Below are 576,716 nucleotides of genomic sequence, written 5' to 3' on the forward strand. Positions count from 1 at the left end.
ATAGGGCTGAAGAAGAGCAGAGGACCCACAGCTACCAGTGGCTCTCGTGGTGGTAGCACTACAAGTGGATGCTCATCTGGAATTCTTCTGCCCCATGTGCCAATGAATCAAAGTGGAACTTTAGTCAGAAAATTAAGTCCTGTTAATTTCATGCTGGCCCCTTTTGCAGGTATAGCACTGTAAAATTAAGGACCTATACTGTTTAAAATCCAGTAATGCATGGTCTCATCTCACTCTGCACATGCTCTTTTGCCCTCTTTTCTGGCACTGTGCCAAAAAAAATCAGAGCCACTAAAGGTTGATCTGCTGATTAGCCTAAAGATTTATTGCTGTTCAGGGGCCCTGGGTTTCAGAAAAATGGTAGCCTCCACCTTGAAGAAACAGGAGCAGTAGGAAAGGTAATTTACAGCACACACTAATTTTGGTAGCATAATTACTCATGTGGAATGTATCGTCTTTGATAAAGAACGTTCCTTTTTTTTTTTTCTCTTTTTTTTATCAAGTTGTTATGGGCAAATCTTTACTTTAATGAGCCAGAAGAAGGTGACATGGAGCCCATGGAAGCTGCTGACTGGTGCCAAGAAAAAAAAAATGGCCAACCAGAACTATGTGTAATGCTTGGTATACCTGAGGGCACATGGTCTGAAGAGCAAGTGAAGCAGACATAAGTAGCCTTTGTTCCAGGCCACGGGGTGTTTATCCTTGTCCCTACCCTTTAGATTGTAAGCTCCACGAGCAGGGCCCTCCTATTCCTTCTGTACTGAAATATATTGTAATTGTACTGTCTCCCTTATATTGTAAAGCGCTGCGCAAACTGTTGGCGCTATATAAATCCTGTATTATAATAATATCCTTTTGCACAATGTCATGAAAGAATGGAAGAACATGATCCCTGCCGTGTTGCAAGGGGGGAAGTCTTCACCTGGCTCAGTCAATTGAAGCTCAGTTAATCAAACTAGACATCCCAGGACTGAATCCAGAAAGCTCTGGGCAAGCCACCCCTGACCCAGAGATGGCTGCCTTGACCTCTGAAGGACTCTCACCTTCCTTCTTGGCTGAGCTTGGAAAGCTAATAGAAAGTCTCCTAAAGAATCCAGCTATATTTACAGCAAGCTAAGGTTCTTTTCCAGCAAGTCTCCCACACCCTCCAAGAGTTTGACACCTGGATCGAGCAAGTCATTGAGGAGTTGGAGTGGCCAACAGTGTAAAGAGGCAGAGAGTGATTGAGAGCCTGTAGGCCCTAGCTTCAGACATAATCTGGAATCTGAAGCATGACAACCCAGGATGCACTTCATCTGAATGCCTGGAGGCTCCCTGAGAGACATCTGGGAGAGGCCATCACTTTCTGGTTCAGACCCAGCAATCTTACAGAATTAAGGTTGTTTGTAGGGTTCTCCTACTATTTCAGATTTGTTGAAGGATTCATTAGGATGGCCACTCCACTCAGTGAACTGTTGAAGAATGAGGGCAGTGTCAGCACACCTCCAGCAAATAAGCCAAGCAAGAGTTTGCAGAAGCCCTGTGAACACATTCGCAAACAGTGGACTAAACAAAGTGAAGGAATGTTCCACCAACGTAAAGTGCTTAACCAATGCCCCGGTTCTGGCCTATGCTGCACCATCCAAGCCATATGAACTGCATGTAAATGCTAGTTGAGAAGTTTTGGATCGTGTTCTATACCAGGACCATGGGGGGGACAACAACCCATTGCATTTGTGAGCAGAAGTCTAGCTCCAGCTGAGAAGAATTACCCCACACATAATCTGGAATTCTTGGTGCTGAAGTGGACCTTAGTGGACAAGTTTAGAGATTACCTGTATTGGACAGAGTTTGTGATCAAGACTGACAACAACCACTTGATGTATATACTCACCATGGCCAAGCTGGATGCCAATGAGCACAGATGGCTGGCTGCTCTCTCTGGATTTTGGTTAAGCCTGAAGTATTGCCCAGTGGTCAGGAACCAGGATACAGATGTCCTCTCTAGAAGACCTTATGACGCTGGAGCACCAGAGCTAGAGTGGACCCAGATTTACCCTGAGGGGGGTGTGAGCACTGAGTCGGGGAGTACAGCACTGCTCTAGAGTCGCTGCCTGTGTGGAAGGCAGTACTACTGCAATGTATCCCAAAAGAGGAGTGACCAAGGAAACACTCAGGAGCAAGTAGGCACATATGCTGCTGGTGGATGACTCAGATACCCAAATAGTTCATAAGGAATGGAAAAGACTACAGCTGCAGAACATGATGGTCTACTGAAGGGGCCTCTCAGCCATGTAGATGAGCAATGACAACTGTTCCTACCTGCAAAATACAGGGAAGCAGTGTTGAAGTCCTTACACAATCAGAGCCATCTGGGGTGCAAGTGGACTTTCAAATTAATATGAGATTGTTTCTACTGGCCCTGCATGCAAGCTGAGGTATATTGTCTATGCTGCATTCAGCGGAAGACTTTGCCACGAGAAGCTGCACCCATGGGAAACCTCCAAAATGAAGGAGGTGGTGTGCATTTATTTCCTGTGGCTGGAACTTGATTCTAGTGGACAGGGGGACTTCTTGGTGGTAACTGACCATTTCACCAGATACACCCCGGCCTTCCCAAGTTGAGAAGTACTTTGTGCGTTATGACCTGCCTCGAAGCATCCACTCAGATCAGGGAAAAGACTTTGAGAGCAAGCTCATCAAAGAACTGTTGACCTTGTTAGGGATACAAAAGTCTAAACCCACCGTCAAGGAAGTCCTCAGCCTGAATGGTTCAATCAAACACCTTTGAATATGCTTTGCACCTTATCAGCAGAGAAGGAAAAGTGGAGCTGGCACATTGCCACACTGGTGCATGCCCACAATAGTACAGAGAATGAATAGTACACTCTACTTTCCTTGCTGATGTTCATCAGGTAAGCAAGGCTACCAATAGACTTGGCCTTTGGTATCTCGGCTGATCACATGTCCCCTGCCACTCTTTGGGACTATGTAGAGCAACTGAAGAAAAATCTGGAAACCACTTATGAGAAGGCCCTGCAGGCCTTGGATGCTTTTGGCAAGTGGAACAAAAAGAAAACTTAGGAGTTAGAGTACAAGACTTGCAGCTGGGAAAACGAGTATTAAGGAATCTTGGAATCCGAGGAAAGCATAAAATAGCTGATCGATGGAAGGCTCAGCCCTTTGTGATCTACTGACCGTTACCCAGACTATCTGTGTATCAAAGTTGCCCAGAAGGGAAGACTGAGCCAGCATAAACATGAGACCGAAATCACTTGCTACCTATCACAGATATCGTTAAGACTACAATACTGACAAATGCTACTCCTCTAAGGAACTCAAGAAGGCCTTGACTTTCATCTCTACTTCTAGACACCCCTCATCAAGGAAGAGGGGAGTGAAGAGGAAGAAGAGATCGGGTTCAAATGGGGGTGGGCCCTGTCCTCTGTTTTGATGTTTGAGCTAAGGGGATTCACATCAACAGAGTCCCCCAACTACTAAATGCCTGACACTGAGTTTGGCCAGCTAATCCCTGGGGAGCCAGAGGACACTGCTGAGTTAGAGACCACCAGTGCTTAGAACCAGAGGAGGAAGATGAACCTGCACAGTCCTTAGAGGCAAGAGGAAAATGTGCTGTGAGGCCCCCGAAGTGACTAACATATGTGTTGGGTGAGCGCACTGAAGAAATAATCCATACAAGCAAACACTCTTGATGTGGCAGTCCTTTGTACGGCACATTGTGTGATATCACTGAATGTGATTAAAGACAATCCCTGACACCACCAGACAGGTATACCCTAAATCATTGGCTTTTAGCTAAATTTATTCCAACCAAGTCAGCCCCTAAATGGGAGGTTCCACCATTGAGTTTATACCATAATGTGACTGTCCACAGAAGGGTGAGTGTGTAACAGAAGGTAATGTTACTGGCTGCATAACTTTTTCTTCCACAAGATTGCAGCAGCAAGCATGTTTTATTTAGCTTATGACTGACTTTAGGCTGTGGCACTGTGGGGTATGTAGTCCGGAGAAGGATCTGAGCCATGGCTATCACTGGGAAACAAAATACCCAGTGACACCTGAAAGCAGGAGGTTTTTGATAAAAGGAAAAGCCCAAGAAGGCGCAGGAGGAGTCGGAGTGCACCAACTAGAGAGAAGATGGAGGAAGTGCTGTACAGAGCTTCACGTTTATTACTTTGGTCATTTGGGGTGATTAATCTCATACAGAAAGCTAATTATGCATTCCTTATTGTGTTTATGTTGGTTGACTTTAACGTACCAATATACTTTGATACTTTTTTAAGACTTTAACCTGTAATACAATTTGCTGTTTTATAAAGTTGAGTCTAATTTCTGTGTGCTTGCTGGGATTTACAAAAAGGTATACTGGGGGTGTCAGTGAGGTCGAGGCCTCACATAATGCTGGACAAGAGAAGAGGACCCAAATCTACCAGTGGCTCCTGTTGAGGGAGTGCTCCATAAAGAGGAAGAAAGAGTAAACATTTTGTTAATAGATGAAGTGGAGAAGGCTATCCTACCTTTAGAACACAGGGTGTGCTGAACAGTGCTATAAATACTGACATTTGCCATTTGGTCATGATCTAATTACTATAGCTAACCTAGCTCCTTACTAAACAATACCTTTTTCAAATCAATGCACCAAAGAAAAAAAAAAACAAATACAGTACACTTTCATGCATAATACTTTATTTTGTGGTAATGTTTTTTTTTTTTTCTGCAGTTTTTTTTACCTAACAACATAAAGATCTAATAAATAATAAATAAATAAATAATCTCACATAAAACATGTTCCCATCAGGATCCTAAGGAAAATTCACATCTTTTGTTGCACTGTGTTCTTGAATCTGTCCAATGCAAACCTCTATATGAAATGTGGTTCTCGGTGCACAAGGACATATCCATTAGAATACATTATGCCTTCCGAAAGATGCCCCTAAGACACTGACAGGCAGATGAGCACCAGTAACATGAGCCCTTTTCATACAGAAATACAAAAACTGAAGTATAAATTATTTAGAGGCACCAAGGACTGAGTCCACTGGCTGCATTTATATGCCTGGGTAATTATTTCAGCAGGGATCTCAAAGCCATTTATTTTACTGATGTTTTGGAGCAGAGTTTATAATATTCTGATTGATGTACACTTGCAGTATGAGCTATGTTGGTAATAAATGTATTCTATAATTAGGTATGTTGTGAGTATACATTATGCTGTCTTGTATTTCCAGGGCAAGCCAGGAGCAATCACAATTTAGTTAAATAGATGCAATTAAATGATACATTTTTACTTGTGTAATATGGAATACTGTGTAATATGGAAACAAAAGTGTTCACTATTTTTTACTGAAATAAATAGACCCACTGTTGATAGCAAAGAATAGATGTACAGTTATTGCTGTATCATTAAATCCTCTCTTAGAACTCTTTCTATAAAAGTTTCTATATATTATTCTATATCTTAAAACAGTCTTTCCATACTCCATTAAAGCTGAACTCCAGACAAATATAAACAATGTACATAAATGCAGCTCTGAATTCATTTAACATTGTTTAAATGCATTTTTTGGTAATGCAAGTGGTATAAGTATCTACATTTTACTTAGTATTAGTATCTTGCAATTCTGTGCAGCAGAGCTCAGACTGTGAGAGAGACAAGCAGCACAAGAAGCTGCAGTGCTCATGTGCTAAAAAGTGATATGCTGATAGGAAGGAAGATCGGAGTGACAGAGATGAGCTCATCAGTATACTGTTCTTTTATTCAGTCACAGGCCAAGAAAACTCAGGTCTCCTTCCCTGCTAGGCAAGGCTGTGCTGTGTAGAAGAGCTGTCTATATCTTAAAGTGGAAGTAAACTCCAACGGGACACTTATAATAAAGCTTACCTGTAGGTACAAGGAATATCTCCTAAACATGCACCGTTCAGGAGATATTCAGTGTTTCTGCAGCCAATGTTGTCACCGACACATGCACTCTGAAGGAAAGGCATACTCGTGCCCTCCCTTCAGAGCTCTGTGCCATGAGAATCCTGTGCACACGCGGGGAGTGACGTCATCACGCCTCGGCAAATCAAGCAGTTGGAGCCTGCAAACACGGAAGTAAGACTGGATGCAGATGGAAGCCCTGTCAGCTGTGACAGCGTGCTGCTGGAGGGCTTCGTTCTAAGGTAAGTATTTCATAATGTATTACTGCTATCCATACTAGCACATTATGAAATTATTTTGCAGGGGAATTTTTTTTTTGGGTGGTTTACTACCAGTTTAAAACTGAATAGACAGAGATGCAAACCCTTTGCAACATAAAACCACTTTCATATGTATTCCATCTGTGTATTTATCTGTTTGTCTAGAGCAGGGGTCTCCAAACTATGGCCCTCCAGCTGTTGAAGTACTACAAGTCCCATCATGCCTCAGTTTCTGGAAGTCTTGCCTATGGCTGTCAGTCTTGCAAGGCCTCATTGGACTTGCAGTTTCTCAACACCTGGAGGGCCATAGTTTGGAGACCCTGGCCTAGAGGACAGATTTAAGGTAGAACCGTGTCCCATGCACGATTCTGGAAATGTCAAATTGGGCTTCAAAAAGTCTGAGTGGAAGACATGTACAAACATTATTTTGTGGAGAGTTGTGTACAGTTTACATCAAACAAGCCTGTTTACAAATGAAAAAACACAGACTAATATTGATTTACTGTAGACAGATACAGTAGATAGGATCCACTACCTGGAGTCTCTTTGGAGACCCCATTAGACACCCACCAATGCTCACTGCACTGCACTCTACACCTAGCATTATTCTTTTGAAACTCAGTAATGCAATTCTCCCTCTTTCCCTTCGGCTGTACTTTGCTAAATTTCTTTATTCTCATTGAATGAGTACCTCCATGGTAGTAACCAGAAACACACAGCTAAATTTAAAAAATGAAATTTTTTTTTTTCACTATTTTGGGCCAGTTTTCCTTTGATAATAAAACAAAATCAGGAGATATCCATTACCTACGCTCCCTCATTCACATCTTTAATCTCTCACTCTCTACTGGCACATTCCCCTCCCCCCTGAAGCACGCGCACATCACCCCCATACTTAAAAAAAACCCTCCCTGGATCCTACCGACCTAAACAACTTTAGACCCATCTCCCTGCTGCCATTTTCATCCAATCTCCTTGAGTGCTTAGCCTAAGCTCCCACCTCACCGTCAACCACCTCCTTGATCCCCTACAATCTGGCTTCCACCCCCTACACTCCACCGAAACCGCCCTACTCAAACTCAACAACGACCTGCTAACCGCCAAAGCCAATGGCCACTACTCAGTCCTACTACTCCTCGACCTCTCCGCAGCTTTCGACACAGTCGACCACCCCCTCCTCCACAGAAAACTATACTCTTTTGGTCTCAGAGACTCTGCTCTCTCCTGGCTCTCTTCCTATCTATCCCAACGCTCCTTCAGTGTTACCTATAATGCTGCCACCTCCCCCTCACTCCCCCTCTCTGTTTGGGTCCCCCAAGGCTCTATCCTCGGGCCCCTTCTCTTCTCCATCTACACCTCCTCCCTTGGCCAACTGATACACTCCCACGGCTTCAACTACCATCTCTATGCCGCGACAGTCTAATTTATCTCTCTACCCCTCGCCTCACTCCTTCAGTTTCCACCCAAATCACTAGCCTTCTGAACGACATATCAGACTGGATGTCACTCCACTTCCGCAAATTAAACCTTGCCAAAACCGAGCTCCTAGTTTTCCCACGAGCCCGCGCCTCCCCCCGACCTCTCCATCACGACCAACAACGCCACCATCGGCCCCACCACGCAAGCCAGAGTACTAGGTGTCATTCTAGACTCCAATCTGTCTTTCCAACCCCAGATCCAATCGCTGACAAATTCATGCAGACTCCACCTCTGCAACATCTCCAAAATATGCATGTTCCTAACTCCAAAGCAACTCATTCACTCCCTTATCTCCCGACTTGACTATTGCAACTCCCTCCTCGCCGGCCTACCCCAACACAGTCTATCCTGAATTCTGCGGCCAGACTCATCCACCTTACCAACCGCTCTGTATCCGCCACCCCCATCTGCCAATCCCTCCACTGACTTCTGATTGCCTAACGCATAAAATTCAAAATATTAACATTAATGTACAAAGCTGTTCATAACACTGCCCCAAACTATATCACCGACCTGATATCCATCTACCACCCAAAACGCACTCTCCGCTCCTCACAAGACCTCCTTCTCTCCAGTTCCCTGGTCTCCTCCTCCCATGCCCATCTCCAGGACTTCTCCAGGGCTTCCCCCATCCTCTGGAACTCACTACCCCAATCCATCAGACTGTCACCTTCCCTCCTCACCTTCAGGCACACCCTGAAAACCCATCTCTTCAGAGAAGCCTACCCAGCCCTCACCCAATTTGCTGATCTCCTCCGCTCTTCCCACCACTCCATCCCCCACAGCTATTTCCTCCTGTACCACTCTCCCCTCCCTCCTAGATTGTAAGCTCCAAGGAGCAGGGCCCTCGAACCCCTCGTGTATTGTATTGTTACTGTACTGTCTACCATTATAATGTACAGCGCTGAGCAAACTGTTGGCGCTATATAAATACTGTACAATAATGAAAATTATTTTGTCCTGAAAAAAACAAGGCATAATTCACTTGGATGTACAGAGTAGCTGTGATGATATGCATGGTTTTACTAAGGGCTCGTTCACACTTGACTGTTTTACCAACGCTTGCCAAACATCCCTATAGCATTTAGCAAGCGTTGGCCCGGTGTTTGCGGAGTGTTTAACGCTCGGAAAATGCTCCGCAAACGCCGCATGCGCAGTTTAGCGGCGGTTGCTAGGCGTTTTCCGAGCGTTAAAATGCCCCACAAGCGCCTAGTTATGAAGTTTGAATGGTGTTACCGCTCCACAACCGCGTTGCAACCGTGCCGCAAATGCCGGCCGTTTGCGGAGCGGCACCATAGACAAGAATAGGAGGCTTCAACGCCTCCTGACTTGTCCAGAGGCGTCCGTTTTGCCGCACCATGATGTGCCGTGACGCTACCACTCCCGTTAGAACAGCACCATGTGCTGCAATGTGCTGAATTGCCAGAGGCGTTTGGGAAGCGGTAAAAACGCTTCCCAAGCGCCTCTCTGCCGCCTGCACACAATGCTAGTGTGAACGTAGCCTAACACATGTCAAAGTTGTAAAATTTTACTTAGGCTTTAGGATTTGTTTTACCCTTGGGCATGAAGGGGTTAAACAAAGAAGCTGTTAATAGTGGCTTGCAAAGTCATTTACTGCCAATTTTCACACTTTTTTCCATTGTAAACTTCAGTGCTGCTGCAGTACTTTCTGTACCCCTTTCATGTGTATGTTATTGTAGGAATTGGATATTTTAAGCCTGGGTTCACATACTGTATATGCAGTGTGGTATATCGCATGTGATTCACACAGGAACCGCATCGCATTCCTGTACAAATCACATGCAATTTGTGTGCAGTGCAATTGGAGCCATACATTTTATATGGCTCTATTTGCACCACACCAAAACGTGCAGGACCCTTTTTTGGTTCCGCACTAGAATCAGATCGCATAGGTATTCACACCTATGCAATCCAATTCTGCACATCACACCGCATTTTTCGGACCACTTTTGAGGTGTTAACTTAACATACACACCCGCAGCGGTTCACATGAACGGTGTGCGATTATGATGTGGTTTGGAATTTGCACTGAAAACACTGCAAATGCCGCACCACATCAGTGTGAACCAGGGCTAAATGTTTCACTTTAAGCGTGTAAAAGTCAATACTCCTGGTCAAATGGATTTTTTTAAAGCATTTCTTTTCAGTTTCCTAGGGTAATGCCCCCCCTCACCCTCTATCTTTTGACATCTCCTTGGCTATTAGCCCAAAAAATGGGCATGTTTACATTATTGATTTCAATGGGGTTCAGGTTTGGCATCGAAACATCTTTGCAGTTAGCCCAACCCTGCTTGAACCAAACCCAAGTCAAATCGGCTCATCATTATCACATCATAACTTGTCCATTGCACTATGTATCCTCTTAGTACTTATTTCAAATATTGTTATGCCTATAGGGGACCACCTTGCCATTTTTTTCTGTCCTAGAATCACTTGCATAGTGTATTTACCATGTATTTGATAAGAATTTGTATTGACAATTTAAATAAAAATGATTCTTGAATTATTTCACAGAAGTGCTGCAGAGAATATTGCCAGACACACAATTATTATAGAAATACAGCTGTGACCAAAAGACATGTCAGGCTATATAAACTAAATTTAGCAACCAATTACAAATGTGAGAAGTGTTAATAATCACATTATCCAAAGTAATGAAGATTTTTGTTGCAAAGAATAAAGAGCTATTGTGTGCCTGACAAGATGACCTCTACTCAGTACAAAACGCTAAACATATTTCAGCTTTCCCACCTGTACATCCCCTATGGACCAGAACAATTTTTATATGCTATGAACCTGCTTATTCAGGTAACAAAGTAATACATATATTGTTTTATATAGGACAAACAAGGCTTTTCAAGAGATTGTCTTTCAAAAATTTTTATTTTAATGCAATCCTTAGACAAAGTACCAAAAATTAAAAAAAAAATATTTACTTAAATAGTGTTACTGTAGATAAAAAATTTTACTTTTTAAAAACTTTTCAGGCAAGCATCACATATCTGAGGGTGAGAAATGCACATGAACTCACAGACAGTTTGAACCCAAAGAAAAGCGTACTGCACTTTAGCAGATGTGCAGAAGTGCCATTAATTCTTAAAGGCACCCCCAAACTTCGACATCAGTGGAAATTTTTGCATGCACTAAACCTCATGGTAGCTCCGCATCATGCCATTCAGTGTGGTGAGATTTGAAAAAAGGGGCGGGGATTTTTTTCCCCAACTTTTTGCAGGTAGGACAGCTCATTTAAATTAATGGACTGGCGATCATGCAAAGCGCAGCCAGACAGATATGAACAGAACTTAAAGCAGTAATAAACCCAAAAGCAAACAACATTTATTATTTTGTACCTTACCAATTCTTAGATGTGATCACTGTATTAGTTCTCTTTTTTAGGCTTTCTTCTGTTTTCATCTGGTGATCTGGCCAGTAAGTCTGTTGTTTTTCTCAAGCTCTCTGGCAGAATAGTTTACATGCATGAGACAAACCACTTAAAATGATTCTAAAGGATTACATTTTTTTAAAATAACAAACATGTTATACTTTCCTCTTTGTGCAAGGTTTTTGCACAGAGCAGCCCCAATCCAACTCTTCTCAGGTTCCCCCACCGACGCTCTGGGCTCCTCACCCCTGCAAAGTGCCCCCATACCAACCTGCTTGCTATGGGGTCCGTCGTGAGTGCTAGGTCCCACAATGGTAAATAGATAAAATAAATATGCATTACATAAACATGATTTACAATACAAATTAATGAGACCATCATAAACTGTCCCTGATTGCTGTGTTGGAAGATCATCGGAATCATTATGCTGTGTTAACTGTCAGGCAAGTGCTCTCTGGTGGTGGTGGTGATCACTGAGAGGTGTAATTCTTAGCAATCTTCAAGGCAACCGAGGGATGCTTTTGGATGGACTCTTTTGCACTTTAAATGAACATTTATGACCTTGTGGATTAGGTTTGCACAATTTATTGTAGGTATAAGAGCACTCTATTTGTTCATTATTGCACTCAGCACTTTAATTATTATTAAAGTGCATTAAAGAAGAGGAAGTTTCTGGGCCTTTTGCCTGCTGACTCGCAGTGGCTACAGACCACACTGGTGCTGTTGACAGCAGATACCTTAAAAAGGCCCACACTGAAGACCTCTGTGAACCAGTGTCCTATATTTGTGGAGCAGTGCCACGTGATGGATTAGGATAGCTGCTCCCTTTTGATCCTTTGCAAGCTGCTCCTGTTCCTGGACAAAATCTTCAAAGTACTGAGGAAGTGGCTGTTCAGCAGCTCCCTCAGTACTTTCCTCTTCTCCTATCGGTGGTGAACACAGATGACCTTACCACCTCATATCCAGTGATTATGTGACTTATGGTTATGAATTCAATCTGCTGAATTCCTGCATTATTTTGCCTAAACCAGGAACCTCGAACATGTAGGGTTCACCTCGAACACATGGTAGCTCTGAACCTGAACCCCATCTCTAAATGCTAGATCTGAAAAATGTTTAAAAAAAATAAGCTTCACTTTTGATGCGTAAAAGTTGTTTGAGAGTATTCTAAAGGATGATACAAATTATATTAAGAATAATGATTGAGCCTGTTTCTTTTCTTTATTTTAATTAATGACCTGGAGGATGGAATAGAGAATAATGTGGTCATTTTTCTGAAGACACACAATTATGTAGACTTATTAAACATCAATAGGCCAGTAACATGTTAGGGAGGGATTTTGACAAAACTGCATCATGGGTGGTTTAAAAGCAAATTAAATGTAATGTTGATAAATGTAAGTTTTGGCATATAAACTGTGCTAACAGAATCACCCTATATACTTTATATGAAAAAGGTGTCAGAACAATAATGGCAGCATACATATTATTCTATTTGTGGGGCTCTAACGTTTGTTCAATTGATTTAATTTTGTTTTTAATTAATAACCAAGAATATACTGTATATCATCAGAGGCTGGCAGTAAATAAGCATTTTCAGAAGAAGGTAAGGAGTGTCATCTCTGCATTCCAATATGTTTCCCTTGAAGTAGGTGTAATTCCTAACTAGGTAATATTTAATTTGCTAAAGTGCTGTATATTGTAAACCACTCCTTTTATGTTTTTTCCTTTAGACAACACTATCACAGCTTTTTGCATTGCAGTATTTCTGAATTTCTCCAGCCTCTTTGCAGCCACTTCCTGCCTATAGGCACGTTCTGCATGAGAGTGATCTTCTGAATGGGGACAATAGTGGAAGTGAATGTAAGTGAGACTTCTTATAGTCTCCACTGGAAATCCATGTATGAAGGTGACAATGCAGGAGAGCAAATAGAAGACGAAGTTAGAGTGTTGTCACCAGGGGCAGACTGACAACTCATGGGGCCCCCGGGCAATAGGGGATCATGGGGCCCCTGTGTCCTTGCCCAAACTCAAAAAAGCCTATGAAAAAGGTACCAGGGGCATCTCATGGGGCCCCCTACTGACCTCGGGCAGTGCCCGAGTTTCCAAATGGTCAGTCCGCCCCTGCTTCCTCATCCTCCCAGGACACGGTGCTCCAGGAAGATGGGCAGGTAAGCCCCCGGGGCCCCCCCCCCCTGCACAAAGGGATCCCATCAGACACCCACAGGGCACACAGGGTCCACAGGCTACACAGACATCTCGAAGTCCTTCCCCAGCATCTCTCTGCTCTGAGGATGGCTGGGATCTGCAGTCCCACATGCAGTCCCTGCACTCCTAGCTCAAATCTCTCCCAAAGGCAGATTTTGAACAGTGTGTGAAACGTATTGAAAGCACATACAAACAGGAAATTTCTGATCTTAAAAAACACATTTGCGTGCATATGGAAGAGATTGAAAATACCACTGATGGCCTGTGTATCGCCTTACAATTCCATGAAGAGACCCTTAACTCCCACACGGTATTAATGCAACAGCTCATGTACCAGCAGGATGACATTGAGCACAGGAACCGCCATAATAACATACGGATTCGGGGGCTGTGGCTTGGGGCTGGCCCTTGGGTTCCGCCGCCGACGTTTGCTGCGGTGGATGGGGACGCCTTAGGCCATAGTCTCGGAGGTCCTGAGCCCCCTTATTATTATTTTTTTTTTTTGGTTTATTCATACCCTGTTGTTACTGTGTTATGTTTATGTTTATTGTCGGGGGGGGCTAGGGGTTGTCCCCTTTTTTTGTGTTGTCATGCCTGTTCGAGGGTTTACTCAACATGTTTCATGGGAGGAGGTCATCCTTACCGGGGGTGGCCTTCCCTAGGTTATTTGCCTACGGGAGACCTGGGTCGGGATCGGATACATGCGCCTCTGACGTCCGTCCCCCCCCGCAGGCCTTCAGTGTAATACGTAGTACCACACTGTATGTTATCTAGACAGTTCATCTGTCTATTAGCTTTTTCCGGTCATTTTCCTCCTTTTTCTGCTCTTTCCTCCTCAGCATTTTCCCCTTTTTCGCTAATTCTCCCTTTCTTCCCCCTTTTTTTTTTCTCTCTCCTCGGGAGTTGGGGTCGGTTTGGCAGAGCGCCATTGGTGATACACTCTCCCCCTCTTTCCTCTACCTCAGATAATTATGACCCCAATCAAATTTTCCTTTATTAATTGCAGGGGCTTTAACACCCCAGAGAAGCGGAGCCAGATGCTATACCATTTCCATAAGCATAAATCGCAGATCTTGCTCCTCCAGGAGACTCATTTTTGCTCCGGTGGTATCCCAGCCCTCCGCAACCGCTATTATATGCAATGGTATCATAATACTAATCCGCAGGCACGATCCAGAGGTGTATCGGTGGCTTTTCATCATACGTTTGGCCCAGAGGTCTTGGACTCACTAGTTGATCCAGCTGGTCGCTATCTTTTCCTTAAATTGAAATATCATAGTTTCATCTTTACAGTGGCGAACGTTTACGCTCCCAGTCAAGATCAGGCTACATTTCCCACAGCGGTCCTTTAAAAATTGTCCGCTTTTGGGGGTCCCTTTTTTATTGTTGAAGGAGACTTCAACATAGCTCTCTCTCTGGATCTAGACACCTCCTGCAGGTAAATCTTCTTCCTCCTCCTTGATCTTATCTCAAGTCAAGTCATGTTTGCAGGACTTACACTTAGTGGGCATCTGGCATATCCAACACCCTTCAGAGCGAGACTATAGTTTTTACTCCACAGCTCATGCATCCTATAGTCATATAGATTTTCTTTGTTTCACAGTCTTTTCTAGTTTATCCGATTTCATCCTCTCTCGGTCATTTCTTATGGTCGGACCACGCCCCAATCAATGTTACAATTCAAGACAGACCTTTGCCTTTACGTCACTTCTCGTGGCGCTTGAATGATACTCTGCTCAAAGATTCTCTATGTGTCGCGGAGGTTAAGAAGACCATCAAAGACTTTTTCTGATCATGCATTGGACACTACCGGCCTTTTAACTCAATGGGAGACCCTTAAATGTGTCCTTCGAAGTGTTCTTATCAAACACTGTTCTCGCCTAAAAAAGGCTTGTACGACAGAGACAGAGATGCGTCGACTATTTTCACTCATTGTGCACTTTAGAACTCTCCCACAAACGCACACTAGATGCGGTTCTCGTGGTGACCTTATCTAACGCTCATAGAGACTTGCTCCAACTTTTAGATTCCGCCTCCCTTGTTGCCCAAGACAAAGTGCGCACAACTCATTCCTCCTTAGCTAATAAATGTGGCCAACATTTGGCGCGTGTACTCCACCCTCGACCCTCCCGTCAACCGATCCAACTTATCAAGGTGCCTGACAACACTAAACTCCACCACAACAAAGGAATCTCTTCTGCGTTTGAGCGTTATTATTCTCAGCTTTATAATTTATCTGTGACTAACCCCGCTGCCCCTCTCGTTTCCTCTCGTTTCCTCTCTTCCGACTATATCCCACTATATTGCGGAGACAGCGTTGCCTGTTTTAGAGGTCCAAGACACTCTAGATTTGGAGGAGCCCTTCTCGATCACGTAAGTTCTTGGGGCAATTAAGGCCCTGAAATCTGGTAAATGCCCAGGCCCGGACGGGTTTACCCCGAGATTTTATAAAACATTTTCAGCCCAACTGGCCCCACTTTTCGCCCTGGCTTTTAATCTTATTGACGACCTGAATGTACCTTCTTCGGCTTTTTTATCATCCAATATTTCGGTTATCCCTAAGCCGGGTAAAGACCCTTCTCTCTGCGGTAGCTATCGCCTGATTTCTCTTCTTAATCCGGATGTTAAGCTTTTTGCTAAACTTTTAGCGAACCGCCTCTCTCCTTTTTTACCAACCTTGATCCACCATTTTGTTCCTGGTTGTGAAGCAAGGGATAACACTTCTAAAACAATTCACCTTATTTCTTATATTAAGCAGCACGATTTAAGGGCTTGCCTCCTTTCATTTGATGCTGAGAAGGCATTCGATTGCGTAGATGTTTTCTTTGTCTCACCCTAGAACAGATAGGTTTGGGTCCGCGTTTCCTAGCTCGGATTATGTCCCTCTATTCTCGTCCTTCAACATCTGTCCTGGTGAATGGTAAGGTTTCTCCACCCTTTCCCATATCGAATGGAACTAGTCAGGGTTGTCCCCTCTTGCTCCTTCTTTTTGTTTTAGTAATGGAACATCTTGCGAGAGCTATTCGAGCTAACTACTCGATATTGGGCATCCGCACTCCCTCCACACACCATAAACTATCCCTATATGCAGATGACCTTTTGGTTTACGTTCAACAGCCACTTACCTCACTCCCTATTCTTTTCCATGAATTCCACAGAGTTGGTCTCTACAGTAATTTCAAGCTTCATATCTCTAAACTTCTCTTTTCAATGGTGACCAAAGGCTATTACTTATTTAGGGGTCATGATTTCTGCTGCCCTTAATGATCTACACTCCTTTAATTATTTACACCTGCTATCCCGTATTCGCACAGACCTGACTTCATGGGGCGCCTCGGCTCTACCCTGGTTCAGCCGCATCAACACCCTCAAGATGGAATCCTTACCTAAGTTGCTATACGTTTTTCAAACTATACCGATTATCGTGCCTAAAAGCTTCTATCTCTACGCTCCCTTTCGATTTGATTTATTTGGCACCGAGGAGTAAAATATAGGTTACTCACTTACCCGAAGCTCAGAGGCGGACTGGGTTTGCCAGACTTTGAGTTATATTACAGAGCTACTCTACTAGCTCGGATGCTTGATTGGTTTCCCAGACTCTTCCGTAAAGCCTCTTGTATGATAGAACAAGATCTATCCCAGATCGACCTTTGGGCTTTACCGTGGGGTTACAGCCAAGACAATCAGCGTTTTTATGGTCTGTCCCCATTGACTGTGGCTGTACTGCGGCTGTGGTATAAACGGGGCATCATTGCTCTCTTATCCTCTGACCCCTCTCCTTTATCACCCCTATTTGACAACCCTGCTCTCTCTCCAGGGTTTGGCTCTTCTGCTATCGGTCATTTTACACTTGCCTCCTGGCCCGTAGCTCGAGAATTTATTTGCCCCCAGTCAGGTCTCCCACTTCTTCAGGGTAGATCTAAGGATTGGTTGACCACTTTACATCTTTCTTTATTTTGCAAATATTTTATATTCTTCCTCCTTCACCCATCGCCCACTCTCTGAGTTTGAGCGGTTGTGTTCCCTCCCTGACCCGCTGAGACATGTCCTAGCTTCCCTCTATAAAGTGTTTACACAATGCTTTTCATTCTGAGCTCACTCCTTATACCAAGGCATGGACTCGAGACCTAGGTAAAGACATTTCAGCGGCGGACTGTTCCACGTCGTTCCACTTCACTCACAAATCATCCATTTCTTGCTATTCCCAGGAAAAAAACGTTAAGCTTATTTCTCGCTGGTATAGAAACCCCCTTTCCCTGCACACAATTTTTCCCTCAATATCTAATCTCTGCTGGCGTTGTACTAAAGCTGTTGGTACGCAGCTCCATATTTGGTGGGATTGTGACCAAATACAACCATTCTGGCGACAGGTTTTTGCGGTGTATAACAGGATCTATGGTGAATCCTTGGCCCCTGCGCCAGAGATTGCTCTACTCTCTATATTGCGGGGCTCATTGACAAAGCAAAAGAAAAGCCTATTGTGCTTTTTTCTTTCTGCGGCTCGTCAATTGATACCCCTTTTCTGGAAAACAACCACACCCCCATCTCTTCCGCTGTGGGTGTCCGTGCTCAATGATATCATGCGTATGGAGGAACTGCTGGCGTTTGCCAATGATACCTACAATAAACACAAGTTACTGTGGTAGGTCTGGCTCCATTTCTCCTCCTCTTTGGCTCTTTGTGAGATGTGTTCCCCTGTCGGGCCCTGACTGATTTGTGCTTGCTCCCCCGATTCTATTTTTTCCAGGGGGTCCACCGGTTTTGCCCCGCGCCTAACATCGGATGTGGATGGTGGGGTCGCCCCCAGGGGATCCTGGAAGAGGAGAGCCTCGGTCCTGCTTTTTGCCATCCCCGTCTCCCGATCCCCCTCTCTTCTTATCTTTCTTTATCTCTCCAACTGACTTCTCCTTTTTTTTCTCTTCTCCTTCTATTTCCCCCCCCCCCCTTTTTTTTTTTTTTGCTTTGTTCTTGTTTTGATTCAGATTCATATTCTACTTTATACGGAACTAGCTCATTTTGTATCCTACATCTCGTCATGTATGCTTTCCTCGACACTATATTTGTTCATATCTCCGTAATACATGCCATTATGTTCTTGATCCTTACATTTTTTCTTTTTTTTTTTATATGGAACTATTTTTGCCTATTCACATGAATCATTGTCATATTTGTGCGATGGCTTTTCTTATGTATGTCCACTTGTACCTGTTTTCGTTTTTCCTCCATGTCATGTATTGTTAAACTGTTGAAAACGTAATAAAGACAAATTTGCCTTTAAAAAGGCATTAACATGTTAACACTTGAAAGAGATTGTAATGCTTAGGTTTAACTATGCTTCAAAAAAAGAAAAATCAGAACTACAGAGGGACTTGGGAACCCTGGTAGGCAGCAGCTTTCAGCAGATAAGCAACTCTATTCAATGGCCCACTTAGACTGAGAAAGGTCCTACCATAGAGGATAGCAATGGCCAAATTAGAAAGGTCCTACCATAGAGGATAGCAATGGCCAAATTAGAAAGGTCCTACCATAGAGGATAGCAATGGCCAAATTAGAAAGGTCCTACCATAGAGGATAACAATGGCCAAATTAGAAAGGTCCTACCATAGAGGATAGCAATGGCCAAATTAGAAAGGTCCTACCATAGAGGATAGCAATGGCCAAATTAGAAAGGTCCTACCATAGAGGATAGCAATGGCCAAATTAGAAAGGTCCTACCATAGAGGATAGCAATGGCCAAATCAGAAAGGTCCTACCATAGAGGATAGCAATGGCCAAATCAGAAAGGTCCTACCATAGAGGATAGCAATGGCCAAATCAGAAAGGTCCTACCATAGAGGATAGCAATGGCCAAATCAGAAAGGACCTACCATAGAGGTTAGCAATGGCCAAATCAGAAAGGTCCTACCAGGGGCAGACTGACAACTCATGGGGGCCCCCGACAATAGGGGATCATGGGGCTACTGTGTCCTTGCCTAAACTCAAAAAAGCTTATGACAAAGGTACCAGGTGCATCTCATGGGGCCCCCCTACTGACCCAGGGCCCTCGGGCAGTGCCCGAGTTTCCAAATGGTCAGTCCGCCCCTGGGTCCTACCATACAGAAAAGTAATGGCCAAATCAGAAACCAAATATAATAAGGCTTTTAAAAATCTTATATCTAGTAGCATCGAAATTTATAACGACTAAAAATTAAATATTTTTTTTTTTCAATTTAGGGTACTATTCAAAATTACTTTGGAGTCAGCACGCAGCTTACTACATAAAAGGCAAAGAGTAGTCCATGGGATTTTGCTTTGGCTTTCTCTGGAACATATTTCTTGGACTTATAGAGCAACCAGGGTGCCCAGGCACCCTGGGGTGCCTTGAGGTTTCTTCAGGGGTGCCTTGGCACATTAGCTGAGTAATGGAGAAAAACTGAGGGAAAGACAAAAATTGGAATACTAGTTAGTACCAGTGTGCAAAAGTGTATTTGCTTTGGAAGAATAAATCACCTCCTAATGTTGAATGTCCTACATGTGTGGATGTTGCTGCATTATATAAAACTATTAGAATAGTTTTACACATTTTAGAAAGGGGTGCCTCGGGACTGTCCGTAATTTTAAAGGGAGCCTCGGGACTGTCCTTAATTTTAAAGGGTGCCTTGGGACTGTCCGTGATTTTAAAGGGAGCCTCGGGACTGTCCTTAATTTTAAAGGGTGCCTTGGGACTGTCCGTGATTTTAAAGGGTGCCTCGGGACTGTCCGTGATTTTAAAGGGTGTCTTGGGACTGTCCGTGATTTTAAAGGGTGCCTCGGGGACTGTCCATAATTTTAAAGGGTGCCTTGACTGAAAAAAGGTTGAGAAACACTGTTATAGAGGCTGAAATTTCTGGACATACTGTTTGTTTTTGTTTTGTTTTTTCGTCATAAAAGATCATGTAACAATATGCTGTATGGGGTTGATTGCTTAAATTGGAGAGTGCAAAATCTGGTGCAGCTCTGTAGAGAAACCATCAGCTTCCAGGTATTATTGTCAAAGCTCAATTGAGAAGATGATTGGCTGCCATGCACAGGTACACCAGATTTTGGACTCTCCAGTTTTAGTAAATCAACTCCTGTGTGTCTATATAGTAGATTTACGAATAAATATATTTATATACAGTACATTTTTTTGAATATTACTTATGTAGGTTTTGGAGCTTATCTTTCTAAGTACACGGGATGTTGGCACACCTGATTTGAAATAACTATCTTTTCGATTTCTAAAATTGCCTTTGTCTCTGCTATTGATACTGCAGCAATTTTGTTTTGCATTCATTTATTAGGTATGTATTTACAGTATGTACATCTTTTAGTGCCATCTAGTGGTTAACCAAGTTTATAGTTTGGCTACTAGTAAACTAATATGTTTTTACCTTTTTACTCTAAATTTGTTTTAGCATATCTGTATTTAATGCTTTTATATTTTCTCTTTTGTGCGCTTCCTCATATTTCCAACTGTGAGAATAAAATATATTATGCATTTTAAAGTGAACCTTGCAGCAAAATGCAAGGTCAGCTTTTTAGTCGAGGCCCCCTACCTTTGTACAAAATGCTGCCTAAAAATGTACCTGTAAAATATTTATCTTGCTCCTGTCTTACACCTATGGCACCCAGACGAGGGTGAATTCACACTTCTCCCAACAAGATCCTGAGAAATGCATAGCAGCCCGAATACTATTGGAAGATGCCCTTCCACTGGACTGAAGTGTCTTGCTGTCACATTTAGGGTTCTCATCATTCAGGAAGCTTGCTGGAAGGGTAATGAACTCATACCCTGCAATGCAGAAAATGTGAGTAAGATAAAAGACAAGTATATAATCTAACTTTTTTTTCTTCACAGGTAATAGCGATTTCTATACAGGTAAGATTAAAAAGGTATATCACCCAACTTTTTTCTTTACAGGTAATATTAAATATTTCTTTATAGGCAAGATGAAAAGTATATAATACAACTTTTTTCTTTACAGGTATTAGTAGATTTTTCTTTACAGGTATTAGTATGACATGCTTCCATGCTAAAATGAACTGTTTTAGGGCTCAATCACATTATGTGCAGTGACTGGTGTTTTTCTGCAGTGGATCGACACCAGTCCCTGCATGAGTCATAGAAAACAACCTTTTTCTATGTGCTCCATGCCCACTGCACTGCTGACATTAAGTTCTGAGTGTTGCAATGCAGACAAAATATACTAAAGTTGTTTTTTTTTGTTTTTTTGCAAAATGCACCAAAGCTTAGCTGATGTCAGTATCAGTCACTTCTCTGCAGTGGATAGTGTGAATGAAATGTCACTTTCAAATTTCAATAAAGTTTAAAAAAAACATGGCAAATAATGCCTTGCATTGCTACAATGCAAGGTACTCCTCAACCCATCAGCACAGCATGGACCCCAGCCTGCATGCTGAAACAGATGTGTGTGAATGGGCTCTTAGAATGCAGGATGCTGGCAGTGACTTACCATTTTTTCAAACTGTATTCAAATGTCATAGAGACATTTCATTCAAATCTGTCTACCACTGTGTCCGTGCAGTGACTGGCATTTCAGTGATGGATGTTGACATTGGGTGAACTCTGGTGCACTGTTGTGGTGTGAAAAGGGCACCTAGAAAATAATTGTTTTATATGTGTCCTTTTTTTGACTACCATTGATCCAGTGCAGAAAAAAAGCTAGTAACTGCATATAGTGTTAACAGGCACTCAGTGCATAGGTTTCGACCTAATAAGTGGACCATTTAACTGCAAGGTTCCATTTAAGTATATGTATTATTTTCAGCAGTGTTATAATTGTGAATATTATTGTTATTATGTATTATTTTTGTGTTTATGGTGTCAGTTTTAATATATTGATAAGTATATTTACAATGAAATGGTTATTTCTTATTTCTCTTTACACTGTGCAAACATATAAACATATACCTATCTTTTGATATATTCCATCCTTTTATAGGTGTTTCCAATGAGTAGATTTTGTATCCTTAACTCATCATTATATTTCATTCTTTATATTATGGCTGATTTATTAATCTTTTTTGCAATTGTCTATAAATGCATTTTTTTAAATACAATGCACAAGAAATTAAAGTGAAGGGATGGATGCGGCTCAACCAACCTCAGGAGTCCTCAGCTGCCATTCTGGCCACACCCTCTGACGTGTTTCACCCCTCCCACCGGGGCTTGGTCACAGAGGAACTACCTCTGTGTCCAAGCCCTGGTGGGCAGGGTGAAACGCGTCAGAGCAAGGCCAGAATGGCGGCTGAAGCTATTCCTCAACATTGGACTCCTGGGGTCGGTTGAGCAGCATCCATCCCTTCACTTGTATTGGCTGACACTGGAATCCCTCAGACTCATGCTCCCCTCTTCTCACTTGCCAGTGGGCTGGTCCTTTTCCTTCCATCCATAGCTCTGAGCAGCGCCATAAGGTATACTTTTTCACAAGATATTAAAGTGTCATTAATCCCAAACCATTATAAACTGTCAATACATGTCGTATTACACTGTGTGCATACTAACTCATCCACTCCGAACTTTCTAAACAAAGGGCCATTTTACTGTCCTTCAGACTTTAGGGGGGCCAGACTGTAACCTAAACATTGTATGTGTAGTATCACTTTAAATTAAAAACTATACATGAGGTTCAATTGTAAAAACAAATTTCAGCAAGACAAGTTACAAAGAAATTTGTGGTGGCTTGGGCTTGGATCAGGGCAATAGATGAAGAAAGGGGGAAGCAGAGCTCTTCCTGTAAAATAAACCCGTTACTTTGCCCAGTATATGCAAAGCACCATTTCATTTTAAAGGACAATGAAACCCAAGAGCAAACATGATATATTGCAGATGAACAGATGCAATCTCTTCATTAGTTTAAATTTTTCAGCCAAAAACATTTTCAGCAAGTACAGAAAATACCTGTTGATCTTGCTAGAAATGCAGTGTCCTTCTCATTTCCTATGAGCTGAACAGATTTTATTTTTGTGTTATACATACTGCATTTCTTCTCTTTCCAACAGTGTCCCCCTTAAAGTTCCAAATTTGGGAAGTATGACAGAAGTGACTTCAATGGAGTGACAACTGCAAGCTGAGAAAGCTGAGACGTGTACAAATAATGTATGCCCTACCAACTAAAATGACAGTGTGTATAAATAAGAAAGTGAGCGCACTCCAGTGAGCGGCAAATGCACAAAAAGGAACCACAAGCCCTTCCAACTAAAATAGAAAAAATAAATAAAAGTGCAGCGCTACAAACAATGTCCTAGTAGCAAGTTAGATATATACGATTGTCCAATATAGAAATATTGAAAGTGATAAACAGTTCAATTATGAGGAACTTTCCAGAGAGTATAGGTGTAATCCAATCCAAGGAATAGATAGATTGCCCGCTTACCAGAAGCGCAATTACAATGCGCATGTACAGGTTTCATGTAGCCGAGGTCCCATGTAGGCGCTGCTTAATAGTACCCAGATGGTCCGTCAGTGATAAGGTGATACTGGTCTGGTCGGATCACACTGCTCCTTGGGTCCACACAGAGAGCCTAAAAAAGCTGGGGCTGAGGTATGGGAACTCAGTGCCAGGTATAAGAAGTAAAAATACTCATAGTGTAGTATTTTTTTTAAAAAATATATTTATTAAATCCAATATGTAAAAAACATAGGAGTTACAAAACACATGCCTGCAGCCTGTAGCCAGTAAAAGCAGCTGAAAAAAGATTCTAAACACTGATCAGTGAGAAACATGGGTGGGCCGCCGGACCTCCTGACCCGGCGGCGTGACGTCAAGGCGTGCGAAGGCTCCTCCTAGACACGTTTCGTGTCAATACACGTCTACCCCTATTTCTATATTGGACAATCATATATATCTAAATTGCTACTAGGACATTGTTTGTAGCGTTGCACTTTTATTTAAAATGACAGTGTAATTTAGAAAAGCCAATCAGGCTTAATGTTTCAAAAATCTAAATTAGTTGAAAATGTATCTGATTAGACTACTCCAAGTTTTCCCCACCTTACTACTTTATACTATCCTTAATTATTGTTCAACGGTTGGGCACTAGAGGGACCACTTTCCACATTTATGTAAAGAGGTTAGGGGTTTATGTGAAGAGCATTTAGGGGTACTGAAACTGCACTGAGTAAAACAAGGCCACCACTACTCTCTGCCTGGCTGCTATGCTGCTCAAGTGACTTTAATACCCTGTTAGCCCTGGTTCACACTGGATCCAACTTTGAAGTCGCACAATTTCAAACTCGGATTTATGTACAACTTTATAGATATCTGTGTGACTCCATGCACAGATGTCTATGCAGGTCGCACCCCAAATTATCAAGAGTAGTGCAGGGACTACTTTTCTAATCCGTGCACCTCCGACTCAGTCGTACTAATTAGAACGCTTCCATTGCCATTGATTGGATGTGATTTGCCATGCAATTTAAATGGTCAAATCGCATGACAATTCACATCAGTGTGAATCATGGCTCAATCAGAAACCTGAAACCAGCATACAGATCAGGAGCACTGACTTCACTCTGACTTCAGTTTCCATAAGCACAGGGTGTAGAATGCTATATACTCACAGGTCTCTGTCATAAGCACAGGGTGTAGACGTCTACATACTCACAGGTCTCTGCCGTAAGCACAGTATGTAGAATTCTACATACTCACAGGTCTCTGCCGTAAGCACAGGGTGTAGAATTCTGTCTACTCTCAGGTCTCTGCCGTAAGCACAGGGTGTAGAATTCTATATACTCACAGGTCTCAGCCGTAAGCACAGGGTGTAGAATTCTACATACTCACAGGTCTCTGCCGTAAGCACGGGGTGTAGAATTCTACATACTCACAGACCTCTGCCGTAAGCACGGGGTGTAGAATTCTACATACAGACCTCTGCCATAAGCACGGGGTGTAGAATTCTACATACACACAGGTCTCTGCCATAAGCACGGGGTGTAGAATTCTACATACTCACAGGTCTCTGCCGTAAGCACGGGGTGTAGAATTCTACATACTCACAGGTCTCTGTCGTAAGCACGGGGTGTAGAATTCTACATACTCACAGGTCTCTGCCGTAAGCACGGGGTGTAGAATTCTACATACACACAGGTCTCTGCCGTAAGCACGGGGTGTAGAATTCTACTTACTCACAGGTCTCTGCCGCAAGCACGGGGTGTAGAATTCTACATACTCACAGGTCTCTGCCGTAAGCACAGGGTGTAGACGTCTACATACTCACAGGTCTCAGCCATAAGAACAGGGTGTAGACGTCTACATACTCACAGGTCTCAGCCATAAGCACAGGGTGTAGACGTCTACATACTCACAGGTCTCAGCCATAAGAACAGGGTGTAGACGTATACATACTCTCAGGTCTCAGCCATAAGCACAGGGTGTAGAATTCTACATACTCACAGGTCTCTGCCGTAAGCACGGGGTGTAGAATTCTACATACACACAGGTCTCTGCCGTAAGCACAGGGTGTAGAATTCTGTCTACTCTCAGGTCTCTGCCGTAAGCACGGGGTATAGAATTCTATATACTCACAGGTCTCAGCCATAAGCACAGGGTGTAGAATTCTACATACTCACAGGTCTCTGCCGTAAGCACGGGGTGTAGAATTCTACATACTCACAGACCTCTGCCGTAAGCACGGGGTGTAGAATTCTACATACACACAGGTCTCTGCCGTAAGCACGGGGTGTAGAATTCTACATACTCACAAGTCTCTGCTATAAGCACAGGGTATAGAATTCTGCAAACTCACAGGTCTCTGTCATAAGCACAGGGTGTAGAATTACATATATTTACAGATCTCTGCCATTTGCTTTGGACATGGAGCACCTGGCACTGCATTTATTCAGAGCTCTGGTATAGGCCCTTGTTATAGAATTTCACAGATTTCTGCCATAGACACTGGATCTGGAAAAGCTTGGATGCTTTGGACACAAAACATGACTTTCAAGAGCTTCTTAAAACTCCCCAATTTTGCTTCTGGAGCAAGGGTCTAAGAGACTGGCTATCCATCAGGTATCACTCTCTTTGATGGTGACAATCTAGTTGCCACTATGCAAATACTGAAACATATAGCCTGACCCATCTACAAAAGTCCCTGATCAGGAAGGTATGATGGTCTTCATTTTTCTCTGCAAAGTTTCTCTTTATCTTCATTGCCACTGCTACAATAAAGAAACCAGCTTGAGGTTTCATCCAACATCTGCAAAGCTTAAACCTTAATTTCCTCAGCTTTCTCCCTCTCATTCTACAAGACAATATGATTGCAAAAACTTTCTTGTAATCCTTCCTTTCCCCGTCAATCTCTCCAGAACAGCTTCCTGTCCGTATCAGTTCCTGGCAGCAAAACAATGGAAACAAAAATAGTGGATGAAAAACATGAGTATATTCTCGTGGTGAAGAGACCGAACACATAATCAGGCTGCTTTGACTTTTCTATGCATGTCCCTACATCACCACTGGAGGACATGCTCATCAAGTCAATGGAGGGGGGTCCCAAGGAGTAATCAGTGTTTTCAGGGACCACATAGCAGTTCAGAAAAACCACCTATGGCTCTTGTGGGACCTCCTGCAAAATTTTCCATGAAGCACAATCACATTCGCTACTGCTGATAACACCCTTACTACTGTAACCAGAATTGCTGTAACTGAATTATGCAGAGCCTTAAATGTATTGTAAAAGTTCCTGAATGCAGTTCCCCTTTTAAGTCACAAGATGGAGCCAGTGGAGACCTTGAGCTCCTGATTCTCAAATAAAGGACCACAAAAGCTGGGAGATGTATTATGGGCCATAAGCGGTGCCATTGCAGTTGCTGGAAAAGAGACTACAAGCCACAATGTACCTAGGGGCAGGAGGAGTCCAAAGGAAGGGTATAAACAGAGAAGTCTGGGAAAGAGTGAGGGTGGTTGGAAGATCCCCACCAGTCACAGAAGAGGAAAAGGCAGAAAGTTGAGGACAACAGTTCGTAGCTGCATCGCTGATGGGTTTGCAACATCCCGACAGCCTCTCGCTATTGCTGCAGATTGCTGAACTGTGACCTGTAAAGTGTCTGCACCTGTTTGCTGCCAGCCAATCCCCCTCTCAGGCCTGTCTACTTGCTACCCGGGGAACCAGACCATACAGCACCACATTGTGATTGGGTCCTCTGCCGCTCAGGTCTGCTTCAGGGACTCCAGAAGACTGTTACTGTGCCAGTGAGATCAACATTCACCAGATCTCTAAAGATAGCCACCAGGAATCATTATCATGCCAAAAGGGGGGCTCCTCCAAGGACACAGACTGTTGCAAAAGATCTGATTAGCCAATGTGCTGACACAGTGTCTACCGCTTTAACCACTTGCCTGCCGCCCTATAGCAGAAATACTGCTACAGGGCGGCATGGTTGCGCAAAATCGCGCGCACGTGTGTGTGTATGTATATATGTATGTGTGTGTATGTATGTATGTATATACAGTGGGGCAAAAATGTATTTAGTCAGCCACCAATTGTGCAAGTTCTCCCACTTAAAAAGATGAGAGAGGCCTGTAATTGGCATCATCGGTAGACCTCAACTATGAGAGACAAAATGAGAAAAAAAATCCAGACAATCACATTGGCTGATTTGGAAAGAATTTATTTGCAAATTATGGCAGAAAATAAGTATTTGGTCCCCTACAAACAAGCAATATTTCTGGCTCTCACAGACCTGTACCTTCTTCTGTAAGAGGCTCCTCTGTCCTGCACTCATTACCTGTATCAATGGCACCTGTTTGAACTTGTTATCAGTATAAAAGACACCTGTCCACAACCTCAGTCACACTCCAAACTCCACTATGGTGAAGACTAAAGAGCTGTCGAAGGACACCAGAAACAAAATTGTAGACCTGCACCAGGCTGGGAAGACTGAATCTGCAATAGGCAAGCAGCTTGGTGTGAACAAATCAACTGTGGGAGCAATAATTAGAAAATGGAAGACATACAAGACAACTAATAATCTCCCTCGATCTGGGGCTCCACGCAAGATCTCACCCCATGGGGTCAAAATGATCACAAGAATGGTGAGCAAAAATCCCAGGACCACATGGGGGGACCTAGTGACTGACCTGCAGAGAGCTGGGACCAACGTAACAAAGGCTACCATCAGTAACACACTACGCCACCAGGGACTCAGATCCTGCAGTGCCAAACGTGTCCCCCTGCTTAAGCCAGTACATGTCCGGGCCCGTCTGAAGTTTGCTAGAGAGCATTTGGATGATCCAGAAGAGGATTGGGAGAATGTCATATCGTCAGATGAAACCAAAATAGAGCTGTTTGGTAGAAACACAACTCGTCGTGTTTGGAGGAGAGAGCATGCTGAGTTGCATCCAAAGAACACCATACCTACTGTGAAGCATGGGGGTGGCAACATCATGCTTTGGGGCTGTTTCTCCGCAAAGGGACCAGGACGACTGATCCATGTACAGGACAGAATGAATGGGGCCATGTATTGTGAGATTTTGAGTGCAAACTTCCTTCCATCAGCAAGGGCATTGAAGATGAAACGTGGCTGGGTCTTTCAACATAACAATGATCCCAAACATACCGCCTGGGCAACGAAGGAGTGGCTTCGTAAGAAGCATTTCAAGGTCCTGGAGTGGCCTAGCCAGTCTCCAGATCTCAACCCCATAGAAAACCTTTGAAGGGAGTTGAAAGTCCGTGTTGCCCAGCGACAGCCCCAAAACACCACTGCTCTAGAGGAGATCTGCATGGAGGAATGGGCCAACATACCAGCAACAGTGTGTGCCAACCTTGTGAAGACTTACAGGAAACGTTTGACCTCTGTCATTGCCAACAAAGGATATATAACAAAGTATTGAGATGAACTTTTGATATTGACCAAATACTTATTTTCCACCATAATTTGCAAATAAATTCTTTCCAAATCAGCCAATGTGATTGTCTGGATTTATTTTCTCATTTTGTCTCTCATAGTTGAGGTCTACCTATGATGCCAATTACAGACCTCTGTCATCTTTTTAAGTGGGAGAACTTGCACAATTGGTGGCTGACTAAATACTTTTTTGCCCCACTGTATATGTGTGTGTGTGTGTGTATATATATATATATATATATATATACTGTATATATGTGTGTGTGTGTGTGTCCTTGCTGGCGGGAGAGAGACCTGTTTTGTTTACACACAGGTCTCTCCCCTGTCAACTTTGCATGGCGATCGCCAGGTGCCGGCGGGAATCTCCGGCCGGGACCCAGTGAGGGACATGCCTGGCCAAAAATACAAGTCAAAATATATATATATATATAAGTTGACAGGGGATTGACCTGTGTGTAAACAAAACAGGTCTCTCTCCCGCCAGCAAGGACATGCTTCTTTGTATGTCAATGTGCTGAATAAAGTGCTAAATAAAAACATATAATGAGCTGCTGCAGACATGTGGTATGTGTGTTCTCATAAAATAATAGCAAATAATGGTGCGTGACGATACGCGTGGGGAGGAGTCGGGTGACGTCAGCACTGTAACACCGATCTGACAGGCAGGATACTGCTCTCTACTGATTGCTTCTCTCTTTAATTTTATTGTGTTTTTATACTGGTTACCATGTCAGTGTATATGTTTTAATAAATTACATGCCATTTTAAGAAGCGTACTGCACTATGGTCATCTTTGTGGTTGTCGAGCATTACCTACAGAGCCGGCTGTACTGAAATTAGGTGCTATTGGAAGGTTCAGCGGTGATTCATGAGGGGGAGATTGCCCACAGAGGAGCAAGTTATGTGTTACCCCCAGGTCCATGTGAGAAGGTAAGGGTCCACCTGGATCTTTATGTTCACTGTGGTGATTCACTTGCAGCACTGGGATTCTGGGTGCAGTCACCAGTAGGAAGATGTTCCACTCTCTCTAAAATTTTGAAGAATTTGATTTTGTTTTCTGTGTGGACTTTAGTTTTGTTGGAGTTCACCCTTAGATTTGATTTACTGTTTTTTTTCACAATATTGTTGGTTGTAAGCAGTGCAACACATTTTTTTAATTTACTACTACAAACTGGCTGTTATATTTTTAAATTTCTTGAATGCCACATGCCTGGACCACTACTTAACCACTTGCCCTCCAGAGGATTTACCCCCCTTCCTGACCAGACCATTTTTTTGCAATACGGCACTGCATTACTTTAACTGACAATTGCACGGTCATGCAACACTGTACATAAATGAAATTTGTCATTTTCTTCCCACCGATAGAGCTTTCTTTTGGTGGTATTTGATCACTTGTGCATGTTTTATTTTTTTCTCTCTAAACAAAAAAAAACGACAATTTTGAAAAAAAAACCCAATATTTTTATATATTTTTTACTTTTTGCTATAAAACATATCCAATAAAAAGGTTTAAAAAATTACATTTCTTCATAAATTTAGGCTAAAATGTATTCTGCTATGTCTTTGCTACAAAAAAAATCCCAATACATATAAATTAAATTTGTCTACAAATGGTGGTATATATACTGGTATTTTTATTTTTTTATTCTAGTAATGGTGGCTATCATTGACTTATGGTGGGACTGCGGCGGGCATTCTGACACTGGGTGGGAACTGACTAACTGCCACTGACATCTCCTGTGACACTAATACAGTGATCAGTTAATAAAAAGCATTGACGCTGTACTAATGACACTGGGCAGGAAGAGGTTAACATCTGGGGTGATCAAAGGGTAGCAGTGTTTTGTGTGCGCTTTTACTTGGGAGACATGCTGCTTTGTATCTCTCTGCTGTGCTATGTCCTTGCCCAAACTCAAAAAAGCCTATGAAAAAGGTACCATGGGCATCTCATGGGGCCCCCTACTGGCAGTGCCCAAGTTTCCAAATGGTCAGTCTGCCCCTGGTATGGCTGCAATGAGTGAGTGCAGCTGTCAAGTCCAACCTGGGATGTCTGGGATAGGCGGGGCCAATATGCATGTCAGGGGCTCCGCCCCCTTTTAAAAATGACCCATTCTTAGGGAAACAGCCGTCAATTATACAGTGTCAACCAGGAAAAAAGGTGGAGGGGCAGGACCAGTTGGAACTACTGCATGTGCACCAACAGCAGTGTATAATAAACCTGAATTATACACTGCTGCGGGTGCACATGCAGTAGTTCCAACTGGTCCTGCCCGGGCACTTTTTTCCTAGTTGGCACTGTATAAATGACAGCTGTTTCCCTATGAACGGGTCATTTTTAAAAAGGGGTGGAGCCCCTGACACATCTGCCCCGCCTATCCCAGACATCCCAGTTTGGACTTTACAGCTGCACTCACTCATTGCAGCCATACTTCTGCTGTGTTGATCGTCAATCCCTGGCTGCGCTATTTGTTCACACTGCTGAGTCAGGTGCGCTCATTTGTTAACCATCTGATGCCTGCATTCTTTGCCTTGGCTCCTGTATGCTGTTAATCAAGATTTTACAACACAAGTGTATGTTTAATTGGTGTCTTTGCCGTTTAACTTCTAAACCTTGCATTCTGTACATAACGCATCCCTGAATCCTGCACTCTGTATGAAATTGCACATCTTATCTCCATCTTCCCTGGCCAGCAATGTGTAAATGCTGACTGTTTGTCCATGCAGTGCTTGCTTGACAAAGGGGGCAGAGCCCCTGAAACTCATAGCAACCCTGCCCATCCACGGCATCCCAGAATGGTCTTGGCAGCTGCACGATCTTTCTTATTGCGACTGCATGCCCCGCTGGCTTGCCCGACAATCCCAGGCTGTGCTAGATGTTCACACTACAGCAGGTCCTACTTGGCTGGAAGTTAGTATATAAAGAATAGATAGAGTAATGTGGGACAAAGCCCCTGTACAACGGGACCACAGGACAAAGGTGAAAATGCAGGAATGTCCCACCCAATACGAGGATGTTGGGAGGTATGGCTTAGCTCCTTGATCTCAAGAGTCCATAGGCAATTTAACCTCTTGTGTTGATACCTACCCTGATTGTTGGTTGCTGCTCATTAAGTGAGGAGAGCTACATTGCATTCTGATCAGATTTGAGTTTACTTCAGTACCTTAAATATCTAGTGTATTGTGTATGCTGTTATAGTTTTAGCTGTCATACCCTGACTTGTATGATAATTACTTGACAATACACTCTATTTATGCTACAAAGTTTTGAGTCTAATTTGAGGGTGACCCTGAGGTACTCAGAAACTGTTAAAGTGGTGTAAAGTGAAGTGTCAGTGGGGCTAAGGCCTTTATCAGAGTCAAGGTAGGAACAGAGGACCTGACATAACCAGTGGCCCCTGCAGGGGTATGGATACACTAATTAGTAATAAGAAAGCAAAAACTTCTGTGCTCTTACCTGAATTACTGGCTAAAAATTAAACTATGGGTAGCACAGTGGCTAAATTGTTAGCACTTCCGCCTGGCAGTACTAGGGTCATCGGTTCGAAACCCAACCACGGCACCACCTGCCTGGAGTTTGCATGTTCTCCCTGTGCCTGCGTGGGTTTCCTCTGGGTACTTCGGTTTCCTATCACACTCCAAAGACATGCTGGTAGGTGAATTGGCTCCTGTCTAAATTGGCCCTAGTATGTGTATGTATGAATGTGAATTAGGGACATTAGATTGTATGCCCCTTGAGAGTTAAGGACTGATGTGAATGTACAATATATATGTAAAGCGCTATGCAAATTGATGGCGCTATATAAGTACCTGAAATAATAACTCCTTAGAGAAATGATTCTGCCTCTCAATCTGTGACAAACCTGCCCATCAAGATAAGGAAGACTAATCCAAGTGAGGCTAGTCATCGTTTTTTCCAGCACTGAATCCATGTTTTTTTTCTAGACTCTTTTTGTGATGTACTCTTCATTAATTTGGTTGTCCTGCTGCTGCTCATTCCTGTTCAAGAGCCATTTAAGCAGAATTTCACAAACATTAAAAGGGTTCACAAACATTTTCTTCTGTACATCTAAAATATGTTCAGTATGCCTAAAATAGATACAGTGTTGGAGAAAAAGACAGTAGTATTTCTGTCCTAAAGGTGAACTGTGCCTCTAAAAAGTGAAACACTTGATGTTATGACACCATGGTTTGAGTCAAATTCATGGTATGATCATGTATGACTATTTATAGCACCTCAATATAGGCTTTGAAGGAGCTCTGCAGTTTGCAATCTATGCTCCAAAAGAAGAGGAAACCTTGTTGTTTAAAGGTTTTTTTTTATTGAAGTTTAGCAACACACACAACATGGATCTTTGTATTTGCAGTAGATACCCTACATACACTGTTGCCAGTCCTACAGGCACTGAATATCTACACAGTCAAATGGATCTATAACTGCAGGGGAAAAAATGCCAAGGAGCCACAAACTATGCAAAGGACAGGGACACCCACCTAAGCTTGAGATACCCTGTATAATAGATGGAGGCTAGAGAGTATTTGAGAAATGTAACTTCAATCAAAAACAAGTGAGCGCTTAGAGGTGTGAGCAGCTAGCACAAAAGATGATAGACAAACCCTATAATCTAAGTATATAAAAAAAAAGTGCAGCGGATAAATATTAGTGAATTCCAAAAAATAAATTAAAATGCATGAATATACAATAAAGTAACCAACATCATATGTCAGTATGTAATGACATACAATGCATAAATGTGCAAAATGGTAAAAAAAAAAGTGCAAATATTATTCCACCACTATTGTAGCATCAAAAAGTTAAACAAAAGTTCCATAAAGATCCACCAAGAAAACTTTTGTGCTGGATAATGATTCCCAGTGCTGACACTCATCCACTGTGCAATACGAAGTGCTGCTACTCCTCCACCCTTATGCACTCACCAGATAACCCATAGACATCAGCATATAGTATCAGCCTTTTTCCAAAGCACATGGAGTCCACCCATTACCTCCACTTCCAGAATGCCTCAGTCCAAAAAAGGACACTATGCAAAAAGAAAGCTCACCACATAGATCCCTTAAATAAAACTGTATAGTGCAGGATTTATTGTTAAAATGAGCCATAAATGATACATAAACCCACGTGGAAACTTCGGCCAGACTTAATAAGATTGCCGTACATCAGTATGTAAGGCCCCACCCAACATGTTTTTGTGTACACATGCCAGCCACCTCATACTCCTCTCTCTTCTCCCTGTTCAGCCATCCAATGGATGCGCAGAGCAAATAGTCTCCTCCTCAAGGTCTTTGATTCCTTTCCTCTCTCCCTTTTTCCTCCTTAGGCATAGGTTAGCTGCCTAGTGGCATAGGCAACACTGGCAGCCCTGTGGGAATCACTGAATGCTGTCACGCATGCAGAAGTGGCCGATCCAGATCTTCTGGTAATGGCCTGGCAGCTGGTTCCATATTCTGACATTACCGGGTCAGTTCCAGAAGTTACCCACCTGTGCATATAAGTATATAACTAAAAAATTATAACTAAATGGATATGCAATCCCTATACAATGTGTAATTTGTCCATAATCTATAATCAATGCATTTTTTGGGATATAGAGAAATAGGTGCCTATAATTGTGGTCAGAAATGGATACCATTAAGTGCAGTTCCACCAATATGAAGTGCTCCTTTGTGGTCTGCTCACTCACTAGATTATACTGATTTACTTCAACATAATTAAGTCAAAAAGCACTTGTTTTATTGTTCCCTACTGTTCCTCTCATGGATCTCTGTAGAATTCATGTTATGAGCTCCCAGAGTTTCTCAGCCCAACCTGTTACTGTCCCATGCATGGATGGTGGCCAAAGGCCTAAGCTTCCCTTCCTCCTGGCCCTTATACTGTTAACCCCCTTTTCCCAGGAGTACTTACAGCCTTGATCCAAGTGCATGCTCTCAGACCCACATGGCCAAATTTGCACCAGTAAATGCATTTTGAAAGAGGAAAAACAAAATCTTCTCTTTCAGATATCCCCAAGCATGGGACCCCCAGAGCAGGGGGGAAGGGGAGAGAATGAGCACTCTCTAAAGATCTCTTTCTTAAATCTTTCCCTGGGCTCCAATTCAACTCACCTTAAATATGGCTACCCATAAGTACTCCACCAGTAGGGGCATTACCTGTCTACATGTGTAACACTAAGGCATTTAATCTGTAGGGCTATTCTAGCACTTTATCAGTTGCTCATGTATACACTGCTCACATACTCCAGCTTTATTATCCTTCCTGGTGTGTGATGGTATCATTATGGCTCTCCTACTCAACATGTTTCGTCACAATTAAATCCCTCAGGAATGGGACCTATAAAATGACAGAGTAGGATTTAAATATATCAAGAAATCAAATAAACACAATCAGCTAGAGGACAGCCTGTGATACATTGTTAGAAAATGGATGATGATCAGGACTAATGTTCGAAACTCGCTTTGTACATGTCTTTTCAATAAAGGAATACTATTTTTTGGATGTCATCCTGAGTGCCCACCATCCATTTTCTAATTCTGGTACACTGGAGGTGTAAGCAGCCTCGAAGTCTGAGCACCAGGTGGAGCTTTTATGTGGGGAGGTTGTAGTGACTATACACCTGCTTTCCCCTGTGATACATTGTTATTGCTTTGAACGAACTACAATTCACCAAAACCTCACCAATCATGTTGCATTGGTCTGCTGTCTGTTAAACAATCTGTTAATGTTAAACAATCATTTCCAACTGGTTGCTATGCTTTGCTACACACTTAAATTCTATTCCCTGTTAATAGGACAGTATGCTGTAACCATTTGCCATGGCTGCTATTTATAAAGCATTTGTATCTCATTGTTACCTAGGTTGCTCCACTGAGAAAAATAGATATTGTAACTCTTGCTGTAAATTGTCTCCTGTGAGCATCGTCTGGCTCTGCCTAATATGAGTGGTGTGCTGGCAGCTCAGTAAAAAGTTATATTTCAGAAATAAATCACATCCTTTTTAGACTTTTCCAGCCACAGAAATATAAGCTTACATGGCATTTCATTTTTGCCAAACTATTACAAACAGCAGATCATTTTCAGTAGCTTAGAGCTTATTAATTCACTTTGGACAGTTTACAATAAACCAGGATGATTATATTTGCTACAGCATAGGAAATATTTCTGATATTTGATACACATGCTACTTTCCAATTTCGACTCAGCAAAGTAAGTAGTTCCCAGCTTGAGTTGTCAATTGTTTTTTTGTTTTTCAGTTATCAGCAATTATCAATTCAAGACCAATGTGAAAAGTAAAGAAGCCACTGGAAACCAGAATTCTCCCAGTGGGCTAGCTACAATAATTCTGGTTATTATAGGTTGCTACAGCATGCAGATGATCACAGACAATTTTACATTGAAGTCAAAAAGAGATTGTTGCTGATTACTTTTAACGGTACAAATATGTCATATTTCAATCTAATAAAACTATGAACTGGGCAAACAATCAATAAATGAAAATGGGCAGGTTACATCTAAAGATAAAATATTATGTGCCTAAGCTAGGGGTCCCACACCATCCCATGCGTGTTAGACAGAAGCCATTGTACAAAAATGACAAAAGCTTAAGTCATGTGATGTGCTGTTTGATTTTTTCCAAGTAGTAGTGGCTATCCTATTTTCCAAATTATAAGCAAAAGTATATAATAAATATGAAAAATAATATAGAAAATGACATATACGGTACTTTTAAGGGGTCAATTTAACACGTTTTCAAGCAAGATTTTTAAAAAATTCACCCAAGGTTCACATATTTCAATTCAATTTGAAAATATACGAATCTTGGGTAACGTTGTGTAAATCTTGGTTAAACAAATATAAATAGTCCCCTAACTGTCAAATACTTGTAGAAAAAAAGATGCAGAGAATCCAGTAGGCAAGTCATTTTTATGCAATCATAAATGCTTCAAACATTTCATTCTCTTTTGTAGTTTAAAAAATATAGCCTTGACATTGTCTAGAGCATGGGTGGGCAACCTGCGGCTCTCCAGCTGTTGCAGGACTACAAGTTCCATCATGCCTCTGCAAGTCATAGCTGTAACTGTCAGTTTTGCAATGTCTCATGGGACCTGTAGAGTCATGCTTGTAACTTCCAGTCTTTACAATGCCTCATGGGAAATGTAGTTCCACAACAGCTGACGAGCCACAGGTTGCCCACCCCTAGTCTAGAGAAACAAAAAGTCTAATGTCCAAGAAGTTTTTCACATTCCTTGTTTATTCTCTAGAACAGGGTTCCCCAAAAGTTTTAAAGGAACAGCCAGTTCATAGTCCTTCAAACAGTTCAAAGGCTGAACTATGGATGTGATGGAGAATAAAGGAGCAATTTGTCACATGCACCTAAAGACTAAATAATACTGTATAAGGTACTGTATATTATTAAGAACTTTAACCAACATTAATACTGAACTACTTAGCAGAATTTCAGTGGAAGAGTCTGCTTTTGGCTGACCAGTTGGTCAGTGTCAGATTCCATGTTTGTCATCTCCAGTTGTAGTAGGTGATGCAAGTGTACATTAGTGAGTTTGGACCCGGTCAGAGATTTCAGATGTTAGATTTATGAGCAAACTTTTTCTGGAATAAAAGTGCTTGCCAAAAATGGTTACCATTTTGGGTGCATGCTTTTTGAGATTAGGATAAGTCTCAGAGGGGAGCTATACATAGACATCAGTTAGGCTACTTGATTTAAACATGTCCTTTAGAAATTCACAATTTTGTAGTTTTGCAAATTCTATCTGATACATTGGAGGGACTGTTTAATGTCTGTAGTTAAAGGGTTCCTAAAAAAGCTGAATTTTGTTTCTGTGTACATGAAGCCATTGGACTCTCATGTAAAAATTGGCAACATTTCAAATTACTCTTTATGCATTTTACCTGGGAATGCAACTGCCAGTTTCTCAGCCAATAGCTTCTGATTAGTGAGAAGATGGCAGAAGTTTTTTCTCCTTCACTTCTTTAATAAGGAGACCCAGTTTCACTTCAAATCCTTTTACATGTAAATACATATCGCAGATAAGCTTCCTCTTTCCTTGAAGGTGGACGTTGAGACCGTTGAGTAGCTTTGTTAGAAAAGAGCCATTTCCATTCTGCATCTCTAAGTACTGGTGTTTCTTTGTTTTTGGAAAGTTAAAATGCAATAATCTTCACAAGAAAATTATAAAAATGTAATACTCAGCCTAGTTAAGCCCCACATCATCTACTATCTGGCAAGATTTTTCATAGGTATCCTTGCATTGTTCCTTTGAGACTTTGCAGTGTAGCAAGCTCCTCTGTGTTTTTAAAGTGATCATTTGTTTCTCGAATTATACAGTATCAGACGTTGTACTGTGTTGGGAACATCATTTCCTTCATCATGTGCCAATTAAAAAGACACATTTTTTATTAATCTTTAAAATGCAGGTGGGAATTGGCCCCTATTTTTTCAATCCTTCTCTGGGCACATCTCTTCGGCAACAGAAAGGAGGCATTCTTTAATAAATGTTATCCTCTTAGAATGATCTACTGCTGCTAGCTAGTGGCTTGGCTGCAAAGAAACTGGCTCAAACAAATGAAATATTAAGTTGCTTCTGTTTTACAAAAGCATTTTGCTAGGTTGTCAATCTGTTTTTTAATTTTTACATTTTGTGTGACCTCAATTGTCCTGCCAAACATTTGTATTTGTCTTCAGGGTGAGATTTGTAGTGTTGGCGCAAATTGTATTCCTTGAACACAGTCATCGACTTCTAGCATATAAGACAAATAGCTCTATCCTTGAATTGCATGAAAGAGTAATCGTAGGTCCAATGTTGGTTGAATATCCTGCACTCCGAGTCAATTTTTCTTTTCTTTGACACGATTCCAAGTAAGTTCTACCATGGTTTTGCAGAAAGGGAGGTAGAATATAGAGGCAAGGTAATGCCAGAGTTATCCTAAAAATATCTCAAGTTTGCAATCAAGCTAAAATTTGAAAGTTGCAGGAAGTCTCTATTAACGTTTAACTTATCCCCAAAACAAATATTTAGGATAGATCAGTATACTAGTCCTTAGATGTGGTGGCTGAATGAGTTTTCTTTTTGCAGGCTTGTTTTCCTTTCTTTTCACCAGATATTTCTGTTCCCAGGTGGCTACGCTCATTAATCTACTGTATCTATGGAAGGAGCCATGGTTGATACCCAGGCGGGACTACAATCATTTCTTCCTATCTTGAGTTTCATTACATAGAGAGTGAGGGATTAGTAGTTTACAAGAGAAAGATGGTTTGTACTTTCTGTTCAGCTCATAGGAAGTGACAAGGACACTGCATTTTTTAAAAGATTTGCTCTGTATTTGCTGTAAATTATCTTGGCCTGCAGAAAAAAAAAAAGAAAACTAATGTAATCATATCCAAGGACCGGTAAACTGAAACTGAGTATCATACAAACTGGCTATGGGATCACTAAGCAGTGTGGCACCCAATGACCCTTCAGCCAATATTTGTGACATGTGAAAAAAAAGAACCCCTTTGAAAAGCAATGAGCCACATCCCTAAACTAATAACAAAGCACACTACCAATACCCCTTTGGACTTTGAGACAGCAACTGTGGTAGTGTGCTTTCTTATATTTGTGACATGTAGCAATCCATATTAAAATTTTCATAGCAATCTGCCCAGCAAAAGTACATATACTTTCATTCTTTGAGAATAGGGACAAAAATGTAAGTGATTAGACTATTGCCTGTGCCGATCGAATATCATCCATTGATTCAAATCACAAAATACCGCATTTGGCCACTAGATGGTACTAAGTATCACCTCTTATAAAACCTAATGGAATGCAGTGGCCAAATGCAGGTATTTTCTAGCCTAACAACAATCATTTTGCCCCTATTTGAAAAGAACATACTGTATTTACATACTTTTGTTGGGTAAATTGCTATGGAAATTTAATATGTAGACTTCTACATGTCACAAATATTGGCTGAAGGGACATTGGGTGTCATAAACGTAAAATGAAATGTGAAAGAAACTACCTGCAGGGTCTTAATTTTGTGTTTCTGTCTGCCTGATAGATTACCTTTACACCAGGAGGACCCTTGCAATGGAGTACTCACATGAGGACTGCCCACTTAATTGCACTGCTGGCTGATGTCTGAAAAATGAATCCGTAAGAAGACTGGGGCTGTGATATTAATTAGTCTCTGCTGTTATTCTGCTACTACTGGTTCATTCATTCATTCAGGTTGTATTAAACAGCCCAATCCTGTTTCCCTGGCCATAGTCTGGTGAGCCATACTCTAGAACAGCCTTTCTCAGCTTTTTTACTTTTGGGGAACCCTTGAAAAACTTTTGGGATCTCAAGTAACACCTAAAAAATAATTTTCTGATCTAAATATTAAGGTACAAAAAAATCTGAATGACAGAATCACAAAAACACTAACTTGGCATAGTGTTCAGTGCAAAACTAACATTCATGTTCAATAAAAAAACCTCAAAATTTGCTTTGGTGTCCAATACAAACCTTTAACTTTGCATTGGTGTTCTGGGGGGAAAAAATTACTTTGTATTGGTGTTTTGGAGAAATAAAATTTAACTTTGCATCTGTATTCAGGGTTGTCAAGTACTGGTTAACCACTTGCTGCCCTACCACTGCATATATACGTGTGCAGGGCGGCACTGGGGTGCAAAAGCACGTTTTAAAACGGGCTCCGCGCTCCCGACGTTTTCGCAGGCAGGGGGCGCGCGCACTCCCGCCAACCCGCGGGTGACACCATTTGATCCCGGAGGGATCAATCATTCGATTTCAGCCAGTGATGTCTGGCTGAGATCAGATGATCGCTCCCTGTCCTATCCTGTCCTGTGTTGACATTTACACAGGACAGGATATGATGTCATTCTTCTCTGCCTGGACACATTCCGTTCCAGACAGAGAAGAAGACATACAAATTGTGAGTAAAACAGCACATACCCACAGTTAGAACACTCTAGGACACATTTAACTCCCTGATCGCCCCCCCAGTTAACCCCTTCACTGCCCTGTCACCAGTGTCACTGATCAGTGAACCGATTTTTACTGATCACTGTATCAGTGTCGCTGGCGACTTCCGATAGTGTTAGCGCCCCTCCCAGATAGCGCCAGTTTGCCCACCAGTACACCAGTAATCCCGTTTAACCCCTTAATCCCCCCCAGTTAACCCCTTCACTGCCCTGTCACCAGTGTCATTGATCAGTGAACCGATTTTTACTGATCACTGTATCAGTGTCGCTGGTGACTTCCGATAGTGTTAGCGCCCCTCCCAGATAGCGCCAGATTGCCCGCCAATACATCAGTAATCCCGTCTAACCCCTTGATCGCCCCCCGCCCCCGAGTTAACCCCTTTACTGCCCTGTCACCAGTGTCATTGATCAGTGAACAGATTTTTACTGATCACTGTATCAGTGTCACTGGTGACTTCCAATAGTGTTAGCGCCCCTCCCAGATAGCGCCAGTTTGCCCGCCAGTACACCAGTAATCCCATTTAACCCCTTAATCCCCCCCCCCCCGTTAACTCCTTCACTGCCCTGTCACCAGTGCCATTGATCAGTGAACCGATTTTTACTGATCACTGTATCAGTGTCGCTGGCGACTTCCGATAGTGTTAGCGCCCCTCCCAGATAGCGCCAGATTGCCCGCCAATACATCAGTAATCCCGTCTAACCCCTTGATCGCCCCCCCCCCCCGAGTGAACCCCTTCACTGCCCTGTCACCAGTGTCATTGATCAGTGAACAGATTTTTACTGATCACTGTATCAGTGTCGCTGGCGACTTCCAATAGTGTTAGTGCCAGTTTGCCCACCAGTACATCAGTAATCCCATTTAACCCCTTGATCGCTCCCCCAGTTAACCCCTTCACTGCCCTGTCACCAGTGTCATTTATTACAGTGAACAGATTTTTACTGATCACTGTATTAGTGTCACTGGTGACTTCCGGTAGTGTTAGCGCCCCTCCCAGATAGGGCCAGTTTGCCCGCTAATGCACGGGATTTTTTTTACCAAAAACATGTAGCAGAATACATTTTGGCTTAAATTTATGACTAACTTTGAGTTTACAATATATTTTTTATAGCTGAAAGTAGAAAATATTGGTTTTTTTTCAAAATTTTCGTGTTTTTTTTGTTTATAGCGCAAAAAATAAAAAGCACAGGTGATCAAATACCACCAACAGAAAGCTCTATTTGTGTGAAAAAAAGGACGTAAATTTCGTTTGGGTACAGCATTGCATGACTGCGCAATTATCATTTGAATTAGTGCAGCGCTGTATAGCAAAAAAAGGCATACATTACAGTATCTATACCATAGTTTGTAGACGCTATAACTTTCACACAAAGCAATCAATATACACTTATTGGGATTTTGTTTTACCAAAAACATGTAGCAGAATACATTTTGGCTTAAATTTATGACTAACTTTGAGTTTACGATATATTTTTTATAGCTGAAAGTAGAAAATATTGTTTATGTTCAAAATTTTTTTTTTGTTTTTAGCGCAAAAACTAAAAAGCGCACAGGTGATAAAATACCACCAAAAGAAAGCTCTATTTGTGTGAAAAAAAGGACGTAAATTTCTTTTGGGTACAGCATTGCATGACCGCGCAATTATCATTTGAATTAGTGCAGCGCCAAACAGCAAAAAAAGGCCTGGTCATTAAGGGGGGTAAATCCTCAGGAGCTCAAGTGGTTAAAAACAGTAGTTCTGATTCTTCAAAGTTTGCGCCAGAGCAGCCTAGCCTGTTGTTTCCTTAGCCTTGGTTCACACCTATGCGTCTTTTAGTGCATTTTGCATTACAATCCATGTGACATGGTTTCCTATGGATCTAGTTCACATCGGTGCATTTTTTTGGGAAAGGGTCAGGGACTTTTCTCCCCGCAGCAGATAGCGTTTTGCGCATAATAGATTTCAATGGACCAGCACCAAAAATGCAAGTGTTTCATTTATGATGAAGTAAAGCAGGGTGCAGCGCTAAAATGATCTGCTAAATCTCATGAAATACTATGTACAAATATGATATAAATAAATAAAAATGCTGGCAAATGTGCATTGCAAATAATCAAATAAAATAGGTGACAGCATGCAAATAAATATGTCTCTAGGTAATATTGTGAAATGGTGTTACACACTAAACCAAACCAAAGATCCCAGATGATCTTCAGAAATCCAGTGGCTGGATAAGGTGATAGGTATGTAAAGATTGCGCACTCACCAGATACGCAATCCAAATGCGCATTAAGAGTTGATAACCTCAGGACATCAAAAGATCCTAATATAGATCTGGTCAGGCACCCCTCATTGCCTGGTAATGCTGCCACACTTGGAAATAGCTGCTCTGTAGATGTAGATGGCTCCCAAAGGAGCTAAAAAAACAGAGGAGGCCAAATAGTGTAGAATCATTAGGATAAGGAGTGTTTATTCCATGCAATTACAAGGTAGGAACAAAAGGAAGAAGTACTGACCATATGAGCATACAAGATGGCCACCGGGGCCCTCGTGGCGCCGGTCGGCGTGACGTCACATCGTTGCAGCCCCTCCCTGACGCATTTCGTGCGATGGCATGTAGTCATAGGAGGAGGGGAGGGGCTTCAGTGGTGAGGGGCTGCAGTGGTGTGACGTCACGCCGACCGGCGCCACGAGGGCCCTGGCGGCCATCTTATATTTATGAAGAGTCATTATATTTATTATATTACTTTCAAGGGTGAAAGTTTTTTTCTCTTTTTTTCTTTTGGGTTGTAGTTATTTAAATTTGGGAGTGTTCGCAATATTGGTATTTTGATGCAACTTTGATTCGACTTTACACTGGAACTCAAATAGCATCAAAGTAGCGCAGGAACATTTTTTGTGTCCAAAGTTACATATTAGGGTTAAATGTTAGGATCAAAGTTAAGTGCTAGGGTTAAACGTTAGTTAGGGGTAATTGTTAGGGTTAGAGATAATTGTTAGGGTTAGAATGCTAACTCTAATGATTACAGCTAACCCTAGCCCTTAACCCTAACATTTAACCTTAACAGATAACCTGAATCCTAGCTCCTTAATCCTTTAGGGGGGAGGCCTCCCTACTCCAAAGTACCACACTCATGTTGAGGGAATGTGGCCTGGTAAGGCTTGGGGTGGGGAGCGCATTCACCCCCCCCCCCTTTCTTGCCCTACCAGGCCTATGCTTGGAATCAAGGGTCTGGTAGGAATTTAGGGGGGACCCCCACGCTTTTTTCCCCCATTTTTGAGAGGGGTTACCCTTAAAAGTCCTACCAGGCCTAGAGGCCCTTTTAGGGGGAAGCCCTATTTGTGGGAGGCAGGGTTCCCTTAAAAACTTATATCAATAGATACCAGCGCAAACCCACATAATAAATTGGAAAAAACAGCAGTGAGCGCTAATCCTGAAAGCGGCTAAGCACTCTAAGCAACCAATAAACTTAAAAGCAATAACATAAAAATAGTGCAGCGCTAAAGTAGTGATAAAATGACAGAAAAAAAGTCCACTAAAAGTCCACTAAAAGTCTTGGTAATATGAACGTATCCAGTGACAGATGTGGATTCCGAATTGGTGATCCGTGTGGAAATGGCTGGAAAACGCACTCACCAGAAGTAAGACACATAAACGCAGTGTGCATTTAAAGCTCAAGGATCTTCAATCCAGAGGGAAGTAAAGCTGGTCTGGTTACAGGAATGGTGGATCCTCCGTGAATGCAGCAACAGATCTTCCTTCTCACGATTAGATGTAGAATTCCAGGGACCAGGTTCTGCAAGCAAAAGCTCCTCAAGGGAGTTTTAGGGAAGGACACCCATAGTGAAGTAAGTAATAAAAGGCAGCTTTATTCAAAATAATGATATCCAATTCAAAGCAGGCAGGTATCAAAAAGATGTGTCCCTGGAATTCTACATCTAATCGTGAGAAGGAAGATCTGTTGCTGCATTCACGGAGGATCCACCATTCCTGTAACCAGACCAGCTTTACTTCCCTCTGGATTGAAGATCCTTGAGCTTTAAATGCACACTGCGTTTATGTGTCTTACTTCTGGTGAGTGCGTTTTCCAGCCATTTCCACACGGATCACCAATTCGGAATCCACATCTGTCACTGGATACGTTCATATTACCAAGACTTTTAGTGGACTTTTAGTGGACTTTTTTTCTGTCATTTTATCACTACTTTAGCGCTGCACTATTTTTATGTTACCACATAATAAATTGCATCACCCAACCTATTAGACAAACTAAAAAAATGTGACCACTTATATGCTAATGAAATAATAAAAATATATATATATAAATAAATACATAAATAAATAAATAAGTAAATAATTATTGAATTAATAAGTCCAGTGACAAAAAAATCCCAAAATAACAGTCCCGTGACAAAAATTGTAATTATACTGTAATTTTCATTGGATTCTTCCGTGCTTTTGATCCCTTCACCATCCACCAGTGCAAACACCAACATTAACCGCACTCACCAGATATTAGTGAGTCACACGCCTTTCAGGAATATTAAGGGCTCCTGGACCCCCTTTACTTTATATAGGACCTCCAAATAATACCTCCTTTCAGATCTGGGTACCTCTTCTGGTTACTCCTCTCACTGAATCCCCCAAGGAAAATCAGGAAGAAGAAAAAACCATAGCGTAATACCGTAGTGATTTCTCATCAAAAAAAAAAAAAAATCTCTCCAGACCTGCTCCAATAATACCAGTGATTTATCAATTACCAAAAATCCACAAAGATCTTACTAAACCCCCTGGGAGACCCATTATTAGTGGGATAGATTCTTTGTTTTGTAGACTGGGTGAATATGTGGATACGTTTCTGCAACATCTAGTTTCCATGTTTCCAGCATATCTGAGGGATAGTGGTGATCTGATCAATCTGATTAGGGGAATTAGGGAGGAGGGGAGATGTGTGATGGCTAGTGTAGATGTTAACTCCCTGTATACTAATATAAGACATGCGGATGCACTAGGAGCAGTTAAGTGGGCCTTAGAGGCCAAAGCAGGTTTGAAATCAGCAAACTGAATTTATACTTAATAGTTTAAATTTAGCTATTAGAGATGAGCGAAGTATTCAAAAATTCGATTAGGCTGATTCGGCGAATTCGAGGAAAAAATTTGATTCGATGCGAATATATTCGCTGCAAATTTAACTTATAAAAGGGTGTTTCTAGGCTTCAGAGAGCCTTCATATTAGTGCAGAACACTGTACCTTTAATTTAAATGCCCTTGGAGTCTGCTGGGGAAGAGAAATAATACTGTCAGTCAGTATGACATGCAGATGAGTGCCGTCGATCTTAGAATCACCGCACACTTCACTCATTTGGGCAGTCACGGAGTGTGGAGCCACAGTGTGGCGGTGGAGGCAGCAGCAATGGGAGGCCATACAGCACCCTATGACAAAAATGGAACCCACCAGCAGTGTGAGGAGACCTGAAAGTGGCACATGGCAGAGTGTGGCGATGGAGACAGCAGCAATGGGAGGCCGTACAGGGACCCATGACACACTCTGGACCTGGCAGCAGCATGAGGAGGCGGTACGGGGGCCCATGGCAGATTACGGGCCTGGCAGCAGCAATGGGAGGCCCGTAATCTGCCAGCACCCTATGACAAAAAATGGAACACACCAGCAGTGTGAGGAGACCTGAAAGTGGCACATGTTTGGGGCATGATTCATGGTGGATTTAGTCAGTTGTGTCAGGAACTGGTGGTTTGAAATCCAGACTAATCCACGCCTGATTCATTTTCACAAACGTGAGTCTCTCCACACTTTGGGTGGACAGTCGTGTCCTCCGCGGAGTTACAATACCTCCTGCCGCACTAAACACGCGCTCCGATGCCACGCTACTGGCCGGGCATGACAGCCTTTCAAGGGCAAATTCAGCTAGTTGGGGCCAAAGGTCAAGTTTCGTTGCCCAGTAGTCAAGGGGATTGTCTACCTCGGTTGGCAGGGTGCTGTCCAAGTAGGCCCAAGAATGTTGTTTGAGGTCCTGCTCCAGGTCCACCTGATGATGCTGCTGCTGCGGCTGGTTAGTAGTTTCCTCACTGCGCTGGTGAAGAAAGCTACTTATCATCGACTGCAGACTGAGGCAGCCGCTGCTGGTGGAGCTGCCACTGCTCCTACCACCCCACCCCTCCCCTGCTGCCATGGCAGCGGAACGCGAGCGCACAGGGCCCACAGTATCTGAGGATGGACGTTGGCGCAGAAAGGCAGAGACCAACTGACTACATAGGTGGTTTTTATAGTACGTTATTTTGGCCTCCCTCTCAGCAGGTGTGAAAAAGGCCACCATTTTTGAACGGTAGCGAGGGTCCAACAAGGTGGACAGCCAAAAGTCATCCCTCTGTCTGATGGTGATTATTCGGCTGTCGCTACGCAAGCAACCAAGCATGCTATGGGCCATTTGTGCCAAGGAATGCGAGGGACTCCCTGCCTCCATCTCCACAGCATACTGCCACGGTGCGTCTGGGTCCTCTGTCTCCTCCTCCTCTACCAGATGCTCCTGCTCCTCCACTCCTGTCCGCTGAGTGGAAAAACCACCCATTTCACTCAATAATTCCTGAGCACCAATGTCCTCCTCTACCTCCTCCTCTTCTTCCTGTCCTGCCCCCACAGGGGTCATGTGGCGTTGAGATCTGTGCGCCACGTCTACCGCACCCTGACCAGCCATTGTTAACAGCATTTGTTCCAGGACGTGCAACAGAGGAATGACGTCATTCATCCCATAGTCCTGCCGACTCACGAATAGCGTGGCCTCCTCAAAGGGCCTGAGCAAGCGGCAGGTGTCACGCATGAGCTGCCAATGGCTGACATCTAAGTTACACAGGGGAGTACCTTTATCCGCTTGTAACATCAGGAATCTGTGATGGCCTTTCGCTGTTCGTAAAGGCGGTCTAACATATGTAGGGTTGAATTCCACCTTGTTGCAACGTCACAGCATGAGGAGTCGGTACGGGGGCCCATGGCAGATTACAGGCCTGGCAGCAGCAATGGGAGGCCCGTAATCTGCCAGCACCCTATGACAAAAAATGGAACAAACCAGCAGTGTGAGGAGACCTGAAAGTGGCACATGGCAGAGTGTGGCGATGGAGACAGCAGCAATGGGAGGCCGTAAAGGGACCCATGAGAGACTCTGGACCTGGCAGCAGCATGAAGAGGCGGTACAGGGGCCCATGGCAGATTACGGGCCTGGCAGCAGCAATGGGAGGCCCGTAATCTGCCAGCACCCTATGACAAAATGGAACACACCAGCAGTGTGAGGAGACCTGAAAGTGGCACATGGCAGAGTGTGGCGATGGAGACAGCAGCAATGGGAGGCCGTACAGGGACCCATGAGAGACTCTGGACCTGGCAGCAGCATGAGGAGGCGGTACGGGGGCCCATGGCAGATTACGGGCCTGGCAGCAGCAATGGGAGGTCCGTAATCTGCCAGCACCCTATGACAAAATGGAACACACCAGCAGTGTGAGGAGACCTGAAAGTGGCACATGGCAGAGTGTGGCGATGGAGACAGCAGCAATGGGAGGCCGTACAGGGACCCATGAGACACTCTGGACCTGGCAGCAGCATGAAGAGGCGGTACAGGGGCCCATTGCAGATTACAGGCCTGGCAGCAGCAATGGGAGGCCCGTAATCTGCCAGCACCCTATGACAAAAAATGGAACACACCAGCAGTGTGAGGAGACCTGAAAGTGGCACATGGCAGAGTGTGGCGATGGAGACAGCAGCAATGGGAGGCCGTACAGGGACCCATGAGACACTGTGGACCTGGCAGCAGCATGAGGAGGCGGTACTGGGGCCCATGGCAGATTACGATCCTGGCAGCAGCAATGGGAGGCCCGTAATCTGCCAGCACCCTATGACAAAAAATGGAACACACCAGCAGTGTGAGGAGACCTGAAAGTGGCACATGGCAGAGTGTGGCGATGGAGACAGCAGCAATGGGAGGCCGTACAGGGACCCATGAGACACTGTGGACCTGGCAGCAGCATGAAGAGGCGGTACAGGGGCCCATGGCAGATTACAGGCCTGGCAGCAGCAATGGGAGGCCCGTAATCTGCCAGCACCCTATGACAAAAAATGGAACACACCAGCAGTGTGAGGAGACCTGAAAGTGGCACATGGCAGAGTGTGGCGATGTAGACAGCAGCAATGGGAGGCCGTACAGGGACCCATGAGACACTCTGGACCTGGCAGCAGCATGAAGAGGCGGTACAGGGGCCCATGGCAGATTACGGGCCTGGCAGCAGCAATGGGAGGCCCGTAATCTGCCAGCACCCTATGACAAAAAATGGAACACACCAGCAGTGTGAGGAGACCTGAAAGTGGCACATGGCAGAGTGTGGCGATGGAGACAGCAGCAATGGGAGGCCGTACAGGGACCCATGAGAGACTCTGGACCTGGCAGCAGCATGAAGAGGCGTTACAGGGGCCCATGGCAGATTACGGGCCTGGCAGCAGCAATGGGAGGCCCGTAATCTGCCAGCACCCTATGACAAAATGGAACACACCAGCAGTGTGAGGAGACCTGAAAGTGGCACATGGCAGAGTGTGGCGATGGAGACAGCAGCAATGGGAGGCCGTACAGGGACCCATGAGACACTCTGGACCTGGCAGCAGCATGAAGAGGCGGTACAGGGGCCCATGGCAGATTACAGGCCTGGCAGCAGCAATGGGAGGCCCGTAATCTGCCAGCACCCTATGACAAAAAATGGAACACACCAGCAGTGTGAGGAGACCTGAAAGTGGCACATGGCAGAGTGTGGCGATGGAGACAGCAGCAATGGGAGGCCGTACAGGGACCCATGAGACACTCTGGACCTGGCAGCAGCATGAAGAGGCGGTACAGGGGCCCATGGCAGATTACAGGCCTGGCAGCAGCAATGGGAGGCCCGTAATCTGCCAGCACCCTATGACAAAAAATGGAACACACCAGCAGTGTGAGGAGACCTGAAAGTGGCACATGGCAGAGTGTGGCGATGGAGACAGCAGCAATGGGAGGCCGTACAGGGACCCATGAGACACTGTGGACCTGGCAGCAGCATGAGGAGGCGGTACTGGGGCCCATGGCAGATTACGGGCCTGGCAGCAGCAATGGGAGGCCCGTAATCTGCCAGCACCCTATGACAAAAAATGGAACACACCAGCAGTGTGAGGAGACCTGAAAGTGGCACATGGCAGAGTGTGGCGATGGAGACAGCAGCAATGGGAGGCCGTACAGGGACCCATGAGAGACTCTGGACCTGGCAGCAGCATGAAGAGGCGTTACAGGGGCCCATGGCAGATTACGGGCCTGGCAGCAGCAATGGGAGGCCCGTAATCTGCCAGCACCCTATGACAAAATGGAACACACCAGCAGTGTGAGGAGACCTGAAAGTGGCACATGGCAGAGTGTGGCGATGGAGACAGCAGCAATGGGAGGCCGTACAGGGACCCATGAGAGACTCTGGACCTGGCAGCAGCATGAGGAGGCGGTACGGGGGCCCATGGCAGATTACGGGCCTGGCAGCAGCAATGGGAGGCCCGTAATCTGCCAGCACCCTATGACAAAAAATGGAACACACCAGCAGTGTGAGGAGACCTGAAAGTGGCACATGGCAGAGTGTGACGATGGAGACAGCAGCAATGGGAGGCCGCACAGGGACCCATGAGACACTGTGGACCTGGCAGCAGCATGAGGAGGCGGTACAGGGGCCCATGGCAGATTACGGGCCTGGCAGCAGCAATGGGAGGCCCGTAATCTGCCAGCACCCTATGACAAAAAATGGAACACACCAGCAGTGTGAGGAGACCTGAAAGTGGCACATGGCAGAGTGTGGCGATGGAGACAGCGGCAATGGGAGGCCGTACAGGGACCCATGAGAGACTCTAGACCTGGCATCAGCATGAAGAGGCGGTACAGGGGCCCATGGCAGATTACGGGCCTGGCAGCAGCAATGGGAGGCCCGTAATCTGCCAGCACCCTATGACAAAAAATGGAACACACCAGCAGTGTGAGGAGACCTGAAAGTGGCACATGGCAGAGTGTGGCGATGGAGACAGCAGCAATGGGAGGCCGTACAGGGACCCATGAGACACTCTGGACCTGGCAGCAGCATGAAGAGGCGGTACAGGGGCCCATGGCAGATTACGGGCCTGGCAGCAGCAATGGGAGGCCCGTAATCTGCCAGCACCCTATGACAAAATGGAACACACCAGCAGTGTGAGGAGACCTGAAAGTGGCACATGGCAGAGTGTGGCGATGGAGACAGCAGCAATGGGAGGCCGTACAGGGACCCATGAGAGACTCTGGACCTGGCAGCAGCATGAGGAGGCGGTACGGGGGCCCATGGCAGATTACGGGCCTGGCAGCAGCAAGGGGAGGCCCGTAATCTGCCAGCACCCTATGACAAAAAATGGAACACACCAGCAGTGTGAGGAGACCTGAAAGTGGCACATGGCAGAGTGTGGCGATGGAGACAGCAGCAATGGGAGGCCGTACAGGGACCCATGAGACACTGTGGACCTGGCAGCAGCATGAGGAGGCGGTACAGGGGCCCATGGCAGATTACGGGCCTGGCAGCAGCAATGGGAGGCCCGTAATCTGCCAGCACCCTATGACAAAAAATGGAACACACCAGCAGTGTGAGGAGACCTGAAAGTGGCACATGGCAGAGTGTGGCGATGGAGACAGCAGCAATGGGAGGCCGTACAGGGACCCATGAGACACTGTGGACCTGGCAGCAGCATGAGGAGGCGGTACTGGGGCCCATGGCAGATTACGGGCCTGGCAGCAGCAATGGGAGGCCCGTAATCTGCCAGCACCCTATGACAAAAAATGGAACACACCAGCAGTGTGAGGGGACCTGAAAGTGGCACATGGCAGAGTGTGGCGATGGAGACAGCAGCAATGGGAGGCCGTACAGGTACCCATGAGAGACTCTGGACCTGGCAGCAGCATGAAGAGGCGGTACAGGGGCCCATGGCACATTACGGGCCTGGCAGCAGCAATGGGAGGCCCGTAATCTGCCAGCACCCTATGACAAAATGGAACACACCAGCAGTGTGAGGAGACCTGAAAGTGGCACATGGCAGAGTGTGGCGATGGAGACAGCAGCAATGGGAGGCCGTACAGGGACCCATGAGAGACTCTGGACCTGGCAGCAGCATGAGGAGGCGGTACGGGGGCCCATGGCAGATTACGGGCCTGGCAGCAGCAATGGGAGGCCCGTAATCTGCCAGCACCCTATGACAAAAAATGGAACACACCCGCAGTGTGAGGAGACCTGAAAGTGGCACATGGCAGAGTGTGGCGATGGAGACAGCAGCAATGGGAGGCCGTACAGGGACCCATGAGACACTGTGGACCTGGCAGCAGCATGAGGAGGCGGTACAGGGGCCCATGGCAGATTACGGGCCTGGCAGCAGCAATGGGAGGCCCGTAATCTGCCAGCACCCTATGACAAAAAATGGAACACACCAGCAGTGTGAGGAGACCTGAAAGTGGCACATGGCAGAGTGTGGCGATGGAGACAGCAGCAATGGGAGGCCGTACAGGGACCCATGAGAGACTCTGGACCTGGCAGCAGCATGAAGAGGCGTTACGGGGGCCCATGGCAGATTACGGGCCTGGCAGCAGCAATGGGAGGCCCGTAATCTGCCAGCACCCTATGACAAAATGGAACACACCAGCAGTGTGAGGAGACCTGAAAGTGGCACATGGCAGAGTGTGGCGATGGAGACAGCAGCAATGGGAGGCCGTACAGGGACCCATGAGACACTGTGGACCTGGCAGCAGCATGAGGAGGCGGTACTGGGGCCCATGGCAGATTACGGGCCTGGCAGCAGCAATGGGAGGCCCGTAATCTGCCAGCACCCTATGACAAAAAATGGAACACACCAGCAGTGTGAGGAGACCTGAAAGTGGCACATGGCAGAGTATGGCGATGGAGACAGCAGCAATGGGAGGCCGTACAGGGACCCATGAGAGACTCTGGACCTGGCAGCAGCATGAAGAGGCGGTACAGGGGCCCATGGCAGATTACAGGCCTGGCAGCAGCAATGGGAGGCCCGTAATCTGCCAGCACCCTATGACAAAAAAAAACACACCATCAGTGTGAGGAGACCTGAAAGTGGCACATGGCAGAGTGTGGCGATGGAGACAGCAGCAATGGGAGGCCGTACAGGGACCCATGAGAGACTCTGGACCTGGCAGCAGCATGAGGAGGCGGTACGGGGGCCCATGGCAGATTACGGGCCTGGCAGCAGCAATGGGAGGCCCGTAATCTGCCAGCACCCTATGACAAAAAATGGAACACACCAGCAGTGTGAGACCTGAAAGTGGCACATGGCAGAGTGTGGCGATGGAGACAGCAGCAATGGGAGGCCGCACAGGGACCCATGAGACACTGTGGACCTGGCAGCAGCATGAGGAGGCGGTACAGGGGCCCATGGCAGATTATGGGCCTGGCAGCAGCAATGGGAGGCCCGTAATCTGCCAGCACCCTATGACAAAAAATGGAACACACCAGCAGTGTGAGGAGACCTGAAAGTGGCACATGGCAGAGTGTGGCGATGGAGACAGCGGCAATGGGAGGCCGTACAGGGACCCATGAGAGACTCTGGACCTGGCATCAGCATGAAGAGGCGGTACAGGGGCCCATGGCAGATTACGGGCCTGGCAGCAGCAATGGGAGGCCCGTAATCTGCCAGCACCCTATGACAAAAAATGGAACACACCAGCAGTGTGAGGAGACCTGAAAGTGGCACATGGCAGAGTGTGGCGATGGAGACAGCAGCAATGGGAGGCCGTACAGGGACCCATGAGACACTCTGGACCTGGCAGCAGCATGAAGAGGCGGTACAAGGGCCCATGGCAGATTACGGGCCTGGCAGCAGCAATGGGAGGCCCGTAATCTGCCAGCACCCTATGACAAAATGGAACACACCAGCAGTGTGAGGAGACCTGAAAGTGGCACATGGCAGAGTGTGGCGATGGAGACAGCAGCAATGGGAGGCCGTAAAGGGACCCATGAGAGACTCTGGACCTGGCAGCAGCATGAGGAGGCGGTACGGGGGCCCATGGCAGATTACGGGCATGGCAGCAGCAATGGGAGGCCCGTAATCTGCCAGCACCCTATGACAAAAAATGGAACACACCAGCAGTGTGAGGAGACCTGAAAGTGGCACATGGCAGAGTGTGGCGATGGAGACAGCAGCAATGGGAGGCCGTACAGGGACCCATGAGACACTGTGGACCTGGCAGCAGCATGAGGAGGCGGTACAGGGGCCCATGGCAGATTACGGGCCTGGCAGCAGCAATGGGAGGCCCGTAATCTGCCAGCACCCTATGACAAAAAATGGAACACACCAGCAGTGTGAGGAGACCTGAAAGTGGCACATGGCAGAGTGTGGCGATGGAGACAGCAGCAATGGGAGGCCGTACAGGGACCCATGAGACACTGTGGACCTGGCAGCAGCATGAGGAGGCGGTACTGGGGCCCATGGCAGATTACGGGCCTGGCAGCAGCAATGGGAGGCCCGTAATCTGCCAGCACCCTATGACAAAAAATGGAACACACCAGCAGTGTGAGGAGACCTGAAAGTGGCACATGGCAGAGTGTGGCGATGGAGACAGCAGCAATGGGAGGCCGTACAGGGACCCATGAGACACTCTGGACCTGGCAGCAGCATGAAGAGGCGGTACAGGGGCCCATGGCAGATTACGGGCCTGGCAGCAGCAATGGGAGGCCCGTAATCTGCCAGCACCCTATGACAAAATGGAACACACCAGCAGTGTGAGGAGACCTGAAAGTGGCACATGGCAGAGTGTGGCGATGGAGACAGCAGCAATGGGAGGCCGTAAAGGGACCCATGAGAGACTCTGGACCTGGCAGCAGCATGAGGAGGCGGTACGGGGGCCCATGGCAGATTACGGGCCTGGCAGCAGCAATGGGAGGCCCGTAATCTGCCAGCACCCTATGACAAAAAATGGAACACACCAGCAGTGTGAGGAGACCTGAAAGTGGCACATGGCAGAGTGTGGCGATGGAGACAGCAGCAATGGGAGGCCGTACAGGGACCCATGAGAGACTCTGGACCTGGCAGCAGCATGAAGAGGCGTTACGGGGGCCCATGGCAGATTACTGGCCTGGCAGCAGCAATGGGAGGCCCGTAATCTGCCATCACCCTATGACAAAATGGAACACACCAGCAGTGTGAGGAGACCTGAAAGTGGCACATGGCAGAGTGTGGCGATGGAGACAGCAGCAATGGGAGGCCGTACAGGGACCCATGAGACACTGTGGACCTGGCAGCAGCATGAGGAGGCGGTACTGGGGCCCATGGCAGATTACGGGCCTGGCAGCAGCAATGGGAGGCCCGTAATCTGCCAGCACCCTATGACAAAAAATGGAACACACCAGCAGTGTGAGGAGACCTGAAAGTGGCACATGTTTGGGGCATGATTCATGGCGGATTCAGTCAGTTGTGTCAGGAACTGGTGGTTTGAAATCCAGACTAATCCACGCCTGATTCATTTTCACAAACGTGAGTCTCTCCACACTTTGGGTGGACAGTCGTGTCCTCCGCGGAGTTACAATACCTCCTGCTGCACTAAACACGCGCTCTGATGCCACGCTACTGGCCGGGCATGACAGCCTTTCAAGGGCAAATTCAGCTAGTTGGGGCCAAAGGTCAAGTTTCGTTGCCCAGTAGTCAAGGGGATTGTCTACCTCGGTTGGCAGGGTTCTGTCCAAGTAGGCCCAAGCCTGTTGTTTGAGGTCCTGCTCCAGGTCCACCTGATGCTGCTGCTGCTGCGGCTGGTTAGTAGTTTCCTCACTGCGCTGGTGAAGAAAGCTACTCATCATCGACTGCAGACTGAGGCAGCCGCTGCTGGTGGAGCTGCCACTGCTCCTACCACCCCACCCCTCCCCTGCTGCCATGGCAGCGGAACGCAAGCGCACAGGGCCCACAGTGTCTGAGGATGGACGTTGGCGCAGAAAGGCAGAGACCAACTGACTACATAGGTGGTTTTTATGGTACGTTATTTTGGCCTCCCTCTCAGCAGGTGTGAAAAAGGCCACCATTTTTGAACGGTAGCGAGGGTCCAACAAGGTGGACAGCCAAAAGTCATCCCTCTGTCTGATGGTTATTATTCGGCTGTCGCTACGCAAGCAACCGAGCATGCTATGGGCCATTTGTGCCAAGGAATGCGAGGGACTCCCTGCCTCCATCTCCACAGCATACTGCCACGGTGCGCCTGGGTCCTCTGTCTCCTCCTCCTCCTCCTCTACCAGATGCTCCTGCTCCTCCACTCCTGTCCGCTGAGTGGAAAAACCACCCATTTCACTCAATAATTCCTGAGCACAAATGTCCTCCTCTACCTCCTCCTCTTCTTCCTGTCCTGCCCCCACAGGGGTCATGTGGCGTTGAGATCTGTGCGCCACGTCTACCGCACCCTGACCAGCCATTGTTAACAGCATTTGTTCCAGGACGTGCAACAGAGGAATGACGTCGTTCATCCCATAGTCCTGCCGACTCACGAATAGCGTGGCCTCCTCAAAGGGCCTGAGCAAGCGGCAGGTGTCACGCATGAGCTGCCAATGGCTGACATCTAAGTTACACAGGGGAGTACCTTTATCCGCTTGTAACATCAGGAAATCGGTGATGGCCTTTCGCTGTTCGTAAAGGCGGTCTAACATGTGTAGGGTTGAATTCCACCTTGTTGCAACGTCGCAGATCAGGCGATGCTGTGGAATTCCGTTCTGCCGCTGCAGCTCAAGGAGGGTGTGCTTTGCGGTGTAGGAATGGCTGAAATGCAAAGTTTACGTGACATTTTAAGGATGTCTTGCAGTGGGATGGTGGATTTTAGGAACCGCTTGACAACCAGATTGAACACGTGAGCCATGCATGGCGCATGGCACAACCTTCCTTGACGCAGAGCAGACACCATGTTCTTTCCGTTGTCGGTCAACATGGTTCCGATTTTCAGTTTGCGCGGAGACAGCCATCTGTCGATTTCTCTGTTCATTACACTCAGAAGTTCCTCCCCTGTGTGACTACGTTCGCCAAGGCATACCAGGTGCAGCACAGCGTGACACCGTTGCGCCCTGCAAATGTTATATGCCGGTCGGGTAATGGGACTTGGCACGGGGGTGGCGGCTGAGGACACGGCGGAAGAAGAGGTGGTAGAGGCGGACATCTTTTGTGGACCAAGGACGTGCAAACGTGGAGGCAAAAGTGGCGTGACCTGTCCAAGTTGCTAGTGCGGCTGTGCCGGCACCACGTTCACCCAGTGGGCCGTAAATGACATGTACTGTCCCTGACCGTAGTTACAGCTCCACACGTCGGCGCTGCCGTGCACTTTGGCAGAGACCGACATGCTCAAAGACTGGCCCACCATCTCTTCTACATGTGAATGCAGGGCTGGCACTGCCTTTTTGGTGAAGAAATGACGGCTTGGCACTCTCCACCGCGGCGCGGCACAAGCCATCATTTCTCGGAAAGGTGCTGAGTCCACCACTTGGAAAGGGAGGGACTGCAGCACCAGCAACTTGGAGAGGAGGACGTTCAGCTTTTGCACCGTCGGGTGCGTGCTCGCAAACTGTTGTCTCTTGGAAACGGATTCCAAGAAAGACTGCTGACGGAATCCGTGAAGAGGAGTAGCAGGAGAAGGAGCATCTGAACGAGCGGAAGATGCCAACGAGCGACAACTCCCCTCAGCAGAGGTGTTGGAGCCTTGACTGGCTGATAGAGGGCGATTGACGTCGGGTGACGGAGCAAGTAACGGAGCAGGTGATGGAGCGGGGGCTGGGGCAGGCAGAACCGCCGTATCTTTATCACGGTTTTCCCAGGCCACCAAATGGCGACGCTGCATATGCTGCCGCAACGCTGTAGTCCCAACATGGGCCCCCTGGCCACGCTTGACTTTCTGGCCACATAGTCGACATACGGCTACGTTTACTTCCTCGGGCGGCTTGACGAAAAATTGCCACACCGCCATGTAGGAAACTTTGCCCCCGATACTCCTCACTGGCTGACTGCTACTTCCTCCGTGCACACCGGCACCACTACTGGCCGTGGTGGTAGGCTGCAGTGGAGCTGGTGCTCTACTCCGTGGCCGTTTGCCTCCACTGACACTGCTGCGACCCTGCTGCCTCCTGGGCAACCCACCGACTGTTTTGCTCGCTGCCAAGCTGCCACCCTCTTCTCCTGATGATGCGGAAGCAATAGCCTGATGACGACGAGGCTGCCAAGTGCGATCAGCCTCATCATCATCAATTAGGGTCTCCGCCTCACTACTAGCCCCCTCGGCTGCGTGTGGGTCAGGAGACAGACCTGTCTCTAGACCAGCTACCGAGCCACTCTCCTCGCCACTACTTCTTCGCCTGGCTGCTGAAGAGGCGGATGTCTCCCCCCGTTCCTGACCGCCCTCTGTTATCTCTTCCTCACTGTACAGTGGGGCTGAGCCCACAGCATGCGATACTTCGCTTGGTGAGGGAACACCAAAGGACAGGGGCAGGTAGAGGACACGTGATTTCAGTGGGCTTGCTCCCGGGCCATGCCAACTAACGGTTGTGTCTGACGTAACCACCGACCGTTGGCTGTAGGTGTCAGAGGTGACCTGGGAAGAGGAAGACGACCGAGCCAACCAATCGATGACGGCAGGGTTGTCGGTGGAGACACGACCGCTGCATGACACCGGGAGCACTGGCCTCTGGCTGCGACTAGTGCTGCCACGACCCCTTCCTCTGCTGCCACGTCTGCTCGCTCCTAAAACATTGCCTCCTCTGCCACTCCTCTGCATGTTGTCTGACATACTCTTTAATTCAACGATTCTGTGTCCCTGAGTAACAATTCTGTGTCCCTGAGTAACAATTCTGTGTCTGTCCCTGAGTAACAATTCTGTGTCCCTGAGTAACAATTCTGTGTCCCTCAGTAACAATTCTGTGTCCCTCAGTAACAATTCTGTGTCCCTCAGTAACAATTCTGTGTCTGTCCCTGAGTAACAATTCTGTGTCTGTCCCTGAGTAACAATTCTGTGTCCCTCAGTAACAATTCTGTGTCCCTCAGTAACAATTATGTGTCCCTCAGTAACAATTCTGTGTCCCTCAGTAACAATTCTGTGTCTGTCCCTGAGTAACAATTCTGTGTCTGTCCCTGAGTAACAATTCTGTGTCCCTCAGTAACAATTCTGTGTCCCTCAGTAACAATTATGTGTCCCTCAGTAACAATTCTGTGTCCCTCAGTAACAATTCTGTGTCTGTCCCTGAGTAACAATTCTGTGTCTGTCCCTGAGTAACAATTCTGTGTCCCTCAGTAACAATTCTGTGTCCCTCAGTAACAATTCTGTGTCTGTCCCTGAGTAACAATTCTGTGTCCCTGAGTAACAATTCTGTGTCCCTCAGTAACAATTCTGTGTCCCTCAGTAACAATTCTGTGTCCCTCAGTAACAATTCTGTGTCTGTCCCTGAGTAACAATTCTGTGTCCCTGAGTAACAATTCTGTGTCCCTCAGTAACAATTCTGTGTCCCTCAGTAACAATTCTGTGTCTGTCCCTGAGTAACAATTCTGTGTCCCTGAGTAACAATTCTGTGTCCCTCAGTAACAATTCTGTGTCCCTGAGTAACAATTCTGTGTCCCTCAGTAACAATTCTGTCTGTCCCTGAGTAACAATTCTGTGTCCCTCAGTAACAATTCTGTGTCCCTCAGTAACAATTCTGTGTCTGTCCCTGAGTAACAATTCTGTGTCCCTGAGTAACAATTCTGTGTCCCTGAGTAACAATTCTGTATCCCTCAGTAACAATTCTGTGTCCCTCAGTAACAATTCTGTGTCTGTCCCCGAGTAACAATTCTGTGTCCCTCAGTAACAATTCTGTGTCCCTCAGTAACAATTCTGTGTCTGTCCCTGAGTAACAATTCTGTGTCCCTAAGTAACGTTTCTGTGGCCCTAAGTAACGGTTCTGTGTCCCTAAGTAACGATTCTGTGGCCCTAAGTAACGTTTCTGTGGCCCTAAGTAACGTTTCTGTGGCCCTAAGTAACGATTCTGTGGCCCTAAGTAACGTTTCTGTGGCCCTAAGTAACGTTTCTGTGGCCCTAAGTAACGATTCTGTGGCCCTAAGTAACGTTTCTGTGGCCCTAAGTAACGTTTCTGTGTCCCTAAGTAACGATTCTGTGGCCCTAAGTAACGTTTCTGTGGCCCTAAGTAACGTTTCTGTGTCCCTAAGTAACGTTTCTGTGTCCCTAAGTAACGTTTCTCTGGCCCTAAGTAACGTTTCTGTGTCCCTAACTCTCTCCCTCAATACAGCCAGGTCTGCCTCTCTTGAATGACTGGAGGCAAATGGAGAATTCTAAAATGGCCGCAATTTATAGCTCGACCATTACACAGTGCTGGCTGGCTGGCTGCTGATTGGCTAATGCGATCACATGTCATGAATGAATGCATTATGGGTCAGCGCGCCTTGTCTGCGCGCCTTCCCAGAGATCCCCGCTCCGTCGCCGCACATGTCGCCGCCATTTTTGGAAAAATTTCGATTCGCGCATCCGAAGTCTGCTAATTTTCGGATTCGTCGCGAATCGAAATTTTCCTAATATTCGAAACGAATTCCACTTCGCCAAGTTCGATTCGCTCATCTCTATTAGCTATGTCACACAATTACTTTTGGTACTCTGGAAAATACTATAGGCAAGCAAGGGGTGTGGCCATGGGGGCCAAATACGCACCATCGGTGGCGAATTTGTTCATGAGTAGATGGGAAAGTGAAGCCATTTTTAAGAAAAGAACTACAGAATTGCTAGTTTATAGAAGATTTATCGATGATATTATCATAATTTGGAAAGGTACAAGAGAGACATTGGAGGAGTTTATTCAAGAGATGGGGAATAATTCTTTCAATATATCATTTACCAAAAATATTAGTGAAGAGGCAGTAGACTTCTTGAACCTGACAATTTATAAGAAAGATGATAGGTTTTACACCAAGACATATTTCAAGCAAGTCGATAGGAATGGATACATCCCTAATTTTAGTTTTCACCATAGAAATTGGCTAAAATCCATCCCTAAGAGTCAACTTATTAGGATCAAACGTAACTGTGATGATGAAGGTGTTTTCTTGGAGCAATCTGAGGTGTTATTGCAAAGGTTTAGGGAAAAAGGCTATGGAGAAGAAAATCTGGCTGCTTCATTGGAACAGGTCAGAAAGATTAGTAGAGAAGAACTCTTAAAGAAAAAAGAAAAGAAAAAGGAGTTAGGAGATGTGGCTTTTATTACAGGATATTCTAAGCATTATAAATTGGTTGAAAACATCATTAAAAAATATTGGCCAATTCTAATAAGGGATGAAACTCTCAGGAAAGTGCTACCTAGTAAACCATTGTTTGTTTATAGAAAACCACCAACTTTAAGAACTCGACTTGTAAAAAATGTTCCAGATGTACCTAGGAAAATGGTCACCTTTTTAGATAGGGCTGGTTTTTTCAAGTGTGGGAGATGTTTGGCTTGCAGATCCTTGAAAGGGGATAGGAAAAAGTACTACAAGGATTTTCAATCCTGTTATAATGGTGCATCCCATAAGATCAAAAAGTTTATATCATGTGACAGTACACATGTCACCCATTTGTTGGAGTGCTCTTGCAAACTCCAGTACATAGGGAGAACAACGAGAAAACTTGCCACCAGATTGGGAGAACATATTAGAAATATAAAGAAGGGATTTAAACATCATAGTTTATCATATCATTTTAGAAAGTATCATAACAGAGATCCGGCATCGTTGAAATTTTGTGGGATAGATAGAGTAGAAGCCCCTTGGAGAGGAGGAAATATGGTAATAAATGTATCTCAAAATGAAACGAAGTGGATATACCAAATGGGTACATTGTATCCTAATGGGTTGAATGTAGATATTGATATAAACTGCTTTTTGTCCAATTGGTAAAATATAGTTAATGTCCGAAGTGCGTTTTCATGATTAGGAATTTTTATAATATTTTTTATAATTTTGGGAATTTATCTTTATATTTTTTATATTTATTTTTATTTTTGTTTTATTTATGTTTATTTTTATTTATTTATTTATTTTTTTTATTTACTCTTATTATTTATTTTTTATTTTTATTTTTATTTATTTATTTTTATTTTTGTTTTTATTTTTATTTGTATTTTTATTTTAATTTTATTTATATTTTAATAAAACATTTTTTTTCTATTTTGTATTTTAATTCAATTATTAATACCTATTTCTATATAGATTTTTTTGTTTAATGTATTGTAATTCCCTGCTTTTACCTTTATGTTTTGGGGTAGAAGACCTAAGGTTATGGATAAAAGTATGTTTTTTAATTTAAATGCATTTATTTCTGTTGTAAGGGGACCCCACATGGGTATACAGAGGGATGGCGGTGATGGATAGGTTTGTGTCCAGAGTAATTAGTGGGAGGGATCTCCCACTGCTTTATAAACGGCTTGGGAGTGGAAAAGAGCGTCTTGATAACGCCCTGTGGGTGGGGCGGAACGCGTTGACGCACTTCCGGTTGCCTGTTCCGGCGTCTGACGTCATTTCCGGTGAGTGGAACGCACGCCGAGCGGTGCGTTCCAAGGGGCCATTTTTGAATAGTGAATGAGTCTGCATCTGAGGTCTGCCATCCTGCTGTATACTAGGCTGTGGGGTCTTTTATGCAAGAGTCGCTGTACATGGAAAGAGGATCGTTTTTAAAGAAAGATCGTTGTTGTTTCAAATAAAATGTGGGTTATATCCTGCTAAAATGTGAGTGGTCTGGAGAGATTTTTTTTTGATGAGAAATCACTACGGTATTACGCTATGGTTTTTTCTTCTTCCTGATTTTCCTTGGGGGATTCGGTGAGAGGAGTAACCAGAAGAGGTACCCAGATCTGAAAGGAGGTATTATTTGGAGGTCCTATATAAAGTAAAGGGGGTCCAGGAGCCCTTAATATTCCTGAAAGGCGTGTGACTCACTAATATCTGGTGAGTGCGGTTAATGTTGGTGTTTGCACTGGTGGATGGTGAAGGGATCAAAAGCACGGAAGAATCCAATGAAAATTACAGTATAATTACAATTTTTGTCACGGGACTGTTATTTTGGGATTTTTTTGTCACTGGACTTATTAATTCAATAATTATTTATTTATTTATGTATTTATTTATATATATATATATTTTTATTATTTCATTAGCATATAAGTGGTCACGTTTTTTTAGTTCGTCTAATAGGTTGGGTGATGCAATTTATTATGTGGGTTTGCGCTGGTATTTATTGATATAAGTTTTTTTGGTTTTTGCACCTGTGTACAGCAGCATCTCACGGGGAATTGTGTGTCTAATAAGAGAATCCTGGGCGCTGAGGTTTTTTCTTTTTGTCTACATATTTGAGAGTTCCCTTAAAGTCCTACCAAGCCTAGAGGGCCTGGTATGGCTTTTAGAGGGAACCCTCACACACTTAAATTAAAAAAAAAATTACTGTGGGAGACCTAAAGGGTCTGGTAAGGATTGGGGGATGCCCTGTGCTCTATTTTTTCCTTTTTTGGTAATAAAACTGTTATTTAAAAAAAAAAGTCAGTTCTGCTGTAGCAGGGTCTATACATTGTACAGATGTACAACTTTGCAGGTAGTTTAAGGGGACACCCCCCCCCCCCACAGAAATGTTTAAAGGATTTATTTTTTTACTTTAAGCGATGAAAAATGACTGCCCCTTTTTAATAATTTTACTTTTTGAATGTTTTTTTTCATGGATTCATGTCCCTCATGGTGTTTACCCAAGTCCCCATACCCTTTTATGGCCAACAACTTGCATATAAGTCTTCAAAATGGAAACTTTTGAATTTACAAGTTTGAGTCCCATAGACTTGCATTAGTATGAAGTTTGAAGTCAAATTTTCGTTAGGTTTGAATGTTTGACCGCGAACCGAACAGGGAGGTGTTCGACCTATAACTAACAGTAATGAATGTTTCTAAAAGAGGACAGCTGGAGATGTAATCAACAGTATAGCCTATCTACTGGTATTTTGGCTCCATCTATACCACTGCCCAGAAGAGGAATACATTTAGAACCTGCCACTAATGGGGCCCCTTAAACTCTTATTGGGGCACTCACTCTTAAATTAGAGATTTTTTTTAATCCACAAGTTATGGAGGGAATACTCCCAAAATGTCCTAGGCAGATTCTGCAAGTGTCAACAAAGTTCAGCAACATCAAACAAGTTCTTTGCACACAATGATGGCCAAAGTTCCTTCACTACTCCAAGGCTATGCAGATGTCCTACTGTCAGCGGTCAGTCCAGGCATCCTCCCTAAAGGCCCCTCCCTAGAGGTTATGCCACACCTCCCTGTGCTTCTCAAATTTGTGCCATCTCACTCGTCCGGTGCACATGTGGCCTTTTCTCTCTCTCTCTGCTGTGTACAGGTGGCTTCCGGTACCACGATACATACACCTGCTCAGGATGCAACATTTTGAAGGAGACACCACATTGCATTTGGCCTGTTCCATCAATCCAGCTAGACTCCGCCACCCATCTCCAAGTGACTAAGGTGGACCCCATGCACATGTATAACTAACTTTTCCTTACCATACGGCTAGGTCCCTAGGGTCTCCACCACGCGGATCTGATCCTAGGTGCTCGGGCACCGACAGCTCAGGAGGTAAGCTCTGAACCTTTCCCCTCATTATACATGAGACCCATCATCCCCGCAGGTACCACTCTCCTGATGTCTGGCTGTTATATCATCCTTCTCTCTTGTATTTGTTGCCCCTAGCCCCAAACCTTGTCATCACTTCACCTCTGGTGTGCATCCTAGCCCTGTTCTTCTATATACCATTACGACCATGCACCCCTTTAAATAATTTCAGACCAGGCATGACAATGCTTTAAACCAGGGGTGCTCAACCTTTTGAAGAGCAAGGGCCACTTAAGTGATTTGGTAACCAGTCGTGGACCAGAATGAAATTAAATGGCTCAGAATTTCTAATTTTTTATTTTGAATAGCATAATGAACATTGTCCTCTTGCAGCCGCTGAATGCTGGCGGGACGGAGAGGAGGAGAAGCTAGCTTTCAGCAGTTGCAGGGGGAAATGGAGAGAATTTGTTCCTATATATGATACTCCCACCACCCCTCCTGTCCAAGTGTAAACAGAATGTGACAGGCAGGCCGCACAGCAGTGGTTGGGGGTTGGTAAAAACACATCTCAACTATGGGGTTTTACTGCCCCCAAAATGCAAATGTAAATGAGCCCTTACTGTTCTGAGCCCCTTACAAGGCTACTTTCACACTGATGGTCTGCAGTTTACCCAGACCTACAGTGCACCTGTGACCTTCCTGCTGCTTATCTGTGCTTTGCCATAGACGGCTATTATATCTCTATTCAGGAGTCTTGGTGTGCTTTCAGAAAGTGCATCAAAACCCGCAGGATATAACAGAAGTGCAGTTCCCTGGTTTGAGGTTGAGGGTCATATCAGAGGGCCACAACTGGCCTGCAGGCTACAGGTTGAGCACCTCTGCTTTAAATATTTTACTTGAGTAATGCGGCATGACAAGAATTACAAGATAAAAGTTCAACATAAAGTGCAGTCTTTCCCTAGTCCTAACTACAGGCTTGTGTACTGCCCCAGCATACCTGCTTAGGAAAGAGTCCATGGCTGACATCTTCTGGGAGGATAGCAACTTTCAGCAATGCCCCTACATGTGGAAGGCTCCGGGACACATGTTTGTAGCAGCCTTGCTGCAATCAGGAACAGAAGCACCCTCCCACATCTTGCTGGCTGTCTGTGTCTTTCCTTCCCATGCAGAAAGATGTGTGTTGTGGGACCAAGCATGTCCAGGACCAGTCAGGATGACAAAGTAGCTGCAGGAGAGCTGAGCAGAGCCCCTCTGGGCAGATGGTATGCTGTAGGATCTGGTTACATCTCCACTGTCAGCCTGTCTTCTCCCATGTGGCTGGACTTGGACTAGTCTGGGCAGAGCTTCCTCCTTATGCTATATGCACAGGGAGGAGGGGCAGAGCCCAACAAACACACTGAACCTAATAAAAATCTATGGTCACAGTATACATTTTAATTACATGAGTACTATAATGGCAATACAATAGTTATTTTTATTTTATTTTTTATTTTATCTTATTTGACAGACCTTTCATGTTGTGAGTCCTGCCTGGCTGCTGGCCATCTTTTTTCACAACGTCCTGCCTTCCCTACATGCTTTGCAGCTTCTCTTCTCTTCCCTCATGCTTTGCTGTTTACCTTCAATTTCGAAGGACAAAAGATTCCATGGTGCCTTGCTGCCTGCAAGCAGTGATTCCTGTACTGACCTGTACTAAATTAATATATGATTCAAAATTTTGACCATTTAAAAACATTTTCATATGTTCTAACCCTCCCCCCAACTACTAAGAGTGTTTTTGGTGTCTTCATTGATTACATTTTCTATAGCTACTGTTGGTAACTACATATATCCTGTCATGGATCATCAATGCCTGTGACTGAACAAAAGGAGTATCAAAACATTTTAAAGTCAACCTGGGCTTTTCTCTCCTATCAGATCCTTGTGTACTGTGCAATGTAGTAAAGCTTAATTTGCTTACAGTGTTGTCACTTCTCCTCCCATGATGAATCATACCATGGAGAGAACTAGGGGGGGCGGGGGGTTAATGTAAAGACTGTCTGAGATACTATTTTAGGGGAGTGAAGTAGAGATCCCATTGTAGCACTGTCCAGGGGCCTCCTGCTTCAGTCTATAACTGCCCCACAGCCCATGCAAACCTAAACTATCTGCTAACATGTACAGATGGTGGGCTAGATATCCTCCACTACACCATCCCCCTAGTCCATAGTAGCACAAACATGTAAGAGGTCAGGAGTACTCACGTTGCAAGGCCTTGCATTACATCTGTGGTTTGTGGTTAGTGCTCTGAGAGTTCAGCCAAACACCTGAGGCCCGTGTAACACTGGGGTCTGCTCTTCACAGCCAAGAGGGCCACCTCTTTCCCTAACCACCACCATTTCTGACCAAAAGAGGTTTACTGTGCACTTTACATTCAGTTTCCTGTCCACTTGCACCCATGTAGTATGTTATGAGTCCCACCTGCCCAGCAGCCTGTGTCATAACTATATACTGGCCCACCTTACACACTTTCAGTCAGGTATTCAGGCATCCTTTTCGAATAGCGCCACTTTAACCAGAAGCAAATTCCATCTTCTATAGCTTTGCAATGAAAAAAATACAAAGTCCAAACATTGGTAAGACAATAAAGGCACTTCTGATTTCAATCCTGTAAGTCCATATCTTCTGGCACAGTGTGAAGTCCTTGTTCCATTTATGTCAGTGCTAGGGATCTGCTATCTAAAGGCCCATAGCTAGAGCATCCCATGAGGTACCGTAACTGAACAGGATTCCACTTGACTCTCTGCTATATCTCTCCTCAGTCGAGTACAGTTCTCTCCATGCTTGAAGACTCCACTCACTCTACATATGAGGTTCTGCCAGAATAGCAGAAACATCAGATCACATCCTGTAAAGGAGGGACCCTATAGCTAGGGAATACGTTAACCCCTTCCCATTCCAAGACCATACAATATTTTAACAGCACTGATTTACCAGGAAACACTCTAATATACACTGCATAGGCAAACAAAGCAATAACGTATAAAAACAGTGCAACAACCAAACACACTTTATACAGGAGCATATAAGAACAGAAAACCTCAAGACACATGAGCAGCAAAATAAAATATCCATATCCTTAGACATGCCATTTGTTACGAATCAAAATTCGGACAACATTTTCATTATTCCAAGATTTGGATATATCCAAATTTCTGAATTACAACAGTAACAAAATTTAATGAATCCGAAATAACAAAACAAAATTTTGTCCGAAATAAATTATCGGAATTCAAATCAAATTTGGAAAGATTTCAAATGTGAAAGCGAAATTGAAAACAAATACGAAATGTATACACATTGCTGACTGTTGATGATTTCCTTCTAACACTGTGTGTATTAGAATAAAGCTGTTTTCCAAAATTTTAATTTTGAAAAAAATGGGAAAAAATAAAACTGAATAGAACAGAAAATAAAGGAATAGAATAAAATAGTAAAAATATAGCCATCTTCCGAAATTCTAATTTCAAATAGAATAGAACCAGCTATTCTTCACAATGAAGTTGAAATTCCAATATTTTTTATTTGAATTTGAATACTTCAATTCCATTGGAATAATTTTAATGCAGTCAAAAATTAATAAAATGGAACAAAACTAAATTAAACAAATACTTTTACAAAATGAAATTAGTAACTTATCGGATTGATTTGAAACGAAAAATTTTTCGTTCTGCACATGTATACACATCATTAGTCCCATAGATATAGTAACCTGGGTCAGGAGCATCGTCCTAATGTCTAGTCCAGGGATGCTGATGTCTGAGATGCAAAAGAAAATCATCCTCTCCACACTAGAATGATTGTGTCCCTTAATCTGTGGCACCCCAGGCTCATCTCACAGAAATCTCTTGTGAATGCACTGGTCCAGCCACCTGAGGCCTGACTATGTACTAGCCCATCTTGCACAGTACTACTCCGGTATTCAGGAATTCCCTTTGAATAGTACCACTCCAGCCAGAAGCAAAGTCCACCTTCTTTTTATGTGGCAATAAAAGAATACAACTTACAAACATTGGCAAGGCAATAATGGCACTGCTGATTGCTGTCCAGTAAACTCATATCTTCTGGTACAGTGTTAAGTCCTTGTTCTCCTTTGTTCAGTGCTGTAGATCTGATAGCTGTAGATCTGATATTTCAAGGTCCATAGCTAGAGAAGCCAATTTGTGGGAACCCATCTGCTACATCTCTCTTCAATAGGGTACACAGATCTCTCCTTGCTCCTAGACTCCAGTTCTGCCAGATGGCCAGGAATGATAGGTCACATCCTGTAAAGAGATAGAGAATAAGAACCTTTTCCTAAAGCCTGGAGTGGATTTATTTTGTTCCCTTGTGGGACTATTCTTGGACATGAGCTTGTGCCCAGGGGAATGAGAAGGACCAAGTCTGGAACTTAGTGACTATGGGTTGGATTGGAGAGCCCGTGCTCAGGTTAGACCAGGCTGAGTTGCTCATGAGGTGTCTCAGAGGGGCAAAGACTATGACTGGAGGTTTCCATTTGAAAAAAGAGTGGGACCCATGCTAAGTAGGCTTGGTATGCCCATGAATCTCCTAAACCAACAAGGAAAGAGTTAAAGCTCATCACATGTAGTCCTGTTCTTTTACACTATTTGTATATGCTAGGCCCAGACGCCGGCAGGCCGCACATTTGCGTTCAGCCGGCATGAATAGGTTAAAGTGGAACATCATTCAATTCAATTCAATCAAAATTGACTATTTTGAATCCTTATATTACTAGCATTAGTAAATTGATATGAAAGTATAATATATTAACTTGTTTTAAAAGTTTTTTTTTCTTACATATCTTTAGTTACTTCCTAGTTTCCATGCCTAGGGAAATTATGCCATACATTCCAGGAGTCTTTGGGAGGAGAGGAGGGGTTTTCTCAGCTAAGCACACCCTCATGCCTGAGCTAAGGGCAGGTGGATACCAGGAAGTAAATGCTACATGAATCATCTGCTCTTACTCAAGATGAGCATGGCCAGAAATGCTATAGGGTGTTTTCTAAGAGATTTCTCAGCAAAATAAAGTGTGGAGACGTGAATGAATGGATGAATGCTTTGAATATTAAAAATAAATTAAATAGCTCTTTTGGTTTGTGGTGCTCAGATACAGCATAGTTCCACTTTAAGTCTATACCCATAGCTACTCAAACGCCAGTCAGATCTATCAAGACAATCTATACTTTACCAGTCCACACCCATTTTAAGTATTATATCTTCTAATATAATCTAATTTTGTTTAAAAGTTATATAACACAGCTGAATAAATGGAAAAATTCCAAAAAGTGCTGACCAAGAGAAAAAAAAATCGCATGTTCTGCCAAGAAGCAGGATAGCGGACAACTTAAGGTTTTGTATACCAGTCTTTGTACAAGTACAGAAGCCATTATCCATCTGATTACTTGCTGCCTCTACAGTTTCATGGCTGTATAGGCCCAAAAACCCATTTCTGCTTTCAGCAGCAGAGGAAATAGTTCAGTACAAATTGCTTCCTGCTGAGAGCTAAACAATTTTCCTAATGTAACTTGGTGCTGGGCCAAACCAAAACCTTTCTACACAAATAAACCTCATACCCTTTATATTTTTCATACTCACTTTTTCAAAAGGATTCAGATATAATTAAAAATAAAGGACTTTCTCCGGAAATAAAACAGACTTCTAAATAAATATATTAATGAACTCCAAAATAAATATACTGTGACAGTTTAATAGATGGCACAATGCACACTGGTATAACGCAGCCTGTGATAAAGTTAACTTCACTAAATACCTTTTAAGGAAGGGGGGAGCAAAGATAAGACATGTCACTGACTTTCTTTCATTCCTCTTGCTTTTATTTGTATGTTTTTTTCCTTAAAACACTACAAGTACAGAAAGTTACCTGTTGATCTGCCAAATACCAGTGAGCATGAACCTGCTGAGCTGACAACCCTGTCTCTGCTGCATTGAAATCCTAAGCAGTGTTGTCAGCCTTGCCCAGTTCTCCCCTGCCGGAGTACAGAACACCCCTCTCTCTTCATCTCCAGAACATCAGGAACATTCCATAGAAACCGGTCCATCTTAGCACGTCTGTCAAGGTAATGGGTATATAGACCTTTTTATTTTGCATATCTTTCTCATTTTAATAGCACTGACATATTTCACAGCACTTTACTGTGTGCACTGAAATAATCACATTAATCCTTATGTAAAGCCCTGGCCTCGTTAGGCTAAATTTAGTTTTTGGCTAAAGTTTGGGGCTAAGGCAGAGCTACTGGGGAGTGGAGGCTGGAGAGTCCCAGACCCTGAATTCTACAAATAGACTGTTTGTTCCCTTGCTTTTCCTCTCTGATCTCTGCCTGTTGCTCTGCATATATGTAAAAAAAACCGAGCTGTTGCCTAAGCTAGGTGTCAACCTGCTCTGATTCTAACTGTCCCGCAAACTGGATTTTCTTTTTTTTTCTTATTCTCAACAGCTTGCTGAACTTTGTTAAAGTTTGCTGGCAGTCACCAATATCCAAGAACAAGTACAGAACTGAGCATGTGTTTATAATGGATCATGCAACTTTCACATCACTCTGGATATGCAGAGGGGATCATCTGCCCTTGGTACAGACTGCTGAACTTGTCAGACAATATCTTTCTATCTGCATTCAGCTCCAGTCCTTCCGCAATATTGATTTGTACTTATTGCACTGTTCACTTTTTGACCACTAAGTAGCAACAAAGTAGTTAAAAACAAAGCTATTGACTTTATGTTTTATACCTTAATACTGTACAAAGTGAAGCTCTGTTAAATGTATTGGAGGATCATTTCTGAGAAAATGATGCTTCCAAACCAAACTGTAATGAGTATGTTGTTTGCTGTTATGTTCTCTTGCAGGTGAGCAACTATGAGAACATGGTCCTTTGAGAGAAAGTGTGGCTCACTATTTTTTAAGGCATTGGTTTATTGATTGCCTATAGATAGCAAGTGGTAGGGACTTCTCTCAAGTGATCTGCTGATGGTATATTACTCTTTTTGTAAGAGTACCTGTAACGGTATTACCAAACGTTGCCTAGTGACAGCCTCAATTGTAATGTGACTAATATTACCACTCCAAAGTTTTCTTCATATGGAATGCCATATGTATTGTTGTATTTTCTAGCTGTTATTGCTTCTCCTGTTTATCCTACCTATCCACTGTAAAGCAGGATACTCTGCTCTTGAGAGCAAGAGCCTTCTGGTGGTTTTCCTGGCCCATGAGATTGGAACCAGTTTTTAAGGGGGGGGGGGGGTGCGGAGTAGTGCCCTGACCTAGTTAGGTAAAATGTCTCTGCTGTACTGAGCGGAGCAGCAATCTGTTATCTAGGTTTTGTCAGGTTTCTCTAAGCTTGGAGGGTTGGTTGCTCCACAGATAGAGTAGGAGGACCAGCCAATAAGTTATGAATATTTATCTGACCTCATCCAAACTCCAGGAGAGCACAGAGAATTTGGGTGAGGGAGGAGATAAATGTTTGAGAGGCTTACTCAGAATGTCTTGTACTAGGGATGCCACCCCTGGGATGCAGCCTGTGTACTGGAGAACTGATATTAAGCCCGATCATGGCTGAGGGCCTGAAGGAATCCAGATTGAAAGATATTTGCTGGAGAACATTGCCTACGGAAGCTGACCTAGGGATCCTTTTATCACAGAAGAATGTTGGATGAAAGATAGTGGGTGACAGCTGTTCTTGGACATTGTGAGTAGGACTCTTGCCTAAGACTGCAAGTGTGCATGTGCTTTAGGGGTTGAATGCAAGAGGTTGCTGCAAAGACTGCGACTGCTCATATAGAGTCTCAGATTAACTGGCTCTCCCCTCTACCTTCAACAAAGACTGCTGCTAGAGTATTTGTGATTAAGAGACTGTCCTCCTGTGTCTGTTTGCATTTTGGAGTATCCTGCACCCCATCTTTCATTTTGATTGCTTCCATAAATCTGCAAAAAGACATCCCCTGTACTGAACTTGTGTTGTCGATGAGTGTGGAACTGGTGTATGGGCCTTGAAGCCTCAGAACAAGTAAGTGAGAGCCGGATCATATTCAGTGGCTCCTTTGGGAGGGTCTACATTTACACATAAAGGAATATACAAATCTACTGTATTCACCTACCACAGTCATACAAACACTGAATATGGATTTCTAACTGCATAAAACCTGCAAGTATGTGTTAAAACCCAAAACACAAGCAAAATCCAAACAAAGGACCACAGTGGTGCAATGCCACAGGTGTGAGAGCTGCCATCAGTATTATTATTATACAGTGTTTATATAGCGCCAAAGGGTTTGCTCAGCGCTGTACATTAGCGAGGGGAACATGAGACAATACTGTACAATACAATACACGAGGGGTTCGAGGGCCCTGCTCCTTTGAGCGTAACTTGTTTATTAACGAAGCAGGCCCTGGAGCTGTCTGTCTGATCTTGAATTCACTCTCCGAACTGGAACAAGCATGCAGCCATTGAAGTTTAATGTTGCATTCACACAAGGGTGTTTTGAACGCTCTGCTAAAATGATAAGTGGTTAGCAATTCTGCCTGGCAGTAATAGGGTTCTTGGTTTGAATCTCAACCATGGCACCACCTGCCTGGAGTTTGCATGTTCTCCCTGTGCCCGCATGGGTTTTCTCCTGGTACTCCGGTTTCCTCCTACACTCCAAAGACATGCTGGTAGGTTAATTGGCTCCCGGCTAAATTGGCCCTAGTATGTGTATGTATGAATTGGAGTTAGGGACATTAGATTGTACACCCCTTGAGGGTTAAGGACTGATGTGAATCTACAATATATATGTAAAGCGCTGTGTAAATTGACGACACTATATAAGTACCAGAAATTAAAAATAACTAAATAAATACATAAATAAATAAATAGTGGAATCACATGTTCAGGTGCCATTCATTTTAATGGCAGCAGAAAACGTGGTGCGGCTCTGCTGCAATTGCATCATGTCAACCAAAAGCAGTTCCTACACGCAATGCGGTTTGCTGCGATTGCAGCACGAGTTATTGCATTACAATCATGGCAGAACCGCACCATGTTTTCAGGTGCCTTTAATATGAATGCTGTTCCACGATTTGCCATTTTAGCAGAGCATTTTGAAATTGCAGGCAGAATCAAGGTGATTATGCCTGCGATTCAAAATGCCCATGTGTGAATGCAGCCTTAGATAAAGTCTGAAAACTCATCTACATGCTCGGATGTTGAGTGTCAGCGATTCAAAAGGTAGTGCACAGGATCAGATTTCTGCATAGCCACTCTAGACTAAGAAGGCAGAGCTACCAGAAGTGGCACTTACATTTATACACTTGACTGTCAGTAACATAAAAATATGGGAACCTAAACACTGTAGACAGCCGTACTGCCAGCCAGCAAAATACACCCAGGTCATTACTATTGCTTTCCTGGGCAGTTTATGCATTTTTATTGTTGAAATGCTATGTGCTTAACAGGGGCGGACTGACAACTCATGGGGCCCCCAGGCAATAGGGGATCATGGAGCCCCTGTGTCCTTGCCCAAACTCAAAAAGCCTATGAAAAAGGTACCAGGGGTATCTCAGGGGGCCCCCTACTGACCCCGGGCCCTCGGGCAGTGTCCAAGTTTCCAAATGGTCAGTCCGCCCCTGGTGCTTACAGTTTACCAACTCTCGGCCTGCAAACGTCAACTCAAACTTCCAGCAGACTATGGTGACAGTTTACCCTATACTGTAGGTTCTAAATATACCGAGATTCTGTCTGTAGCACTCCTACCCCTGGATGGATGAGGAGGACCCCCAGATGGCTCAGTGGGTCAACATTTCATCCCTAAGGGCAAAAAAGACATCAGACAACAATATTACGCTGACATTTATTTGTATTAACAATATATACATGAAATATTCATCAACATATAACCCTTTCTGAGGTCTAAAATGTATTATTATATAATTGTAGCATCACCCCCAAGCGCCACTTGTATTTTTGCCCAGGTTTCCCCTTCTTTGCTCCGCAGCCAGGCACAAGGTATTTTCCACAGCTAGTTATATACACTCTTTCGTGCATTGTCTTCAATGACCAGTCTAGGTAATGTTTGTTTTTGTAGTTTTATTGTAGAACTGGGGATAGGGATGGGGAATTATAGTAGGATACCCCAAAATTAAAACTATAAACACTAAGGACATCTAGCTGATCTCTTATTGAGCACTTTTGAAGTCTTAGCTGAAGCAGATAGCAGACTTCCTATTACTTTGTAGCAGCAGGTAGTTTAGGAGTGAGCAAAGTCCCTTTTTTACAGTAGTAGTAGCAGGGGCGGGCTGACCATTCGGATACTCGGGCACTGCCCGAGGGCCCAGGGTCAGTAGGAGGCCCCATATGAGATTCCCCTAATACCTTTCATAGGGTTTTTTGGGTGTGCTTTGAGTGTGGGTGAGGACACAGGGGCCCCATGATCCCTATTGCCTGGGGGCTCCATGAGTTGTCAGTCCGCCCCTGAGTAGTAGTTACAGGGCTGAGCTCCTCAGGTATAAGCCAGTTACAACAGACTGCGACAGCCCAAAGGTAACTTAGCTGAGCAAAGTCCTTTGCAGTAGCAACAATTGGACAAGCTCTTTAAAACACTAGCCAGTGTTCCCTTTCCTATTCAGACCTTGCTGACTATCAAGCACCAGCGGAGGTAGCAAGCACACAGAGTCCCCAAGATCTCTGTGTCGGTACTCATAAGTTCAAGGACAGAATGGTTGCATCCTTCCAATCTTCCAAGCGAAACCCTCCAGTGATAACAGACAGAGCTTTGGCAGACAGCTCCCCTCAGTCACTTTACTGTAGAACCAGGATCACTCTCTCTAGCTTCAGGCCCTAAAGTTGACCCACCTGAGACCGCATGGCAGCCAGTGCCAGTTGAGGCAAGCCTGCCTCCAGCCTAGCTTGGTGCAATCCTCTCCTGGAAAGATGTTGAACCCATGGGCTCACAGAACATACACACCACTCCCGGCATGCAGTGGGACTGCCCTCCCTTGCAATTGGCCAGGACCATACCCATATTCATGCTGCTCATTTGCAGTTCCCTCCCAGGTTATAGAATGTTCTCATAGCTTCCTGAATGCAGGCAGAACTCAAGGCAAACTCAGCAGCACAGAGCATCATGAGCAGACCTGACTAATCCATCACAGCATTCTCTTAAGCAGAGAACCCAACTAGATTTTCCTAATAGAGGAAGGGACACATGTGGCATGGGGACTAGGTGGAATCTGAGAGAGGTTGCGGGCTGCTTGATGGTGTATGCAAAGCCTGACTTTCATTCCAGGGGAAGTCTGGAGCTGTAAAGGTGAGAGTGTCTTTCTCTCTGGGGGGTGACTGGGGGGTGGCTGGTGTATGGAGGGTGGTGGTAGTGGAAGGATTTCTCGGGTGGGGGCGGTGGGTCGGGCAGGGGGGGGGGTGTTGGTTGGTGTCAGGCTCTCTCCGCCAGGGGGGGATGTGCGGGCAAATTTTGCATGGCCTAGAGCAGCACAAAACCTAAATACACCACTGGTTACAGTGATACTCAGATACTGACCTATGTTTCTCTGTAACACATACTTATATGCAGTATATCATAAATTATATGATAACATACTTGGTTCTTTAAAATATATCAGCCATAAACATCATAGTACCTTTTTTTACATATTCCTATTTTATCTTGTTCATTATATTAATTTTCAAAAAACAAATCTACATATAGCGTCCAAAAGATATTAAAATCAGATTTTTCTCTGGTGAAGATAATGCTGCATTTGCCAAGGTCCCTGCACATGGCCGCAGTGAGGTACATTTCTGTGGGGGGATGGAATGAATGTCAAAAAACAAAGTTGTGACATTATATGGAGGGCAAGATAAAAAAAAAAATCCAGGACATACTAATCTTAGCACAAGTATTCAAACTGAATGCTAAAAAATTATATATATATGAATATTAAAATAAATATTAATCTCATATCCCCACTAATTCATTATATAGCCTCAAAATACATATGAAATTCATGTATAATAATATATAACAGGGAACAAAATATTAACCCAGTATAGTGGACAAAACAAACACAGTGATAACACAAAAATAAGGTCCAGTGGTACAAAAATAAATAAATAAATAATGTCCAGTGATGAAAAAAGTCCCGTGTTAAAAATCATACGATGTTAACAACCATAAACAGTGCTCGCAATGCGCCCCCTCTTGGATGTGCACTCACCCAATTTACCTTTAACCACTTCCTGTCCGGACACTTTTACCCCCTTCCTGTCCAGGGCAATTTTCAGCTTTCAGCGCTATCACACTTTGAATGACAATTACGCGGTCATGCAATACTGTACCCATATGAATTTTTACAATTTTTTTGAGACAGATAAAGCTTTATTTTGGTGGTATTTATTCACCGCTGGGATTTTAATTTTTTTTGCTATGTAAATGAAAATGTCCAAAAATTTTGAAAAAAAGGGTTTTTCTTATAAAATTTTGCAAATAAATAATCTTTCATCATAAATCTTGACCAAAATGTATTCCGTTATAGTTTTAGAAAAAAAAATAAGCCAAATTAGTTTATAACCAAAAATTATAATTTTTAAACTTTTTTTTACATTTTTTATTTTATTTTTTTATATTATTATTTATGGTTTTTTTTTTTTTTGTTTTTTTTTTTACATACTGTCACCCTAGCAGTACACTGTCACCATGGTGACACTGTACTACTTGTGGGGGGTGATGAAGATTTTTTTTATTTTTTTTTTTACAGTGATTGCTTTTACACCCATACAGGATGTAAAAGCAATCATCTCTCTTTCTCTCTGTCTGCATTCTTGCAGCCATTGAGAAATACAGAGTGAGCTGTGATTGGTCACACCCTGTCACATGGTACAAGGCTGTTGTGAATAGCCTTGTACCATGTGACCTCTGTGATCATTCACAGATTTCACACATAGTAAGCAATGATGTCACAAGTGACATCTTGCTTACTACTTTGCATGTGATCACTGATTGGCCAATCAGTGATCACATGATCGGGACCGAGGTCCCGTCCGACGATCAGTGTTTCAATGTGTCCGGAGGACACAGTGGGCACCGGATCGCGGTGCTGCGCGCTCCCAGGGAGCGCGTACAGCTACAAAAGGCGGGTGCCGTTTATGAACGTCAACCCGCCCCTGGACTGCCACCGCCCTGCTGTTTATAAACAGCAGGTGGACGGCAAGTGGTTAATATAGAGTAAAGAAGAGGGATTTCTCTGGTGTATACTCCAGAATTAGCTCACTCAATGAACAAATGCCAGGGTTGTTCAAGTATCCACTTCATTAATACTTCATACTCCACCATATCATGAACAGAGAAGAACAAAAACCCACTCCAATGGTGTATTACCCAAGATAAATCACTTTATTGCTCCAAGTATTGCACTTACAATGTATAAAATCAAAACAAGCCCATATTGCAAGTATTTGTGATCAGCAGAAACTGCTTGGTGGCCTCTACTGCTCTACTGTGCAGCCCTGCTGGTCACCATGTGCATCGTCCGACACCTCCTGAGACAGCGGAGACCCCGGGGCCTCCCACCCGCACCCACCGGACTGCCCCTCATTGGGAACATCCTGAGCCTCAACCCCACCGAGCCCCGTCTACCTGACCCGGCTCAGCCACAGACACGGGGAGCTAATGATTCCCTGGACCCCAGTGGAATTACAGTTGCAGAGGAGTCTCATATCCAGAGGACGGAGTCTTTTCCCATGCTGTCTGTCTGGTCCATCTAAAGGGGACTTCTTGCATATTCTTGGTTAATATACAGTTCAACACATTGTGCTGGTGAGTGCTCATTTTTATCAATCTCCCGCATGGAGTCACATGGAATAAACTGACACCACCTGTGCAATAGGACCTGTTTGCAACACTGTATTCTGCCCGGTGTATGTCAGACCTTCACCACCTTATGAACACTTTTTGCGTTAAGACTTTCACAGCTACACTTATTTTATTGCGCCATTCATAGCGCTTCATCCACTTATATTTGCTATCACTAATATCTATTATTGATTTATTATCACCATAATTAATAATTATTATGTATTATTTATATTTTTTTAGTCCTACACTGTGTCATTTTTTTAGCGCTGCACTGATTTCTGTCTGAATTTAAAAACAATAACCTGAGAATTGGAAAGCATAGCTTACTTATTTTCATTGTTTTGCACCTACTTTACTTCTTTATGCAGTTTTCAGCAATGTTTTGTAAAGTATCCTATGGAAAAAAATGTCTCCTACCTTTGAGCTATAGTACATAAAAATCTGTACATTTGTTGTATTTGATACTTTAGCTGCTTCGGGGCCCACAAGGCAGCCATCACCTTATGTTTTTGCAGCCCCTGCATTCTTATAGGCATCAAGAGTTAGCCATATGATTCTGATCAACTCAAAATTAATAGAATAACACTGCAGGGTATATACTGTACAATGTTATTTTAAGAGGATGCCTCTCATATTTTGTGAAAAACATATTTTAACTGTTTCATAGCCTTTGGGATGCTGGCCGTGATAACATTTCTTGTCCTGTAACCCAAAAAGGTTTTCTAAAGTTTCAAGAAAAGGTTCTGTGTGTAAAGGGTGATCTTACTACTATACAGTGTGTCAGATGGGAACACAGCTGGTAAATAAAGTGAACAATCATTATCATTAGACTCAGATTGTATCCTTAGTATAGTCTACTGTTAAACAGGTTCATGAAATGATGAGGCTGCACTTGTAGAACTTGCTCCTCCAACTGTTCTGGCTTCAAGTAAAAACCAGGTACCCAAAGGCAAAAATCAGAGCTGTGAAAGAGTGTCTAGGTTCATTCCCAGAGGGTCACAGCTAATAAGAATGATAGAACAGCATCCATAAATACATTGACAATTTGTGCAGTTTATTGCATCTGTATGTTCAAAGTTGTATTTGCAAAGAAAGTAACAAGAAATTAATTAAAAACCTAGTTTTTGGCTTTGTGACTGTTTGTACACTGCATGCAGTGCACTTGTGTGTGTAGATTTCTTTTAGAGCTACAGGGTTTAAAAGGTTAATCTTATTCTACTAAACAAATGTAGCACTACCCCCTTAGGAGTCGCTGCGTTTTGGGTCCCCTTATAGTCCTACACAGCCTGGCAATGCACATTTTCTTCAGATCTTGCACACAGGAGACAGTAAACAGTCATTGAGCTTGTTTTTTTTAGGTTTTATTAAGGGATATTAAACTTGGATAGGGTTGAGGGGTGTATGGAATGCCCAATGGAACTGCAACTGAGAACAACTCCTTAGCACCAGTGTCCACAGACAAAAACAAATCCTTTTTTTGGAGAGCTTTCCAGCCCTCCTGGTGTACCACCTCAGACCCCAGATGAAATCTCTTCACCCAGCAGTCTGAGGGAATCCCTGGGCAACGGGACCCAGAAACTGCCACTTTAAATCAACAGTCCCAGATGGGGCTAGTCAGGTTTCCCATCAGAATACCCTCTCCCTTATCTGGCCTATGGGGATTGAGATTACTCACTCACTCAGTCCTGTCCTGCAAGCTTATGGGTTGGTGGTTGACTTCAGGCCTTATGCTGGGCTGGCTCCTTCCCTGCTTCCCAGGCTGTCCTCTCTCAGAGGATGGTTGAGGCTGAGAGATCCTCCTTTCAAGCTCCTGCCTGCAAGTAAGCCCCTCTGTTGGGTCCCCTCCCAGGGTCAAAACTCCAGTCTTCACTCCATCTTCCACCCAACAATACTCCCTCTTGCTGATCAGGCTTTCTCGCATTTAAGGGCTGTCCTGAAAGCCTCCTACTTGGGTATTGGTCAAGATCCCCTTAGGTATGAAGATCAGCCCCACCCACTGCCATCTAGAAACTTCTTAAGCTTCTAGAGCAGGGGAAGGTATCAGGGAACTGACCTGCAGAGCCCTCAGCCCTAACTTAAAGTGAACCTGGCTGACTCGTCCCATGCTGACACACCAGACTGCTATCCAGCCTCTAGCTGAAAACCTACCTAGCTCCACCTAGCTAACTTGAGGGACGCTACACAAATAAAACATGATAAACTGCATGCATCATACAAGATCTGGTGCAGTTTGTTTGCAATTTGCAAACAAGATCTCCCTGGGAGGCACTTATGAAGTAGCTTGTGTGGCCATGATCAGGGACACTGATTAATGAACCTTTAATAATTTTTTTCAATGCAAAAAATAATTTTATTACTTTTTTTCTTTGTCATGATTTTTTTTAAACTCGTGATCAGAGCAGTAAAATGCTACCATAGTAACATTGTACTACTCTGGAGAAGTAGTCAGGATTTGTATTTTTTTTTTACACATTATGATTGCTTATAGCAGTAAATTACACTGCTATAAGCAAGCATTTTACTGAATGAAATCAATTCATTTAGTTTGTTTTGTTGTGTCATGCGAACTGCTGTTATTGGTCACAGCGATCACATGGTACACTGATCTGCCATTGGCTGTGTCTGCAGTGTGGCCCCATGGCTGAGCGTGAGGCTTGTCCACACTGAACGTGGAAAGTCTCGCCCACCCATTAAATTGCTATAGGCCGGGTGGGAAGTGGTTACAGTGGTAGTAAACTAAATTTTTATATTTTTACCTACAGGTAAGCTTCTAATAAAGTGTACCTGTAGGTAAAATGAATATCTCCTAAACATGCACCATTTAGGAGATATTCTAGTGAGGAGCAGCCGGTGACATCACTGGTGCATACGCTCTAAAGGAACGGCATACTCGTGCTGCTCCTTCAGAGCTGTGTGCTACGGCCGTAGCTTCCACACGCATGCGCAGGAGTGACATCGCAATTTCAGCCATTCAAGTGACCACACCCTGGGTGAAGATGGGAGCCTCTGCAACAGTGACAGCATGCCGCTGGAGGGCTTTGTTCTCAGGTAAGTCTTTCATAATGTGCTAGTATGTGATGCATACTAGCACATTATGACATTATGTTGCAGGGGGAAATCTTTTTTTTTTAATCTTACTACCGCTTTAACATTGTTTTATGAGGTATTTGGTGTCTGAGGTAAATAACTAATAAGGTGATAGTGAGTTGACATTTTCAGCATCTCATCTAATTGTAAAAAATGTGTCACATGACCATTGTCCGAGCTTCCACTCGGCAAACTAGGCAGCTGCCTAGGGCACACTGCCACCTAGGGGTGCTTGGGAGCAGCACTTTCTCTGTGTGGGAAGCCACCACATCATGAATGATCCTTCAGCTGAGGGGAGGGGTGGCAGAGGGGAGGAAGAAAGGACAGAGGAAAATGACAGGTGTCTGGGGCCAGTGTAGCTGCTGAGCTCTTTCCAGTGTTCCTCTCAGAGTCAGTCCCTTACTAAAAGTCGGCTTACGGCTGCTGATCATTGTGGTGTTCCAGCCCATCTCTTCCCATTTATCAGCAGAGGCAGAGGCAGAGCCGCACCTGTGGAGGAAGGTAATGTCTGACTCTGATGTCTCGTGTCTGTTGGAGTGTGACCTGGCCAGCCATCACATGTGCAATGTGTCAGTGAATGATGACATCATCACAATCACACAGCCTGCTCTTCTACTGCCTGCTGAGCCTGCTGATCTGTGTCAGTGTTGGTGGTGGTGTGTTGTGTAGAATCTGTCACTGTGTGGGATCCCTCAGTTCAGGTGTGTGGGCTGGGCTGCCTGCTGTCACAGCGTTTTACCTCCCCCCATTGTCTGTGGAGTTGCAGCCTGGGATCTGTCAGAGTGTGGATCCATCATCATCCTCCACTCACTGTAACTGTCACCCTGCCACTGCCAGCCACAGATACAGTCCATCCGTGACACTGATTTTACTTTAATATTGGTGCTGGTGGCATCTTATGGCATTTATTTTTGTAAACAAAAAGAAATTTAGCAGTTTCATGTTTTGTTGATTGAATATTTTCTACTGTTTTTAAATTTCTTTACCCTGCATGACTCAATTATATGGCCGTCCAGGTGTTGAGCAACTGCAAGTCCCCTAAGGCCAGGGACAGACTGACAACTCTTGGGGCCCCCCGGGCAATAGGGGATCATTGGGCCCCTGTGTCCTTGCCCAAACTCAAAAAAGCCTATGAAAAAGATCCTAGTGGCATCTCATGGGGCCCCCTACTGACCCCGGGCAGTGCCCGAGCTTAAAATTGTCAGTCCGCCCCTGCCTAAGGCCTTGCAAGACTCTGACAGCCACGGGCAAGACTTCCACAGGCAGAGGCATGATGGGACTTGTAGTACTTCAACAGCTGGAAGGCCATAGTTTGGAGACCCCTGCGTGAATTGAGCCAGCTATCTCCCTCCCTCTGCATTGATGACAGCAGAGGAGAGCGCTGTACATGGTGCAGGCCCAGTGTGTGGCCAGTAGGTGTCAGCAGTGAACCTGTGCAGAGTGCGGTAGGAGGCGGGGCGAGGCGAGTCACTGAGGCAGAGTGTGGCTGTGTGATTGGCAGGCAGTGCGTCCCTGTTACAATGGTTACAGAACCAGCCCCGTACTGGAACACACGCAGCAACGCAACAAAGAGGGAACTGCACAGGGACATGGAAAGTGTGAGGGAAGCGCTCGGCTAGAAGCTCCTCCGTCCTCCTCCGTGTGAGCAGAGAGCCTTCCTACTTAGTTGTGTCTTCCTAAAACTTGGAGCTCGGTGTGCCCCTGGCATGTGCCCCGTCTACACGGACTGAGACTGTGCCTGGAGGCCGCCGGCCGTCCTAGAAGAAGATGCTGAAGGTGGTGCCCGACTGCAGCCTGTATTATCCTGTTACTGATCCACACAACTTGTAGAGGGCGGTGTGAGCCGAGGAATATTAGCACAGGGTACAGGAGTCACCCCAGGGCGAGGTAAGTCCTGTCTGAGGGGTATGGGGGGAGCGAGGGAGGGAGGGGAGAACTTTACCTCAGCCTGCCACAACAATCCCTACTCTTGGCACTACACAGACCTGTTGCTGCTCAGCTGTGCCTTTATGTCTGTTGTCACATGCAATGCCAGTGTCTAATACTTCTATGTCCCTAATGGTTTACAGTCCTATCATATACTAGATCGGAGCTCCCAGCACTAATGGTGGCCATACATGCTTCAATAAATGAGCCATTTTGTTTCTGATCAATCGCTGCCAATAGGAATAATCGATCTATCGTTGACAACCCATTGGATCAATAAGCCATACACAGAGAAGTGGATTTCTATCGTTAGGATACGGTTTCTTTTCTGCTCAATCTCTTCCAATAGGAATAATTGATCTATAGTTGACAACCTGTTGGATCGATATGCCACACACAGGGAAGTAGATTTCCATCGATAGGATACTGTTTCTTTTCTGATCAATCGCTGCCAATAGGAATAATCAATCTATAGTTGACAAACCCATTGGATCGATATGCCACACACAGGGAAGTGGATTTTCATTGATAGTTATGTACAGTTACTTTTCTGATCAATCTCTGCCAATAGGAATAATTGAATCCATTGGATCAATACGTCACACACAGGGAAGTGGATTTCCATCGATATTTATGTACTGTTTCTTTTCTGATCAATCTCTTCCAATAGGAATAATCGATCTATAGCTGACAACCCATTGGATGGGTACGCCACACACAGGGAACTGGATTTCCATTGATAGTTATGTACAGTTTTTTTTCTGATCAATCTCTGCCAATAGGAATAATTTGATCTATAGTTGACAACCCATTGGATCGATGCACCACACACAGGGAAGTGGATTTCCATCGGTAGTTATGTACGGTTTCTTTTCTGATCTATCTCTTTCAATAGGAATAATTCAATCTATAGTTGACAACCCATTGGATCGATATGCCACACACAGGGAAGTTGATTTACATCGATAGTTAGGATACTGTTTCTTTTCTGATCAATCTCTGCCAATAGGAATAATCAATCTATAGTTGACAACCGATTGGATTGATATGCCACACACAGGGAAGTGAATTTCCATCAATAGTTAGGATACGGTTGCAAGGTATTGATCCCATCTCTGCTTCCACCGTATAATCTCATAATATGAACCACTGAAATCTGATCGTATTCATGAACAAAGTATCTCAGCACTGCCGATCAATGCAATACAATCAATACTTCTCTACCCTGTCCTATCCACTCAGTTTGATCAAGTCCAATCCACTTGTACAGGCAGAAGGATTTGTACCTTAAAGTAATAGTAAATGTTCATCTTGTTGTTGTTTAAAATAATAAACGTCATACTTACCTGATATGTGCCCGATCCTCCTCTTCTTGGGTCTAGGTAAAAAAACCTTCTGCATTTACAACTTTAAAGTGTTACCAAACCCAGGACCCCGCATTCACTATATCTGGTCTCCCACAGCACACAGAACATGGAAATGCAATTTATTTTAGTAAATTTAAACCTGAAATATCTTTTCTCATCAGCAGTCTTGTCAGTTCTATCAGTGTACAGCAGAGCATATGTTAAAGCTTGTAGGAGGAGTTTTCTTTCTGCTCTAGGACGATGCAGAACTCCTGACCCTCTGTCTGGACAGTGCTGATTGACCCTGTGCTAAACGCATGCACTCTCCCAAGAAAAAAAAACCAAAAACAACCCTCTAGCAATACACACCAAACTGAGCATGCGCATAGTGTCTCCACACATTATGTCTTATCAGAGGATAAGAGGGGGACACTGGAAGAAGGGGAGGATCAGAGAAGTCAGGATTAAACAGCCTTTTTACAGAATGCAGAGGATTAACCCCTTAGGTTCCAGAGCAAGTATAACAAGCATGCTTTACTGCATATACAGACTGATTTTACTGTTGTGGGTTTAGTAACATAATGCATTCTCTGCAATAAAGCAGAACTAAAATCTCCATACTCCTGTAGGGGGATTGGCATCTTCTTCTGAGTGCCAGGCTTTGGGCCTCTTTATTGGCAGGAAGCGGATGACACCACATGAGCACAGAAGGCCATTATCTCCGCACTTGGAGACCTGTGCATGCGCAGCTCAGTTTACAGTGCCACAGGAGACAGCGAGCAGGCAGGTAGGGGCATTTTATTGCAGAAGAGACAGTGCATGTCTCATCTGCAATTAAAGCCTGCCTGCTTGCAGGTTTTACAGCACCACTTTACAGTAAAAAAAAAAACCTTCTGCATGCAGCTCCTCCCCCCCACCCCTCCACTTATACTTACCTGAGCTTAATCTCCATCCAGCGCTGTGCACAAGAGCAGTGGCTCTGTCCCTCCTCATTGGCTCAGACACAGCAGTGGGAGCCATTGGCTCCCGCTGCTGTCAGTTACAGCTAGTGAGGAGGGAGTGGGGGATGGGGCCGAGCCACACTCTATGTATTTATGGACACAGAGCCGGCTCAGGATCTCACACGCATGGGTGCCCCCATAGCCAGCAGCTTGCTGTGGTGGGCATTTGGTGGGTGGAGAAGCCAGGAGCACGGGCTGGGACCAGAGAAGAGGAGGATCAGGGCTGCTCTGTGCAAAACCATTACACAGAGCAGGTAAATATGACATGGTTGGTATTTAAAAAAAATGGGTTTACAATCACATAAAGTCTAAATCAGTCCCAAAAAATGTTTTTGCCTATTCTGTTGCTTGCAGATTTGATAGTTTTGAATGAATCACATATGATTGTATAATAAAAATCAAAGTGTTTATGTCAACCATAAGGCTGGGTGCAAAGTAGCACTGTGCTACAATGTTTAGCCATGCACAGAAAAAGTAGGACATGGCTGTATGCAGGGCCACTCAGATCTGCAGATTTTATGCATGTATGTCCAGAAACGCATAAGCACATACATTTGTAGTTATTCAATGCAAAGAAATGTACACATCTCTCACACTGATCCGGCACACTTTGGCCACAGCGCAGTGTACCTGCAGTTTTCGTTCTTTCCCATAGACTTCTATTATGCTCTGCGGTTTTGGTATATTTTCTGAAAATGCACCAAAACCACAGGACATAATAGGAGTCTACGAGAAAATGCAGCTAACCCAAACGAAAAACACTGTGCTGCAGCCAAAGTGCAGTGGGGGCAGTGTGGGAGCCCCCTTAATGTGCCGAAACAGGAGTACTTTAGATGCCTTTTTTTACACAGGATCTTCTGCTAGCTCTGACAGCAAGAACCTGGGTTCTGTGCAGAAACTACCTGTATGCCCAGGGGAAGGATCCCTGACAGCAATAACATATTCTTTTAACTTTTTTTGAAGTGTTGCAAAGTGGTACTTCAGTTCTCCACACAGCAGTGCATTGCGATGCCTTGTGACGCACTGCAATAAAATGATGCAAGCATTAGTGTGACTACACCTATTGAAAGCAAGGCTCTTTGCCTTGTCTTTGTGTTGTGTGTGCATTGGGCAATGCTGCCTAACACAGCTAAACAACTGAGGCATGATCCAGCCCTTAGGGCTCATTCACACTATCTCTGTTGAGCTGCATTGATCTGCATAGCGCAGTGCAAGGATACATAGGAAAAAATTGTTTTGTTTATGTCCTGTTCACACCACACTGCTACGCTGAGGTGGGTTTTTGGGCAACACTCTGTACCGCAGAGCAATGCGCTGCAATGCATAGTCTTCATTGGAGTGTCATTTTGTGACACTAAAGTGAACTTTAATAAAGTAAACAGTGTGGTGTGTTATAACCATCATCACAACACCCCTCACTACCTCTGCACAACAAACAGGCAGGTGTGAATGAGCCCTAACATTTTATAGACGTTTCAACCTCTTCCTGACTGCTTAACACATGTGACAGGAGAGAGAGTGTGCCTTAACACTGCCACCACAAATATGTGTCCACAGAGTTCTGAAATTTTATAATCTTAGCTCACTGTCACCGACAGTTCTCAGTCACAGCTTCTGATTGGGAGTCAGGAGGATGGGCTCCTGATCATGTGACTGCTATGAGAGCCAATCACAATGGTGATATGACTGGATAGCCACACCACCATTCCTTGCATTATAGCCCATTTAAAGGGATGTCGGGAGTCAGTGTGAAAGGCTTGACGTGAATAGTTTCATGTGTTGTTTTCAATTGTTTTTAAATAAACAGTGTATGTTAAAATTCACTTTACATAAAATTTTAAGTTCCATTTATTTTGCAGCCTGCCCCCGCCATGTAAAAAATGCTAAATGAAAGCAATGAAGGGATAAAGCATTGGAAGAAAAGTATAAAAAAAGACCCTCCTTAAACACCCATTTCTGGCATGGTTAACTAGGTGAGGGTGATATCGTCAGAATACAGGGATAGCTGAAGAGCCCAAATGCCAAGAGATGCGGTGCTTTGCTAAAGGCAAATAGATTGTGCCCTTTGTAAAGTGCAGGTGCACTCTGCAAGTGCAGTTGCTCCAGAACTTAGTAAATGAGCAAAATCTTTGCTGATTTCCATCTTCCAATCATGTGCCAGCAAAAATGCTGTTTTTTTATTTTCCTTGCATGCAATTGGGTATTCTTTGCAAAGCGAAGCTTTATTTCATTTACTAATTTCTGGAGCAACTGCACTTGCAAAGTGCACAGTCTGTTTGCCTTTAGTAAATCAACCCCAGAATGTGCTCCTGCGCAGTTTTTAAAAGTTTTTTGCAAGATTCATGATTCCAAACTTTCCCAGGATTCTACAGTAAGGCCCAGTAAATGTCACCAACACACAACAATTGATTGAGAGCCTGGGTCAGGAGCTGGCCATACACTATTAGATCAGGCTGACTGAAAAAAATTAACTGGTTCCCCTATCCACTTTATACAGTGCGAATGAACAGCGCCAGGCGTGCGGCTTTGGTAGGGCGTCATATGACGCTCACCCAGAACTGGACAACCGCGCTGTAGCCGGCATTCATATATAGTGGGGTTTTAAAATGGTTAAGTATATCTCACCCCTAGACAAAAATGACCAAAAAAAATTAACCAGTGAAGTGCAGGCATAGCCCCACTGCATGGGAAAATACATATTTTGCCATGAGTTCTTCTCTAAGATAATTTTTTGAGTGTTTTATGTTTTTATTGCTTTAAATTAGTTTTTTTTAAATGACTGGGTGGTGCTGCAAAATAAGCAGAGTTTGCATTTAAATGCAGGTCTGCTGGGTAAGAAAAGCGGCTGATTCGTGCCATGAGGATCCTTGTTCAGGTACTTCCTGTTTTGAGGGGACAACTCTCTCCTAAAGGGGTTCCAATGTTATCCTGTTATAGAAGCCCCTGTTTAAAACTACAAGTGGGCATGTTGATACACATTTATTTTTCATTGCAGGCATTTATATAGCAGTATCAAATTAGGCAGCGCTTTACACACAGTAATGTACATTCACATTAGTTCCTGCCTTCAAGCAGCTTGCAATCTAAAGTCCCTATTTTACATACATAAAAAGCTAGACAATCCATACAATTAATATCACTACATAGATGGTGTTAGATCTTAAGGAGATTGTATAATCATATTGCACAGTGCATGGTCATCGTTTTGAAGCTAGTCTACTGCAGTGATGTGTAGTTGTCAATCAAGCAAGTGCACATAGATAGGAAATAGCTGAAGGAAGCTTCAGGAGGTCAGCAGAGAAAAAAAAAGGATAAAGAAAGTGGAAAGAGTAGTTTATGGAAAAATATACGACAACTGTTTATGATACAAAGTCTTTTAGAAAACTAAATGTCATCAATTAGGGACTAGATCTACTTTGTGACACTTTCTGGATAAAGATTGCAACTTTAGTCTGAACTGCCACAAAATGCCCTTAAGACTCCATTCACACTTATGCGACTCACCATGTGACTTTGGGGTCCAAAGTTGTATGACAAGTCGCACCCCATGTTTCCCAATGCGTACCATTTAAATCTGTGCAACTTCAAGTCTCAGCGACTTGAAAGTAGTTCCTGCATTACTTTGGTACGACTTTTGATGCGACTTTAATCCAGTGAATGTAAAGGTGCATCAAAGTCACGCTGGAAATCAAACAACTTTGGAGATGTGCTAATGGGAATGGAGCCTGAGACTCTTGTACATGGCCGTACAGTCGAGTGTAAAATATGTTATGGCACCTGGGAGCTACAGCCACAATATCTCTTAGATTGTAAGCTCCCAGGATCAGGCCCTCCTAGCCCTCTTGTATTGAACTGTATTGTTGCTGTATTGTCTCCCGTTATATTGTAAAGCGCTGAGCAAACTGTTGGCACTATATAAATCCTGTATAATAATAATAATATATTTTAGCCCATTGGATTGCGTTACAGAAACCGTTGTGCGCACATAACTGACAGAAATGGCATGTACTCTCAAGTGTAGGATGTATTATTCAGAACGTAACATTTTACACTCCTGGGTGCCGCAACAACAGACAGATTTTACACTCTATGCCTATACTATACGCTTTACTTTACGGCTGTGTGCAAGAGGCCTAAATTAGGAACTATTCTAGAAAACAGCCTATTAACACTTTCATTGCAATTCAGCTCAGCAGATTGAAGACAGATGCTCAGTATTGGTAATTTAGCAGAGCTCTGAACCTTATGACAGTGGGCTGTGAAACCTGATTTGGTTTTCAGATCTGTGTATTCATTGGGAGGGGTTGCAGATTGTGGAGGCCAGATTCTGGATTCGGTTTTACTTCTACTTTGTTTTATTACTGTGGTTCCCAAACAACAGTCCCCTCCCATCACTCCTGGGCATTTAAGCCTCTGATTGTTTGTTTTGAAGGGTCTTTGCCTTTGGCTTCTAATGATGTTCACAACCCCCACAGATACACATCTAAATTGGGACACTTCAGGAAAACAATTCGCTATATTTGCATGTTAGTGTTTTGCTTGTGTATGTATGTGTATATATAAAAAAAATGTTTTAATACATTTATTTTTAATTTGCATGTTAATGATTTGTTTGTGTGTATTTTGTTTTCTTTATCCTGTATTTGTTAAATCTTAGAAAATGTCAGCACAACATTTTGAAGCTAGCCATACATGGATTGAAATTCGGCTAGTTCAGCAGAGACCAGCCGAATTTCAATCCATGTGTGGGCAGGCTGGTTGTACAGAAGTCGATCTACTGATTGACTTCTTTATAACCAGCCTTGTTGGGTTTTTCCCGAATATGCAGTGTGTCGGCTATGGCCAGCATTACTGATTAATGTGTTCTGACAGTGGAATGCTCCCCTCTGTCAGAACACAGAAGCTCAGTGGGAGTGATTTCCCCAATCCACCCCAAATGGTTGAACAAAAGAAAAATTATTAAGGTATAACTGAAAAGGGAAAACGTTATAAGGGGAAACATTTTTTTTTTTTTTAGTTTTGAATAGAGTGAAGAAGCATTAGAACACCTGTCAGCTTTTATTCCTGTCTAGGTCGCTATTATGGAGATTTCCTCTCTATTTGTCCTATTTACCATTATGTTTGAAAGTAAAAGAAAATCCTAAATTTTGGGTTGTCCCCAGGAAAGTAATAGAGGGGAAATTTTCCAATGGGGACACTAGTTCTGGAGACCTGGGGGTCCCCAATAAATTCCCTTAATTTGCAGAGATTTCCTCTCACTTCCTGTTTTGGCTATGGATTAGGAAGTGAAGGTAAATCTCTCCAATGAGACAAAGATGGCAATTAAAACCTGTCAGGGGTTATAACCCTCCCTTAACCACTTGGCGCCGGCCAAACACAAATGTGCGGCCTCCTGGTGTCTGGGCCTAGACATTTGCGTTCTATTAAAAAAAGACATGTGCTGAGATCGCACTCCCAGCACACATGTCCGGTACTCACGGAAAGGTCCTGATCTCCTCTTTCGATCTGTACCTTTCCCAATCATGTGACTGCCGTGACATCGTCATGGAGGTCACATGACTCTAAACCCCACCCCCCTGGCTTCTGAAACTTTTAAAGGGCCAGGAGGCGCCGGCGCCAAGGGGTTAAGAGGAACTTCACTCTCTCGATCAACATTGACTATTTTTAATACTTATGCTGCTAGCATTAGTAAATAGATAGAGAAGTATATCATATTTACTTGTTTTAAACTTTTTTTTCTACATTTCTTCAGTTACTTCTTGGTTTCTTGCCTAGGCAAATTATGTCCTATATCCCAGGTGTCTTCAGGAGGAGAGGAGGGGTTTTCTCACTTAAGCATACTCTCCTGCCTTCATGCCTGAGCTAAGGGCCGACAGATTGTCCTTGAATCATCTGCCCTTACTCAAGATGGCCACAGCCAGAAATGCTAGGGGGTGTTTTTCAAAGTGAAACATGGATGGATGGAGGGAGTTGCTTTGAATATTAAACATGAATTAAATAGTGTTTTCGGCTTGTGGTGATTAGATACAGAGTAGTTACGCTTTACTTTATCCAAAGTGGAAAAAAAAGTTTTGCCTATAGTTATACTTTAATGTATGGCCAGCTTAAAGTGGTAGTAAAGTCTCATTAAGCAAGGGTTCAAACTCTGCGGTGTGAGACACCGCATGTAATTCGCATATGAACTGCACCACATTCCTGTGCGAATTACATGCAAATGTCTGTGCAGTGCAATTTAAGCCGTACATTTTGTATGGCTCAGATCGCATTGCATCTGCACTAAAAAGGTGCAGGGCCCTTTTTTAAATCCACAACTGAATCGCATCACATGGGTGTTCTCACCCATGCAATGCTATTTCTGGCAATCTCATCATGTTTTGTGATCTGTTTCGGGGTATCATTAATTTATCATTGACACCTGCACCAGATCACATGAATGTGATTTACAGCATTTATATCGAATTTGGTTGAGAGACTGAAAAAACATGCCCTGTCTGCAGGTTTAAGACATAATATACTAGTATGCACCACATACTAGTACATTATGAGAGACTTATCTACAGACAGAGCCGTTGATCACTGGGCTGTCATGGCTCTCTCTCATCCATCTTAACATGCTCTTCCTTCCGCATCTTCGCCACTTGAATGGCCAGGCCGTCATGATGTCACTCTCGCACATACACACGGGAATCACTTCGCTGAGGCACGCGGAGCATACCATAAATGCGATTTGAGCTGCACATGTGCGGCTCAGATCGCATTACCCGCTGACAGGCAGGGGGTCATTTATGATAGAAGAGACCTGTCAGCATTTTTTAACAGAGCTTACTACCACTTTAAGAACTTATTTTTGTTCTGAAGTTATGGTAACCAGTTAATCCAAATGAAATTTGAGAATAAAAGTTGTCTTTTTGATATATTGTGACTTTTCTTGTGAAATACAGAAGTAGTGGTCACCATACACATTACAATCAACTTTAGATTTACCAAAATGATGCAATATGAGGATAAACTATCCAAATAATATATCTAGTCAGGCAACACTTGTACTACATAGCTGTTGTTAGATCTAAAGGTGGCCTTACATCATTAGGATTTGGCTTGAAAATGTTTGTTTTTAGAACACTCGTTTGATTTTCTAATGTTTGTGGGGTTGAATTGATGTACATTTTCAACCATAGTCATGAGAAAATTCAAAGGAGCAGAATGGAAATTTTTTTCAAATGAAATGCTAGCTGTAAATTTGTATATATTATTATTATATTATTATCATCATTATACAATATTTATATAGTAAAAAACAGAAGGATTAGGAGAGCCCTACTTGTGGAGCTTACAAAAGCTAAAAGGAAGGGGGAGGTTGTAAAACAAGTAATAGCTCTAGGGGATGATATGATGAAGGTGAGGCAGGTTTTTTTAGGTGGAGGAGGGGCAGGTCTCCCTGAATAAATGAGCTTTCAGGGATCGCCAAAAGGCAGACAATTTAGGGGGATAACCAAAAAGATTGGAGTAGGGAGTTCCACAAAGTAGGAGAGATCCTGGAGGCCAGCATGTAAGAAGGTAATGAGGGAGCTAGAGAGCAGGAGGCTTGAGGAGAGTGGAGTGAATGATTAAAGCTCCATGCACAATGGGCATTTTAATAACGCTGGTAACTTTAGCATAAAGTCACGTTAAAAACGTGCGTTTTTCAGTTTTTAGCGTTTTTGTATTAGCGTTTAGCAAACAAAATCCAAGAAAGCTAGTTTGCTGCCATTTGCCACATTTTTCAGCATTAGAGCGATTTTACAGCTAAAAAAACCCTAGAAACCCACCAGTTCTGTTTTTTTTTCCAGCCAAAAAACGCCCCTGCCAAAAAATGTTGATTACAGTCTATGTGTGCATGGACACATAGGATAACATGCTGGGGAGTTTACTGGCTGTAGAAAAAACGTCAAAAGCCAAAAACAGCAGCTGTAAAATCATCCAGTGTGCATGAGGACTTAGGCAATATGTTAAGATGAGGTTGGTGATGTAGCTGAGGGGCAGTGTTATGGATGGCTTTGTGTGATGCTGTTACTACTTTGAACTCTATACGTTGGGCTAGTGGAAGCTAGTGAAAGTATTGACAGAGAGGGGCAGCAGCTACAGATCGGTTAGTGAGGTGGATGAGTCTAACAGCTGGGTGGTGGGTAGCCTGTGTAGAGGTAGGCCAGTGAGAAGGAAGTTGCAGTAATTAAGACGGGAGATAATCGGGGAGCGAAACAGTTGTTTTGTGGTGTCCTTAGTTAAGGAGGGGCGAATTCTGGAAATGTTATAGAGGTTAAGGTGGCAAGATTTAGCCAATGATTGGATGTGGGGTCTGAAGTAGACTCTAGGATTACCCTAGCACCCTGGATTGCATGCAGAGATCAGTAGTTATGCCATTTATCTCAATTGTAAAGTCAAGAGGGTAGGAGGAAATACGAAGTTCAGTTGTAGACAGAGTGAGTTTGAGGAAGTGTTGTGACATCCATACTGACATACTGCCCAGATTATTAATAATACGTTGAAAGATCAAGTGGGTGAGCTGAGGAGTAGAGAGTTAGATGGAAAACGTTGGAGGATATCAGCTGGTCCAGGGAAGAGGTGTAGAGAGAGAGAATAGAAGGGGCCCAATTACAGATCCAAAGTACCCCAACAGAAAAAAGGAAGTGGAACAGAGGAGATAGAGTTGTAGGTGCGACAAGATAGGTAGGAGAACCATGAAAGAGCAGAGTTGTGGAGGCCAAGGGAGTGGAGTTTAAAGAAAATGAGTGGGTGGTTGACTGGATATTGAAATGGAACATTTTAACCACTTGCTTCCCAAGCCTATTCTGACACGTCTAACATAAATGTAAAAATAATTGTTTCCGTTTTTTGCTATAAAATTACTTAGAACCCCCAAACATTATATAGACAGAGGCCCTAGTAAATATAATGGTGGGTGTTGCAATTTGTTTATGTAATACGGTAATTGAACAGTGGTTTTCAAACACAAATTTTGTTGGAGAAAATACACAAATTTTAATGCACAAAAACACAATATAATACCTTATTATTTGGTAAAATACAAAAGATGATACGCAGCATAAATAGATATCTAACATGTCATGCTTTAAAATTACACATGCTCGTAGAATGCCAACAAACTACAGTACTTAAAAATTTCAATTGTTGACACTTTAAAAGACTTTATCTTCAGTTTAATTTAGAATTACACAGGAGACCTGGTGCTAGAATTATTGCTCTCACTGTAAAGTTTGCGGCAATACCTCACATGTGTGGTGTGAACACTGTTAACATTTGCGTACACTTTTATGCACAAGCGTGGGGGGAGCGCTTTAAAGAGGAGCTCCAGTCATATTTGTGTTTATTAAAAGTCTGCAGCTACAAAAACCATAGCTGCTGACTTTTAATAAACACACATTCACCTGGCCCAGGATCCAGCCGTCCCTTCACTCTCTGGCATCTCAACTGTGTGCATCTGGCTGTGACAGCTTGCGGCTTCACAGCCGGTTGCCCACTGCGCATGTGCGAGGCACACTGTGTCTCCTGAATGGTCCAGCGGTCTTCTGTGAAGTGTCCCAGAAGATTGCGGGGGGGGGCGAACTTCTGGCGCAGTTCACCACAGTGAACTGAGCTGGAAGTGGGAGCAGGTACCTGTCAAAACGAGGTACCCGCTCCTCCTCAAATGTGGCAAGGAAGAAGGGGAAGAGTACTTAAAGCGTAACTTCCCCTTTTGGGTGGAGCTCTACTTTAAATTGGTATATTTATTTTATTTTTGTTTTATTTTTACACTGTCTTTTTTTTAATCATCTTTATTGCTATCATAAGGGATGAACAACATCCCTTGTGATAGCATGGGCAGTGATAGGTACTCTTTACTGAGATCTCTCCTCTGCCTTAAAAAGCATCAGATCAAACCAAGATCAGTTTGATCTGATGTTTTCACAGGGAGGTAACTGTCTGTTTACATTAGACCAAAACTGGAAATTAAAAAATACTTGTCACTTCTGGTTTCTTAGACCATAGAGATGATTGGAGACGTCCTGATCCTTGGTCATCTCTATGGTCAGCTGGCCCGCTGGCTTCAGTCCTGGGCTCCCCGATGAGACAGAAGAACACCAAAAAATTGGTCGAAGGCAGTAGGAGCGTGGGTCCCCTTACGCTGCCTATACAGGCAAATTAGCAATTAGCAGCTAATTAGCCACTCAGTTGCTTTTACTTTATTTACCATCGCTGGCTGAATAAATACTGGAGTAATAGCTGCAGTTGCATGGTCCTATTATAACCATTCAAACTCAAGGACGTACAGCGATATCCTTGGATGGCAAGTGGTTAATACTCTTGGATTCCATTCAAGTAGCAGGGCGGGATGAAATTTTAGAGGTTGCGGACAGAAATTTTCATTAACTCATTTATGGCAAGAAAGAATATTCTTACAAATGAATTTTTAAGAATTTCTATACAAATGAAAATATTGAGCATGTAGGACTATTCAAAGCACAGCACACCTGCAGTGTGAAGTGTTTTATAGGATTTAACAGGATTTACTTTTTATGCATTTTTCTTCTTTTTAATTCCCAAAAGCATGTCAAAAACTGATTGGCGTGAAAGAGCCATAAGGATGGTCTGACATCCAGTTTCAGGCTTCACATGTTGCATTTCTCATTTTTTGAAACTCGGGATGCTACTGTTAGTGATCATGTTCTGCTTAGTCTACTTATAGTTTTGGCAAAATAAAGTAGAGGCCAGGATTCTGGGCTGGAATGCAGAGCAAAGGTTGCATGCACGGTGACATTTGACTCTACACTAGTTTGCATTTTGTGTGCTTTGGGTCAGTTTCTGTTTTGCAGCACCTGAGAAGAAACAGAAGTGTGTGTACTAGCCTAAGCAAGTTGAATGCAATGGATTGCACTATGCCTCCTTTTATATTATGGTTTCTCTTTATACTGGTTAAACATGGCCAGTTACAAACACAGTCCGAATGCCAATGTGTATTCACCTTATAAAATAATAAACTTTTACTCATGTGAAGTTGAGCTGAACAAGAGAAATCCATAGATTCCCCCATCCACACTAAACAGTAAAACAGTAAACACTAAACAAACCTCCCACTATCAGCTGTTGTATTCTGACAGCCAGCATCTGTGGCTTTCAGAATTCCCAAACAGTAACTGCATCTGATTGGCTGATTAGCTGGTAAGATTTCACAATCAAAGCTTACCTGTGGCTCCAACTTCAGATGGTTCAGAGGAATTGACCGAAGTTCAAGCCGTGTATGGCCAGCTTTATTTTATATATTTGATATCTGCTTTCCTTCATCTGTTTTTAGTGTAGCGTGGATTGTATTTTGCGCCATTTTTGGTTGGTGCATCCCTGGTTATCAGAAAATGATTGCTTTACTAGCTTACAGTAGCTTACTTAGGCTAAGTTTACACTTGCTATGGAGGGCAATAAAAAGCTGTCTTAAGCTGCAAAAACAGCCAGATGGGGTTGTATTTTTGCTGCTGAGCACGACCCATTTAAGTGAATGGGGCAGCACCACAACATGTGCTTGTGGTGTGGTGGTGCAGGCTTTTAGGGGTTAAAACAGGCAGTAAGCAGGAGCCATATCGCCTCACAACTGCATGTCACACACTCTGAAAAGAGATCCACCGCAAATCGTGCTTCCGTGAACGAAGCCTTAGAGGCATTTATCAAACAACATAGCAGCAAAATTGCACACAAACAATCTGATTCTTAGATGGTTCATCTTATAGACTTTTTTTAGTACATAAAACCCACAGTATATATAGAAAAGAACATGGTTTACTTGTGCAGTCTATTGTACACCAAGTTTTGTCACCATCTGTTGCACTGAGATAGGGCTTCAATTTGTGTAATTTGATGAACGCATACAAAATGTAGTGTACAGTAGTTGTGCTATCTTTTTTTTACATTATCACTTTCTAAACAGGAATGACTAGATTTTAGTGCCTCAGTTTCTAGGTTTTAACATATCCTGAATGGCACTGTCACCTATTCATTGCTAATGGGGTAGGTGCTGTTTTTAATTGTGACACAGGAAGATCCTTAGGAATCATACAATTAAATTGACTTGCTAGAAACTTGCACCTGCCTAAACGCCTCCTCCCTTTTTCTTGTCTAGCCTAGATATGGGGAATGTTCTTGTGACTCATTCAATCAAAACTATGGAGTATTGGCCTTCTTTTTTTATAATCTCATTGTGTGTGTATATATATTTATATTTTAGGGTGTATAAATTGAAGATTAGAGAGAGGTGATGTCACACAAACTCCATCTTGTTATTACAGATTTTTCTTTTGTATTGCTTTTGTAGTGGTTAAGTGATTAGTCACTTTAAGCTGAAGGCACAAAAATGCTGGTCTGATCATTTTCTGGTATTTTTGACCGATTAATTAACCACTTGCAGCCCAAACCTATTCTGACACTTCTCACATAAATGTAAAAATCAGATTTGTTTTTCTAGAAAATTATTTAGTACTCCCAAACATATGTATATATATATTTTCAGCAGAGGCCGTAGAGAATAAAATAATGGATGTTTCAGTTTTTTATATTACAGTGTTTGTGCAGCAGTTTTTCAAACGCAGTATTTTTGGAAATAATACACTTTGATTGCTAATGCACAGAAACACAATACAATACCCAGTTGTTTAGTAAAATATAAAAGATGATGTCACGCCAAGTAAATAGATACCTAACATGTGACCCTTTAAAGTTGCACACGCTTGTGGAATGGTGACAAACTACGGTACTTAAAAGTCTCCATAGGTGTCACTTTAAAAGCCTTTACAGGTTATCAGTTTAGAGTTACACAGGTCTGGTGCTAGAATTGTTGCTCTTGCTATAACGTTCGTGGCAATACCTCACAAACTCCATTTACATATGCATGCACAACCTACTCATGTGTTTGCCTTTGCGCGTGAGCTTGGGGGGACAGGAGTGCTTGAAATTTTCTTAAATTATTATTTATTTTATGAAAAAAAAAATTTATTTTTGTAACGTTCTTTTTTAATTTTTGTAATCACTTTTATCGCTATCACAAGGGTTGAACACCCCTTGTGATAGCATGGGCCATAACAGGTTCTCTTTACTGAGACATCAGGGGTCTATTAGATCTCTCCTTTGCTCTTAAAGGCATTTGATCAAACTAAGATGGTCTGTTTACATTAACCTGAAACTAGAAGTGACAAAATACTTGTCACTTCCAGTTTCTTAGGCAATGGGGATGATCATGGATATTCCAGTCCTTGGGCATCTCTATGGTCAGCTGGTGGAGAGAGCCAGGGAGACCCCCTTCCACCACATGTAAAAGCAATCCAGTGGCTAATTAGCCACTCAGATCCCCTTTACTTTATTCAACATCGCCGGCTGAAAAAAAGATACTGAGGTCAAGACTGCAGCTGCAGCCATGGCCCTGGTATAACCACTTCAACCAAAGAATGTATGAGTATGTAATTTTTGGAGGAAGCTGTTAAAGGAGAAGTGTGGGATAGCAAAAACATAAACATACATACTCACCTATATGGCTGCAGCATCGGTCTGATGCTGCAGCTGTCCCCCACTAGCTCTAAGACTGATAACTGAGAGATCACATGACCGCTCTCTGCTCTGCCCCTCCAGCGCTCACTGGAGTACCAGCGTGGAGGGGGCAGGAGCTGCTGGCTCAGGCAAGAGGCTACCAGTCAGGCATCTAGGAATTCCAGCATTATTGTCAAGATCCATGCAGAGCCTGCAACGCTCTGTGACCTGAACTGACAGCAGGCTTTAGTGTACCCAACACTTTTTTTGTTTTGGGAAGAGTATGGAAGGGTTAAACCCCCTGCCAATTTATGTTTTGCTGTTTGTATACCATTGGAGGAATTTCCATTCATTTGCTGTTTCAGAGGCACAACAGAAAATATTACAGAGTGAAGATTGGTGAATATTTCCTCTTACTACTTGTTTTGGGGACAACAATAACATTTTAAATTTCCCTTCACATTCTTTCTTGGTGACAGTGGTTACTAGGGCAAATAGAGGAGCAACTATTCCAATAGGGACACTATAAAAACAATACAAACAATAAAAACTTGACAGAGGGTCTAATCCTATCCAAAACAACAAAAAAAGGTTTTGTCTAGAGAAACACTTTAAACTGAACCTGATTATTTTAGTTAACCCAGTTTCTTAAGTTAAACTCCATAATCCTTTACCCATAATCGACCCTCTTAACAAAAAAAGTTGACCCTGAAAAGGATAAATTCAGTTTTGTGTATCAAAAGCACATTTCTGCTGCCTTCACTATAACCGTGCATACAGTTATGCAGGCCATAGACCAGTGGTTCTCAACCTTCCTAATGCCACGACCCTTTAATACAGTTCCTCATGTTGTGGTGACCCCCAACCATAAAATTATTTTCGTTGCTACTTCATAACTGTAATTTTGCAGTGGGAGGAGTAGTGCCACGTCATTGGTGTCAGTGGGAGGAATAGTGTCCCATCACTGATGTCAATGGGAGGAATAGTGCCCCATCATTGGTATCAGTGGTAGGAATAGTGCCCCATCATTGGTGTCAGTGGGAGGAATAGTGCCCCATCATTGGTGTCAGTGGGAGGAATAGTGCCCCATCATAGGTGTCAGTGGGAGGAATAGTGCCCCATCATTGGTGTCAGTGGGAGGAATAGTGCCCCATCATTGGTGTCAGTGGGAGAAATAGTGCCCCATCATTGGTGTCAGTGGGAGGAATAGTGCCCCATCATTGGTGTCAGTGGGAGGAATAGTGCCCCATCATTGGTGTCAGTGGGAGGAATAGTGCCCCATCATTGGTGTCAGTGGGAGGAATAGTGCCCCATCATTGGTGTCAGTGGGAGGAATAGTGCCCCATCATTGGTGTCAGTGGGAGGAATAGTGCCCCATCATAGGTGTCAGGGGGGGAATAGTGCCCCATCATTGGTGCCAGTGGGAGGAATAGTGCCCCATCATAGGTGTCAGTGGGGGAAATAGTGCCCCATCGTTGGTTTCAGTGGGAGTAATAGTGCTCCATCGTTGGTGTCAGTGGGGGGAGGAATAGTGCCCCATCGTTGGTGTCAGTGGGGGGAGGAATAGTGCCCCATCGTTGGTGTCAGTGGGAGGAATAGTGCCCCATCATAGGTGTCAGTGGGGGGAATAGTGCCCCATCATAGGTGTCAGTGGGGGGAATAGTGCCCCATCATAGGTGTCAGTGGGGGGAATAGTGCCCCATCATTGGTGCCAGTGGGAGGAATAGTGCCCCATCATAGGTGTCAGTGGGGGGAATAATGCCCCATCGTTGGTTTCAGTGGGAGTAATAGTGCCTCATCGTTGGTGTCAGTGGGGGGAGTAATAGTGCCCCATCGTTGGTGTCAGTGGGGGGAGGAGTAGTGTGCCATCGTTGGTGTCAGTGGGGGGAGGAATAGTGCCCCATCGTTGGTGTCAGTGGGGGGAGGAATAGTGCCCCATCGTTGGTGTCAATGGGGGGAGGAATAGTGCTCCATCGTTGGTGTCAGTGGGGGAAGGAATAGTGCCCCATCGTTGGTGTCAGTGGGGGAAGGAATAGTGCCCCATCGTTGGTGTCAGTGGGGGAAGGAATAGTGCCCCATCGTTGGTGTCATTTGGGGGAGGAATCGTGGCTCATCGTTGGTGTCAGTGGGGGGAGGAATAGTGCCCCATTGTTGGTGTCAGTGGGAGGAATAGTGCCCCATCATTGGTATTAGTGACACCAATGATGGGGCACTATTCCTCCCACTGACACCAATGATACTTACCTTGCTGACCCCTGCTCCAGCCTGGGGTCACTCGCTCCCTCCCTCTCCCATGGTACAGACACTTACCGGTCAGCTGTCTTCCTTCTCCGGCCGCTCTCCTCCTCTTCACTCGCTCGATCTTCGCAGTGCCGCTCAGCTCCTCCTCTCCAAGCCGGTGATTGGCCGCCTGTGTGCCTCTCCTGAGCTACAGTTCCGGCGGCCAATCACCGGCGAGTATTGATCCTGGGGGTGTGTCCAGATGACAGGGGCGGCATGTCATCCCGCCCACACCTGGAGACAGATAGAGGAGCGGTGTCTCGGTTCCTAAGACCATCGGAAATATGTGTTTTCCGATGGTCTTAGGCGACCCCTGTGAAAGGGTCGTTCGACCCCCAAAGGGGTCGCGACCCACAGGTTGAGAACCGCTGCCATAGACGGTTCGTTTATCGGCCGATTTTTCGTACAAAAAACTAAACATCGGTCGTTCTGTTGCCACCAATGAATGCGAATATTGTCTGTTTTTTGCAAATTTTCCAGCATGACCAATAAAACAAAATGAGGAGGAACCGCGAAAATTGGCTGATTATTCTTTCGGACCTAAAATCGGCTGATAAACGAACTGTCTATGGCCTGCATTAGATTATCTATGGCTTCTGATGTTGAAGCCTGTGCTATGCAGAATTCCTTTTTATCCACCATATGATGCTCATTTGGCTCTTATTGATCTAAATGGAGAGCCCATCCACCTGTGGTGTTTATGGACAATGGACTTTCCTTTCTGGTTATTAGTAAAGAGCCATTTAAATCATGTAAAGTGAGTCTAGACCAGCATAGGTTGGAATATCAGAAGTGAGTAATTGTCATATATGATGAAGAAGGTAAGATAGGGGGCATAACTTCCACAAGAGCAGCATGTTCTACGTTAAAGGGGCCCTAAAGCGTGAGGCTAGGCACTGGAGCGCTGATAGACAGGTGAAAGGGGTCTGCATGCAGGAGTTTTTGCAGTGGTTCAGTGGTTGAGAGACCGTTACTGCAGACTGTTTGCCCTGAGTGCTGGGTTAAGCTGTTGTCTTGTGAGTATGATTTGTTTTTAACGTGCTGTAATAAAAAAAGTTACTTTGTTGAGCTCTGAGCTTTTTTTCATCCACCTTCCTGCCTATCTAGCATCATTACACAGCCCTGTTTGACCATCTTGTAATGAGAGGTCAGACAAATCAGACAAAGGGTTCGTTCACGGAAGCACGATTTGCGGTGATCCTGAGTAGTCACTGGGAATACACATTTAAGTAATGTACCAGCACTTTTTATGGGTGCAGGACTGTGTGTAATTGCATGCGTTCCCACATCAAGCTGATGCACATTTTCCTGTACTGGGAACCACATAGCACTATATGGTTTCCCTGTGGCTGCAATTTTGGAAAAGGCGCAGGGAACTTTTTCCCTGTTTTCTGTACATACTGTATATCAGTCCATTCGAATGAAGGGACCATCCAAACGTGCCTGCAGGTTAACCACAATAGTGTGAACCTTGCCTTAAAATAGATTTTTTTCCACATTTCTGTTTTAAATGGACTATAATATTGCAATTGACTTTTTTATTTATATAAGTTTTTTGTTAAGCTTTTGTGTTTTGTATCACTGAGAGAGGTTATATTGATATAATCTTTGCATTATTTATTTTTATTTAAAGGGCTCATTCCCGCTGCCTGCATGCTAAATGCTCCAGTTTAATGTGGGGGTCAGTTTTGAGGTGAGCTGCAGTGGGGGGGGGGGGGTGTTTTAGCACACTGTTTTCTTTTTTTTCAAAACTTATTTGAAGTGCACAAAGGGACCCTTCATTCTTGTCTCCACAAAGCAGCATGATGCCTGTCTGTGTGCTATGGTACAATGCTAGGTCTGCATTTTACTGCAGCTCACTGAACTGCACCTCTGGGCTACATTTCAGTGCAAACAGGGTACAAAGAAAACAGTTTTCTATGTGACCTAGGGCCCCTTTCACACGGGTGTTCTGTTTTTTTTTCATCAGTTCAGTCACGTTTTTTCCCACACAAAAACAGATCCGTTTTCATCCGTTCTTTTTTTTTAATAATTCAAAATAGGGTCTTCTTCCGTTTAAAAAAAAAGATGCTAACGGATACGGACATTAATGGATGTAAACAGATAAACATCCGTTTTACATCCGCTAGTCCATAGAAATACATGGGTGTCCGTTTTTCATCTGTAAACGGACATACGGAACGCCCATGTGAAAGAGGTCTAGCAGTGCAGAAAAATGTGTGAACAAGCTCTGAATCAGCTTGTGGTTTTCTAACTATGATATACTGTATGTATTGTTTTATTGGTTTGGTATGTATTTTATTTATTTGCATGTAGTGAGGAGGTTAAGCATTTATTTGAATCTTGCTGTTAGCGCTGTATTTTTTGCGTAATATATTTTGATGTAAATGATCTATAAATCTGTGTTAATGTCTAAAACAGAACTGAAGTCACTTACATAAACTGGCGATGGTATTTTGGTCTAGTTATGTTTTATGGTTCTCTCTTGCTGACTTTGATAAATTTTAATATATCAGGATGTGCATGTCCTTGACTGCTTTGTACTACTGAACCTCATAGCATTTTTATTATACAGGATTTATATAGTGCCAACAGTTTGTGCAGTGCCTTACAAAGTGAAGGTAGGCATTCCAGTTACAAAACAATTTGGTACAAGAGGAAACCGAGGGCCCTGCTCGTTAGAGCTTACAATCTAAGAGTACCACCTTGGACACATCCTGCACGTATCCTCTTTATGTATAGGACATTTTCACTGGGAAATACTGATAGTCTAAACCATCTTGTGCCGCCTACTGCATAAGACTGACAACCAGGCTTTTATAGTTAAGCTATTAAAATTAACGAGCAACATGGGATCTCTCCATGTGGGAATAAAGTTCATCGTGGCATTACCACGTCACGCAGTCAGCCCTGTAAGCAGAAAACTGTGTTACCAGTAAAGAAGGATCACTAGTGTGGGACAGGAGTATGCTTGGTATATCATTCACCTCCCCTGTTTAATACCTGCACATTGCTACAGGGCACTCCTAATGCCACAAAATATCTGGTGGGACAGGGTCACTGTTACTTGGCTGTGACAATAGCTTCATGAAAACCCTCACTGTGGCCGAGACCAATTGGTGGCTATAAATGGGCAGATTCCTTTTTATACTTGTGAATTCCAGGTATTGCTCTATGTATACACATATTCTCAGCCTGTGTGCTTAAAACGGGCCCACTACACTTTTAATAATCATTATGTTAGACTATAGTTCTACGCAGGTTGTGCTTTACTATTCCTTCTCAATATGCAAGTATGTGTATGAATCAGCCTAGCCATTAAAAACCATGCACTCCTTGCGTAGCTGATAGCTCGATAGTTGTTAAGCAGAAGGGTAGAGTGATGGTGGTGCTGTTAGACACTGTTAATACTAAACTGTGTGTTGCATGCTGGACGGTAAGTTTGAGCTGGGAATTTTTCTCTGTTATTTAACATGCGTTGTCCTTTCATGTGCTCCTCGCTGTGAAGGCAATAGGATGGGGCAGTTACCATTTGTAGAGTGATGGTAGTAGCTAATTATCTGCCCTCTGATGGATGTCACATACTAAGTGAGTCTACAAAAATCTGAATTATATATTGATTTAGGTTAAATATTTGTAGCAGGGATATTATGGATCTGCTCTGTAAGAAAGCAGTGCATTCAGTTGTATCCCTTCTCATTTAACACTAACAATTTTGTCATTTATACAAGGGGAATGCTAGCTTTGTAAGAGCCCAACTCCATTTGTCTATCCTCCCCTTCGGAGCACACCCTTCTATAACAATAAATTATATATGCACTTTTTCCTTTTTACTTCAGTCTGATCTGGTGACAACACAGGTTCCCTTTCTTCATTCCTGTTCTTGGTGGTGGGCGGGTCCTGAATGATGCATGAGCAACACTGCATAATGGCGCAGCGCTGATCTCTGCAGCATTTTACCGTGATTCCCCAGGTGAATGGTAGCCCCATCTGGTGGTGGAGAAAACTTGGATGATGAAGATCCATTTAGCATTTTTTGTTTTACAAAGGCCAATGTATTAATAAATTAAAAAAAAAACGTGTATATGGTTTGAACGAATTTATAGTGTGGACTAGATTTAGATAGAAAGCCGTGCTTATATAATACTGTATCTTCAGTATTCTTCAGTTCCATGCAGTTACCTCTGACACTTGCAGGCCTATATAATATAATGAAGCAGCATTACATGTCCCATCGCAACCAATCAGAACTCATCTTTCATTTGTTTTGACTGCTCTAAGATGATAGTTGAAATCTGCAGGTTGGTGTACACGATTGTTTAGACATAGCTTTATGAATGCTTTGTTTGCTGGGTGTAAATTAAAAAAAAAAAGTGGAAAAAAATTGTAAAAGTGCTTTAGTGGATGTTTTAGCCTGCAAGGTCTGGCTTTTACAGACTGCTGGCTGGATGATGTGACACAGCATGCTGACGGCACGTAATGTTGTTGCCTAGGCAGAGCTACCACACATGAATGCAGCAGAAAGAATAGCAGAGTAAGAGCTGTGTGACCGTATTGGGTGTCAATGTTCATGACACACACAGTCTCCTGAGTCTTGCTTTCAGATGGAAAACTCAAGGGCTCATTCAGATGGAAAACTCAAGGGCTCGTTCAGTTTCTAGGCTGCCCTGCATGTTACGTTGCTGTGGGAAATCATTATAAAGATTAAAGATTTGTTTTCTTTCCTTTAAATAAAGAAAATATATGCATTTTTAAAAAATTTGTATACATATTCCTAAATCTCAATAACTGACTTTGAGAGTGCGTAGATAGGCAAGAGCAATACGCTGTATTCAGCTTGGATTTGAGATCAGTTTAAAATGCTTTAAAGATTTTCTAAATTGATTCTGATCTAAAGTCCACTTAGGGTTCACTTTTTGTTGGTATAATAACCATAACATATCTTAAAGAGAATAGTGTTTTTTGTGCCATTCATTTTGATGTTGCAGCATGCCATGGAACACTCCAGCACTTTGTCAGTCTCTTCCAAAAAAGGGTCCGCTGTGGTTTCTTGTGTGCTAGGGTGCACTGGCTGCCCAATCAAAATGGGTGGGCTGCCTTAATCCAGCACACTGGGGGAGATTTACTAAAACTGGAGCACTCCGAAGCTGATTGACTGTCATACACAGCTGCACAAGATCCTAACTTCAGCTTGTTCAATTAAGTTTTGACAATAAAACCTGGAAGCTGATTGGTTTCTGTGCAGAGCTGAACCCGATTTTGCACAGATTTAGTAAATAACCCCTACAGTGATGTGTGATTAATTCACTGCACAGGTGTGAACCCAGCATTATTAGGTGTCTCACTCAAGTAAATATGAAAGTTAGCAGCTTATGCTGTGCTGTCTCTTTATGCAACTCTTAGGCTAGGTTCCCATATGTGCGGGTGGTGCGGCTGCACTATTCGCACAGAGGAATTCGGACCCGCGGGCGGGTGCCATTAGCTCTACTGGCACATCGCCTGCACTGGAAAACGCAACCATACTGGGAACCGAGGTTCCCATGCGGGCTGCATTTTCAGAAGTCTAGGGACTTCTTCCCTGCGTGTCACGGGGCACAGGAGTCCATTCAAATGAATAGGCTCTCGTGCCCGCGCAAAACACGGCCGCATATATGTGAACCAGGGGTTAAGATGGCCTTAGATGGTTTACATCTTGGCTGGTTCAACAGGGATTCGAACCTTGTATGGGCAGGCTGATTATACCCAAGTTGATCGAACGATCAACTTGGGTACAACCAGCCTGTTGGATTTTACATCCATTTATTGCTAGTGACTATTCCAGCCAACTAGCAGTAATCACTGTGTTCTCCTGGCGGGGATGGCTCCCGCCTCCCCACCTCTGGAAGAATACAATGACTCCGATCAACACTGGTTTCAGGAAAGAAAATCACTCAATCTATGACTGGTTTTAATATTTCAGGAATAAATATATATATTAATGCCTTGAAAAAGTATTCATACCCCTTGAAACTTTCCACATTTTTTCAGGTTACAGCCAAAAACTTAAATGTATTTTATTGACATTTTATGTGATAGAACAACACAAAGTGGCACATAGTTGTGAAGTGGAAGGAATATGATAAATGTTTTTTTTTTTCTTTTTGTTAATTGTAAAATATTTGTTAAACCCAAGCACATAACATCCCCTCCAAAAAAATTTGAAGCCCCCTCACCCCCACATATACACACGCACAAACGTAAAAGCACTCCCTGGGGTGCCTACGCATGAAAATGTTGATTGCGATACAGGTTACGTATGACCGCACACACCAAAATGAGAGTAATATTTCTAGCACGAGACATCCTACACTATACTGATGACCTACAAGGGGCTTTAAAAGTGTCACTTATAGAAAATATAGGTTACTGAAGTTCATAGCCATGTTGGAAATCTATTTACTTAGTACAACCTCATCTTTTATATTTTACAAAAAAGTTATTTATTGCTTTTTTTTGTGCCCTAAAATTAACTTGTGTATTTTTTACTGAAATTTTGCGGTAATATCATGTGACATAAAAAATTGGAACTACCACTATTTTATTCTCTAGGGTGTCTGATTTCAGAAAATATATAATATTTGGGGGTTTTGTGTAATCTTCAAGCCTAAAATGATTTTTTAAACTTGTCCAAAAAACGCAAAAATGTTTCTGGTAGCGAAAGGGATTAATGATAAGCCTGACACTCCCCTTTCCTGATAAGCACCCAATCAGTGCACATTACACTTCAAGGTCTCGCCCCTTTCTGCTAGTCCCATGGTGCAGTGCTGGAGAGAGACAGGGAGAGAAGGAGGAGATAAACAGCGCAATGTCAAAAATATTAAACATTTAAGTCACCATGAAGCTCCTTTTGATTTTAAAAGCCCAAGACATTCCTAAACACGGTTTTGGTTAAAATCTATTTTTGTTTTCTTTTTTTATCTGGGTAAGTAGACTGGAACCCCAATTTAGTCCCTGGACAAGTAGTTTTTTCAAACATTTCCACACTCGTGTGTGTAAGTATATGTGTAAATACAGTGAAGGAAATAAGTATGTGATCCCCTGCTGATTTTACAGTCAGGTCCATAAATATTGGGACATCGACACAATTCTAACATTTTGGCTCTATACACCACCACAATGGATTTGAAATGAAACAAACAAGATGTGCTTTAACTGCAGACTGTCAACTTTAATTTGAGGGTATTTACATCCAAATCAGGTGAACGGTGTAGGAATTACAACAGTTTGCATATGTGCCTCCCACTTGTTAAGGGACCAAAAGTAATGGGATAATTGGCTTCTCAGCTGTTCTATGGCCAGGTGTGTGTTATTCCCTCATTATCCCAATTACAATGAGCAGATAAAATGTCCAGAGTTCATTTCAAGTGTGCTATTTGCATTTGGAATCTGTTGCTGTCAACTCTCAAGATGAGATCCAAAGAGCTGTCACTATCAGTGAAGCAAGCCATCATTAGGCTGAAAAAACAAAACAAACCCATATCAGAGAGATAGCAAAAACATTAAACAAATCAACTGTTTGGAACATTCTTAAAAAGAAGGAACGCACCGGTGAGATCAGCAACACCAAAAGACCCGGAAGACCGTAGGGTTCAATATTGAGTTGGCCCACCCTTTTCAGCTATAACAACATCAACTCTTCTGGGAAGGCTGTCCAAAAGGTTTAGGAGTGTGTCTATGGGAATGTTTGACCATTCTTCGAGAAGCTCATTTGTGAGGTCAGGCATTGATGTCGGACGCAAAGGCCTGGCTCACAGTCTCCTTGCCACTTCATTCCAAAGGTGTTCTGTCGGGTTGAGGTCAGGACTCTGGGCACGCCAGTCAAGTTCCTCCACCCCAAACTTGCTCATCCATGTCTTTATGGACCTTAATTTGTGCACTGATGCGCAGTCATGTTGGAACAGGAAGGGTCCATCCCCAAACTGTTCCCACAAAGTTGGGAGCATAAAATTGTCCAAATGTCCTGGTATGCTAACACCTGAAGAGTTTCCTTCACTGGAACAAAGGGCCCAAGCCCAACCCCTGAAAAACAACCCCACACCCTAATCCCCCTCCATCAAACTTTATACTTGGCACAATGCAGTCAGGCAAGTACCGTTCTCCTGGCAACCGCCAAACCCAGACACGTCCATCGGATTTCCAGACCGAGAAGCGAGATTTGTCACACCAGAGAACACGTTTCCATTGCTCTTGAGTCCAGTGGCGGCGTGCTTTACACCATTGTATCTGACACTTTGCATTATGATGTAAGGCTTGGATGCAGCCGCTCGGCCATGAAAACTCATTCCATGAAGCTCTCTACGCACTGTTGTTGTGCTAGTCTGAAGGCCTCATGAAGTTTGGATATCTTTAGCTATTGACCCTGCTCTGTCATGTTATTTGGCCCGCCACTTCGTGGCTGAGTTGCTGTTGTTCCCAGTTGCTTCTACTTTGTTATAAAACCACTAATAGTTGACCATGGAATATTAAGTAGTAAGGATACTCCACAGATGGACTTATTGCACAGGGGGCAACCTATCACGGTACCACGCTTGAATTCCTGAGAGCGAACCAGGCCTTGCAAACACAAATCTCACTAAAGAATCAGTTCTACCTATTACCTTTTATAGTAGTTGCAAAAATGCAATGATTTATGAGCTCTGTATAATTCAATGGTGGGCAATGTAAAATCATGAACTTTTCGTGTTCTGGTTTGGCTGTATTTAACCTCTGGACACAGGTCCATTTAGAATGTACAGTGGCATAGCCTAATCGGATTACCCAACAGACTGGAATGCAATGCCTTTGTGAGCTGGAATGCAGAATGGATATCCAGTTTACCTCCTGAATGAAAAATAAATATATATGTTTAAAAATAAACTGTGCAAAGTTTGTTACTACTGAGAAGTCGACAAAGGTTTACAAAGTTACAATAAACATGTGGAACAGGTGAACAAGTGAGGAAAATCTCTTTTGGTGGGTACACTACATTTAAAGAAGTCTTAAGAGTAAAAAACTTTTTTTCTGGTAGTTTCAGTCATGTCTGAGATTTGTCTCACCTCTTTTTTTGTTTTCGCTATCCAAAACTAATTGCTAGAGTTTCATTTGAATGTCTTCCTAATTTTGATCCATCTATCTTTGGCTGTTCCCGTTTGAGAGGAGTTGATCTAATGGTCAACTCCTCTGAATGGAACTGTTAGATTTTTCTTCAGTCAGTGCTGCAGTGGTAATCAGTGTATTTTGACAGTGGAGGAATCCCTAATGTCAGAATACAATAGCGCAGTGGGGATGATTTTCTCAACCACCTCGCTTGTGTGGATGGAGAAACCAGTTTATTATTATTATTTTATTTTGATCAGCCTTGTGGCTAATCGAAAAAAATGTAGCCATCTGTGTAAAACAATTTTTCCTCTGCATTTTTTTTTCCTGGTGCAGGACAGTTACAGAGCCCAAAGGAATGAATGGTGACAAACTGATATTGAGCATTATCATATGTTTTTACTGCATAATGAATTCAACCTCCATTGTTACCTAACTTTATTAAATATTGTAACTGTTCAAAATAACAGCAACCGCACAGTTACCACATTCACCTAGGTATGAACCAGGTGTCTGTCACCTTCAATAAAAGTATTTTATGACAAAATAATCAATGAATTCTAAGAGATGGGCAGCTTTATTTAAATACATGTGCATGCAGTACTATGAGACATAGCCTGAATTCAGCTGCCCATATCTGGCATGCAGTTCTTTTTGGAGGTGATCAAAGTAAATGCTTTTGAGCATATTTAGTACATGTTCTTATCCTTTGGGGTTGCTAACTTGTTATGAGAATGTGTTTGAGCATGGTATTCTGTGGCACACATTGGCCTTCGGGAAGGAAGTTATGAGAATGGCTGACCTCGAGTATAAGGAGTATAGGCTTTCACTTTTCTGCGCAAACAATTAGGAAGTTGTGGGCTATCGGTCAGAGAATATTGCCATTGTCCATAAGGATAGGATATGGAATAACTAATGGGAAAGTCCATAAAAATAACTGTGCAAAGCATTTTATATTAACTGTAATTCCAATGTATAACATGTTGTAATTTAGCTGCTATACAAATACCCCCTTTGTGTTTTAATGTAGAACTATGGGCAACACATTTTTGTTTCTTTTTGAATAGGATAGGGGGAGGGATTATAACCTCTGCTGATATTTTTTTTTTTCTGCCATCTGTGTCCAATTGGGGAAATTCTCTTCACTTCCAGTCCTATAGCCAAACAGGAAGAGAGAAAATTCCTCCAACCTGAGGGAAATCTTTTGTAATCACCAGGGTCACCAGAACTAATGTAGGAGAATTTCTTCTCTGTTCCTCTTCTTGTGACCACCCAAAATTGTGGATTTTCTTCCACTTTTGGTGAAAGCAACCACCAGAATTTGCCCGATTGTTAAACTGAAATTAGTATGTAAGCCCTACATTTCATCTGCTGCACCATGTACTTGTATATAAAAAAGTGTCCTGTTCTCTTTGTATTGTTTGTGTGAAATCCCCAGTGTTCCTGCTAGTCCCTGGTTAAAAACTGATCACACTAGGCATGAGAGCACAGTTTGGTCAGTTCTCTAGCTATCCAAAGAACTCTGTGTGCTCTTCTCCAATGATCAAACTTGTCCTGCCCCCCCCGTACACCCTTTCACTGGGAAGCTCAGTGTATTGCTGTTTCTCCTCTCCCAGCTCTATGTTCTCAGCTACATAAGGAGCTTAGAGGGTATGTGATCACTTATAAAAAAGGTATTTATGTTTTGTTTTTGTTTTTTTATATCTATACACAAATGGTTTGCCTTTCATTTCTATCGAAATGGGTTGATTTACAAGTTGAGGGTTTACACATGATTTAATGCTTGATTTTGGAGTGAATGGACTTTACCAAATGAAAACCACATTCCCTGTTAGAAATTTGTTCATTTTGGGAAGCATTTTCCATCCTGCTCCTTCTACATTTCTCGTCACTGCGGTTGAAAACACACAATTATCTGACCCCATTAGCGATTAGAAAATGAAATCTACTGGTCCAGGGCTCAACATATCCCAGGTTCCGGGTTGCCATGGCGACTAGAAATTGCGTCCTGGTGCCTGGGTTCACACACTGCCTGCTATTGACTTCAATGCAAAATTGTGTCTTATTGGCTTCAATGCAAAAAATGTCTCCTGTTGACTTCAATTCAAAATCGCATTCCATTGACTTCAGTGCAAAAACTTCTCCCATTAGCTTCAGTGCAAAGGTTCGTGGCAATAGCAATCCTATGTGAACACTTATCTCCCCACCACTACAAACTTACACAGTACCCTTTTTGTAATGACACTCAAAACACAATGCCTGTGGATCGCATCTGTGTGAACACATAATATTTAGCATGTCATGCGAATCTGTGAGTTTGAAATTTATCTAGAATCACATATGTGTGCACCAAGGTGTCTCCATTCATACCTGGACATTTTGGGATAGTAGCAGAATCGCTGTGATTGCAAAACGCAGGCTCAGGTGCCAATATTTTCAATGGCACCTAAAACTTGGTGCGGTTTTGCCATGATTATCAAGCGGAAAATCACATTGTGTGAAGCTTGTTGCTCAAAAGTTGCCTTGCCCCGGGTGCTAACAACCCACGCTAAGCTAAAAATAAAAACTGATTCCTAACTTTTAGCTGGCTCCTAGATTCAAAGCAAATTTGTCAAGCCCTGTACTAGTCTATACCCAGCTTTAGTCATGGCCGGACAAAACTTTCCCACGGATTTAGATATAACTAACATCTACCACAATCACTTGTATATTGTCTGAAATTGCCGTTAGCAGTTATGCATAGTTTGGTCAGCATATGAATTCTTATTTGTATGACAAGTGAAAAAGATAACATGAAATATTTACATATTCGGGTAACTTTTTTAATCTTTGAGGTAGCCAGGGGCTATTTACATTTTAATGCTATAAGGATGAATTTATTTTAAATATTATTGGTGAATGAAAAAGAAAAAACACAGGATCCTCATAAGGCACTAATTGCTCATACTGGAAATAAATAGAATATTTTTTTTCCAGGGAACAGTATTTGTATTGTTGAGATCAGAATGCCAAAAATAAGATCAGAAGGTCATACTGTGCCTATATGGGAACAGAAGGACTTCAGTTATACTGATATGACTTGACTGTGTTGTGCCTTACAAAGGCAAAGCACAAAAGAAAGGCAAAATGATGGCAACTGTACAACAAGTGTACATGTATGCACACAAATATTTGTAATATGCTGGAAATTCAATGTGCTCTTGAGTACTAAACCCAATATCTCCTTTTATGTCCAGGGCTAAAAAAGTGAGTATATTTCCAAAGAACCCAATCTAATATTGTCCTCATCTAATGTTACCCTAGAATACAGATTTTGGTTTAAGGTGGATTAGCATACATTGCTTTGGCGTAAATCCGTCTAATCTTTAAACAATATGTCCATACTTGGAGTCAGATCTAAGTGGTCCATGAACATGCTGATCTTCTAGAGCAGACAAGGGATAATACAGGAAGTCATTTCTGACACACATTTGCACCAATAAAAATCCAAGTGCATACCCAGAGTTGCCTGTGCTTATTGCACTGCACAGTTATCAGATTCTGAATAAACTGCTGCCATCTGCTCATTAAGTTAACAATAGGGGCAATGTTTTGCCTTTTCAAAGGTCCAGAAGTGGCAGCACAGACCTGAGATTCAAATCCACTATTTTTATGGTGTTACCGGAGGTCGACCTATTGAAGAGAAAATGAGGCAGCCTATATTTTTAGCCATGAGCATTGTTTACTGATGCCCTAACAACAGGTTGTAATTCGTATCTTGTTTGCATGCTGCTCCCTCACTATTCCTTTGACACAAATTATATAGTGCGTAGACAATATAACACAGTACAGGGTTGTTAAAATGACTTCTTTACAACTGGAATTTGCTTGAGAAATGTTTCTAGCAGTCCAGTAGTCATTCAGAATTCAGAGATTTCTGAGCTGAGAAATGTGGTGTGGAAGTACACATAATTATCCCTTTAGGCAAGACCATTGAGTGCATGTCAACTTCAATTTGTTATCCGTTTTTGAGGTGACTTTTAACTGTAGAGGCGGTATAGCTTCAGCCACCATATTGTTGGCACATATTGTAAACTTCAACATGTGTTTCGTTCATTCCAGTGTAATTTACACTAAACTTTTGTGAATTAAAATTGTGTTCTTGAAGTTTGATAAACTATTCCCTTAGGAAAGAAGAAAGGGAAAAAAAAAATGTCACTGCAATGTCTGTTTTCCTCTGTTGCTGGCTGTGCACTCTAGACATCTATTTGGGACTGCAAAGCACATGAGGGCCTGACTATGAACTTTTTGACAGTGGGCTTTGTGATTTGGTAAAGGATACCCCACTGGATCAGGGACAGATCAGTGAAAGATTTTGAGGAGCCATATACTAGTAGACCGTAGTGATGAGAAAACTCAAAAGAGCAGGATGGAAACTTTTTCTTGAACAAATTTTTGAAAGTTTATGTTGCTTTAGTTCAGAAAATGTAATTCACACCGAAATCAAATGTTAAAAACAAACAAAATTTGTAGTACTTTTGAAAGACATTCATCAAATCTCTGTTGGCGTTCTCAAATGTATTAGAGATTTTTCATGTGAACGTTTGTTTGAAAATCTACCGGTATATGGCCAACTTAGGTTTCCGCTCATAGTGCATACATTCTGCAAGCTATACCTGGTAGTCGGTACAGCATTGCAACATTTAGGGCCTCAGTGGTCAATAATGGCTTTGAAACTGACCAGATTGGATGACTACTATTATCAGGACTCTGCCTACCAACACCAGTCAACAGCTAACTCCCTATGCATGATTCAGCCACTGAAAATGTTTCTTGCAAAAAAAATGTATTATATTACTTGACTTTATCTTAAACCAGTCATATATGGATCGAATCTCGTCTGGTTCAGCAGGGACCAGCTGAGATTCGATCCATCTATGGGCAGGCTAATTGTACCCAAGTCAACAGCCAGCATGTCAGATTTTTAGTTTACGAGTATTGCCAGTGGGTATAGCTGATGGCAATAATCATTGTGTTGCCCCCCTGATGGGAGAATACAATAGCTCTGCGGGAGGGATTCCCACATCAGCACTGACTGTTGATGGGGGAATCGTAGTTACAGGAAAAAAATAAAATCATCTATGCCCTACCTTAGGCAAGAATTCTCTTCCATCTATAGCCACTTTTCGACTGTTGTTTTTAATATGCATTTCATTGTACCTAGTACATTCTTAACCGCTTCTTGCCTAATGACGTGCGCAAGGCTGTTCTCTCATTCTGGGAGGACGTCATATGACATCCTCCCACTCTAACAGAGCTTGCACAGCGATCGGTGGTGGGCTGTGTCCCTGGAACACAGTGGATCACCGATCAACGGAAAGAGCCGAGATGTCAGCTCGGTCATGTGATCAGCTGTGTCCAATCACAGCTGATCACATGTAAATAGGGAAATCCCGTTTATCGGCATTTCTCTCCTCACGAGCTGTTACGCTGACAGCTCGAGAGGAGAGGAGATCCGGTAATCGGCATTCCTCGGAGGGGACCTGTACACTGATCATCAGGGCACTGCCAGTGCCCATCAATGCCACATATCAGTGCCTACCAGTGCACATCAATGCCACATATCAGTGCCCATCTGAGCTGCCTTTCAGTGTCACCTGTCAGTGCCGCCTATCAGTGCCCGTCAGTGCCACCTATCAGTGCTGCCTATCCGTGCCATATATGAGTGCTGCCTTTCAGTGCCCATCAGTGATGCCTGTCAATGCCCATCAGTGCCACCTACTAGTGCCTCCTCATCAGTGCCCATCACTGCAGCCTATCAGTGCCCATCACTGCAGCCTCATTACCGCACATCAGGGAAGGAGAAAAATCACTTACTTACAAAATGTTATAACAAAAACTAAGAAAAAACTTTTTTTTTTTCAAAATTTTCAGTTGTTTCTGGTTTGTTTAGCAAAAATAAAAAACCCAGAGGTGATTAAATACCACCAAAAAAAAAACTGTCTCAAAAAAATGATAAAAATTTAATATGGGTACAGTGTTGCATGACTGCGCAATTGTCATTCAAAGTGTGACAGCACTGAAAGCTGAAAACTGGCCTGGACAGGAAGGGGGTATAGGTGCCCTGTAGACTAGTGGTTAAATGGCAAAGCTATTTTTGCAATGTAATGATCTGCCATATTAGTGATATTTATGTACAATGTTTGATAAAGTACATATTGTGAACATTCCCCAGTGTGAAATAATTTTGCTTGCCCCTCATTGTTCACCCCTTAACCCACATAACATTATTGGTTGATCATGAGAAAGCACAGCATGGCTACATCTGGGTACGTATCTAAAATTACCAATGTTTTTCATAAATTCTATGGGGCAAGGCAATTATTTGCAGGTTGATTACAGTATTTTCTGGCGTATAAGACTACTTTTTATACTTAAAAATATACCCCAAAAATGGGGGGTCATCTTATACGCGGGGTATAAAATGTGAACCTTGAGTTTGGGTCAAGCTGGCTGGATGTGTGGTAATACTGTATATACTGTATACCGTGCTGAGCCAAGCTGGCTCAAAACAAATGTCCCTATGATAGATTAATCTGTCAGCCCGCTGGATGTGCGGTATATACAGTATACTGCGCTGAGCCAAGCGGTTCCAAAACGTACCGGTACGTCCCTACTGTAATCAGCCCGCTGGATGCGTGTATGTATGGTAGCTGCAGCTACATACAGTATACACTGGGCCAATCACGGCGAGTGATGTATTCTACTAATGAATACAAAGCCTGCTCGGATTGGCTGAGTCAGAGAGGTGGGCTGATGATGTCACAACCTCAGCCAATCCGAGCAGGCTTTGTATTCATTAGTAGAATACATCGCTCGCCGTGATTGGCCCAGCGTATACTGTATGTAGCCTCAGCTACTGTACATACACGCATCCAGTGGGCTGATTACCGTAGGGACGTACCGGTACGTTTTGAAACAGCTTGGCTCAGTATACTGTATATACCACAGTGGTATATACTCAGTATACTGTATATACCACACATCCAGCAGGCTGACAGGTTAATCTGTCATAGAGACATTTGTTTTGAGCCAGCTTGGCTCAGCGCGGTATACTGTATGTACATTACTGCACATCCAGCGGGCTGTATATATACTGTATACTGTATGTAGCCGAAGCTACCGTATTACCGCACATCCAGCGGTAACCATCTGATTTGGAATTTGATCCATATGATGACTGTCTTACAAATGTATCACAAGATGTCATTCATGAATTTATGATGTCAGAGGATGAACATGAGGATTTTGAAGGATTTTAAGTATGGGTAAGTCATAACCATTTCAATTAAAAAATCTGATGTTTTTAAATGGTGTTGCCTCAGAAGGGGGGTAGTCTTATACGGCGAGTATAGCCCAAAACCTATGTTTTAACTGGAAAATTAGGGGGTCGTCTTATACACCCAGTCGCCTTATACACCGGAAAATATGGTAGTTTTATACTTTTTAATATGTCTTTGTGAGTGTTTAGCTTTGAACAGTCTCCTCAAAAATGTGAACAGTAGTGGGAGTCATCAAGGTTGAAATCACTTGTGTGACTTGGCAGTAAGGCTTTCTAATGTCAAAAAATTACCTATATTACCTGTACTGGATTTTTTTCAAAATTTATATATGGTTTTGCGCTGCAACTGGAGCATTTTTATGCTAATAGTCTTTGTACTATCTACGTTGTAATCAATTTTCCCAATTTTCTGTTTTGTAAGCAAAATGAGAATAAATTCTGTTGGTGGCATCAGTTGGTGTTCTAAAGTGAATGGAAAGTCTATATTCGTTGTGACGAAACAGCTCTAGAGCTGCCCTAGGCTTTAACTGCTGTATTTGTGGTTGGTGCACTTATAGAACTTCAGTAGCCGTGAGAATCACTTGCCTCACATTTACAGTCTGTGTCAGCGGTAACTGTGAGATCTTTGTCCTAAAAAGAAATAAGTAAACAGGGTTCTGTTTTGTGTATGTATGCGTGTGGTATAATGTAATAGGACATTATATAGGTTAGCATCCTTAGGATAACAAAGACAGCCTCGTGGGAATTGGCACTGTTTAGAAGTTGTTGTGTAACATTTTCCAGGAACTCATTGCAGTAGCAACACCATTTGCTTAGTGATATACAGTTTAATTTAGAGGTGTCCAACCTGCGGCCCAGGATGACTACTGTTGAGCACCTTGAGGCTCCATGCACACTAGTGGTTGTTGTTTGTTTTTTGAAGCTCAAAAAATGCTGGATAAATGCTAGTAATAGCATTTTTTTACTAATGTTTAGGAGCATCAGTGTTTTATTAGTGTTTTTACAATACATGTATGGGAATAAAAAGCTGCTGGGAGCAGTTTTGTAACATTCAGGAGCGTTTAGCATTTTTTTCTGCTGGAAAAACGTTCCCAAAAACTCTACAAAACTATTTTTTTTATGCTCCTAAATACTGAAGCTTGAAAAAAACCCTACTAGCCTATTATAGTGGGCATGGATAACACTAGAATAACACTATTTTTAGCTAGGAGAAAAAAAAATGCTGATAACAGCTTCTAGGAGCTTAAAAAAACGCTAGTGTGCGTGGAGCCTGAGAATTCATTGAGAATTGCTACTACATCCATTGAACCAAATATGAGTTGATTTATCAAAAACCGTGTCAAATATTGTACTAGTTTCATGTTGCCCTCTTTTATCATAAAACTGAATTTTTTTTTTATATTTTTGATTGCTCAGATTGTTACATTATCTATATCAGTGAGAGAAGTATGTTGTGTGTGTGTGTGTGTGTTGTTTTTTGTTTTTTTTTTTAATCCTATTTATAGTTGCAAGAAAAAGTATGTGAACCCCTTGGGATTATGTGGAGTTTTGCATGAATTGGGCATAAAATGTGCTCTGAACGTCATCCAAGTCACAACAATAGACGAACACAGTCTGCTGAACATAATACTACACAAACATTAGATGTTGCCATGGTTTAATTGCACATAACATGTAAACATTCACAGTGCAGGGAGGAAAAAGTATGTGAACCTTTGGACTTAATAACTGGTTGACCCTCCTTTGGCAGCAATAACCTCAACCAAACGTTTCCTGTAGTTGCAGATCAGACCTGCACAACGATCTGGAGTCATTTTGGACCACTCCTCTTCACAAAACTGTTTCAGTGTAGCAATATTCTTGGGATGTCTGGTGTGAATGGCTCTCTTAAGGTCATGCCACAGCATTTCAATCTGGTTGCGGTCAGCACTCTGACTGGGCCACTCCAGAAGGCGTATTCTGTGCTGTTGCAGCCATTGTTTTGTTGAATTACTTGTATGCTTTGGGTCATTGTCCTGTTTCATCACCCATCCTCTGCGGAGCTTCAGTTGGCGGACAGATGGTCGTACGTTTTACTGCAAAATGTCTTGATAAACTCTGGAATTCATTTTCCCATCAATGACAACAATCCGTCCAGGCCCTGAGGCAGCAAAGCAGCCCCAAACCATGATGCTCCCTCCGCCATGTTTTACAGTGGGGATGAGGTTTTGATGTTGGTGTGCTGTGCCTTTTTTTCTCCACACATAGTGTTGTGTGTTCTTCCCAAACAACTCAATCTTGGTTTCATCTGTCCACAGTATATTTTGCCAGTAGTGCTGTGGAACATCCAGGTGCTCTTTTGCAAACTTCAAACGTGCTGCAATATTCTTTTTGGACAGCAATGGCTTCCTCCGTGGTGTCCTCCCATGTACTCCATTCTTGTTTAATGTTTTCCTTATTGTAGATGTGTCAACAAAAATGTTAGCATGTGCCAGAGATTTCTGTAGGTCTTTAGCTGACACTCTGGGATTCTTCTTTACCTCATGCAGCATTCTGCGCTGTGCTCTTGCAGTCATTTTTACAGGACGACCACGCCTAGGGAGAGTAGCAACAGTGCTAAACTTTCTCCATTTGTAGACAGTCTGTGTTACCGTGGACACATGAACATCAAGGCTTTTGGAGATACTTTTGTAACCCTTTCCAGCTTCATGAAAGTCAACAATTCTTGATCGTAGGTCTTCTGAGAGCTCTTTTCTGCGAGGCATGGTTCACATCAGACAGTGCTTCTTGAAACCAGTAAACCCAAAACAGGTGTGTGTTTTTTAAGGGCAGGACAGCTGTCAGCAACACATCCAATATCATCACACTGATTGGAGTCAAGGTTGGCTCACTCCTGGCTCCAATTAGCTCTGGGAGAAGTCATTAAGCTAGGGCCTCACATATTTTTTCCTCCCTGCACTGTGAATGTTTACATGTTATGTGCAATTAAACCATGGCAACATCTAATGTTTGTGTAGTATTATGTTCAGCAGACTGTGTTCTTCTATTGTTGTGACTTAGATGACGTTCAGAGCACATTTTATGCCCAATTCATGCAAAACTCCACGTAATCCCAAGGGGTTCACATTCTTTTTCTTGCAACTGTACCTAGGTGGATACAGCATCGATCCGATGCTGCATCTGTCTCCCACTGGCTTTAAGGGGGAGAACTGCTGGCTGGGGGTGGGAGTGGCTGGCTCAGCCTCCCAGTGGCTTGCTGAGAGACTGAGCCACGTGTCAGTCCAGGCTCCTGGGTAGATCTTTCCCCAGCCTGGACCAGCTGAGCGTGGGCAGCTGACTGTGGACTTTAGTCAGCTGAAAATGGGTAGGAGTGCAGAATGAACTTCACTTCCGTGATCCACAGGAGAAGTACAGGCAAATGAGCTACAGTCTATTTAACATGGTTTCCTATAGGACATGCGCTTTTTTTGAGCCGCTGCATTTTTTAAAAGGGTCAGGGACATTTTAAACGCGCAACATTACGTTTTTGGTTCAGTAGATTTCAGTGGAAACGCTGCAGAAAATGCATGTAGTGCGTTTTTTGACCTGGCCAGCAACAAGTTGGCCCCCCAAAAATAATAAAACACAAAATGTATCAAACGCATAAAAAAAAGCAAAACAGACAAAATGCAAAGTGCATTGGTGTGAACCAGGCCTTAGTGTATTTTATGTGTGGCCCTGGACAATTTATCTTAATTCATTGTGGCCCAGCAAAGTCAAAAGTTTGGACACCCCTGGTTTAATTAGAAAGAAGTGAGTGAAATTTAGTCAATACATATTCCTTTTAAATGTTTTGCTTTGTTTTTTTCATAGAAACAGAAGTACAGGTTTAGTTTCCTAAAGTCATACTGTATTTCGCTTTTTAAATGATTGTATTGTGTGGTTGTGAATTTTAAAAACAAGTTATATCTGTAGCACAATACCCCTTCTGATGGAAACCCCAGGTATTTAGCAGAACAGTTCAGATAAAGGAGGAATTCATATTCTTTACATTTCTATGGTAACCGCTGTCCTGAAGATAATTGTGTTGTAAACGAGCCTTTGATGTTAAATTTGACTAATAGGGCAAAATTACAGAATATTAAAAACCTGAATTATGTCTGCATTTAAAACATCAGCCTTCACCTTATAAATGAGCATTTGTAGCTGTGTTGTCCTTGTAAATATGAGGGATTAATGGGAATGTGTGTTTTCTAAATTTGGCATATTCGTGTTCAGGTTCATCTACTCCTCTTAGAAGAGGTGACAGTGAGTAGAAAGGGGTAATTGATGGTCTCTACTTTTTGCATTCCGCTATATGTGAATATTGAAAACTTTAGAGAAGCCACTCCGTTCTTTCCATACGCAACAGTGGCTGGAGGTACCAGAAGAAGACGTAGCTAGCTATATGATAGGGTTGCTTTACTAAAACTGGAGAATTTAAAAATCTGGTGCAGCTGTGCATGGTAGCCAATCAGTTCCTATCTTCAGATTGTTCAATTAAAAATTTGACAGAAAAAACCTAAAAGCTGATTGGTTTCTATGCAGTGCTGCACCCAATTTTGCACTCTCCAGTTTTAGTAAATCTGCCCCAATGCCTTTATTTACAGCCACATGCATTTGCAGGAGAAGCATGTGTATGTTTTATGGCTTATGCACTGCTGTCTATTAACGTTTACTACTTGAATTGCTTCATATTGTGCTTTATAATCCTAAATTATTTATTGTATGGACCAAAAACTTTCTTTTAGAAAGGAAGATTGTTTAGGATGAATTGGGCAAAGTGTAGCAGCAATTACTGCCAATAGGCAGATCCCATACAGCATTTTCACATTCTAGATCAGACATAAGAGAAAAAAAGTTTCTTAAACTACAACAATTTTAAAACATTTATTCACATCAGCCATATCATGAATTGACCTGCCAAACCAAGACTAGTCAATAACTATTTCTCATCAAATGTTTGGATGTTGGCATTCAGTTGGCATTTTAAGGCATTGCAGCAGCCTATGCATTCTACTCAAAATGATATTCTGAATTCTCTGTATCTTTCTTACACTTTGTGATCTTTGTACTGACATTTAATTGTGTGTAACAGGAGTCTGCAAACGTTTTAAACAAATTGCTGGTTTACTGTCAACCGGACTTTAGGGGAGAGTAAACGGTGTTCTGTCTTTGAAATAATGTGAAATAATTGTGCACTGCCAAAAAAAACCTTAATAAAATTTGCTAAATTGAATGAAGCTTCTGCAAACACGGAAATTTGTGTTCCTCACATACACCAAAACCAAACCAGAAATAGTGTTTTCCTGCTCATAAACCCAAAATCATACATTCAATCTGTGCATAAAAATATGTATAAGTGTTATCTAAGTGAAGTGTCATAAACCCAAAATCATTGTTCAGTCTGTGCACAAATCCACAGAACAGATCGTCACTATTATCATAAATGCAATAAAGTCTCTTCAATGTCCTATTACTGATATTGGAGAGACTTTATTGCATTTATGATAATCGTATTTGTATTTGATCTTGAAGCATGTAAGTGCATTTCTTTGGCTTAATAAACCTTTTTAAGTGATTTTACACTATGGAAAGCTTTCTCAATTCATGCACATGCCACTTTCATGCCTGACAACGCATACATTGATGGTCAATACAGAGTGGGCGAACGTTATTTGAAGCACATTTGGATGCTATGGAGGAGGCTGGAGCGGTTGCTTAATCATTTCTGAGCTGACTTTTGACCACTCTATAACATGATGGTCAAATACATCTGGTAAGCCTTCATTGAGCACGGAGTGGGGTGATACATGTTTCACACAGATAACTTTTGGTCATCTAGCAATTGAAGATTCACGTTTGCACCTTTTTGATATTTTCAAATTTCTTGGAATTGGGACACTTTCATTTTCCACTTTTATATCAATTTTATATTATTTTTATGTTGTATTGGAAGCAATGTTTCATCTAGCTTTATGAATGTACAGCTAGGATTGTACTATTATTGTTTATTTACACTTTTAGCGCTACACTTTTATATGAATGTCTTGCATAATTCTTTGTATCAGAATTTTAGTGTTCGCAACTTACGATCTATTTGAACCAGCACAGATTTTGATGGTATATTTACATCAGATTTTTGTTTACCTAGCTGAATGTTGAATACTGTGCTTGCAGTTTGTAGGGCTTACTTTTGGTATCACATATTGGTAGACATTGATTTTCCAGCTTTAAAAGTATTCAACCAAAAAAACAAAACAAATGTATTGTATTATATTGCAGCTTACCAATTCTTAGATGTAATGGCACCATTTCTTTTCTTTTTGATCTTTTTTTTCCTTTATTTTCACCTGGTGATCCAGCTGGTAAGTCTGTTATTTTTCAACTTCCTTTACAGACCAAGCTGTCTAACAAAAGAGGCAGTTAAAAGGTTAAAGTGATTGTAAACTTCAGACGTGAAATGTGAATAAAGCTCATCCCTCTTGTGTACATGGCTCAGTCCAGAGCACTAAGTGTCATTTCTGTCTGCTGCTGCCTCCTTCATCTGCTGTAAGCATGAATCACATCTGACAAGTTTTCCTGACACCAAGAGATAAAGAGTGATTGGGAGAGGGAGTTCCAGCGCACAGCGTGTGATTGACAGCCTCAATTCTGTTCCTACGTGCTGTGTGAATGGGGTGTGTTCCTTCCCTCCAATCGACTCTAACAGCTCTTCTCACTGAAAATTGCAGAGTATAACTTCAGCTCCCCACCCCCTGCTTTCTGAAATCTCAGACAAGCTGCATAACCTCTGCATTTTGAACAGATGTAAAGAGAGGGCTGCAGATAAACAGGTACAACTTACACAGGAGGATTTGTTTCATCTCTGTGTATCACCTGAGGTCAGTCACTTCACTGGGTATATATAAGGGTTTACAACCACTTTAAAGCAAACCATTTTAAACTGACAACGGTGCTTACAATGATCACCTTTTAATAATTTATTTAAAACTTGTATCCCATAAATGAAAAAACTGTTGCTGTAAGGACAAATTTAAACGTGCGTCTCAATCTCCCTTTTGTTTGATGCGTGATTCACGCGCTTCAGAGGCTACTAACATGCAGTGAAGATGCAATGTGACGCCTCCTCGCTGCCTGTTTTACCCCATTTTTGCAGACAAACGCAGTTGTGAGGCATTTGCGGCTCTTCCCTATTTGCTTGAGTGTGTAGTGTTTGAAGGGCTGGCCGCCTGCAGATCACTGCATGTCAGGTAAACTTTGCCGTGGACATGAAGCATTGTGACCGCGGCATGTAAACACCCCAGTCTGCTGCCCATTAAGGGGCTCAACTGCGCATTTCTGCCCCCCCAACCCTGCCCCACCCCAAGCCACATATCTAAATAAAGCTGAACTCCAGCTATCATAAAGCTTCAATTTGTTAGGCAAGTCCATCTGAACCTGCTAATGCATCTTACACCACCCTGTCCTCAGACTGACAATGCCTACAGGGGGTTCCTTGCTCCTCCACAGGGTGGAGCTACCTGAAGATGGGAGGAATGTTATTGGCCAGACCACCAGGTGACAATGAAAGAAGGAACCCTAAAAAAGGAAAGGTATTGCAGCCACCACATCTATGACTTCTCCAGAGCCTCCCCCATCCTCTGGAACTCTCTACCCCAATCTATCCAACTGTCGTCTAGTCTGCCCACTTTTAGCCGATCTCTGAAAACCTATCTCTTCAGGGAAGCCTATCCTGCCTTCAGCTAATAACGGAATCTTCTATTCCTTCTATCAGTTTATCCCCACACAGTTATTATCTTTTGTACCACTAGCCCCTTCCTCTTAGATTGTAAGCTCAAAGGAGCAGGGCCCGCCTAACCCTCTGGTATTGAACTGTATTGTTGCTGTATTGTCTCCCGCTATATTGTAAAGCACTGAGCAAACTGTTGGAGCTATATAAACCCTGTATAATAATAATAACAACTAGAAAAGCTACAATTTCTGGGGAAATTGTGTGAAGTGTTCTTGCCTCCACCAGTAGTCTACAACTGGAGTGGGCGGAGTAACTAGGTGGAGTGGCTGGAGTAACTGTTGTGTGGTTGGAGTGGCTGGAGTAACTGTGAAAAATCTAATTTTCTTTTCATAAATGTAGCTAGTTGAAACACCTCAAATACTCTCTACTGTAGAAAACTTATTTCCAAACCTTTAACCAAACTGTCACAAATTCAAAATTAGATTTCAAATAGGGCAGAGAAGAGCGGTTAAAAACAAACTGCTCCAAATTGCTCACTTCACTGGCGTCTTCAAATGGTCGTAGTTTTAAAAACTATAAATCCTACAGCGAAGAGCTTTATATTGTGAGAATCACAAGACCCAGACCTACATTTTGATGCATAGTATGTCTCTGAAATATTAAAAATGAAGGCACAGTTGAAGTTTAGAAATTGCCCTTCAAATTTGAGGTGGCTAGAGTGCAGTTTCAATGGGCGGCGTGAGTTGCAAACAAATGGTCATTCTGTGAAAAATCCCAACAGCTATATACCAGTGTGCAGAGGGTCCTTCAGAATTTCTAGTGTTAATATGTGGTTACACCCCTTTAGCACCTGATGGATAAATGCATACACTAGCTGTTGGGATTTGAACACTGGGATCTTTTGTTTGTTCACTGCTACACAGGGTCACTGCTGATGCCAAGCTTCAGGTGCACAATTGGCAGAAATGGGGGGGATGTGTTGTTTTTATATGCACAGTATATCCATTCCGACTGTTATTTTCATAAATGTTTGATCAGTAGTTCAAGTGACAAAGTTTGTCAGTGAAACTGATTAGCTCCTGAGTTGTACATTAATCTGCACACCTCTAGTTGTTAATGATGGACTCATTTCCCAGTCGCTTTTTTCTGCCAATTCAAAGTAAATTGCTTGTGCAATCTAAGATACCTGTGACATCATGCTGTTCCTCACATGCTGAGCTGTATTTTGCATCTGGTAGATGTCTCCTAAAACACTATGCAGGGTTGGCTGCCCGTGTCTGCATGTCATACTGATAAAACTCAGGAAATTCTAGCAACACTCCGCGCTGACTCTGGAATGCCAGGGTTTTCTCAGGAATCAGAGCTCTGTGACCTTTTACCATGTTTTCACTCTGTAACAGTATAATAGCTAGGTACATTCACATGCACTTACCCATACATTCCACACGGTCCTTTGGATGACCAATTATGCAATCACATTTAATAAATAAATATTGAAGAGAAATACATGGAGTGATGGGCTAAACTTATTACACACTCTGGATGTCTCCAGACGACTAGAAGACAGTTGTGGATGGACCTTTTGATAGCACAGCATTTAGAACATCTGACAATAAATGTATTGCTGTCTGTGCCTTTAGGTCCTGGTAACAACTACTACCTCATTTCTTGTTTTCATGCCACAAACAGAAATTTAAAGCCTGCCTGAAATTTGAATTCTTCTCCGCTCTGTACAAAACGAAACTGCCTGGCATACAGCTTTAAATGGCACCTTAACTATGGAAGATGTGTCCAAAAAGAGGCAGTCAGAGGACAAAGGACTAGTCACCAGCATTGGCTGTGGTCTCCCTGCAGATTATATTTTTCCTACTGATTTACCATGCCTTGCTCTTCACTGTTTTTCTGTGTAGAGGCAGCTGTCTGAGATTAGTAGTTAGATGCCATAGTGTCTCAGATCTCACACTGTAGAAATATAGTTATGAGACTGTGGGTAGAGTGCCTAGGCACACTCAAATAAATCTCATATAAACTTTAACATGGTAATGTAAATTTAAGACCTTTTCATTTTTTTTTTTTTAATCTGCAGGTTTTATTACAGTAATATTGAATGATCCTGCCATGAAGCTCTTTGTTCAGGCACTTCCTATTATAGGGTGACAATATCTCCACATTATTCCCCTGCATTGTCACACTCTCTCATAATGGGCACTTCAAATGGCCGTGCTAACAAACATTGCATAGGCATGTGCTACAGTTGTCACCATCGGGAAACCTGACCTGCGAAATGATGTGATGCAGTTGATCTAGTTCATGGGTGTCGAACTGGCGTCCCTCCAGCTGTTGCCAACCTACACGTCCCATGAGGCATTGCAAGATTGACAGTTACAAGCATGACTCCCAAAGGCAGAGACATGATGGGACTTGTAGTTTCGCAACAGCTGGAGGGCCACCAGTTTGACACCCCTTCTCTAGTGCATGTACAGTATGTAATCAAGAATTGGTTTCAGGAGATCAGCAACACAAAGACTTGGCAGTTTTTTTTTATACACAATGCTTTAAAGCAAAAGTAAACCAAAAAAATGTGGGCCTCCAGGAGCAGTTTGCTAATGAGCTCTGGCTCTCTGTGACTGTGTGCATCCAGCAGCAATCACCGTAGGTAATTGCTGGCTATGCAGAGAGTTGCAAATAGCTGCAGCTGCCTGTGACCTTTCATTATAGGGAATGGGGTTGGAGGCCATCCCTAGCTGCTAAGAGCCACAGTAAAAATCAGATTTCTGCTGCTACAATTTGCCAAGCCTCGTTATGAAATTCTGTGTAGCTGATTACATGCCAGTATCACCCAAATTTTGATATATCAGTTTATAACTTTGTTAATAAAGTGTTTAAAAAAAAAAAGGACTGTTTTAGAAGGTGTTTCCATGGATATTTTAAGCACTAATTTGTTATTTCAGAAGGTTGGATATGAAATCACTTTTGCTCCTCAAAGTGGAACGACCCTGCATTTGAGTACCAAAAATGCTATTTAATTCATTTTTAATGTTCAAAGCAAACTCGCCCATCCATCCATGTCTTCAATCACTTTGAAAACCCCCCCCCCTAGCATTTCTGGCTGTGGATATTTTGAGTAAGGGCAGACGATTTGTGTAGCATTTACTTCCTGGAGTCCATTTGCTCTTAGCTTAGGCATGCAGGCAGGAGAGTATGCTTAGCTGGGAAAACCCCTTCCTGAAGACTTCTGGGATATATGACATCATTTGCCTAGGTATGGGAACCAGGAAGTAACCAAAGAAATGTAAAAAAAAAAGTTTAAAATAAGCAAATATAATATACTTTCCTATCTCTTTTACTAATGCTAGCAGCCCAAGGATTAAAAATGATCAATGTTGATTGAGAGAGAGCGAAGTTCCACTTTAAATCAGAGTTTATGTTGTTTCTTGACCAGGGGCGGATTGACAACTCATGGGGCCCCTGGGCAATAGGGGATCATGGGGCCCCTGTGTCCTTGCCCAAACTCAAAAAAGCCTATGAAAAAGGTGCCGGGGCATCTCATGGGGCCCCCTACTGACCCCGGGCTCTTGGGCAGTGCCCAAGTTTCCAAATGGTCAGTCCGCCCCTGCTCTTGACAGTATGATGGGCAAACCCCTAAAGTGCTTATACTATGCGAAGTAACAGGTTCACTCAATAGTAGGCACAGTAAGCATACTTACCTTCCTTGCACCCCCTCACTGCCCCTATCTGCCACCAGATCCCAGAAATATATATCTAGTACTTCCAAAAATGTGGAAGAACCCATCACACAATTCCCTGCCTCCCATAATAAAGGGTTCTCTGCCTGGGCAGCCAGTTGATGCCTGCAAATGTATGGCTGGAGGAAGAGAAGAAATGACCCACCTCACCATAAACCTATCACGATAGGGATGTTACTATGGCAGCCATTTGTACATTCCACCATCGTCTAATGCTTGCCCTGAAGATACTTTTAAGATTGTGTCTTGTGGCAGAACAAACCTCCCATGAAATAGCCAATCTTTTAGATGCACAATAAATTAATTACCGGACCATTTTTCACTGCTGTGATAGTTTAACCAACAATTTCTTGGTCATGCACTGTTGTACCAAAAAACGATTCTATATTTTGTTTATACAGGGAAAGCTTTCTTTTGGTAGCATTTAACAATCTCTGGGTTTTGCTATATGGAGGGGAAAAAAATACCACAAATTGAGAAAAACTATGTTTTGACTCCCTGTCATATTCCTTTAGGCCAAGACCATATGAACACCCTAAAATTGTTTAGTTTAGGACATAGCCTATACATTGCAGAAGTCAGAGAGCAGCTGTGAGAACTATACAATGCACAGAACAGCTTGGAGATTTTAGTGGTCAGAAGTTGGTGCCCTCTTATATTGGTGATCGGTGGTGAATGGCCCTTTAATTGCTGGTAGTCAATGGGTGTGTGCCTCCTTAAATGTTGGTGGTCCGTGGCATTTTTTTTCTCATAACATTGGTGGGCAGTGTGCCTGTTTATGATCAATATGTCCCCTTTACACCTTAATGCTGCTCAGTAGTGGTCATTGTTGGTCAGTGCCTACCCCTTTTATGGTTAATATGCCCCCATATACTCTCCTTTCATTGATGATCAGTGGGAGCAATGTTACTTACATAGGATGGACAGCAGAGGCAGAAGGAGAGGGATTGTTTACATTTTTGATTGCTGTGATTGGCCACAGGGTTAGCAGCTGCCGGTTACTGGGCTCAACTGCACTAAAGATGATCCAACTGGGACACTCACCTTTTGACTGATCAGACTCTCGCTCATTCACAGACCATATTGCAGGCAGTGTAATCAGTGTAAGCACTTTTCTCAATGGAGGAGAGGGAAGGAGGAGGTGTGTCCTTGTCAGATCATTTTTAGTGCAGTTGAGGAGGGAGGACTGAAGCTGCTAATCCCCACAGTTCTGGAAGCTCAGCAGCAGGAAGAGGACGGGTTCCTTCAGAGGTTGCTAGGGGTTCATTAAGCAACCCGCCGGATACTGTGCTGGGAGCACGCTCTCAGCATAGTAATATGTTAAGAATTCAGTTCTACAGAATTCAGCAGCCTGCCCATCATGGGACATTCATTATAGGTGATTAATGTAACTAAAGCTCTATAGAAAAAAAAGTTTTTTGTTAAACATCAGCTTTAAGGTTCAGGCTGTGGGGCTGTAGTGCTCTCATCTTATCTTTCTGTAGTGGGAGAGTCGCCTACCCGGAACAAATTTTGTACATATCAGTTGTCAGGACACCTAATATGCCCCTTATTTTATAGTTGGGTAAAGACTAGTGCACACGATGGTAATATCAGACAAATGATCGCCTCCCCCCCCCCCCCTTTTTTTTTTTTTTGCATGCTAGTCTCATATCAAAAACAAATGTTACTAGAGTTATGAAAGTTCTCATAAGACAGAATACAACTTCCCACAATGACGTATTGTAATGTATTCTTTAGCTTCACGGTTTAGCATACGCAGTCTTGGTCACTACATTTTTTTTTTTACGGATGAATACTGTATGGATTAAGTGAAAATCGCTCACTCTGTTATCGTACGAGAAAAATTTTCATGCTTGTCCCTTTGGATAATTTCACATGAATTGGCTCTCATAAACTGTGTAGTAATGATCAGATCATCACACGATTGCTCCAAAAGTGGTATTCTTTGTCCATTCTCATCGTGTGTGCGAGGCATAGGGATGAGGATGGCAGCCCTGGAGCATACATTTTCAAAACCTACTCCGCAGTGGCAGTTCTCATATTTCTGTTCTCCCAGGGTGTTAAGGCCTAGATTCAGTGTTAAAGGAGGAGGGTTAAGTTCTGTTTTAAGGTTTATGTGAAGGGCTCAGGCAGGGGAAGGGTTAAGTATAAGGGAGTATTTTACAACGTAGGAGCAATAAAGGGAGTTGCTGAATTTATATTTGTTCTCAAAGCTGAGCGCTTCATGGTGAAAAATACCATTGCCAAGAACTTGTACTGGCACTATTAACGTGCACTTTTTTGATAGAACTGTGTCTTAAGCCTAGTACACACGATCAGAAAATCATACGAAAAATACCGCTTTTGAAGCAATCGTACAATAATCTGATTGTTAGTACACAGCTTTTGTCCGAAATTATTCGATGGGACAAGCACGAAAATTTTTGTTGTACGATACCAGATCGTACAATTTTCATTTAATGACTTCAGTTTTCATCCGAAAATACAATACGAATGCATTACTTCCAAACATGACATCACTTCCAAATTTTTATTGGGTTGTACAAGAATTTTCATAATTTTAGTAACCTCTTCACTTTTTTTTTTTTTTGCATGCTAGTCTCATATCAAAAGACTATCATTTGTCCGATATTCTCATTATGTGTATGAGACCTTACAGAGGTGTGTTCACTTCACCTCTGTGGCAGCTCTTGATTGTCATAGCAGGGGGACTTTGGCAAACTGTAAAGCTCAGAAAACATTTCATACATGTGAACAGCATCTGTGAGTGTCATGTCTGGTTCATAGCAGCACACAATATGCAAAGGGAGCAGATCATGTAAGAACTGCCCCCCCCCCCAAAAAAAAGTGAAGATTTTAGGAATGTTAATTGGCTGTAAGCAGTACTGAAATATCTACCTTTTATTGTCTTTGAATTGCTTCTGAGAAATAGCAGTGTACTTCCTGGTATGCCAACTTGCCTAGGCACATCTATAAGTGAGACCTAGACCAAAGATGCCTTTGATGGTGCATCTAAGGTGACTCGGGGTGAGTTTTGGCAATGTCATTACTATGCTGCTTAATGTTCTCCTTGTCTTTACCAAGATGGTCACCTGGTCCACACAGAGATGCGACACAGAACAAGGCATGGTAAGTCAGCAACGGAAAAAGATCAGATTCAGGGATACCACAGGCAAAACTGGCGACTCGTCCTTTGAAAACTGTGCCAAAAAAGACAGAGGGCAGAGTTTCGTTCCTCTTCTCTGCCTTGAGGAACTTGATACTAGACAAATAAACTGCATGTTGGAGCTGTAAGTGTATAAGAAATAAACCATTTTTAGCTAGAACAAAATAAACCGCATTCCCTTTCCTCCACTGGGATTGTTTTATGAAAAAGAAAGGAAAGTAAAGAGAGCTGTAGGCTGAAGCAAATGGACTGCTTCCATGTTTTATTTTCTCATTGCTAGTTGCAGAGTTTGTACCAATATCTGTATGTGTGTGAAAGTGCAGTAAACATGGTCATACTTGCTAATTATGAAAAGTGCTTATTATTATAAAAGTGGTTGTAAAGGCTCAAGGTTTTTTACCTTCATGCATTATATGCATGAAGGTAAAAAACCTTCTGTGTGCAGCATCCCCCCCAGCCCCCTTAATACCTACCTGAGCCTCATCGCAATCCAGCGATGTGCATGACAACCTCATCTGTCCTGGATCTCTGCTTCCTCCTTGGCTGGGGCAGCAAGCGGGAACCCTTGGTCAATCACAGCCAATGAGGAGAGGGAGGGGGCGGGGCCAAGTTTTCTGGGTGAAGTGGTGCACTATCTGACAGAAATGCAGGGGTGCCAGTATTTTCGCCATGATTGTATATGAGGTAAAGCTTCACTTTGCAAAGAATACCCAATCACATGCAAGGAAGACAGCATTTTTGCTTGCACATGATTGGATGATATAAATCAGCAGAGCTTTCCTTTATTTCAGAGCTTCCCCTCAGGTCTAGTGTAACTGCAGTCGAAGTACACTTGCAGTGCACAGACTCTTTGTCTTTAGTAAATTCCATAAGCGTTTAAACTATTTATAGGCAGGGAAAAATATCACTTGTGCATTCAGAAGAGGAGCTTTTGGGCTGAAAAAATGTCAAACTCACACATTAACGTGCATTATAACTAGGCATCTTTGTGTGTTAATGCAGTCTAATAGAATAAATTATTATTTTGCCCAATAGAATGCATTAATCCAAAATGTGCATAAACGCTCATGCAAAATGTCCTGTGTACATGAGGCATAATGGGCAGAATAAATGAATATTCTGGTAATAGAATACATGAACGCCAAATGCGCAAACATGCTTGCAAAATGTGGGTTTAGGCGTGTTTTTTAAGCTGCACTTTCCTCCCCTGGAGCAAAAGCGTCCATGGGTGGAAAAAAACTCCAGCATTCACAAAGCCTAATGACCAGTATAAATAATATTCTGGCCAATAGAACGCATTAACACCAAATGCGTGAACACGCATAATGTGCTTGCAAAACGTAGCTTTAGGCTTGTTTTTCAAGCTGCATTTTCCTTCCCTGGAGCAAAGGCGTCCATGGGAGAAAAAGAAACGTCTTGTGTGCATGAGACCTTAAATGTTTCACTGTTCATCCAAAGGCTTCTGAAGAAATTTGGATGAGCAGTGAAATTGCTTTCATGAATAATAAGCAAGTCCAGTTATTTTTTATTTACTGCCACTAGATATCCAGTGAACTGGATGGCTGAAAATGTTAGGCAGACCTGTTTTTTCATGCTCCACTTTCAATAACTGATTCAGTGTTGTTCATCAAGTTGCTCCAGTATCTAGATTATGCTACAGTCTGATTTATGGAAGCCCTGTCACTCTGAAACAAAAATAATTTTCTTGGATTTAGGAGATTTACATATTTGATCCTCAAGGAACGTTTCCCAGAGTTAACTGTCTGATATGAAAATTGAAAATGCAATTAATACTAAATACCGTAACTGGAGCCTACTAAGTGTGTCCTTGGCAATGAGATCCAAGTAAATTTGCAGTGATGTCATCATCACATTTATTTATTACTTACCCCTGTTCTGAAACTATTATCTTTTTTGATTTGCAAATATACATATAATCTATGTTGTCACATTGCTTGCAAAGTAATCAATGCATGATGTTGTCTAGCTCTGGAATACTTGGGACTGTAGCGCTTTGCAGGATGATAGAACATCTGTCAGTAAAGAAGCTTTGCAAATAACATAATGAAGTACAAGGGGTTTAAGTATCAAAGCTCTTTTATTTGTGGCAAATTTGGGCTGTGGTGTTGATTTGGTCAGCTTGGCTGTCAATACTGAATGCATTCTAATTCAGTGACATTATAAACTGCTATTTGTCTAAATGAAAATATCCTTAATTACAAAATAAGGCAAGAAAAGTTTATTTAGGAGGATATGCACTTTCCAGTTTATAATGGTGCAGCAATGGAACATAGAAGGGCCCATGATCAAAATCTACCTCTGTTCAGTAGTATTTTTATTTTAATCAAAGATTAGGGAACGCCACAACAGGTTAAATTTTTTTTAAATTTTTTTTCTTTGTTCTTTTAGGCCTCTTCCACACAACAGCATATACCTGCACAAATCTGAACTCATGGATTCTTGAAAAGTGTACCTATGCAGTGAGGCTTTGTGCAATGCAAGGGTTAAATGCTTGTTAAACCTAGGGGTAGAGGAAATGGGTTAATGCTTACCTAATTCCTTGCTTCGGTGCACTAGCTCCAGGTTGTGGTTGGCCCTTGCCGTCCTCTCCTACAGTGCCAGGTAGTTGGACCTGCATGCTGTCAGTGTGCTGGCCAGTGCATCTTAGGAGGATTCCAGGAAACAGTTGCCCAGATGGAGGCAGTCTGCAGGAACAAGAAATAAGGAATTCCAGGAAAGATATTTTTTTCCAGTCTGGAGTGTGGCTTTAATATGTACAGAATAGCTGTAACATGAATATGTTTTATCTGTAAGGATATTCTGCTCAGCTCACAAAGCTTTAAAGGCTATGTTTCCCTTTTCTACAGAATAGTCTATAAAGTCAGGAGCTCCAGTAGAAGTACGGTAGTATTAAAAAAAAATCTACGCAGCTTTGTAAAATGTTCAGTGTTATTAGCTGAAACTATTGTCATACCTGTAGGCCATTTGTGAAGCTCCCCTCCCCCAGAAGAGCTTGGCCGAAAAACTGCAGAAGTAAAATGTGAGAAACCTTTTCAAAATGTATTTTTGGGTAGATTTGACCATAATTTCTAAAGAAGCGTACTCATTTCAAGTGATACAATTTTCAACATACCTGAGAAATGTGTAAATTTCATTCTGTAGCATTTCATAAGGATTTAAAGGGTTTGGCCTTTAAATAATAATAAAAAAAAAAGTCTATCCTATGAAAGTGAATCAGTTGAAAACCCTGCAGCAAGAGCTGTCTAGACTGTTGAGAAATGACAAGCCCTATGTCTTGTCTCGGTTTCATATAACTCATAATCTTGAAGTCCTCTTTTGAAGGTTAATGAAAATGTATGATGGCCATAGAATCTCTAGATTTCTCTCATTCAGCCATATGGGCTGAGCAAGAGAAACTGATACCTCTATCCAGCATGTTCACACTGAGGCTAAAGAGGCCCTTATGGCTACTGTTAAGCAACTCTTAAATGATGTGTTGGTTGGTAGTTTGTGTGTAGTGCCTGGGCCACAACAGATTGCTGCAGAACATGAACCAATTCTTATGCTGGCCTGACAAATGGCAATTTTGAAGTGTTACTAAACCCACAACAGTAAAATCAGTCTGTATATGCAGTAAAGCATGCTTGTTATACTCACTGTGGAATTTAAGGGGTTAATCCTCTGCATTGCGTAAAATTGCTGTTTGAGCCTGATTTCTCTGATCCTCCCCTTCTTCCAGTGTCCCCCTCTTATCTCCTGATGAGACATATCGTGTGGAGACACTCTGCACATGCTCAGTTTGGTGTTTATTGCTAGAGAGGTTTTTTTTTTCTTGGGAGAGTGCATGTGATTAGCACAGAGCCAATCAGTACTGTCCAGACAGAGGTCAGGGGTTCTGCATCCTCCTAGAGCAGAAAGAAAACTCCTCCTACAAGCTTTAACCAGTGCTCAGCTGGACACTGATAGAAGTCACAAGACTGCTCTGTCTTCTGATGAGAAAAGGTATTTCGTAGTTTATATTTACTAAAATAATTGCATTTCCGTGTTCTGTGTATTGTGGGAGTCCAGATTGAGTGAACGCCGGGTCCTGGGTGTGTGAACGTTGACCCGTGTGCCAGTATGTAAACAGCGGGGTCAGGATGCATGTGAGGTATCGCCGCGAAAGTCAGATCAAGGGCAGTAATTCTAGCACTAGACCTCCTCTGTAAATCTAAAATGGTAGCTTGTAAAGGCTTTTTAAAGCGTTGCCTGTGGATATTAAAAATGTATTCAGTTTGTTGCCATTGCACAGGGTATTTGCAGTTTTAAAGCATGTCATGTTTGGTATCTATTCGGCATACCATCATCTTTTCTATTTTCTATTTTACCAAATAATTGGCCAATATATTGTGGTTTTGTGCATTAAAAGTAAAAGTGTATTTTTTAAAAAAAATAGCGTTTGAAAAATCGCTGCATGAGTACTATGTAACATACCAAATAAAAAAAATATATATATAATGTTTGGGGGTTCAAAGTAATTTCCTAGCAAAAAATACAGATGTTTTTTTTTTCATGGGAACAAAAAGTGTCAGAAAAATGCTTGGTCTTCAGGTGGTTAGAAGAGTGAATGATGTGTAGCATAAACTTCTAATGCTGGGCATAAAATGCCCCCAATCCCCAAATGACCCCTTTTTGGATACCCCAAACTATTTGCTGAGAGGCATGTTGAGCCAATAGAAGAATTTTATTTTTTTACCACAAGTTTTTGGAAAATGACAAATAAAATTTTTTTTTTTTTTTTTTTTGCACAAAAATGATTTATTGCTCACACATGACATTTGTATATGTGGAATTCCAGGATAGCACCAACACCCCCCCCCCCCCCAAATGACCCATTTTTGGAAAGTAGACACAGGAATTTGATAAGAAGCATGGTGAGTGTTTAGCAAATCTAATTTGTTGCCACAAGTTTTTGGAAAATGAGGAAAGAAAACAAACATTTTTTCTTTTCTTTTTTTTATATTTCAAAACCTTGTGACAAAAAAATGAGATCTGCATAATACTCACCATGCCTCTTTTTAAATTAATTGGAGTGTCTACTTTCCAAAAAGGGGTAATTTGGGGGAATTTGGTGCTATCCTAGCATTTCAGGGCCTCAAACTGTGATAGGTAGTGAGGAAGTGAAATGAAGAAGTTACGCACCTTCAGGCTTTCAAAGTGGTCATTGGATTTCAGGCTTCTATATGTGGCTAGGCTCCCAAAAAGTCTCACACATGTGGTATCCCCATACTCGGTAGAAGTAGCAGAATGTATTTTGTGGTGTAATTCCACATATACCCATGGCTTGTGTGAGAAAAATATAATTGAAATGACAACTTTCTGTAAAATAAAGAAAAATTAAAACTTTTTTTTGTCATTTTCCAAAAACTTGTGGAAAAAATAAATCTTCCATGGACTCAATATGCCTCTCAGGAGATAGCTTAGGGTGTCTACTTTCCGAAAAGGGGTCATTTGGGGGTGTTTGTACTGTCCTAGTAATTTAGCACCTCAAGAAATATGAGCAGTCAGAAAGTAAAAGCTGTGTAAATTCCATTATCTATACCATAGTTTGTATATGCTATAACTTTCACACAAACCAAGAAATATACACTTATTATGATTTTTTTAACCAAAAACATGTAGCAGAATACACTTTGGCCTAAATTTATGATGAAATTCGAGTTGTTGTGTTTTTTTTTTTTTTGGTTTTTTTATGACCGAAATGAGAAAATATCGTTTTGGTTTTTTTTGTTTTTTAGTTTATAGCGCCAAAAATAAAAAGCACACAGGTGATCAAATTCCACCGAAAGAAAGCTCTATTTGTGTGAAAAAAAAGATGTAAATGTCATTTATGTACATGCATGACCGCGCAGTTGTCAGTTAAATTAGTGCAGCGATGTAGAGCAAAAAATGGCATAAATTGCAGTATCTATATCATAGTTTGTAGACCCTATAACTTTCACACAAAGCAATCAATATTCACTTAGTGGGATTTTTTTACCAAAAACATTTAGAACAGGGCTTGAAATTTCCACTCGCCAATGGCGAGTGAAAATTATGGTGGGGGCGAGTGTGTCCCCCAGGGCCGTCTTGCTGAGCAGGCTCGGAGCTCAGGCCGTATCTGTCATTGGCACTGGGAGCTGTCAGTCTGCTCAATAGCTGAGCGCAGTGAAAGCAAAGGAAGGAGTGTGTGCTGTGCTCTCTGCCTCCCCCTAGAGTGCAATACCCGGCTCTGTGAGTGAACAACGAAGTACTGCAACTTTTTATATGTGTGTACATGTGTGTGTGTTTGTGTGTGTGTCTGTGTAGGCATGTACATGTGTCTGTGTGTATCTGTACATGTGTCTGTGTGTGTGTGTACATGTGTCTTTGTGCATGTACATGTGTTTGTGTGTATGTACGTACATGTGTCTGTGTGTACGTGTGTATGTATGTACATGTGTCTTTGTATATGCGTGTCTGTACGTGCCTGTGTGTCTATACATGTGTATGTGTGTGTGTGTACATGTGTCTCTGTGCGTGTGTGTACATGTTTCTGTGTGTGTGTGTCTCTGTTTGTTGGTGGCGAGTAACTCTTAAGGCCTGGCTTAGAAGAATACATTTTGGCCTAAATTTATGACTAACTTTGAGTTTACTGTATATTTTTTATAGCCAAAAGTAAAAAAATATTGTTTTTCTTCAAAATTTTCTTTGTTTTTTTGTTGCTATAAACAAAAAAAAAATTTTTTTGTTTATAGCACAAAAAATAAAAAGCGCACAGGTGATCAAATACCACTGAAAGAAAGCTCTATTTGTGTGAAAAAAAGGACGTAAATTTAGTTTGGGTACAGCATTGCATGACTGCACAATTATCAGTTGAAATAGTGCAGCGCCGAATAGCAAAAAGAGTCCTGGTCATTAAGGGGGGTAAATCCTCAGACTGGCAAGTGGTTAAATTTGTAGCATCACTATACACATTTATATTGACATGAATTTACTCACAATTCTAATCCTAATTTACTACAAATGTTCTGGAATGCTGTGTTTGTCACTGTGTAATCTTTACGAATGCGTGCTAAATGTAAAAAAAAAAAAGTTGTGCAAATGGTGCATTGTCACCGGTACCCGCATTGAACCGCACAATTGAAGCCTTGTGCTAAACTTTGCCGCTAAAATAAGTACAGCATATGTTTGTGGTTATGTAGTCACGTCTTGACTGCATTATAATTACATTTTTAGTGTGTATGTTTTTAAAACATTTTTTTTTCTTTAGACAAAAACTATTTTTGTGTTGTGGACCAGGTGTACACTTAAAATTGTTACTTACCTAGTTGGCCATGTTGCAGTAATTAGTACTTCTGATTCTCTGCAGCCATCACTGATAGCAGTATGATCTGAATGTGGCAAGGTTCTCCTAAAGTACTCCCGTCACCTAACATCTACCAAATTGACCGTAGAAGTCCTTGTAGTGATGGGTGTTGTACAGTGCAGTAAAATTGCCAGTTACCATACATAGTGTGAATGGGTCCTAATGCAGGGAACGTATTAAGGTAACAAATGTTTTGCTTTTAGCACCAGTTTAGTTAGTCAGGGCTGACAACAACTACATAGGATTTCAGAACTCCCTTACACTGTATTGTTTTTTTTTGTCTTGACATACTTTAACCACTTCCTGTCCCAAGGCCATTTAAAGAGTCCTATATTTTAAGTAGTTAAAACAATCTCATGGCTGCAGCTGTGATTTGCTGTTCAGTAAGAGTGATTCAGGCAGATCTACAAATGACATAAATTTTACGGTAATGAGAAGGGCTGGACCCGCCTCTGCCTGCGGTGGTTCCCAGAATCATGTTGAACTGCCCCCATAGTTAGATCCAGAAAAGATCAAGGAACATACGTTTCTTGATCTCTTGTGACTAGTGAACCCAAAAGCCACAAGGATTTTGTCACCCGTTTCAAAGCTGTTATTCCCCAGCTATTGTAGCCGGGGAAATGGCTAATCAAACACGATCTGTGCTTGATTCGCTGCAGTGGATGGCATGGGAGATCTAAAGAGGACCTGTCACCTGCCCATGTGATCACATGGGGGGACTTATTTCATTTTAATAAAATAAAAATGTAAAAGCACCCCGTGCATAAATGCAAATGTGCTTCCACACTTAAACGACAAAAACAGTAATTGGGCCACATGTGAGGTATCACCTTGAATGTCGGAGTAAGAACAATAATTCTAGGGCCATAATTCATGGTTTACTTTAAAGTGATAACCTGTAAATGTTTTTAAAACATCTCCTGTGAAAGGATTTGCGTACTGTAGTTTTTTTGCCATTTAATCGGCAGATTAAATTTTGAGTCTTGGTATCTATTTACTTGGCGCAGCCTCAGATTTTTCATTTTACCAAAAACAATGGGCACTGTATGTGTGTGCACAAAAAAATAATTTAGTGTATTTTGTCCAGAAAATATTCATGTGATATCAAGTTGCACAAATATCATGCAACATAAATAAAAAATTGCAATGCCACCATTTTATTCCCCAGGGGTCTGCTTTCAGAAAATATATAGTGTTGGGGTTTTAAGTAATTTTTGTAGCAAAAAATGCTGATCTTTAATGTGTGTAAAAAATTAGATTGTTCCGGAAGCAACGCAATTAATAGAGAAGTATGGCTTTTGAAAAAAAAATAGATATATACTCTACCTATACCTAGGTGGATGCAGCTTTGATCCGATGCTGCATGTGTCCCCATCTGGCTCTGCACTGAGAACTGTGTGATCAAACACCGCTGATCACTCCGTTCTCCCTCTCCTCTCTGAGCAGAAAACCGTGACTGTCAGTCAGCGGCTCTCTGCTCTGTCTCTTCACCTCTCACTGAAGCACTGGGCTGGCTCAGGTGGCCCGCTGGGAGGCTGAGCCAGGTGCTGCTCCAGGATTCCGTGTGGATCCTGACCATATAGTTGGACTGGACTGGCTGAGTGAGATCTATCTGTCTCAAAAAATTATAAAAATTGCATGGCATGTGTTGCATGACCGCGCAGTTGTCATTCAAAGTGCAGCAGCTCTGAAAATTGGCCTGGGCCAGAAGGGGGTGAAAGTGCCCAGTATTGAAGTGGTTAAATATGGAAAAATCCTTACTCCAATTTTCTTTTATACCTTTGCCTCTGATAACTGTGAAACCTTTTAGGTGCAGTGCATTGACATGTGAAACATAGAACTGGATCCTGTTGTTGAATTCATCCCGCTTACAGTCACTGTATATACCTAAACCTCTACAGTCTTTTAGAATCTTTCTGTCTTAAAGTGGAAGGGTTTTTTTTACCTTCAGCAAGTTATTAGTGTTAGATCTACAGAATTCTACAGTTTTAATTGTCTGCTTAACTTACAATATTGCTTCCCCCTCATCCTGGGATGTGTTGTGCAGAGGATTACAGGAGGCTAGTGTAAAGTAAGGAGTCGGGTACTTGCTCTTGCTGATTTTAAACAAACATTCCCCAGAAACATAGGGCTGCCATTACCAATCCTATTCTGAAGATGCTAGTTTTCTTGAAGTGAAAACACAAGCGCTTTATAATCAAACATTATAAAATATAAAATCAAAAAGCTTTACACGGCATAGCAATCACAGGCTCTCCTCTCTTTAACTGTCCATTGATTTCACGAGCGTTGTGACGTCACCTTGCTCCTCCCTTACATGTTACACCACATGTCATGTGGCTTCCTCAGGGGGATGTGTTGAAGTCAAAAAGCTCCAGGTGAGAGCACATCTTGGGTGATGGTGGAGGAGCACTATTTATAATTATTAAGAGTTTGGTTGGATAGAACTGAGTATTGGCAAAAAAAATTGGAAGATCATCAAGAAATACACATTATGATCTGGGACTTTATACATACAGTATCTCCCAGAAGTGAGTACACCCCTCACATTTTTGTAAATATTTTATTAGATCTTTTCATGTGATAACACAAATTATACTTTGCTACAATGTAAAGTAGTGAGTGTACAGCTTGTATAACAGTGTACATTTTCTGTCCCCTCAAAATAACTCAACACACAGCCATTAATGTCTACATCGCTGGCAACAAAAGTGAGTACACTCCTAAGTGAAAATGTCCAAATTGGGCCCAATTAGCCATTTTCCCTCCCCGGTGTCATGTGACTCGTTAGTGTTACAAGGTCTCAGGTGTGAATGGGGAGCAGGTGTGTTAAATGTGGTGTTATCACTCTCACTCTCATACTGATCACTGGAAGTTCAGCATGGCACCTCATGGCAAAACTGGTGGATGTTAGAGGCCTTGTTCTCAACTTTCCGTTTTGAGGATGCCCCACAGATGCTCAATAGGGTTTAGGTCTGGAGACATGCTTGGCCAGTCCATCACCTTTACCCTCAGCTCCTCAAGGCAGTGGTCATCTTGGATGTGTGTTTGAGGTCGTTATCATGTTGGAATATTGCCCTGCGGCCCAGTCTCTGAAGGGAAGGGATCATGCTCTGCTTCAGTATGTCACAGTACATTAATGGATGTGTGTTGATTATTTTTAGGGGACAGCACATTTAGATTGTTATACAAGCTGTGCACTCACTACTTTACATTGTAGAAAAGTGTCATTCATTCAGTGTTCTCACATGAAAAGATATATATTTACAAAAATCTGAGGGGTGTACTCACTTTTGTGAGATACTGTATATGTTATGATGATTTTTTACCTACATTTTATGATTTTTTGATTTAGGTATTGTCACAAGCGGTATTGTAGTATTGGGAGGCGCTGCACTAATATATGTTATGGTATAATTTGACACGTGTATGGGTGTGTGAAGGGTGTAGGCGACTGTTAGAGCAATTGTCTTTTATTGGTTGCTCGTGGGATTAACATCAGTAACTGCCATATAGGTCCTTATGAGAGACGTAAGAGAAGGCTTTGGTTGCACAGTGCACTTGATGACTAAGACATATATCGTCTCAGCTGCTGCTGGCTACACTTAATTCCTTGCATGAGTTTAGAGTGTGCACCATTTGATCTTGTTGCCACCTTCTGCATTTGACAAATACTGCAAGGATTGTTGTGAGGTTCTCTGGCTGTATTATCTAATTACTGTTTAGCCCTGGCTTAATGCCTTGGTTATGTGTTTAGCTAACTAGCAGTGTATCTGCTTGTCTACTTATACTGACTCCCACACCTGCTCCGAGGGAGAGAAAGCATACACTTTTGGCAATACAGTTGTGCCATCCTTTGTTTGGTGCCGGACCTCCCCAGCTTGTTCCCTTTTGCCTCCTGAAAAATCGTGATGTTCATGTGAAGCACTTTAAGATTGAGAGATTGCCTGCCTACCCATGGAAGATACCATATTTACTATTTTACTTCAAGATTTGATTTTTTTGGTATTGTGATATGTTTTGGTTAGTGGTGCAGCGAAATGAAAATTCTGATACCGAAATTAAAACCGAAAACTAAAAATACAGATGGCCAAAAACCGAAATGCGCAGTTTTTAAAAATGAATATATATTTTTGGGGAAAAAATTAACTTTGATTTAAAAAAAAACAATATATAGCCCAGTTTGTTTGTACATGAAAGAGGATGTTACTGCGAGTAAATAGATACCCAACATGTCACGCTTTAAAATTGTGCACGCTCATGGAATGGCGTGAAACTGCTATACTTTAAAAATCTCCATTGGTGATGCTTTAAAAATTCTACAAGTTAGTAGTGTAAAATTACAGAGGCAGTCTAGTTTGAGAATTATTGCTCTTGCTCTGACGTTCGTGGCGATACCTCACATATGTGGTTTGAACACCATTTACATATGTGGGCATGGCCTACCTATGTGTTCACCACTACGTGTGAGCTCGGGGGGACGGAGGCACTTTAAACTTTTTTTAACATTTATTTAATGGGTTTTTTTTGTTTTTTTGGGGGGGTTTTTTGCACTGTCCCTTCTTATTGCAAGAAATGCATGCATCCCTTGTGATAGAAATAATTAGTGACAAGTCCTTTTTTATGGAGAGATATGGGGTCAATAAGACCCCACATCTCTCCTCTGCAATGTAAAGCGTTGGATTAAAAAAAAAAGCATTGATCTAGTGCTATAAAAGAAAAAAAAAAAGGCCGGAAATGGAAGTGACATCGCGCCGGTCCTCCAAGGTCATAGAGATGAGTGGAGGCCATCTTTCCTTCACTCATCTGTATGCCCAGGGCTGGGATCGTTCGATGGTTTCTCCGAGAACTACCGAGCGACGGCCGGTGGCGGCAGTGGAGGGCGACAGCGGGGTTTTTTCAGGACATGTATCTGTGTTTTGTTTTTTAATTTCGGCTGCTTTTAGCCAAGGGGTGTTTTTAGCTGAAACGTTTCGGCAACCGAAATTTCGGTGCATCCCTAGTTTTGGTGCCTATAATCCTAAGGGAAGTATCTGAGAGAGGTTTCTTATGTATACATTGTATATATAATATCTATGTATTTTAAAGTTACCCCTGCAAGGCATTAGCCTTATGTGCTAGTATGCTTTGCATAACATATTATGAAACACGTACCTTAAAACGAAGCCCTCTAGCTGTGTGCTGTCACCGCTGACAGAGCATCCATTTTCACTTGGTCTTCCTTCTGTGTTTACGGGCTCCAGCCATCTGACTGGCCGAGCTGCGATGACGTCACTCCCACGTATGGCACAAAGCCCTGAAGGAACTTTATTATAAGCTTACTTGTAGGTAAAAATGACAAAAACCAGTTTATTACCACTTTAATCTATTTATCTTATTTATTTATTTATTACTGGTACTTTTTATAGCGTCATCAATTTACGCAGCTCTTTACATATATAATGTACATTCACATCAGTCCATGCCCTCAAGGAGCGTACAATCTAACACACATTCATACATACCTGGGCCAATTTAGCCAGGAACCTAGTAACCTACCAGCATGTCTTTGGAATGTGGGAATTTATGTGATTTTATGTTTATTGTAATAATTAAAAGCTTAAAGCAAAGGATGTTATATTGTTTGTCTATGATTGGCACCTTAAAAGTCCACCCTGTTTTCCTTTTTGTTTTTGACTAATAAAATAGGATGTTGGTGCTCTTGGCAATCATTTGGTCCATTCAATTTCTGGCTAATACAGTGACCAACCTGGTTCAGTAAAGCTGCCCATACGTAGTTTAAAAAAAATTCTAATAGATTCCTCGAGCCACACAAAAATGAAGTAAATGGAATTCACATTTTCTTACATTACATTTTAATATAATTTTTCTTTTTCTTTTTTTTTTTATTTAACTTTATTGCTTTTACAACATGGCTGACAAGCCCCCTATGTGATAGCTTTGACCTGATGACAGGTTCTCTTTATGGAGACAACGGGCATCTACTAGACCTCAAGAGGTTTATTTACTAAAGCTGGAGAGTCCAAAATCAGACTCCCTTCTGCATAGAAACCAATCAGCTTCCAGGTTTCATTGCCAAAGCTTCATTGAACAAGCTGAGGTTAGAAGCTGATTGGTTTCTATGCAGAAGGGAGTCTGATTTTGGACTCTCCAGCTTTAGTAAATAAACCCCCAAATGTCTCCTCTGCCCTCCAGTGCAGATAACCAAGCACAGATTGTGCTAGAGTAGCCGCTTCCCTTCCTTTAGCAGCAAACGACAGCTCTGAAACTAGAAATGCTCAGAGTTAGATGTTTCTTGGTTTCCTCCTGCTCTCCATCCTGAAACAGTTTATTGTGGTCTCAGACTCCCAGGAAGAACAGGAAAGCCCATGAACCACAAAGGGGAGGAGAATAGTGGTGGTGGTGGTGGGGCACAACACCCCTGCACTGTAAAAGTAATTGGTCAGCTAGGGAGCTTTTACATGTGTGAATTGAGCCTTAATGATTTCTTTCTGTATAGTTTGCAATCCTTTTTAGGCATACTTGAATTCTCCCTGAACTCCATGAAGTGCCAACACACGTAATCTTTGCATAGTTTTAGAAGCATATATAAAACAAAGATCACATTTGAATTTTTCTGCTCCCTGCCTTCTCTGTGATTTCAGAAGTCAGTACAGTAAATGTGGTCTTTGCCAGGCCCAGTCAAAATATGAGACTGTATGCAGGGAATCTTTAATTGTTCACTGGGTGTTTCCTAGTTTTTGTTAACCATGTCTTTATGGGAGTCTGTTTGCGCTTTGTAGAAGTACATTAATGTTGTATATGATTAATAGGCAATGACTATCCAATAAGCATGCCTTGCTAAAGATAAGGTTTTTCGTCTGTAACTGTCCAGGTTGCTAAAAGTAAGCAGACTGGAAACCTATAATTTTCTTGTGGGAGAGAATCTGTACATGTGCTTTAAATGTGCTGTCATGAGCAGTACACTAATTATAACCCTCTGTCCTTAACAGGATGAAAGAATGAGAAGCTCTCTTTTGCAGAAAACATCCATAGCTTATTTTTTAAAAATGGTGCTGTTTCTACACCAAATTTAACCCTTCATGCATCTTCTGTGCCATTTGGCATGATTAACAATAAAAAATTGTAGTGTCATGCATTTGTGTCCCATTGCTGTGAAAGTATTATGCAAACAGCAATGCATTACATGCAAGAAAACTAATGGTATTCCTTTTGTCATTAAAAAAACAAAAACAGCATGTGTAGGGGAGGAGTGCGGAGGGTATATGAGTGGGCAGTGTGTGCAGGAGAGGAATGTGGAGAGTAAATGAGTGGGCAGTATGTCCAGGGAAAGAGTGTGGAGGATATGCGAGCTGGCAGTATGTGCATGGAGGAATGCAGAGGGTATGACAGCAGGCAGTATGTGCATGGAGGAATGCAGAGGGTATGACAGCAGGCAGTATGTGCATGGAGGAATGCAGAGGGTATGACAGCAGGCAGTATGTGCATGGAGGAATGCAGAGGGTATGACAGCAGGCAGTATGTGCATGGAGGAATGCAGAGGGTATGTTAGCAGGCTGTATGTGCATGGAGAAATGCAGAGGGTATGATAGCAGACAGTATGTGCATGGAGGAATGCAGAGGGTATGATAGCAGGCAATATGTGCATGGAGGAATGAAGAGGGTATGATAGCAGGCAGTATGTGCATGGAGGAATGCAGAGGGTATGATAGCAGGCAGTATGTGCATGGAGGAATGCAGAGGGTATGTTAGCAGGCTGTATGTGCATGGAGGAATGCAGAGGGTATGATAGCAGGCAGTATGTGCATGGAGGAATGAAGAGGGTATGATAGCAGGCAGTATGTGCATGGAGGAATGAAGAGGGTATGATAGCAGGCAGTATGTGCATGGAGGAATGAAGAGGGTATGTTAGCAGGCAGTATGTGCAGGATAGGAGTGCAAACAGTATGTTAGCAGCCCAGCATGTCTAGGGGAGGAGTTTGGCGGGTATGAGAGTGAACAACATGTTCACAAGAGGAGTGCGGAGGGTGTCAGAGTGGGATGCATGTACAGGAGAGGAGTGTGGATGGTATGAGAGAGGGCAGCATGTTCAGGAGGGGAGTGTGGAGGGTATGAGAGTGGGTAGCATGTACAGAAACAGAATGAAGAGGGTATGAGACTGGGCAGTACGTGCAGGGGAAGAGTATGAGAATGATCAGTATGTGCAGGAGTACGTGAACACTGAAAGGAAGTATTGAGTGAGATAGGAGAAACCCATTGACACATCATACCTTAAAAAAAGTCTTACCTTTCTTTTCTTCTCTAGAAGGATTATCAATAAGATTGTATAGGCAGCTCGATTTGTTCAGAATAACTTGCAATGTGCATTCAGGGGACAGTGATTTAATCTACAATGTTCCATTCAAGCCTTAGTATCTTTAACCCTAAAAAAATTAGGACAGAAGATGGTGTGCATGTCTAGTTTAAAACTGATAGGGAGGTCTGCCAGCACAGTACAGACATGGTTAACTATTGTATACTAACTCCATAGCCTCTTCCCTACCATTACATAGAAGGGGAAAGCTAGGCATGATTTTTGTAGGATGTTTAACAAAATAAATAGGTAAGCTACAATGTTTAATGTTATGCCAAGTAAATGGAAATGGTTAACAAATATAAGGCACAAGTGCAAAATTTGTGTGTGCTGTAAATTGCCTCCAGATTTGCTCCTGTTTCTTCTTCCTGGAGGCTACCATTTAGCTTAAGACCAAAGCCCTTGAGCAGCAGTAAATCTTTAGGCTGTCAGCAGATTAACCTCTACAAATTCAGCACATTTCCTAAATATAGAGAGCAGCTGAGCATGTGCAAAGCAGGGTGAGACGGTGTATTACTAAATGTTAAACAGTATAGGCATTTATTTTTATTGTTTTACATATGCTATACTTGCAAAAGGGGACACCCTGATGTGATCTAGCAGAACTTAATTTTCTTACTAAAGTTCCACTTTAACTTGATTATTTAAACTGGCCTTGTTTAAATATTATACTTGAACAATCCCCTGTTAATCTAATGATGCACCTAATATGGTTTTAATTGCACTACAAAACATGAAATCAGGATCACTTGTAGCTGAAGATGGTAATTACGGTTTGGAGAAATTTGAACCCTGTACCCAAAAGGAGTTCATGTAAAGTACATTTCAGTTTGGTATGTTTTGCTAAAATTCCTGGCATTATGTTTTTCTTTAATTTTCTTAAAGAGTAACTTTATCTTTAAATTAAAACAAAGATTCCTTTTATAAATGTTTAGTAATCACAATCTACAGACAGATACTTATGGATAGTTGCAGGCTTTTTATATTTTGCATAACTTGTTTTTCTATTCCTTCCCATTCTTTTCATGGTGACCATTTTCTGTAAAGATAGATGAATTAATCTCCCTTTACTTCTTGGAACTCTGCCTAGACCTCTGGGTCTGCCTCCAGGAACATGTGACATGAACTTCCCAGGATGCATCTGTGAGGTCAGGCTTGCATAATCAATGTCTCAAGAAACCAGGAAGTGGAAAAACAGTAATTATAAATAATGATTTCATATCAGCATGCAGAGCTATATGCTGATGTGATTTTTAGGAAAAGGGGATGTCTCCTTTTTAAATTTTATATTTTATTTCTCTTTTATATGATTATTTTGAAAATTGTTCTTGGGAATTATCTGCTTGAAGGATTAATTTGGGAATCTAAAAAAACAAACAAACCTCTATACTCACTGATGCTGCAGCTGTCCCCCACTGGCTCTATGCCCGAGAACTGAGCAATCACATAAACACTGATTCACTGATAACCACTGATGTTACAAATCTTAGTCCTTTCTGAGCAGAGAGCAGTGACTGTTAGCCACTGCTCTCTGTTCTGCCCCTCCAGCGCTCATTGGAGTGTCGGGCTGTTGCGAGGGCAAGAGCAGCTAGCTAAGGCTCTCATTGGCTCGCTGCAAAGCTGCTCCAGCTGCCTGTCAGGCATTTTGGTGGATGCTGACATTATTGTTGGGAGCCTTCTAGAACATAGAGCTGCTCTGTGACATCAGCCGATAGCAGGCTTTAAACCTGCTGTCAGCTGATTTTGGGTCACAAGAGAGCACAAATAATTGCAACCTGTGACTCAGAGGAAAAGTATGGCCAAAAGGGCTTTGGCTATACTTCTCTTTTATTATAAAAATGTGTCTTTCTTTATTGTCCATTGAGGAATTTAGGAATTCTTAATCAGCTGGGTAATACAGCTTTTTTTTTTTTTTTGTATTTCAATGGTTTTTATTAATTTTAAACAGTATAAAACAGAGGCAACAAAACACACCCACGCAGGGGCTATCAATTGCACCAATAAAAAAGGCATAATAGAGCAGACAACGCTCTAATTCCAATAAGGCAAAACGTATGCCCACGTAGGGGCTATCAATGGCACATAGGTTACAATAACATTAGTAAGACTCTGACTATCGCAACTAAAGACAGTTGTCCACTGTCACATCAAAACAAACAGAAAAGGAGAGAAGAAGAGCAGAGAAGAAAGGGAAAAAAAACAAAAAACAAAAAAAACCAAAGAGCAGGGGTCCACGAGCGCCAATACCAAACTCCATTACCTCCCCACACTGGCCGGGGGGAGCGTGGGAAAGGCGTATTGCAACCACGGCTCCCATACTTTCAAAAATTTATGTTGAGAGTCGTTGCATATACTCGACATCTGTTCGTTGAGCATCATAGTAGTCATACGATCCCGCACCCCCTGGAAATGTACAAACGGACTCTTCCAGGCCTGAGCAATTGTCCTAGTAGCCGATAAAAACAAATAGGAAGCCAACCGCTGCTGACGAGCCAAGAGGCCCGGTATGGGGCAATGAAGCAAAGCATACCGAGCATCCCGGCGTATGGAGAAATGGAACAAAGTGAAAAGGAGGCCAAACACACGAGACCAAAAACGAACCAACCTCGGGCATGACCACCAGATATGCAGTACATCGCCACGATGGCCACAACCCCGAAAACATCGATCACTACAGGCAGGGTTAGCCTGGGCCAGACGAGCCGGAACCCAGTACCAACGGAACAATACCTTGTAGGCTGCTTCCAGCGTGGTCGTATTAAATGAACATTTAGCTATGAGTGACCAGGCCCTACTCCAGTCCTCCGGATCCACAGCCACTCCCAGGTCGCGCTCCCACTGAACAACATATGAAAGAGAAGTGTGAGGTAATACAGCTTTTAACAGGAGTATGGGTCACTTGTGTACTTTTCACTTTTTTTCTTCGGTCAAGATAGTCCTTTTTATTTTTCTTTAATCAATACTTGTTGAGCTAATCTTTACACAGCAGCTTTTTGAACCGGGAACAGATCCAGAACCGCTTTTGAGGCCATACCCAGACCCCTGTTGGATTGGAAGATGGGACTAGCCTGGAATGTGAGCTTCGTGCACTGGGCTCTGCATTGTGGTGCTGTCTAGGCCTTTGTATATTGTCAGGTTTAAGTATATAATTCTTGACCATGCTGTCTTACCTAAAATCAGTGTATTACCTTCTGGATTTCTTCAGCTAATAATTCCCTTCAAAGAGTGAGTGAGGGTTCAGCACTTGAGTTTCTGACTTTCTTCCTTGTAGGAAAGTATCAATCACTGGAAAATAATGTACTCACCAGGATGGTCAGCAGGCAGGACGCATGACCCTGATTTAAGTTCCCTTAAAGAGGGATAGTGTATGTCTGGAAGACTTAATTGGACCTGATCACCAGTGGCCGAACTGGGGTCTCCTGTGGAAGCCTTCTTGGATTCCTTTCTCTTTCGTATTCCCAATTAGGTCAATATTCCCAGTATTAGAATTCCTGCCCCTCACTCCTCATGAGCGTAGTAACACTACAGGGGTAAGCTGGATGATTTTTAGAATTACGTATTTGGTAGCTGGCTGGGCAGGTTTGCAGTTTGACTATCATTAGGCCTCCTGCTTTTAACTAGCTGTTTTTTTTTCCTTTTGGACATGCTATGATTGTCCAAATTTTCTTTTCCCGAAGTCAAGAGTTGGGTATGCTAGGCTTAAAGTGGAAATCCAGTTTAGTTGTAATCAGGGGCGGACTGACCATTCGGAAACTCGGGCACTGTCCGAGGGCCCGGCTCAATAAGGGGCCCCATGAAATGCCCCTGGTATTTTTTCATAGGCTTTTTTGGGTGTGGTTTGAGTGTGGGCAAGGACACAGGGGCCCCATGATCCCCTACTGCCTGGGGCCCCATGAGTTGTCAGCCTGCCCCTGGTTGTAACTGCTGTTAAAACTGTCTCCTCCTCTTCCTAACACCTATGCTAGGTAACCTGTATTAGAAAGATGCATATAAAGTACTTGCAACACATGTAAAGTGCGCTGTTCACTTTAAAAATAAAACATATTAAAAAATATGTGCAAGTTGAAATTCATATGTTAACGAATAATGTGTATATAATAATCTACAGAATATATACCATGAAATGTACAAATGAATATATATATATATATATATGTATGTATGTTAGTCCCCAATCCATTGTGAAGCAAAAGTGCTGCTTGCTGAATTAATCTTCCAAAAAAGTGCTGCCGTGCTCAAAAGGTGCTCCTCAGAAAAAACAGGCAAACCTCTTATCGAACCACATTGATCTCAAGCTATAGAGATCAAATGGGCAGGTAGGGTCCAGACTCAACACTGACACTCTCTCTGGCAAATCCAGAGGGGATGGATGGATAACTACATGCTCACACTGACACTTTCACTGGCAAATCCAGATGGGATGGATAGATAACTACATGCTCACACCAGTAACTGGTTTCCCCACCTCATATTGCTCTCCGCATATATGGAAGGATTTAGACAAGAGAAACGTCATAGTGTAACCCCATTAAAAAATAGAAGTTTATTGTAGCTAAAATAAAGCACTTACTTTCAGTTGTATCCATTTCTTGAATATATGAGGTGTGTACTGAAATAGACAATATTGGAAAAAATTTTTAACTTCTTTTTTTTAAACTTCTGCAATTCATCAGTTTCCCATGAAAATGGACTTTTGTATTTTTCACATGGGGATGTAATCATTTTCTCATGTGGTTTAGTTTTATGCTAAATTGTCCTGTTGACATGTAAACAAAGTTTTACTTCCTGTTTACAGAACAAAAGCTTCTTTGACTATTTTTACTTTTAGAAAAAACAGATATCCTTAAAATCTGTGAACCTGTGGCCAGGCTACAAAGTGTTAGCTTTAAAAATAAGCTTTTGTTTAAGTTTAGTATAAGCTGTAAAATTCTGTAGACCTATTACATATGCAGCAAGTAATGCTGCATAAGATAAAACTGCAACAAATATAAAGTATGTTTATGTACAGTCATGGCCAAAAATATTGGCATCCCTACATTTCTGTCAGATAACGCACCACTTCACCCAGACCCATTGTTGCAATTACAAATGTTTAGGCATTCTCATGTTTGTTTCTTTTGTTTGTATTGGTATGACACAAAGTGGAGAAACAAAAACCCAAATCTGACACATTACACGCAAAACTGAAAAATGGACTGGACAAAATTATTCGCACCTCCTCAAAATTGTAAGAAATATTTGCATTCCAAGTTTGTGATGCTCCTGTAATTTGTAATTAAACTGAAATGGTGAAAATTGACTCAACCTTTCTGTTATGTGTCACTGTGTGCCACATGGAGCATGACGAAGAGAAACAGCAGCAAATAATTATCTGAGGATTTGAAAACTAAAATTCTGGAAAAGCATGGATGATTTCAAGGTTACAAGTCCATCTCCAGAGATTTTAATATTCCTGTGTCCACTGTGCGCAACATTGTCAAGAAGTTTACAGTCCATGGCACTGTAGCTAATATCGCTGGACATTTACGAAAGAGAAAAATTGATCAAAAATTGCAACGAAGGATTGTTTGAATGGTGGATAAAGAACCTCGGTTAACTTCCAAACAAATTCAAGCTGACCATCAGGCACAGGGTACAACTGTGTCAGCTTGCACTATATGTCACCATCGGAATGAATAGGGACGCTATAGTAGGAGACCCAGGAGGACCCTACTGCTGACACAGAAACATAAAAAAGCCAGATTGGAGTTTGCCAAAACTACCTGAGGAAGCCAAAATCCTTTTGGAAGAATGTGCTGTGGACAGATTAAACAAAATTGTGCGCTCTCAGCACAAAGACGGGGGTGTCACTGAGAGCCCCTATTTTGGGTCACCTACTGTGATAGCCTCTGATTGGCTATCACAGTGATCAGTCATTGGCTATCACAGTGATCAGTCACAGTGATCAGTCATTCCACTATCACTTCCGCCCCGCAAGCCAAAGTCCTTGGCGTCATTCTTGACGCGAACCTCTCCCTCCAACCGCATGTCAAATCACTCACAAACACATGCAGGCTCCATCTTCGCAACATTGCCAAGATCCGCTCCTTCCTCACCCCAGACACCACCAAACTTCTAGTACACTCCCTCATCATCTCACGCCTTGACTACTGCAACTCCCTCCTCACTGGCCTACCCAAGTGCAGGCTCTCCCCGCTCCAGACCATCCTGAACTCAGCTGCCAGACTCATCCACCTTACCACCCGCTCCACCTCTGCCACCCCCCTCTGCCTCTCCCTCCACTGGCTCCCGATTGCCCAACGCATCAAATTTAAACTCCTTACCCTGACCTACAAAGCCGTTCACAACACTGCCCCTGACTACCTCACCAATCTGATCACCAGGTACCACCCTACCCGTACCCTTCGCTCCTCACAGGACCTCCTTCTATCCTGCTCCCTGGTCTCCTCCTCCCATGCACGACTGCAGGACTTCTCCAGGTCCTCCCCCATCCTCTGGAACTCACTGCCCCAATCCATCAGACTGTCGCCTTCTCTATTCACATTCAGGCGCTCCCTCAAAACCCATCTCTTCAGGGAAGCCTACCCCACCCTCACCTAACGGCCATCCTCCCTCATTCCTCCTACCACTTCACCCCCCCCAGCCACTTCCTACTGTACCTTTACCCCCTCCCTCCTAGATTGTAAGCTCGTAAGAGTAGGGCCCTCTTACCCCTCGTACGCTGTCTGTCTTTGTTGTACTGTGCCATGTATTGTCCCCCCCTATTGTACAGCGCTGAGCAAACCCTTTGGCGCTATATAAACTCGTAGTAATAATAATAATAATTGTGAAGCCCCACTCCCCCCCCCCCTTTTATTTTCTCTCTCTGAATGGAGGAGAGAGATGCATTGTATCTCTCTGTCCTTTCAGAGAGAAAAAAAAAGTGTGTCATTAAAAAAAAAAAATTAAGTAAATAAAAATAATAAAAAAAAATAAACAATAAAATACCTAGATCAAGGTAATGCCTTGACCAAGTGCATGGCATTATGAAATCTGAAGACTACCAAAGAATTCTGGGGTGTAATGTAGGGATCAGGTCTTATAGCAGGACAATGACCCAAACCACAGATCAAAAAGCACCCAGAAATGGTTTCAGACAAAGGGCTGGAGAGTACTGAACTGGCCAGCAATGAATCCAGAGCTCAATCCCATAGAGCACCTGTGGAGAGATGTAAGAAACTCATTGATGGTTACAGTTATTTTTTTCCAAGGGGTGTACTACCAAATAATAACCTCTTGGTGCCGGCTGAACGCAAATGTGTGGCCTCCCGGCGTCTGGGCCTAGACGCCGAGCAGCCGCATATTTGCGTTCTATTAAAAAACCACGTGCTGAGAGCGCACGCCCTGTGGCTCCCAGCATACACGTTTGGTACTCACTGAAAGGTCCCGATCTCCTTTCGATCGAGACCTTTCCCGATCATGTGACCGCCGTGACAGCAAATAACGGCGATCACATGACCCTAAAACCCCGCCCCGCCTCCCTGCTTCTGGAACCCTTAAAGGGCTGGGAGGCGCCGGCGCCAAGGGGTTAAATTGAGGGTGCCAATAATTTTGTCCATTTTTGTGGTTTTGCGTGAAATGTGTTGGATTTGGCTTTTTGTTTCTCCACTTTGTGTAAAACCAATACAAACAAAAAAAAAACAAAAACATGAGAATGCATAAACATTTAATTGCAACAATTTTCTGGGCGAAGTGGTACATTATCTGATGGAAATGCGGGGTGCAGGTATTTTTGGCCATGACTGTATTTTTTGGCTGCAGAAGTGGAAACACACTTTTAGTCATTCTCCCAGCAGTACAGCTTACCCTGCACTCTTCCCAGTGCACCTACTTTGTGTTTCTATTAGAGGCTGGAAGGCTTGAGTCACTGCTGGGTGAGCAAAATGAGTTGAGCTATGGAGAAAACCAACCTGAATTATGCAGGCCATAGATGGGTCGTTTATCGGGCGAATTTTCGTCCGCACGAAAAATCTGCCAATAATCTTGCCGTTAGTGGGGCCAGCCCGTCGGCCATTTTTCACAGATCTCCTCATTTATTTTTATCGGTCATGCTGGAAAATCCACGAAAAACGGACGTTTTTCATGGACATTGGCAGCAGCATGGGCAACGGGGCCGACCGATTTTTTTGTTTATCGGCCGACAATTCGGGCGTTAAACGACCGTCTATGGCCTGCCTTACTCCAGTGCTTTTGCAGTGTAATTTTTTTGCTCTTCAGTGCTTGCAGTTATAGAGGTTAGTAAAGGTACCCAAAGCGAAGGGCAGTCTTCTCCTGGATATCTGGAGATCTTCACTAATATAAGGTAACATGTATGAAGAGCATGGGCCTCAGTAGATGAAGCTTAAAGTAGTAGTATACCCTCAGCTTTTTTAGGTTAACACAATGAGCACAATACAATAAACATCCCCCAGTAAGCTATTTGGTAAAATTCTTACCCCGGCACAGGGTGGTCTACTTATGGATAATAGGAAAGTTGCTCTACTGGAGATTTCATAAAAGTTCTGCGTTTTAGTAACGCCAAAAGACTATTGGGCTTATTGAGTATTCATTAGCAATTGCCTAGTGTAGCAACTGTAAGCAACCAACAAAATTCACGTTTACATATTCCATAACAAGATGAAATCTGATTGGTTGTTATAGGTTACTGCACTTAGCAGTTTGTGCTTTGCATGGTTTATTTGTATGTGCTCTCTAATTTCATAAAACGTACATTCCTTTCTTTTAGTAAATCCATATGGTGATAACATAAATCTGTATGGTGATGACATTGATTACAAAGAAAGTAACAAGCCATGTGCACTTTATCTGGATGGCTGTTCTGCAGCTGAGCTTGCCATAACATACCTTTTTGTCTTTCCATGGTCTTTATGAAGGTTCTATGTTAAATCACAGACTGATGATGGGCATGTACAATAACATGATGATTTTTCCCCTGCTGGAAGGAGATGAAGATGAGTGATAGTGAACATATAGTCAACAGGCTGATTTGACCTGTACCTGCTGGCTATATAGTGAAAGTAAATGTATACTTACATAGATGATTAACTACTTGGAGAAAGAGAGACAGTCATGATGACATGCACTATATTATATATTTTCTGTGAACTGTTTTCTTGTTTCTAAAGAAACAAAAATCACCTCACACTTGAAAGGCATAGTGATAGCAGCACTACAAATTCAGTAAATCATTTTAGACCTGTTTGAACAGAAAATGTTGTATTCATCTGGGATCAGAGCCCGCCTACCACTTGCGTGTCAGTTAAAGGATAAGTTCACCTTTCTGAACATGTTACATCCGTACTTAGTTATAACATGTTCAGCATTCACCCCCTGTCCTCCCCTCCCTGTGACAGCGGGTGGGATATCCTCTCCCTGCACCCACTATCACAATTTGATAACTGCGCGTCTATGAGGGGCTGCAACCACACGCCCACATTATTTATTTACAGGAAACTGTGATTGAATAGACTACAAGTACAGTTGCAAGAAAAAGTATGTGAACCCCTTGGGATTACGTGGAGTTTTGCATGAATTGGGCATAAAATGTGCTCTGAACGTCATCTAAGTCACAACAATAGAAGAACACAGTCTGCTGAACATAATACTACACAAACATTAGATGTTGCCATGGTTTAATTGCACATAACATGTAAACATTCACAGTGCAGGGAGGAAAAAGTATGTGAGGCCCTAGCTTAATGACTTCTCCCAGAGCTAATTGGAGCCAAGAATGAGCCAACCTTGACTCCAGTCAGTGTGATGATATTGGATGTGTTGCTGACAGCTGTCCTGCCCTTGAAAAACACACACCTGTTTTGGGTTTACTGGTTTCAAGTAGCACTGTGTGATGTGAACCATGCCTCACAGAAAAGAGCTCTCAGAAGACCTACGATCAATTGTTGACTTGCATGAAGCTGAAAAGGGTTACAAAAGTATCTCCAAAAGCCTTGATGTTCATGTGTCCATGGTAAGACAGACTGTCTACAAATGGAGAACGTTTAGCACTGTTGCTACTCTCCCTAGGCGTGGTCGTTCTGTAAAAATTACTGCAAGAGCACAGCGCAGAATGCTGAATGAGGTAAAGAAGAATCCCAGAGTGTCAGCTAAAGACCTATAGAAATCTCTGGCACATGCTAACATTTTTGTTGACACATCTACAATAAGGAAAACATTAAACAAGAATGGAGTACATGGGAGGACACCACGGAGGAAGCCATTGCTGTCCAAAAAGAATATTGCAGCACGTTTGAAGTTTGCAAAAGAGCACCTGGGTGTTCCACAGCACTACTGGCAAAATATACTGTGGATAGATGAAACCAAGATTGAGTTGTTTGGAAGAACACACAACACTATGTTTGGAGAAAAAAAGGCATAGCACACCAACATCAAAACCTCATCCCCACTGTAAAACGTGGCGGAGGGAGCATAATGGTTTGGGGCTGCCTCAAGGCCTGGACGGATTGTTGTCATTGATGGGAAAATGAATTCCAGAGTTTATCAAGACATTTTGCAGGAAAATGTACGACCATCTGTCTGCCAACTGAAGCTCCGCAGAGGATGGGTGATGCAACAGGACAATGACCCAAAGCATACAAGTAATTCAACAAAACAATGGCTGCAACAGCACAGAATACGCCTGGAGTGGCCTAGTCAGAGTCCTGACCTCAACCCGATTGAAATGCTGTGGCATAACCTTAAGAGAGTGATTCACACCAGACATCCCAAGAATATTGCTACACTGAAACAGTTTTGTGAAGAGGAGTGGTCCAAAATTACTCCAGATCGTTGTGCAGGTCTGATCTGCAACTACAGGAAACGTTTGGTTGAAGTTATTGCTGCCAAAGGAGAGTCAACCAGTTATTAAGTCCAAAGGTTCACATACTTTTTCCTCCCTGCACTGTAAATGTTTACATGTTATGTGCAATTAAACCATGGCAACATCTAATGTTTGTGTAGTATTATGTTCAGCAGACTGTGTTCTTCTATTGTTGTGACTTAGATGACGTTCAGAGCACATTTTATGCCCAATTCATGCAAAACTCCACGTAATCCCAAGGGGTTCACATACTTTTTCTTGCATGTACTTCTCCGTGAACTACGAGGGTGCTGGTGAACACTCTTAGTTCTTTGATCTTCCTTCTATGGGCAGACAGCTATTCTGAGAGTCTGTAGGAGCAAGACATTGTAACTGCAATCTGCTGATTACAGATGCAATGCTCTGCAGGCTCCTTAGAAGAAAAATAAAATGCACATTTTTTTTATCTGCAAAAAATTGTGCATTTAATATTTTTATTTTTCAAAAGGTGAACTTATCATTTAAATTACAAATTAAAACTATACATGTGTGGGACTTTCAGTTTACCTGTTGGTAGTCAACCAATACACAAATTAATACAATTTATTAAAAAAAATCTATTTTTTTTCAATATATTAAAAATGTTTGATCCAAAAATACATTAATACACAACCACCACTATGTTTGTTTGCTTTACATCCTTGTTTATCTACGAGTTTCGTGGCTTCCACCGCTTCCTCAGGACCAACAACGCATATAAGTGGTTTAAAGGATTGTGAAGATTATACAATACTATATAAGCATGTTCCCCATTGAATAGACTGAAGGGAAAGAAAAACCATGAAAATTTATATATCTTTGCCGCTGTGTTCTGTAAATGCGCCTGTTGGCCCATGAGAGAGATTCCTATAGCAAACTAGTGGACTACTCCTATGCTATCAAAAACAGAGGTCAATTAAATCAAATTAGTAATGGATGCAGTATAGTTGAGCCCAGATCTCAGATGTTATCCCAGCCTGGGACCCTGGAAGATTGGTGGTTATGGTGTAAAAAGAATACTGGTGTTCTTCTTTAACTGCATCCAATAGCCACTAACTCCCAAAGTTGTTTGGCCCAGGTACAGAGTATTATATGGATCTCTTATTCACCTGCAGTAAAGCACATGGCTGTGTCCCTCAGAGTCTGACTCCTTTAAATAATACTCTAGAGTGCTAGAGTATCCAATCTCTGTTGTGATGGGCAGTTATTGCAGGACCTTCTACAGATGTTAGTGGTGCAATTGTCTACTTCACCACAGTATCAGGAACTCCTTATTTCAACACAGTGTTGATGAAGAATGGAAGGTGTATGTGCAGCACATTTACCAAATTGTGAACTCATTTTATTATAACAGGCAGTTTTACTCACATATCCCACTGATGTGGGTCATTTTATCACAGGTAATCCAAGAAATGTGTGCAATAATTACCAATACGTTCTCTGCTTGTTTTCCAATTTCATAAAAGATATTTACAGTATTCTGTGATTAGTTATATGCTTTAATTGTAAGGGCTCATTCACAATGGCACTCAGCCTCGAACAGTGTGAAGAAACGTCAGCTATCTTTGTGTACTAGTTCTGAGCTGCTTGCAGGCAGCCCATATAAGTGAATTGATATGCTTCGACTGTATGGATTCACCAACACAGCTGAGATTGGCAGATAGACAGGGACTTTTGTACCCATTCCTGTCGGCTGTCAAACTAAACTGTGTGCATGAATCCATAGAGCCAATGTTTATCCATTCACTTATTGGCTGCCTGCACATAGCTCAGTGTTAGTACACAAAAAGATACAGAAGTCTCTAAACCCTGTACGGGCTGACCGCCCATGTGATGAGCTCTAAGCCAAAAACAAAGTTGAATACACATGTTGTTTCACCTGTCAAAACATTGTAATTCTATTGAGCTAGTTTTCAAATTCAGGGATTTACAAAGTTTTTACCATTTATAGTACTGTGTTCATAGTATAGTTCATAGTACTATGTAATGCAGTAAAGTTTAATTAGTTTACACCTCTGCCCTTTTCTCTCCTGGATCCTTCTTTGAGTGTCCACATTGGTGCCTACATGATATGCACCACTTTCTTTTAGATGTCCAGAGGTGAGTTCCTCTCAGGATCCAGAAGAGAATGAAGTCATCACGGGCTGGTAGGGGACTGGTAATCTTGGGCTCGATATTAATGTATTGTGATTGCTTTTAAGACACAGCATACCCCCGCTTTATTCCCTGAAGAAGGAGTTTTCAGAAATGCGTTGGATTTTGTCTTGATGTTTGTAATAAAATTCAAGCCCTGATATACATACTACAATTTTTTATTTACTATGGACACATGGGGTTTTAACCACTTCCCAACCACGCTATAGCAAAACGACAGCTACAGCACAGTCAGCTAGTTCTGGGAGGGCATCCATGGACGTCCTCTCAGAATCACCCCCCCACACAGAACCACCCCACCCCGCCGTGTGCGATCTGTGATAGCTGTGTCCTTCGGACACAGCTCATCATGTGTCCAAGTAAAGGGCCAAACAGAATCGCCTTTTACCATGTGACCAGCTGTGTCCAGTCACAGCTGATCAGTGTAAAAAGGAAATGCCGGTTATTGGCAGTCCTCTCCTCACGCGCATGATTAGACGAGAGCCGGTAAGTATTATTTCTCGGGGATATCTACACTGTTCATCAGGGCACTCATCATCATTCCCCTCATGATCATTGTAGCTCCGCCAGTGCCCATCTGTGCTGGCTCTCAGTGCCGCATATCAGTGCCTCCTCATCAATGCAGTCTATCAGTGTCCATCAGTGCAACCTCATCAGCGCACATCAGTGAAGGAGAAAAATCACTAATTTACAAAACTTTATAACAGAAATTAAGAAACTTTTTATTTCAACTTTTTTTTTTTGTGTGTTTAGCAAAAAATAAAAACCCCAGTGGTGATTAAATATCGCTAAAAAAAGCTCTATTTGTCTCAAAAAAATTATACAAATTTAGTTTGGGTACAGTGTTGCATGACCGCAATTGTCATTCAAAGTGTGACAGTGCTGAAAGCTGAAGATTGGCTTGGGCAGAAAGGGGGTAAAAGTGCCTGATAGGCAAGTGGTTAAATACTTTTTATCTGTGTTTATGTAGTAACACTGATACAGTATTCTTTTGTGTATGTAATGTAATTGTATACTTTGTAGATCGTTTGCAGTAAACTGAGCATACTAGCCTTTTATTGAAATATACACGATTGTCTTATCAGCCTTAAACGTCCCATGGGGATCTTGTATGATTTTTTTCAGTTAAGTTGGGGATGTTGGCAGTATGAAATATTACCCACCCATTTCTTCTACACTTCTACCCTTTCCTCTCCTGAATCCTTCTTTGGGTGTCGATGTTGGTACCTACATGACGTGCACACTTACTTTTTAGATGTCAAGCGGTGGGGTTCTCTCAGGATCCAGAAGAGAATGACATCATCATGGGTGTAGGGGTAGTAGGGGACTGGTGATCTCAGACCCATTCCCTCCGCTACTTTTGTGGTTCACTGAATCCAGAACTGGGGTGATGAGGGACCTTGGTGGGGGACATATCTGTGAGTATATCTGGCTTCCCAAGATAAGGGAAAATGCCTGACATGATAAGATAGGGGGTGAGTCAGAGGGAGGGTGTTTGGAAAATAAGTTTGAACATGGAATACAAATTTGATGTAAATTGGCATCTTTTATATCCACTAAGGCTCCAAACATAAAATTATTATTACATTATTATCTTGAGGGGTTTTTTTGTTCAGTAATCTTTGGGTTTTAAGAATAAACATGTACATAATTAGTATTCACTCAAAAGTACCACAACAATGGCAATAGCCTAATTTTAACTGAAAGACATGCCTCTTGCCTGTCAGAAATAGCCCCTGGGGTGCATGTACCATAGTTGAAAAACTCTAATAGAGTCATAACAATGAGACTGTCACTATAGAATGCATTGTTTCTTTATAATGAATTTCAGAAATGTCTTAACTATCCATGCCCTTTGAGTGACTTGAGAATTTTCAGTATATTCCCCTGTGAGCATTCCAAATCTTTTCAAGTTTCTTAACTTCCCATGCCTCTCTTGTTAGGCAGTTTGTTATCAGCAGTGGGATGGTTAGTCATACAGTTTGCCAAAGGATTAAATAAAAATTGCTTTCAGCCAGCAGGAAAGTACTTTGTCAGTAGTAATAGTTTGCCTGACCAGCATATACATGACCTTTCATGGAAACAGTGGATATGTGTAACGCTTAACAACAATATACTATTTGCATTTCCTTATATCAACATGATTTTCATGAATACTTACTCTTTATACACATTCATCTGATTTGATCTCCACTAGTTTCATAAACTGCATTTTAATAGTATTTCCCCACAAGGTACACGGTTTAGACTGGGTTCACACTCTTGCGGTGTGTTAACATACGTTATTTCATTTCAACTGGCTGCCTAAAGCCCAAAATGCACCAAAAAAGGTACATGTACTATTCTTGGAAATGCAGTGCATCACAACACATGGTAGCACAAATGTTATGGTTCGCTGCAACACATATATATTGGCAAGGTGCATTGGGGTGCCTTTAACAGCAGTTTACCGCTTTCCTTTTTTATTTAGGAATTCTTCTTGAACCATTACTGGTTGATGTCCAGATTTTTTTAGAATGACAGAGTCAGACCATAGATGAACTATAGGGTTTAAAAAAAATATCTCATCTAAGACATTGCTGGCAGACCACGCCAAAACTTGCCAGAGAAAATATTTTTCTTAATTGTACCTTATATCCTTTATAAACTCTATGGAAAAAAAAATCAGTTACCATTCCAAGGGAAGGCTTGATAGTGGAATGTTTTATTCCTTTTCCTTTTAAACCAGTTACACAAAGATATTTATTTTGGCAGGAAACACCTTATGATTTTTGATTTATGAAAGGGTTGATGAGTCTTTTATATAATCCAGGCATGGTTCTGTGGGTGAGTTTGCTCCATATCTGCTGCATTTGTGAATAGAAAGGATATACAAGTAGTTGAGGATTGCTACATGCTCTCCAGGAGAAGAGGTCATTGATATCCTGCAAAACCTACAAGAACAGTGAGCAGCAAAAGAGTGACATCTCTATATCTTCTGAAACTAGCAGTCATTGGCGGCAGTACCTAAAAGTTGACCTTTATCCTAAATTATCATTTTCCGTGCCTTCCCTTCCATGCTCACATTTGTTTATATATTGCACTTCTGTTTTCTCATGCTTGGGCAAGAGTGATGCACCTATTCTTTTTTAATGCCAGTAATCAAAGGGGATGTATTGGTGGGTGTGTTTTTTTGTTTTTTTATGTTTTTATTGATGGGCGGCAGTAAATAGAGGAAGCCTGGAGATAGGGTTTAAGTGATTAGTAGTATGAGTATGTTATTCTTGAATCACTGTTTCAAGATAACACTTTTACACATTGCAGAAGTGCCAAATCCAGGTTCATTTCCCATAAAATACCGTTATAGTTTAGCGGCTTTGCATTTTGTTTTACATTTGTAGTATGAGTAAAGTATGGCTGTTATTCTTGAATCACTGTTTCAAGATAACACTTTTACACATTGCAGAAGTGCCAAATCCAGGTTCATTTCCCATACAATACCGTTATAGTTTAGCGGCTTTGCATATTGTTTATCTTTCCGATAGCCGTTTATTAGAAATGCTTTATCTTGATACCACAAATGTCCTGAATAAAACATGTCAGCCTGTGTTTGCTAAAGCTGAATGCAAATATTTTTGTATGGTTTCAGTATGTTTGCTGCTATATCAGCAGTGATGATTATTTAAAGAGTAATGAAAGTCTGATATTAAAATCTGCAAGCAGGCAGGCTGTTTATTGCAGAATTGCCATGCCACGTCTCTTTTTTGATAAAATAAAAATATCTGCCCGCTCAATCTTCTCTAGAATGTGTGGGGGGATGACTGCACTCCTGCACATGCAATCAAGATGGGGGCAGACCGGCACATGGTAGGAGCCAGGGAAAAATGCCAGTGTGCGACCTCATGGGAGTTGGACTGTTGATAGAAAGGTAGCTATAGTGAGGTTTTCAGTTTTGCTTTAAAGACTCAAATCACTTTTTCAAGAAAATGGCCCTGATAGATTAAAAAAATGTGAATCTTTGTAAAATGTTCTTTAATTTTATTTTTAACCTGTAGGTCATTTGAGCCCCCTGAAGTCTGGCTGAAAACTCCCAGTTGCAAACCCCACATCTTGCCTTGTTGGCTAGGATGTGAAAAATGTCAGTTTGTTACATTCTAGCAAGAAGGCAGAACATGGGTTTGCTGAATTGAGATTTTGGGCCAGGCTTCTGGAGGGCCCAAATGGCCTACAGGTATAACAATTAAATGAATGGACATTTTACAAAGCTGCACAGTTTATTAATATCTGTTGGGGTCCCTTGACAGCATAGGCTGTTTTCTGAAAAGGGTGAACTTCTGCATTATGACTCTTGGCTACAGTCTAGCCACAAGTATTTTTAAAGGCTAAGGGCCAGTTCACACTACAAAAATGCACTCTGGATAAATTTTAGATACGTTTTTGCTTACAGTTCACACCATGCGCAGTTCTGTTGCAGTATGCTTCTGTTCAGAAAAAATGCAGCGTGTTCTTTTTTTCTGCACCGGAAAATGGCTGGAACTGACTGCACTGCTGTGAACTAGGGCCATTGGAATACATGTAAAACACTGTGCATGCATTTTTGATGCAAAAAAAAGTGCACTGAACTGCATCTAGTGTGAACTAGCCCTAAGTGTTCACATTAAGAAAGCCGCTTTCAGGTTCTTGCTCTCAGAAGAATGTTCTTGTTTTCGTAAATCAGATGGTGAGGTGTGGCAAGTGTATAATAACCGAAAGTAGTGCATGTACAGTGGATATAATTTTCTTTCCAACACTAGAAAAATTATAACTTGCAGTTTAGGTCCAATTTGGAAATTTACTGACTCATAAGGGAGACAAGATATATATAGTCTAGGGTGCAGTAGCAGTGCAGTGATACACTGACCTCAACAATCGGGAAAAGTAAATGAAAACAAAACCGCTGTGAGGCACATGACTGAACATGGCTGCTTCAGATCACATGACTCAGAACAGACATGCTGTGGAGATGGCAGTTTCCAATTGACTGGTAAATTTCCACTATAGTACCCAGCGCTGTGCTGCCCACAACAGATCACAGAAAACCCACTGTACTGCAAGTGTGATGATCCCTTCAAAGGCTATGGAATGTTAGACCAGTGGGGGTATAGACAACATGAGAGCCAGCTGCCATTGAAGGAAGTTAGTAAGCACCTGAGGTGGGGGTGGGTGGTCTTGTGTGTTGCCTTTAGGACCATAATAATCCATGATGTTCCAGTCTCTGGCTACTCACCTTCCACTCTTCTAAAGATGCTGAAAGATACTAAAAGCTGAATGCCAGGGAAAAAAAATATTTTGAGGAAATGTTTTTTGTTTTGCTTTTTGTTTTTTTAGAATACAAATTATTCTGTGAATAGACAAGGTGGGGGTCCTTTTTTGTTCACCCATCCCTCCTCTACCTTTAAAAAAGAAGTATGGGGTTTTTATTAAAAAAAAATATATATATACTCATCTAGGTGAATGCAGCATTGGTCTGTGCATTTGTCCGCTGCTGCTTCTAAGACTGAGAACTGAGTGATCAAAGACCGCTGATCACTCAGTTCTTAGTCGGTCACTGGTTCTCCTTTCTGCCCTTCCAGCCCTCACTGGAGCACCAGACTGGAGGGGGACTGGAGAGGCTGGCTCAGTCTCCTAGTAGCTAGCTGAGAGGCTGAGCCAGCTGCCTGTCCAGGCATCTGGGTAAATCCTGACTGTAAAGCCGGGATCGATCATTGACGCCTGAAAATGGGTCACAGGAGTGCAGAATGAACTGCACTCCTGTATCTCTGTTGCATTCCAAGTGGCATAATCATTTTACTACTCATTCACTATATCTGGTCTCCCACAGTACACAGAACATGGAAATGCAATTATTTTAGTAAATATAATCTGCTAAATACCTTTTCTCATCAGCAGTTAGAGCAGTCTTGTGACTTCAGCAGAGCACAGGTTAAAGCTTGTAGGAGGAGTTTTCTTTCTGCTCTAGGAGGATGTGAAACCCTTGACCCTCTGTCTGGACAGTGCTGATTGGCCCTGTGCTGATCACATACATTCTCCCAAGAAAAAAAAAAAAAACAACTCACAATACACACAAACAGAGCATGTGCATGTGATTAAGGATACAGTCATTTCAACAAGAGGCGGGGCAGAGAAGAAAGGATCAAACAGCCTTTTTACACAATGCAGAGGATTAACCCCTTAGGTTCCACAGGGAGTATAACAAGCATGCTTTACTGCATATACAGACTGATTTTACTGTTGTGCGTTTAGTAACACTTTAATGATTTAATGTACCTTGGAAAAACTATTGACCTTACATATTGAAGTTTCCATGGGTCTGCTGGCCTGATTTATTTTTTTATAATTGATTGGTACCCACAAATAACATTTTTTTTTTTTTTTTTTTGTGGTTGCCAGTTTGATTAAAGAAATATCAGTTTTGGAATTAGTGGTTACCCCTTGGTTAACCAAGCCTACCCATCTACCATAATATTTCCATTTCTTAATTAATATCCTGATCAAGAACAGATTAATTAGGATGGAGCTTAGGTGGAGTCTGTGTGCTGAAGTACAAAGTGTTCCTGCAGTGTTTTTGCCCTAGAGTTCACAGACGGGGCTTGGTTGAACCTGATTCCTCTTGATTGGTTCTTCTTTTACAGCAAAGTGATTACTTGCGCATAGTGAAATGAAAAATTCCAGACAAATTCTTTAAGTTCCTAGGAAGAAAAGCCTAAGACACTAATCTTTTTTCAAATCCTAAACAAGTTAATAAAAATACAACACAGGGGACATCATTCAATTCCTACTACAGATACTTCATTTAAATGCTGCTCTTTATGTGAATCTGTTCTCTTTTTTTTTTCTATTACTCATTCCGAAAAGCATAATTAAAATTGTTAAATTGCTGGAAGATTGTGATATTTCTTTCTTTATGCAAATCTGAAATGCAGGTTATATAACCTTTAGTGTATCCTGATGCAATATTTGTGTCTAGAATTTGCATGAAAAAAGCATATATTTGTATCATCTTCCAGCCCTGGCTGTACTGAGTTTCTGAATTTTCATTTGAATCTACTTTGCTGTCTGTCTCAAAGTATACTGTATGTAAGCCCTAACATAAACTTCTCAAATATCTTCCCTTTTGGTCTATTTATTGTACATTGAAAGCATTGTGTTGTATGTCTAATCAATGCAAAAGAAATGCTGTTGTGTGGTGTTTATCAGCATTGCCCAGTACACTTCTGTGAACACTTCCCCCTTTGTTATGGAAATGTGGTGGAGGGAGGTTTTCTGTAGTTTTGACCCTTTTTCCTGTGCATGGAAGACAATGCTGCTTCTCCATAGATTTGGCACAGTAAGTTTTGTCACCCTAGGACAGAAAGTGTGTTACTGGCAGGATCACCACATGAAAATGAAAAGAAAAAGGCCTAAAAAGCAAAAACAATGCAGGTAGCATATCTAAGGACTGGTGCGAAGTTGTTGGATATAAATACTCTTCCTATTATCCCTACATATATCTGTAGTATGTGTACATGACCCTGACCATTATATTTGTCTATCCAGTTCTTTTTATTGTAACAGTGAGTTTTTCTCTCCTGATATGATTCCCATAGCAATTGCAGGAATCTGAACGTTTTCATTGCTTTCCTTGACTGCTAAAGGAGACACTGGAACCACTAGGTTCTAAAAGAGCAGAGAGCCCTCTTTTCAAATACTAGAAGTATAGCATTAGAAAGTGTATTTCAACTTTTGCAGCCAAATTAGCATTTTATATTTGTTTACTTTATATTTGTTGCATGTCGGGGCGGTACAGTGGCTTAGTGGTTAGCACGTCTGCCTTGCAGTAAATGGGTCATGGGTTTGATTCCTGACCGTGGCTCCTCCTGCATGGAGTTTGCATATTCTCCCTGTGCTTGCATGGGTTTCCTCCGGGTACTCTGGTTTCCTCCCACACTCCAAAAGACATGCTGGTAGGTTAATTGGATCCTGTCTAAGTTGTCTCTAGTATGTGTATGTATGAATGTGAGTTAGGGACCCTACATTGTACACCCCTTGAGGGCAGGGACTGATGTGAATGTACAATATTTATGTAAAGCGCTGTGTAAATTGACGGCGCTATATAAGTACCTGAAATAAATTAAATAAATAAATGTCCCCATTTAGCATAACTTTAAAAAAAAATGCAGCTCACCTGTTTTTGGATGTTCAATTCTGTGCCCTACAGAAAGGGAAAACTTCAGGTAATTCTTTTTGTGTATGAAGGGGCTGAGGAACTGTGTTTGCTGGCAGATCTTCATTATCAGTTGTAACTAGATTTTAACACTGTCTGTCATGCACACTATGCCCCACTGAATGCTTTTCTCCTGACAGGAAAAAAGCAGCGTTAGAATCATGCCTAAAGCCACATCAAGCGTTTGAACGTTCATTTGTGTAATTGTACAGAATAGCAATTTATTCTGGCCATGGAAATGAATGAACACTCAAGAGCTAAATGTGTGTAGTTATGAAGTGCGTTTTTCACATGTTTAGGGGAGTCTCTAAATGCCTGTAAACACATGTGTGCACAGACACTTAGGCTAACCTAGAGGGGTGTTTAAGGGCAGAAAAAAATAATTCAAATGCGTGTAAAACCGACGTTTGACAGCTGCAGTGTGCATGAGGCCTTACAAGGGATTAAAGATTTAGAAGCTGAGCTTCTTGCATTGTATGCTAATGAGACTGGTTGGGGACATGCTCACTGTGACAGTGTTCAAAAAATCTTGCAGTCAGCACACTCAGGAAACATCTTAAAAGGAAGAAATATTTTTTTCTTTCTTTTTTTTCTTTTTGTGAAAAGGAATACTTTTCAAAACACCTATTTAGTTTCTCTCAATTCTGACTGCAAAAGTAGAAGTACGCTTTAATATGTTAATATATTAAAGGCACAAATACTCACCTATGCTGCAACGGTCCAACGCCCATGAGATCTCTTGGCCAGCATTTTCTCCCTAGATTATTCTGGGTGTTGGTTTTTCGGCCATCTTGATTGGCTGGCGCAGGATGATGGCACTACCAAGCAATAGTACAGTCACCCTGGCACACAGGGATTATGCTGGAATGTAAGCATGTGTGAAGCTCAGTGTACATTCTAGAGGGGATTGTAAACAGGTAGGTAGGTATATTTTGTTGCAGAAGAAATATTATAGTACAAGCCTGCGTATTTGCAATTTCTAACTTTTTTGCCTTCAGTTTCACTTTACAGTAGGCGGGTTTACATAACATAACTTGCACGGAGATAAAAAAAAAAAAGGGGGTGAGATTATGAAGTTTGTCCGTCCAATAGATTATGTGACCTGTGTCTCATCACACTGTCACATGCCTTCTGTAGAGTGCTGCTTGCTTGAATACATCAGATGCTGCCAATTACTCTCAGTAAGGGAGTCTGAGAAGGACTTCCTTTTTTCAAGTGCTGTTAGGTTTTTTTGGCAATCATACAGAGGACATGTGCTAACCTCAGATGAGTTTAGCAATTAGTGAAGCACTGTTCATTTTTGTGTTCAAAAAAGCAAACAGGACTTAAAGATAGGTTCACCGTAAAAGACAAGTGTAGTTCTGACCCCATGCCCTCCATACGACTACTGGGGCAGATGCAACCTATATTCCCCCTGGGACACCCAGCAGCATGTATAAAGTCTAGCAAAAAAAAAAAATGATGGTTGTTTTAGTCTTAAATCCTTTGATGTGCTAACACATCAAAGGAATAAACAGGCCAATCTGTGTGGGCCCTGGCACACCAGGCAAAGTAAATTTCAGTTTCTAACTGTGGTTGGATATTTCTTTTGCAGAGGCTGGGTGGGTCTGGGGGCAGTGCCTGGTTTATGAGGTCAAAGGTGTCCTGGTGTTTTTCTAGATTAGGAAGGATTAATACCCCTGTCATTCTATTTTTTGCTGCCCATTTTGGCTTTAAAGGAGTTCTTTGGGCACAACATACACTTTCATTTTATAACATCATCATCATACTAGCAATACAAGTAATAGTTATTTTTGACAATAGGGAACACAAAGGGGTGCCACTAAGTGTATTGTTATTATCATACAGGCTTTATGTAGCTCCAACAGTTTGTTCAGCACTTTAAAATATAAAGGGAGACAATACAGCAACGTTACAGTTCAATACAAGAGGGTTAGAAGGGCCCTGCTCCTTGGAGCTTACAATGTAAGAGGGAGGGGCTGATAGTACAAAGGGTAATAACTGTGGGGCATGAACTGATGGGAGAACTAGAATATTCGGTTTTTAGTTGAAGGCAGGATAGGCTTCCCTGAAGAGAGAGGTTTTCAGAGATCACCTTAAAAGTGGGAAGAGTATGCGATAGATTGGGGTAGAGAGTTCCAGAGGTTGGGGGAGGCTCTGGATAAGTCCTGGAGATGAGCATGGGAGGAGGAGACAAGGGAGCTAGAGAGCAGGAAGTCATGGGAGGAGCAGAGAGGACGGTTTGGGTGATATTTGGAGACAAGATTGGTGATGTAATTTGGGGCAGAGTTATAAATGGCTTTATATGTTATTGTTAATGTTTTGAATTTTATTCCTTGGGCACTGGGAAGCCAGTGGAGGGATTGGCAGAGAGGGATGGCATATATGGAATGGTAGGTAAGGTGGATGAGTCTGGCAGCAGCATTCATGATAGACTGAAGAGGGGATAGCTTGCGATTAGGTAGGTTAGAAACGAGCGTATCTTGGAGATGTTGCGGAGGTGAAGTGTACAAGATTTGGACAGTGATTGGATTTGGGGCTGAAAGGACAGATGGGAGTCTAGGATTACACCTAGTACCCTGGCATGAGTGGAGGGACTAATGGTTGTATTATTGATCTTGATGGAGAAGTCAGACGAGGGGGCACGGGCTGGAGGTAATATTATGAGCTCCGTTTTAGAAAGATTTAGTTTGAGGAAGTGGAGTGACATCCATGCTGATATGTCACTTAGTAGGTTAGTAATGCGAGAGGAGACTGAAGGGGTGAGGTGAGGAGTAGAAAGATAGATTTGTGTGTCATCAGCATAGAGATGGTACTTAAAGTCATGGGAGTTTTTCAAGTGACCAAGGGAGGAGGTGTAAATGTAGAAGAGAAGGGGTCCAGGGACCGAACCTTGAGGGACCCCTACAGAAAGATCGTGTGTAAGTGCAGTATTAGAAGCAACGTTAATAGGACAGCTGAGTATTCACTCACATCAATCTGCAAACAGAGCGCTTGTATGAACAACTAGCATCAATGGTGGGATTGTCCGCAAACCAGAGATGGATGTCAGCAGTGGTCAGCAGTACAGATAGGAGAGCCAGGCAGCCGTACTTCAGCTGGAATAGACGGACATCTGGAACCAACGTGAAACCGAAAGTGATGTCAGGCTGGGGGACTGTCTGTAGCCTAAGTAATGCGTTTTGGAGCGCCAATAAGCTCCTTTGTCAAACCTGGTAGGCTGTAGAGGGCGATGCTGATATTTATAGGTGCAGAGGAGCCTGTGGGAGGGGCAAGTGGTCCCAGCACTAGAGGGAAAGCGGAAGTCTCGCAGCAGCCCCACAAGACCCATACAAAAATCGATAAATCAATGTATAAATATTCGTAACAGACTAATTTAGAATGAAAGGCAAATTAAAATTAACCAGTTTAAAGTGCAGATTAGCAACATAAAATACAATAATCTTGTCACATATATACAAAAGGTTATCATTAAGGATATGTAATCCAGAAATGAGGATACATGTGTCCCGTTAGATGACAGCTAAGAAAGAAGTACAGGAAGAAAAAATTGTGAGACATATGGGGCAGCACAGTGGCTAAATGGTTAGCACTTCTGCCTGGCAGTACTAGTGTTGTTGGTTCATATCCCAGCCACGGCACCTCCTGCCTGGAGTTTGCATGTTCTCCCTGTGCCTGCGTGGGTTTCCTTGAGGTGCTCTGGTTTCCTCCCACACTCCAAAGACATGCTGCTAGGTTAATTGGCTCCTGCCTAAATTGTCCCTAGTATGTACAGTATGAGTATGTATGAATGTAAGTTAGGGACTATTTGGGATAATGAGGGAATAACACACACCTGGCCATGGAACAGCTGAGAAGCCAATTGTCCCATTACTTTTGGTCCCTTAACAAGTGGGAGGCACATATGCAAACTGTTGTAATTCCTACACCGTTCACCTGATTTGGATGAAAATACCCTCAAATTAAAGCTGACAGTCTGCAGTTAAAGCACATCTTGTTTGTTTCATTTCAAATCCATTGTGGTGGTGTATAGAGCCAAAAATGTTAGAATTGTGTCGATGTCCCAATATTTATGGACCTGACTGTATATATCCTTAAAAAAAGACCCCAAAAAATGATAAAGAATATCATTAAGTCACAAGATTATTGTATGTTATGTTGCTAATCTGCACGTTAAACTGGTTAATTTTAATTTGCCTTTTATTCTGAATTAGTTTGTTATGAGTGTTTATTGATGTGAATGGATCACCCCTCCCACAAGCTCCTCTGCACCTATAAATAATAGCATCGCCCTCTACAGCCTATCAGGTTTAACAAAGGAGCTGATTGGCACTCCGAAACGTGTTACTTAGGCTACGGACACTCCCTCGGCCTGACGTCCCTTCCGGTTTCGCATTCCACAGTGGTTCCTGATACCCGTCTACTCCAGCTGAAGTGCGGCTACAAAGATCTTCCATTTGTGCTGCTGACCCCTGTTGACATCTATCTCTGGTGTGCGGACGATCCCTCCATTGATTCTATTTGTTCATTCAATCGCCCTTGATTGATATGAGTGAATACTTGGCTGTCCTATTAAAATTGCTTCTAATACTACACTTGGTGGCGCTCTCTTGTATTCCCTATTGTCTTTGCACAGATTTATTCCAGTCTCTTGGTGGAGCTGCCTGCTTTGTGCCATAAGTTCAATATGAACTCTGTTAATTGTCATGGACAGTTAAGAATTCAGTTATTCTATTTTTTACTGTTTAGGTTTTAATCAGGTTTTGTTATAGAGGGAATTGCTCATGTAACTCTTGGATTGCGCTGTATATTTTGTGTTTTAATAGTTATTTTTGACAAAGCTTACTTTAAAAAGCTTTGTCAAAAATAACTATTAAAACACAAAACCTCTTTTGAAGTTTACTTTAAAAATCTCATGTCATGTTGTGACCGCTGCCCATCTCTTTCCACAACTTCGTGGTGGTGGATGGGGAAAATTATTCTATTTTTTAAACATGCCTATACGGTATACTCTTGTTTACCCAATGATTGCGGTATACCCAAGTACTACCATGCACAGTTAATCATGTCTATGGGCGGGAGAAAAGTACTGGAATTTGTGTTGCATGGGCTCAAGTGCCTGTGTACAAGAGGCCTTAATGTCTCTTTAAAATTGTTGGTGAGGTGAGATACATCTTTTACTGTAATTATTTCTGTAAGGGTTTGGATGAAAGTGAATTTCCTCTTTGCTGAGTTTCTGTTTTCCTAACTGTGCTGTTGGACTGAATGTGACCACAAAAATTTGTGCAATGGTCCAGAGATCGGGTAATTGTGGGGAGCAGGCTTCTTGCCTGCCTTTCTTTAAAACAACAGTCTTGGTCAGGAGCTGAGCATATTTCTATAGTGAGCGAAGGCTCATTGGACCTTTTATTATTGTAATCTATTTTTCTATTTTCTTTGAGAATTTTCAGTTTAATGTCCTGTACATTTCATTTGTAAGCATTTCAGTACTGTATGTCAATTACTATTGAACTTTGTAATGTGACAAAACATTATTAAGTGAAAAAATGTGTTTGAATCTAATGTTACATGTTGGCCAAATGCTATGGATTATTAAACATGAAGTATCCTACGATAAAGCAATTCTGTCACTGAACTAAAAAAATGAATAAAAGTCCCACCTTCCAAAGATCAGTGTTATACTCTCTTGTGTCTTCTCCTGTTCCTTTTTTTTTTTGTACTCTGTAGCAGACGCAGACTTGGCCCGGCCCATAATGTCATCATACTGCCCCCCCAGTGATGTCATACATATACACTGATTGCTACCTGATATTGCATTGTTAAGATTAACATGTCTCAAGCTGACACTGTAACTATGAGAGTAGATAAAGGGGTTATGTGAAGAAATCCCATTCTGAAAATATTACATTGGGACTTCTGCAAAACATTTATTTTTTTTTTTTTCTCTATAGAATTTGTCAGGTTTCATTGGGACTAGACATGTGGGTAAAATATCTGCAGTTTGGACAAACAATCACAGTTTACTATTTAGCTGGATAGAAAACCTTGTTCAAGTTTTAACTCCTGTGTTCTCCGTTGGTAAGATTTTCCCTAATTTTCTGTCTCTGTTACTTAACAAAAAGTGAGGGGATGTTTCCCTGATTAGGAAAACAGGAGGTGATGAGAAAAAAAGTGACTGGTTGTGATTCATTTCCAGTGTTTGCAATCGTAAAAAACATTTTTTGGGCCGGAGTTCCAGTTTTAATATTTTAGGTTAGTTGTATATGTACAGCACTATATGAATTTAGGTCCCCCCCCTTTTCAGCAATGGCTTAGGTATTCTTATGTAATGTTCAGGACATCTGACTTTTTGCAACCGCTCATTTATACTTTCTTTTAGGAATTAGTATACTGTAAGGCTCCGACCAGTGTGCCCTCCTTCCTTTAGACCTGATTCTCATCAAGGTCTGTAAGTGCATATGTTGCACTTACACTCTAGCTGAAGGCAAGAGTGTTCTCAAGATCCCTGCATGTGATGAACATGAATATTATAAAAATTATTAGAATTATTATTTAGCCTGCCCACCACATTAAAAGATAGTCTAGGTCAAGCTTGATGGGAGGGACCAAGCTTGGCTTCTGTAGGAAAGCTTGCAATTTGATTGCTTATATCTTCAAATGACCTCTATTTATCTCCTGATATCTTAACCCCTTCACGCCTAAGGTAAAAAAATCTTAACGCCTAAGCACAATTTTTCAACTTTGACATGTGTTAGTAAAACTGTACATATCAACACAACTACTTTGTACATCCAGGTGAATTGTACCTTCTTTTTTTTTCAGGATAAATTGGGCTTTCATTTTGTGGTAAATGGTAATGGATATCTCCTGATTTTTTTATTATCAAAGGAAAACTGTCCCAAAATAGTAAAAACTTTTTTTTTTTTTAATTTAGCTGTGTGTTTCTTGTTACTACCATAACCTACCACCAAAGAACAACCGAAAATACATTTTCCAGCTCTTGATGATCGCAGCGATACCATATATGTGTATGTTATTTGTTGTTTGTACCCACAGTACAGCCCAGAAACAATAGTGAGCATTTTGTTGTTTTTTTTGTTGTTGTTTTTTTACCTAAAACACACTGACACTGATACCAATTAAAAAAAAAAAAATCTGGACCTTTGACCCTGACCTTGGCCCAAGCACTCTCCCTGGCAGTGAACTAGATCAAAAATTTGATCTAGGTATTTGTTCTTTATTTTTTCTTTTATTTGTTAAAAATAAATAAATATTAATAAACAGGGTTTTTTCCCTCTATGCAAGGAGGGAGAAAGATGCAACCTATCTTTCTCCTCCATTCAGAGAGAGAAAAAAAAAAACAAGCGGGGCGGGCTATACAGTAACTGATCACTGTGATAGCCAATCAGAGGCTATCACAGCGATCATGTGACCCAGAATAGGGAGTCCCAATCGTTAGAAAGGGACCTGGGGCTCTCAGTGACACCCCAGTCTTTGTGCTGGGAGCGCGCTGTGTGGCATATTTTGTGTCAGGTCGGTGTGAAGGGGTTAAAGTGGAAGTTCAGTCAAATACAAAATATATAGTTACTATACTTTCAGTTTACTTTAAAAATTTAAAGTCAGCAGCTACAAAAATTGTCCAAGGATCCAGCACTGTCTTCACCTGGGCTAGTTCTTCGCCGGTGTTCATGTCCCTGGAGCCACCATGTTAACTGTGGGCAGAAAGCTGTAACTCCTTACAGCTTCACAGCCAGCTTCCCACTGTGCATGTAAATGGTCCTGCAGCCTTCTGGGACCTGTTACGTATCCCAGAAGGTTGCAGACAGGAATTGGGAGAAGGGGTAGAGAACTTCTGGTGGGTTCACCAAAGCAAATTAACCAAAATTTCTTCCAAATGTGGAAGTGCAGGAGAAGGAAGAGCAGAACATATCATTCCACCCCCATCCCATCCCCATTCTAAACCTATTCTGCCTACCCTGTAAAGGAACAATCTGTATATTTACAGATTGAAGACAACGGCTGCAGAGCCTAGGTGATGACGTCAGCCATAGGCTTACTATGGAGCATCCGTTGTCGACTGTCTCTCCTGTACACAGAAGCTGCTACTGGGACCCGAACATGTGACCAGACCAACGCACCCTCAAAATATGCAAGTTGTCTTCCTTTCACAGAGTAGATAGAATAAGCTTAGAATGGGGGTGGGAGTAGGTTTAAGTATAGTTAGTGTTTGACTGAACTTACACTTTAAAATTTTAGTTGCTTGGATCACGGCACTTGCTACTCCACCACTGTGAGCGGTCAGGGTATCATGATCACTATGACCAATCATGCTGATCACGTAATTACAATATAAGCAAAACTGTCATGAATGGCTTTATTTGTGATATTTTGCTTACTGTTGTGATGCTGATTGCTCAAAAGTGATCCTATGGTACCTGGGCCAATCACAGCACCCTGTACCATGTGATGACTTGGGACCAATTGGAGCATCACAATAGTAAACAGTCATAAATGAAAGCCATTCATGACAGTAACACTATTGCTTATAACAGTAATCATCACTGTTATGAGCAATAATAGTGTTAGAAAAAAAATTCCCAATTACCCTCCCCAGAGTAGTACTGTCGCTCAACACTCAACTACTCTGATGACCATATGTAAAAAAAAAAATGAATAAAGAATTATTTATAAATATTTTTACTTTTATATACTGTCACCAGTCAGTATCTCTGATCACCAGTTATATGATGACACTGTACTGCACTGGTGACAGTATGTTAAAAAAAAAATTCACATTTTTTAAAATGTAATTTTCAAAAAAATTGTGACAAAAAAATGTACAACTTCAAAAAACTCGCCATGCCTCTTACTAAAGACTTTTGGCTGTGTTCTTTCCAAGAAGGGGTCATTTGAGGGGCTATTTGTACTATCCTGGTATTTTAGGACCTCACGAAATGAGCAGTGCAGTACTGAATAGCAAAAAATGCCCTGGTCATGAAGGGGGTAAAGCCTTCTGGAGGTCAAGTAGTTAAACATATTCTTCTGCATTAGTCAGTATTGATCTCACTGCCCCTTTCTTTCAATTAAGAAAATATTCAGTGTACTATATGTGACCCGAGAAGCTACATCAGTGAGGAGAGCTCTTCTGTAGGTTCCTCCTCTTGGTGTCAGGAAAACGTGTAAGAATTTATTCTTGCTGAAAGCAGAGAAACAAAGCAGCAGACAGAAATGACACTTGGTGCTCTTAATTGAGACAAGTACACACTATAGAGGGATATGCTTTTTTCGTATTTCATGTCTGAAGTTTATGACCACTTTAAGCTTGAAAATGCTTTGCCATAAAGTTACAAAATGTGTATTTTTGTGTCGCTATACAAATACTTTTTACTATAGAAACTAGACAAGTGTGAACCGTTCATTACAGTTGCAGTGTGCTTTTTACCTGTTTTAGTTTACATAACCATAATAAAAGTTAGCTTCAGATTACAAAATATTAAACCCAGACAAACCGGTTGTAAATCTGTTATCAGCAAATTAGAAAAAAATATATATGTTTGTGTACATTTCATAGCTGTTGTTCATTGTAACACAATCCAGTTGTTTGCATGATTTACCTGGGGCTATGTCAGGTTTCCCTTTTCATTTACTGAACTTGTTATGCTTTGCTTACACAAAACCAACATAGGATTAGAGTTGATTTATAATATGTTGGACCTATTAGATCCTAACATAATAAACAGTAGCCATGTATTGCATTAGGTTTGTGAATATCTTTGCAGAGACTTTGTTAGGCAAGCTGTGTGGGCAGATGTTTCCCCAAGATTGTTGCAAAGGTGAACATCAACCTGCCTTATTTAGCACTGGGACCTACTTTTGGTTCCCACACAGCTCATCCAACAGGTACAACACTTTCTACACAGAGATTTTCTGTGATGTTAATAAAATGACAAAGATAAATGATTTCAGAACCCTTTTTCCACCTTTTAATGTGACCTATAAACTGTGCAACTCAATTGAAAAACAAATTGAAATCTTTTTGGGGGGGTAAACATAAAAAACTAAAATAATGTGGTTGCATAAGTGTGCACACCCTCTTTTAACTGGGGATGTAGCTTTGTTCAGAATTAAACAAACACATTCAAAATCATGTTAAATAGGAGTCAGTACACACCTGCCATTATTTAAAGTGCCTCTGATTAACCCCAAATAAAGTTCAGCTGTTCTAGTAGGTCTTTCCTGACATTTTCTTAGTCGCATCCTACAGCAAAAGCCATGGTGTGCAGAGAAGTTCCAAAGTATCAGAGGGATCTTATTGTTAAAAGGTATCAGTCAGGAGAAGGGTACAAAAGAATTTCTAAGACATTAGATATACCATGGAACACAGTGAAGACAGTGATCATCAAGTGGATAAAATATGGTGCAACAGTGACATTACCAAGAACTGGACGTCCCTCCAAAATTGATGAAAAGATGAGAAGAAAACTGGTCTGGGAGGCTGCCAAGAGGCCTACACCAAAATTAAAGGAGCTGCAGGAATATCTGGCAAGTATGCATACATAAATTAGTGAAGCGCTAAAATAAATAAATTCATACTATAGTGCCATTAATAACTGCATAATAGTGCTCTGTGATAAATGACTCATAAACATAAGTGTATCCTTATAGTTTAATGAATACACAAACTTAAAGTGGATAGTGATAACAACTATACCATGTGTATAAATAATATTCAATCTAAATAATTATTCAATAAATTAACATACAGCTGTGCATCACAAATATAAAAAAAACATCCGTGAGTAATCAATATATAAGAGCAAGTCCATGCAAGTGAAAACTGTGTGAAAAGGTGATCTTCACTTCTAGTGCATAAATCCTCAAATGGCAGCAGTGCCTGCTCACCTCCACACACTGACCCACACAGGGCCAAAAGGCTATTAATCTCCTTTATACCAGATCCTCACAAGTATGCTGCTCATCCAGAGACCACAGGGTAAATGGAGACTCCTCCCCCAGCATTCCACTCCATCTCCACTCAATAGTATATAGATAAGACACAAAGAAAATCCTTCCATAGTGCAACAATGTTTAATGTGAAAACGAATACAAAACAAGAATTGCACTCACATGTATTTCCCTAGTACAGCAGCGGCCATATTGGTTTCCTCAGGCATCATGCATTACACCCATGGGATGGGGTGACAGGCTGATGTACTAGGGAAATACATGTGAGTGCAATTTATTGAATAATTATTTAGATTGAATATTATTTATACACATGGTATAGTTGTTATCACTATTCACGTTAAGTTTGTGCATTCATTTCACTATAAGGATACACTTATGTTTATGAGTCATTTATCACAGAGCACTATTATGCAGTTATTAATCGCACTATAGTGTGAATTTATTTAGTTATTTTTTACGCTTCACTAATTTATGTATGCATATGTATCACTTATTGGTTTAAGTCGAGTGGCAGCAGCTATAATTATAGGGTTCACATCCATATAAAGTGCAGGAGGATACTCCCTTTTATTTGCAATATCTGGCAAGTACTGGCTGTGTGGTACATGTGACAACAATCTGCCGTATTCTTCATATGTCTGGGCTATGGGGTAGAGTGGCAAGATGGAAGCCTTTTCTTATGAAGAAAAACATCCAAGCCTGGCTAAATTTTGCAAAAACACATCTGAAGTCTCCCAAAAGCATGTGGGAAAATGTGTTATGGTCTGATGAAACCAAGGTTTAACTTTTTGGTCATAATTCCAAAAGATATGTTTGGTGCAAAAACAACACTACACATCACCAAAAGAACACCATACCCACAGTGAAGCATGGTGGTGGCAGCATCATGCTTTGGGGCTGTTTTTCTTCAGCTGGAACTGGGGCCTTAGTTAAGGTAGAGGGAATTATGAACAGTTCCAAATACCAGTCAATATTGGCACAAAACCTTCAGGCTTCTGCTAGAAAGCTGAACATGAAGAGGAACTTCATCTTTCAGCATGACAACAACCCAAAGCAGACATCCAAATCAACAAAGGAATGGCTTCACCAGAAGAAGATTAAAGTTTTGGAATTGCCCAGCCAGAGCCCAGACCTGAATCCGACAGAAAATCTGTGGGGTGATCTGAAGAGGGCTGTGCACAGGAGATGCCCTCGCAATCTGAAAGATTTGGAGTGTTTTTGCAAGGAAGAGTGGGCAAATATTGCCAAGTCAAGATGTGCCATGCTGATAGACTCATACCCAAAAAGAGAGCTGTAATTAAATCAAAAGGTGCTTCAACAAAGTATTAAATTAAGGATGTGCACACTTATACAACCATATTATTATTTTAGTTTTTAATTTTTACTTCCCTCCACCTAAAAGATTTCAGTTTGTTGTTCAACTGAGTTGTGCAGTTTATAGGTTACATTAAAGGTGGAAAAAGTTTTGAAATGAGTTATCTGTGTCACAATTTCTTTACATCACAGAAACCTGACATTGTAACAGGGGTGTGTAGACTTTTTATATCTACTGTATGTTGGAATTAATCATTCAACATTGTGCTTACAGTTTTGATAGTTACGTGGTTTTGAGTTACCTAAATCTTGTGATGTGGTGAATTGAAAGGGTCTTTCAGCTGGCATTTTGGTGGTTCTTGAGCAATTTCTACCACAACTTTGATAATTTGGTTGTGGAAATCAATTGAAATGCAATTTCACAGTTAATTTTGAAATGAAAACTATTGGAAATTTTCCAAAATTGTCAAATGTACTATCAATTTTATGTAACCATTGACAACGTTCCATGCAAGTCCAATTAGGGAGGTTTCAAGCTTCTGGAAAATCTATTCATTCAAATAGGCCTCAAGAAAAGGACTTCTGGTTAAATGCCTAATTTCTCCTGGCCTTCAATGGAGGGCACATGGCTCTGTTCTTCGATGTGGGCGCTGTTAGGAGGCTTTGTCGCAATTTTTAAATCAAAACCGGTAGAGCCCAATCTATTCGCTATACTCCTTCAAACCAATGGTGATTTTACCCGCCAACTGCATCTGCATGTTGGTTCATCATAGACTTTTATGGGACTGCTTCCCTCAAGAGACTGTGCTCTAGAAATCTATGGGCTTTTTACAAGTGTTAAAAACAATCCCCAAACGCTCTATGTGCAGTTCTGAAGTGTTTTATAAGAATTTGACAAGCATTTAAACCACAAACTAAATAAACTGTAATGTTTTAATGCTCCACAACAGCACCGCAAATGCCTGCCAGTGTATTTGAGGAGTGTCACCATAGATTTGAATGGGAAGCGTTTGAAAGGCTTCAAACTCCTTTTGACTCGACATGAGGCTTCAATTTTGAAGCGACGCAATGCTACCGCTTCATGTTTTGATAATGTGAACAGCACTGTGTACTTCCCATAGTATCATTTGCATAGGTGTTTGAGGAGTGTTATAAATGCCCCTGAAATGCCTGCTTTCAATGGCAGTGTGAGCTAGGCTTTAGTCCTACCCTTTTACTGAAGGTAACTTTTTTCTTCTTCTAGATTTGTTCATATGCTCCGTTCAGATTTTCCTGTCGTGTGACAGGAATACTTTAAACTTGTTTGTGGCGATCTCCCCTACAACACAATCCTGCACAACAGACTGTGGTTTGCTTTTCAGCTACATCTGCAGTTATCACTAGGCTAATCTTAGTCTACTTAGATTTGTAAAGAGAATTTAATAAAGGTCAGGTAGTACAGCATTGCAAATGAGAAAAAATTCTATATTTTTACTTGAAGGTGCTTTGATCTGTGGGATTCCCAGATCATGATATCATCCATTTTTAAGTAAAACCAGCACATTTTTTGTATGCAAACACTGCTGCAGTGTTTTATTTCCCTATCCTGGGTATTTTCCCTTTGTGTATTCTAGCAAGTTTACAGTTGAGATCCTAACCAGCCACAGTAATTGTTTACATTTGAACCACACTTAATACATTCATTTTTTACCTCTTTTAAATGACAAAGTTTGCAAAGAAGTTTTGAATAATATCTAAAATGAATAAAAAATTGGTCTCAGTTGATAAACCAATTTTAGTATGGTTGATAACCCCATAAATGATCTAAATAGCTGGGAAAACACCAGGCAGTTGTAGGAGTTTCAGGTTGCTCTTGAATTTGACCTCTTTATTTTTTCTGCCTGGGAGTAATGTGAAACTTATGGCTTTACTCATTCGCTTGCTGGCCACAGGTTTACATATGCTATTGTTTCTGGCCACTTTCCAGACAGGCTGTTAGCTTGGCATGCAGATTCCTTTGATCATCTGTAATGGACACATATTGCTTGCAGTTACAAATATGATTAAAAAATAGAAATATAGGTAAAAATAGGTTTTATACACAATGGTGCTTTGTGAATAGCATTCACTAATTTATCAAGCTGAATAATTTAAAAGCCTGAGAGCACAGCAAGTTGTACAAGACCAGAGCTGTGGAGGGAAAAATATATATGCATGTGTATATCGTGTATGTATGTAAAATATATATATTGTATATTATTTTTCTTTTCATGTGAATTGAAACCCCATTACAGCCGTATTAAACCTAAAAGCAAACAATTTATTATATTGCAGCTTCCAAATTCTTAGCTGAGGTGGCTGCATTAGTTTTTCTTTTTAGGCTTTCTTTCTTTTATGTTTACCAGGTGATCCTGCCAGTAAGTCTGTTGTTTTTTTAACAGAACAAGCTGTCCTGCAGATGTAGCAATTAGAACAGTGGTGTTCAACTAGAAAACTATAGAGGACCTCAAGGGCGACACAATTGCAGCACATGTTTGCACCTCAACACCTGCTGTATATATTGCAGCTGTATCACAATATACACTGAAGATGTTAGTGCAATAACCCCCTACATTGGCGTTAGTGGACACAATAATAACCTCCAACGTACTTGTCAGTGGATGCAATAGTAACCTTTAACATTGGTGTCAGTGGATGCATTAACAACCCCTAGCAGTGGTGTCAGTGAGTGCAAAAACAGCCCCCCGAAAGAGTATTATTGGACGAAGTTTACGCAGTAATATCTCCCAGCACCTGTGTCAGTGGGTGCAATTAAAGCCTCCAGAAAAAGTATTAGTGGACGCAGTAATGACCACCAGCATTGGTGTCAGTTTATGCAGTAATATCTTCCAGCACTTGTGTCAGTGAGTGCAATAATAGCCTCCAGCATTGGTGTCAGTGAACATAATAATAGCCCCTAGCACTAGTGCTAGTACTAATAGCCCCCCATTCCCTCCAGTTTAGTGATCAGTGGCAGTGAACGTTAACACACATTCCCCTCCGAACCCACCCACATTGGTGATCAGGGCAGTGAAAGTTAACCTTCCTCACTGCCCTGGCAATAAGTGGCCATGACAATAAAAGTTAACCCTGGATCTCTCTTCGCATTGGTGATCACTTACCCATTACATGATCATGTTCTGCTCTCTCTATCCTCACGTTGGGACATATCTTATATTGTGGATGGAGATAACACAGGGCCGACACTGGAACACAGAGAATATTTCAATGCCCAGCCTCCCTCTGTCACTCTGTTTTCTTTATGGTTCTGAACAGCCCACGGGCCACAGCTTTGTAAGCTGCAATATAGTAGACCTTTGCTTTTGGATTTAATACTGCTTTAAAATGTTGTTTGTAGATTTAGAGGATTATTTATAAAAAACATTTTACAGAGCTATTCTGAGAATCTGCAGGTACACTTATTAAGTGTCAATTGGGCAAAAACAGGCTATTTTGTTCTTTTATAACGATATGTCACAATCTTGGATATGGGGGACAGCTGTGACTTGGTGAGAATTACGGAAGTGTCATCAAAAGGTACCCGTTCCTAGGGAAAAAAACACATTTGTTAGAGGATGGGGAGGAAAGGGATTGAGTGGTACTTTCATTTTTAAGCGAAGGTCTGCTGTGATTCATCAGGTCACTAGAAAGGTTTTGTGTATGTCTCACTGTTCTTGCTGTATTCAATTATATCCCCATACATGCCACATTTTTTCTTTACTCTCTATGTAAAATAGATTGCCTTTATGCCTCTCCCAGAATATCATTTGGACATATCAGAATTCAAAGTCCAGGTTTGGCAGGTGATTTTGTACTGGTGCAAAACAGAGGCAACATTTTCTTTCAATTTTCTGACAATTTTGCATATGTCAACTAGTTTATAAGTATTTTTGGAATTTAGAGTTATTGAAAGAACATTGAGAAAGCTTAAGAACACATGACAAGCAATCACATTTTGATTACATAACCATATCTCTGATATCTCTTTACATTTACTTTCTTTGAATTCACTTTCCCCATGTAGCCAATTAGAATTCATTTTGTGCTGGGTGTATATCTACAGAGCAAATTGTAATTGGTTACTGTGGGCTACTGAAACTAAGAGGGCACTTAAAGTACGTGGCAGCCAGGGCTAATTATTTTTTTAACAGTGCTTTGCAGTATTTCTAGTGAAAGGCTCCTTTTGTTACATGACTGTAGGCTATTTCTAGATTTCTCAACATCATTTTTTTCTATATACTTTCCTAATGAATATACCTGTTGCCCATGCAAAACAGTTCAAGCTTGACAACAGCAGCTCTACCGAATAATAAAGCTAATGCTGCCTTGCTACTGCCCTACTTTGTCACGGTGCTGTCCAATCAACCTTTTTAGCTGGTGTACCTGTAATTGGCCTGGAAACACACTGAAGTGCTAATAATGAAACAGATGTCCAGGACAATTCAAGACTATCTTCTCCACAGTCATATATGTGATTGAAAAATGTGTCAAGCCCAAAACCTGGTCACCATCATGTTATCTGCTGGGAAACAGAATTCAAGCAGGGTTTTATCAGTGCTATTCAGATGGTGGACAAATGCAAAATAAAGCTGTGCTTTTATTCAGAGTGTTTTTTATTTTTACTTTTGAAGTTGGCAACTGAATAGTGCAGATGTACCTATTCACTTGTTAAGTGGGTTTCTAACTTGTTTATCATCTCTTTATCTGTCCAGATAATATGCATGTGTCACTGGCTGAAGCTTTGGAAGTTCGAGGAGGGCCATTACAAGAGGAGGAAATATGGGCTGTATTGAATCAAAGTTCTGAAAGCCTGCAGGAGCTGTTGAGAAAAGGTGAGCAATAATTCTTTTATTATTACTATACAGGATTTATATTGCGGCAACAGTTTGCACAGTGCTTTACAATGTAAAGGGGGACAGTACAATTACAAAACAGTTCAGTACAGAAGGAATTGGAGGGCCCTGCTTGAGGAGCTTACAATTTATATATTACTACATTAGAAAAAGATTAAATACCTGGGAAATATGAATTTTGGTGTCTGGACCCATTATTTTAGAAATAGCTTGTTAACAGGTCTTTTCTAATCATTATTTTATCTTGCTTAGCCCAACAGTAAAGATCTCCCAAATGTGCTGAGCTTTGAGTTTCTGAAGTGGTAAAAGTTGGCCTGTTCTACAAAATGGCTTTCAGGGCTCTTTCACACCATACAAGAATGGAAACTGACGTGCAGATTTCAGGCCTCGTTCACAGCATACGTGCATAAAAACTGATGGAAACTGACCCGCAGATTTTACTTGCAAAGACACAATGGGGTTTATTTACTAAAGCTGGAGATTCCAAAATCAGACTCCCTTCTGCATAGAAACCAATCAGCTTCTAACCTCAGCTTGTTCAATGAAGCTTTGGCAATGAAACCTGGAAGCTGATTGGTTTCTATGCAGAAGTGAGTCTGATTTTGGACTCTCCAGCTTTAGTAAATAAACCCCAATGACTTTTACACATGGTAGATTCCTGGGCAGAAAAATTCTGCATGTGATTCTGGTGTGGTGGTGTGAACAGGGCACATAGAGAACAATTGAACTGAGAACTGATGGCTCTGCACCATGGTGTAAACGAGCCCTAGGCCCCTTTCATACAGGCATTCCATTTGTCTGTTTTTCATCTATTCGTTGATGGATGAAAAACAGACATCAGTGCATCTCTATGGAAAAATGGATGTAACCAGATGATCATCCGTTTTACATATACATCCGTCAACATCCAGTTTTTGGAATGGCTCAAAGCCCTATTTTTGTTCCGTTAAACTGGAACGGACGAAAAACAGGTGTAAATGTACAAACGGTCTGTTTTTGCATTGGTAGTGAATGTAAAAAAAAAATTATGTGAACCGATGAAAAACTGATCAGTTTTTCTTTGAACAAAATGTGACTGAACCGATGAAAAAAACGGAACGCCCGTGTGAAAGAACAATTTTTTCATTTTTAAATGCAAGTTGTAAAAGCAAGATGAGAAAAATGTATTTCAGTCTTGTAGTTTACAGTAGGCTTGAGAGAGCTTTTCATGCTCCATGCTCACTACCATTTTTTTTAGCTAAAAAAAATGCTGTAAACAAAACACTGGTAATAGTATTTTTTTAGTAGCGTTTGGGAGCATTAGCATTGTATTAGCATTTGTAGAGGAAAAAGCTGTTAGGATTGTTTTAGTAGCATTTAGTGTTTTCTTCTGCTGGAAAAACGCTCCAAAAAACTCTACAAAAACAGTGTTTTTTTCTGCTCCTAGATACTGAAGCTCACAAAAATGCTAATAGCTTAAAGTAGTGTGCATAGACACATAGGAAAACACTTTTTAGCTTCTAGGAGCAGAAGAAATGCTAATAACAGCTTCCAGGAGCTTACATGAAGTCTCTAAATCTAGGAACCAGCTTAAACTCCTTAGACCCCCCCCCCCCCCATCAATGTGACCTTGATCTGACTTATGCAGTTTTCACCCTCTTTGAAAAAAAATACTGCATTTACCTGCCTCCCCACCATAGCAGTCACATACAGTTCTTGTACCCCACCCCAAAAAATACACAGTTCTGTTAACACTCCCACAAACACAGTAGTAGCATAATGCATATATAGGCTAGATTTCATTTATGATACTCTGTGATTTTGCAGTACAAGTTTGACCATGCTGTCAGTGAGTTAACATTGGATGCTGGAATTGCTGTTTTAATATTTTAGCCATGTACATAACAAAAAGCTCTCCAAAATAAACAGTGTAACATGACTTCAGCTCTAAAAGGTTCTTAGTTTTTTCCCAAAACCGTAATCTTTTTTACAGCACTTTGATGTAAAACGTATTTTCTTTAGAATTCAGTGGTCCTGATATCATGGCCAGCTTTTAATTATGTGCCCTTAGTTCACTTTTATAGCATCATGCCCTGGGACTAATAATCTTTGTGGGTGCACAGTTCTAAACACCTCATATAAATCTGTGTTCTGTGTGTGATGGTACAAAATTTACCAGATCTGCCACTATTGCATGTGCTAATCTGAAGACCAGTTTTGGCGATAGCGAATAATAACCAGTCTTTTCAGATTCCAACTTGTGCATGTGCCCAGTTCTAAATGAGCTACAGAGAGCTGATTCCAATAAACAGTGTCCTATCCAATTCAAGCTGGAATGTTTTTTTAGCATTATGTTAGTACAGTTTACTGTTAAAGCTGAACTCCGTGCCCATTTTCAATCTTGCACAGTTGTACAGGCTCCTCTCCTGTACTGAAATTGCTTAGTCAGATTTCACTTCACACTGTGAGCTTCACAGTGTGCATTGAAAGCATCAGCAAGTACAATAGAGCTCACCTCATTTCCTGGCTGGAGGAAGTCCAGCACCATATAGCACTTTCCTCCCCAGACTTGTGGTCTCTGGTCCACCTTTGTCCCTTTCTTTCTTTTGGATTTCAATACTTTTAATCATGGAGTTTTAGCATCAATATGAGGGCATTGCCTATGGCAGTGTGCATGCAAATGCGGACTATCTAGAAATACCCGCTCCTCTAGACTGATATCACTCATCAAGGCATTGTGATATTTGCATAACTCCTCCTAAAAGCCAGCCCACTTCTTCTCTCAGATTTGAGGGCTCTTGAGAGGAGTACTGAAGCAGTCTAGATAAGGCATGGAAAAAAATTGAATACAAATAGGTTTCTATTAAAAAAAAAAAAAAAAAAAACCTCAGTAGCATGTTGATGAAGGGATGTTAGGACACCATGCTATGGTATCCTGCAGAGTTGGTGTTACCAGATAATTGGAACTACACAGAGATAATCAGGTTCAAAGCTAAAAGAAAAAAATATGATTTATTAATCACACACACAAGTAACAAACAACATAAAACACAAACAGTTAGAAACGCCATTGAACACTTAAAAAATTACCTACCATACAAGTGTAAACTACCTAACTTAATGAACTAAGCTATATACAGAACAGCAAGAGGTATCATGAAAAGCATGGCTCCATTGGGGGTACAAGAAAAGGGTGGGTTAGGGAAAAAAGTACAGGCAGCAGAATCAGAAGAACTGGGATCTGGTACATGGAAAGCAGGTACAGGCAACATAATCAAAAGAACTGGGATTAGGTATGCAGGAAACAGAGTCAAGAGAACTGGGTTCAGGTACATGCTAAGCAGGTACAGGCAACTGGACCAGAACAGCTGGGATCAGGTATCGAGTAAGCAGGGTCAGAAGAACTAGGTCCAGGTACATGGGAAGCTGGTACAGGCAGCAGGATCCCAGCAGGAAGTGGTTGTAAAGCTTTGTTTTTGAAATAATACACATGTTATACTCACCTGCTCTGTGCAATGGTTCTGATCAGAGCAGCCCCGATCCTCCTATTCTCGGATCCCTCACTGGTGCTCCTGACCCCTTGCCAAGTGCCCCCAGAGCAAGTTGCTTGCTCTGGGGGCACTTGTGCATGCTTGCTGTGGAGCCAGTCCTATGTCCATAAGATATACAGAGCGTGTCTTGGCCCCACCCCCACTACCTCCTCACTGGCTGTGATTAATAGCAGCAGGAGCCAGTGGAGAAAGAATGCAAGAAGTTAGAATAACCTTCAGCCTTTAGAACCACTTTAAGGCACATAAGAAGCAGGATCAGAAGAAATGGGATCAAGTATGCAGGAAGCAGGTCAGGAGAACTGGGTTCAGGTCCATGGGAAGCAGGTACAGGCAACAGGATCAGAAGAACTGGGATCAGGAATGCAGGAAGCAGGGTCAGGAGAACTGGGTTCAGGTACATGAGAAGCAGGATCAGAAGAACTTGGGATCAGGTATGCAGGAAGCAGGGTCAGGTGAACTGCTTTAAGGTACATGGAAAGCCAATACAGGCAGCAGGATAAGAAGAACTGGGATCAGGCATACAGGAAGCAGGTTCAGAAGAACTGGGATCAGGGATGCATAAAGCAGGGTCAGGAGAACTGGGTTCAGGTACATGGGAAGGAGGATGTACAGTTATCTGGATCAGAAGAACTGGGAAAAGGTATGCAGGAAGCAGGATCAGAAGAGCTGAGATCAGCTATGCAGGAAGTAGGGTCAGGAGAGCTGGGTTCAGGTATATGAGAAGGAGATACTGCAGCAGAATCATAAGAACTTGGATCAGGTAAACAGGAAGTGGGGTCAGAACATGGGAGGGAGGATCAGAAGAACCTAAGATCAGGTATACATGTCACATACCTGGTAAGAGGCTGGAGTGCTGAGAGAGCTCCCCTTGCGGCTGAGTGCAAAATACTCCTGAGGGTAGGGACAGGAGGTGCTCGGCCCAAAGAAGCACGGGTTGCCAGCTGTAAGAGCCCGACGAGCTTGTGATGACAGTTATCTGAAGATATAGGACCAGTAGGAGCGGCTTCAGAGCTGATGTTCCCCAGACGTGGCAGGCGGAACTTGGTAGCAGGTAGATGTTCCCCAGATGTTACAGGCGGAACTTGGCACCAGGCAGATGTCAATGTCAGGAGTCAGGCCGAAGGTCATGCACAGAGAATCGGGGAGAAACAAGAGGCAAGATCAGGAACAGGCTGAGGTAAATCACGGGTGGTCATGCAGAGACAGGGTCAGAAGGCAAGCTGAGGTCATACACTGGTAATCAGGCAGCAGCAAAGTCAGTGAAGTAAGCCAGGGGTCAAAGGCGGGAAATGAGACAAGATAGGTCAAAAGCAATCTGGAGTCGGCAACAGAAAATCCACTAGAAATAAGACAGGGCAAAGAAACACGGGGGCTGACGATGATCCAGCAACTAGTGGTCAGAACTGCTGTCTTTTTAAAGGAGAATAGGTGCCAGAATCTATCGCACTCTGCGTGTGCCACTACGCATGTGCGCCATCGTACCCTGTGTGCGTCAATGCAAACACAAGTGTGCAACCTGTGGCCATGTTGAGAATTGGCGATAGTGTCAGTTTTACTTTGACTAGTCCCCTGACACTATAGAAAGCAAAATCAGAAGAAATTGGATCAGTTATATAGGAAGCAGGTCAGGAGAACTGGGTTCAGCTACATGGGAAACAGGTACAGGCAGCAGGTTCAGAAGAACTGAGATCAGGTATGTAGGAAGCAGGGTTGGGAGAATTGGGTTCAGGTTCATGTGAAGCAGGTGCAGGCAGCAGGATCAGAGGAACTGGGAACAGGTATGCAGGAAGTAGGGTCAGGAGAACTGAGTTCAGATCCCTAGGAAGCAGGTACAGGCAACAGGACCAGAAGAACTTGGATCAGGTATGCAGGAAGCAGGATCAGGAGAACTGGGATCAGGTATGCAAGAAGCAGGGTAGGAGAACTGGGTTCAAGTTCAAGGGAATCAGGTACAGGCAGCAGGATCAGAAGAATTAGGATCAGGTATGCAGGATCAAGAAAACTGGGTTCAGATACAGGCAGCAGAGCCAAGATAACTGGTACAAGGGGCAGATAAACAGAGAGTATGGGCACATGGGTAAAGGTGGGACTAAATTGCTTCCTAGCAGCTAGCATCAGGTGATGACTGATCACTGAAGCCCTAGTTTCTAACAATGGGGCAAGGAGGAAGTAGGGAAGGCTAAATGAAAGCAGAATAAACTTAAACTTAAGGCCCCTTTCACACGAGTCCGCCTGTCAGTTTTTCAGATGGACCTGATCAGATGGTCCATGTATCCACAAGTTCATTTACACTCTATCCAACCTACCTCCATTCCAATCTGGTCTGCTAGAAAATACAAAAAAATGAGGATGAGGATCAGTTCCTCTCGGTCTAAGTGGATTGGATCGGAGGGCAGTCTGTGTAAGTGGACAGCCTGTCCAATTACACTCGATTGCCCATTTAACAGAGGGGGCTGTGTCTGTGTCTGATCTGCCTAAAGTAAGAGATATGGACCCGTCATTCACCCACCCTGTGTAAGAGGGGCCTTAAGCCTGGTGCACACAGGTAGTTTTTTTTTTCCATTCAATCCATCAGGCTGAATGAATAAAAAACTTGAGGAGCTCGCTGTACTTACTATGCAATGTAAGTACAGCGATCTCCCCAATGAGCTATTGTATTCTGACAGGAGGACTGTCCCCGCCAGAACACACTGGTCAATGCTCAAGCCATTGGCTGCGAGTGCTGATCGGATGCCGGTCAGCTACTGATTTTCCAGCATGCCCATTCAACAGAAACCAGACAGACTGGTATACTCACTGGCTGAATGTCAGGCGATTTCTGTTGAACTGGCTGATACTGACCATTATTCAGCCCATGTGTATCAGCTTATAGTGTTTTGCTGTAAAAGTCATTGTGGGACAATTTTTTGGGGGTTTGTAAATAAGTGCTTTTTTTAAATCGGAACATTAGCAGGCAGTGGGAGCTATGCGTCTGTCCAAACTATGTACACTGGTTACATGCCAGACACTGCTTCTACTATTTTAAACTTTTTAAAAATATGAGTCATTGGGATGCTCTAAATGAGACATTTTCTAGTATTTTTCCTGAAATTAGACTGCAGATGTTGTGTTGCCGGTCGAAAAGGAAAAAATGCCTATTAAAGTTTTTCTTCAAAGAATTATTACTCCTTTTTTTGTTAATCTATACAATATTTAGCACTCACTGGCTCTGAAAAAATAACTAAATGGGTTTTTGCACCTTAATTGAAGATATCAGTGTGTTTCATCTACCTTGCCCTGCAGCCCCCAGTCTCTGATTACATTCTGCCATGCTGCTGAGGAAGCTACTCCCAGGCACCATTAGAGGGCCAGCAGTGCTGGCTTGTAGCCACTTTTCCATGTGAGGTGCAGTTCCATTTAGATTTTTGTAGATTTGGTAGAGAAAATGATGGCAAAAAAAGTCTGAACTCAAATATTCCTCTTATTCAGTAGCCCAGGACCTATAGTTAAAGTAAACCTGTTTGCCCATAGTAGTCAAAGTAACAGGTTCATTTTACAAAAGGGAAATATAACCAGCATGCCCTTACTCAACCCCCCGGTCTGTTTCCTCCATTCATATATAGCTTTTTGACTAAATGTAAGCTTTAGGATTCCTGTGTTAGTTTTGGCTTGCTTTACAAGTTAAAAATATGCAGGACTATGCAGACTCCTCTTACCTCTGTAGGAGAGCGTTTGGGCCTGGGGACTCACCGTTAAGACACCTAGTACTACATCGTGAGGAGGCAGGGGCATTGTCACTTGTTTTCCCCCATACCAAGATATACCAGGTATTTCTCTGGCAGGGCATCGTGGGGAAGGTAATTGCTGGCTTCTTATATTTCTATAAAATTAACCTGGTATTTTGCCTAGTGTGAGCAAAATATGAATTTATTTTAACAAGTTGTGGTTATGATATTATGATGAAAGATTAAACTCCACACTACTAGACATTTTTCAGAGCATGAACAGATTATAGGGCAGGTTTATTTGATGACAACAGCTATGAAGGTGCTAGTAAGTAGCATATCATTTAGCTTGCCAAACCCAAACTGGTCTTCTCAATCCGCCTACTTAATTACATGCAATAACATGCATGTTTTTTAAGGGGAGGGAGTGCCAGCAATAATAGACATGCTAAATCTTGTGCTGAGTTATGTACTGAGAAATGCGGCAAAATTAAAATTCAGAGCACTAGTCCAGCCAGATATTTCTTTTGAGTTTTAAACCATTGGTGTGACCACTGTCACATGTGTCTTCCTACCATTTATATTGCCTGGCTATAACTGATAGTTAAAACATTGGCTATATTTTTTTTATCATCTCTTTATGTATGATTAATGTATGTACATGTAGGATTACTGAAGTGTTACACATGAAGAAGAAAAAGATTAAATAATGACTGTGTTACATAAGGTAATAGCATATGCAGTGTTCAGAAACTAATAGCTGTGTAGTTGCATGTGTACTAGTAAGTAAACTGCATTTAGCAATTGCTCAGGCTGTAGCATTATTAATAAAAATTTCAGCATTCTGAAAAAATATATATACACTGCTCAGCATTGTTACGTGTGTGGCATCTTTTAAAAAAAATGGTTTAGTGGTTCTGTCTTGGGAGATTTGTTACCAGTTTTCTTTTATAAATGTTCTTCACAATGACTTTTTTTTCTTTAAACTTTTATTGTAGAATAGAAAGCATAATAAGCAACACAAAGAGGCAAAACACAATGAATAAATGGTATACATGTCAATGTATACATTAAAGGTGTTGTGGAAATAAATTACGTTTGGATGTGTATATATGTCAGTGAAAGACTTTAGTGTCATTATTAAGTTTCTCTACTGTGTTGGTACCTGACGGCACCCAGTTTTTTAGTGTAAGATCTTACATGTTCAGTAAAGAATTTCCAAGTGAAGAGATCTTGAGTTAATTTTAGAGATCTTTGAGTAATTTGGAATACAAGGAAGAGACTACCAAACTTTGGAGTCTTCAAAAAAATTATTGAATTGTTTTACTTTTTTTTTTTGAAGAACAAGATGACAGTAATTGGCTTGGAAAAGATTGGAGTTAGGAGAGGTAAGTTGGATGTGTAAAGCTAGCTATTTACAAACAAGGTGGTCAAAATGCTGTCAAAATACACTGATCAGCGGCTGCAGCCACTGCTCTAGAAATTTTTTTTTTTTAACATGTCCCTTTGACCGAAGTCACTCCAGTTTCACCATGCTGGGACTGGCAAACACTGAGCAAAATTTGGCTGTTTGAGCAGTGTATGGCAAGCTTAAATTGATTCTAAAGGCTTATTTTTTTAAAAGAAAAAATAACAGACATGTTTATACTTACCTGCTCTGTGCAGCGGTTTTGCACAGAGCAACTCAGATCCTCCTCTTCTCTGGTCCCCCACTGGTGCTCCTGGTTCCTCACTTCTGTCAGGTGCTCCCACAGGAAGCAGCTTGCTATGGGGACACACACTTCTCTGTGTGTCCATTCAAACACACCCCTCTCTCTTCTCATTGGCAAACTGACTGTGATTGACAGCAGTGGGAGCCAATGGCTCCCGCTTCTGTCTCAGCCAATGAGAAGAGGGAGTTCCAGGATAGCTGAGACTCCAGTGCACATTGCTGGATCGAGAGCGGACTTAGGTGAGTATTAGGGGGGGCTGGGGAGGATGCTGCACAGAGAAGGTTTTTTACCTTTATGCATAGAATGCATGAAGGTAAAAAACCTTGAGCGTTTACAACCACTTTAAGTATGTTAAAGAGGCAGTAGGATCCATGAGAAACGAGAGGTTCCAAATGTTTGTGATATGAGTGTTCTGGGAAGTTTTATGCCTCACATCTGGAATTTATTTGAATTTTCTTTTCTTGTAGAGGGATATGTTACCAAATTTGTTAATGATTTGTTAAATAGCTGGAAATGAAGGAATATGATATGAGATAATATGATATACAGTCCAAGTTTATGTTTCTGTTTGCTTAAAGGAGGAGAGAGTAGTAGATAGCTGGTCAGATTGGGTAGAGTGTTCCAGGGGATGGGAGATGCTCTGATGAAGTTCTGGAAGTGATCATGCAAGAAGATATCAATGGGGGTTTTGTAGTGAAGAGGACGGTTTAGGTAATGTTGTTGTTGTTGTTATTATTATTATTAGTAGTAGTAGTATTAGTAGTAGTATTTTTTTTATCTGTTTATTAAGATTTCAGAACAAACAGGTTAAAGACAGTATTCATATAAAATACAGCCTAACATACAACCAAGTATACAGTGCAACAGAACAGGCATGAAAATATAAAAGTGCAGTAGTGCAGCACATATGCAAAAATTCCAAATAGCACATTAGACTCATTAGAAGGAGAAGGATATTCAAGAGCATACATGTAAGAAACTAAAGCTTTACCTAATATACATCAGCCCAACAAAAAACTATTGCAGACACGAGGGGAGACCCCCCTCTTAAAAAAAACTTCCTGAGTAATGTGTGCATATTGGGGCAGTAGTCACGTTGAGTTGTCCGATCAGGGGGAAGAAGCATGAATAAATCTGGAAAGGCAAGAGGAAGGATAGAAGAGAGGAAAAAATGAGGGGGGGATAGAAAAAGAGGGATTCAAACGTGGAGATCCAGGTACAAACACTCAAAACCTGCCTGATAGGAAGGTTGTAAAATTCGATGAATAGCAAAAATGGGAGTTTAGTTGATCTTTTGAGATGAGGTTGGTAATTGTGTGGAACAGAGTTGTGGATCATTTTTTATGCTACTGACCTACAACAGTTAAGCTTTTATCTATATTATTGATATAGACTTGCCCTCCTTTTTTCTTTGATCAGAGAGCTCATGTTCTCTTTAAAGCATATGCGAACCCTTACCTTGTAAACCAACCCATTTGATTAACAATGGAAATGCAAAATTTGTGGAAATGTGAGTGTGTGTATGTACGTGTGTGTATATGTATGTATGTGTGTATATATATATATATATGTATGTGTGTATATATATATATATATATATATATATGTATGTGTATGTATATATATATATATATATATATATATATATATATATATATATATATATATATATATACAGTGGGGATCGAAAGTTTGGGCACCCCAGCTAAAAATTTGTATTAATGTGCATAAAGAAGCCAAGGAAAGATGGAAAAATCTCCAAAAGGCATCAAATTACAGATTAGACATTCTTATAATATGTCAACAAAAGTTAGATTTTATTTCCATCATTTACACTTTCAAAATAACAGAAAACCAAAAAATGGCATCTGCAAAAGTTTGGGCACCCTGCAGAATTTATAGCATGCACTGCCCCCTTTGCCAAGCTGAGACCTGCCAGTGTCATGGATTGTTCTCAATCATCGTCTGGGAAGACCAGGTGATGTCAATCTCAAAGGTTTTAAATGCCCAGACTCATCTGACCTTGCCCCAACAATCAGCACCATGGGTTCTTCTAAGCATATGTCTAGAAAACTGAAAATAAAAATAGTTGACGCTCACAAAGCTGGAGAAGGCTATAAGAAGATAGCAAAGCGTTTTCAGATGTCAATATCCTCTGTTCGGAATGTAATTAAGAAATGGCAGTCATCAGAAACAGTGGAAGTTAAAGCAAGATCTGGAAGACCAAGAAAAATATCAGACAGAACAGCTCGCAGGATTGTGAGAAAAACAATTCAAAACCCACGTTTGACTGCACGATCCCTCCAGAAAGATCTGGCAGACACTGGAGTTGTGGTACACTATTCCACTATAAAGAGATACTTGTACAAATATGGTCTTCGTGGAAGAGTCATCAGAAGAAAACCTCTTCTACGTCCTCACCACAAAAATCATCGGTTGAACTTTGCAAATGAACATATAGACAAGCCTGATGCATTTTGGAAACAAGTTCTGTGGACCGATGAGGTTAAAATTGAACTTTTTGGCCGGAATGAGCAAAGGTACGTTTGGAGAAGAAGGGGCACAGAATTTAATGAAAAGAACCTCTGTCCAACTGTTAAGCATGGGGTTGGATCAATCATGCTTTGGGGTTGTGTTGCAGCCAGTGGCACAGGGAACATCTCACGAGTAGAAGGAAAAATGGATTCAATAAAAATTTTGGATGGTAACTTGATGCCATCTGTGAAAAAGCTGAAGTTAAAGAGAGGATGGCTTCTACAAATGGATAATGATCCTAAACACACCTCGAAATCCACGGGGGATTACATCAAGAGGCGTAAACTGAAGGTTTTGCCATGGCCTTCACAATCTCCTGACCTCAACATAATTGAAAATCTATGGATAGACCTTAAAACAGCAGTGCGTGACAGACAGCCCAGAAATCTCAAAGAACTGGAAGACTTTTGCAAGGAAGAATGGGCAAAGATACCTCAAACAAGAATTGAAAGACTCTTGGCTGGCTACAAAAAGCGTTTACAAGCTGTGATACTTGCCAAAGGGGGCAGTACAAGATATTAACTCTGCAGGGTGCCCAAACTTTTGCAGACGCCATTTTTTTGTTTTCTGTTATTTTGAAAGTGTAAATGATGGAAATAAAATCTAACTTTTGTTGACATATTATAAGAATGTCTAATCTGTAATTTGATGCCTTTTGGAGATTTTTCCATCTTTCCTTGGCTTCTTTATGCACATTAATACAAATGTTTAGCTGGGGTGCCCAAACTTTCGATCCCCACTGTATATATATAATATCAATGCTCAGCATAAATTAGTACAACGTTTTCTATGGGACACTATACTACAAAATACTCCCACAAATGCGGGCCATTGATTGCAAAAAAAGATTTGTTAATTTGCACACTCAAAAAGTATTTTTCCTAACACATCAATTTAAGACCATGTTGCAAAAATGAATACACCCCAGTGAAAGACAAAATCCTAACTAATAAGAATTCAACTACAGGTGAGTCGAATTATTCATTAAACAGGTGTCCAGTAGACAGTTGATTATAAAAGGGCATTACGTAACAAAAATGCCTTCCCATGCCATGCTTTCAACAATGTCACAAGGCCTGAGAAAGAAAAAAAATTCTTTACACAAGAAAGGTGAAGGCTACAAGATCAGTAAAGCTTTATTTATCAGTCAGAACACTGTAGCAAAAGTGATATCAAAGATGGGATTCCAACCATCTCACAGAGACGTCCAGGCCATCCACGGAAGTTAACACTTCGACTGGAGCGTCTTTTGATGATAAAGGTGGAAGAAAATCGCCATGCAAGTTCACTGCAGTTAGCTAAAGAAGTAGAAAGCCAAACTGGGTATGAATTTTGGGGGGAACCACACTCCTTTTTTTTTTTTTTTAATTTTGACGTGGGGCCTCCCCTCAAAATCCATACCAGACCGCCGTTTTTTAAAATTATTTTTTAATTGCCGGCAATTCTTTCTTTTACATTCAGCTGTCAGTGGGAACCCCGCTGACAGCTGAAACATGATGCATGCTTTTCCCTACTGAAATTACGCATGACTTGATAAAATCATGCAGTATTTTAGTAGCCTTTTTTAGTGGACACAATATTGATCCAGGCAGCAGAAAGGAACATCAGGCTTAGAGCCTTGGTCAGGTAAGACCTGGTCACAGTGGTAGAGGCTTCGTCCCACCCAATTTCTTTGAAGCCTCCGGATTAACAGATCCCGATCCGGGAATTACAAATCCCGGTGAAAACCAAAAGCTGTTTTTCTCTACTCTGAAGCCCCTCACATATGTGAGACCCCCTGTTACTATTGTATCAGGGCAAAAGATCAGTTCAAGCCGATTAACAGGCCAAGGTCAGTGCAGGTGGAAGGCAGAAACGTGGTTTAGAAACAATCCAGACGGCAGGCAAAAGCATTGTCGGTAAACAGGCTAGGGTCAGTTAACGTGAAAGGCAGAGGCATGGTCAATCAAAGCAGCAGGCAAATCATCAGCTTGGATTTTAGAAACTGGGAAATGGCAGGCTGTTAAAAATAAGGGGAACTAATATTTTATTGCAGTCTCTGATGCATAGGCCCGGTTGGGACGGACATAGGAGAAACACCAGTGTTCATTGTCCCCAAACTCCTCTTCTGCTTGCATACCCGACAGTTTTTTTTGGCGTCTTCTTCCTGATTCTGTGGGTGGAATGTTTTCTGGAAAATGTTGCTCATGAAGTCTGCTCACACAACCAGAGAGAATGTTTTCTGGGGGGTTCCTTGCTGGTACATCAGGGCAGTGATAATTTCTTCTATATATTTGACGAAGGTGGTGGGTCTTTCCGTTGACTTTTGATGACAAACGCATTGTAAATGGACAAATGGGAAAAATGAATTGCAACTTTTTTTTATACCAAGGGGGAGGGACTTTCTTGTTGACAAATAGGGCTGTAGCATCTGACCACCCCCATGAACTGATTATAATCGTGGACACATTTAGGTTTTTGGATGGGACCGCATCTTCCATGAATTTCCACCGAAGTGTTGTTGTGGATGGTGGACAGGATGTAAACATCTCTTATCCCTCTACTTCATGGCCAGCACGTCCTTGTTTCTCAGCCTTGTGGTTATTAAACTTTATGCAAAGCCTTTTCTGTTTTTTCGTATGGTACCGCAGGCTACGGTTTTCTCACCGCACAGATGCCAGAAAAGGGACAGACCGGTAAAATGGTTATCAAGGTAGATATAAGGTAGGTATAGTAGGTGGAACAGTGGAAATGCCAGGTCTCAGACAATTTTGCCACTCGTGCGGATGTAGGTTGGGCACTCAGGGGGCTGGAGCTGGGAGTCTTTGCCTTCGTACAAGCGGATGGCATGCACATATTCTGTAGCTCTTTCACAGAGCTTGTTCAGCTTCAATCCATACCTGGCCCTTTTACTGGGAATGTATTGCTTGAATCCCAGCCAGCCTGTGAATTGGACAAGGGATTCATCCACACAAATGTGTTGTTCAGGGACATAAAGTTCCGCAAATCTCTTGGCAAAAGAATTTATTAGGGGGCAGATTTTGTACAGTTTGTCATAGTTTGGATGATCATGGGGAGGGCACGGTGAGTTATTGAAATGCAGGAATCGCATGATCAGATCATGGCGTGACCTGGATATTAGAGCAGAATAAATGGGCATATGATGGATGGGGTTGGTGGACCACTAGGCATACAATTAATTTTTTTTTTGTAAGCCCCATGTTAAATGTAAGGTCCAAAAACAATTTTAACTCCTCCACTGTGAGACATCTCCATTGAAAAGGATGGGCATAGGATGTACTGGGATTGTTATCAATATATTGCTGAGCAAAAAGATGTGTCTGGTCCACAATGTATTGAAGTAAATTGGCAGGGAAAAACAAATAAAAAAAAAATAAATTTCAGAAATATTTTCAGTATTGGTCTACACACTTGGTTGTGCGGTGAAAGGGGGGATTGAAGCTGATCCTGAACTAGAAAGCAGCCATAAAGGGTTTGCCAGGGCATCAGGAAGATATGTTTGGGCCCTAATTTTTGGGGTCTGGTGGGATATTCCAGTGCTGGTACAAGATCTTTCATCCTATGGTCTAGCGCCATTGCTGTCTGCTGATTGACCATTGGGGTGTATGGCGCTGCTTGTGGTTGCCTGCTCTTCAGAGCGCCATATCCTTTTAGTAGGGACTGCTTCTTCCTCCGATTCGGTCACTGACCCACTAATTTCTACTGGCTTGTATTCCGAATCGGAATCGAATGGTGAGAGCTCCCCACTGCTCTTATCCGTCATGCTGAGGATTTTGAGCACCTCCTCACTAGTAAAATATTTTTTGGACATTGCGTCTCTGGTGATTGTGGCTGTATGAGGGTAAACTGCTGATGGGTGGCTGTGATGGGTACACTGCTGATGGGCGACAGTTGTGTTGACTCTGTAATGGGTACACTGATTAGTCTGCACTGATGGCTGTGGTGACAAGTGCACCGATGGTGTGCACTGCTGAATGCACTGATAGGTACACTGATTGATGCACTGATGGGCTTCACTGACAGGTGCACTGATGGGCTGCACTGACGGGTATACTGACAAGTCTTCTGCTGGGCTGCACTGACAGATGCACTGATGGGCTGCACTGACAGATGCACTGATGGGCAGCACTGACAGATCCACTGATGGGTCCACTAATGGCTCCAATGACAGATCCATTGAGACCACTGACCGATCCACTGATGGGCTGATTTGATAGATCCATTGTCGGCACTAAAAGGGACTCAATATTAAGAGCAGAGGGACACAGCCTGTCAGCAACGGGGGCGCGCATGAGTGGCACGATGCACAGGATGTCATATGATGCCCAGTTAGAGGACGAGAGGACCGCCCGGCTATAAATCCGCGGGAACGTGTTAACCAGTACAGTTTTCCTATGAAAATACAATACAAATACATTATATCAATTTTTATTGTGTCATACAAGCATTTTCGTAAGGTTAGTAACCTGTTCACTTTCGATATGAGAGTAGCATGCCAAAAGAATGGACGATCATTCATCTGATATTCTACGTGTATACATGGCTTTACTGACCCACCAGTGGTAACCAATAGATTGCATTCTACACCATTGATCTTTTCTTTTAAAAAAAATTATTTGTACTACATCCACGTTTCTATAAATTACAATAGGCTGCCAACACAAAAAACTGTGATACTCAATATAACAAACATAAAACCAGACGTTTTAAAAAAATGTAGCCCTATACACACAAAATATCTCAAAACAGTGAAACCATAATCAACAATATGAAAAATGTGTAACCACAAATAAGTCAAATTTGTGATGCATTTCGTCATCAGGGGCTCAGAGACCAGGCAGGAGGCAAGGATGCTATCTAAATCCACATGCATTTTTAAACACCAGATGTTCCTTGTGCATGGATCCTTCTTATTGTGCAATCTTCTCACTGGGATCCAGTTGGAGAAAGAGAGAAAAAACAGGGCCTATTCAAAGATGGCCATGCTGATTATCTAAAACATGTGCTTTGTGGCCACTCATAAGTAATGGGTCATTGAATTCCTGTAAGCAGTAGCTTGTTACCCAGGATGTTGTGACACTTTTATGTCACAAATTTGACTTATTTGCAGTTATGTTTTAAATTGTTGATTTAAAAAAAATAGGGATACATTTTAAATTTTTTTTAACGCTGCACTTTTTAAAATTTTATTTTTGTTCTTTGCTTGCAGAGAATTTATTCAGCTAGGAAACAGGAAGTCCAAATGGGTGCACTACTGTAGAAATCCTGTTTCTCCGCTGCCATTTCCTTGCTGTTTGTACTCTGTATGATGATTTTCTAAATAAAGGTGAATTCTACAATAGTGTGGCCATCCCTTTTCCTTCATCATCAGCTGTGAGCTGGATCTGCACCTGTTTGGTGATATCATGGCAGTATATGGCAGGCGAACCTGGAGTGGTGTTTTCTCTTTTGTTCATTTTATTCAGCTACTTTTGAGGGAGAGAAGGGTTATGACTCAATATATCCATGAGAACACATCAGAGTCTGCATATTAGACAAAAAGCATACTCTAAACCTTCACAGGAAAATAATCTTTCATTCAACCCAGGATTTTGTTAGTTTGAGCTCCTGGCTGTTGAGTAGGTGAAGTGTCAGTAAGCTCTTGTGCAAGGCATCATACTTCAGAAGGTGTCCCATTTATTCCAGTTCAAGTTCCCTCGTGGTGCTCTTGTTTAGGCTCAGTTCCACTCCCCCTGGGAAGACCAAATCCAACAAGGCACTATGAGCGTAGGTCCCAAACATCCAACATTCACTCTCCCCCAGTTAGGAGCAAAGGAGAAGAAAGAACCTCAATGTCCCACCCAAATATTTATGTCCTTTCCCAACCTGCACCACTAGCAATAAACCTTGTAATGGTTGGCCAGGGGAAACATAAATATTCATAACCCAACATTGTTGAATTCTTTGTGCTCTAAAGTTAGGGACACTCCTCAGCAGCAGACAAAGGCAAACAATAACATCAGGCTTAGGGGTGATCAAGTGAATGCAGAAGTGTGGATCGCAAGCTGATTACATCCAAGCAGCACTTAGCGGTATAGACACAAAACATTTGTTAGGCGAATATCAGAAACAATCGCCCAGGCTGCACACATTTTCCCCATGCTTTCTCTATTACTGTGACTTTCTTACAACCGTTATCTCCATCTACTGGGCAAAAAATTTATTTTTCTGAAATACCTCAATCAGAAAATATATTGCATTTTGGCCACTAGATGGAGTTGACATTCATAAGAAGTCATAATATTAGAAAAAATACGAGGAAAATTTGTGCAGCCTGGACTAATGCTTGTGACGTTTATCCAACCAATGTTTTCTAAATAGACCCCTGAATATAAATAGTTACTTCTGCTTATGGTTAGGCTACATGTAATATAAATTCTTTATAAAAATAGGACCCTCTTTATACTGGCCACGTCAGGTATGCAGAACCAAGAACTTCAGCACTGAGATCTCACCAATTAGGTCTCATCCACATAGGACGTTAGAAAAAACCTCTCCTAGAAGCCTTCCTTCTGGCAGCAGCATTTTTGCAGAAAAGACGCTTGTAAAAGTATCTAATGCTTTTACAACTGTTTAGGAACGTTTACAAGCATCGAGTGCTTGGGCGTTAATTCATTTGAGTGGCTAGAATAATAATCTGTTCTGGCTGTTGAAATTAACATTCAAGCACTAAACGCGTCTAGCGTTAACACGTGTTTAGATGTGTTTACACGTGTCATGCGCTTCTTCTGCTAAAACACTGCTGCTCCTGGACGCACTGACCTTAGGTTTTTTTATCCTGCCTGCAAACGCTCCTGCCACTAAAAGCTCCAAAACGTCTGTGTGCATGGACACATAATATGGATAACATGCAGTACAAGGACATAGGATAACAAGCAGTAAAAAAAAAAAAATGCCTGAAGCCCCTAAAAGTGACAGCAAAAACGCCCTGTGTGTATGAGGAATAATATCCAAGAGAGATGAAAGAATTTGTCATGTGCTTTAACCATCAATCATCTACTGAAATATCTGTTTTTTGACTGACCCTTTCGTTGACGGAAGATCCTGTATGAAATGTATTTGATTTCTAGAACAATAATACTTTAACTTCAAAACTGTTGATCTTCTCTAGCTGTGAACGCACAATGTAGTGGGTTAAGTATACAAGTAATTATTATGTGCACTGTGAGACACAGATTTCAAACAAGGTCTCCTCCGAATGTTGCAGAAATCTCTCAGTAAAATAAGCTTTAGCCCACCATGAGCAGACCACTAAAACTAAGGAGGATTTGGAGGGCCGCCAGATGGCATTCATTGACCTTTGGCCTTCTTTTACAGCATGAGCATTATGTCTGATGTGTAAAGCTGTAAATAGCTTAAATGTGTGCATCTCTGGCTTACTTTTACATGAGTATCAGTGTATTTGTTGTTTGTGTGATTATTAGACCCCATTGACACCTTAGCATTTTGCTGAGCGAAGCTTGAAGCTCCAAATGCTCAAGGAGAAAAAAAATGCATCTCATTGATAGTGGTTCACATCTCCACTCTCCAAAATGCCTGAAGCTCAAAAAAAAAGAAAAAAATGGGTGCACAAAAAAGAACCCAGCATAGGAAGACTGGACTTTATAGGCTCAATTGGGAGACCACACAATATATAAAACAAAATACAGTTTGTTATATACATTAAAATTCAGGATAAAATACAAGCATAAAAAATGCCCCTGAAAGGTGCCAACAGGTTTGCTGGAAACCTAAACGGCACCCTACCAACATGACCGGAAGTCTAATATATGAACTCCATATACATATAACAAATGCAGCAAATTGTATAATCTGTAGGCCTCCAGACAAGGGTCAATGCGTTTTGCCAATTCTAGCTTCTTCAAAACCCAGTGTGTTGGCAGGTGATCATTATATTGATCGCATTGACTTCTGCTGTTCTTCTTCTCTGGGTAACTGCATCTATCTCCTACCTCCGCTCTTAACCAGAAAAACGCATTGACTTCTGCTGTTCTTCTTCTCTGGGTAACTGCATCTATCTCCTACCTCCACTCTTAACCAGAAAAATGCATTGACTCCTGTTAAATTCTGAACAAATGGTGTATTTATATTTGTGTATATGTTGACCAGTCCTCACATCTAGGTGCACTCAGGTTTATGACTGTAGCCTGGTTCCTAAGAAACATCCCCCACTATTCATGTGAGCCTTATCAGCTTCTAATTGGGGCGGAGTTGAATGCTCATTTGAACATCTCCCTATAAATTTAGATCAGCTCATGGGGGCACAGTCTCTGATGGGGGTGCTGCTTATGATTGAGTGCGGCTTTGAACGAGTGCGATGCAGTTAAACACAGCAGTTGAACTAAAGCAGGAGAACTTAAGCAGCAGGAAGACACAACAGCAAGAAACTCTACTGCATGCTGGACAGACTGCAAGCAAACACCCTGGGAAACATCTCTTACATGCCTGAGTCCCACTCCGTGTACCTTTATATAATACGTCCCTCTTCTCCTTTCCATATTACTATCCTCTGTTCCCAAATCTCATTTCTTTACCCCTCTGCTCCACCCGAAAACTTGTACATCTCCCCCTCATTGCTATCATCACCTCCCCAAAATGCCTCTTCCACTCCTCCTCATTTTCCTCTCCTCCATTCAGTATATCCCTCTGCCCCTCCCAAACAATTGTATAGTGTGTCCTCACTGCTTCCTTCACCCCTCTACGGCACCCACCACCTCCTCCTATTACTCCACTCTCCCACTGACCCGAACACCTCCACTAGTAGTTTCTCACGCTCCTGCACATCCCGCTCCCATGCCACCTTTCTCACCCTTCTCCTCCTCATAACCGCGGGGGACATCTCCCTGAATCCTGGCCCTCCACCACCTCCCTAACCCGCACAACACCCTCCCGCCTCCACGTCCTGTCGCAACCCCCGCAACTTAGTATCTGTCCCCCTGCTCCCTAAAATCTCCCCCCCGTTTTCATGTGCACTCCTGAACGCCCGATCGGTGTGCAACAAGCTTACCGCCATCCATGACCTCTTTGTTTCCCGCTCCCTCAACCTCCTGGCGATTACGGAAACCTGGATCCAGCCTACTGACTCTACCTCCCCTGCTGCACTCTCCTACGGAGGTCTCACCTGGACCCACTCACCAAGGCCCAACGGTCGTAAAGGTGGTGGGGTTGGTCTGCTCCTGTCACCGCAGAGCACCTTCCGAGTCTTTCCAAACCCCCCCTCCCTATCCTTCTCCTCCTTCGAGGCCCACTGCGTCCGACTATTCTCCCCAACCCCCCTGAAGATTGCTGTGATATACCGGCCTCCTGGATCCATACCCCGCTTCCTGGATGACTTCTCCTCCTGGCTACCCTTCTTCCTCTCCTCTGAGCTACCCACCATCATCCTTGGGGATTTCAACATCCCTGTCAACCTCAACAACCCGGACACAGCCCGTCTCCTCCACTTAACCTCCTCCTTTGCACTTGCACAGTGCATACAATCCACCACCCACTCTGACGGTAATATCCTTGATCTTGTCTTCTCCAACCGCTGCGCTCCTCACAACCTCACTAACACCCCCTTCCCTCTCTCTGACCACAACCTGATCACCTTCTCTATCTCCTCGTCCTCCAACGCCTACCCCTCCAAATGTCACACTACTACCAGCCGTAACCTCGCAAGCTTAACCCTGCCTCCCTCCACTCTGCAGCTGATCAACTCCACGACAGCATCCTCCCCCTGTCCTGCCCCGACTTGGCTATGACTGCCTTCAACAACGCGCTCTCAACAGCCCTTGACTCACTAGCGCCTTTAACCACACGCAACATCAGACCCCGACCGCTCCAGCCCTGGCAGACTGATCACACCAAAACCCTCAAATGACACAGTCATGCCCTGGAGCGACTATGGCGCAAAACCAAATCCCAACAAGCCTTCACCCGCTACAAATCTGCCTTCCACACCTACACCTCCTCCCTCCATGCTGCCAAACAAGCCTACTTCCTGACCCTCATCAAGACCCTCTCCTCCAATCCTCGCCGACTCTTCTCCACCTTCAACTCTCTACTCTTGCCACCCCCACCTCCACCCAGCACCTCACTCACTGCCCTTGAGATTGCCAATCAATTCAAAAACAAGATTGACACAATTCGCAAGGACATTGCCACAACTCACACGCCCTCTCAACCTGTCCCCTCTCACACAGCTACCCCCTCATCCCCCCTCCCCCTCGACATAACCCGCAGGTCTGCTCAAACTCCCTCCAACCCCCTTCCCCCTCACTCAGCTACCCCCTCATCACCCCTCTCCCACGGCCCCACCACTGCTCTGACCTCCTCTTCCACCCCACCCTACATTCCTCATACTCAAGCTCCCCCAACACTCCGCACCTTTAACCTTACTACCATCAAGGAAGTCTCCAAGATCCTCTCTGATGCCCTCCTCACCACCTGCCCCCTCGACCCTATCCCCTCACAACTCCTACGACCTCCCTCCCCCTCCATCCTACGCTCCCTCACCCACATCTTCAATCTCTCCCTCTCCTCCGGCACTTTCCCCTCCCCTCTGAAACATGCACACATCACCCCCATACTTAAAAAGCCCTCCCTGGACCCCAATGACCCGAACAACCTCAGACCCATCTCCCTGCTCCCATTTACATCTAAACTCCTCGAGCGCCTAGTCTACACCCGCCTATGCTCTCACCTCAACGACAACAACCTCCTCGATCCCCAACAGTCTGGCTTCCGTCCCCTACACTCCACCGAAACTGCCTTACTCAAACTCTCCAAGGACCTGCTAACCGCCAAAGCTAATGGCCACTATTCAGTGCTCCTACTCCTTGACCTCTCTGCGGCCTTCGACACAGTCGACCACCCCCTCCTCCTCAAAAAGCTACACTCCCTCAGCCTCAGAGATTCTGCTCTCTCCTGGCTCTCATCCTACCTGTCACAACGCTCTTTCAGCGTTAACTATAATGCTACCACCTCCCTCTCACTCCCCCTCTCTGTTGGGGTCCCTCAATGCTCTGTCCTCGGGCCCCTTCTCTTCTCCATCTACACCTCCTCCCTTGGCCAACTCATACACTCTCACGGCTTCAACTACCACCTCTATGCCGACGACACACAAATCTATCTCTCAACCCCCCACCTCACCCCCTCGGTCTCCGCCCGAATCACACACCTACTGAGCGATATATCAGACTGGATGTCGCTCCACTTCCTTAAACTGAACCTCTCCAAAATCGAGTTTCTTGCCTCCCCCCCAGCCCGGACACCACCCCCCATTGACTTCTCTATCACATTCAATAACGCTACCATCAAACCCGCCCCGCAGGCCAGAGTACTTGGTGTCATTCTGGACTCCAACCTATCCTTCCAGCCCCAAGTCCAATCTTTAACAAACTCGTGCAGACTCCACCTCCGCAACATCGCCAAAATCCGCACGTTCCTAACCCCAGAAACCACTAAACAGCTCATCCACTCTCTCATCATATCACGACTCAACTACTGCAACTCCTTCCTCACTGGCCTGCCTCACCGCTGGCTATCCCCGCTTCAGTTGATCCTGAATACGGCTGCCAGACTCATTCACCTTTCCAACCGCTCCGTTTCCGCCACCCCCCTCTGCCAATCCCTCCACTGGCTTCCAATTGCGCAATGGATCAAATTCAAAATCCTAACACTGACATACAAAGCCGTCCACCATACTGCCCCGAACTACATCACTGACCTAATATCCAAGTACCGCCCAGCACGCACACTCCGCTCCTCACAAGACCTCTCTAGTTCCCTGGTCTCCTCCTCCCATGCCCGCCTCCAGGACTTCTCCAGGGTGTCACCCATCTTCTGGAACTCCCTGCCCCAACCCATCAGATTATCACCTACTCTCCTCTCCTTTAGGCGCACCCTGAAAACCCATCTCTTCAGGGAAGCCTACCCCACCCCCTGCTAACTTGCCAACCTCCTCCACTCTTCCTACCACTCCATCCCCCACAGCTATCTCCTCCTGTGCCACCATCCCCTCCCTCCTAGATTGTAAGCTCAAAAGAGCAGGGCCCTCAATCCCCTCATGTTTTGCATTGTATTAGTATTGTTCTGTCACATGTTCTGTCCCCCTCTGTAATGTACAGCGCTGAGCGAACTATTGGCGCTTTATAAATACTGTATAATAAAAATAATAATAATTATATATACAACCGGACCAACGCTTGCCAAACGCTATATGGGCGTTTGGCAAGCGTTGGTAAAACAGCCATGTGTGAACGAGCCCTTAGTGATGTAAGGCTTGGATGCAGCTGCTCGGCCATGGAGACCCATTTCATGAAGGTCTCTATGCACTGTTGTTGTGCTAATCTGAAGGCCACACAAAGTTTGGAGGTCTTTAGCCAATGACTTTGCAGACAATTGGCGATGTTTGTGTACTGTGCGCTTCAGCATGCGCTGACCATGCTCTGTCATTTTACATGACCTGCCACTTTGTGGCTGAGTTGCTGCTGTTCCCAGTTGCTTCCACTTTGTTATAATACCACTAACAGTTGACCGTGGAAAATTTAGTAGCAAGGAAATTTCATGGATGGACTTATTGCACAGGTGGCATGCTATCACGGTACCACGCTTGAACTCCCTGAGCTCCTGAGAGTGACCCATTTTTTCACAAATGTTTGTAGAAGCAGTCTGCATGCCTTGAATATATAAAATATACACATAGTACATTTTTATAAATAACATGTATAATATCCATTAATACATCAAATATTTTTTATATATACAAAATATGTGCCCACATTGGTGTGGTAGAACATGAGGTGCCCCACTGAAGGCCGGGGGGAAGGACATAGGAACATCAGGTTCAATCTGTACAGGCAGCATAAAGACACAAGGATGTAAAAGAGCAGGATAGGACCACTAAATATAAGGTTACAAGGATCATTGTGTCCTTATATAAAACTCACATTAGCATCTGCATGAGCTGACTGAGCCCTGGTTCACACTGATGCGGTGCGGAATTTGCATTATTTTTCAGAATCGCACCCCATTCATGCAAACCGCTGCGGGTGTATATGTTAAGTTAACAACACCCCGAAAGTGGTCTGCAAAACGCGTTGCAATATGCAGAATCGGATCGCATAGGTGTGAATACCCATGTAATCCGATTTTAGTGCAGACACAAAAAAGGGTCCTGCACCTTTTTGGTGCGGGTGCGGTGCGATTAGAGCCATAAAAAATGTACAGCTCCAATCGCACCACACAAAAAAATTGCATGTGATTTGCACAGGAATGTGGTGCGGTTCCTATGCAAATCAAATGTGATATACCGCATCGCATATATGTGAACCCAAGCTAACTATTGAATGTATGTCACAATGTTATACATGCTGTACAATACTGTATGGAAGATTTAAATGAAAAGTAATTAAAGTACTGTACTAGTTTTTTATGTATCTTTGACTGGTGTGTCTGGGGATGGACAGAGATCATACATAATCCAAGCAGCAATGCCACAGGTAGGAAAGAAGGAGCATTCTCTTACTCATGAACGTATAGTAGCTTAGTACAGTGGTTTATCATGTATTTCCATGGCCCACAGACTATTTGAAAGAAATAATTTGCATGACTTTGTGTATAATCCCTTGTTTTTCTGAAGTATTATTCTTTGGTAATTTACTGATGCTATGACTTTGGATGCCTGTGTAACTATGGTGCATTTTCAGCTTCATTTTGTGATTATTTATGTTTTATAAAAGAAAGAACTGACTTCTGGCTAATTTATTCTAAATGGATATTTATTCTTTTATTCGCCCTTCCATAAGTAGTGGTTTATCAGATATTCCTGAAAACTGCAAAATAACACCCAGACCACACATCCTTAAAATGTCATGTAATTTTAGAAAATGTTCCACAGCCTGTGACACTGGATTGCTTAGTCATTGCTGACTCTGTTTAGATGAGCTGTGACTATACAAAACATGTTTACATTCAAAGCATTTATATGTTAATATGGAATTATGGGATATACACCCATATGTAATAATCATTCCCAATTACACACCGTACACTTTCTTACTCAATATTGTGTAAAGTATGTAGACTCCTCACCCACATTTGTTTTACATACAGTATCTCACAGAAGTGAGTACACCCCTCACATTTTTGTAAATATTTTATTCTATCTTTTCATGTGACAATACTGAAGAAATGACACTTTGCTACAATGTAAAGTAGTGAGTGTACAGCTTGTATAACAATGTAAATGTGCTGTCCCCTCGAAATAACTCAACACACAGCCATTAATGTCTAAACCGCTGACAACAAAAGTGAGTACACCCCTAAGTAAAAATGTCCAAAGTGTCAATATTTTGCGTGGCCACCATTATTTTCCAGCACTGCCTTAACCCTCTTGGGTATGGCGTTCACCAGAGCTTCACAGGTTGCTACTGGAGTCCTCTTTCACTCCAGCATGACAACATCACAGAGCTGGTGGATGTTAGAGACCTTGTGCTCCTCCACCTTCCATATGAGGATGCCCTACAGATGCTCAATAGGGTTTAATTCTGGAAACATGCTTAGGCAGTCCATCACCTTTACCCTCAGCTTCTTTAGCAAGGCAGTGGTCGTCTTGGAGGTGTGTTTGGGGTCGTTATCATGTTGGAATACTGCTCTGCGGTCCAGTCTTCGAAGGGAGGAGATCATGCTCTGCTTCAATATTTCCCAGTATATGTTGGCATTCATGGTTCCCTCAATGAACCGTAGCTCCTCACTGCCGGCAGCACTCATGCAGCCCCAGACCATGACATTCCCACCACCATGCTTGACTGTAGCCAAGACACACTTGTCTTTTTACCCCTCACCTTGGTGCCGCCACACACGCTTGACACCATCTGAACCAAATAAGTTATCTTGGTCTCATCACACCACAGGACATGGTTCCAGTAATCCATATCCTTAGTCTGCTTGTCTTCAGCAAACTGTTTGCAGGCTTTCTTGTGCATCATCTTTAGAAGAGGCTTCCTTCTGGGACGACAGCCATGCAGACCAATTTGATGCAGTGTGCGGCGCATGGTCTGAGCACTGACAGGCTAACCCTCCATCCCTTCAACGTCTGCAGCAATGCTGGCAGTTCTCATGTGTCTATTTCCCAAAAAAATGACCTCTGGATCTGATGCTGAGCACGTGCATTCAATTTCTTTGGTCAACCATGGAGAGGCCTGTTTTGAGTGGAACCTGTCCTGTTAAATCGCTGTATGGTCTTGGCCACCGTGCTGCAGCTCAGTTTTAGGGTCTTGGCAATCTTCTTATAGCCTAGGCCATCTTTATGTAGAGCAACGTTTCTTTTTTTCAGACCCTCAGAGAGTTCTTTGCAATGAGGTGCCATGTTGAACTTCCAGTGACCAGTATGAGAGAGTGAGAGTGATAACACCAAATTTAACACACCTGCTCACCTTTCACTCCTGAGACCTTGTAACACTAATGAGTCACATGACACCGGTGAGGGAAATGGCTAATTGGGCCCAATTTGGACATTTTCACTTAAGGGTGTACTCAGTTTTGTTGCCAGCGGTTTAGACATTAATGGCTGTGTGTTGAGTTATTTTGAGGGGACAGAAAATTTACACTGTTATACAAGCTGTACACTCACTACTTTACATTGTAGCAAAGTGTCATTTCTTCAGTGTTGTCACATGAAAAGATAGAATAAAATATTTACAAAAATGTGAGGGGTGGACTCACTTCTGGGAGATACTGTATATGTTACTGTAACATATTAAAATTACACTTCTGCCTAAGGCTCCATTCACACTGAGCTGAATGTTTCTTCAAGTGTTTTTTAGGAGCCTGAGCAGATTTGCAAATATTTTTAATTTAGGCGTTTTTGCTGTGGCCAATAGAAATAAAAATAGCTGCTGTTTGAGCTGAATATGCCTGAAAAAACACTTGAAAAAATGCTCATTCCCATTGTTCAGGCATTTTCCATTCAAGTCTATGGGGACAAAATGCTCAGATCTGCTTGAAATGTAGCGTAATTACTTTTTTGAGTGACAGGCATTTTGCTACAGGCGACAGGACACTCAAGTGTCAACAAGGCCCTTTGGAGATAATGGAATTTTACTTGTTGAGTGTTTTTGAGTGTCGAGCTTCAAGCTGAAAAATGCTCAAGTGTGAGTGGGGTCTAGTAGATTGTTTATTCTTTTGCACAGCCATCTTTAATTATACAATAAATTGACGAGATTCCAAATGTTCAACATTTGTAAGGATATTGAAGGTTGGTTAGTAATGAATAGTGATAAGCTGAACATAACTGGATTTGGTTTGGGATGGGTTTGGCAAACTTTGCCTGAGTTTACATGGCAAATCCGACCCCCATTAAAAATAGATGGAGTAAAAGTCTTAGACATCAGTAATGGTCATTTTCTAGGCTGTTAGGCAAGTGATGGGCACAGGGAGCTGGGCACTGCCCCGGGAGTCATATACCAAAACAAAAAAAATCTATTTAGCTGAGAACTGTGAAACTTAAAATGAAACATTAAAAAATGCAAAACTCCTTTAGATATCAAGTTTGGAGAATTTCCTGAATCTGTCTGTGAAGTGGCCTGGTTAAAAAATATATAAATGTTAATGAGAGATCCCATGCAAAAAAGAATCCTCAATTTGCATTTTATTCTATACGTGACTCTTCAGTCTTGTATAGATTTTAAAGGTCCCATTCAAAATATTAAGAAAAAAGCAGCGCTCCCCCCATCGAAAAAATCCATATCAGACTCTTATATGAGCATGAAATCTGGCACAATGCAACTCCTGTCCAAATCGCATGTGGTTTCCCCACTGCTCCTGAGTTCACACAGGAGCGGTGCGAGAAACCTCCCTGCACCAATCCCATGCTGGCATAGAAGAAAAGGCTGGGGATTTGAAATCCCTGCAGCTTTCTATCCTCCAAATTCAGGGATGACAATATGGGCTAGATGGCTTTTGATTGGTCAACACCACCATGGTGCTAACCAATCAGGAGCTGTCTAGCCTGTACGGTCATCCTCGCAAGGAGAGGAGAGAAAGCCGCTTCACAGGTCTGGGGATTTGAAATCTGCTCGGCTTTCTCTCTTCTTCTTGCAGGGATGACAGTATGGGCTAAACGGCTTCTGATTGGTCAGCACCGTGGAACTGAGAGGAGGGGATTTCAAATACCCAGCATTTTCTATGACAAGCCTGGGTTCACACAGGAGCAGTGGGGAAACCGCATGCTATTTGGACAGGAATCGCATTCCTCTTCAAATTTCATGGTAATCCTGTTCAAATTGCATGCTATTCTTTGCAGTGCCATTTGCATCCAGTTTCAGGTATGGGGAGCATTTTCACGAGTACTTGGGAAAATACTTGGTATTGATACTGATACCAGTATCGGTATTGGTGCTTCCCTGAAGCTCACCCAGCAGGTCAAAGTCAGACTATGGACACTTCCAGACTGCATCCAGATCTCCTCACTGCAGACAGCAAAACTGCCATCCAGCCTCCCTGGTCAGCTGGTTAAAGTGGTTCTAAAGTCTCAAGGTTTTTTTACCTTCATGCATTCTATGCATGAAGGTAAGAAACCTTCTGTGTACAGCATCCCTTTCAGCCCTCCCTTATACTCACCTAAGCCCCCTCTTGATCCAGCGATGTGCACTGGAGCCTCGGCTATCCCGGGACTCCTTCTCATTGGCTGAGACAGAAGCGGGGGGCCATTGGCTCCCTCTTCTGTCATTCACAGCCAGTGAGCCAATGAAAAGAGAGGGGGCAGGGCCGAACTGCGGCTCCGTGTGTAAATGGACATATAGAGCAGCTGGTGCACCCATAGCAAGCTGCTGGCTTTGGGGGTACAAAACAGGAGGAAGTGGTTAGGAGAGCCTGCGAGGGACCTGATAAGAGGAAGCTGCTCTGTGCAAAACCACTTCACACAGCAGGTAAGTATAGACATGTTTGTTCTTTTTTCTTAAAAAAAATAAGGCTTTAGAATCACTTTAATAAACAGTCCTTAAGAGAAAGTACCTGCCCACTGCAATTAACCACCTCTTAAACTTGACGGCTCATCATGAATGATTGACCCCTAATTGATAGCCGAATGTAAACAAAGGGGTGGCCGATATTTGAGAGACATATTGACCAAATATGGACATATTTGGTCAGTGATGTGGGATCCCCCGTGAAGTCATTGACCCAATATGGCCCCAGGAAGATGAAGTGGTATCTGGGGACCCCCTTACTTTTAATCACTTCCCTACCACCCTATAGAAGAACTGCTGCTACAGGACGGCAGGGCTGTGCAAAATTATGAGTATATATACGTGATTTTGCATCTCTGGGTAGGGGGTGCACGCACCGCCCTACTGGCGCTGCCATTGGCGGCTACAGATGTCGATCACCGTGTCTTGGCCGGAGATTCCCTGCCAGCACCCGGCGATCGCCGAGGAACAGTGACAGAGGAGAGACCTGTGTGTAAACAACACAGATCTCTCTCCTGCCAGCAGTAACATACTGCTGTGTATTTCTCTGCACAGCAGAGAAATACACAGCAGTATGTTTTTCTAATAAAACACACACAGAACACTTAGTAAAACAGCACACAGTTAACCCTTTGATCGCCCCGGATGTTAACCCCTTACTGCCCAGTGTCATTAGTATAGTGTCAGTGCTTTTTATTAGCACAGATCACTGTGTTGGTGTCATTGGGATGTCATTGGAAGTTAGTTCCAACCAGTGTCAGAATGCCCGCAGCAGTCCCGCTATAAGTCGCTGATCACCGCCATTACTAGTATTTGAAAAAAAAATCCCAGTATATATACCGCCATTTGTAGATGCTATAACTTTTACGTAAAACCAATGAATTTACATGTATTTGGATTTTTGTTTAGCAAAGACATGTAGCAGAATACATTTTGGCCTAAATGTATGAAGAAATTTGATTTTTTTGAATTTTTTTACTTAATATGTTTTATAGATTGTTTTTTTTTTTTTTTAAATTGTCAGTCTGTTTTTGTTTATAGGCCAAAAAATAGAAAACACACAGGTGATCAAATGCCACTGACAGAAAGCTCTATTTGTGGGGAAAAAAGGACATAAATTTAATTTATGTATAGTGTTGCATGACCAGCCAATTGTCAGTTAAAGTAATGCAGAACCGTATCGTAAAAAATGGCCTGGTCAGGAAGGGGGGTAAATCCTCTGGAGGGCAAGTGGTTAACAGGGCCTTCCAGGTTCTGACAATCCTCCTCCTTCCTGTGTGTGGATTTCTAAAAAAACAGGGCCAGGGTTTTAGGGAAGAACAATATTAACATGAGGACAAAATGCTTTGCCAGAGGGTTTTGCCCTGCAAAGTACTCTCCCCATGTTGAGGACATGTGGCCTGGTATGGTTCAGGAAGGAGGGGTTTGTCTGCACCCTTAACCCCCCCCCCCATGCCCCTTCCTGGCCAGTCAGGCTGCATAAAGGTCTAGTGTGCATTCTTTGGTGGATCCCTTGCCTTTTGTTTTCTTGTGTACGTTTTGTTTTTTTTGGGGGGCTGTGATATGACTTCCTGTTTAAGGGCGGCTACATTCTTTCTCCATGGTCCCACTGTATGTGTGTAGCCACCCTCTCTTGCTCGGACTATGGATTATAGACTATGGGATTTGTAGGGATTTGTCCATAGAACAGTGCACATGGGCACATCTAAAGTGTACTGCTTGTTTCAAACATATGGGAAAAGGAGAGGTTCTAGAGTTCATGTCAGACTTTACAAGGAGGCAGTAAAACACAATAAGACATTATTTCATGAAAAATGGATTTGTAAACCCTCACCTTTTTAAAACAACCCATTCAGTATAAAATGGAAATGAAAGGCAAAATGTGTATAGATATAAAAAAAAACATTATAAATACCTTGTTTTCCCTTTCTTTTAAATGACCACATTCCCTCTGTTCTCAGCTACTAAGAGCTGGGGGAGGAGAAGCAGTAGAACACTGGTCTTCCTAGTGAATGATTATGCGGGGGGGGGGGGGTCAGGGCAAGTCCGATTATTGGAGGAGAGCAGGCTCAGTTCTCAGTACAGCTAGAGAACTAACCTTGGTGTGTTCTCCTGCTTAGTGTGGTCAGTTTTGTTTTTCATAGGAAAGCAGAGAGACTAGCAGGAACACCAGGGATTTCACACAAAGGAACCAATACAAAGGGTAAAGGATACATTTTCATACAAGTACATGGTACAGCAGGCACATATCAGAAATGGGAAATGTTGGGTTTACATGTTCTTTAAGTAGCAGAACTGTGTGGATTATTTTTGGATAGCAAGGATATCATTTAGTGTCACTTTTAATGTACAGTTTGATTGGGCTACTATGTGGCAAATGTGATTAAGGCCTCATACACAGTGGATATTTTTATTATCTCTCCTAGACGCCTTTTCTCCTGGCAGCAGTGTTTTGGCAGAAAAAGTGCTTGATGATTGTAAATGTGTTTAAGTGCCTCTAGCGCTTGGGAATTAATTAATTCCATTAGCCAGAATAGGAATTTATTCTGGTCATTAAAAAGAATGCATGCTCAAGCGCTAAGTGCACCTAGTGCTTAGGCGCGTTCACACGCGTCAGGCATTTTTTCTGCCAAAACTCTGCTATTCCATGTCGCATTGGCAGTGGGTTTCTTAGAACCCTCTGCTTCTAAACTCCTTTAAATGCCTATGTGTGCATTTCCACATAGGCTAACATGCAGTGGTGTTTAGAGGCAGAAAAAAAGAGATACCCCAAAGAACAGTGTCTAGTGTGCATGAGGCCTTAATGTTGAAAATTGCAAAGTTATGCACTTGGAAGACTAAAAAGCATCAAGCGTCATACATTCTAGGGGGAGCCAGTTACTAAGAAGGATCTGGGTGTTTCGGTAGATCATAGACTTAATAATAGCATGCAATGCCAAGCTGCGCATTTTCTAAAACAAATTTCTTGTACTACAAGAGGTATAGATTCCAGAGTGACATAATCTTGCCCTATTACAAAGCATCAGTAAGACCTCTTCTGAAATATGTGGTTCAAGGGCAACTAAAATGATGAGGCATGGAGGGCCTCATCTATGAGTAAAGATTTATAAACTAACTGTATTCTCCCTGGAAGAGATTTGTAGACGGGATAGGTTCACTATATCACTCATATGAATACAAAAATTATTTATCTGTTCAATTTTGTGCAAAGGTATTCACATTAACATCTTTGAGGAGAGCAAGGGGGCACTCTTTTCATCCTAAGGAAAGGCAGTTTAACCTCTATATACAGAAACGGCTTATTCAGAGTAAAAGCTGTTAATATTTGGATTTGAGTTACTTAGGAGCTAGTTCTAGCCATCCCAGTTGATTGTTAAAAAAAAATCTGGATGTATTTCCAAATGCACAGAAAATAACTGGCTATTAAGAACACCATTGTTGATCTGATTTTCTTAGAGGATGAGAAATTATTTTTTTTCTACTAATTGGAACAAATTGGGCCATGCTTTATAAGGGTATTTTGCTTTTCTCTGGATTAACTGTGGGTTTAGGTTTCTATATATGCAGGTTTTTTGCTGGATTTGTGTCTATTTTCAACCTGACTATGTAACTATATCCAAGGCTTCATTGAAGACATGTACCATCACTTCCTGTTCAGGTGACTGATGTCAGGCGCAACCGGAAGTGGGCAGAACTCACCTTAACAGGGATGCAGACTGTCACACTTATTTGGTTGCCCCCCTTTCCTTCCCAGCCTTATGCTCACCTGCCCCCAACCCAGCAAGATATCACTCACTAGATCTCAGAGTTGCTTGTCGAATTGTTTTTTTGCTTGACCCCACTTGCACTTTGCACTCCCCATTATTCCTATGGATTTCTGTGCAGGCTTGTATCTTGGATGTTTATCCTGAGTGTCTGATTTAGGTGATCAAGCAATTTGAATATCCACACGATCAGAGTCAGGATTGTTAATGGGTTATATTCTGAGGTATTAATAGCTTTCCCATTAGATTAGAGCCTACAGAAGTTTTTCCCTACACTTCTTTATGCTTCTAGCAGCATTGGCAGTTTTGATCTTCAACTGCTTGTAAAGTTATGCTACATAAATACTAACCTATAATCCCTCAGAAATGTAAATGCATGTGGAAAAATACCAGCATAGCTAATCAGAATCATCTGACCAGTAACTAAATTCAATTCTAAAGCCAATTGCTAAATGTATAGAAAATAGAAGTTTACTGATTTCCCTTGCATTATTTTTTCTTATATTTGAATTGCCATATTGGAACAGTTTTTTAACCTCTTCTTCTCTGCCTGTCTTTCTCTTTTGTACAGCTGATCCTGCAGCTCTTGGATTTATCATCTCCCCTTGGTCTCTCCTACTGCTGCCCTCTGGAAGCATATCATTTACAGATGAAAATGTTTCCAATCAAGATTTGCGAGCCTTTACTGCACCTGAGGTTCTCCAAAGCAAGTCCTTGTCTTCTCTTGCAGATATTGAAAAGGTAACTCTCTTAGTCACCATGAAAATAACTGGCAAACAGTCTGTTGACCATTAGGAAAAGAAATCAGCAATAAATATCAGATATCACCTACAAAAACCTATTGACATGAAGACATTTCCAGTCACTGCAAAGTCACATAAAAATATTGCTTTCTATATGCCCTGTTCACACTGCAATCCCGGAGTCGTGCGGTGTAGAAAAATGCTGGGACGTGAATGGAGTGCACACTTACAATAGTAAAAAAAAAATAATAATCCCAAATGAAAAAGGTGATCGTACCTTGCATTGTGAAATACTAGCTGGACCATTTTAGCTTGAACGTATCCATACTTTTTATGAAGTATCATTGTTATTGACACTTATAATGAATATACTGTATATAGGTGGCGTAGAGGATAAAAGTACAAGAAATTGTAAACAGGTAACATCTGAGTGTTTCTCAAGTGCCTGTAGTATCTAAGGCTGAGATAGGCTGATATATTCCTTAGCACCACTATGGTTAGTAGTAACTGGTTCCTTGGCTGAAAATCTCCATCTGTGTAAACAGATGCCCATACTCAGAGAAGATGAAACCCGATCTGCTTATTATCATGCTGTGTTTGGAAAGTAATATAGTTTCCATGACTGGGAATGGTTGACTGCATTTGATTGCACATATCTTTATAGTGGTTGTAAACCTCAGACATGAAATATGAACAAAGCATATCACTCTATAGTGTGTACTACAGCACTAAGTGTCATTTCTGTGCGGTGCTTCGTTCCCCTGCTATCAGCATGAAGCATTTCTGAAAAGTTTTCCTTAAACTAAGAGAAAATAGACGACAGTTGTGTCCCTTCTCTCCAGTCAGCTTTTAGAGCTCTCCTCACTGAGCTCTGCAGTGTGTAACTTCAGCTCTCTGCCTCCTTTTTTTTTCTGAACTCTCGGACAAGCTTTAAAGTTCAGCACTTTGGCTGTAGAGAAGAGATAATGGAGAAAAAAAGGTACAACTTGTCCAGGAGGATTTGTTTCATCTATGTGTATCACCTGAGGCCAATCACTTCACTGGGTATATCTAAAAGGTTACAACTATTTTAAGATTTTCCTAAGCAAAAGGTGCTGCTTGTTCTGGTGACCATTATCGATAGGACTAAAAGTAATGGAAAACCCAAAATTTTGTTGTCACAGAATATAAATAGGGAGGAAGTCTTGGAATGGGAAAACTTGTTCTTGTGACAACTGTCTAAGAAGAGATTGCTCTCATTTTGGAGGGATATGTTCTCTCTTCCTGTTGGGAAGGTTTTAACCTTTCCTTACATTTATCTAAAATGATAAAAAAAGGGACTTTTGAATACCATTACCTAGAAGGGACCTATCAGGGTAGAAATAGGGAGTTGCCATTTTATATATGTTTTTGAAGGCACAAGCTGTGGGCTGTCATCTTTCTTCTTCATTTATCATTAGTAAATCTACAGTATGGAGCAAGCAGGGTATCCTGACTCTTCTCTGACTGCATGCCAGTTCGGTCACTAAGTAGTGAAGTAAAGATAAGGATGACATTGCCAGAGCATGTACCTTTAAAAAGCAGCTCAGCATTGTTATCCCATGGATTTCTATCCTGATTGCTGCCATTTATTGCATTTTGTAATTAAGAGAATTCTTGTCTTTATGAGAAATTAAAGTTAGTTTTAGCAGAGCCTACAGCTAGCATCCATACATACGTACCTTAAATAAACAGTAAAGACTATATTGTTACACACTATTGTAAAACCCTAATGACTTCAGTGTTCCAGGGAACTCAGGGCTATTAGGCTACAATTATGGAGTGCTGTATATTTAGAAAACAATGAATGTGACATTTACTGAGCATTCACTGCATGTGAATCTTCCTGCTGCATGCATTATAAATTAGAGATTGATTCACTTGCAGTGAATGTGTATTGAATGTCAGTCACTTCTCATATGTATACAGCAGGGTGGATTTGATTTAAATCAAACTGATTTAAATCACGATTTAAATCACTAGTCAGTAAGGCTTGATTTAAATCCTAGTTTTCTACATAAAGACTAATTCTTGCTGGTATAACTTTAATATGCAAGTAGATGAAGATTTTTAGAATAACAACTTTTCATATAAGTTTTTTTATCCCCAGTTTATTAGGTTAATCATTCATATTTGGACAACTTTTCTGTTGTACTTAGGAAGGAGAAAAATAATCATTACTTTAATAATAACAATTTAAATAGATGTAATCATCTGAAACAATAACATTACAGCATATGTTATTAGCTTACACAAACATCCATGTTTGTTAACTAATTTGGCTGAACAAAATATATATATTTTAAGAAACTTAGACTGTCAGCCCCTTCCTCCTCACACTTAGTTTCACTTTCTTCTTGTGCAGATCTATTCCACTCCAAACAATCAGAAAAATATTGTTTCTATTCTATTCACTGAACTTCTTGAAACTTAGCACTGAAGGGGTTGATTCTGTATTCATAGGTTTGTAGAAGTTAGGATTAAGGTCTTTTTCTTAACTCTGTTCATGTTATAACATTTTTGCTGTGAAGAAGAGGCATGTGATCTCTGCTGAGTCAAATTCAGTTTTGAGAACTGTAAAAGTAAACCAAGCATCTGTGATAATATTTTGTAGGCAGAGAAACTGCCCAATAATCTTACAAAAACCTCTGGAAGAGCTTGACATTGTGAATGGATTAATGGAATTTATTTACCAAAAAAATTAAACATATACAGCCTTATTCTACATAATTAAAAAACTAATCTTTATTTCATGATGGAATAACCTTTGGATGGTAATATATTTTCCTCAAAAAGCATTTTATAAAAAAAAATCTGATTTAAATAAAAAAAAATCTGATTTAAATCAACAAAATCTGATTTTTTTTAATTTTTTAAAAACAAAACATTGATTTTTATCCACCCTGGTATACAGTATAAAGAGAAATATTACTGCACACAGCTTGCTACCTATCCACTAATCCCAAGGTTTGACACTGGAGGCAGGGCCATATTTAGCTATCTATGGAGATGCAACCCATATATATACAGTTGTGTTCAAAATAATAGCAGTGTGTTGAAAAAAGTGAATAAAGCTCAAAATCCTTCTAATAGCTTTTATTTCCATACACACAAATGCATTGGGAACACTACACATTCTATTCCAAATCAAAACATGAAGAAAAATATATCAAATTTGTGTTGTTCCTCTAAATAAATTGAAGAAAAGTGAATAGTAGACTGTTCAAAAAAATAGCAGTATTTGTATTCTTCTTTACAAACTCAAACATTCACTATATAAACTGAAAAATGTTTGAAGATTTTGCTTTCCTTTGAATCACTTAATGAATATTTAGTTGTATAAGCACTGTTTCTGAGAACTGCTGTACATCTGTGTTGCATGGAGTCAACCAACTTCTGGCACCTGTGAACAGGTATTCCAGCCCAGGATGATTGGACTACATTCCACAGTTCTTCTCTATCTCTTGGTTTTGCCTCAGAAACTGCATTTTTGATGTCACCCCACAAGTTTTCACTGGGATTAAGATCCAGGGATTGGGCTGGCCACTCCATAACGTCATTCTTGCTGGTCTGGAACCAAGATGTTGCACGTTTACTGGTGTGTTTGGGGTCGTTGTCTTGTTGGAACACCCATTTCAAGGGCATTTCCTCTTCAACATAAGGCAGCATGACCTCTTCAATTATTCTGATGTATTCACACTGATCCATGATCCCTGGTATGCCATAAATAGGCCCAACACCGTAGTATGAGAAACATGCCCATATCATGATGCTTGCATAGCCATGCTTCACTGTCTTCACAGTGTACTGTGGCTTAAATTCAGTGTTTGGGGGTCGTCTGACAAACTGTTTCCGGCCACTAGACCCAAAAAGAACAATCTTACTTTCATCAGTCCACAAAATGTTGCGCCATTTCTCTTTAGGCCAGTCAATGTGCTCTTTGGCAAATTGTAACCTCTTCAGCACGTCTTTTTTTCAACAGTGGGACATTGCGGGGGCTTCTTGCAGATAGCTTGGCTTCACATAGGCGTCTTCTAATTGTAACAGTACTCACAGGTAACTTTAGACCTTCTTTGATCTTCCTGGAGCTGATTGTTGGCTGAGTCCTTGCCATTTTGGCTATTCTTCTATCCATTCGAATGGTAGTTTTTCGCTTTCTTCCACATCTTTCAGGTTTTGGTTGCCATTTTAAAGCATTTGTGATCATTTTAGCTGAGCAGCCTATCATTTTCTGCACTTCTTTATATGTTTTCCCCTCTCCAATCAACTTTTTAATCAAGGTACGCTGTTCTTCTGAACAATGTCTGGAACGACCCATTTTCCTCAGAATTTCAGAGAGAAATGCACTGTAACCAACATGTACAACATTTGCTGCCTTCATTCCTTAAATAAGGGCAATAATTGCCACCTGTTTTTCAAAGAATGAATGACCTCACTAATAGAACTCAATTACACAGAATCAGCAGCATGCATGTCATGACTGTTGGGTCTGTTGGATTTCTATTACTCTACTACACCTGCTAGTAAATTATTTGCCATGCAGAAATATCACTTCTACCAAAAACAGTGATTGATCAGGTTAGTGATGTCTGACTGCTAATATTTTGAACACAACTGTGTGTGTGTATATATATATATATATATATATATATATATATATAAAGCTCTGTCTCTCTGGGTTGGGGTTATTTTAGTTAAAAAAATTCTACTAGAATATGCTGTTGGAGGTACATGGTGTTATATTTATTTTTACAAATGAGGGAGCTGTCTATTGATTGCTCTGCCTGTGTCAGATCTGATTACTATTTGACTTTCTTCTGCAGATCACTGGACCGAGAGACCCAGGGATTGTGGAATATATAGTTTCTTTATAGGAAGTGTCAGTTCTTAGACTACAGATAGAGGTCGTGCAGTGCCATGCCACATGCCTTGTATTTGAACACAAACAGAAACTTGTAACACTGAAATGTGAAGATTTTACTATACTAGAGACTGCGTACAGGCCAGAAAATTACATAATGAAACTACATGATGAATGTACATTTTACCCAGGTGAAAAATACAAGGTGCAGGTAAGAAGGTTTATAATGACTTTAATACCAAACAAGAGAAAAGAGAATAGTTTGATATTTTCTAAACTATTCGGACTCCCCTCAAAATCCTCTGTACCCCCTTTTCCACTACAGTTTTGTTGCTGAATTTTGTCATAAATGTCCAGAGGCTGACAAATGATGGGAACAAAATTAAGTATAAGTTGAAATTTGTACATTTGGAAGCTTGGTGCTGCCTTCTTATCCTCATCCATAGGTACTGGCCAATAAGTGCTATTATTGTAAATACAGCCCAGCCTACATGCAGATTGAAATGACTAATAGTAGGGATGCACTGATACCCTTTTTTTATTGGCGAGTAGGAGTACCGATACTTTTGGTCAAGCACTCACCAATACCGAGTACTAATACTTTTTGGTTTGATTTGTGTCCATACAAAATGAATGGGCGTATATCGCTCTGCAAAAGAACATCACACGGTTTACCCACCGCTCCTGTGTGAACCCAGACTTGTCATAGCTTGAGTTCACACAGGAGTGCTGCGGGAGGGAAGACAGTACGGGCTAGACGGCTTCTGATTGGTCAGCACTTTGACAGTGCTGACCAATCAGAAGATGTCTAGCCTGCTGCAAGGAAAGGATAGAAAGCTGCAGGGATATCAAATGAACAGGAGCAGTGGAGAAACCGCATGCAATTTAGACAAAAATCGCACCGCATTCCTGTTCAAATTCCATGCTATTCTTTGCAGTGCGATTTGTGCCCATTCATTTTGTAGGAACGCAAATCGCACAGCAAACTATCGGTTTCGGGAGCATTTTCATGAGTACAAGTAAAAATAGTCAAAATCGGCATTGGTGCATCCCTAGCTATTGGTATACAGACAGTATGTGAAATTAATTGGGCACCCACAAATGATACTTCATTTGGAAGTGAGTTTTTTTATTCTTCCTCTAAACTCCTCTAAAAGCCTGCGTGAGATTTACTAAAACTGGAGAGTGCAAAATCTGGTGCAGCTCTGCATAGAAACCAATCAGCTTCTAGGTTTTTTTTTTTTGTCAACGCTTAATGGAACAAGCTGCAGTTAGAAACTGATTGGCTACCATGCACAGCTGCACCAGATTTTGAACTCTCCAGGTTTAGTAAATCAACCCCATAGGCTAGCCAGATGCCCCTAGGAGCACACTGGAAAAACATCTAGTGTGCATAATGCATAATACTTTGTGATAGCCATAATGGGGAGCATTGCCATTTTGGGGGCTTAACATGCCCAAAATTACATCTTTTTTATGCTCCTAAATGTATATTTTGTAAAGTTGAGTAACTAAGTTATAAATATTATTTTTTCTTCTTCAAGCCATTCAACATGAGGTTAAAAAAGGAAATCTAACAGAAGTGATTAGAATGTTGCATGAAAGTTAAGACATTATAAAAAAGACATAATGTGACAGTCTGTCAGCAACTATTACTAAACAGCATATTGGTTTGGTACATTTTGTGCACCCTTCAACTGACTGTCATCTGATATTCTTATAATTCGTTACTCTGAGTGCGACATGAGTTTTCAAGTTAGTAAGAATTACAGACCTACCTGGCATTGAATGCCTTAAGCATATCATTTCCTTTAGCACTTAAAGCTTTACAAGTAGGCTGTAGAGCTGAGTTTCTATTGCCCATGTTTCCTGCCTGCCTTGCTTTTTTGGTTTATCCATTTGAAATAAGGTGGGCGAGACATGTTTCTGTACACTTGACTGCACATTTCATTTCCTCACTGTTAGTAAAAGTTATTCATTTACTTAACAGGCTAACTTGTTTTTCTTCATAAACTGTAATATAAAGATATTTACGTTATTTCATTTTATGCTGAATACAATTGTACAGTTATGCAGGCCATAGATGGGTCGAAAATCGGCCGATTTTTCGGCCGAAAATAAAATCGGCCGATTTTCGGATCGTTAGTGGGCTATTTGGTCGGCCGTTTTTCGGTATTTTGGCCGTTTTTTTTTTTCTGTAAAGTTGGAAAAAAATTGGCCGATTTTGCCAATCGGCCGATTTTCGCGGCAATTAGTGGGCAAATCGGCCGATTTTTTGCCGATAAAAAATCTGCGCATGAGCAGTGACCTGCAAGATAAAGACAAAAAGAAGAAAAAGAAGAAGAGGAAGAGGATGAAGAAGAAGAAGAGGATGAAGAAGAAGAGGATGAGGAAGAGGAAGAAGAATAAGAAGAGGATGAGGATGATGAAGAAGAAGAGGATGAGGATGAAGAAGAAGAAGAGGATGAGGATGAAGAGGATGAAGAAGAAGAAGATGAGGATGATGAAGAAGAAGAAGATGAGGATGATGAAGAAGAAGGGGATGAGGATGAAGAAGAAGAGGATGAGGATGAAGAAGAAGAGGATGAGGATGATGAAGAAGATGAGGATGAGGAAGAAGAGGAGGAGGAGGAGGAAGAGGAGGATGAGGATGATGAAGAAGAAGAGGACGAGGATGAGGAAGAAGAAGAGGATGAGGATGTAGAAGAAGAAGAGGATGAGGATGAAGAAGAAGAGGAAGAAGAGGATGAGGATGAAGAAGAAGAGGATGAGGATGAAGAAGAGGATGAAGAAGAAGAGGATGAGGATGATGATGAAGAAGAAGAGGATGCAGATGAAGAAGAAGAAGAGGATGAGGATGAAGAAGAAGAAGTAGGATGAAAATAAGAAGAATTCCAGTCCAGCAAAAAGTGTCTCTGCAGAGAGCTCCGCTATTTCTGACAGTTCTCTGACAGTTCTTTGACATTTACAGCGGTTGCAACAATGTATCTATTTGTTTCCGAATAAAAACATCTGTATGCTAAATGGAAACAAATAGATACAATGTTTCAACCGCTGTAAATGTGAAGGAACTGTCAGAGAACTGTCAGAAATAGTGGAGCTCTCTGCAGGGACACTTTTTGCCGGCTGTAGAAGGGATGAAAATCGGCCGATTTTTTTTTTACCATTGATGGTAACGTCGGCCGCTTGAACGACCGAAATTTCGTTTTTTAAAAGAAAAATCTGCCGTTTTTCTCCCCATCTATGGCCTGCATAAGTTAGTATTTAGATGAGCTGGATATTTTAGTGATATTTTATAGTGTGTCTGTATACCTTTTTTCCTCTTTCTCTTTTTCTCTTTGTTTTTGTGTGTGTGTGCTTTCTCCCTTTGTGTGTAAATACTACTTAAGTGGTGCTAAACTAAGTTACCCGCCCTGCCTTGTATAGGTAGAGCACATCAAAAATATATATGTATATATACATACACTGTTGAAATTTAATGGTGTAATGTGATATATTGAAAATCAATAAAATATTTATAAAGGAAAAAAAAACATATATATACACTATATTGCCAAATGTATTGTGACACCCCTCCAAATCATTGGATTCAGGTGGCCTACCACTTTATGGCTGAGTTGCTGTTGTTTCCAGTTGCTTCCACTTTGTAAGACACCAGTAAAAGTTGACCGTGGAATATTTAGTAGCAGGGAAATTTCATTGCACTTGGACTTATTGCACAGGGGGCAACCTATCACGGTACCACGAAAATAAAATAAATAAGGTATTGCGCTCACAACACTTCCATCTGTGCATATACACAAAGAAATGTGTATTATTGAACACTAATGACTATCACGGTACCACACTTGAATTCACTGAGCTCCTGAGAGAGACCCATTCTTTCACAAATGTTTGTAGAAGTCTGCATGCCTAGGTTCTTGATTTTATACACCTGTGGCCATAGAGATGATTGGAACACCTGAATCCAATGATTTTGGAGGGGTTTCCCAATACTTTAGCAAGGAAAGTTTTTTTATTTAAAACGAAGGGCACACATCTGTCTAACATCTAATTGATGTTGGATCCCTCCTTGCCCTTCTGGAAGACGCTCCAAATCAGACACTAGCTCTCCTTCCTCCACCTTTGGCAAGTTACTTTCATCAACTCTACATCTTTTGAACTTTACTGTGCAGATACTCCCCCCCAGACAAGGTCTTCCACTAGCGTACTCTTTGCTCTGTTACCCACCGCTGACTACACTCCTGCCTATCTTTTTGACTGGAGAATGAATTGGCACAACAGTTTACTCCTGAACAGAAGGAGTTCATCTTACATTTCACGCATAAGTCCTCTATCTCTTCCAGGCTACAAGAATCTGGTTACAAGATGCTAACCCACTGGTATAGGTTTCCGGTGTGGTCTGCTGGTATGCCCTTTCTAGCAAGATGTCTGTGCTCTGATTCTAGATCTTACACACCTGACTTTGGATCAGGATGAGCTGCTTGTTTAATGCATCTTAGTATGCTGTCTAAACAGCAATGCCACCACCTTTCCTTGGTGCTGCATCTGATCAATACAGCCAGGGCTTGCATCCCAGTACGCTGGAAATCAACCATGCCCCCTACTGTAGGCCAGTGGCTGACATCAGATAGACATTATGCAGATAGATGAGCTTACCTCGTCTCTAAAAAACAAGAGGCTTGCTTCTATTAGACTCAGTTTACCTTGTTTGACAAGTACAAAGAGCTCCTTGAGCGTGATACTGCTACATGAGGCTGTATTTGACCGAGGGAGTACAGCCTCCCCCATTTCCCCATCCCACCTTATTCCTTGCCCCCAACGGTTTTCTGTTTTCTTTACCCCTCTTTCTCACCCCCTTTTCTTTTCTTTATTCCCACTTTGTCCTTTTTCATGCTGTATACCTCCATCCGGTATGCCACAGAAAACTCCAGACAGAGGGCGCTGTGCCTTACCATCAGCGACCATGTTTATTTTTCTAAGGGAACTGGTCCTTTGCACACCATCCTGTTCCGGGCAGTTGCCCCCTGCAGTGACACACCTCTTAATACTTTTTAATGTTTACTTGAGGTGACCTATTGTATTGATTGTATGATTTTATCATTTTATACATGACCACTGCTGTTGACTCAAAGGTTCTTATACTGTTCAACAGCTTATTAAAAAAAAAAACACACACACACATGGCATGTAGGCCATGGATAGATAAAAGATGTAATTAATAAGGTTTAAATTTTTTTTTGGGGGGGGGGGGGAGGTTAGAATCAATTTAGGACACACCTTCAGCCCAAAATCATTAGATCGAAATGGATGACCTGTTAAAAGATACAATACAAAACTAGCCTTTACTGTAATATACACTTTCAAACCAGAGATCTCCCCCACAGTAATTTTTTGGGGCTGCTACATATCCCCTGTCTGATGTCCAGCATCATTCTTCTGAGCCCAGGCCATTCTAGACCTGCTCTAGTCTGTGACTGAAGAGTGAAAGGAGATGCACAGTGTCAGCATGCTTCTTATCAGCACATGAACTGGTTGGTTCTTTGTTCTGTACCTTCCTAATACACTCCAGCCCTGCTATGCGGGGACTGCACTAGACTACTAGACTAGATACCAGATCATATTTAGGCACTTCTTGCATTTAAAAAGTACATTTAATGAGCTGTTAGGCCTCGCTCACGAGGGTGATGATTCCTGTATAGCATTGCAGTGTCCTCCCAAGTACAGCTCATTGAAGTCTACTAGGATGCAGTGTCTGTGTTATTTTTTTCAGAAAGAGAAAAGTTTAAAATTCTGAAGCAGTAGTATCTTACTACTACATTTAGTTTTTTGTCATCTTGATCTGATAAAGAATTTGATCAACATGAGGTTTGTGTCCTAGCGTAGGCAGCTGTCACACACAAACACAATAGCTTAGAGGGCATTAACCAACCAGCATGTTTTTTTGGTCTGTGAGAGGAAACCAAAGTATAGCTATAAAACCCACACAAGAAACAAACTCCGTGCTTCTTGTTAGAACCCATCCACAGTAATTGAATTCTAATCACACTTTAGCATGTTGCATAAAAAGTATACTTTGTTTATTTCAATTAACTGAATCATAATTTTTTCTCTTTTTTCTTTATTTGTTAAATTGCTTGCATAACTAGAACATGAATATCTCATTGCTATGGACTTTTTTCAACATGCATTTTGTCACAGTTCTACAAATGAGTCAATATTGAAATCATGGAGAATGCGGACTTATTTTCCTATTCAGTGTGCCAGTAAGGTCTGCTCGGCCAACCATAGCTTGCCAGAGGCAGTCTGCTGTAGAACAGCCTCAAAATCATTTCATTGGGCTACTGTGCCTTCTGCGCACTGCAAGATCACCTTTATTAGATTGGACATATTTCATTACATTTAAATGGGAGGCCCTGTAACAATTCTAATTTGATTTCTCTTAAAAGCATACCATGTTCTGTTAGGCTGCATTTTATTTCATTTCCCTAATGAATTTTTGAGCAATTGATTTCACTCGCTTTGAGTGTTTGTCAGTTCAGCCCTTGTTTTGTTAACATGAATATTTAGTCTGTGATAAAGTTGTGCTGTATGATCTGTGGAAAATAGAAAGTGCATAATGAATAATAAGTATTGTGGTGTTTTCATAGAAGATGTGGTAGAGATAACTAAGAATAATCACATGAATATTTGGTGGTCTAATATTAAATTGATTTTACTTAGGAAGCATGTGGTGAAATTTGCTGCAACGGGGGAATAAAATTATCTCCTGATCCTAAAACATCTAGTGAGCTGGCCAGAAATGGTTCTTGAGGGACTCTATTCCACATTTTAATAGCTCTTACTGTGAATAAGCCTTTTCAAATGTGAAGGGTAAATCCTTTCTTTCAGATGTATAAAGTGCCCCCTTGTCTTCTGTAATGGACTCTCTCTCTCTCTCTTCTCTCCTTTCTTTTGTACTCCTTGTAGTATGTACAGTATGATGCGTGCATGTTTTATCCCCAAGTGCATAACTTTACATGTATCATTAAACCTCATTTGCCATATAGATACCCAAATAAATAGTGCAGTAAAGTAGTATTAAACCTAAAACCAAACATTTATTGAATCACAGCTTACCAATGCTTACATGTGATGAATTTATTTGTTTTCTTTTTTAGGCTTTCTTTCTGCTATTTTCATCTAGTAATTCAGCCAGTAAGCTCTCTTGCAGTTACATGGATGACACAGGCCATTTAACACTGTCAGGGGTGCTTAAAATTATCAAATTTTATTTATGTTAAACAGGAAAAAAGTTTGCTGTAACTGATTATAAAGTATTGGTTGGAGTTTAGTTTCAATTTGTTACTCTATTTAAATCTTCCCAGTGGTCCGGTGATTTTAAATTCCCACTCTTCTCAGTACATCGCTCCTGGGATGGTCTAGATCGATCTACTGTGACTATACTGACCAGTCAGAATCGATCTAGTCTGTCTAGGAACTCTGCACAGAGAATTTTAGAGATTTTAAATCCCCAGACCTCTGGACCGGCTGTGGGATGCTGACAACTCAGCAACCCCAGAGGCAGGTAAATCAGGGACTGGGGGTGGGGAAGGTGTCGGTTTTACCTTTTTTATATATTTTTTTCTAAAAGTAAATTAACACTCTAGGGCTCCATGTACACGGGACACTTCTGAATGATGGAAACTGACTGCCCGAAAACGTAGGTTAAAAAAGGTCTGTTTAGCCACGTGTGCATACCGCATTTATGCGTGTTTATGAGCTTTTGCGTTTAGAAGCGTTTTTTAAAGATAACCCCAGGAGACCCTCTAAAATGCTCAGAATGCACTGGAAAACAGTAAAAAAATAACTATTTCAGACATTTTGAGAGAAATAGAGAGAGCAGTATTTGTTGAGATTAGCTGTGTTTTTTTGTGTTTTTGTTTTATTTTTCATGGTGTTTGGATGTGTTCCAGCTCATTTCTGTGCAGAAATCATTGCAGCAGTATCTAACATATTTCTTTAATGCAAAACCTCAAAGAATGGTGTACCAGGTCATGATGAAAAAAGGCTCTGGACAGCATCTGGAAATGGAAGAGTTAAAAACATTTTCCAAATGCAAACGTTTATAAACGCGTTTAGCCGCATTTACACGCATTTGAAACGCTGATAAAATCTACTCCTGAACGCAAGTTTGGTGCGTTCAAAAAAAGGACTGTAAACTCAACTGCCTGTAAACGACATAGTGTACATGGACACAGGAAAACATTAGGGAGAGTTCAGGGTTTGCTGAAAAAAAAAAAAAAAAACAGAAAAGCTCCTAAACGTGAGTTTATCAGCTACAGTGTACATGGAGCCTAACACTTTTATGTTCTGCTTTTTTAGTTCACCTAGATTCCAGGAAGTTCTTGTATGCTCTTTTAGAAGGGTGTTTTTCTTTTGACCACATGGTTCTGTTGTGCAGCTTCCTCTATCTTTCCTTCTCTCAGATGTCAGTGTAGTAGTAGGTCAGCAGATGGGGATTGGCCTAAAGTTTCATATGTCTCGGCAGTTTGTGTGCCCAAACACCACACTCAAAACAAAGTGTGTGGCCTGGTGAATACAGCCTGCATCTGGTCTAGTAGGCTATGTTTATTGTATGCTGTGCAGAATGTAATTTTTATTTGCATGGTACAATGAAGATGGCTTTCAGTCTGTTTGAGAACTTCCTCCATATTACATAACATTTTATTTTAAATAACTTTTCTTTAAAGAAAGGAAGTGGAATATTGTTGGTATGACTCAGACGTCTGTAAAATGATTGTGATTGCTACTTGGAAGTGATTAAGTTTTTCGGTTATTCTATGCCACAATGTATGTGACATTAACGTGTTCTCTGTGGGTTTTCCTGTAGTGCTGGCCTGATCCAAGAACATACGTTGCGTCAATGTAATTGAGACTTTTGGCAAATTGAGTACAGGAAGCTAAAACTCTTCTAGTTAGGCTGGACCTTTAGTTGCACAAACACGCAGTAGGATAACACATGAGATTTACATTCCTGGAAGATGAGCAGAATCCTAGCTCTCTGCTTGATAATGCAGAGGTTGACAATGCAGAGGTTGATGATGCAGAGGTTGATGATGCAGAGGTTGACAGTGCAGAGGTTGACAATGCAGAGGTTGATGATGCAGAGGTTGACAGTGCAGAGGTTGACAATGCAGAGGTTGATGATGCAGAGGTTGACAGTGCAGAGGTTGACAATGCAGAGGTTGATGATGCAGAGGTTGACAGTGCAGAGGTTGACAATGCAGAGGTTGATGATGCAGAGGTTGACTTCACACATTATTGTAGCTTCAGGGTAAGAATTGGTTGTTACTTTTTTTTTTTGTCCAAAGTGCTTGTATGAGACTCTGTTCCTGTTTCCCTCCACACACTCCTTATTTCAAACTAAGTACTGTACATAGATTTTTGTGTGAATGAATATACAATCTCACAAAACGTTTGTGGTATGAGATTATATGGTTATCTAAAATTAATTCTTTAAAGACCTTAGAGCAGGCATGTCCAAAGTCCGGCCCGCGGGCCAATTGCGGCCCGCGTTCCGGACTGAAACGGCCCCACAGGTGAGCTACCCAAATACATAACTTACGGCCCCCGGTAGTGATTCCCTGAAAGCTACTGAGGACTCCAGCGATCTCTTGACATCATCAGCTGGTGCAGGAAGGAGAGCCCAAATCTCGCGACGTCCGAGATCTCGTGAGATTTCTGCTTTCCTTCTCTGTGTGCCGGCTGATGACGTCAATTCCCGCTCGACAGATCCCTGGAGTCCTCAGTGGCGTTCGCAGAATCGCTAGTGGAGGGCCGTAAGTTATATATTGGGCAGCTCATCTGTGGGGTCCGGAACGTGGGCCGAGTGATCCCAGGTGGTGCGCAGGGAATTACTACTGGGGCTACCATTTACCATTATTTACTATGTCTGCAGTCTCTGGTCATCTCCTGTACTGTGTCCGCAGTCTCTGGTCATCTCCTGTACCGTGTCCGCAGTCTCTGGTCATCTCCTGTACTGTGTCCGCAGTCTCTGGTCATCTCCTGTACTGTGTCCGCAGTCTCTGGTCATCTCCTGTACTGTGTCCGCAGTCTCTGGTCATCCCCTGCACTGTGTCCGCAGTCTCTGGTCATCTCCTGTACTGTGTCCGCAGTCTCTGGTCATCCCCTGTACTGTGTCCGCAGTCTCTGGTCATCTCCTGTACTGTGTCTGCAGCCTCTGGTCATCTCCTGTACTGTGTCCGCAGTCTCTGGTCATCTCCTGTACTGTGTCCGCAGACTCTGGTCATCCCCTGTACTGTGTCCGCAGACTCTGGTCATCCCTTGTACTATGTCCGCAGTCTCTGGTCATCTCCTGTACTGTGTCCGCAGTCTCTGGTCATCTCCTGTACTGTGTCCGCAGTCTCTGGTCATCTCCTGTACTGTGTCCGCAGACTCTGGTCATCCCCTGTACTGTGTCCGCAGTCTCTGGTCATCTCCTGTACTGTGTCCGCAGACTCTGGTCATCCCTTGTACTATGTCTGCAGTCTCTGGTCATCTCCTGTACTGTGTCCGCAGTCTCTGGTCATCTCCTGTACTGTGTCCGCAGTCTCTGGTCATCTCCTGTACTGTGTCCGCAGACTCTGGTCATCCCCTGTACTGTGTCCGCAGTCTCTGGTCATCTCCTGTACTGTGTCCGCAGTCTCTGGTCATCTCCTGTACTGTGTCCGCAGTCTCTGGTCATCTCCTGTACTGTGTCCGCAGTCTCTGGTCATCTCCTGTACTGTGTCCGCAGTCTCTGGTCATCCCCTGTACTGTGTCCGCAGTCTCTGGTCATCTCCTGTACTGTGTCCGCAGTCTCTGGTCATCTCCTGTACTGTGTCCGCAGTCTCTGGTCATCTCCTGTACTGTGTCCGCAGTCTCTGGTCATCTCCTGTACTGTGTCCGCAGACTCTGGTCATCCCCTGTACTGTGTCCGCAGTCTCTGGTCATCTCCTGTACTGTGTCCGCAGTCTCTGGTCATCTCCTGTACTGTGTCCGCAGTCTCTGGTCATCTCCTGTACTGTGTCCGCAGTCTCTGGTCATCTCCTGTACTGTGTCCGCAGTCTCTGGTCATCTCCTGTACTGTGTCCGCAGTCTCTGGTCATCTCCTGTACTGTGTCCGCAGTCTCTGGTCATCTCCTGTACTGTGTCCGCAGTCTCTGGTCATCTCCTGTACTGTGTCCGCAGTCTCTGGTCATCTCCTGTACTGTGTCCGCAGTCTCTGGCCATCTCCTGTACTGTGTCCGCAGTCTCTGGCCATCTCCTGTACTGTGTCCGCAGTCTCTGGCCATCTCCTGTACTGTGTCCGCAGTCTCTGGTCATCTCCTGTACTGTGTCCTCAGTCTCTGGTCATCTCATGTACTGTGTCCGCAGTCTCTGGTCATCTCCTGTACTATGTCTGCAGTCCATTGGTTCAGAATTTTTTTTTCCTGTTTTTCGCCTCTAAAACCTAGGTGCGTCTTATGGTCAGGTGCGTCTTATGGAGCGAAAAATACGGTATCAATTTGGGCTATAATGGATTGGTGCTCAGGATCGCTTGATGTCATCAGACAGTGCAAGGAGAAACAAAGCCCAAATCTCGCGACCTCCGAGATCTCGCGAGATTTGGGCTTTCCTTCTCCCTGTGCTGGCAGAGTGATTTAACACCTGTTTAGATTTGTCATCCAAGTCACAAAATGAAAAGTATGCCGTTTTCAATAAACTTTTGCATAAAATAGTTCATTTGCATTTAATGTTAATGGTTCATCAGAATGTCGGGCAAAATGGTCGGCCCTCGCACATGTTCACTTCATCAAATCTGGCACTCTTCCAAAAAAGTTTGGGACACCCCTGCCTTAGAGTAAGGCTGATGGCAATTAGCTGCTACAAATTGCTAATGGCAGTGTTTAACAGCAATTAGTAGCTAGCCATTTGATCACTAGAGTTGCTTGTGAATTCCTACAGAATTGCACTGTGCTGTGCTACAAATCGCACTTCATCGATTTTTAGCTATGCATAACAATTGCTGAAACATTGCACATTAAGAATCTCTGTCAATTAACGATTTTGCTGCTGATGAATCTCAGTGCAACAGAGCAACAAATTTCTTTAAAATTTCACTGTTAGCGAGTGAATATAAAATTATTATGAGGTTCTTAGCGACAAATCGCTGTAACAAAATATTGGGGGGGGGATTGCTGCGAGAAGATCACCTGTGTGTCATCAGCTTTTTTGTGATCCAGCTACTACTAAATATGCTCTAGATCAGCTAAAACTAGATTTTATATTTTCTTCTAGTTATTTACAGCATAGAAAAGATTTTTACCTTTTTAAGTATTGCATTCTCAGTGTTAATTATACAGAACCCTGTAAAACACACATTTCAAAGGAGATAACATCAAAAGACAAATAGAAAGCTAGTGATGTGGCTTGATTTTGCTAGAGCCACACCTTTACCTTATCAGAAAGATGTGGCATGTTTAAAATGTAAAGGAAAAAAGAATCTGACAAAGCAGCTGAAATTTAGATAGTCGTACAGTAAAAAAAGTGATATGGCAAAATCTAGATGCTTTCCAAAATGGAAATGTTTAAAGAAGATCTATAACATTACAAAATAATGTTGGAAAAATATTATTAGTTGACTGTGCATATGTGTTCTTTCTACAATAGTTATTACATACAAATTTATCTACATACCATAAATTGAAAAGGTATATAAAGACAGGCTCAAATTTTGGCCATTTATCCTTCAAGAGAGACGAAAAAAATAGTTTGATTCCCCCATTCGCATTAATGGTGTGGATGGAGAAATTTCCATTGTATTCAGGGAGCTGCTACTACTAGTGCTGCCTAGGGTCCTGTTCACATGGATGCTGAGGCCTGATTTTTTTCTATCGCTAACCAGCAGGTTCTGCATGCAGGAATAAAAAATAGGGATATGGCGCAAGAAGTGTATTTTGGGCTCTTATATGCCTATTCCTATATATGTGAACTTAGCAGAAAGACCATAAACTGTCCATTAAAATAGGTTATGGTGGAAGTTAACTCTAAAAATCTAAAAACACCTTTATGCAACACCTCCAGCAGACTGACAAAATCTCTATAATGAAAAATAAGAACAGCAGAGCGCGCAGTCTAGGTGTAATGGATGTCAACTTTTTTATTATGGAAAATGACAACTGGCAAATCACATAGAAACAGTTAACATATGCTTATCAATGTGGATGAGGATCTCAGCAAGGCAAGGCACCAGGATCCAGTCCAGAAAAGCTCACAGAGCTGGCAGCTGACCAAGCCTGGAAAAGCTAACAAGACATCGGGGGCACCAACCTGTTCAGCATTGTGAGTAATTTGAAAAGTACAAAACAAAATCAGCAACTCACTCAATAAGAGATGAACAGCACGTGTCATGGGCAATGGTGGGTCCTCTGTGCAGGAGTCTGCAATAACCACTGTGGGCTGGGCTGTATACAGTGTCTATGTGGCATAAAACGCAAGTGGGCTGGAAATTACATCACACGTTGAGGGACACTCACTGGGCTTGGTTATGTGTTTCAAGGAATCCCACTTTGTCAAGCCAAACTCTGAAGAAGGAACACAAAAACAAAGCACACTTTGCAGAATTTCACAACAAATCATCTGAAGGTCTGTGTGTGTTGGCTGTTGAATCCATTTCAAACAAACTCCACTGGAGAGTGATTCCAGAGGCTCTGTGAAAGAGAACCGTACTGGATCTTTATTTTGAACTCCCTGTCTTCAAGTGACCTGAATAAAGAAATTGAAATTAATACTGTTGTTTAAGCCATCCATCCATTACTATTCTCATTCTCCTTTTTTCTCCTTGATTCATTTTGTAGACAATGCTGTATTTTTCCACATATAACCTCTATTGCTGTGCCTCCTCTGCAGTATAAATACAATGCCTCTGGAGTAAGATTTTGGCTTGACAAAGAGGCGGGATGCTTCAAAACACAGTCATGCTTCCCATGTGTCCTTCCTTGACATATGACATCATTTCTGGCCCGTTTGTGTTCCATAAACGTATTTGCTTCTTGGTCTCCGGCCTGCCATCTAGATACTGTATACAGCCTGGCCCGTGGCAGTCATTGCAGATTCCCAACAAGGATGTTAGTGCCCAGTGGATCCACCATTACCTATGTCCTATGCTGTTCATCTCTTATTGAATGAGCTGCCAGTTTGTTTGTGCTTTTCATATTACTTACAATGCTGCACTTAGGATGGTCCCCCCTGCTGTCTTAGCTTATCCAGACTTGGTCAACTTCCATCTCTGTGGGCTTTTCTGGACTGGAACCCGGTGCTTTGCCCTTGCTGAGATCCACATCCATGTTGATGATGAGTATATTTTAACTTTTTCTGTGTGAGTTACCATTTGTCATTTTTCTATAATAAATGTTTGACATCCAGTGCACTTAGATTGCACTCTAATGTTCTTATATGCTGTTTGCCGGGAGCCCATTCAAGTCTATTAGAATGCAGTGCTGCACAGACACAGCAGCTTGTCCTAATGTGACAGACATGTGGGTGAGCAGCCCCAAACGCACATTGTCTTCTAATAAAGATCTGTACATCAGACCTAAAAGAGGGACAACTAAGGAGGAAAGAGGGACAGAAGGATTTGATTCTGATAGACTGTCCCTTCACTTGAGGCACAGTTGGTGTTCTGCTATATTCCTATTTTATATGCGATGTGACTTTTATTATTATTATTAATATTATTGATTGATTAAACATCACACACACAGAAAAAGTAATTTTTTATTTATAGAATCATGAAGCAGTGAATTTGCAAACTCTATTCAAAAGACTTGTAAAATAATGTTGTTGTCTTGTTTTTCTTGCAGATTCACATTTATTCCCTTGGAATGACCTTATATTGGGGAGCAGATTATGAAGTACCACAAAGCCAGGTAATTCCACATGATATATGTCCAAAGGTAAAACATCATTGCTTTTGCTTGTTCTGTTTGTGTATTACTGCTCATTTGTCACAGTCCACTGATTTGAATGTCTCATGCCTATCACTTCTACTTTTGCATATCTAACCAGATTGATGTTTGTCATAAACTTTTCACCAATTGCCTCTGCAAGTTCTGTGTAGTATCCACATGTACAGTGCCTTGAAAAAGTATTCCTACCCCTTGAAATTTTCCACATTTTGCCATGCTACAACCAAAAATGTAAATGTATTTATTGGGATTTTATGTGATAGACCAACATAAAGTGGCACATAATTGTGAAGTGGAAGGAAAATGATAAATGGTTTTCACATTTTTTTTTTACAAATAAATATCTCAAAGTGTGGCATGCATTTGTATTCAGCCCCCTTTACTCTGATACCTCTAACTAAAATCTAATGGAACTAGTGGAACCAATTGCCTTCAGAAGTCACAATTAGTAAATAGAGTCCACCTGTGTGTTATTTAATTTCCATATAAATATAGCTGTTCCGTGAAGCCCTCAGAGGTTTGATAGAGAACATTAGTGAACAAATAGCATCATGAAGGCCAAGGAACACACCTGACAGGTCAGGGATAAAGTTGTGGAGAAGTTTAAAGCTGGGTTAGGTTATAAAAAAATATCCCAAGCTTTGACCATCTCACAGAGCACTGTTCAATGCAAAAATGGAAAGAGTATAGCACAAATGCAAACTTACCAAGACATGGCCATCCACCTAAACTGACATGTCAGGCAAGGAGAGCATTAATCAGAGAAGCAGCCAAGAGGCCCATGGTAACTCTGGATGAGCTGCAGAGATCCACAGCTCAGGTGGGAGAATCTGTCCACAGGACAACTATTAGTCGTGCACTCCACAAATCTGGCCTTTATGGAAGAGTGGCAAGAAGAGAGCCATTGTTGAAAGAAAGCCATAAGAAGTCCTGTTTGCAGTTTGCGAGAAGCCATGTGGGGGACACGGCAAACATGTGGAAGAAGGTTCTCTGATCAGATGAGACCAAAATTGAACTTTTTGGCCTAAACGCAAAACGCTCTGTGTGGCGGAAAACGCTGCACATCACTCTGAACGCACCATCCCCATCGTGAATCATGGTGGTGGCAACATCATTTTGTGGGGATGCTTTTCTTCAGCATGGACAGGGAAGCTGGTCAGAGTTGTTGGGAAGATGGATGGAGCCAAATACAGGGCAATCTTAGAAGAAAACCTGTTAGAGACTGCAAAAGACTTGAGACTGGGGTGGAGGTTCACCTTCCAGCAGGACAACGACCCTAAACATATAGCCAGAGCTACAATGGAATGGTTTAGATCAAATCATATTTATGTGTTAGAATGGCCAGACCTAAATCAAAGTCCAGACCTAAATCCAATTGAAAATCTGTTTCAAGACTTGAAAATTGCTGTTCAGACACTCTCTATCCAATCTGACAGAGCTTGAGCTATTTTGCAAAAAAGTATGGGCAAAATTTTCACTCTCTAGATGTGCAAAGCTGGCAGAGACATCCCCAAAAAGACTTGCAGCTGTAATTGCAGTGAAAGGTGGTTCTACAAAGTATTTACTCAGGGGGACTGACTACAAATACACGCCCCACTTTTCAGATATTTATTTGTAAAAAATGTTGAAAACCATTTATCATTTTCCTTCCACTTCACAATTATGTGCCACTTTGTGTTGGTCTACCACATAAAATCCCAAATTCGTTTTTGGTTGTAACATGACAAAATGTGGAAAATTTCAAGGGGTAGAACTACTTTTTCAAGGCACTGTACGTATGGTAGTATTGAGCTCAGAATATTGTGGATGACTCTAATCTTTTATTTTTGTTACTCGCCCTTGGCTATTTAAAGCTGAACTCTAGGTATGGTTTTATATTGAATGTGTAGAAAAGCGCTGGGCTAAAAATGCATCAAAAAGAACTACAGTAATGCAGAATAATAAAGTGCAACACATAAAAGTGCAAAACCATCAGCAAATAAAAAATCTAGAAATCAATCAAATCAGTAAAGTGCATCATAAACTGTATAAATTGAGCGGAACAGTAAAGTGCAAATTTGTCAGCATATCAGCTCTGAAAACAAAACAGAACGGTAAAGGGCAACGTAGACAAAATATTAGTATAATAATGTCCGTGGTAATACGTGAAGCAAAGTGCACTGAAATGGCAATATTAAATAGATATAATTGAGGTTAAGATATATAAACTAATAAAATAATGTATTAATGTCCGAGATTGAACGTGCTAATAGTATAGTCAAATATCCATAAATGACATGTAAATGTCCGTAAAACCATAAGCTGCGGCAAAATAAAAGTGCAGAGTGAAACTGTGTTATTGATCACACAGGAGAATCCACCACCTCTCTCAGATGTACACTCACCAGATGAAAACTGGTAACAGGCAATGAAGCATAACACATCTGGGAATGGAAGGCAGTGAAGAGGATAAAACGGACCAATTCATCCTGGGCACTAATTAGGGAGTCAGCCTTTGTCCTAAAGGAAATAGCTCACCAGAGGAGCCAGAAGGTTTCATATAGTGTAGTATTTATTTCAAATATTAAAAAGTATCCACGTGGAAACAAAGAGTTGCAAGTATAAAAAATGTACCAAGATGGCCACTGCTCCGTTCTTCGGCAGCAGCGGCGTGACAGCAGCAAATGCGGCTCCACCCCATTTGTGTGACGTCAGCATTACTGTAGTTCTTTTTGATGCATTTTTAGCACTGCACTTTTCTACACATATACCTATAGGGGATTGTTACCTTCATCTTATGTGTTAGCTGCTTCTTATACATTTCCAGCACTCACCTATATATTAAATTCCTTTTATATTGAATGGTTACATTGGTCCAACTCGGATCAATGTAATTATACATGTTGGTCCACTGTGGAAGCAAAAAATCACTGTGATAGCTGCTGCTACTATAGTAGTGATTTCCAGGCTTCCTGGTATTGTGCTGAGCATCTACCATTCTGCACAGGGCTGCTGTGAGAAATTACAGGGCCTTGTACAGCCTACCTTGCAACCCCCCCCCCACCACCACCACCAAAATATTACAACAATATTTTCACTTTTGAGACAAAGAAAGAGATTGCTGTTATTATGCTTCAGTTTGTGAATGAACAAGAGCCTCTGTACAGAGCACTTTCTGGTTATTCATTGTCCAGTTTAGCTTAGGCTACAGAGAAGAAGACTGAGGAATGTATATCCTCAGTTTTCTATGCCTCATTTATGAACACAGTGACTGATTGGTGGAAATCACTTAATTGTGTTCATTCAGTAAAGGAAGGGGCTGATAAGTATGACACATTTCCTGGCCTCCTCTCCTTTTCTGCTTTCTGAATATCCAGCACCCTACCCCAACAGCAGCAGCTGGCGGGAGAGAAGAGGAGGGAAGCTGGCAGTGCTGCAGGTGGAGCCTGGGCAGCAGGGGGAAGAGGGTGGTGCACAGGGAAGGTGATCAGCGTGGCAGGGGGAAATTACAGGAACAATGCCCTATGTGTCCCTCCCTGCAGCAACTGAAAGCTGGTGGAAGCAATAGGAGGAGAAGGTTGCTTCCAGCTTCTGCAGGAAGAGACACACAGGGGCTTGGTTCCGGTAATTGCCCCCCACCCATGCCTCTCCATCTTCCCCAATAAGAGAAGGCCTTTTTATGCATTGAAAAAAATGCAAAGCCTCCTGTAAATGGAACCATAGCGGGTGACCCCTTGTGTTCACCATGGACAAAGGCAGCTGATCAGGACAGGACCTAGAAGACCAGGGCAATCACTGTAGAGGCACTGACTACTACAGTGATTCTGCACTACCACAGCAGACTTACAGGTATGGAATCTGTATACTTTAAGCGGTTTTAAATGTAAAAAACATTTATTATACAATGGTCCGCTTTTCATTTATTATACAATGGTCAGCTTTTATTAAATCAGTAAAAAAATGTTACTTTAAGTTCTTGAATAGTGTTAGCAGATGCATCTAAATCTGCTAATTTGACAACATTGTTTAACAAATAGCGACTGCGCTTGTTGAAAAATATAAGATCCGCTATATTCCAATCCACTGGTATTTGTAATTACACACAGTTCGGCCACGAAGGTTTGAAGTCTCTCTAGCAAAAAGGTTGATACAGCTCTCTCAGTATCAGTAAGGAGGACTGGGCTGACTTCTAGAGCACTGGGCTGATTTCTGGTTTGCACATAAATGGAAGGGGGTCTGCTGTGCTGGGGAAGAGGTTTATGGGATGACTGGAGGAGTATTTAAACTAGGATCGAGGGGGGAGGGAGAATTTGATTATAATGGGGCAGACAGATCAGACAGGAGTCAGACACTATTGGTGGGTGGAATGAGGAAAGATGGGGGGAGGGCTATGGCAGGTGATAAAAAGGTTCCTATGTTACAAACAACCATTGGAATTGGTACCATTTGTACGAAAATAGAAAATATTCAAAATACATGTGCAAAAGGTGTCAGTGCATTAAAGTGTTTGTTCACCAATGCCAGAAGTCTACCACGCAAAATTAGAAGCTTTGGTGTATGAAGAGAACTATGATTTAATTGGTATTGCTAAATCCTGGCTTCACTCTTCACATGACTGGGCCATTAATATCCTAGCTATGTTCTCTTTCGGAGAGACAGGGTAAAAAAGAAAGGTGGTGGTGGTGTCTGTCTCTGTGAGAAGTGATCTCAAAGTGAGTGTGAAAGAGGACCTAGTTGATGGAGAGTGTGATGAGGCTGAAGCATTATGGGTGGAACTGCACATGGGGGTGTGTACTACAAAGGTAATCGTTGGAGTTTGTTATAGGCCACCCAGTGTTAGTGAGAAGGTGGAGACTCTAATCCTTGCACAGATCGAAAGGGCTGCAAGGGCTGGAACAGTGATAATAATGGGGGATTTTAACTACCCAGAAATTGACTGGAGTAATGGCACTGCAAGAACGGTTAAAGGGCAAACATTTATAAACCTGCTACAGGACAGTTTTATGGTACAGTTTATAGAGGCCCCAATCAGGAATGATGCTCTGCTGGACCTCGTAATCTCAAACCATGCAGAACGTATTACTAATGTCCATATGAAAGAACATCTGAGTAGCAGTGACCATAACATGATTTAATTTATTGTTGGCTATAAACAACAAGCAAATATGGAAAAAATAAAAAACAACTCGACTTTAAGAGAGCTAATTTTCCAAGTCTGAAAGCTGCTCTTCAAGACTTAGACTGGGAGGGAATATTGACATCGATGAGCACAACACAGAAATGGGAGTTCTTCAAAAAGACTGTATGTGAACACACTGTAAAATATATTCCTATGCGCAACAAGTTTAAAAGGCTAAAAATAAAACCTATGTGGCTTACAGCCAAAGTTAAAAAAGCTATAAATATTAAGAAAAGAGATTTTATAAAATATAAAAATGAAAGAATGCTATCAGCATTTGAACATTACAAAGAATATAACAGAATATGTAAAAAGGAAATCAAGGCCTCAAAAATTGAAAATGAATGACAGATTGCAAAGGATAAAAGACGAACCCCCAAAAATTCTTCAAATATATTAATAGTAAAAAGGTCCGGTCCGAGCATGTAGGTGCTTTACAAAATAATCTAGAGTGGGTGACTGGGGAGAAAGAAAAGACAAATTTATTAAATACCTTCTTCAGCTCTGTTATACAAAGGAGCATGGGGGAGCTCTTGTCCATAATGTGCATGGTATTGACACAGCCCCAGATGATTCACATTGGCTCACAATTGATATGATCCAGAAATATTTAGACAGAATAAAGGTGAATAAAGCACCTGGTGCTGATGGCATACACCCATGGGTCCTTAAAGAATTGAGCTCTGTCATTTCAAAGCCATTGTTTCTCATTTTTAGGGACTCTTTAATTACTGGCATAGTACCACTGGATTGGTGTAAGGCCAATGTGGTGCCTATATTCAAAAAGGAATCAAAATCTTTACCAAGTAATTATAGACCTGTTAGTTTAACTTTTATAGTTGGGAAGATACTGGAACGTTTAACAAAAGACCACATAGATAAGTTGTTGCTTGAAAAAAATATTTTAAACTACAGACCACATGGATTCATAAAAAAGAAGTTGTCAAACAAATCTGATTTCTTTTTATGAGGAGGTGAACACAATCTTGGACAGAGGGGTGGCTGTGGATGTGGTATACAGTTGCAAGAAAAAGTATGTGAACCACTTGGGATTACGTGGAGTTTTGCATGAATTGGGCATAAAATGTGCTCTGAACGTCATCTAAGTCACAACAATAGAAGAACACAGTCTGCTGAACATAATACTACACAAACATTAGACGTTGCCATGGTTTAATTGCACATAACATGTAAACATTCACAGTGCAGGGAGGAAAAAGTATGTAAACCTTTGGACTTAATAACTGGTTGACCCTCCTTTGGCAGCAATAACCTCAACCAAACGTTTCCTGTAGTTGCAGATCAGACCTGCACAACGATCTGGAGTAATTTTGGACCACTCCTCTTCACAAAACTGTTTCAGTGTAGCAATATTCTTGGGATGTCTGGTGTGAATCGCTCTCTTAAGGTCATGGCACAGCATTTCAATCGGGTTGAGGTCAGAAGGCGTATTCTGTGCTGTTGCAGCCATTGTTTTGTTGAATTACTTGTATGCTTTGGGTCATTGTCCTGTTGCATCACCCATCCTCTGTGGAGCTTCAGTTGGCAGACAGATGGTCGTACGTTTTCCTGCAAAATGTCTTGATAAACCCTGGAATTCATTTTCCCATCAATGACAACAATCCGTCCAGGCCCTGAGGCAGCAAAGCAGCCCCAAACCATGATGCTCCCTCCTCCATGTTTTACAGTGGGGATGAGGTTTTGATGTTGGTGTGCTGTGCCTTTTTTTCTCCACACATAGTGTTGTGTGTTCTTCCCAAACAATTCAATCTTGGTTTCATCTGTCCACAGTATATTTTGCCAGTAGTGCTGTGAAACATCCAGGTGCTCTTTTGCAAACTTCAAACGTGCTGCAATATTCTTTTTGGACAGCAATGGCTTCCTCCGTGGTGTCCTCCCATGTACTCCATTCTTATTTAATGTTTTCCTTATTGTAGATGTGTCAACAAAAATGTTAGCATGTGCCAGAGATTTCTGTAGGTCTTTAGCTGACACTCTGGGATTCTTCTTTACCTCATGCAGCATTCTGTGCTGTGCTCTTGCAGTCATTTTTACAGGATGACCACGCCTAGGGAGAGTAGCAACAGTGCTAAACTTTCTCCATTTGTAGACAGTCTATCTTACCGTTGACACATGAACATCAAGGCTTTTGGAGATACTTTTGTAACCCTTTCCAGCTTCATGCAAGTCAAGAATCCTTGATCGTAGGTCTTCTGAGAGCTCTTTTCTGCGAGGCATGGTTCACATCAGACAGTGCTTCTTGAAACCAGTAAACCCAAGACAGGTGTGTGTTTTTTAAGGGCAGGACAGCTGTCAGCAACACATCCAATATCATCACACTGATTGGAGTCAAGGTTGGCTCACTCCTGGCTCCAATTAGCTCTGGGAGAAGTCATTAAGCTAGGGCCTCACATATTTTTTCCTCCCTGCACTGTGAATGTTTACATGTTATGTGCAATTAAACCATGGCAACATCTAATGTTTGTGTAGTATTATGTTCAGCAGACTGTGTTCTTCTATTGTTGTGACTTAGATGACGTTCAGAGCACATTTTATGCCCAATTCATGCAAAACTCCACGTAATCCCAAGGGGTTCACATACTTTTTCTTGCAACTGTACTTGAATTTTGAAAAGCGTTTGACACAGTTCCCCACACATGGCTAATGTGTAAGGTAAAGTCTACGGGCTTGGAAAAATTAGTGTAAATGGATAGAAAACTGGCTAAAAATATATTTATAAATGATATAGAGTCTGGGATTAAAAATACCTTTTCAGTCTTTTGAATATGACACCAAGCTTTGCGGTGGAATAACATCCTTACAGAATGTCTTCAATTTACAAGCTGACCTCAATGCACTGTTTAATTGGACAACTATGTGGCAAATGAGGTTTACTGTTGATAAATGTAAAGTTATGCACTTGGGGGCTAAGAATATGCATGCATCATACATACTAGGGGGTGTAAAACTGGGGGGGGAATCAATGGTGGAGAAGGATCTGGGAGTTCTGGTAGATCGTAAGCTTAATGGCATGCAATGCCAACCTGCGGTTTCTAAAGTTACAAAATCCTCTCTTGTATTAAAAGAGTTATAGACTCCAGAGAGAGAGATATTTTACCCCTGTAAAAATCATTACTAATACCTTATCTGGAATTTGCAGTTCAGTTTTGGGCACTAATTCACAAAAAGAATATTGAGGAACTAGAGAAAGTGCAGAGAAGGACAACTAAACTGATAAGAGGCATGGAGGTGCTCAGCTATGAGGAAAGATTAAATGAATTGAATTTATTCTCTCTTGAGAAAAGTAGATTAAGTGGTAATATGATCAACATGTATAAATACATCAGTGTACTGAGTGCAGAGTTATTCACTCTGAGGTCATCACAGAGGACAAGGGGGCACGCTTTACGTCTGGAGGAAAAGAAATGTAATCTCCAAACACGGAAAGGTTTCTTCACAGTAAGAGTTGTGAAAATGTGGAATAGACTCCCTCAAGAGTTGGTTCTGGCCAGCTCCGTAGATTGCTTTAAAAAAGAATTGGATTCCTTCATAAATACACATAATACACTGCTCAATAATTTAAGGAACACTTTGAAAACACATCAGATCTCAATGGGGGAAAATATCATGCTGAATATCTATACTGATATGGACTGGGAAATGTGTTAGGAATGTAAGGATGCCCCATTGTTTGATGGAAATGAAAATTATCAACCTATGGAGGACTGAATTCAAAGACACCCTGAAAATCAATGTGAAAAAATGATGCAGCAGGCTAATCCATTGTGCTGAAATTTCATTGCAGCAACTCAAAATGGTACTCAGTAGTATGTATGGCCCCCACGTGCTTGTATGCATGCCTGACAACATCGTGGCATGCTCCTAATGAGATGACGGGTCGTGTCCTGGTGTATTTCTGCCCATATGTGGACCAGGGCATCACTGAGCTCCTGGACAAGGTGCAAACTGGCGGTGCCGGATGGACCGAAACATGATATCCCAGAGGTGTTCTATTGGATTTTGGTCAGGCAAGCGTGGGGGCCATTCAATTCCTTCATCCTCCAGGAACTGCTTGCATACTCTTGACACACGAGGCTGGGCATTGTTGTGCACCAGGAGGAACCCAGGACCCACTGCACCTGTGTAGGTTCTGACAATGGGTCCAAGGATTTCATCCCCATACTTAATGGCAGTCAGAGTGCCAATGTGTAGGTCTGTGCGTCCCTCCATGGATTTGCCTTCCCAGACCATCACTGACCCACCACCAAAATGGTCATGCTGAACGATGTTACAGGCAGCATAATGTTCCCCAAAGCTTCTTCAGACCCTTTCACGTCTGTCACATGTGCTCAGGGTGAACCTGCTCTCATCTGTGAAAAGCACAGGGCGCCAGTGGTGGACCTGCCAATTCTGGTGTTCAATGGGAAATGCCAATCGAGCTCTATGGTGCTGGGCAGTGAGCACAGGGCCCACTAGAGGATGTCGGGGCGTCAGGCCACCCTCATGAAGTCTGTTTCTGATTGTTTAGTCAGAGACATTCACACCAGTGGCCCAATGGAGGTCATATTGTAGGTCTCTGGCAGTGCTCATCCTGTTCCTCCTTGCACAAAGGAGTAGATACCCATCCTGCTGATAGGTTAAGGACCTTCTATGGCCCTGTCTAGGTCTCCTAGAGTAACTGCCTGTCTCCTGGAATCGCCTCCATTCTCTTGAGACTGTGTTGGGAGACACAGCAAATGGCACGTATTGATGTGTCATCTTGGAGGAGTTGGACTGCCTGTGTAACCTCTGTAAGGTCCAGGTATTGCCTCATGCTATCAGTAATGACACTGACCCTAGCCAAATGCAAAACTAGTGAAAAACAGTCAGAAAAGAGGAGTAGTAGGGAAAAAAATGTCAGTGGCATCCACCTGTAAAACCATTCCTGTTTTGGGAGTCATCTCATTGTTGCCCACCTGGTGCATCTGTTGTTAATTTCATTAACACCAAAGCAACTGAAACTGATTAAAAACCCCCTCTGCTACTTAACTGACCGATCAATATCCCAGGAGTTTAATTCACTTTATGCTATACTCTGACTAAAAACTGCTCCTTTAATTTTTTTGAGCAGTGTATAACTGGAGACTAACATTAATAGGTAAAGTTGATCTAGGGAATATCCAAATGCCTCTCTGGGGATCAGGAAGGAATGTTTTCCCCTGCAGGAGCAAATTGGACAATGCTTTAATGTTTTGTTTTTTTTTGCCTTCCTCTGGATCAACTGTGGCTATCGGATTATTATTTTTTTTTTTTTTTATGGTTGAACTAGATGAACGTTTGTCTTTTTTCAGCCAGACTAACTATGTAACCAGATACTGTGTAAACCTAGTCAACAGAGCGCAAAATACCCTAGTGTAATTAACTCCCTTTTTATTGGGAATATATTAAAATCCTAATCATATGCACTAATAAAAGTAAATGCTTTAGAGGCTCATCAGACAAACATAAGGTCATAGCTATTACATCCTCTTGGGTAGGTGACACAGCAGGCTGGGGAAAAAATCTGCCCTGCAGATGTCTTTGGAGCACTCTTTAAAGAAGTGAGCTAGTGGAGCAAGCTGACAGCGGCTGCTCTGACACACTGACAATCCATTGTGTGTGCAGAGCGCATGCATGGCTTTGAAAGGAGTCGGCTTCACTCCGTAAGGATACCGGTAGATCCAGTCAGTGACGCAAAGGAAGCACTGATGTGTGGTTGCTAGGACCACACATTTTGGGGGCCTGGCCTCATTTTTCAAGTCGATCTAGCAACCCTGGGATCTGCTTTATATATGCAGAGCAAATACCGGTGTTATTAACCCTCTATGTGCCATTATCAAATAAAGTATATACAATACAAGCTATTTAGCATACATTAAAATTAATTGTAATAAAAAGATGAAAAATATAAACTGTATCAAAAATATAGATCAATTGTCACCAAATACCTATATGTACTTCATAAAATTGAATAAATAATTTTTTTTATAAATAATGCATTAAATGGTTATCTTATTTAATAATTATAATTTTATATAAATAGATAAGAGAATTATTTTAGGCTTTTTCCCAAAAGGAAGCTCTTAACAATTCTATTTCTTCCAGCGTGCTTGGTTTCTCTAAAAAAAAGTGTTCAGAAAAGTGTTCACTTCAGAGGATAGCTTCAGGTATTGCTAGACATTCCCAAACTTTCCCTCTGAACTAAGCTCTCCTGGGGTGCTCTGTCTCCTTTAAGTGTATGGAGGCTATTTTTAAAGTCATGAAATTGTTTAGCAATCATAATTCAAAATGGGTTGTCCCTCCAAGGACAACAATTTGTATACCTGGCAAGGCTGCCTCCTTTCTCGTAAAGCTCTAGCCAACAGTTTCCCCAGTTTATTTCCACTTTCATAAAATTTATGGGCGCAATATTGGTGTTTTTTTCTGAGGCTGTTGATTGAGGAGGTATGACAGATGGCCTCTTAAAACCTCTTTTTTTTCTGAACAAGGCAAGAGCACCTCACAGGTGCCTAACATGGTGGCCACCATTGGTTTTAGGGAAGACAATCCCACAAATAGTCAGAAACAACCATTATAGTCAAGGGGCAAGGTAAGCAGCAGCTTAATACACCTAGGACTGACTTGGCTGAATTGGATTGGGACATTAGAGCTAACATAAGATCCTTGCCTAGGAAGGCTGATTTGGATTTGATAATGACCAGGAGAATGTTATCTGCTATACAGCAGTTTAAAGATAGAATGGAGATTCAAGAGAGGCAGATTACAGCTCTAACCTCTCACCTGGATGATCAAGAAAACCAATATAGATCTAAAATTAGAATTAGGGGTCTTCCAGAGATTATCAAATCTCCTGATCTTATACCAAGGCTTAGAACTATTTTCTGTTTCAATATTTTTATTGAAATTTCAAAAAGCCAGGACAAGGCATGGTTTACCCACACAGGGGTGAGATCATACAGGCATGTAAAGAAACAGCTTGAGTACACATAATAGGTAACATAACATTAAACTGTTACTAGGACCAAGTTAAAGATTAGGTAAATGTCCCAGACAATACTGCACTGTCTGCTAGAGTACATCATTCTTCATTGTTAGCCTTCATGTTCAAAATGAAGGGAAGTGTAAGGAAACAAAGAAAAGATAAGGGAAAGAAGGAGAGAGAGGTTCTAGGAGAGGGTGAGTACCACGGACACGGGACCTAAACAAATGAGCTTCATAGTCGACCATAACTAGTTGGGGGTAGGGATGTAAGGGAGTAACTTATCTATGGTTCCCAGACTTTCAAAAAAATTTTGTAAATCCTTCAAAATACTGGACATCTGCTCACTAACCATCAGAGCGGTCATCCTGGTTTTCACCCCCTGGAAAGCAACAGACGAGACAAGAGTTTTCCAGGCCTTAGCAATGGCAGAGATAAAAAGGTGTGAAATAAACAAACCACTAAGCGCTAAATCCCACAACCAACATGGGATAAAGGCAAAATGAGGGGGGGGGGGGTGATGGAGGCTGGTCCCGTGACCATTAGGAGTATGAAGTAAAAATAAACCCTAGAGAATTGTTGTTGCAATGGGATACAAAGGAGGAGAAGTCATCTGCAGAGCCACACCGTATGATGATGATATCATCAATATATCTACCATAAAAGCTTAGGTGTTGGGCAAAAGGATTGTTCTTCCAGATGTGCAACTCCTCCCAATACCCCAAAGTAATGTTGTCATAAACCTGGGCAAAATTGGTCCCCATGTCGGTGCCATGGGTTTGCAAGTAGAAATCATCAGCGAACATGAAATAATTATGTTTTAGGCAAAATCTCATGCTGTCAACTAGGAACTGAGCTTGTCTAGAACTCATGAGAGGATCCTTGGATCCGAAAGAACACAATTCTGTCAGTCCAACTCGATGAGGTATGGAAGTATATAGTGATACTACATCCAATGAAGCCCAATAGTAATCTCTCTCCCAAGAGTAAGATTTTAATAGTTCTATAACATGTCCTGAGTCACGAATATAAGAAGGCAATTGAGTCACAACAGGTTGAAGAAAATTATCAATGTGTTGAGAAAATCCACTAAGGAAACTATTCATACTGGCCACTATAAGTCGACCCGGAGGATTAACTAAGCAGTTATGAACCTTTGGGAGATGATAAAAGTATGGGGTACTGCACACACATGGGGCAATAAAAACTGCTTATCCTTTTTGTCCAGTACTCCATCTGTGAAGGCCTGCTCTACTAATTGTTTAAGGGCTTGACTATTTATATTCCTCTTCACCCTGGTTACCAATTGACTGTGACAAAGCACTGATTCGTGCGAAACGCATTGTCATGGTAACCTGGATTTGTTTTGGCCAGTGTCACTCCTGCTGAGGGTTCATGGTGGCTGTTGGCTTTCCTGCGCTTTACTGAGGTCACTTCCAGTAAGCCGTGATATAATTTCCAGCGCGGGCTTCGGAGACACCAAGGAGGTCTTCCGGGTCTCTATAGTGATACTACATTAGGCTATTGGTTTGTGGGTACACTCCTTACAATCCACTGCTCTTCTACCCTTCTTCCATCTGAGTTCACTATCCAGACTCCCCACAGCCATGTCATAATTTCGGTAAGCCGCTCCTAATTTCAGCATATGACTTGTGCCAGTCTTTCATTTTGTGCCATACTATCACATGGAATTCTTGGAATATGGTTATTATGGTTTTATCGATCTATTAAAGCATTAGAATTGGACATATTGACTGTTGGTTGTGCATGTCATTGCATCATCACTCTGACTTTCACCAAGCGCACTTTGTTTTTGTTGGTTTTATAAAAAGGTCTGAAGTTAATTACTGCTGAGGTGCGAAAAGGCCAAATATAGGGCAATCTAAAAAAGACAACCGGGCATCCATGCAAACTGTCATGAAATAATGTTTGCAGTAGGCCCAAGACTCAGAAGCCGATCAGACGTGGGCATGAGCCCCATGTACAGTGCTCAGCATAAATGAAAACACCCCTTTTGAAAAGTACGATTTTAATCAATATCTCAGTAAACATAAGAACAATTTCCAAAATTTTTGCATAACTGAGTTTTATAGAACACTTACATGAAAGTAAGGTTAATAATATAACTTGGATTACAAAATCTTCAGTTTTACTCAAATTAGTTGATGCAAAAATGAATATACCCCACACCAAAAACTACTACATCTAGTATTTTGTATGAGTCTTCTATGCATGGAATGAACAAATTGGTGACATATTGCAATATCTATCTTTTTCTATTCTTCAAGAATGACCTCTTTTTAAACCAGGATGCTGGATGGCGAGTGATGCTCAACTTGTCTCTTCAGAATTCCCCCTAGGTGTGCAATTGGGTTCAGCTGAGGGAACATACTTGGCCACTGAATCACTTTCACCCTGTTCTTCAGAAATTCAACAGTGGCCTTAGATGTGAGTTTTAGATCATTGTCATGTTGGCAAAGTGCACGATAACCAAAGGCACAGAGTGCCTTCTCTTTCAATATAGAGCAGTAGATCTGAGAATTCATGATATCATCAATGAAATGCAGCTCCCCAACACCAAAAGCTCTCATGCAGCCCCACAGAAGTATACTGTCACCATGTTTCACTGCAGGCACCATACATTTTTCTTTGTACTCTTCACCTCTGCAACGCTATACAGTTTTGAAGCCATCAGTTTTAAAAACGTTTATCTTGGTCTCATCACTCCAGAGTACCAGAGTCCCAGTAGTCTTCTTCTTTTTCAGTACGGGCCCTGGCAAATTCTAGGCAGGATTGTTTGTGCATGGGCTTTAAGAGAGGCTTCCTTCGTGTACAACACCCATGCATGCCTTTCCTCTGGACGACCTGGACTTCTCTGTGAGATGGTCGCAGTTTCATCTTTTTTAAATTTTTGTATCACTTTTGCTACAGTATTCTGACTGATAAGTATAGCTGATCTTCACCTCACCTTTCTTGTAAAAAAATTATTTTCTTTCTCTGGCCTTGTGACATTTCTCTTCCATGTGGTGCCATTGCTGACAGCATGAAATGGGAAAGGGTTTTCTTTAAGTAATGCCCTTTTATAATCAGCTGTCTGCTGGACACCTGTTTAATGAATAATTAGACTCGCATGTAGTTGAATTCTTGTTAATTAGGATTTTGTTGTTTAAAATTTAGCTTTGCTCCTAAGACTTTCATTGGGGTATATTCATGCTTGCAGCAAGGTCTTGAATGAATTTGTTAGGAAAAATACTTTTATGTGTGTGCAAATTAACAAATCTTGTTTGCAATCAATGGCCCACATTTGTGGGAGTATTTTGTAGTATAGTGTCCCATAGAAAATGTTGATTCTGAAAGGATAGTAAAGGTTTTCTGACAAATCATTTATGCTGAACACTGTATGTAGGAGAACTATTTTCAATTACACCGATCAAGATAGACCATACATATTGTGCACTTAGGGTACCATCAGAAGACCCTGCAAGACCAAGAGATGAAATCTGTAAACTGCATAAATACTAGTTTAAGGAAATTATCCTGAATTGAATGCAACCCAAATCATACTTAGATTTTGATGGGGTACATTTGTTTTTCTACTCTGACCTTTCTAGACACACACTGGCTAAACAGTGAATTTTACACCCTCTTTTGGACAAACTTCATCAGGCAAAAATCCTCATAGGTTGGGATTTCCGTTTTGGCATGTTTGCTTGGAAAGGAGAGATTCCAGCTGTTTACAGAGAATGCAGGAACTTGCCAGGATTTTTAGAGGCCTTAGGCCTGTCATAGGCGATACTGCCAGAGGACTTGGCACTGGACTCTGTTATGATTCCTAAGATCTCTAATCCATGGAGATTGTATTCTTCTAGGTCAGGTAGGAGAAGAGGAGACCAATCTCCTCACAAAAATGCTGAGTGAAATTAGGCTCACTGTGTCCGATAAAGTCGTACTAAGATGTTTGAATATGTAGTTTAGTTGGAAGGAGAGGGGAGAGAAGTGAAGGAGGGCAAAGCGGTATGGAGGACCCCCTACCCCCCCCTTTTTTCTTTTCTCTTCTCATTCTCTTGGAATTTGTTCTCTCCCATTTTATGTAATTGATAAGATTGATGGAATTTTAAAATCTTCCTCTATGGCCATTTTTGCACTCCCAACTCCATTTACAGGAGGTTTGTCTAGGGTGGACCCTTGCGGAAGACCAGGAGGCTGGGTAGCCGGTCTCTCATGCCCTGACCTTACATGAGACCGTAGGTTCGTTATTTTATCTGTTCAATGTGGGGGCGTGTTTTTTCTTTTGTGTTTATATTTTTGTTTATGAGAGAGTTGGGGCTTAGGGTGTCCCAAAAATAAAGGATATACATTTTAAAATATTTTTGTTTTGGCAAGCATACTACAACATAACATAAGAGCAGTTGTGAATTTAGGTTTCATGCTGGCCTAGGCAACACAAAAATCGGCTCCCCCCCACAGAGAGAGACCCTGACACCGACCAACACCCCCCTCCCCCATGAAGAGAGCCTGACAGACATTGACCAACAACGTCCCAGCACCACCCCCCCCCCCACATCCAAGAGAGACCTTCACTACCACCCCCCCATACATTGACAACCCCCCACCACCCCAGCGAGAGAGAGGACACCGTCAGAGCTCCGGACTTCCCCGGGAACAAGAGTCAGGCTCTCCATCAAGCAGCTCGCAGCCTCGCTCAGATCCCACCTGCTCCCCATGCAACGTGTGTCCCTTCTTACATCTCTTCTTTTGGGGGCAGCACTGCCCCCCCCCTGATAAATGCTGCTGCCTCCCTAAAAAATGCCGCCCTAGGCAAATGCCTTGTTTGCCTTGTGGTAAATACACCCCTGCATAAGAGACATGTATTTCCTGAATAAGAGGAATAAAATTTGGGGGGAATTAAAATGGTTAAATCCACATATTGCTATGCAAGAGATTCATTTTACATCTAACTCTATGCCAAACTCAGGTTATATACAGCGGATATAAAAAGTCTACACACCCCTGTTAAAGTGTCAGGTTTCTGTGATATAAAAAAATTAGACAAAGAAATCAATTCAGAACTTTTTCCACCTTTAATGTGACCTATAAACTATACAACTCAATTGAGAAACAAACTGAAATACAGAAAATACTAAAATAATGTGATTACATAAATGTGCATACTCTTATAACTGGGGTTGCAGCTGTGTTCAGAATTAAGCAATCACATTCAAAATCCTGTTAAATGTACACACCTGCCATCATTTAAAGTGCCTCTGATTAACCCCAAATAAAGTTCAGCTGTTCTAGTAGGTCTTTCCTGACATTTTCTTAGTCACATCCTACAGCAAAAGCCATGATCCGCAGAGAGTTTCCAAAGCATCAGAGGGATCTCATTGTTAAAAGGTATCACTCAGGAGAATGGTACAAAATAATTTCCAAGGCATTAGATATACCATGGAACACAGTGAAGATAGTCATCATCAAGTAAAGAAAATATGGCGCAACAGTGACATTTCCAAGAACTGGGAGTCCCTACAAAATTGTTGAAAATACGAGAATAAAACTGGTGTGGGAGGCTGCCAATAGGCCTACATCAACATTAAAGGAACTGCAGGAATATCTGGTAAGTACAGGCTGTGTGGTGCACAGGAGAAGACCTCAAAATCTGACAGATTTGGAGTGTGTTTGCAAGGAAGAGTTGGCAAATATTGCCAAGTCAAGATGTGCCATGCTGATAGACTCATACCCAAAAAGACTGAGTGCTGTAATAAAATCAAAAGGTGCTTCAACAAAGTATTAGTTTAAGGGTGTGCACACTTATGTAACCATATTATTTTAGTTTTTTATTTTTACTTCCCTCCACCTAAATGATTTCAATTTGTTGTTCAATTGAGTTGTACAATTTATAGGTTACATTAAAGTTGTGAAAAGTTCTGAAATTATTTATCTATGTCTCATTTTTTTACATCACAGAAACCTGAAATTTTAACAGGGGTGTGTAGACTATTTATAACCACTGTACATTTGACCAAAAGTTTACATAGCCCAGAATGTTTGACCTTGGTACAGACACACAAGGTGACACACACTGGTTAAAATGGCAATTAAAGGTTAATTTTACCACATCTGTGGGTTTTTACATTTCAATTAGTGTCTGTGTATGAATAGTCAATGAGTGAGTTTGTTGTGGATGCACTGAGCAGGCAAGATACTGATCCACGGGTAGCAGAAAAGAACTGTCAAAAGACCTGCGTAACAAGGTAATGGAACTTTTTTAAACAAGGGAAAGGATATAAAAAGATATCCGAAGCCCTAAATATGCCAGTCGGTACTGTTCAATCTTGTTAAGAAGGGGAAAATTCGGGGATCTCTTGATACTAAGCCAAGGTCAGGTAGACCAAGAAAGACTGCAGCCACAACTGCCAGAAGAATTGTTCAGGATACAAAGAAAAAACTACAAGCAACCTCAGGAAAAATACAGGCTGCTCTGGAAAACAACGGTGTGTTTGTTTCACGGAGCTGCATGGTTGAGTTTCCAGAAAGAAAAAGCCCGGTTACAATATGCCCAACAACACCTTGACACGCCTCACAGCTTCTGGCACACTAATCTGAAGGGACAAGACCAAAATAGAGCTTTATGGTCACCACCATAAGCTCTATGTTTCGAGAGGGGTCAACAAGGCCCATAGCAATAAGAATACCATCCACAATGTGAAGCATGGTGGTGACACACTGATGTTTTGGGGGTATGTGAGTTGTACAGGTACGGGGTATCTTGTAAAAATTGATGGCAAGATGGATGCAGCATGTTATCTGAAAATACTGGCAGACCATTTGCATTCTTTATGAAAGCTGTGCCTCAGATGCTCTTGCACTTTCTGACACGACAATGATCTTAGGCACAAGGCCAAGTTGACCCTTCAATGGTGTTGACTAAGTTACATGTATTTGTGAATACACCTCAATCCTTGTAGGAGTATTTACATGTACACAGCTAGATCTGAGAGTTCCTACACAAAAGAGGTAGTTCAATCTGCAATATACATTTATTGATAGAGGTACATAATATATACAAATTACAGCTAAGCATTATTTATTATTATTATTCATTATTTACAACACAATGTACAGCTTAAGTCTCTTGACTTATACGATATTTACAGTTTACCCACAAAACCATATTTAAAATACAATGTACAATACAAGTATGCAGTTAGTTTTACCTCTCAACTTCAGGTTTAGTCATCCTGCCTGCTGTGTGTGTCTCATCACCAAGAGCCCTCCAGCTGGGTGACCAGGCCTTATATCCCCCCCTCCTGTCTGTACTGTGGCTAATATAATTCTCACTAATTGGACACTGTACCTAGCCAATGTATATTGGGCGCAACCTGATTGGAAGTTCACAGAAGGCTGCTGTTTACCACTCATGTGAAAGATGCTAAGGGAACAGAAGGCCAGAACTTGTAATACAAGTTTGACGGTAGAAAGTATTGATGCTACAAAACACTCAGTGGTTTAAATACTGTATATTTCCATCTAACTAAAATATACTTGTAATTATAACATTATTTACATCCATTAATGGAGATTTCACATAAACTCATTAACTAACAGTGGTTACAGCAGAAAACGGTGAAGGTTCTGGAGTGACCATCCCAGTCTCCCGACCTTAGTCATTGAACCACTCTGTGGAGATCTCAAACGTGTGGTTCATGCAAGACGACCAAAGACTTTGCATGACCTGGAGGCATTTTGCCTTGACGTATGGGCAGCTGTACTGCCTGCAAGAATTTGGTGCTTTATAGACAACTGTTACAAAAGACTGCACACTGTCCTTGATGCAAAAGGATGACCAGAGACTTTGGACACAGTACAGGAGATGACCAGTGACTGCGGACAATACAGGAGATGACCAGAGACTGCGGACAGTACAGGGGATGACCAGAGACTGCAGACAGTACAGGGGATGACTAAGAGACTGCAGACCTTTGGTGAGGGAGAGGGAACGGGTACCTGAATTTGACAGGTACCCGCTCCTACTTCTGCGAAATTGTCCTCCCTTTAGTGTGGGCACCCGGCTGTGACCTGTCATGTGTTCCAGAAGACGCCGGACCATTCACAAAGCGCAGCGCTTCTCGCGCATGCGCAGTGGGCACCCAGTTGTCACAGCCGGGTGCCCACACTAAAGATGCCGGCGCTGGAAGACTGTACAGCGCTGAACCGAAGAACAGGTAAGGTCCTACTACAGAGACGAGCCAAGCGGCCGGCCCGGTATTATGACACGGTGGCGGCGGAAATACCGGACCGGCCGCTTCATTTTCACTCCATAAGACACACTGACATTTTCCCCCCTTTTTTGTGCGTCTTATGGAGCGAAAAATACGGTAACACCTCAACAGGAGCGTCTTCTGATGACAAGGGTTGAAGAAAATCGCCATGCAAGTTCACTGCAGTTAGTTAAGAAGTAGAAGGCCAAACTGGGTTGATTGTTTCCTGTGACGCAATACGGCGTACACTGCAGAGGAATGGCATGCATGGGTGTAGTCCACAAAGGAAGCCCCTCCTAAAACCCATGCACAAAAAAGTTTTCCTAGAATTTGCCAGGGCCCATGTTGAAAAAGAAGACGACTACTGGGACTCTGGAGTGATGAGGCCAGGATAAATGTTTTTGGAACTGATGGCTTCAAAACTGTATGGCATTGCAAAGGTGCGGAGTACAAAGAAAAATGCATGGTGCATACAGTAAGACATAGTGGTGGCAGTGTCCTTCTGTGGGGCTGCATTAGTGCTGTAGGTGTTTGGGTGCAGCATTTCATTGACGGTATCATGAATTCTCAGATGTACTGCTCTATATTGAAAGAGAAGATGCTACCATCACCCCATGCCCTTGGTCATCATGCACTTTTCCAACATGACAATGATCCAAAACACATATCTAAGGCCACTGTTGCATTTCTGAATGAAGAACAGGGTGAAGGTGATTCAGTGGCCATATATGTCTCCTGATCTGAACCCAGTCGAGCACCTGTGGGGAATTCTGAAGAGACAAGTTGAGCATCACTTTCTATCATGTACCTGGTGATGGAGGCCAATGGAGAGAGGGCTTCCCTTGCGGCTAAGTTCTGGACTCCCCTGAGAGTGGGACAGCGGGAGTCTGGCCCTAAGTTGCACAGGTCGCCTGTAGGAGTGCTGGTTGGTGGTCCACTCAGAAGCACAGCTGGTGCACGGAGATAGGTCTGCAGACAGGAGGCACCTGTGCATGGTATGTAAGCCCTTGCAGGATTTAGATGTTTACTGGGTAGTCGGTTCAAGCCAAGGTCAGGTACCAGGTGGGAATCAGAGCAGACGTAGTCAGGTAGAATAGCCAAGGTCATACACAGAGGAGCGAGAGAGAGAGTATCCGTAAGCCAAGCCGAGGTCAGATCAGGGGTAAAGCAGAGTAGACAGGTCCAGGAGCAAGCCAAGTCGGTAACAGGAAATCACAGGTCAGAAGTGATGAGCCTCCTTATAAAGGCTGTCTGGCACCAAACTGAGGCTGATGTTTACTTCTGCGGCCATGCAGAGTACTGGCAGAAATACCAGATCTTCCAGAACTTCTGCCGTGGACAGGACCCTGACACTCTCCATCCAGGCTCTAAAAGAGGTCGTTCTTGAAGAATGTAAAAAGATAGATGTTGCACTATGTCACCAACTTGTTCATTCCATACCTAGAAGACTTGGTGCTGTCCTTAGAAATAATGGCGGTCAAGCAAAATACTATATGTAGTAGTTTTTGTTGTGGGGTATATTCATTTTTTGCCTCAACTAATTTGAGTAAAACTGAAGATTTTGTAATCTAAATTATATTATTAACCTTACTTTCATGTAACAAGCTAAACAAATGTTCTATTAAACTCAGTTTTGTAAAAAAAATATATTTACATACAGATATGCAAGGGGTGTTAAAAGATAAACTCTATGGGCCAGAATGTTTGTATAGTATTTAGAGAATGACCAGGATGCATTACCTTTTTTTTTTATTTCAATGTGTAAGAATTCACATTTGTTTTTCATTTTATTGTTTACAGCCTATTAAGTTGGGGGAACGTTTGAATAGTATTTTACTTGACATGTGTGAGGACCAGTTCTTAACAAGACTAACCACTCGAACAGTTCTGGATGGCTGCAGTGCCCATATTCGCAACAGCAACTGTGCGCCTTCCTTCTACTACATCAAACAGCTGGTGAAGCTGGTTCTGGGAAGTTTATCTGGGGTGAGTTTTGTCTAAAATTGTACTGAAGACTATTACTTGTTAAAATCCTACTATACTGGGTATGTTTTATTTCCTCTTTATTTGCTGTCTTTGCTGTTTTGTTATTTGTGTTATTTCAGGCTAGCCACTTTCAGCTGGATATTAATGAAACAAAATGTATAGATAAGCAGTGAGCTGCATCTTGAAGTTGCATTAGAAATGCATATTCATAGGGTTGAATGTAGACCTGTCATTCAGGCAGGAAAGCCCATTCATTCGAATGTTGATGTCATTTAGACAAAGCTCACATAATCTTAAAGTGGAACTGCACTGGATCTGAACACCACAAACCAAAAATGCTATTTAGTTGATTTTTAATATTCAAAGCAAACTCCCCCATCCATCCATGTCTCCATGATTTATTTTGTTGAGAAATATTTTTGAAAAACACCCCCTGGCATTTCTGGCAGTGGCCATCTTGAGTAAGGGCAGATGATTCATATATCATCATTTACTTCATGGAATCCATCTGCCCTTAGCTCAGGCATAGGCTGGGCTGAGAACACTCCCTCCTCTCCTGAAGACTGCTGGGATGTATGATGTAATATGCCTAGGCGTGGAAACCAGGAAGTAACTGAAGAAATGTAACATAAAGTTTAAACAAGTAAATATGCTACACTTTCCTATCTATTCACTAATGCTACCAGCATAAAGATTACAAATAGTCCATGTTGATTGAGACTTTAAGCATGCACATTGTTGTAAAAATGCTTACTGGAACAGATTCAAACCATGCTACAGTACATATACACATTTCACTATTGATGTCATCGTGGAATTCTCAGTGTGTAGAGTAAAAATGTCACTGTTTCAAAATATGTAGATTTTGTTCTAGGTCTGTTTTTTAGTTCTGTTCTTTTTATATACATTACACAGTCATGTATTAACCTGCAGAATTGCACCAACATTGTATATGTTGTCTGATGGTTCTTAAGTTGTTGTGTTTTGCTTTTCCCAAACTATGTCAAAAGTTAGTAATTCGTTAATATCATCATACTTGAAAGGTCATTGCATCTAATGTGAAATATTTACTTAACCGCCTCCCTACCACCCTATAGCAGAACTACTGCTACAGGGCAGCAGGTCTTGCGCAAAATCACATGTGTGTATATATAGCAAAAACATGTAGCAGAATACATTTTTGTCCTAAATTTATGAAGAAATTAGATTTTTTTAAAATTCTTTTTACTGGATGTTTTATAGCAAAAAGTCAAAAATAATGTATTTACTCAGTTCAACTTATAACATCCAAATGAAAGATATAACACCAACATGTCAGAGCCATTTGACTTTCATCTGTGATCAACTGTGGTCATTTTGATTAGCTCAGCATGAAAAGAGTTTTCCCGGAGCATTTCAGTCCCTGGTAGTGCAACTGAAGCAAACTATCAACTATGGGTAGCAAGGCACTGTCAAAAGATCTGCGGGATAAAGTTGTGGAGAGGCACAAGTCAGGAGCCGAATTCAAAAACATTTCAATGACTTTATCAAAGCCTAGAAACACAGTGAAGTCTATTATTAAGCAGTGGAAGGTATCTGGTACAACACAGGCCCTGCCTGGACCAGGACGTTGCTCCAATCTGGATGAAAGAGCCAGGAGGAAACTGGTCAGAGAGGCTACCAAGAGGCATACAGCAACAATTTATGACAAAGAGCGGTCATTGTATACATGTGACAACAGTTTCACAAATTCCCCACAAATGAGGCTTGTATGGGAGGGTTGCAAGAAAAAAGCCACTCCTCAGGAAAGGCCACACGCAGTCACAACTGAGCCTTGCCAAAACACACCTTGGAGATTCTGAGGAGACATGGAAAAAGGTGTTATGGTCAGATGAGACTAAAATTTAATTATTTGGATCTCAACACTAAACGATATGTCTGCCAGAAATCCAATACAGCTCACCATCCAAATAACACCATTCCTACAGTAGAGCATGGAGGTGGTAATATCCTGTTATGGGGGTGTTTCCCTGAAGCAGGGACTGGAGCACTTGTCGGAATAGAAGTAAGTGTCCAGTCTGGAGCAGAGGACACCGCTGTGATGGCCCACATACCCTGACACCGTGCAGCACAGAAGGCTACACTTGCTAAACGTCTTGTGAAAGCAGGACCTCCCTGAAATATTTGCAGGCATCACCACAAAAGCAATGACAGAAGAGCTGTGTTATGGTGGTAAAGTGAAAGATACAGATATCCCATATGAGTGATTGAAGCAACAGGAGGATCGAGACCTGTGAGAGGATTCTCCATCTAGAGGGAAAACATGCATTTTGATCTATTATAATTTATGGGCCAACTAATGAACTAATCACAAGTGTGGTGGTGGTGCACTTCAACTTAAAAGGCTTACAGCACCGGGAAAGTGGGCTCACTCAGTCATCAGCAGGAAAACTGCTATAGGAGCTAACGTTTTGAGTGAAAGAGACAAGATGGGACCGTTTTTTCTTTTGATTTTATGTCGCTTACATATGATGAATGATTTGGCACTTTTTTAGCACTATATTGATTGCACATTTGATGGAGATTTGGCATTGTTATTGGAGCAGCACAATACTGTACACATTTTTGTTTAAAATTAAAACTGTCTGTCTGCATTTCAGGCTGCAAAGCAACAAAGTGTCATTATTTTAAAGGGGTGATTCTTTTCTATACCCACTGTATATGGTTTTTTTTTTCTATAGCTCCTAATGCATTAATATCTTTTAATCCCACAGATAGACCAAGTGGGAAATAAGGCAAGTGAACCAAATCGCTGTCAAGCAATCCGTGACAGACTTAGAGGAAAAGGTCTTCCTTCAGGTAGGTGCAGCAATTTTACCACTGGAGTCCTTTAGAGATGCAAAGAGTGCATTAGTTATTTAGTCCAACAGCATTCCCCTATAATTGAGATAATCCAATGAGGTGGACTGTTCTTTAAAGGACAAGTTCACCTTTCATAGCATGTTACATGTTATACCCATATTCAGGGTGTAACATGTTACGATTGGACCGGCCCCCACACCCCCCTGATCCCTGTTGTGACGGCTAGCAGGGATCTTCTCTGCCCGCCCGGTCACGTCACTCATTCGCAGTATTTTGCAAATGGGAACACTACAAATCCCAGCAGGCTTTGCGGCTGTCGGCTTGTAGTTTTCGATGAACTACCACGGCGCTCCACAGCGCCGTGGTAGTTCAATGAGCCTTCCTGTCAGTAAGTATTTGCTTGCCCGTACGGCATGTACGAGCAAGCAGATATCCTGACAAGTCAGGGGGAGACCTGCATGGCGTCAGCGATCTGCTGATTGTTGGTGCAATGCTTTAGAGGCTCCACAAACAAAAAATAATACATGCACATATTTCTACCTGCAAAAACAATGTGCATTTATTATTTTTTGTTAAAAGGTGAACTAATCCTTTAAAGTGAATCTAAAGTATATCCAAAGCCATAACTTTTTGGATAGGGTAGAGGAGGGTTAAAACCCTGCCAGGCTTTTTTCGTTTTTTTGGGGTTTTTTTGCAATCTATGTCTCAGTGACATGTCCCTTCATTTTTCTATCCTATAGATTCAACAGTGAGTGAGAATATATTTCCAATATAAAAGAAATCTCTTCCCATTGGAAAATTTCCCCTCTATTCCTGTTCTAGTGGCAACTCAAAATTTTTAATTTACCCTTACTTTCATTGCTAATAACATAGATGATCAGGACAATTAGTGAGAGTGCATCTCTGACTAGGTGCATAAACAGGAATAAAAACCTGACTGTGGTTCTAACCCTTCAATACACACTCCATTATTATTTATTTCAGCTTACTAATCCTTAGATGTGATGGCTGCATTCATTTTCTTTTTTAGGCTTTTTTCCCCCTATTTCACCTGGTGATCCAGCCATTAACACATTTCCAGTTCTAGTGTGTCTGCAATCTGGATGAAGTAGTAAAGCAGACACCTTTTGATATTTGCAGTGTCAGTCGGGGGAGGAAGATAGGGTAGGATAGCAAATTTTGATGGACTTGACTAACATATTTATGCTGATCTCCAGCTAACGCGTTATAAGTGGTTATAGCACATAGTTTTTTTTTAACTTGTAGGGTAAAGGATTTACATAAATAAAAGCTGACCATTGTAAGCTCTCCTGTTGGTGGTACATGTTTGTCCCAACCCTCTAACTGCTACCTTGTCCTGACAGATTAGTCTGTTGAAGTCAGTTGAAAAATAACAGGCTTACTCACTGGATCACCAGGTAAAAAAATGAAAAAGCCTAAAAAAAAAAATCTAATATGGTCACCACATCTAAAGCTGAGTACACACTGTTAGTTTTTTTTTGTTTTAGTCTGCTGGTTAAACAAAACGAAGTGATTCCTGCATCCACGTAAGCGAGGTGGATACAGGAATCCTCCCTTGCTATTGTATTCTGGCAGCAGGGGCTCCTTCACTGTCGGAATACACTGATCAAAGCTGCACCCACTGATCAATGAAGGTTTTTCAGCAGGACCATTCAACAGAAGCCAATCTAGCAATTTGCGCCTATTGAACAGGGAGGGCCACACACAGATTTAAATTCAGCTAGTTCCTGCTGCAACAGCCACATTTTAGTTTGTGTGCGCATCTTAAGAAATAATGCACTGCAATTTACTACATTTTTATTTTTGGGTTTAATACTGCTTTAAAGTAGAACTATAGGCAAAATCTTTTTCTCTTTTTGAATAGAGAGCTGATTCACACATGTGCGGTGCGGATTGAAGTTCAGGTTTTACAGCTAATTGATACAATAGTTGTTCACAGGTTTATGTCAGGCTCAGGATCTTATCCTGTTGACATAGTTGCCATAGAAATCAATAGCCTGTAATCCGCACCTGACCCTTAAGGCACTGCTCAGAAATTGTACATGATTCGTTTTCAAACTGCACTGCTAGTGAACCGGACATATGTGAACAGACACCATAGGAAGCAATGTTTTTTCACATGTCATGCGGATTGGATGCGGTTCAAACCACATCCAATCCGCATATATGTGAACGGACACTTAGGGAAGGTCATAAGCCCTGTCAGTTTATTTTTGTCATCTGTTTCCCATTGCGTAGATTTCCCTTCACCATAGCCAAAACAGGAAGTTAGAGGAAGTTCCTGCAAATTAAGGAAATTACAATGGTGACCCATAGGTCACCAGAATAAGTGTCCCCATTGGAAGATTGCCCCTCTATTACTTTTCTGGGGACAACCCAAAATTTGGAATTTTCTTTCACTTTCAATGATAATGGTATAAAGGACAAATAGAGAGGGCAAATCTCCCTAATGGTGGCACAGACAGACAGTAATACAAACGCACAGGTGTTCTAATCTACCTCCACTCTATCCAAAACTGAAAAAAAAGATTTGATTTTAGTTATACTTTAGTTTTCTGATGCTTTGTTACCTTTGAAGAATACGCATTTAACTTACCATCTTTAGCTGTTGCTCAATACACAGACAGATGAACTATGCAGAAAAAGACATCCATCTTCCCTAGTAGTAATCATTACAATTAGGTTTGTTTTAACCAAACAGTAATTTTTGTTTAGCTCTGTTTATGCAGCGATACCAGCTGTCATTCCCTCCAGGCTTTCTCTTCTTGCTCTTCATTGCTACAGATTGATAAGTGCAATTGACAGTATATACCTTAGAATTGTCATAATATGTAGTAAATTGACATGGTGTTCTGCAGAATTATCACAAAATACCTTTCTGTACTAATTATGGTCATGTCAAGATCATATTTTAGTGGCAAAGCATAACTGAAAAATCAGTGAGGAGAGCATCATTCTAATGAAGTAAACATAGACCATGTTCTACTTGGGACTTGTGGAATAGTTCAAAGACAAATCTGGGTCAAAGTTTGCTTTTGGCTTAATTTAATTTAAATGATGATGATGGTTGCATACTGTATGTGGAAAAAATTGGAGCTGTTTTTCTGATCGATGGAGAAAACACAATAGATTTCCCCAAGAATCAAAAAATCACTTATATTCAATCCAAAAGAAAACATTTATTATATTGCAGCTTACAATTTATTAGATGTGATGGCTATATTAATTTTCTCTTTCCTCTAATGATCTAGACAGAAATTCTGTTGTTTTTCAAATAACCAGTTTTCCAGCATAATGTACAAGTTACAGAGATGAGACAGTCCATTTAACACTAGCAGGGATGCTTTCAGTGATCAGAATTTATTTATCTAAAAGCTTTATCCCTCAAAAAAATGTTTTTGCTGTACCTGCCTTTAAAGTATTAGCTTGAGTTCAGCTTGATAGTACATGTCTTAGTCACATAGTTAGTCTGGCTGAAAAAAGACATATGTCCATCCAGTTCAACCATTAAAAAAAAAAAAAGTTATAATCCTACACCCACAGTTTCTCCAGAGGAAGGCAAAAAAACCCCCCAGCAAAGCATGATCCAATTTGCTCCTGCAGGTGAAAAAGTTCCTTCCTGATCACCCGAGAGGCAATCAGATATTCCCTGGATCTAACACTCCCCTCCCCTCAGACTGATAGTGCTGCTATCCAAAGGTGCCCCCTGTGCTCATTCTTCCAGGGTGGGGGCACTGTAACACAGGAGATGTCTTATGGGCCAGATCACCAGGTGAAAACAGAGGGGAAAAAGCCTAAAATAAGAAAATGGATGCAGCCACCATATCTAAGGATTGGTAAGCTACAATAAGTTACATGTTTGGTTTTGGGTCTAATGCCACTTTAACCGCCTCCCACCTGCCATATAAGGCAATGACAGGCGCAAGGTGGTTCTCTCGTTCTGGGAGGACATCATATGAAGTCCCATATGAATTCTAACCGCACATGCACGGCTCTGGGAGCGCGTGGCGATCGGCGGTGAGCTGTGTCCCTCGGACACAGCGGATCACTGATCAACAGAAAAAGCCAAAGATTTCGGCTTCGTTATGTGATCAGCTGTGTCTCATGTAAATAGGGAAATGTCGGTTATCGGCATTTCTCTCCTCACGAGCTGTCATGCTGACAGATCGAGAGGCGAGCCGGTTATCGGCATTCCTCGGAGGGGACATGTACACTGATCATCAGGGCACTGATGATCAGTGTGCCCTGATGATCAGTGTAGCCGCATCAGTGCCAGCTGTCAGTGCTCATCCATGCCACCTGCCAGTGCCTATCAATGCCACATATCCGTGCCTACCAATGCACATCAATACCACATGTCAGTGCCCATCTGAGCTCCCTTTCAGTGTCACCTATCAGTGCCAGTCAGTGCCACCTATCAATGCCAGTTAGTGCCACCTATCAGTGCTGCCAATCCTTTCAGTGCCCATCAGTGATGCCTGTCAATGCCCATCAGTGCCTCCTCATCAGTGCCACCTATCAGTGCCCATCTCTGCAGCGTCATTAGCACATATCAGTGAAGGAGAAAAATCACTTATTTACAAAATTGTAAAACAAAAACTAAGAAAATATTTTTTTCCAAATTTTCAGTTGTTTTTTGTTTAGCAAAAAATGAAAAACCCAGAGGTGATTAAATACCACCAAAAGAAAGCGCTATCTGTCTCAAAAAAATGATACAAATTTCTTATGGGTACAGTGTTGCATGCCGGCGCAATTGTCATTCAAAGTGCGACAGCACTGAAAGCTGAAAATTGTCCTTGGCAGGAAGGGGGTATAAGTGCCCTGTAGGCTAGTGATTAAAATGTCAGATGGACTATAAGTCTAAGGTGACTGTACATGGTTTGGTTTTTGTTGAGCCAGGGGACTGAAAGGAAGAAAATACTGTATATCCGAGATGAGAGAAATGTGGTGACTGCCAGTGCCCATCTACTGAAAATGCTGCCTGTTATCTAACCCTCTGTTTTTGGTACTTTTGAAATTACTGTATTGGAACAATTATCTTGAACAGCGGTAATCAGCTTTACTGGCATACTTATTTTATGTCAGTCTCAACAAGGTCAACATTATGGCCAATAGCACTCTTCAGTTCCATATTTTTCTAATGTTAGTTTTTCTTTAACACTTATCATACATCATTTTGGACTGTATGTCCTTCATCACTTGTAACTGGCAGTATAGGATTTATATACTATGTAAAGCTTTAAATGAGTCCCCTTCATTGTTCTGTTAAGTAGTAACAATAAAAGGCAACTAACATAGGCTGAATGTAACTCTAGAGCCGACATATATAGAATGAAATTCAGCTGGTTCAGCAGGTCTTGGACAAACTTCGATCCATTCTTGGGCAGGCTAGTTGTACACAAGTCGATCTATCGATCAACTTATGCACAAGCAGCCTGTTGAAACATTTTCTATCAGTCAGAGCTGCAGGTTATCGCCTGTGAATACAAAGGATCAGCGGGGAAGATTACCCCATCCACATCAATTGTGTGGATTGGGGAACAGAGCAATTTTTGTTCAGCCTGCTGCTTGAACAAAAGAAATGACTCATGTATGGCCAACCATTTTTTTTTTGTTCAAGAAGAGATCTTGTGCAATATAGCTGTGACTTTCTTTATATTGTTGATTTGAAAAGTTAGCCTGGAAAATTTCACATTATTCCTAATTGTTTTTTTGAGGCCACCACTATTTTTCTGGTGCTTATAAACACAGGAGGCCTAATGAATATCTTATAACAATAATAATGGTGCAGCGCTAAATGAACATACTATACATGAGATGAAAATACCAATAGTATATCACATAATAGTGTAAATACTGTGTAAGATCTTACAGGATCTTATCAAGGTGTCTGAAAATGTGATAATATTATATACTGAGGTGCAAAATAATGAATGAGTCTTATCCAGAGACCCTATAAAGTGCTAACAACCAATCCCTAAAGGGACCAACTCCCAAATACGTGACTAATTTAAATAATAGTGTATCCCCAATCTGGGATATATATCAATGATAATACAAGTGAAGTGACTAGTGAAATATTCCACATAAATAGGTATACATAATAGCCAAGTGTCCAAATCCAAAATCGCAATAACAATTGTTGTTTTGTGGCAGTGCCTTTATCTTCATAAAAGTGCTCCAGTGCTGGTGCAAATGGTGAGCATGAATCCTAGATGGCAGGCATGCCCCCTCACCTCCTTGATGCGACCCACAAGGGTCAACACGCCTCTTGGATCTACCAGGATCCTACAGGTAATGACTCTCCAGGCCACTCAGGTTCTACAGCCCCTCCAAAGCAAGCCACTCCTCGATATACAGGTATCTGAGTGTATGCATCAGTGGATGAACATCATATTAGGACCATGAAAGTATAAAACGCAAATCTCCCATAGTGCAATACTGTTTATTAATGTAAACTACATAAATCGCCAAGTTCAAACTCACATATTAGCAGATCAAAAACAGACTTTTTCACCACTCAGCATGGGCGTACTGCATGTAACTGGAGTAGCAAGATGGCGCTCCACCGGAAGTGCGTCACCACGCCGGATCTACACGTTACATCATGCAATCGTGACTTTCTGAGTACTTGGCGATTTTATGTAATTTACATTAATAAACAGTATTGCACTATGGGAGATTTGCTTTTTATAGTTGTGGGTCGCACTGACCCTTGTGGGTCGCATCAAGGAGGTGAGGGGGCATGCCTGCTATCTAGGATTCATGCTCACCATTTGCACCAGCACTGGAGCACTTTTATGAAGATAAAGGCACTGCCACAAAACAACAATTGTTATTGTGATTTTGGATTTGGACACTTGGCTATTATGTATACCTATTTATGTGGAATATTTCACTAGTCACTTCACTTGTATTATCATTGATGTATATCCCAGATTGGGGATACACTATTATTTAAATTAGTCACGTAATTGGGAGTTGGTCCCTTTAGGGATTGGTTGTTAGCACTTTATAGGGTCTCTGGATAAGACCCATTCATTATTTTGCACCTGAGTATATATTATTATCACGTTTTCAGACACCTTTATAAGATCCTGTAAGATCTTACACAGTATTTACACTATTATGTGATATGTTATTGGTATTTTCATTTCATGTATAGTATGTTCATTTAGCGCTGCACCATTATTATTATTATATATTCATTTGTCTGCACATAGGTAGAGGATTAGGTGTGAGCAGCTATTAATTAGTTGGGTTTCATAGCAGTGCAGGGGGAACCTTATATAGCTAATGAATATCTTAGCTGAAGAGAAGGGGAGGCAGGCCAATGAGGCCATTTATTCTTTTTTGGCCAACTTCTGTGTATGCTTAGTATTCCAAAATTCCTTAAATCCTGAGAGGATGAAAGCACTGTCCTGTCTTCAGCAGGCTAGGACAGTGTAATCCCATAGAAGTCTTAATCTGAGATATGTTTATTCTTATTAATATTCTGGGGAGGGCAAGGCATACAACACTGTGTACACAGTGCATCCTTTACCTGTAAATGGGTTAACTTTGCAGTAACAATATGAATGTGAAAAGCTCCGGACTAAAGATATAATAAATAGTTACGCAGCTGCAGTCACCAAACTCATTGTGAAGTGTGCAAAGAAACAAATATGTGTATGACCATGCTCAAAATCTCAAGTGTTAAACTATCTAAAACAAGAAAAAGTGTTAACATAATATCATAAAATGTAGCAACAAAACATTCACTTTCAAAATGTTATGCAACTCACTTCACAAACAATGTGTCCATAATAATTATTAAATCCAAATAAACAAAGTCCTTAATGTCCACCATCAGGTACAATATGTGAAAAAAAGATACAATTGTCAAAGCTCCCAATGTCCTATACCTCTTCAAGTAAATGGCTCACCTCTGTCAACACAACTTAAAATACAAAGTAAAAATGTGTTCCTTTAAAAGGTATCATACACAATGCCACATCCACCTCCAATCTTGTTGGAGCACTATGCAATCTTTAACAATGGGTTAATAGATCCACTCTCTTCATTAATGGGCTTCCAAGGTTGCCAAATATTACATTTCATTTATCACATGTGGAAATTTTTAAGATTTCAATAGCCATCAATATTACCATGCAACAATAGAAAGTAATTTGTGTTTAAAATTGAACTCCAGACCAGCACATTTCTGTCCCATTTGCATTTCACTCTGATGCGTAGTTGAAACCTGTGTTGTTCTGCAATTTTCTTTCTTTTCCCTCCTCACTGTGTGCCTCTGAATTTTCTTTGAAAGACACTTTCGGTTTGCATTTGCCCAGTTTCCTACAAGATGCACTGACTGTCCTAAACTGGCTGTGACAACCCCCCTGGGTTTCAATTTCGCTGGTCCCAATTCAACATCTATGTGGGTGTGGGTGCATGTCCCCGAAGTCACACTGTCTGCATTTGAGGGGCATACACCCATACAGATGTCAGAGTGGGAGCAGTGGCTGTGTCCATGCAGCTTCTGTGTCCCAATTGACATCAATGGGAGTGCCTGCACAGAAATGCATGGAACACTTGTGCATTCCCATGCAGGTAAATACAGCCCTTCATTAAGTGTGTGAACCAGGCCTATGTGAACTGTGTGAACTCATAACTGTGCACTTTGACTTGAGCTGCAAACACGTGTAACACACAGCGTCTTGTTACCGGTCTTCTAGTGGTCACATTTTGATAGAGCTGTGGTAATAATTTAGACAGATGTGATGTCCGCTAAATGCCAGTCACTGTTGAGTAAATGTTTCAGCACTGATATGCAGCCTCCACCCATAGTTCACTGCAGACCAAAGTGAAAAAGACTAAGGACAGTCATAAGACATGTTGTTTTTTTTTTTGTTTTTCTTCCATTTTTCTGGTTCAATAATTTTTATTAGGTTTCTCCAACATAACCAAATGAGCACCAAAATTGCCAACGTAGGGTCTAAGGCCGGGGTCGGCTTCCCATCGATCGTGATCTACCAGTCGACCGTGGGCAGGCGATCTCGTCCCTGCCTTGTTGACCCGCAACTGGCAGAGCTGCGCAGGAAGGCGGTGAGCTACTGAGAACCTGTTAAAAGCTGGCAAAGGCATTCTCCACCCCCGCAGCAAGTCCTTTGTTTATGTGCGACTGCAGGGCTGGGAAAGCCTCTGCCGCTTATACAGTGGGAGGGTTCAGGCTGAGGAAAGGAAAGCCTCTGCCACCTATACAGCGAACAGCTTTGGGCTGCAGGGTGAGGAAATTCACTGCCGCCTATGGGGGGTTCGGGCTCTTGTCCGAAGGTACCCAAGCTCATCCCCGGAGTGTATTGTGCTCCCCTCTTCCCCTCCCCTTCAATCTATCCAAGGCACTTATGGATGACATCCTGTGGGGTGGACAAGAGAGGGGGGTGGATGTGGTCAGCACAGTTAGATCTGCCACAGTAGCTTGCACCAATCTCCATGGGGTAACAATTTTTGTGCCAACCTGAGCCCCCAGTGGTGTGCCCTCCTAACTCCTCAGTAGTGTGCCCTTCTAACTGCTCAGTAGTGTGCCCCCCAAAGCTCCCAGTGGCGTGCCCTCTTGATATCCCCAGTGGCGTGCCCTCTTGCTACCGCCAGTGGCGTGCCCTCTTGATGCCCCTCTATACAGTGTCCTCTTGATCTTTCTGTACCGTGCCCTCCTGAGCCCCCTGTACTATGCCTCCATGATCTTCCTGTACCGTGCCTTCCTGAGCCCCCTGTATAATGCCCTCCTGACCTTCTGGTACCATGCCATCCTGTACCACCTGTACATTACTCTAACTCCCCATCCCGCTCACCCACATCCATTGCCCTATTTTTCCCTGCATACTGCCCTCCCTACTACTGACCTCTGCACACTGCCATACCAACTACTGACCTCTGCACACTGCTCTCCCTACTACTGACCGCCGTACACGGACCTACCTACTACTGACCTACCTACTACTTACACTGACCAGAACTCAGAGCAGAAAGCCAGGCCTAAAACTAATCAAGCAAGTCAGCCTGCAGTACCAGATGTTCTGCCGTCATGATGGATTCCTGCTATAGACTTGAGGGGGTGACCAATTACCTACTTTACCTAATTGTGAATGCCGAGTTTCTGGCTGAAGCTAACTTTTAAGGGCTACACTTATAATTTTACAGGGACATTAGTTTTCTTATATTTTGTAAGTTTTCTCCATGCCGTCCTTGTCCTTGCTTTTCATTGGGGACTTGCTCATTAATGGCATTTGCATTTGGAATCTCTTTCTGTGAACCTACATCATGCGTTCAAAGGAGCTGTCCATGCAAGTGAAACAGGTCATTGTAAGGCTTCAAAAATGAAGCAAATCCATCAGAGAGATAGTAGCAACATTAGTAGTGGCCAAATCAATTTTGGTACATTCTGAGGAAAGAAGAAAGCACTGGTGAGCTCAGCAACATAAAAAGGCAAGGTTGTCCAAGGGAGACAACAGTGGTGGATGATCGCAGGATCCTATCTATGGTAAAGAAAAACCCATTCACAGCATCCAGACAATTGAATGACACTCTCCAGGATGTGGGCATATCATTGTCAAAGTTTACAATCAAGAGAAGACTTCAGGAGAGCAAATACAGAGGGTTAGCCACAAGGTGCAAACCATTCATAAGCCTAAACAATAGAAAAGCCAAATTAGACTTTGCCAAGACACATCTAAAAAAGCCTGACCAGTTCTGGAAAACTATTCTTTGGACGGCTGAAACTAAGATTAATCTGTACCAGAATGACAAAAGAAAAATGTGTGGAGAAGCCTTGGAACAGCTCATGATCCAAAGAACACAACATCATCTGTAAAACACAGTGGAGGCAGTGTGATGACATGGACATGCATGGCTTCCAGTGGCACTGGGTCATTGGTGTTTATTGATGATGTGACAGAAGCAGCCGGATGAATTCTACAGTGTTTAGAGATATACTTTCAGCCCAGATTTAGCCAAATGCAGTAAAGTTGATTGGATGGCGCTTCACAGTACAGATGGACAATGATCCAAAACACACTGCAAAAGCAACCCAGACACCTGCAGTTAGAGCCTGGCAAAGCATCAGAAAGGAGGGAACCCAGTCTTTAGTAATGTCCATGGGTTCCAGACTTCAGGCAGTCATTGCCAGTAAAGGATTCTCAACAAAATATTAAAAATGAACATTTTATTTATGATTATATTCATTTGTACAATTACATTTGAGCCCCTGAAAATGGAGGGACTGTGTATAAAAATGGTTGCAATGAAATGAAAACAAATCTTACACGCTACTATGGATCAAAATTCAAGTGCTTCTAAAAAATATGAGTATAACACACCCAAATACATATATAACTGCTATAACACAAAACCCTATCTCAAATATGGGCAGGATCAACAAATAAATGAAAATAACGTGCAGCGCTACAAATCATAAATTTCAATATCAAAAATAAATAGTGAAAAAAGTGCTAATCATATAAGAGTCCCAGAGAAATTGCTTCTGAATGGCATTTCCTTCCTCCTGTGAACACCTTGTGCACATTTGTGTGGTTGGAGCACCAGGTGTTCACAGGAAGAAGGATATGCCATTCAGAAGCAATTTCTTTGGGACTCTTATATGATTAGCACTTTTTTCACTATTTATTTTTGATATTGAAATGTATGATTTGTAGCGCTGCATGTTATTTTCATTTATTTGGTAAAAATGGTTGCATTTTTAAAAATGTAAAATTTGTACTTTATATTTATGTTCAACCTCTTGAATTAAAGCTGAAAGTCTGCACTTCAAATACATTTGGATTGTTTTGTTTTAATTTTATTCTGGTGGCATACAGAGCCAAAGGTATGAAAATTGTGCCTGTGTCCAAATATATATGGACCTAACTGTAGCTGACAGAAAAAGGTCCAAAGCCAATTTCTGTTGGTGGGCATTTAGACTCGGGATAGGACAGTGTAAAAAGCCAATTTAACGTCCATGTGGACTGCCAAATGAAACAGAGTACACAACAGACTGAAGACTGTGGACCAAAAGCCTTTTAGTTGTGGTCATGTCCTCCAAATGTGAAGGACAGCCCTGTGTTTTATTCCATTTTTAAGGTTGAAAACTGTAGATAATTATTAAAATAATGTAAGAAAGCTGTACAGCATGCAGGAGGGGAAATGTAAAATTGATTGCTGAAGACTCGAGTTCTTCTTTAAGCCAGCAGGTCAGGCTTTAGAAGTGAAATTTCATCATATACAAACTGTATAAACTCTGTGGAGATTAGCTCAATGTGGCCAGTGATCCTCTCAATAAAAACATTAAAATTCTATTACATGGAATATTGTGGCAGGAAGTGATTCAGCAACCTTACTGATAAGATTAAGTCACTGCAATGTCTTTATTGCTTAACTGTGAAACACCTGAGTGAACAGATTGTCTTTTTTGAATACGGATACAATACAATATACAGACAATGTGCTACTAGCTAGTGTGGAATAAATAGAACTTTGCAATATGAATGATTATTTCTATAAATTATGTACCTTATTTTTTAGTTATATTCTAGTTTAGGAAAAATGTAGCATCCTTTCATTGAGTGTGCATTTCGAGTTATTGCTATAATGTTTTCTAGCTCAGCCTGTTAACCAGGGTTACATTGAACCCTAAGGTTTCCCCAGAGCTTAAGGGTTCCTTTGACCAGCTTATGCTAGATGCAATTTCTGCATCTTGGATAAGCCACCACAGACACTAATCTTTTCAGCTATCTGTAAAGGGGGGATACATCCAAATGATCAGTAATATAAAGCTTGGGCATACACTGTTCGAATTTCAAGAATCAGACAAAATTTGCTCAGTGGGGGCCCTGTCGGTCACCTCCCATTCAGCATTCCTTGATTGAAACATCTAAGGAGCCAGGAAGAAAATTGTCCGCCAATAAGATGCAGATGCTGTTCAGGCATTTTGACAGCTGATGAGGCTGGCTGTCAAAATACAGTAGCTGTAGCGGGAGATTTGTCCATCTGTGCTATATAGCATGGATGGAGGAATCAGTCAGAAAAATCTATAAATATATGGTTAGCATTAGGAGCAATCTTTCCACTCACCACCAGTGTACTGGGGCTTTTCTGTCACTGACCAGCAATGTAAGGTCTCATGCACACTGGATGCCTAGGCCCAGTGCACGAGGCTCTGTCGTTTAGCTGCGTTAATGGTGGAATCAAGCGTTTTTTGTTTCCTGCAACCCATGGGTGTAGGAAAGAAAATCGTATCATCTCTGGACTGCCTGACTTGCTGGGACACTATCTAAAAAAAAAGATGTAATAACCCTTCTTTCTAAGGGCTCATTCATACATGTGGCAGTGCTTGCAGCTACCGTGAAAAGTAATCCATTCTGTAATTCTTCCCTGGGGGTATACTGCCCTAAACGTTTGTACTGCTAGGGGCCCTGTGTAGCCACATCAGCTGTTAGCCTCTTAGAGTTTAACAAGCTGCCGATAGTATGGCTGGGTGGGACACCTGAGCTCTCCGCCCCCAATAAATGCCAGAGCCTCATGCATCAGGCTTCAGTAAGCATGGAGCCTAAAATTATATTTAAATGAGCAAGGGACTTTTCGCTCAGTAATTTTCCAATGCAAATGTAGAAACAAACTGACAGCATACCTACTCAAATACAACAGTCATTCATATAAACACTCTTTCTATTTGCAATGTACAGGAATGTCGTCAAAGGTAATAAATTAATTTCAAGGCAATATTTTTTCACCATGTTTTGTACATCTGGTTTTCTCAGATTCCTTGTATTGCTTCATAGTACTCCTTTTATTTTAATTTATTCGCACCTGTATTAAAATAAGAACTCTAAAGTACGACGTAAGCAACTCTGCACAGTGATGCAGCATGAAAAATATGCAGTATCTGTACCGTTTATTTTTTTTCCAGCTAAAATTAAGTTTGGACCCCTACCTTAAATCTATCAAAGTAGTATTAAAGGCTTGGTTACTACAAGCAGCTTCTGTTGTGCTGAGTACAGTTATGTTCTATAGTTTCTACATATAGGAGACAGAGGTTCAAGTATCATGCTTAGCCTTCACAGATACAATATTCTAATGGTTGGTTAAATAAGAGGATTCATTCTTGACATTAGAACCATTTCATAGATCATTTTGTTGCTTTTATACTGTATTTAAATTAAAATGAAATTAGCCCAAAACTCTGTTTTGGATAGATTTTAGCAGGCTTAATCATTCACTACCTTTGTATATCTTAGGGGATCTCCTCAACTGAAATTACAGCTATTAATGCCATAGCCATTATAGGTTGGATTTTTCATTGAAGTTTTAAGAGATCTCAGCATAAGGGTAGATACTCCTCTTACGGTACGGGTAAAATTTCATTGATTAGGTCTGCCTGCCTAAAGCTGCGTTCCGTCCCAAATACTGTGGCTGCTGACCTTTAATAGTAGGGCACTTATCTGTCCAGACGTCCTCACCCTGAGCCGATTCTTTAATCGGCTGTCAGGTACTGGCGCCGCCAGCTAAGGGAAACCAGCAGTGAAGCATTGAGGAAGTGTCCCAGAAGGCTGCGGGGGGTGCCGAATTTCTGTCTCAGTTCACCGAAGCGAACTTAGCTGGAAGTGGGAGCAGGTACCTGTCAAAATTAGGTAACTGCTCCACCCCAAATGTGGCAGCGGAGGGGGGAGGCAAAAAAGTGGAGCTTTTAAAATCCCTTCTCTGTCATTTTAACCATCCAAATATGAGAAGTCAGTCAGTGATTTTAAACCCACTAGTGTTTATGTATAACTAAAATGTCATTATTAGGCAGCCTGATCCTACTTAACATAGAATTTTAAATGGCTTTAATACCTGTTGCACGTTGCACTGTTTAACATTTTTGTTCTATCAGAGATTTTATAAACAGATTTTAAACATTTGTCTCAGGTTATTTCGAAATGATGCATGGACAAAGTATACTTTGTTGTTTCCAGTAAAGGCATACACATGAAATATAGTATGGATAGACATATCTTAAGCTACTTGCCAAGGAACACAGGTTAAGGAAGCATCAATGAAAAGCTGTATGTTTGATGAAACTTTCTGCTCAGTTTTTTACTTTGGAAAACGTATCCACTCAAATGAATGCTTTTTTGGGAGTGTATTCCGTATCTGTTGGATTGTTACAACTGGAAAATCACATTTTTCAGGATTACTAATGGAGAATTTATGAAAGTTGAATGAAATGTCCATGTATAGATGTGCTTTTATTTTCTAAAACTGGACCTTGTTACCCTTACATTTTCAGGACAGTGCTCAGTACAAGATGAGCTTGATGTCGGCTACAATAAAATCTCACAGCAGAACTTTCTTAACAGAGGCCTCAGTAAATCCATGGGGTTCCTTGCCTTTAAAGACCAACCAGAGGAGGAGGACTATTGCACATCCCCGGTTCCTAGCTCTGGATATGGTGATCCCACAAGTGCCTGTTATGCTTATAATGATTGCAGGCCCACTCTGTTAGGGGGGAAACTTGGTGACCATTGTCAAAAGAAAAAAAATTGGGCATCATCTTTTGACTTAACATCTGTTACCAGCCAAGCCACAGAGAAAGTCTGTTCTGCTACGGACCCATATAGATTGTCTTGTTTTTCTGAAGCCCTAAATGGACGGACTGTATCCATATCTAAAATAAAGGATATCAGACAGTCAAGTGGAGCAGATGATGCTTTAACTCAACAGAGGATGGACCAAGCTAGACATGGACCAGATGTGCCAACGTCTGTCGCAATTTCAAGTGCCTTGGGCAGAATTAGAGAAAAACAGAAAAGGCTTCAAGTATTGAGGGAAGCCATGAGCATAGAAGGTCAGTCTAATTGAATGTTGTCTTGTCTCTTTCAACAAAATTAAATTATTTCAGCTGTTGATACTTGATATAGACATTTCATCAAAAGGCTATTTTCATCCATTATGAGAAGCACAAAAGCTCCCACTGTATGCAACCAGTTTTAGACTCCTGTGTATTTCTCTGCCAATTAATCTTCTCACCCAGTCAATTGCCAACTTAAATCAAATTTATTTTTGCAATAGTATATATTTTTTTGTGTTGCATTGTGGAACAAAATACAGTGACGTGGAAATCCTATTTCTTTAGCCTTAACTGAACCGTTACCATTTTAAATTGCACTCATCCTCCCATCAGCATTAACGGGACATTTTTTATAAATACTAATAAAAAATTGGATATTCCAGTAACTGGTTACTTGCTCACTAAAGTCATTCTGTAGCTTATTTTCTTAATTTCCGTTAGAACAAGTAACTATTTAATGACATGCGATCTTTGCACAAACCCAGTTTTGACTTGCTTCATGAACAACATAGCAGAAGGAAAGCTCAAGTGAAGATTTTTATCTGAAGCAAACAATGAAGATTTTATGAACATGCTTATCTCATGAAATGTGACTCTAAATATTTTGGATGAATGTTCTGTAATATCATATTGGCTTATAATGGATTTGTTAACATAAACTAACCTCAAAAATTCTGAAGCCTTGCCTTCATTACTTAGATTGGATTGTCGTCATCGATGCTGAGATTCTAATTAATCTTACTTTCTGCATGTAACCTAATTACCCTCCTCTAAATCTTCCTGTGTTTGCCACATTACTAACCCGTTTTCATTAACACCTGTAATCCTCTAATAGTGTTTTCTTCAAAGTATATGCTGGTAGCGACCAGTCACGCTAGGAATATTTTTCATAGCAATCTAAGTATAGTTAAACTAAGTGGTAATGAAGTGCCAGGCAGATATTTTTTTTTTCATTGAATGCTTACCAGATGGTGCCAAACAGATATTTGAAAACACTTAAAAATCTCATTACAGTAATTCAGGAGGAGAATATTTTAATTCAAGTTTTGTTTTCTTAAGTGGCATTTGGGGGTCTCTGGGTAGGCTTTGTGTTGTTTTGTGGGTTATTATTTGCTGGTTACTATACACTATATGATCAAAGGTTTATGAACATCTGCCCATCACACCTACACTATACAAACTATTGGACACAGTTGTTTCAAGTGAAGGATATTGTTAATGCTACAGAATACACTGAGATTTTAGAAAATTGTGTCCTTCCAACCTTGAGGAAGCAGCTTGAGGATGACCTGTTTCTGGTTAGCATGACTGTGCCCCTGAGCACAAAGCCAGGTCCTTGAAAACAGAGTTTGAAGAGTTTGGTGTGGAGGAAATGGCCTAAACAGAGCTCTAACCTTTATTGTATTACCTTTGGGGCGATTTGGTATGCCGATTGCGAGCTAGGTGTTTTTCATCCCAAGTCAGTACGTAACCTCAAAAATGCCCTCTTAGCTGAATGGAAACAAATTCCAACAGAGACAATGAGATGTAGTTTATTTTCTCAATTGATGGTGTTGAAAGTAATATTAAATGCAAAACAGGTAATGTATTGCAGTTTATCAGTCCCTAAACCCACTGATTTAGCCGTTTGCCAAAACAGTGTCAGCTGTTCTGTTATTTGTGCTGTCCAAAACAGTTACATTCAAGGCATGCCATGGGTAACTCTCAGTTTTGTTCTCATAACCGAACTGTCAAGTCTTCAAATGACTGGTGTCATTACTAATTACATGTGGAGCACCATGGCAACTGCAGATCAAGCATAGTTTACAATGGCATCTTCCTTGTTTGTAAAGGATAAGAGGGTTTGGTTCCACATTAAATGTTGGGGCTGGATTAGTTTTCTTTTTTTAGACTTTGTTTTTCTTTTTTTTACCTTTTGATCCTGTCAGTAACACATTTTCTATCCTGGGGTGTATTCACTCTGGATGGAGGATCAACATAGAGACCTATGGACTGCGGCATTGTCAATATAAGAAGGTAGTGTTAGATGCACTAACAGACTTGATTGACAAATTAAAACTGAACTCCAGCTAACACATTTTAAGCAGTTACAGAACATTTTTTTTTTCTCTTGGGATAAAGGTATTACATAAAGGAAATAAAAGCTGACCATTGTAACCACCGCTGTAAAAGTTAAATGGTTGTCTCAACCCTCTAACTGCCACATTTGATGGAAAGCTTGGTCTGTTAAGCTAAAAAATAAATTACTTAGGTCTTGTTCACACATGCATGCTTAAGCGTACATGCTTGTGAGGGCAATGCTTTACTTGCATGGGATGCACAGAACACCTGTGCATCTGCGTGCAGGCAGTCCCATCAATGTCATTTGGGATGTAGTGGTTCCACAGAAATGGCTGCTGCTCCCAATTTGACATTTGTGTAGGTGCTGATGTGCGTGCGGGTGCTTGTCCTTAAATACAGACAGTGTGAGTTTAGGGCACGCAACTGCACATCTGTGCATCCCTGTGCAGCAGGCAGTCCTATTAATGTAAGTTGGGACACAGCAGCTATACAGACACAGCTGGTGCTCCCAATATGACATCAGTGCGGGTGCGGATGCCTGTCTCTGAACATATGCTGTCTGCATTCAGGGACACCCCCCCCCCCCAAACCCAAAAGGATCTTGTATTATGAGCAACAGCTGTGTCCCAATTGATATGTGTGGGACTGCCTGCACATGGATGCATGGAACACCTACAGTGTCTTGAAAAAGTATTCATACCCCTTAAATTTTTCCACATTTTGTCATGTTACAACCAAAAAACGTAAATGTATTTTAATAGGATTTTATGTGATAGACAAACACAAAGTGGCACATAATTGTGAAGTGGAAAGAAAATTTTTTACAAATATCTGAAAGTTGCGGCATGCATTTGTATGCAGCCCCCCGGGGTCAATACTTTGTAGAACCTCCTTTCGCTGCAATTACAGCTGCAAGTCTTTTTGGGGATGTCTCTACCAGCTTTGCACATCTAGAGAGTGAAATTTTTGCCAATTCTTCTTTGCAAAATAGCTCAAGCTCTGTCAGAATGGATGGAGAGTGTCTGTTAACAGCAATTTTCAAGTCTTGCCACAGATTCTCAATTGGATTTAGGTCTGGACTTTGGCTGGGCCATTCTAACACATGAATATGCTTTGATCTAAACCATTCTATTGTAGCTCTGGCTGTATGTTTAGGGTCGTTGTCCTGATGGAAGGTGAACTTCCATCTCAGTCTCAAGTCTTTTGCAGACTCTTAACAGGTTTTCTTCTAAGATTGCCCTGTATTTGGCTCGATCCATCTTCCCATCAACTCTAATCAGCTTCCCTGTCTCTGCTGAAGAAAAGCATCCCCACAACATGATGCTGCCACCACCATGTTTCACGGTGGGGATGGTGTGTTAAGGGTGATATGCAGTGTTAGTTTTCCACCACATGTAGCGTTTTAATTTTAGGCCAAAAAGTTCAGTTTTGGTCTCATCTTACCAGGGCACCTTCTTTCACATATTTGCTGTGTCCCCTACATGGCTTCTCGCAAACTGCCAACAGGACTTTCTTTCAACAATGGCTTTCTTCTTGCTACTCTTCCATAAAGGCCAGATTTGTGGAGTGCATGACTAATAGTTGTCCTGTGAACAGATTCTCCCACCTGAGCTGTGGATCTCTGCAGCACCTCCAGAGTTACCATGGGCCTCTTGGCTGCTTCTCTGATTAGTGCTCTTCTTTCCTGTCCTGTCAGTTTAGGTGGACGGCCATGTCTCGGTAGGTTTGCAGTTGTTCCATACTCTTTCCATTTTTGGATGATGGATTAAACTGTGCTCCATGAGATGTTCAAAGCTTGTGATGTTTTTTTATAACCTAACCCTGCTTTAAACATCTCCACAACTTTATCCCTGGTCTGTCTGCTGTTTTCCTTGGCCTTCATGATACTGTTTGTTCACTAATGTTTTCTAACAAACCTCTGAGGGCTTCACCAAACAGCTGTATTTATACGCAGATTAAATTGCTATGGAAATTGCAATGGATGCTATTTACTAATTAGGTGACTTCTGAAGGCAATTGGTTTCACTAGATTTTAGTTAGGGGTAACAGAGTATAGGGGGCTGAATACAAATGCACACCACACTTTTCAGGTATTTATTTGTAAATAAGTTTGAAAACCATTTATCATTTTCTTTCCACTTTACAATTATGTGCCACTTTGTTTTGCTCTATCACATAAAATCCCAATAAAATACATTTATGTTTTTGGTTGTAACATGATAAAATGTGGAAAATTAAGGGGTATGAATACTTTTTCAAGGCACTGTATGCATCCTGTGTAGACAAACATAGCCCTCACACAGGTGTACGCTATAGTGCACCCTTGAGACTGAGGCCTAACTGGCCTGTTCAGCGGGTGAAAATAAAGGGAAAAAAGCATAAAAAAATTAATGCAACCACCACATCTAAGAAATTGGTAAGCTACAGTATAATTCCTTTTTTTGTTTTTGAGTTTATTACAGCTTAAATTTTTGATATCCAAATGCCTGGATTAGATTAAGCGAGAGGTGCTCATTTTCACTTTCCACGTTCGCTTTATTGGTTTCTTTTTTCACTTTGTTTGATGAAAAATAATGTGACGCCCACTGAAGATGTTCCTTTGTTTTTAGCACTTTCTGAAAGAAAGAATACTGTAATCTAATGGGCTAGGATGTGTTTTTGAAACAAGCTTCCCTAAGTAAACAAATTAGTCTAAACAGTGGAGTGTGCAGTTGAGTAGGAAGTCTGACAAACCAAAGAGAATTACGGTGTATATGTATATGCATTTTGTTTTGGTCCACTGTTTCCTGGTGCAGCTTTGTAGCTTCCTGTGTCATCTTGCTACTCATTCGACAATGTAACAGCAAGGTGATGAAGCTCATAGATTGTCTACTGAGGTGACACCTGACTGGTTTTTCACTGTGCAAAGTGAGTATTAGTATTTACTAATGCTGCTGCAGTCTCTCATAATAATTAGATTTCTTGGCTTGTGGAGAGAACACACACACTCTCCCCCATCCTGCAGTGCAGTGTCACAGACAGGTACTTGAATTGACAACCACCTGCACTGTAGTTTACAGCTGATAATAAGATCTACCAGTGCAGTACAGACAGGGTTAATTGTGGTCATTACTAACTCCCCAGCCTCCTCTGCCTAGCAGAGGGTAACTTCAGTTTTGGAGTTTTCAGAAATCCGCAAGTAAAAATGTAAACAACATTTTTTTTAAATTATACTATGCAAATGAGAACATGTAACAAATATAAAGTAAGTATCCTTGTTTGGCTGCATAAGTATAACTACACTTTAACTACTTGTCAACCGCAGATAGCCGAATGACGGCTACACTGCGGCCGGCCAGTTTGGGGAGGGCGTCATATGACGTCCTCCCAGAACGCGCTCTCCTGCGCGCTTCCGGGGCGCGCACCCGGCGATCTCCGTGATCGCTGTGTCCTACGGACACAGCTGATCACGTGATGTGGTAAAAGGCCAATCACAACAGCCTTTTACCACTTGATCAGCTGTGTCCAATGACACGCTGATCTCCGGGAAATGCAATTGCCGGTTCTCGGCTGCACTTTCCTCATGCTGTCAGAGCGTGAGGAAAGTACTGCCAAGAACCGGCAGTTGTCAGAGCGGGGATCGGCACCTATCATCAGGGCACTGATGATCAGTGCCCTGATGATCGGTGCCACCCACCAGTTCCGCCCACCTGTGCCCAGCAGTGCACCCATCTGTGCCCAGCAGTGCACCCACCTGTGCCCAGCAGTGCCACCCAGCAGTGCCACACACCTATGCCCAGAAGTGCCACCTACCTGTGCCCAGCAGTGCCACCCACCTGTGCCCGCCCATCAGTGCAGCCCAGCAGTGCTGCCAGTCAGTGCCACCAGTCAGTGCCCAGCGGTTGTGCCAGTCAATGCCTAGCAGTGCTGCCAGTCAGTGCCCAGCAGTGATGCCAGTCAGTGCCACCTATCAGTGCTGTCTATTAGTACCCATCATCAGTGCCGCCTATCAGTGCCGCCTATCCGTGACACCTCATTAGTGTTGCCTATCAGTGCTGCCTATCCGTGCCACCTTATTAGTGCTGCCTATCAGTGCTGCCTATCAGTGCCCATCAGTGCCGCCTATCCGTGACACCTTATTAGTGCTGCCTATCAGTGCCCATCAGTGCTGCCTATCAGTGCCCATCAGTGTCGCCTATCAGTGCCCATCAGTGCTGCCTCATCAACGCATCAGTGAAGGAGAAAAGTTACCTGTTTGCAAAATTTTATAATAGAAACAAAGAAATTATTTTTTTCACATTTTTTTGCACTTTTTTTGTTTATAGCACAAAAAGTAAAGCGCCCAGCGGCGATTAAATACCACCAAAAGAAAGATCTATTTGTGAGAAAAAAATTATAAAAATTTCATATGGGTACAATCTTGCATGACCACGCAATTGTCAAAGTGCGACAGCGCTGAAAGCTGAAAATTGGCCTGGTAAAGAAGGGGGTATAAGTGCCCGGTAGGCAAGTGGTTTAAAGAGGAACTTCACTCCCCCACCCCATGTTTCCTCCTCTTTCTTTTTAGAAGTGTTATGCACAATTCACAAAGTCACCCAATCCTCAAATCCAGCTTTGTTCTATTATGATCTGCTTTGTCATTGTCACAAGCTGGATCTGGTGCTGTTCTTTTTTTTGCTGATGTCATCTGGGGCCTCTTCCGGTTCATGTAACCTGGCTCCCTGATTATGCGTTGCTGCACGCGACCTCCTCCAGCTGCATGAATGAAATGTGAAGCATCCTGGGATATGTGACGTGTGTTCCAGAGCGCTTCAGAGTGGAGGAGGAAGACCTATACCTCGAAACTCGTCAGTCACTCGTGGGCTATAGGATAATGCACTAAGCTGGTGCGCCCTCTGCTTGTGCTTTGCAGTTGCTTTAGGACTTCCGTAGTCTTGGGAGGGCAGCAAGGCTTGAAGTAGTTTCCCTGGGACGTGGAGATCATCTTAGCATCTGTATTAGGATATCACACTAATGCGCAGGAGGTGGTTTATCTGATTGTACTGGTTTGCCCTTCGCTTTCAGTCTACCACAGTAAGCATAGTTACAGTAGGATATGTGATGATTTTATTGGTGATGTCAGTCAAATCATGTGGTAGATGGCAGGGCTGTGCCTCACTACCTGTGTCATTGCACATGGGCAGTGATGCTTGGGATCAAGCAACTAGGTGTACCATGATAGGAAGTGGCTTCCTATGGTGGCACACCAAGAAGAGGAGGAGCCAGGGGCACCAGCAGGAGGACCCAAGAAGAGGAGGTTCAAGTCTGCTGCATGCAATTCTATTGTACAGGGCAGGTAAGTATAAACCTAATTGTTATACAAAAAAATAAAATGTAAGATTTCTCAGTCACTTTAAGTCTATCTTAGTGTAGATGTTTTTCAATGTTATCACACTAAGTTAGCAAACATACATAGCTACTGTACACGTAAATGTCTTTATTGCCAACATTTTATCCTTCGTTGTGTAGGATCTGTATACGGCAGTTTGTAAATAGTTAGGACCTTTCAGTTGTCCTGCTTTCTGAGTTGTCAAATTAACTTGTGTTGTGTAGGAGTAGTTTGCTGCTACACCCCGATGAACCAGCTTCCTGTAACCTGGCAGTAAGTACTTATGTTTATCTAGTACAATAGCTCACTTGCCTCTGTAAGTAAATCATTGTAATCTCTATTTAAAAACCTAGTGATCATCTTCAAAGGGAATATTAGTCTTATTTTGTTTATATGAAAATTACATAGTTACTGGACATGTGCCTTTATTACCTGCCCACAGCAATGATTTTATACCAATGCTATTATGGAGTGCAAGGGAATCCACATCAGACTTCCGATAACTATGGTCAGACAATTGCCCATTGGTTTCTGTGGTGCTGCAATTTGCACATATTGAGTTTACGTTGTTTTTAATAAATAAGCTTATAGCTAAAAATACGCAATGAGAATGGGTGGCACTTCACTAGAGTTTATAAAATAAGCGGGTTACATTTATAAATCCAACCTAGATTTTAATACAGGAAAAATAACGAACAGTGTTAAAAGTCAAACTCCAGTCAAAATGTTTAATTTAATCAGAATGGGGATAAGTTAGAACTGCATCAGGCTTTTATTACCTTCTCTTTTAGTGAGATTACCCTTCACTTCCTGTTTTGGTGACTAAAGAGAATATGAAGGTAATCTTCATAATGAGAACATAGACAGAAATAGATACTTGACAGTAGTGGTAAGCCTTTCCCACATAAAAGGTTGCAAACCCTTACATATACCCAGTGAAGTCACTGGCCTCAATTGATACACAGAGATGAAACAAAACCTCCTTCATAAGTTGTACCTATTTATCTGCCATCCTCTCTCCTCTAAAGCCATTAAAAGCACATAGACCAATGGCTATTTCTCAGCTCCAGAAGGCAGAGGGCAGGGATCTGCTGTCACACACTGCACAGCATAGAGGAGGGAGCAGAGTGTAATCTGAGACCTGGTGAAGGGAATGGACACTCCCTACACAGACTCATAGGAAATCTTGCACAGCTGAGTCTGTCGTCACCTTTTCTGTGCTGAAAGCGAGGCGGGCCATCTCCTGGGATTCTGTGATGTTGGCAAAACAAGAGGGTTAAAATCACTTTAAATAAAAGGAAGTGATTTGTTTGTGTATTTTGAGAGCTTCATCTACCTTTTTTTCCCAGTTACTACACAGGAAGTTAAGGGAAGATAAGGTCACAGTAACAACAAAAACATGCCAGAGGTTCTAACCCTTTCACAAACTTTTGGAAACCTAAAATACATTGAGTGGTGTTTGGGCTTTGTTTAATCAAAAAACAGAAACATACATTTGTTAAAATGAGACATTGTCACATCAGAAATAAGTACATGGTCAACCATAGACATTAACCACATGCCGCCCAGCCACTGTAGAAATACGGCGGCAGGGTGGCACAGCTGGGCAAAACCACGTTTTAAAATGTGTGTTTGCAAAACAGGTAGGGGGCACGCGCAAGGTGCGCCATCGCCCTACCTGTCCCGCCAATCACGGCCGTGGATGTCAGTCGCCGGGTCACAGCCGTTCGTTACCGGCTGTGTCCTGCCGATTAGCGGCAATCACTGACAGAGAGCAGGGCTGCAGCAGCTCTGCTTTCTGTCAGTTCCCTGTCAGCTCCTGACATGCTGAGCCGGAGAGAAGAGTTTATCTCTCCCGATCAGCGTGTCACCCGTGCAGTACACACCCCCGCCCCCTAGTAAAACACTCCCCTCACACCCTTTCAGTAAATAAAAAAGTTAACTCCTTCCTCCCCAGTGCCATTAGTACAGTGTCAGTGTTTTTTTTGGTTTTTTTTGCACTGATCACTGTATTGGTGTCACTGGGGATGTCAGTGACCCCAAGTCAGTTCCCCCCCAGTGTCAGAATGTCCGCCGCAGTCCCGCCATAAGTCGCTGATCACCGCCATAAGTCACTGATCGCCGCCATAAGTCGCTGATCGCCGCTATTATTAGTATAAAAAAAATTACAAATCCCAGTATCTTTCCCGCCATTTGTAAACACTATAACTTTCACGTAAACCAATTAATTTACACGTATTGGGGTTTTTTTTTTAGCAAAGACATGTCGCAGAATGCATTTTGGCCAAAATTTATGAAGAAATTTTGATTTTTAAATTTTTTTTACTGGACGTGTTTTATAGCAAAAAGTCCAAAATATTGTTTTTTTTCTCAAAATTGTCAGCCTTTTTTTTTTTATAAAATAAAAAACACACAGGCGATCAAATACCACCGAAAGAAAGCTCTATTTGTGTGAAAAAAGGACATAAATTTAATTTATGTACCGTATTGCATGACCGCGCAATTGTGCGTTAAACTAGCACAGCGCTGTATAGCAAAAAAAATGGCGTAAATTGCAGTATCTATACCATCGTTTGTAGACACTATAACTTTCACACAAAGCACTTATTGGAATTTTTTTTTACCAAAAACATGTAGCAAAATACATTTTGGCCTAAATTTATAACTAACTTTGAGTTTACTATATATTTTTTATAGCTGAAAGTAAAAAATATTGTTTTTCTTCAAAAATTTTGGTCTTTTTTTGTTTATAGCATAAAAAATAAAAAGCACACAGATGATCAAATACCACCAAAAGAAAGCTCTATTTGTGTGAAAGAAAGGACGTAAATTTTGTTTGGGTGCAGCATTGCATGACCGCGCAATTATTAGTTGAATTAGTGCAGCGCCGAGTAGCAAAAAGAGGCCTGTCATTAAGGGGGGTAAATCCTCAGGGCGGCAAGTGGTTAAACAGAAGTAGGTTCTGGAGCAGCTTTCCTGATGACTTACCAATCAATGCCAACAATATGTAAAAGGCAGAATCTAGAAAGAAGCTTCCATTTTGTGTGCAACATATACAGAAATGAGATGGTAAACTAGTGTAAGTTGTTTAATTAAAACTCCAACCCCATAAAGCAGAGCATGTAGAGATAGAACAAGATAGTAGCTTGCTGTACTCACTGGAGGAGTGCATTGCAAGTATAGCTTTGTCTTAGCCATCTTTCCGGGATTCTACAGAATTTCTGTGGCCATCCCTGGTGAATATAATCAAATTGTATAAGAGAGAACCATTAATCTCAGAGTTCCACTGAGCCCTAGTAGGATCCATCCATAGCTTGATCGTAAAATCATTTTGCGTGTTAAAAATAATGTTTCCTGAAGTACCAAAGAATCTTGTCTAGTTGAGACTAGGTCTCTCAAAACACCCAGAAGGCATAATTTGGGGTTCAGGGGTACCTAGGAGCTCATAAGTTCATTGAAATATTGGACAATCTGCTTCCAGTAATCGCAATTTACCATGTAATCTTATAACATATCATGTAAAGTGCCTACAGTTTGGAGGCCTGACATTTGAGTGCCAGTTCACATATATGCGGATTGGATGTGATTTGAACCATGACGTGATAAAAAACATTACTTCCTATGGTGCCTGTTCACATATATACAGTGCACTAGCAGTGCTGATTCAGTGCAATTTGAAAAAGAGTCATGTTCAATTTCTGAGCAGTGCCTTCAGGTTCAGGTGCGTATTACAGGCTATTGACTTCTATGTAAACCGTTTCTAAACCACATTTGTGTGAACAGGATAAAATCCTGAGCTAATCCTATCCTGAACCTGAACCTGACATGAACCACTGAACAACTACTGTGTCAATTAGCTGTGAAATATGAGCTCCAATCCGCACTGTGAATCAGCTCTTAGGTATAATGGACAAGAAGAACTTGAGAATCTAGTTAGTTGAATTGGGGTCAAATGTATGAGTTTATCTGACATTTGAATTGAAATGGACCATGTGCCTCTAATGTCTTCTCCCACTCATTATCTCCCTCTCTCAGGTTGATTTTTGTACAGAAAGTGAGCTCTGGGGATAGATAGTATTGAATATAAATGATTGAAAGTGGACATATTTTGATATTACTTCTTTAAATTAAGAGTTATAAGTGGAGTAATATGCCTATCCCAGTCACAGACATTTCGCCAAGAGCACATTATCTGTCAGATGTGTTTCATTTAGAACAATGGTATCTGCCCAAAGTTTTTCAAGATATTGGAGGGCAGCAGTCTGATTATATCCTAGAACCCCTAGTGTTCCAAGGTACCAATTTTGGGGGACCAAGACAGATGTTGTTGAAATTTAGGCTGGACCAAATATTATGTAAATACAAAAAGTATGTAAATACAATAGTTGACCATGGGTCAGAACTGTAATTATAAGCTTCCATACCAGCTACATGTCTTGGAGGTATATGAATGGCAAATGGAAAGGAAAAAGTCCCCGAAAATTTCGAACCCTCCCACCTCTGCCTCTGCCCCTGAAAGTGTGAGCATAAACCCAGAACAAACATTTTAACAAAGTTGCAAAGTACAGCATAATTTGGTACACAGTTGTCTAGAATAGTGCTTAGTAATAGTAAAACTTGAACAATAAAACAATGAAAAAAAAATACCTTAAAAAAAGAAGAAAAAAACAAACAATAAAGCTCTGTTCATAAAACAGCAGAATCTAGGTGGGCGAAAATCTGGTTAATGCAAGAGTATAAAGATTTAAATGACTTGCATTACACATCTCCTGAATCATATGCAAAGTAGAACTCACCCACTGAGGTTGAAGCAGAGCCGAAAAGTAGATCATTCTTTGTATCCATGTATTATCCAAAGTGAAAAGATGCTAAGCCAGGAGAGAGGCAAACATGATCCTAAAAGAGTAGTTATTGGGGACTGAGTAGTTTGGGGACAAAGGCCTTCAGGTTAAGGCAATTATCACAGGAATCCCAAGTCATCTTAACTAGAGAAGACAAAAAAGTTACTAAGGTTGTTAAAGCGGAACTACAGTGCACCTGAGCACCATAAACAAAAACGCAATTTAATTCATTTTTAACCACTTGCTCTCCTGGGGATTTACCCCCCTTCATGACCAGGCCTTTTTTTGCTATTTGACGCTGCACAACTTCAGCTGGTAATTGCGCGGTCATGCAATGCTGTACCCAAACAAAATTTACGTTTTTTTTCACACAAATAGAGCTTTCTTTTGGTGGTATTTGATCACCTGTGCGCTTTTTATTTTTTGCGCTATAAACATAAAAAGACCAAAAATGTAAAAAAAAATTATATTTTGGCTATGAAAAATATATAGTAAAGTTAGTCATAAATTTAGGCCAAAATTTATTCTGCTACATGTATTTGGTAAAAAAAAAATCACACTAAGTGTATATTGATTGCTTTGTGTGAAAGTTATAGCGTCTACAAACTATGGTATAGATACTGTAATTTATGCCATTTTTTGCTATACAGTGCTGCACCCGTTTAACTGACAATTGCGCGGTCATGCAATGCTGTACATAAATGAAATTTATGTCCTTTTTTTCACACAAATAGAGCTTTCTTTCAGTGGTATTTGATCACATGTGCGCTTTTTATTTTTTGCATTATAAACAAAAAAATACTGAACATTTTGAAAAAAAACAAAACAATATTTTCTCATTTCTGTCATAAAAATATCCAAAAACTCAAATTTCCTCATAAATGTAGGCCACAATGTATTCTGCTCCATGTTTTTGGTAAAAAAAAGAATCCCAATAAGTGTATATTGATTGCTTTGCGTAAAAGTTATAGCATCTATGGTATAGATCAGTGTTTCTCAGCCTTTTTTCAGTCAAGGCACCCTTTAATATTATGAACAGCCTTGAGGCACCCCATTCTAAAATGGGGTGCCTCAAGACTGTCCATAATTTTAAAAAGGCAGCCCATTTTACAATGTGAAACTATTCTAATAGTTTTATATAACACCGCAACATCCACACATGTAGGACACCCAACATTAGAGGTGATTTATTCTTCCAAAGCAAATACACTTTTGCACACTGGTACTGACTAGTATTCCAGTGTTTCTCTTCTCCCTCATTTTTTCTCCATCGCTAAGCTAATGTGACCACAGCGATGATTGAGAGGGGCAGGGGAGGGTCAAACTAGGATGCTGTGCAGGCAGCTGACATCCTCCTTATTAACTGATGATGTCATTGGTTGTCAGGACGCCAGTGGCTAGAAGGTCGTAATGGTGCACAATGAAAACCTGTGGCTTTGTGTAACTAAAAGGCAGGCTTGTCCACCCGCTGGCTTGTATACAAGTTTTGGGCAAGTTTTAGACATTTTGCCAAGGCATTCCAGGCTGGCTGGGCACCCTGGTTGAGAAAGGCTGGTATAGTAGGCACCGCTACTCCAGTGATCTCTACTAGCTTCCAGGTCTCAGGCAGTGACCTGATCTCCACCTGATGGCTAGTATACAAGTTTTGGGCAAGATTTAGACATTTTGCCAAGGAACCTCTGAAGAAATCTCAAGGCATCCCAGGGTGGCTGGGCATCCTGGTTGACAAGTTTGGTATAAATAATGGAATTTACACAGCTGACTTTACTTTCTGACTGCCTATCACATTTCTTTAGGTGCTAAAATACCAGTACAGTACAAACACCCCCAAATGATCTTTTTTGGAAAGTAGAACACCCTAAGCTATGTGCTGAGAGGCATATTGAGTCCATGGAAAAAAAAAAATTTTTCCACTAGTTTTTGGAAAATGACAAAAACTTTTTTTTTATTTTTACACAAAGTTGTCACTTAAATGATATATTGCTCACACAAGCCATGGGTATATGTGGCATCACACCCCAAAATACATTCTGCACCTTCTACCGAGTATGGGGATACCACATGTGTGAGACTTTTTGGGAGCCTAGCCACATACAGGAGCCTGAAATCCAATGACCACTTTGAAAGCCCGAAAGTGCATAACTTATTAATTCCTCCCTACCTATCACAGTTTCGAAGGCCCTGAAATGCCAGGATAGCACCCCTTTTTGGAAAGTAGACACCCCAAGGAATTTAACCACTTCCAGTCCGGACACTTTTACCCCCTTCCTGTCCAAGCCAATTTTCAGCTTTCAGTGGTATCACATTTTGAATGACAATTGCGCGGTCATGCAACACTGTACCCATATGAATTTTTTAGCTTTTTTTTAGACAGATAAAGCTTTATTTTGGTGGTATTTATTCACCACTGGGATTTTTATTTTTTTGCTATGTAAATTAAAATGTCCAAAAATTTAGAAAAAAAGTGTTTTTCTTATAAAATTTTGCAAATAAATAGTATTTCATCATACATCTTGGCCAAACTTTATTCCGTTATATTTTTTGTAAAAAACAAAATAACCCATATTAGTTTATAACCAAAAATTATAATTTTTAAACATTTTTTTTTAGATTATTTTTATTTTTTTATAATATTTATTTATTTTTACATACTGTCTGTCAGGAATGGACTCACCACAGGTGGTGCTGGGGTTCACCTGCCTTGTGGGCTGCAGTACCAGTGCTGGCCAGCGGGTGCTCTCAGCAGCCAGAATCTCATTCCTGCAGTCAAGCTATCACCTGAAGCTGATTGCAGGAGGTGTTTTTAAGCAATGGCCAGGCCTGCAGTCAGTGCCTTGGTGTATTGTGCCCATGAGCCCCTGTGCCTGATCCTGTCATCTGCCTTCCTGATCCCTCTGCCTGACTCCTGACTTTGATAGAACTCTGCCTGCACCAATGTTGGCTATTCCTGACCACTCTCCAGCCCGCTCCTTTGGTTGACTACGCTCTGCCTGCTGCTTTGTGTCTTGTCTGCCCGATGGTTCCTGACCCGGCCTGCCTGACCACTCCACCTCACCAGCCATGACTGCTCTTCTCTGTGTACATTCCGTTATCAGTTGGAGGTTTGGTTTTGTGTATATTGTGCGTTTTATATTTGTGTATAGCCTTTAATAAATTATATTGTTACACCATACTTGAGCTTGCGTTTCCCTGTGTCAGTTCACACATCTTTGGTCATACCTGGAGCCCTGACACTGTCACCCTAGCAGTACAGTGTCACCATGGTGACACTGTACTACTTGTGAGGGGTGATGAAGATTTTTTTTTTTTTTTTACACTGATTGCTTTTAGACCCATAAAGGCTGTAAAAGCAATAATTTCTCCTCTCTAGCTGCATTCCTGAAGCCATTGAGAACTACTGAGTGAGCTGTGATTGGTCAGTCCCCCCAATGTCAGAATGCCCACTGCAGTCGCTGATCGCCGCCATTACTAGTATAAAATATATTTTTTTTTAAATTCCAGTATATATACCGTCATTTGTAGAAGCTATAACTTTCACATAAACCAATTACTTTACATGTATTGGGATTTTTTTTTTAGCAAAGACATGTAGCTGAATATGTTTTGGCCTAAATTTATGATGAAATTTGATTTGTAAAATTTTTTTTACTGGATATGTTTTAAAGCAAAAAGTCAAAAATATTAGGTTTTTTTTTGTTTATAGCGCAAAAATTAAACACAGAGGCGATCAAATACCACCGAAAGAAAGCTCTATTTGTGGGGAAAAGGACATAAATTTATTTTGGGTGCAGTATTGCATGACCGTGCAATTGTCAGTTAAAGTAACGCAGCACTGTATCGCAAAAAATGGCCAGATCAGGAAGGGGAGTAAATCCTCTAGAGGGCAAGTGGTTAAATACCACCAAAAGAAAGCTCTAGTTGTATGAACAAAATGAAAACATTTAGTTTGGGTACAACGTTGCATGACCGTGCAATTGTCGTTCAAAGTGTGAGAACGCTGTAAGCTGAAAATTTGCCTGGGCAGGAAAGGGGTAAAAGTGTCCGGTAGTGAAGTGGTTAAACAAGCCATGCATGTACTCAAACATTCCAGTGTGTCTGAATTAAAACAGTTCTGCAAAGAAGAGTGTGCCAAAATTCCTCCACAGTGATGTGAAAGACTCCTTACCAGTTGCAAAGTCTTGCGTGCAGTTATTAATGCCAAGGGTGGCACAATAGGTTTGGGGGGCAATTTATTTTTCACATAGGGCCAGGCAGCGTTGGACAGATTTTTACCTTAATAAATGAAATCATCATTTAAAAACTGCATTTTGTATTTACTTGGGTTTTATTTTTTAATATTAAAATGTGTTTGATGATCTGAATCATTTAAGTGTGACGTGCAAGAAAAAAAAAAATTCAGGAAGGGGGCAAGTACTTTTTCACAGCGCTGTATATTGTACATTCACATTAGTCCCTGCTGTCAAAGAGCTTACAGTCTAAGGTCTCTAACTCACATTCACACACATAATAGGGCCAATTAATTTACTAGCATGTCTTTAGAGTGTGGGAGGAAACTGGATGCACACCCATTCAAGCACAAGGAGAACATGCAACCTCCAGGCAGGTGGTGCCACGGTTGGGATTTAAACCGATGACTCTAGTCCTGTCAGGTGGAAGTGCTATCCACTTAGCCACTGTACTGCCCTATTAGTTTTTTTAATTTCAGACACTTGGTTGTCCAACTTCCAGAAATCTTGTCTGATCAGGAAGGTTTTGTTTTTTCACCTGCTTTATTTTAGCTATTAGGTTAGTCTGACACAGCCTCAAATACTTTTGCTATTTCTAAATGTACAGACTCAGGAGAAGGTGAGGGAGGGTTTCTGTCTTCCAGTGACATGGTGCTTGCATGTTCCAAGCAGCAGAACTTTTCTACTCCGCTTACCATCTCCAGGTATCTCTTCCAGGAGACACTGGGGACCACTGTGCACTCCGAAGGGACATGTGTCTCACCAAGGAGGAAAACTGTAAGTTTCAAGTAGATCCAACACAGGAGTATAATTGTAGCATAGTGTAATGGCAAAGCTATTACCTCATGCTGCCTACTTCTCAGGGACACACCCCTAAACAATACTGTTAAAACACTTTTTTCATTTCTATCAGCCGGATACATGTGTAAAAATGAAGGTAGTTTTAGAAAAAGTCTATCAGCCTCCAGTAAACCACAAATATAATTAGTAAACACTGAACTGGTCTTGGCTAAATATTTTAGCAACTCTTATATATGTATTTAATTCATATATTTAGCTGTTTGCCTGGAGTTTATATTTATAGTACCTATAGACACCAGACTCTGGTCACCTGATTTCTGCAAATTTACTTTCCACCTTGCTCTAGAAACTGTATTTTTCTGTTGATCAAATAGCTTAACAATATACCTTCTTTGTTTTTCAGATTATCAGCGTCTGTTTATTTTATTTTTTTTTGAAGCAGTTTAATTTATAATAGGGGTTAACAGAAGCCGTTTTGCTCACTCTATCATTATTTCAGTAGGTGGCTTAGTAAACTTTCACATTGAGAAGGGAGGAGTTCTTACTGCCCATCCTGCCTGGGCTTGAATACAATGACTTGGATAATTAATGTTTTTGTAAAAGTTTATTCTGCGGTGATACAACCTACATGTGATTTTGCAATAGAACTTAAATGAAAGCACCCTGGAGGATGTCACACAAGAAGGCTTTGAAATTTCGCTGGAATGGATGATGATGTGTCAAAGATGATAATTTAACAATGGGCTTTAGTCATTATGGGCTGTAAAGTTAATTCAGGGTGTCTCCTGGAAAAAGTATGATCTCTTCATTAGGTATTCATTTTTGTTCATGTAGAACTGCACCTTGTATGAATAAAATCACTCTAGTTGTAGATGACCTGTAAAACAGATGGTTAGGTGTGGAAGGAAAACACAACTATAAATAGTATGAAAATATCCATGCACTCTTTTTAGTGTCAGAAAATGTAACTGCATTTTTTTTTCGTACTTGGTACTTCTTTATGGTTTATTCTTATTTACAGTTCGACATCTGACACGTGTGTTTGCTTGAACATTCAAGTATGGGTTAAGAATGGTGCTTTTTTTTTTTGGTACCCTGACATTTTTTATTTGGTAGTGGTGTTTTTTTTTTAATAACTGATATATCCCATATCATTTGACCTTCTGGTGATAAAGCAACCCAGAGCAGCATTAAAATCATAGACATTCAAAGAAAGAAGCCACATGTGCAAAAAAGGAAAGGTAAGGACTTTCGCTAATTCTCTTGTTTAAGTAACATGATTCCTAAGAGACATTTCAGCAAATGTTGCTTGTTGGGAATTTGTCTCCTCACTAATTGCTGCTTAAGTCTAGTAATGGAACTGTAGGGCAAGTTTTAATTTAAGTAACTAGGCATTTGTTTGGAAATGTGTAAGGTTCTATACGTAATTCGCTGGGGTGTTTGAAGCACAATTTTATTGAAAATCAGAGATAAAAAACAGTTAATAAAGCAGTAAAAGGTTTGCCCAGAATGGCCGTATCCATAAGAGAACGGGAGAGAGAATTTTAGTCCTTAATTTATATAGTAAATATTTTGTCAGCCAGTAATGCTACAAAGATGTATTTCTTGTCTGATTGAATATAAGTAAGGTTTTGTTGCACAAAATGATACTAAAGGATGCTGTTCTGTTAAAATGTTGAATCTTCTAAGAGTACATTAAATAGTAAAACTGAGTAAGAATAGAAATCAGTCTGGCATTTATAAATTGTTGGAAAGAATATACATCTCTGTCTACTTAATATTCTGCACTGGTGACCTCTTGTATGTTATATATGTATGTTATGTAAAAGGAAATTATAGTGTAATTCTAGGCAGTGCATGGTATGAGCTGTTATTGCCATGTAAGTCATTTTTGATGTTTTTGCTGTGACTTCCACATTGTTTAAGTCCTCTCCCCCAAAAATGTGTGTGTGTGTATATATATATATATATATATATATATATATATATACTCTGAGTGCGTGCGTGTGTATGTGTGTGTGTATATATATATATATGTATGTGTGTATATATATATATATATATATACACACTCACTGGCCACTTTATTAGGTATACCTTGCTAGTACTGGGTTCGACCCACTTTTGCCTTCAGAACTGCCTTAATTCTTTGGCATAGATTCAACAAGGTGTTGGAAACATGTCACATGATAGCGCCATGCAGTTGCTGCAGATTTATCGACCTCATCCATTATGCGAATTTCCCATTCTACCACAGCCCAAGAAACCAGTTTTAGATGATTTGAGCTGATTTGTGACATGGTGCATTATCCTGCTGAAAGTAGCCTTCAGAAGATGGGAACACTATAGTCATAAGGGGATAGACCTGCTCAGCAACAATACTCAGGAAGGCTGTGGCATTTTAACTATGCTCAATTGATACTAAGGGGCCCAAAGTGATACCCCCCACACCATTACACCACCAACAGCAACCAGAACTGTTGATAAAAGGCAGGATGGATCCATGCTTTCATGTTGTTTATGCAAAATTCTTATCCTACCATCTGAATGTCGCACCTGAAATTGATACTCATCAGAACAGGCAATGTTTTCCCAATTTTCTATTGTCCAATTTTGGTCCAGCTCGCCTATGCGAATTGTAGCCTTCATTTTCTGTTCTTAGCTGACAGGGGTGACACTCGGTGTAGTCTTTTACTGCTGTAGCCTGCTTAAAGGTTCAATATGTTATGCATTCAGAGATGGTATTCTGCATACCTTGGTTGTAATACGTGGTTATTTGAGTTACTGTTGCCTTTCTATCATCTCAAACCAGTCTGCCCATTCTCCTTTGACTTTTGACATCAACAAGGTGCTTTCATCCACACAACTGCCGCTTACTAGATATTTCCTCTTTTTCAGACCATTCCCTGTAAACCCTAGAGAGGGTTGTGCATGAAAATCCCAGTAGATCAGAAGTTTTTGAAATACTCAGACCAGCCTGTCTGGCACCAACAACCATGTCAATTCAAAGTCACTTAAATTCTCTTTCTTCCCCATTCTGATGCTCAGTTTGAACTTCAACAAGTCACCTTCACCACGTCTAGATGCCTAAATGCATTGAGCTGCTGTCATGTGATTGGCTGGATAGCAATTTATGTTACCAAGCAATTGAAAAGGTGTACCTAATAAGTGGCTAGTGAGTGTGTATATACAGCAGGTAAAATAAGTATTGAACACATCACCATTTTTCTCAGTAAATATATTTCTAAAGGTGCTACTGACATGAAATTTTCACTACATGTCGGTAAACACCCATGCAATCCATACATAAAAAGAAACCAAAACAAATAAGTTCAGAAATTAAGTAATTTGTAATAAAATTGAATGACAGAGGAAAAAAAGTATTGAACACACTAACTGAAATGTATTTAATACTTCATACAAAATCCTTTGTTGGTAATAACAGCTTCAAGACGCCTCCTGTATGGAGAAACTAGTCGCATGCATTGCTCAGGTGTGATTTTGGCCCATTCTTCCACACAGTCTTCAAATCTTGAACATTCCGTGGGCCTCTTCTATGAACTTTAATCTTTAGTTCTTTCCATAGATTTTCTATTGGATTCAAGCAAGGTGATTGGCTGGGCCATTCTAGCAGCTTTAATTTCTTTGTTTGAACTTTGCAGTGGTTTGTACCAGAATTGTAATTTTAGTGTTTTTTTTTTTTGTTTTTTTGTTTTTTTTTTAAGTGAATTGTCTTGGAACAAAATTAAGTCAATCTGAGCACTGCTCAGCCATCCACAGGGAGCTTTATATTGTAGGGGCGGGGGGACTGACAATGTGAGCATTCGGGTACTGTCCTGGGGCAGCGCAGGGGGCCCTCCCCATGACTGAGTTGCCTGACGTCTGGAGCAGACACATGGTATGAGAGCTCTGCTGCCACTGAGCACATACTGGTCAATCTGTTGGTTTTCATCTCCACACTGCTGACTCTGCTCTTCCTCCTGCACTCCTTTGGGAATACCAACAGGTAGTTGTAACATGAGTACACCCAGCTCTTACACTGATCCAGCTTGTCACTGTCTTATACCTCTGTGATCCTTCTCACGCTGTCCCTCCTCCTCTCCCTGTGTTGGTGATAGAGGTGAAGTATGCTCCAGCCAGCTACTGTCTCTGCTGGTCTTCCAACCACAGCAGGGTGCCTCTCTGATTCTTCCTTTGCTCTCCGTCCTCCTCTGCTCGGGTTGATAATGGAGGTTAAGCACTGTCCTGGCTTCTTCTCATCACTCCAGGCAGCATACCTCCCGCCCTGCATGCCTGGTTCTATGAATATTCCTGAGCTCCCTCAAAACAACAATAGGAGAGGGGACACATTAAGAGCACCTGACTTGCTCAGCAGTAGCCTGGCCTGCACTGCAGTACCTGCACTCTGCTGTACCTGTATTTTCTCAGCTTTTCTGGGCAAGACAAAGGGGGAAGAAGCAGTGAGTACATCCTACTCCCTTGGAAGAAACATCCTTGTTACTTCCTGGCTTAGCTGTCCATGACTTCTAGCAGTTGGCAGTTAAACACTTTAGAAGAAAAAAATCCTTGTAGGTGACTGAAATGTGCATGCGCAGTCTGGTTCCAGCCATTTAGAGAACTGATGGGTTCAGCCTCAGATCTGGCAGTGGGATGTGGCCTAAATTTACACACCCCACCGCACAGTAGAGGCCGAGCTTGACAGTTCATTAATTGGCTGGCTCCAGACTGCGCATGCACAGAGACACCGAAAAGGATATTTTTTTCTAAAGTGTTTTACCACCAGCTACTCAAGAGTTGTGGCCAGGCAAGAATGGCTCACTCTGGAGGAGTAGGACATAAGGGGGCACTAAGAGGTACTCTACAGGAGGATGTAAGGGGCCACTCTTGAGGTACTAACCTAATACCTCCAGAGTGCCCCCTTAGTGCTTCTAGAGTGCCTTTTTACATCCTCCAGAGTGCCCTCTTATTGCCTCCAGAGTGTCCCCTTAGTATAGTATTACTAAGGGGGCATATTGGAGGCACTAAGGGGGCACTCTGGAAGAGGATGTAAGGGGGCATTCTGGAAGTAATGACTTAGTAACCCATGCCTCCTCCTTTCCTCTCCCACCATCAGCAGCTGCAGGTAAATCTGTGTTTACTGTGATTTAGTTTATGAATAGGCAGGAGCCTCTGTCTCCTGTTCACCCATCTGCAGTGCAGCTGAGGCTACAGAGAAAGGGATTGGTGATGTATCCTCAGTCACTTTCACTGCCTCAAAAGTGAGACTTCAGGGGTTTGATTAGACCCCTGATGTTTCACTAAAAGCCCCCCGCCCCAACAGTGTTGTGAACAAAATGTAAAAAAATTATTTAAAATAGAATTAAACGTTAAAAGAAAAACTGTAGAAAATCAGATTAAAATTTCTAATCAGATTAAAAAACCACGGTCAATATGTGAAATAATTTAGCTACGCCCACTGTGTACCACGACACGCTATGTGCGCTACAGGACTCCGTCTCCTTGGTATGGGCCCCAGTGCATTTTTTTGCCCAGGGGCCTATGATGCAGTTAAGGTAGCACTGCCAATGAGTGGCTCCTGGTGTACCTTTATTGGTTCGCCAGCTTTAAGTTTTCTGCCACTCTGCATGTCGCTGAGCTCGGTATCCCCTCCATGGCCTGATGTATTAATGTTGCGTCATAAAGATGGTTGCCACGCAGTGGCCATCTTTAAACGTAGGGCCCCATGATCTCCTATTGTCCTGGGGCCCTTTGAGTTGTCAGTCCGCCCCTGATTGTATGAATGAATATAACGTTTCCTCTGGCTGAGGTGGAGTGGCAGGTGGATGACGTCGTAATCTCCGACTCAGCCAATCAGAGGAAACTTTGTATTCATTCATAGATTACAAAGCTCCCTGTGAATGGCTGAGCAGTGTTCAGCCCAAAGTAATTTTTTCTGGGATTGTTACAGGAAGTTTCCATCTCACTGCTGGGACACATTGCTGTATATTGTTTGTAGCTCAGTCTGCATACAGTTTATATAACGCTCACAGCTGCTGCATCTGGTAGTGAAGGTATAGCTCGTCTGGAACAGCTTGATTCAAACTATTTAAATTTCATTAAAAGCTGGTGATCAGCTTTAAATCAACGCACTGTATATGCTCAATTTTATTTAGAGATTGGGGGAGATTTACTAAAACTGCAGCACACAGACTCTGATTCAGCTCTCCATAGTAACCAGTCAGCTTTTAGGTTTTATTGTCAAAGCATAATTGAACAATCTGAAGTTGGAAGATGATTGGTTACTGTGCAGAGCTGCACCAGATTCTGAGTGCACCAATTTTAGTAAATCTCCCCCACTGTGTTTAAAGATGTGATTGTCTGCAGATAATTGTAAACTTGGATTTACAAACCAAAAGCTTTCAAAATAATGCTCCTAACCCTCTTGTATTGAACTGTATTGTTGCTGTATTGTCTCCCTTTATATTGTAAAGCGCTGAGCAAACTGTTGGCGCTATATAAATCCTGTATAATAATAATGTTTTTGCTATTTTATATTATTCTATATGGCAGACTATAGGGGTGTATTCTGACTGTAGTGCCTTTTTTATGTTTGGCTGAGTGTAGAAAAACATAGCAAGCACAATCCTTAAAATGCCTATGACTCATCCTGAGCTGCTTATTATGACATATGTTTAGGAAACAGTACACTCCTGTGATGTCTGTTGTTTTCTCTTTTGATGCATCTTATTTTAGGAAACAAACACAATGCACTAGAGACACTTTGATGCAGTCACTGGTCCCAAATTGTGCAAATGTAAGACTATAACAAGTTATTTTACAAAGATCTGTTTTTAATGTTTGGAAAATCTGTACACTTTTGCTGCCAAATTAGGATAACACCAACTTCATATTTGCTACATGTTCACATTGAAATAATATATAATATGAGGTCAAACAAACACTTTCAATTTGTATGCATTCAGGCAGTCCGCTGCACTACATAGTCGAAGGTAAATCTAAAGGAAATTGAATAAGAAAATTGTCCTACTGCATTGTATGTTAATGAGAGATAGCTCAGTGAATCCATAGTCTGTGTATACAGAGACACTAGGAGAGATTTACTAAAACTGGTGCAACTGTGCAAAGTAAGGCAGGCCATGGACCACAGGAAAAGAAATTCAAGGTTAGACAGTTATGTCAAGGGAATCACTCCTGGAGAACCATTGTGTTCTACCATGGGGGTGGTGGGGAGGGAATCCTCCCCACCAGGAGAAGTCAGTAAATATTGCTAGTGACTATAACAGCCACTAGCAATAATCACATGTAAAATCCAGCAGGCTGGTTGTACCCAAGTTGGTCAATCGGACAACTTGGGTACATTCAGCCTGCCCATACATGGTTCAAATCTCAGCCAGTTCCTGCTGAATCAGCAATGATGTGAACAGTCTATGGCCGGTTTAACCAATCCGCTTCTAGGTTTTATTGCCGAAGTGTAATTGAACAAGTTAAAGTTAGAAAATTATTGGTTACTATGCACAGTTGCACCAGATTCTGTGTTTACCAGTTTTAGTAAATCTCTCCCCATGAGACTGCCCCAAAAGACTTTGGTAAATCTGTTTTTTTTATAGGTATGCTGTGTGAATGGGAACAAACACGTAATGAGATTTTCTCAAATTTGACTACAAAAGTGGTAATACACTTTAAATTATTAAAATCTTTTCTCTGCTAAAGGCAATGCTGCTGTCTGCTACAGCTTATGATAGGCGTGGCTGTTTAACCCACCCTGCATCTTGTTTATCCAGTTATCTATCACTTTGATAGTGTCTGGTCTGGGTGGGGAAATGCAGGGAAATCCATCATGGTTCATGAACTTCTATCCTGTTGTGGGCGAGGCTGTGAAAGAATGTCTTTTACAGCTTTGAAATGTTTATTTGCTAGACACATTTTTGAATGGCGTTGTGCAGCTCCTACTAATACACTATGGAAAATCCTTCTCCTAACAGTTGCTGTTTCACAGACACTTTAATTCATGTAAAAGGCTACCAATATAGGTGAGTTAGTATGACTAAGGCATAGCCAGGCTAGTAACATATCTTTTTTTTTTTTTTAATGGAAAACTCAGGAAAGATCAGTATCCAAAGTATAGAAATTAATCCGAATTATTGTTAAATAGGTTTGATTATAGTAAACTAAAATCTGTTTGTCAGCAGTGGGTTATTTTATACATATTTTCTAAAGTGGAACTTACAGGCAAAACATTTTGTTCATTTTGGATAGAGTAAGGAAGGGTTCTAGCTCCTGTCAGTTTTTTTCTGCCATATATGTAGGGCCCTCAATCCCCTCATGTTTTGCATTGTATTGTTATTGTTCTGTCCCCCTTTGTAATGTACAGCGCTGAGCGAACTATTGGCGCTTTATAAATGCTGTATAATGATAATAATAATATATGTGCCATTGGGGAAATTTCCCTTCACTTCCTGTCCCATAGCCAAGTGAGAGAAAATCCCTTCAAAGTGGAGATATCCCTGGTTGTCACCAGGATCTCCAGAACTAGTGTCCCCATTGGAAAATTCCCTTCCTAATGCTTCTCTCAGAAAAAAAAAATTTAAATTTTCTTTTATTTTCACATTTTTCAGAAAGCAATAAAAACCTGACAAGTGTTTTGACCCCTCTCCACTCTATTCAAATCTTTAAAAAAATGTATTACCTTTAGTGATACTTTAAATGATCACAAATGTCTTAACTATGCCTCCCAAATCTCTTACAGAATTTAGGAGCAGAAATGCCAAAAACTATGTTTAGTACACCACATGAAATGTTGCAAGGGGCGTAACTGCAGGGGTAGCAATTGCGACCTGACTCCATGCTCCAGGGGACCTATGCGGCTCCCCTGTATACCTGAATAGGAGGGGCGACGGAAGCGGCCCATTAAGGAGCCGATGCCCTCCATTTTCCTCCTGCAGCTGCTGAAAGCCCACTTCTCCGCCTCTCCCTCCCACAGGCATTCATTGGCTGCGAAAGGAAAATGGATGGCATCGGTTCCTCTATGTGCCACCCCTCCTATACAGGTCCTGCTGCCCCCGGGGCCCTGTGTACACTCCAGCCCACCCCCCCCCCCCCCATTCCTTTCAGACTGGAGAGTGGGGAAAGGAGCCTATAAATGTTATTTACTGTCCCCTTCCTTTTCTGAATAGAGTCAGTGATCAGGACTGTGTTCACTTTGCTTCAGTTTTTGAATGAATGGAAAGCTCTGTTCAGAGCTATTCTTGTCCATTCATTCTGTGCAGCTGAGGCTGCAGAGAAGGAGATTGAGGGCTGTGTCCTCAATCTCCTTTCTCAGTCCCAAAGGCGGAACATCAAAGGTCTGTTTAGACTCCTGATATTTCACCAAAGCTGACCAAAGGGGCTCCTGAACAAAAAGTGTACAAAATAATAATAATTAAAAAAATAATAAAGTGGTAAAAAATAAAATAAAAATAAAACTACTGACACCAGTGCCATGAATAATTTGTTGTGCTAGTGTTGCTATTATCCTTAGCTACATTACGTGATGAAAGTCAATCATGTGTTGTGTGATTTTCTCAATCCACACAAATTAGGTGGATGGAGGAATCCCCAAGCACCCCCCTCCCCCCCCCCCAAGAGGGGACAGTGTATGAAAAAGGGACCAATTCCATCGACTGAACGCTTTCCCAAAACAGTGATTGATGACTCACATTTGCTTGAACTGTCAAACCATCATATGGCTTGTATAATAATTCATCACATGTGCAGCACCATGGCAACTGTAGATCAAACAGAGGCTGAGATGGCACTTTCTTGGCTGTAAAAGATAGGAGGGTTTAATTTTGCTTTAATACACTGATCTGCGGCTGCAGATGCTGATCAGTAGAAAATGTCCATGTCCTTTTGACAGAAGTCCATTAAACAAATTGCTTTTGAGGGGGAGTCCACACACTGATCCTTCTGGACTGGCCGAATTTCAGCAAGTGAATGGCCAGCTTTAGATGCACTTGCAAATTTAGGTGAACTTGACAAAGCTGGACTCCAGCTAACACTTTTTTGGGATAAATTAATATACAGTCAGGTCCATAAATATTGGGACATCGACACAATTCTAACATTTTTGGCTCTATACACCACCACAATGGATTTGAAATGAAACGAACAAGATGTGCTTTAACTGCAGACTGTCAGCATTAATTTGAGGGTATTTACATCCAAATCAGGTGAACAGTGTAGGAATTACAACAGTTTGCATATGTGCCTCCCACTTGTTAAGGGACCAAAAGTAATGGGGCAATTGGCTTCTCAGCTGTTCCACGGCCAGGTGTGTGTTATTCCCTCATTATCCCAATTACAATGAGCAGATAAAAGGTCCAGAGTTCATTTCAAGTGTGCTATTTGCATTTGGAATCTGTTGCTGTCAACTCTCAAGATGAGATCCAAAGAGCTGTCACTATCAGTGAAGAAAGCCATCATTAGGCTGAAAAAAACAAAAGAAACCCATCAGAGAGATAGCAAAAACATTAGGCGTGGCCAAAACAACTGTTTGGATCATTCTTAAAAAGAAGGAATGCACCGTTGAGCTCAGCAACACCAAAAGACCCGGAAGACCACGGAAAACAACTGTGGTGGATGACCTAAGAATCCTTTCCCTGGTGAAGAAAACACCCTTCACAACAGTTGGTCAGATCAAGAACACTCTCCAGGAGGTAGGTGTATGTGTGTCAAAGTCAACAATCAAGAGAAGACTTCACCAGAGTGAATACAGAGGGTTCACCACAAGATGTAAACCATTGGTGAGCCTCAAAAACAGGAAGGCCAGATTAGAGTTTGCCAAACGACATCTAAAAAAGCCTTCACAGTTCTGGAACAACATCCTATGGACAGATGAGACCAAGATCAACTTGTACCAAAGTGATGGGAAGAGAAGAGTATGGAGAAGGAAAGGAACTGCTCATGATCCTAAGCATATTACCTCATCAGTGAAGCATGGTGGTGGTAGTGTCATGGCGTGGGCATGTATGGCTGCCAATGGAACTGGTTCTCTTGTATTTATTGATGATGTGACTGCTGACAAAAGCAGCAGGATGAATTCTGAAGTGTTTCGGGCAATATTATCTGCTCATATTCAGCCAAATGCTTCAGAACTCATTGGACGCGGCTTCACAGTGCAGATGGACAATGACCCAAAGCAGACTGCAAAAGCAACCAAAGAGTTTTTTAAGGGAAAGAAGTGGAATGTTTTGCAAAGTCCATCACCTGACCTGAATCCGATTGAGCATGCATTTCACTTGCTGAAGACAAAACTGAAGGGAAAAATGCCCCAAGAACAAGCAGGAACTGAAGACAGTTGCAGTAGAGGCCTGACAGAGCATCACCAGGGATGAAAGCCAGCGTCTGGTGATGTCTATGCGTTCCAGACTTCAGGCTGTAATTGACTGCAAAGGATTTGCAACCAAGTATTAAAAAGTGAAAGTTTAATTTAGGATTATTATTCTGTCCCATTACTTTTGGCCCCTTAACAAGTGGAAGGCACATATGCAAACTGTTGTAATTCCTACACCATTCACCTGATTTGGATGTAAATACCCTCAAATTAAAGCTGACAGTGTGCAGTTAAAGCACATCTTGTTCGTTTAATTTCAAATCCATTGTGGTGGTGTATAGAGCCAAAAATGTTAGAATTGTGTCGATGTCCCAATATTTATGGACCTGACTGTAAACTCCTGTGAGTGGTAAATGGTTTGTCTCAACCTGCTAACTACACTTTTGCTGGACAGCTTGTTCTTGGAAATATAACAGACTTATTGGCCAGTTAAAATATTAAAAAAGAAGCAAATTCAGTCACCACATCTAATAAATAGCAAGTTGCAAAATATAACATTTTTGTTTTTGTGTTTGTGCCACTAAGGTATCGCTAAGGATGCCCGAGAGGTAAGAAGGAGTTCAAGCTCTGCATTTTCAGAAAACGTTGAGATTCACAGGTAACATCAGTTGCCTTTGGCCCCTTTCACTTGAGTGATCTGATCAGGTCTGTCTGTCAGTTTTTCAGAATGGCCTGATTGGAAGGTCCGCTAAAAATAAAAACAGAAGAGGATCTGCCCTCTTCTGTCTGGGCGGATCTGATCGGAGGGTAGTTTGGTGTAAATGGACAGCGGAGTCCATTTACTCCTGGCCGCCCATAGAGCAGAGCAGGAACCTCTGCTGATCTGAATCCTGCCCTGTGTGAAAGGAACCTTTATCTCTGGATCCACTGATAGATTAGACAGGGGTTCTCTCAGAAAGTAACCATTGTTTGTACCATTTTTCATCATAGTCTCAGTCTAAATTGTTTTGCTTACACTTGGTTTATTTTAAGAAGGGTCCAGGACATGTCTCTTCTTCTCACACTCTTTTTGCTGGCGTCTTTGCCAATGATGTATCTTTATAGGCTGCAGGGTCTGTTCCTGCCCCTTCCATTCACTGTGGATGTATCACATGCCTAGCAAAAATTCAGACCAGTACCTACACCTAGGTAGATTTGTGTACGTCCACTGTTACCCACTGATATTATACCTTTCATATACAGTACAAAGGATCAAAATGAATGTTTTTGCTGTGCAATATTATGAAGACTTTAGAGTTTATTTATAGTTTGATTCAATGTTAAATGAATATCTCCAGCCAAGTCCTTCTCTTAGTTTGTAAGGAGTATGGGAGGGTTAGAACATCTGTCATATATTGCTGTATGCGTCCTTGTAGTTAGATTGCCCTTCACTTCCTGTCCTAGAGACTCAACCAGAAGTGAGAAGAAATCTCCTCAAAATGAGGTGAAATCTCACCTTTGACAGCCATCACCAGAGTGCCCTGACTGCTGGAGCTCTTCACTTTGACTCTGTGGGTTGTAGACAGGCTTTTGCTGTCCTTGTGTATTATTATTATTATACAGTATTTATATAGCGCCAACAGTTTGCTCAGCGCTGTACATTAAAGGGAGACAATACATGAGACAGTACAGTAACAATACAAAAAAATACACGAGGGGTTCGAGGGCCCTGCTCCTTGGAGCTTACAATCTAGGAGGGAGTACAATGTAGAACTGCAAGGTTGTTTTTTTTTTTGACAACTGTCAATGTAGAACTGCAAGGTTGTCTTATTGACAACTGTCAACAGGCTTTTTTAATGTGACAACGATAATTAAGGGAAGAAGTAGGAAATGTTTTAAATTTTCACTTCTCTCTCTGTATAACCAAAACAAATGTGTTTTTATAATAGCAAGATGAGTCTTGTCTACATTCTTATTGATGTTTTTCCCCTGTATATGTTAATTTTGAGAGTAATGAGAACATTAGAACAAGAGACATACTGTATTATAGTTGGGTTTCCATTTGTTTTTGAAAGTTTCCTTCCCAAGGCTATTGATATAGAAAATGTAATGAGTGTTTGTGTGATCTTTTCCAAGATTGTGGTTGCTGATACAAATGTGCATGATGGAAATAGTAAAGCTGTCCCTCCAGGGCTTGTTTACACAAATACAGTGTGTGTCACAATGAAAACCATATCATTCAAAGGGTGACGTTCATACAGTATCTTTCTGATCCATGGTGTACCGAGCAAGGGACATGAATGGTGTATATGACAGGAATGAGCAGTTACTTTCATGTACATCATAGATTACTTTCTTAAATGAGAACTAAACCTTTCTATCTTTTTTTACAGCCAAGGAAGCTGCCATCTTAGCCTCTGTTTGATCTGCCTTGCCATAGTGCACATGTGATCAGTTATGACACAAGCTATTTGATAGCTTAAAGTGATATTAAAGGCATCTTAAAAAAAAAACAAATATGTCCTACTTGCCTGCTCTGTGCAGTGATTTTGCACAGAGCATCCCCAATCCTCCTCTTTTTGCGTTAACAGCCAGTGATTCTGGCCCTTCCCTCCTGCCAAGTGCCTCCAGAGCAAGCATCTCACCTCATTGGCTCACTAGCTGTGATTGACAATGGTTCAGCGAATGAGGTGGGAGAGTCCCTGGAGAGCATAGGCTGTTGTGCACATCGCTGGATCCTGATGGGGCTCAGGTAACCGTTGGGGGGGTCTGAGGGGGCTGCACGCAGGAGGTTTTTTTATCTTCATGCATAGAATGCATGAAGGTAGAAACCTTGAGATTTACAACCACTTTAGCCATTTGATTGAGAGAACAAGCAACTGTGACAGTTATCATTCACAGCATGCCTTGAATGTAGCTGTTTGGGCAAACAGTTACATTGGTGGGTTTAGTTCTGCTTAAAAGTGGTTCTAAAGGCAGAAGGGTTTTTTTAGCTTCATGCACAGAATGCATACATAGAGCCAGGTCTCTCTCTCTCCTCATTGGCTCCTGCTGCTGTCAATCACAGTCAGCCAATCAGGAGAGAGCGGAGTCAGAGCCGAGCTATTGGGGACACTCAGCAGGGGGGAGGGGACAGGATCACCAGCGGTGGACCCAGAAAGAAGAGGATCAAGGCTGCTGTGTGCTAAACCGTTGCGCAGAACAGGTAAGTATAACATGTTTGTTATTTTAAAAAAAATAAACCTGTAGAATTGCTTTAAGATGTTTTATCACCACAATCTTCATTTAAACAAGATACTTCAAGAGTAAGGTTTTGGAGTGTTCATACAGATAATACCACATGATTTAACTTGGTTTCCACAGACATTACCCCTAGGTTTTAGCATGATTGTCATCATGTCTCAAGTAAAATGCAATCTTCCCTCTTAAAGTAATTGCTGATTTAACCAAGGTGACAAGGGATGTAATTCTTCAACTTGGTGTAATTGAGGGTAGTGCTGAGATTTGATCCATCTATGGGCAAGCTGATTGTATCTAAGTCTATCCATCGATCGACTTGGTTACAAACAGCATGTTGGATTTTCAGCATGCCGTTATTGCCAGCAGCTAAAGCCACTAGCAACAGTCATTGTGTTCTCCCCTTGGCCCAACATTGATTCCCCCCCCCACCCCCATTCCCCAGTAGAAAACAATGGCTCAGTTGGAGGGATTCACTGATACTGACTGAGTTGATGGGGGAATTGAACATAATTTAAGGCCTGCCTTACTAGTACCTTTTTATATGTTTTAATGAAGATTGTGATGATAATAAAAACCTCATAACTAAAGTTTTTGCTGTACATATTTTTCTTATTATTCTGTTCTTGTATATTATATTGCAAACTTGTTTTGGCTGGTTGCTTGTTTATTGATATAAGTAATTAATAGTTCACAACTGTCTGTAGTTTAGGCTAGGTTCACACTAGAACGTGATGCAGGAAACCCACGATCCGTGCACGTTTCCTGCACCGTGTTCTAAATGCACTGCAGTTGCGATCTGCAGCAAGTGTGAATCGGGGGCGGACTGACCATTTGGGCACTGTCCGAGAGCCCGGGGTCAGTAGAGGGCCCCGTGAGAGGCTCAGTCCATCCCCTGGATGTGCCCACAGCTTATATGCAGAAAGGAGATTTAGGCAAGCCCGAGGGAGCAGTGAGCCATGGCATTCATTCAAAGACGGTCCTTAACCCAACAGCAGGACCAGTATCTGCTCCTTTGTGCAAGGAGGAACAGCATGAGCACTGCCAGAGCCCTACAAAATGACCTACAGCAGGCCACTGGTATGAATGTCTCTGACCAAACAATCAGAAACAGACTTCATGAGGGTGGCCTGAGGGCCCGACGTCCTCTAGTGGGCCCTGTTCTCACTGTCTGCCACCATAGAGCTAGATTGGCATTTGCCATAGAACACCAGAATTGGCAGGTCCGCCACTGGAGCCCTGTGCTTTTCACAGATGAGAGCAGGTTCACCCTGAGCACATGTGACAGAAGTGAAAGGGTCTGGAGAAGCCGTGGAGAACGTTATGCTGTCTGTTACATCATTCAACATGACCATTTTGGTGGTGGGTCAGTGCCTCTGGGGAGGCATATCCATGGAATGACGCACAGACCTCTACAGGCTAGATAATGGCACCCTGACTGCCATTAGGTATCAGGATGAAATCCTTGGACCCATTGTCAGACCCTACGCTGGTGAAGTGGGTAGTGGGTTCCTCTTGATGCCTGGCCTCATGTGGTGAGAGTATGCAGGCAGTTCCTGGAGGATGAAGGAATTAATACCATTGAATGGCCCCCACGCCCTCCTGACCTAAATCCAATAGAACACCTCTGGGATATCATGTTTCAGTCCATACGACACTGCCAGGTTGCACCTCAGTCTGTCCAGGAGCTCAGGGATGCCCTGGTCCAGATCTGGGAGGAAATACCCCAGGACACCATCCTCCGTCTCATTAGGAGCATGCCCCGACGTCAGGCAGGCATACAAGCACGTGGGGGTCATACAAGCTACTGAATACCATTCTGAGTTGCTGCAATGAAATTTCAGCAAAATGGATAATTTTTTCACTTTGATTTTTGGGGTGTCTTTGAATTCAGTCCTCTGTAGGTTGAGGATTTACCCCCTTTCCTGACCAGGCTATTTTTGCGATATGGCTGCGTTACTTTAACTGACAATTGCATGGTCATGCAACGCTGCACACAAATTAAATTTACATCTTTTTTTCCCCAAGAATAGAGCTTTATTTCAGTGGTATTTGATTGCCTATGCGGTTTTTATTTTTTGCACTGTAAAAAAAAAAAAGACTGACAATTTTGAGAAAAAAATTATATTTTTAACTTTTCGCTATTTAAACATGTCCAGTAAAAAAAATGAAAAAAATTTAGGCCAAAATGTATTCTGCTACATCTCTTTGCTAAAAAAAAACAAAAATCATCCCAATACGTGTAAATTGGTTTACGTGAAAGTTAGAACGTTTACAAATGGTGATATATATACTGGAATTTTGTTTTTCTACTAGTAATGGCGGCGATCAGCAACTTTTGGGGGGACACTGGGGGATGAACTGACTTGATGTCACTGACATCCCCAGTGACACCAATACAGTGATTAGTGCTAATAAAAAGCACTGACACTGTACTAATGATACTGGACAGGAAGGGGTTAACATCTGGGGCAATCAAAGGGTTAACTGTGTGCTCTTTTACTATGGTGGCTGTGTGTGTGTGTTTCACAGTAAGCACACTGCTTTTATGGCTCTGCTATGCAGAGCCATACAAAGTAGTGTGCAGGAGCTGGTAGAGGAGAGACCTGTATTGTTTTCCTACAGGTCTCTCCCTGTTGGAAATCTTCAGAGATCGCCGGGTGCCGGTGGGGAATTACCGGCCGGAACTAGGTGATTGCCAGCCGAGGCGCCGGTAGGGTACGCATGTGCACCCCCTACCTGCAACTGCAAAATCATATATATATATATATATATATATATATATATATATATATATATATATATATATATATGATTATGCACACTCGCGCTGCTTTGTAGCAATATTTCTGTAGCAGTATATATGAGTACAAATATACAATTTAATGATAAAAATGTTGTCCACCCTGTAAATGATGAGACTATTTTCAAGCATTAGAGGCCCCACAAGCCTGCTTACTGGCAGGATGGGTCAAGAGTTACAATTTTGCAGGAAAAATTGTGAGGTGCACATAGCTTGGCTGTCTGTTTTTTTGGATTTATTTGTTTTGATATGTGGTGTACACTAAGGTAGCCTCTGCTTATATTGCCCACTGTTCAGATGGGTTTGTATTTGCACCATGCAGGTTTCCTTTTAAAGAAAACTTTTTTGTTCTTATCTGTTACCTTTTAACTTGTTATGGTGTTTCTGCTGAAGTGTTCTGAAGTCTAAAATGTTATTTTTTTCTAAATAACAAATATGTTATACTTACTTGCTTAGTGCACAGAACGGCCCCGATCATCCTCTTCTCGGGTCCCCAACCGGCACTCCTAGCTCCTCCTCTTTTTGGTGTCACCACAGGAAACCGCTTCTTATTGTGGCACACCTGTGTGATCAATTCTGAACCCTGTTGTTTGTGTCCTGGGCTGCATGTGGTGTGAATTGGCACATAGTGTCTGAGGCTGTGTATAAATGCATCTTCAGTGATGCAATGCTTGTGTGCCTTTTTCTTTATAAGTTTGTCTCTAGCTACTGTGAAGAGACTGAAGTTTGCTGCTTTATGCCATTCAGGCTAAACTGCATGGTCACACCAATAAAATGTTCTCTTACAGTATGTGCTCCTTTACACTGTAATAAGGCATGTGGTCGGAAAAAGCTCACTAATTTCCCATTGTCACATTTGCCATCTCCCTTTTTAATAACCAACCATATTGCACTGGTCGCTTATATTCTTGTTTAAAAAGTATGTCATTTTTAACAATGAACTTTTCTTATTTGGTCCTGTTTGGTCTTTTTAATTTACCATTGTGTTTATATATTTTGTTATCTGTTCGATACATATTTTAAAAATAATTTTTTTAATGCCTGTTAATCCTGCGAGAAATCTTGTCGGTAGACAATTGTGCTGCATTCCTATTAGTCACATTGGGGTTTCTTTACTAAAACTGGAGAGTGCAAAATCTGGTGCAGCTGTGCATGGCAGCCAGTCAGCTTCTAACTTCAGTTCGTTCAATTAAAGTAAAGTCCACTTTGTACCTACAGGTAAACCTATGATAAGGCTTACCTGTAGGTACAGTGTATATCTGCTAAACTTGCACTGTTTAAGAGATATTCACACAGCATGCAGCCGGTGATGTCAACGGCACATGTGCTCTGAATGGAAGGCATACCCGTGCCGTAGCTTCAGAGCTCCATGCCAAGGCTCTTGTGCTCATGTGCTGGAGTGATGTAATTGCAGCCCCAGCCATACATACAGCCGAAGTCTGCGAACCCAGAAGGAAACTGGGTGAAGATGGATGCATCTGGGAGCTTTGACAGTGCTATTCTGGAGGGCTCCATGTCCAGGTAAGTCTGTCCTAATGTGCTATTATGCGGTGTATATTAGTAAACTATGATTTAAAGTGTTACCAAACTGAAGACCCTGTATTCACTATAGCTGGTCTCCCACAGTACAAGGAACATGAAAATGCAATTATTTTAGTAAATATAAACTTCTAAATACCTTTTAGCATCAGCAGTTAGAGCAGTCCTGTGACTTCTATCAGTGTCCAGCTGAGCACTGGTTAAAGCTTGTAGAAGGAGTTTTCTTTCTGGTCTAGGAGGATGCAGAACCCCTGACCTCTGTCTGGACTGTACTGATTTCATGCACTTTCCCAAGAAAAAAAAAACTCTAGCAATACACACCAAACTGAGCATGTGCAGAGTGTCTCCACACGATATGTCTTATCAGGAGAAGGGGAGGATCAGAGAAGTCAGGATCAAAGAGCATTTTACACAGTGCAGGTGATTAACCCCTTAGGTTCCACAGTGAGTATCTCAAGCATGCTTTACTGCATGTACTGACAGATTTTACTGTAGTGGGTTTGGTAACACTTTAAACCTGCAGGGGTCTGATTTTTTTTTTTTTTTTTGTGGCCATTTACTGTATGACAAAAAACCTGGAAATTGCTTGGTTTCTTTGCAAAGCTGCATCAGATTTTGTACGTTCCAGTTTTAGCAAATCAATCCCATTGTTCCTAGTGACTATCTATATCAGTGGTTCTGACACTAATGATGCGGCTCTATTGCTCCTACTGACACCAGTGATGGGGCACTATTCCTCCCACTGACACCAATGATGGGGCACTATTCCTCCCACTGATGCCAATGATTGGGCACTATTCTTCCCACTGATACCAATGATGGGGCACTATTCCTCCCACTGATACCAATAATGGGAAACTATTCCCCCCTAATAGCATGTTCTGTTCCTGCTGGTCACAGTCCGACCCGCCTAAAGTTTGAAGGACAGTGAACTGGCCCTTTGTTTAGAAAGTTTGGAGACCCCTGATCTATATTATGGAAAAAAAAAAGGTGGTGTTCTTTAACCTTGTCTGAAGGTGGCAACACTCTTTCTCCCCTTTGCTTCACTGAATGTAATGCGGTGCACATCGTTCTGCATTACATTCTTCCCTGGCTTCCATGGGCAGGAATCTCTCACCGGGGACCCGGAAGTGACATCATAATGGCACTTCCGGGTCAGGACAAGAAGGGGAGCTCTCTTCCCTCCCCTCTAGCCGATGGCAGTGAGCCGGTCCCAGGCTCGCAGATGGGCAAACGGAGCCCGGGAGACCTCATGAGGGGGGTGGGGGTTTTGGGCACTGTGTGAAAGCATCGCCGCCCAAATGCTTCCACCTGATAGGTGAGCCCGCTGCTTGCTCGCAGCAGTGCTAAAGGTATAAAAAAACTTCCTGCCTGACACCTGGAACTACATGTCCCAGGCGTCAGGCGATAGGAATCGAACATCCCTGTAAAATGTTTCTGACATTCATGAGTGCTTGCCATCTCTCTCTTGATAATGCTTTCATAGCTTGATAGTCTCTGTAACACCTCAAAGTGCACAAAATCCCAGAGCTATGTACAGGTAACTTTAGTCTCCTACTGCAGAATTTGTGAGCAATTTCACGTAGTTGAACATTTATATCCGGATTAACAGATTCATCGATCACTTTATTTACAGTATATAATGGAAAAATATCTGTGTTCTAAACCTCGTTTTATGACTTAAAATATTTTATTGTACTACCTTTGCCATGCATGTTTTAAGCAGGAAATTATACTTATAATACGTATGTGTCATTTCAGAGCCTGGAAGATTGCACAGGTCATCTCACAGTGACGCCTATAGTACTTCTAGTGAAAGCCCATCTATTGTCTCCTCAGAACCAGAATATAGACAAGGTAAGATCTTTACAGCCCTGAATGGTAATTTGTTTTACTTTTTTGTACTGCTGAGGAAATTCCCGTCCTAAAAAAAACAAACTCCCCAAGATCTGTTAACAGAACATATATACAGTGGGGATCGAAAGTTTGGGCACCCCAGCTAAAAATTTGTATTAATGTGCATAAAGAAGCCAAGGAAAGATGGAAAAATCTCCAAAAGGCATCAAATTACAGATTAGACATTCTTATAATATGTCAACAAAAGTTCGATTTTTTTTTTCCATCATTTACACTTTCAAAATAACAGAAAACAAAAAAATGGCATCTGCAAAAGTTTGGGCACCCTGCAGAATTTATAGCATACACTGCCCCCTTTGCAAAGCTGAGACCTGCCAGTGTCATGGATTGTTCTCAATCATCGTCTGGGAAGACCAGGTGATGTCAATCTCAAAGGTTTTAAATGCCCAGACTCATCTGACCTTGCCCCAACAATCAGCACCATGGTTTCTTCTAAGCAGTTGTCTAGAAAACTGAAACTGAAAATAGTTGATGCTCACAAAGCTGGAGAAGGCTATAAGAAGATGTCAATATCCTCTGTTCGGAATGTAATTAAGCAATGGCAGTCATTAGGAACAGTGGAAGTTAAAGCAAGATCTGGAAGACCAAGAAAAATATCAGACAGAACAGCTCGCAGGATTGTGAGAAAAACAATTCAAAACCCACGTTTGACTGCACGATCCCTCCAGAAAGATCTGGCAGACACTGGAGTTGTGGTACACTATTCCACTATAAAGAGATACTTGTACAAATATGGTCTTCATGGAAGAGTCATCAGAAGAAATCCTCTTCTATCATGCTTTGGGGATCAATCATGCTTTGGGGTTGTGTTGCAGCCAGTGGCATAGGGAACATCTCACGAGTAGAAGGAAAAATGGATTCAATAAAATTTCAGCAAATTTTGGATGGTAACTTGATGCCATCTGTGAAAAAGCTGAAGTTAAAGAGAGGATGGCTTCTACAAATGGATAATGATCCTAAACACACCTCGAAATCCATGGGGGATTACATCAAGAGGCGTAAACTGAAGGTTTTGCCATGGCCTTCACAATCTCCTGACCTCAACATAATTGAAAATCTATGGATAGACCTTAAAAGAGCAGTGCGTGACAGACAGCCCAGAAATCTCAAAGAACTGGAAGACTTTTGTAAGGAAGAATGGGCAAAGATACCTCAAACAAGAATTGAAAGACTCTTGGCTGGCTACAAAAAGCATTTACAAGCTGTGATACTTGCCAAAGGGGGCAGTACAAGATATTAACTCTGCAGGGTGCCCAAACTTTTGCAGACGCCATTTTTTTGTTTTCTGTTATTTTGAAAGTGTAAATGATGGAAATAAAATCTAACTTTTGTTGACAAATTATAAGAATGTCTAATCTGTAATTTGATGCCTTTTGGAGATTTTTCCATCTTTCCTTAGCTTCTTTATGCACATTAATACAAATGTTTAGCTGGGGTGCCCAAACTTTCGATCCCCACTGTAATCTGTAAACATCATTAACATTATTTAAACACTTAACCAGGCTCAGAGTTTATGGATACACCATTTAGAGAGCCAAAGTTTCAGGTGGGTGAAATTCTGTTCCTTTTGTTAATTTTTACACATTACATTGCTTTGTAAACAGGCATGTACAGTATATTTAAAAAACAAATTTAACCTTTTAGAATGGTTATTAACTGTCAAAGCAGAGGCTTGCTTCCAGTATAGGCATTCACCCATTTCCAGAAACCTGGCATTGTCAGAAGTAGTCCATCGAGTCTGCCCCATTTTTTTTTTTTTAATTTATATATTTTTTCTTTTCTTTTTTTTTTACTGTTTTTGTCTGAGTAGAAATCTGTTTGTCCTAAGCTTGTTTGAATCCACTTACTATTGACTGATTCACTACCTTTGCTGGAAGTCTATTCCAAGCATCAACTACTCTCAGTAAAATAATGCATTATCCATAGTAGGATCTTTGGTACTTAAAGTAAAATTGTAAAGATGGCTATCATCTCTCAAAGTGGTTCTAAAGTTTTTGCAGTGCTTTTGCGTTAAAAAAAAAAAAGAGGCACAAAAAAGTTCAAGAAAAAATGCATCCCTTTAAATTCAGGGTCAGGGACTTTTTAAAATGCAAAATGTTGTGTTTTTGGTTCCATAGACTTCAATGGAGACACTGCAGAAAATGCATGCAGTGCGTTTTTTATGCGTTTTCACACTTTTCCCCTGTTTTTGATGCATTTTTTTGTTTTTAATTAGCCCAGCAAAAAGTTGGCCAAAAAACCCCCCATAAAAGCATAAAAAAGAAATGCATTGAAAATCCATCAAAAACACACGCGTATTGCATTTTGATATTTTTTTTTTGTCACATGACCTGTGAAAAATACATGCTAAATGTGGTAAAATCGCAGCAATATCACAGGTCTAATTGGCACAATAACGCAGATAAAATCACGCATTTTTGTCGGCCATTATCTGCAGCTTTTTTCCTATCGGCAAAATGCCGGCATAATTTTGGCCGATTATATATCCGTGCATCCCTATTTTTTACTTTCATGCATTCTGCGCTGTGTAGCATCCCCCCCAACGCTTATATGAGCCCCATCCCGATCCAGTGATGTACACGAGAGCCTCAGTTCTCCAGGAACTTGGACTCCTGATTGGCTGAGGCAGCAAGGGAGCCATTGGCTCCTGCTGCTGTCAATCACAGCCAGTGAGCCAATCAGAAGGAGGGGACAGGTCCAAGCCATGGCTCTGTGTGTGAATGGGCACGCAGAACCTCGGCTCTGGATCATGCCTGTTCGGGTGCCCCCTTAGCAGACTACCTGTGCAAAACCACTGTAAAGAGCAGGTAAGTATGACATGTTTGTTTTTTTTTTTTAAAAAAGCACTTTTTAGTATTACTTTAAAACTACTTTTTGACTAATTGTTCTGTACATTTATATATGTTATAAAAAGGAAAAAATACATACTGTATTGCAGCCAGTTCCAAGACAAGGTCATATAGCATCCAGGGTAAAAGGTTCCTCCTTACAATGTGTGAGCATCATGTGTTTGGCAAAAAATACTGCACTGATTTGTACACCTACCCTCCTAAGCATAGATTCCCTCTGCAAGCCAAAATTTTCCCCACACAAAAATGTAAAAATTCCCCTTCCTTCCAGTACAAATATCCCCCTACTGAGATCCCCCTCCCAGCACAAGTTTTTGTCCCATCCTCCCTCCTAACTCATCAATCACCCCTCCCCCAAATTTACCCTTCCAGTACAATCATCCCCCACATGCCATCTTCTAGCACATATCCCCAACTCCCCTTCTTGCGCATATGGTCCCCCCCCCTCCCCCGGAAAAAAAAAATACGCCTCCTAGCACAAGTCCACAAGTCCTCCCCCTGAAATCCTCCCTTCTTGCAAAAACATGTCCCCACCTCAATCCCCACTCCTAGCTCAAATCCCCCCTTCTAGCACATATTTCCACTGTCTAACAAACCCCTCCCCCCAGCACATATACCCCCTACCAACAAATCTTCCCACTCGAACTCCCCCTTGTAGTACAAATCCATCCCATCTACCCCTGCCCCAATCCCTCCTCCTGACATAAATTCTCTCCATATTCCCCCTCCCTCATGCTCTCTCTCCTCTGCCCCCCCCCCCCAATTCCTCCTTCCTAACAAAGATCTCTACCCCTTCCAACCCCCCCAGCGCAAATGCTCTAAACCCCAGCACAGATATTTTTTACTTCCCTTGCCCCAGTGTGTCCCTGGTACTATTCCCCTCTCATTCCCTTCCTCTAACTTACAGACCTATAAATGTAGTGCAGCAGATGGCAGTGGGATATTCTTACTCCCACCTTGACAAGTTAGAGTTGAAGAAGGAAACTTCCCTCTACTATTTTACTACTTTTGACAGACAGCCAGCAGAGTGCAATGCTGGCTGATGCAGTAGCAAGGGATTGGAGCATCAGGAACCCAGGGCACCTTGCAGGAGATGCAAGTTCTAGAGACACCACTGACTGTTGTAGTATATTGTGTGTAATATAATCTCTATGGAGAAGAGCAGTCTTGAGGGTGTGAACTGGCCCTCAAGACTGTACCTTCTATGAAACATTAGTAATAGATATTGCACTAATATACACAATATGTATAACATTGCACATCCATTTGCACCCAAAAACTTAAAAGATTTCTTCATATACAAATATATCAAAAAGTAAAATATTACTTGACACAATGGTTTAAACAAAAAGAGAGTTTTTTAACCTCCACAATCTTTTCTTCAGGATGAAGAGAGTCAATGCAAATTAATGTATGTTCAAGTCAATGTTATATATTTCTTAGAAATAATGAGCTTTTACTGTATATTTTGCCAGGGAGAAAATCTGAAGGATTAAAACGATACGATTCCACAGGAGTCCTTACTGGATCAGAGGAGTCAAACCGTGCTCCGCATCCTGGAAGGTACAAAACTTTATTTTTCTGGAAAAAAACAAATAGCACGTGCAGTGGGGAGTTTTTGAAGCCACTCTTGGGCTATTAGGAATACATTGCAATGGTGGCCAATGGCAGAATTCCTGGTTACCTCTTCTTGTACTATGGTTGAGAAACCCTAGAGTGTCACTCAAGCTTTCTTCCTTTTTCTCCATAAGAGTCATTGGCCCCATGCATAATCCCCAACCAAGAGGACCAGGTCCTTTTATTTTGGCACTTCAGTACAGCTGTTGATATAAAAAGATTTCTCTCTTTGTCTTTGTCTCACTTCTGTCCTTTAGGCTACATTCACACCAGCGATTTAGTCCAGTGTGAATTGAAGTGGCAGGAATCTTCTGATTCTTGCTGCGGTTATAAACAGCTAAGTGCGGCCACTGATCCCATTCAATACAATGATAGTTCACCGGCAGCAGTTCTTGGCTCTCTGCGCAGCCAATGATTCCTGGAATTTGAAATACTCCTGTCTCTTAGAACTTGGGTTTCAGCAGTCAAGCCTTCACAACCAGCAAACGAGAAGCAGGATGGAAGATTGTTCCATGGCATAACAGATCTGTACAGTCCGGTAGAGGCTACTGAGCATTGGCTAACAGACTGGCGAGGTTGGAGTACCACACTCTACACGGTGAAACCAGAGCTATGAGAATGACTGAAACGCCTTTAGATTTGATCCTTTGAAGTTGATGAGGTAAAGGTTTCAGTGGAGAACAAGCATAAATCGGGGCATACTGACCCCCCCAGCGGCACAGGGCATCCATTACATCCTTTATCAGATCCCAATTCATGGAGACAAATCTGCCCAGTTTTTTGTTTGTGAACAGATACAGTATGTCTCAAAACACCACTTGATGTTAAGCTCATTCCCCCAGTTCCAAACATTGTATGCTGAGAAAATATGCCTGCCGGTTTTCCACCCTGGGAATATGCATTGCAGAGATCTTTGGAGCATAAAACGCTGCCTAGAACAGGATAGACTATACCTATACCTCGGTCATTGCTGCAGCTCTTCTGGTGCCCCCACCTGATGATTGAATGTAAGTCAAAGCTGTGGCATTGTCTGATCGAAGCTTACCTTGATGAACAGTCAGAAAGGGGGTCCAGAGACGTAAGCACAGATGAATTGCTCATAATTCTAGATGTTGACTGGAAAATGTTATTCCTCTAATGACCAACAACCTTGAATAAACAGATGATCCAAATTTCTGCCCAAGCACTGAAGAATGGCTTTCATAGTGGGAAGGGAAGGGAAAAAAACCCTCCTTTTCAACAATGCAAGGAACAGAAGCCACCATGACAGAGACATCTTGGTTTGACAATGCAACCGGATAATTTTGTATACAAAAAAAACCTGGATTTATCCCATACTGTGGGAACGTTTAATTGTGTAAATATGCATCCTTTATGTCATTGAATACTAAGAAGTCTACAGGATGGAGAGGCAATAACTGACTGAATAGATTCATCCAAAACATTTGAGGACAAAAGAAGACATTGAGGGCCTTTGAAATCCAAGACAGGACAGGTGCCTATTTTGAGTTTTGCAGCTGTAATCAAGTTTAAATGGAAATCTTGAAACCTTTTGTTTGGAGGAACCGGAATGATAACCCCTTGTCCAACAATCCCTAAGTGGCTGAAATAAAGTCCGTCCAATGTTGCTGAAAGGAAAGAGGCAAAAATGTTGTAGCTTTTGACGTTTTTGGACCTGCACCCAGGTGCCACCTATGTGGGCTTCCAATATCTCCATAAAAGTCATTAGACACCCTACCACCTCGCATGGAGCAGGTGGCAGTGGATTTTGAGACTGATTTATCTGCAGATTTAGATGCCTTTGCTTGCCAAGGACATTTACTCCCTGAGCCTGAAGGGGTGCAGAATACTTGTAGGTCTGGGAAATGGAAACTGGCTTGGAGGAATAAAAGGTGTCGACTTACACCATTCATCATGGCTTTTGCAAAGCTGGTCAGTGAATACTTTTACCATTGTCGACTTTTTGTATAGTCTTAATTTAAAGTTTTCAATAAAGTACAAGCAGTGCACACAGGAATAACAAGGTTACATACATCTTCCATGACATTGGATATATGTTTCCCTGAGAAAGGCACTAATGGGACAGTTATTGGCAAGGCAATGCACAGCTGTCATACTTAAATATGACAAAGGGGTTTCCTGTCGCCTGTTTTGATGATTTTGTCCCAAAGTGGACCAAAAAGACAGTGGCTCACAAAAGGGTAGTCATAACAAAGCCTTCTTACACCGTTGCTCTGCCAACCTGCATGTTAGCCACCCCCCCCCCCCCCCCCCCCCCCGGATCGAATCCATCTAGCTTCCTGCACCAATTCTCACATAAAGGTCAACACCACTATCATATGGTCAATGTAATCAATAAATTGAGTGTCTTGTGTTAAAAGGTAGATCTCACTAAGAAGTATATGGATCAAGAAATTGCTTTCTGCTTCATGTCAGTAGGGTCCTTAAAGAACAGAGCATCTTCCATAGGAAAAGTCAGAGTTTTTTAAGACGAGACACAGGTGGTTGGACTGCAAGAGGAGTAGTCCATTTTGTGTCAAAATTCTCAGAGATAGAACCCCAGGAATCAGTTAGGATTAATTACTTGTCTGGTGTTTCCACAAAATCATCAAAAAGGGTATGATGAGGAAACACCTTTGTGGAATGTTTATGTCCATGAGTACCAAGCACAGACACCGTGGTAGAGGAGAGAATGGTGGAATCCTTTACTTTTAAAGTGAACTGCACAGCCTTAATTATAAAAGAAATTGTTTCCTTCTGTTTTGGAGAAACAACCGCTGGCTAAAATTCAGGTGGAGGGGTCTCCTCCACTTAGAAAGGGAGGGCACCCAACATTCACCCTTTAAAAGATTCCCTACAAAATCACAAATATTAGGCATCTCTGTGTCAGATTCTGCTGGGGAATGTGGTTATGGGCATCTCAAGCATTTGCATTCAGGAGAAGTAATAAGTTGCACTAATTAAGACCTGGTTCAGAAATGGTCGCTGGATTAGGTATTTGTGACTGAGATCTATAAGAATGTCAAAAAGTACAATCTCATTCTATGCCAAGCTTAGCTCACTTAGTAGAGATGGGGTTCTGCATAGGAAGTTTGTCAGCAGTTGGAGGGTACCTGCTCTTCTGTCTAGCACCAGACATTTTGTCGAATACAAAAAGGCTTATGCTCCTTTAAAAAGTAGAATACCCTGCTCCTTCAGAAATACTCATAACCCGCTGATCTAAATGAATATGAGAGGGTACATGGAAGGTAGGCGAGTGCAGGCCCTGGAGGTCCCTTATAGCACCAGGCACAATTGTGAGCAGAGATGAGGCAAGACTGCCATTGCCACTGCTGAGCATCCCAGTACTTGCTCTGGAGTGTTTTGCCTCAGCAGTCTTCCTGACAAGAAATGTGGAAAGGAGCATAGCTAGAAATTTGCACACATAATAACTACTGCAGAGTGCTGTGTCAATAAAAACCTGACCTAAGTAAAAAGGCAGCTCTTCAGACATAAGTAGTGCCCTGACTGCCGGATACTGACACAAGCACTCCCCATAGATGAAAAATAAGAATTACCCTAGCTTTTTTATTTTTCACAAACTGCTGCAAGGAATCACCAAATAGTGGCCTGACCTGAACAGTGGATTCCTGTGCTAAATGAAACCCAGATGGGTTTGTCACTACCAGCTATAGGGCATTCTCAGAGAAGACCAGTGTATATAGTGAACTGGGAAAACCTGCACTGGTTGGATAACTGGAGAGACTTCCACAATTTCCAATATCTGACTTGAGTCTACCGAATCTAGGAAAAGAGAAGCAGCAGACACATAGACGGATTGAAATTCAGCCAGCTCTGCAGGACTGGCTGAATTTCAATTAGTGTGTGGCTGTCCCTGCTCAAAAGAAATTGATTGTTACAGTGAGGAAAATATTTATTTGAACCCCTGCAGATTTTGTATGTTTGCCCACTTACAAAGAAATGAAGGGTCTATCATTTTTTTTATCATAGGTGTATTTTAAATGATAGAGACAGAATATCAACCAAAAATCCCTTAAAAAACACAATAAAAATGTTATAAATTGAGTTGCAGTTCAGTGAGTAAAATAAGTATTTGATCCCCAAGCAAAACATGAAACCCTTGTTGGCATGCACAAAGGTAAGACATTTCTTGTAGTTGGTTACCAAGTTTGCATACATCACAGGAGGGATTTTGGTCCACTCTTCTTTACAGATCTTCTCTAAATCCTTAAGGTTTCTTGGCTGTCAATTGGCAACTCGAACTTTCAGTTCCCCTCATACATTTTCTATAGGATTAAGGTCTGGAGACTGGCTAGGTCACTCCATTACCTTAATGTGCTTCTTCTTTAGCCACTCCTTTGTTGCCTTGGAGGTATGTTTTGGGTTATTGTCATGCTGGAAGACTCATCCATGACCCATCTTCAGTGTTCTGGCTGAGGGAAGAAGGTTCTTATCCAAGATTTTACATTACATGGCCCCATCCATTGGCCCCTCAATGCGGCAAAGTTGGCCTGTACCTTTAACAGAGAAACGGCCCCAAAGAATAATGTTTCCACCTCCATGCTTGACTGTAGGGCTGGAGTTCTTATGGTCATTGTCAGCATCTTCCTTCCTCCAAACACATCGCCTCCTCACCACCTGTCAAACGCACTTGGATTGCTTTTTTAGCGAAGCAGCAGTCCTATCTACACTTGTACATGAGCCCTTAGTTGCATCCGGCAGCGGCACTCTTAGTATGCGTTCTCATGTAAAGTTAGAGGTGGTAATACCCTGTAGTTGAGTCACAGTTTTACTGTCCACAGTCCCTACCCCCTTTAGCTGCTAAGGCAGAAGCCAAAGGTGTACACATGCTGCAGCAGGAATTACACCCCTGTTTCCTTTGGTGGGTGTTACAGTCTGCCAATCGAGACCCATTCAAGTAAATGGGGCCACTCTGCAATCATCCAGCGACTGTATGCTTCTATGGGGTCCAAGGGGTTAAAGTAGGTGAATAGAAAGCAACACAATGCTGCCTGTTTAACTCTTTGTTTGCTGCACTGCACAAGTTTGCAGGGCACTTTCAGAGCGGTCTCATTCACTTGAATGGGTCATGCTTGGCAGGTGCTACAACCACCAACCAGGACAGGGCATAAGAGCCAGCACTACAGAGGAGACTTCAGCTTGTGCAGCTCTTCCTCCCTTCTACAGCTCCAACTTTATAAATAGTCCATCTGTATTGCACTCTGTTTGATGTTCTAGGATGGCGGTTCAGCGAGCCCAGACTGTGATCTGACAGTCAACCGGCCGAGATCTACTGGTTGCTGACCCCCGCCCTAAAGGCTGTTTTTACTTGTCTTACAATGTCTGAGTGATTGGCGGGGAAGAGGAGACTGATGGGATAATTGTCCCAGACTTTACCTCCTTAATCTAGACATAGTTGAAATACTGGAAGTAATAACTATTTTTTTTTTGTGGTAAAGGGGAGGGGGGAGGGGTGTTGATGATGATGTTCCTGTATTTTGTACATGGCATATATTGTGAGGTCCGTGTTGAGTAATAATGATATAGTATGTTTAAAGGAAAAGTATAGCCAAAGCTTTTTTGGCTATACTTCTATGGATCACAGGAGTACAGTTCATTCTGCACTCCTGTGACCCAGTCCAGGCTCTGAAAACTATATGGTTGGGATTCACCTGGAACAGTGGCTGGCTCTGCCTCCTAACTGCACCGTAGGGAGCCTGAACCAGCCGCTCCCTCCCCAGCCTAGCGCTACAGTGAGCATGGGCCAGGCGTGCAGGGCAAAGAGCTGGTGACGGACAGTCATGGCTCTCTTGTGTTTGGTCGTTCGGTTCTCAGCGTAGAGCTGTTGGGGAACAGATGCATCATCGAACCGATGCTGCATCCACCCAGGTGGGTATAGATTCCATAAATCTCATACTTCTCTTTTAGAGCGGTACTGTACCCAAAACCAAAAATGTAATATATTGCAGCTTACAAATTACCGTAAATTTGGTTGGCTGCATCATTTTTCTTTTCTTTGGCTTTTTTTCCCCTCTGTTTTCACCTGGTGATCTGGCCAGTAACACACCTCCTATATTAGAGTGCCCCCACTCTGGATGAAGGAGTACAGGGGTCCTCTTTGGACAGCAGCATTGTCAGCCTGGGGGGAGGGGAGTGTTAGATGCATTACCAGATTTAAATACACTAAAAAATTGTAGCCAAACACCAGCTTGTACTGCGGTTACACAAGCAGGTTTAGGTTTGACATAAATAAAAAGTCAACATTGTAAGCACCCCTGCTAGTGTTAAATAGTTTGTCTCACCATTGTAACTGAAACATTTTGCTAGAGAGCTTGTTCTCTTGAAAAACATCAGACTTACTGGCTGGATCACAAGATGAAAAATAGAAGAGAGCCTAGAAAAGAAATCTATTGCAGCCATCTCATCTAAAAAATTGGTAAGCTGCAATATAATACATTTTTGCTTTAAGCAAAATATAGATTCTTAAATCAGCTGGTTCTAAACAGAAACCATAAGACTCAGTAAGATCCTTTCCTTTTTTTTTCTTGCTTTTCTTCCTTTTTGTCTTCTTTCTTACACCGTGGTGGACATTTCCAGTGGTGTTGTATGGCATTGATGGTTTGCGTACTTAAGGCTACTTTCACACTGATCCGCTGCAAAAACGCATAGTCGTTTTTACCGCACTTTTGTCGCGCTTTCTCAGCATTTTTAAAGGACATATGACTTAAAAACTGCATCAAAAACACCTCTCAGAGGCGTTTTTGATTTGCTTTTCAGGCTGTTTCCATTCATTTCAATGGGAAGAGGTGTTTTTGGGGTGTTTTTTTTTTAACTCCCTAAACATGCCCCAAAAATGCTGTAAGCAGGAGTTGTGCAACACCTCAGTGTGAAAACATACATAGATATACATTCACATACATAGGGAAGCATTTTTGTTGAGCTTTTCAGGCACTTCTTTTAACGTAAAAACACCTCAGTGTGAAAGTAGCCTTACAGTACTTTATGGAGGGGAAATTCATCAGTAGAATAAGGTTGTACAAAGGGACACCTATCATTAAAAAGGATTTTTATTTTTACTCTTTTTGGTGTCAAAGGAAACTGCTTCTAGAAACATTTATTTTTATTTTAAATATTGTAGCCAGCAGTATGACAACCCATCTGACAGGACCCAGATCAATCAAGAGATGCGGAAGCGACAAGAGGAAGACATGATTCAGTTACAAGCCAGAATGGCTTTAAAACAATCTCGGTTGAACTTGTATTCAGGTGACATGCCTGGAGCATCTATGCTGGACATCAGTAGAGATCCTCTACGAGAAATCGCTATGGAGACAGCCATGACACAGAGGAAACTGAGGGTATTTTTATTCTTACATTACTTTGTAGTAAAAATTAAGCACTTTAAAATATGATCATTTCTACCTGATTTACCATAAAAAGTGAACTTAATAGTCTTTCATCAGCAAAAATAGGGGATAAGAGAATATTTTGCTTCTTACAGTTGTCTTGTTAATTTCCCTTTTAATTGACCAAAGGTTTTATAAGATGGCATTGTTTCATCATCTCTTCACCCGTTTCAATATAGCAACCCTTATAATGTAATGTTTTTCACTAAATGCTTATATCTAACGTTAAGGTTTGCCCCCAGTAAATTACATATTGCATATGGTCTTATTTGTGTTCTGTGAAGAAAAATGACTTTAATACAAAGTTGTAGGTACTGAGCATTTCATGGAAAGGTTTGGAAGAAGAGCTTTTTGTTTTATCTATGAAGCTTTTGTTATATAGTGTGGGATTTCTGCTGGGAAACCAGACTAATGCTGGCCATACACTTAGTTTTTTTTTTTTTATTGCATTCAGCTTGTTTAGATATACGAATTCCCCCTTCAAGCATATTGTATTCTGACAGTGGCACCTGCAGCTGTTAGAATGCATTGCTCAGCCTCTGCAGCCAATTGGCCACAGCTGCTGATCGAAAAAAGTTTTTCAAGTCCCTTTGATCAAACTGCTTTGTGTTGTGTGGGGACTGCCACAAACTGATGGAAACGCGGCTGGTCCCTGCTGAGCTGACTGAACTTTGATCAGTGCTTGACTAGCTTAAGTCTAGGTTCATACTAGTGCTGCTGCATAATCACGTGTTTTCAGTGTGTTTTCGTAGCACATATTTATATGCGTTTTTTTTACTTTTTTTTGTAGAAGACGACTGGATTTTATATACAAACCTCTGCCAAAAATGCACTAAAATGCATGTACATGTGTTTTACATATATTTTACATGGGTTTTCCATTGAAATCTGTGGGGAAAAAAAACATTCTGTGCTGAAACTGAAAGAAGCTTCTGCGCCTTTTGAAAAAACACAGGCCCCATGGAGAATAATGTGATTTCCATTGGCGTGCATGCCAGCATGACAACAAACACAGGAAAAAATACACAAGTGTGAACAGGCAGTCAGTCAAACTTTTCTGTGCTGTTTGTGTGCACTTTATAGCTGGATGAAAAAGCTTTGCCGTTTGTATGTTCTAACAGTAGCTAGAGATGATCTGATTGGAAAAATGACAAATTTTATGTTATTTTTAAAGGATTATTCAGCTTGAAAAGGAAATGCATTTAAATAGTTAATTAGGAAGGTCTTAAATGTCATAACATTCTCTACCAAGCAATTGTTGGCTTGTCTCTCCAGAGAAAGTTGAAGCAATTCTGTGTTTAAGGGATATGCGTGCTTGGCATTCACATTTCTTAAAGAGTTGACAATGATGGAAAAAAATATTTTCCAAATAGAGCTCTGATTTTCAGAAAACATATGCTTGTAAATCTTAAAACCTGTCTCTTTTCGTTATAGAACTTTTTCGGACCAGAGTTTGTAAAAATGACAGTTGAACCTTACATTTCTTTGGATCTCCCACCATCAATTTTGGTAAGAGTGCTTGACTTAAATTTTGTAAATGAAAAAGGCAAGTATAGTGTATATCATTAAGTGCATTAGGGCTCCATGCACACTAGCATTTTTTTTAAAGGTAAAAAAAGCTGATATTCACATTTTAGGTAGCGTTTAGGAGCGTCAGCGTTTTATTAGCATTTTTACAGTACATGTAGGGAAAAAAGCTAGAAAATATGCAAAATATAATTTTTGAACAACATTCGTCTATTCATCAAATGTTCAAAGAATTTTCGTACGACTTTTCTTACGAATATTCTCATCCGAAAATCTACACGTGTATGGCCAGATTAAGAGTAATTATTGCAGTGTAAAATCTGCACCTTTTGACATGCATAGCTTTCCATATTTTCCTATTGTATTGAATATATATAGTAGATTTGTAGATTAACCATTCAAAACAGTTCTCACTGGCTGAGATTACATCATAGGTATCCTAAAGCATATGTCTGAGGGAAAAAAAAACATATGCAGTGCATTTTGGCAAGGCATTTGCGGTGTTTTATATATTTCCAAACACTGCAAGTACAGAAAAATACCTTTTGATTCTGCAAGAAATACACTCGCCCCTTAACATCTTGTATTGAGCTGATTATACTGCCTTTACTGCATTGAAACCCCAGACAGTGTTGTCTGCCTGAGTTCTTCCCTGCTGCACTACAGAACTTCTTCCCCCTGTTATGGAAATGAAGAGAAGGGGAGGTGTTCTGTACTCCATCAGAAAAGAGCTGGGCAAGGCTGACAACACTGCTTGGGATCCCAGCACAGATCAACAGGTCTTTTCCAGGTACTTAAAGCTTTTTTAAAGGATAAAATATGGAGAAATGTTCATGTATTGCCAGCATAAGCAGTAAAAGACTATGTATACAGTGCATTGTTTAAGTGAGTATGCTGCTTTACATTATTGGTAGGAGTAGAAAAACACATCTATTGTGGAGCACTGCAATGCAGGAAGCAGAACCTGCATATAAATTGAGCAAATATGTCTGCTCCCATGCAAATATATTTTTACAAATTATATATAGAAAAAAAGTATTTTTTTAATATCAACACATACTGGTAAGGTTATTTTACATCAAACTGATCACTTTCATTTTAATATTTAAAACAATACCTTTTAATATAGTGTTTTGTGTTTGCATTTATCCTTTTAATATAGTGTTTTGTGTCTGCATATATCTCATTTACCAAGCTTCCTATTTTTAAGGCCAAAAAGGGAAAGACAGATGAGACCCGTCGAAAGGTCAACATCATTCTTCTTAGTGGACAAAGACTTGAATTAACGTGTGATACAAAGTCTACCTGTAAAGATGTGTTTGATATGGTTGTGGCCCACATTGGGCTTGTTGAGCATCACTTGTTCGCTTTAGCAGTGCTGAAAGGTGAGTGTGCTGTATGGCATGATGTTGTTATAGCTGTAAACCTTTTATCAAGAACATGACATCAGCTGCTTAATTGGAAGGAGTTTGGTAGTTAGGAGCTTCCTTCACATATATTCTAAATTGTTCCTTTAAAGGGTGGGCATTATTTAGACACTTAAAGTGGAAGAAATGCCTAACATTATCTGTTTTTAAAAATATCCACCCATTCCCAACTATCCTGCCTAATCTGTATAAAAAAATATCTTTATACTTACCGTTTTTTAATCCGCTCCAGTCTAGTCACACAATCTGCTCCGACTTCCCTGTGTCAGTGAGCGGCTGCTGCAGGGGAGAGGAGGGAAATGAGACAACAGCTATGGGTCACAGCTCTCGGAATTCCCGCCCATTGTCGAGCGTTTTCTGAGCCAAGCTGTAGTATCTTGTGACTGGTTCGGTGCTGATTAAAACAGGTAAATATACACTTTTTTTTTACAGGTTAAGCGTAGAATTGGGCTTTTCTTCTACTTCAAAGCAAATCCATAACACGTTAAAGAAAAAAGATGCTAGCAATTAATGTGATGCAGGCCCCTAGAGCTGGCTAGAAAATTTCTGGTTGTATTGAAGTCTGCCCTTTCCTTTCTCCCTCCTACTTTGCTAAGGGCCCATCCATATGGTTGGCTGCCTCCATAGCCAATAGGAATCTGTAGGGTGCCTGCAATTTATATCTGAGAGCAGACTGTTTTCTTTTGTTTACAAACGATTTTATTATATGAAGGTAGACTGTAAAACAACAGCACATTTTCAAATATAATTTACAGCAATAACAAGGCACTTTTGAATAGTACAATACAGAAAAGGATATTAACGCATAAAAAGAAAAGAAGAAGAGAGGGAAAAAGGAAAAAAAAAAAAAATTAAGATTGCAGGAACATGAAATGTGTAAATGATGAGGTAGATTAAATGATACATCTGTCAACAATATACGCCATTCAACTCTCTCTGGGAATATTATTAATCATGCAATAAATGTCTACAATCCCTCCACGACTCCCACTTCTTATCAAACAAGTGCATCTTATCCAGTAGGGTATAATGAATGCGTTCCATGAGCATTGAAAGACTGTTTTTTGTTACAATGATGTGTTTTGAAGGATATAAATAATATCAAGATGTAACTTTAGAAAATATTTTCATTACTATGAACACATCAACCCATACACATTTTAAAGTGGAGCTTCAGCCTAAATGTTATTTTAAAAATAGTGGATAAAGGTTTGAACTTCTGTAGGTTTTATTGCATTATATGTCCCCATTGGAGAGATCTCCTTTTCTTATACAGAGGACAGGAAGTCCTGACAGGTGTTATAACCCCACTTCTTTTACATAGTGAAAGTCAATCTGCCAGCAGGACCATAGGTAGTAATAAAAACTTCCCAGATGTTCTAATTCTTTCTTTTTCTGCCAAAACAGTCTTTTTTTTTTTTAATGTTTTTCAAGATGGATGTGGATTGCACATAGCGTTTTGATATGTTTTTAAGGAAAGCAGCATCAAAATCCAGTGGAGTAATTTGCATTATACTGTATCTATACCTGAGGATGTGCACCTAGCTCAAAAAAGGAGCTACGTAATTTTATATTGTGTCCTGCAGGCTATTCTGAATGGACAAGGCTCTGACTCTTCTAAATAATGTCATAGCTTTACCTTAACCCCCCACCCAAACACACACACACAGACACACATACACCTAATTTCGTACTGTTCAATACCGATACCTAGGATAGTGGAGGAGAGGGGTGTGGGCAAGCTCCCTTACAATAGGGAAGTGCCAAGGTTTTCCTGGTTCAGAATGGCCTGACTTTGGGACATGTAGATAGCAGTCAACACTGCTGCTTGCACCTCTAGGTGCTGAACAGCTAATTTGTTCGCCTAAAATATGTAATCAGTGGCGGCTTGTATCTTTTCAGACAATGAGTTCTTCTTTATTGATCTTGACCTCAAATTGTCAAAAGTTGCTCCAGAAGGTTGGAAAGAAGATACAAAAAGGAGAGGAAAATCTGCAATCAATTTCTCCTTATATTTCAGAATAAAATTTTTTGTCGATGATGTCAGCCTTATTCAGTAAGGCATTTTATGTCATATTTCCAGTTGTAAAATAGCACTGCTTGACTTGTGTAAGCTATAAAGGTTAATTTAGGTATGCTGTTTGAAAGACATGACTACAAAATTATGGAAAAGTGAAACAAGCTGTGCATAAATAAATATTCCCTTCTTGTTCACCTCGCATGCATGTTGAGAAATATAAAACAAGAACGGAGCTTTTTAATAGTAAAGTTCCTTTCACACTGATCCGCCACAAAACGCTTTCTGAGCGTTTTTTAAAGGACATGTGACTTAAAAACTGCACCAAAAACGCTTCTCAGAGGAGTTTTTGAGGCGCTTTTCAGACATTTTTCAGGTGTTTTTTTTATTTCAATGGGAGGCATTTTTGGGGCTTTTTTTTTTTTAACTCACCAAACATGCCCTAAGATGCTGCAAGCAAGAGTTTTTACACCGCACCGCAAGTGCAACGCCTCAGTGTGAAAACATATATAGATATTCATTCACATATACAGAGAAGCATTTTTCTTGAGCTTTTTAGGCACTTTTTTTAACGCAAAAATGCTTCAAAAGCTCCTCAACGTGAAAGTAGCCTCATATATTTGTATAACCTGTAAATGCTCATAGCTCATGAGACATTATTTTGTGCTTAAGACTTTCCCTTACCCCTGTTCTGTCTCTATAGGCACAGCCTTACTTGCCACCAGTACTACCTGCAGCAAAGAAAAGATATCCTAGAAGAGCGGCTACATTGTGATGATGAAGCAGCCTTGCTGTTGGCATCCCTAGCTCTTCAAGCAGAGTACGGAGATTACCAGCAAGAAGTATGTGTGCAGAACGGAACTTTTCACCTGAGTCTTCATATCAGAAATGTCAGGTTAAGCTGTCCTATATAGTTTATAATCAGAATTGTGGAATAGTGTAGTCTTGACTGGTGAAACATTATTTAAGGGTCCATGCATGTTAGACATAAAAAAACCTACCAGAACTGCCAACAGTCAGAAAGTGAGATTTACACACTCAAGTGTGTGGAAAGCCATCCGCTGCTGCCAACACACATATGTCAGTGGCAGCGAAAGGGTTTACAGCACATCTTGTATGATAGTCTAAACAAGTACCAAATCCAATAACTATGTGATCCACAAGCCACAGAAAATAAACAAAAAACTTCCTTTGCCGTCCCTGATTTGTGTCTCACACAACACCCGTTCCCTTCCAGACACTGCAGCTCCCATCAAAGGGCAGTGCTGTCAATCCAGAAAGCATGGGGTGGAACTACATGTGGCCAGGTAGTGACTGACAAGCTACAGGTTTATAAAACAATCATGACAAAAAAATGGGCACAATATCTAAATATATACCCCCAACAAGAAAAAGGAAAAAAAAAAAAAGAAATCCACGGTGTATTATGACAATGCTGTGGTGTGAGCATTCTTATGGTTACTGCAATTATTGTTTCAGTTTATAGTTGATGAAAATTATAACACCCTTGATCAACCAACTATAAATGGCACAATAGTTGTAGCAATTGTGACAATTTAATATTTATTAACTATTATGGTTGTGATTCTTAGAGATTATAATCTGAGGCATTTACAATATATGGATTTTCATAATGATTTCTTACCGTTTTTGACAATTTTTACCCGTTGACATTTTTACCTTTCTTGTTGACAGGTTTTTGCATTGTTTTTAAGTTTTTATTGCTGTCTTTGTCTACATTGTGACTATTTATCATTACATACTGTCTGGTTATCAAGACCAGTTGCGTAGCCATAGTGGAGTTGCCCTGGGCAAAACATTTTTAGGGGTGCAAAATTAGTAAGGATTAGAGGTGAGTAGAGGTAGGAGATTAGTCTGAGTGCACTCCTGATCTGGTCCTGTCAGCAGCGCATTTCCTATTGTTTCTCTCCCCCTTAGTCTGTGTATGTGGGTTTGGCTAGATGGTTTTAGGTCAGAGAGGGCGGAGTTGACCAGAGGCCGTGGGGCTGCCTACTCACAGCTAATTGTGGGAACCCTAACTGGGGTTCTCTCAGCTAATCACAGGCAGGGTGCATTTGCAGGCGCCTTAAAGTGGTTGTAAACTCTTAAATATACCCAGTGATGTGACTGGCCTCAGGTGATACACAGAGATGAAAGAAATCCTCCTACATAAATCCATTCAAAGTACAGAATTTATAAAGCTTGTTTGAGTGTTGAGAAAATGGGGCGGATAGCTGAAATTACATACTGCAGAGTTCAATGAGAAGAGCTGATTGAAGGGACCCCCCTTCACACAGCTCACAGGAACAGAGCTAAGGCTGTCAATAATAGGCTGTGTGCTGGAGGTTCCTCCCCTGTCACCTTGTTTTTTTTCTTGGTGTCAGGAGAGCTTTTCAGAAGTGATTCATGCTGATAGCAGAGGAATGAAGCAGCAGACATAAATGACACTTTGGTGCTCTTAATGTAGGCAAGTACACACTGTTTAGGAATATGCTTTCTTCAAATTTCATGTGTAAGGTTTACAACCACTTTAAAGTATAATTTCTTTATTTTTTCCACTACGATCTGCATTTATTTTCTTCTAAAATATTTTAATGGTTATTTTATCATATCATTTCAGAATACAAAGTCCATTGTTTTGCTCCTTAGCTACATCATATTTTGTGAAGTTATATATGCAATATATAATATATACAGTATTGTAACATAAAATCTAAATAACAATGTTGTTACCTAGGTTCATGGCCTAGCCTATTTTAGACTGGAACATTATCTCCCTGTTCGAGTGATTGAAAAAATGGATCTGTCCTATATGAAGGAGGAATTACCCAGGCTACACAGCACATACGCAGGAGCTTCAGAGAGGGACACAGAACTTGAATTCTTAAAAGTAAATACATTTCTTTGTAAATGTTTGTGGTCCATTGCGTGATGTTTGCAAAATGTATTTTTGCTTTTGCCTGATTAAAGCTCTATATAGACAAAGGGGCAGAATAAAATTTATAAATTGACATTGCGAATGTTTTAACATTGGTGCAAGCATAACAAATAATTACCGTAATGTTTGTAATATGTCTTTAATAGTTTCATTTTTGCTTTTCACCGGGCTATTGGTAACAACTACTAGCATTCGATCCTAAGAGAAAAAGAGCTATAGAACATTTGACAATGGGAGTTATTAGGCTAAGAACATTCGACCAACAGGGAAACCACTATGAAGAAGACTTCTGTACAGTATGCAGTCTTTGGAGAATCTTCTGTGAAAGGCCAAAATAATGGGTGCTTGACTAAAGGATCATCCAGCTGCAGAATGAAGCAAAACATTCAATATTTATTATTATCAATGCTGTATGTGACAACTTCCCCCAGGTTGTTAGGGAGCTGGTATCATAGCAACCAGTGACTCATTCCCACATGACACATTTAGCTGTCAGCCAGGATTCACAACTGACATGTGAATGTAAACAAACACCCTAATGCAAGCAGTTGACTGGCTCTGCAATGCTTTGAGTATTCCAGCAATTGGTCATGCTAAATAGGAAGCATAGATTTTATTAAACTACAAGGGGCTACTGTATGATGTTGACGTGTTTGAAAATGTTAGAATAGCAGTAGACGTTTGCAAATTGCATGCTTGGGGTTAATGCAGTATTGCAACTACCACCATAGACACCATATTGGTTCTATGCGACCCAGGGCAGAGAAAGGCCTGATCGGAGCCAAGAGGGTGAGCTGTCATGTGGGCTCTTTCTGCCACTTGCTGTTCTGTTATTTGCATATGGTGTGGCTTATCCCCTCCCCTCCTCCTCCATGCAGCACTACTGACAGTGCTTGTCCCCTCACCTCCTGCTCCCACTTCTCCTCCCTGTATCTATCCTTCTAACAGTGACCTTCCTTTCCTGCATCTGTGATCATCTGAGAACACACACAGTGTCATTTGGCTCCTCCTCAAGCACCAACCACAGTTCAATGTACTCACCAGCAGGAATAAGATTTCTGAACTAACTCTCCAGGTGAGCTGTGCACAATGATGGAAGGGGGTGCAGAGGTGGAAGAGGCTTCAGTGGTGCAATAGGTTGCGCTGGTTGAAGTAGATGAGAAGGTAGAAAGACGTGAATTGTTCCAAGGGGGAAGGGGTTGCAGTGGTAAAAGAGTTTGTAGTGTTTTAAGGAGATTCACCCTCTCTATTTGTCCTGTTTACCATTAATATTAAAAATTAATATTGAAAGTGAAAGTAAAAGAAAATCCCAAATTTGGGTTGTCCCCAGAAGTGTAATAGAGGGGAAATCTTCCAATGGGAATACTAGTTCTGGTGACCTGGGGGTCCCCAAGGAATTCCCTTAATTTGCAGGGATTTCCCCTCACTTCCTGTTTGGCTATGGGACAGGAAGTGAAGGGAAATCTCCATAATGAGACACAGATGGTGAAAAAATAAATGACATTATATGCTCTAGTTCATGCCCTGTGCCGCATGACTAAAGTTATTAGGGCGTTTTTCAGCAGCTTTTGTTCTGTTCTTTGCTTTTGTTTAAAAAGTCCAGAGTTATAAATAATATCAACTGAATTCTTTGCTAAAGCATATGCAATAGAATGTGTACGTTAGTCATGTTTCTTCTTGTTTTGGTGAACCTTACACTTATTCCTACAATTGTCCGTTTCCTTATGTCAGGTGTGTCAGAGGCTTTCTGAGTATGGAGTTCATTTTCATAGAGTGCTCCCAGAGAAAAAGTCTCAGACTGGCATCCTTCTTGGGGTATGTCCTAAGGGAGTCCTCATCTTTGAGGTGCACAATGGCACACGGACTCCAGTGCTGCGATTCCCATGGAGAGAAACAAAGAAGATTTCTTTTACTGTAAGTATGAAATGAATGGTGCCAGCAAAAAATATGTTTTGTTGTACACTAGACACAAACTGTTCTGGCCCACAGTTGCTTGAAAAATGTGTTCACCAAAGTTTCCCTGCTGTGACTTTTCTATGTCCTTTAACCCCTTTTTCTAGTATAAGCATACCAAACAGTTTTAGTATTCATTCACATTCCTCTTTTATTTCTACATTTCAATAGAAATACATTTCAAAGCGCTTTTATTCTTTATTGCTGTGGTACTGACTCTATAACCTCACAGCAGGATTTGTTCAACAATCTTCTCCCCCATTAATGCCATTTGCAATTATTTTTTAATTGGCATTTGCCACTTTAAATTTCAGTATTTTACATTTTAGAAGAAAGGCCTAACAATGTCCACTAGTCTAAGGTAAGTCTCATTAGCAAAATTATTTAGACAACTGCAGTGGAAAATGGATTTCTAGTGACTTTACAATATTTTTTGTGGGATGAGAATAGGTAGTTGTTGTTCAGCATACTAATAGCATCTTTCTTACATTCAAAATCAGACATGAGTCATTCATATCTTCCCTCCCATGGCTTGAATGTTTTCAGTCAGATGTATGACGCATCCCTTAAACTTAAGGATCCCAAAGCTTAAGGATCCCACCTTGGCCCTTATTTACACAGTGTGCACATGCGCAGACTTCGAATTACCTGCTTTAGCTACACCTTAAGTTAGTAGTCTGGCATCTCTGAAAATCCCTCAGCCTGTTAGGGCCTTTCCATTGTGTTCCCTATCACCTCCAGTCTTATATAGTGATTGTCCTAACCCGGATTGGCCCGTCAATTCCCTATAGAGGAGGAGTTTCTAAAGAAGTGGTCTGCCCCTAATGTGGACCCAGCCATTTCCTGTCATAACAAGATTGTGTCAATTTTAAGGACATCCTCATTTTTACAGAGCCAGTGCATAAAAAGCTATGTCCATTTGTCAGACCTTAGCCATCTGGTCCTAAGTCATGTCCAGGGCCCTAAAACAGATCCTTCTGTTCTCCAGCAGCTGGAGCTCTGTGTCCCTATTCTATTGTGTTGACAAGTTAGTTGATATTATACTTGCATTATGCCTTTGACGGGAAATGCCTCTGGCAAATCTCTGCACAACATCAAGGAAGGTACCAGGGAAAGGGCACCTTTTTGCTTCAGAAAAAAAGGCAAATCTCCATCTATGCAACTGTAGGCTAAGATGAGTTCCTTTAGTTTATCCAAGGCAAAGATCCAATCCATAGCCCCCATGTCCTAAAATCTGCAAGCAATTTGTCCTCACAATGAAGGGATGCCCTCACTTCTCAAAGTGTAGGGACATCTGTTGGCCTTTGTGGCCATCTAGTCTCCAGACATTTCAAACATTTGAGCTCAGAATGTGGCTACATGCTACAATGTTGGTCTCTGCCTCCTCCCAGTTTCATGTTGTCACAGTTGCTAACATCCCTGCAAAGATTCCATTGTCCCAAAAAAGGAGATGTTTCAGGGTTTCTATTCCAACCTGTTCACCATCCTTAAACCGAAAGGGGGCATCCACCGCATACTGGATTTAAAGGTTCTTAACACCTTAGACTACAAAAATCCTGCATGGAATTCACTAGGCTGGTTACTGTCCCCTGTTTTGGAGATCATTTGGACTCTGTGGACATCAAAGCTGCCTACATGCTTGTCTTCTTACCAGGGCATCAGTGCTACCTGCATTATGCTTTGGGCTCACATCATTTACAATTTGTTGCCCTTCCCCGTGGCCTGCCCGCTGCTCCTTGGGTCTTCACCATGGTTTTTGCTCTGTTACATGCTCAGGGCATATCCATATCTAAATAACCTTATTCTCAGGGAACAGTTGGTTGAGACTGTCAGCTGTTGTTCAATAAACTATACAGGCTCTATTCTGGTGGATATTAAATCTCCAGAAATCAGTGCTGGATCCCTCTCATCACTTGGAGTCTATAGGCATGATCTTGGATACATCCCTGTACAGGATATTCCTTCCCCAGACAAAACTCCAGATTCTCCACTCCCACATTCAGACCATTTACCCCAGGATCCAAACAACTCATTTGTATTTGCATAAGGGTTTTAAACTTAATAGAGGCCTCCTACAAGGCAGTCCCAGTTGTCCAACTTCTCTCCAGACCATTTCAACTCAACATTCTGGGACAGAAGGGTGGCATCTGTGGTTCATTCCATATGCCTGACCAGCAAAATTAGCTTTGTCCTAGCATGGGAGTCCGGTGCTGGACTCAAGATATTTTTGCCCCAGTTGTTTGGAAGGTTTGCACAATGAATGTCAGCCTATCAGGCTCAGTACAAGGAACTCCGTTATTGGAAGTTCATTACTCTTTTATCCCTTCTGGACCTTCTGTCTACAAGGTCATCCAAACAGGATTCAATTGGACAATGCTCTGGCAGTGGCTAACATCTAGGAAGAAGAAATCTTGTGGCTCAAAGAGAATCCGTTTTAATTCTGGTTTGGACAGAACTTTATGTCCTTTCCCTGTCTGCCATGCACATTGCAGGCTTGGAAAACCGACAAGCAAACTTCCTCAGTCACCGTTGTTTAGACTCTGGAAAATAGTGTTTCAGGTGGGGGATAGAGGATGTGCACTTTCTAGCTTCCAAGTTCAATAACAAACTGAGCAGGTTTGGTTCCCGGTTTAGACATCCTCTAGCCTTTGCAGCGGATGCTCTGTTGACTCCATGGGATCTGTTTGACTTAATCTATGCCTTTCCTACTCTGAAGCCCCTTTCTCATCTACTTCACTGGATCAGGATGAAGTGCATTGTGATGTTTCTCATTGCACTGAACTGGCCCAAAAGGGCATAGGTACTCAGACCTCTTCAGGCTCCGACAGACTTTTTGGGCTCTCGCAGATCATGCAGATATTCTGTCCCAAGGGCCGGTTTACCACCCTGCTTGTTGGTCACTGGCTTTATTGGTCTGGTTGTTGGTCCTGAGGGACAGAGGCCTATAAAATTTGGTTATCCCTACCGTTTTGAAAGCTAGAAAATTGACTTCTGACAGTCTACAGAGTCTACCAAAGCATGGTGCGAAGCAAGGAAATTCTATCCAGAAAGTTCTTCGAGGGATGAATCTTGTTTCTCTCTAGTCTGGTCTCTACCAATGTTTGGCCTGGAGCGCGATCAAGAGTTAGATATCAGCCTTAGTGATTAGTTTTCAGAGACCACTTGACTTTCAGTTGTAGTGAAGGGCTTCATGTGCAAGGTGTCCCTCTGGCTGTTCTGGATTATGGCACACACTGTTCAGTTATATCTCCCAGCTACGGCTCCCTTTAGATTTTCGTACTCTGTTTATTGTTCCAAAGGTCCTCGCAGGGGACAGCCTGCTTCTTGTTCCACTAGCGCCAGGTGGATTTGATAGGTCAACATTGAAGCTTATGACCTTAAGACGGATCTAAACTTCAAGCAATATTAAACCCAAAAACAAAAATATAATATATTGCAGCTTACTTATTCTTAGACGTTGTGGCTACATTAGTTTTCTGTGTTTAGCTGTTTCCTTTATTGTCACTTGGTGATCTGGCCAGTAACACATTTCTTGTCTCAGGATGGCTCCTCTCTATGGAGGAGCAACAGAGACGCCCTTGAGCAGCAACACTGTCTGGAGAGGGCAGTATTAGATGGACTAGTAGGTTTAGGTACACTTTACGTAAGTGACTAACAAAATAAAGCCTAACTCCAACAAACACTAAGAAAAAAATATTTCAGGGACAGTCACAGGTGTCCCTGGAAGGAACTTAAATAATTGCAGATCTTTTGGTAGGCCTAGAAAGATGCATGTATTTTAACTGTTTTAGTAACTGTTTGTGTAGAGGTGTGCTTCAATTAATCAATGTTTTGGATGCATAGGTACAGGATATTTAAATTATTCTTCCATTACAAAAGGAAACATTGTGGGTTTTTTTGTTTTTTTTTTTTGTCTGGCTGTAGAAGAAAAAAATAAGTTTGCAAAACACATCAGATGGGATCAAGCATGTTTTCCAAACAGAAAGCAGCAAGACTTGCCAGTATCTCCTCCACCTCTGCTCTTCCCAGCACAAGTTCCAGCTACAAATGAGAGCCAGGCAAAGCAGCCAAGAGAATCAAGAGATTGGTAAGATGCCATGTGTTTCTTGTTGTGTTTTTTTTCTCAGAATCAGAGCTAGCCTTACCAATCCATCCACTTGCTAAAAATGCATAATATAAATGTTTACCTGCTTTCTAAGCTGTTTAAAATGTCTTTATTATTCCATCTGCTTCATGTTCATAGTGCATGGACAAAAAGTAAATAGGACAAGAGGAATATGTAGTTGGTTGCTATGGGCAAAAAAAGTGGATGCTTTTGGTGAAGAGGTTTGTTGTGGGTAGATGTAGGAAGTGTTTTTCCAAAGTAATTTATAGCAATTAGTGCCTATGATATAATGTATTGAGACCTTTACAATAAAAATATCATGTTTTAATTACCACCCCATTTGCTTTCATGAAGTGGATTTGATACATATGAAAACCTGTCTGTGAGCATTTTTTGTTTATCCGGGTCATTGTATGACTAGTAGTAAGAAGTCACATTCAACTAGGCTTTTTTGTAATGCTGAGCATTACAAATCAAATCCAAATGGATTCCTAAGTTCAAATGCCTGGCAGGAACATAGCCTACATATCCTAATGGGCAACTTGGTCACCTTAATCCAGTTCAGTTGTGAGTGCAAATGCTGGGGTATGTTCCCATCACTACCAGGTGAATGTGACCAACTACTACAGTGAAGACCAGTGTTTCTGTTCAGCTCTTCTGCCTTTATGTGATTGCAAATTCCCAACTAGAGCCTTGTAAAATATAGTATATGTTATGGCTGTAGAGTTTCCATACATTTAGTTTTTTGGAAGTGATTACTATTACCCATTTTTTTTTTGTAATGAGTTACATTTATTCAGTACTGATTTGTGTGTCATCAATGCTACCTTTTGGGTTTTGTGCTCTTGTTCATGAATATTAATAATGTATAGCCTCATATATCAAAGTGTTCTAAATAACAAAAATCTCTGTTGTCTAGCAGTGGTTATAAGCTTCGGCTGTTAGAATGGAAACACCTAACTGGTGCCTGTGGGCAACACAAATTTATCTTTTAATCACATTTTACTGGATTAATTAATATGTGCTGTATCTCACCATTTTTCCTAAAATATGCTTTTCCAATCAGAAAGAGCGTCTCTAAGGAGCCTGAACATCCAGGCAGAAACTCTGCGCGGTTTGAGCATGGGAAGAGCTATTAGCACAACCAGCCTGGCTAGTAGCACATTAAATCGAATGGCAGTACGACCTGTATCAATTCAGCCTGATCTTCTCAAGAGACTGTCTTGTTCAGACCTATCAGTCCTTCAAACACACCTAGGCAGTGGGGGAAAAGACAGAAAAGCAAAAAACCCGTGGGAAGACAGACCACGGGTTATTAGCAAATCTTATCATGATCTCAGTCAGGTTGCTCAGTCACCCCAGCGGAGAATGCTGAATGCCAGAATGGATAATCCCCCAAACACACTGGAAGAACTAATGAGTCAGGCATCCTTTCATCAAATGGTCAAGTCAGATACAGAGTCGGTGACCGGCTGTGGAAGGCTCAATGAGTAAGTATAGGTCATTGGCATAGAGTGACTAAATGTAAGAAAATGGGGGGCATAAATTTATACATAATGTACAAGGTGCGACAATTTAATTCCCAGATAGGACTGTAAAAAAATATCAAATACCTCTGCATTCTTCAAAAGATCAAATGAATTTTGAAAACAACGTTCTTTCTGATCTCCTGTCAAGATTCAAGGCACCATCTTTGCAGAAATCTTTCTTATTCCCAAATCCTCTGTTAGCATCTGCCACACTGTTTCCCTGTATATGTTCAATTCTCCTGCCATGATTCGCACACTCAACATTTGATCTGACTGTACGAGGGTTCACACTCTGTCCATATTTGCATCCGTCCTTTGTGTTTTTGGCTGCCCACTTGATTCATCAACTCGGACATCTTTCCACCCCTCCTTAAACAGCCTCTGCCATTCAAAAACATTTGATTTCTTCATGGAATGTTCACCATAAGCTTATTGAACCAGAGCTAAAGTTTCTCTTGCACTTTTGCCAGTTTTTACATAAAATGTGATGTTAATCCACTGCTTCAGATTCCTGTCACTCATTTTTCGCCAACAGTGCAACACACACGTTATTTCTTCTACTCTGTAAAGCATGAGTCAACTGGTCTGTGACCCAAGCGAGTGCAAGTTAGAACATGTCAGAACACGCTCAAGTGTAAATGGGTGTGTGAGTCACCACCATAGTGCTACGCTGTGGTCAGGCGGGGAATTAGATGGTCACACCTCGTATATATGTGTACCTATATATTGCACACATTTTTTTTAGTTCCAGCAGTGCTAATTGTGTATGAAGTAAGAAATTGTTACCAGCATGTGTTTCATACATACATACTTGAGGCAGTACATAAAATTCTGCCTTAATGTTCTCTCATTTCTACTACTAAACCTATCGCTAGTGTACAATCATGTTTCCAGTGTGTATCCAGGTGGATTGTACCTTGTTTTTTTCAGGACAGATTGGGCTTTCATTTGGCGGTAAATGGTAATGAATAGCTCCTGATTATGTTTTATTATGAAAGGACGACTTTATACTTATACTTTTATTACATTACCATGACCCACCAGCAAAAAAACCTGAAAAATACATTCTACTCCTGCCAGTTGCAATGATACCACATACTGTATGTGTGCAAATTTTGCTCTTGTTTTTTTTGCCTAAACTGACTTTAACACTGTGACTAACTGACATTGACACACCAACACTAACTGACATTTAACCTGACATTAACTGATATTTACACTGGAACTAACTGTAACTGACACACTGCCACTGGCACCTACACTGAGACTAACACTTATTACACTAGCCATGAACCAATTAATCTTTTATTTTTTTAGTGAGGAGGAAAAGATACCTTGCTAGAGGGTATGTCTGCTTTTCTCCTCTTCACTGAGGAAAATCAACACAGGGGCAAGCTACAGATTGAATGATCATTGTGATAGCCAGAAACTATCACATTGATCATGTGTTTGGTATCTGGTTCTGCAAGGTCCCAATCGTTAGTAGAGTCTCGGGCTGTCAGCAACAGCCCTATCACCCTCTCTCTGTGCTGGAAGTGTACAGGCTTGCATGCTCCCAGCACAAACACAAGAACACATATATGTGCCGCCCTGGTTTAAAGCCTACTTCCTGGATGCCGTATATATGAGTTAGGTGGTCGTGAACGAGTTAACCTTTCATAACATGGATTTTTCACAACTAACCTTTGTCCTGTTATGCTTTTTCTCTAGGTCCAAGTCATTTTCAGGATTTAATAGGAACGCTGATATTAGGAAACCCGAGTCAGACTCTTCGTCTATGGATGACAGTGGTCACGCCTATGTTGTGGGTCAGCAACATAAAACTTAATTTGCTATAGTTAAACTGATGTTATAGCTAGACAAAGCATTGTGTTCTCCAACCAACACTGTACAGTAGAAGCTTTAAGTGTATATTTGTACTAAAATAAAACAAAATAAAAAAAAAAAACATGCAGAACTTCTCTTCAATACATGCACATTTCTCCATGTTTAATCTTTTTAACGACCCTGCAAGTACAAAAATACCTTTCTATTTTTGCTATGTGCTGTTATCGGACCTGCCCAATTTTTCAACCGAGTCTATAGAACAACTTTCTCCAATGTCATTGAGAGGAGGAGAAGAGGATGTGTTTTGTTGTCCGGCAGGGTTGAATTGGGCAGGGCTGAAACACTGCTTTGGGTTTCAGTGCAGCAGAGGCACTATGTTCTCTTTGGTTTTTAAGATCCCAGCAGGTACTTGCTCCCTCCCCTATCAGAAAACACAGTAATATCTAAAGCATGTAAAAACACAATCAAGTTGCAGTGCATAATCACATTAAATGTCAGATCAAAATGCAGCTGCAGTAGTATAGACCTAGCCTAAGACATAAAACATGGGGATATATCCATATATTATAGAGTAGAACCGAATATGGTTACACAGATGTCCTAAAGAATAAGTTTACCTTTTCACAAAAAATAATAAATGCACATTTTTTTGCAGGTACAAAATTGTACATTTATTATTTTTTGTTTCAGGAACCTGCAAAGTAGCATTGCAGCAGCAATTAGCAGATCGCTGGTGCCATGCAGGTCTCCTACAGACCTGTCAGTATATCAGCTTGCCCATACAGGATGTACGGGCAAGCAAATATACTGACAGGAAGAATCAACGAACTAACACGGCACTCCACAGCACCATGGTAGTTCGAGAGCTGTAAGCCGAAAGCCACTAAAGCGGAACTTGTAGTTCATTCACAGAACTATGTGAATGAATGACGCAGCCGTGTGGGTGGAACCCCGCACAGCCACACTGATTTAAAAAACTGGCAGATAGTACAGGGTATATTCCAGGGGGCGGGGATCGGGCAGCGGCTGCAGCATTGGAAACATGTAACATGTTCCACCCCAAACTTTAACATTAATGCTAAGGAATTCTGACATTTCTCTCTTATTTTCTGGCATACTTCTAGATTACAGATTCAGAAGTTCTGAAGTTACACATCCAGGCAGCTTTCCTTTTTAGAAGGAAGGCAGCAGTGGTAGCTTTTTCACATTACAGGTGTACTTACATTGATCATTTGCACATATTATATTACAGTAAGAGTGCTAGTCTAGGTAAAGGTCTGGTATAATTAAAGCCAAAATACATATGCTGGGTTTTTTATGCTTCTGACTACGAAGTGATAAAATCTTGTTGTTTTGCAGGTGTTAGTATGCATAGCCTTGGGAGCCCATCCTCACCCAACCTTTATAAAGGAAATGGTAGGTAAACTTATATGTAGAACTTAGAATTGATTTAATGCACCCTAGACAGTGAAAGTATAATTCTGTTGTAATACATGGGTATTACCACTTTCTTCATTTGCATAGTTTTATTTTGCCTACAGCATGAGGAAACTAATATGGAAAGCATGACCTTAATCTATAAATACCTTCAAGCTGAGTTAGGGCTCGTTTAAACTTGCTTCAAAATGTGGCATTGGACACGCTTTTTTAAAGCACTTTGAATGCCAATCAAAGCCACTGCCACTAAATAAAATACTTAGCTTGCAGTCCTGTTCACATGTTGTGTTTGCTTTTCTTTGATTCTACACAATGGGGTTGATTGAATAAAGGCAAATTATACTGTGCACTGCAAATGCACTTGAAAGTGCACGGCAAGTGCAGTTGCTCTAGATCTGAGGGGAAGCTCTGCTGATTTCTATCATCCAATCATGTGCAAGCAAAAATGCTGGGTTTTTTTAATTTTTCTTGCATACTCCCCTCAGACGTAGAGCAACTGCACTTGGAGTGCACTTGTGGTGCACAGACTATTTGCCTTTAGTAAATCATCCCTCATGTCTCTCTCATGGTGCTTCAAAGCCTCCCTAGAAGTCTGTGAAAAAGCTCGCTTACAGCACCTGCAGCTTTGGAGAGGCTTTTTTTCAGCTTTAGCTTTGCTTTGTTTTGTGGTTGAATATCTTTTTATTTTCACAATTAAGACGTGAAAAATTCCAAACACGTAAAAAAATTACAAACATTGCAAAGCAAGAACAGGTGTACATTATTACAAGTCAAAGAAACATGCGTAAAATAGTCAGAGTGAACACATGTCATTAATCAATGAATAACACCAAGAGTGGTAGAATGAGTTCGAATTCACTTAAATAGCAATGAATGTGGAATGTTAGCTTTGCTTTGTTTAAGGTATTGCAGGTATGAGATATCTCAGGATGCACTGGAGACCAACAAGAAAACCAGAAAGATGTAGTCAGCAGTCACTTCCAGTTCATTTATATATATTCTGGAAGTGTCTGGTGGGGATGTCACATCTGGTGTGCAGCATGTAGCAGCAGGAATGTGAGCAGGGTCCAGACCGGATCTGAGCATCTAGCAGACGGCCCACATGGGAAAGCTATAGCGAAAGGTGAGCGGAGACCAGAAAGAGAGGACTGAGAGAGGGATCAGTAGAGCTGTCGGTTACTACTGAGAGGGTAACCGCAGAGCAGGGAATTTCTACTGAGCTGGGGATCAGCAAAGCTTAGGGTACTTCTGAGTTGGGCAGAAACAGAGCTGGGGGGTACTACTTAGCATGGGATATGCTGAACGAGGGTACTGATAAGCTGAACAGGGTTACCAAGGAGCTGGAGCGTCATCTTTGGGATAACCAGTGTTTACGGAATTTCATTGGAAAGTCACCCTTGTCAGTACAGAAAATGAGGATGTTAAGTATATTTTCTATTTTCTTACTACTACCATGCAGCGATTTCATATGTGGGAAGGGGAGGCCTAATGTTATATGATCATTACTTTTAGTGCAAGATCTGCTTTATGAAGGCATTCCCCTTCCTCATATGAAATCGCTGTAATATAGTAGTAAGAAAAGTTACAAAATATACTTATTCCCGATTACTGCCAACGGCACCTAGGTAAGGGTGACATCACAATCCTTCTGTCGGGATCCTGAGAACAATTAGGTTCTTGTGCCGGAGCATCATCTTGCAAGACAAAGAAACTATGTATTCAAAAGATGACTAACAGGTTGACCTAATATCAGCATTTTTCTTTTTCACATATTTAAATGTGTGCCCTTTAATTCACCTCTTTAAGTAACAAGCTATACACTTAGGTTAGCTATAAGCCTCTTTAAAAACAAACTGCACTGATGTGAAATTCTAGAAGTGCCAAGATCAGCACTTCCTATCGACTTCAGGAATATTTATTTTTCCTCTATGTTCCGTTCCTAACAAAAGTGTGAAATCTTCCAGAATTGAACAGATGGGCTAATTTTTTTATATAGTACAGTGAAATCACAGCAGTACATTTTGCCATTTAGAAAGTTCAAAAAAAGAATGTTGTTGTAAGCACCACCTGTACTGGAAGCCGTTTGTCATTCTGTATTTGTATTTTGAAGAGAGGGAATAAGCAAGAGCCTGACTTCTGGAGGTCATTCTTAGACTCTCTCTGGGATAAAAAAAATGCTCTGTGTGCAGTTGTTAACATTCTTGTGGGTTTACTATTCCTTCTGCAACACTTTTCAGTTGCTGATGTAACACAGATCACACTCTTTCTTAATAATTTCAATCTTTAGCTAAGCCATCATGTGTTTATCTGTGTAAAATGTGGTCTAAAGGTAGTTTTTCTTTCTACATTCTTGCATGCTTGCAACTACTTTCAAGGTTCACTAACCATATGTGCAGAAAAAAAGACTTTTTTTTTGCAACAAGAAAGTTTTTGATAGTTTCATTATGCCTGTTAGGAGAGTAAGATCACAATTTTTATGTCTACTGTTATAAATGGGAAAGAAATGTTGCAGGCAATCTCTGCTGTTCCACACCAACATAGTGATATAGGAAAAGTGAATTTCTGTGTTGTTATTGTAATATCCAAAATATATCACCCCCTTACACACGCTAATACATGAGGCCCACTATGATCTAGATAAGTAAGAATGGTTTGGTTTGGTTTGACTTGAGGGGTGAATCTTAGACATGCATAGTATTTTCAGTGAGAATATTGCATTCTTTATCGTAAACAGTTTGTTTTAATTGTACAGGACAAATACTTGTATTCATAGACCAATTAGGACAATGCCCCCCTATCTGACTCTAGCACCTAGCACCCTGTCAAGGCATGTCACCATGCAGCTGCCTGACAAAAGCAGATTTGTCTGCCACTAAGCTTGAATTGGTCTGTAAACGTTCAACACTTCCAGAGCCTTCAGCTTCCAGAGGCCAGAAAGGCTTTGCGTCCTCTATTCCCGTGACCCTGTTCAGGAATCAGATGGAACCCCTCCTTTACTTGAAGATATTATGTAGGAAACTATTTTGTAGCAATGAGCAGAGCATTTTCATTCTCCTGCATTTTATGAAGCACAAGCTTCTTTATGCCTAATGCTCTCTGCTGTGGACACATTGATTGTCAGGGTGTGCACAAGTCTTTCCCTAGCACCACATAATGTTTCACAGCCAAAACAAGTCCCAATGGGTGCTAAGAGGCTGCTTGGGTCTAAAATGAGGTTTCCCATACATGCACTGATTTATTGTGCAATTTTGGTTCACTCAACACTAGGTTCTTTGTTGAGATTTATCCTATGGAAAATTAATTTTAAGATTAGACTGGTAGTGGATCATTCCATTTCAGCTCTCAATATCTTACTGCTTTAATGGAGATGTCAGCACCTTACTGCTGTAATAGAGATGTTCCATTTTTTTAAAGACTCTGTTGACAGGTGTTTGGAAGCCCCCCTTTCAAAAGCCTCTTTAGCCTTTGCAGGCCCAGCCCTGCAGCCAGCAGTTGCTGCTGTGTCTGTCCACAATGTGTTCCTTCCGGCCGGGGGTCTCTGTGCGTGGTAACGCTACGTTAGGCACAGCCCAACACGTTTTATTATATGTTTGACATCGTCAGGGTGGATGTTACCATTCCTGCAGCATATGGAAATGTGATTGTGATGTCAGTTTATATCAAATGTGAGTGAATTTTCTCATTTTAATATAGGGATATACTGCACCATGAGTATTTGTATCTTATATATTCCTACTAAATGAGAGTAAAGTTGGAGTGGAGCCAGTGGTTATATCACTGTTCCATTATTCAATGTGGTTCTGTTTGGGATTTATCCCTAAATCGCTGCTGGGTTTTCATTTGTTTAAACGACATTTGATTCTGGTAGGTAACCAATCTCATTTTCATCTTTTCTGGTCTTCCTGGGGTGTCCTTTCTGGAGTTAGTTCTGTCTTGGACTCGGTCACTTACAGACCATTTACCGTGGTCTACCAGTGAGCCAAATTAATATGAGAATACGTGCACGTGGAAGTAAGACACTGACACTTCGCAGTTTGCCAACTTCCTAAAATTCTGTTTTATTGAGGAACTAACAGTATCATTTATAGGGCATATGATGCAGGCAAAGCATATACATTGATTGGGTGAAAAGTCCACTGGGTTTCTGCGTGTTCGTCCATCCGTGTTGATATCTTCCAATCATTATCCCCAAAGAGACTCATTCCCTTTTATGGGGGTTGTTTACATTAAAAGATACTTTTCTCCTAATGAGTCACCAAGGGCGAGACTCCAGATGAAGGCGCCATCTTAATTATCATCATTGTTCTGTCAACCTATATCTGATTGTTTACTTAAGAGAGTAAGGAATTTAAAGAGCAAGATACAGAATGTAGCAAGACTATAAAATTGTCATTTTACTGATCATCTAATAAAACGTGGACTGTCAATCACAATCCACTACAATCCCCCCTTAAAATGGCTATTTTATTCCTGACTGTCCCTATGTCTTCTGATGTCCTAACTGCCTGGTGGCCCTCCCTCTGGAACTCTTTTAAGACGCATATAGAGCCCCTGAGTGGCTAATCCATCCCTAGAGTGTCGATACGTCCTGAGAAGGCCACAGTCAGGCACTGTCTTTCCCTGCTTATAGTTGTCTGTTAGGGGGGGGGAAATTTGTAGCATTCCCCTTTTTTTTTTTATAAGTCTGAAATATGATGATCAGGGGCCATAGTCTGTAAGGGAGTATAGGATTCCCTTTCTTCACGGGGGAGTTCAACATTGTTATAGTTCAGGTATGTAGGGGTGATCTCGTTCACAGCTTTCCCTATTAGCCTCTTAATGCAAGGGATCACACAGCAGGCGACTACTGGATTTGTGGGTGCCCTTTTTTTGAGTTTTAAAATGCCCCCTGCATTTTTATGGACTTTAATTTTTTTGAGCAGTGTATATGAAAAACAAAAAACAGTCCTTTCCAAAAGCAATCAGTGCTCAAATTTAAAGGAACACTTTGAAAACACATCAGATCTCAATGGGGGAAAATATTATGCTGGATATCCATACTGAAATGGATTGGGTAATGTGTTAGGAAAGTAAGGATGCCCCATCATTTGATGGAAATTAAAATTATCAACCTACAGAGGGCTGAATTCAAAGACACCCCGAAAATCAAAGTGAAAAAATGATGCAGCAGGTTAGTCCATTGTGCTGAAATTTCATTGCAGCAACTCAGAATGGTACTCAGTAGTTTGTATGGCCCCCAAGTGCTTATATGCATGGCTGACAATGTCTTGGCATGCTCCTAATAAGACAACAGATGGTGTCCTGTGGTATTTCCTCCAAGATCTGGACCACTGAGCTCCTGGACAGTCTGAGGTGAAACCTGGAGGCGTTAGATGGACCAAAACATGATCTCAGAGGTGTTTTATTGGATTTAGGTTAGGCGAGCATAGAGGCCATTCAATGGTATCAATACATTCATCCTCCAGGAACTGTCTGCATACTCTTGCCACATGAGGCCAGGCATTGTCATGCACCAGGAGGAACCCAGGACCCACTGCACCAGCATAGGGTCTGACAATGGTTCCAAGGAATTCATCCCAAAACCTAATGGTAGTCAGGGTGCCATTGTCTAGCCTGTAGAGGTCTGTGCGTCCCTCTGTGGATATGCCTCCCCAGACCATCACTGACCCACCACCAAAAGGGTCATGCTGAACGATGGTACAGGCAGCATAACATTCTCCACGGCTTCTCCGGACTCACGTCTGTCACATGTGCTCAGGGTAAACCTGCTCTCATCTGTGAAAAGCACAGGGCACCAGTGGCGGACCTGCAAAATTCTTGTGTTCAATGGCAAATGCCAGTCGAGCTCTATGGTGCGGGCCAGTGAGCACAGGACCCACTAGAGGACATTGGGCCCTCAGGCCACCCTTATGAAGTATGTTTCTGATTGTTTGGTTAGAGACATTCACACCACTGACCTGCTGGAGGTCATTTTGTAGGGCTCTTGCATTGCTCGTCCTGTTCCTCATTGCACAAAGGAGCAGATACCAGTCCTGCTGATGGGTTAAGGACCTTCTATGGCCCTGTCCAGCTCACCTAGAGTAACTGTCTCCTGGAATTTCCTCCATGCTCTTGAGACTGTGCTGGGAGACACAGCAAACCTTCTGGCAATGGCACGTATTGATGTGCCATCCTGGAAGAGTTGGATTGCCTGTGCAACCTCTGTGCACCTCGTGCTACCAGTAGTGACACTGACCCTAGCCAAATGAAAATCAGTCAGAAAAGATGAGTAGGGAACAAAATGTCAGTGGCCTCCACCTGTAAAACCATTCCTGTTTTGGGGGTCGTCTCATTGTTGCCCATCTAGTGCACCTGTTGTTAATTTCTTTAACACCAAACAGCTGATATGGATTAACAAACCCCCTCTGCTATTTAACTGACCAGATCAATATCCCAGGAGTTTCATTGACTTGATGCTATACTCTGATTGAAAAGTATTCCTTCAATTTTTTGGAGCAGTATATATTTACTGTATTGAATATTGTTTATCATTTTTATGATAGCACTGCACTTTGTGTGTTGATGTCTGTTGAAGGTTTTTTATATCCATAAACCTGTGCTAGCATCTGTCTTTGTATTAATGCTTTTGACACACTTTTTATCCTAGCACAGAATCATACACATTTATATTGTTTTGTCTATTTGCCATACTATGGATAATTTAATAGAGACTATGAACCTGTCTTTGACCTTTTTCTCTTAAAACAATAAGGCAGATGGCATCAGCTGCAATTGTTCTGTGTTGACACTGTAGAGCAGGGGTCTCCAAACTTTCCATAGAAAGGGCCAGTTTATAGTCCTTCAGGCTTAGGGGAGCCGGTTGTGTCCAATGGGAGTAAACAATTCCAAATCTTTGGTATTAGGGGAAGAAATAGTTGGTGTCAGTGGAAGGAATTATTCCCCCATCGTTGGTGTTAGTAGAAGGAATGATGCCCCATTGTTGGTGTAAATGGCAGGAATTATGCCCCATTGTTGGTGTCAGTGGAAGGAATAATGCCTCTGGGACCAGATAAAGACAAACAAAGAACCACAGTTTGGAGACCACTGCTCTAGAGAATGTACAGTATTGTGCAAAAGTTATAGGCAGGAGTAAAACAATGCTGTAAATTAGAAGTGTTAATCGTTTATTTTTTAACTAAATGCAAAGTAAATGAACAGAAAGGAAATCCAAATCAAATTCATATTTTGTGTAACTACCTTTTGACTTCAAACCAGCATAAATTCTTTTAGACACACACAGTGCTTGTCTACACAATTTTTGAAGGTTGTAGGTTGTTCCAAACATCTTGAATAACTAACCACAGATCTTCTGTAGATGGAGGCTGCCTCAAATCCTTCTTGTAAAGCCAGAGAGACTTGACTTTGAGGCCAGAGCTCTGTGGGAGCCAAATCATCACTTCCTGGACTCCTTGTTCTTCTTTACACTGAAGATAGTTCTTAATGACATTCAATCTGTTTGGGGTCATTGTCCTGCTTGGTCTCAATTCAGACTGATTTATGCCTTACCTCCAATGAAACTCCTCTCTCGACTGCTGTGCAAGATAGAGGATGAAAGGGTTCTGGTGATTCTAATAGCACCAAATTGGTCCTGAAGGACATATCACACAGACATGCACAGACTTTTGTGGACAACCCTCTAAACAGACCAGACCTACTGGGCCAAGTCCCCCTCTTTCATCCTGCTTCTCACTCACTGGCTTTAACAGCATGGCTATTAAAACTCAAGTCCTAAAGGATGTGGGTACATCTGACTTTATCTCTACCTCACTCAAAGGAAGAAACTCCATCTCCCACAAAATTTGCAGTCTGGAAGGATTATTTTGCTTGGTGTGAGGACAAACGAGTGAACCTCAGAAAATACACTCTCTTGTATTTTGTCTTTCTTCACTCTGGTCTTGACCAGCGTCTGGCTCTGAGTACCCGTATGCTTTCAGAAACCTTTGGCTTTGCAATCCTTAATCACAACTTTTCTTCAGGGAGTTGCTTATATAAACCCCCCGATTTGACCTCCTGTGTCACCTTGGGATCTCAACCTGGTTCTTTTCTGTAATTTGTGCTTCAGAGACCTCTGTTCAAAAAAATTTAAGAAATTTCTTTGAAAGATCTAACATGGAAAGTTGCCTTCCCTGGTGGCCATTACATCTGTTAGGCACATTTCTTAGTTAGCAGCTTTTTTGCCCTTTATTATTTTGCACAGAAACAAGGCGGCCTGGAGATCTAACCTTCTTTTTATTCCTAAGGTGGCCTTTTCTTTCTATCTCAATGAGGATATTTTTCTCCTTTTCTTCTGTCCTGCTCCTAAATATGACAAGGAAATTGCTCCACACTGTTTATTTCTGCACTCCTGTGACCTGTTTGTAGCTGACAGCAGGCTAAAATCCACTGTTGGTTGCCGTCACTCAGCCGGTCCAGGCTCTGGATCGATCCCAACTTTAATATTGCGCACCACCCAGATACCTGGACCAGCGATTGGCTCAGCCTCTCAGTGAGCTGCATTGAGACTGAGTCAGCTGCTCCCACCCCTACACAGGCCAGCGCTCCAGCGAGTGTTGGAGGGGTAGAGCAGGGAGGCAGAGACTGGCAGTGACCAGCTCTCAGTCTTTGATCGCTCAGTTCTCGGTCTTAGAGGTGGCAGCGGACATACGCAGCATCAGACTGATGCTGCATCTCTCTAGGTGAGTATAATTGTTTCTTTTCAATTCCCAAACCTTTATTTTAATGCAGCAAGACCTGCAAGTGTTTATGCATTGCAAAATGTGGGTGAACAAAAAGCAGCCATGAAAAGAAGTACAACTAGAGTATAAACATTTTTAGTTTGTTTTGGATAGTGCAGAGGGATTAGAAAACATGGCAGGTTTTTATTGCTGTCTGCATCTCCCATTAGGGAGATTCCCTCTCATTATTTGTCCTTGTAACTGTTCTCAATGAGATTGAAAGTGAAAGAAATTCCCAAATTGCCATTGGATTGCCACCAGAAGAGTAATAACAGGAAAATATTTGGAGGATTTTCTGTCACTTCCTGCTTTGACTTTGGGACTGGAAGTGAAGGGAAATTGCCCCAATGGTACACAAGTGGCAAAAAGGAGCTATAATTCTCCTTAACGCTATCCAAAATAAAATAAACACCGTTTTCTTTAAATCTTTTAAAGTCACAAGACATTTTACCTTAATGCATTACCTACAAGGTAAAAAACCTTTCAATACCTGTTTGCTTCCCTGCACCCCCTTCCTAATATTTATCTGAGTCCTGTATTTATCCAGTGCTGTGTCCTTTGAAGCAGCGCTGCTCTCTTTTCCTGGTCTTACAGGGCAGATTGATAGCAGCAGGAGCCATTAGTTCCTACTGCTGTTAGTCAAATCCAGTGAGGCGGGGGTGGGGCCAAGCTGCGCTGTGTGTGTCTATGGACACAAACAGCCTGGCTCAGGAGAATGCCAAAACGTCTGCCTCAATAGCCAGCGGCTTTCTATGGTGGCAGACGCAGAAAAGGAGGACCAGAGAGTGCTGGTTATTGACCCCAGAAGAGGAGGTGAGGGGCCGCTCTGTGCAATACCAGTGCAAGGAGCAGGTAAGTATAAACCACTTTTTTATTTTAGGTTAATAAAGGGAGCCTTTAGAACCACTTTTATTTCTACTTTAATAGAAGTAAACCACAGAGTAGTCTGTTCTTCCTCATTTTGAAATGTTTTGAAATGAAAACTGGCACAGATATAATTGGTAGTATTTTCCATTAATACCAATAAGTTGCCATATTTAAGTATCCAAAAGATGGAAATGTAAAGTCATACTGGTTATTTGTGAGCAATGTTTAGAATATGAAATGTATGGCATTTGGAACTGTATACATTATTGTCACTTAATACCAAACAGCAAGCTGTTGTATGCTAAAGAAACAGATTCCTATGCTAAATGGCAAACTTGGGTGTTCTATAATTACATTGAATGTACAACACACTCTTCAAATAGAAAATACTGGCAAGTACAATCCATGTTTCGTGTATTGGTCCAATATAGGTAACAGTTTAACTCTATCCTTAGAAAAGATGCAGAGCAGAATATTGACTTCTACACCTGAGAGAGAGATCACTTTGGTAAAGTTAAAGAAGGATCCCAAATATGACCTTGGTGAGTTTTTCTTCTTTTTTTATGAAGAGTTAGAACTACTAAGCATGTTTTTATTGCTGATTATGCCTTCCCGTTCTAATGACAACTCCATCCCTATTGTCTTGTAAGGGTGTCACAGAGACAGAAAGTAAGGGAGTTTCTCCCTAGGCAGAAATAAAAACAAACCGGCATTAATTTTACCTCTTTCTTAACTTGTTCAAAACTAAACGTTTGTAATTGTATGAACATTCATACAAATATTTACAAAAATATTCATACAAAAAAATCTCAGTACATTTGATAATGAATGTCATTTGAACACACTTCAAAATTTGATTTGCTATTAATATTAAATTTCGTAATGCATGTAATTTCCAAAGCAAAAATCATATACACTTAGTGATTCCTTCAGAAACATTTTCCATTCTGTTCCTCTGAATATTCTTATCACTGTGGCTGAAAACGAATATTGTTTTACCCCACTAATGACTAATAGATCGAACGTTTATAAAACAAAGTTGAACTAAATCCTAATAGTGTATGGCCAGCTTAAGGCTTTAACATTTGTTTATGGATTTTATTGATCACAGTAGCTGATTGAGATATTAAAAAGACAGCATTTGTTTGTTATAACCTGGCTGAGTGGTGACCAATGTGTAATCCCTTTCTGTGTTATTGTTGGTTATTGTTAGTGAGTGAGAAGAAAAACACTGGAATACCACTGTGCAAAAGTGCATTTGCTTTGGAAGAATAAATCGGCTCTAATGTCGGGTGTCCTACATATTTGGATATTGCTGCATTATATAAAACTATTAGAATAGTTTTTAACATTTTAGAATAGGGTGCCCTTTTAAAATGATGGACAGTCTTGAGGCACCCCATTTTAGAATGGGATGCCGCAAGACTGTCTATTTATTTATTTCAGGTACTTATATAGCGCTGTCAATTTACACAGCGCTTTGCATATACATATTGTACATTCACATCAGTCTCTAACCCTCAAGGGGTGTACAATCTAAGGTCCCTAACTCACGTTCATACACACACATACTAGGGCCAATTTAGACAGGAGCCAATTAACCTACCCGCATGTCTTTGGAGTGTGAGAGGAAACCGGAGTACCCGGAGGAAACCCACGCAGGCACAGGGAGAACATGCAAACTCCAGGCAGTTGGTGCCGTGGTTGGGATTCGAACCAACGACCCTAGTACTGCCAGGCAGAAGTGGTAACCACTTAGCCACTGTGCTGCTCACAATCATTTTATAGGGTGCCTTGGGACTGTTCATAATTTTAAAGGGTGCCTTAACTGAAAAAAGATTGAGAAACACTGCACTAGATCAATGCTTTTTTGATCTAATTCTTTACATTGCAGAGGTGAGATGTGGTGTCTTATTGACCCCATATCTCTCCATAAAGAGGACCTGTCACTAATTATTTCTATCACAAGGGATGCATGCATTTCTTGTGATAAGAATAAAAGTGATAGAAATTTTTTTAAAGGGACAGTGCAAAAAATAAAACAGAATAACATTAAATAAATGTTAAAAAAAAAAGTTTAAAGTGCCCCCGTCCCCCTGTGCTCGCACGTAATGGGGAACGCTTACGTAGGCCTTGCCCACATATGTAAACGGTGTTCAAACCAAACACGTGAGGTATCGCTACGAACGTCAGAGCAAGAGCAATAATTCTCGCACTAGATCTCCTCTGTAATTTTACACTACTAACCTGTAGAAATTTTTAAACCATCACCCATGGAGATTTTTAAGTACCGCAGTTTCACACCATTCCGCGATCGTGCGTGACATGTTGGGTATCTATTTACTCGTTGTAACATCCTCTTTCATATTTTAGAAAAAATGTGGGGTATATATTGTTTTTTTTTTTTGTTTGTTTTTTTAATCAAAGTGTATTTTTTTTCCAAAGATATATATATTCATTTTTAAAAACTAATCATTTCGGTTTCGGTACCAGAATTTTTATTTCGATGCACTACTAAATACTAGAATTTTGAGCCCCAAAAAATTGTGGCAGATGAGGTGGCTTTTGGGTTTCTACGTTCCAAAAATTTGTTATTATGGGGGTGTTCCTACTGTCTTGGCATTTTTACTTCAACATAAAATAAGGGACATTTTTTTGTAATTTTATTCCCCTTATATCGTGAAAAAAGAGTGATGATTAAATACCGCCAAAGAAAGCTCTATCTGTTTCATTTTTTATAAAATTATTAAATAAAACAGAAGTCTTCTTCTACCCATTAAATATGCTTTGATTGCTGTGCCTCAAGCAAGAGTCTCTCGGACACAAAACAACCAATCAACAATAATTTTAACACTTTGTCTGAGCCTACTGTAAAGAAGAAGAAATACTTAGCAACCAACAGCTAAGACAATAAACTCCTTGGTCAGATGTATGCAGTGTACAATACAGTGTATTAATTGTAACACACAGTGCCGTGATGAGTGCTGGGTTTAGAAGTATATAACACACAGAGTGAAGGGGTCAGGAATATGTAATGCACAGAGTGCAGGGGTCAAGAGTGTAAAACACACAGAATGGAGGGGCCAGGAAAATGTAATACACAAAATGCTTGGAGCAGGTGTGTGTAAAGTGCAGATTGCAGGGGTCAGGATTACAGAATGAAGTGTTTGCAGGGGTCTGGGTTGTGTAACCTCCCCACTATAAATCCCCCCCACACACACACACACATTCTAGAGCACAAATCCTCTCCTCCTCCAAATGCCCCCTCCCCAGCACAAATCCTTTTTCTCTCCCAATCCCTCCATAGCACAACTCTTTCCCCCCAAATTCTCCATCTTGGGACAAATCCTCCCCCCAAACTACTCCCAGCACAATGCCCCCGCCCCCCCTCCCCCCCACAAATTCTCCTTTCTAGCACAGATAATTTCCCCCCTCCCCCCTTTCTCTAATTCAACTTCTTCTTAGTACAAATCCCCTCCTCCTTCTCCAAGTCCCCATTTTAGCAATAATCCTCTCACTCCAAGGATTAGTTATCTCTGTCCCCCAGATCAGATCAGCCTGTTGCTCACTACAATTACACGCCTCCCTGAACTTATAGATCTCAGTACAGTATGGCATTGGAAATGTCCTCTCTCCCAGCCCCCCCCCCCCCCCATGTGTGTGAGCCAAGGAGGAGCTTAGGGTAAGCTGTCTGTGACAGGTAGTCAGCAGGGAGAGATGCTGACTGGTTCAGTGCAGTGGGGAATGTGACATCAAGGACCAAGGACAACCCACAAGAGATGTGGGGCATGTGTCCTGGGTGCACAGCTGTGTTGGAGAAGTCTTGGTGTCCAGATTGCAGCTCCAAGGTAATAAGGAACTACATGTACCAGTCTCAATCACAACATACTCATATACAGAACTATATGTCTCAACAGTTCTGATTTTCTTCTAGTCTTCTCCTAGTGAGACCCTGCAGCCTTGAGTTTCCAGATGCATGTCACTGGAGTAATCTCTGAATACTGATCCTTTTCTCTAAGCATAGGTCTGGTATATTGTATCTTGAGTTCAGCAGGGACCTGAGCCCAAATTCTTGGTGACTAATTGGCTATATTATGGTATGGAATACAATGAATTCTGTGTTCCCTTCTGAGAGAAGCCTTCTTCTCTAGACCCCCTGTTTCAGATCAGCTAACCTGCTTACACACTTGTTTTTGTTTAATTTTCATGTAACTGATGTTCATTTTGAGGCGATAGATTTCACAAAAATATAATAATCCTGATCTATGTTATAGTCACCAACAAAGAAAGTGATGTGAATTCTAACATTTTGCAGTTGTTTCCAGAACAGCAGATTAAATCTTGCAATACTTGTTCTGGTGACAGCTGTCAAAAAGAAAAAATCTCTTTTTTTGAGAGATTTTCTCTCCCTTCTGTTGTGTCTCCAGGACAGGAAATGAATGCTAATTCTCAGCAATAGAACACACACAGGAAAAATAAACTGACAGGGGTCTCAACCTTTCCCTACTTTATCAGAAACCGAAAAGTTTAGGCTGTACATACACGTACGCATACATGAGCTATTTCTTTTCAGTGTATGGAAAAGCAAAACTTGGCTGTTAAACAATATATAAACCCAAAAATGTCATATTCCTGATATGCTCCTGCTGTACCTTGTACTTGTATGGAGAAGTATCCTCTTCGCTTTGTATCGCTTCCTTTGTGTGAAATCCCTAGTGTTCCTGCCAGTCTCCCTGCTTTCCTATTAAAAACTGACCACAAAGCATGAGAGCACAGTCTGATCAGTTCTCTAGCTGTGCTGAGAACTCAGCCTGCTCTCCTCCAATGATCAGACTTGTCCTGAAACACCACCCCCCCCCCCCCAAACACACACAGCTATTCACTGGGAAGACCCAGTGTACTTCTGTTTCTCCTCCCCTAGCTCTCTGAGCTTCTTATAAAGCTGAGAACAGATCAAAAAGGTGCTTATAATGTTTTTTATATCTACACACAAATGTTTTGCTTTTCATTTCTAATTCAAACTGAATGGGTTGTTTTACAAGATGAGGATTCACATGTACTTTAATATTGCTTTAGCATTCCAGGGTTTCTTGCTAGTATTGTTTGGCCCAGCACTACTGCTGTAAAGTAATAGGAGCAATGCTAAAAGACTTAAAAAAATGGACAAAAAACCCCTTACAGATGGGTCACACAGAAAGTTTTCGAAGAAAAAGTGGCAGCAAGTTTGTGATTCTCTCTATTTAAAAACCAGGCCAAATAACCACTATCAGTAGTGTCAGGGATGGCTAATTACACATAAGCCAGATATCCCCAGGATTCCTGTGCCCTATGGTGAACAATCACCACAAGGTGTGTGGTTTTGAAGGAAGTCATGTTTTTTGTTACTTTTTTAAAATAGGCACATGGACCCAAAACTAACTCTCCTAAAGACTGGTATGAGTATAGCATGGTGACTATATGCTTTTTTGTCTTTTTATCTTTAGAATGCCAGCCTATAGTCCTGATTGGTTGGGAGGGAAGTCCAACTGTTTGATCCAATCAGAGCTCATACTGTCTTTGTGATCATTTTTCATAATTTGTTTAGGGTTCCAGATAATGGGTGGAGAGACAACAGGAAAGCTTGATCTTGGCATATTTATCAGCTCTATAACGCCAGGTGGACCTGCAGATGTGGATGGACGGTTGAAGCCAGGTAGGAACTAAGAAAGAGGGACTATTTTTCGGCATTTAAAGCTAGCTAATGCAATATCTGTAAACAAAAAAAGGTTAGTCACTTCAGATTTGCATTTATGGGGATTGCCATAGCCTCTGAATGCTTGGCTCTTATACTAACCCTCTTCATTGCTTTAAACCTTTGAAAACAAAGGATCAGCATGGAATCAGGCAACTAACATTTGCAGAAAAAAACAGTTTTTTCAGGAGAGGCTGAAGGAATGGAAGGCTCACATTTATTAAGATAAAACAACACCAGCAAATATATTTTCAGATTGTTAAAACATAAAATGAAATGATCTCATCATCACAGCCAATTTCTGCTTACCTATTAATTAGGCAGCATATCAGTGATTGGATACAACTCATGGCTTAGAGGTCAGGAGTTTAATAGCATGCAGAAAAACACCTTTTTTCAGGGCTGGATTTATACTTTCTGCCCTCCTTAGGACTAACATCTTCTACTAGCATCATGGCTGCACAGGACACACTGAGGCTGTGGACAAAAGGCTGAAAGAGACAGTGTGGTATTTCTTTGTCAGTATTCCTAAAACTGACAATTGTAAGAGTAGGAAAAACGGTCTCCCTTGAGAGTGTTTGTCAGTAGATAATATTAATAATGTTGTTTGCATACAGGAGATCGCCTGATATCTGTGAACAGTGTGAGCTTAGAAGGTGTCCATCATCAGGCAGCTCTGGATATACTTCAGAGTTCACCAGAGGATGTTACACTTCTGGTATCTCAACCAAAGGAAAAACATCAACAAGGTATCTATATTGCTGACCAACATATTTCAGCCTGACTTGTGTTACCTTAGTAATTTTTCAGTATTAGTAAGCCTTTGGAACTGTATTTTGAATTGTGTTTCTTAACATGATGTACAGTGTACATGACTGCTATTATCCAGATGAATCCCAAATATTTTTTTTAATTAGAGGCTACAAGTAGTAACTTAATTCTAATACACTGGATTTTTATTATGTGTAATGTAGAAAATGCATCTCTTGTCCAGATTAGGTTTATTTCATAATAGAAGAAAAAAGATGGTTACAATTAATACAATGCCTTAACTGAAGATTCTCTTAATGTTGAAAAACTGGATTGGACACATAGTACAGATGGACAGTTCAAGTACATATATAATGCTCAGTCTTTCAATTGGATCTGTTTTTTTACCATGCTATGTGGATAACAAGTTATTCGTTTTTCGATCGTATATATTTATTGAAGTTAATTTATGATTAGCATGTAAAATACAGCATGCAAATAATTTAATTATACAAGAAGAGAAGTGAGTGGTAATAATAACTTTTTTTTCTAGAACATCAGGCTATTGGTTTGAAAACCTTCCCCCGCGCACCTTTTTCCAGTCAAGACAATGAAGCACAGTCTTCTTCAGAAGAACGCAGAAAGGCTCGAGGTCATGTGAGACTTCTATCTGGAAGTTCATCTGGAGTTTCTGCTGGAAAACGAGAAGGAAGCCTAAGTTCTCAGGACTCGCGAACAGAGAGTGCAAGCTTGTCGAACAGTCACATCAATGGCCTCATCAGGAACCTCACAAAGGAGCAGACCACTCCTCTGTCACAATCTGCCAGAAGCTCACCATCAGTCAGTGCTAAGTGCAGTGACAGAAAGAAAACTCAAGGAGAAAACAATCGTAGAGGAAGAGGGAAGCGTTCAGGTCTGACGGACTCCACAGATTATTCTGACAGAGGAGACTCCGACATGGATGAGGCCACCTCCTCAAATAGCCATGAACCAAGGACAGCCAAAAAGGTTCTTTACATGTCAATACAGTAGATTATAACACATATTTCACATTTATATTAGTTTTCAGTAATTTATCAATTTCCTTTTTTTGCACTTGATCCAAAGGAGTCGATTTTGGGGGTTCCAGCACAGAATCTCAATACCAACAGACTTTCAACAGTGCCCCTTAAACCAGGAGATGTCTTTACAGTTGTGCTGGGCAAAGCGGATGACAGCTTGGGGATAAGTGTCACGGTACTGTTTGACAAGGTTTTGCGTTTTTCTCCTTTTGCTTTCCTTGCATGCTTTGTATTGAGATGTTTATTATCAGTTCAATATACTTATCTTGGGATTTCTTTATACTGATTATTGGCTGTAGCCTAAATTGTTAGATGGACAAAAGAAGGTTATTATAGTTTGATGACATGCACTAGTAGCCACCCACAGTCTGTATAAAAGAACATAAAAATGGGATAAGAGTTTAGTGAGAGGACCATAGTTCAGGATCACAATGAAAGTGGTTGAGCAATAGCATATTGAAGCAATTTTGTTTTCTATGATAGGTCAGACACTGATCTGGATCAAGCATCTGCATTCTAAAACTATAAACGAAGGTGGCTTTGTCTGGTTCCATTTAAATTCATTATCTTCTGCTAATATAAGCAACATCAAGCCTGTTTGTTCATGACATTTCAGCCATTCCTGTAATATACCAACCTACCTAATATATCTAGTTTCTGCTACAAACAATAAGTAGGTAGGGTATCCTAACTTCTATTTACTTTTTTGGTGATATACATAGCACATATTTGTGTAGGTTTATAGAATATACAGTATATTTGTTTGAAAGCTATTCTCCTTTCTTTGTCTTTTTGTGTTTTTTCACAAAGACACACTGTTATATGGGGCTCAAAAGCTGCCATGTCATGTATTTCCAACATGAGAGATCAATTACAAGTTATGGCACACAGCTTTGAGTTCCTGCTGTTGTTCATAAAATGTTACGGTGACAATTTATTGTGGCGCAGACATCTGCTTTTCATATATGTTTAGCTATTTTCTGCAACTCTTTTCTAGCTGCAAAATAGCCATGTACTTCTGGGGAATAGATGTGTGTATTTTCAGTTTATACGTTTCCCAGCAACTAGTTTAGGTATTTGTTAGGCAGTCTGGATTATTAAGGATTGTTTCTTTATTTGCTCTAGAGCCATTTTATTTCTTGTTTCTTTGTTGGGTCCTAATCACTTTATCTTTATCGATGAGTTGGTATGATGAAATCTTTTGTGGCTCAGAAATTCCTTTCATACCTGTATTTCTCGAGGGATTTATTTTGTCCATCTATCTTAGTAGTTTTCCAAGTTATTGTGCCAGGGATAATTGACTGTCAGGCAAGCCACTGACATACGTAAACTTTGTTGTTTTTTTAAAGTGGACTGATTTTCTATAGTTCTTAGTTATTTATAGAATGACTAAATGTATACAGTTAGCTGATATTTGTAATATAATTGCTTGCTTCTTGCAGTTTACCTCCAATGCATCTTGCTTGATTGAGAGCACACTCTCCTTTTAAAGGAACAGCTTAATCTAAAACACATTCAGATATGTATCTGGAACCTTCAGTACCTTAGAATTTGAGATTTTGTAATTTATCAGCATCTTTAGTGTCTTACATTTCATATTTATGTTATCAGCCATTATTGGTAGACCAGAGGCTGCTGCAGTATCCATCTATGGGATTACTCAACAGGATGTCAATTTTGTTTTGCAAAATCATACCTACCAGAACTCATAATATATTAAATGTCAGTATCTTTTAGATGCTCTGGTCCTTTAAAGAGAGTCTTTGCTAATTTTTTATATATGTGCTAATTTATAAAACATGGAAATTGCAAGGTGTTGCAGATGCCAACAACAGCCAATTAAGCTTTATCTTTCATTCACTGTGAAAATTAAACAAAAGATCTGGTTGCTATGGTCTGCTTTTTTTTCCACATTTCATTACTAAAATTTTCATAACTGAACCCTATAATGCCTGGCTTTACTATTGGAAAACATATGTGCTCCCCTTTTTAAAGAATAATGTATTGTGTGTATTCTACTCATTAATCACATTACTTTATCTTCATTTTGATGTACTAATGATTAGCATGATGTTTGATTTGAAGCTTCTTAATCCATGGCCTATTTGGTAAATTTGCCATTCTAATGTAATCACCTCTAAATGCTAAAATTACAGAAAAAAAAATCAACAGCAAGTGTGCTATGTACAATGCGCTCTTGAAATAATTATAACTGTTTAACCGCTATATATGTGGCCAATTCTATAACATTTCATCTTTTTTAATTCATCATTTTTTAAGTTTTATTATAAGTTAACATTTTTTAACTCTTATGTGACAGCATTGGCAGGGGACAGGCAGGAGACAGGTTCTGCTTGTGGAGACTTCAAGGGTGTGTTGGACCCTAATGTCTCCTCTGCGCTTCCACTCCAGTAGATCAAGCACAGGACTGTAATTGATTGGCTGTTTATCCAGGATTTTGACAGCTCTGAACCCAGGAACACTCAGAGCTGAGCACTTCTGGGTTCATTAAGCGCAGAGAGGAACAGAGAAGGGGGGCTTAGGGGGCACACTTTCACTGTATCATTAAAGTGATTAGGTGGCTGTACATGAAAGCTGGGAGTTGGCTGAAGAAAACTCTACAGCTGCAGCCTTGAGCTTGTTTTAACCCTGTGAATACAGGATGCTTATAAACAAAACTTGGTAGACAAAGAGGTGAAAGTGACATCTATTCCAAGTATCTCTTAACTCAAAAGAAAACGTCCTTATTATTCTACCATCTTCCTTCAAATTTCTTTTTTTCTCTGACTTCCTATTAGAGCAGTGGTCTCCAAATTATGGCCCTTTGTTTGCCTTTATCTGGCATAATTCCTGCTACTGACAACAACAGGCATTATTCCTCCCACTAACATCAACAATGGGGCATGATTCCTCCCACTGACACCAATGATGGAGCATTATTCCTTCCACTGACACCAACCATGAGGCATTATTTATCCCACTGATACCAATGATGGGGCACTATTCCTCCCAATGACATCAGTGATGGGACACTATTCCTTCCACTGACACCAACCATGAGGCATTATTCCTTCAATTGACACCAACAATGGGGTACAATTCCTCCCACTGACATCAAAAAAGGGTCATAATTACTGATTACTGCTACTAACATCAACAACAGGCATTATTCTTTCCACTGACACCAACAATGGAGCATAATTCCTGTTACTGACATCAACAGCAGGCATTATTCCTTCCATTGACACCAAAAATGGGGCATGAGTTCTCCCACTAACACCAACGATGGGGCACTATTCCTTCCACTGACACCAACCATGAGGCACTATTCCTCCCACTGACACCAACCATGAGGCACTATTCCTCCCACTGACACCAACCATGAGGCACTATTCCTCCCACTGACACCAACAATGGGACAGGATTCCTCCCACTGGAACCAACGAGTGGGACACTATTCCGCCTACTGACCCCAATAATAGGGCACTGTTCTGCATACGGACACCAACAATAGGGCACTTTTCCTCCTATTGACACCAACAACAGGGCACTATTTCTCCTACTAACACCGACAAGGGGGTACTATTCTACTAACACCAACAACAGGGCACTATTTTTTCTAATGACACCAACAATGGAGCTCTATTCCTCCCCCTAATATCAAAGATGCATTGTTTACTCCCACTGACTCCAAGACAATTTCTACTCCCACTGGCCACAGTCCGGCCCCCCTAAAGTCTGAAAGACAGTAAACTGGCCCTTTGTTCAGAAAGTTTGGAGATCCCTGTGTTAGAGGGTGGATACGTCCCACTGTATGTAGGAACCTAGCCACTGCTCATTCCTTAAAAAGGGAAGTGAAAAGGGAAAGGAGAGGTTTGGGAGCTCACAAAGGACATTACAAGGAAACAAAAAAACACAGTAAGAAACCTTTTCATGGAAATTACATTACAGGGCCATCAAGTACTTGATGTGCATGGAATATTTTTGGATAACTTTAAGCTTGGGTTCATAAAGTAAGCGGATTAACAGAACAGCCAGGCAACTAGCATTTTAAGAGGAGATCAGTAATGGCAGCCTACATGTTACTGGCATGACCAGTTTACCTTAAAATAACCCTTTCCTTTTCCAGTATTTACGGAAACTGCTCCCAACTAGGAACTCTTCAGTTTATCAGAAACTTGTGCATAATCGGCAAAGAAAGTTTTGTTCCAATGTATCCCTGAAGACCTTATTTTTCACTGTTGGGAGCCACTGTTTTACTTTTTGCACAACATAGCGAGGGTGATGCCTAGCTTTCATACACAATACACAATATACATGCCAAAAAGTCCTCTGCTTTTCTTGTTACAATCAAGTATCCCTGCTCTCTGCAGGGCAGTAGGCATTCGTATGTAGCCAAGGGAAGATGAATATATCAGTTTAGCGGTTGACTTTTGAAGTCAAAATTTGAATATCAGGATCCGTTCTTTCTGTTCAAAACACGTATGTTTAGAGAACAGAAAGATTCACCTTAAACCAGAGGCATAACTAGAAATTTCAGGGTCCCAGTGCAAGAAACCGTGAAGAGTCCTTCAGCCAGGACCTTTCCCACTGATCCCAGAGCCCCTTACTCCCATCGTAGGGCCCTTATTACGGTCCAGTGGGGCACTGTTACATATTCTGCAGTGGGCCCCCTTCTTACCATATTGGAGCCCCCAACAGTGGTAGAACACCAGGGCCCAGTCGCAAGTGCGACCTTTGTGACTCTGGTAGCTCCGCCACTGGTGTCAGTAGTTTTGTATCTTTGTTTTTTTTTCTTTTCGTTTTTACCATTTTATTTTATTTATTTTTTAGTTTTGCACATTGTTAGGAACTCCGTTGGAGGGCATTGGTGAAATATCAGGGGTCTCAACAAACCTCTGATTTTTTACCTTTTGAGACGTTTCTTCAGCAGCACAGAATGAATGGACAGAAATAACCCTGTACAGAGCTTCCCATTGTGTCACAATCTGAAGGTACCGATCACTGACTCTATTCATTAAGACAAAGAAGGGGCCAGTAAATCACTGTTCTTCAACCTGACACATCCCCCGCAGCAGCCAGCGGGAGAGGGGAAGAGGGAACCCAGCAGTACTGTGAGGGTTGAGGGAGGGCCAGGGGATCACACAGGGGGCTGATCACAGCAGGAGGTGGATAGACAAGGCCGCATGTAGAGGAACCAATCCCCTCCGTGAAGGGGATTAGTTCCTCTATATGTCTCCCCTCCTGTCCAGTGTACAGGGGAGTCATACCAGCAATTTGTAACCCTTGTATGTATGCCCCTGCCCTAAAGGTACCATTGTGGATTTATGTAAAAATGGGAAATCATAGTGGACTCACTGTGCTCTACGAATAGTAAAATAAAGCACCTTGATAGGCACATTATTTAAGAGCTGAATCTGTTAGCTAATAAGTGTTTAGGCCAGCTCCCAAAATACTTCCAAATTTACCATTGTTAATTAGCAGGATGAACAAAAAAGACAAAAGAGATCGATGGAGGAATACCCCCCCCCCCCCCACCATCACCACCACCACCACCACCACATCAATACACTGATCAACAGCTGCAGCCACTGATCAATACAGATTTTCCAGTAGAAGTGGATCAAATAACAGATTAGTTGGTCGGCCTGTCCTGAACTGGCTGATTCTCGATCATTATGTGGCCAACTTTAATCCTAGGGCTTGACTTCTTGGGGCTAAGAGTTACCCTCACTTGGAGCTATACTTCACCATTCCTAGGCTAAGCGATTACCATCTGTACTGACTTTACTGACCCTGATCCCATTTCTTATCTAGACCACTGTTTTATGGCCACATTGTAGATTTATGCCATTGTTCCTGGTCTTTAGAAGGCAACAGATTATTATCATTGCTAATGCTTGTTTTTTTTCTGGTTCTTTGTTTACTTAGGGAGGTGTGAACACCAGCGTGAAACATGGTGGGATCTATGTGAAAGCTGTGATACCAAAGGGTGCAGCTGAAGCTGAAGGCAGAATACAAAAGGGTATGTTCTGGAATTGCACACACTTCTCTTTAATCATTTTACAAATAACAGCATTTACAACAGTTGTGTACATTGCACTTTTCTTCATGCTGCCCAGTGATGTTTTTGTAAAAGTGCACTACTAGCATTCAGTTCTTTGTGCTTGCAGTCTAAAGCAAAAAAAAAGCTGACCCAATTGCCCCATCCACACATCTGAGGTGGATGGCAGCATCACTCCCACTGAGCTATTATGTTCTGAAAGCGGAGAGACGTCCCTGCTATCAGAATACACTGATCAGTGCTTCCGGCTATAGCCAGCGGCACTGAACAAACAGCATTTATCCAACAGGCTGGTTGTACAGAAGTGGATCACTTCTGAAACCACTGTCCACATACATGAATCGAAATTCGGCTGGCCCCTGCTTAACAGGTCGAATTTGAATCCATGTATGGCTGACTTAAGACTGCATGTTCACTTTTTTGTTTGGGAAGTCTAGCTGTAATAGAATGGTATCCTTCATTGACCTTGGAGAAAAGGCAGAGACAGAAAATATGAAAATTATATACAGTATTTCACCATTGGAGTTTCTGAGAGATAACAAAGCATTGGTCAAGTCAAAACCGCAATATCACTTTTGGGTCCATAACACCTGAACCACCCATTGTTCAGATCTTTGATGGATCTTGGATTTAATTATTTATCTATACTTCCATACCTAAATGACCCAGATGGTCTATAATAGTTATGGATTGCACTGTAGTCAGAGAAGAAATTTCATGCCACTTGTCCAGATGTTCTACAACTGCTGGAGTTGTTTTCATCAAATACACAGGACAGCTGTTGGCACAATAGGTCTTTGTCTGCTTGACAAAGGAGGGCACTTCCGCCTTTCCCGGCCAGCGCATGCTCCGAAATGCGTCGCAGTGCACCTTGGGTATCTGACGTCATCGCGGCCACGCCGCCGCTGCGTTCCAGCGTGCGTTCCACCCGGCTCTGAGGGAGGACGTGCACGCCGGCCGGCCTCACAGCTGTTCCCCTCCAGCCACCATGCTGCTCCAGCGGCACGCTGACTTCTCCATTACCCACACAGATGACAGCTCTCACCCTGGATACCCACCTACTGATGATTACACCAAACACGGTTTTTATGCTTATACTTACCTTATCTATGTGAGTGTTCCTACCTATATACCTGAATAAAGAGAAATATTGCACTTAGAGGTGCTTCTCTCCTTCTCTCTTTACTAACTCACTACACTGCATCTGTTCACCACAAATCAAAAAATTCTATTTGATTCATTTTTAATATTCAGAGCAAACTCATCCAACCATCCATGTCTCCATGTTTTTTAATCACTTTGAAAAACACCCCCTAGCATTCCTGGCCATGCTCATCTTGAGTAAGGGCAGATTTATGTAGCATTTACTTCTTGGAATCCATCTGTTCTTACCTCAGGCATGCATGCTGGAGGGTGTGCTTAGCTGAGAAGGCCCCTCCTCTACTACTGAAGCCTCCAGTGATTCATATCTATGAAAAAGTATATAACAGCGATCACTACAGTATTCCTATTTACCAAGCAATTATATGTAAACATGGGACTTAGAGTGTTGCAAAACCCACAACAGTAAAATCAGTCGGTATATACTTTAGGTAGAGACTTTAGGCTCCAGGATAGTCTTGTCATCATTCAGTTGTATGTACAAAGGTATGTATGGACCCTGTAGCATTTGATAATTCCTGGACTAACTTTTTGCACATTGTCACTTGCCATCTGATATATGTTTATTTCTATTGATTTGTATATGTATGTATGTATGTTACCCATAACCTTTTACACTGTCAGACTATGATTATCTACATTACAGGATTATGATCATACTTATGATTATCTACATTTTATTACATATTATATTATGTTTCGTTGTCACCCCGATTAAGGGAGGGTATTTTTTGGCCTCTGAAAGTGCTGGATGTAACCTGATGGATGTTTTATATCCCAAACCAGTAAATTAATTTGGACTCTTTTATCATTTGGTTTTATGCTCCTTCGATTAGTACATGTATTTTTTCTATACAGGATAACGTCGCCTACTCAGGGACACTTTGCACAGAGGTGATAGCAATGAGAATGGCACCTGGCAAGTAGGGTTTGGCAAGGGGATATTCCTAACAGGTTTAAAGGGAGGCTTCTGAAGTGCCAAAAGAACCAGGTTAAGGTCCCGCACAGTCACAGTAGAAATGTAGGGGAGGGAGACGGGCAGGAGAAGAGATGTGTCTCATTCCCTAGTTATGGCACAAATGCCTTAACTAGGGAATGAGAGGCCAATGGTCTCTGAAATAGAATGGCCAAGACTGAGATTTCCTCTTTGATGGTACTCAAGGTCAGATGTAGACCAGACTGGAGGAAGGACTGGATACATCCTAAGATAAAATTTCCCAGTCTTACAACATGCATAATAGGCTTTTTAGATTCGGTAGTAGTTTGTAAGAAATCTACTTTTTAGCCTTCAAGAGGGTAGGGGTGATCAGATAGGCCCTTGTCCCTTAGGACCTGAGCTTCAACAGCCAAGCCATTAAAATCAGCAACCCAGAGGCATAATGGTGGACCAGTCCTAGAGACATAAGTGCTGATTGATCCTGAAGGGCCCATAGAGAGTGCCAGGAATCTAAGCATGTCCCAGTTCCACTTACTCCTGTTCAATGTGATGAGAATCCCTAGAATGCCCTCCATCTTGATCCTGCAGAGCACATGAGGGAGATGCTGGAATTATGGAAATGCATAGATCAGGTGGAACTGATCCCAGTGAGTTACCAGGGTGTCCACTGCAAAGTCTCAAATCCCTGGACCTGGCAACGACCATCTCCAGTTTGCTGTTGAATCTGGATGCAAGAAGATTAATGTCCAGTGTCCCCCACCTGTGGCAAAGGGCTTCTAACACCTCATTCCCTGCCCACCCCCTTCCTCTAGGCACTGACACCTGCCATTCTTACATATGCGGAATGTGGACTGCAGTCAGTCCACTTTCTTTTGAGCGGCATGACTTCTGGTACCTCTCCAATTCCTCATATTGGCAAGGGAATGGTATTGTTGGATTGGATTCATGTCAGGTGACCTTGTTACTAAGGGATCCAGCATTGAAGGAACAACTGAATTGCCCTAAGTTCCAGAATGTTGATGGAAAGACAGCCTTCATCTGATAACATTCTCCTGCACTAAGAAGACATCTAGGACTCCTTCCCAGCTTGACAGGCAGAAATCCATCATGAGAACCTTTCACATTTCAGGGGAAAAGGTTTCTTGCAGCCCCAGGTTTGAAATCTACCATGCCAGAGAGAGTCTGACCTTCCAGGTCAAATGCATGGGACTGCCCAAGGTGTCTGTTTGTCCCACTCTACCTGAATGTTAAGCTCCATTGGTCTGGGATAAAACTGGGCATATGGCCTTTCCTCAAAGGAGACTACCAGAGGGCTCTAACACAGACAGCGATCATAAGGAAAAAAATTAAATGGAAAAAATGGAAAATGTGTAAGTATTCTGGATTCCCCTAGAGGAATATTGCTTGAAGATGTACTCTTTGCTGATTACACCACCAGACAGCCTGTCAGAGATGCAGGTGTGACAAGAAGTGTGTGGACTGACACAGGGAAACGCAAGCTTCAGATATGGTATAAATAAGACGCTTTATTAAAGACTAACAATACAAACATAAACGCAGTGCACCAAACCCCAAGCTAACACAAATACATACAACAAGGTGAAACAAACCCAAACCTAAACTGATACAGATACCCAGGTACATACACATGTAGAGCACAACGTAGTTAGGCAGGCCGGGTCGATAACTATCGGGCAGGTAGGTACAGGAGGAGCAGGCGGAGAGAATGGTCAGGGTCACAAGCCAGGGATCAAAACAGGAGAAGTCAGCAGAGCTCAGGATCAGGCAGGGTCAGCAACAAGTCAGGCAGGAACAGGAATGCAGGTTACAAGATACAGGGGCCCATGGAAAAACACACACCAAGGCACAGACTGCAGGTCTGGCCATCCCTTAAATACACCTGCAATCAGCCGCAGGTGATGGCTAATTGCCAAAGTGAACCTCTAGTTGTTGAGAGCACCCGCTGGCCAGCCCTGGTATTGCAGCCCACAAGGCAGGTGAGTCCCACCACTATTGGCAAGTCCATTCCTGACACAGCCATCACTTACCCTTTCTTGAGAAATGGGAGTCAGACCTGGGTAAAACATTTACAGCAGCTCAGCAGACTAATATTGTCAGGTTCACTCTAAAGTCTTCGATCTGCAAGAAAAGAAAAGAAACTAATTATAAGATCTTTACTCGGTGGTATCATGCCCCATATCTCTTGCACAAATATTTTCTGAGTACTTCTGATCAATGCTGGTGGCGTCAGGAGGAATGGGGCACATTGCTGCACATCTTTTTAGTCATGCCCAAGCTTTCTAATTACTGGAAAGTGGTCCGGAGGATCCCACAAAAATCTACTGATTATGATGTACCATATTTCCAAAATACCTTTCAAAATCTACAAGAAATCAATACTCCGTCGCCTCCACAATGCCGCCAAATCATGTATCCCTCTTACCTGGAAAAGCGTTCAACCACCATCCACTGGACTTTGGTTCAAAAAGGTAGAGAAACTGAACCAGTTTGAGGAACTGATGCTCTCTTCACAACATAAATGAGAAAACTACTCAAAAACATGGACTTTGTGGAACATGTTTACATATTCAAATGAGGATAAGGTTTTCTTCGAAGTGAGCTCCACTGTATACTGCAGCTCCTAGCATCAAAAGTGTTCCCACATCAATCAATACCAAAGTGGTATTGGTGAGCCTGTTTGAATTATAACCTCCATTTCCTGTTCTTAGCTGACAGGAGTGGCACCTGGTGTGGTCTTCTGCTACTGTATCCCATCTGCTTCAAGGTTTGACATGTTGTGTGTTTAGAGATGGTATTCTGCATACCTTGGTTGAAAAGAGAGAGTTGCTATTGCCTTTCTGTCATCTCAAACCAGTCTGCCCATTCTCTTCTGACCTCTGACATCAGCAAGGCATTTTCGTCCACACAACTTACTGGATATTTTCTCTTTTTAGGACCATTCTGTATAAACAGTAGAGGTGGTTGTACGTGAAAATCACAGTAGATCAGCAGTTTTTTAAATGCTCAGGCCAGCCCATCTAGCACCAACAACCTTGCCATGTTCAAAGTCACCTAATTCGCCTCTCTTCCCCATTCTGATGCAGGGTTTGAACTTTAGCAAGTCGCCTTCACCTCGTCTAGATGTCTAAATGCATTGAGTTGCTGCCATGTGATTGGCTGATTAGCAATTTATGCTATCAAGCAATTGAACAAGTTTTTTTCATCGCACCAGTCTATTAAGGATTCCTTAATATCTCCTATTGCATCTGGCACAATTATATGCAGATATAGTCCCTCCCAATAATGAAGGATCTTGGACTAAATCCTTGAGATTTATGCCACTCTGATCTTCTGCAAGATTCTGAAACCAACTGTGACTTACTGTCAGCACCCAACTTGCATTGGTAACTAATCACGACCACCAAATAAGCAATTGGGTGCTGACAGTAAGTGACAGTTGCTTTCAGAGTTCCACTCACCGGCCCCTTTATTAAGTGTACCTAATTCATAACCACCAATCCTCAGTGACAGAAGTAATGTACTTAAAGGAATAAAAGTATACCCAGCTATTACTCCAACCCCAAAGGGGGCTAGAATGCTGAGGGGTATATAATAATAATAGTGAAAGCCCAATGTGACAATAGATAAGTCACAAGGATGTCCAATAACACTCAGCAGTAAAGTTTAATCGTCTATCTTCCACTTAGTACACCACTGTGTCTGCCACCACCAGGCATGCATGTTCACCTCCACAAGTTGACCTATAAATACTACAGGTCAATATGCACTCTCTCAGAATCCTTTAATTCGTTCAGCATGTCCAGGTCAGTGAGGATCCACGTCCATAGGTCATTAAGGCAGATATGTGCTGTCCTGTCCAGTTTTTACAAAAAGAAATCAATTCCATCACCCGTGCATAATAGGCAAAATAATTTAGGAGCATGTTCTTGCAGAAAAATCCATTTAATCAGTTCATACAAAGGTACGAAATAACAAATCAGTCACAATTCGGCATTCGGGATAAACCCGAGTACATGGAATTTAACATGTTTTTCTTTATGTAAAAAAAAAAAAAAAAAAACAACTTTGGTGGTTCCCTCTCTAGTCCTAGGTCTGTATAAACCCAACTGTATCAGCTGTACATGACCTCTCCAAGTCATTGCATTGTCTATATACTATGCCTGTAATGTAATGGAAGTTGTACCTTGTACCTGTGGATGCTTTCTCTTTATCTCTGTATTTTGATTGTTTTGGAAACTGCCTTTTCTGTTAAATAAAATTTGTAAAAAAAAAAATAAATACCCTAGATGTCCAGTGAAGCCAGAAAAGCTCCAGGAAGAAGGGAGGCAATGACCAACCTTGTTTTTTTCAGCCGTAGAAACAACCTAAGAATCTTCAGATCCAAAATGGGCCAAACTCCTTCATTTTGCTTGAAGATTGTGAACAGGTTTGAGCAGAAACCTTGAAAGCATTCCTTGTCTTTGACTGAGGTGATAAACCCATGTGATGGGAGCTATTAAACAGCAGCAAGAAGATCCACCCATCTTTGTGGGGAGAGAGGCAAATTTACGAGCAGGAAGCATATAGAGTCTAAAACTCCAACTTTAGCCCCTGGAGATGTGACTCTGGATCCCAAACATCAGAGATTTCTTGGGGCAAGAAAACCCTATCACTGCAAAGGCTTGGAGCAGACTTGACTGGATTAGAGGACCATGTTTTCCTGTGAAAATTTGTTCCACACTTGAACTTCAAGCTGGAGAAATGGCTGAGATGAAATAAACTTTTCCTAGTCTGCGTACGGACAGAGAGGAGGTTCATCTTGGAAATCTCGTGAAGTGTATCCACTAAGCTGTTCACATGGCCACAAGTAAAAGCTGTAGCCAGTGGTGAATGGAGATATTAGTTAAGATGAAGCTTGGGGCTCAGGCCATGGTCTAGAAAACTGCCATGAAAGCCATCAAGTCCTGCTAAGGCCCTAGATAGGGCCTCTATTCTTTTGTTCAATGGGTCCTTAAACATAGGTATATCTTCTACAAAGACCGTAAGCATCTTGTCAAGACAAGGGATGGAAGGGTTCACTTATAAGGGTTGTCCATTTTTTTCATAAAGCTCTCCATGATAGGATATTGCTGAGCAAAAATGTTATGAAGAAGCAAATCTTTTTTCAGGGTGAAACCAGTCACCAAATAGGATGGGCTCTAACAGTGAGCTGTGAAGGTCTTAGCAGGCTTTAGCAATTGCAGGGAACATATGTGGGAGAATTTGGGGTAAACAGGCCCAAGGAACAAGCATATCGCGTCAATAAGAGTAGTAATGGTATTTATATGCTTACATGAAATTTCAACTGAAGATAGCAACACCATTCCTACAGTAAAGCATGGAGATGATAAAATCCTCTTATGGAGGTGTTTCCCTGCAGCAGGGACTGGAGCACTTGTCAGGATAGAAGGAGAAGTGGATGGGGTTAATTACCATCACATTTTTGAGGAAAATCTGCTGCCCTCTGCCAGAAAATTGTCATGGGGAAGAAAGTTTACCTTCCAACATGACAATGACACAAAGCACACAGCAAAAATGACCACACAGTAGTTGGAGGAAAAGGTGAATGTCCTTGTATGGCCTAGTCAGAGCCCAAACCTCATTAATAATCTGTGGAATGACTTGAACACTGCAGTCCACAAATGTTCACCATTACCTGAACTCAAGCAGTTCTGCAAAGAAGAGTGAGCAAATATTGCAAAGTTTAGATGTGCAAAGTTAGTAGAGACAAATCCCAACAGACTAAAGGCTGTAATTAAATCAAAAGGTGGTTCAACAAAACACTGACACAAGGGGGTGATCCTTTTTCAAATTCTGTGATTCTATTTTTAATTTTTTTTTCTAACAAGTTGGTGTTTTATCTTTCACTTGGATGAGTAAATACAGCTGTATAAAACAAAAACTGTGTCTGTCTTCATTTCAGGCTGCATAACAACAAAATATGATTATTTTAAAGGGGGGTGATTCTTTTCTATACCCACTGAACATATTCATGGTAAGACAAGAACACTCTTCATTCTTTAACACCCCTGCTATTCTTTGGAAAGTTCAGTCTCAGCTTCTTGTAGTGTTAGTGCTCACACAACTCAATACATTTTCAGTTACACTTTGATGGGTACCTTGATACAGGATACAGTGGATATAAAAAGTCTACACACCCCTGTTAAAATGTTAGGTTTCTGTGATGTATTAAAATGAGACAAAGATAAATCATTTCAGAACTTTTTCCACCTTTAATGTGACCTATAAACTGTACAACTCAATTGAAAAACAAGCTGTAATCTTTTAGGGGGGGGATAAGTAAACATAAAAAAACGAAAATAATGTGGTTGCATAAGTGTGTACACTCTCTTATAACTGGGGATGAAGCTGTGTTCAGAATTAAGCAATCACATTCAAAATCATGTTAAATAGGAGTCAGTACACAACTGCCATCATTTAAAGTACCTCTGATTAACCCCAAATAATGTTCAGCTGTTCTAGTAGGTCTTTCCTGACATTTTCTTAGTCGCATCTTACAGCAAAAGCCATAGTCCGCAGAGAGCTTCCAAAGCATCAGAGGGATCTCATTGTTAAAAGGTATCAGTTAGGAGAAGGGTATAAAAGAATTTCCAAGGCATTAGCTATACCATGGAACACAGTGAAGACAGTCATCATCGAGTGGAGAAAATATGGCGAAACAGTGACGTTACCAAGAACTGGACTTTCCTCCAAAATTGATGAAAAGATGAGAAGAAAACTGGTGTGGGAGGCTACCAAGAGACCTACAGCAACATTAAAGGAGCTGCAGGAATATCTGGCAAGTACTGGTTGTGTGGTACATGAATCTGCCGTATTCTTCATATGTTTGGACTATGGGGTAGAGTGGCAAGACTGAAGCCTTTTCTTACGAAGAAAAACATCCAAGCCCGGCTACATTTTGAAAAAACACATCTGAAGTCTCTCAAAAGCATGTGGGAAAATGTCTTCTGGTCTGATGAAACCAAGGTTGAACTTTTTGGCCATAATTACAAAAGATATGTTTGGCGCAAAAACATCACCAAAAGAACACCATACCCACAGTGAAGCACGATGGTGGCAGTATCATGCTTTGGGGCTGTTTTTCTTCATCTGAAACTGGGGCCTTAGTCAAGGTAGAGGGAATTATGAACAGTTCCAAATACCAGTCAATATTGGCACAGAACATTCAGGCTTCTGCTAGAAAGCTGAACAAGAAGGGGATCTTCATCTTTCAGCATGACAACGACCCAAAGCATACATCCAAATGAACAAAGGAATGGCTTCACCAGAAGAAGATTTTGGAATGGCTCAGACAGAGCTCACACCTGAATCCGATCGAAAATCTGTGGGGTGATCTGAAGAGGGCTGTGCACAGGAGATGCCCTCACAATCTGATAGATTTGGAGTGTTTTTGCAAGGAAGAGTTGGCAAATATTGCAAAGTCAAGATGTGCCATACTGATAGACTCATACCCAAAAAGACTGAGTGCTGTAATAAAATCAAAAGGTACCTCAACAAAGAATTAGTTTAAGGGTGTGCACTCTTATGCAACCATATTATTTTAGTTTTTTTTATTTTTACTTCCTTACTAAAAGATTTCAGTTTGTTGTTCAACTGAGTTGTACAGTTTATAGGGTACAATGAAAGGTGGAAAAAGTTCTGAAATGATTTATCTTTGTCTCATTTTTTTACATCACAGAGACCTGACATTTGAACAGGGGTGTGTAGACTTTTTATATCCACTGTATATGTGCATCCAACAGAGATACCAACTTGTCATTGTACAGAAACAAATACTGTATATTTAAAGGAGTTTTGTCATGAGAGGGGCTGTTGTGCTGGTCCTTTTGTATCAGTGTTTTGAGTCACTGACCTGGAACATTTTTGCAGATGAGGATTTCTGACCTTTCTCTGGTCTTTCTAGTCTGTATACTTGTTCCATGTGAATAACTCTGGAAAGTGGCTAAATGGTTAGCACTTCTGCCTGGCAGTACTAGGGTCGTTGGTTCAAATCCCAGCCACGGCACCTCCTGCTTGGAGTTTGCATGTTCTCCCTGTGCCTGCGTGGGTTTCCTCCAGATACTCTGGTTTCCTCCCACACTCCAAAGACATGCTGGTAGGTTAATTGGATCCTGTCTAAATTGGCCCTTGTATATGAATGTGAGTTAGTGACCTTAGATTGTACGTCCTTTGAGGGTTAGGGACTGATTTGAATGTACAATATACAGTGGGGAAAAAAAGTATTTAGTCAGCCACCAATTGTGCAAGTTCTCCCACTTAAAAAGATGAGAGAGGCCTGTAATTGGCATCATAGGTAGACCTCAACTATGAGAGACAAAATGAGAAAAAAAAATCCAGACAAACACATTGGCTGATTTGGAAAGAATTTATTTGCAAATTATGGTGGAAAATAAGTATTTGGTCACCTCCAAACAAGCAAGATTTCTGGCTCTCACAGACCTGTACCTTCTTCTTTAAGAGGCTGCTCTGTCCTGCACTCTTTACCTGTATCAATGGCACCTGTTTGAACTTGTTATCAGTATAAAAGACACCTGTCCACAACCTCAAACAGTCACACTCCAAACTCCACTATGGTGAAGACCAAAGAGCTGTCGAAGGACACCAGAAACAACATTGTAGACCTGCACCAGGCTGGGAAGACTGAATCTGCAATAGGCAAGCAGCTTCATGTGAACAAATCAACTGTGGGAGCAATAATTAGAAAATGGAAGACATACAAGACCACTGATAATCTCCCTCGATCTGAGGCTCCACGTAAGATCTCACCCCGTGGGGTCAAAATGATTACAAGAACGGTGAGCAAAAATCCTAGGACCACATGGGGGGACCTAGTGAATGACCTGCAGAGAGCTGGGACCAACGTAACAAAAGCTGCCATCAGTAACACACTATGCCGCCAGGGACACAGATCCTGCAGTGCCAGACGTGTCCCCCTGCTTAAGCCAGTACATGTCCGGGCCCGTCTGAAGTTTCTAGAGAGCATTTGGATAATCCAGAAGAGGATTGGGTGAATGTCATATGGTCAGATGAAACCAAAATAGAACTGTTTGGTAGAAACACAACTCGTGGTGTTTGGAGGAGAGATAATGCTGAGTTGCATCCAAAGAACACCAAACCTACTGTGAAGCATGGGGGTGGCAACATCATGCTTTGGGGCTGTTTCTCCGCAAAGGGACCAGGACGACTGATCCATGTACAGGACAGAATGAATGGGGCCATGTATCGTGAGATTTTGAATGCAAACCTCCTTCCATCAGCAAGGGCATTGAAGATGAAACGTGGCTGGGTCTTCCAACATGACAATGATCCCAAACATACCACCCGGGCAACGAAGGAGTGGCTTCGTAAGAAGCATTTCAAGGTCCTGGAGTGGCCTAGCCACTCTCCAGATCTCAACCCCATAGAAAACCTTTGGAGGGAGTTTAAAGTCCGTGTTGCCCATCGACAGCCCCAAAACATCACTGCTCTAGAGGAGATCTGCATGGAGGAATGGCCCAAGATACCAGCAACAGTGTGTGCCAACCTTGTGAAGACTTACAGGAAACGTTTGACCTCTGTCATTGCCAACAAAGGATATATAACAAAGTATTGAGATGAACTTTTGATATTGACCAAATACTTATTTTCCACCATAATTTGCAAATAAATTCTTTCCAAATCAGCCAATGTGATTGTCTGGATTTTTTTTCTCATTTTGTCTCTCATAGTTGAGGTGTACCTATGATGCCAATTACAGGCCTCTCTCATCTTTTTAAGTGGGAGAACTTGCACAATTGGTGGCTGACTAAATACTTTTTTGCCCCACTGTATATTATTCATTCAGTCCCTAACCCTCAAGGGGCGTACAATCTAAGGTCCCTAACTCACATTCATATACAAGGGCCACTATATATATCTAAAGCGCTGCGAAAATTGACGGCGCTATATAAGTACCTGAAATAAATAATAATAAATAAAAAGTGGTAAAGGATCAGCAAGACAATCCAACAATTAGCATTTTCAGACCAACAAAGATGCTAGTTTTTTTCTCAGGAACAGGTTTACTTTAAGTGTCTTTCAATGTAATCAAGACACAGAGGATCATATCAAATACATTTTACATTTGCACTGTTAAAAAATAAAATATCATTAGTATCTAGCCATGTATAAAAATTGGGTGAAGTATGTAACTGTAAGTTAATTACAATTTGTTTTTCTCTAACCTAGGTGATCGCGTGCTTTCTGTTAATGGAACCAGCCTGGAGGGTGCCACTCATAAACAAGCTGTGGAGACACTGAGAAACACTGGCCAGGTAGGATTTTGTAACAGAAAAGTAAAGAAGGAGCGATAAACAGATTAACGATGCATATTGTTTCATTTTTGATAGCACAGAGATGTCAAAGAATTTACAGGGTTCTTTTCTCCATAGGGTAAGGATATTGTAGAATCCTGTAATTTTTTTTTTTTTATCATACAGTACAGGACACAGGTCTTCAATCATAACGGATGGGTTATATGCCACGCCTTCATGTGATTGGACAGTGACAAACCCATTAAAAGCTTTAGCATGCTCTCATATAACCCCTTTTACCATATAAGCCTCTGTTTTTTGCTAGTTTCCTTAGGTGATGTATCTCTGTGTGAGAGACTGTTGATCAAGAAAAGTTGCAAGTTACACCAGGCCACTACAGCAGAGAGTGTCAACTTTCCAGGTCAGAGTCCCCTGGCATAGTGATGTGGGGACTGTGACTGGACCCCACACTAAGATAGAAGCAGGGCAGAACTCTAAGGTTGCAATGGCACTGGACCCAGCAAACAAGTGTCCCACCTATGTACATGGTACAGCATGTGTCTCCACTGGGTGCAGGTCTAAAGCTTTTGTCCACCAGTCCTTGAAGAAGGAATGTCCCCGACTGAAGTGGACAAATTTGCACATTGTTTGCCCTGGGGATTTTGCCCATGGTTTGGCAAGTTGGGTACCAGCCCACAAAAGCAGTTTTGTGTGGCTGGTTTTCTGTCACTGAGTACTAGAGTGAGCAGATCTGAGTTGTGGGCCCTTTAAGACATGCTTATCTCAGTGGTTTTATGGGGATGCTCCTCATTAGAACCTGTTCCTACTGGCTGGGTGGACCTTCAGGATGCTGCAGAAACAGTACATGGCTACCATCTTGGCTCCAATGAATGTGCAGCCATCATATTTCTGATTCTAGATCCATTATTGTGTACGTGCTGATGAAATATTGGTGCTTCTGCTCTGCTAGGGTACACGTGCAGCCAGCCAATAGCTCCTGCTGCCTCAGCAAAGCCTGTGAGAGCAGAAAGAGCTCTCGATCGGATTGAGTGAGGAGTCAGGTAAGTATAGGGGGAGGGGGCAATAATACTCTAAACATTTTTTTACCTTAATGCAGGGAGTGCATTAAGGTAAAAAAGTTTAGGCTTTAGAACTTATTTATGTTCACACATAGAAATGCAGTCCGGATGTGTTTCATGTGTGTCTGTTTTTGTTGTGTTCCAGTGCATTTTTGATGTGTTCCAGGTAATTTTTTCCCCTCTCTTTTTAAGCAATAAATAATAATAAATAAGGACATGTGCGTTCCAGTGCAATTTTGATGCATTGTGGTACGGTTCAGTGCAGAAAAAATGGAGCATGTTTTACTTTGTTTCTGAAACTGGAACACAGTGGAACTGACTGCACTGGTGTGAACTATGCTATTGGAAACCATGTAACATACTATCAATGCAATTTTGATGCAGAAAAAAACCGCACTGGTCTGCATGTGGTGTGAACTGGCCCTTAAGCAAAGAAGAACTTTTTACTCAAATGTCTCCCATAATATGAGAAATGGTGACATTTTTCAAAAGATAAGAAAAGAAAGGACAGGATCATGACCTTTCAGTTTCCTCACGATTAACTGATAGAGACCGTTTGGTAGTATTTGGAAGAGGAGGATGCAACACAGGAGGATTGTTCCTCAGAATTTGATGATTTGTCTGTGGAAGAAGGCCCCTCTGCCACAATGTCCCCAAAATGTAAAGACACCACTACAGTGCTTGTGAAGGAGGTATCAAACTGGTGCTAACTGTGCCAACAGGCCGAAAGTGACCAGCATGGAGTCTAGGAAACAGAAACATCCTCCTGATACGTTTCCGGTGCATGACTTAAGGATGTGTTGTATGAGGACTGTAAGCATCCCGAAAAGGTTTATGTTCTTCCTAAGCACTTTGTGCAACAGTATCCCATTGAGGAATTCTCCAAGAAATGTTTTTTCTGGAGGTCAATCCAACTAACTCTTATCTCAGTAAGACTCTTGTGGTTCTGGTATAGGATAAGCCAACTAATGGACCCTACAAATAAGTGTTTGATGCCTTGCCCAAAGCTTCTTTTTCCATATCTGGACCAACTGCACAACTAATAGTGATTATGAAGGCAGTGTGCTAGACACTCAGGGTCTGGTCTAGGAAGATGGCCAAGAGTCCTGGAGAATTTGTAGCCAATTCATCAACTCACCATCAACTGGAACTGTTCCCAGCGATTTATGCTGCTACATGGATGGGATAAACTAAGCACTGCATACTTTCTATTGCATGGTCTTCTGTCTTTGCTTCTGTCTGTGCAGTTGGAAAGTATCTTCTATCTGAAATAGTCGACTTGACCTGCCTGTAAGAAACGATTAGACTAAATGCCATTTTAAGATAAATGACTTTGGGGGAGTTTTTGAATGCATACATCAGGAAGGTCATGAGTGTAAAAAGTGCTCTTTTGCGCAGTAGGAAGAAGATGAGTCTCTGCAGGGAAGCTGGATCCCTTGGGGTAGAAAACGTTATTTCGTTCACACCAGACATCCACTTCCAAGATTAAACCAGGCAATTCCTTATTGCTGCAGGTCATGGCCTTCCAAAATCTGATAGTGATAGACAAAGGAAGCATACTTAAACATTTCAATGTTTGCCTCCACACCAGTGATATTTGTGCATTAGTGTGGAGGATCAATCATTATCCATTTGTGACCCTTCCCTTTGGGCTGGCCATGACTCCTCACATTTCTCAGAAAGGTCCTGGTTTCAATGCTGGCCCTTTTGCCCTTTTTCATATCCTTAGCTGCCTGGACAACCTCCTTCTGCAGGAGACGTTGGCTATTACTTTGCAGAATCTATATCGCCTTTTGAAGGTTTTGCTTCAACATTTTGTTTGAATTCTCACTCTCAAGTAGTGGTTTCTTTGTTTGAGCAGACAATACATTTTAGATTTGCCCGAAGTTCTTATATAAGTTGTAAATACATACAATGGCTGTTTGTGCAGGTGGTAACATTGTTATTGGAAAAAGGACAGCTACCAGCAGTGAAAGTCCATGCTCCAGTTACCCCTCAATGTACACCTATCCAAGCTGAGGCAAGCAAGCAAAAAGACAAGAAGGTTTCTGTACCACAAGAATACAGCTTTATAACTAATGGTAAGTTTTATATACACTTTGAAAATTTTAAAAAACTGCTAGTATTCCTTGAAACATAGAAATTACGTTACATGTATCTTGGCTAAAACTTTTTTTTTTTCTGATAGTGTAGGGAAATTTTAGAACTCCTATCAGGTTTTTATTGCTGCTTGCGTCTCCACTGGGGAGAGCCACCCTCTCTTATCTGGTTGTTACCATAACAGAAGATGAAAAGAAATCTTGTAATATAATCAAAACTAAAATGTTATAGGGAAAATCTAGACGTGTCGATTGTGCCTAAGTAGTATTGTAAATTAGCTTGAAATGCTCGAGAAAACAGCAGTACATCTTCTGGGATGTGAAGGTGCCTAGCTATTACCAGGTGTACAGTTTTATAGTTCTATATCTGCTGTGTGAGATCTGAAGCATTTCTAGTCTCAGGACTAGCACAGTGAACATTGGCAATATCACTACTGTTCTGCTTATTGTCCTCTTGTTGAAGGCTTTGATATGAGGAAGCAAAGCCCTGCCTCAACCAAAATGGCTGCTTCCATACAGTCACCCTGCAGAACAAGGCATGGAAAGTCAGTAATCGGTAACCTTGCTGCAGTAAGACCACATGCAGTTCTGGTGACTAGTCCTTTGTCCTCTGCCTTTGCTCTCTACTTGCCTTTTTTAGCACAGCACCCGAAATTCCGTTCAAAGTTCAGTTAGTCCAGATATGATATCATATAATAGTAAATATTAAAGGATAAGTTCACTTTTTAACAAAAAATAATAAATGCACATTTTTTTCTGCAGGTAAAAAATGTGCATTTATAATTTTTTGGTTTGTGGAGCCTCTAAAGCATTGTACCAGCGATCAGTATATCGCTGGTGCCATACAGATCTCCCCCTGACCTGTCAGTATATCTGCTTGCTCATACATCCTGTATGGGCAAGCAGATACTTACTGACGGGAAGGCTCAATTAACTACTACGGCGCTGTGGTGCGCCATGGTAGTTCATTGAAAACTACAAGCCAACAGCGACAAAGACTGCAGAGACTTTTCCCATTCCCAGAATACTGGGCATGAGTGACACGGCCGGATGGATGGCCCCGCGTTTTTTTTTTAAATTGTGACGGCTAGCTGGGAGAAGAAGATCCCCCACCAGCTGTCACAACAGGGATCAGGGGGGTGCGGGGGCTGGTCCGATCATAACATGTTACAGCCTGAGTATGGGTGTAACATTTTATGAAAGGTAAACCTATTCTTTAAGAAAAATATGCATTGTATTAAATTATTTGTCTTACATTCATGCTATGTTTGCAAATATCTTAATTGTCCTTTTTTTCCCTTTTTTTTTTTTTCTTTCTTTAATACTGTTGTTTATCAGCAACTGACCAACTATATGTGAGCAGTTAATTTTCACTTAAAGCGGAGCTCCACCCAAAAGGGGAAGTTCCGCTTTAAGGACTGCTTCCCCGCTCCCCATTAAGGATTTGACAGGTACCCGCTTCCACTTCCGGTCCAATCGCCTAGGCGTAGGCGATCGGAAACGGAAGGTGTCCTCCCTCCCCCCGTAGTCTTTTGGGACACGTGAATGGTCCTAGAAAACTACAGGACCATTCAGAAAGCGCAGCGCTACTTGCGCATGCGCAGTGGGTACCCGGCTGTTAAGCCGCAAGCTATCATAGCTGGGTGCCCACACTTATGTTTTTCAAATTAATTTTTATTTTAGGTAAATTTGTAAGGTCGCTTTAAAGTAAAGCGGCAGTGTTTCTCTTGCTGCCTGAATTGCACTTTAAATAGCTGGAACAGTTAAATTTGAAGGGACCCTTACTTCTTTTCGCCTTTGTTTATTTCAATCTTGAGGCTTCAAAGTTGTAAATGCAAGCAAGTAGCTGCTTTACATTTCTTGGTTGCCCTCTAGTGGTTCTTAAAGGACACTTGCAGATGACAAGTTCTCAAAATATTTACTTATTTATTGGTTACAGGTTCGTATATAGTAGCATCAGTGTATGCAGCGCTTTACAGTAGCCAACTCATATTGCCAGAAATTTTCTGTCCAGTAATATTACAATATTACATTTCATACCTTAAGGCTAACTTAAAGTGTCTTTGGAATAATGTTCTTAACACTTTTTTTTTATAAACAATATATCGTCTACAAATGTACATTGAATATCAGATGTGTCCTGAAACTACTGCTCCTATTGTTCAATGTTATATGCAGTTTACCTTAATTTTTTTTTCAATTTACATCAATCTCCTTTATCAACTTTCAATTATTTTTACACATCCACACAGTAATTATACCTAAACTGATCTAAATTGTAAACATTCTGAAGAACTACTATAATATACAGTGCTATTAGAGGATGTTTATCTTCTTCTTTTTTGTATCAATTTATTTTCAATCAATTCATTGGAACATCTGTTAGACTTATGAACCAAATATTTTGCTCTTCCAGACAATATATATGAAGTAAAACTAGTAAAGAACAGCTCTGGCCTAGGATTTAGCTTTTCTCGAGAAGAAAATCTCCTTTTGGGTCAGGAGAATTCAAGCATAGTTCGAGTTAAGAAACTGTTTCCAGGCCAGCCAGCTTCAGACTGTGGCAAAATAAGTGTTGGAGATGTCATCCTAAAGGTGAATGGAGCCTCACTGAGAGGACTTACTCAGCAGGTAAGCTGTTTTATTGGATATACATGAGGTAAACGAGATCAGATACTCTCAGTGCCATCCCTATTAAAATGCTGAAATCTAAAACTAGTTTTATCTCTTTTTCCACTCCCAGGAAGTTGTTTCTTCTTTGAGGGGGACCTATCCAGAAGTCACTCTCTTGATGTGCAGACCACCAGCTGGTACATTACCAGAAATTAGCTCTGTGATGCTGGTGAGATGACAGTCCATGTCTGAGACTTTTATAGGTGCTATGTACTATATACTTCGACTAGGATAGTCACACTTGTTTGGCAGTTAAAATCATTAGGATGTTTATATTCTGATCATAGACATTGTACTAATTAGGCCACTAATCAGAAGACACTAGTAGATTATGCAATATAAATATATACAAGTTTTCTCAGGAACTAAAAAATTGGAGCATGTGGTAGCAACACAGCACATTTGCTTTTTTTCCACTAATGGCAGAGACCGTGTGAGCAAGTTCACTTATTTTTTTTTATGTGTGTGCGTTGTTAGCCTTTATGATTCATACTAAAGTTATGTTTGTTTTTATTCATTCAGACACCACTAAATACCCCACAGAAGATTCTACTGGATGAGAAACAAGATGGCATTCGTAGCACTGACTGTTCAATTGCACGTGAACAAGATGATAGCTCGGATGAGGATGAAGAAGTAGCAGATACAAATACTAGGAGACTTAAGAACCCCTCTAGAAGGGATAGCTATAGTGATAGCAGTGGTACAGAAGAAGAAGACTTTATACCAGTACAAGATGAGACGCAAATGTGGAATGCAACAGTGTACCAAACTCCATGTGCTTCAAGGGTATCACCCCATAGTCAGCGGGATATCTCTGACATCCAAGAGGAAACAGTCCGCTCCAGCTTTTACACACCAGAACAGACACCTTACAAACCACAGTTTGATGATAGGTAAGCAGTCCTATACTTCCTATTTGGTATCAGAATGACACTGGCAAGCAAACATTAACACCCTTTATACTGAATATATGTGGCTGTAACACAGGTTCACAAGTGTGTACATCAGAAAAAGCAGAAAACATTACTGTTCATTGCGTATTAGGAATAAGGGCAGTGACTCAAAAAGTAATGGAGGAATTGAATCTGCATGAAATCCAAGTAACTAGCATTATTTTCTGGAGAGGCCATCAATGGCTGCCTGCATACTTTATCATACTAGGTTTCCTTGAAAGTACATGTCATATTCTATTGCATTCTCATTTTGGTGCCTAGCATATTAGAAGGATCACTGGCATAAAGAGTGGAAGGCTGATTTAAGCAGTGTTCCAACACCCATTATTGATGCTTACCACCCTTGCACAACAATATTTTTCTGATATAGCTGGCCTATCCTGTAGAAGATAGTCACAGATTTATGTTAATTGCAATGTAACCTGTAGATTAGGCACTGTAAATGCTAAGTGGAATGGCAGCTGCATTGGTTGCCTTTTGTCAAACTTTTATTTTTGCTGCAAGGTAAACCAGAACATGCATGATTGTTCATAATACAGCAGCTGAGTAGTGGTGGTTCTTCCTGCAGGGTGAACCGCTTGGAAAAGAGTGTAACGCATGCTACTGGCTTCTGACCTCCAGCTACAATGGCAAATCGGTAGCCTGCAATATGAAGTGCACTTTAAGCGTCCCAAGGGTTCCTCCCCCTACAGGAGTAGTAGAGGGGGCCGCTACCTAGCAGCCTAATTGCATAATTTGTTTTAAAAGGTGGGTCTGCCATGAGAGGCAAGTGAGCAAGATTCATGTTTTGCACACTGATGTGGGAGGGTGCACCAAAGCAAATATTTGCACAGGATGCTGTAGAATCAACTGCTGGCCCTGCTCATTAAATCTTTACAAACACAGTAGATCAGTCAGATTTTACTCCCTTAATAGCTAATTTAACTATCTTTATCTATTATTTTTCGATAATGTAAAGCAACATGAACTACAAAAAAAAACCACCAAATCTGTTTTTCTTAGCCGTACAGTACAGGTCACAGGTTCTTTAGTCATTACAACTGGATTACATGCATCTACGTTAAGGTGACTGAATATTGTTTAGAAGATATCCCCCTATATAATACCTCACAGTCCCAGCTAGTGTCCTTAGATGATGGAGATATTTCTCTCTCTCTCTCTCTCTCTCTCTCTCTCTCTCTGTCTCACCGAACCTTGTGGGACTGTATGCTGATGGATGATGCAGGGCTGGCCTGTAATATTATTGCCATGCACTGGATCCTTCTGTAGGCGCTCCCCTTGGGACAGGGTTCTTTAGAGGTCAAGTGCAGTGATCTGCCTGAGGCAAAGCCTTGTCCCTATGGGAGTTTGTAAATCATAGGGGGAAAACCAGATAGAGGTATATCCCTCATTACTCCTGCCAGCTAGATCTCCTATTGTGAACGCAGGGCGGAAGCCCTTTAAATATTCGGCTCAGGGCGCCCCTTTTTTCTAGACCCCCTTCATAGTGTGTGGGAGCTTGGAAGCGCCACGGTTAATTTAATTTTGGCGCCCTTTTTTGTTAACTATCATTCCTATATTGGCAGTATTACACCTTCATTCGTCCCCAGGCGCTTACTGTGTGGTCTGAGTTTGTAGGACCCTAGTACCCTTCTCTCTGGTTTCCCCTACAATGACTTCTTGCCTTCCCCTTACCATTCTGTTGGCCTGCCTACCACAACAGCTCCCTATTTTCTATCCGGATAGGAATTCTCAGCCACAACTTGCAAAACTGCATATTCTGGCCCTGTCTGCTGTCCACATTCCAGGCATTGAAAATTGACAGTTATCAGCTTCTGGATCTAGAGGAATGAGCTCACCATCTGGAGATATTTCAAATCCTTTGCCACAGGTGGTGGACTCCAGACATGAATCCTCTGGAATCCAGATTTAACAAACTGAACAGGTTTATTGCGAGGTCCATGGATCCTCAGGCCTTTGCAGTGCACACTCTTGTGACGCTGTGGGATTAGTTTAGCTTCAGCTATGTCTTTCTACCCCTCCAGATTTCATCTGCTAAACAAGATTAGGATGGAGGGCATTCCAGTGATTCTCACTGAATTGAATTGGCCCACGGGGGCTTGGTACTCGGACATGTTCAGACTGCTGGCAAGGCACTCCATGGTCTCTTCTGCAGTATCTGAACTGTCCCAGGGGCTAGTGTTCCATCCTACTTCTTGGCTGCTAGCCTTAACAGCATGGCTGTTAATGCCTAGGTCCTGAGGGACTGGGACCTTTCAGATTTGGTCATCATTTCCCTCTTGAAGGGTATGAAGTCACCGTCTTGTAAATTTTACCATTTCACCTGGAATGCCTTATTTGCTTGGTGTGAGTTGGGAAACATTTATTCTAGAAAGATTTTTGTGGGATGGATTCTGTCTTTTCTCCATTCCAGATTTGAGTACCATCAAAGAGCAAATCGTGGCCTTTACCATTCACTTTCAGAGGCCTTTGGCCTCTCACTTTTATATTAGGACCTTTTAATCTTGGTCTATCTCACATTCTCTTCCTCTGTCACCTTGGGATCTCTATCTGGTTCTCTGGGCTGAACAGAAGCTGGTGGCCTTTCAGATATCACCTCTGCACAGATAGTCTCTAAGTTAGTGGTCTTAGCCTGTAAAGAACCTTTCTAAGTGTTGCACAAAGACTAAGTTATCTTCAAGTCTATGGCCTCCTTTCTCCCAAAGGTGATCTCTGCCTTCCACCTTAACCAGGACCTTTTCCTTTCTTCCTTATGTCTTTTTGCAAAGAAAATTTCTCTCTAGTGTCTGGACGCATGCTGTGAGAATTTACCTGTCAGCTACTGCCTCCTTTTGCTCCACCATTGCTAGGTGAATTAGAAATGTTATCCTTAGAGCCTAATGTCTAAAGTAGGGGTCTCTGGGGTCTCCAGTCTTTCTAAGCAAAGGCTTTAGGGGGCTAGTGGGAGTAGAAAATATCCTGGCTTCAGTGGGCATAAACAATGCCCCACCAGTTTTAATGGGAGGAAGCAGGCCCCATTGTTGGTATTAATGGGAAGCATAGTGCCATCGGTGGTGTCAGTGGGAGGAATGGTGTCCCATTATTATTGCCAGTTGGTGATATAGTGCTCCAAGGGCCAGATAAAGGCAAGCAAAGGGCCACGTCCGGCTCCCAAGCTTCAGTTTGGAGTCCACTGGTCTAAAGGATAGGGTTCCCTCTTAAAGCACACCCTACCTGATCTGTTGGTGCTTCTTGGGCTTTTCAGCATATGCCATCTGTTTCTCTGCTTCTGTTCACACATTTAAGTTCTACGAGGTGCATGTTTAGGCCTAATCTGCTGCCAGTTTTGGGAGTTACAGTAGGTAATACATGCTTCTCTCTGGGTATGTTAAGTTTTTTGACCTGTTTGTCATGTGGACCTGTTGGCGTTGACATGTTACTCACCCCAGCTAGACTGCTTTTGGATATCTCAGTCATGATTAAAACTCCCCGTGTTGACTTACCAGTAAAATCCATTTCACACTGGCCTCTCCCCCCAAGAATACTATTGTTACAGTATTTTATAAATAAATCTATTTTTACAATTTACGTATGGACACAGACCACCATCTAGGTGCAGGGCTGGTGATGGAAGTATTTTATTAAGGATATTTTGCCTCTTTGGAGTATTTTATCTTGATTATCCACCTGGATTTGGATTCAAGTGATAAATAATTTAATCTTCACCTTCCTCCTACTTTGGTCCAGAACTGTCAACTTTCTGGATTTAATGATCTTATAATCATTTGAACTCATGAGTTACTTCTACCTTTCTTAACACTGTTGAGACCAACAGCCATATTTTAGTGTCATGTTGCCCTCTACCAAGAAAGCTTTATGTATGTTTTATTGTTTGGAAACTGAGTAGTGCAGAAAAGTAGCATTTTGTTTTGTTAGTTTCTTCCTACACCTCCCTCTCTGTCCCTCTGCTCTTTTGAAGTGCACTATATTTGTCTTTTTTCTCCTGTTTGTCTGAGGATTGCAGTCATCTACCAGCCTTCCGACCCAGTGTCACGCTTTCTTGATGACTTTTCTGCATGGCTACCCTATTTTTTCTCCTCTGAGATGCCTAACATCCCAGGCAATGTTAACAGCTCAGCCACTTTCAACTAGTCAAACTAACCTCATTTAACGGAACAGAATGGACACAAACCACCACCCACTCTAATGGAAACACCCTCAACCTTGTATTCTCCCACCTATGCACTCCCTGTAACCTCTCTAACACCCCTTTTCCTCTCTCTGGTCATAACCTATCAGCTTCACATGCTCCCTGTCTCCTACCTCCCATGCCTCCAAGCAGCAAACCGTAGAAACCTCCATTACCTCAGCCCTTCCCTTCGTCACTCTGCTACTGAGTGCCTTAATGATAAAATTGCACCCCTGTCCTGCCCAGACCTGGCCACATCTGCCTACAACAGCTTACTATCATCCTCCATGGACGCACTTGCTCCTCTCTCTACATTCAGAACCAAGCCTCGCCTGTCACAACCCTGGTAAACAAATTACACAAGGTTTCTCAAGCGACGCAGCAGTACTCTTGAGCGAGCATGGTGTAAAACTAAATCCCTGCAAGACTTCACCATCTACAAATCCGCCCTTCTCAAATAAAACTCCGGCCTCCACGCTGCTACTCTAATCTACTACAACACTCTCTTCAAAACCCTCTCATCCACACCTCGTCAACTCTTTTCGACCCTTAATTCCTTACTCCACTAAACTCTCTAACCCACATCTTTAACCTCTCCTCTGGCACTTTTCCCTCCCCGTTCAAACATGCACTAGTTACCCACAAAAAACCCTTGCTGGACTGTTTTAATACTTAAGACCCATCTCCCTGCTCCCATTTGCCTTGAAGCTCCTTGAGCACCTTGTTCACAACCGTATGAATTGCTACCCCACCGACAACAACCTTCTTGATCCTCTACAGTCTGGCTCCTGCCCACAACATTCTGCTGAAACTGGCTTACTAAAACTCACTATTGACCTACTAACTGCTAAAACCAATGGCCATTTCTCCATACTCATACTTTCAGACTGTTCCGCTGCCTTCGACAGTCTACAACCCACTCCTCCTCAGTAAACTCCATTCCCTTGGCCTCCGTGACTCTTCTCTCTCCTGATTCTCCTCTTACCTTTCTCAGTGCACTTTCAGGGTCACATACAACAACAATTCCTCCGCTCCTCTACCTCTTTCTACTGAAGCTCCCAAGGCTCTCTCCTTGGGCCCCTCCTTTTCTCTCTCTACACCTCCTCCCTGGGCAAATTGATAACCTCCCATGGCTTCCAACCCCATCTCTATGCTGACGACACCCAGATCTATCTCTCCACTCCCCTGCTCACCCCCTCAATCTCCTCACATATCACATATATACTGAGTGACATATCAGTATGGATGTCACACTATTCCTCAAGCTAAATCTTTCTAAAACCGAGCTTGTAATATTTCCTCCTCCCCGATCCCCCACTCATGACTTTACCATTAGGATCAACAGCACAGCCATTGGTCCTTCCCCTCATGCCAAGGCGCTAGGTGTAATCCTAGACTCTGACCTCTCCTTCGAGCCCCACATCCTAATAACTGGGTAAATCCTGCCGCCTCAACCTACGCATCATTTCCAAAATCCGCCCCTTTCTGATTAAAGACACAACAAAACTACTTATCCACACGTTGGTTATATCCCACCTTGATTACTGCAACTTCCTCCTCCCTAGCCTACCATTACAGAGGCTATCCCTCCTTCAGTCTATTATGAATGCTGCTGCTAGATTTATACACCTTACCAACCGATCAGCTACTGCTGTATCTCTCTAACAATCCCTTCATTGGCTTCCACTAACCCAACGTATAAAATTCTAAATCCTAACCACAACATACAAAGCCATCCACAACACTGCCCCTAGCTACATCACCAACCTCGTACACAGATATTGTCCAAATCATCCACTCCGCTCCTCCCAAGACATCTTGCTCTCTAGCTCCCTCTTTACCTCCTCCCACGCTCACCTTCAGGACTCTGGAACTCCCTACCCCAGTATGTCCTGTCAGCCCCTACCCTGTCTGCCTTTAGGCGATCTTTGAAAACTCGCTTATCCAGGGAAGCCTACCCTACCTCTGCCTAAGAACTGTACTTGAGTCACCTCCATCAGATCACCCCCTGCAGTTGTAACCTTTTGTACCACCTCCCTCTTCCTTTAGAGTGTAAGCTCCATGAGCAGGGCCGTCCTATTCCTTCTGTACTGAACTACCATATTTTTTGCTCCATAAGACGCACCTGACCAAAAGACGCAACTAGGTTTTAGAGGAGGAAAAAAAATATTCTGAACCAATGGACTGCAGACATAGTACAGGAAATGACCAGAGACAGCGGATGAACTACAGGAGATGACCAGAGACTGCAGACATAGTACAGGAGATGACTAGAGACTGCAGACATGCAGGTGATGACCAGAGACTGCGGACACAGTACAGGAGATGACGAGAGACTGCAGACATAGTACAGGCGATGACCAGAGACTGCGGACATAGTACAGGAGATGACCAAATACTGCGGATATAGTACAGGAGATGACCAGAGACTGCAGACATAGTACAGGAGATGACCAGAGACTGCAGACACAGTACAGGAGATGACCAGAGACTGCGGATATAATACAGGAGATGATCAGAGACTGCAGACCTTGGGGGAGGGGGAAGCCTACTCCCATTTCCGCTGCGATCGCCTAGGCGATCAGAAGGGTAACCTCGGGGATCATCTGCCATACATCAGTTGATCCTCCGGCTGCTACACTCCAGGTATCCAGGGTAAATCCAATCCGGTGTGAATGGACCAGTATGAAATTCAGGAATCCACCTTAAATGGCTCATCAATAAACGAGCCAGAGAGAGAGTGCCACATCACATCCAGACAGACATGAATCTGACGGAGGAGTTCCTCTTCTGTGGTTTGCAGGGTATTGTTCCAGAACTCCCAGGCACAGGCAACAGGCAGACAGGGGAAGCCTGTGTCTCTCAGTCAATACAGCATGCTGATAGAATCAGGGGCCGGGGCTTTACCAGACAGGCAGAGCTCTGACGTGGCACTCTCTCTCTGGCTCGTTTATTGATGAGCCATTTACAGTTGCAAGAAAAAGTATGTGAACCCCTTGGGATTACGTGGAGTTTTGCATGAATTGGGCATAAAATGTGCTCTGAACGTCATCTAAGTCACAACAATAGAAGAACACAATCTGCTGAACATAATACTACACAAACATTAGATGTTGCCATGGTTTAATTGCACATAACATGTAAACATTCACAGTGCAGGGAGGAAAACGTATGTGAGGCCCTAGCTTAATGACTTCTCCCAGAGCTAATTGGAGCCAGGAGTGAGCCAACCTTGACTCCAATCAGTGTGATGATATTGGATGTGTTGCTGACAGCTATCCTGCCCTTAAAAAACACACACCTGTTTTGGGTTTATTGTGTGCTGCCATGTGCAGAATTTTCATAGGCATTTCAGATGCGTTAAAAACGCTTCCCAAGCGCCTGTCTGACGCCTGCTGACAAAGCTAGTGTGAACTGAGCCTTAGTTGCTAGGTTTGATCACATAGTAGTAAGAATTACCCATATAGTTTAAATCTTATGCTAATCATCTATCAACACACTGAATCAACCCTGGAGTGCACTGCATTGCAGCTGCCACAGGAGTCTACTTGACACTTAACACATGTTGACATTGGCTTTGATGTGATTTGTTATATTTGAAACTTTGAAAATAGTATTAAACCCTCAAAGCATTAAGCCCAATAATGTAAACATTCCCCAGTAAACTATTAGGTATTTTGTCTACACCAGCAGTTGCAGTTTACATCTTTTAATGCTGCTGGCTCCTGCTCTTTCAGTGATGTTTCTCTGAAATTCCAGTCTTCGCAGTAGACAGTCTGTTGGCTTGAAGAAGGAAGGGGGAGTTTGGAGCTTTGGGAAGGAAGGGGAAGTGCCTTGCCATCCTAGGTTATGGGGATGCTTGTTTTCATAGATGCACACAGTGTGGGGAAAAACAACTAGTCCCTTCATGAAAGGGTTATTCCATTGGATGGTGCAAAGGAAAGCAGCCTCCCTGAAACAGAAAACCTGGGTCAATGGTCATGGCACAAACCTAAACATGAACATAACCAAGGATTAAAAGATGAGGAAGGTGTATACTCCGTAAGTGAATTAAGCAGCTGCTGAAAGTCCTTAATAAAACTCAGGGTTTAATATCACTTTAACAGTAGTAAATTGAGGATTATTTAATAGAGCAATAAAATATTTAGCAAAAAAGCAGAAATGTATTATTGCAGATGTATGGATTGCATAAATGATAGTTGTTGGATGAAGTGTTTCCTATTACAGCAACCCTCCATCTCCTGTTTCACTCGAAATGACTCCAAGTCCCAGTGACAGCGTACCCCAACTGTTGGATTCTGGTGCCTACCTAACGAATTCAAAGTTACTTCTTGATGACCCACCATCTTTCAAAAGTCTTAGACTGAAAGACCTTGAGGATTATGAGCCAGTAAGTTTTTACCTGCACTTTTTCTCCTATGTCTGAAAGTAGCAGTAGGTTTACTGCCCTTTACATTTTAAAGCAATTCATGCTAGCTAAATTGCAGACATGATCTACCTGACACTTTACTAAGACAATAGGCAGATTTTGCATTTGTTTGTTATTAGTATGTGATCCTATTACTCTCTAAATTATGTTTAAATTGAACTGCAGGCAGATTTAAAACGCCTATAATTACAGTTATGTATTCATTAAAGATCTATCAAATTGATTTTTAACTGTAGCTAAAACGACCTGATTTTGGCTGATCAATATTTTTACAGCAATACATAGAATGGAAAAGGAAAGGTCACTGCTGGGAGCCAGTTGGGTACTTATTTTGTAATATTTTATTTTGATGTTGCTCAATATCGAATGTCTCTTTTTAGGAGGTGGAGCTGCACGTCACTCTGACTAAATCTGAGAAGGGGAGCCTAGGTTTCACAGTGACCAAAGCCAATGATTGTGTTGGCTGCTACGTTCATGACATCATACAAGATCCAGCCAAGAGTGATGGACGTCTACAGCCTGGTGATAGACTTATTAAGGTTGGTGTACATCCATTGCATTGTAACTATTCTTTACTGATATCTTTTATAAGAGTAGTCCAGATGCTTAAAAAATGCACTGGCCTTTTTGATTTTAATAGTTTTGTATCCTGTTACAGGTTAATGACGTAGATGTCTCAAATATGAGTCATACTGAAGCAGTAAATCTACTAAGAGCAGCAGCCAAAACTGTTCGCCTTGTGCTTGGCCGGGTGTTGGAAATTCCCAAACCACAGTTTCCGGCTCATCTCCTATCTGATGTCACTATGACATGCCACAAAGGTATTTTAGGTAGGAAGTCAATTTGTATTTTTGTTTCATTTCCCTTACACAATTAAATATTTGTTTGCCTTATTGCTTTATTCCAGCTTAATTTTCATTATTTTGCCTCCATACAGGTCTGTCACTCTCAGGAGGCCCCGATAGCCCCTCTCAAGTTATTTATATAGAAAATATCAAACCAGGCTCAGTTGCTGATCAAGAGGGGAGCTTGAAAATGCTGGATATCATCCATTATATCAATGGAGAAAGCACTTTAAATATGACACTAGATGAAGCAAAGCGTGCTCTTGAATCGGCTTTGCCAGTAGTTGTGTTAAAAGCAACAAGGTAAATAATCAACTTCTTAATTTTTCATTTTACAGTTTAGAAATCATACACTAAATGCCTATGTTGTTAATTTATATACATTAATGGATAGCATATCAAAATTTTTTAGATTACATACACTGAGTTGCCATTTACATTGTTGTTGTTTATGACATTGTATATTAGGGTGCCAGCATATTCTGCAATGCTTTACTATTGGGGAAAATTCCAAAAGTGACATAAAAGGGTTAACACTGTTGCAGACATTAAACCAGAATTTGGAGGGGACCTGCATTTCAGAGCTTACAGTTCTCAATAAATTCACATAATACAAAGAACAATGATGTGCAGTTGGTCATTTAGCTAAAAACATATATTCTTCTAAAATGGTGCTTGGGCTAGCACTTATCAGAAGGGCTCATCTGTCCAACAGTTATTAGTGAACTGGTATGTCTGCTTGTAAGGTGTTTGGTCCAAAGTGGCAAGTCGCTTCATACTGCTCATAAAAACTCTCCCTGCAAAGCCTTGCTTTATTTCTTTCATGGCTATAATACATGACAGGAAGGTCACATCTGATTTATTTAAAAAAAAGGTTTTTTTTTTGCAGCTTTGCTTTTATTTGTCTTTACAGACTTTTTCAGTGTCTAGGAAAGCCCATAGATTTCAGATTCCAATATTGTGGACAAAAACTGTTCAAATTATGGAATTATGTTTTTATTGGCTTAAGATAATTGTTTACAAGGCAAGGTATAATGCAGCCTTTTTTTATGGCTGAACTCCAGTCTTAACTTTAGTCTTTGTACAGACTCCTCCCCTGTCCTGAAATTGCTTATCTGATTTCACTGCACACTGTAATCTTCTTGTAGTGTGAATTAGAAGCTGCAGCAACTTAGAGCCTGCCTCACTTCCTGGCTGGAGGTCGCCCAGCATAATCTAGCACTTTTCTCCACAGCCTTAATGTTCCAGGCCAGCCCCATGCATGGATTAAAGGGTGAAAGTAGGGGTGTCCAACCTGTGGCCGCATGCGGCCCAGAAGAGTTCAACATGCAGCCCAGGCAGTGTTGTCAGCTGCCAATAAATATCCATTACCGTTGTTGTCCGTGCTGCCTGGAGATTGATGATTTTTTTTTTATTATCGCTGCCTGCCACTGACAGTTCTACCTTCCTCCCGTGGCTGCCGCTGGCAGTTCTAGTGGTTGGTTGCACAGCATCCTTAGCATCCAGCCACATGCTTGCTCTGCCCCACAGTCAGAGGAGCAAGAACACGGAACCAGAGTAAGCAATGAAGACCTGTCGCTGTTGGGTTGTGCGTGAGGGAGCCAGGCAGGGATGGACAGAGCAGTGCTGGAGCCTGGAGGACAGATGATAGGAAGAAGGATGGCAGGGGAGGACGCGGCCCAAACAGAAGAGGCGGTAGGAGGGAGCTCTCAAAGCAGCAGCTGAGAGAAGGAGAACACAACTGGAACTTAGGAGGAGGGAGGCAGGACACTGATGTAGGGAGTAGTGGGGAAGGGCATGGTGCTGGTGGTGTGTGGCAAGGAGTGATCATATGGGGAAAGGCTGTATTGGCCCCAGTGGTGGACATCTCCTCCTCATGCTGTGTGTTCTGCGCTGAGGAATGGGAGCCTGCCATGTTGCCATTTGTGGTGCCATAGAGAGTCTCCATTCCCCCTCCCTGTCTCCTCTCTCTTCCTGCTCTACCTCTCTCTCCCTCCCTCTTCCTCTCCCTCTCTCTCCCTCCCTCTTCCTCTCCCTCTCTCTCCCTCCCTCTTCCTCTCCCTCTCCCTCTCTCTCTCTGCTCTCCCCCCCTCTCTGCTCTCCCCCCTCTTCCTCCCCCCCCTCTCTCTGCTCCCCCTCTCTCTATCTCTTGCCACTGTCCCAGTCATTCTTAATAGCACCACCACACATCTAAAAATGAAGCACATTTTTTTTCAGGTGTGGAAACTGACAGGAAATTGCATGGAGGAAAAGCATAATGCGATTTCCTGTCCACTGTGGTTCAGAAAAGTTTTATTATACAGATTACACTATCTATATCAGTGATTGTTAACTTGTGATCTACCCATCTTTTTCTGCTCATCAGCTCTCCTTATTGTTAGTGGTTTTTATGCGCAGCCCAAAACAATTCCTCTTCTTCCAGTTCGGCCCTGGAAGAGCAAAGGTTTTGACACTCCTGGCTTAAAGGCGTATTTAGGTTTAGTGGACTGTTTTGCTTATCCTGGAGCTAGGCTTTCAGACTCACATCCACCCATTAAGCCCTTTTGATTTTTGCATAACTCCTTCTTAGAAGCAGCCCACTGCTTCCCTTAAGACTCTTGAGAGGAAACTCTGAGGTAGGGTGCTATGATGCTTTAGACTACTATGTACAGCCTATATAGACAACAAACAGCTCAAGGATAAAGCAACTCACAGGCTACAAAAAGGCAGTATTTATTCAATTGGATTTAAAAATATATATGTGACAGACATCACAATGTATGCCCACAACCCTGTCCACCCCCCGAAAACCCACCCACACAGGACCCCCCTACCTACCCCCAATGCTGAGCCCCATCCCACTCCAGAGTCTCAGATGCGGTACCTGCCCAAACCTTCCTGTTAACCCCTGTTCCCCTCTCCTACGATAAGATGGAAGACCGCCCCCAAGAAATCCCAAACCGGAGAAGACACCGCATTTCCATGTATAGGCAATGGCCATCCAGCTTTATAAAGAATGTATGAAAACCCATGGACCATATGCACTGTAGATGTATCTTGCTAAACTCAATGCCTATAGTCCTTCATCTGGGTCCCACCTAAGTAGCTCTCCAATATGATGGGGCACAATGGTAGATATAACTCCCAGGTAATTGTGGCAGAGTATCAACGTATGAGAAGTATAGGTGAGCACTGTATCACTTCAGTACTGTTGTCTGAACTTGGATCAAAAAATATAACGTCTAACAGTCTGTCCACAATCTACACCCGAAAGGAGACCACCGGGTCTAGCCTATCATTTGACGTATCCTCCTTGGTATGATAGCTAATTGACCCACAGTGTGCAAACTACTCAATACAGGTGGATATTACTGGGATCGAAAGAAGCAACAAAAAGAAAAGGTAGGGTTAGTCATTAGATTTGGTACACACTGGCACCAGTTGGAGTCACTCTTGAGCAAACACTGGCATATTTTAATGCTAGATGGAAAGTTGTAGAAATATTAGGAAATAAACCGTGGTTGATTGCGAGGAAAGCTCCTACAATTTGTGACACTTTGGTACGCAGTGAGTAAAGGAGGACTAGTAGTGAACCCCTTTAAATTCAGCCAGCACTAAAAGGCATGTTTGTTTGTGGACATTGTTCCTTATGATATTAAATATTAATTCCTTAAATTGTTCCTCATCTTGGGTGATCTATAGAATCGTATGTCCATGTCATAAAGTCTACATAGGGAAAACAAAGAGAGAATTTAGACGTAGGATAGGAGAACACCATGCCAGTATAACAGGCAAGGATGATCAGTCCCCAATAGCAGTCTATTTCAAACATAATCATAATTCATCTCTGAAAGGGGTAAAATGTGCTGCTATTTATCAGCTATAACTATCAGAAAGAAGGGGAGACAAGGATAAAGTTCTTCTGCAAAAAGAAGCAAGATGGATTTTTTTACTTAATACAATGTGCCCCCATTGATTAAACCACGAGCTATCATTACAGTTGTCCCTATGAAGATAGAAGTCTTGATATAATTTTTAATAGTTTGACCACCTGCCAGGCACAAGTAGGGGTGATATTCAAATATTTCCCAGTTTAAAGGGTATACTTTAGGTGGATTTGGCGAGATTCGCCTTTAACCCCAAAATGGGTTGCCTGATTGAATGGACACGCTCTGCAAAGTGGCACCCGCATTGGGCCTACTTGGAGTATGATATACCCAGGGAGATGGCTTTAAGGGACAGAACAGAGCCCGGACAGTGGGGATATATAGCGTCAGCCACGGACCAATCCCTGACTATGCCCTGAAGAAGCCCCAGTCAGTGGGAGAGGCAAAATATAGTGGGAGGGGCATGCCGGTCTCCACGATTTACCTGGCTTTGGTGTGTCTTATCGGCAGCAAAATACACAGACACCGCATCCAAGCAGCTTACGAACACTGTAATTGCTGGCCACACTAAGGAAGAGGAGCTTCAGCGCACTGAAAAACAAGTGGTGAGATTGCTTCAATTGTCATTATATTGCCATGGTGCAGTTCCCAGTAGCTGAGTAGTTTACACACTGTGGATCAATCAGCTATCATACCAAGGAGCCCATCACATGATAGGCTGGAACTGGTGGTCTCCTTTCAGGTGTAGATTGTGGATGGAGTGTTGGACACTTTAATCTTGTGAACCAAGTTCAGGCAACAGTACTGAAGCAGTACAGTGCTCACCTGTACTTCTCATACATTGATACTCTTCCACTATTACAGAGTTATATCTGCCATCGTGCCCCATAATATTGGAGAGCTACATAGGCGGGACCCAGATGAACAACTATAGGCATTGAGTTTAGCAAGATACATCTACAGTGAATATGCTCCATGGGCTTTCATACATTCTTTATATAGCTGGATGGCCATTACCTATACATGGACGTACGGTGTCTTCTACGGTTTGGGATTTCTTGGGGGCTGTCTTCCATCTTATCCTAGGAGAAGGGAACAAGGGATTAACAGGGAGGTGTGGGTGGGTACAGCATCTGGGACTCTGGAGTGGATGTCAGCATTAGGGGTAGGTAGGGGGGTTCTGTGTGGAGAGGTTTTGATGGGGTGGGTTTTCAGAGGGGGTGGACAGGGTTGTGGGCATACATTGAAATGTCTGTCGCATATACAGTCAGGTCCATAAATATTGGGACATCGACACAATTCTAACATTTTTGGCTCTATACACCACCACAATGGATTTGAAATGAAACGAACAAGATGTGCTTTAACTGCAGACAGTCAACTTTAATTTGAAGGTATTTACATCCAAATCGGGTGAACGGTGTAGGAATTACAACAGTTTGCATATGTGCCTCCCACTTGTTAAGGGACCAAAAGTAATGGGACAGAATAATAATCATAAATCAAACTTTCACTTTTTAATACTTGGTTGCAAATCCTTTACAGCCTGAAGTCTGGAACGCATAGACATCACCAGACACTAGGTTTCATCCCTGGTGATGCTCTGCCAGGCCTCTACTGCAACTGTCTTCAGTTCCTGCTTGTTCTTGGGGCATTTTCCCTTCAGTTTTGTCTTCAGCAAGTGAAATGCATGCTCAATTGGATTCAGGTCAGGTGATTGACTTGGCCATTGCATAACATTCCACTTCTTTCCCTTAAAAAACTCTTTGGTTGCTTTTGCAGTATGCTTTGGGTCATTGTCCATCTGCACTGTGAAGCGGCGTCCAATGAGTTCTGAAGCATTTGGCTGAATATGAGCAGATAATATTGCCTGAAACACTTCAGAATTCATCCTGCTGCTTTTGTCAGCAGTCACATCATCAATAAATACAAGAGAACCAGTTCCATTGGCAGCCATACATGCCCACGCCATGACACTACCACCACCATGCTTCACTGATGAGGTGGTATGCTTAGGATCATGAGCAGTTCCTTTCCTTCTCCATACTCTTCTCTTCCCATCACTCTGGTACAAGTTGATCTTGGTCTCATCTGTCCATAGGATGTTGTTCCAGAACTGTGAAGGCTTTTTTAGATGTCGTTTGGCAAACTCTAATCTGGCCTTCCTGTTTTTGAGGCTCACCAATGGTTTACATCTTGTGGTGAACCCTCTGTATTCACTCTGGTGAAGTCTTCTCTTGATTGTTGACTTTGACACACATACACCTACCTCCTGGAGAGTGTTCTTGATCTGGCCAACTGTTGTGAAGGGTGTTTTCTTCACCAGGGAAAGAACTCTTCAGTCATCCACCACAGTTGTTTTCCGTGGTCTTCCGGGTATTTTGGTGTTGCTGAGCTCACCGGTGCGTTCCTTCTTTTTAAGAATGTTCCAAACAGTTGTTTTGGCTATGCCTAATGTTTTTGCTGTCTCTCTGATGGGTTTGTTTTGTTTTTTCAGCCTAATGATGGCTTGCTTCACTGATAGTGACAGCTCTTTGGATCTCATCTTAAGAGTTGACAGCAACAGATTCCAAATGCAAATAGCACACTTGAAATGAACTCTGGACCTTTTATCTGCTCATTGTAATTGGGATAATGAGGGAATAACACACACCTGGCCATGGAACAGCTGAGAAGCCAATTGTCCCATTACTTTTGGTCCCTTAACAAGTGGGAGGCACATATGCAAACTGTTGTAATTCCTACACCGTTCACCTGATTTGGATGTAAATACCCTCAAATTAAAACTGACAGTCTGCAGTTAAAGCACATCTTCTTCGTTTCATTTCAAATCCATTCTGGTGGTGTATAGAGCCAAAAATGTTAGAATTGAGTCGATGTCCCAATATTTATGGACCTGACTGTATATTTTTACATCCATTTGAATAAATACTGCCTTTTTGTAGCCTGTTAGGTGCTTCATCTTTGAGGTGTTTGTTGTTTGTATATGATATATTTTTTAGATGCATCTCCCCATTCTTAGGGTTAGGCACTGGCAGGTTTACCACTCCCAGGATATGGCATTTTTGCGGGAGTTTCATTAAACTATGTACAGCCAGCCAGCATTGCTTAGAGAAGCAGAAAGACATCACTGGGTCTAAAATAAGGTATGTAATAAAAAATTTATTATTAGCATGTTGATGAGGAAGGGGGAAACAGGAAAGGCAAAAGTAAATTAAGTTTCCACTTTAAAGCAAGTGCATCTGCTGTAGTTTGAACCTGGCAGGATCTTCTTACAGTTCTTCTTTTGAATGCATGCTGGACAAGGTGAGGAGAAGTAAATAAAATAAGTGTCCTTTTTAAAAACGTTGTGTACATAGCAAAGCAATTTTTTTAGCTTTTATGGTTCATCTGTATAGAAGTTTATTTACTTTTTTTTTTAATAGGGAAGGCAATCCTGTGATACAAAACAATAAAAAACTTTCAAATCCTTCTAAGGTTAATGGTAAATATACATTTTCTTCAAATAGTTTGTTATAATTATTGAAGAGGTGTGTGTGTGTGTATATATGTGTGTGTGTGTATATATATATATATATATATATATATATATATATATTTATATTATACACAGTGCTCAGCATAAATGAGTACACCCCAAGAGATTTGTCAGGAAACCTTTTACTTTCCTTTCAGAATCAACATTTTCTATGGGACGCTGTACTACAAAATACTCCCACAAATACGGGCCATTGATTACAAACAAGATTTGTTAATTTTCACACACACAAATGTATTTTTCCTAACAAATTCATTCAAAACCATGTTGCAAAAATGAATACACCCCAATGAAAGTCTTAGGTGCAAAGCTACATTTTAAACAATATCCTAATTAAAAAGAATTCAACTACAGGTGAGTCTAATTATTGATTAAACAGGTATTCAACAAACAGATGATTATAAAAGGGCATTATTTAACAAAGAAAACCCTTTCCCATTCCATGCTGTCAGCAATGGCACCACATGGAAGAGAAATGTCACAAGGCCTGAGAAAGAAGATGCCAGCCTCCTCCACTGCTGCTGACATCCTCCGTGCAGAGCGGAGGACAGAGCGACTCAGGTCGGTCCTAGCAACCAGTCACCTGCAGGTGAATATGAAAAGTTCAATTGGCCAGCTCGTCCTCCCGCCCTCCGTCCTGAGCCCTGTTGTCTTCTGCTCTGTGCACTGAGAATGTCAGCAGCAGCGGAGGAGGCTGAGGGAAAGGGGAGGGGAGAAGACATTGCTGGGGGGGAAGGGGGCCAGAAGTCACTACTATGGGGGAAAGGGGAGGTGATGTGCAGAGGACATTGCTATGGGCAGGGCCACCCCCATAGCAGTGTCCTCTATCGTCCTTCATATCAGCCCCCCACAGTAGTGTCTTCTGTTCTTCCCCCCCCCCCCAACAGTGCCCTCACCCCTACCCCCCTTCCTCCCGTGAAAAAGTTATTTTAAAAATCTGAATTTCCAGCAAGTGGCTGGGGAATGGGATTTTTTTCCCCCCCCGCCCTGGTGTCCTAAGGCAGCTGCCTAAGCAGCTTTATGCTAGCACTCAGCATACGGCTGCTTAGGCAGCTGCCTTAGGGCACCGGGGTAGCTAGGGGACAGAAAAATCTCAATCCCCAGCCAATTGCTGGGAGTTCAGATTTTTAAAATACCTGCCTTCTGACGATCCCCTTTATTGTCCTCCTGGAGCAGCTGAAAGCTAGCATCTTCTCCTCACCCTTATCTGCTGCAGCAGGATAATCCAGGGGATCGGTTCTAGTAAACGCCCCCCATCCCCCTCCCACTGCCCCTTCCACCCTTGTACATCCACTTTTCTGCTGCCCAGCCCCTCCCTCAAGTGCTCCCCTTTCAACAGAGCTCCTAAAGAAATTTGTGAAAAATATTAAAAAATAAAAATGTAAAAATAAAAAAATACTGATACCATCTACTGTCCTACTGACACCAACCTCTGCCCTACTGACACTGTCCACTGCTCTTCTGACACCATCCACTGCTCTACTGACTGACACCAACCTCTGCCCTACTGACCCCATCCACTGCTCTATTGACTGACAACAACCTCTGCACTACTGACACTGTCCACTGCCCTACTGACTGACACTGTCCATTTTTAAGGTAGGCTAAGTTTGTATTTTTACAGTGACATTTGTTTTATTATATTTTTCTAGATTTTCCTTGCTATTTAGTTAGGCCTTGCTAGTTAATTCTTTTTTAAATGGCGCTGAACCCCGGTGATCTTTGATCTCTTTCGTGTTGTTCAGGTAGATCTCAATCTCTCAAAGGTTGCCTACCCCTGAGCTAAGCAAATGTTCTGTAAAACTCACTGTTGTCAAAATGTTGGAAATTGTTCATTGAGATATTGATTAAAATCTTACTTTTCAAAAGGGGTGTACTCATTTATGCAGAGCACTGTGTGTGTGTGTGTGTGTGTGTGTGTGTGTGTGTGTATATATATATATATATATATATATATATATATATAAATATATACATACAGTTGTGTTCAAAATAGCAGTCAGACATCACTAACCAGATCAATCACTGTTTTTGGTACAAATGATATTTCTACATGGCAAATAATGTACTAGCAGGTGTAGCAGAGTAATAGAAATCCAACAGACCCAACAGTCATGACATGCATGCTGCTGATTCTGTGTAACTGCATCACTAATTGAAAGGGGCATGTTCAAAATAATAGCAGTGTGGAGTTCTATTAGTGAGGTTATTCATTCTTTGAAAAACAAGTGGCAATTATTGCCCTTATTTAAGGAAGGAAGGCAGCAGATGTTGTACATGCTGGTTACAGTGCATTTACAGTGCATTTCTCTCTGAAATTCTGAGGAAAATGGGTCGTTCCAGACATTGTTCAGAAGAACAGCGTACCTTTATTAAAAAGTTGATTGGAGAGGGGAAAACATATAAAGAAGTGCAGAAAATGATAGGCTGCTCAGCTAAAATGATTGCAAATGCTTTAAAATGGCAACCAAAACCTGAAAGACGTGAAGGAAAGCGAAAAACTACCATTCGAATGGATAGAAGAATAGCCAAATTGGCAAGGACTCAGCCAACAATCAGCTCCAGGAAGATCAAAGAAGGTCTAAAGTTCCCTGTGAGTACTGTTACAATTAGAAGACGCCTATGTGAAGCCAAGCTATGTGCAAGAAGCCCCCGCAAAGTCCCACTGTTGAAAAAAAGACGTGCTAAAGAGGTTACAATTTGCCAAAGAGCACATTGACTGGCCTAAAGAGAAATGGCGCAACATTTGTGGACTGATGAAAGTAAGATTGTTCTTTTTGGGTCTATTGGCCGGAGACAGTTTGTCAGACGACCCCCAAACACTGAATTCAAGCCACAGTACACTGTGAAGACAGTGAAGCATGGTTGCGCAAGCATCATGATATGGGGATGTTTCTCATACTACAGTGTTGGGCCTATTTATCGCATACCAGGGATCATGGATCAGTTTGAATACATCAGAATACTTGAAGAGGTTATGCTGCCTTATGCTGAAGAGGAAATGCCCTTGAAATGGGTGTTCCAACAAGACAACGACCCCAAACACACCAGTAAACGTGCAACATCTTGGTTCCAGACCAGCAAGATTGACGTCATGGAGTGGCCAGCCCAATCCCCGGATCTTAATCCAATAGAAAACTTGTGGGGTGACATCAAAAATGCAGTTTCTGAGGCAAAACCAAGAAATAGAGAAGAACTGTGGAATGAAGTCCAATCATCCTGGGCTGGAATACCTGTTCACAGGTGCCAGAAGTTGGTTGACTCCATGCAACACAGATATACAGCAGTTCTCAGAAACAGTGCTTATATAACTAAATATTAATTAAGTGATTCAAAGGAAAGCAAAATCTTCAAACATTTTTCAGTTTATATAGTGAATGTTTGAGTTTGTAAAGAGAAATACAAACACTGCTATTTTTTTGAACAGTCTAATATTCACTTTTCTTCAATTTGTTTAGAGGAACAACACAAATTTGATATATTTTTCTTCATGTTTTGATTTGGAATAGAATGTGTAGTGTTCCCAATGCATTTGTGTGTAGGGAAATAAAAGCTATTAGAATGATTTTGAGATTTATTCACTTTTTTCAACACACTGCTATTATTTTGAACACAACTGTGTGTGTGTGTGTGTGTATATATATATATATATATATATATATTTATACACTGTATAGGAGCTGTGTGCATGAGTATTTTGTCTGTGCTTCCAAAGATTGTCACTGCTGATCCTTTCTCCTCTTAAATGTGTACCAGTGATTTGCATACACAGTGTGATGCAACAGGGTAAAGTGGTTCTAAAGGCTAATTTTTTTTCCTTTAAAATAATAAACACATACTTAAGTGCTTTGTGCAATGGTTTTGCAAAGAGCAGCCCAGATCCTCCTCTTCTCAGGTCCCTCACTGGCACTTCTGGCTCCACCCCTTTGCCAACTGCCCCCAGAACAAGCTGCTTGCTCTGGGGGCACTAATGCATGCTCGTTCTCGAGCTGGCTCTGTGTGTCTATGGGACACACAGAGAGTGGCTTTGACTTTCAGGCATGTAATGCTTGAAAGTCAAAAACCTTCGCCTTTAGAACCATTTTAAATTCCCTTTCCTCAGTAGCAAATACCTTCCTTTTGCTTCCCACTGCTTTCAGCCACTGGGAGTGAATACAAAACCCTGTGTAAGCTAAATATCACTGGACTCCCCATGTGACCGGGCTGTAATGTGCATGTTATAAATAGAAACATGGTCTCAATCACATGAGGTACAGATTTAGAGGCAGGGCCCTGCAGCACAAGGGTTAAAGATCCTTTTTTTTCAGGAGCTCTCCAAATCTGTCTATTGGGATAAAAGGAAATCTCTTAAAACCCAACTCTGGCAAAAAAAATAAAATTATCCCTTTCACTGTGGCCATTGCCGTACTGCATAGGTTAAAGCGGATCTTCACTTAAATGTCTTTAAAGTCAGAAGCTACAAATCCTGTAGTTTGATGACTTTTAATAAAAGGACCCTTACCTGTCTAGGGATCCAGTGCCATCCTTACCCAGTCTAGTTCTTCACTAGCCTTCGATTTCCCCGTGGCAGCATCCTAACTGTGGGCAGCTGGCTATGGTACTTTCTTCTTCACAGCAAGCTACCCACTGCTCAGGTGCGAACTGCGCTGCACTTTGTGAATGGTCCTGCAGTCTTCTGGACCTGTGATGTGTCCCAGAAGACTGTTGAGAGGGAGGGGGGAAGGAGAACGTCCGCTTGGATCACCTATGTGATCTGAGCAGAAGTGGGAGTGGGTACCTGTCAAAACTAGGTACCTTCCCCCCACAAAAACCTTGATATGCCAAACATGGTAGTGGGAGAGGGAGGAGGACTTAAAGTGGACCTTCACCTTTTGGGTGAAGTTCTGCTTTAATAGCTTGTTTTACCTGATTCTCTGCTCCCCTGGCAGGTGATGCGCTCCCATGATCCAGAGGTGGACTCTCCCTCAGCATCCTCATGCCCAGTGCAGGGCTATGGATCCTGATCTGGTCTTGATGACATCAGGACCCCAGACCAGTGGAACATGGGGGTGCAGATGCTTTGCAGAGTAGCTGAGGACCAGGTAAATAAATCTTATATCGTTCCTCTAGACATAAACGAGAAAATAATTCTTGTAGTGTGGGCACAGCCCCACTGCAAGGAATCATTTTATGTTCCCGGAGTTGGGCTTAACAGTAATATGTCTGTAATTGTGTTTGTACAAATCTGTAACATTGGCTATATTATGCATATCCTAATGATCGATCATTGTTCCTTATTGACTTTAGGTTATCCTGGTGGGGAACGATTCAGGCGGATAGAAGATAATTCAGATGTATATTCTCCAGAGGTAACTATTTTTATTTGGTTTTAGTATGATTTTTGTTAACACACAAGTCAGATGCTCAAGTCAGATACTACATAGACATACACTAGGGCTTGTTCACACGGCCCACCCGCCAAACGCTCCAGTTTGGCATACAGGCAACTGTAAGTTTTTTGCTGCAGTGAACCATGGTAAGGGGACAGTGGGTTGTATGTTTCAGTGTATCACACCTTTCTTTTTCTTTTTTGTTTATTTGAAGTGCACAAAGTGACACTTTCATTCATTTCTCCACACAGCAGCATAGCACTTTGCACTGCTGTGTGATGACATGCACTGCTTACCTGTGCACTGCATTAGAATACTAAATGTCTGCATTTTACTGCAGCTCACTGCATCACACCTCTGGGTTGCATTGCAATGCGGGTTGGGCACATGTAAAACAATTGTTTTCTATCTGCCCTAGTGATGACTGTTGTGGACCTTACACAGTGGTTCAATATCAATACTTTCTTAATAGTAACATGAAATATAAGCCAGCTTTGTGTATTTTTTTTTTGCTTTTCAAGAGTATGACTGTTAACCTTATAATTTTGTTCAGAAACCCTGGTGAAGTACCTGTTGAGTGTTCTGATATATTTATGCTCTAAATATAATGAATATAGATATTTCCAGGTTAGTTCTCATGTTACCTGATAGCAAATATGAACATGTTACTTTATTTCATGTTTTCATTGTTTTAGTGAAAGGAGTGATTATCAGGGATAAAATGTTTCTGACACCTCTCCATTCACATAGTGTCACAGGCTATGTATGGGTCAGGAACTCGTATATAAGCCATGTCAGTTATTGCAAAAGGGAGGACCAATCCCTTTTAAGTCACATTTAACCTTTTTTCAACTGCGCATTAAATAGATTTGTCTAAATCTGCCTTTTTTTCTTTGTGCCCTTAAAGGCTGGCATAGTTCATATTGTTTTGGAAAAGCCTGCCTCTGGAGAATTGGGATTTTCCCTGGTAGGAGGTGAATATGGTATATTTGTGAAATCCATCAGTCCTGGGGGTGTAGCTGACATAGAGGGGAACTTACAGGTTGGAGACAGATTGCTTAAGGTAACTTTTAAGTCTGATTGCTTTTAAATTTTTATCTCTTTAGATGTTATATTTCTGAAGACCCTTCTATTGCTAGCAATTTCTGATGGCTAGAGCAGCCATTGTAATACAAAACATATTGTTAGGATCTCTGCAGCTTAAAACACTTTCCAGTGTGTACGAAAACTCCCCCTGCTCTACCTTTTCTTCCAATTTTTAAGCATTAAGCTGTTTACGGTCTCTAGGACCTTATTTTGTGGTATGGATGCTTTTATCCACTCCTACCTCTAACAGTGGATAATGTTCACTTATATTTCTGTTCCTTTCAGAATGCTGGGATCCTACTGCACAAAATCTTGATTGGTTTGACTTGAGCAATTGTCTTTGTCAATCCTAGTTTCAGTTTGGCATTATTTGGCATCATTTAATTTGAAAGACGTTTTTTCTATGCCTCTTTTTAATAAATTGAATAACAACATATACATGTTATATTTATTAAACATAACTTGAGTATTTTTTTAATATTTTACGTCATGTATGCATCAATTTTGCACACTAAACATCCTTTGAGGCAAAGTGTTTGCCAGTGCTAATTGCACAGTACAGGACAAAAGAATTGATTCTTAACCTGGCTATAGATGGATTGAAATTCAAGCAGTTCAGCAGGGACCAGTTGAATTGCAATCCTTCTATGGTTGTTCCCGCTCCAGAATAGTCGTTCTAATGATCGGCTTCTCTAGAATGGGAACTTTGGAAAATCTTCATTCAGTCAGCACATCAGTGTATTCTGACAGCAGAGGAGTCTCACTGTCAGAATACAATAGCACAGGAGAGAGAATTCCTCCTTTCACCTTGCTTGGGGAAAAAAGTATCCATCTATGGCCTGCCTTAGACTGTTGGTTATATGCTGCTACCTTCAGGTGACTGGACACTGGCAGAAGCTTTGCTGGGACCTCCCCTGAATGTATAATTTAACCATGCCCACTCCGAGTCTCCTGTTTTTTTTATAGTGTCTTTAGGTGATGATCCCTTCTTCTTTTGGAGAGGATTGTTTTCTATTTTTCACTAGTTTTCCTTCTTTTTCAAATTACACTTCTATCAAGATCTGACTGCTTGTTGCCTATTGGCTCATTAGCAGTTTCTGGATCCGTTACACTGATGTACTGTACATCTTGGGAATCACACCCAGACCCCGCAACAGTGGGGTTAGGCTGCAGTGTTTGCTTCAGGCACTGGATCCTGCGTTCAGTGCTCACCTTGGTACAGTACATCAAAAGTCCTATTTTTGTAGATATGGTTATTGAACTTCTTTCTGTTTTTGTTTTGTTTCACTCTTTGTGTATTTGGTCTTTTTGCTGTGTTTTTATATCAATATTTTATTACAGTAGAAATATTATAGTGTGGCAACTTTTATGATGAGATTATGGGGCGTATTTACAGTATAAAACATTTGTTGGACAGATTTCACAAGCATTTGACCAAACTGCACAACCTTTCCCTGTATTTTCCCTAAAACTATTATTTGTTATTGTCAGCTCCATCTAGTAGTAGCCAAAATGCAGTATATTATCTGATATATTTTCTGAGGTATTTCAGATAAATATTCAGCATTTTTTGCCACTAGATGGAGCTGATGATCATAGGAAATAATAGTATTAGAGAAAATAATGAGGGAAATTTGTGCAGTGTGGACAAATGCTTGTGACATTTGTTCAACTACTGTTTCATAAGTAGACATCTATGTGTTCATCTGCTTTCTGTGTTCTGCTAATGTTTTTTGTGATGCATGAAAATGGAAGCACTCGGGTCGATATTGCTATTCACATGCTTCTTCTATGCAGTAGTGCTTAAAAATCCTGCATTTGGGCAGATTGTTTTATAACCATGTTGGGAGTGCTCATAAAAAAAGAGTTCATATTGACACTCAGATTAAAGCTGCGCAAAATAAGGTGCATTGTTTCTTCTAAGTTCACAACAATGGAACAATAGAAAAAATTACCTGCTAGCCAAAGAAGGGAACCTGATTGAAAATTTGTTTCACAACAAAGAATAGAGTAAAGCTGGGTATACATGTACAGTTGTTTTTTTGGGGGGTTTTTCCAATCAACCAGTGGGTTGAATGAAAAGTATCCAAGTGATTCTAAGGAAATACCACACCCCAAAACTTTCAATTATCTTTCCTTAATCCATAACTTAAATCACAAAAACTAAAATAAAATAGTGATATATATTATCCTTGAATTCACTGTGCCACATAATTTATAATATATTCAAAAAAATTAAAAAATAATAAATTAAGTGTGAAATAATAAATCTGTTTTATCTATTTCAATCCACTGTGCCTTATTCAACTTAATTGATTAAATTTAGTATAATTTTGAACAATATATAAAAGTGAAAAAATATATATTTTTTTTCACTTTTATATATTGTTCACGATTATACTGAATTTAATCAATTAAGTTGAATAAGGCACAGTGGATTGAAATAGATAAAACTGATTTATTATTTCACACTTAATTTATTATTTTTTAATTTTTTTGAATATATTATAAATTATGTGGCACAGTGAATTCAAGGATAATATATATCACTATTTTATTTTAGTTTTTGTGATTTAAGTTATGGATTAAGGAAAGAAAATTGAAAGTTTTGGGGCGCGGTATTTCCTTAGAATCACTTGGATATCTATATTTGCACATATTAATGAGGCTGTGACCAAATACCAGCAAACACTAGGATAGTATAATTTTTGGTTTATTAGTTTGTGGCTCACAAGTAAATTTATATATATATATATATATATATATATTGTTGAATGAAAAGTAACTGACAGATCCCTGTATCAGCACAAGTGATGTTGATGCAGGGATTTCTCTCGCTGTTCTATTGTATTTTGACAGTGGGTACTCACTCCCCCTCTTCCCATCAGAACATACAGATCAGTGTTTGCAGCCATTGGCTGCTAATCGTATGCTGGTTTTGCCCACTTAAGCATGCAATGAGTCAGTGAGTTAGCTATAGGATGCTATACAGGTCAAGGGCCATGGTCCATCTGCTGGTGGAACCTTGACCTTGAAGACCCTTCAAAAGGTATGCCCAATGGGAGGGCGAAGACTTGGAGGGGGCTTAGTCAGGACCAACCTTTCACCAGCTAGTGAGACTGCTAGAAGCAGCAGCAAGTCAGGGCTACAACCATACCTCGAACTCCAGGGTGCTGCATCTCTGGTCCCTTAGGGGTTAATTGTGGGGCACTAGACTGCACTTTTTTCAGTTGTAGCCCACAGCCGAAGTAGCCAGCTGCTGAACAGAAGACCAGGAGACAGCCTTGCAAATCTGAGAAACAGAAGCCTGATACTGAAAAGCTCAAGAGGTAGAGACAGATTGGACAAGTTGAGTGAAGTGGTGGAGAAGAACAGTTCCTCGTCTGGCTCAGAAGACTACGTACAGGAGTCCATCTTAAACTTAAAGCCCATCTCTGGAGAAAAGAAAAATCCCAGCTGCAGAAAGGCTGCCTTCACTTGCAAGGGTTAAATGCTTGTTTAGGTCTAGGGTACCACAGATTTTTGACCTGTAAAATCCTTTTCATGTGCATCCCCAACAGATTCTGGGAAACACTGTATGCACAGATTTTTTGTCCTTTCTAAGTTTTACTGTTGGAGTTGGGTTTAAGTGATGGATTGTCCTCTTCAAGAACATTGACATACTTAAATAGGTCCTCAAATTTAGATTCAAGGTGATTTTATACGTTCCCCCAGCAAAAATATCTCGCCCATGAGACAATTTACCCACGTCCATGGATATATTTGTAAGTTATATTCTGCTAAAGTACCTGTCCAGTACTTCCTGGAGCTGCTGAATGTGATTGAGGTTTTTGTGAGGCATTCTCTTCATCCTCTAGCTGTGAACAGGTCCGGTGGATCGGGGGGGGGGCAGCCCTGTGTACTTGAGGTATGGGAGGCCGCAGGTCCACAAGAGAAGAGGGAGAGGGCTTCTGCCAGCCTATCTTGTCCATGTGGTGCTCAGGGTGGAGGAGTGTCATGGGGCAGTGTTCCCTTGTTAAAGTCAGCAGTGGAAGGAGGAGGAGGACCCAAGAAAGCTGAGGTGCGGCAGAGTGCAGAGACTACATGTCTGCCATCACCAGAAGCCGTGCATGCATCCACAAAGGAGTTCTATTACTCCCAAGAATTCACTTCCCCATCAGGGAGTAACACTGCTGTGATGGACACGCCAGAAAGTGACTCAGTAAGGAATATTGTCTGTAGTCTCTGTTAATGCAAAGACTGTGTCATTCAGGTCTGCCCTAGAGGTTGAAACTTCCTCTCTGAATCTAAATGAAGAAACCGTGGGTACCTGAGATGTTATGTGGACTGGAGACCCAAAGTAGCAGGGACAGCATTTTCTGAGAAGTTTACCACGTCATGACCCTGTGTACAGTGTGCTGGCCTGCCTCCCATCCAATTTCCTTTGTACTTGGCATCACCCACCATGCAGGGATACTCATAACCTGTGCTGTGGAGCGGAAAGGGTACAGCTGTCCTGTATCTTACAACTGAAGGCTGATGGTAACCTACTGTGGCCTGGCCAGGGTAGTATTGGAACTGAAGTGTACCTTGCCTACAGAATAGCATGTACTCAAAATAGCACCTGGAGCTTGAGAAGGGCCAAGGAACCTCCTACGGGGGTACGAATATGCAGGCCATTGTGTACCCAAGTGTGTCACTGCCAAAGCAAAAAAAATCACCACTGCAGTAAGGAAAATGTCACATGTCATACCATAGCTGGGACACATCATTTAAAGTGTTGCAGCAGCCCTGCTCCTGGCCTAAGGAACTCATACTACTACCCATCCCTATGTGCACAAGGCTATGGACTACCACCAAGAACAGGGTCGGAGGGATAGAGAATGAGAGAGAGTTATGTTTGTGGGGGTGACCCCACAAAGGAAGGGACAGAGCTGGGGGAGGGGGTCTCCAGGCACTGTTTCACATTAGTGTCAGTCTATACTGCCCTGAATATGTTATGTCGCATTGAGAGTTCATTAAGCATTGTGAGCGCAGCACTGATTTAAACACTTATTAGGATTCTAGGTGATTCTAGGGTGAGTTTTTCACATAGTGCTTTCAGCCTGTCATCATTTTGGGCTTTGTTATTGTCAAATACCTGAAGATAGCTGCAAAACCCATGGTCCCAGATTAATATCCTGTATCCTTTAATGTACTCCAAGAAAATTATTTTTGTCCTATTATCCTGGCTGCCATGTTGTTGTATTGGCTTCAGTATTTTGAGTCACTGACCTGGAACATGTATGCAGATAAAAAAAAAATTTACTTTTCTCTGATTTTCATTTACTGCTTGCTTGTTTCGGTCAGTGAGCTATTAAAGTCACAGCATACCAGTCAACTAAAATTTTCAGAAGGAGAACAGCAAAAGCAGAAACAATAATTCTCTCTTAGGCTCAGTTCACACTAGCTTTGTGAACAGGCATCAGACAGGCGTTTGGGAAACGTTTTTAACACTTCTCAAACGCCTATGAAAATTCTGCACATGGCAGCATACAGTGCTGTTCACACTGAAGCATTAGCGTCGCGTTGCGTCTCGGCAAAACTGACGCCTCATGTCGAGTCAGGAGAAGTTGAATCCTCCCATTCAAGTCTATGGTGCCTCTCCGTAAACACCTGGCAGGCATTTGCGGTGTGGTTGCGAGACGGTTGCAGAGTGTTAATACCATTTAACTTCATTATAGGCATTTGTGGTGCGGTTTTAACGCTTTGCAAACGCCTATCAACTGGCTCAAAACTGCTCATAGGGCATTTGAGGAGTGTTAAAAACGTTTCCCAAATGCCTGTCTAACGCCTGTCAAACGCTATAGGGGCATTTGGCAAGAGTTAGAAATAAAGTCAAGTGTGAACGAGCCCTTAAAGATTGTAAACACTTTTAATTAGGCTTCCTTTGCTGGCTGGCAGGTCTGAGTGCTGGAGACTTGTATAGTTCCCACTGGCACACTATTTGATAGCCATGACCCATATAATCCTGGTTATAAATGAGTTGTGTTCTCCACAGGTAAATGGGGAGAATATGCAGGGTGCTACACATACTAAAGCTGTGTCCTGTCTTCGAAATGCCAAGGGACTGCTACAGATTGAAGTTTCCCGTGAATTTATGCCAATGGATACATCTGATTTTGACAAGTGTAATGGAAACCTTGGTAAGTGTATATGTTAAAAACACTTAATTGTGTATTTATGTAATTTGGAATGTAAATTTAGAATTTTCTGACAAAAATAGCTAGGCTTTTTGTATACTTCTACCCTAATAACTTATTAAAATGTTTTATTATAGAACAAATGTATTTCTATTTACAAGTTATAAAAGGGTAACTGTATCTTCAAAATCATTGCTACTCAAAAAAGTTATAAAAATGTGACTAAAATGATATCATCAAAATGTATTACATTCTTATTTTGTTTCTTGGCTAAACATACCAAATGTTAAGTGTAGCTGTTGACATTTTAAAATAGTTTTTAAATACACTTTCTTGTCAGTTTGGTTTATTCCTACTTGTAATTGATAGTGCTGTCCTGAAAGGCAGCTCAGCTAAATACCCAGTTACGGCTTGTACCAAGGCTGTAGACCATTTTTTTTTCTTAGGGGGGGTCAGGTCTCCCAAACTTGATGGCATTGTTCATACTTATGTTAGGGAAGAAAATTTTATAATGTATGGCCAGCCTTAGATCTCATTCATTTGTCGTAAATGGCCATGGAATGATAGGTATACCGTAAATACTTGCAGAGGGGATCCCAGGTTTTCCAATCTTTGTCAGCTGCCCAGCCTGTATACCTGTATGGCAGGCTGAAAACAGCCAAGGCTGTTTGCTGCTGTTAACATGTATCTGCACATCCAGTGGTTACCTGCTGTTAGGGCCAGTTCACACTACATGCAATTCAGTTGCTTTTTTTCTGCATCCAAAACACACAGAAAGTAGGTTATATAATTTCAAAGTTCCCCAATTTGTGGTAAACAGTGCACTCACAGATTTTTATTTCTTAATTTTTCATTAATGTGGGTGCATTTATTACTTTTTTGCAAAAGGTGAAATTGCCTTTAAAGGATAAGTTTACCTTTTGGGAATAAATATTAAATGCACATATTTTTGCAAGAAAGAAAATGTGAATTTATAATTTTTTTCCCTAGGAAGCCTGGAAAGCATTGCACCTGTGATCAGCGGATCAGGGGTGCCATTTCAGACTGCAGCAGGCAAGTCCTGCAGCTTGCAGCCTGTACTCTTATACGGGCTGTTTACAAGCTGAAGAGCTGAAGAGCTTGTGAATGAACTATGAGGCCTCTCATTAGCGACCTCGCAGTCCATTCAGTAGCGATGCACTGTTATATTGAGGGCAAAAATAGGGTTATCAGCGTTTTGCCAACAGAAAAAAAAACAGGTGCCGATAATGGCATGTCTCCCAAAAACACCCCCTAGTGACTTCAATGCAAAGTCACTTCCCATAGACTTCAATGCAAAGTCACGCCCCATAGACTTCACTGCAAAAACACCCCCTAATGACTTCAGTGCAAAATCGCATCCCATTGACTTCAATGCAAAATCATATCCCATTGACTTCAAACTACAAACTCCCCCTAGTGACTTTAATGCAAAAATGGCAGCCACATTAATTACATTTTCTTCCTGAATTTTCAGTTTTTGCACCAGAATTTTCATTTCAGTGCAGCACTACCTTTCAGAACTACTAGCCATCAGCCACAAAGGCTGAAGCTACTTGTAATTCAAGTAATTCACAGGGAACTGTGAATGAATGACACAGCCATCTGGGCAGAGCCCTGCATGGCCACATTATTTTCAAAAAGTGACAGCGGGCACCAGGAGAAAATCCCTGCTCACTGTCACTGGGAGGGAGGGGAGAGGGGTAGAGGCTGCAGCTGCTGGAACATGTCACATGTTCCACCCTAAATGCAGGTGGAACATGTAATATGTTCCAAAAGGTGAACTTATCCTTTAGGGCTTGTTCACACTTGACTTCTTCCCAAACACCCCTATAGCGTTTGACAGGCATTAGACAGGTGTTTAGGGAGCTTTTTTAATGCTTGTAAAACGCCCTATGCACGGTTTTGAGGCATTTTACAAGCTTTAAAACCTCACCACAAATGCCTATAATGAACTTAATGGTATTAACGCCCCGCAAACGGCTGCCAGGCATTTGAGGAGCGTCACCATAGACTTGAATTGGAGGCGTTGAAAGGCTTCAACTCCTGACTGGACATGAGGCATCAATTTTGACTTGATGCTAACACTTCAATATGAACAGCACTGTGTGCTGCTATGTGTATCATTTTCATAGGCGTTTGAGGAGCGTTAAAAACGCCCCTCAAATGCCTGCTTTCAATGCTAGTGTAAACTGAGCCTTAAGTTACAGCCCAGTATACAGGGTCCACTGATCAGGAGTATTCTACTTACAGTCTACTACACAGAGGTCAGGCTTACTTAAAGCAGAGCTGTAGTTTTTAATGGCACTTATTATAATGTGTAAGTGTGCTACGCATGCTTGCAAATTATGGTGGACTCGCCTGCCTGTATTCCTTCCTCCAGTGATGACAAGCTTGAGCTGTGCTTTGTTATCCCTTATTGTTTTTTCCTCCAGCTCCTCTATTTTTTCATCACTTTTTCTGGGCTCTGCATCATTCCTCTTCAGCTGTTGGACAACATATGTGTCGCAGACAGTGAACACCAATTGACAATTAGCTATGGGAGAGGGAAACGGATTTCTTTTTGTAGCAGATGTGAGGAAATCTCCTAGCAATGTTCAAAAAACAAACCGTTCCACTTTCAGGGCCTGTTCACACCATTTTTGTTTGGCTGTACTGGGTAGCCTGGCCCAGCACAGTCCTAATACAAAGCCATCTTGCCTTGTTTGTTATGTCGTCACTTCATACCACTGTGATGCAGTGGTGTGGGCTTCAAAGAAGTACTACATGCAGTACTTTTTTCAGCACAGTGAGTTGTGGCACGAACTACGACATCCCAACACTTCCATGTTCAACTGAACTGAATAAAATGTCACATGTATCATTTCCATAAAGTTCTTACAAAAGAAGTAAACAATTTGATGCACGTCGTGCTGTCTACTCCCAGTGCATACCAGTGGCCATGCGTTCAACACGGCTGTTGGTGTCAGTGAGCCCCAACACACAACACAGAGTTCAGACAAACATCTCCCCCATTCCACAATCCCCTGCCACCCCCACCGCAAGCAAAATCTTCCCTAGCAAAAAATATACATCTTAAATATCAGCAAATATCTCCCCCAGTAAAAAATATATGCCGTTAATAATCTAAAAGCCAAAAGCACCCTTTCCCTCCAGCAGCCCCCTAAGAGCAAAAATATGCCCCTCCAAGCAGAACTCCCTCCTAAAGCAAAGCCCCCTTCCCTTAGTCATCCCAATTAAAAGCAAAAAAAAATCCTCAATTCTCCCTGAGCAAAGATCCCTACTGCAAAATAGCGCTCCCCCCCCCCCCCCAAACAAACATCCACACAAAATTAAAACCCCTGTCTCTAAACCCACCCCAAAAGCAAAAACTATCCCCTCAACACCCTCTCCCCCAGCAAAGAGTTCCAATAATGAAGAAAATCTCCATTCAAGCAAACTCCCCGACATTAACCATTCCCTGTAAACTTCTCTACAAGAACCGCCCCCACCCCCCTTTCCTTAACTCCCCAACCAAAAGAAACTCCCCCAGGCAGGACTTCTCACCATCTCCTTCCCCAACCTAATTTTGAATCCAGTGAAACATAATTGTGCATTATCCACCAAAATGTCATCCTGTATCTGGTAAAAAAGCACTGGTAAAAATACATTCTGTATTCTGTAATTTTATTGTACATACAACAAATTTTGTCCTACATCTGGGAAAACCTCATCAGGAATCTGACAAATCCTCAAAGGTTTTTTCAGAAAATAAAAAAAAATACTAAATTATCTGCAATCGATCATTCATCGAAATGTCACAGTATATCCAACAAAATACTACCAAAATTCAATAGAGGTCACTCCAAACAGCAATCATTCTGATGCTCCTCGATGGTGTCACTTTATCTTAGGACCTCAATTCGCCAGCACCACTCACCATGATGTTACTTTCTGACAGGCCAAGTGAGATTTCACAGCATCATTGCTGCCTCCCTAGCCAATGTGATTCTGCAGCTTTGTGCACGGCATGAGGATAGGAGCAGCTTCAGTTAGATGAATGGCATCTGCATCTTAGTGATTCTGCTATAAGCATGGTGGAGGGGACTGGTCCTCTATGCACAGTCATTGCATTACTATAAATGTCATTCCTTTTGGATAAAGCACATTAAATCTTTGTGATGTGCCTTGTAGAACTAATGCACATCTAAATCCAAAAACTGACTGTAGTCCCATCTGCTCAGGATGCTGCCTAGGGCCTAGAAAAGTAATTTGATAAGAGCTTTCTCTGGCTTCAGATTATGCACATGTCCACCACTATGTTTGGCTTTCAGCTATGACTGAGGACAGATTATGTGAAGCAGAAGCACTCATTGGCTGCTTAGGGAGAAGCAGGCAATCGTTGACTCTGAAAACTGAAAATAGGAGAAACAAGAATGCCAACTGGCATTGGAGGGAACACTCACTGAATGACATATACTGTGCTGCTCTAAGTAAAGATAGGATAAATTTCAAATTGTAAAAACTGCACCTCCTACTATGTCTCTTCTTCTGTGTACACACATAATGATATGGGATCGTCAAATTGCGTAGGTATGTTTAATACCTATTTTAGGAATTAAGAATACATCTGTAATAGAAAAGAGCAATGAATGTATTCATTGTGCATGAAGTTCTTGTAAAATTTACTACTTAATATTTGTATGTGAAGGAGAGAAGTGTGTCCGTGTTTGGCTGTTAAAATGTATATTTTTTTAGACCCTGAAATGCATGTAAAAGACAACCAGAACTATGAGGATGATGATGAGGATCAGAATGATGTCATTCAGTCTCTGCTTGATGTTGTTCACGAGCAAACACAGAATCTTTTACAGCTGAATCGCCAGAATGCACTTTCAGAGGAACACTTTCCAGGTACTAGTTCTTTGCATGTAATTGTAAAGGAACAGTAGATTAACGTGCAAGTTCACCTTTTAAGAAAAAATGAAAAAGTGGACTAACACCCTATACTCTTCCCACCCCCCTGTTTCCCGCTGTACTTCCGCGGGTGATGAACTGTCAGTGCCCATGTTGCTGGTGCAGCATTCTGGTGATTTAAAATTCTTCTTCCCCTTCTTTCTGTAGGGCTTCTGGGATGGATCAGAGTGATTCTGATTGGCCAAAGCAGTCGTGCTGTCATTGACCAATCAGAATTGCTCTGATCCATCCTAGAAGCCCTACAGACAGAAAGGGAAAAATAAAGAAGGGATTTGAAACCCCTGGATCGCTACACCAACTGCCTGGGCACTGGCAGCTCATGACCCAAAGGGATAAGTACAGCAGGGGAGTAAAGGAGAAGCATAGGGTGTTGGTTCACCTCTTCATATTTTCTGTAAAGGTGAACTGATCCCTTAACTCTTGTGTACCATAAAGGGGCCTACAGAAGTAACATGAACTTGGATCAGATGCCTTTTCACGTGCACTCCTCAACTTCTTCTTTAGCAATCCCTTAACGAATCCTTCTTTGCAAAAGGATCAATCTGTTAGGTTTGAAGCTACTGTGCTGATTTTTTCCCCTTAAGTGACCTGGGGGTGTCCACTCACTGCTGCATGTTCATATATAGTTATTTTATATAGGTTTCTCCATAAACTTTTTTTCACCAGTTAGATCATGCCTGCAAAAAAAATGTAAGGGCTAAAGAGGAAAAGTGAAAGGGTAAAAAACATTAAACATTTTCCAAAATTACTAAACTGGCAAGTCAACACAAAATTCTAACACAAAGTAAGTGTAGATGAACTCAAACAGGAAACCAAAATAGTCAAGAATTATAAAGAATAAATAAACAAGAAAACAATAAGAAAAAGAGGCAGAGACTCCTGTATGAAACTGAGATGAAAAAGTATATGGTATTTCTATGCTTTTGTAAGGATATAGGCATGGAGGGCACATCAGCCTGGTGTAGCCCAGATAGTTTTTAATAACACCAATAAGTTTAAACTGATGGCCTAGGTGGAAGGGTAGGCTGCAGGGAGATGTCTGCAAATGGCCAGCAATAGCATATTACTACAACTAAGAATATGATAATTTATTGACTTCAGGCTTTAAGTGTCTATAAACCTGTATTTCCTGTAAATTTTTCTTGGAACTAAACAAGAAAATAATTTTCCATTTCCATTTTGCATTCAGGCTCAATGAGATGCAGTCTGCTTTATTTCAGTATCTGTCTGGTCCTTGTGCTTTTAAATGTGCATAATGTTTTTTAACGCATTTTACTGATGTCTGTTACATAGAGGACTTGAATGAGGAAGACATGGATGAGAAAGCAGAAGACACAGACTGCGATGGGTCATCATTACCTGATGACTCTCCTGAGGTAAGAGTTACAAATAGATTCAATAAGGCATGTAGTCATGAAATTCATGAAACCCATGCATCATTTGCACTGTTATTACTAACGTGCAACAAATTTATGTAATTTTTATTTGCAACTAGTTTACTCTCTGTCACTGTTGCTGCAACAAATTTATAAAGAAATACTGCCATATTGGTGGCAAGGAAACGGAGGTAAAAAAAGACCACTTTCATTTTAGAGTAAATGGCATTGCATGTGTAACCATGTGTATATGATGAATCTGTCACAAGTTGTGCCATTTATTGCAAGACAAATTTCTAAATAGTAGCTACAACACTGTTTATGAATTTCACAGGTTGACATGGGGGTTTATTTATTAAAACTAGAGAGTGCACAATCTGGCGCAGTTCTGCATAGAAACCAATCCGCTTCCAGGTTTTTTGTCAAAGTTTAATTGAACAAGCTGAAGTTAGAAGCCAATTGGTTTCTGTGTAGAGCTGCCCCAGATTTTGCACTCTCCAGTTTTAGTAAATCAACCCCGAAGTCTTTGTCTAGTGGGTTCATTTGCACTTAAATGTGCACATTTTGTTACAGTATAGGGGCTGCTTATAGTGACAAAATTTTGCCCATAATGACTAGTTTGATTACTTGGTCTGTTTTTTCAGAGAATAACAGATTATTCTGTATTAGCCACTCTTTTTTTTATAAATAATCCCAAACAGTAGTCTACTAACCCTTACATACAAATTAGATATAAATCAGATAAATACCACTTTGCAATCAAAATTTCATAAAATACCTCTGACGTGAAAGTACTAGATCATGTTCAAGCTTCATTGTTCAATATTTTAATTTTATTCAAATTCTAAAGCAATATATAAATACTTGAACCTTACAGACTACTAAATAACTGTTCAGAACATGTATACTACAAGAAAGACACAGACCAAGCCCTTGGTGAGGTTGGTGACAAGTAGGGCACCGTTAATAATGTGTGTGGAGAGAAATAACCCTCAGGGGTTAATGCAACAGAGACTCCACTGCTACATCAATTTCTGCAGTGTTTCACACAGGTCTGTATTATACAAATCCCGTATTAACATTCAGTCACATCAAGGTTTGCGAAAATCATGCCAAAAACCTGAGGATATATTAACCACTTGCCTACCGGGCACCTATACCCCCTTGGTGCCCAGTCCAATTTTCAGCGCTCTTGCACTTTGAATGACAATTGCGCAGTCATGCAACATTGTACCCATATGACATTTTTAGCATTTTTTCACACAAATAGAACTTTCTTTTGGTGGTATTTAATCGCCACTGGCTGTTTTATTTTTTGCACTATAAGCAAAAAAGAGCAAAAAATGTTTATATTCTAAAAGTTTGCAATTAGGTAATTTTTCTCCTTCACTGATGTGTGTTGATGAGGCTGCACTGATAGGCAGCACTGATGAGGTGGCACGCATAGGCAGCACTGATGGGCACTGATGAGGTGGCACTGATGAGGCTGCGCTGGTGGGCATTAATGAGGAGGCACTGATATGCAGCAATGATGGGAACTGATAGGCTGCACTGATGGGCGGCGCTGACTGGCGGCACTGATGGGCGCAACTGCTTGTACAGCACTGATGGGTGGCACTGCTTATCTCCTTACAATGGCATCCTATAGTCAGTGGGACATATTAAGCAGCATGTTGTCCATGAATTTGATGGACAGGTGGACAGCTACGTAGTTGTAAACCAGTCAGGGTGCCCATACTGACCTGTGTCCACAGCCAAAAGCATCTACAAAAGGCATGTGAGCAGCAGAACTGAACTATGGAGCAATGGAAGAAGGTGGCCTGATCTGGGAAATCACATTTTCTTTTACATAATGTGGATGGCTGGGTGCATGTGTTCACTTACTGGGGGAATAGGTGGCAACAGGATGCAGTATGGGAAGAATGGTCCTGCCATTCATGTGGATGTTACTTTGACACATACCACTTACCTAAACATTGTTAGTGGTCAAGTACAGGTTTTCCTTAATGGCAGTGGACTCTTTCAGCAGGATAATGAGCCCTGCCACACTGCAAAAATAGTTCAGGAGTGATTTGAGTCAATGATGAGTTTGAGGTGTTGACTTGGCCTTAAAATTCTCCAGATCTCAATTCAGTAGAGCATCTATGGGATGTGCTGGAAAAACAAGTCCGGTCCACGGAGGCCCCACCTCACAGCTTACAGGACTTAAAGCATTTGCTACTGATGGCCGCCAGATACCAAAGCATACCTTCTGAGGTCTAGTGGCACGCATGCCTCAATGGGGTAGGGCTGTTTTGGCGGTTTAGGTGCAAAAGGAGGACCTACTCAATATTAAGTGGGTGATCATTAGGTTATGGCTGATTGGTGTATGGGTCAGTATTTTATTATTACATGAAATAAAATCAAATATAATATCAAATACTAAATTGGACAAGCATCCGTCTTAAAACAGAAAATGGTGCAATATTAGGAATACAGCTTGGCAGGATATATTATCATAAACCACTAACAAGGCAAGAGTAGTATGTCATCAGAAAATATATATAATCTTGTATAGGATACAGGGAACATATATTATACAGCATTGCCCAGTGGGAAAAAGACAGTTATATGCTAAATTAAACATGTCAGTGTGTCAAAGAGGCACCATCCAGGTGAAGGTGTTGGACTCAAAATGAAGTTGGGATGATGCAATCAATTTCAACACATAGGCATCTCATTGCACATGACCAGATGCAGTACCAGTAAGGTTTGATCATCTGCCGTGTATGGAGACTAGTGAGGGCACATGCACAAGTGCATATCACACCATACAAGCCTGCGCATAAGGTGACTGCCCAGCATGCACATTATTTGTGTGCCTTATGCCATGTGTTCAACATGGGGCATTCTCTTGCACATCCTTTCCAACAGCCCTGATGGTAACTGGAAATGTAAGGGCAAGAAATGGCACAATGAACTGTAACTTTTCAACACTGTGCACTGACTGGGGAGAAGAAGCCAGATGGACAGTAGTGCAAGCTGGGGTAGGGTTTTGGTGGGCAGCCTAAATATAATATTAGCAGGTAGTGAACAAATTCCAAATTTAAAGTTGGGGTAACTACGCAGGCAAAGGTGCAAGGTTAGCCAGGTCCTACACAAGAAGGCACATTAAAGATTAGATCATGGCGGAATGCGGCCCATACTTTATCAAAAATCTCGATTAATACTGATCTTATCGAATCTAATTATAAAACGCTACTTCGCAGGTATCTGGTTCCAACGCGCCTTGCTAAAATGTACCCCTCAGTATCGTCTAGTTGTTTCCGGCGTTGTGGTCAAGACGGTACTATGTTCCACGTTTGGTGGAAATGTCCGATAGTGAGTAGGTTCTGGATCCGCATGTTTAATTTTATCTATTCAGTAACAGGAATTAATATTTGTAGATCACCAGAAGTAGCCTTATTTCATTTACTACCCGCTGACGTTCCCAAAAAATCGACGAAATTAATTTTATACCTCTTACCGGCGGCTCGCATTACCATAGCTAGAAGTTGGAAAAAATCACTGATCCCGCTAGACAGGGTGAAACAAAAACCTAATTGGATAATGGTAAATTATAAACTTACAAGTATTGTCAATAATGATGTGTCTAGATTTGAGGTGACGTGGGAGCCTTGGATCAGTTATATTTCTGTATCCTGAGAATTCTATAGCTGACCCCCCCTTTTTTCTCCTTTCCCCCTTCGGAGTTTCCCTTATCCCCCCCCCCTTTTTTTTTTCTTTTTTCTTTTCTCTTCTTCTCTCTCCTTTGTTTTTCTTCCGTTTAATTTCCTTGGATACGTTTGGTTTATTTCTACGGTTAAGCCTATGTTTATTGCTTGCTGAAACGTATGTTACTGGGTGGAGTTGGTGCTCTCGTGTACATTGCCATTGACTGCTAATATTTTTTTTCATGTGCTCATTTGTTCTTTGTTTGTGGTCACACGTTTTGTTTCACCATGTAGGTGGGATTTCTTACCATCTCTCTTTATGCCACTGTATGCCTATCTTTCAATAAAAAAATTTAAATATAAAGATTAGATCAATTACTTATCTAAACACCAACACCCAGTGCTGAGCATTGGCAAAGCATTAGAAACTGTTGGAAGATCTCTGTTTATTAAATTAACCTTTCTTAAATGGGACAGTGGTAGATTTTCCCATGCAAACAACTTGCTGTTCATAGGTTGTATCAGAGAAAAAACTGTGCTGTTTAGCTACCCATACTCCAAGATTATGTGACTTTAGGAACAAAATAAAAGCTAGTTTAGGGTCAGCAGAGCTCTGAGCCTTATCAACTTTTAATAATTGGGACTTTCCCTAGTTCAAAAAGCACCTCTGGCAAACCATGCAAAGACGGTTTTGCATTGTTTGTTAATGAAAAAACAAACCTACAAGCCAGTGGCTGTTGGATCTAGAGAAACCATATGAACATGTGCAAACTGCCGTGCCTCATCTCCTGCAAGTCTTTTATGTTTTGTTCCATTATACAGCCACTTGTGGTGCCATTGTCTTAGAGACTTTAGGCTGAGGAAATACTTTATGGTTGATAAACACTTACCTGCCTGTCTTGATCAACTGTTGACTGGATTAAATGCCAATCATTTATTGTCTATTTGTATCTTAATAACAGTTACTGTGAAGGGAATACACGGAGAGGTTGATTTTCTAAAACTGGAGAGTGCAAAAACTGGTGCAGCTCTGCATAGAAATCAATCTGCTTTCATTTTTTTTTCAAAGCTTAATTGAACAAGCTGAGGTTAGAAGATAATTGGCTACCACACACAGCTGCACCAGATTTTGCACTCTACAGTTTTAGTAAATCAAGCCCTTAGTATAAATAATCCTACCAATATGTGTTTTTAAAAGTATTGTTCTGTGTATTTTCTAATTGGTGATTCTGCTTTACTGCCTTCCCCTAGTGCATATCTGAATGTATTGTATAGCAAAACATTAATTGTAAACAAAGACACTTGTAGTTACTCCCAAGATCCATAGTAGTGTATTTTTTAAAGGATAAGTTCACCTTTTAGACAAAAATAATAAATGCAATTTTTTTGCAGGTAAAAAAATGTGCATTCATTATTTTTGTCTACAGGACCCTGGAAAGCATTGCACCAGCGATGAGTAGATGGCTGATGCCATGCAGGTCTCCTGCAGACTTGTCAGAATATCTGCTTGCTGTATGGGATGTTCAAGCAAGCAGATATTCTAACAGGAAGCTTAAATGAACTACCACGGTGCTCTACAGCACAGGGGGGGCTGCGGCAATGGGAACATGTTCCACCCTAAAAACGGTGGAACATGTAACATGTTCCCAAAGGTGAACTTATCCTTTAAGATCAGTTGTATTTACACAATATTTTCATGGCGAATTGCATGTTGGTCACAAAATTGGTGTTGTTGATAAGGTCATGGTCTCTTTTGGCACAAAACATATTAACAGAAAAGTTAAAATTGGAGCAAAGACTGTAGTTATACAATATTCTAAAGTCATTAGGAAGTCAGTGTTGATGGTCAGAGTTAGTTTGGTTGACCTATAAAAGTTGGCATTAGAAATTTATGTCATAAAAGTAGTGGTGTATCTTCAGGTTAATTGATATGGTTAGGGGTTTGGTGGGCTGTTTAGGACTGATGTGGGTTATGATGCTGGATACCAGAGTGTCATTGTAAAATGTAGCCTTTGACAGAAAAAGAGATGGCTACACATTTGTTTAGTTTTTAGATTTTAGTGAAATTGAGTGAGAAGTATTTCAGTTTTGCATTTTCTTATTAAAGATTAACAAGTGTTTTGTTTTTTTTTTTTCTTACAGCCATTTAAATTAAATTGTATGGGTCCCTACAACAACAAGAATGAGAGGTATGGAACTTCTTGTTCAATAAATTTGATCTTAATTGTACAGTATATGACAACAGACTTGTATTCATAGGTGATTGGAGACTGGGAAAAACCTGCTAGTTTCACTCATATAACCCTGCCCACTTTGTGAGGTTTTTTTTTTTTTTTTGCTAGAGTTCTTAAGTATTGTACCTCTTCTTCCCTGGAGAAGTATTTTTTCTTTTTAAACCATTTAAATTTTTTTCTGACACTTCTATCAAGTTCAAGATTGCACTGGGCTTTCTAGCAGTTTTCAGATCAGTACCCCTCTTTGTTACCTCGGGGCCTGTACTTGGACCCAATTACTTGGAGCCAACTTGTAATGTTTGCTTCTAGCACTGGATCCTGCGTTAGGTGCCTACCTTGGCATGAAGTGCAATGTTTGTAGTTAGCCACAAGGTGCTATATATTCCTAGGGTGGTGGTCCATTTTTACAGTTCCCATACCCTGGTGATCCCTTGGGGGTTATGCCTATCGTGACAGGCGAAACCTTGACCCCTAGTAGGCCCAGCATTGCAGATAAAATAAGACAGTATTTCTTTGGTGCCTGATTTTTAATATGTCAGCTTGCAGTATGTAGCACACAATGCGTTTTTTTTTAGGAAGAGGTGTTGGGAGTTATTGATTTTGTTGTGTCACCCCCTATTATATTTGTGTGTAATGCAAGTAATTTGAAATTGGTGTTTTTTCTCCTTCTATTTAGACTTAGTCTTAGGAAGATGATGTAGTTGCAACACGCTCCCCTGGTGACACTGCTCACTCTTTTCTGCAGAAAAGCACACTGCAAGTTGCTGCATTCCTGCTGCCTTAAAGCAGTAGTAAACCACTGAAGAAAAAATTCCCCTGCAAAATAATGTCATTATGAAAGACTTACCTTAGAACAAAGTCTTCCAGTGGCACACTGTCACCACTGACAGCTTCCATCTTCACCCAGTCTTCCTTCTAGGTTCGTAGACACTGGCTGCTTGATCGGCAGAGCCACAATGACGTCACCCCTGACATGCATATGGGAGTCTCAGCCACGGCCCAGAGCTCTGAAGGAACGTCACGGGTATGCTATTCCCTCAGTGCGCCGGTGATGTCAGCGGCTGCAGGGACATTGAATATCTCCTAAACAGTGCATGTTTAGGAGATATTCCTTGTACCTACAGGTAAGCTTTATTATAAGCTTACCTGTAGGTACAAGTGTCCAGTGGGAGTTTACTTCCACTTTAAACTTTCCATACATTATACAATTTTCTTATTCAATTTCCTTTAGATTTATCTTCAACTTTGTAGTAAAAGGACCTGCCTGATTGTAAACAAAGTGAAAGTGCTTAGGTTTCACTTCAGATTTTATGGTTTTGGTAAATCTAAGAAAAAATTGTACTAGAAAATTATATGATGTACACTATGGCCAGGATTAAGCTACTGATACACATCCACAGGATCACTGTCAGCATCTTGGTTATAGTGGCTCCTGAAATGCAAAACACCATCCATTCTGCACTAAATTCCATGAGTACCTCACTAAAGATTCCCTCACTTAGCAATGGTGGACAAAAGATGCAAGGGAGCTGGGAAAAAAAAAAAACATTCATTCTGCAGATGACCTGATGGAAACTCAGAACACCTCTAAGGGTGATAGCTGTCCCCTTGTCCCAGAGCATTTTCCTATTATGACCCCACTCCCCTCATCTGACTCAAGCTCCCTCCCAGACACGCACTATGTTGCCTGCTTGACAAAAGAAGATTTCTCTGCCATTGTGTCTGAATTCTTCAGAAAATGTTTGGTGCTCCTGGAAGCTTTAGCTTTTAGAGACCAGAAAAGCTATATTTCCTTTGTTCCTCCGACCTTATTCATGAATCCGAGACTTAACCTCCTAATCTACTTGGGAGAGATTTGAAGGAGAGAATTGAAGATGTTGATTCTGTAATGGGGAGATTTTCTTTCCCCTGCATTTTATGAGCTTCAAGATACTGTACGCTTCTTGCCAGATGCGACCCACTAATTGATGTGATGCAAATTAATATTTGCCTAGCAGAACCTGATTCTTCACAGCCAAAACAAGCCCCTCTGGGTGCCAAGGGGCTGGCTAAGTCAAAAAAGACTTTTCTCATACACACACAAATTGATTGTGCACTGTATGAGGACTGGTCCAATCCTGAAAGGGTATTCATTTCTTTTAAGCTTCTTGTTGAGATTTATCCTATGGAAAAGGAATTTTTCAAAAATGGTCCCAAAAAACACCCTAGAGTTCTTATTGAGAATGTTCCCTGTTTTAAGGATTATGTTGAAAGCATTTTGAAACTCCATTAAAGGCCTTGCAGCCAGAAATTGCTAACATGTCTATTTGCTAACCAGAAAGACAAATGAACAGAGACCAGAAACCTGTCTTTGGTGACCCTGCTCTCTTAGAGCAAATGCAGCTGATGCCCACAGACACATCGCTTTGAGCTGAAACTCTAGACTAGAGAATGTGATTCCCCAAGTCTCTAGAATGTTCTTTATCGTAAGCTTAGTCTGCTGAACCTGCTTGTAAAAAAGTATCTTCTAGCATTCCTTTTGATGGTGAATGCCTATTTGCAGGATCCCTTGATAAATTCATTAAAGTGATACTAAACCCAGGCCCCTGCATTCACTATATCTGGTCTCCCACACTACACAGAACATGGAAGTGCAATTATTTTAGTTAATATAAACTGCTAAATACCTTTTCTCATCAGCAGTTATAGCAGTCTTGTGACTTCAGCAGAGCACTGGTTAAAGCTTGTAGGAGGAGTTTTCCTTCTGTTCTAGGAGGATATGAAACTCCTGACCCTCTGTCTGAACAGTGCTGATTGGCCCTGTTCTGATCACATGCACCCTCCCAAGAAAAAAAAAACCGCTAGTAATTCACACCAAACTGAGCATGTGCAGAATGACCACAGATTCAGTCTGTATCAGGTTGACATTTCAACAAGAGGAGGGGCAGAGAAGAAAGGATCAAACAGCATTTTTACACAATGCAGATGATTAACCCCTTAGGTTCCACAGTGAGTATAACAAGCATTCTTTACTTGCATATACAGACTGATTTTACTGTTGTGGGTTTAGTAACACTTTAAGGAATCACTGGTTGAACGGTGCTCTTACCCAACAAAAAAATGCCTACGTTTCTTACTCCATGGCTACTACTTCTGCTCAGCAAAAGGGCTCTTTTCATTCTCCCCAGGCACCAACCTGAAAACCAAGTCTTAACACTTCCTTTTGGTTCCAGCCCTGGACTCCTAAGGTCACCAAGCCTCCCCATTGGACTCCTCACAATAAAGGGGTGACTCCACAAAGTTCCAATCATGTAAGAATTGAAAGTATGTAAAGCCTTTATCGAAGCCATAGGGTGCTTTGGATCCCAATTTAAAGATATTTGCTTTCATGTTCAACAGTTTTTTTTGTCTAAGTCAGCTTTCCTCGGACCGTACTTAGCATCCTGTACCACTCAAAATTTAAGGCATTCGGGTTTACCTTAATGTCTGGACCAAACACGCCTTGCTATTGGTTTTTCTTTTCTTAAAATAACATCATTAATGTGTTCCAGTATTCTCTGTAAACTTTCGGATGGTCTTTCCTACATATAGGAGGGGGCATGGCTATATACACCACTGGGACCAAACTACAAATGTGCCAGGCACTTTACAGTGCAATCTGATCCCTCTCCTCTGCTCTCACTGCAGTATTTTTTTTTCCTTTCTGCTTGCCCCCTCCCCCCTTCACAGTGTAGTACATGCACTCTAAGATAGTTGCTTTACAGCAGTTTAAAGCAGTAAAAAAAGTATTTATATTATTTATTTTCATGTGGGCTAAATGCTCTTACTTTCGTTGATGGATTTTCTGATGATAACGCTAATCTAATGGATTTAATGACAATTTAAAATCTCTTAAACAGAGTATTCAATTTCCAGATGAAATAAACAAGATCTGTCATTGCTACTCTCAGAGAAGGGGAATTTCTTGCATCATTAGACATGCAAGATGCCTAACTATACGAGAACACTTTTTGCATTTTGCTGTGGAAGACCAACACATCCAATTAGTAGCACTCCCATTTGGGCTCTATTCTGCAGCCTGAGTGTTCACAAAAATTCTTGCCTTGCATTTGGCTCTGCTGCAGACCCAGGGCATTCATGTCACATGGTACCCCAGATGGTCTGCTGCTGAAGGACTTCACAGCCACAACCTTGTCTGCCAATAATCAAAAGACATTTTGGTTACTTCAAACTTTTGGCTGGATAATCAACACCATATAGGGAACTTGGGGGTCATCTCAGACATGGCCCAAGCCTTCCTCAGGAAAAATTGCCTTGTAAAGGTCCCACACGCAGACACTTATCTAATCTGCACCTCTTTTCACTCCAAGCCTCTTCAATCCAACATCCTAACAACATGAAACAAGAAAATTTAGTCCATGGATCAATCAATACTTTCATCTATCAATTACTATATCCGTCCAGACAAAGCTCTCCCTGGCATGGCGGATTTCCATTTCCTATCCTAGAATTGAGGAAGTCTTTCCTTGCCATGCCCTGGAAAGTGGTGCCAATGGATGCCAGTCTTACAGGCAGGGTAATTTTCAACTCTCTTTAAATCTGTTCCGGAGAGCCATCAAATTGACTCTACAACACAGGACCTCCCTTCTGCAAAGTCACCTGTGCTCAAGCTGCCCTAAGAGAAGGAAGTCTGATACTTTCCTGTACGGAAATTCACATTCTGGATCTCACTGCCATCCACATCCCTGAAATGGACAATGGTCATGCAGACTTTTTAAGCCACCAATGCATACATCTGGGGGAATAGTCTCTGCACACAAGATATTCCAGAATCTCTGTTTATAGTGGGGGAACCACATGAGGACATCTTGGTCTCTAGGCTCCCAAATCTCCTTCTAGGGTTCCCCACCTGCGCCCCAGGCTCCTCCTTTTCTAAGTGTGCCCCCATAGCAAGCCCCTTATTATGGGGGCACCTGCGGGCTCACTCCCCGGTCTCTGCTCACAGGTTTGATTGACAGCAGAAGGAGCCAGTGGATCCCGCTGCTGCTGAGCCTCCTGTGAGGTAGAGGTGAGAAGATGCAGATAGGCACAGCGATGGAGTGAGGTAAGTTTTTAGGGGGGGCTGGGGAGCGTTGACATGGAAAGGTTGTTTACAGAGGATGCATTAATTCTAGGTAAAAATGCATTGCAGAGATTGCATTAATTCTAGGTAAAAATCCTTTTGCCTTTAGAACCACATTATGGAAAGGGTTCCTCCCTTTCCCATCATAGCTCATTTCATCAGGGCTGTTGTTGTCTTTTGGGTTTTTCAGCATCAAGCATCTGTATCCCAGACTTGCAAGGCCACCACCTGGCTGATGCTCAGGCTATAGCTGATGCAAGTTTCGGTCCCAAGGTGCTTAAATTTGTTAGCTGAGTGTTTTGGGGTTCTAGCCTTGTTTTTCTGTAGACCTCTCAGCAGTTCTGTTTGTTATGTTGTTGCCCACCCCTCAGTTTATTAGTGATGTCCCATAGTCTATAAGTACCTTACCTGTACATTTCTCATCTTGGAGTACAGTACAGGACACAGGAGCCTCCCCTCTGTTTGTGCTAAAAACTGAAGTCTCAGAGAAGGTATAGTTATACCCTAGTGCAATAGTGCACTAGTTATGGCTCAAGTACCTGACGGTAGCCTACTGTATACAGTGAAGGAAATAAGTATTTGATCCCCTGCTGATTTTGAATGTTTGCCCACTCACAAAGAAATGACCAGTCTAAAAATCGAATGGTAGGTGTATTGTAACACCGAGAGACAGAAAAGCAACAAAAAATTCAAAAGAAATGCATGTCCATGAAGACTCCTGGGATGTAGAACATATTTTTGGCGTAGGCCAAAAACTGGAAGCAAGTGAAAAAATATTTAAAAAAAAAATTTAAAACAAGTAAATACAGTATATAACCAATGGTCTATAAATACTACTCCTTTATCCTGTACTATACTCCAGGATAAAGATTTTAAATGAAAGTCAAAATTCTTTTTAATGATGAATACAAGCAAAATATTTCAACTGCTCTTAATCAGATGTGTTGCATGATTATCACAGCTAAACCTTTCCTTGTTGAGAACTTAAAAGTACTGAATACTTTGATTTCTTCTAGACTGCAAAGGCGACCCGCCACTGGGCCACAACACAATGACGTTATGGGCAATGAAAAAATTGTACAGTCAATTTCACAGGATCTGCTCGGTAAACTTTTTCTATCTGTTTTATGCTAAATGCCTGATCTTTGGGGGTCAAAGTTTAAGTATGTTGGCATGATAGAAGATAAATAATATCCTAAAATAATTTAAAGTTTGTTTCTAGTCAAAAATTGTGTTTTTAGTTTTGAAAGCAGCGAGCAAGAATGTGAACCCGTCAGAGTTTTACTGCTATCTGGGGCTCTGTTAGAGAGATTTCGCTCACTTTTTGTCCCATTGACAACAGTTTCATCAAACAAAGTAAAAACTAACTTTATTTGTCTGTGTTGCTGAATTCCTGTCTGAAGTTCCTGTCTGGTAAAACATGGTCAGCAGGACTGAAAGTTAGGGGAAATCTCTGTAACAGAACCCCAGATAGCAGTAAAAAAAACCTACAGAGGTTTGAATTCTGCACTCTATTCAAAGCTGAAAAAAAATGTTTTTGTTGGATATACACTTTAGGGTGTATTTACCAGCATACAGCCATTTTCTGGTTTTATAATTGTTTGCCTAGATTTCCTGGGAGAAAATAGGTAGAAGTCTATGGAGAAATGTTAGCCACACAGAGACCAGCAAGCATTGATTGATCTACTCTAGAATGTATCGTGTTTATTCATAGTTGGTCTTACCTTCAGTGCTCTTAGTGAAATGCAATGTAATGCTGTGAAGAAAAGACAGTATTTTTTTCCGTTCAGCCTTCTTTGTACTCCCTAATCACAAACTTGAGATTATACTAACATTTTCTGTCAGATCACGTCACACAGTTGTGTGTTCCTGTGTATCTTTGAATATTTGACTATTCGTACAAACACTAAAACTAAATGAAGAAAGTAGCACTTTGTATGGAATAATTGTCAGCAAGGACCTAATGTTGCATTACTGATGTCAGCATTGCTGCTGCTTGGCAAAAACTGTACATAGTTGCTTTCTGAAATGTGGAATGCACATTGTTTCTTAAATGAGAAAAATATAACTCCTAATGTTCATTTTTTTACAAGATTCCTTTCGTGTAACGAATGAGGAGCTCTCCAATCTTCCCCTTGTTCAAGTACAGCCATCAGGCCAATATTCAGGAAATAACTTAAAGATGGTCATACGACATATAAGAAGCATGCTTGATCAGAATGCGCCTGCCAAGGAGTTTGAGGTAAGAACATTTAAAAAATTGCTTTACTGGCACAATAGGCAGTGTGACAGCTAAGTAAGGAGAATTTCTGTCAGTTCATCCTTACTGCATTCACATGAGGTAAACCTATATGTGTATCCAAGACACCCAAATCACTGTCTACCTAAAACTAAATTAAAACCAACAGGAGATAAAAATACCAGTAACAAATAATAACTAAATAGATTACAAAGTATTGTACTACAGATGTATCCTTCTGATTAAAATTACCTAATGTTTAAATAAACACTTGACAAGCTCTGGTGAGTTTAATTAGAAAGGTAGAAGGAGCTTCCAGATGTCACAGAGGTAGTAGACCCTGTGCATCACCTAGAAAATGTAGGCCATAAAGAGGGCCACAGTTCAGGTTCTAAGGAACTGTCTGCTTTTCACCAGAGCACCACCACAAGGGATGATGGGCTTTGCTGCAGAGAGCTCCCAGACTGAGATTCTCAATTACACTTAGAGTGGCAACAGCAGACAACAGGCAGAAACAAAGCATGGTAATGAACATGGTACAGGCAGTGTTGTGGTCAAACAAGCATAAGGTCCAGGCTGGGGAATAACAAGGATTGTTGACAAACAGGCCAAAGGTTAGGTTGGGCATATAACAAGCACCATCAAAAACAAGTTGAGTTGCATGTGAAACACAAGATATTGAACTCTTTTGTACATGCTTAGGATATTTAGTCATGTGTGAATGTAACTAGTGCTTTATGTGGCTTTAAAGTTTGACATGTATTTTTATTCTCCATTTTGGATAATTAGTTTTTTTCTCTGCAGAGCCTTCAGGATTTAAAACCGCTTGATGAATGCCTTATTGGACAAAGTAAAGATAACAAAAAGAAAAACAGATACAAGAACATATTACCATGTAGGTCCTTATATTTTTAGCTTTACACTTTTAGATCGTTCCTTAACAGCTTCATCATGTGTACTTTTTAATATATGCAACTGCTTAAGGGCTCGTTCACACCATGATGCAGAGACGTCCGTTTTTCTGCAAGCATTCTGCAAGGGTACAACTAAATCAATTGTTCTCTATGTGCCCTGATCACACCACGACACTAGTATCATGTTCAGATTTTTTATACGCAGGAATCTGTAACGTGTATAAAACTCATTGAAGCGTGCATGAAAACTGATGTCTCTGCAAGTGAATCTACACATCAGTTTCCATCAGTTTTTCTGCATGTATGGTGTGAACGAGGCCTAAAAGTTAAAGTAATAATAAATGTGAAATTAAAAATGAAGTACTGTATATGAAGTCACTTGCTTTACCATAGCAGTCATCGTCCTTGTAACTTTCATTTTTAAACTATCGGTCCTACTGTTATTTTCTCACCTTCTTTAGCAGACCAAGCTGAACAGCAAAAATTGTAGTTAGGGGTCGAGAAAAATCATTTACACTGACAGGGTTGTTTACATTGGTAAGCGTTTATTCAATTATGTAAAACCTTTATCCCAAATGGAAACAAATTGCTTAAAACGTATTATCTGGAGTTAGGCTTTAATCTGCTAGTTGCTGATGTAATGTCCATCCAAATCTACTAGTCAATCTAAGACTAACCTCTTCAGATATTGCTGCTGTCCAAGGGTGCCTCCATAGCTCCTTCATAGATACAGAAGCATTAGACAGGTAGTGTGTTACTAGGCAAATTACGAGGTGACAATAAAGGGGAAAAAAAAACAGAAAACTAATTCTGTCATGGCACCTAAGGATTGATGAGTTGCAGTAAATTAATTTTTTGTTTTTAGGTTTAGATACATTTTAACTACTACAAAAATACACTGTAGTAATGATGTGAGTCATGAGAACACTGCAGACGTCAGGAAGATCCTTCCTCTTGTTGGTTTTGAAAGTTCTCATGATAGATGCCAGATTGTCAGGCTGGGTAGCAGTCCTGGATACCCTCTTAGTACAGGATTTCAGATTCGGTTATTCCTTCAACTCAGCAACTCTCCTCTGTGAGGTCATCTGACCAGAATTTAGTAGCACAGAAATGGTTTACATCAACCATCAGGGAGGAACCAGAACTATCACAGCTCAAAGGGAAGTTGATTTGATCATTGCATAGGCTGATCTTCATGTTCAAACCCTGTCTGCTATGCACATACTAGGTATGGAAATTGGCACATAGACTTCTTCAGTAAATAACGTCTCTGGGTTGGCAGCTGTAACATGTAAAGAACCCTTTACATGTTAAAGGGGTGTGTAGACTTTTTATATCCACTGTATTTACCAGCCCCTTCCCCTGCTCCCCATCCTGAAAGCACTGCCCGCAGTCGCCAGTGGGAGAGGGAAGCTGGCAACACTGCAGGGGAAGGGGGACCGGGGAGCACACGGGCAACGGGAAACAAGTAACCTTGACTCGTGCAAGGATTTTTGTCCACACAGGTGAAGATACATTTTCCCATTCCCCTCACCACCACCATCCTACCGCCAAACCTGCCACATACAGTAACACACCTCCTGTATTACAATGTCCCCCGCTCTGGATGAAGGAGCACAGGAGGCATCCTCAGTCTGGGGGAGGGAATTGTTAGATGGACTAACAGATTTAAGTACACTAACAAACTGAAGCAAAACTCCAGCTCACACTATAATCCGCTACAGCAGTTTTTTTTGGGATAAAAGTTTTTATAAATAAATAAAAGCTGATCATTGTAGGTACCCTGTGACAGGTGGGGGGCAGTATGACGGGAAGGGGCAGTGTGACAGAGAGGGGCATTATGATGGGGGGCAGTATGACAAGAGGAGGAGCAGTGTGACAGGAGGGGGGCAGTGTAACAGGAGAGGGGCGGTGTAACAGGAGAGGGGGCGGCCTTGGGGCCGGCAGCAATTATCTTACCTTCCCCGGCAGCAGGGGCAACCTGGAGGCAAAAACCGGGAGCTGGCATCAGGGAGGTGGAGCTTGGAGGCAGAGATGGCTGTCCCAGCTGACTGCTTGTCTATTGCCAGTATCGCATGGTGACTCATAGCTGTCAGTAACACGCAGCATCAGGCTAGATAGGAGAGGCAGCGGGGTGGCATATAGAAGAAGCAATCAATCCCCTCCATTTTTTCTCCTGCCTCCTGCAGAACTTTCTGTGGCTGCAGCAGCCAAGAGGAAAATGGAGGGGATATATTCTTCTGTGTGCCGTCCCGCCGCCTCTCCTATCTAGATGTAGAGAAGTGCAATGGGGAGCCATTGTGGCCCCCTGCAGCATGAGGCGGGTCGCAGTTGCGACCCTTATAGTTACGCCACTGGTGTGCATTTATTATTTTATAATTAAAGGTGATCTTAGACTTTAAAACCTATAGTCTGAAAGATAAGGTTCCTCCTTTCCATGTTAATGCACATTCTGCTGGATCTGTTAGTTCTTCATTGGCTTTTCAGCATTATACATCTGTTTCTCAGATTTTCAAGACTGCCATTTGGGCTCCTGTTCACAACTTTATGATTTACCAGGTGAATATTCATGTCACCTCTGATGCCAATTTAGAGTGTAAGGTACTACAAACTGCTGAGTCTGTCAAGCCCTGTTCGACCTGTTTTTTTTATGTGAGCTTGCTGGCATTTTTTGCTGTGCCCACTCCTCTGTTGGACTGCTTTTGGATGTCATAGTCATAATAATTTAAAGGAATATATTGATCAGTGAAATGCTGTGCAGCCTCTTGTAAAACAAGATACAGAACAACTGGGGATATTTGTGAGACATGCTTATGGCAGACCTTCCATGAATGAGCTGTGTATACTATATAGAATTGCAGGCAACGCTTTAAGCTGTCCAGTTGACACGCTTCAGGTTTGTATTACTCATATTTTATGAACAGTTGAGGAAACTGGAAACCACTGTAGTAGTTGACGCTACTACAGTAATAACTGAGACCTGATAGGTTACTCCCCTCTGTGGAAGCTGGATATCCTTGTAATAGTTGGTGCCTGATGAAGGAGTCCTGCGTGGCTTTGAAACATTGCACTCTTCCGCTGTAATGTGACCACTGAATAAAAGCTTCTGGGCGTTAACTGAAGATCTGTGATGTGCTTGCAAATATGTTCATTGATCTGTAATGTTACCAGTTTCCAGCCGGCTGTTGCTGCAACACCTCTTAATTTCTCAGTCCATCTTAGGAACATGTGTGATGGGAATGTTAGTGATTGTTCTACTACAGTGATGGGCACAATCATCTGGGTCCTGCTCAGCTTCTATGAGAGCGGTTGCCCCACAGAGGGTTGCTTTTTTGGCACCATCACTATTCATATAATGGCCTGTATTTTTAAAATGAGTACAGAGCTTAATCTGATTGGACAAGGTTGAAGATTGCGACTATCAATATAGTAGCACCGACTACTACAATGATTTCCAACTACTACAGTAATTTCCAGCTTCATCAGGTATGAGTAATGCTGTGCCAAGATGGACCAATGTAAATATGCAATGCATATAATACCTGAAGTTCATTTGTAACCAGTTCCTGCCCAGCAGTCATTTGTCTATAGGGACAGGCACTGTACCGGTTGGACATCGTATGGCATCCTCCCCAGAAAACGCCTCACGTGTGCTGCTCATAAGCCGTTTTGTGGCTCGATCTGTCACCCACTGTGTCCACTGCCGGTACCATGTGATCACTGTGACCAAACACAGCAGATCACATGAGAATTGTACACAATGGATGACATTCATTCATGCCATTCACCTTGATGGTAATGACCAATCAAAAGCAGTCTAGCCCATAATGTCATCCCTGCACTGAGAAGAGTGAAAGCCGGAGGGATTTCAAATCCCCAGCTTTTCCTTTTGTGACAGAGGGGGGTCAGTGCAGGGAGGTTTCCCGCACCACTCCTGTGTGAACATGTAAGGCTATGACAAGCTGAATTCACACAGAAGCAGTGGGGAAACTGCATGCGATTTGGACAGGAATCGCACCAAATTCCTGTTCAAAATGTATGCTATTCTTAGTGGTGCAATTTGTGTCCATACATTTTGTATTGATGCGAATTGCACTGCAAAGTCTCGGATTCAGGTATCGGGAACATTTTTACGGGTACTCATGAAAATACTCGGTATCGCCACCAATACCGCTATCAGTGCATCTCTACTTCAGAGCTTAAAACATTGTTATTTATTATTGAAAACCATCATAGTTACACTCACATTGCCATGCGTCAAGCCGAACACTAAGGAGGTATGCATATATACAATTAAGCCCCAAACACAGGTTGCGGACTCAGTGCGGGGAACTTCACTCAGAATGTGACTCTGCCTAACATGTTTCGACATGTGTCGTCACCATAGGCAGTATGTTATGTTACCAATCTTTGCTTTATATGCATTTACTTAACTGATTAAAAACATCTCTGTAACTTTGTGGTTGCTTAGGGCAAAACAAATGTTTTGGTTATATCTTCTTACTTTTACTTTATACTATTCTAGATGATACCACTAGAGTCCGTCTTGGAACAGAGGATGGTTATATCAATGCAAGTTTTATCAAGATGCCTGTTGGCAGTGAAGAATTCACTTACATTGCTTGCCAGGGACCTCTCCCCAGTACAGTACCAGATTTTTGGCAAATGGTATGGGAACAGAATTCCACTGTGATTTCCATGATGACCCAGGAAGTGGAAGGAGGGAAGATAAAATGCCAAAGGTATTGGCCTGATGATCCCAACAGGCCATTACGGATAAATAATGGACTTCAACTGACTTTATTAAAAACACAGCAGCTGGAGAGTTTTGTGCTAAGAATCTTGGAGTTACAAGATATTCAGGTCAGTCTTCTTGCAAAGACAGATCCCTAGAAGTTCAGCCTATTGCATGTATATATTTTAGCAGGCATAGTTGTGTTGTCTTCTGCTGTTGTCTACACAGGGGGTATTGCAACTTGTAATACTTAGTAGTTATACTCATGCATTTTGGATGACCGCCCAACCCCTGTTTTACGCTTTGACAGTGCCTATAATCTGGATTGGGCTTTGAGAGGAGCTTCACCAAAGCAATGTTTTAGAGGGAAACCAAAGGAGTTTTTGTTATTTTTTCACTTTTTTAACTGACTGTTTTTGCAATATGTATACAGTCTTTGCGTTACAATAAAACGTTTACTTCATGACAAAGGTTTCCCAAAGCACTAGTGGTGAAGAAAAAGCATAGCAATATTAGTACTCTTTTAGGCAGACTGGCTATCCTTGAAACCTGAAACTGAAATATGAGTTGACAGTTCTCACTTATTCAGTTTTGTGTGTAAATTTCACCTTGAGCTACTGTTCTCAATGCTTCCTTTCAACAGTGGGGTAAATGCTTACCATGCAAAAAAAAGATCCTAATACTCTTCCTGCACAGTCAGAAGGAACATATAGGGGAATGTTCAATAAAACTGGAGCCCTGAGAATTTGGTGCAGCTGTTCATAGTAACCAGGGCTTTTTTTCAGTGGGAACGTGGGGAACACAGTTTGGCACCTCCAGCACTGAAAGTATGTAATGGCAAGGGGTGCTGGGGTGTGCAGGAGGATCTGTTGTTGCTGGCTGCTGGGGAATCTATTGTCACTGAAGGGGATCTGTTTCTGTGTGATGGGTTGTTATTGCTGGGGAAGTCTATTGTTGCTGGTGGGGGATCTATTGTTGATAGGGGGTCAATTGTTGCTGGAAGGGATCTACTGTTGAGGGAGGGGTCTATTATCTGTTATTGCTGGCTGCTGGATAGTCTATTGATACTTGCTGCTGGGGGATCGGTTGTAGCTGTTGGGGCTCTATTGTTGCTAGGGTGGTATTTTGTTTTGGGGGTCCATTGTTGGTGGAGGGATCTATTCTTGCTGGGGGGAGTTCTAATGCTGCTGGCTGCATTTCCTCTTAACAAATTTCATACACATTATTTAGCAGTTTTTGTTATTTTAGCTATTTTTAAGGGCCCTGTATCCTATTTTTAGAGGCTATGTATCCTCTGGTACTGGGAGGTGGGTATGGGGCGTAAACAAGAAGTGACTCAAAAGAGGGGAGTTCCTGCACCTATTTTTTGAGAAGAAAAGCCCTGATAGTAACCAATCAGCTTTTAAATTAATCTTGTTCAAGGAAGCTTTGACAGTAACACCTAGTAGCTGATTGGCTACCATGCACATTCCCACCAGATTCTCTGGGCTCCGGTTTTAGTAAATCTCTCCTATAGGGTTTGATTTTCTAAAATTGGAGAGTGCAAAATCTGTTGCAGCTGTGCATGGTATTCAATCAGATTCTAACTTCAGCTTGGTCAATTTAGCTTTGACAAACAAAACAATAAAAAAAAGCGGAAGCTGATTGGTTTCTAAGCAGAGTTGTGCCAGTTTTTGCACTCGCCAGTTTTAGTAAATCAGTCCCACAATGTTCATGTGCACTATTTTATATTAACATCACTACAAAAGATAAAGATATTTTATGGCATTTCCAAGAACATGAAAAAAACAGTACCAAACCAAAACATATTGTATTTACTAATGGTGAATCATTGTTATTATTACCTTACTACAGGCTGGAGATGTACGACACATAGCCCACCTGAACTTCACTGCGTGGCCAGATCACGACACGCCTACAAACCCAAACCAACTTCTCACTTTCATCTCCTACATGAGACACATCTACAGGAGTGGCCCCATCATCACTCACTGCAGTGCAGGCATTGGTCGATCAGGCACACTCATATGTATAGATGTTTTGCTGGGTCTTATCAGTAAAGATTTAGAGGTGAGTAACATTAGCCTTTATAATTCATGTTCGTATAATGAGTTGAAAGGAAATCTGGAATGTTAATCAATACAAACAGCAGACAGGGTCACCTGGAGTATTGACATGAGAATGAACATATGGTGTTAGCTAATGGGAGGATTATCCAAGGAGAAGATCATTTTGATGCATTTTGCCATCTGGAACATGTATGCTATAAGGGTCCTTTTATACCAGTGCACAGTGCGCTGCAACATTACAGTGTGCTGTGGAGCATGTTTATAAGGTAAGCTGAGGTGGCATTCAGAATAAATAAATAGCACATCAACGCTCATACGATAACACGCACACCCATGCACAACAAAGTGAACATTAATAAAAGTGGTGTAAATGGCCCCTAAGTGCAAACCAAGAAATGTTTTGTATATAGGAGTAGAGGATTATATGATGATGTATGTTGCATGTGGTCACATTCTTGTATTTTATATATATATGGAGAAATATAATAATAGGTTGACTTTGGACTAAATGTAAGCCCCATCAATGAACTTCTCTTATTTGTTCCTTATGTTCTGTTAAATATACAATGGAGAATGTTTTATTATATCTGTTCAGTAAGTGCAATGCACATGTTGATCCTGCCAGACATCTTGGGAGCTGGTTACTAGCTGTGATTTCTGCATCTGCTGCCTTCAGTTATCACTGTTCTTAGCTATCTCAGTGAACTAAAGGACACACACAAGTTATGGAGAAAAAAAGAGGGGGAGGTGTTCTGTAGTCCTGTCTTAGGGTTGCAATGCTGGTCCATAGATAAAGTATGACGAGTGAAAAAGAAAACTAATGCAGTCACCACACCTAAGGACTGGTAAGATTCAATACATTACATTTTTTTATTTGGGTTTCCATGCGCTTTAAAGACTAGCTATGGTCAACATGTTAAATCATATTATTTCCATTTTTTATTTCACTTATTTCTAGCCTACTCCTGTTACTCTGAATGATCTTGAAGTTTGTAAACTTACTTTGTAAAGATCCCCACAGGTTTACTTCCTTGAATTCTGGGACACATATTCACTATGTCCTGTGAGTAGGCACTTCCTGTCACACATTTCACAGAGCCTGCCTTCTGAACTGCAGAGGTGCTGAGAGGAGGAGTTTAAAGAGGCGGAGTCAGTACAGGCAGGCAGCAAGGTACCATGGGAGATATAGGCCTCAGCAATCAAACATAAACAGCAGAAAAGCTGCAAAGCATGCAGGGCATCCAGGAACTTGTAGAAAGAGATGGCCAGCAGACAGGCAGAACTCACAACATAAAAAGAGATTTTTCAATTAAAACAATGACTAGGTCTGGATGGGCAGGGCAAAACACATCAGAGGGTGTGGTTTCTTGGTGGAGACATGTAGGCTTGAGCCAATCCTCATACACATGTTATGGTGGCTTGTTGGGAGAGTATTGTTTTCTCTATTTACGGCACACATCACTGTGGATGGGCATACTGATGGTCTGCGCACCACATGCAGATCATAGGAATAGAACCCTGGCTTTGAGCGGCATTCCAAGCTTAGCCTATTGTTTGAATTGTTGTTACAGTGCTTAAAGTGGTTCAAACAGGTCAAGGTATTTTACCTTCATCCATTCTATGCATGAAGGTAAAAACCTTCAGTGTGCAGCATCCTCCCCAGCCACCCCTAATACTCACCTATGTGCTCTCTCTTCTCATTGGCTGAGACAGAAGCTGGAGCTATTGGCTCCCACTGCTGTCAATCACAGCCAGTGAGCCAATGAGAAGAGAGGTGGGGCCGAGTGTGAAAGGACACGCGTAGCAGCGGGTGCCTCCATAGCAAGATGCTTGCTGTGGGGGCACATGACAGGAAGGAGGGGACAGGAGATCCTGCGGGGGGACCAGAGAAGAGGAGGATCCAGGCTGCTCTGTGCAAAACCACTGCACACAGCAGGTAAGTATAGACATGTTTATTTTTTCTTGGAAAAAAAAAATAAACCTTTTAGAATCACTTTTAGAATATTTAAAGGGAAATGTATGCTATGACTATAGAATTTCATTCATATGTCTACATGTAGTTATTTCATAGTTGATCATTGAAGGAAGTATTTATGACCCTTTGGAGTGAAGGGAATGATCAGTATATATCACTGTTTGAATAGAGGTTTTGATGCTTAATTTGTCATGAGAGTTCACAGTCAGGCTCCACCCCATATGCAGTTGGCCTTGTCACCTACAGGTGTTGACAAAAAATGGAAACACTACATGATTTGCAGGTGTGAAAGTGACCACATTTCGCATTGAAAGCAGAAGTAATGTAACATTCTTTTGCTTACACTGTGTGATGAGACACCTAGCTAAAAGGTGGGAAGCCTCACTTTCCTCATTCACTGCGTGCACTGCTAGTAATATGAAGTCATGTCAGAGCTTACTGAGCTTCAAAGAGAGCAAGTTGTTGGTGCCCGCTTAGCTGGTGCCTTTGTGACTGAAGTTGCCTATTTAACGCGAGTTACAGTATTAGAGGTAATGACGGCATATACAGTTTCTGGGAAAATTCATAAGCACAGTCGGCATGATCAACTGACTGAAAGAGACAAAAGGACATAGTGCAGGATTGTCACCCAGAATAAGAAAACAACTGCTGCAAAAGTGACTGTAGAGATCAATCTCGGTCCCATGAAGACTAAGATTGAGCTCTGCAGTCGCTTTTGCAGCAGTTGTTTTCTTATTTTGGGTAACAGTCCTACACAATGTCTTTTTGTCTCCTTCTTGTAGTATTTTCCACTGCGTTGTGGTCTGTGGGCACTGTGCGCTGTGTGCAATACTTTTTTTTTTTTTTTTTTTCAGTGCAGTGCAGTTTGAGGCTATCTACTACCCTGAACTGCGCAGCCGGCAGTTGAACTTTGTGAGATGTCTGTGTGACATATCAGTAAATTTAATTTTAAAAAAAGGAAACCATGTGATGTGCCAAGCACAGCGGTGCATCATCATTGCTCTGATCTTGGCCTCACCAGACCTCACTCAGCTAATTAAAATATAGAGATTGTTTTGTGACAATAGAATCTTCAATAGAAAAAAGCAAGACAACTTAAGTAGACTGTACACAATTTTTTTCTCATTAGGCCTCCATCCACGCTATACAGGGATAATGGGCAAATCTCCCATTGTGTGCTTATTATATTTGACCATCAGCCCTGTTGGCTGTCAAAATACCCAAACAGCAGCTGCCTGGCCTGTTCAATTTTTCAGTCAAGGGATACCCCACAAAAGCAGTTAACAGGGCCACCCAATGATCGAGTTTAATCCTGTTCACAGTTACTTGGCTAGACACGAGAGGTTGCTTTGTGAAAACAAAAAAGAAGGTTGAATGAAAAAAAAAAAACACACACACATACTTCTGAGCAAGCTTTACAGCCTGGATGGGCAAATCGCCCGCTATGTCTATTGTATTGTATTTTCACAACTGGCCATGCATCTGATTGGATGCAGCAGCTGTTTGGCCAGCAGTTTTCTGCCCAGTTCTTTTGATTTTTCAATTGAGGGATGTTAGATAGGAAGCAACAGACAAGGCAAGCCACTTAGCAAATTTCAAATGGTTCCTCAAGAACAGTATTTGACCAGCAACGCAATGACTACAAAGTGTATTCACTCTTCCTAATTGAAAAATACTACTGGCAAACTGTAACCTTTTCATGTCTTTTTTTCTTTTAGTTCAGTATTTCAGATCTGGTTCGAACAATGAGGCTTCAAAGACATGGGATGATTCAAACGGAGGTAAACTATAGTACTGACTTAGTAAAGTTGCCTAATATATTTGCCTTCAACTACTGTATGTATGTGTACATACTGTATCTGTTTAGATTCCTGGGACTAGTCACAGAGTCCAGTGAATGGTCTAATATGAAGATAAACTGAGTTGTAGAGCAAAATCAAACAATAAATCACTTTTAAATTCACGTTGTCGACTGATTTGAAAATAAATTATTTTGTCCCTTTATGGTTAAAGGCCAATTCCAACACCAATTACAATTTCAGCTTGTTGTGAGCAGCAGAGGGTTGAATCACACACTTTTTATGTCACTCTGAGGGTCCAGTGGGGAAATTTCTCTTTAGTAATGTGCCTGTGTGAACGTATCTACTGGATTCCGAAGTTGTTTATTTGACATTATCAAAGGATCTGTTGGTAGCATGTGACACCATCGTTTTCATTGTAATGGATAGCATCAGGGTGGGACTACAAATTTTTGGTAGATGTATCTCAAGTTACATGTAAGTTCTTGAGAGATGTAGAAAGCCAGCATGTGGGAGAGGGATAGAACCTTTGTCAGGTGTTTTGCTTTCTGTTGGTATAACAGTTTGAAAGATTTCTCCTCACTTTCTGTCCTGATAACATAATAGGAAGTTTTGAAATCAAACTGGACTTAAAGCGGTAGTAAACTCATTGCAAATACTACAGTAAAAGCATAATACAAGAAATCAATGCACTTATAAACAGAGAGGGAAAAGGTAAATTGCTATATAATTCTTCTTTGGATTTCTACAGCTTAATTTTATTGTAGTTTGCTCTATTTCAAGCCAGCGCTATATTTGCAGAAACCTTTGCAGCCATCCCCATGCTGAACTTCCACCCTTTGTGAACGTCACTGCATCAGTCTTGCGCATGTGCAGTAAGATAATATCAAGCCTGAGATAATGGTCAGTACTCTCGCGGTCTAACAATGTAATACCAGGGAGTAAAGCTAACATAAATACAGCACCTATCTCTACTGATTGACGGAACACTCAAAATGCCATCAAACAGGATTCCAATGCTCATGCGCAAGTGACATCATCAAAAGAAGGCGAGGGCCATATCTACTAAACAGCACCCTTTGAAAAACTTTAAAAGGAACATAATTCTATGTCATATAATTATGTAAATACTGCTGACCTGTCCAGCAGAGTTTACTATCACTTTATACAGCAACATCAGGGCTTTTAGCACTGTTTTTGTCCTCCCTAAAATTATTCTCTTCACTTCTTTTTTTGGTGACACGGGGAAACCTTACCAAAGAGGATGGAGACAGCAGTAACCGCCATACACTGGCCATGTACTGGGGTTGAAGTTGAATATACAACTGACTTCTGTTGAGCAGGAAAGCCTATGGTCTGATCAAAATTCAGCCGGCCCCTGCTGGATTAGCTAAATTTCAGAACCGTGGGGTTGAGTTACTAAAACTGGAGAATGCAAAATCTTGTGCACCTCTGCACAGAAACCAATCACCTTCCATTTTTTTTGGCAAACTTCAGTTAACCACTTGCCCTCCGGAGGATTTACCCCCCCTTCCTGACCAGGCCATTTTTTGCGTTATGGCACTGCATTACTTTAACTGACAATTGCGCGGTCATGCAAAAAGACCTGCAGTTTTTGAGAAAAAACTATATTTTTGACTTTTTGCTATTAAACATGTCCAGTAAAAAAAAAATTTTAATCGAATTTCGTCATAAATGTAGGCCAAAATGTATTCTGCTACATGTCTTTGCAATAAAAATCCCAATACGTGTAAATTAATTGGTTTATGTGAAAGTTATAGCGTTTACAAATGGAGGTATAGATACTGTTTTTTGTTTTGTTTTTTTGGGGTTTTATTACTAGTAATGGCGGTGATCAGTGACTTATTGCGGGATTGCTGTACTGCGGCGGGCATTCTGACACTGGGGGGAACTGACTTGGTGTCACTGACATCCCCAATGACACCAATACAGTGATCAGTGCTAATAAAAATCATTGACACTGTACTAATGGCACTGGGCAGGAAGGAGTTAACATCTGGGGCAATCAAAGGGTTAACTGTGTGATGTGTGCTGTTTTACTAACTGTTGTGTGTGTGCTTCACTGTAAGCACACTGCTATGCATGGCTCTGCTATGCAAAGCCATGCATAGCAGTGCTCAGGAGCTGACAGGGGAGAGATTTGTATTATTTACTTACAGTTCTCTCCCTCCGTCGGCAATGCTCCTCAATCACCAGGTGCCAGTGAGTAATCACCGGCTTGGACCTGGTGATTAACAGCCGAGGCCGCGAATAGGAGCACGGGTAGGGCACGCGCATGGCTGCCCCCCACCCGAAAATGCAAAATCACGTATATATATACGTGATTTTGCACACATCTGCTGCCCTGTAGCAGTATATCTGCTATAGGGCGGCGGGAAAGTGGTTAAACAAGCTGAAGTTAGAAGCTGATTGACTACCATGCACAGCTGCACCAGATTTTACACTCTCCAGTTTTAGTTCTGAAATTTAGCCGGTCCAGCAGAGGCCAACTGAATTTTGATCAGACCATAGGCTTACCCGTTCAACAGAAATCAGTTGTGTATTCTACTTCTGTTTAGGGGATATGTTGGAAATTTTCCATTGATCCATGGCTGCAGCCAGTGTGTTTTAACTAAGGTGGGTGCTGCTGTCAGAATACAATGTCTCACTGGAGGGAAATTCCTCCATCCACCTTAATTGTGGCTGAATAGAGGGGGGGACTAACTGTGTATGGCCAGCTTTACCATTGGTATCCAAAGCAAAAAAAATTACTACAATAAGTGATCAGTGTGGGTGACCAAATCTCATGCTTTTATATGGCCAGTTTAAAGTTACCTGAATTCTGCCCACAGGAGCCAATCTAGCACATGAGCATCATAAAGTGTCTGGTCCCCAACTTACTGCATCCCCCCTTCCTTACCTTTTATGCCTCTCTACCCCAGCCTTACTTTGCTTTCCCAGTACTGCATTGTGGGAGGCAGTAGGAAGTGTATTGGGTTTTTATTGGAGCTTCAGGGGCAGAATGGGAGAGTGTTGTGAAGATAAGAGCAGAGACTTTGTTTGCAGTCTATGGGGGAGATTTACTAAAAAGGTGCACACAGAATATGGTGCAGCTGTGCATAGTAACCAAACAGCTTCTAACTTCAGCTTGTTCAATTAAAGCAATTCTAAAGGTTAATTGTTTTCTTTTTTTGTAAAATAACAAACATGTCTATACTTACCTGCTGTGTGCAGTGGTTTTGCACAGAGCAGCCTGAATCCTCCTCTTCTCGGGTCCCCCGCAGGCTCTCCTGGCTCTTCCTTTCTGTTGGGTGCCCCCACAGCAAGCATCTTGCTATGGGGGCACTCGCTACTCCGTGTGTCTATTCTCACACGGAGCCATGCCTTGGCCTCTCCCCCTCTCTCTCCTCATTGGCTGACTGGCTGTGAGAGACAGCAGCAGGCGCCAATGGCTCCCTCTTGCTGTCCCAGTCAATGAGGAGGCAGAGACCCAGGGCAGGTCATTCACATTTCTGGATCGCGATGAGGCTCAGGGGAGTATTGAGGGGGCTGGAGGAGCTGCTGCACGCAGAAGGTTTTTTACCTTCATGCATAGAATGCATGAAGGTAAAAAAACCTTCAGCCTTTACAACCACTTTAAGCTTTGGCAACCACTTTAAGCTTTGGCAATAAAACATGGAAACTGATTGGTTACTATGCACAGTTGCACCAGATTCTGTGCGCCCACAGGAGGTAGATAAACACATATGGGCAGCGGTGTATTTACCACAAGGCAAACAAGGCATTTGCCTAGGGCGGCATTTTTCAGGGGGGGCAGCACTGCCCCTTGGAAGAAGGGACAGAAGAAGGGACACATGTGGCATGGGGACCTGGTGGGTTACGAGAGATGCTGCAGGTTTCATGACGGTGCATGCACAGCCCGACTCTCGTTCCCGGGGATGTCCGGAGCTGTGAAGGTGAGTGTCTTTCTCTCTCTCGCCATAGAGGATGGTGGCTGGTGTATGGGGGGCAGTGCTAGTGGAAGGCTCATGTGGAGGGCAGGGGTGTTCTTGATCAATGTCAGGCTCTTTCTGTGGGGGGGGTGCTAATTTTAGTGTTGCCTAGGGCAGCACAAAACCTAAATACACTGCTTATGAGGGATTTACTAAAACTGGTGCAGAGTAAAAGGTTACACTCCATTCACGTATGCAGACTATTGAACTGAATCAAATTTCATGTCCTTTTGCATTAATATAAATGTAATTTTTGTTGCAGGAGCAATATATTTTCTGCTATCAAGTTATCTTCTATATTCTAAAACAACTGCAAGCAGAAGAGCAGCACAAAGGATCAGTCTCATAGTCTTCTAAATCTCTCCAGAGATATAAGCCCTAGCTAGTTGTCTTTTATATTCCAGTTATTAATGTTTCCATAACAAGAGCTGCATTTTAGTAGCTTACTTATGTTGAGCTTGTCGGGTCTCAGCTCCAGTGGATGCCAAGTGCAGTTAAATAAACTGCTTTTTTTAAGTTTTCAGGGGTGGAAGGGGATTGTAAAGACAGTATTTTAATATAATTCGTATTACATGTTTGTTAACATGTTACGCATGTACATTTGCAAGCAATTTTCTCAAGTATTTTCAGAATTTAAAGTTAGTTTTCTAGATAATATTTGAAAGCAGTATTTAAAAACAAACAAATAATTATTTCTATAGACCAAAAAGTAGTAAGTTTATTGTAATTATTACATACATTTCATAATGTTTACTTATATAGAGATTTATGTACTATTTATATTCTTTTACAAGGAAATGTTACATTGTGCCTACCTGTAGAAGTAGGCATGTTCATTGTCCACTGTGTAAATAAAACATACACATTCAAATACTTAGTGTAAGTGTATTCTTTCAAAAACATTGGGTGTTGCTTTTTTCATTCTAACTACTGTATTGCTATCTGTAGTAAAGACGTTTTCCGCCTGCAGTTGATACTGTGCAAAACTTCTATACCATTTCAGCTATAATGAGTGTTGTGTTTTATATCACTTGTACCCTGTACACCAATACTTTAAAGAAGCTGCTAAGTGTCCCTGAGGCTACAGCCATGCTCTAAGCTGATCAGCTTTTTATGCTTGAAAAATTGCTGAAAGAAAGCCAAACAATAATGTCTACTGGGTATTGGAGATGGGAAACATCTTAAAACCGAACTATAGGCAAACCAATAGATACAAACTTGAATTACAAATATGTTAATTGTTTACCTGATCATTGATTCTGTTTATCCAACTTTGTGGTCCAAAGTAAGCATGCCAGACTGCAGATCCTGGACCTTCTTGGTGGTTATACTTCTGCTGGACTAGACCCAGATCATTGTGGTAGAACGAAGAAACCGCACATTGATTAAATCATTCTGGTCTCCCATTCCTCCAACAGTGACAATGATCACAACTGTTAGTATGATGGCACTGTATAGGAGTCAGTAGCACCCTGATTAATTTGAAGTGCTGTCCACCACTCTCTCAGTCTGGGTCCTGCTCTGTAGGAGATAAAAGTAAGCAATTATCAAGACTGTATCGTGAAATAACACAGCGCCAGTGGAAATAACAAAAATAAATAAATGTAATCTATTTTGAAACTAGCCGGGGCAGAGCTTCAGTTCTGAAGTCGTGCCACTGCAAAATCCCAGGCCGTCAGAAGCTCTCTGTGAGTTTTTGCTGTTTTTTTCACTGCCACATTGTTTTAACTGGATGATTGGATTTGTTCTACAATAAACCTTTACTACTTCACGATCACTGGCTTCCGGCTGGCTCCTTAGTGAGCTCTGTCTGTTCCAGTGGGAGCTGGCTTTTGCTGCTGTCTGAGAGGTATTCCGGAGTGGAAGTACATACACCTGGGGAGGATCTGTGCCTCAGAAACATGTTGTGTCCATTGTAGTTATTGCATTCTTATGGTCTGGTGAGTGAGCATTTGATTAAGGTGGTGGCACTCTGTGTTTTTGTTATGTTACGTTGTTATGTTGTTTGTCTAATGGATGGTGGAAGATCTTTTTATCTGAGTATATATGGACTTTGATTTAAGAGAGACTTCACTTTTTGGCCCCTTGATTACTGTTTGTTATATTTACTAGTGCTGAATCATTTCACGATATTGTACGTTTTTAGGTTTGGGTATATCAAGCTTTGTTTGCCAGCAGCTGCAAGTCTTATCAAAGCACAGATTTGTTACAATACGTTAACCATCAAGACAGATTCAGTTACTTGTTCTTTACAATGTAAGTAAAATACATTGAATTTACTTTTTAGTGAATGCAGTGCATTGAAAAAGTATTCATACCCCTTGAAATTTTCCACATTTTGTCATGTTACAACCAAAACCGTAAATGTATTTTATTGAGATTTTATGTGATAGACCAACACAAAGTGGCACATAACTGTGAAGTGGAAGGAAAATGATAAATGGTTTTTGAAATTTTTTACAAATAAATATCTGAAAAATGTGGTGCACATTTGTATTCAGCCCCCTTTACTCTGATACCCCTAACTAAAATCTAGTGGAACCAATTGCTTTCAGAAGTCACCTAATTAGTAAATAGCGTCCACCTGTGTGTAATTTAATCTCTGTATAAATACAGCTGTTCTGTGAATCCCTCAGAGGTTTGCTAGAGAACATTAGTGAACAAAAGGGCATCATGAATGCCAAGGAACACACCAGACAGGTCACGGATAAAGTTGTGGAGAAGTTTAAAGCAGGGTTAGGCTATAAAAAAAAATATCCCTAGCTTTAAACATCTCACGGAGCACTGTTCAATCCATCATCCGAAAATGAAAATAGTATGGCACAACTGCAAACCTATCAAGACATGGTCGTCCACCTAAATTGACAGGCCAGGCAAGGAGAGCATTAATCAGAGAAACAGCCAAGAGGTCCAGGGTAACTCTGGAGGAGCTGCAGAGATGCTCAGGTGGGAGAATCTGTTCACAGGACACCTATTAGTTGTGTACTCCACAAATCTGGCCTTTATGGAAGAGTGGCAAGAAGAAAGCCACTGTTGAAAGAAAGCCATAAGAAAGTTAATTTACAGTTTGCGAGAAGCCATGTGGGGGACACAGCAAACATGTGGAAGAAGGTGCTCTGGTCAGATGAGACCAAAATGGAACTTGTTTGCCTAAAAGCAAACCACTGTGTGGTGGAAAACTAACACTGCACATCACCCTGAACACACCATCCCCACCGTGAAACATGGTGGTGGCAGCATCGTGTTGTCTGGATGCTTTTCTTCAGCAGGGACAGGGAAGCTGGTCAGAGTTGATGGGAAGGTGGTTGGAGCCAAATACAGGGCAATCTTAGAAGAAAACCTGTTAGAGTCTGCAAAAGACTTGAGACTAGGTGGACATTCACCTTCCAGCAGGACAACGACCCTAAACATACAGCCAGAGCTACAATGGAATTATTTAAATGAAAGCATATTCATGTGTTAGAATGGCCCAATCAAAGTCCAGACCTAAATCCAATTGAGAATCTGTGGCAAGACTTTAAAATTGCTGTTCACAGACGCTCTCTATCCAACCTGACAGAGCTTGAGCTATTTTGCAAAGAAGAATTGGCAAAAATGTCCCTCTCTAGATGTGCAAAGCTGGTAGAGACATCCTCAAAAAGGCTTGCAGCTGTAATTATAGCGAAAGATGGTTCTACAAAGTATTAACTCTGGGGGGCTGAATACAAATGCATAATACACTTTTCAGATATTTATTTGTAAAAGATTTTGAAAACCATTATTATTTTCCTTCCACTCCACAATTATGTGGCACTTTGTGTTGGTCTATCACATTAAATCCCAATAAAATACATTTATGTTTTTGGTTGTAACATGACAAAATGTGGAAAATGTCAAGGGGTAGGAATATTTTCTTTTCAAGGCACCGTATTAAATTAAATGTTTTTCCTAATCATACAGTACAGGACACAGGCAAAGTAATCACATACCCTCAGGCTTGTACCTTCAGGTGATTGGGCACTGGCAAAGCTTTCGAGGACACGCCCAATGCCCACCTCCACTATAAGCCTACCCAACTCAGTGATTACCCAATTTTTTGCTTGTGTCCTAAAGTGGTTGATCTCTTCTCTTTCAAGGAGAAATCACTCTTGGCTTAACCCCTTTTTGTATTTTTCTTTAACCACTTCCCGCCCGCAATGTACTGCAGGGGGGCGGTAGCTGCAGGCAAAGCGACATACCCATACGTCGCTTTGCTGTTCCGGGTTTAGAGCGCATGCGCCCACAACCCCCCCCCCCCGCTGTCATACGCTGTAGGAGGTGTATGTCAGCAGATCTCGGCCAGTAATTTTGGCCGGGACTATGCCGATCTCCTACAGCAAATGGAGATGCAGAGCTGTGCCTGTATTTGTACATAAGCGTTTTCTGCAGAGTTTTGCATTTTGGAGATGCAGAGCTGTGCCTGTATTTGTACATAAGCGTTTTCTGCAGAGTTTTGCATTTTGCGGAAAGGCAGTACAGTCTATTTAACATGATTTCCTATGGGACACGCTCACATCTCCGTATCTTCATGCGGTGCGGTTTTTTGGAAAAGGTCAAGGGCTTTATTTAGGGCTCGTTCACACTTGACTGTTTTTCCAACTCTTGCCAAACTCACCTATAGCGTTTGACAAGCTTTGGTCTGGCATTTTAATGCTCTGCAAACGCTGCATGCCTGGTTCAGCGGCGGTTGCTAGGCGCTTGCTTAGCGTTAAAAACGGCCCACAAACACCTATAATGAAGTTTGAATGGTGTTAATGCCCCACAACCGCGTCGCAACCGCACCGCAAACACCGGCCATTTGCGGAGCGGCACCATAGACTTGAATAGGAGGCTTCAACTCCTCCTGACTCGACCAGAGGCGTCCGTTTTGCCGCGATGCTAACGCTCCCGTTTGAACAGCACTATGTGCTGTAATGTGCAGAATTTTCCCAGGCGTTTTGGAAACAGTAAAAACGCTTCTCAAACGCCTGTCTGCTGCTTGCTAACAAGGCTAGTGTGAACGTAGCCTAAATGCACACCGTTGTGTTTTTGGTTCAATAGACTTCAATGGAGACGCTGCAGAAATGCATGTAGTGTGTTTTTAATGCATTCTCATCTGCTCAGTAACAAATTGGGAAAAAGCCCCACAAAATGCAAACTGCATAGGTGTGAACCTAGCCTTACAGCTGACTCACACATGTGCAGTGCGGATTGAAGCTCAGGTTTCACAGATAATTGACACGGTAGTTGTTCAGCGGTTCATGTCAGGTTTACATCAGGACTAGGTCAGGATTTTATCCTGCTCACACATATGCGGTTTAGAAATGGTTCCCATAGAAGTCAATAGCCTGTAATCCACACCTGAACTGGACCGCACTGCTCAGAAATCGGACCGGACTCTTTTTCAGTCAGCCCCATTCTGGCGGTGCAGGCCTGTCAGAGAAAGCTTTAAAGAAACTTTTGCGTACGTGTCAGCATTTTCCCTTTTGCTTTCCATATGCTTTTCCCTTCTTTTCTCTGTTTGCCTGTACTTTCTTACACCTGTCTGTGTTGTGGGCCATTTCCAAGATGGCTGCATCAGTGCTAGTAAACTAAAGGTGTGGTTTGAAAAAGAATCATGTTTGATTTTTGAGCAGTGCGGTCCGGTTCAGGTGCAGAGTGCAGGTCATTGCCTTCTATGGGAACCATTTCTAAACCGCATATGTGTGAACAGGATAATCCTGTCCTGAACCTGATGTGAGCCTGACATGAACCGCTGAACAACTACTGTATCAATTACCTGTGAAACCTGAGCTTCAACCCGCACCGCACATAAATCGGCTCCAGTGTTGCTCTGGGATCACTGTGTCACGTTGCTTTTCATTTCAGTCTGCTGCTTTGCTCTTTTTCTATGGGGAGCGCTGCCTAGTCAGACCACCCATTGCTTGTAAGGTAAAGCGATTAGGTAAGTAGTTAAGATAATAAGAAAAAGAGAGCCAATATGTCGTAATGACTACAGCTCTGTATGGACTGTATGTATGTATGTATGGTTTTATCACACAAAGGGCTTTGTACTTTAATTAAATGACTAACAAAATGTTCATCATATGTTGTTATATATATGCCTTGAAAGTCCCATCAGGGGTAAAAATTGTTTGCTTAGTTCAGGCATACAGGCAGGAGGGTATGTTTTTTACTGAGAGCCCTTTTTACTCTAGGCCAGAAACGGGAAGCAAGTGAAGAAATATTTTAAAAAAAGTTTAAAACAAGTAAATACAGTATAATATACCTTCCTATCTATTTACTAATGCCGGCAGCATAAGGATTAAAACTAGTCAGAATTGATTGAGAGAGTTTAGATTTGCGCATTATAGAAAACAAATTCAGGCTAGGTGGCAAAGAGAAGCAGTTTAATTTTCAATCAGTCAGTTAGGTGCTACTTAGCTGATACCGAATGAAGGCATAGTGTAGGTGAACTTTGTTCTGGTCCAAGGCTGCTACCAAAACTAGGCAGTTGAGCAGCATTTTTACCGGCCCCAACTTGCCACTGAAACAATGGCATCCAGCCGCTCAGGGCTGTACACATACCACGGCCCTGGCAAAAATGAAACTGCATACCTCATTCAGAATGCTGTACCGCCACCGAACGCTACCCACTCAAGTGAATGGGAAGGCTCCACAACTGCATGCAATGCAAAGTGGCTTCAGCGGAGCGGGTCATATTTTCAAAGATAAAATAGGTGCCGAAGAGGTGACATATATCACCGCCAGTCAAATGCCTCTAAAAAGAAACATTTTTTTTCGTTTACCCTAGCCATAAAAACATGAGGTTTTTGTCTACAAAATATGTTGGGTTTTTTAAAATGCATTGGGTGTTGTTACTAAACCAGATATGAACGTAGTATTTGTTGGAATTCTTATTTATTAAGATTTTTAGCCATACATGCTGTTGCATCACAATCAAGTGTGCCATACAGATGTTATATATGTATAGCTCCTGATTGTTCACCTTTTTAATATATCAGCACCGATCCTAAATGGTTGTGCCAAGTTTACTCACAGCTGCTGGTAAGCCTTTTTTAGATGTTTACTTACAATATTTCTGCTAAATGCATAGTTTCCCAAGTTGTTGCTAATACCTGATTAATCACTTGCCTACTGGGCACTTTTACCCCCTTCGTGCTCAGGCCAAGTTTCAGCTTTTAGAGCTGTCGCACTTTCAATGACAATTGTGCGGTCATGCAACACTGTACCCATATGAAACTTTTATCATTTTTTTCACACAAATAGAGCTTTCTTTTGGTGGTATTTAATCGCCACTGGGTGTTTTATTTTTTGCACTATAAAAAAAATAGCAAAAAGTTTTTCTTTGTTTCTTTTATAAAATTTTGCAAACAGGTAGTTTTTCTCCACTGATGTCTGTTGATGAGGCTGCACTGATAGGCTGCACTGATGATACTGCAGCAATGATGGTCAATGATGGGCGACACTGATGGGGGCACTGACTGACAGCACTGCTGGGCACTGATAGGTGGCACTGATAGGTGGCACTGCTAGGGGGTACTTCTGGGCACTGGTGGGTGGCACTGATCATCAGGGCACTGATAATTAGTACCGATCTTCTCTGCGATGTGACAGCGTGAGGAAAGTGCTGCCGATAACCGGCAACTGTATTTACTCAGTGATCTGCTGTGTCATTGGACACAGCCGATCACGTGGTAAAAGGCCGCTGTGATTGGCCTTCTATCTCATTGCGTGATCAGCTGTGTCCATAGGACACAGAAATCACGGAGATCGCCGGGTGCACGGGAGAGCGCAGTCTGGGAGGACGTCATATGACGCCCTCCCAGAACTGGACAACCGGGCTGTAGCCTTCATTCGGGTATAGCGCGGTTAGCAAGTGGTTAAATGTTTATTGTAAATGTCATTGTGCTGCCAATATATAGACATTCCGTAGTAAATCATGTAAAAGCGCTTTAGAGGTGCTCAAGGTGTAGAAGTACCAGAAGCAAGATCTACCTGTACTAAAATTCCAATAGCTTCTACATATGTATATAGTCCATCAGGTGCAAAGGGGTGTGACCACATGTTAACGCTAAAAATTCTGGATGAACCCTCTGCACACTGCTATACACACTTTCTAGCAAGCTTGTATTAAAAAAATAAACAGGGATTTTTAGTTCACATATATTGCAATATATGTTTAAGCTGGCCAACTGCGTCAAAGTAATCCCTTTCTGGCCAGTCCCTATTCTGCTGTTCAAAATGTAAATTCTCCAGTGGACACAGTACCAACATGGGGCAAACAGACACAAACTGCAGGAGAGCCAGTAGGTTCATGTCTGGTTACTGACCTGCAATGCAACAGACCATATGTGTCACGTGCCTGGGTAGTGAGCCTGACGTGAAGAGGCAGAACTCTCGTACAACTCCGGCTCAAGGACTGCTGAGAGTGGGACAGCAGTCGCAGGAGCTAGGCGGGGTATGAGGGCCTGGGATCTGTCCGGTAATAGCTGTTGGACTGATGAGTAGCAGACCAGAGCAGGGTGCAGATGTATCCGTGCAGGATGGATGGGTGCTGGAGCACCGTGTACTGAGAAGCAGAGTCAGACGAGCCAGGTTCGGTATTGACGAGACAGATCAGGCTTAAACGGCAGGCAGGAGAATAGTCGGGTCACAAGCCGGGTTCAATAACAGGAGGTCAATCAGACAGGAGCAGGCAGAAGAATAATCCGAGGACAGGCCAGAAGTCAGGGCAGGAGGTGATCAATCAGAAGTCAGGAAACAGGTTGGTTTTGGCAACAGGAATCAATCACAGAAGTCAGGAACATGAGCAGGGAGAAAAGACCATACGGCAATGAGACAACCACAGCAGCCAGTTTAAATAGCCCTCTTGGCGCCAGCATTAATGACAGACGCGCGTCCGTGTGTGCGAGTGCGCATGAGCGAGCGCAACTCCGCGCGCCTCAGTCCAGGTGCCCGCACATCTGCTCGGCTTGCCAGAACCCTGCGCATGTGCACATTTGTGTGCTGTGGAGCTTCACCTGTACTACGGACAGGCCTTCCCTGACATTGCCCCCCCTTATGGGCAGCCTCCGGATGCCCAATTGGCTCCTCTTTTGTGGGTGGCTAAGGAAAAATTCCTGAATTAAGTCCGTGGCATGTACGTTCTGTGCCGGCTCCCATGAGTTTTCCTCTGGACCATACCCCTTCCACTTGATAAGGTACTGTGTCTGGCCCCTCCTTTTCCTACAGTCCACAACCGCCTCGACCTCAAATTCCTCCTCCCCGTCAATATTTATAGGCTCAGGTGGACTGGGTGCTCCCGCTGATGCCTGCTGTAGTTGGGACAAGAGTTTATTCTGCAGTAACAGAAAATGTCCTGCTGGTAAAATGGTATCCGGCTTTGGGGTATCTTTTGGATCCTCAAACATGCGTGAGAGAGCGCATCAGGTTTGGTGTTCTTGGATCCTGGCCTGTAGGTGATATGGAAAGCAAATCTGGAGAAGAACAGTGCCCATCTGGCCTGGCGTGGTTTGAGGCGTTTAGCAGTCCTTAAGTATTCCAGATTTTTGTGATCTGTGTAGATTAAAATCGGATGTGTAGCCCCTTCTAACAAGTATCTCCATTCTTCCAGAGCTACTTTAATTGCCAGAAGTTCCCGGTCCCCTACGTCGTAGTTCCTTTCAGCTGAAGAGAGTTCCGGAGAAAAGAAAGCCACTGGATGCATCGATTCTTTAAGTCCCAACTGCGTTTTCAGACGCATCTACTTCCAGGATGTATGGTAGTAAGGGATCCGGATGGTTTAAAATAGGGGCAGCTGTAAATAATTCTTTTAGAGTTTCAAAAGCAGCCTGTGCCTCAGGAGTCCAGCGGAAGCGAACTCCTAGCTTGGTGAGATGAGTAATGGGTGAGATGACGCTTGAAAAATTCTTGATGATTTTTTGATAGAAATTAGCGAACCCAATGAATCGTTGTACCCCTTTTTTATCTGAGGGTACCGGCCAGTCCAGGATTGCTGAAATCTTTTGGGGATCCATTTCGATTCCTGCTGTAGAGATAATCAGACCGAGAAATGGAATGCTCTGCTGTTCAAAATTACATTTCTACGCCTTGGCATATAGTCCATGCTGGCGAAGTTGTCCCAGGACATTTCTAACATGTTACCGGTGGATTTCCAGAGATGTGGAGAAGATCAAGATGTCGTCCAGATATATTACGACAAAAATGTCAAGGTAGTCTCTGAAGATATCATTGATAAAATGTTGAAAGGTAGCAGGTGTGTTGCACAATCCAAATGGCATGACCAGATATTCAAAATAGCCGAATCGGGTACGAAAAGCCGTTTTCCATTCGTCCCCTTCCCGAATGCGAACCAAGTTATATGCTCCTCTTAAGTCTAACTTGGTAAAAATGGTAGCAGTCTTGAGTCTTTGGAAGAGTTCAGGAACCAGGGGAAGGGGGTAACTGTTCTCTACTGTAATTTTATTTAGTTCACGATAGTCCACACAGGGCCGTAAGGATTTGTCCTTCTTTTCCATGAAGAATATTCCGGCTCCTGCCGGGGATGTGGAGGGACGAATGAATCCCTTTTGAAGGTTCTCATCAATATATTCTTTTAGAACTCCTAGTTCCCGTTCGGATAGCGGAAAGATGCGCCCGAAGGAGATTTCAGATCCTGGGAGTAGATCGATCGGGCAATCATAGGATCGAGTAGGAGGAAGATTATCTGCTCCTTGTTTACTAAAAACGTCCAGGTAGCCATGGTGGACTGGAGGAATTATTTGGGCGAGTTCAGCATCAGAGTCCATGCAAAGTAATGTAGGTGTGGTTGAAGGTGTCATGGGTAAGCAATGTCTTTGGCAGTATCGAGAAGGAAACTGGATCTTTCCGGTCCTCCAGTCGATTTGAGGGTCGTGCGCCCATAGCCAGGGTAGGCCCAGAATAACAGGAAACAGAGGAGAGGCGGTTGCGTCTAGACGTAATAAATCTTGATGATGGTTAGTTACAGTAGTCAGGATTGGTAGGGTCTCTTTGTTTACTAATCCGGACTTAATACGAGACCCGTCAGCAAGGAATATGTTCAACCCGTGTTCTTTCAGCTGTAACGGAATGTGTTGTTGGGCTGCAAAGGTTAGGTCGATGAAGCAGCTACAGGCCCCAGAGTCAATAATCGCGGTTACCGAGACGGTTCTTCCGGGGAGTTGAAAGGCAATGGGTACAGCCAGGTGAGTTGTGCTGGTAGAACATGGTGGAGGAACAGCAGAAGAGATGGAGATGCACTTATGCAGCTTAGCTGGGCAGGAACGCACATAATGACCTGTTTCTCCACAGTATAGGCAGAGGTTATTGACTTGGCGGCGCTGGTGTTCCTCCGGAGTAAGTGGGGGGCGCATCAACCCAAGTTGCATAGGTTCAGATGTGTCTGCTGTTTCAGAATCAAGATTTCTAGCAGGAAGGTTAGGCTGGACTGGAAACTTAGGTAGCATCCATGTGACCCAAGGCGTTTGGTTGGACCTTTCTAACCTGCGCTCGCGTAGGCGACGATCCATCTGGATGGCTAGTGCGATCAGGTCTTCCAGGGAGTCAGGTATGCCAACCTGAGCCAGCTCGTCCTTGAGGAGTTCAGCCAGACCCAAGCGGAACTGGTGATGTAGGGCTGCGTCATTCCAATTTGTATCCCCACTCCAACGCTCGGTGACCTTGTTGGAGCGCATGTAATGCTGCTTCGGCGGTGGTGGTCCGCTATGGGTCATCATACAATTGGGCCATTGCGTCGAAGAGCGTTTTCATGGTATATAGGTGTGGGTGATGACTCTCTAACAGACGATGGGCCCAACTTTGTGGTTCACCTTGAAGCAGGGAGATAATGAACCCCACCTTGACAGTCTCTGTGGAGAAGGTTCTCGGCTGGAGGTTGAAGTACAGTTGACATGAGTTTCGAAACTCTCTAAACTTGCTTCGGTCTCCATTAAACCGCTCAGGAATAGGTACACGGGGTTCAGGTGGTGGCATCGTAACAACTGTGTTGGTGCGGGATTCTGTGGAATCTCTGGCTGTGGCTGGAGTAGCAGGATCCACCAACACAGGAGCAGGTATAGCTAGTGTTTGCATGCGTTCCTCCAGGTGCACATAACCATCCTGCAGAGTCTTAACTGCTTGAGTGAGTGCTGCCAGGTGATAACATATATCATCCAGTGGAGAGGGTCCTCTTGCAGGCTCAGACATGGCCGTATGGTACTGTCACGTACCTGGGTAGTGAGCCTGATGTGAAGAGGCAGAACTCTCGTACAACTCCGGCTCAAGGACCACTGAGAGTGGGACAACAGTCGCAGGAGCTCGGCGGGGTATGAGGGCCTGGGATCTGTCCGGTAATAGCTGTTGGACTGATGAGTAGCAGACCAGAGCAGGGTGCAGATGTATCTGTGCAAAATGGATGGGTGCTGGAGCACCGTGTATTGAGAATCAGAGTCAGACGAGCCGGGTTCGGTATTGACGAGACAGATCAGGCTTAAACGGCAGGCAGGAGAATAGTCGGGTCACAAGCCGGGTTCAATAACAGGAGGTCAATCAGACAGGAGCAGGCAGAAGAATAATCCGAGGACAGGCCAGAAGTCAGGGCAGGAGGCGATCAATCAGAAGTCAGGAAACAGGCTGGTTTTGGCAACAGAAATCAATCACAGAAGTCAGGAACACGAGCAGGGGGAAAAGACCATACGGCAATGAGACAACCACAGCAGCCAGTTTAAATAGCCCTCTTAGCGCAAGCATTAACGACAGGCGCGCGCCCGCGTGTTTGCGAGTGCGCATGCGCGAGCGCAACTGCGCATGGCTCTGTCCAGGCGCCCGCACATCTGCTCGGCTTGCCAGAACCCTGCGCATGCGCATATTTGTGTGCCATGGAGCTTCACCTGTACTACGGGTAGGCCTTCCCTGACAATATGATAACACAGGTAAACATCAAACACATTTCAGGGTAATTGCATCCCCCATCAATGACCTTAACAGTGAGTTTAACATTTATGCTGATCTTATTGACCTATACAGGATTATTTACTCGATAAACTGAGGCTATAAACCTGGTTTGGTCTCAACCACCTTAGTATGTCTCTGGACACAGGCAAAAATCCACAGTTTCAGGGTAATTTCCTCCCCCTTCCTTACGGCTGTGTAGATTGATGTGGTCAGTGTGGGTCTGGAACCAGAGACCCACTTCAGGTGACAGCCTTTTTGGTGGTTGAAAAAACTTTGTGATGAACACACAACCACCTGATAGCTGCAAGTGGTGGTTTGTTAGGCACAACGTATTTTCAAGTTTGTCCAAGAACAGATGGTGATTTAATATGTGTTCCACTTCCACAGTCACTGAAGGTAATGGACTTTATGTATATGAATAAGACATTTTTTGTATTTGGTATCTATGTGGATATTCAGTTGGGTTTAGTTGCACCAAGTGCTGCACTAATTGGTTATTTTATGTAATATATGCTTATAATATGAGATATGCATGGGGTGTATAGCTGCTGGTGGTTTTAAAATTGTGCACATCTAGGTTTGGATTCCTTTGATATTTCACACAATTATATAGCTTTGTACTTGTGTATATTTATTTGAGCAGCTCGCATGGTAGTATTGGGTTTTTTTTTTTTGGCAGAAGGACATAGTAACTATTATGTCTTGTTCCAACAGATATGGGTTCCCTCGATTGCCCCCTATATTGCTGCTCTAACTTTAGCTGGTTGTGCCTGAAACACCAGGCACAGTGGTCTAGAGGAGGATGGCTAAATATGTCTATTAAAGACAGCCATACTGAACCTCCCTTGCACTCCAGTAAATATTAATATTTCACTCCATAGAGCCCATGGAGGTTTTAGGATAAGGGAACTGGTTGTACTCAAAACACAACCTTGAGCGCAGTGGTCTAGAGGAGGATGGCTAAAAAGGCTCCCAGAATAAACCAGACACTGATGAGCGCCACCACCTTGATACTGGTATATTAAGGGCAGCCACCACTGAACCTCCCTCGCACACCAGCAAAGAGTAGTATTCCACTCCATAGAGCCAATGGGAGTTTTAGGATGAGGAAACCCTGTATGTGTAGACCATTACATATCCAAGAGAAAGTTGCCATATAGCTAGCCCAATATTGATACAAGTCCTGAAAGTAATAGAGAAATTTTACTCAATAATACTTTCAGTCCCATAGAGAGTCAGGGCCTTGTGGAAGGGTCACGCCTGACCAGTTTCACCGGGTCAGACCGACTGCACCTTTCTGTTTTTAATTCTAATTGTATTGAAGAAAACATTTTGTAATATGCATCAAGGAGGTCCGGTTGCTAAAATGTATCTTCCAGCCGGGGCGGACTGACAACTCATGGGGCCCCCGGGCAATAGGGGATCATGGGGCCCCTGTGTCCTTGCCCACACTCAAAGCACACCCAAAAAAGCCTATAATAGGTACCAGGGGCATTTCATGGGGCCCCCTACTGACCCCGGGCCCTCGGGCAGTGCCCGAGAGCTCGAATGGTCAGTCCGCCCCTGCTTCCAGCCAAATCTCATGTTCGTGCTATGACTCAGATAGGTTGTAGCCACTGTATATCTGGAGTTGGCTCCTCCTCTTCCTGCAGTTAACAATGGTTTCAATCTCGTATTCCTCCTCGCCGTCAACGAGGTGTCTCGTGTGGCTCCACTTCCCGACCCGGAAATGGGTTAGAGGGTTCAATCTTGAGTAGAGACAGATGAAATACAGGGTGAATCGTCAGGGAGTCAGGTAGTACAAGCTCATACGCCACGTCATTGATTCTTCTTTTCACAGCAAAAGGACCCAAGAATTTTGGGCCTAACTTCCTTGAAGGACAAGTTAGTTTTAGATTGGCTGTTGACAGCCGTACTTCCTGCCCTGGTTCCAGGACCAGTTCCCCTTTCCTTTTTCTGTCAAAGAATTTCTTGTTATCTCGTTGAGCCTTTGATATTGTTTCCTGAAGTATTTTGTTATTTCGTTGCAAGAATTCGGAGATATCCTGGACCGCTGGAATCGCTGATTCAGGTATCGCAGTAGATATAGATGCAGGGTGATACCCATAATTCGCGTAGAAGGGAGATTGTCTTGTGGCTGAGTGTCACGAGTTATTGTAGGCAAATTCCGCCAGGGGTAGTAGTGATATCCAGTCGTCGTGAGAAAAGGATGTGAAGCATCGAATATATTGCTCCAAGGTTTGATTGGTTCTTTCTGTCTGGCCATTAGTCTGGGGGTGATAAGCCGAGGAGAGGGAGAGTTCCACGCCCAAATAGGCCCCTCTTAAATCCAGTTTGGTAAATATAGTTGCTGTCCTGAGCCTCTGGAAGAGTTCTGGAATCAGTGGGAGAGGATATCTGTTCTTCACCGTGACATTGTTCAATTCCCGGTAATCCACACATGGACGGAGGGAATGGTCTTTCTTTTCAACAAAAAAGATTCCTGCCCCGGCTGGAGAGGTGGAGAGGCGGAAGAACCCCTTTTTGAGATTATCGTCAATATAATCTTTTAGTGCTTCCAACTCACGCTCTGATAGCGGGAAAATCCGACCGAAGGGGATCTCCGCTCCCGGTAGAAGCTCAATCGGGCAATCGTAGGGCCTGTGAGGTGGAAGTCTGTCTGCACCGCGCTTGCTGAAGACATCTAAGAAGTCGTGATAGGCTGCCAGCACTAACTGGTCTACTTTCTACACACAGCAGAGGCCCAGACAGAACAGGAACTTGAGGGAAGCAGTGCTCGTGGCAGTAGGCTGAGTTAAGGTCCACTTTACCGGATACCCAATCTATGCCGGGGGTTATGGGCCTGTAACCATTGAATTCCCAGGATGACAGGAAATAGCGGTGATGAAATGACATCAAAGCATAACAGTTCCTTGTGCCCAGCTGTAGACACTGTCATGGGAAGTGGCAGTGTTTCTGGTGTGACTGCCCCACAGCTGATGCTGGACCCGTCTGCCAAAAATACTGTTAGTCTCTGCGTTTTGGCCCTTAGGGGAATCTTGCTGAGCAAATGTTGCGTCAATGAAGCAAATGCAGGCTCCAGAATCAATAATGGCTGTTACTGGTAGGGTTCTTCGCGAAAGCTGAAAGGAAATGGAAATGGTGAGCTGAGTGGGGTGAACAGCAGGCAATTTAGCAGGCAGGGTTGTCACAGAGTTACTTGCATTCGCAGGACAATTCCGCACATAGTGCCCGGGTTCTCCACAGTAGAGGCATAGATTGCCCTGGCGGCGGCATTCCCACTCTTCCGGAGTGAGGGTGGTACGAAGTAACCCGAGTTGCATGGGTTCGGGCCCCTCAGCACTGAGTGTGGTGGAACTGGTTGATGCCATACTTGTTGGAGGCGGTATCCTGGGCATCATCCATGTGGGGCGAGCTTGGCCTGAGGATCTCTACAGCCTTCGTTCCCTGAGTTGGCGGTCAATCTGAATAGTCAGTTTAATAAGATCTTCCAAGGTACTCCGTATTCCAACCCGCGCTAGCTCGTCCTTCAGGGGCTCGGCCAGACCCAAACGAAATTGATAACGCAGAGCAGCGTCATTCCAGCTGGTGTCAGCGCTCCAGCGCCTAAACTCTGTTACATAGTCCTCAGCTGCCCTGAGACCTTGCTGGAGAGAGTGGAGTGCCGCTTCTGCAGATGCGGATCGTTGGGGATCATCGTATAACTGCGCCATAGCTTCAAAGAAGCTGTCTAGGGTAGTCATTTTGGCATCTGCCTTTTCCATTAAATGATGGGCCCATGCCTGTGGCTCATTCTGAAGGAGGGAGATCACAAATCCCACTTTGGTTGCTTCCAACGAAAAGGTGTGAGGCTGTAATGCAAAATATAACCCGCATGCGTTTCTGAAGGCTCTGAATTTGTGCCGGTGGCCAGAAAACCTCTCGGGCGTAGGTACTGTAGGTTCAGGAGGTAACATCATCACAGTGGGACTTGCCACGGCTCCTGGAGCGGTAGTTGCAGGGGAAGGAGCTGAGATGTCAGCAGCGGGTGCCGGCAGAGATAGAGCCTGCACACGATCCCCCAGGCGGTTGTACCCCTCTTGTAAGCCCTTGACGGCTTGGGTCAATGCCGCAATGTGTTGGCAAATCTCTTCCAGAGGGGAGGCCCCTCTCTCAGGCTCCAACATGGCCTTCTGGTACTGTCACGGCTATAGCGGATAGCTCTATAGATCCACAGCTTGGGGTTCCCCAGGGCGCGGAATCTAAGCCCCAGTCTGCTTGTTCTCCAGGGCCCCTGATGGTGGGGATGGACTTGAAGCAGGCTGGGACCAGGTCGCGGCCCCCAGGTACACCCAGCTGAGGTAGAGGAGACCGCCAGCAGAAACAGCGTGCAAAGCGACTTCCACGTACCGGATTGGGGAGCCTGAAGTGGAGAGAGAGCGTTCCCTTATAACGCCTGCTCGGAGCCCCTGAGGGTAATAGCCGGGGCACAGAGCTACTGCGCATGCGCGAGCCTTCCACGCTACCGCGCATACGTGGCGGCACGCTCCCGCGCCTGCGCACTCGCACCTCCGCGGCTCACTGGGGTCTGTCGCCGTCGCACCGCTGCACGGCGACAAAGACCCTGACAGTACTGCAGGATGATGGCATTACTGGTCGATGGTACTGCAGGACGGTGGCATGACTGGTTACAAAATGTAATATGCTCCATCTACAAGAGAACAACTTAGATAAGTTAGACATATTATCAATAGCAGTCATATAGAAAATAATAGAATAGAATTATTTTATTGCTCTCCCCATTTAATTAGAAATCTGTTTTTATACTCTGTATGTAACATGTTTGGGGCACCTTGTTGACTATTTTACCATCAGCAGAATTTAAATGCAGCATGGGGCTTCAAGTCTAATTTAGTCTATTAAATCACATGCAATTCTTTGCAATTCGAGCCTATTCATTTTGTATGGGCTCAAATCTCACTGCACCCGCATGAAAAAGGTGCAGGTAGATTTTTTTGCCGAACTGGAATCTGATTGCATGGGTGTTCACACCCATACGATCCGATTTAGGCAATTGCACTGTTTTTGGCATGCCATTAACTTAATATTGACATCCGCAGCAGATCGAATCACATGGGAAGCGAGGCGGATTCGGTGTGTTTCCTGCACCGCATATACTGTATGTGAACCTAGGCTTAAATGACACTGGGCATCATTGAACCCAGAAGACTGAGAACATCTTTTGGTGAAAAAGAAGCACTTCATGAAAATCATTGCAGCTTTTTGATTTTCTTTTTTAACTAGCTAGAGCCCTTCTATAAGAAAAATGCCCAAACTGGCCTTTAATATTGATCTGCGGAAAAAACGGAGCCTGGTAAGGATCCAGTTGAACTAAGTAAACTAACTGTATGAACTAGGAGAGATTCACTTTAATTGCTGGCAAAGTATGTAAGGATAGGTTCACACAGTGTGGGGTGGTTACGGGTGCGAGAGTCACAGCTGGTCCTGCACTTGCAACCACCTGCAGCCAAAACGTGCTGCTCTGTAGAGACACACGGGGCTGCCATTTATTTTTAATGGAAGCCCCACGCATCTCCACTCACAAGACATTTGCACCATGTAATTTCCCTGCAGCCTCATTTTTACAATGGTGCAAGCACCTATTTTGCGGGAATCACAGGCACAGCAGACCATTCAAATGAATGGCCCACAAACCCGCATAAGTGTGAACCTAGGGTTACAACTGGTAGTGTCAGACTACATTCACTCAGTAAACACTCATGACTTACCTGTTGTTTGGAGGAGTTGAACCATCCCTGCAAATGATGACAAATTTGGCAGCATCAAATTAGCGGAGACTTCTGATGGAACTCTGGAAGAACTTGCACTGGTGTCCTGTACTGAAGAGGATATCTTCCTTCTCTTTATGTCAGGCCGATATTCCCAGTCTAAAGAAAGAGGCAAATGTTATTATAGTGTAATGCACAGATGGAGGAAAAAAACTGGTGTGGAAAAGTCAGAAATCATCTATTCTCAGTCAGACTCCATAAACACTCCTTACAGATGGCATTTGCATTGTAATTTGCACAGATGAATTGGATTATCCAATACTCACGACTATCGGTTATCTTGGGTAATACCTATATCTGCAGATGTGAAGATCTATAGATTTGGGAATATTGTACAATGCACATTGGAGCGTACAGGTAGGAAGCAAATTGCACAGGTACTGAAATGGCTCAATTTACAGCTATACTTGCTACATGTATGTACACATTTAAAGTAGACCTAGAAAAAAACATTTTTTTTCTGCTCTGTGTAGAATGAAGCAGGTTTGGATTCCACATTGCGTCCTCTCAGCTTGGTAAAATTGGAGTGCTTTTCAGTTAAACCTTTTGCGTTGCCCACAGCAGAGACTTCTCCATATATACCTAGAGGTATATATGTGTATATATATATATATATATATATATATATATGTATCTCAAAAATGAATTCTCAATAGATATATATAGAGGACTTATTTGATGAGACCAAAGGCTCAAGTAAAACGCTAGAAACAACTGTTAGGGCTCTTTTACATGAGCTGTACCCTCCAAAGAGCCATCAACAGATTACTTTTCAGAGGACATTTGACAGGAGGAGAAGAGGCATTTTGTTGCTTTCCCACCATATTTTAGGCTCTAAAAACCTGCACAACCAGCATATGTGTATAGCTGCTGCCTTTTGAGCTGGGGGGGGGGGGGGGGGGCAGTAAAAATGCAAATCAGCTATGTGTTTTTACTGACCCCAGCCACAGGTGTAAACATAGCCTTATAGCTCTGCCAGTGAAGGGGGGAGATCTCCCCACCTGGAACCCATAAATACCCCTCAGGTGAACAGATCCTGTCCTGCTATAAAAGTGATAAAATGTGTTTTAGAGAGAGGTTTTCTTATTTGTTAATCACAGAGGGAAATATACAAATTGCATAGCAAACCATAAAAATAATTGTACAAAAGTGTCAACATTGCACTATGCTATTATAACGATGACATACTCCATGTCAGCATTTAGATATGTAATATGTCATGCAGGGGCCAATCCATCAGATAAATGAACGGACCTTTCTGTACTAATAGTAAAACTAGTCTTCATCCATTGGAATATGAATCATGTAATAAGGGGCTTGGGACCCTGAGGACTAAGAATTGTGTCTGGACTACTTACTTGGATACTCTTCAGCGTGTTTCCTTTTAAGTCGCTCCGCCTCCACATAATAGGGATTTTGCTGCTCCAATGTCCGGTTTTTCCATTCCTCTCCAAGCCTGGCACTTATGGTGGAAAATGGGGTGCCAGGATAGGCTTGGTTCAAGACTGGACAGTGAATGCGAGACCAAATCATGTACGCATTCATTGGCCGCTTCACACGTCCCTTCTTGTTCTTGGAGAACGCCACGTCTGATAGTCCTAGAAAAAAGAAGAACAGAGTTATACCTGGGGCAGTCACAATTTTCAGACTGTGTAATAGAGGTATTAATACCTAAAGGCATCTAAAAATAAAAATAGATATTTGGCAGTTTTTCAGTCCTTAGATGTAGTGAGTGCATTTGTTCCTTTTCTCTGGTCTTGTTTCTTTTATTTGTATCTTTTGATCAAGCCAGTAACCCACTTCCTGTCCTAGGGGTGACAACGCTCCTTCCTCTGTATATATGGAAGGAGCAGCATTGTCACCCTAGGCAGCTCTCCTACTTCCCCTCTCCTCCTCATGTGCGTTACATAGGGAGGCATTTTTATGCAGTTCACAGAAAATAGCTGGGAAGGCTGACACCATTGTTTCATATACAGTCAGGTCCATAAATATTGGGACATCGACACAATTCTAACATTTTTTGTTCTATACACCACCACAATGGATTTGAAATGAAACGAACAAGATGTGCTTTAACTGCAGACTGTCAGCTTTAATTTGAGGGTATTTACATTAAAATCAGGTGAACGGTGTAGGAATTACAACAGTTTGCATATGTGCCTCCCACTTATTAAGGGATCAAAAGTAATGGGACAGAATAATAATCATAAATCAAACTTTCACTTTTTAATACTTGGTTGCAAATCCTTTGCAGTCAATTCCAAGTCTATAGGAATACACCAAAAATGCACACCCAAAAAAAGCCACGCTCAAACATGAAGTGCAGCAGAAACATGCAAAACATGCAGTTTTAAAAAATCCATATCACGTCTACAATGCACATATGTGAGCAGGGCCTAATGCCTTATTCACATCTATGCACTGTCAAGATTATATACAGTGTATATATATATATATATATATATATATAATTTTTTTTTTTTTTTTTTTTTTTTTTTTGGGGGGGGGTTTTAATAAAACATTTTGGGCTTCCCTATGGACCTACAATTTCACCTTTATTTATGTGAAATTATTAATATTGGTATTAAATGGTAGCTCTCAGCAATAAAACAGGAAAAAAAGAGATTTTTCTATTTTATTTCCTAGCTAGCCTGGGCACGATGGGCTAGACTTTGGTCTTATATAAGCCCCTTTCACATGGGTGGACAGATCGGGTCAGCCTGCCAGGTTTTTGGACGGGCCCGATTGGACCCTTTCATTCTCCTCTGTGGAGCGGAGGGTGTAAATGGACTTGTGTCAAGCTAAAAACAGACAGATGGGGATCTGCTCCCCTTCCATCTAGTGAACCGGATCAGATGGCAGTCGGGTGTAAACAGACAGAGCGGTCTGTTTACATCTGACCGACCGTAAAGGAGAGCAGCTTGTGTCTGTTTCCACTCTGCATAAGCGGAGCGGTCATGGACCTGCCACCCACCTGCACTGCAGGGATCAGCGGACACATTGAGGAGTTCGGCCTGTATGGAAGGGGCCGTAAGTGGTGAATGATGGTAAATGTCGGCTGGAACTGGCTGGTCCTGGAGTCAGCCTGCATTTACATAGGAATCTCTGCATGTCGCTTGCTAAATGTAAAGCTAAAGGACTATCATAATAAATTCTGAAATGTACATACCTGCTTTTGATGGAGGAATAGTCAGAGATGTATGCTGGACATTTAGATTCTGATGTCTGGCAGGAAGAGGCTCCAGCAATGTGTTTGTGTTTGATGTTAGATGATGGTTTGCTAGGCTGGGATGCGGATATTGCTTGTTGGTTTCCACATTGGTGATGTTCTGATCTCCTGCCAGATCAGAGAAGAAGCTATCTGCCCAACACCTTTTTTTTTGGGTAGCTGAGACCTGATTTATTTCTGAGCTAGCTAGCTGGCTGCTAGTTGACTTGCAGCCATTCGCAGGCTCAGAAATCATGTCCCAGACCCTGTCATTGTGCGCTGCGTCATACTGTGCAGCTGCAAAATAATGCCAGGTAGGTGGTAGCTCCAGCATCGTGTTTGCTGCTAGATGATGGTGTGCTGACCCGGGCTGTGGAGATTGGGTGTTGGTTTTATCTCCTACCAGGTCAGCCATCCAGCTATCCATCCAATCAGTTGACTCTTGGATGGCTGGGACCCGCTGCTCTTCTGAGTAATTCTCAGAGATGAAGCTCTCTACCCATGCAGCCATTTCTTGGGTGGCTGGGACCTGTTGCTTTTCTGAGCTAGATAGCTGGCTAGTTGACTTGCAGCCACTGGCAGGCTCAGAAATCATGTCCCAGACCCTGATGTTGTTCAGCGGGTCAGATGCTGCAGATGGTAAATAAGATTGAGTAGGAGCTAGCTCCAGCACTGTGTTTGCTAGGCTGGGCTGTGGAGAATGATTGATGGTTTTATCTTCCTCCTTAGTGATGTTCTTATCTTCTTCTGAGGTAGAGATGATGCTCTCAAACCAATTAGTTGTTTGTTTATTGGCTTGGCTAAACTCAGATTCATGGTAATTGATCAGCTCAGAAATCATGTCCCAGTCGCTGTCATTGTCTGGGTCAAATTCTGAGAAATCATGGAAACCAATTTCAACATCAGGCCACTCCATGGCGATGTCTAGTTGGTTCTAGAACACTGATGTTATTAGTGTATAATGAATTAGGGGCTGTGAAATCTGGGCTACAGCCCCTAAAGGCTGAGCTTCAGCTCTCAAACAGCCCACTAATGTCCCTCCAGAGATGTTAAATATGGAGGGAAATACCGAAAATCCATGAATAAGGCAAATTAAGCAAAAATCTGAAACTGCGAAGAGGATGTAAAATACGCTCACGAGATGGATCCCTGTGTGTCTGCTCTCTACCACTCACAACAAAGGACTGATCAGACACTGCTCAAGCTTCTATTTATAGAACACAAAACTGCTGAGTCATCACCAACTGACAAAATGTAACCCCTTAATGCCTGGACACAATTTTGAAACTGCACATATCATCACAACAGCTTTGTATATCCTGGCAGATTATACCTCGTTTTATTCAGGATAAAGTGGGCTTTCTTTTGCTGGTAAATGGCAATGGATATCGCCTATATTGTTTGTTTTATTGTCAAAGGAAAAATGGCCCAAAATGGCCGTCGTGTCATCTCCAACTGACAAGATTTAAACATTTAACCCCTTAATGCCTGAACACAATTTTGTAACTGTGTATATTCTCACAACAGCTTTGTATATCCTGGTGGAATCAATCTTGTTTTCTTCAGTGGGGTTTTTTTGCTGGTATATGGTAATGGATATCTTTTTTTTTTTTTTTTTTTAATTATTATTATCACCAAAGGAACACAATTTTGTAACTGTACATATCATCACAACAGCTTTGTATATCCTGGTGGATTATACCTCGTTTTATTCAGGACAAAGTGGGCTTTCTCTTGCTGATAAATGATAATGGATATCTCCTTTTTTTAATTTTTTTCAATTATTAAAAATGACTGGCCAAAAAAACCCCCCAAAAAACCCTTTTTTAAAAAAAAAGGTTGGCACCTGAACATATATTTTCCAATCACAGCTATTCTGCTGCAAACCCAAAATGCCCAGATGTGAATGGAGCCACCCTGGTTCATACATATGCGATTTTGGATTTGTTTTGAAACTCACAGGCTCGCATGACAGCCTACATATATTGTGTTCCTGTTGAGGTGCTTCACACAGATGTGATCCACATGCATTGTGTTTTGAGTGCCATTATGAAAAGGGTCCTGTGTGAGATTGTAACGTGCTTTCCAGACTCTCAAGTGACAGAGTAGAGTGGCATGTAGAGATAAATGTTCACATAGGATTGCTATTGACAGGAGTTTTTGCATTGAAGTCCATGGAAGGCAGTTTTAGCATTGAAGTCTATGGGGCGTGTTCTCCCATTGAAGTTTATGGGGTGCAATTTCCACTTGTAGTCAATGGGAGGCAGTGTGTGAACCCAGGTGCCAGGACGCAATTTTCAGTATTATTTTAGGCTTTTCACTCTTTATTATTAACTCATCTCACTTGTTTATTTAGGTGTCCTGCAAAAGTGGCTGTTGGAGGGTCAAGATAAACTATTTAACACTGACAGGAGTGCTTACAATGTTCATTTATTATTCATTTATGTGAAACCTTTATCCCAAAAGGGAAAATAAAAAAAACTGTTGCTCTAATTGCATAAGGGCCAGTTCACACCACAAATATGCACTCCAAATGCATTCCGGATACGTTTTTGTTCACAGTTCACACCACATTCCTTTTCGGTGCAGTTTTGATGCAGTTTGCTATGTTTCAATACAGTTCTGTGCAGAAAAAAATGCAGCATGTTCTACTTTTTTTTTTTTTTTCTGCACTGCACAAACTGACTGGAACTGACTGGTGTGAACTAGGACCATTGGAATATACGCACTGGACTGCATCTAATGTGAACTAGCCCTAAGGGCGAGTTCACACTATAAAAATGCACTCCATATGCATTCCGGATACGTTTTTGCTTGCAATTCACACCACGTGCAGTTCCAGTGCAGTTTTGATGCAGTTTGCCATGTTCCAGTATGGTTCTGTGCAGAAAAAAAATGAAGCATGTTCTACTTTTTTTCTGCACTGGAAATTGACTGCATAGTGTGAACCTGGGCCTTTAGAATACATGGAAAACACTGTGCATGCATTTTTGATGCATCTAGTGCGATGGCCAGTTCACACTGCATACGCTTCAGTTGCTTTTTGTCTGCATCCAAAATGCACAGAAAGTAGGTTATATGGTTGTCAATGTCATAGTTCACATCAGTGCTTGCAGTTCCAGTTCGTTCCGGTTGCAGAAAAAAAAATAGAACATGCTGCATTTTTTCTGCACAGAACTGTACTGGTATGTGGTAAACCGCTTGGAACTGCACTGGACCGCACACGTCCCTATTTAAATTGAAGAAAAGGAGAGGGGGAAAAAAATGAACTAGAATGCATAAAAAACGCACTGGAATGCATAAAAAAGTATCAAACGCATCAAAAACATGCATGCGGAAAGGCATCCGGAACACATCTGGACCGCGTTTCTATAGTGTGAACCGGCCCTAAAGGGGTTAGCTTGAGTTCAACTGTAATTTGTTAATCAAGTCCATCTAAATCTGCTAGAACATCTAACACTACCACACCCCCAGATTGACAATGCTGCTGTCCAAAGGTGTCTCTGTATACTCATTGTATAGTGACCTTTATGCAGAGAGCTGGACAGAATAGGTCAAACTTTTATGACCTTTAGATCAGCTGCTAGAATGAGAAGAAGATTGTGTACGTCTATAAGAATGTTCATTCGATGTTAGAACTGTTAGTGGGGTCAAATCAACATTTGTTTTTAACCACAGTGAATGTGGTTTTCATTCAGGAAAGCCCATACAATTTGGATGTTTTTTAACCACTTGCCCTCCAGAGGATTTACCCACCCTTCCTGACCAGGCCATTTTTTGCGTTATGGTGCTGCATTACTTTAACTGACAATTGTGCACACAGCCATGCAAAGCAGTGCACACGAGCTGACAGGGAGGAGAACTGTTTTGTTTACAAACAGTCCACACACCCCCCCCCCTGGTCGGAGATGCTTGTCTATCACCGGGCACCAGCGAGTAATCACCAGTCAAGAGCCAGACCCGGTGATAGACGAGCATCTCCAACGGGGGGGGGGGGGGGGGGGGCTGTATATATATCTATTGAGAATTCACTGTTGAGATATATATATATATATATATATCTCTAGGTATATATGGAGAAGTCTCTTCTGTGGGCAACACAAAAGGTTTAACTGAAAAGCACTCCAATTTTACCAAGCTGAGAGGACCCAATGTGGAATCCAAACCTGCTTCATTCTACACAGAGCAGAAAAAAATGTTTTTTTCTAGGTCTACTTTAAATGTGTACATACATGTAGCAAGTATAGCTGTAAATTGAGCCATTTCAGTACCTGTGCAATTTGCTTCCTACCTGTACGCTCCAATGTGCATTGTACAATATTCCCAAATCTATAGATCTTCACATCTGCAGATATAGGTATTACCCAAGATAACCGATAGTCGTGAGTATTGGATAATCCAATTCATCTGTGCAAATTACAATGCAAATGCCATCTGTAAGGAGTGTTTATGGAGTATGACTGATAATAGATGATTTCTGACTTTTCCACACCAGTTTTTTTCCTCCATCTGTATATTACACTATAATAACATTTGCCTCTTTCTTTAGACTGGGAATATCGGCCTGACATAAAGAGAAGGAAGATATGAAGATATCCTCTTCAGTACAGGACACCAGTGCAAGTTCTTCCAGAGTTCCATCAGAAGTCTCCGCTAATTTGATGCTGCCAAATTTGTCATCATTTGCGGGGATGGTTCAGCTCCTCCAAACAACAGGTAAGTCATGAGTGTTTACTGAGTGAATGTAGTCTGACACTACCAGTTGTAACCCTAGGTTCACACTTATGCGGATTTGTGGGCCATTCATTTGAATGGTCTGCTGTGCCTGTGTTTCCCGCAAAATAGGTGCTTGCACCATTGTAAAAATGAGGCTGCAGGGAAATTGCCTGGTGCAATGCAAATGTCTTTTGGGTGGAGATGCGTGGGGCTTCTATTATAAAATGAATGGCAGCCCCGTGTGTCTCTTCAGATCAGCACGTTTTTGCTGCAGGTGGTTGCAAGTGCAGAACCAGCTGTGATTCTTGCACCCGTAACCACCCCACACTGTGTGAACCTATCCTTACATACTTTGCCAGCAATTAAAGTGAATCTATCCTAGTAATTACAGTTAGTTTACTTAGTTCCTTAACCAGGCTCCGTTTTTTCCGCAGATCAATATTAAAGGCCAGTTTGGGCATTTTTCTTATAGAAGGGCTCTAGCTAGTTAAAAAAGAAAATCAAAAAGCTGCAATGATTTCCATGCAGTGCTTCTTTTTCACCAAAAGATGTGCTCAGTTTTCTGGGTTCAATGATGTCCTGTGTTGTTTACCAGGTTCCCGCCTGACCTATAGCCAGATGGCGGCCTGCAAAACCCCTCTTCCCTCCGAATGGACGCCACATGACGTCCTGTTGGGCATGCGCAGTTTGCATGCCTGTAGAGCCACGCAGTGGCGCAATCTGTCACCGGCCGTGTACCTCGGACACGGCCGATGACAGATCTGAGTACCGGCCCCGTTGCCGGTACCATGTGACCCACTGTGACCAATCACAGCAGGTCACATGACAGTTGTATACAATGGATGGCTTACTTTCATGCCATCCATTGTATACTAGTGTGTCTAGCTGTGAATGGGCACAGCGATCACATGCACAAGCTGGGCCAATCACAGCCCAGCTGTGTCATGTGATTAGCCATGGCCAAATCACAGCTAAGCACAAAAAAAAAGCCCTGAATGAATCGATGTCATTCAGGTAAATGCCTGCATATAGCAAATTGTGTAATAAAAAAAAAAATCACTTCCCCAAAGTAGTACAATGTTTCTATGGTAACATTATACTACTTTGGTCATAGTCAAATATGAAAAAAAAAATCTTAAAAAAAGTAACAAAAAATTAAAACTAATAAAAAAATTTAATAATAAATTATAATTTTTTTTTTTCATACTGTCACCAGTCAGTGTCGCTGATCACCGCCATGCCAGTTATATTATGATGCTGTACTGCACTGGTGACAGTATGTAAAAATAATAGTGAAAATAATTCTTTTAATTTTTTCATTTTCCGAAAAATTATGACAAAAAATTACAACTTCAAAAAACTTGCCATGCCTCTTATGAAATACATCGGACTATCTACTTTGCAAAAAGTGGTCATTTGGGGGATATCTGTACTGTTCTGACATTCTTGGACCTCAAGAAATTACATTGGCTGTCAGTACTTCAGGATTGATCAATATTCAGATCTATACCATAGTTTGTGAACTCTATAACTTTCCTACAAACTAAATAATACATCCTAATTTGGGTTATTTTCACCAAAGACATGTAGTAGAATACATCTTGGCCTAAATTTATGAAGAACCATTATTTATTTGCAAACTTTTATAACAGAAACAAAGAAAAACGTGGGTTTTTTTTTTTAAATTTTCAGTCTTTTTTTGTTAATTTAGCAAAAAATTAAAACCCCAGTGTTGATTAAATACCACCAAAAGAAAGCTCTAGTTGTGTGAAGAAAATGATAAAATTTTAGTTTGGATACAGTGTTGTATGACCGCACAATTGTCATTCAATGCGTGAGAGCACTGAAACCTGAAAAATGGCCTGGGCAGGAAGGGGGTAAAAGTGCCCTGTATGGAAGTGGTGAAGCTGAGGTTCACATACAGTATATGCGGTGCAGGAAACACACCGAATCTGCCTCGCTTACCATGCGATTTGATCTGATGCAGATGTCAATATTAAGTTAAAGGAATGCCAAAAACAGTGTGATTGCCTAAATCGGATCGTATGGGTGTGAACACCTATGCAATCAGATTCCAGTTTGGCAAAAAAATCTACCTGCACCTTTTTCATGCCGGTGCAGTGAGATTTGAGCCCATACAAAATGAATAGGCTCGAATTGCAGTGCAAAGAATTGCATGTGATTTAATCAGGATTGAGGAGTGTAACTCAGAATACTGAGAACACACTATAAAATTAGGGAATGGGGGACATGGCCATGTTTGTCAGAGGGTGTCATCCCGATGCTCTTTATTTATAGTGTATTTATGCAGAGTGTATTTTGTTCTGCCCACTGCTGGAGAAGATTGGGAGAGTAAGGAAAGCCTGCACGTCACGCCAGAAGACTTCATAAAAAGTATACTAAAAAAGTACCAACAGCTTTTAGGGAGCCAGGAGGGGAGGGGGGTACACCCGGGGGAAGACCTGATGTTAGACTTTAAGCCCCATGCTGTATTTAAATTCTGCTGATAGTAAAATGCTCCAAACATGTTACATACAGAGTATAAAAACATATTTCTAATTAAATGGGGAGAGTAATAAAATAATTCTATTCTGTTATTTTCTATATTACTGCTATTGATAATATGTCTAACTTATCTAATTTGTTCTCTCGTAGATGGAGCATATTACATTTTGTAACCAGTCATGCCACCGTCCTGCAGTACCATCGATCAGTAATGCCATCATCCTGCAGTACCATCGTCTTGCAATACCATCATGTTATTAAGACCTACAACATCCAACATGTAAACACTGCACAGCCATGGTTTACTTGGTGTCCATGACCTATTACGGGTAATAAATTCAGGAAGGTCTTATTGCTAAAAAATTTCTTCCAAACAAATCTAATTTTTGTGCTATGACACATTAGTCATTCTATGTCTATCAATTGAGAAATGTACAATTTTCAGAGAATTTCAACCACATTTATTGTCAATTTTCAGTTACATTACATGTGCTTCTAAAAGCACTTTTTTTCTAAAATAAAAAAAAAAGGTTTATACTTACCTACACTGTGCAATGATATCACACACAGCAGTCCTATTCCTCATCTTAGCAGTCCCTGCCGGCACTGTCCGCATCTTCTCACTGCGGGTGCCCAAATAGCAAGCAGTGTGCCATGGGGCACCCATGCAAGCAAACATCCAGGCATTTTAAATTGTGCTGTTTTGTGAAATGGTGCAAATCGAATATACAAAAATCTGTAACCGAATTGCTCTAAAAATCTGCAGGTTTTCATTTTTCCCCTTACAGCTTGAGGAGTTTGTAAAAGACCCCCCCCCCCCCCCCCAACCATAAATTTTCTGAAAGCACATGACCAGAATAATAATAAAAGGTTGCCACTGATTTTTAAGGCCATGAGATATATGCACAAAAGGCTCCTGCTGCTGTCAGTCTAATCCTGTGAGGAAGGAGCAGAGGGCGTGGCCACTTCATTTGAGTCCATGGTTACACACAGCCCAAACCAGAAGTGCCTCATAGCAAATGGCTTGTTTTGTAGGCACCCACAGGAAAAGGATGGGGACACCAGCAACAGGGAACCACTAAAGAAGAGGTAAAGGACCATAGGTAAACCTCTCTTTACTTTTTGGGAAAAAATTGCCTTTAGAAACATTTTAATGTCATAGCTACAATTTGACAATAAATAGAAATTTTAATAGATATACAGTGGCTACATCCTATCTGAGTCATAGCATAAACATGAGATTCGGCTGGAAGAAAACTTTTAGCAACCGGACCTCCTTGATGCATATTACAAAAAGCTTTCTTCAAAACAATTAGAATTAAAATCAGAAAGGTGCAGTCGGTCTGGCCCGGTGAAACTGGTCAGGCGTGACCGTTCCACAATGCCCTGACTCTTTGTGGGACTGATAAGTATTATTGATTAAAATGTCTCTATTACTTTCAGGACTTATATCAATATTAGGCTAGCTTTAGCAACTTTCTCTTGGATATGTAACAGTCTACACATACAGGGTTTCCTCATCCTAAAACTCCCATTGGCTCTATGGAGTGGAATACTACTCTTTGCTGGTGTGCGAGGGAGGTTCAGTGGTGGCTGCCCTTAATATACCAGTATCAAGATGGTGGCGCTCATCAGTGTCTGGTTTATTCTGGTAGCCTTTTTAGTCATCCTCCTTTAGACCACTGTGCTCAACGTTGTGTTTTGGGTACAACGAGTTCCCTTATCCTAAAACCTCCATGGGCTCTATGGAGTGAAATAATAATATTTACTGGAGTGCGAGGGAGGTTCAGTATGGCTGTCTTTAATAGACATATTTAGCCATCCTCCTCTAGACCACTGTGCCTGGTGTTTCAGGCACAACCAGCTAAAGTTAGAGCTGCAATATAGGGGGCAATCGGGGGAACCCATATCTGTTGGAACAAGACATAATAGTTACTATGTCCTTCTGCCAAAAAAAAAACCCAATACTACCTTGCGAGCTGCTCAAATAAATATACATAAGTATAAAACTATATAATTGTGTGAAACATCAAAGGAATCCAAACCTAGATGTGCACAATTCTAAAACCACCAGCAGATATACACCCCAAGCATATCTCATATTATAAGCATATATTACATAAAATAACCAATTAGTGCAGCACTTGGTGCAACTAAACCCAATTGAATATCCACATAGATACCAAATACAAAAAAATGTATCGTTAATATATATAAAGTCCATTACCTTCAGTGACTGTGGAAGTGGAACACATATTAAATCACCATCTGTGCTTGGACAAACTTGAAAAAACGTTGTGCCTAACAAACCACCACTTACAGCTATCAGGTGGTTGTGTGTTCATCACAAAGTTTTTTGAAGCACCAAAAAGGCTGTCACCTGAAGTGGGTCTCTGGTTCCATACCCACACTGACCACATCAATCTACACAGCCGTAATGAAGGGGGAGGCAATTACCCTGAAACTGTTTGGATTTTTACCTGTGTCTAGAGACATACTAAGGTGGTTGAGACCAAACCAGGTTTATAGCCTCAGTTTATCGAGTAAATAATCCTGTATAGGTCAATAACATCAGCATAAAATGTTAAACTCACTGTTAAGGTCATTGATTGGGGATGCAATTACCTTGAAATGTGTTTAAAGTTTACCTGTGTTAACATACGGTCTGTTGCATCGCAGGTCGGTAACCAGACATGAACCTACTGGCTCTCCTGCAGTTTGTGTCTGTTTGCCCCATGTTGGCACTGTGTCCACTGGAGAATTCGCATTTTGAAGAGCAGAGTAGGGACTGGCCAGAAAGGGATTACTTTGACGCAGTTGGCCAGCTTAAACATATATTGTAATATATGTGAACTAAAAATCCCTGTTTATTTTTTTTAATACAAGCTTGCTAGAAAGTGCGTATAGCAGTGTGCAGAGGGTTCATCTAGAATTTTTTAGCGTTAACATGTGGTCACACCCCTTTGCACCTGATGGACTATATACATATGTAGAAGCTATTGGGATTTTAGTACAGGTAGATCTTGCTTCTGGTACTTCTACACCTTGTGCACCTCTAAAGCGGTTTTACATGACTTACTATGGAATGTCTATATATTGGCAGCACAATGACATTTACAATATGACATTTTTATAAACATATTTAACCACTTGCTAACCGCGCTATAGCCGAATGATGTCTACAGCACGGTTGTCCAGTTCTGGGAGGGCGTCATATGACTTCCTCCCAGAATGCGCCCTCCCGTGCACCCGGCGATCTCCGTGATTGCTGTTTCCTACGGACACAGCTGATCACGTAATGAGATAGAACGCCAATTACTGCGGCCTTTTACCACGTGATCGGCTGTGTCCAATGACACAGCAGATCACTAAATAAATACAGTTGCCGGTTATCGGCAGCACTTTCCTCACTCTGTCACATCGCAGAGAAGATCGGCACTGATTATCAGTGCCCTGATGATCAGTGCCACCCAGCAGTGCCACCTATCAGTGCCCAGCAGTGCTGTCAGTACCGTCAGTCAGCGCCGCCAGTCAGTGTCGCCCATCAGTGACCATCATTGCTGCATATCAGTGCAGTATCATCAGTGCCGCCTCATCAGTGCAGCCTATCAGTGCCCAACAGTGCTGCCTATCAGTGCAGCCTCATCAACACACGTCAGTGGAGAAAAATAACCTGTTTGCAAAATTTTATATAAAAGAAACAAAAACTTTTTGCTATATTTTTTGTTTGTTTTTATAGTGCAAAATATAAAACACCCAGTGGCGATTAAATACCACCAAAAGAAAACTCTATTTGTGTGAAAAAAAATGATAAAAGTTTTATATTGGTACAGTGTTGTATGACCGCACAATTGTAATTGAAAGTGTAACAGCTCTGAAAGCTGAAAATTGGCCTGAGCATGAAGGGGGTAAAAGTGCCCAGTAGGCAAGTGATTAATCAGGTATTAGCAACAACTTGGGAAACTATGCATTTAGCAGAAATATTGTAAGTAAACATCTAAAAAAGGCTTACCAGCAGCTGTGAGTAAACCATTTAGGATCGGTGCTGATATATTAAAAAGGTGAACAATCAGGAGCTATACATATATAACATCTGTATGGCACACTTGATTGTGATGCAACAGCACATATGGCTAAAAATCTTAATAAATAAGAATTCCAACAAACACTACGTTCATATCTGGTTGAGTAACATAACCCAATGCATTTAAAAAAACATATTTTCTAGACAAAAACCTGATGTTTTATGGCTAGGGTAAAAAAAAAAATGTTCTTTTTAGATGCAATTGAATGGCGGTGATATATGTCACCTCTTCGGCACCTATTTTATCTCTGAAAATATGACCCGCTCCACTGAAGCCACTTTGCATTGCATGCAGTTGTGGAGCCTTCCCATTCACTTGAGTGGGTAGCGTTCGGTGGCGGTACAACCTTCTGAATGATGTATGCGGTTTCATTTTTGCCAAGCCCGTGGTATGTGTACAGCCCTGAGTGGCTGGATGCCATTGTTTCAGTGGCAAGTTGGGGCCGGTAAAAATGTTGCTCAACTGCCTAGTTTTGGTAGCAGCCTTGGACCAGAACAAGGTCCACCTACACTATGCACTTCATTTGATATCAGCTAAGTAGCACCTAACTGACTGATTGAAAATTAAACTTCTTCTCTGCCACCTAGCTTGAATTTGTTTTCTATATTGCAAATCTAAACTCTCTTAATCAATCCTGACTAGTTTTAATCCTTATGCTGCAGGCATTAGTAAATAGATAGGAAGGTATATTATATTTACTTGTTTTAAACTTTTTAAAATATTTCTTCACTTGCTTCCTGTTTCTGGCCTACGCCAAAAATATTTTCCACATCCCAGGAGTCTTCATGAGCATTTTATTTCTTTCATCTGGAGGAGAGGGAAAAAAGGGCTTTCTCCGCAAAATATACCCTCCTGCCTGTATGCCTGAACTAAGAAAATGATTTTTTCCCCTGATGGGACTTTCAAGGCATATATATAACAACATATGATGAACATTTAGTTAGTCATTTTATTAATGTACAAAGACCTTTGTGTGATAAAACCATACATACATACATACGGTCCATACAGAGCTGTAGTCATTACAACATATTGGCTCTCTTTTTCTTAATATCTTAACTACTTCCCTAATCCCTTTACCTTACAAGCAATGGGTGGTCTGACTAGGCAGTGCTCCACATAGAAAAAGAGCAAAGCAGCAGACTGAAATGAAAAGCAACATGACACAGTGATCCTAGAGCAACAGAGTTCTTCTCTCCCTGGAACCATTTTGTTCCAGAGAGAGAAGAAAGACATCACACGTGAGTAAAACCACTTTTTTTTGTGGGTTCTAGGTGCACATTGTTGCTTACTATATCCAGATCTACTTTTATGCCTCCAACCTTAGTGTTCTTGAGGTTACGGTTATTATCTCTTAATCAGATTCAGCACTTCTACAGCTTTCTCCTTAAGAGTCTGTTTTTAAGCAAGTTTCAAATGACTCAACTTTACAAGAAGTAATTGATTTTCTGGTTAATTCTGATCAGGCCTTGTGTGTGAGTGGTGGAGAGCAGACGCACAGGGAGCCATCTCGTGAGCGTATTTTACATCCTTTTCGCAGTTTCAGATTTTTGCATAATTTGCCTTATTCTTGTGTTTTCGGTATTTCCCTCCATATTTAACATCTCAGGAGGGAAATTAGTGAGTAAAAGCAGCGCACTACACCCATACACGTTAGAGACATTTTAACCCCTTGATTGCCACTTGAGTGCCATTAGTACAGTGTCAGTGTACAGTATTTTTTACTGATCATTGCATTAGTGCCACTAGCGACGTCAGATAGCGTCAGGGTCAGCGTCCCAGCTAGGGTCAGCTAGCATCAAATTGCCCACACACTATCGCACTTACGCTATAGGTCACTGATCACAGTCATTACTAGTATAGTGTTTATATGGATCAATATATTGATCATGAACAAAACACCAGTGCTCCTTAGTATTAGTGTCCCCAAAAACGTGTTAGCAGGATCATCCCCGTTTGCTGCCAGCACTAGCGTTTAGCCCCAACGTCTCACTGTCACCTGTAATACATTGCACACGAAACCGCAGTGTTCGCAGAATCAGGCCTGATCTCTGTTAGAACTTACCTGTAAATTTTTTTGTAGCAGTTCAAGCAGTCCCTGACAGCCAGGTGCTCTTTGTCCTGTGAGTCGCACTAGGTAACTGTAAATTTAGAGTTAAAAATGTCCAACGAAAGGTACACTAGTGAAGAGGCCTACAGGATTCTGAGCATGTCAGGTGAGAGTGAAGGGGAAGATTTCCTGACACAATCAGCCTCAGAATATGAACCTGTAGACAGCAGTGGCACCCTGACAGGTAGCTCGGACGATGGAGAAGAGGTCCCTGTTAAGATCAGGCGTACCCAACCCCATGAAGCTGAAGTGCTAGGATCGTATGACCTGTCTCATATGCAGCAGAGTGCCAGTACTAGTGTCACACTACCTTTTGGTGAATTGGCGAACACCAGCAGCCTAGTATATCCTGTTTTTTTTTTACACTAGCACTGCAGTATCACTTGGTGACGTGGCGAGTTCCGTAAGTGCAGTACAAGCTGGTGTGGTGGCGATCACAAGTATTGTCCCGCAGCCACATAGGCCACATAGGCCCATAGAGCCCCTAGTGTCCTTCCGGACATGCTTGCAAGTCCTGATTGGCAGTCCACAGATTCTGCAGCACCCGGACTTCTCCCATTCACTGCCAAATCCAGAATTCAGGTGGAAACAGCAAATTTAAATATTCCCCTTGATTTTATGGAGCTGTTTTTCACAGAAGATTTGTACAATTTGATTGTGGGCCAAAGCAGTTCATATGCTCAACAATATATTGCCGCAAACCCATTTTTCAAACCTTGCCAGACCATTCGCATGGAAATCCATTACGGTTTCCGAATGTAAAACTTTTTTGGGCCTAACCCTCAACATGGGCATTACAAAAAAAGAATGAGTTGTGGTCGTATTGGTCCACAGACCCGATTCATCATATGCCCGTGTTCTCTGCTACCATGACCAGGCACAGATATGAGACAATAATGCGCTTCATGCATTTCATTGATAACACACTCTATGATCCTTGGAGTGACCCTGAACATGACAGGTTCTACAAAATTTGGCCGCTCATAAACCACCTCACTGTGAAATTTGCAGATGTGTATATGTCCCAGCAATACATCTGCGTGGATGAGTCCCTCATTCACTTTACTGGTCGCCTTGCATTCAAACCGTATATCCCTAGCAAGCGTGCCAGATATGGGGTCAAATTGTATAAGCTCTGTGAGAGGACCACAGGCTATACGTACAAATTTAAGGTTTATAAGGGAAGAGACAGTGAAGTAGAGCCCCCCGACTGCCCAGAGTACATGGGGAGCAGTGGCAAGATAGTTTGGGACTTGGTATCATCTTTGTTCCGTAAGGGGTACCACTTATACATGGATATTTTGTATGCAAGCGTGCCACTATTTAGACATTTGTACAATCTTGGAATTGGCTCATGTGGCACTGTGCGACCTAATCACCTGGACTTCCTCCCAACAGTTTGTAAATCCTGACTTAGAAAGGAGGAGAAAGCCTCGCAGTGAAGTGGAAGGACAAACGGAATGTTTTCGTTCTGTCTTCCATTCACACAGACGTGACAGTCCAAATTAATGCGGTATCTGGCATTGTTGAGAAACCCCTTTGTGTCCATGACTATAACCCTAACATGGGAGGGGTGGACTTCAGCAACCAGATGATGAATCCGTACCTAGTTTCCCATAAAGCTCAACACTGGTACAAAAAGGTGTCTATTTATTTCTTTCAGTTGGCTTTATATAATGCTTTTGCAATTTACAAACCAACTGGACGAAGTGTCCTTCCTAAAATTCCAGTAAGAGATTATCACGGCCCTTTTGTTTCCAGAAGGTGCCGTGGCCCAATACTCAAATCCATACACTTTTTCTGGCAAATATTTCTTTTATTTTTTTCATTCTGTCCACAGGCTGCATAAAAAAAAAAAAGAACATAGCATATACACCCGACAAGGACCAGGGACGTACTGGTATATCACTGGACTTTGAGTGGTTATACCAGGATGATGCCTGCAGCTGCAGGCATCATCCTGGTACCGTTTGTTATCAGCCGGAGATCAGCTTTCATGTAAAAGCAATTCCAGTGGCTAATTAGCTGCAGGATTGCTTTTACAAGCAGCTGGAGAAGATGCCCCCCCCCTCCCCCGCTGCCTTCTATGGCCATTGAAGTTATAGGGGATATTTGCATTCCCTGTGATCGCATTAAAAGTGATTAAAAAAAAAATGAAAGGGACAGTGTAAAAATAATACAAAAAATCAAATTAACTTACAAAAAAGAAACAAACCAGAAACAAACCAGAGGGCCACCCCCCTCCCCCTGCGCGCGTGCACCTGCATGCACGAGCATTGACCCTGTGCCGGTATGTAAACAGCGGTTGTACCATGCATGTGAGGTATCGCTGCGAATGACAGATCAAGGGCAGTAATTCTAGCACTAGACCTCCTCTGTAAATCTAAAATGGTATCTTGTAAAGGCTTTTAAAGCGTTGCCTATGGATATTAAAAATATATGCAGCTTGTTGCCATTGCACAGGGCATGCACAGTTTTAAAGCATGTCATGTTTGGTATCTATTTACATCTTTTATATTTTACCAAATAATTGGCCAATATATTCTGTTTTTGTGCATTAAAAGTAAAAAAAGTTTTTTTTTTTTTTAAATTGCGTTTGAAAAATCACTGCACTATTACTATGTGACATAAAAAATTGCAGCACCCACCATTTTATTCACTAGGGTATCTGCTTTAAAAATATATAATGTTTGGGGGTTCAGTCATTTCCTAGGAAAAAATACCGATTTTTTTTCGTGTGAACAAAAAGTGTCAGAAAAGGCTTGGTCTTCAGGTGGTTAGAAGAGTGAGTGACGTGTGGCATAAACTTCTAATGCTGGGCATAAAATGCCCCCATCCCCCAAAATGTCCCCTTTTTGGAAAGTAGACACCCCAAACTATTTGCTGAGAGGCATGTTAAGTCAATAGAAGAATTTATTTTTTTACCACAAATTTTTGGAAAATTTAAAAAAAAAAATTTTTTTTTTACACAAAATTGTCACTTAAATTATTTATTGATCACACATGCCATGGGTATATGTGGAACTACCCCCCAAAATACATTCTGATACTTCTCCCGAGTTTGGGGATACCACATGCGAGAGACTTTTTGGCAGTCTAGCCAAGTACAGGACCCTAAAATCCAATAAGCACCTTCAGGCTTTTAAAGGGCTTTATTTCCTCATTACACTTCCTGACTACCTATCACAGTTTCAGAGGCCCTGAAATGCCAGGATAGCACCAACCTCCCCCCCCCCCCCCCAGATGACCCCTTTTCGGAAAGTAGACACCCCAAGGAATTTGATAAGAAGCATGGCGAGTATTTTGCAGATCTCGTTTGTTGCCACAAGGTTTTGGAAAATGAAGAAAGAAAACAAAAACATTTTTTTCTTCTTTTATATTTCAAAACCTTGTGAGAAAAAATGAGATCTGCAAAATACTCACCATGCCTCTTATTAAATTCCTTGGGGTGTATACTTTCCAAAAGGGGTCATTTGGGGGAGTTTGGTGCTATCCTGGCATTTCAGGGCCTCCGAAACTGTGATAGGTATTGAGGAAGTGAAATGAGGAAGTTACGTACCTTCAGGCTTTCAAAGTGGTCATTGGATTTCAGGCTCCTGTATGTGGCTAGGCTCGGAAAAAGTCTCACACATGTGGTACCCCCATACTCAGTAGAAGTAGCAGAATGTATTTTGGGGTGTAATTCCACATATACCCATGGCTTGTGTGAGCAATATATCATTTAAATAACTTTGTGTAAAAAAAAAAAAAAGTTTTTGTCATTTTCCAAAGACTTGGGGAAAATAAATTAATCTTCCATGGAGTCAATATGCCTCTCAGCATATAGGTTAGGGTGTCTACTTTCCGAAAAGGGGTCATTTGGGGGTGTTTGTACTGTCCTGGTATTTTAGCACCTAAAGAAATGTGATGGGCAGTCAGAAAGTAAAAGCTGTGTAAATTCCATTATCTATACCATAGTTTGTAGACGCTATAACTTTCACACAAAGCAATCAATATACACTTAGTGGGATTTTTTTACCAAACAAATAGTAACAGAATACATTTTGGCCTAAATTTATGATGAAATTTGAGTTTTTGGGATATTTTTTATGACAGAAATGAGAAAATATAATTTTTTTCAAAATTTTCAGGGTTTTTTGTTTATAGTGTGAAAAATAAAAAGCGCACAGGTAATCAAATACCACCAAAAGAAAGCTCTATTTGTGTGAAAAAAGGGATATAAATTTCATTTATGTACAGTATTGCATGACCGTGCAATTGTCAGTTAAACTAGTGCAGCGCTGTATTTAAAAAAAATGGCGTAAATTCCATTATCTATACCATAGTTTGTAGACACTATAACTTTCACACAAAGTAATCAATATACACTTATTGAGATTTTTTTTACCAAAAACATATAGCAGAATACATTTTGACCTAAATGTATGACTAACTTTGAGTTTACCATATATTCTTTTATACCCGAAAATATAAAATATTATGGGTTTTTTTTTCACAATTTTTGGTCTTTTTTTGTTTATAGCGTAAAAAATAAAAAGCGCACAGGTGATCAAATACCACTGAAAGAAAGCTCTATTTGTGTAAAAAAAAGGACATAAATTTAATTTGGGTACAGCATTGCATGACCGTGCAATTACCAATTGAAATAGTGCAGCGTTGTATAGCAAAAAGAGGCCTGGTCATTAAGGGGGGGTAAATTCTCAGGATGGCAAGTGGTTAAAGTAAACAAGTGCTATGTCAACAATAAAAAAAAAACCCAAAACAGCCAGTGACAAACTCTGTAGACTGAATCCTTTGAATAAATCCTGGAGGTAAATGTATCCTTGGTCTTCAGCTAGCTTATGATGGGGCCCAAAGGTATCACTTTGCGATGGCAACTAGCAGTGTGAATGGGCTAGCAAAAGGTATTTTCCAACAAAGCTTTTAAGTAGGTTAAAAGCATACTGTAATACTGTACATAAATGAAATTTATGTCCCTTTTTTTCACACAAATAGAGCTTTCTTTTGGTGGTATTTGAGTACATGTGCCCTTTTTATTTTTCACGCTATAAACAAAAAAAGACTGAAAATGTTGATAAAAATTATATTTTCTCATTTCTGTCATTAAAAATATCCCAAAAACTGAAATTTCGTCATAAATATAGGCCAAAATGTATTCTGTTACCGTATTTTCCGGCGTATAAGACGACTTTTTACCCCTTGAAAATCTTCTCAAAAGTCAGGGGTCATCTTATACGCCGGTAACGGCATGCTGACACTTTTTAGGGGGGCGGCGCGGTGCCGCCGCCGCCCCCCCCCCTTCCAACAGAAGGGAAACAGGGCTGGGCAAGGGCTGCTGTCTCTTACCTGGCTCCGGTCTCACAACGATCCGGTTCAGGAAGCGCGGCTGCTCCTTCATTCGGTTCGTCCACTGGATGTTCGCGCGCCTGCTCGGCTCCGCCTCCTCACTGGTGATTGGCCGCCAGAACTGTAGCTCAGGAAAGTCACACAGGCGGCCAATCACCGGCGAGGAGGCGGAGCTGAGCGGCCCCGCGAAAATCGAGTGAAGGAGATGCAGGTAAGTGTGCCTAAGCGTGCTTAGGTGCTGCTGCAACCACATATGCTGGCTGCAGCAGCACCATATTGGAACAGGGGTTAGCAAGTGTCAGTGGGAGGAATAGTGCCCCATCATTGGTGTCACTGATACCAATGATGGGGCATTATTCCTCCCACTGACACCAACGATGGGGCACTTTTCCTCCACCCCACTGACACCAACGATTGGGCACTATTCCTCCCCCCCCCCACTGACACCAATGATGGGGAACTATTCCACCCCCCACTGACACCAATGATGGGGCACTATTCCACCCCCCACTGACACCAATGATGGGATACTATTCCTTCCCCCCCACTGACACCAACGATGGGGCACTATTCCTCCCACTGACACCAATGTTGGGACGCTATTCCTCCCACTGACACCAATGATGGGGTGCTATTCCTCCCACTGACACCAATGATGGGGTGCTATTCCTCCCACTGACACCAATGATGGGGTGCTATTCCTCCCACTGACACCAATGATGGGGCACTATTCCTGCCACTGATACCAATGATGGGGCACTATTCCTACCACTGATACCAATGATGGGGCACTATTCCTCCCACTGAAACCAATGATGGGGCACTACTCCTCCCACTAATACCAATGATGGGGCACTATTCCTCCCACTGATACAAATGATGGGCACTATTCCTCCCACTGATACCAATGATGGGGCACTATTCATCCCACTGACACCAATGATGGGGCACGATTCTTCCCACTGGTACCAATGATGGGGCACTATTCCTCCCACTGACACCAATGATGGGGCACTATTCCTCCCACTGACACCAATGATGGGGCACTATTCCTCCCACTGACACCAATGATGGGGCACGATTCTTCCCACTGGTGTGCACTGGAAGAGCGGTAGTCTTATACGGCAAGTATAGCCCAAACACTACATTTTAACAGGAAAAGTAGGGGGTCGTCTTATACGCCCAGTCGTCTTATACGCCGGAAAATACGGTACTTTTTTTTTGGGAAAAAAACTCCCACTAAGTGTATATTGATTGCTTTGTGTGAAAGTTATAGCATCGATGGACCACTCAGTCTTTTTCTGCCGTCACGTTTCTCTGTTTCTACTGTATGTAAGGAGGGGAGATAACAGTGTCTGCATGCAATGTCTATACTGTGTTAAGAAAAATGTTGGGCTTGCACCTGCTCACCAGACCCCTGTGAGATGACACTACCGAAATCTGCTGTGGAGGGTCAGGCTTCTGGCAGAGTAGCGTGGCTCCGGATGGCCTCCTTACAATCAATCATGACAGTAGCTAGTAATGCCTGCAAAGTGCTCAGCAGTAGCTGACCCGATTCCCAGAGATTACTGCGGTCCCTGGAAAGCTGAGAGTTGCCCCATAGTGCTGGGTGATGCTGGACTGACGAACAGGGTTACTGTGCTGGACAGTGGAGCCGCAGCCTGGTCTTGAAAGGGAAAAAGACACGCTCCCCTCTGTCAGCCTCTAAGTCCCTTCGCCAAGAGAGCCCGCGCAACTGCTGCAGGGGAAACTGTCTGCCTCCCAGGGTGCCCTTCCGTTTTTCTCTCATCGGGTAAATGTAGTCCTGGCAATGCTGACAAATATAGTGTCTCTAGGCGATAGGACTACAAATCTCAAGATCCTCTGCTTCTCAGACACACCTCCCACTCTGTCAGCAGGGAATGATGTGTTTACTAGAGGGGAAGAAAGGGAATCTTAGTCTGTGCAGCAGATGTCCCTGAATTGCAGAATGACCCAGCCTGACCCTGGCTACATCAGATAGAGGACAATAATTAGAGCAGCACAGTGGCATAGTGGATGGCACTTCTACCACCTGGCAGCAGTTAGTGGGAGGAAAATAAGACCCATTGATTGTGTCAGTTGAATTAAAATAGGAACCATATATCTGTGGACAGTAAGAGGAAAATAAGCTCAATTGTTGGTGTCAGTGGGGAAAAAAATAAATCCCTTCATGGTATCAGAGGGAGGAAAATATTCCATATTGTTAGTGTCAGCTGGAGAAAAACAAGTCCCATATTTTTGGTGTCAGTGTTATAAAATATGACTCATATCCATCCATCCACATCCATCCATGATCGCTGTGTCACATAGCTGATCACATGATGAGGTAAAAGGCCGATCACAGCGGCCTTTTACCACGTGATCAGCTGTGTCCAATGACACAGAAGATCACGGAGTAAATACAGTTGCCGGTTATCGGCAGCACTTTCCTCACACTGTCACAGTGTGAGGAAAGTACTACCGATAACCGGCAACTGTCACGGAGCAGATCAGCACTGATGATCAGAGCCGCCCAGAAGTGCCACCCATCAGTGCTGCCTAGCAGTTACTCCCATCAGTGCCGCCAGTCAGTGCCGTCAGTTATCACCTCCCATCAGTGTTGCCCATTAGTGCCCATCAGTGCTGCCTATCAGTGTTTATCATTGCTGCATATCAGTGCCTCCTCATCAATACCCACCTGTGCCACCTCATCAGTGGAGCTCATCAGTGCTGCCTATCTGTGCCACCTTGTCAGTGCCCATCAGTGCAGCCTCATCAATGCACATCAGTGAAGGAGAAAAATTACCTGTTTGCAAAATGTTATAATAGACACAAAGAAAAACTTTTTTTTTTACATTTTTTGCTCTAATTTTCATTTATAGTGCAAAAATAAAACACCCAGCGTCAATTAAATACCACCAAAACAAAGCTCTATTTGTGTGAAAAAAATTATAAAAATGTCATATAGTTACAGTGTTGCATGACCGCACAATTGTCAAAGTGTGACAGCGCTGCAAGCTCAAAATTGGCCTGAACAGGAAGGGGATAAAAGTGCCCGGTATTGAAGTGGTTAATATGTGTTCGGTTTTAAAGGGATGAGGTGACAACCCTACCTTCTCAGCACATGTGTGTCCTGCTTTTCCTTTTACCTTTGGCTGGCTCAATACTATTCACAGTGCAAGGAGACCGCCAGAGGGACAGAGCAGGGACACAGCACACAGAGAACACAGGCTCCATGACATCACTGCGCACTTCTGGATCCATGCTGAGATAAACAAGGTTTCATCTAGGAGTGGAATCCCAGACGCAGAAAATGTTTGGGTGCATACATTATGAGGAAATGGGGGCGGAGTTTGAAATCCTCCCCTTGGGCAGAGGATAACCTTGATCTGGCACTGCCCACGACAATGTTATGGGGCTTATTTTACTCCCACTGACACCAACAATGAGACTTCATTTCATGGACACCAATGACATAAAGAAAATTTTCCATACATTAACACCAATGATGGGGTTTATTTAATCTCGTGCACACTAACAACATGGGGTTTATTTAATCGCACTAACACCAATGATAAGGGGCTTATTTTCCTCTCAGAGACACCAATGATACGGAGATTATTTTTATGTTATCTCACTGACACCAATGACATGGGGTTTATTTTACTCTTCTACCAATGAGGAGTTTTTTTTTTAATCTTGCTTACCCCAACAACATTGTGTTTATTTTACCCCACTGACTCCAAATATATGGGGCTCATTTCCCCCCCTACTGTGACCAATGATATGGAGTTTATTTTCTGCCCACTAACACCAATGATATGGAGTCTACCAAATGACACCATCAATGGGGTTTACTTCATTCCACTGGCAACAACATGTTTTGTTTTTTTTAACACTGACCCAAACAATATGGGGCTTATTTCCTTCCTTCTTATACCCCCAATATGTGTCTTATATTCTTTCCATTAACACCAACAATAAGGCTTACTTTCCTTCCAGTCACTCCAATAATGGTTAATATTTAATCTAATTGACATCAATGACAGGAGGCTTCCTTTTCCCCCACTGATACAAAATCTGGAGCTTATTTTTCTCATACTATAGAATAGACTCCCTCAAGAGTTGGTTCTGGCAAGCTCATTGGATTGCTTTAAAAAAGGCACAGAATATAATATATACACAGAATATAACTGGATACTAACATTTATAGGTAAAGTTGATCCAGGGAATATCTGATTGCCTCTCGAGGGATCAGGAAGGAATTTTTTTCACCTGCAGGAGCAAATTAGATCATGTTTTGCTGGGGGTTTTTTTGCCTTCCTCTGGATCAACTGTGGGTATAGGATTATAACTTTTTTTTATTTTAATGGTTAAATTGGATGGACTTTTGTCTTTTTTCAGCCAGACTAACTTTGTGACTATGTATACTGACATTAACAATGGGGCTTATTTTCCTGCCACTGACACCAACAATGATGCTTCTATTACCCCATGACGAGTTTTTTTTCAGCCCCTCTAACAACAATGATGGGCTTTGTTTCCCCCATCCACTTATTTTTCTCAAACTGACACTAACAATGTGGTTTTCCAACCAACTAACACCAATGATATGTGGCTTATTTTCCTGAGACAATACTATGGAGCCTATTGTCCCTCCACAGATACCATTTTATTTTATTCCCACAGTCAACTTGGGAGATATTGCTCCTCTACAAACACCAACAATAGGGCAGTATTTCCTCCCACTGGTGATAATGATATGGATTTTAACAACAGTGATTTGAAGTATATTTTATCATACTGAAAATAAATATATGAAGCTTGTTTTCCTCTGACATCTACAATGGGGTTTATTTTATATCACGGACAGCAAGAATATACAACTTATTTTAATCCCATTGATCCTAACCGTATGGGTCTTATTCTCACCCACTGACACCAACAAATGGGTTTATATGATCACACTGATCCGAGTAATATGGGGATTGTCTTCCTTTCACTGATACCATTGATGGGGCATATGTAATCTTTTTGACACCAATGATGTGGGGTTTAATTTATTTCCACTGACACCAATGGTGGGGCTTATTTTATCTCAGTGGCACCAGTGATATAGGGTTTGCACTCTATTCACTGACACAAATCATGAGGGTTACTTAATCCCATTGACATCAACAGCATAGGTTATGTTTAGTCTTTCTGATACTCCCAATGATATTGGGCTTTTTACCTTCTACTTACATCAAAGATATGCATCCTGTTGTCTTCCCACTGACACCAAACAATAAGGATTCATTTCCTTCCTCTCACACCAATGATCTGGGGTTTATTTATTACCAATGATGGGTGTTATTTAATTCTGCTGAGGGCACATTCTGTCAGGATGTCATATGACACCCTCCCAGAACTGGACTACCAAGCTGTAGCCCTCATTCGGCTATAGTGCAGTTGGCAAGTGGTTAATCACACAGGTTCTGAGGCTAATTTAACTAGTAGCCGACCGCAGATAGCCGAATGATGGCTGCACTGCGGCCGGCCAGTTCTGAGTGGATGTCATATGACGTCCCCCCAGAACGCGCTCTCCTGCGCGCCCCAGTGGGCGCGCACCCGGCGATCTCCGTGATCGCTGTGTCCTACGGACACAGCTGATCACGTGATGTGGTAAAAGGCCAATCACAGCGGCCTTTTACCACGTGATCAGCGGTGTCCAATGACACGCTGATCAGAGGGAAATGCAAGTGCCGGTTCTCGGCTGCACTTTCCTCACGCTGTCAGATCGTGGGGAAAGTACTGCCGAGAACTGGCAGTTGTCAGAGCGGGGATCGGCACCGATCATCAGGGCACTGATGATCAGTGCCCTGATGATCGGTGCCCAGCAGTGCCACCCGCAAGTTCCGACCACCTGTGCCCAGCAGTGCGCCCACTATCTCCGCCCACCTGTGCCCAGCAGATCACCCACCTGTGCCCAGCAGTGCACCCACCTGTGCTCAGCAGTGCATCCACCTGTGCCACTCTGCAGTGTCACACACCTGTGCCCAGAAGTGCCACCTACCTGTGCCCAGCAGTGCCACCCACCTGTGCCCACCCACCTGTGCCCACCAGTGCCACCCACCTGTGCCCACCCACCAGTGCTGCCCACCAGTGCCACCCACCAGTGCAGCCCAGCAGTGCTGCCAGTCAGTGCCCAGGGGTTGTGCCAGTCAGTGCCGCCAGTCAGTGCCCAGCAGTGATGCCAGTCAGTGCCGTCTATCAGTACCCATCATCAGTGTCACCTATCAGTGCCGCCTATCAGTGCTGCATATTAGTGCCGCCTATCCGTGACACCTCATTAGTGCTGTCTATCAGTGCCGCCTATCCGTGCCACCTCATTAGTACTGCCTATCAGTGCCCTTTAGTGCTGCCTATCAGTGCCCATCAGTGCCGCCTATCAGTGCCCATCAGTGCTGCCTCATCAACGCACATCAGTGAAGGAGAAAAATTACCTGTTTGAAAAATGTTATAATAGAAACAAAGAAACTTTTTTTTTTTTCCAAATTTTTTGCACCTTTTTTATTTATAGCGCAAAAAGTAAAGTGCCCAGTGGCAATTAAATACCACCAAAAGAAAGCTCTATTGATCAAAATTTCATATGGGTACAATGTTGCATGATTGCGCAATTGTCAATCAAAGTGCGGCAGCGCTGAAAGCTGAAAATTGGCCTGGTAAATAAGGGGGTATAAGTGCCTGGTAGGCAAGTGGTTAATGTAGATAAAGCACTCAGTGAGTTTAATTACCACCATAATCAGCCACAGAATTGTGTAATCAATATGTGTTCAGTTTTAAAGGGATGAGGTGGCAACCCTATGAGAAGGGCACAACTTGCCACACGAAGTCCCCCTACATGAAAACACTGCACCATATACGGGTGCATCTCAATAAATTAAAATATCATCAAAACATTTATTTTCTTTCAGTAATTCAATTCAAAAAGTGAAACACATATATTCTATAAATTCATTACACACAGTGATATATTTCAAGCATTTCTTTCTTTTAATTTTGATGATTATGACTTACAGCTAGTGAAAACCCAAAATTCAGTATCTCAGAAAATTAGAATATTACATAAGACCAATAAAAAAAAAGGATTTATTAATCCAGAAATGTTGGCTTACTGAAAAGTATATCCATGTACAGTATAGTATGCACTTAATACTTGGTCGGGGCTGCTTTTGCACGAATTACTGCATCAATGTGGCGTGGCATGGAGGCGATCAGCCTGTGGCACTGCTGAGGTGAGGTGAAATGAGTTACTAAAATACATTCACTTTTTGATGATAATCTACTTTATTGAGATGCACCTGGAAATCACCTCTTCTGTCCCCTCATCTTGGCACTTGCAGGAGGCATCCTTTTTAATTTGTATTGCACTTTTTTGTTTTGCAGCTTCCAGACACAATTACTGCAACAAGCCAGAAGTGTCCTAAGACTTCCCAGAGCTTCCCAGGATGTGCACTGTACATGCAGCTGGGCACATACTGTATGTTCTAGCTCTGAATCAGCCACTGAAATCATTTTTAGTTCACAGCCCCTGAGAGAAATGTTCAGTGCCACATCTTTCACACTGATCCGCCGCAAAAACCCAGCAAAAACGCTTGGTTGTTTTTACCGCGCATTTTTAAAGGACTTGAGGCCTAAAAACTGCACAAAAACGCTCCTCAGGTGTGCTTTTCAGGCATTTTACATTTATTTCAATGGAAAAGGGCATTTTTGTGGCTTTTTGTAACTCCCCAAACATTCCTCAAAGATGCTGCAAGCAGGAGTTTTTACACCGCACCGCAAGCGCAACTGCTCAATGTGAAAACATACATAGATATACATTCAGATACATAGGGAAGCATTTTTCTGAAGCTTTTCAGGCGCTTTTTTAACGCAAAAACGCTTCAAAAACTCCTCAGTATGAAAGTAGCCTTACACCCCGGTCACATCAAGCCCGACTTTGAAATCGTGCGACTTACAGCCATCCACAGCAGTGTGCCCTAGCTGACGGAGGAGAACTGTTAGTAAACAAAACAGGCCTCCTCCCCGTCGAAGATCTTCAGAAATCACCGGGCGCCGGCTAGTAATTACTGGCCAGAACCCAGTGATTGGCAATGAATGGCGGCGCAGGTAGGGCATGCACGTGCAGCTTGTGCATGCCCCCTACCCGGAAATAGAAAATCACGTATATATATGTGATTTCGCGCACCCGTGCAGGTCTATAACAGTATTTCTGCTATAGGGGCGGTCGGGAAGCAGTTAATACTGCACTTAGGCTGGCGACCCTTGTGTTCCTTTTTATATTTCCAGAGTCTTGCTTCACTCCATGGGACGCTGCCGCTATATAGTGCTCATTCCATGAACTCTATGGACTTTTTAACATTCAACAGTTTTCTGATATTACAACCTCATATTACGGTGTTTATTGTCTTCTCTCAGCGCCAATTACATGTGTTGTTTTCAATGCAAAAACGCCTAACATTGGCTTCAATGCAAAAACTCCTGTCAATAGCAATCCTATTTGAACAGTTATCTCCGCATGCCACTCTACTCTATCCTGTGCGAGTCTGCAACGCACCGCTACAAACTTGCACCTTTTTCGTAATGGCACTCAGAACACAATGCATGTGAATCGCATCTGTGTGAACGACCTCAATAGGAACACATAATATCTAGTCTGTCATGTGAATCTATGAGTTTGAAAGCGCATCCAGGATCACATATGCGTGAACCAAGACTCATTTACACCTGGGCGTGCAGAATCGTGATAGCAAAACACAGGTTCAGTTGCCATTATTTTCAATGGCATCTAAACCGTGGTTTGTTTTTCTTTTGTGATTATTACATAAAGCTTGTCACCCAAAAGTTGCTTTGCCCCGGGCACTGACAACCCACGCTACACTAGAGAAAACTGGCTCCTAACTTTTTAGATGGCTGCTAGATTCAAAGCCAATTTGTCAAACCTCGTTATACAGTATTATCAGGCTGACTACCAGAAGACGGCTTCCTCTGGAGGGGTGGTGACTGGCAGGGATGGCACAATGGATGGCTGCAGGGCAGAATCCCACAATCTTAAGCTGGGTAGTGGAATGTTCCCCCAAGGCAGAAATTGTCCCTGCACTGACCCTACTCACCAGAAACCTATCCTTTTGCTGCATACTTTTACTAACAAGCCCACCGAAGGTCGCCAGTGTCCAATTAGACAGCAGGGTCCTCCTGCACACAAATCCAAACCCTCCTAAGCTATCCTGCCAGAAAGCTGTCAAAGCCGATAGCCAATTATAGGCAGTGGAGGCTTTCCCTACCCTGCAGTTTAATGTATGCTAAACATGTGCAAAATGAAAATAATTGTTTTGTTTCTGATCAATCCGTTAAGTTACTAATTTAGTTTTGTTGCATTCTAACGCAATTTGGTTAGTTTAATCGTTTTCGACCGGATTCTAATTTTTCCAATGGATTTGAACTATTTGAATCAAAGATATCGAATAGATCCGAATTCATTGTGAAGAATAACTGGTTCTATTCTATTCAAATTTTAGAAGACAGTTATATTCTATTCTAATCTATTCTATTTTTTTCTATTCTATTCCATTCTGTTCTATTATTTTATTGTATATTCTATTATTTTCTATTCTATTCTTTCCTATTCTATTCTTCTACAGTCTATTCTACTCTGTTCTGTTTTACTCTATTCTTTTCTATTCTATTTGATTTGATTTGATTCTATTCTTTTTTAAATTTGAAATTCAGCAGATGGCTATATTCTTTCTGTTTTGTTTTATTCTATTTTAATCTATTTTATTTTTTTCTATTCAATTATATTCTATTCTTTTGTATTCTACTCTGTTTTCTAGTCTATTGTGTTCTGTTATTCTCTATTTTATTCTTTTCTGTTCTATTGATTTTATTCTATTCTATTCTTTTTGAAATTTGAATTTCGGAAGACAGCTAAATTCTTTCTATTTTGTTCTATTCTATTTTAATCCATTCTATTTTTTCTATTCTGTTCTTTTGTATTCTATTCTGTTATTTTACTTTCTATTCTTTTCTGTTCTGTTTTACTCTATTCTTTTTTATTCTATTTGATTTTTTTCTATTCTATTCTTTTTGAAATTTGAATTTCAGAAGGCAGCTATATTCTTTCTATTCTTTCCTATTCTAGTCTTTTCTATTCTATTCAATTCTTTTATTTTCTATTATGTTAGTTTATTTTCTATTCTGTTCTGTTTTACTCTATTCTTTTCTATTCTGTTCTTTTATTTTCTATTCACTTCTATTCTATTCCCTTCTATTCTGTTCTTTTATTTTCTATTCACTTCTATTCTATTCCCTTCTATTCTGTTCTTTTATTTTCTACTATATTCTGTTTTACTATATTCTATTCTATTTCAGTATATTCTTTTCTTTTTCAAATTTGAATTTCAGAAGACAGCTATATTCTTTCTATTCTATTCAAATATATTATTTTTCTATTCTATTCTTTTACTTTCTATTCTATTCTTTTACAGTCTATTCTATTCTGTTTTATTCTATTCTTTTCAAAATTCAAATTTTGGCAGATAGCTATAGTATAACACTAGTATGCACAGTCTTTGAAGGAAATCAGCAATATGTTTAATTTTCACATTTATTTTCTAATTCAATTTAGTTTTTTAATTTGATTTAAATTTCAGATTAAATTTTGTTTTGTTTTTTCAGATTAATTTAAATTCAATACTATTGTAATTCGGCAATTCACATATATCCAAATCTCTGAATAATGAATATTTTGTCCGAATTTCAATTTGCACATGTCTAATTATTATTATTATTATTGTCAGGGATCTCCTCGATCCCCGCCGCGATGGGCTCGGCGCAGGCGCACTGCTCCACCCAGCGCACGGGCACTAGGTCCGGGCCGGCCGCGGCGTTCGAGTTCGCGCATGCGCAGTAGAAGCCGCGGCCGCCCGCTGGGCACCAATGGCAGCGCAGGGCGGGATATTTAAAGGTCCCTGAGCTGTCATTTCGTTGCCTTCTGGTCTTACCTGCTTCCTGTGTTCCTGTACCTGTGCCTAGTAAGTTATTGACCCGGATTGCCTTTGACCTTGCTGATTTCTCCTGCCCAGACCCTTGCTTGCCTGACCTCTCTCCCTGGATGCCCCTTATTAGATCTGACCTCCTGCTGCTGACCTGGCGTGTGACCCGACGATTCTCTGCCTGCTCCCTTGTACCTTACCGTCCTCTACAATACCGACTCGGCCTGTCTGACTACGCACTTGCTCAGCCATCCATCCATCCATCCCATCGGGGTCACCCGACCTCCTCACATCTGGCTCTCCCTGGTTGGAGCCCCTGGCGAACACCACTACCACTGACAGGTGTGCTCAGCAGAGGCGACCTGGTCTCGGGGTACTACAAGTCCATCCCCACCATCAGGGGTCCTGGTGAACAAGTACCCTGGGGCTTACACTCCGCGCTCTGGGCACGCCTGACCAGTGGAGTGCTAGTGGTGCCGCTCGGCGGTCCCTCACAGTACCAGAAGGCCATGACTGAGCCTCGAGGAGGACTCTCCCCGTTGGACGAGGTTTGCAGGCACCTGGCTACCCTGACGCAAGCTGTAAACACATTACAGGACAGATGTCTGCAGATCGAGAATCGGTTTCAGGCCTGCACCATCTCTGTTCCTGTTTCACAGGCCCCGGCTCCTGCACCACCGGTCGCAGCAGTCCATGAGCCGGCTCCTGGGCCTCCCACATCACTCCCTATGGCGGAACCCCGAGTACCCTTACCCGAGCGCTTCCATGGGGATCGCACACGCTTTCGGTCATTCCGTGACTCCTGTCTGCTCTATTTTGAACTGCAGCCACGGACCTTTTTGACGGAATCAGTGAAAGTGGGGTTTGTTGTCTCCCTGTTGCAGGGTGAACCCCAAGACTGGGCCCACCGACTAAGGGGAAACAATGACCCTCACCTGGTTACGGTCGACAGCTTCTTTAACGCTATGGCCATCTTATATGATGACCCACAACGGGCGGCCTCGGCCGAGGCCACACTATACGCACTCCGACAAGGTCGGCGGGTGGCTGAGGAATACGCCTCTGACTTTAGGCGCTGGATGGGTGACACTCGTTGGAACGAGTTCGCACTCTTGCACCAGTTTCGTATGGGCCTATCAGAGGCTCTGAAAGACGAGCTCGCCCGGGTGGAGGTGCCCGAGACATTAGAGGACCTGATTGCACTCACTATCAAAATTGACCGTAGACTACGGGAGCGCAGATTGGAGAGGTCTGGTCAGGGTCGCGGAAATCCCTGGGGGTCATTTCAGGGATCCAGTCAACATACTAGGCCAAGCACCCAGAACCTGCCGTTTGAAGATGCTCCCGAACCCATGCAGCTAGGCCTGGCTCGGCCTAAACTATCGCCTGAGGAACGCCAGCGCAGACGCTCCCAGAATCTGTGCCTGTACTGTGGCGAAGCTGGTCACATGGTGCGTTCCTGCCCGCAGAAACTGAATAAGTTCACCTCATCTTCTTTATCTGTTGTTCCCCTCTCCTTTCAGCTTTCAGAAAGGACCGTGGAGGTGACGGCCATAGTTGATTCGGGGGCATGCAGCTGTTTTGTGGATATCAATATGAACCCGTCCCAGTACTTAGTTGTTCCCCTCTCCTTTCAGCTTTCAGAAAGGACCGTGGAGGTGACGGCCATAGTTGATTCGGGGGCATGCAGCTGTTTTGTGGATATCAATTTTGCTCACCAGCAGGGTATTCCCCTCCGCCCAAAGGAGAAGGGGTTTCACATCTTTTTGGCTGATGGTTCCCGGATAAAGTCAGGGGTGGTTAACCAGGAGACCCCTTCCATTGTGACTTCCATTGCCGGTCAGCACCGGGAACTCCTCCGCCTGGATGCTATTGCATCACCCCTTTTCCCAGTCATTCTGGGGCTCCCTTGGTTGCGGGCCCATAACCCCCAAATTGACTGGGAAACTGGGGTTGTCTCGTTCCCTTCCCCATATTGTCGGGAACTGTGTCGAACTTCGGGCCCGGAGGTCCCCCAGGTCCTCCTGTGCTCTGAAGGGGATGACAGCCTAAAACAAGTGATCCCTGCAGCCTACCATGAGTTTCTTGATGTGTTCAGTGAACGGGGAGCAGATGCTCTACCCCCCCACCGCCCATATGACTGTCCTATTGATCTGTTGCCCGGTTCGGAAATTCCGTTCGGGCGAATTTTTCCCCTTTCTGAGCTAGAATTGGGGGCCCTGAAGGACTATATTGAGGATAGCCTCCGAAAGGGATTTATCCGTCCCTCCACTTCCCCAGCAGGTGCAGGGATCTTCTTTGTAGAAAAGAAGGACAAGACTTTGAGGCCATGCATTGACTATCGGGAGCTGAATAGGGTCACCGTTAAAAATCGTTACCCATTACCACTGGTACCTGAATTATTCCAGAGCCTAAAAACTGCAGTAGTGTTTACCAAGTTGGACTTACGGGGAGCCTACAATTTGGTTCGCATAAGGGAGGGGGATGAGTGGAAGACGGCCTTCCGCACCCGTTTCGGCCATTTTGAGTACCTGGTCATGCCTTTCGGGTTGTGCAATGCGCCAGCCACCTTCCAACACTTTGTGAACGACATCTTTAGGGACTTCCTGGACATCTTTGTCATCGTCTACTTAGACGACATTTTAATTTTTTCATCCTCCCTGGGGGAGCACAGGGTACATGTATCAAAGGTGTTGGGGCGGTTGCGGCAGCACGGGTTGTACGCTAAAGCAGAGAAATGCTGCTTTGAACAGGCTAGCGTTACATTTCTGGGTCTGATCATCTCCACCACGGGGGTCGCAATGGACCCTCAGAAGGTCTCAGCGATCCTAGATTGGCCTGAACCCACGGACAGGAAAAGTGTCCAACGTTTTATTGGGTTCGCAAATTTTTACCGGAAGTTCATCAAGAACTTCTCGGGTCTGGTCTCCCCCATCACTCAGTTAACCAAGCTTGGGACGCGATTCAGATGGACGCCCGAGGCACAGGAAGCTTTTGAAGCATTAAAAAGGTTATTTACCTCGGCACCCATTCTGGGCCATCCCGACGCCTCCCTGCCCTACATCTTAGAAGTAGATGCATCTGAAAACGCGGTTGGCTCCATCCTTTCCCAGCGGAAGGGCGCCAAGGAACTACTCCACCCAGTAGCATTCTTTTCACGGAAACTTACCCCTGCGGAGAGGAACTACGACATTGGGGATCGCGAGCTACTGGCTATCAAAACCACTTTAGAAGAATGGAGGTACCTGCTGGAAGGTGCCTCCCACCCCATCCTGATATTCACGGACCACAAGAACCTGGAATATCTGAGGACGGCCAAACGTCTACGCCCACGACAAGCAAGATGGGCATTGTTTTTCTCGAGGTTCCAGTTCCACATCACATACAGGCCCGGCTCGAAAAACACGAAGCCTGACGCGTTGTCACGCATGTACGAGGACACCAAGGAGATTCCAGTGCCCGACACTATTCTTCCTGCAGGAAATTTCTTGGCCCTTCAGACAAACCTTCACTCCGAGATCCTGAGAGCGTCCACAGCAATGTCCACCTCCGATGGGGCCCCCCTCCAGAACAAGGAGGGACTCCTATGGAGGGAGGACCGGATTGTGGTGCCGGAGGATGCCCGAACCTTAGTCTTGGGACATTGCCATGACCATCCACTGGCAGGACATTTTGGGCCGGTCAAGACCCTGGAGCTTCTCCGACGTGCCTTCTGGTGGCCGGACATGGCCAAGGATTGTAAGAACTACGTGGGCTCCTGTGCCATCTGCCAGCGGAACAAGCCTTCAAGGAATAAGGCGTGGGGCCTGCTACGTCCATTGCCCATCCCTGAACGACCCTGGCAGAAAATCTCCATGGACTTCATAGTCGAGCTTCCACCTTCACTGAACCACACAGCAATTCTCGTGGTCGTGGACCGCTTGTCCAAGATGGCCCATTTCATCCCTTTACGGAAAACCCCATCAGCAGCCGAGACGGCGCAAGTCTTCATCCGAGAGATCGTTAGACTGCATGGGGTTCCCGAAGACATCGTCTCGGACCGTGGGGTGCAGTTTACCTCGCGGTTTTGGAGGGCATTGTGCAAAGCCCTGGATATCAAGCTGTCCCTTTCCTCGGCTTTTCACCCTCAGACCAATGGCCAGACCGAAAGGACCAATCAGACCCTGGAGCAATACCTTCGATGCTACACATCATTCTCTCAGGACGACTGGGTGCCACTCCTCCCTTTGGCGGAATTCGCGTACAACAACGCTTGCCATTCAGCAACTGGACAGTCCCCGTTCTTCGCCAACTATGGGTTTCATCCTGTCTTCCTCCCGGACTTGGTCCCGCAATGCCCGATTCCAGCGACACAGGATGCACTGACCTTCTTCACCTCCAACAATAGGAAACTACAGGAAGCCATCCGTCAAGCCCAAGAGGATTACAAGAGGGCTTTTAATAGGAAGCGAAGAGGGGATCTGGTGTTGCAGCCCGGAGAGAAGGTTTGGCTGGCTACGTCGAACTTGAGGTTGCTCTGCCCGTCAAAGAAGTTGGGACCTAAATTTATAGGCCCTTTTTGCATCAAACGAATGGTCAATGAGGTGGCCTATGAACTTGTTCTCCCTGAGACACTCAAGGTCCAACCTGTCTTCCACGTGTCCCTGTTGAAACCAGTAGTCCCTGATGCCTTCCCAGAACGGGAATCCAGGCCCCCGGAGGCCGTAACGGTTGAAGAGGAAGAAGAATTCGAGGTGGAGGCAATCCTGAAGTGCCGACGAAGGGGGGGCCAGACCCAATTTCTCATCAAGTGGAAGGGCTACGGCCCTGAGGACAATTCGTGGGAGCCAGCCCATAATGTCCATGCACCTAGGCTTATCCGGGGGTTTCTTCGTGATCACCCGTGGTGGAGAGATCGGGTGGGCATCCGGAGGTTGCCCGTAGGGGGGGGGCAATGTCAGGGATCTCCTCGATCCCCGCCGCGATGGGCTCGGCGCAGGCGCACTGCTCCACCCAGCGCACGGGCACTAGGTCCGGGCTGGCCGCGGCGTTCGAGTTCGCGCATGCGCAGTAGAAGCCGCGGCCGCCCGCTGGGCACCAATGGCAGCGCAGGGCGGGATATTTAAAGGTCCCTGAGCTGTCATTTCGTTGCCTTCTGGTCTTACCTGCTTCCTGTGTTCCTGTACCTGTGCCTAGTAAGTTATTGACCCGGATTGCCTTTGACCTTGCTGATTTCTCCTGCCCAGACCCTTGCTTGCCTGACCTCTCTCCCTGGATGCCCCTTATTAGATCTGACCTCCTGCTGCTGACCTGGCGTGTGACCCGACGATTCTCTGCCTGCTCCCTTGTACCTTACCGTCCTCTACAATACCGACTCGGCCTGTCTGACTACGCACTTGCTCAGCCATCCATCCCATCGGGGTCACCCGACCTCCTCACATCTGGCTCTCCCTGGTTGGAGCCCCTGGCGAACACCACTACCACTGACAGGTGTGCTCAGCAGAGGCGACCTGGTCTCGGGGTACTACAAGTCCATCCCCACCATCAGGGGCCCTGGTGAACAAGTACCCTGGGGCTTAGACTCCGCGCTCTGGGCACGCCTGACCAGTGGAGTGCTAGTGGTGCCGCTCGGCGGTCCCTCACAATTATACAGTATTTATATAGCGCCAAAGGGTATGCTCAGCGCTGTACAGTAGCAAGGGGGACAGAACATGAGACAAGACAGTAACAATACACTACAAGAGGGGTTCGAGGGCCCTGCTCTTTCGAGCTTACAATTTAGGAGGGAGGGGAAGGTGGTACAGGAGGAGATGGCTGTGGGGGATGGAGTGGTGGGAGGAGTGGAGGAGGATAGTTGTTAGGTGAGGTCGGGTGTTAGGTGAGGTTGGGGCAGGCTTCCCTGAAGAGGAGGGTTTTCAGGGTGCGCCTGAAGGTGAGGAGGGTAGGTGACAGTCTGATGGATTGGGGTAGGGAGTTCCAGAGGATGGGGGAAGTCCTGGAGAAGTCCCGAAATCGGGCGTGGGAGGAGGAGACCAGGGAGCTAGAGAGTAGGAGGTCCTGTGAGGAGCGGAGGGCACGGGTAGGGTAGTATTTGGGTATCAGGTCAGTTATGTAGTTTGGGGCGGCATTGTGAATGGCCTTGTAGGTCAGAGTTAGCAGTTTGAATTTGATGCGTTGGGCAATCGGAAACCAATGAAGGGATTGGCAGAGGGGGGAGGCAGATGTGGAGTGGTTGGTGAGGTGGATGAGTCTAGCCGCTGAGTTTAGGATCAACTGGAGTGGGGATAGCGTTCGTTTGGGTAGGCCAGTGAGAAGGGAATTGCAATAGTCCAGGCGTGAGATGATGAGGGAGTGTACGAGTTGTTTGGTGGTGTCTGGAGTGAGGAATGTGCGTATCTTAGAGATGTTGCGGAGGTGGAGCCTGCAAGATCTAGATAGCAGTTGGATGTGGGGTAGGAAGGAGAGGTGGGTGTCCAGGGTGACACCAAGGACTTTGGCGTGTGGGGTGGGAGAGATGTTGGCGTTGTTAGTAGTGATGGAGAGGATGGGGGGGCACGGGGTGGGGGGAAGACCAGGAGCTTGGTTTTGGATAGGTTAAGTTTGAGGAAATGGAGCGACATCCAGTCTGATATGTCGTTTAGGAGCTGGGCGATGCGGGCAGAGAGTGAGGGGGTGAGCTGGGGGGTGGAGAGGTAAATTTGGGTGTCGTCAGCGTAGAGGTGGTAATTGAAGCCGTGGGAGTGAATAAGTTTGCCAAGGGAGGAGGTATAAATGGAGAAGAGGAGGGGCCCGAGGACAGAGCCTTGGGGGACCCCCACAGAGAGGGGGAGGGAGGGGGAGGTGGCAGTGTTGTAGGTGACGCTGAAGGAGCGTTGGGAAAGATAGGAGGAGAACCAGGAGAGAGCATCGTCCTTGATGCCAAGGGAGTGCAGTTTGGCAAGGAGGAGAGGGTGGTCAACAGTGTCGAAGGCCGCAGAGAGGTCGAGGAGCAGGTGGATAGAATAGTGGCCATTGGCTTTGGCGGTTAGCAGGTCATTGGTGATTGTAAGTAGGGCGGTTTCGGTGGAGTGCAGGGGACGGAAGCCAGACTGTAGGGGGTCAAGGAGGTTGTTATCAGTGAGGTGGGCGCTTAGGCGATTGTAGACCAGGCGCTCAAGGAGCTTGGAAGTGAAGGGCAACAAGGAGATGGGTCTAAGGTTGTTAAGGTTAGGGGGGTCAAGGGAGGGTTTTTTGAGTATGGGGGTGATGTGTGCGTGCTTTAGAGGGGAGGGGAAGGTGCCGGTGGAGAGGGAGAGACTGAAGATATGGGTGAGGGAGCGAATGATGGAGGGGGGGTGACTGAAGGAGCTGTGAGGGGATAGGGGGCAGGTGGTGAGGCGGGCTTCAGTGAAGACCTTAGAGACCTCCTCGGGGTAGTTGGGCTGAAGGAGCGGAGTGCTGGGGAGGTGATGATGTGCGGGGCATTAGGTATAGTGGGGGGTAGTGCGACTAGGAGGTCAGGGGAGGGGAGGGGAGGGTTGAGGGGTTGAAGGAGGGCGGGAGGCTGGGTGGAGAGGTGGATTGTGAGTTGACAATGTCCTTACGGATTGCGTCAATCTTGTTTTGGAAGTGAGTGGCAATCTCGTGGGCGGTGAGTGAGGTGCTGGGTGGGGGGGGGGGGAGAGAGCAGGGGAAGTGGAGAAGAGCCGATGAGGACAGGTGGAGAGGGTGTTGATAAGGGTTATGAAATAGGCTTGCTTGGCGGCGTGGAGGGAAATGGTGTAGGCGAGGTAGGCGGCTTTATAGAGGGAGAACGCGGGAGGGGATCTAGTTTTGCGCCATAAGCGCTCCAGCGTGCGACTGCGTCATTTGAGGCATTTCGTGTGGTCGTTTTGCCAGCGTTGAAGCGGTTGGGGTCTAATGCTACGTGTGGTTAGGGGTGCCAGGGAGTCCAGGGCAGCTGACAGTAAGTCGGTGTATGCAGTAGTGGCCAGGTCAGGGCATGACAGAGGGAGGATGCTGTCATACAGACGGTCAGCTGCTGGGTGGAGATGGGTCGGGTTCAGATTGCAGAGGTTGCGGGTGATGGTTAGACGCTTCGCGGGGGGGTGGGAGTTGAGGGAGGGGGAGATGGAGAATGTGAGGAGGTGGTGGTCACAGAGGCGGAAGGGGGTGTTAGTGAAGTCGTGGGAGAAAACGAGGTCCAGGGTGTTTCCGTTGGAGTGGGTGGAGGACTGAGTGTGCTGTGTGAGCGCGAAGGAGGAGGTTAGAAGGAGGAGTTGGGAAGTAGCTGGTCTGTTGGCGTTGATCGGGATATTAAAGTCGCCTAGGATGATGGTCAGTAGCTCGGAGGAGAGGAAGAAGGGAAGCCAGGCAGCAAAGTCGCCAAGGAAGGGGGATGCGGAACCAGGAGGCCGATAGATTACCACAATCTGTAGGGGGGTGGGAGAGAAGAGCCGGATGCAGTGGGCCTCGAAGGAGGAGAAGGATAGGGAGGGGGGGTTAGGGAGGACCTGGAAGGTGCTCAGTGGTGGTAGGAGCATACCGACCCCTCCGCCTCTGCATCCGCTTGGGCTGGGTGAATGGGTCCAGATGAGGCCTCCATAGGAGAGGGCAGCAGGGGAGGTGGAGTCAGTGGCTTGGATCCAGGTTACGGTGACCGCTAGGAGGTTGAGGGAGTGGGAGACAAAGAGGTCGTGGATGGCAGTGAGCTTGTTGCAAACCGAACGGGCGTTCAGGAGTGCAACCGAGAGGGGAGGGGTGGATGTGGGGAGGAGGGAGACAGATATGAGATTGAGGGGGTTGCGGTGGTTGGCGTGAGTAGGGGGGTGCCGGGAGGGGGGAGATGGAGGGCCAGGGTTCGGGGAGATGTCACCGGCGGTTAGGAGAAGGAGGAGGGTGAGGAAGGTGGCATGGGAACGGGAGGTGCAGGAGCGCGTGGGTCGGTTGGTGGTGGCTTGTGGGTCGGCGGGGGAGTGGAGTAATAGGAGGAGGTGATGAGAGCCGTAGAGGGGGGAGGGAAAAATGAGGGTGCGATGTAGAGGTGTTTTGGTGGGGTAGGGGGGTAGAGGGAGGCAAGTTTGGGGATGGAGGAGAGAAGAACAAGGAGGAGGAGTGCAGGTGGCATGCTAGGGTGGGCAGAATGCTGATCGGATTGGAGAGGATGGAGGTTTCAGTCAGGACATGAGGATGGGGAGAGTCCATTATGCCATGTCGGAGTTCATCAGTGCCCAATCGTAGGAGGGGAGTGGGAGTGGTGGGCGGCTGGGGCCGCAGCTGGCTGGTTGTAGTCTGTGGGTGCTGTAGGCCGGCGTCCGCGGGTGTTGTGGCACGGCGTCGGTGGGCACAGTGGTGCGGCGGCTGGACGAGCCGCGGGACGCGGTGATTGGAGGCATTGTGGGCCCGGCGTCAGGGGTGCTGGAGGCCCACCGTCGGGAGGCGTTGAGTGCACAGCTTCGGGAGGTGATGAGGGCCCGGCGTCAGGAGGTGTTGAGGGCCTGGCGTCAGGAGTAGCTGAGGACCCGGCGTGGCGCAGAGGGCCCGGTGGCAGGAGGCGCAGAGGACCCGGTGTCAGGAGGCGCAGAGGACCCGGTGTCGGGTGCTGAAGGCCCGGCATCAGGAGGTGGTGTAGGCCGGTGTCAGGAGGTGGTGTAGGCCGGGGTCGGGAGGTGGTGTAGGTGGTGTGGATCGACGTCTGGAGGTGGAGTGGGCTAGGCGTTGGTATTTGTAGTAGGGCTCGGCTTCAATGGGCGAAGTGAGCCAGCGCAGGCGGATGTTGTGGGCCAGGTGCTGAGGGCTCGGCGTCGGGAGGTGCTGAAGGGCCCGGCGTCAGAAGGTGTTGAAGGGCCGTCGGCAGGAGGTGGAGTGGGCTAGTTGCAGTAAGGCTCGGCATCTGTGGGTGAAGTGAGCAGTGCAAGTGGATGTTGCGGGCCAGCGACTGAGGGTGCTAGGGGCCCAGCGTCGGTGGGAGCGGTAGGGCCGCGTGGCAGGCTTGACTCCGCCGGATTGGACAGGGCTTGGGCTGTTCGGTGGTAGGTGCCCGGCCGCGTCTTACCTGGAGGGAGGGAACTGATAGTGGAGGCTTACCCTCTTGAAGGGGGTGGTGGAGATGCGGCGTCATCTCGATTCTCAAGAGGCCTGGAGAGGTCCCTGGTCTGGGGCTGGGTGCCGGCTGATGCAGGGTGCTAGGCGGCCCGAAGCAGCCCCCAGGCAGGGCCGCCGGGTGCAGGCGGCTGGGTGTCGGTAGCAGGGTGTCCCGAGGTGGCAGCTGGATGCTGGTGGCCTGAGGTGGACTGAGAGCCAGTGGGGAGGCCTCCAGGGAGGCGGGCTGAGTGGTGGAGCAGCCGGTTCCTGGTGGTCAGCGGTGGTCAGCGAGGACCCAGGGCTGATGGGGAGGGCCCTGGGGAGGCAGGCAGGTCGGCGGGAGCCGGGGGACCGAGCGGCGGCGGCCCGAGTGCGCGGTAGGCCGCGATTCCCGGAGCTCCGGGAAAAGATCCGGTGGCCTTCCTTGGTGGCCAGGCAGGGACCAGAGTGTCGTAGGGGCCAGCTAGGGTCCGCTGCGGCCCGGATGGCAGTGGATTGGGGCCAGGAGAAAAACAAGCTTTGTATTTTTGGTGTTAGTGGGGGAATATAAGCCTCATATCACTGGTGTCAGAGGGAAGCAAAAAAGCTACATTTTGTTGATAGAAGTAAAATAGGTCTCATGTCACTGTTGTCAGTGGGAGAAAGTTTTTGGTGTCTGTGGGAGGTGAATAAGCCCCATCAGTGGTGTCAGTGGGAGCAAGAATAAGCCTTATATCACTGGTGTCAATGGGAGGAAGAATAAGCATTGCTGTTGAGTGGTTACTATATAGACGCTCTTGTGCTGCTGTCTCTCTGCTAAAGCAGGAACTATATACTGAGAGTGGGTTCACAACACAATGCGCTAGTGGTTTTGCATGTTGCGCATTTTTGACAGGCCATTCATGCAGAAATATGCAAAAAAAGGGAAGGAATCTGCCCTATAGCAGTTTTACTGCTACAGGGTGGTTTTCCTGGGCAAAAGTGTGTGTGTGTGTGTGTCCACCACACGGGGTGAACTATCACAGCAGAAGCCGATCTGCGAGTCCTGACGAACGGATCTTCACCAACATCCCCAGATTGTCAGGCAGGGAGGAAGTATACATAGGTACAGCTGTGTTGTGACAGGGGAAAGTCATGGATCGCGTGTCCCTGCAGAGCTGAGAACATAATTTATCACTTCCTCTTTTACCAGCACCATCTAGTGTACACCAAGCACATAGCTAGGCACACAGTTAGCCCTTTGATCGCCCTAGATGTTAACCTCTTCCCACTGTATTAGTACAGTGATCAGTGCATAGTTTAAGCACTGATCACTGTATTAGTGTCACTGGTTCCCACAAAGTGTCAGTTAGTATAAAAAATGTCCGCTGCAATATCGCATTCCCGCTATAAGTTGCTGATCGCCACTATTACTAGTATAAAAAAAAAATTAAAATCCAGTATGTGTTCCATAGCTTGTAGACGCTATAACTTTTGCGCAAACTAATCAATATACACTTACTGGAATTTTTTTTACCAAAAATATGTAGTAAGATACATTTTGGCCTAAACATATAAAGGAATTTAATTTTTTTTTATTGGATATGTTTTATAGTAGAAAATAAAAAATATTTTTTTTTTTCAAAACTGTCAATCTTTTTTTGGTTTATAATACAAAAAGTAAAAACCGCAGAGGTGATCAAATACCACCAAGAGAAAGCTCTATTTGTGGGGAAAAAAGGACATACATTTCATTTTGGTACAGGGTTGTATGACCGCGCAATTGTGAATTAGATTAACGCAGCACAGTATCACAAAAGATGGCCTGGTCAGGAAGGTCAGTAAATCTTCCAGAGGGCAAGTACTTAAAATTGTGCTACACAAAATCGCATAGTACTGTGGTATCAATGCGATTTGGTGTGGCATGAACGCACCCACGTTTGCCAGATGCATGGGGTGCCATTAGCAGATAAGGGCACCCACACTAGTCTAATACTAGGTGCACACCTAAGCGATTTCTGCAGCATTTTGCAGAAAGGCACTACAGTCCATTTAACATGATTTACTATGGGACAGTTTCACATCCCCGAGTTTTCACCGGTGCATTTTTTGGAAAGGGTCAGGGACTTCTTTAAAGGCAAAAAGTTGTGTTTTTGGTTCTATAGCTTTCAATGGAAATGTAGTGCGTTTTTGCTGCGTTTTGCATTTTAAATCTGCCTAGCAACAAAAAAAAACAAAGCGCATAAAAAATGCAGCAAAAAATGCATGTGCAAAAATGCACAGCAAAACGCACTGCAGAAATGGATCAAACGTAAACTGCATAGATGTGAACCTAGCCTAAAAGAGGGTAGCATGTTTCTATACAGTACGGGAAACGTGCAGCAACGTGCGTTTCCCACAACACAAGTGGTGTGAATGGGCCCTGACACTCCTTCATAATTACAGTGCTGATACCCTGCTACCTTTCTGCCCAGGATCCTGCGGGATTCAGGGCACTGAGCAACTTTGTAGTAACCCATGGCAACCATTCATTTTCCAGGTTACTGTGGAGAAATGCACTTTGCATTACTGAATAAACATATTTTTCTAATTTAGTTTACCTTACACAGCCTGTGACCAAAAAATATGTCAAACTTGTTTTTCTTTTTTTTCAGTAAGCCACCAATCAAAAGCAAGCTTTTCCACTGTATAGAAAAAGGAATGAATAGTCAAACAAATACATCTGGTAAATAAGGAGTTAAAGCTGAATAGGTTAGGGTGTAATTAAGCATCAGCTGGCCTTTAAGTTCACCATGCAGTTTTTTATTAACTGTTTTTTATTTTATTTTCCATTATCTGTGACTGTTCAGTAATATCAACAGTACCTGGATGCCTATTTGAAAAGAAAATGTTAATTTCAAACATTTTATGTCTTTGTGTGCTTTGTCAGTGATAGCAATAAAGTTGGGTGAAAAAAAAAAGGTGGCTAGCTAATTATCTATAAATACTCCCATGTGTGCAGAGGCAAGGCCTTTGGCCTGCAGAGGTGAGCACATGGAGTGCTGCTCCCACATGCTTGGTAACTTTTTATGCTTTAAAATGGTGGCTCATTTAAAAAAATGTAATGCTATCTGCAATGTAATGCTACTGTTTACCTTTCTTATATTTTTCTCTGAAGTTTGTAGCATATGTTTGTAACATTTAGTTTTACTATTGAAAATGGGGACTTGCCTAATGACTTATCTATTGTAACAGGTAAGCTATCTCCCTACACAGCTTGTAAGACTGAGACAGCATAACGTAGGTTTAGCATGATGTACTCGAACACCCATTTAACCATTTCTCTGTGTGCATGAAACTGTCATCTTGCTTTGGTAAATGTGTTCTCAAATATCCATTTAACTCTCTGCTGTGCACAAATGAAGCTTTTATTTTCCCTTCGCAGCTCTTCAGGAATGCTTATTTGAAGAAAGTTTAAAAGCTTATTCCTTTTGTACTATCAGTGATACAAATACTGGCTGAGAACTTGGTGGCTGGCTTTGAGGGAAACAAAATGGTGGCCGGCTGTGAGGGAAACAAAATGGTGGCCGGCTGTGAGGGAAACAAAATGGTGGCCGGCTGTGAGGGAAACAAAATGGTGGCTGGCTTATCTATAAATACTCCCATGCCTATGCACAGGCAAGGCCTTTGGCCTACAGAGATGAGCACATACAGTGCTGCTCCCACACTTTTGGTAAGGTTGTTTTATGCTCTAAATGGCTCATCCTTGCAAACATGTTTTAATGCAATCTGCGATGTTACATTTTTCTGCACTTTGTTTAAATATTGCAAACATGTTACAATCTTAATGCCCAATCAACTTTAGATTTGCTATCAACTATGTTATGTGCGGACCCACTGAATGGCTCATAATCAAACAGGTAAGTCCTTACACTACACAGCTGGTAGTGTCCACCTTGCTAAAACCATGCTTTGGTAAATGCTGTCTGTCTGTTTAACTCTCTGCTGTGCAGATCACTTTTATCTTCTCTACAGCTTTTCAGGAATAGCAACACATCTGGATTTAAAGAAGGTTATTAAACTTTGTAAGCTTTTTTGTGCTGTCAGTGATGCAAATAGTTTAATGAGAAAGCAAAATGGCTTGCTAGTTATCCCATGTGTGCATAGGATAGGCCTTTGGCCTACAGCTGTGAGCATAGGTAGAGCTGCTCCCACATGTTAAGTTTTAATGTTCTAAATAGCATCCTTTTAAAAGTTTGATCCAATGCTATCTGCAATGTTAATATTCTACAGTTCAAACATTTTTCTGCACTTTGTTTAAATGTACATGTGTCACAATCAACTCTGTAACGAGGGCCTCCTTTATATCCTACCAGGTAAGCCCTCACCCTACAATGTTGGTGAAGTATATAGCTTGCTAAACATGCTTTGGCAAATAGTCTAAAAATCTAACTCTGCCATGCCCAAATGAAGCTTTTATTTTGCCATCTCTACAACTTTACAGGCATATTAACATCTGCAGAAACATTATAAAACTTTTTTGTGTTTTGACAGTGCTACAAATGGGTGAAAACAAAATGGTTAGCATTAAGCACTTCTATGTGTATAGGGTAGGTCTTTGGCCTACAGGTCTGAGCACATGGAGTGCTTGCTCCCACCTGTAGGTCTTTGGCCTACAGGTCTGAGCACATGGAGTGCTTGCTCCCACCTGTAGGTCTTTGGCCTACAGGTCTGAGCACATGGAGTGCTTGCTCCCACCTGTAGGTATTTGGCCTACAGGTCTGAGCACATGGAGTGCTTGCTCCCACCTGTAGGTATTTGGCCTACAGGTCTGAGCACATGGAGTGCTTGCTCCCACCTGTAGGTATTTGGCCTACAGGTCTGAGCACATGGAGTGCTTGCTCCCACCTGTTAACATTTTGTTCTAAATTGCTTATCCTTAAATATGTGATTTAATTCTGTCTGCAATGTTAATATGCTGCAGTTTATGCACTTTAAATGTTGCAATAACATGCTAAAGCATGCATCATTTAGTTTTACCATATTATCTGGAGATCTATCTATTAATGTATATTCTTCCAAGTCCTTACACAGCTAGTAAAAAGATGTACATTTTACTCTGCTGTGTCTGAAGCTGCCATCTTGTTGAACATGCTTTGGTAAATGTAGTCTTTAACATCTGTTGAACTTGTATGTTGATAATTTTGATCATATATGCAGTGAAATGTTTATCTGACACTCATGTAGTATAGGAAAAGCTTCAGTTGTCATGCATACCTCCATTGTGGTCTAAATTCAGACTCTTAGAGGGAGGACAGTCACTGTTCATCTATGCTAAAGTACTAAACACACAACACTTTAAGACATAAACATTAACACTACACACTGTATATTCACCTGAGCTGGATCTTATAAGTGGACCTGTATTTTTTCATCCTGTTTGCTTATAAAGTATTCCAGGTCTCTCCACCATGTAACATGCTCACCTGGTACTCTATTCTCAGGCAGCAGCTACAATCCAATTCTTCTGTTCCCAAAAACTAGCCCCCCTGCAATGCCCGTTATGTCTGTTCTGGACCTCCTCTAGGCTCTTGTTTTTAACTCCTTTTTAATCTACTTGTTTCTGAAACAGGCTCTCCAGCTGCACTTACCCATGTTGGCTTCAACAGGACTTGCTCATCAGGAGCCAGTGGACAAAAGGGAGGTGGTGTTCCATCTATCCCCTACAAAGTACTCCTTTGTATATCTCCTGATCTATTAATCACTTTTGTTTTTCTCAGTCTGTCTGAAGATTACTGGTCTATAAACCTTTAGGACCTAGTGTCACTACCTTAACCATCTTGGCTACCTTAATTTCTATCCTCTAAAATAGCCAGTAAAATCCTTGGGCGATAAGCTGGGGTAGCAAAAATGGATGTTATATTGCCAACACGTCATATTAAACCATTTCTTTGGCCTTATGCGAAGCACACACTATTCACTCTGGCAACTTTATTAACCTTGATTTCTCCAAATGAGATGGTATCCAGGGCAAACACACAGTTCAAGAGTGCAAAAATAAGACGGAAAAACATGGGTGAGGAGGAGATGGAATTCGGTGTGCACACACTTGATGCTATTCAGCGTAATCTAACCCCCTGGCACCAAGGTGTGATTTTCTGTTTGGTGCAGTTCCTTTGAGTGCATATACATAATAGCCTGCAAGACAAATATCCAAGGTGCAAAGATGAAAAAGTATGCACCAATGAAACAGAAGCATCTTCATAGACTGCAAAGTCAAAATGGTATTTAGGACAAACATATGGCACAATATCAAGGGAATGTGCAAGACTGTATCTAAACTGTAAAGATGAGATGGTAGCCAGGGCAAACAAACTGTACTGAATCAAGGGCTCAAATAAAATAGCTAGGGTGAACACACAGTACAGTGTCAATGGTCTAAAAATGAGATAAAATCCAGAAGGCACACACTTTATAGTTGATACTGTAAGGATGTTTTGAATAGCATCAAATCTGTGCCCCGTGGATTACATCTCCTCGCGTCCTGGATTCCATCTCATTTTAACACCGTAAACACTGTACTGTATGTTTGCCCTGGATAGTGTAGTATTTATGCGCCCTTGATTCAGTACAGTTTGCCCTGGATATTATCTTGTCATTATGCTTTGGATATGGTCTTGTACGCTCCCTTGAGAGTTGATAGTGTAAAGATGCCCTGACCAGCATTAAATGAGTGGGCAAGACCACAGCCAAAGACTGTATCCAAAGCATAAAGATGGGATGGTAGCAAGGGCAAACTATTCATACTGAATCAAGGGCGCAAAGACGATATGATATTCAGGTCATGCACAAAGATGAAATGGTATACAGGGCATATATAATATGTTGTCCAGGGTCTAAGGTGAGATGGCATCCAGGGCCAAAAACGGTACTAAATCAAGGATGCACAAACCAGATGGTATCTAGAGCGTGCATACGAGGTGGATTCAGGGAACACATGAATCTGTGTTCCAGATGCAATGACCAAATGGTATCCAGGGCAAACACATCGCACATCATCAAGGAAGCACATGAGATGGTCTCCAGGGAAAACATGAAAGGGTATCCAGGGCACTAAGACAATCTGGTATCCAGGGCAAGCAAACTATACTTAATCAGGGGCACAAAGACAAGACTGTATCCAGGGGGCAAAAATGAAATGGGTTTCAGGGCAAACACAATGCAGCGTCAAAGGCTCAAAGACAAAACAGTCTGGAGTGCAAGATGTTTCAATTAGGTATGGCTCAATGACAAGATGGTATCTAGGGTGCACATGAGACATTGTCCAAGGAGCAATGATGAAATGGTATACAGAGAAAGCACAGTAACAAGGGTGAAAACACTAGATGGTATCCAGGGCGCGAATAAGAAGGTATCTAGGGCAAACACATGGCACAGTATCAAAGGAGCTTGCAAGACAGTATCTAAAGTGTACTGAATATAGAGCGCAAAGATGATAGGATATTCAGGGCGCAAAAAAGAAGGTATCCAGGGCGCAAATGAGTAGGTATCCAGGGCGAACATTACACACTATCCTGGGCATCTTTACGTCCTGGCACCAAGTAGTGATTTTCCGTTGGGTTCAATGATGACATAGAGATGACATCAAAATGAGATGGTATCTAGGATAAACACATGGCACAGTATCAAAGGAGCATGCAAGAAGGTACACAAAGCGTAAAGATGAGATGGTATCCAGGGCAAACAAACATAGGCGAAAAGACCATACGAAATCCAGGGCGCAAATGAGACGGTATCCAGGGGCAAATGAGATTGTATCTAGGGCGAACACACGGTACAGTATTAAGGGCGCAAAAATTAGATTGAATGCATGGGGTGAGGAGAAGGTAATCAGCCTGTACACACTAGATCATATCCAGGGCATCCTAACCTCCTCGCACCAAGGCTCGATTTTCTTTTGGGTGCTATGATACGTTCCTCTGTACACACATACATGATGGTCTGTGAGACGGAGTTCAGGGTGCAAAGACAAAACTGTACGAAGTCCATAAAGATGCATTGGTTTCAGGGGTGCAAAGTCAAAATGATGTCTAGAGCAAACGTGGAAAAGTATCGAGGGCGCACCTGAAATTTCCCTGGATACCAGGTCGTCCTTGTATCCTTGATGCCATTTCAGGTGCGCCCTGGATACTTTTCCACATGTTTGCTCTAGACACCATTTTGACTTTGTATGAAGTCCATAAAGATGCATTGGTTTCAGTGGGGCAAAGTCAAAATAGTGTATAGAGCAAACATGTGGAAAAGTATCCAGGGCGCACCCGAATTGGCATCAAGGATACAAAGACGAGCTGGTATCCAGGGCAATTTCGGGTGCACCCTGGATACTTTTCCACATGTTTGCTCTAGACATCATTTTGACTTTGCACCCCTGAAACCGATGCATCTTTATGGACTTCATACAGTTTTGTCTTTGCATCCTGAACTCCGTCTCACAGATCATCATGTATATGTGCACAGAGGAAATTATCATTGCACCCAAAAGAAAATCGAGCCTTGGTGCGAGGGGGTTAGTATGCCCTGGATATGATCTAGTGTGTGCAGGCTGATTACCTTCTCCTCACCCCATGCATTCCATCTAATTTTTGCGCCCTTAATACTGTACCGTCTCATTTGTGCCCTGGATTTCGTATCGTCTTTTCGCCTGTTTGTTTGCCCTGGTTACCATCTCATCTTTACGCTTTGTGCACCTTCTTGCATGCTCCTTTGATACTGTGCCATTTGTTCGCCCTGGATCCCTTTCTTATTTACGCCCTGTATATCATATCGTTTTTGCGCCCTTGATTTAGTACAGTTTGTATGCACTGGATACTAGCTCGTCTTTGTATCCTTGTTGCCAACAATCTGTACAAAATCAAGGGTGCAAAAACAATATGATATCCAGGGCGAAAACACAGTAGAAGAGCAACTGTATTAAAATGAGATGGAATCCAGGAGGCGAGGAGGAGATCGTATCCAGGGTGCACACACTTGATGCTATTTAGTGTATACTTACCCCCCTGGCACTAAGCTGTGATTGCTGTTGTGTGCAATGATAAGTTCCTCTGTGTGCCTATACATGATGGGCTGAAAGACGATATCCAAGGTGCAAAGACGAAAGAGTAAGCAGTCCATGAAGATGCTTCAGTGGTGCAAAGTCAAAATGGTATTTAGGGCAAACACATAGCACAGTATCAAAGAAGCGTAAAAGACGGTATCCAAAGCGTAAAGATGAAATGGTATCCAGGGCAAACAAACTATACCGAATCAAGGGTGCAACAATGATACGATATCCAGGGCCCACATGACATAGTATGCAGGGTGCAAATGAGAAGGTATCCAGGGCGAACATTAGACACTATCCAGGGCATCCTTACGCTCTGGCACCACATAGTGATTTTTCGTTAGGGTCAATAATGAGAAGTTCTTCTGAGCACAAATGAGACGGTTTCAATGGCGTAAAGATGAGATGGCTTCTGGAGTGTACATGAGAAGCAACAAAGGGCTCACACGATAGATGGTATCCATGGCACATATGAGTTGATATTGAGAGTGCCAATAGAGATGACATCAAGATGAGATAGTATCAAGGGAAAACACATGGCACAGTAGTAAAGGAGCATGCAAGACGGTATCCAAAGCATACTGAATCAAGGGTGCAAAGACGATACGATATCCACTGAGCAAATAAGAAGGTATCCAGGGTGGAAATGAGAATGTTTCCAGGGCGCAAATGAGAAGGTATCCAGGGCGAACATTACACACTATCCTGGGCATCCTTCAGGGCGCAAATGAGAAGGTATCCAGGGCGCAAATGAGAAGGTATCCAGGGCGCAAATGAGAAGGTTTCCAGGGCGGAAATGAGAAGGTATCCAGAGTGAAAATTAGAAGGTATCCAGGGCGAACATTACACACTATCCTGGGCATCCTTACGCCCTGGCACCAAGTAGTGATTTTCCGTTGGGTTCAATGATGAGAAGTTTTTCTGCGTACACATGAGACGGTTTCAATGGCGCAAAGATGGGACGGCATCTGGAATGTACATGAGAAGGCAACAAAGGGCTCACAAGATAGACGGTATCCAGGGCACATATGAGATGACATCCAGAGAGCAAACAGAGATGGCATCAAGATGAGATGGTATCTAGGGCAAACATATGGCACAGTATCAAGGGTGCGTGCAAGACGGTACCCAAAGCGCACTGAATAAAGGGCGCAAAGACGATATGATAACCACGGCGCAAATGAGAAGGTTTCCAGGGCGGAAATGAGAAGGTATCCAGAGCGAAAATAATAAGGTATCCAGGGCGAACATTACACACTATCCGGGCCATCTTTACACCCTGGCACCAAGTAGTGATTTTCCGTTGGGTTCAATGATGAGAAGTTCCTCTGAGCACACATGAAACGATTTCAATGGCGCAAAGATGAAACCGTATACGGAGTGTACATGAGAAGGCAACAAAGGGCTCACACGATAGACGGTATCCAGGGCACATATAAGATGACATCAAGATGAGATGGTATCTAGGGCAAACACATGGCACAGTATCAAGGGAGCATGCAAAACGGTATCCAAAGCGTACTGTATCAAGGACGCAAAGACGATACGGTATCCAGGGCGCAAATGTGAAGGTAGCCAGGGCGCAAATGCGAAGGTATCCAGGGCGAACATTACACACTATCCTGGGCATCCTTATGCCCTGGCACCAAGTAGTGATTTTCCATTGGGTTCAATAATGAGAAGTTTTTCTGCGTACACATGAGACGGTTTCAATGGCGCAAAGATGGGACGGCATCTGGAATGTTCATGAGAAGGCAACAAAGGGCTCACACGATAGACGGTATCCAGGGCACATATGTGATGACATCCAGAGAGCCAATAGAGATGACATCAAGATGAGATGGTATCTAGGGCAAACACATGGCACAGTATCAAAGGAGCATGCAAGACTGTATCCAAAGCATACTGAATAAAGGGCGCAAAGACAATACGATATCCAGGGTGCAAGTAAGAAGGTATCAAGGGCGAACATTACACACTATCGTGGGCATCTTTACGCCCTGGCACCAAGTAGTGATTTTCCGTTGGGTTCAATGATGAGCAGTTCCTCTGAGCACACATGAGACGATTTCAATGGCGCAAAGATGAAATGGTATACGGAGTGTACATGAGAAGTCAACAAAGGGCTAACACGATAGACGGTATCCAGGGCACATATGAGATGACATAAAGATGAGATGGTATCAAGGGCAAACACATGGCACAGTAGCAAGGGAGCTTGCAAGACGGTATCCAAAGCGTACTGAAACAAGGGCGCAAAGACGATACGATATCCATGTTGCAAAGAAGAAGGTATCCAGGGCGAACATTACACACTATTCTGGGCATCCTTACGCCCTGGCACAAAATATTGAATTTCCATTGGGTTCAATGATGAGAAGTTTTTCTGCGTACATATGAGAAGATTCAATGGCGAAAAGATTAGACGGCATCTGGAGTGTACATGAGAAGGCAACAAAGGGCTCACACGATAGACGGTATCCAGGGCACATATGTGATGACATCCAGAGAGCCAATAGTGATGACATCAAGATGAGATGGTATCTAGGGCAAACACATGGCACAGTATCAAGGGAGCGTGCAAGACTGTATCCAAAGCGTACTGAATCAAGGGCGCAAAGATCATACAATATCCATGGCGCAAAAAAGAAGGTATCCAGGGCGCAAATGAGTAGGTATCCAGGGCGAACATTACACACTATCCTGGGCATCTTTACGTCCTGGCACCAAGTAGTGATTTTCCGTTGGGTTCAATGATGAGAAGTTCCTCTGAGCACACGAGACGATTTCAATGGCGCAAAGATGAAACGGCATACGGATTGTTCATGAGAAGGGAACAAAGGGCTCACACGATAGACAGTATCCATGGCACATATGAGATTACATCCAGAGAGCCAATAGAGATGACATCAAGATAAAATGGTATCTAGGGCAAACACATGGCACAGTATCAAGGGAGCGTGCAAGATGGTATCCAAAGCGTACTGAATCAAGGGCGCAAAGATGATACGATATCCACTGCGCAAATAAGAAGGTATCCAGGGTGGAAATGAGAATGTTTCCAGGGCGCAAATGAGAAGGTATCCAGGGCGAACATTACAAACTATCCTGGGCATCCTTACGCCCTGGCACCAAGTAGTGAATTTCCATTGTGTTCAATGTTGAGAAGTTTTTCTGCATACACATGAGATGATTTCAATGGCGCAAAGATGAAACGGCATCCGGAGTGTACATGAGAAGGCAACAAAGGGCTCACACGATAGACGGTATCCAGGGCACATATATGATTACATCCAGAGAGCCAATAGAGATGACATTAAGATGAGATGGTATCTAGGGCAAACACATGGCACAGTATCAAAGGAGCGTGCAAGACTGTATCCAAAGCGTACTGAATCAAGGGCTCAAAGACGATACGATATCAAGGGCGCAAATAAGAAGGTATCCAGGGCGCAAATAAGAAGGTATCCAAGGCGCAAATGAGAAGGTATCAAAGGCGCAAATGAGAAGGTATCCAGGGCGAACATTACGCACTATCCTGGGCATCCTTACGCCCTGGCACTAAGTAGTGATTTTCCATTGGGTTCAATGATGAGAAGATTTTCTGAGTACACATGAGATGGTTTCAATGAGAAAAGATGGGACAGCATCTGGAGTGTACATGAGAAGGCAACAAAGGGTTCACACGATAGCCGGTATCCAGGGCACATATGAGATGACAATGACAGTGCCAATAGAGATGTCATCAAGATGAGATGGTATCTAGTGCAAACACATGGCACAGTATCAAGGGAGCGTGCAAAACGGTATCCAAAGCGTACTGAATCAAGGGCGCAAAGACGATACGATATCCATGGTGCAAAGAAGAAGGTATCCAGGGCGAACATTAAACACTATTCTGGGCTTCCTTACGCCCTGGCACCAAGTATTGAATTTCCATTGGGTTCAATGATGAGACTTTTTTTGCGTACACATGAGACGATTTCAATGGCGCAAAGATGAAACGGCATCCGAAGTGTACAAGAGAAGACAACAAAGGGTTCACACGATAGACGGTATAAAGGGCACATATGAGATGACATCAACATGTAATGGTATCCAGAGCAAACACATGGCACAGTATCAAGGGAGCATGCAAGACGGTAACCAAAGCGTACTGAATCAAGGGCGTAAAGACGATACGATATCGAGGGCGCAAATAAGAAGGTATCCAGGGCGAACATTACACACTCTCCTGGGCATCCTTAAGCCCTGGCACCAAGTAGTGATTTTCCATTGGGTTCAATGATGAGAAATTTTTCTGCGTACACATGAGGCGGTTTCAATGGCGCAAAGAAGGGACAGCATCTGGAATTTACATGAGAAGGCAACAAAGGGCTCACACGATAGACGGTATTCAGGGCACATATGTGATGACATCCAGAGAGCCAATAGAGATGACAGCAAGATGAGATGGTATCTAGGGCAAACACATGGCACAGTATTAAAGGAGCATGCAAGACATTATCCAAAGCGTACTGAATCAAGGGCGGAAAGAATATACGATATCCACGGCGCAAATAAGAAGGTATCCAGGGCGAAATGATAAGGTATGAAGGGCGCAAATGAGTAGGTATCCAGGGCGAACATTACACACTATCCTGGGCATCTTTACGTCCTGGCACCAAGTAGTGATTTTCCGTTGGGTTCAATGATGAGAAGTTCCTCTGAGCACACGAGACGATTTCAATGGCGCAAAGATGAAACGGCATACGGATTGTTCATGAGAAGGGAACAAAGGGCTCACACGATAGACAGTATCCATGGCACATATGAGATTACATCCAGAGAGCCAATAGAGATGACATCAAGATAAAATGGTATCTAGGGCAAACACATGGCACAGTATCAAGGGAGCGTGCAAGATGGTATCCAAAGCGTACTGAATCAAGGGCGCAAAGATGATACGATATCCACTGCGCAAATAAGAAGGTATCCAGGGTGGAAATGAGAATGTTTCCAGGGCGCAAATGAGAAGGTATCCAGGGCGAACATTACAAACTATCCTGGGCATCCTTACGCCCTGGCACCAAGTAGTGAATTTCCATTGTGTTCAATGTTGAGAAGTTTTTCTGCATACACATGAGATGATTTCAATGGCGCAAAGATGAAACGGCATCCGGAGTGTACATGAGAAGGCAACAAAGGGCTCACACGATAGACGGTATCCAGGGCACATATGTGATTACATCCAGAGAAACAATAGAGATGACATTAAGATGAGATGGTATCTAGGGCAAACACATGGCACAGTATCAAAGTAGCGCGCAAGACTGTTTCCAAAGCGTACTGAATCAAGGGCGCAAAGACGATACGATATCCAGGGCGCAAATGAGGAGGTATCCAGGGCGAACATTACACACTATACTGGGCATCCTTACGCCCTGGCACTAAGTAGTGATTTTCCCTGGGGTTCAATGATGAGAAGTTCCTCTGAGCACACATGAGATGATTTCAATGGCGCAAAGATGAAACAGCATCCGAAGTGTACATGAAAAGGCAACAAAGGGTTCACACGATAGACGGTATCCTGGGCACATATGAGATGACATCCAGAGAGCCATTAGAGATGACATTAAGATGAGATGGTATCTAGGGCAAACACATGGCACAGTATCAAGGGTGCGTACAAGACTGTATCGAAAGCGCATTGAATCAGGGGCGCAAAGACGATACGGTATCCAGGGCGCAAATGAGAAGGTATCCAGGGCGAACATTACACTCTATCATGGGCATCCTTACTCCCTGGCACCAAGTATTGAATTTCCATTGGGTTCAATGATGAGAAGTTTTTCTGCGTACACATGAGACGATTTCAATGGCGCAAAGATGAAACGGCATCCGGAGTGTACATGAGAAGGTAACAAAGGGTTAACACGATAGACGGTATCAAGGGCACATATGAGATGACATCAAGATGTAATGTTATCTAGGGCAAACACATGGCACAGTATCAAGGGAGCATGCAAGACGGTAAACAAAGCGTACTGAATCAAGGGCGCAAAGACAATACGATATCCAGGGTGCAAATAAGAAGGTATCCAGGGCACAAATAAGAAGGTATCCAGGGTGAACATTACACACTATCCTTTCGCCCTGGCACCAAGTAGTGTTTTTCCATTGGGTTCAATGATGAGAAATTTTTCTGCGTACACATGAGGCGGCATCTGGAATGTACATGAGAAGGCAATACAGGGCTCACACGATAGACGGTATCCAGGGCACATATGTGATGACATCCAGAGAGCCAATAGAGATGACATCAAGATGAGATCGTATCTAGGGCACACACATGGCACAGTATCAAAGGAGCATGCAAGACCGTATACAAAGCTTAAAGATGAAATGGTATCCAGGGCAAACAAACCGTACTGAGACAAAGGCGCAAAGACGATACGAAATCCAGGGCGCAAATGAGATGATATCTAGGGCACAAATGAGATGGTATCCAGGGCTCAAATGAGACGGTATCCAGGGCGAACACACGGTACAGTATCAAGGGCACAAAAATTAGATGGTCTGCAAGACGGTATCAAAGGAGCAAAGATGAAACAGTATGCAGTCCATGAAGATGCTTCAGTTTTATTGGTGCAAAGTCAAAATGATATTTAGGGCAAAAACATAGCACAGTATCAAGGGAGCATGCAAGACGGTATCCAAAGTGAACTGAATCAAGGGCGCAAAGACTATACGATATACAGGGCGCAAATGAGGAGGTATCCAGGGCGTACATTACACACTATCCTTGGCATCCTTACGCCCTGGCACCAAGTTGTGATTTTCTGTGGGGTTCAAAGATGAGAAGTTCCTCTGAGCACACATGAGACGATTTTAATGGCGTAAAGATTAGACGGCATCTGGAGTGTACATGGAAGGAAGCAAAGGGCTCACACGATAGACGGTATCCAGGGCACATATGAGATGACATCAAGATGAGATGGTATCTAGGACAAACACATGGCACAGTATCAAGGGAGCATGGAAGACTGTATCCAAAACGTACTGAATCAAGGGCGCAAACATGATACGATATCCAGGGCGAAAATAGGAAGGTATCCAGGGCGCAAATAAGAAGGTATCCAGGGCGCAAAGAAGAAGGTATCCAGGGCGAATATTACACAGTATCCTGGACATCCTTACGCCCTGGCACCAAGTAGTGATTTTCCATTGGGTTCAATGATGAGAAGTTGTCCTGCGAACACATGAGACGATTTCAATGGCGCAAAGATGGGACATCATCTGGAATGTACACGAGAAGGCAACAAAGGGCTCACACGATAGACGGTATCCAGGGTACATATGTGATTACATCCAGAGAGCCAATAGAGATGACATTAAGATGAGATGTTATCTAGGGCAAACACATGGCACAGTATCAAAGGAGCGTGCAAGACTGCTTCCAAAGCGTACTGAATCAAGGGCGCAAAGAAAATACAATATCCAGGACGCAAATAAGAACACATGGCACAGTATCAAGGGTGCGTGCAAGACGGTATCAAGGGCGCAAAGACGATATTCATGACGCAAATAAGAAGGTATCCAGGTCGCAAATGAGAAGGTTTCCAGGGCAGAAATGAGAAGTAATCCAGGGCGCATATGAGAAGGTATCCAGGGCGAACATTACACACTATCCTGGGCATTTTTATGCCCTGGCACTAAGTAGTGATTTTCCGTTGGGTTCAATGATGAGAAGTTCCTCTGAGCACACATGAGACGATTTCAATGGCGCAAAGATGAAACGGTATCCGGAGTGTACATGAGAAGGCAACAAAGGGATCACACGATAGATGGTATCTAGGGCACATATGAGATGATATCCAGAGAGCCATTAGAGATGACATTAAAATGAGATGGTATCTAGGGCAAACACATGGCACAGTATCAAGGGTGCGTGCAAGACGGTATCCAAAGAGCAATGAATCGTGGGCTCAAAGACGATAAGATATCAATGACGCAAAGAAGAGGGTATCCAGGGTGCAAATTAGAAGGTATCCAGGGCGCAAATGAGATGACATCAAGATGAGATGGTATCTAGGGCAAACACATGGCACAGTATCAAGGGAGCATGCAAGACGGTATCCAAAGCATACTGAATCAAGGGCGCAAAAACGATACGATATTCAGGGTGCAAATAAGAAGGTATCCAGGGAGAACATTACACACTATCCTGGGCATCCTTACGCCCTGGCACCAGGTAGTTATTTTCCATTGGGTTCAATGATGAGAAGATTTTCTGCGTACACATGAGACGGTTTCAATGGCGCAAAGATGGGACGGCATCTGGAATGTACATGAGAAGGCAACAAAGGGCTCACACGATAGACGGTATCCAGGGCACATATGTGATGACATCCAGAGAGCCAATAGTGATGACATTAAGATGAGATGGTATCTAGGGCAAACACATGGTACAGTATCAAAGGAGCGTGCAAGAATGTATCCAAAGCGTACTGAATAAAGGGCGCAAAGACGATACGATATCCAGGGCGCAATTAAGAAGGTTTTAAGGGCGCAAATGAGAAGGTATCCAGGGCGAATATTACACACTATCCTAGGCATCCTTACGCCCTGGCACCAAGTAGTGATTTTCCATTGGGTTCAATGATAAGTTTTTCTGCGTACACATGAGACGATTTCAATGGCGTAAAGATTAGACGGCATCCGGAGTGTACATGGAAGGAAGCAAAAGCTCACACGATAGACGTTATCCAGGGCACATATGAGATGACATCAAGATGAGATGGTATCTAGGACAAACACATGGCACAGTATCAAGAGAGCATGCAAGACGGTATCCAAAGCGTATTGAATAAAAGGCGCAAAGACGATACGATATCCCGGGCGCAAATAAGAAGGTATCCACGGCGCAAATGAGAAGGTATCCAGGGTGCAAATGAGAAGGTATCCAGGGCGCAAATGAGAAGGTATCCATGGCGCAAATGAGGAGGTATCCAGGGCGAAAATGAGGAGGTATCCATGGCGAACATTACACACTATCCTGGGCATCCTTACGCTCCGGCACCAAGTAGTGATTTTCCATGGGGTTCAATGATGAGAAGTTCCTCTGAGCACACATGAGACAATTTCAATTTCGAAAAGATGAAACGGCTTCCGGAGTTTACATGAGAAGGCAACAAAGGGTTCACACGATAGGCGGTATCCAGGGCACATATGAGATGACTTCCAGCGAGCCAATAGAGATGACATCAAGATGAGATGGTATCAAGGGCAAACACATGGCACAGTATCATGGGTGCGTGCAAGACGGTATTAAAAGCGCACTGAATCAAGTGCATAAAGACAATACGATATCCACGGCGCAAATGAGAAGGTATCCAGGGCGGAAATGAGAAGGTATCCAGGGCGAACATTACACACTATCCTGGGCATCTTTACGCCCTGGCACCAAGTAGTGATTTTCCGTTAGGTTAAGTGATGAGAAGTTCCTCTGAGCACACATGAGACGATTTCAATGGCGCAAAGTTAAACGGCATCCGTTGTGTACATGAGAAGGCAACAAAGGGCTCACACGATAGACGGTATCCAGGGCACATATGAGATGATATCCAGAGAGCCAATAGAGATGACATCAAGATGAGATGGTATCTAGGGCAAACACATGACACAGTATCAAGGGAGCATGCAAGACGGTATCTAAAGTGTACTGAATCAAGGGCTCAAAGACGATACGATATCCAGGGCGCAAATAAGAAGGTATCCATGGGGCAAATGAGAAGGTATCCAGGGCAAATATTACACACTATCCTGGGCATCCTTACGCCCTGGCACCAAGTAGAGATTTTCCATTGGGTTCAATGATGAGAAGATTTTCTGCGTACACATGAGGCGGTTTCAATGGCGCAAAGATGGGACGGCATCTGGAATGTACATGAGAAGGCAACAAAGGGCTCACACGATAGACGGTATTCAGGGCACATATGAGATGACATCCAGAGAGCCACTAGAGATGACATCAAGATGAGATCGTATCTAGGGCAAACACATGGCACAGTATCAAAGGAGCGAGCAAGACAGTATCCAAAGCGTACTGAATCAAGGGCGGAAAGACGATACGATATCCACGGCGCAAACAAGAAGGTATCCAGGGCGGAAATCATAAGGTATCCCGGGCGCAAATGAGTAGGTATCCAGTGCGAACATTACACACTATCCCGGGCATCCTTACGCCCTTGCACCAAGTAGTGAATTTCCATTGGGTTCAATGATGAGAAGTTTTTCTGCGTACACATGAGACGATTTCAATGGCGCAAGGATGAAACGGCATCCAGGCTGTGCATGAGAAGGCAACAAAGGGCTCACACGATAGACGTTATCCAGGGCACATATGAGATGACATCCAGAGAGCCAATAGAGATGACATCAAGATGAGATGGTATCTAGGGCAAACACATGGCACAGTATCAAAGGAACGTGCAAGACTTTATCCAAAGCGTACTGAATAAAGGGCGCAAAGACGATATGATATCCAGGGCGCGAATAAAAAGATTTTCCACGGCAGATATGAGAAGGTTTCCAGGGCGCAAATGAGAAGGTATCCAGGGCGCAAATGAGAAGGTATCCAGGGCGCAAATAAGAATGTATCCAGGGCACAAATGAGGAGGTATCCAGGGCGAACATTACACACTGTCCTGGGCATCCTTACGCCCTGGCACCAAGTAGTGATTTTTCGTGGGGTTCAATGATGAGAAGTTCCTCTGAGCACACATAAAACGATTTCAATGACGCAAAGATGAAACGGTATCCGGAGTGTACATGAGAAGGCAAAAAAGGGCTCACACGATAGACGGTATCCAGGGCACATATGAGATGACATCCAGAGAGCCATTAGAGATGACATTAAGATGAGATGGTATCTAGGGCAAACACACTGCACAGTATCAAGCGTGCGTGCAAGACGGTATCAAAAGCACACTGAATCAAGGGCGCATAGACTATACGATATTCACGACGCAAATAAGAAGGTATCCAGGTCGCAAATGAGAAGGTTTCCAGAGTGCAAATGAGAAGGTATCCAGGGCGAACATTACACACTATCCTGGGCATTTTTACGCCCTGGCACCAAGTAGTTATATTCCATTGGGTTCAATGGTGAGAAGTTTTTCTGCGTACACATGAGACGGTTTCAATGGCGCAAAGATTGGACAGTATAAAAAGGAGCATGCAAGACTGTATCCAAAGCGTACTGAATCAAGAGCGCAAAAACGATACGATATTCAGGGCGCAAAAAGAAGGTATCCAGAGCGCAAATATTAAAGTATCCAGGGCGCACATGAGTAGGTATCCAGGGCGAAAATTACACACTATCCCGGGCATCCTTACGCCCTGGCACCAAGTAGTGAATTTCCATTGGGTTCAATGATGAGAAGTTTTTCTGCGTACACATGAGACGATTTCAATGGCGCAAAGATGAAACGGCATCCAGGGTGTGCATGAGAAGGCAACAAAGGGCTCACACGATAGACGGTATCCAGGGCACATATGAGATGACATCCAGAGAGCCAATAGAGATGACATCAAGATGAGATCGTATCTAGGGCAAACACATGGCACAGTATCAAAGGAGCATGCAAGACCGTATACAAAGCGTAAAGATGAAATGGTATCCAGGGCAAATAAACCGTAGTTAGACAAAGACGCAAAGAGGATACGAAATCCAGGGCGCAAATGAGACAGTATCTAGGGCACAAATGAGATGGTATCCAGGGTTCAAATGAGATGGTAACCAGGGCGCAAATGAGATGGTATCCAGGGCGAACACACGGTACAGTATCAAGGGCACAAAATTTAAATGGTCTGCAAGACGGTATCAAAGGAGCAAAGATGAAACAGTATGCCCTAAATACCATTTTGACTTTGCACCAATGAAACTGAAGCATCTTCATGGACTGCAAACACATGGCACAGTATCAAGGGAGCGTGCAAGACGGTATCCAAAGCGTACTGAATCAAGGGCGCAAAGACTATACGATATACAGGGCGTAAATAAGAAGGTATCCAGGGCGGAAATGAGAAGGTATCCAGGGCGAACATTAAACACTATTCTGGGCATCCTTACGCCCTTGCACCAAGTATTGAATTTCCATTGGGTTCAATGATGAGATGATTTCAATGGCGAAAAGATTAGACGGCATCCGGAGTTTACATGGAAGGCAACCAAGGGCTCACACGATAGACGGTATCCAGGGCACATATGTGATTACACCCAGAGAGCCAATAGAGATGACATTAAGATGAGATGTTATCTAGGGCAAACACATGGCACAGTATCAAAGGAACGTGCAAGACTGCTTCCAAAGTGTACTGAATCAAGGGCGCAAAGACGATACGATATCCTGGGCGCAAATGAGGAGGTATCCAGGGCGAACATTACACACTATCCTGGGCATCCTTACGCCCAGGCACCAAGTAGTGATTTTCCGTGGGGTTCGATAACGAGAAGTTCCTCTGAGCACACATAAGACGATTTCAATGGCGCAAAGATGAAACGACATCCGGAGTGTACATGAGAAGGCAACACAGGGCTCACACGATAGACGGTATCCAGAGCACATATAAGATGACTTCCAGAGAGCCATTAGAGATGACATTAAGATGAGATGGTATCTAGGGCAAACACAAGGCACAGTATCAAGGGTGCGTGCAAGACGGTATCGAAAGCGCACTGAATCAAAGGCGCAAAGACGATACGTTATTCACGGCGCAAATAAGAAGGTATTAAGGGCTGAAATGAGAAGGTTTCCAGGGCAGAAATGAGAAGTTATCATGGGCGCAAATGAGATGACATCAAGATGAGATGGTATCTAGGGCAAACACATGGCACAGTATAAAGTGAGCATGCAAAACGGTATCCAAAGCGTACTGAATCAAGGGCGCAAAAATTATACGATATCCAGGGCGCAAATAAGTAGGTATCCATGGCGCAAATAAGAAGGTATCCAGGGCGCAAATGAGAAGGTTTCCAGTAGGCGAACATTAAACACTATCCTGGGCATCCTTACGCCCTGGCACCACATAGTGATTTTCTGTTGGGTTCAATAACGAGAAGTTCCTCTGAGCACACATTGAGACGGTTTCAATGGCGCAAAGATAAGATGGCATCCGAAGAGTATATGAGAAGGCAACAAGGGCTCACATGATAGACGGTATCCAGGGCACATATGAGATGACATCCAGAGTGCCAATAGAGATGGCAACAGGATGAGATGGTATCCAAGGCAAGCACATGGCGCAGTATCAAGGGAGCGTGCAAAACGGTATCCAAAGCGTACTAAATCAAGGGTGCCAACATGATACGATATCCAGAGTGCAAATGAGAAGGTATCCAGGGCGAACATTACACACTGTCCTGGGCATCATTACACCCTGGCACCAAGTAGTTATTTTCCATTGGGTTCAATGATGAGAAGTTTTTCTGCGTACACATGAGACGGTTTCAATGGCGCAATGATGAAACGGCATCCAGGCTGTGCATGAGAAGGCAACAAAGGGCTCACACGATAGACGGTATCCAGGGAACATATGAGATGACATCCAGAGAGCCAATAGAGATGACATCAAGATGAGATCGTATCTAGGGCAACCACATGGCACAGTATCATAGGAGCATGCAAGACCGAATACAAAGCGTAAAGATGAAATGTTATTCAGGGCAAACAATCCGTACTTAGACAAAGGCGCAAAGACGATATGAAATCCAAGGCGCAAATGAGACGGTATCTAGGGCACAAATGAGATGGTATCCAGGGTTCAAATGAGACGGTATCCAGGGCGCAAATGAGATGGTATCCAGGGCGAACACACGGTACAGTATCAAGGGCACAAAAATTAGAGGGTCTGCAAGACGGTATCAAAGGAGCAAAGATGAAACAGTATGCAGTCCATGAAGATGCTTCAGTTTTATTGGTGCAAAGTCAAAATGGTATTTAGGGCAAACACATGGCAAAGTATCAAGGGAGCGTGCAAGACGGTATCGAAAGCGTACTGAATTAAGGGTGCAAAGACTATAAGATATACAGGGCTTAAATAAGAAGGTATCAAGGGCGGAAATGAGAAGGTATCCAGGGCGAACATTACAAACTATTCTGGGCATCCTTACGCCCTTGCACCAAGTATTCAATTTCCATTGGGTTCAATGATGAGAAGTTTTTCTGCGTACACATGAGAAGATTTCAATGGCGAAAAGATTAGACGGCATCCGGAGTGTACATGGAAGGCATCCAAGGGCTCACACGATAGACGGTATCCAGGGCACATATGTGATTACATCCAGAGAGCCAATAGAGATGACATTAAGATGAGATGTTATCTAGGCAAACACATGGCACAGTATCAAAGGAGCGTACAAGACTGCTTCCAAAGCGTACTGAATAATGGGTGCAAAGACGATACGATATCCAGGGCGCAAATAAAAAGGTATCCAGGGCGAATATTACACACTATCCTGGGCATCCTTACGCCCTTGCACCAAGTAGTGATTTTCCGTGGGGTTCAATGATGAGAAGTTCCTCTGAGCACACATGAGACGATTTCAATGGCGCAAAGATGAAACGGCATCCGGAGTGTACATGAGAAGTCAAAAAAGGGCTCACATGATAGACGGTATCCAGGGCACATATGAGATGACATCCAGAGAGCCATTAGAGATGACATTAAGATGAGATGGTATCTAAGGCAAACACACTGCACAGTATCAATGGTGCGTGCAAGACGGTATCAAAAGCGCACTGAATCAAGGTCGCAAAGACTATACGATATTCACGACGCAAATAAGAAGGTATCCAGGTCACAAATGAGAAGGTTTCCAGTACGAACATTACACAATATCCTGGGCATTTTTACGCCCTGGCACCAAGTAGTTATTTTACATTGGGTTCAATGGTGAGAAGTTTTTCTGCGTACACATGAGTCGGTTTCAATGGCGCAAAGATTGGACAGTATAAAAAGGAGCATGCAAGACTGTATCCAAAGCATACTGAATCAAGGGCGCAAAGTCGATACGATATTCAGGGCGCAAAAAGAAGGTATCCAGGGCGCAAATATTAAAGTATCCAGGGCGCAAATGAGGAGGTATCCAGGGCGAACATTACACACAATCCTGGGCATCCTTACGCCCTGGCACCAAGTAGTGATTTTCCGTGGGGTTCAATGATGAGAAGTTCCTCTGAGTACACATGAGACGATTTCAATGGCGCAAAGATGAAACGGCATCCGGAGTGTACATGGAAGGCAACAAAGGGCTCACACGATAGACGGTATACAGGGCAGATATGTGATGACATCCAGAGAGCCAACAGAGATGACATCAAGATGAGATGGTATCTAGGGCAAACACATGGCACAGTATCAAGGGTGCGTGCAAGACGGTATCCAAAATGCACTGAATCAAGGGCGCAAAGACGATACGGTATCCAGGGCGCAAATAAGAAGGTATCCAGGGCGAACATTACACACTATCCTGGGCTTCCTTACGCCCTGGCACCAAGTAGTGATTTTCCATTGGGTTCAATGATGAGAAGTTTTTCTGCGTACACATGAGACGGTTTCAATGGCGCAAAGATGGGACGGCATCTGGAATGTACATGAGAAGGCAACAAAGGGTTCACACGATAGACAGTATCCAGAGTACATATGTGATGACCTCAAGAGAGCCAATAGTGATGACATTAAGATGAGATGGTATCTAGGGCAAACACATGGCACAGTATCAAAGGAGCGTGCAAGACTGTATCCAAAGCGTACTGAATAAAGGGCGCAAAGACTATATGATATCCAGGGTGCGAATAAAAAGGTTTCCAGGGCAGAAATGAGAAGGTTTCCAGGGCAGAAATGAGAAGGTTTCCAGGGCGCAAATGAGAAGGTATCCAGGGCGCAAATGAGAAGGTATCCAAGGCGCAAATGAGAAGGTATCCAGGGCGCAAATAAGAAGGTATCCAGGGCGCAAATAAGAAGGTATCCAGGGCGCAAATAAGAAGATATCCAGGGCACAAATGAGGAGGTATCCAGGGCGAACATAACACACTCTCCTGGGCATCCTTACGCCCTGGCACCAAGTAGTGATTTTTCGTGGGGTTCAATGATGAGAAGATCCTCTGAGCACACATGAAACGATTTCAATGGCGCAAAGATGAAACGGTATCCGGAGTGTACATGAGAAAGCAAAAAAGGGCTCACATGATAGACGGTATCCAGGGCACATACAATATGACATCCAGAGAGCCATTAGAGATGACATTAAGATGAGATGGTATCTAGGGCAAACACACTGCACAGTATCAAGGGTGCGTGCAAGACAGTATCAAAAGCACACTGAATCAAGGGCGCAAACACTATACGATATTCACAACGCAAATAAGAAGGTATCCAGGTCGCAAATGAGAAGGTTTCCAGGGTGCAAATGAGAAGGTATCCAGGGCGAACATTACACACTATCCTGGGCATTTTTACGCCCTGGCACCAAGTAGTTATATTCCATTGGGTTCAATGGTGAGAAGTTTTTCTGCGTACACATGAGACGGTTTCAATGGCGCAAAGATTGGACAGTATAAAAAGGAGCATGCAAGACTGTATCCAAAGCATACTGAATCAAGGGCGCAAAAACGATACGATATTCAGGGCGCAAAAAGAAGGTATCCAGAGCGCAAATATTAAAGTATCCAGGGCGCAAATGAGGAGGTATCCAGGGAGAACATTACACACTATCCTGGGCATCCTTTCGCCCTGGCACCAAGTAGTGATTTTCCGTGGGGTTCAATGATGAGAAGTTTCTCTGAGCACACATGAGACGATTTCAATGGCGCAAAGATGAAACGGCATCCGGAGTGTACATGGAAGGCCACAAAGGGCTCACACGATAGACGGTATCCAGGGCAGATATGTGATGACATCCAGAGAGCCAATAGAGATGACATCAAGATCTGATGGTATCTATGGCAAACACATGGCACAGTATAAAGGGTGCGTGCAAGACGGTATCCAAAGCGCACTGAATCAAGGGCGCAAAGACGATAAAGTATCCAGGGCGCAAATGAGGAGGTATCCAGGGTGAACATTACACACTATCTTGGGCATCCTTACGCCCTGGCACCAAGTAGTGATTTTCCATTGGGTTCAATGATGAGAAGTTTTTCTGCGTACACATGAGACAATTTCAATGGCGCAAAGATGGGACGGCATCTGGAATGTACATGAGAAGGCAACAAAGGGTTCACACGATAGACGGTATCCAGGGCACATATGTGATGACATCCAGAGAGACAATAGTGATGACATTAGGATGAGATGGTATCTAGGGCAAACACATGGCACAGTATCAAAGGAGCGTGCAAGACTGTATCCAAAGCGTACTGAATAACGGGCGCAAAGACGAAATTATATCCAGGGTGCGAATAAGAAGGTTTCCAGGGCAGAAATGAGAAGGTTTCCAGGGCGCAAATGAGAAGGTTTCCAGGGCGCAAATGAGAAGGTATCAAGGGCGCAAATGAGAAGGTATCCACGGCGCAAATGAGAAGGTATCCAGGGCGCAAATGAGAAAGTATCCAGGGCGCAAATGAGAAGGTATCCAGGGCGCAAATAAGAAGGTATCCAGGGCACAAATGAGGAGGTATCCAGGGGGAACATTACACACTCTCCTGGGCATCCTTACGCCCTGGCACCAAGTAGTGATTTTCCGTGGGGTTCAATGATGAGAAGTTCCACTGAGCACACATGAGACGATTTCAATGGCGCAAAGATGAAACGGCATACGGAGTGTACATGACAAGGCAACAAAGGGCTCACACGATAGACGGTGTCCAGGGCACATATGAGATGACATCCAGAGAGCTAATAGAGATGACATCAAGATGAGATGGTATCTAGGGCAAACACACTGCACAGTATCAAGGGAGCATGCAAGATGGTATCCAAAGCGTACTGAATCAAGGGCTCAAAGATGATACGATATCATGGGCGCAAATAAGAAGGTATCCAGGGTGCAAATAAGAAGGTATCCATGGGGCAAATGAGAAGGTATCTAGGGCGAACATTACACACTATCCTGGGCATCCTTACGCCCTGGCAACAAGTAGTGCTTTTTTATTGGGTTCAATGATGTGAAGATTTTCTGAGTACACATGAGATGGTTTCAATGGAGAAAAGATGGGACAGCATCTGGAGTGTACATGAGAAGGCAAAAAAGGGCTCACACGATAGACGGCATCCAGGGCACATATGTGATTACATCCAGAGAGCCAATAGAGATGACATTAAGATGAGATGTTATCTAGGGCAAACACATGGCACAGTATCAAAGGAGCGTGCAAGACTGTTTCCAAAGCGTACTGAATCAAGGGCGCAAAGACGATACGATATCCAGGGCGCAAATAAGAAGGTATCCAGGTCGCAAATGAGATGGTTTCCAGGGCAGAAATGAGAAGTTATCCAGGGCGCAAATGAGAAGGTATCCAGGGCGAACATTACACACTATCCTGGGCATTTTTACACCCTGGCACTAAGTAGTGATTTTCCGTTGGGTTCAATGATGAGAAGTTCCTCTGAGCACACATGAGACGATTTCAATGGCGCAAAGATGAAACGGCATACGGAGTGTACATGAGAAGGCAACAAAGGGCTCACACGATAGACGGTATCCAGGACACATATGTGATGACATCCAGCGAGCCAATAGAGATGACATCAAGATGAGATGGTATCTAGGGCAAACACATGGCACAGTATCAAGGGTCTGTGCAAGAAAATATCCAAAGCTCACGGAATAAAGAGCGCAAATACGATACGGTTTCTAGGGCGCAAATGAGAAGGTATCAAGGGCGCAAATGAGAAAGTATAAAGGGCGAACATTACACACTATCCTGGGCATCCTTACGCCCGGGCATCAAGTAGTGATTTTCCATTGGGCTCAATGATGAGAAGTTTTTCTGCGTACACATGAGAGGGTTTCAATGGCGCAAAGATGGGACGGCATCTGGAATGTACATCAGAAGGCAAGAAAGGGCTCACACGATAGACGGTATCCAGGGCACATATGTGATGACATCCAGAGAGACAATAGTGATGACATTAGGATGAGATGGTATCTAGGGCAAACACATGGCACAGCATCAAAGGAGCGTGCAAGACTGTATCCAAAGCGTACTGAATAAAGGGCGCAAACACGATACGATATCCAGGGCGTTTCAAGGGTTGAAATGAGAAGGTTTCCAGGGCAGATATGAGAAGGTATAAAGGGCGAACATTACACACTATCCTGGGCATCTTTACGCCCTGGCACCAAGTGGTGATTTTCCGTTAGGTTCAATGATGAGAAGTTCCTCTGAGCACACATGAGACGATTTCAATGGCGCAAAGTGAAACGCCATCCGTTGTGTACATGAGAAGGCAACAAAGGGCTAACACGATAGACGGTATCCAGGGCACATATGAGATGAAATCCAGAGAGCCAATAGAGATGACATCAAGATGAGATGGTATCTAGGGCAAACACATGACACAGTATCAAGTGAGCATGCAAGACTGTATCCCAATTGTACTGAATCAAGGGCTCAAAGACGATACGATATCAAGGGCGCAAATAAGAAGGTATCCAGAGTGCAAATAAGAAGGTATATATGGGGCAAATGCGAAGGTATACAGGGCGAACATTACACACTATCCTGGGCATCCTTACGCCCTGGCACCAAGTAGTGATTTTCCATTGGCTTCAATGATGAGAAGATTTTCTGAGTACACATGAGATGGTTTCCATGGAGAAAAGATGGGACATTATCTGGAGTGTACATGAGAAGGCAACAAAGGGCTCACACGATAGACGGTATCCAGTGCACTTATGAGATGAGACTGACAGTGCCAATAGAGATGGCATCAAGATGAGATGGTATCTAAGGCAAACACATGGCACAGTATCAAGGGTGCGTGCAAAACGGTATCCAAAGCGTACTGAATCAAGGGCGCAAAGACGATACAATATCCATGGTGCAAAGAAGAAGGTATCCAGGGCGAACATTACACACTATTCTGGGCATCCTTATGCCATGGCACCAAGTATTGAATTTCCATTGGGTTCAATGATGAGAAGTTTTTCTGCGTACACATGAGACAATTTCAATGGCGCAAAGATGAAACGGCATCCGGAGTGTACATGAGAAAGCAACAAGGGGTTCACACGATAGACGGTATCAAGGGCAATATGAGATGACATCAAGATGTAATGGTATCTAGGGCAAACACATGGCACAGTATCAAGGGAGCATGCAAGACGGTAACCAAAGCGTACTGAATCAAGGGCGCAAAGACGATACGATATCGAGGGTGCAAATAAGAAGGTATCCAGGGCGCAAATAAGAAAGTATCCTGGGGGAATATTACACACTATCCCGGGCATCCTTACGCCCTGGCACCAAGTAGTGATTTTCCATTGGGTTCAATGATGAGAAATTTTTCTGCGCACACATGAGGCGGTTTCAATGGCGCAAAGATGGGACAGCATCTGGAATGTACATGAGAAGGCAACAAAGGGCTCACACGATAGACGTTATTCAGGGCACATATGTGATGACATCCAGAGAGCCAATAGAGATGACATCAAGATGAGATGGTAACTAGGGCAAACACATGGCACAGTATAAAAGGCGCGTGCAAGTCGGTATCCAAAGCGTACTGAATCAAGGGCGGAAAGACGATACGATATATCCGGCGCAAATAAGAAGGTATCCAGGGCGGAAATCATAAGGTATCCAGGGCGCAAATGAGTAGGTATCCAGGGCGAAAATGACACACTATCCCGGGCATCCTTACGCCCTGGCACCAAGTAGTGAATTTCCATTGGGTTCAATGATGAGAAGTTTTTCTGCGTACACATGAGACGATTTCAATGGCGCAAAGATGAAACGCCATCCAGGGTGTGCATGAGAAGGCAAGAAAGGGCTCACACGATAGACGGTATCCAGGGCACATATGAGATGACATCCAGAGAGCCAATAGAGATGACATCAAGATGAGATCGTATCTAGGGCAAACACATGGCATAGTATCAAAGGAGCATGCAAGACCGTATAGAAAGCGTAAAGATGAAATGGTATCCAGGGCAAACAAACCGTACTGAGACAAAGGCGCAAAGAGGATACGAAATCCAGGGCGAAAATGAGGAGGTATCTAGGGCACAAATGAGATGGTATCCAGGGTTCAAATGAGACGGTATCCAGGGCGCAAATGAGATGGTATCCAGGGCAAACACACTGTACAGTATCAAGGGCACAAAAATTAGATGGTCTGCAAGACGGTATCAAAGGAGCAAAGAGGAAACAGTATGCCCTAAATACAATTTTGACTTTGCACCAATGAAACTGAAGCATCTTCATGGACTGCAAACACATGGCACAGTATCAAGGGAGCGTGCAAGACGGTATCCAAAGCGTACTGAATCAAGGGCGCAAAGACTATACGATATACAGGGCGTAAATAAGAAGGTATCCAGGGCGGAAATGAGAAGGTATCCAGGGCGAACATTAAACACTATTCTGGGCATCCTTACCCCCTTGCACCAAGTATTGAATTTCCATTGGGTTCAATGATGAGAAGTTTTTCTGCGTACACGAGATGATTTCAATGGCGAAAAGATTAGACGGCATCCGGAGTGTACATGGAAGGCAACCAAGGGCTCACACGATAGACGGTATCCAGGGCACATATGTGATTACATCCAGAGAGGCAATAGAGATGACATTAAGATGAGATGTTATCTAGGGCCAACACATGGCACAGTATCAAAGGAACGTGCAAGACTGCTTCCAAAGCGTACTGAATCAAGGGCGCAAAGACGATACGATATCCAGGGCGCAAATAAGAAGGTATCCAGGGAGCAAATGAGGAGGTATACAGGGCTAACATTACACATTATCCTGGGCATCCTTACGCCCTGGCACCAAGTAGTGATTTTCCGTGGGGTTCAATGATGAGAAGTTCCTGTGAGCACACATGAGACAATTTCAATGGCGCAAAGATGAAACGGCATACGGAGTGTACATGGAAGGCCACAAAGGGCTCACACGATAGACGGTATCCAGGGCACATATGTGATGACATATGTGAGAGCTAATAGAGATGACATCAAGATCTGATGGTATCTATGGTAAACACATGGCACAGTATAAAGGGTGCGTGCAAGACGCTATCCAAAGCGCACTGAATAAAGGGCGCAAAGACGATACGGTATCCAGGGCGCAAATGAGGAGGTATCCATGGCGAACATTACACACTATCCTGGGCATCCTTACGCTCCGGCACCAAGTAGTGATTTTCTGTGGGGTTCAATGATGAGAAGTTCCTCTAAGCACACATGAGACAATTTCAATGGCGCAAAGATGAAACGGCATCCGGAGTTTACATGAGAAGGCAACAAAGGGCTCACACGATAGACGGTATCCAGGGCACATATGAGATGACTTCCAGCGAGCCAATAGAGATGACATCAAGATGAGATGGTATCAAGGGCAAACACATGGCACAGTATCATGGGTGCGTGCAAGACGGTATCCAAAGCGCACTGAATCAAGGGCATAAAGACAATACGATATCCACGGCGCAAATGAGAAGGTATCCCGGGCGGAAATGAGAAGGTATCCAGGGCGAACATTACAAACTATCCTGGGCATCTTTACGCCCTGGCACCAAGTAGTGATTTTCCGTTAGGTTCAATGATGAGAAGTTCCTCTGAGCACACATGAGACGATTTCAATGGCGCAAAGTTAAAAGGCCTCCGTTGTGTACATGAGAAGGCAACAAAGGGCTCACACGATGATATCCATATGAGATGATATCCAGAGAGCCAATAGAGATGACATCAAGATGACATGGTATCTAGGGCAAACACATGACACAGTATCAAGGGAGCATGCAAGACGGTATCCAAAGTGTACTGAATCAAGGGCTCAAAGACGATATCCAGGGCGCAAATAAGAAAGTATCCATGGGGCAAATGAGAAGGTATCAAGGGCGAATATTACACACTATCCAGGGCATCCTTACGCCCTGGCACCAAGTAGTGATTTTCCATTGGGTTCAATGATGAGAAGATTTTCTGAGTACACATGAGATGGTTTCAATGGAGAAAAGATGGGACAGCATCTGGAGTGTACATGAGAAGGCAACAAAGGGCTCACACGATAGACGGTATCCAGTGCACATATGAGATGACACTGACAGTGCCAATAGAGAAGGCATCAAGATGAGATGGTATCTAGGGCAAACACATGGCACAGTATCAAAGGAGCGAGCAAGACGGTATCCAAAGCGTACTGAATCAAGGGCGGAAAGACGATACAATATCCATGGTGCAAAGAAGAAGGTATCCAGGGCGAACATTACACACTATTCTGGGCATCCTTATGCCCTGGCACCAAGTATTGAATTTCCATTGGGTTCAATGATGAGTAGTTTTTCTGCGTACACATGAGACGATTTCAATGGCGCAAAGATGAAACGGCATCCGGAATGTACATGAGAAGGCAACAAAGGGTTCACACGACAGACGGTATCAAGGGAAATATAAGATGACATCAAGATGTAATGTTATCTAGGGCAAACACATGGCACAGTATAAAGGGAGCATGCAAGACGGTAACCAAAGCGTATTGAATCAAAGGCGCAAAGACGATACGATATCGAGGGTTCAAATAAGAAGGTATCCAGGGCGCAAATAAGAAAGTATCCAGGGCGAACATTAAACACTATCCCGGGCATCCGTACGCCCTGGCACCAAGTAGTGATTTTCCATTGGGTTCAATGATGAGAATTTTTTCTGCGTACACATGAGGCGGTTTCAATGGCGCAAAGATGGGACGGCATCTGGAATGTACATGAGAAGGCAACAAAGGGCTCACACGATAGACGGTATTCAGGGCACATATGAGATGACATCCAGAGAGCCACTAGAGATGACATCAAGATGAGATGGTATCAAGGGCAAACACATGGCACAGTATCATGGGTGCGTGCAAGACGGTATCCAAAGCGCACTGAATCAAGGGCATAAAGACAATACGATATCCACGGCGCAAATGAGAAGGTATCCCGGGCGAACATTACAAACTATCCTGGGCATCTTTACGCCCTGGCACCAAGTAGTGATTTTCCGTTAGGTTCAATGATGAGAAGTTCCTCTGAGCACACATGAGACGATTTCAATGGCGCAAAGTTAAAAGGCCTCCGTTGTGTACATGAGAAGGCAACAAAGGGCTCACACGATGATATCCATATGAGATGATATCCAGAGAGCCAATAGAGATGACATCAAGATGACATGGTATCTAGGGCAAACACATGACACAGTATCAAGGGAGCATGCAAGACGGTATCCAAAGTGTACTGAATCAAGGGCTCAAAGACGATACGATATCCAGGGTGCAAATAAGAAGGTATCCATGGGGCAAATGAGAAGGTATCAAGGGCGAATATTACACACTATCCAGGGCATCCTTACGCCCTGGCACCAAGTAGTGATTTTCCATTGGTTTCAATGATGAGAAGATTTTCTGAGTACACATGAGATGGTTTCAATGGAGAAAAGATGGGACAGCATCTGGAGTGTACATGAGAAGGCAACAAAGGGCTCACACGATAGACGGTATCCAGTGCACATATGAGATGACACTGACAGTGCCAATAGAGAAGGCATCAAGATGAGATGGTATCTAGGGCAAACACATGGCACAGTATCAAAGGAGCGAGCAAGACGGTATCCAAAGCGTACTGAATCAAGGGCGGAAAGACGATACAATATCCATGGTGCAAAGAAGAAGGTATCCAGGGCGAACATTACACACTATTCAGGGCATCCTTATGCCCTGGCACCAAGTATTGAATTTCCATTGGGTTCAATGATGAGTAGTTTTTCTGCATACACATGAGACGATTTCAATGGCGCAAAGATGAAACGGCATCCGGAGTGTACATGAGAAGGCAACAAAGGGTTCACAAGACAGACGGTATCAAGTGAAATATAAGATGACATCAAGATGTAATGTTATCTAGGGCAAACACATGGCACAGTATAAAGGGAGCATGCAAGACGGTAATCAAAGCGTATTGAATCAAAGGCGCAAAGACGATACGATATCGAGGGTTCAAATAAGAAGGTATCCAGGGCGCAAATAAGAAAGTATCCAGGGCGAACATTAAACACTATCCCGGGCATCCGTACGCCCTGGCACCAAGTAGTGATTTTCCATTGGGTTCAATGATGAGAATTTTTTCTGCGTACGGTATTCAGGGCACATATGTGATGACATCTAGAGAGCCAATAGAGATGACAGTAAGATGAGATGGTATCTAGGGCAAACACATGGCACAGTATCAAAGGAGCGAGCAAGACGGTATCCAAAGCGTCCTGAATCAAGGGCGGAAAGACGATACGATATCCACGGCGCAAACAGGAAGGTATCCAGGGCGGAAATCATAAGGTATCCAGGGCGCAAATGAGTAGGTATCCAGGGCGAACATTACACACTATCCCGGGCATCCTTACGCCCTTGCACCAAGTAGTGAATTTCCATTGGGTTCAATGATGAGAAGTTTTTCTGCGTACACATGAGACGATTTCAATGGCGCAAAGATGAAACGGCATCCAGGCTGTGCATGAGAAGGCAACAAAGGGCTCACACGATAGACGGTATCCAGGGCACATATGAGATGACATCCAGAGAGCCAATAGAGATGACATCAAGATGAGATCGTATCTAGGGCAAACACATGGCACAGTATCAAAGGAGCGTGCAAGACTGTATCCAAAGCATACTGAATAAAGGGCGCAAAGACGTTATGATATCCAGGGCGCGAATAAAAATATTGTCCAGGGCAGAAATGAGAAGGTTTCCAGGGCGCAAATGAGAAGGTATCCAGGGCGCAAATGAGAAGGTATCCAGGGCGCAAATGAGAAGGTATCCAGGGCGCAGATAAGAAGGTATCCAGGGAGCAAATGAGGAGGTTTCCAGGGCGAACATTACACACTCTCCTGGGCATCCTTACGCCCTGGCACCAAGTAGTGATTTTCCGTGGGGTTCAATGATGAGAAGTTCCTCTGAGCACACATGAAACGAATTCAATGGCGCAAAGATGAAACGGTATCTGGACTGTACATGAGAAGGCAAAAAAGGGCTCACACGATAGACGGTATCCAGGGCACATATGAGATGACATCCAGAGAGCCATTAGAGATGACATTAAGATGAGATGGTATCTAGGGCAAACACACTGCAAAGTATCAAGGGTGTGTGCAAGACGGTATCAAAAGCACACTGAATCAAGGGCGCATAGACTATACGATATTCACGACACAAATAAGAAGGTATCTAGGTCGCAAATGAGAAGGTTTCCAGGGTGCAAATGAGAAGGTATCCAGGGCGAACATTACACACTATCCTGGGCATTTTTACGCCCTGGCACCAAGTAGTTATATTCCATTGGGATCAATGGTGAGAAGTTTTTCTGCGTACACATGAGACGGTTTCAATGGCGCAAAGATTGGACAGTATAAAAAGAAGCATGCAAGACTGTATCCAAAGCGTACTGAATCAAGGGCGCAAAAACGATACGATATTCAGGGCGCAAAAAGAAGGTTTCCAGAGCGCAAATATTAAAGTATCCAGGGCGCAAATGAGGAGGTATCCAGGGCGAACATTACACACTATCCTGGGCATCCTTTCGCCCTGGCACCAAGTAGTGATTTTCCGTGGGGTTCAATGATGAGAAGTTTCTCTGAGCACACATGAGACGATTTCAATGGCGCAAAGATGAAACGGCATCCGGAGTGTACATGGAAGGCCACAAAGGGCTCACACGATAGACGGTATCCAGGGCAGATACTGTATGTGATGACATCCAGAGAGCCAATAGAGATGACATCAAGATCTGATGGTATCTAGGGCAAACACATGGCACAGTATAAAGGGTGCGTGCAAGACGGTATCCAAAGCGCACTGAATCAAGGGCGCAAAGACGATACGATATCCAGGGCGCAAATGAGGAGGTATCCAGGGTGAACATTACACACTATCTTGGGCATCCTTACGCCCTGGCACCAAGTAGTGATTTTCCATTGGGTTCAATGATGAGAAGTTTTTCTGCGTACACATGAGACAATTTCAATGGCGCAAAGATGGGACGGCATCTGGAATGTACATGAGAAGGCAACAAAGGGTTCACACGATAGACGGTATCCAGGGCACATATGTGATGACATCCAGAGGGACAATAGTGATGACATTAGGATGAGATGGTATCTAGGGCAAACACATGGCACAGTATCAAAGGAGCGTGCAAGACTGTATCCAAAGCGTACTGAATAACGGGCGCAAAGACGATATGATATCCAGGGTTCGAATAAGAAGGTTTCCAGGGCAGAAATGAGAAGGTTTCCCGGGCGCAAATGAGAAGGTATCAAGGGCGCAAATGAGAAGGTATCCACGGCGCAAATGAGAAGGTATCCAGGGCGCAAATGAGAAAGTATCCAGGGCGCAAATGAGAAGGTATCCAGGGCGCAAATGAGAAGGTATCCAGGGCGCAAATAAGAAGGTATCCAGGGCACAAATGAGGAGGTATCCAGGGGGAACATTACACACTCTCCTGGGCATCCTTACGCCCTGGCACCAAGTAGTGATTTTCCGTGGGGTTCAATGATGAGAAGTTCCTCTGAGCACACATGAGACGATTTCAATGGCGCAAAGATGAAACGGCATCCGTTGTGTACATGACAAGGCAACAAAGGGCTCACACGATATACGGTATCCAGGGCACATATGGGATGACATCCAGAGAGCCAATAGAGATGACATCAAGATGAGATGGTATCTAGGGCAAACACACTGCACAGTATCAAGTGAGCATGCAAGATGGTATCCAAAGCGTACTGAATCAAGGGCTCAAAGATGATACGATATCATGGGCGCAAATAAGAAGGTATCCAGGGTGCAAATAAGAAGGTATCCATGGGGCAAATGAGAAGGTATCTAGGGCGAACATTACACACTATCCTGGGCATCCTTACGCCCTGGCAACAAGTAGTGATTTTCTATTGGGTTCAATGATGTGAAGATTTTCTGAGTACACATGAGATGGTTTCAATGGAGAAAAGATGGGACAGCATCTGGAGTGTACATGAGAAGGCAACAAAGGGCTCACACGATAGACGGCATCCAGGGCACATATGTGATTACATCCAGAGAGCCAATAGAGATGACATTAAGATGAGATGTTATCTAGGGAAAACACATGGCACAGTATCAAAGGAGCGTGCAAGACTGTTTCCAAAGCGTACTGAATCAAGGGCGCAAAAACGATACGATATTCAGGGCGCAAAAAGAAGGTTTCCAGAGCGCAAATATTAAAGTATCCAGGGCGCAAATGAGGAGGTATCCAGGGCGAACATTACACACTATCCTGGGCATCCTTTCGCCCTGGCACCAAGTAGTGATTTTCCGTGGGGTTCAATGATGAGAAGTTTCTCTGAGCACACATGAGACGATTTCAATGGCGCAAAGATGAAACGGCATCCGGAGTGTACATGGAAGGCCACAAAGGGCTCACACGATAGACGGTATCCAGGGCAGATATGTGATGACATCCAGAGAGCCAATAGAGATGACATCAAGATCTGATGGTATCTAGGGCAAACACATGGCACAGTATAAAGGGTGCGTGCAAGACGGTATCCAAAGCGCACTGAATCAAGGGCGCAAAGACGATACGATATCCAGGGCGCAAATGAGGAGGTATCCAGGGTGAACATTACACACTATCTTGGGCATCCTTACGCCCTGGCACCAAGTAGTGATTTTCCATTGGGTTCAATGATGAGAAGTTTTTCTGCGTACACATGAGACAATTTCAATGGCGCAAAGATGGGACGGCATCTGGAATGTACATGAGAAGGCAACAAAGGGTTCACACGATAGACGGTATCCAGGGCACATATGTGATGACATCCAGAGGGACAATAGTGATGACATTAGGATGAGATGGTATCTAGGGCAAACACATGGCACAGTATCAAAGGAGCGTGCAAGACTGTATCCAAAGCGTACTGAATAACGGGCGCAAAGACGATATGATATCCAGGGTTCGAATAAGAAGGTTTCCAGGGCAGAAATGAGAAGGTTTCCCGGGCGCAAATGAGAAGGTATCAAGGGCGCAAATGAGAAGGTATCCACGGCGCAAATGAGAAGGTATCCAGGGCGCAAATGAGAAAGTATCCAGGGCGCAAATGAGAAGGTATCCAGGGCGCAAATGAGAAGGTATCCAGGGCGCAAATAAGAAGGTATCCAGGGCACAAATGAGGAGGTATCCAGGGGGAACATTACACACTCTCCTGGGCATCCTTACGCCCTGGCACCAAGTAGTGATTTTCCGTGGGGTTCAATGATGAGAAGTTCCTCTGAGCACACATGAGACGATTTCAATGGCGCAAAGATGAAACGGCATCCGTTGTGTACATGACAAGGCAACAAAGGGCTCACACGATATACGGTATCCAGGGCACATATGGGATGACATCCAGAGAGCCAATAGAGATGACATCAAGATGAGATGGTATCTAGGGCAAACACACTGCACAGTATCAAGTGAGCATGCAAGATGGTATCCAAAGCGTACTGAATCAAGGGCTCAAAGATGATACGATATCATGGGCGCAAATAAGAAGGTATCCAGGGTGCAAATAAGAAGGTATCCATGGGGCAAATGAGAAGGTATCTAGGGCGAACATTACACACTATCCTGGGCATCCTTACGCCCTGGCAACAAGTAGTGATTTTCTATTGGGTTCAATGATGTGAAGATTTTCTGAGTACACATGAGATGGTTTCAATGGAGAAAAGATGGGACAGCATCTGGAGTGTACATGAGAAGGCAACAAAGGGCTCACACGATAGACGGCATCCAGGGCACATATGTGATTACATCCAGAGAGCCAATAGAGATGACATTAAGATGAGATGTTATCTAGGGAAAACACATGGCACAGTATCAAAGGAGCGTGCAAGACTGTTTCCAAAGCGTACTGAATCAAGGGCGCAAAAACGATACGATATTCAGGGCGCAAAAAGAAGGTTTCCAGAGCGCAAATATTAAAGTATCCAGGGCGCAAATGAGGAGGTATCCAGGGCGAACATTACACACTATCCTGGGCATCCTTTCGCCCTGGCACCAAGTAGTGATTTTCCGTGGGGTTCAATGATGAGAAGTTTCTCTGAGCACACATGAGACGATTTCAATGGCGCAAAGATGAAACGGCATCCGGAGTGTACATGGAAGGCCACAAAGGGCTCACACGATAGACGGTATCCAGGGCAGATATGTGATGACATCCAGAGAGCCAATAGAGATGACATCAAGATCTGATGGTATCTAGGGCAAACACATGGCACAGTATAAAGGGTGCGTGCAAGACGGTATCCAAAGCGCACTGAATCAAGGGCGCAAAGACGATACGATATCCAGGGCGCAAATGAGGAGGTATCCAGGGTGAACATTACACACTATCTTGGGCATCCTTACGCCCTGGCACCAAGTAGTGATTTTCCATTGGGTTCAATGATGAGAAGTTTTTCTGCGTACACATGAGACAATTTCAATGGCGCAAAGATGGGACGGCATCTGGAATGTACATGAGAAGGCAACAAAGGGTTCACACGATAGACGGTATCCAGGGCACATATGTGATGACATCCAGAGGGACAATAGTGATGACATTAGGATGAGATGGTATCTAGGGCAAACACATGGCACAGTATCAAAGGAGCGTGCAAGACTGTATCCAAAGCGTACTGAATAACGGGCGCAAAGACGATATGATATCCAGGGTTCGAATAAGAAGGTTTCCAGGGCAGAAATGAGAAGGTTTCCCGGGCGCAAATGAGAAGGTATCAAGGGCGCAAATGAGAAGGTATCCACGGCGCAAATGAGAAGGTATCCAGGGCGCAAATGAGAAAGTATCCAGGGCGCAAATGAGAAGGTATCCAGGGCGCAAATGAGAAGGTATCCAGGGCGCAAATAAGAAGGTATCCAGGGCACAAATGAGGAGGTATCCAGGGGGAACATTACACACTCTCCTGGGCATCCTTACGCCCTGGCACCAAGTAGTGATTTTCCGTGGGGTTCAATGATGAGAAGTTCCTCTGAGCACACATGAGACGATTTCAATGGCGCAAAGATGAAACGGCATCCGTTGTGTACATGACAAGGCAACAAAGGGCTCACACGATATACGGTATCCAGGGCACATATGGGATGACATCCAGAGAGCCAATAGAGATGACATCAAGATGAGATGGTATCTAGGGCAAACACACTGCACAGTATCAAGTGAGCATGCAAGATGGTATCCAAAGCGTACTGAATCAAGGGCTCAAAGATGATACGATATCATGGGCGCAAATAAGAAGGTATCCAGGGTGCAAATAAGAAGGTATCCATGGGGCAAATGAGAAGGTATCTAGGGCGAACATTACACACTATCCTGGGCATCCTTACGCCCTGGCAACAAGTAGTGATTTTCTATTGGGTTCAATGATGTGAAGATTTTCTGAGTACACATGAGATGGTTTCAATGGAGAAAAGATGGGACAGCATCTGGAGTGTACATGAGAAGGCAACAAAGGGCTCACACGATAGACGGCATCCAGGGCACATATGTGATTACATCCAGAGAGCCAATAGAGATGACATTAAGATGAGATGTTATCTAGGGAAAACACATGGCACAGTATCAAAGGAGCGTGCAAGACTGTTTCCAAAGCGTACTGAATCAAGGGCGCAAAGACGATACGATATCCAGGGCGCAAATAAGAAGGTATCCAGGTCGCAAATGAGATGGTTTCCAGGGCAGAAATGAGAAGTTATCCAGGGCGCAAATGAGAAGGTATCCAGGGCGAACATTACACACTATCCTGGGCATTTTTACACCCTGGCACTAAGTAGTGATTTTCCGTTGGGTTCAATGATGAGAAGTTCCTCTGAGCACACATGAGACGATTTCAATGGCGCAAAGATGAAACGGCATACGGAGTGTACATGAGAAGGCAACAAAGGGCTCACACGATAGACGGTATCCAGGACACATATGTGATGACATCCAGAGAGCTAATAGAGATGACATCAAGATGAGATGGTATCTAGGGCAAACACATGGCACAGTATCAAGGGTCTGTGCAAGAAAATATCCAAAGCTCACGGAATAAAGGGCGCAAATATGATACGGTTTCTAGGGCGCAAATGAGAAGGTATCAAGGGCTCAAATGAGAAGGTATAAAGGGCGAACATTACACACTATCCTGGGCATCCTTACGCTCTGGCATCAAGTAGTGATTTTCCATTGGGTTCAATGATGAGAAGTTTTTCTGCGTACACATGAGAGGGTTTCAATGGCGCAAAGATGGGACGGCATCTGGAATGTACATCAGAAGGCAAGAAAGGGCTCACACGATAGACGGTATCCAGGGCACATATGTGATGACATCCAGAGAGACAATAGTGATGACATTAGGATGAGATGGTATCTAGGGCAAACACATGGCACAGTATCAAAGGAGCGTGCAAGACTGTATCCAAAGCGTACTGAATAACGGGCGCAAAGACGATATGATATCCAGGGTGCGAATAAGAAGGTTTCCAGGGCAGAAATGAGAAGGTTTACAGGGCGCAAATGAGAAGGTATCCAGGGCGCAAATGAGAAGGTATCCAGGGCGCAAATAAGAAGGTATCCACGGCGCAAATGAGAAGGTATCCAGGGCGCAAATGAGAAAGTATCCAGGGCACAAATGAGAAGGTATCCAGGGCGCAAATAAGAAGGTATCCACGGCGCAAATAAGAAGGTATCCAGGGCACAAATGAGGAGGTATCCAGGGGGAACATTACACACTCTCCTGGGCATTTTTACGCCCTTGCACCAAGTGGTGATTTTCCGTTAGGTTCAATGATGAGAAGTTCCTCTGAGCACACATGAGACGATTTCAATGGCGCAAAGTGAAACGCCATCCGTTGTGTACATGAGAAGGCAACAAAGGGCTAGCACGATAGACGGTATCCAGGGCACATATGAGATGAAATCCAGAGAGCCAATAGAGATGACATCAAGATGAGATGGTATCTAGGGCAAACACATGACACAGTATCAAGTGAGCATGCAAGACTGTATCCCAATTGTACTGAATCAAGGGCTCAAAGACGATACGATATCAAGGGCGCAAATAAGAAGGTATCCAGAGCGCAAATAAGAAGGTATATATGGGGCAAATGAGAAGGTATACAGGGCGAACATTACACACTATCCTGGGCATCCTTACGCCCTGGCACCAAGTAGTGATTTTCCATTGGCTTCAATGATGAGAAGATTTTCTGAGTACACATGAGATGGTTTCCATGGAGAAAAGATGGGACATTATCTGGAGTGTACATGAGAAGGCAACAAAGGGCTCACACGATAGACGGTATCCAGTGCACTTATGAGATGACACTGACAGTGCCAATAGAGATGGCATCAAGATGAGATGGTATCTAGGGCAAACACATGGCACAGTATCAAGGGTGCGTGCAAAACGGTATCCAAAGCGTACAGAATCAAGGGCGCAAAGATGATACAATATCCATGGTGCAAAGAAGAAGGTATCCAGGGCGAACATTACACACTATTCTGGGCATCCTTATGCCATGGCACCAAGTATTGAATTTCCATTGGGTTCAAAGATGAGAAGTTTTTCTGCGTACACATGAGACAATTTCAATGGCGCAAAGATGAAACGACATCCGGAGTGTACATGAAAAAGCAACAAAGGGTTCACACGATAGACGGTATCAAGGGCAATATGAGATGACATCAAGATGTAATGGTATCTAGGGCAAACACATGGCACAGTATCAAGGGAGCATGCAAGACGGTAACCAAAGCGTACTGAATCAAGGGCGCAAAGACGATACGATATCGAGGGTGCAAAAAGGAAGGTATCCAGGGCGCAAATAAGAAAGTATCCTGGGGGAATATTACACACTATCCCGGGCATCCTTACGCCCTGGCACCAAGTAGTGATTTTCCATTGGGTTCAATGATGAGAAATTTTTCTGCGCACACATGAGGCGGTTTCAATGGCGCAAAGATGGGACAGCATCTGGAATGTACATGAGAAGGCAACAAAGGGCTCACACGATAGACGTTATTCAGGGCACATATGTGATGACATCCAGAGAGCCAATAGAGATGACATCAAGATGAGATGGTAACTAGGGCAAACACATGGCAAAGTATAAAAGGAGCGTGCAAGTCGGTATCCAAAGCGTACTGAATCAAGGGCGGAAAGACGATACATCCGGCGCAAATAAGAAGGTATCCAGGGCGGAAATCATAAGGTATCAAGGGCGCAAATGAGTAGGTATCCAGGGCGAAAATGACACACTATCCCGGGCATCCTTACGCCCTGGCACCAAGTAGTGAATTTCCATTGGGTTCAATGATGAGAAGTTTTTCTGCGTACACATGAGACGATTTCAATGGCGCAAAGATGAAACGGCATCCAGGGTGTGCATGAGAAGGCAACAAAGGGCTCACACGATAGACGGTATCCAGGGCATATATGAGATGACATCCAGAGAGCCAATAGAGATGACATCAAGATGAGATCGTATCTAGGGCAAACACATGGCATAGTATCAAAGGAGCATGCAAGACCGTATAGAAAGCGTAAAGATGAAATCGTATCCAGGGCAAACAAACCGTACTGAGACAAAGGCGCAAAGAGGATACGAAATCCAGGGCGAAAATGAGACGGTATCTAGGGCACAAATGAGATGGTATCCAGGGTTCAAATGAGACGGTATCCAGGGCGCAAATGAGATGGTATCCAGGGCAAACACACGGTACAGTATCAAGGGCACAAAAATGAGATGGTCTGCAAGACGGTATCAATGGAGCAAAGATGAAACAGTATGCCCTAAATACCATTTTGACTTTGCACCAATAAAACTGAAGCATCTTCATGGACTGCAAACACATGGTACAGTATCAAGGGAGCGTGCAAGACGGTATCCAAAGCGTACTGAATCAAGGGCGCAAAGACTATACGATATACAGGGCGTAAATAAGAAGGTATCCACGGCGGAAATGAGAAGGTATCCAGGGCGAACATTAAACACTATTCTGGGCATCCTTACTCCCTTGCACCAAGTATTGAATTTCCATTGGGATCAATGATGAGAAGTTTTTCTGCGTACACGAGATGATTTCAATGGCGAAAAGATTAGACGGCATCCGGAGTGTACATGGAAGGCAACCAAGGGCTCACACGATAGACGGTATCCAGGGCACATATGTGATTACATCCAGAGAGGCAATAGAGATGACATTAAGATGAGATGTTATCTAGGGCCAACACATGGCACAGGATCAAAGGAACGTGCAAGACTGCTTCCAAAGCGTACTGAATCAAGGGCGCAAAGACGATACGATATCCAGGGCGCAAATAAGAAGGTATCCAGGGAGCAAATGAGGAGGTATACAGGGCGAACATTACACACTATCCTGGGCATCCTTACGCCCTGGCACCAAGTAGTGATTTTCCATGGGGTTCAATGATGAGAAGTTCCTGTGAGCACACATGAGACAATTTCAATGGCACAAAGATGAAACGGCATACGGAGTGTACATGGAAGGCCACAAACGGCTCACACGATAGACGGTATCCAGGGCACATATGTGATGACATCCAGAGAGCTAATAGAGATGACATCAAGATCTGATGGTATCTATGGTAAACACATGGCACAGTATAAAGGGTGCGTGCAAGACGCTATCCAAAGCGCACTGAAAAAAAAGCGCAAAGACGATACGGTATCCAGGGCGCAAATGAGAAGGTATCCAGGGCGAACATTACACACTATCCTTGGCATCCTTATGCCCTGGCACCAAGTAGTGATTTTCCATTGGGTTCAATGATAAGTTTTTCTTAGCACACATGAGACGATTTCAATGGCTCAAAGTGAAACGCCATTCGTTGAGTACATGAGAAGGCAACAAAGGGCTCACACGATAGACGGTATCCAGGGCACATATGTGATGACATCCAGAGAGCCAATAGTGATGACATTAAGATGAGATGGTATCTAGGGCAAACACATGGCACAGTATCATGGGACTTTATCCAAAGCGTACTGAATAAAGGGCGCAAAGACGATACGATATCCAGGGCGCAATTAAGAAGGTTTTAAGGGCGCAAATGTGAAGGTATCTAGGGCGAATATTACACACTATCCTAGGCATCCTTACGCCCTGGCACCAAGTAGTGATTTTCCATTGGGTTCGATGATGAGAAGTTTTTCTGCGTACACATGAGACGATTTCAATGGCGTAAAGATTAGACGGCATCCGGAGTGTACATGGAAGGAATCAAAAGCTCACACGATACACGTTATCCAGGGCACATATGAGATGACATGAAGATGAGATGGTATCTAGGACAAACACATGGCACAGTATCAAGAGAGCATGCAAGACGGTATCCAAAGCGTATTGAATCAAAGGCGCAAAGACGATACGATATCCAGGGCGCAAATAAGAAGGTATCCAGGGCGCAAATGAGAAGGTATCCAGGGCGCAAATGAGAAGGTATCCAGGGCGCAAATGAGAAGGTATCCAGGGCGAACATTACACACTATCCTTGGCATCCTTATGCCCTGGCACCAAGTAGTGATTTTCCATTGGGTTCAATGATAAGTTTTTCTTAGCACACATGAGACGATTTCAATGGCTCAAAGTGAAACGCCATTCGTTGAGTACATGAGAAGGCAACAAAGGGCTCACACGATAGACGGTATCCAGGGCACATATGTGATGACATCCAGAGAGCCAATAGTGATGACATTAAGATGAGATGGTATCTAGGGCAAACACATGGCACAGTATCATGGGACTTTATCCAAAGCGTACTGAATAAAGGGCGCAAAGACGATACGATATCCAGGGCGCAATTAAGAAGGTTTTAAGGGCGCAAATGTGAAGGTATCTAGGGCGAATATTACACACTATCCTAGGCATCCTTACGCCCTGGCACCAAGTAGTGATTTTCCATTGGGTTCGATGATGAGAAGTTTTTCTGCGTACACATGAGACGATTTCAATGGCGTAAAGATTAGACGGCATCCGGAGTGTACATGGAAGGAATCAAAAGCTCACACGATACACGTTATCCAGGGCACATATGAGATGACATGAAGATGAGATGGTATCTAGGACAAACACATGGCACAGTATCAAGAGAGCATGCAAGACGGTATCCAAAGCGTATTGAATCAAAGGCGCAAAGACGATACGATATCCAGGGCGCAAATAAGAAGGTATCCACGGCGCAAATGAGAAGGTATCCAGGGCGCAAATGAGAAGGTATCCAGGGCGCAAATGAGGAGGTATCCATGGCGAACATTACACACTATCCTGGGCATCCTTACGCTCCGGCACCAAGTAGTGATTTTCTGTGGGGTTCAATGATGAGAAGTTCCTCTGAGCACACATGAGACAATTTCAATGGCGCAAAGATGAAACGGCATCCGGAGTTTACATGAGAAGGCAACAAAGGGATTACACGATAGACGGTATCCAGGGCACATATGAGATGACTTCAAGCGAGCCAATAGAGATGACATCAAGATGAGATGGTATCAAGGGCAAACACATGGCACAGTATCATGGGTGCGTGCAAGACGGTATCCAAAGCGCACTGAATCAAGGGCATAAAGACAATACGATATCCACGGCGCAAATGAGAAGGTATCCCGGGCGGAAATGAGAAGGTATCCAGGGCGAACATTACAAACTATCCTGGGCATCTTTACGCCCTGGTACCAAGTTGTGATTTTCCGTTAGGTTCAATGATGAGAAGTTCCTCTGTGCACACATGAGACGATTTCAATGGCGCAAAGTTAAAAGGCCTCCGTTGTGTACATGAGAAGGCAACAAAGGGCTCACACGATAGACGGTATCCAGGGTCCATATGAGATGATATCCAGAGAGCCAATAGAGATGACATCAAGATGAGATGGTATCTAGGGCAAACACATGACACAGTATCAAGGGAGCATGCAAGACGGTATCCAAAGTGTACTGAATCAAGGGCTCAAAGACGATACGATATCCAGGGCGCAAATAAGAAGGTATCCATGGGGAAAATGAGAAGGTATCCAGGGCGAAAATTACACACTATCCAGGGCATCCTTACGCCCTGGCACCAAGTAGTGATTTTCCATTGGATTCAATGATGAGAAGATTTTCTGAGTACACATGAGATGGTTTCAATGGAGAAAAGATGGGACAGCATCTGGAGTGTACATGAGAAGGCAACAAAGGGCTCACACTATAGACGGTATCCAGTGCACATATGAGATGACACTGACAGTGCCAATAGAGAAGGCATCAAGATGAGATGGTATCTAGGGCAAACACATGGCACAGTATCAAAGGAGCGAGCAAGACGGTATCCAAAGCGTACTGAATCAAGGGCGGAAAGACGATACAATATCCATGGTGCAAAGAAGAAGGTATCCAGGGCGAACATTACACACTATTCTGGGCATCCTTATGCCCTGGCACCAAGTATTGAATTTCCATTGGGTTCAATGATGAGTAGTTTTTCTGCGTACACATGAGACGATTTCAATGGCGCAAAGATGAAACGGCATCCGGAGTGTACATGAGAAGGCAACAAAGGGTTCACACGACAGACGGTATCAAGGGAAATATAAGATGACATCAAGATGTAATGTTATCTAGGGCAAACACATGGCACAGTATAAAGGGAGCATGCAAGACGGTAACCAAAGCGTATTGAATTAAAGGCGCAAAGACGATACGATATCGAGGGTTCAAATAAGAAGGTATCCAGGGCGCAAATAAGAAAGTATCCAGGGCGAACATTAAACACTATCCCGGGCATCCGTACGCCCTGGCACCAAGTAGTGATTTTCCATTGGGTTAAATGATGAGAATTTTTTCTGCGTACACATGAGGCGGTTTCAATGGCGCAAAGATGGGACGGCATCTGGAATGTACATGAGAAGGCAACAAAGGGCTCACACGATAGACGGTATTCAGGGCAGATATGAGATGACATCCAGAGAGCCACTAGAGATGACATCAAGATGAGATCGTATCTAGGGCAAACACACGGCACAGTATCAAAGGAGCGAGCAAGACGGTATCCAAAGCGTACTGAATCAAGGGCGGAAAGACGATACGATATCCACGGCGCAAACAGGAAGGTATCCAGGGCGGAAATCATAAGGTATCCAGGGCGCAAATGAGTAGGTATCCAGGGCGAACATTACACACTATCCCGGGCATCCTTACGCCCTTGCACCAAGTAGTGAATTTCCATTGGGTTCAATGATGAGAAGTTTTTCTGCGTACACATGAGATGATTTCAATGGCGCAAAGATGAAACGGCATCCAGGCTGTGCATGAGAAGGCAACAAAGGGCTCACACGATAGACGGTATCCAGGGCACATATGAGATGACATCCAGAGAGCCAATAGAGATGACATCAAGATGAGATCGTATCTAGGGCAAACACATGGCACAGTATCAAAGGAGCGTGCAAGACTGTATCCAAAGCATACTGAATAAAGGGCGCAAAGACGTTATGATATCCAGGGCGCGAATAAAAAGATTTTCCAGGGCAGAAATGAGAAGGTTTCCAGGGCGCAAATGAGAAGGTATCCAGGGCGCAAATGAGAAGGTATCCAGGGCGCAAATGAGAAGGTATCCAGGGCGCAAATGAGAAGGTATCAAGGGCGCAAATAAGAAGGTATCCAGGGCGCAAATAAGAAGGTATCCAGGGAGCAAATGAGGAGGTATCCAGGGCGAACATTACACACTCTCCTGGGCATCCTTACGCCCTGGCACCAAGTAGTGATTTTCCGTGGGGTTCAATGATGAGAAGTTCCTCTGAGCACACATGAAACGATTTCAATGGCGCAAAGATGAAACGGTATCTGGAGTGTACATGAGAAGGCAAAAAAGGGCTCACACGATAGACGGTATCCAGGGCACATATGAGATGACATCCAGAGAGCCATTAGAGATGACATTAAGATGAGATGGTATCTAGGGCAAACACAAGGCACAGTATCAAGGGTGCGTGCAAGACGGTATCGAAAGCGCACTGAATCAAAGGCGCAAAGACGATACGTTATTCATGGCGCAAATAAGAAGGTATCAAGGGCGCAAATGAGAAGGTTTCCAGGGCAGAAATGAGAAGTTATCATGGACGCAAATGAGATGACATCAAGATGAGATGGTATCTAGGGCAAACACATGGCACAGTATCAAGGGAGCATGCAAAACGGTATCCAAAGCGTACTGAATCAAGGGCGCAAAAATTATACGATATCCTGGGCGCAAATAAGAAGGTATCAATGGCCCAAATAAGAAGGTATCCAGGGCGCAAATGACAAGGTTTCCAGTGGGCGAACATTAAACACTATCCTGGGCATCCTTACGCCCTGGCACCACGTAGTGATTTTCTGTTGGGTTCAATAACGAGAAGTTCCTCTGAGCACACATTGAGACGGTTTCAATGGAGCAAAGATGAGACGGCATCCGAAGAGTATATGAGAAGGCAACAAGGGCTCACACGATAGACAGTATCCAGGGCACATATGAGATGACATCCAGAGTGCCAATAGAGATGGCAACAGGATGAGATGGTATCCAAGGCAAGCACAAGGCGCAGTATCAAGGGAGCGTGCAAAACGGTATCCAAAGCGTACTAAATCAAGGGTGCCAACATGATACGATATCCGGAGCGCAAATGAGAAGGTATCCAGGGCGAACATTACACACTGTCCTGGGCAGCATTACGCCTAGGCACCAAGTAGTGATTTTCCATTGGGTTCAATGATGAGAAGTTTTTCTGCGTACACATGAGACGGTTTCAATGGCGCAAAGATGGGACAGTATCAAAAGGAGCGTGCAAGACTGTATCCAAAGCGCACTTAATCAAGGGCGCAAAGACGACACGGCATCCAGAGCGCAAATAAGAAGGTATCCAGGGTGCAAATGATAAGGTATCCAGGGTGAACATTACACACTATCCTTTGGCATCTTTACGCCCTTGCACCAAGTAGTGATTTTCCGTTTGGTTCAATGATGAGAAGTTCCTCTGAGCACACATGAGACGAGACGATTTCAATGGCGCAAAGATGAAACAGCATACGGAGTTTACATGAAAAGGCAACAAAGGGCTCACACGATAGACGGTATTCAGGGTACATATGTGATGACATCCAGAGAGCCAATAGAGATGACATTAAGATGAGATGGTATCTAGGGCAAACACATGGCACAGTATCAAAAGAGCGTGCAAGACTGTATCCAAAGCGTACTGAATAAAGGGCGCAAAGATGATATGATATCCAGGGCACGAATAAAAAGGTTTCCAGGGCGCAAATGAGAAGGTATCCAGGGCGCAAATGAGAAGGTATCCAGAGCGCAAATAAGAAGGTATCAAGGGCGCAAATAAGAAGGTATCCAGGGAACAAATGAGGAGGTATCCAGGGCACAAATGAGGAGGTATCCAGGGCGAACATTAAACACTCTCCTGGGCATCCTCACGCCCTGGCACCAAGTAGTGATTTTCCGTGGGGTTCAATGATGAGAAGTTCCTCTGAGCACACATGAAACGATTTCAATGGCGCAAAGATGAAACGGTATCCGGAGTGTACATGAGAAGGCAAAAAAGGGCTCACACGATAGACGGTATCCAGGGCACATATGAGATGACATCCAGAGAGCCATTAGAGATGACATTAAGATGAGATGGTATCTAGCGCAAACACACTGCACAGTATCAACGGTGCGTGCAAGACGGTATCAAAATAACACTGAATCAAGGGCGCAAAGACTATACGATATTCACGACGCAAATAAGAAGGTATCCAGGTCGCAAATGAGAAGGTTTCCAGGGTGCAAATGAGAAGGTATCCAGGGCGAACATTACACACTATCCTGGGCATTTTTACGCCCTGGCACCAAGTAGTTATATTCCATTGGGTTCAATGGTGAGAAGTTTTTCTGCGTACACATGAGACGGTTTCAATGGCGCAAAGATTGGACAGTATAAAAAGGAGCATGCAAGACTGTATCCAAAGCGTACTGAATCAAGGGCGCAAAAACGATACGATACTCAGGGCGCAAAAAGAAGGTATCCAGAGCGCAAATATTAAAGTATCCAGGGCGCAAATGAGGAGGTATCCAGGGCGAACATTGCACACTATCCTGGCACCAAGTAGTGATTTTCCGTGGGGTTCAATGATGAGAAGTTCCTCTGAGCACACATGAGACGATTTCAATGGCGCAAAGATGAAACGGCATCCGGAGTGTACATGGAAGGGCACAAAGGGCTCACACGATAGACGGTATCCAGGGCAGATATGTGATGGCATCCAGAGAGCCAATAGAGATGACATCAAGATCTGATGGTATCTATGGTAAACACATGGCACAGTATAAAGGGTGCGTGCAAGACAGTATCCAAAGCGCACTGAATAAAGGGCGCAAAGACGATACGGTATCCAGGGCGCAAATGAGGAGGTATCCAGGGCAAACATTACACACTATCTTGGGCATCCTTACGCCCTGGCATCAGGGCACATATGTGATGACATCCAGAGAGACAATAGTGATGACATTAGGATGAGATGGTATCTAGGGCAAACACATGGCACAGTATCAAGAGTGTGTGCAAAAAAATATCCAAAGCGCACGGAATAAAGGGCGCAAAGACGATACGGTTTCTAGGGCGCAAATGAGAAGGTATCAAGGGCGCAAATGAGAAGGTATAAAGGGTGAACATTACACACTATCCTGGGCATCCTTACGCCCTGGCACCAAGTAGTGATTTTCCATTGGGTTCAATGATGAGAAGTTTTTCTGCGTACACATGAGAGGGTTTCAATGGCGCAAAGATGGGACGGCATCTGGAATGTACATCAGAAGGCAACAAAGGGCTCACACGATAGACGGTATCCAGGGCACATATGTGATTACATCCAGAGAGCCAATAGCGATGACATTAAGATGAGATGGTATCTAGGGCAAACACATGGCACAGTATCAAAGGAGCGTGCAAGACTCTATCCAAAGCGTACTGAATAAAGGGCACAAACTCGATACGATATCCAGGGCGTAAATAAGAAGGTTTCAAGGGTTGAAATGAGAAGGTTTCCAGGGCAGAAATGAGAAGGTATCCAGGGCGCAAATGAGAAGGTATCCAGGGCAAACATTACACACTATCCTTGGGCATCTTTACGCCCTGGCACCAAGTAGTGATTTTCCGTTGGGTTCAATGATGAGAATTTCCTTTGAGCACACATGAGACGATTTCAATGGCGCAAAGATGAAATGGCATACGGAGTTTACATGAGAAGGCCACAAAGGGCTCACACGATAGCCAATAGAGATGAAATTAAGATGAGATGTTATCTAGGGCACTCTGGATGTAATCACATATGTGCCCTGGATACCGTCTAACACATGGCACAGTATCAAAGGAGCGAGCAAGACTGCTTCCAATGCGTACTGAATCAAGGGAGCAAAGACGATACGATATCCAGGGCGCAAATAAGAAGGTATCCAGGGCGCAAATGAGGAGGTATCAAGGGCAAACATTACACACTATCCTGGGCATCTTTACGCCCTGGCACCAAGTGGTGATTTTCCGTTAGGTTCAATGATGAGAAGTTCCTCTGAGCACACATGAGACGATTTCAACGGTGCAAAGTGAAACGCCATCCGTTGTGTACATAAGAAGGCAACAAAGGGCTCACACGATAGACGGTATCCAGGGCACATATGAGATGAAATCCAGAGAGCCAATAGAGATGACCTCAAGATGAGATGGTATCTAGGGCAAACACATGGCACAGTATCAAGGGAGCATGCAAGATGGTATCCAAAGCGTACTGAATAAAGGGCTCAAAGACGATACGATATCAAGGGCGCAAATAAGAAGGTATCCTGGGCGCAAATAAGAAGGTATATATGGGGCAAATGAGAAGGTATACAGGGCGAACATTACACACTATCCTGGGCATCCTTACGCCCTGGCACCAAGTAGTGATTATCCATTGGCTTCAATGATGAGAAGATTTTCTGAGTACACATGAGATGGTTTCAATGGAGAAAAGATGGGACATTATCTGGAGTGTACATGAGAAGGCAACAAAGGGCTCACACGATAGACGGTATCCAGTGCACTTATGAGATGACACTGACAGTGCCAATAGAGATGGCATCAAGATGAGATGGTATCTAGGGCAAACACATGGCACAGTATCAAGGGTGCGTGCAAAACGGTATCCAAAGCGTACTGAATCAAGGGCGCAAAGACGATACAATATCCATGGTGCAAAGAAGAAGGTATCCAGTGCGAACATTACACACTATTCTTGGCATCCTTATGCCATGGCACCAAGTATTGAATTTCCATTGGGTTCAATGATGAGAAGTTTTTCTGCGTACACATGAGACAATTTCAATGGCGCAAAGATGAAACGGCATCCGGAGTGTACATGAGAAAGCAACAAGGGGTTCACACGATAGACGGTATCAAGGGCAATATGAGATGACATCAAGATGTAATGGTATCTAGGGCAAACACATGGCACAGTATCAAGGGAGCATGCAAGACGGTAACCAAAGCGTACTGAATCAAGGGCGCAAAGACGATACAATATCAAGGGTGCAAATAAGAAGGTATCCAGGGCGCAAATAAGAAAGTATCCTGGGTGAACATTACACACTATCCCGGGCATCCTTACGCCCTGGCACCAAGTAGTGATTTTCCATTGGGTTCAATGATGAGAAATTTTTCTGCGCACACATGAGGCGGTTTCAATGGCGCAAAGATGGGACAGCATCTGGAATGTACATGAGAAGGCAACAAAGGGCTCACACGATAGACGTTATTCAGGGCACATATGAGATGACATCCAGAGAGCCACTAGAGATGACATCAAGATGAGATCGTATCTAGGGCAAACACATGGCATAGTATCAAAGGAGCATGCAAGACCGTATAGAAAGCGTAAAGATGAAATGGTATCCAGGGCAAACAAACCGTACTGAGACAAAGGCGCAAAGAGGATATGAAATCCAAGGCGCAAATGAGACGGTATCTAGGGCACAAATGAGATGGTATCCAGGGTTCAAATGAGACAGTATCCAGGGCGCAAATGAGATGGTATCCAGGGCGAACACACGGTACAGTATCAAGGGCACAAAAATTAGATGGTCTGCAAGACGGTATCAAAGGAGCAAAGATGAAACAGTATGCAGTCCATGAAGATGCTTCAGTTTTATTGGTGCAAGTCAAAATGGAATTTAGGGCAAACACATGGCACAGTATCAAGGGAGACGGTATCCAAAGCGTACTGAATCAAGGGCGCAAAGACTATACGATATACAGGGTGTAAATAAGAAGGTATCCAGGGCGAACATTACACACTATTCTGGGCATCCTTACGCCCTTGCACCAAGTATTGAATTTCCATTGGGTTCAATGATGAGAAGTTTTTCTGCGTACACGAGATGATTTCAATGGCGAAAAGATTAGACGGCATCCGGAGTGTACATGGAAGGCAACCAAGGGCTCACACGATAGACGGTATCCAGGGCACATATGTGATTACATCCAGAGAGCCAATAGAGATGAGATTAAGATGAGATGTTATGTAGGGCAAACACATGGCACAGTATCAAAGGAACGTGCAAGACTGCTTCCAAAGCGTACTGAATCAAGGGCGCAAAGACGATACGATATCCAGGGCGCAAATAAGAAGGTATCCAGGGTGCAAATGAGGAGGTATCCAGGGCGAACATTACACCCTATCCTGGGCATCCTTACGCCCTGGCACAAAGTAGTGATTTTCCGTGGGGTTCAATAACGAGAAGTTCCTCTGAGCACACATGAGACGAGTGTACACACGAAACGGCATCCGGAGTGTACATGAGAAGGCAAAAAAGGGCTCACACGATAGACGGTATCAAGAGCACATATGAGATGACTTCCAGAGAGCAATTAGATGAGATGTTATCTAGGGCAAACACAAGGCACAGTATCAAGGGTGAGTGCAAGACGGTATCGAAAGCGCACTGAATCATAGGCGCAAAGACGATACGTTATTCACGGCGCAAATAAGAAGGTATCAAGGGCGCAAATGAGAAGGTTTCCAGGGCAGAAATCAGAAGTTATCCAGGGCGCAAATGAGATGACATCAAGATGAGATGGTATCTAGGGCAAACACATGGCACAGTATCAAGGGAGCATGCAAAACGGTATCCAAAGCGAACTGAATCAAGGGCGCAAAAACTATACGATTTCCAAAGCGCAAATAAGAAGGTATCCATGGCGCAAATAAGAAGGTATCCAGGGCGCAAATAAGAAGGTATCCAGGGCGCAAATGAGAAGGTTTCCAGTGGGCGAACATTAAACACTATCGTGGGCATCCTTACGCCCTGGCACCACGTAGTGATTTTCTGTTGGGTTCAATAACGAGAAGTTCCTCTGAGCACACATTGAGACGGTTTCAATGGCGCAAAGATGAGACTGCATCCGAATAGTATATGAGAAGGCAACATGGGCTCACACGATAGACGGTATCCAGGGCACATATGAGATGACATCCAGAGTGCCAATAGAGATGGCAACAGGATGAGATGGTATCCAAGGCAAACACATGGCGCAGTATCAAGGGAGCGTGCAAAACGGTATCCAAAGCGTACTAAATCAAGGGTGCCAACATGATACGATATCCAGAGCGCAAATGAGAAGGTATCCAGGGCGAACATTATACACTGTCCTGGGCATCATTACGCCCTGGCACCAAGTAGTTATTTTCCATTGGGTTCAATGATGAGAAGTTTTTCTGCGTACACATGAGACGGTTTCAATGGCGCAAAGATGGGACAGTATCAAAAGGAGCGTGCAAGACTTTATCCAAAGTGCACTGAATCAAGGGCGCAAAGACGATACGATATTCATGACGCAAATAAGAAGGTATCCAGGTTGCAAATGAGAAGGTTTCCAGGGCAGAAATGAGAAGTTATCCATGGCGCAAATGAGAAGATATCCAGGGCGAACATTACACACTATCCTGTGTATTTTTACGCCCTGGCACCAAGTAGTGATTTTCCGATAGACGGTACGCAGAAAAACTTCTCATCATTGAACCCAATGATGGCACAGTATCAAGGGCAAACACATGGCACAGTATCAAGGGTGCGTGCAAGAAAGTATCCAAAGCGCAATGAATCGTGGGTTCAAAGACGATACGATATCAACGACGCAAAGAAGAAGGTATCCAGGTCGCAAATTAGGATTCAGGGACGCAAATGAGAAGGTTTCCAGGGCAGAAATGAGAAGGTATCACGGGCGCAAATGAGATGACATCAAGATGAGATGGTATCTTGGGCAAACACATGGCACAATATCAAGGGAGCGTTCAAAACGGTATCCAAAGTGTACTGAATCAAGGGTGCAAAGACGATACGATATCCATGGTGCAAAGAAGAAGGTATCAAGGGCGAAAATTATACACTGTTCTGGGCATCCTTACGCCCTTTCACCAAGTATAGAATTTCAATTGGGTTCAATGATGAGAAGTTTTTCTGCGTATATATGAGATGATATCAATGGCAAAAAGATTAGACGGGATCCGGAGTGTACATGGAAGGCAACAAAGGGCTCACACGATAGACGGTATCCAGGGCACATATGAGGTGACATCAAGATGAGATGGTATCTAGGGCAAACACATGGCACAGTATCAAGGGAGCATGCAAGACGGTATCCAAAGCGTACTGAATCAAGGGCGCAAAGACGATACGATATCCAGGGCGCAAAAAAGAAGGTATCAAGGGCGCAAATAAGAAGGTATCCAGGGCGCAAATGAGAAGGTGTCCAAGGCGAACATTACACACTATCCTGGGCATCCTTATGCCCTGGATCCAAGTAGTGATTTTCCATTGGGTTCAATGATGAGAAGTTTTTCTGCTTACACATGAGACGGTTTCAATGG

The 576,716-nt window shown here is 42.3% G+C and overlaps 1 protein-coding gene across 4 annotated transcripts; it reads left to right on the top strand.

Annotated features, from left to right (window-relative positions):
• The first annotated feature begins 83,271 nt into the window (after positions 1–83,271).
• On the top strand, positions 83,272–458,569 carry PTPN13 (protein tyrosine phosphatase non-receptor type 13). Of its 4 annotated transcripts, none has more exons than XM_089670565.1 (49): positions 83,272–83,619; positions 186,889–187,008; positions 220,836–221,005; positions 240,751–240,816; positions 263,069–263,254; positions 266,008–266,092; positions 281,418–281,975; positions 319,885–319,980; positions 324,365–324,452; positions 331,645–331,864; positions 333,347–333,421; positions 334,650–334,824; positions 336,769–336,922; positions 337,587–337,725; positions 339,621–339,773; positions 341,553–341,735; positions 345,699–345,861; positions 346,946–347,369; positions 349,119–349,216; positions 350,595–350,651; positions 360,748–360,834; positions 365,877–365,984; positions 366,641–366,772; positions 367,327–367,781; positions 367,881–368,024; positions 373,766–373,859; positions 386,263–386,348; positions 389,337–389,487; positions 391,922–392,136; positions 392,249–392,347; positions 392,701–393,074; positions 401,530–401,692; positions 402,112–402,270; positions 402,390–402,561; positions 402,669–402,879; positions 409,868–409,926; positions 415,267–415,328; positions 416,257–416,412; positions 422,455–422,599; positions 427,352–427,507; positions 428,864–428,946; positions 434,781–434,827; positions 440,990–441,078; positions 442,067–442,215; positions 443,017–443,107; positions 447,652–447,989; positions 449,716–449,931; positions 453,624–453,686; positions 457,959–458,569. In XM_089670565.1, the coding sequence occupies exons 2-49, from the start codon at positions 186,894–186,896 to the stop codon at positions 458,043–458,045; spliced, it is 7,596 nt and encodes a 2,531-aa protein (XP_089526691.1). In that variant the 5' UTR covers positions 83,272–83,619; positions 186,889–186,893; the 3' UTR covers positions 458,046–458,569. The 4 variants fall into 4 exon arrangements, with proteins under 4 accessions (XP_089526691.1, XP_089526692.1, XP_089526693.1 ...); XM_089670566.1 differs by having other exon boundaries at positions 367,881–368,009; XM_089670567.1 differs by lacking the exon at positions 416,257–416,412.
• The last annotated feature ends 118,147 nt before the right edge of the window (positions 458,570–576,716 follow it).

Source organism: Staurois parvus, unplaced genomic scaffold, assembly GCF_062004578.1.
Source record: "Staurois parvus isolate SC_StPar_1 unplaced genomic scaffold, SC_StPar_1.0 ptg000091l, whole genome shotgun sequence".
Taxonomy (NCBI): domain Eukaryota; kingdom Metazoa; phylum Chordata; class Amphibia; order Anura; family Ranidae; genus Staurois; species Staurois parvus.

Excerpts from the sequence above, each read along its gene's own strand:
- PTPN13 (XM_089670565.1), top strand. The coding sequence starts at position 186,894 with ATGCATGTGTCACTGGCTGAAGCTTTGGAAGTTCGAGGAGGGCCATTA. Across the intron at positions 263,255-266,007 it reads TTCTGGGAAGTTTATCTGGG|ATAGACCAAGTGGGAAATAA; the intron begins GTGAGTTTTGTC and ends TTAATCCCACAG. Across the intron at positions 339,774-341,552 it reads CAGAACTTGAATTCTTAAAA|GTGTGTCAGAGGCTTTCTGA; the intron begins GTAAATACATTT and ends TCCTTATGTCAG.